The sequence below is a fragment of the Saccopteryx leptura genome, chromosome 3, assembly GCF_036850995.1.
Source record: "Saccopteryx leptura isolate mSacLep1 chromosome 3, mSacLep1_pri_phased_curated, whole genome shotgun sequence".
Taxonomy (NCBI): domain Eukaryota; kingdom Metazoa; phylum Chordata; class Mammalia; order Chiroptera; family Emballonuridae; genus Saccopteryx; species Saccopteryx leptura.
Genome location: NC_089505.1, coordinates 314,786,137 through 315,362,852, shown reverse-complemented (window position 1 = coordinate 315,362,852; position 576,716 = coordinate 314,786,137). Strand labels below are relative to the sequence as shown.

Below are 576,716 nucleotides of genomic sequence, written 5' to 3'. Positions count from 1 at the left end.
CATTTGATTAGGCAGAAAATCAATGCGGACCGTGTAAGCTGCAAAGTTCCCCCCATCCCTGAGCTGAATTGACCATCTGGAGAGATGACCAGCATTAGCCATCCACACTAATTAAATTAGCTAACTCACTCCTACCCTAATCTATATAGTGATACCAGAAAATCAGACTGACTACTCAATATTTTTTTCCGATTGATTCAATCTTAATAATAATTTTACTGTCAAATGTTTAATTTCAATCTATTTTTAAGAAAAAATATGAAGCATTTATTGTTCAGTGAATTTAGTACATCACATGAAAACAATCTCTACTGAGAGAGACATATGAAATTATAGATAGAGCCATAGAAATGAAGCAATTTTGATTCCTCTGAGGTTGGTATTTTCCCAATGTTGAATTCTCATTTAAATTAATTCCTTTTTGAAGAAGAATGGTCTGAGTAAACTAAAAATAACTCCTACTACAGTCATATAGAGTAACAAGTTTCCAGGTTTAAGACTAGAAGAGAAATAGGTTGTTTGTACAAGTTCTCATTCTTGTTATGATTGTTGTTACGAGAATGGATTCCTGTTGTGCCATTTTCTGTTCCTTTGTCATGTTTTGTCACAAGAACAAGACACGGGAACCTCAATGGCTAGTGCTATCTATGAAAGGCAGTAAACTATTCTGCTTTAACCTTTATAGTCTTGTTTTGATTGACTAGCTATTCTACCCCTTTCTCCTAAGTTACCAATGGTGTTAACAGAAAAGAGGAGAAATGGCTGCCTAATCAAATGGGAGAACATTAAAAAGGTCAAGGCAGTGGACTTAGCTTCCACAGCATGGATGAAACATTTTTTAAAGAAATAAAACCTTATTTTTGTGACAAAGATTGTTATAAGAATAGAAAATGTCAGATCAAGAATCTATTCTTGTACAATGATTGTGATGGGAATGAAAATAGTGCACACTTTTACCTTTTCTTTTTATGATCTTAGCAAAGTAACTTCATGTGGTGCTGCTTAGGAGCTGAACTTGAGAATTCTGAAACCGGGGGAGAAATCAAAAGGAATTGTAGAGGCCCTAATGCAAGAAGAATCAACATTTCAGTGACCACCCAAGGTATTGACTTGTCTCAGTTACAGAATATGGGTGGTTTTAAGGAAAAGTCTGGTCAAATTGGTCTGCAGATTAACCACATAGAGTTAAACAGGAATTATATTTCAATGCTTACATTTCTTTTGAAGTATCAAACTGTGAACCTTTATTTTGTAAATAATAAAACTTATTCTAAGTACATGGAAACTGATAAGTAGATCATTCAAAAAACACAATACTGATTTTTATTTTTTCTGTGACTACAAATAACAAATGGCCTAATATTTCTTTCTGGGTAACCTTAAGCCAAAACTTTCAGTTAACTCAAATACTATTGAATTGAATTGAATGGAACGGAATTTAAAAATTATTGTAAGAAGTATCACTGTACAGTAGTAGCCCCTCCCAGATTTTAATTGAATTCAAATGACATTTCAATATCTATGACAGTTAAGATATTATTACTAAATTAATGATATAATTAGGAAAGTAATACTTAAGATTGTTTTGTGTTCACTGAATAAACACAACCAAGTAATAAAATGAAAATCTTTTTTCTATCTTTCTAACTCGATAGACCCTATGCTTCAGTAGTTAAGTTTGTACCTAACACTTGCAGCCAGAACTGTGACTCTGGGGCTCTGTAACTCCACTCTCTGCTCCATGGCTTTTTCCATAGCAACGTAACACTGCCTGAAGTTTACAAGAGACAAAAAAAGAAAAAAAAAAAAAGAAGGAATTTTTATTGTTTTATAATTGACGTATAACATTAGATTCATTTCAGGTGTAATAGCTGTATATGTTGCAAAATGATTACCACAATAAGTCTAGTTAATATCTGTCACCAACCCTGTCTGGTTGGTTCAGCAGTAGAGCATTAGCCCGGCACGTGGAAGTGCCAGGATAGTTTCCTGGTCAAGACACACAGAAGAAGTGAACATCTGCTTCTTCACCCCTCTCCCTCTCCCTTCTCTCTATCTCTCTCCTCCTCTCTCACAGCCATGGCTCAGTTAGAACAAGTTGGTCCCAGACGCTGGGGATATCTTCATGGTCTCCCCTCAGGTGCTAAAATAACTCAGTTGCCAAGCAATGGAGCAATGGCCCCAGATGGGCAGAGCATTGCCCCATAAGGAACTTGCCAGGTAGATCCCAGTTAGGGGGGTGCATGCGAGAGTTTGTCTTTCTGCCTCCGTTTCCCACTTTAAAAAAATTAAAATAAAATAAAAAATAAAAAAAATAAAGAAACATCTGCCACCATACACAGTTACTATATTTTTCATGTAACGAGGACTTATGAGATCTACTTTTTTAGAAAATTCCAAATATGCCATACATTATTATCAACTATAGTCATTATGCTGACATTACATTCCCAGGACTTATTTTTTTTTACAAACAAGGAAGTTTATACCTTTTGGAGCCCTTCACCCATTTCTTCCTGCCTCACATAAAACATTCCACCCTTGCTTCTAGCAATCACCAATCTGTTGTCTGTATCTATAATGTCATTTTTTTTGTTTTATGTTTTTTAAATTCCACATGTAAGTGAAATCATATGGTACTGACTTATTTCAAGGTCCACCTATGTTGCCCCAAATGTCATATTTATGATTTTTTATTAACCTTATACATTTTGGGAAAGAAAAATCAATAACAGATTGTGACTTTCAAATCCAAAATATATGATTTTGATTATTAGAATTTTTTATAATTATAAATAAGTTTTATGAACAGTGAGCAGCAAATTTATCAATCACAACTTGAGACAACTAAACTTACTTATTCTAGAGAATTTTGGATTTTTTTTCATTTGTGGGAAGATCAGGCTGAATCTTAGCTTTAAGCATAAACATTAGTTCCAAAATGATTGTCCATAAACTATAGTGGTATTTGCATTACATTTACTATATTACAAAATCAGAAAACCCTGCAATGTCTGGTGTACACAGACTTGGGAAACAAACCAGTATAGTTCAGTTCAAATTCCTACATGTATTGGACTTTTAAGTTTGATCACAGTATAAATACAGAGGAAAATTCTTTAGCTGTAGTTCAGACCGTCAACTCCATCAACTCTTTGAAGGAAAGGACCATGCCTGTTCCCTCCCAGCATGTGGTGTGAAATCTAGTAGGTACTCAATGAATGAATGAATAGATGGCTATGTTAATTAGACACTTATAACTCGTTAGGCTCCGAAGGACCTAACATTTCACACACTCAAATATGGGAGGCAGCTCCATTACAACTTTTCAGGGAGAGCTCCCATGATCTTAAATGTCAATGAAGCATTTTGAATAATGCCTGTTTCAGAGTGGGCATAATAAAACCCCCTTCAGGGAAAGAGCAGTAGTTGTTATTTTGAAAGTAGGCATTCATATTTCTGCATATGGTTTTGGAAGACCCTTTCTCACAAATGACTATCGCCCTTCTTCAGGATGACTCCAAAATTCTACAAAAGAGCCCAAGAAATGAGGCCATGAACCAGTTATGATGCAAGTAACTCTGGGAGTGTTAACACTCAATACCTTAAACATTATTTTGACTTTGGTATAACTCACTTACCAGGTCCTGTGCTGCAAAACAAGCAGGTGATTGTGACTGAGGATACTGGAAACAGAGAAGTTGGGGACCTAGAGTCATACTTCATATTCACAATTTGGAGGGCAAAGTTATATTGTTAGAATCATTAGAATTAATGCAAATGACTTTCCTGTATGAAAGTGGCAATACTTTTAAAAAAATAGAATTTAATTTTCTCCTTCTTGTTTTGTGTTTTTGCCTGGACTAACTTCCTGCCTAATTACCTAAAGTGCTCATCAGTATTAATAGCACACTGGGGAGTTTTTCTTTCTTCCTTAAAGGCATAGTCTCAACTAGTCAACCACTAACCCAGAGGTATTCAAAACCAGGAAAATCTAATGTGTGCTTTCATTTATCATTTTAATTCTTTCTGCTCTACAAGGGAGACACATTTTTCTCTCTTAGTCTTATTAACTGTTGAAAAGAGCATTTATATTCTTAATTTATGTTCTGAAAGCATGTCAGTTTTTGTCTTTGTCATTTAGAAACCATGATTCACAAATAGGGTTGAGTATATTAGTTGTAAGAGGTATACCCTTGGAGTGGCCCATGGTTTGATGTAAAAGCAGAAATGTACCTAACATCTTGGGGGCAAGCAAAATATTTTTAAACTACTTGAAAGGGACTTTGATATGATCTGAAATCCTTTGGCTAACTGAAGGTCAAATCAGATTCAGTGGCTTAAAAGCCAGTGTGAATGATTAGAGATCATCTATCTTTTTAGCAGAAGCCCATTTGTTCTAACCTCCTGCCTAATTTTATGTGAATAGTCACACTGACTTTTATTTCTTCACAGTCTCATGAGTTTTTTTTTAAATCTAACGTCAAAGGATCTGATTTATAGGGTAGCTTTTTAGCACAGTAATTCTTGCTTTAAACTATCCTAATTTTATTATAAAAATGCAAAATCACTTCTACAGATTTATTCCAGATGAAAAATTTAAAGACTCTAAGAGTTAAGAACATATGAAGGGTCATGATGGAAAAGAAGCAGCTGACTGATGGAGGAGATGCACCATAATCTTCCTTTTATAAACATGGTTTTGAGAAATTTAAATTATTCTGTCTTACCTTTTCCTGGATGAATATTAATTATAAACTCTTCTAAAACAAGGAGAAAAAGATGTTTTTCTACCTATCATCTCTCTTTAATTCAGCAAAAGGATTGCCCTAATTCTCCTTTCAGCTACAGAGTAGTGTGGAGGAAATTCACTGTTAGTATCAGCGTCTAGATTTGACAAAGACCAAAGACACTTGTTAACTGAGTTTGGTCCAAATAGAGAAACCCACGTGGCAAAATCCATGATTTTTGTTCATACAGCTTCAGCTTATATATGATCAATGACATGAATTTATTTACCTTTTCAAGAAAACCCACTTTATTTTGAATAACTCATTGTTAGAATTTTTTAAAATCAAATTCAAAACTTCTTTTCTGTAATTTCCAGCTTTTACATTTGATTCTGCTTTCTGGTACATTATTGAATAAATTGAATTTCTCATGCAGACTATTCATATATGTGGCATGCTCAGTTTCCAAACCAAATATTCTAAGCTTATTCAGCTGTTTCTCATATGTAATGATTGAAATCCTTGTCTTTTTTGCCTCTCTCTGGATGCACTCTAGAATGCCAATGTCATTCCTAAGGTACATTGGCCGGAACTTAACATATGTATCCAAATGTCATCTGAATAATGAAGAGTACAATGATTCTTTCACCTCCTTTAAACAGGAAACTATACTTCATATGAGGTAGCCTAAATTACTATGTCCTTTTCACACTTGCTAACTGAGCTTATGATTATCTAAAAACCCAAGTATTTTCCATCAAGAATGCCTGACAAACCAGCACCTCTTTCTTCTGTATTAGTGCTAGCCCTTGAGGAAAAAATAATTATATTAAAGACATTGTTAACGTTCTTATAAGGTTATAAGATGACTTTAGAATCAACAGATCTGATTCCTAAGTTTTACAGAGAAGAAATTTAAATTTCAGAGAAAATAAGTGCATTGACCAAAGAACATGTGGCAGTGTGCTTAGGGAAAGCTAGTGCCTAGGTCTTTTAAAAAAATTATTATTATTATTTATTTTTAATTTTATTTTAATAGTTTTTTAACTTTATAATTAGAGGTGACACACAGTATTATATCAGTTTCAGGTGTATGGCATGGTGATGAGACATTTACGTAACTTACAAAGTGATAACCTCAATAATCTTGTAACCACCAGACACTATACATAGTTATTGTTTTTATAAAGTTATTGACTATATTCCCTATAATATGCTTTACATGTCCATGACTATTTTGTAACTACAACTTTGTACTACTTAATACCTTTCTCTTTCTTACTCTAAATCCCCTTCCCCTGGCAACTGCCAAAACTTTCTGTCTATGAGTCTCTTTTCTGTGGGTGGAGCGCAGAGCGCATTCCTAACAGCTGTGGCTGATGCAATGCTGTGAGAATACTCCAGCTCCCAGAACCCTCCTGGGAACACCCAGGAAGGGAGCTCGCCCACAATAAGGAAGAGACTTAGTGCCAACCACACAGCTCCCTGATCTTTTCAGCCATTGGCTATGAAGGACACGCTGTAACATCCTATTGGCTGAACCATGTATATAAGCTAGTTTACTTCCTGAATAAAGTGGATCTGCATCACTGAACCTGGTCCCTGGAGTCGGGTCTTTGTGAATCCATTATCCTCACCCCCAGGAGGACTTGTCCACAAATGGCGCCCAACATGGGGCAGGGACCTAACCGGCATCCAAGGGACGGGTGAGTGACCCTCTGCAATGGGAGACCTTCTTCCCCATTCTTGAGCCCCGCAGGCTCGAGCCCTGCATGCCCTATTGCAGAGTAGGTGAGTTAAAGTTAGTGAAAAAGGATCTTTGTACTTACTGGGAGATCCTCTCTGGTTTCAATCCTTGGCTCTGGCACACACCTCTTTGGGACCCTGATACTTGGGCCCAAGCTTTCTGGAGCATCCATTTGGCTGAAGTACATAGGGGACAAACCTTCCCTCTCAGCCTCATTCCTGCCCTGCTAGTGATACATGCCTGCCTGACCAGTGCTCCTGCTGGGGACCCTCTGCCAATGCCAAAAATATTACAGGCTACCTCTCTCTCTCTGAGGAGCCCCTACCTCCCTATTTGCCCCCCTCCACTGAGAAGGAAAGTAGTTTAGCCTCCAAGTTTGACAAAATTGTGGCTGAGTGCACAGAAACAAAACCAACTGAATTGCTAACTGCACCATCAGCTCTGCTGCCGGAAAAAGCGGAAGTCGCTACTTCTGCATTCCCTGCCGAGGCTCAATGCCCCCCTCAGCCTCTCAGACGCATTTTCTAGTCTGTCTGCCTTGTGTATTTTTCTGTATCTCTTGCTCTCTCTCTCCCTCTCCCCTCTCTCTGAAATGACGCTGGAAGGACCCAGCCATGGCACAGTGGCGGGGATCACATCCTCTTCTAACACAAGGGAGAGGTTATGCTTGTGTTTTTCAGCTAATTTGAATCCCAGAAATCCCCCAAGCTACTTGACAGGGTTTCTTGGGCACCTACTAAATGGTTCAGTCTTCACCTATCCAAAGCCACAGCCCTGGCCTTCTCTACACCGACTACACCTGAGGGGAAGAGGTCCTCAGCACTCCAGAAGAAGACCTCATGGCCAGCATGTGCGCCCCATCACCTGGAGAGATGTGGAGGCTTTAGTGGGGCAGGTCCAGAGAGTGGCCCTGGTGGGCCCCCAGGCCCTGGTGCTCTGTTCTTGCTTCTGTGTGCTACAGTGACCACTGACTCCCCATGTCTGGGCTGCTTTTCCCCACCCTGGCATTATCCTGCCCGTAGAGACAGCAACAGCAAACTGTCATTCATCAAGTCCAATTGGCCTTAAATAAAAGAGAAGGGGGAAATGTGGGTGGAGCGCAGAGCACAATCCTAACAGCTGTGGCTGATGCAATGCTATGAGAATACTCCAGCTCCCGAACCCTCCTGGGCATACCCAGGAAGGGAGCTCACCCACAATAAGGAAGTGACTCAGTGCCAACCATGCAGCTCCCTGATCTTTTCAGCCATTGGCTATGACGGACACACTGCAACATCCTATTGGCTGAACCCATGTATATAAGCTAGCTTACTTCCTAAATAAAGTGGATCTGCATCACTGAACCTGGTCCCTGGAGTCAGGTCTTTGCATCTCCATTGTCCTCACCCCTGGTAGGACTTGTCCATACTGTTCTGTATGCTTATTTTGTTTTCTTGATTCCACATATAACTGAAGTCATCTGGCATTTCTCTTTCTCTGCCTGACTTATTTCATTCAGCACAATACCCTTCAGGTCCGTCCATGTTGATGCAGATGGCAAGATTTCATTCTTTTTGTGTATGTGTATGTGTGGCAGAGACAGAGAGAGTCAGAGAGAGGGACAGATAAGGACAGACAGACAGGAAGGAAGAGAGATGAGAAACAGCAATTCTTCTTTATGGCTCCATAGTTGTTCACTGATTGATTTCTCATATGTGCCTTGACCAGGGGGCTACAGCAGACCAAATGACCCCTTGCTCGAGCCAGCGACCTTGGGCTCAAGCTGGTGAGCCTTGCTCAAACCAGATGAGCCCACACTCAAGCTGGCAACCTCAGAGTCTCGAACCTGGGTCCTCCACATCTGAGTCTGATGCTCTATCCACTGCGCTACCGCCTGGTCAGACAAGATTTCATTCTTGATATGGCTGTCATGTTCCATTGTATATACGTACCACTTCTTTATCCATTCATCTATTGATGTACATTTAGGTTGCTTTTATATCTTTGCTATTGTAAAAAATGCTACAATAATATATAGATATATATGTCTTTTTGATTTGGTATTTTGGATTTCTTTGAATAAATACTCAGTATGAAATTGCTGGGTCTTTTATTGTCTCTTCTCTATAGCTTTTGTTTTAAAGTCTGTCTTGTATAAGTTACTCTAGCTTTTCTTTTTCTTTTCTTCTTTTTTTTTTTGTGAGACAGAGAAAGAGAGGGACAGACAGACAGGAAGGGAAAGAGATGAAAATCATCAACTCATAGTTGTGGTACCTTAATTATTCATTGATTGCTTTCTTCTATGTTCCTTGACTAGGAGGCTCCAGCCAAGCTAATGACCCCTTGCTCAAGCCAGCAACCTTGGGCTTCAAGCCAGTGACTTTTGGGTCATGTCTATGATTCCATGCTCAAGCCAGTGACCCCAAGCTCAAGCCGACAACCTCGGGTTTCAAATGTGTGTCCTCAGCATCTCAGGCCCACGTACTATTCACTATGCCACTGCCTGCTTAGGCTTTTATTTCTATATTCATGAAATATCTTTTACCATTCTTTTACTTTCAGTCTGTGTGCATCTTTTGATCTGAAATGTCTCTAGTAGACACGTATGTAAGGGTCTCGTTTTCTTATCCATCTACTTTATGTCTTTTGATTGGAGCACTTAATATATTTACATTTAAAGTAATTGTTGACAGATATAATTATTTCCATTTTATTATTTATAATTTTTTAATCTTTTTTTTCTTCTTCTTCTTAATGAAGTCTCTTTAACATTTCATATAATACTAGTTCAGTGGTGATAAACTCCTTTAGGTTTTTCTTGTCTGGGAAGCTCTTTATCTCTGCTTTCATTCTAATGGTAACTTTCATGGGTAGAGTAACCTTGGTTATGTGTCCTTGCTTTTCTTCTTCTTCTTTTTATTATTATTATTATTATTATTATTATTATTATTATGTTTTCTGTTTTCACTGTATTTTAATGTTAATTAATACACAAAAACACATACAGAAATAAAGGAGAACGATGGGCAGTCCCCATGCGGAAGGTCCATGGAAAGGTCATGGTCATTTATGGAGCTGGGCTTTGGGCCCATCTCTGGGAAGCTGGGCAAGGTGGTGGTGAAGCTGCTTCCCGAAGGCTGGAGTCTGTGCTTCACAGTACATGTCCTCCGGGGGGAGATGTGTCCACCTGTGATCCGCTTCTTGGTGGGTCTGGTGTTTGTCATCAAACTTGTTTGGTCTGTTCGGACTCAACTTTGTGTGAGAGTAGAGTGCAACAGGCAAAAGCCCTGGCCACACAGATGGAGGAGAAATGCCACATCATTGACAAGTTCAGCACTACCGATGAGGAGTGCTTGGGCATTGAGTCATCCCTAGACCATGCCAGGTACGAGGAAGTCAAGCCACATACCTAGGCTCACCTGTGCTTGCAAAGAGGTGGCCATGACCTACTAGGTGCTTGGCAGGAAATTAGTCTCTGGTTCAGGAACTGAAGGAAGGGAGAGCTAAACGCTCAGGCAAGAGCAGTGAGTGGAGTGGCTCAAGTCCCTGGAAGAGGTTATGAAAATCACCACCTCACAAACTGCTTTTCCAAACCTGCCAGGAGGCCAAGAGCCAAGTCCTGCCGGTCTCCTCCTCAGGAGTGGATGTGGGTCTCAAAATAGCGCTGTTCCCTCCTCTCCACTCAGGGGTCCCCAACTGCTGGGCTGCAGAGAGGGTCCCTGAGGCCAGTGGAGGCAGAAAAGCTGTCTCCCTGGCCTGAGGTTCCTCCTTCTCCCGGCCTGCGTACAATGGTCAGCTCCTGCATGGATGATCCCTCTAAAGGTAACGAACATAAGACTTCCATAGGGTTGATTGCACTTTTGGACATTTATCCCAGAGAAACAGAAACCTGCTGTCTGGGTGTCTGAAGTTCCCGGCACAGTGCACCTCTGAAGCCAGGTTGGCAGTGGATGCTATTGAAAGTGCTTCTGCTGCTACTTCTGCCTTTTGGGTATGTCAGCGAGTGTCATCTCCTTCCCTATGCCCCTCAGGGCACAACCTCTGCACCAGAGCAGAGACCACAAAGTCTCTGCCCCTCTATCTTTAGATTGCTGAGAGCAGAAAGGTTTTTTAGTAACTCCCCAACTGAGGCAGAAAGGGAACATTCGACTGAGCATTGATAAAGCTCACAGGTTGAGCCCACTATCTAATTTAAATCATTATTATCTTTAAATTAATTTAAGTAAGTCATTTTCAGCTAGAGATTTGAATGGCAAAAGGCAACTTGGCATTTCCAGAAGGTAAACGCAGAGACTCATTTGATTGTCTTCTAAATGCTCAGCCCTTGGGCACTTTCCGGTTTCAATGGGATTATGCTACTCTATGTTTTTTTTTCCCTTCTTTTTACTTCTTTCAAGTGGCAAAAGCAGAGTAGCAGAAAAAGATGCAGTAGAATTAGGAACAGGAAACCACAGAAGAGAACTGTTTCTTTATCTTGCTCCTTGACAGTTATTCCCTTTATAACAGTGAGAGGGGGTCAGGCACGTTTCTGTCTGATAAGCAGTAAGAAGTGCTTGCTTTGATGAGGTTGAATACAAGCTCCCTGAACATTTAACATTTATTTCAAGGGAAAAGAAATCTTAAGGATTAGTACAGAATTGTGCCCCAAGTTAGCTGTTATTAGTGGGAGACAAGAAAATGTGACAAAATTGGTCTCAACTCTGTCTGCAGATCCGATTGCCTATGGATCTGAAGATACTCAGATTCTAATTCTGTGGGTATAGAAAGGGTCCAGGGCTTTCAAGAAGTGCTCCCCACGTTACCATGCTAGAGGTCAAGGTAAATAATGAAGTTTGAGAGCTTGGGTTATGCAGTTGGTCTGCTCATTTGCATCTAAGATTTTTTTATTAACTGTATGTCTTGGTCTAAGTTTGTTATTCCTTCTAAGCTCCATTTTCTTGTCCAAAATGGAAATAATATTGGGAACAATATTATTATTATTATTATAAACAAATTTCATAAGCTTGTTAAGAAGATTAAATAAAATTATATTTCTAAAGTGCTTAGTACTGTACCAGGTACTCAGTCAGCATCCCCTGTGCTTGGGCAATTCTGTGTATTTCTTTAGAAGTTTCTCTAAAGTGTTATTTTTACAAATCTGATACTACTTAGATGTTATAATAATACATACAACATATTTAATATGTTATATAAGTTAGATATGTTACAAATATATGACATTCTAATATTGGAATATGGGCAGCAAAATGTGAAAATAGACTGGGAAAGGTTGGATTTTTATGGATTGGCAAAGAAAAGATATAGAGTATCAGAAGAACAGAAAAGGCTAACATGTACTACTAGCTGTTAAAGAACAATATGGAATTCTGTACAACTACTGTATTGGATTAAGGGAGAAGATCAAGTATTTTAGGATGTTAATATTGATAACAGCAAATGCCTGTTGTGTCCTATTAATTTATTTAATCTTCACATTTTATGAATTCAGTACTAATCTTATTTCATTTTCAAAGAGGAAAGTTAGAGTTTGGAGTGATTAACAAACTTGTGAGATGTGTTGTTCATAAGTGATGAAAACTCTCAAGCACAATACCACCGGTTAGATTGCAAAATAATTGAAAACCTTCTGCCACCTAGTGGCAGGATACCCAAATTGCAGGTTTTGTTTGAGTATCGAAAACACTTCACATTCAAAGTTTTAGGTAAAACCTAAGATTCTGAAAGATAGAAAGGGAATTTGACTTAATATTTATTGCACAAAAACCAACAAATTGACCAGGAGATATCACAGCATATTATTGACAATATAGTTTTGTTTTGTACTCAGTAAAAGTTGGCTTGGAACTTTATCAAGTTTGGATCTTGGACAAATGTTTTAACTTCTTTAAACTTCTCAAATTTCTTTATCCATTAGAAATAATACATATCCAAAGAGCTTAGGACAGTTCCTGACACATAAATAGGGGCTCAGTAAATGATAATGTACTTGCTTTATGTGCACATTTAACTTACTTAAAAGCAATTGTAGAGATGGGAGAAGGAGAGTGAGGGTTGGAGAGGGGAGAAGAAGAAGGGAAAGGACCAGAAAGATCTGCAGCTGGGAAAGGAGCCCGTAGACAAAAGCAGAGAGACAGAAAGGAAGTAAATAAATGACCAATTGGAGGTCTTAAGTGTCTATTCCTAGACTTCAAAGTGTCAATTAAATGACTTTATAAAAGTGATTTGGGCTTAATTCCCTCCTTATCCATTGACTAAGAACCTGAAAGTGAATGTGCTCCAATGTATTAGTAGTAGTAATGATAATAGCAAAATGATAGTAAAATAACATTACAGTAATGATATAATTAATGTGTTCCCTTATTTTAAAGGTATTGATGAGAATTTGGCAAGGTGAGATGGAATAGTAAAGTGCCTGGCCAATAGCTGATGCTCTGAAATGTGAGTTCTTGTGTTTCTTGTCACAGGTGCATCTCAGAATTTCCACCAAGTGTCATTCACTTGCCAGAACCTTCAAAGAGGTCTCTGTACTATCATTTAGAAAATTTACTTTTCCCTCCTACAGAGGGTTGAGAACTTTCTCTGAAATAATTTGACTGTTTGCTTTCACAGAGGAATAAAACAATTATTTAGTGATTATGGACTTAATTTGGAAGACACATGAGATTCGTAATTTATACTGAAATACCAAAATATTTAAATTATGTTTCTTAATTTATTTCAGTTAAAAATTAGTTGTGATCTTTAATTGTTTTTATCTACCTTTGATATCTTGTCTTTGACTCCATAAATTTGTCACCTAAATTTTTACTGTTTTGATTAATCTTACATTGACAGTAATATATATGTGTATATATATATACATATATTTATGTGTGTGTGTATACTGATTCATTTAAAAGTTCAATTCAACAATAAGATAATAAGCTACTTTAGTATTTGCCCTCCTAGAAAATTCTAGCATGCCTGAGGCATCTAAGCCCTAGAGGCCAACCCTGAACAGTCAACTGTTAAATTTTTCACCCTCAGCTCTTTTAAAGAATATCATGACAACAGACAAGAGACCTTTAATTAAGAATGACAGCTGTTGATCTCACATGGGTCATTGCAAATATGCCTTTCCACTTTTATTCAGACATTTTTTAAAACATACAAACACCAAAGCAAAAGGCAATCCGAACTCTTCCTTCCTCTTGTGAAATTAATTTGATAGTGTCATTGAAATGATCATTTTTATCTCATTGTCCCTGTCATCAACCTCTAATAAACAAATAACTCTCATAGAAGTTACATTGCAAAAGGTTAGCTATGCAGACTCTAATTCTGCATTCATCTACCCGAAGAAGATGTATTCAAATACATCTACCTTAGTCACAGAATAAAGATTGTAAAATTATCAGTAAATGCACACAAGCACTAATATCACTGGAGATGTACCCAGCAAGAGGCATTCTCTAGGTTCATGGTCACTCTGCAACGCACACAAAAGTCCCTTCTCCAAACGCATCTATGGAAATTCTTTCTTTATTCTTCAACTCAATTGACCCTTCTTTTCAGAAGTTTTTTTTTTTTTTTTTTTTTTGTATTTTTCTGAAGCTGGAAACGGGGAGAGACAGACAGACTCCCGCATGCGCCCGACCGGGATCCACCCTGCACTCCCACCAGGGGCCGACGCTCTGCCCACCAGGGGGCGATGCTCTGCCCCTCCGGGGCGTCGCTCTGCCGCGACCAGAGCCACTCTAGCACCTGGGGCAGAGGCCAAGGAGCCATCCCCAGCGCCCGGGCCATCTTTGCTCCAATGGAGCCTTGGCTGCGGGGAGGAGAGAGACAGAGAGGAAGGAAGGGGGGTGGAGAAGCAAATGGGCGCTTCTCCTATGTGCCCTGGCTGGGAATCGAACCCGGGTCCCACGCACGCCAGGCCGACGCTCTACCGCTGAGCCAACCGGCCAGGGCCTCTTTTAAGAAGTTTTATGTGATCCTTCACACAGAATTAACTCTCCCCCTTTCCAAATTTTTTAGTACTTATCAAAGTCTGTGATATAAGATGATGGGTGCTTGTGTTGTGCATCCATCGCTGGGACAAGTGTGCTAGACAGAGTCGTTGTGGGAAATAAAATATCCTTCTAGTTCAGGTCCCTTCTTTTCTGCTGCAATGCTAGGGATTCTGTCACTCTCCTTCTCTCAATGTCAGTTGCACATACTGACCCTGATGTGATCTATTGTCCCGTCTCTTCTTCTTTGCTGGATCCCAAAACAGACTCCTTGCCATAAGGGTTGTCTGCTAATCATTAAAAAAAAAAAAAAAAGACAGAAGTAATAAACAGAAAACCGTTCGGAAGGATAGGGGTAGCAACAAAGATTAAAATGTTTTCTCAGGTTCTTTCAGTCATGCTGACTGGTTAAAATTTCTAACAAACATTTCAGATTTTCATTTTCTTTCCATTACCTTCTCCTGCATTTTCCTCCCTCCCTCCCTCCCTCCCTCCCTCCCTCCCTCCCTCCCTCCCTCCCTCCCTCCCTCCCTCCCTCCCTTCCTTCCTTCCTTCCTTCCTTCCTTCCTTCCTTCCTTCCTTCCTTCCTTCCTTCCTTCCTTCCTTCCCATCTCCCTTCTCTCTCTCTCTCCCTCTCTCTCTCTCTCTCTCTCTCCTTTTATAGAGATTCCTCTCTCCTCCTTCCTCCTGAGTGTGGGTAACTCATCAGATTATCCTTTCCTTTGCTGCTGTTTTCTTCTCAGTATTTACTTTCTAGCTATTTATCTCTCTTTCTCTCTCTCCTTCCTCCTCCTTCCCTTTTTCTTTCTTTTTCTCTTTCACTCCCTCTCTCTCCCTCCCTCTCTCTCCCTCTCTCTCTCTCCCTCTCTCTCTCTCTCTTTCTTTCTTTCTTTTTTTCTTTCCTTCTTTCTCATTCTTCTCAAGTTCTTTAAATACTAAATAAGATATGCATGGTCCTCCACATTCAATAACTGCTTTCTATAAGAGCTGATTTTACATTTTAAATATTATAATATTTTGTTATAATTACAGAACCAGGAGAGTTAGGTAAAATTTGTGCAAAGTCAATTCAATGGAGATAGAATAGTCTTTTCAACAAATGATGCTAAAAAACACAATTAAAAACTGGGCAAAAGATTTATATCTACATTTCACCAACAAAGATATACAGATAGCAAATAAACACATAAATGAGCCTTATTGATCATTAGAGAAATAAAGTAAAGTGATAATGCAAGGCTGTTTCACATTCATCGGATGACTCTAATAAAAAAGATAGTAACAGTTGTTGAAGCTGTGAGGATTCAGAACCTCACACACTGTTGATGGGAATGTAAAGTGGTGTAGCCTCTTTGCAAAACATTTGGCATTTTCTTAAAAAGTTAAACTTCTATAAAAGTTACTATATAATTAAGTTATTCCATACCTTGTTATTTTCTCGAGAGAAATAAAAGAATATGTCCAGGCCTGACCACTGGCTCAGTGGATAAAGCGTCGACCTGGAATGCTGAGGTCGCCGGTTCAAAACCCTGGGCTTACCTGGTCAAGGCACATATGGGAGTTGATGCTTCCTGCTCCTCCCTCCTCCTTCTTCTTCTTCTTCTCTCTCTCTCTCTCTCTCTCTCTCTCCTCTCTAAGAATTAATAAAAGAAAAATTAAAAAAAAAAAGAAAATAATGTCCACACAAAGATTTACATGAGAAAGTTTATAGAAATTTTATTCTAAGAACTGTGTGTAACACAAATGTCTATCAACAGGTGAATAAACAATTTGTGGTCTATTTATACAATGGGATTTTATTTGGCCATAAAAAAGGAAAGGACAATTGACTACAAAATAATTATAATAAATGAAAGCAACCAAACCAAAAAAAAATGTATTGTATTATTCCATGTATATAAATTTTGAGTAAATATAACAAAGTCACAGAAACAGAGCAGTGTTGCCTGAGGACGGGGGGAAGCTAGAAGACAGTGGGGGTTGTGGAGAGAGATGTGTTTATTATCATGGTTTTGGTGATATTTCCAATGGCATATACATATGTTCAAACATCAAATTGTGCACTTTAAATATGTGCAGAAATATGTGCAGTTTATTTTATGCCAATCATACCTCAATGTGATGTAAAAAGAGAGATGTGCATTGACAGGTCGTCACTTGAAGAGGGTGAAAACACTTGTTTTGCATCATGCAAGTAATGAAGGTTTACTAGGTGAATTGGGTTGGGGTTAAGTGGAGGGAAGTAGGTCTGCATGTTCAGAAACAGGAAGCGTAGCTGTGTTTGGGATGGGACATACCCTGGGGAGCACTAAGAGCACACCAAAGAAGCTGGACCAGAAGGCAGGAGCCACCCTGGATGCCAGGCTCACTTGTTTGGACTTGGATTAATCTGGCAAGAAACCATTGAAGGGATTTGTGATGCCAGTAGCCTAGACCAGGCAGGTTCACATTAGATTTGGGCAGATGGTAAAAGAACTGCAGGGCCGCAAAGTGTTGGGTCATTCCTGTTTAATAGATTCTTGCAACAGCAGATGAACAAACAGGCAGGGAAAACTGCTTTTCATGGCAGCAGGCAAATGAACAGCAAAACAGCTCCTTTCAGTGGCAGGCAAACAATCTGCAATCCTCAATCCACCCTGAGGGCAAGCACTCGTGGCCTTGCATAGGCTATGCACACAAGGCGCTGCCATGTGCTTATGCACTAATCATGTGAAGTGCAAGTGAGCAAGCCTAATACGGCTGTTTCCCCAACAGAATTCAAGCAGAGTTGCGAAATGGAAGTATGTGAACGTTAGAAATATAATTCTAGTTGCTATGTCAGAATAGATTTGAGGTGTGTTTGTGTGTGTGTGCGCGCGCGCGTGTGTGTGTGTGCGCACGCGCGCATGCATGCACACACGTGCATTTGGGACAAAAGAGATGAACTAGATCTTGAAATATCAGGGTCAGAGAGAATACCATAAAGCTTTTGCAATCACCTGAGTGAGAGATAGTGAAGGTTGAGCAAAGGTAATGAGGTAGGAGAGGGGAGAACGGATATGAATGAAAGTTACCTGGATAGAATTGAAAGGACCATTGATAACTGATAACCATTTGGGTTGGGAGCTGAGTGAAAAAAATGATCTGGGATGACTTTGTGACTCTGGTGAATGGTGAAGACCATAACAGCTTTGGGGAAATGGACAATTTGAGGTAATTTGATACTTGCAGGTAGATATATCCAGTACACGACTGAATAAGAGAATATAAAATTCATTAGGGGTTAGTGCAATATACATAATGAAATGAATCAGGAAAACTGCAGCACACAAAGGGGAAAGCAATGGCAGAGTGATGGAATTACCAGTTTCAGAAACACAGGCCCTGGCCGGTTGGCTCAACGGTAGAGCGTCGGCCTGGCGTGCGGGGGACCGGGGTTCGATTCCCGGCCAGGGCACATAGGAGAAGCGCCCATTTGCTTCTCCATCCCCCCTCCTTCCTGTCTGTCTCTCTCTTCCCCTCCCGCAGCCAAGGCTCCATTGGAGCAAAGATGGCCCGGGCGCTGGGGATGGCTCCTTGGCCTCTGCCCCAGGCGCTAGAGTGGCTCTGGTCGCAGCACAGCGAAGCCCGGAGGGGCAGAGTATCTCCCCCTGGTGAGCAGAGTGTCGCCCATGGTGGGTGTGCAGGGTGGATCCCGGTCGGGCGCATACGGGAGTCTGTCTGACTGTCTCTCCCCGTTTCCAGCTTCAGAAAAATACAAAAAAAAAAAAAAAAGAAACACAGTGGAGCCTCCATAGAGCTTCCTTTCTCTTGCCCCTCCCCAGGATTCCGGCTTTGGAAGTTTATGGTGGAAAGGGAGATCATACTTATCCTCTTCAACTCCCCTTTCCTCTTGTTCTTTCTTCATTCTTAGGGTAACATTTAGAGTCATCAAATCTCTGAAGTCTATCCTGGGTTGAACAATACAAGAATGAGGAAATGGACGTAGGAGTAAAGGGCAGGGATAAAGAGATGCTTAAAGTGTCATGCAGGAAGAGGAAGCAGACAGGGGCTGATCAAAGATGGCAAGTGTTTCAATGAGGTTGCTGGAACCTAACAGCAGACAGGGAACAGGTGCTAGTGGACAAAGTTATGGGGAGACCCATATTAATGGGTACTTTGATCCATCTGAGAATGGTTCCTTAGGCTTGTTCCAATAGTTGGTGCCCAATAAGTGCATTTCTATTCAAGGAGGAACAACAGTAGGCACTCAATACATGTCTATTAGTGTCTATAAATAGCCTGGAGGTTAGTTGGGGTGGGAGGAGAGCATCCACTTGCACAGAGACGTTTCTCTCTTTCACCATTTCACACTTCTTAGTATCCTTCACCTCCTGTTATTTTACTAAGTGCTGGGATTTGTGCGCATGCTTAGAATACCACCCAATGCTCTCAATTTCCTTCTTGTGGCCCAGGCCAGGGACTCTGTTGTCTTTTGCCCTACTCTTTCAAAATACCTCATCCACTTGGATTTTTGTTTTACTTCTACAGCCTGGTGGTGAGGAAGGATACAGACTCTTCAGCTCACTGTTTCCTTCTTGATACTGAACACAGACGCTCCACCCTTTGTGTTTTTATATTTTTGCTGTCAATCACAATGGAGAACTTAGAAAAGATAACAAAAATAAAAACCATGAGAATGATACCAAAATTACCAAACCTTACAAATGTTTATGTACTGGTCTCATTTTACTCTTGTACTAGTTTATATCTGGATGTTAATAAATTTCTCTTGCCTACCTTAATTTCCAAGGATGGAGCTCACTAAACCTCCTCTTTCTGAGTTCACTTTCTAACCCTCATTAAAACACACCTCACTTTTGAGAAGATTCAAAGAAATTCTATTAATAGGGATGATGACTGAGTAAGTTATCTAAATGTCTAACTGCTATTTTGTACACCTGAGAGTACTATAATACTGTATGTTAACTGTAATTGTATATATATGCACTTTGCCTGGAGGAAGCTAATTAGATCCCCAAATACTCTTCATTTAGATGACACTGGCTGAGCATATTTCTTCAAAACCCAAACACAAATAATTACCCATTTCTACTTTTTAAATTCTAAATTGCTCATTAAACTTTTGCATTATAAAAACATTTATATATGGACACAATTTTTACTCATAATTGGAATAAAACTTTCTGTATAACTTTACATTGTTTGTTCTATTTTTAGGTGATACTAGCTATACTACTAAATAATTTGGAACATATCATTTTAGCGGCTACATAACATTCCATTTCATGAATTTACTAAAAATGTAGCTACCTCTTTTACTCTTGGATACTTAAATTTTTTTTCCAGTTATTCAGTCTTTCAGAGAATATCACAGTGATGTCTTTGTATGCCCTGGCTCCATTTCAGATTATGAACTTTAGTTATATATGTAGAAGTGGAATTTTTTAATCAAACAGTTAAATATCATTTTTAGAAACATGAATGAAATGGCTGTGCTGAAAAGTTAGATCAATTTAAGAAAGCTTCTGACCCAATCACCTTTACTTATTTCAAATCCTGTCTGGCTTTCTTTACATTGCCCAGAACTATTTCCAGATCTTAAAGTTCTTAATTTTTTTAATGTTTTTTTATTTTGAAAAAAGTTTCAAAATGGTATTAAAAATTATTGTATACCCTTTACTCAGCTTTCTTAAATGTGACCATATTACATTAAGTTGAATACAGTTATCCAAAGCAGGAAATTAACATTAATAAGCACTATTAACTCATCTAAAGACCTCATTCAAATGTTTCAAATCATCCCACTAATGTCTTTTTTCTGGTCCAGGATGCAATCCAAGACCCCATATCACATTAGTTTCTACTTTTCCTTATTGGGCTCCAATCTGGAAAAGATTGGAGCTCTTTGTCTTTTATAAATTTATAACTTTGACTTTTAAAAATTGTACTGATGAGATACTTTACAGAAGGTTCCTTAATTTGAGTTTGTGATATTTCTTTCATATTAAAATCAGGGTATGTGTTTTTACCGGAAGTACCATAGAAGTGATACTGTCTCTTTCTCAATGCACCTTATAAGAAGGCAGATGGTACTGATGTATTTTGCTGGTGACAATGGTGCCAGATTTCTCCACTAAAAACTTACTATTTTATACTTTGTAATTTATGAATATTATGTAAGAAGATAGTCTGACATCTCTCATGCTTCTATTTGTGTGTGGTTTGTTTTATACATACTATATTAGTAGAATGTTGAATTTCTATTACATAAATAGCTTATCTGTATGTATACTGAGGGTGAATACACAAATACTTTTCATTAATAGGGTTACCTAAGAATATTTTGGAAACCACTATTCTAGATCCATTTATGTGCCTTCTTTACTCTTAAAAAACAAGACTTCCCCATTGTTTTTCATAATAAACTTTCTATGGCTGACTTTGGTTATAATTTTCTATTTTCCATTTATCTGCATTGTATACTGCCTTGGAAGTGTACATACTTGTAACAGTCTGCTTTATTTGTTTGCTAGTTTTTAAAGTATTTCTCATTTTTCCCCATGCTTCTGTGTTATATAAACTGATCTACATTTGAAAGCAGTCAAACACTACCATATTTGTGTTACATATGTCATATTATATATATATTGTGTTTTGTATTAGGTTTCATCCTCTGAAGTTAGTATCTGTGCTTGGTTTATTTCTGTAACTTCCATAATATGAACATAATGCCATGCACATAAAAGACTCTCAATTAGGCTTTGTTTCTTGACTGAGAATAAACATCTGGTACAATGTTTGCATAGTGAGAAAGCACAATTTCTTTGGTTCAATGATTGTGGCAGACACTCTTGGGTGGTGGACCAAATCTCCATTTCCAACTCTTTTCTAGTCAATTCCAGTTAGTGTTGGACACATGCTGTAGTTGTAACTAATGAAAGAGAAGAGGAAGTCTGCTGTGCAGTTCTGGGAAAAACATTTGTTTCTCATATAGCCACAGGAAATGTGCTTTTATCCTACTCTTTGCTTTGAGTATAGAGGTGATGGTTGGGCTGCAGCAGCCTTCTTCTGACCATGAAGGAAGAATAAGAGAAAAGCACTGGCATTGGTGCTTACATCTTAAGCTCAAGAACCAAAACTAAGACCTACGTACTCAGAACATATTGTTTTATAAGGAAATAAATTCATAAACTCATATTAGTGTGAGCCACTGTAGCTGGATTTCTTTCTACTTATTTAGCTAAAATATCCCTGCATTTCAATCTAATAGACCAGAGAAGCAAGATTTGCTTTCTAATCTATTCAGAGAAGCTTCATTGAGAGGGGGGGGGATTTCAAGATTATTTTTAAAATAGGAGAAAGGATTTGGAATACTTGAGTTAGAAGAGAAAAAAAAAAAAAACTCTGATGACATGATGTTGCTTTGGATACTGTCCAGAGGGGAGGGTAATATAATCAATACAGAGAAAATATATTTCTGGGCTATGCCCATGGAGGGGTTGTGGAATGGCCAGAGATGAGGACAGTGACAGTGACACATCCCATTGTAAGGGCTTTGAGAGCTGGCAGTATGAAGGCCCAGTCCATAATGTTATAGAAAAACATGGGAATTAGGTGAAGATAATGTTGCAGTAAGGTCAGAAGCAGTAAGGAGGAAAGGAAGCTGCAGAGGCTAGCGGAGATGGTACGACATGTGGGGGAGTGGGACACAGAGGGAAGCTCAGGGCATAGGGGACCCAAAGGCTCAAATTCAAACTTCATTTCTGGGACTAAGTGAGCAAGCTGGTCATTCATATCTATTCTGAAGCTTCATTTCCTCCCCATCTGATAATGATGAGAGGTTTGTATTGCCTTTGTGAGGTATATACTACAAGGAAGATATGAAATGGTTACTCAAATGGGGAATGTTGGAATGTAGTAAAAAAATGACCTTTGTTGATACCAAATTAAAGTCCAACCCGAGGGTAATTTTATACTGCATGTTCTGCATACATGTAGACGGGAATTCCTTAAGATGTATTTTCACTTTGAGATTCAACCAGTAGAAGAGACGGTTTCTAACACAAGGGTTTACCTCCAGTCTCAGGGTCTTGCATGTGCTTCGGTTTCAAAGGTGTCTAATCAAAACCTCTGGCTTTCTTCTCAGTTTTGGAGGCCATGACAGGAAAGTTCAATTCAGATAATCTAACACTTCCAACCCCGAAGAGTGTTCAAGCCAATAGTAGTTGATGAATGTTACATTTTGATTTTCTCATCTGTTTTAATTGGGGAACCTTCTGTAAAATGCCTATTTTTGGTTCCAGTGATTTCACTAGTAGGGGTTACTACTCAAAGCCAAACTCATTCGCCTAACAGCATTAAAAATACTCTTGGTCTCTGCCAGTCAATTTTCTTCTATTTTCACAATTAGTGGTTCTGCCTGGAAACTGCCTGCCAACATGCAAATCTCGTCCAAGGGCTGATGGAAATTTGAGAACGTGCTAAGCTGTGTAAGGTTTAAGAGTAGCATTATTCATTCACTATTTGAAATATTTAAACAAATGTAAATCAAAAATAAAAAAAGATGAAATCTCATTATAAGAAATGAACGGCTGCTCTCCACTCTTTCTATAATATAGTGCTGATATCCATTTACATACCATTTGTAATATTAATATTATTGTAGTGAAATAAATCACATCCTTCACTTTTACATTTTTAATTACATTTTACTGCATTTGTTCTTTTGTTTATAGTTACCTAATAAAATATTTATTACATCTTACATATATGATGGCGTTTCTGTATTTTAATCAGATTTTATACATAATCTTTTCTCCCTCTTTTAGTATCTTTTTTATGACCCTACCCAGCACAAGATGTTGTTTTGTGGAAAAGCTCATTATTTTTTAATGCATGGCTATTTATTAATGTATCGTGTATATAACACACTATGCATTTCTTTGAATTGATGAATACATTTACATCCACTTGAGAATAAAAATTCCCTTAAGGGCCAATCTCACATTTCTCTCCCTGTGCAGCCAGAAGCCTATCTGATTATTTTTCTTGTTTTGTTGAGGAGTGGCAAGTGAGGGGAAAAATAAGATGGAGAAAAAAGACAGATACAATGAACAGTATTTTTAAATTTCATTTTCTAAGAAACCTTTCTCCTGAGGTTAAAAAAAAAATTAATGCCTCATTGCAAAATGAAAATTTCAGAGCATGCAAATTAATTTACCCTGTGCAAAATCTTATGTTTGATATGCATTTTATGTCGAGCACTTGACCTACTGTTTCTCAAGTTATTTTTTCATTGTATTTGTTGAATTACCTCTTCCGTTGCTCCACAATGTTTCATTTAGAGGATTAGATATTAATTGAATGGTGTGAAGAACACAGTTAACTACAATAGCAGGTGCCATTGAATATAATTTTACAGTTATAAAAAACAAAAGCCTTCTTCTCACTTAAAACCCTGCTACTAATCATGAAGCCCAACTCCCCTTACATCAGTCTTTGTAGAAGACAGAGTAAGCGAGAGGGGGAAATCTTACTTTCCCCCTTTAATTTATCCACAATGTACACTGTTTGAGAGTTCCCTGGTACTTTCTGGGGTAAGCCCAGGCTCTGTCTCTTTTAGGCATTCTTCCCCATGACCTTTGCAGTATTTAGGGGCACTAGTGTGGTCTCTTTTTGGAATAGCATAAAATGTGTTTAGTGTAATGGCTGGGAAGACAATGAAAGACCTTAACAGCTTCATTCTTTGTACCAGTGAGCAAGAGTCAGGTTCAGGTGGAAGACTATTTAAAGGGGGGGGGGGCACACCAAGATTAGTTTTTTTTTTCTCTTCCATTTTCTAGAGAGTTGTTTTGGATGCCATAGAGAGAAAACATGCCACATAGAGAAAAATATCCTAAGTTATTTTCTCTTTCTCCCTCTCTTTCTTTTATTTAAAATTTTTTTTTATTTTAATTTTTTTTTGTATTTTTCTAAAGTTAGAAACCAGGAGGCAGTAAGACAGACCCCCACATTAGCCTGACTGAGATTCACCCAGGATGCCCACCAGGGGTAATGCTCTTCCCATCTGGGGCATTGCTCCATTGTGGCCGAAGTCATCCTAGCACCTGAGGTGGAGACCATGGAGCTGTCCTCAGCGCCTGGGCCAACTTTGCTCCAGTGGAGCCCTGGATGTGGGAGGGGAAGAGAGAGATAGAGAGGAAGGAGAGGGGGAGGGGTGGAGAAGCAGATGGGCACTTCTTCTGGGTGGCCTGGCCAGAAATCGAACCCAGGACTTTCACATGCCAGGCTGATGCTCTACCGCTGAGCCAACGGACCAGGGCCTCTTTCTCCCTCTCTTATGCAGTTTTCCCCAAAGCCTCAATTAACTACACACTCATAGTACTATTGGAGGTATTTCCACTACTTCATATATTTTAAATGCTTCTCTGTTTCTAAGAAATATATTGAATTTTTATATGGTTTGAAGAAGGTGCTGAGCAGGAAATTTATTATGACCTCCAATTTCAATAAGTAAGTGCGTCAATTATGACCATGTATTCAGCAAATAGCAATATGAAATTCTTTTGAAGATAGAATATACTAGAGGAAGTATTACAGTCTAATCATAGAAAGAGTACATTATCAAGCCCCCCATTTTCTAAGCTAATATGTGTACTTCTGTTTTGCTATGTGGGAGAGCTCTTTGGCAATTAGGGACACACTGGATACTTTCTTACAACCTGTGAGAGACATTTCAGGGGTCTTCAGGTATAAGTGGCTTCCTGAGCATTGTGAACACATATCTCTGGTTTAGAAATGCTCTCGGAGGAGTTCTAATGGGGTAATGTACTTGCCACGTTTATGCTCTCTAAGGACCTAAACAATGAGGTGATAGCTTTTTAAAAAATAGATGACTAAGAAATGTATTAAATGACAAATATCCAGAGTCTCAAAGAATTGAGCTGTTCCAAAAATATTGTCTACTTGCTGTTCAGAGTCACTTAGATTCTGAGAACTGCAGTTTTCTCTTGTTAAAATGATACAATTAAGGCTTCACAAATGTTACCTGTGAGTAGCATTTCTGAGACTTTACCTCTTATTTATTTTACTCTTCCATTTGCCCTCTCCCTTGCTGTAATTGATATGTTCTAGTCTCCCTCAAAAAATGACATCCTGATTCAGATACTGCCATCTCATCCCTTCCTTTCATGAAATCTCTCCAGTTTTTTGAAGATGAACCAAAATTAGTGTCCTCATGTGCCCTTCACCTCTGCTAACCTCAGTGGTCTAGAGCTCCTGGCATTAACTCTTGAAATAGAATGGGCCTTCAATAAATGTGAATTTTCTCCCTGTATCTTTTTTCTCTCCCATACTCCAGAAATTACCTTTTGGTAAGATCATTATTTATTTTAGAGCAGTTTTAGGTTCATAGCAAAATAGAGAATAAAGCAGACCTTCCTCTTAATACCTTCTGCCCTCACACACGTGTTGCCTCCCTCATTATCAACAGCTTTATAAAGTGGTACATTTGTTACAATTGGTAAATCTACATTGACACATCATAAGCACCCCAAATCCATAGTTTACCATAGGTTTCACACTTGGGGTTATTCATTCCATGGATTTGAAGAAATATATACAGATAGTTTTACTGTGTCAAAAATCCTCTGTGGCCTTACCTGTGGTGGTGCAGTGGGTAAAAGCATTGACCTGGAATGCTGAGGTCGTTGGTTCAAAACCCCAGGCTCTCCTGGTCAAGGCACATATGAGAGTTGATGCTTTCTGCTCCTCCCCCTTCTCTCTCTCTCTCTCTCTTTCTCTGTTTCCTCTCTCTAAAAAATGAATAAAAAATCTAAAAAAAAAATCCTCTGTGGTCCACCTGTTCATCTCTCTCCTCCCCAAACCCTGGCAGCACTGACCTTTTACTGTCTGTATAGTATTATCTTTTCCAGAAGGTCATATAGTTGGAATCATACAGTATGTGGCCTCTTCAGATGGGCTTCTTTCACTTAATGACAAGCATTGAAGATTTCTCCAAGTCTTTTCATGGCTCTATAGCTCATTTCTCTTCAGTGCTAAATAATATTCCATTATCTGGATATACCACAGTTCCCTACATCTTGGTTGTACCAAGTTTTGGCAATTATGAATAAATAGCTACTATTAATATCCATGTGTAGACGTTTGTGTGGACAAGCTTTCAATTTCTTTGTGCAATATCCATGAGTATGATGGCTGGGTAGTATGAAAATTAACTTTTTACTTTCTAATTTGGTGGTGTCTTCTTAGTTTAATCTACACTTAGTCTCTGCAGCATTTCCAACATTGGCTGGCCTGTCTCCTCCCCATCCTGTCCTATGAGGTCCGTAAGTTGTGCCTCACTCTTCCTTCTCCCTGTGGCCGAGTGAAATGACACCTTCTCAGAGAATCTCTTCTTTCCCCCAGCTTGGAGTAGAGAACCTACATTACTTTCTCTCAGGGAAAATATTCTTTCCATGCAAAAATTATAAATATGATTTATAAATACATACTTTTTCTGTTTAATGTTTTTCTCAGAGATCATATTTTGTAGGTGTCATTGTTCACTACTGGGAAGGGGACTTGAACTAACCATCTCCCCACCATTCAGCTGCTGTATCCTTATTGGTTTAAAGCACAATGTTCCATTCCTGGCACATCCTAGTGTACAACAGGTGCCCAATGAATGAATGACATACATACACTGATGTATTCACATGCCTTTAAGAATTAATATTTTGTTCTTTGTATTTTTCACTGGTTCTATAAAGAGATTTCCTACAGCCTTTTAACCTCTCACAGCAACCCATTACTTACATTGCAGCTTGCATTATATACATATATAAAAGATAGGACAGGCAATTTTCCTGCTCTTTAATTTAAGCCTTCTCCCACGGCTTTCAAACTAAAGTCTTTACTACTAAACATATACTTCTTCATTCCTCAAAGTCCAATTTCTTCTACCTTCCTAGGCTCTTCACCCATAAGACACAGTCATGCCATGACCCTTTGGCCATCGCAGCATGTTATTCAACCTTCCTGTGCCTCTGCTCATGCTCTTTCCTCATCCTTAGACTTCCCTACAACCCTACATTTCTCCTCACCCTTTGGCATGATTTTGGATTTTTCCCTAAGCCCCTGTGCTGTGAGAACACTATTATATTGTGTTTATTTGGTACTTTTTTTTTAATTTCCTGGCCAGTACTATACAATTGGTGTTCAAGACCAGAGAGTAATTGCCATGAAGGTGTGAATCAGCTCCTTTAGACTAGCTCCATTATTTTTGACACAAAGTATTATGGGTATCCAAGGCTATTGAATTATTAATAAAACCCAGTAACACCTGCTTCAAACTTTCTAATGTAATGTACAGAGTATTCTTAATAGATGCATTTGGACTGCTTCTAAATGCCTCTGAACAAGTGGAATAAATAACTGTTCAGTCAAGAGTGTTATTTGACATCATGTATATTCAAACTGTATTCAATTCAATAAATGGGTTTTTGTGTTTAGAAACTACCTAGAACCTAACCAGTATTTACATGACTGCTGCAAATGAGGAAAAAACATATTTTTACTGATGAAGAAAATAATTTCATGGGTCTAATATAAGGAATCTAATTCTAAATTAAAATGTGACAACACAAGTGATTTCTTTAAAGGACCCTGTGCCATTAATACCTGTGACTAATCTTGTTGTTTTTTGTCACCAGGTGAATCAACAATGGTTTGCCAATGGACTTTATAAACAAAGTCTTTGTCATTATGAAAACAAATTTTGGCTCTGGCCGGTTGGCTCAGTGGTAGAGCATCGGCCTGGAGTGTAGGAGACCCAGGTTCAATTCCCGGCCAGGGCACACAGGAGACGCACCCATCTGCTTCTCCACCCCTCCCCCTCTCCTTCCTCTGTGTCTCTCTCTTTCCCTCCTGCAGCCAAGGCTCCATTGGAGCAAAGATGGCCTCGGCCCTGAGGATGGCTCTGTGGCCTCTGCCTCAGGTGCTAGAATGGCTCTGGATGAAACAGAGCGATGCCCCAGAGGGGCAGAGCATCGCCCCCTGGTTGGCATGCCGGGTGGGTCCCGGTCAGGCGCATGCAGGAGTCCGTCTGACTGCCTCCCTGTTTCCAGCTTCAGAAAAATGCAAAAAAAAATAAATAAATAATAAGTAAAACAAATTTTGTAGAAGAAAAGTCTTATTTGGTGATATGGCATATCCCCTCTCTTTTCAAAATGTGTGAGCAGGGCTCTATTTGTGTGACACTATTACAAGCAGACTATAAGTAAATATTTTATTCAACTAGGTTTTTCTTTATAACAATAAATAGTGGGTTTGATCAATCTCTTCTCTGAGGGATATGCCAAAACATATAACCAGAATAATTCATACCTTTGTACTTTTAGATATTCACAACTGACTTGCTATGCTTGACTACATCAATTTTACTGACCATTTTTGGATTTATTTATTATTTATACTTTGTCTCTCCCTTTGCTTAGGTATATTTTAGAAGGGTCTTGCTACTAGAAATGGATAGAATTTATAAAATTTCTGTTTCCCTGTCATTCTCTTTGCTAGCTCATGCTTTTGTCAAAGTATGAGCATTAAAAACATGGAGCTCCAAAGCTGTACCATTGATAATGAAGAAATACTGAAAGTTAGAAAAGGCAAAACTAACTTCACTTCATTCTTAGCAGTTTTAATTTTAGGACATAGTGAATTAACTATATATAGATTAAATCTTTAGAATATATTTTGAATGATATATGCCAATGGTGACCAAATTAAAACACATGATTTTATGACAGAAACTGAAAATTCTAAGTATGTGCCAAAAGAAATTATATAAACAATTATTTTTACTACTACCCTAAGTGCTATTTGAATAGTTTTTCTTTCATAACTATCTGCCAAGAGACTAAATGTTTCAATTCTTGGTGGAAGAGATCACACTATAACTCAACTCCTGCCCTGCATGGGAAAGTTACATGAACAAAACAGAATATCATTTTTCTCATTTGTACACTGTATGCATGAAGAATGAAAATCACAGATAGTGAAGCAGAGAGAACTTTTCCTTCCTCTATTCAGGTAAGTTTTTCACTTGAGGCAAGAAATAAAAATCAAGCTTGACCAGGCAGTGGTGAAATAGAGTGTTCTCCTGGGACAAAGAGGACACAGATTCGAAACTCCAAGGTCACCGGCTTGAGTGCAGTCTCATCCGGTTTGAGCATGGGTTTACCAGCTTGAGCATGGGGTCACTGGCTTGAGTGTGGGATAAAGACATGACCCCATGGTTGATGGCTTGAAGCCCAAGGTCACTGGTTTGAGCCCAATGTTACTGCCTTGAACAAGGGGTGACTGGCTCGACTGAAGTCCCCCCCTCCAGTCAAGGCACATATAGGAAAGCAATCAATGAACAACTAAGGTGCCACAAAGAAAAATTGATGTTTCTCATCTCTCTTCCTGTGTGTCTGTCTTTTTCTATCCCTCTTTCTGTCTTTCTCTCTGCTTTTCTCAAAAGAAAAAAGAAAAAAAGAAATAAAAATTAAGATTATTCTGTTTGGAAATTTTGCAACTTTTGGCTAAGTGATGTATCAGTGTATGAGAGAATTTTATGTGATGTTAAATTGTTTCTTCTAATGATCATGGAAATAAAAGATTTGTAAAGGATAGTTGGAGTATAAATTCTTAGTAGCAATTAATACCTGGTGCTACTAATTTTATTCTGTACTTTTAAAAATATTCTTAATATAAATTATACATTTTAAATTTTACATACTAATTAAATTATACTTTAATATTATTCATATTTATTATACATTAAATTTTCTATGTTAAAATCACATATTATAAATTTAAATATATATCATATTATGATATATATTGCAATATGTATGCATATAAAATATATGCCTTTTGGCCTGACCTGCGGTGGTGCAGTGGATAAAGTGTTGACTTGGAATGCTTAGGTTGCTGGTTCAAAACCCTAGGCTTACCTGGTCAAGGCACATGTGGGAGTTGATGCTTCCTGCTCCTCCCCCCTTGTGTTTCACTTCTCTCTCTCCCTCTCTCTCTCTTTCTCTCTCTTCTCTCTCAAGTGAATAAATAAAATCTATAAAATATATATATGCCTTTTAATATAGTTTACTAGTACATAATATATTATAAATGATAAATAGTAAATTTAATTATTATATAAAGTAAAATATATAATGTATATGAATATACAAACAATATGTTTACAAAAATATTATATATACATATATATGACCATTACTTTAACACCAAGGATGGTTTATTGAATGTATAATAAAAAACAAGATTACAGTATTATTTTAATTGAGAATAACTTTATTTTATGGAAAGTTGTTTAAATTTATAACATCAATTATTTTAAGATGAGTTTCTATTTTTTAACACAGTTCCCTTAAATTTTTATTCTTTTTAAGCAGTTATTTAAATTGACTAGCTTTGAACCTAATGGTAAATACACTAGTTAGGAAAGGATTTTATTAATTTATTTTAATTTAAGCAGTAATACCTAGTGATTACCACATGGTATCCTGATTATATCACTTATTCAGCTCTGAATGCCTTCTATGGGCCAAGTAGCTACAGGAATGGGGTGGGATTGGGGGATGGAGGCAAACTTAACCCTTCAGGAGCTCACTAAACACTGTGCAAGGTACGACTGTAGCATATTGAAATTACCTGTCATTTACCATGCTTACATAACAACGGTAAAGTAAACAGTTTACTTTACCCAAGTGGGCCATCTTTCTAGCCACTGTGCTATTCACAAACCTTATAAAAATATAATATAAAACTAATTTTGAATATATTTTAAGTATATATTCATAATTGTATGAGATAGCATTACAACTTTTAATTATAACTAAATGTGTATAAGAAAGAATATGTGCAGGATTTCAAGGATGCTGCTCTCAAAGCCTATTCACAAACTTCAAGAGCTTTTGCAAATGTTTTATATATGTAAATAAAATGTAAATTTAAAATAATATATAAAATATAAATCACTTATAAGAGACAGAACTCAAAAAAAATGATTGTTTATATATAGTTACATTCCATAGTTAAGCATAATTTCCTCTAAGAAGCTCCATGCTCTTGTGATCTTTCAATTCTCATGTTCTTCTTCATGGCCGCAATTCTTCCCTTGACTCACATATACCTGAAATGAGAAAAAAGAAGTTTCATAGCATATGAGGTGATGGAGAGTGATGAAAAAAATGAGAGGCGTGTTTGAACTGTGTAAAGGTAGGTGCAGCCTCCTTACTTATCTGATTTTTACCATCTCTAGCCCATTTTTTGGTAGGTGTTAGTTGCTGAATAAGCTCTTATTAACTGAAAAAAAAAAAAAAAAAAAAAAAAAAGGCAGACAACAGAGCTGACAGGGAACTCAGACCAGCCAAAGGATCTTCTCCCTTCTATTTATTTCATAAGCCTTATGTCTTCCTTCAGATCAAAGGAAAAACATATTAATTTTTCTGTCATGCCATCATAGCATAGAATCTATTCAAGTTCAATTACAAGATAATTATGATTATGCTATGTTATGTAAGACTTAAAGAAACTTATCCTCAGAATGTTAGTGAAGTATTAATGTTTAAATAGAATTTTTGATTTTTTGACAATTTTCTCAAAACATCAAACCTCAAAGACATTTTTAAAAGTAATTTCTCATTAATTTTAACATTGAATTTCAAGAAAGGCAAATAACACATTCTTAGCCTCTTTATCAATAAGAATAATACTTAATAAGAACGTGTTAGTTGCATCCCCATAAAGATATAAAATCAACGTATATTATTATTGTAAAATGTGCCCTTTAGGCACAAGTATGACTCTAAAATAAAGCCTTATAAACATTTCTAATAAGGTTATGTATGACCTAGATTGTTTTAATTTTCTAGCCTATTTAATAGATTCAGATAATCAGACACATTACTAAATGTAGAGTTACATTTATGTAAAGCCATAGTTTAGAGTAAGATTTCTGATATAGCAAGATATTTACATTTTCTTAAATCTATATACTATAGCCAACTATTTGTAAATCATGTAGTATAAAAATAACATGCTGCATTCCATATTTTATCTCCCTCATGATTTTCAGAGGCAATATTTGAAAGAAGCATTTTAAAAAACATTTTCTTTGGACTTGGCCACCTACTTAATGGTGAGAAAAGGAAAGAGGACTTAGAGATAAAGAGGAGCCCAGGCCCTTGCCGGTTGGCTCAGTGGTAGAGCGTTGTCCAGGATTGTGGAAGTCCTGGGTTCAATTTCTGGCCAGGGCACACAGGAAAAGTGCCCATCTGTTTCTCCACCCTTCCCCCTGTCCTTTCTATCTGTCTCTCTTTCCCTTCCGCAGCCAAGGTTCCATTGGAGCATAGTTGGCCCTGGGAACTGAGGATGGCTCCATGGCCTCTGCCTCAGGTGTTAGAATGTCTCAGGTGCAACGGAGAAATGGCCAGAGCAAATGGCCAGGTGGGCAGAGCATCGCCCCTGGTGGGCATGCCGAATGTATCCCGGTCGGGCACATGCAGGAGTCTGTCTGTTCCTCCCTGCTTCTCACTTCAGAAAAAAAAAAAGAGGAGCCCAGTTCTCTGGAAGAATGAAATACCAATAACATCACAACATCGGGGGAAAAAAGAACTTTGCTTTGCATAAAATATAACGAGTAAGTTTTGTATGTATACTTTGAGTTTGAGGTTCAAATTAGATAAATACAAGTTGGAAGAGTGTTGAATTCAGTTCTAAATATGATAAATTTGGGATTACATAGAAATAGAGATTTGTGATTCCCTAATGTAAAATGGTCACTATGAAGAGTTTGGAGAGGCCTGACCAGGCGGTGGCACAGTGGATAGAACGTCGGACTGGGACACAGAGGACCTCAGTCCGAAACCCCGAGGTCGCCAGCTTGAGTGTGGGCTCATCTGGTTTGAGCACAGCTCACCAGCTTTAGCCCAAGGTCACTGGTTTGAGCAAGGGGTCACTGGGTCTGCTGTAGCCACACAGTCAAAGCACATATGAGAAAGCAGTCAATGAGCAACTAAGGTGCCACTGCAAAGAATTGATGCTTCCTGTCTGTCCCTATTTGTCCCTCTCTCTGTCTCTGTTACAAAAAATAAAAATAAATAAAAAGAGTTTGGAGAGTGAAAAAAAGAGGTAAGGCTAGGATTTAGCAGAATCTAAACTATCCCTCCTTCTATTTTTTAATTTATTAGTTAAAATGAGTCATAATATATAATTAAATTAGAAAATAATTACCTGAAATAGACATATAAAATATAGTAATTTTTAAAAACAGCAATTATCTACCCCAAGCATATTATTTGGCATAAGGTAGTACATAAAATAATCCATCAATTACCAACTATGTAAATATTCAAAAAATAAGCATTGTAAATAATTATTTATTTTGGGAATGTTTTCTACATTCTTACTGTCAAATGTGTGTACCTCCAGCAATTTATTTCTTCCTTCTAAAGTGTGCCTTTAATCAATGTTTACAAGTACACTACTAGAGATTTAGTTTGAAATGTGAGATTAAATTTTAAAATTTGTTTCAATAAATAGATGAAGGTTTAATAATTTCGTTGGCTTTTAATCCTGATTTAATGGAAAGATTTTTGAGGGTTAGATATTAAGACAAACAAAAGATACTGAGATCTATGTTTGTGGGCAAATAAGTAAAATGTTTACACCGGTTTACAACACTTTGCAAGACTTTTTAAATAACTTCCTAGTTCTGAACCATGTTTTATCTATAAAAAAATTCAATATCATAATATAAAAAATAATTGCGCCTCAGTAATACCAAAGTGAGTCCTAAAGTTCACAAGAATATCAAAGTAAAAGACTACTGTTGCTCTTACCCAGATTTGCAAAGCAGTGTGTGTGTGTGTGTGTGTGTGTGTGTGTGTGTGTGTACATGCTACACTAACTGGAGGCTTCATCTGACTTCTCTGAGAACTTGAGTCTGGGGCTGTTACCCTTAAGTTGCCTAAAGGCAATCAGTAATTGGTTCAGAGATGAGCAAGGGTCTCAATTAGGCCCTAGGAAAAGCAAGGAGACTTTGGCTAGTTGTGTAAAAGTTACTCTTGCTCTTTTCCATTGAATTTAAATGTGAGAAACTATGAAGGTGCTGTGTGAACACTGAAGGGAGGGCTTGCTGAAAATGAAGCCATCATGGATAAGCAATACTTGGAGGATGATTGGGACCTATAACAAGATTGAGCCTTGGGCCATGTTGTCCTGAAGCCCACCTTGTTTTCTTGTTGTTTAAGTTTCAGTGTTTATTATTATTATTATTATTATTATTATTATTATTATTATTACTATTATTATAAATTTAACTGGAGAGGATTTTCTGTCACTGTAACCATCCCAACTAATGGAACTCATGTTGGTTATTTTGTTTTTGCTTTCATAAGAAATTCTTGAAGACAAAACCAAGAGAAAAAAAAACACATATCTTAACTCTAGTATCTGCTCTAAACTATGACCATGCCTTATCAATTTTTAGGAAATCACTGAATTCATCTGATCCTTCACAGCCCAAGCTAAATTAAGTGACTTGAGTACTCAAATATAGTTTTGTGTCCCTTGCAACTTAATTTGAATATTTTACTTGAGGACCTCATAGTGTGAAAATCTGTCATGTGATGTAGGATTTAGAATGTCATGTGATGTAGGAGTCACACCAGATTGTTAGATGTTGCACGGTCCAGTGGCTGGACATTTGTATGATGGATGTTGGGATGTCTGCTGATTGAGCAGTTATGATTTATCAGAAATAATATGTTCCATATTGTCTTTTTCTTCTCTTTTCTTTTTTTTCCAAGGATGAAGAGTTAAGTGTGGACAGTATACACAATCCTCATCCTTCTACTCATTTTAAGGTCCAAGCAGGTCACCTCTGTGCAACCCAGTGTTGTACAAGCCCGTTATGGGTATCACTCCAACCTCTAAAACTCAGTTGTAATTTCTGTCCAAGAAAAGAAGATGATAACTTGTGTGTGTGTGTGTGTGTGTGTGTGTGTGTGTGTGTGTGTGATAGAGAGAGCAAGGGAGAGAGAGAGAAAGAGAGAGAGAGAGAGAAAGAGAGAGAAAGAAGAGAGGGATAGAATGAGACAGACAGGAAGGAAGAGAGATAAAAAGCATCAACTTTGTAGTTGCAGCACTTTAGCTGTTTATTTATTGCTTTCTCATATACTCCTTGACTGCAGGGGAGGGGCTCCAGCTGAGCCAGTGACCCCTTGTTCAAGCCAGTGATCTTGGGCTCAAGCCAATGACCATGGAATCATGTCTATGATCCCACGCTCAAGCTGGCGACCTCAGGATCTCAAATCTGGGTCCTCAACATTCCAGGTTGATGCTCTTTCCACTGTGTCACTGCTTGGTCAGGCAGATAATAACTCTTGATAGATCTTTATTAAACATTTACATGACTAAAATCAATCATATTAAGTCTTGTTCATACCTTTGATTTATGGGTCAGGTTACTAAAACTCAGAGAACATGGGACTAGAAAACAGGCTTTTTATCATCAAGGCTAGGTTCTTGCCACCATTCACTGTGTGGCTTTGAGAACTAAGGTACTCAGTAAATGAAGTATGACCTCTGTCTCCAGATCCAAGGACCTGTTAGGCCTTCTCCAAAGGGCATGTCAGAGAGTATGATTACACACCATGCCTATGCTGCTCCCTACATTTTTTCCCTTCCCTTAACTCTGTTTTTTGCATATCATGCCCAGAGCAAAAGCAACAGTATGCAAGTAAGCATGGACACACACACACACACACACACACACACACACACACACACACATATGAGTCTCTCATTACATCACTCTTTGAACCCTATTTGCACTTTTCCTCCTTACAGGGACTTACTAAGGACCTTGTTTTCAACAAGTGCAAAATTTTATAAATTTTTGTCCATGAAAAATCACATATCTCAGAGAAAAGTTTTTGTTTGTTTGTTTTTTACTTTGAATGTGAAGAAAACAGAAGACAATATTTGGCTGCCTGAACCTATTAAAGTTTGTTATTAGTTGATAAAAATATGTCTGTTTATTGTCATTTGCAAAAATGCATTGTGCTATGCTAAATATTTTGTAGTGATTGTAAGCTTCCAAGTAAGAAAAGCCTCAAAAAATATGTTTAGTGTAATTTTGAAACTCCGTAGAATTAGCTTCTCTTTGAACTTTTATTAGAGCAAGACATCAGATCTCTTCCAAAAGCTAGCCATGATTTATCTCCTGGGGCTTGCCTCCTGTGCCTATGATAGATCAGGTGAGAATGAATAAAAAGAAGCCTTCAGAAACTGTCCTACTTGCTCTTTGCCACAATGTCATCTTCCTCTGGGGCTTGATCAGAAATGGATCTTGATCCCTTCGTGGTGGGAGAGTCTGCAACAGTGCTATCTTAGTCTCTTCTCGTGATCATTTTTAGAACAACTCCAAAATATATATGACACCATTTTGCAGGAGATATGTCATATGGCATTGCACAGAGAAATACCTCACAGCATAATCACTTCTTACCTCGTGATCTTTAGAATTCTTGTTTTAGGAGATTATAAGGATCTTTAAACTTATTTCTAAATAATTTTTAAGGCTATTTCCTCTGTGAAATAGTGCTTAGAGGAAAAACAGAGGAAAAGATTATGGACATAGATCCCTTTACTGGGTATATACCTCAAAAACTCAGAAACATTGATACGTAAAGACACATGCAGCCCCATGTTCATTGCAGCATTGTTCACAGTGGCCAGGACATGGAAACAACCAAAAAGCCCGTCAATAGATGACTGGATAAAGAAGATGTGGCACATATATACTATGGAATACTACTCAGCCATAAGAAATGATGACATAGGATCATTTACAGCAAAATGGTGGGATCTTGATAACATTATACGAAGTGAAATAAGTAAATCAGAAAAAAACAGGAACTGCATTATTCCATACGTAGGTGGGACATAAAAGTGAGACTAAGAGACATTGATAAGAGTGTGGTGGTTATGGGGGGATGGGGGAGAGGAAGAGGGACAGGGGGAGGGGGAGGGGCACAAAGAAAACTACAATAGATAGAAGGTGACAGAGGACAATCTGACTTTGGGTGATGGGTATGCAACATAATTGAACGACAAGATAACCTGGACATGTTATCTTTGAATATATGTATCCTGATTTATTGATGTTGCCCCATTAAAAAAAATAAAATTATTAAAAAAAAAAAGATTATGGACATAGATAACAGTGTGGGGATTGCAGAGGCGGGGAGGCAGAGGACAGTAGAGGGAGATAAACAGTGATAGATGGAGTCCTGACTTTGGGGGATAAACCTGCAAACACAAAAATAAATAAAATAATATAGTGATTATATTAAAAGAGACATTTCTTTGGTTGTTTTGCATGAAGATATTTAAATACATCAAGATTGTGGGATCCTTCCAGCTCAAACTATACCTTATCTCTATGTGGCCAGACTGATTGGGCTTTATTTATTTATTTGTTTAGATTATAGTAGGACATGAGCATTTAAGGATACTTGTAAATATCTTTATGCCCCCTAGTAGTACGCTATTGTTTAGTCTGCTAGAGTAAATAGTCTAAAAGTAAAGGTTCTCACTTAATTATTCGTAGACATTTTTTGCAATAAGTATGCCTGGCGAAAAATGATTTTGAGAAAATATTTGCTTCCTAAAAACTTATTATCAAAAGGTTAATAAACTTACACACTTGATTGTACTTGAAGATTCTTTCAAAAGCTTCATGTTAAAACGTTGGAAAAGAAAAGCAACAATTTTCTGTGGATTGTCATTCAAAAGCATCTAGCTAGAATGGATGTTCTACTTTTGAAGATTAAAAAAAATAGATAGGTATTTTTCTTTCTTCGACTTTTTTGAGAGAAAGTATAATTCACATTATTTTCTTCAACCATTACTTAATAATTCACCAATTCATATGTTCTACTGAGATTTTTCTCAACCTCTGGTCCTAAATCCAATTCGGCATTTTCCTCTTTATGTTCTACTAAAACCTAAACTCAGATTGGCCCCCAGACTTGCCCCCCACTTCCACTGACCCTGAGCCATTCGCAGGCACCGTCATCCAACCTGTTGGCCAAATCAGGTTTCTGTGAGTTATTCTTGACTTCTGAATTTTTCTGACCTGCCTTTTCTAACCACTTTATTGACATCTTTTTGGAAAAGGCTCCTGGTCTTGGCCATGCTGTCATTTATTATAGCAACAGTCTCCATCTACTTTTGGACTCAATAATAATGTTATGGAAATCTTAACCCGTATCTACCAGCCTATCTGTGGAGTCCCGCAGTGATAATTCAGCATGTTTTAGTTTCTGAGATGGACCTGATGTGTTAGGAGAAGGCACACATGGCATGAACACACTGCCATTCGAGTCCTCTTCTCTGAGGAAGAGAAACAGGAAAGCAAAAGACGCATTGCTCCAAAGGATTTTAAAAGGAGCACCATTCTACCAAATGGAAAATATGGGGTTTTTTGCTGCATTTGGAGAAAAGTTATTACAAGCCTTTCATCCATCCACTATTTTATGGGCTTCTGCTAATTTATTATGGCAATTGTTCACGGGTAAAATAATCTCAACTGCACTTCAATGAGCCCTTGTAAGTACCAGTACTCTATGGAGTTAAGTAACTACTTCTATCATGTTTTATTAATTTGGATGTCCCCAGTATGAATTAGAATGCCTGAAATATAGAAATAAATATTTATTTAATAAATGAGTAAATGGATGATTCAAAGGGAGCTTTGCTTTGAGCAACATGGTTAACAGAAAATGAATGTGAAGGTAAGAAAAGGAAAGCTATCCAAGGCACAAGCAATTACCAATTAATCAAAAATTCACAGTATTTGCAAAAGACAGACAAAATTCGACCTTTCGGATTTAAAACAGTCAACCTGGCCTCGCTCGTCTCCATTTTCCCACCACAGCATCCCCACCCTCATCACGCTTCCATGACCTGTTCTGTGTCTTTTCTCTGGACGTCATTCTTCATTATTCCCATCAGTAAGCTTCTGCTTCCTCTTAGTCTTATTTTAGTCTCTTTTTAACAGTCTCATGACTCTTGTCCCTTTGATCAACCTGATACCTCCATCATCATGCTGATCTAGACTAAAGAGGAAAGATGCATCATTCGTGGACATTATACTTCAATGGAGATCCAGAGGAATAGAGATTCAATTTGGACTTTGGGTAGCTATTTTTTATGCACAATCATATTTGTGTTTTTTTAAATATACTATAATGTTTGTTGCTGTTTTTAATTTTCAAAGTCAAATTTTCTGATGAAATTTTTCTCAGGGGCAGGTTTAAAATTCTGGTAATCAACTCCAGATGAATCATAAGTCTGTAAATGTCTCCATGGCTTGAATTGTGATATCTGACATAATTGTGGATAAATAAAATAAAATATGATACAGGAATCTGTTATTCCTTTCAATTAAAGAATTTTATTCAAATAATAAAGCACAAAAATGCTGCTTCTAATTGCTAACTTTAAAACAAACAATTTAAATCAATATATTTTAAAGTTTTTATATATTTATTGATTTTCCAGAGAGAGATACATCAATTTGTTGTTCCGCTTATTTATGCATTCATTGATTGATTCTTTTATGTGCCCTGACCAGGGATCAAATCTGCCATCCTGGCACATCAGGGAGATACTCCAACTAACTGAGATACCAAGGCAGGGTTAGAGCAATATTTAAAAAATGTGAATACCTATGTATTATCTGAATCTTCATTATGAATGTCAATACTTAAATTATGTTGTTTATTCTAATTATATATAATCATATTTTTATCTTTTAAGGCTCAGTGAAGGAATTCATCCTACATGCTGCATTAATGATAACAAAACATGTTATCATTTATTGAATATTTACTACGTATGCATCTGGCATCTTGTTTACATGATTTAATTTCAGTCTCATGACAAGCTATGAGGTAGGCATTATTTGCTCTGCTTTGCTGATGACAATATGGACCTTCAGAACTACAGGTGTCATTCCCAAGATAAACAGCTCTCAAGCGGAAGTGCAGAGACTTCAGTCCAGGTCTACTTGACTCAGAAAATTGCTCACATAGCCATTTGTCCCCTCTACCTGTCACCTGCGTATACACATTGCCGCCATGCTTAGAGTTGGAAGCATTTCAGGACAAATTAATTTAGTTCTGTTGTTTTGGGACATTGATACAACTCAGCCTCACACTTCTTATAGGTCCTCTCATGTATCCAGTCACTAGGTGAGTAGGCTTAAAGAGATAAAGGCTCTTTTGTCTTTGTAATGTTCCATTTTTAGATTTCATCATTCTGCTTCCCGTGTGACAAGTGGAGAGGAAATGAAAAGCAGCTGACCCCAGACTTTGTCAGGCTGAGGAGTTATTGCAGGAGCCATTTAAAATGCAGATTTCAGGGTCTCATCCCTCAAGACAAGCTTTAGCTAAGTCTGGGATGGGGCCTGGTTCTCCAAACTAGTAGCAAGCATTTCTGTTTCTGATGTAGGTGGTACATTGAACAGCATTTAAGAATCACTGCTTGGGCCCTAGAACAATGTTGTCCAGTTGAAAACTAACATAGATCACAAATAGGTCATTTAAAATGTTGCACTAGTCACCATTAAAAAGTAAAAAGAAACAGGTAATACTAATTTCAATAATATTTGATTACCCCACATATTGAAAATATTATTTAAAGTTGGAAACAATATAAATATTATTGAAATATTTAAAAAAATTTTACAGCAAGTTTTAAAGTATTTTACACTTTGAACTTGTCAGTTTAGACCAGCCACGTTTCAAGGGCTCCACAGCCACATGGAGTTGCTGGCTGCTGTATGGGACTGTGAATCTACAAGTAGGGGTGACCAGAGTCAGGGCTTGGTTTCAAGGGCAGTTGACAGCTGAGGGTCAGGTAAGTTGACAGCATGTTTTCAAATCAACTGCACTGGCAAAGAGTTCGCACAAACTGGAAGTAGACATGAAAACAAGTGGGCTGGAATCTGGAGGTGTCTTTCTGTGGGGATGAAGTGGGATGAATTAGATGGCAGCACAGAAGCAGCAGCAGAGCTCAGGGAAGCGGAGGGGCCCGCAGTCTGGTCCACATTTTTTGGAGCCCTCCTGCAGGATTGGGGATGAGCAAAGGTGGGGGCAACCTTTAGAGCTACATTGTTTAGTTATCTGTGCAATGAGGGTGTCAGAAAAGCTCTAAATGAGGGCCTCACAACACTCTTCTTTTTTTAAATGAGGAGATCCTGTGGTTATGAAGACCATATCCCATGCCTATCCCATCTGTGGAGAACAATGTCCTTTTTCTACCTGGAGAAAAAAATCTTTCCTGTGGTTCACTCTTAGTCCATTATCAACCTTTGAAGACTTGAACTTTAACATACAGGATTTTTTTTTAATATACACAAAATTCAAGTGTTATATCCACACTTATTCTAACTTTAAAGGGCCAGAAGTCTTTCCCTGAAAGGCAATTTTAAGTTGCAGTGGTTCAGAAGGCACTGCAGCATCAATACAAAAATACATGGTTGGCTATTCACAAATTATACAAAGGTATGGTTTTTGAGTTCATAAAAATGACCTTTCTGTGTTGTGCTTATGAAGTAAATTGAAAATACCAAAACACAACATATAAACTATTGACGTGTTCTGCAAGTTGTGATTAGTAAGAACTTTGAATTCAGAATTAGATTATAGTTCAGGTTTTTAAGATTGCACAAAGAAGGGAAAGGCATATTTGCCACGTTCTGATACATAGTAAAAAAACATTAAGGGTTCAGGGGATGAAGAGGTTACTCTGGGCTATATTAGCAGGGAAAGGATTTTTAAAACCAGAGCCACTTGAATCTAGTTTTAATGATGATGTTGAGGTTTCAAAGACTATAGTTTTAAATCCTCTGATAATCCAGTACAGTCCATTTCAATGGTTGGGCAGGGCTGCTAAAGACAAAGTAACTGTGCTGTGCTGTTAGCATCTTGGTACAAGTCCCTTCCCCCTCTCCCCTTCCCCAGCATGTGGTGAATGTCAGCTGGCGGGAAGAGTTTCCCTACTCTGCTCTGGTAAACCTGGATGCCAGAACTGAGGCTCAAAATAGCCCATGGAGATTTCTACATACCCAAAAGAGGATGGAGTGGTGACCTCTTCTACACAAAGGAAGGATGTGGGTTAGCATGTTCTGCACCAGTAGAGATAGTGGAAGAAAGAAGAGGGTGAAGTATAGATTAGAAACTCAAGTTTCACTTTGTGACACAAATACTAATTTCTATATGGTTATATTAATCTTCATGAGTAAGTAGTCAGCTGTAACCTTCTTGATTTTAATTATCCTTGTGAATAATAAAAATACAAATTGTATTAATTTCTCAGCAATAATAATGCTAAGTAAGATGTTCTGTAGTTTTAAAGCCCTTTCCACTGGAGCTTTGCCCAAACAATGGAACTAAGAAGTATTAACTATAAACTGTGTGTACTTTCAACTGTATTGCTTTGACATAAAATTCCTAAATTCTGCAATTCCCAGATGGATTGCTTGGGCACGTTCAAATCCCACAGGTGTTGTTAAGTAATGTATAAGAAGTTTAGATTCTTTGCTTCCTCACAAAAAGATATCCCAAGTAGGTCTAACTTTTCATGAAGAAGGAGCAGAAGACTGCATAGTGATACCCTTTGAGATGTTTGAGACAAGCCCAGATGATCTTTCTTTAAAATATTCTTGTCACTATCTCTGCCATGGTGTCTAATATTCCACAATTAATACTGTTTTTTAACAAGACTTTAAAATTGTTTATAAGTGTACATTTTTTAATTGAACTTATTGGGCTGACACATTAACAAAATTATAGTGTCTGGCATACAATTTTACCACACATCTTCTGTCCATTGTATTGTGTGCTCAACCCCCTCTCCCAAGTGAAATCTATGCAAGATAAGACATATGAGCATTGACAACATAAGCAGACTTTCAAATTCATTAGTCACTACATTAATTACTTAGCCAAGTCTGGCACGCATGAGATTTAAGAAAGAAGGGTGCATTTTGCAGAGAGAGCAGTTGTCAGTAAGGGCCGAAAGCACATGATGTTTGGAGGAAGAGATGCCAAGTCAAGAATATGAGTACCTGGGTGGAGCTGAAGGTATGAGGTGTTGAATGTGGAGATTAGACAGTGATGATGGGTAAGTGTTTGCTTCCAAAAGGAGGGAAAATATACACAAAGAAGATAAAGCCACATGAAAGACAAAAATGTTGCCTAAGGCAGTGGTCTCCAACCTTTTTTGGGTCACGGATTGATTTAATGTCAGAAAATATTTTCACAGACCAGCCTTTAGGGTGGGACGGATAAATGTATCACATGACTGAGACAAGAGTCAAGAGTGAGTCTTAGACAGATGTAACAGAGGGAATCTGGTCATTTTTTAAAAATAAAACATCGTTCAGACTTAAATATAAGTAAAATGGAAATAATGTAAGTTATTTATTCTTTCTCTGCAGACTGGTACCAAATGGCCCACGGACTGGTACCGGTCCATAGCCTGGGGGTTGGGGACCACTGGCCTAAGGTAAAAATATTGTCATCTACAGTGATTCTCTGGTTACCAAGAGGCAGGGAAAAGGGTTTATGATTTATCTTTACCCTGTATCTTTTAAAAAGGAATTGAAATTTAGGAGTCTAACAAGAATACACACACACACACACACACACACACACACCCTATGTGGTATATGCTCCATAGGTATAGGGTATATGACCCAAATAATTAAAATTGGACACTCAAATAAAAACTTGTTCATAAATGCTCATAATAGCACTATTTACAGCAAACAAAAGGTAAAAACAACTCAAATATTCATCACAAATGAATAGATAAACAAAATCTGGTATTTCTATAAAATGAAATATTGTTCAGTCATAAAATAATGTAGTTCTGAAACATGCTAAACTATGAATAAACTTTGATAACATATGGCAAGTGAAAGAAGCCAGACACAAAAGGTCATATATTGTGTGATTCCATTTATGCAAAATATCTAAAATAAATCAATAGAGACAGAAAGCAGATTAGTGGTTGCTAGGGAATAGGGAGAAAGAGAAAATAATACATAATGAGTATAGGGTTTCTTTTGGGGGTGATGAAAATGTTCTGAAATGAGATAGATGTTATGACTGTACAAGATGATGTATGCACTTGATGCTACTGTGTTAAAACTTTAAAAGTGGTTAGTTTTATATTATGTTAATTTTTACTTTAATTAAAATAAAAAACAAAACCCCTCACCATTTAGCTCATTTGGTTAGGATGTCATCCAAAATGCCAAGGTTGCAGGTTCAATCCCAAGTCAGGACAATTATAAGAATCAATCAATGAATGCATAAATAAGTGGAACAACAAATCAGTGTTTCTTTCTCTATCTCCCTCTCTTCCTTTCTTTTTTCTCTCTAAAATCAATAAAAATTTAAAAAAGAAAAACTAAAGAGTAACATTTGGAAAAGATAGATAAATGAAAGTTTGCTGAATTTCTGCATCTTCTCTAAAACTTTTTTTTTTTCCTCTCAGCCTGATTTTTAGTGGAATGTTGGGCAGTTGAAGGTTATGGTCTTTGAAAAGAATTTAGTAAATAAGATCTTGATGCTATTAATTAAAAGCAGCCTCATATTCTTTGAAAACTCTTAAGTAAAGGTTTGGGTTAATCTGCAACTATGAAAGTTAAGTAGCCAAACAAACATTTTACCTAAGCAGATGGCCTCATCCATAATCATCCAGCGATGGACCAAGGAAGTCCTCAAATATAGGGGCAGCTTTTTTCTCAACCATAGATCATGTATTCTAATGCATACATAAGTGAATTCTTCAGTCTAAAGTTACATAAAACAGAACAGTTATTTTATGTAACAGATATTCTGACACCTGTCAGACTATCTTAAGATTTATATTAAATAAATAAAAGGCACCCAAATTAGAAATGAAGAAGAAAACTATCATTTTGCAGATGAAATATATGTAGAAAACTATAAAGGCTCTATAAAAAAGCTGTTAGAACTATATAATAAATTTAATAGTTACAGAATGCATTACACTGGGGAACAAAATTTTTGTTGCATCCACAAAAACACTTGTTCTTACCTAATTCGAGTGTGCTGATCTCAAATCTGACATCAGTTTTTCTCTGTAAGCTACAGTTTTTTTGCAATTCAAGATTTTAGATTTTCATCTGATTGTAAAATTTTCAACATTTAGTTTAACATAATGAAGTAGAATGTCTTCTTGGGCATCATCTTTGTGAAAATATAATAATTTATATAATGCAGTAAATACACTAATACACTAAAAGATATGATTGCATCAGAATTTGCCTACAATTTTGAAATAGAACATATTAAAACACTTATTTTAATCATAAATTTTGTGCAAAATTTATTTAAATTCTACTCAGGCAAAAATTTGCATTTGTAGCTCTTGCGTTTGTGTACTTGTTGAGGAAAATTTTGTTTGATACTCCAGCAGTAGTCTGCTCATCACTAATAGCTCCAAGATTTTCGGGAAACTTATCAAAGTAACTGTTCAGGAAGTGAACCTTAACACTCATGTTATATCCAATGTCACAGAAAGCCAACAGTATCTTTGAACCAGAAGTTCATAGTTTTTTTCTTTTTTGTTGCCAAGGAAGTTCTTTGTAACTGCCACAAAAGACTACCATGGAGCCAAGATGGCCACAGAGTAGGTAGATGCACGAACTCCCACTTCCTAGAACCAAGGTCTATTATAACTTAAATCTGAGAATACTCTTCATGAAAGACAAATTTTGGACTGACCTAAGAGGATTCTACAAGCAAACACCACCAAAGAACCCACACTGAGTCTGGTAGGAGAGGCGGAGATGTGGAGAAGGCTACCCTGCTCCCGTACCGGGGAGCAGTGCCTGGGAGGAATTTTCACAAAGGGGAGGGCTATACAGCAAGTTGCAGGTCCTTATCCCCAAAACCAGAATCCCAATCTAGAGCCCCAGAGCTGGGAAGGGGCTGATGGACTATATTTGGCTGAGAAAAAAGCCTAGACACGGTTTGAGAGAAGGAGGCAGGACTCTCAGACCCAGGCTATGGGTTAAAGGAACTGCACAGAGATCCTCACTCATAGTCACTTTCCAGGGGCTCCAGGAGGACACCCTAACTAACCCCTAGGCAGAGTCACTACCCAGATTTAAAGTGAACCAGCATCACCAGCAAAAGAGAGAATGTGCCCTGTCCACCGGAGATTTCCCTACCCTAGCTAGAACAAAGGCACCTAGCACCAGGCACCATGTTAGGGACACAAATAAGGTGTGCAGAGGTCTAAGCTACACCACCCATTGCACTACTGAGTGCTTGCCTGGGTCAGATAGGCCGGAGGCAGCAGGGTGCAGCTGCGGAGGTTCCAGAGAGCACACGCAAACCGTTGCGGAGCCGGGACCGCCACTGCTGCTGGGGGAGCCTGGGCTCACACACACCCCTGATCCCTGAGTGGCCCACCCTCAGTGGACATGGAGGCCCGAGAATCAACAGAGGGATAACCCGCAGGCATGCATGAGCCTGCCAGCGAAGGCAGAAGTTTCCTGGCAGCACTGGGGGGCCGGGCAGGCACGCAAACTGGCCGGGGCTGGGTGAGCCCTTGGCAGTGATCTGAGCAGAGGTGGAGCCCCAGCAGCAACTGAGTGGGGAAGTGCAGGCATGCAAATGAAACCGCCAGTTACAACAGAAGTCATGCCAACTACTGCATGAACCCCTGCGGCACACAAACCTGTTCAAGGTGCAGACACGCTCTCAGCAGTAACGTCAGTATGGGTGACCTCGGGGGAGATCTGAGAGAGCTCACGCCACCCCCAGATAGCCCCTGAGATCTGAGCCAATCAAGGCAGTCCTGGAAATGGTCCAAACAGGCATGCAGGCAGGCATGCCCAAGCCCAATCAGCGTGGTGGCGCTTGCGGAGGAGGGCTGGAGCCAGCAACACCTGAACCCAAAATCCCCAGGCAGCAACAGCAGCGGTGGCCTGGTAGACAGACCACACAATGGGAGCTAAAATGTCTAGATAGAAAGACACCTGAGGCTAAGAATAGGTCACATCCAATACCATACCTAATCACTGAATTACTGTACTGAGCCCAACAAGTAGCCAGCAATAAAAGACAACAGAAAGTGATTTTAGGGGAACTTGAACTTTTAAAGTAACTTCTCCCAGGCCAAGAGTAAATAAAAGCAAGCCTCGGAGTGCAGCTGATATTTACAACAACACCTGGACTCAGAAGAGGCAGCCACAAGATTTGGATAACCTGTAGCTCCCTAAAAGTGGATAAGAACCAGTCACAGGCAATGAACCCCACTGACCTGCTCCAGGCCCCAAACAAGGAAGTCCAGGGCAACACAGACAAAATGGGAAGACAGAGAAGTACAATCCAAATGACTCAACAAGAGAAGTCCTCAAAAAAAAGGGTTGAGTGAGACGGATATAAGCAGACTACTGGAGGCAGAGTTTAGAATAATGATTATTAGAATGTTGAAAGATCTTAGAACAACCATGGATGGTCACAGTGAGCACATAAATAAAGAAATAATAAGTATTAAAAAGGACATTGAAATAATAAAGACGAACCAGTCAGAAATGACAAATACAATATATGAAATGAAGACTACACTAGAAGCAATTAATAGCAGGCTGGATGAAGAAGAGGATCAAATCAGCAATTTAGAAGACAAGATAAATAAAAAGATGAAAGTGGAGCAGCAAAAAGAAAAAAGAATAAAAAAATCTGAGAAAACTCTAAGAGAGCTCTTTGACAATTTAAAGAGAAACAGCATCCGCATCATAGGAGTTCCTGAAGAAGAAGAGAAAGAACAAGGGTTAGAAACCTTGTTCAATCAAATCATAGCTGAAAACTTCCCTAAATTGAGGCAGGAAAAAGTCACACAAGTTCAAGAAGCACAGAGAACTCCATTAAGGAGAAACACAAAGAAATCCACACCAACACATATCATAATAAAAATAGCAATGCTAAGAAATAAAGAGAAAATATTAAAATCTGCTAGAGATAAAAGACTATCACCTACAAAGGAGCCCCCATAAGGATGACATCTGACTTCTCAACAGAAACACTTGAGGCCAGAAAAGAATGGCAAGAAATATTCAAAGTAATGCAGAATCAGGAACCTACAACCAAGATTACTTTATCCAGCAAAGCTATCATTTAAAATTGAAAGAGAAATAAAAAGGTTTAAGACCAAAAAACAAACAAACAAACAAACAAACAAACAAAACAAAACAAAACAAAAAACTCAAGAAATTTATTACAAACAAACCAAAGCTGTAAGAAATGTTAAGGGGCCTGTTATAAACAAAACAAAGGGGGAAAATAATACAGCAAAAGAGGAATATAGCTGTAAAGAACAAAATGGCAATAAGCAACTACATATTAATAATAACCTTAAATGTAAATGGATTAAATGATTTAATCAAAAGACATAGTGTAGCTTCATGAATAAGAAAACAGGACCCATACATATGCTGTCTACAAGAGACCCACCTTAAAACAAAAGATACACATAGACTAAAGGTAAAAGGATGAAAAAAAATATTTCATGCAAATGGAAATTTAAAAAAAGCTGGCATAGCAATACCTATATCAGACAAAATAGACTTTAAAACAAAGGCTATAGTAAGATATAAAGAAGGTGACTACATAATGATAAAGGGAGCAATCCAATAGGAAGATATAACCATCATAAATATCTATGATGCTCCTAATATAGGTGCTCCTAATATAGGAGCACCTAAATATATAAAGCAGACTTTGATGGATATAAATGACGAGATCAACAGCAATAGTATAATAGTAGGAGATTTCAATAACATCACTAGATATATCATCAAGAAAGAAAATTAACAAAGAAACAGCAAACCTAAAGGATACACTAAATCAAATTGATTTTTTAGATATCTTTAGAACCTTTCACCCTAAAGCAGCAGAATATACATTTTTAAGTGTTTATGGTACATTCTCTAGGATAAACCATATGTTAGGACACAAAAGTGGTATCAACAAATTTAAGAAGATTAAAATTATATCAAGCATTTTCTCTTATCACAATGGCATGAAACTAGAAATCAATCACAACAGAAAAACTGAAAATTACTCAAACACATGAAAACTAAATAGCATGTTATTAAATAATGAATGGGTAAAAACAGAAAAAGCAGTCTTGAGAGGGAAGTTCATAGCACTACAGACATACCTTAAGAAGCTTGAAAAAGCTCAAATAAACAACCTAACCCTGCATCTAAAAAAACTAGAAGAAGAACAGCAAGTAAGCCCAGTGGTAGTAGAAGGAAGGAAGTAATAAAGATCAGAGCAGAAATAAATGACATAGAGGCTAAAGAAACAAAACAGAGGATCAATAAAACCAAAAGTTGGTTCTTTGAAAGGGTAACAAGATTGATGAACCTTTAACCAGACTCACCAAAAATAGAAGAGAGAGGACTCAAATAAATAAAATTAAAAATGATAGTGGAGAAGTAACAACTGACACAACAGAAATACAAAATATTGTAAGAAAATACTATGAAGAACTGTATGCCAAAAAACTAGACAACCTAGATGAAATGGAAAAATTCCTTGAAACATACAATCTTCCAAAAATCAATCTGGAAGAATCAGAAAACCTAAACAGACCAATTACAACAAATGAGATTGAAACAGTTATCAAAAAGCTCCCCAAAAAACAAAAGCCATGGGCCCGATGGCTTCACTGGTGAATTCTACCAAATATAGTGTGTCCAGAAAGTCATGGTGCACTTTTGACCGGTCACAAGAAATCAACAAAAGATGATAGAAATGTGAAATCTGCACCAAATAAAAGGAAAACCCTCCCAGTTTCTGTAGGATGATGTGGCATCATGTGCACACGCGCAGATGATGATGTAACACCGTGTATACAGCGGAGCAGCCCAAGGCCATGCCAGTCGAGATGTGGACAGTACAGAGGAAAGTTCAGTGTGTTTTGTGACTCGCTAAATTCGAATCCGTGACCAAAGTGTCATGTGAATATCAGCGCGTTTATAATGAAGTGCCACCACATAGGATAACATTACTCGGTGAGATAAGCAGTTGAAGGAAACCAGCAGTTTGGTGGAGAAACCCTATTCTGGTAGGCCATCAGTTAGTGATGAGTCTGTAGAAGCTATACAGAATAGCTACCTAAGGAGCCCTAAAATATCTGTGTGTGAGCCCACATCATCAAAGTGCACTGAATAGGTATGAAACTGGGAGAGTTTTCCTTTTATTTGGTGCAGATTTCACATTTCTATCGTTTTTTGTTGCTTTCTTGTGACCAGTCAAAAGTGCACCATGACTTTATGAACACACTGTATTCAAAGAAAAACTAACTCCTATCCTTCTCAAGCTATTTCATAAAATTCAAAAGGAAGGAACACTTCCAAGTTCCTTTCATGAAGCGAGCATAATTCTGATTCCAAAACCAGGCAAAGACAACATAAAGAAAGAAAATTATAGGCCAACATCCCTGGTGAATTTAGATGCTAAGATCCTCAACAAAATATTAGCAAACTGGATCCAGCAATACATGAAAAAATCTACATTATGATCAAGTGGGATTTATTCTGGGAAGGCAAGGATGATATAACATTTATAAGGCAATCAATGTGATTCACCACATAAACAAAAGAAAGGAGAAAAACCACATGATAATTTCAATAGATGCAGAAAAAGCATTTGATAAAATCCAGCACCCATTTATGATCAAAACTCTTACCAAAGTGGGAATACGGAATACAGGGAACATACCTCAACATGATAAAGACCATCTATGACAAGCCCACAGCCAACATCATAATTAATGGACAAAAATTAAAAGCAATCCCCCTAAAATCAGGAACAAGGCAGGGGTGCCCCCTAGCACCACTCTTATTTAACATAGTACTAGAAGTCTTAGCTACAGCAATCAGACAAGAAGAAGAAATAAAAGGCATCCAAATTGGAAAAGAAGAAGTAAAACTATTTGCAGACGATATGATACTGTATATAGAAAACCCTAAAGTCTCAGTCAAAAAACTACTGGACCTGATAAATGAATTCAGCAAGATGGCAGGATAAAAAATTAAGACACAAAATTCAGAGGCATTTTTATATACAAAGAATGAAATGTCAGAAAGAGAAATTAAAGAAACAATCCCCTTCACTATTACAACCAAAGAAATAATGTACCTAGAAGTAAATTTAACCAAGGAGGTTAAAGACCTGTTCTCAGAACACTATATAACATTGATAAAATAAATCAAGGAAGATACAAACAAGTGGAAGCACATACCAAGTTCATGGAGAGGAAGAATAAATATAATTAAAATGTCTATACTAACCAAAGCAATATATAAATTAAATGCAATGCTTATTAAATTACCAATATCATACTTCAAAGATATAGAAAAAATATTCCAAAAATTTATATGGAACCAAAAAAGAACACGAATAGCCTCAGCAATCTTGAAAAATAAAAATAAAACAGAAGGTATCACACTACCTGATATCAAGTTATAGTACAAGGCCACTTTACTCAACACAGCTTGGTACTGCCATAAGAACAGGCATACAGATCAATAGAACAGAACAGAGAACCCAGAAATAAACTCATACCTTTATGGTCAATTGATATTTGACAAAGGAGGTAAGAGCATACAATAGAGTAAAGACAGTCTCTTTCACAAATGGTGCTGGGAAAATTGGACAAATACATGCAAAAAAATGAAACTAGACCACCAACTTACACCATTCACAAAAATAAACTTAAAATGAATAAAAGACTTGAATGTAAGTCATAAAACCATGATCATCTTGGAAGAAAACAGGAAGTAAGCTCTCCAACTTCTCTTGCAGCAATATATCTGCTGATTTAACTCCACTGGCAAGTGAAATAAAGGACAGGATGAACAAATGGGACTATATCAAACTAAAAAGCTTTTGCACAGCAAAAGACAACATGAATAAAATAAAAAGACAATCCACACAATGGGAGAACATATTTGCCAACACATCTGATAAAGGGTTAATAACCAAAATCTACAAAGAATTTATAAAACTCAACACCAGGATAGTAAACAATCCAATAAAAAATTGGGCAAAAGAACTGAAAAGACACTTCCCCAAAGAGGACATATAGAAGGCCAAAGGGCATATGAAAAAATGTTTAACATCACTTATCATTAGAGAAATGCAAATTAAAACCACAATGAGATATCACCTCACACCTATCAGAATGGCGCTCATTAACAAAACAACACATAATAAGTGCTGACAAGGGTGTGGAGAAAAGGGAACCTTCCTGCACTGGTGGTGGGAATGCAGACTGGTGCAGCCACTGTGAGAGATTCCTCAAAAAATTAAAAATCAAACTGCCTTTTGACATAGCTATCCCACTTCTAGGAGTATATCCTAAGAATACTAAATCACTGATTCAAAAGAAGAAATGCACCCCCATGTTTATTGCAGCATTTTTTTACAATAGCCAAGATCTGGAAACAGCCCAGGTGCTCATAAGTAGATGTGTGGATTAAAAAGCTGTGGTACATATACACAATGGAATACTACGGGGCCATGAAAAAGAAGGAAATCTTGCCCTTTGCGACAACATGGATGGACCTGGAGTCTATTATGCTAAGTCAAGTAAGTCAGGCAGAGAAAAAAAAATCATATGACCTCACTCATATGAGGAATCCAATGAACAATGAGAACTGAGGAATGGAAGAGAGGCAGAGAAAGGGTCAAAGAGTCCACAGGGAAAGGGGAAGAGAGGAGGGGATCAGGAAAGGGAAAGTATCTAAACATAACATAGGGAAATAGAGGACAGGATAGTAAATCATGGAGGAAAGGAGGGAAGTCAGTGGGAGAAGGGGCAAAGAGGGCATCAAGGAGAACAAGGGGAGGAGGGAAGGCTATATATTCGAGGGTACACTTGTAACTATGTAAACACAACAAATTAAAATCAATAAAAACTAACTAACTAACTAAATAAATAGGATGTGGGAAGAGCTTAGTCTTAAACTAAGCCCTAATAAACTATAAGGACTTTTTCAGCTTATAGCCTGTCTCCTACATATACATAAATAATACTATGCAGTCATAAAAAGAAGGAAATTCTACCATTTGCAAAAATATGGAAGGACCTTGAGGAATTATGCTAAGTGAAATAAGTCAGACAGAGAAAGGCAAATATCATATAATTTTACTTATTTGTGGAGTCTAAAACACAAATAAAATTTGTAGATACAGAGAACAGACTGGTAGTTGTCATAGGCAGGGTGCAGGCAAAATGGGTGAAGGAGGTGGAAAGGTACAAACAAAATAAATAAGTCCTGGGTACATGATGTACAACAGGGTGACTATACTTTATAATACCATATTGTATATTTAAAGTTGTTAAGTGAGTAGATATTAAAATTTCATCACAAGAGAAAGTTACAACTATGTTTGGTGATCGATGTTAAGTAGACTTAAATGGTGATTATTTTACAATATATATAAATATCAACTCATTACACTTCACACATGACACTAATATAATGTTATGCATCAATTATATATAGCTCAACAAAAATATATTTACGTTTAATCAAAATACTCATGTTTTCTCAAGCCTTCATTCCACCAGGTGAGCAACACTGACATAGAATTTAAACATCATTTTACCTTGGAAAGCATTTTAAAGCCTAGGACATAGAGCAATAATAGTATACTCACACCCTGGCCTGTTGGCTCAGTGGTAGAGCATCGACCTGGCGTGCAGAAGTCCTGGGTTCGATTCCCGGCCAGGGCACACAGGAGAAGCGCCCATCTGCTTCTCCACCCCTCCCCCTCTCCTTCCTCTCTGTCTCTCTCTTCCCCTCCCGCAGTCGAGGCTCCATTGGAGCAAGGATGGCCCGGGTGCTGGGGATGGCTCCTCGACCTCTGCCCCAGGCGCTAGAGTGGCTCTGGTCGCGACAGAGCGACGCTCCGGAGGGGCAGAGCATCGCCCCCTGGTGGCCAGAGCGTGGCCCCCTGGTGGGCGTGCCAGGTGGATCCCGGTTGGGCGCATGCGGGAGTCTGACTGTCTCTCCCCGTTTCCAGCTTCAGAAAAATACAGAAAAAAAAATAGTCACAAAGTATTTAATTTTGAGCATTGCAATATTTTTATAATTTTTTTCCTCTTAACAGTATCTCTGAGAAATATGTTGTTTGCTATATAGAGTTGTTGTACATCAGATAAATATCAGTCAATATATCAGAAACACAGTGATACCTTGAGATACGAATTTAATTCGTTTTGTAACCGAGGTTGTAAGTCAGTCAACTCATAAATCATACTGCCAATACCGGACCCATTCGGCAATGTGCCAACTAGCGGCAGCTTCCTGAATCATGACTCATATCTCGGAATTTTGCTCGGACCTCAAACAAAAATACAGACCAAGTCACAGCTCGTATCTTAAAAAAAAATTTGTATGTTGGTCTGTTTGTATCTCAAGGTACCACTGTAAAGATTAAGATTTTAGACTAGTGTCTTAAGCTTCTTTCTAGCAATAGTTGCTTCCCAGACCTATTTCTTTCTGGGGACAATTTTAGTTTTGTGAAAATAATACTTTCTGTTTCCTGAATAAGAAAGAAAACTTCTATAAAGATTACATTATATAAAAAAGAGTACACTATAAATCTATGTAATCAGTGGCTTATTAATCTATATTAGTATTTATTGTTTTGTGAAGCAGAGAATCCTCTTTTGGATTGAAGTTATGTTTGTAAATTTAATTATAAAAATTATTAAAAATGATTATTATTGAAATTAGAGGAAAGGTCTAATACCATGCCATGTGACATTACCCTCACTCTCACAGTGTGTCCAAAATAATTTTTTCAGATTAATAATCTCTGGTGCCTATGTTTTGTGAACCACTCTGCTCTAACTCATTCAAATCTAGTTTTCAGTTACTTAGGTTATGAGCTACAAGTTAAGAGAGACAGAGGTATTGATTGTACATGAGGCAAACTCCCGTTGGGTAGAATAGTCAAAGCTTTGTCTTACTTGTGTGAAATTAACACTTAATTTGCCAAGATACAGTTTTATACACCCTGACCTTTGTGGCTATATTAAAGATCAAGTTCTCTAGAATTTTCAAAAAAGTCAAGATTTCCTCTGAACTCATATCTCTACAGAAGTCAAACTTGGTCACCCATCAAAACACCTCGGGCCACTAGTGGAAACTAAAGATGCCTGTAGAAAGTCGAGCAACTTGAGTGCAGTGAGTCTGGGACACTACCTTTGGGGATCATTCTTGTAGTCCATTGCTCTTTTACTGTTCTTAGGTTCAAAGTAAAAAGGATGACCAATGCAAGCTGCAAATTATGTTATATTCTACTTAACACTTCTCCAGAAATTGATCAAAAGTGTAATGATCAATTGTGTAACAGTTGTACATAAAAAAGACCTATTTGGATCTTATGTAGAATGTTTGTTTCAAAAGCCATGAGTTATAATTTTTAAGGCAACTTACTGACCATGGGTTAGAAGAGGTGATCCTGGTGACAAGGAGACCTCTGATATAAGGCAGTGCGGTAGGTGCATCTTGACCCCCACAGATATAGATCCTAACTCCTGCAACCTGTCAATATTACCTTATGCATCAATTGGCTAGGGCTGCTCTACCAAAGTACCACTAACTGGGTGGCTTACAGAACAGAACTTTTTGGTTTCACAGTTTTGGACACTAGAAGTCCAAGTTGAAGGTGTTTTAAGGGTTGGTTCCTTTGAGAGCTGTGCAGGAAAATCCTGTTCCAAGCTTCCTAATTGACTTGTAGATGGTTGTCTTCTCCCAGCGGCTCTTCACTTGCTCTTCCCTCTGTGTGTGTCTCTGTGTCCAAATTTTCCCTTTTTCTAAGGACACCATCAGCCCGTCTGCATTATTTGATTATCAAGACCCTATCGTTAAATAAGATCACATTTCCAGATACTGGGACTTAAGATTTCAACATATGAATTTTTGGGAGATTCAATTTAACTTATATCACCCTATGTGCCAAAGACCTGCAGCCATGATTAAGTTAAGGAGTTTGAGATGAGATTATCCTGGAATATCCAGGTGGGCTCCAAATATAATCACAAAAATCATTATATGAGAGTGACAGAAAGAAGTTGAAACACAGAAGACCATGGTAGTGTGACTGCAGAGGCAAAAATTAAAGTGAAGCAGACACTATCCAAGGAACTCCGCAGCCTCCAAAGCCTAGAAGGAAGAGACATCTTGCTTTTCACCTATTAAAACTGAGTTGTGACTTCTGGCCTTCAGAACTCAAAGGCAATAAATATGTGTTATTTGAAATCACCAAGTGTGTGGTAAGTTGTTACAGAACCATAGGAAACCAACAGAGATTGTATTTTGTTAAGAAATCTGATCATTTAAACAAAGCCTCAAAATTTGTAGGGGAGGAAAATCACATGGCCTGATTAGTGATTGGCCCCATGGTGTGGGAGAAGGAGAAGCCCCCTTGTCTGGGTCTTGGGTTTCAGTCAGAAGCTGCCATTCCTAAACACAGGGCACAACAAGAAGAGAAGCTGGTTTGTGGAATTCAGTCATGGGTTCAGTCATAAGCTTCTACTGTTTGATTTTCCCATGGGCATTTAAGTTAAAGTGTCTTTTTGGATTTATGACCAAAATCCTAAAAGGAAAAATTTTAGACTAATTATAAAGTAGTCATTTTAGTCCTGATATTATTCCTAAATTCTGATTTTTATTTAAAAATCTACTTTTGTCCTTTTTACCACTTTTACACATTCAGTAAAGCCATTTGTGTGATGTGAGACTCTCATGCGGGACCTTCAGCCTTCAGCAGAGGCACAAGGGGAGTTGGCCTCATGTCCTGGCTTGCCTGGACAGAGCCAGCCTTGGCTTGCCATCTCAGGGTCCTGTCAGACGGGCCTCCTATCATTGAAAAGGTGACATGTAGTAAACAATATGCTATGTACTCATCTTGACAGGGGAGGTCCTTCCTGTCTGCTCTTCTCAGTCTAAGGAAGAGCAGTGAGCTAGAGACTTGCCATGGGTGCTTATTTATTGACTAATTTATTAGAATATAGCCTTCCTGCTAGAGGAAGGAAGACAAAGCCCATCATGCTTGGCTGGTGAGTATTACTGTATTTCCCCATGTATGAGACACACCTTAATTTTGGGGCCTGAAATTTGAAAAGAAATATATTACATAAAGTTATTGAACTCAGGTTTTATTCATCATAAAATTCATACAATTCTTCATCACTGTCAAAACTCCCATCCATTAGCTTGTCCTCATCTGTATCTGATGAAAAATCACTGTCTTCATATATTGCCTTGTCCTCTGTTCCATCTATGGCATTTGAAATGCCACACTTCTTAAATGACTTGACAACAATCTCAGTCTTGATATTATCTTAGGATTTTTTCACCCAGGTTCAGACATCTCCTATAGTTGGTTTCTTCACTCTTCCTGCTGGTGTCAAATTGTCCCCAGAAGACTTCATTCATTGATTCCATTCGTCTATCATGGCAGCTTTAAAGGGCTTGTGAATGCTGACATCAAGTGGCTGGAGTTGGGATGTCAAGCCTCCAGGTATGATGACAAATTTTGTTTTTTGCTCTGCAGCAATCTTCGTTGTGGTTTTTGTTATGTGTTTCCTGAACTGATCAAGCACCAATAGGACAGGTTTGTGAAAGAGCCCACCTGGTCTCCTCCAAACTTTCTCAAACCAGATCTTTATTCCATCTTGATCCATCCAACCTTTGTTATGAATGTGGACAATCACTCCTCAAAGAATGTCTTCTTTTGGCATTCTTTTGTGTTTGAAAATCAGCATAAGAGGCAGCTTGGTTCTGTCGGTACAACAAGCTAAAACTACTGTATAATGGCTCTTTTCATGTCCACTTGTCTTCATAGTTACAGTTTTCATCCCCTTCTTATCAACAGTTCTGTTACTTGGGACATCAAATTGAAGGGGGACTTTGTCCATATTTGCCATCTGTCCCAACTCAAACTGATGTGTCTTCTGACATTGAGTGACAAAATGATGAAATTCAAGGACCTTCTGCTCATAGCTTTCAGGCATCTTTTGGGCAAGTCTGTGCATGTACACATGCTTAGTTCATTCTGTTTCATGAACTTGAAACAACAATTGTGTCCTCCTTTGAGATCAGTAACTTCTTTTTCATCAGCAATTCTTCTTGCCTCATATTGAACCATCTTTGTAGACACAGGAATTCCAATTGCCCTTTGCCCCTATATCTGTATCTTCAATTCCCTCTCTAAATGAGGCCATTTTGCTGACTTGCCTCTCATGGCCTTCTTTTGCCCTGGCGTTTTCAGTAGGGTTTCTTCTTCCTGTAGCCAGTCTCTGATTGATTTCTCAGTAGGTGGAGGGCCAAACTTAAGTTCAGCAGCACAATTTCCATTCACTTTTGCAAACTGAATCACTTTTAACTTGAATTCAGCACTGCATGAAAATCTTTTCTGAGTCATTTCTGGGCAGAACGTGGCAAAACGTGACCTACCATAATATACTGGTAACAAGTGTGAAACAATGAGTACAAAGACAACAAGCATAAAAAAGCGGGAAATGCAAGTAAAAAAAACCTACAGCCACTGCATAAGACGCACCCAGTTTTTAGACCGCAATTTTTTTGAAAATGGTGCGTTATATACATGGGAAATACAGTAACTCCCTAGCCCTTTCGTCACCTGAAAGAGTAAAAAACACTGCTTAATGGGAGAAATCAGGGTAATTAGGAGCTAGCAAGGCCATAGGAAGAAAAAGTCATTGTTTTTAGATGCTTTCCAGAATAAATATGGAACAGGTGACTTTGAGCTTCCTTTACTTTAGGCTGGCTGAAATTTTTTTTAACCTTCTCAATATTTGTTATTATCTTGTCAATGTTTGCATCTCCATTTATGGCAGTCACCGTTCACTTTCAAATGAACTCAGGCCGCCTTCAGTGAGCTGGCATGCTGGCTCTGTTGCTTTCTGCTTCCCACCTGAACGAGCTCAGAGATGCTGAGATTAGCAGATGAAGCATGGATGAAAGGATGTTCTCTCGTCATTACCCTGTCAGTCAAATGTAGCATTGAAGAATAATGGGTCTCAGGGAAGCCACCCTTACTCTCTTACAGTCTGTCCTAGTAGAGAATGTGACATTCATTTCGCCACCAGGGGTACGAAATGCAATGCATATGGTGGAAGGAGCATTGCATTCCACAGATATGCATTCTTCTCGGAGTAGAAAAGAATGTGTCTCATGTCCCTAACAAACACACTGAATATAAAATGTCTTGTATCATCTTAGTTACGTGTGCTAAGTGAACTAAAATTATTGAATGCCACACATGATTCGTCACTTCTCAAAGATAATCTAATCCAATAGGTGTAAGAGGTTTGAAAAATAGGTTAGTACTGTTCTTCCTATTGCAAAACAAATACGTGCGGAAAGGCTTAAATTGGCTTCTGATTTTCCCGAAGCAGGTGCAAAGCAAAGAGAAGACTTAAATTCAGGTCTTTCTGACTCAACTCCAAGCCTGTTCTTGTTTTGTTTTGTTTTATTGTACTGAAAGGTGAAATGTAAACATACCAACTCAATTATGAGATCTGAGAAATTTATATCTGTGTATATTTGAGGATTGCACTAGAATGAAACTTACCAGTAGTCTCATGGCTTGTACTGATTGTCTGAGACTAATAGTTGTATTATATATACAGAAGTACAATTCTACTGGAATTTGAAATAGACAGGGCTGGTAATATCAGGCTTCCAATTGTTGAAAAGTTATCCAGTGGCTCATGTCCCTGTGGAGCTTAGTTTTACCTCCTTCCTCTCCAAATGCTTTCTCAGTCTTTCATACTCTCAGAGTGAATGAGAAAGTTAATCCTTGTATTTAAATGGAACATTGTATTTAAAGTTAATTTGAGGGCCAGTACCAAAAGCAAAATACCATGCCCTCCTACGGCAGCCAGACTCTACTGCTGTATTACAAGCATTATTTCATGTCCTGCTGTTGAAGTCTGTCCCCTTTCAGAGCTTAAAGCAAGTAATGCAAGTGTTTTGTCATCCATGATATATGCTAAAATCACAGGTGGGGAGGAGGTGTGAAGAATTTTTATTCTCTCTGTCTTTATGATGTTAATGATTCTCTTGACAAAACCCCTTCATTTTATGTAAAATTAAAAATTCATAATCTGTGAAACCCATAAAGACTTTGTACTAGCAAATTACTGACTACTCCAGAAGTAAGTATAGTCAATTCTGTTTGTACTTTTATAGGAAAACAGGAAAAAAAAAACCAACTAAAAATTCTTTGACCCTGCTTTTTGCCATCTGAATGGTCATGGTTGAGTAGAAAATCAATGAAGTGCTGTGAGAACCGCACCTCGGTGGTGCCGACTGGGCACACAAAAATCCAACTTTTCACATGAGATGAAGATTGCCTTTGCTTCATTTACTCTCTTAAGACACATTAAAATCAAAGCTATCACCCCATTTGGCCATCTGTCAATGCTCACTACACAGTAAGTGGGTCGACTTTGTTCCTCGATCACCAGAATGGGAGAATGTTTTGTTGTTGTAATAAATGGTTTTCGGCTTAAGAGACAGAAATAAATCAATGCAATTTATAAAGTTTGGGTGGAAATGTTAGATGGAGTTTTCTCAACTACAGAGAATTATATACGGATGAGTTGCAATAAATAAAGCACAGCTTTAGCAGTTTACAAAAATAAATGATAAAGATGAAATAAATTAATGTATAACCTTTTATTTGGACTCATCTCTTGCTTTGACATATGCATACAACAGTACTTTGTTCATTAAATTGCAAATTTCATGTTTGAATGTCATATGGTAAATAATGGCTCTCAATTTCCTTCTTAAAGTTCAATTTCCAACTTTTTGTTTAGGGTAGACCAAAAACCTGAAAACCTAGTTTCTGAAGGCTCCCAGACAATTGTTCTCCTGTTTATTAACAATGCACTGCCTTTTAACAATAGCTTGTATTCTCAGATGGAACATACTCAACCCAGTTTGCTGACCCTGAACTCAGTTAAACACAAGTGCTCGCTCTGCAGGTGCAGATGAATGGAACTTGTGTGGCCGGCATCTTCAGAGCTGTTAGGGGCACCCTGTGCAGGCTGATGGGCAGTAGAACCAAGCCCTGAGTCTGCTTTACCATTTGCAGTAGATTAGACTCTGGCCTGTGTCGGTGCAGCTAACCAGGCACAAGGGAGTACCAAGGCACAAGCAGTTTATGTAAACACAAATATTTTTATATTTATTTATTTATTAATAACCAGTCAGTCTCAGGTTCTTCTAAACATGGTTTATACAGAGATTTGTGATTTAGCCTATTGGAAAAATAGATGAAAACATAAAATGTTTAATATTGAGGAAAAAAAAACTGGATAATGTAAAACTCTAATTAAAATAGTTTCCTCTCCAAAAGGAACTCTTTCCTTTCCAAGGTTCACTTGATTTTGGTAAAAATCTCATTACCTTCTAATATTATCACTATGCCTCTGGAAAAAAAAGCATAATAAAAACAGTACGGTACAATAATGTTCCCTAAGATGTGTTCTGTGGCAACACTAATTCTCCTGGCTCATAGGTGTTCTGGCTTAGGCACTATGTTCATTTAGATATTAAACACTCAGAGGAACCCTGCAATAAAGAAGTGCTGTTAACTTTCTCAACTCTGCTTTATGCTGAAAACATTTCTGAAATACTCACTTTGGAAACTGCAACCAGTGACGACTGAGATAATTTTCCAGAGATTATTACAGCCTTCTTATCACTTTCAAGAATGCTCCAACAATTCACAAAAACTGGTTTGTTTAATACCCATTCTTTTTTCTGCTCTTTTCAGCATCATTTTTCCAGAAGAAAGTTGTATCAGTTTGATTAATATGTTTTTATTTTATTTTCAAGACTGCAGCAGCAACAAGCTGGTGGTAACTGAAGTGTCCGTCAACAGGGAATAGAAAAGTAAAACATAATACGTATCTGGGGAGGAGTCCCCACCAGGAGTCAGATGTGTGAACTAACTTTATACATTACAACATGGAAATTCTCAAAGGGCCGGTGCTATTCAAGTAAACTTGACAAAGAAGAGGATTTAGAGCACATACAATTTAAATAAATCAAAATCTGAAAAATTTTAATAATATGTTATATAATTAAGGTTGCATATGCTATGTATTTATGAGATACATATACCTAAGTAAACATATAAAAGGTGGATTGAAAAGACATGCATTAAATGAACTAGAGCTTAGTGCTTATGGTGGGAAGACAATGAGCCAGGAAGCAAAGGAGACAATGAGGAGGGTATAAAATAAAACAAAATACAATGAAATGCAATACAATAAAATAAAATATGGGACTTCCTTGGCCAGTGATGACAATATGCCGTGACTTAATTCTGAGCACTTACGGTCTAAAGGAAAGAAAGAAAAACAAACCAAAAGGCCAAAGGTGTTTGTGATGTTTGGTCCATATTCTACAGTTTGAGAGACACAGCTCTGCTTACCTGTAATGGCTCTCGGAGTCCCTATCTCTGTGTCTCCCTCACTGAAAGACAGTGGCACATTTGGGGTTACTCAAGCTCCCCAAATGGGATCAAGAAAGCCAAATGTTCCTATAACTTTAAGAATCATGCTGATTTTAAATCTAGTATGTAGGAATTGACCTTAGTCAGTCACAAATTCAAGCTCTTTTCCTGAACATTAGTGAAGTGTTTGGGTTCTATTTATAAATGGCAGAAAACTCACTCCCACAGTTAAGCTGCAAGGTTGCTTTTCTGTCCTGAGTCGCATCCTTCTCTGATGGCTTTTCCTCTTTGGGGCAAGTAGCAGGTGCTAAGCCTGTTTTTCCTTTCTCTTTGAGTTTACATATCTGTATCTGCATCACTCCATCTTTACCCCTATCCCCATGCCAAGTTCATATCTATGTCCACCTCCACACCCACAGTCACAGTCACATCTATCTAGAGCTATACCTATGCTTATATCTATATCGTCCATCTATATTGTCTATCTAGGCCTGACCTGTGGTGGCGCAGTGGATAAAAGCGTCGACCTGGAATGCTGAGGTCACCGGTTCGAAACTCCAGGTTTGCCTGGTTAAGGCACATATGGGAGTTGATGCTTCCTGCTCCTCCCTCTGTTCTTTCTATCTCTTTTCTCTCTCTGTCTCTTTCTCTCTCTGTGTCTCCTCTCTCTAAAAAAATGAATAAATAAAATGTAAATATATATATATATTGTCTACCTATATCTATTTCTATATCTATATCAGTATCTATATCTATATCTATATCTATATCTATCTATATCTAATCTATCTGTATCTTTACCTATACAACTCTTGAAATACCACCTGATACATAACAAGCACTTTAAAAAGTTAACCATTTTTACTTGTTTATTTATTTATTATTTAATCTGCTATTATCCATATTTTCCTTTGGGGGTTTTACAGCCCAGTATAATAACTGTAGAAAAAAGTAAAATTTTCTGCTTGTCTTTGGAACAATCATTTGCATGGATATTTAACTGTGAATCTCTGAGGGGACTAGACCAAGGAAAATAAAATAACAAGGATGGGAAGTCATACATAGTAAAACATCATATATGGTTCTTATAGCTTAGTCCTCAGTTTTTTTTTTAAATAACAACTTTATAAAGATATAATTTATAAATTTTCCCTCTTTACTATATCATTCAGAATTTTTAGCCCACTTACAGAGTAGTGCAACTATTACCAATAGGTAATTTTAAAATATTTTCATCATACTCAAAAGTAACTCTGTACCCACTAGTAGTCATTCTTACTTCCCTTCTCCCACCAGTCCCTGGAAACCATTAATCTTCTCTCTCTCTCATTCTCTCTCTCTCTCTCTCTCTCTCTCTCTCTGTCTTTGCCTCTTCTAGACATTTCATATAAGTGGTTGCTTGTGACTGGCTTTTTTAATCTGTATGACATTTTTGAGGTTATCCATTTTGTATCACATAGCTCCCAGTTTTTGACTCTGTTGTAGAAAAGGTAATGGAAACCCACAGTGGCTTTTCTTTGCATTACCTCTAGGATGGGGTTCATCACATATTTCCTCCATTTGTTCTTTTACCTAACATTTCCATGCTAAATAAAAAGCATGCAAACCTTCATCAGTAAAATCCTTGCACCCCAGTAACATCTGCTTCATTTACAATTGGAAGAACAATATGGTATGTTTTCGTGACTTATGCTCCTGGAATCAGTAAATCCATGGGACTTGTCAGCTACAATTTGAAAGGAAAGAATTTATCTGAACATGCTCCTTCTAAATATGCACCACAATTCGTGACACCTTATGGTTTTACATATTGTATTTTGTTAGGTCCTGTATGCTTTTCCTCTTCAAAGAGTGCCCACTGCCGGTTGGCTGCAGTGACTAGGATCTGCTCCTCCAAAGTTATCCTTGCCCGGTATCCATCAAGTGCTGGGCTTGTCAGTCTACAGTGCTGCATCTTTCAAAGTGGGTACCTTCTGGAAACTGTTGCGCTTACGCCCCTTGTCTGTGATCAGGGACCTTGCGAGTGCTTTGTCTGCTTAACTGTCCAGATCCCTGGCTATAAATTTGTCTTCCAACATTGAATTCCAACTCTCTTAGTTTGAGCCTTAATCCTCTTGCTTATTTCCTCAGGTATTTGAATTTCACATTTATTTATTTATTTATTTATTTATATTTTTAACCTTTTTTGACATACAAAAAGCTGCACACAATAAATGTACACCACCTGATCAGTTTGGAGAGAAGAATATATCTGTGAAACCATCACTACAATCTATGCCAGACATCCATTGCCCCTAAAAGCTTCCTCCGTCTCTCTTATTTATCTTTATTTTATTATTTTTTATGAAGAACATTTAACATAAATTCTACCCTGTCAGCAAATTAAGTATACAATAATATAGTTAACATAGTTTTCATGCCGCATTGTAGGACTTATTTATCTTATATAACTCTGTGACTAATACCTCCCCATTTCCTTCTCCCCCTCCCTGATCCCACCTCTGTTTCTACAAATTTGACTGTTTTAGATTCATTTTTTTAATAAGATGGTATCTAAGTATTTTATCTTTATTTATTCATTTTTAGAAAGGAGAGAGAGAGGGCGAGAGAGAGACAGAAACAGAGAGAGAGAAGGGGGGAGGAGCTGGAAGCATCAACTCCCATAGGTGCCTTGACCAGGCAAGCCCAGGGTTTTGAACCAGCGACCTCAGCATTTCCAGGTATACGCTTTATCCACTGCGCCACCACAGGTCAGGCTAGATTCATTTTTAAGTGATATTATGTAGTATTTATAACCAACTTAAATGTCCATCAATGGATGAATAGATTTTAAGAAATGTAGCATATATTTATACATGCAATGTAATACTATTCAGCCTTAAAAAAAGAAGAAATTCTGCCATTTGTGACAACATGGCTGACCCTGGAGGATATTACTCTAAGTTAAATCAGCCAGAAAAAAACTGGATCCTACTTCTAGATGATGCTCAATCACTTGGACAGGTTTCACTGGTTTCTGATATGCACCCACCTGAATCTAAAAACTGCCACCCACGTTTGTTTTTAGCCACATCCTTTTAATGTACTACAACAGCTCTCCTTGGGCTAATGTTTATCCAACTCCCTTGGACTTGGTGTGCCATTTATCCCAGGCAGTTCTGTAGCCCTGTCAGGATCAGCCTTAGCTTGTTTGCTTCACCTTCTTTATTCCAAAGGCCAAGTCCATCTGGGCTCTAGATTTCACACACACGCAATATATATGTAATATATACATATGATATAATATATATACATATTATATATATAAATTTAATTTTGCTGATATACTAAAAATATCCTCCCACCAAAAATAAAACCATCATGATCTTGTGTGTGTGTGTGTGTGTACCTTCTCAGCACCCCTTTCCTCCTAACAGCAATTTTTATTCTTCTTTCCTCAGGCTATAATAAATGTATAGCTCTAGAAGATAGATGTAGATGGATATAATATATCCCAAGTGGGGCATAAAAATAATCAAGATGGTACAGAACTTTGTTTGAATGTAGTGACTATATGTATAATGCCCAATTTAGGATAGTTAATTGACATACATGCTGAAAATAGGGTAAGATATTATATATAAAAAATGTCCCAAGAATCCTAAAGTAATGTTATGAAAGCTATTTTGAAATGGGAGCAAAGCCTCCTCTCTCATCACTGCAGCATACAAGTAGATCTTACAATAAAAACGACTTAATCCATGTTTTCTGGATTGAGGGTCTGTATTGCGAATGTGAAAAAGGTTATTAATATAAAGTATAATACTGAGTGAAGTTTTGGTGTTTGAGGTCCTTTGAACGTTGAAAGTAGAAAAATCATTTTAAAAAGGTTAGAACATATGTTTTACAGCATTTAGTACATTTTGGAAATGAATGTATATGTTTCTAGGCTTTGGACCAGAAAGCTAATGGAAATTCTTCTCAAGGTGAAAGAGACAATGTGAGGAAAAGAACCAGCTGTTCTTTACATCTGCTGGAGACACAAATCAGAACAAAGGCAAAGGCTGCAGAGGGTAGGAGAGGTCATTAATGCCTTTCACATAGGCAGAGTGAAAAGAAAGATGGCCACCTTCAAACATTCATGAATTGGAGGTAACTTTCATTTCATCCATTCTGCTCTTGGGAAGTTGACATTATAATAATGAAAAACATGTCAAGTTGGTGAGATTTGAATTGAGTGTGCACATTTGTTAGCATTGCTGGCTGCCTGGGTACTTTTGTTGATGAAATGAAGTACTCTGTACTATTAAATCATTATTTCTTGCCACTTGTATTAATGTTCTGAAAGGCATTGCAAATTATATTATTTCTTATGGTTGATTAGCATCATAGAGCTGACTATTCCATTTGAGGGGTAAAATACTAGAATTATTTTTAGAATAAAAGAGAAGATTATTTATAGCATATTTATTTTTGCTTATAGATTTTTGAAACCAATGCACCTTTTCCAAATAGGTTTAAAATGGACGATAATTAAAGAGAAGATGGAAGAGAGTGAAAATAAGAAAGAGAGGGAGCAATCCCATTGGTTTCTATGCAGCATTTTTCCTTTCCTGTTTTCCTGTCTAAGAGCCTTTTTAAGGAAGACTTTGCATGAAATTGAGGAGAAAAGAAAGAACCTGGGAAAGATAACAACGGATTGGAGCAATTGCTGACAAGCCCGCAAGAACAGACTGGGTTTCTATGGTCTCTACATTCCCTGGGAGTTTGCATAGTGATGTAAGCTTTGCTACACTCCTTGGAGGGGGCTGAGTTTTGAAGAGCTACCCGGCATAAAATGAAGCCTATTTGCCTGATATAAACTCTATCTCCTGAAATTTCTCTCAGTCGTTTTGAAAATTGTACAATATGTTTAGAATATTATAGAGAAATAATTCTGAGTAACAGTTTAGCCAGAAAGATCAAATAGGACTGTGTATAGACTTCCTGGCACTTAGTTATAAGTTGTTAAGGCCACTAACCTGTAGTTTGTGTAGCTCATGTCAAGAGTGGGCTTTCCAGATGTTTCTGGCATAGCTAAAGGCAAGCACACCTGCAGGCTGGGATGGTAACCAAGCGTGTTTTGTTTTTGTAATTGGAAAAGTTCGGAGCTGAGTGAACTACTCATGGCCATCAAAATGGAAGTGATACTTAAATGTTGCAAAAGACTAATTTTGTTTTTCTTTTTTTTTTTTTTCATTTTTCTGAAGCTGGAAACGGGGAGAGACAGTCAGACAGACTCCCGCATGCGCCCGACCGGGATCCACCCGGCACGCCCACCAGGGGCGATGCTCTGCCCACCAGGGGGCGATGCTCTGCCCCTCCGGGGCGTCGCCATATTGCGACCAGAGCCAATCTAGCGCCTGGGGCAGAGGCCACAGAGCCATCCCCAGCGCCCGGGCCATCTTTGCTCCAATGGAGCCTTGGCTGCGGGAGGGGAAGAGAGAGACAGAGAGGAAAGTGCGGTGGAGGGGTGGAGAAGCAAATAGGCGCTTCTCCTGTGTGCCCTGGCCGGGAATCGAACCCGGGTCCTCCGCACGCTAGGCCGACGCTCTACCGCTGAGCCAACCGGCCAGGGCTAATTTTGTTTTTCTTTATTCATCATTTGCTTCATTAACCACTGTTTAAATTTTCTTTGACAAAGTAGAAATTATATTTCTATATTATTATTCTATATACTATTGCTAATAGTATTGTTAGAGTAGTTACTAAAAATATTTAAAAATTAGTAATAAGATAATATATTTGGTCAAGTGATATAGTAGTTATTGAGGAAATCTCGAACACTTAATAACTTAATAATTACTAACATTTATTGAGTGCACATACACTGCACTGTTCTAAGCTTTTAATTTATGTTAATTCATTTAAACCTCTTAACAATCAGATGAGGCAGTTTTTAAGAAACTCAGGCACATAGAACTTAAGTTTCCCAAAGTTATTCAACTGGTGACTATGGAGAAGGGGTTTGAAGTCAGGCAGTCTTGGAATCTATGTTAGACATTCTTACCTATGCTTTTTAAGGATTAGTAAAAGAAAAGACAGAAGTGATATTTGACTTTTATTATTGTTGTCAAGTCAATGATACAATAAATGAGTTTATCGTATAATCATATTGATCTGTCAACATGAAATATCTTTTTTATTTAAACTGATCTTAATAACCTGACTTCTATTTCCACTATCTTTGTAGTAATACATATTCAAAATATCTGACATTCCACATTCCTTGTCTCTTTGCCAAGTTCTTCTTTATCTTTCAGATTTATATAAAGAATTACCCCTCTTGTGAATCTTCTCTCCCGAGGGAAGTTGAGCTTCCCTCATACTTTGGTCTTCTGTAGTCTTATTTCTCCTGGATCCCAAATGTTGGTATTTATGTCAGCCACCGCACAATTATCCCGGAGATCCTGCAAAATCCTAAAAGAATCATCTTCATCTGGTCTGCCCCCAAATACACTTACATTTCTCTCTATTCTTTTTGCCCCAGCATCTTTACCCCAGCATCTTTATCTAACCCCTGGGACATTTATTTCTGGAACCCAGATCTATAACTGTCACAATGTATCTACTCAACAAATACCACCAAAGGAATGAAATTCAAATCAAGTTGATACTAGAGATTTTCAGAAAAATAAATCTAGAGTCAGTGCCAGCTTAACTCAAGCTTATGTTTTGTCATCAATGTCACAATATTAATTATTCATAAAATGTCCTAAATTCAATTCAGTAAGAAACAATTCCATCATAGTCTATAAATTCTATTTATTAGAGCATATAATTTCATAGGAATTTTAGACCAACACTTTATATTTGTAATATAGAAGGTGTTCACTTGGTTAATTGGAATATGTTGATTTCTGAAATGATTAGAGTTCTAGATAATTGAAATTTATTGTACTAAAATTCCATGAGATTGCAAAATTATTCTGGTTATATAGAAAGAACTATATTCATTTATATAAAAATATAATACCAAGTTGAACTAAATTTTAGTTTTAAACATCTTTAAACATACAAAAAATGTTTTTAAAAAATATAATTGTTAACTTGTTGAATCATTTAACTATGACACTTCTCCCTGATTATTCCAGCATATCTCACTAAAAATCATTGGCATTATTAAACATGAAAACAGTGCAAACATCACAGCTAATATTATTAATAGTAATTTAAAAATCACTTAATTTTTATCTCATATTTTAATGTTAGCAATTCTTATTAAAATAACTTGATAGTCATTTCTTTAAAAAATCAGAATTATACAAGGATAATGTGCTGCAAGCACATGACATTATCGTCATCTTCTTAAGTTTCTTTTGTACAGAAATCACCCACTGATTATTTGAAGACTCAGACCAGTTGTTTATCAAAATTTTTACCTTTTAATTAGTTTAATCATTTCCTCATGGTTTTAACTTGTTGTCTTTCCTCTGTACTTCCCATAATCTGGGAGTTAACTCTAAAGACTTGATTAAACTTAGATTTAACATTTTTAGCCAGAGTACTCACAGGTAAAGCTGTGACATTCACGTAGCACATATCAGTAGGTACAGAGCATCTGGTTGTCCTCCGAATAATTTGATCAGCAGGTGATGATGTAGAGTCAGCATTATTTGCAAAGATAGATGACCACTCTGGTCACTTTGTGCCAAGCAAGCCTTAAAAGTCTCATTTTCCAAAAATAACTCTCTCGTTGTCTCTGCCATAACTTACGGAACGTTGACATTTTTATTTTTGTTGATGATGAGCTATTAGAAGCCCTTCATAAGGTTAACATATTAAAAACTACTCTGCCATTTATACTTTTTTCTTGAACCATATTATTGACTTACAAGTCTAGCAATTCAGCAAGATACTTGAGGGAAAATAGCAGAAAGCATGAGTCTTAATGGAAGGAAGATTACACAAAAGTGGAAGTTAGTCTAGTTGGTAGATATTTACCAGGGTTTCTTAACAGTTATTTTGCAGTCGAATGGACAGTTAGTATTAACACAGCAGTTAATATAGGAGTAGGGAATGGGTGGTGAGAGTGAAAACAATATATTTTTTAAGGGTCTGGAAGGATTCTTCTCAACTCTACAAGTATATTGTGGCCCCAACCTTTGAGCATGCTACTGTAATACTCCACCTTCCACACAGGCTTGTCCAAGTTTCATCAGTACAGTGGACTTTTACCACATCACCTTTTCCTTTTAGCTCTTTCTCTTGAATATTACCAATAAAACATGAGTTGAGAATACTCAGTAGAAGTAACTAACAATTCTCATTTACTTTACATACTTTTTACCTTTTCTACCCAAAGTTACTGTTCTTTAAATAATTTTAGTTACTATCTCCACCTTCTGGATGAGGGCCAGGATTCTGAGGATCTGGGTCATCCTTGATTCTCCAGTGCCTGCAACCGTCCTAGACCATATCAGAGTGTCAGTAGACCCTGTGGCTGTTGAATGAAGGAATAAATGAACCACCTGGACACAGGCTATTTCTTTTGTATGTAACTCCTCTCCATTGTTAATCTTATTAATTGTTTTAGTGGAATTTATTGGATGATGATGTATTGACTAAAAAAAAAAATGTGAAACATGTTTCCCAAAATCAAAACCTTCAGTTCTAAAGAAATTATACACCTGCTTATCTACATTGAGGAACTATCTCTAGGTATAGATATTTTTAAGATTATTTTAGCTGTATTTTCTGCAATCATGCATTTTGGATTCAAGGAAAGAAAAAGAGGTTAAACTTGTTTTTGCCTATGATGTTTGTTTCTCTGGTAAAAAAAATTGTACCAAATTGAAGAGATTGTGGGTGTATACAGAAACTTAGAGCAACAATTTTTTCATTTGTTAAATGTAATGCAAGTCCACTTAGAAAATAGTTTTCCTGCATTTCTCTCATGAGAAAATAGTGAATGAGTAGAGAATAAAAGAGTTATGGATGTTGACCTTTGAAACTCTCCCCAAAGCTGCATGACTACTGATGGGATGACATGAAAAGTCATTTCACTTATAATAAGATACCAAGCGGACCTGTCTTCTTTTAAAACCTGGCATTTAAAAATACATTTACTTCTATTATGTACTGGCCTAACCTGCACAGGCTATTGCATATGACATATTACCCAAGCAGATGTTTTAGACAACATGCTGGCAGCAATGCAAGCAAAGAATAAAGTTTATAGTTTTGTTTCTTCAATCTCAGAATCACACAATTGAGAAAGCTTTCTTATCTGGCAATTTATTGCAAATGTTATGTAAACTACCCATTAATTTTATGCCTACTGTGCAGCAGAACTCTTTAATGAAGAAATGGGAGGAAATAGACATCCAGATTATTTTCTTCCATAGGACATTTTTTTTCACTTTAGTGAATCTTTTGTAGCCAATTTGCCTTTGACCTTATGACCTTATGAATGAGAAGGCAGATTAGAGACATTCAGATATCTAAGGAATTGTATTTCTTGATACTAAAGGGAGGGGAGTGAAAAAGAAAAAAATTGGGAAGACATGATAATATGAATTTTTATAATTGTATTATTTTGCTTATTCCTATGTTATTAAAAAGTGTAAGACAAAAAAAAAACTGTTTTAGAGAAACAATTGTATTCATTTTACTGTTATGACCTCTACTGCAATTTATATTATGAACTCAAAGTAAACCTGTTTAATATTTCATTAAAATGTATAAAGTATAAACAACAGTATTATGTTACATAATGCATTGGCAAGTTGATATTCAAATATGGGAGACTTCCGTATTCATGAAGAAATGACCTTCATAACCCACTAGAGGATCATCCGTTTATGCAATTCTACATTTTTATTTTATTTATGTGCCGTATAAAAATAGGACATTCATATCATCATCTTGAACAAGTGTCTTACCAATCAGAGAGGGCACAAAACCATGTGTGTTCACTAGGCTGCTCCACAAGCCTTTGCCCCAATGGCTTGGCAGGGCCACCCCAAGCATATGTCCAAGCATTTGCCTTTGTACTTCTGAAATTCGCTTTTTCTGATACAAACTTGTAGAATAATAATTTTAAAAATAGAAAAGACATAATTTTCATGCTCTATAATTAACAGAGTATATCCCAAAATGGCAGAGTAGTAGACATTTGGAGAAATAAATAGAAATTAATTAATTCCAAATCAATTAATAAAATAATACCCATCACCACACTACAATCAGAATGTTGAAAAAATTTTGAATTTCACACAAAGAATTCATCAAAATAAACAGATGTTCATTTGTCATGATTTTTCCTCCCTTCAGCAGCACTGATGCTGTCCTGACCAATCTTTTAATTTTAAATTTCCAGCCTGACCAGGCAGCAGCGCAGTAGAATAGAGCATTAGATTGGGATGCGGAGGACCCAGGTTCAAAACCCCGACGTCACCAGCATGAATGCAGGCTTATCTGGTTTGAGCAAGGCTCACCAGATTGAGCCCAAGGTCTCTGGCTTAAGCAAGGGGTCACTTGGTCTACTGTAGCCCCCCAGTCAAGGCACATATGGAAAGCAATCAATGAGAAACTAAGGTGCTGCAATGAAGAATTGATGCTTCTGATCTCTCTCCATTCTGGTCTGTCTGTCCCTATTTGTCTATCTCTCTGTCTCTCTGTCTCTGTCATACAAAAAAAAAAAAAAAAGAAAGAAAAGAAAAAATTCCAACAATAAGAGGCACTGAAGAAGTGAACCACTTACATAAATTGGCTGCTTTTTTTTTAGGTGGGAAGACAAAAGGTGTTAATTTAGATTCAGGACTTTTAGTATGACACTGAATATCAACAGTGTTTTCTATTCTTTTTTTTAACAAAAGTAAAAGATATTTGTTTAACTATTTATTGACCAAAAAGAGAAATCAAATGTTTCTACTTCCACAAATTAAGTATAATAGAGATTATTACCTCAAGTTAACACTTGTAATTTGTTTTCTACATTAGTAGCGCAAAATCAGCAGAAAGAATTGGGCCAGTTTCTGATTTCTAAATCAAAGTTTCCTTCCCTGACAGTCTACTTTAAGTAATTGTGGAAGATTAAATGTACTTGAAATTTGAGCTAACAAATAATTAAAGCTTCCCTCCCACAGCTGTTTTCTGCAGTCTATTTTTTGGTATCTCTCAATTGAGATAATGAACAAGATAGTCTATATTATTGATAGGAGATAAGCCTTAACACAGTTGGTTCTGATTATTACTAGGGAGAAAAATATTTTATACAAATATGGAAAGATCTTTGTGAGTAGTGTTTTTACAGTTCCTTCATTATATTATATTACGAACTAATACAAATAAATTATTTGCATTTACTTATTTACTTATTAAATTGAAAAATAAAAATTAGATTTCATTATTTAATAAATCTCATTCTACTCCAGTAATTAATGTGTATTATTAATAAGGTGACCAACTTTTTTACAATGAAAAGGACAAATATAAATTGAAGAAAATAATATTGCAAGTAAAAGAAACATTTTATTCATTGCAACAATAATACACTATATGATAAATGTACAAAACATTTGTAATATTTTATATTGTAATTATGCTTACATGCTTGTTAATTTTTAATAATAATTATAAGAAAAAAGTACTTATTTAGATAATATTATCTAAATGAGTACTTTTCCATTGAATGAATATTTTTGTCAATGTATCATCTTGTAACAATATACTGGAAATATCTGAACAAGAAATATCCTTCATACTGAATTTTATGGCAAGTGCTGCAGCTAGAGTATCAACATTCAATCTTAATTTCTCACTTGTCCAAAAATCAGTAGCAATTGAAAAAACTCTTTCAACTGCCGCATTAGTTCCAGGGTAGCACAATGTAAATTGAACAAGAATAAATACATTTTCACATGGAACATGTTCATTTTTGAAATAGTTGAATATTTTCACCCATCTTTTATCAATTTTGATATGTTCATTTTCCCATTGTATTAATTTTTCAGAATTTAATATACATTCAGTCTTCTAATTTCTTCAAAGAGACAATTGTTGTCTATTTTGATGTCTGGCATTTCCTTAGATAAAAACTGAAGACAGGCCCTGGCCGGTTGGCTCAGCGGTAAAACGTCGGCCTAGCGTGCGGAGGACCCAGGTTCGATTCCCGGCCAGGGCACACAGGAGAAGCGCCCATTTGCTTCTCCACCCCTCCGCCGCGCTTTCCTCTCTGTCTCTCTCTTCCCCTCCCGCAGCCAAGGCTCCATTGGAGCAAAGATGGCCCGGGTGCTGGGGATGGCTCTGTGGCCTTTGCCTCAGGCGCTAGAGTGGCTCTGGTCGCAACATGGCGACGCCCAGGATGGGCAGAGCATCGCCCCCTGGTGGGCAGAGCATCGCCCCTGGTGGGCGTGCCGGGTGGATCCCAGTCCGGCGCATGCGGGAGTCTGTCTGACTGTCTCTCCCTGTTTCCAGCTTCAGAAAAATGAAAAAAGCAAAAACAAAAAAAAAAAACTCAAGACAAAATTCAATATCTGTCCAATATACTTGCGATAAAGTAAAAAAACACCATTGAAAACTGTTATTTCCTGTGATGTGTATTTCAGACCATTATTTAATATACTGAAAACATGTCTGGTAAAAATTCTATACTTCTTTGATAAACTTTTCTGTTATGCCCAGATTTGATTTCTTTAAGTTTGACAATTTTCTTTTTATAATCAAAGGAAGAATATTTTCTTCAAAACAAGATTTATATTGATATTGAAGGATAAAGTCATTCAAAATAAGACTAACTGGCTCTGGCTGGTTGGCTCAGTGGTAAAGCGACAGCCCAGCCTGTAGAAGTTTTGGGTTCGATTCCCAGCCAGGACACAAAGGAGAAATGCCCATCTGCTTCTCCACTCTTTGCCCTTTCTCTATTTCTCTATCTTCCCCTCCCGCAGCCAAGGCTCCATTGGAGCAAAGCTGCCCTAGGTGCTGAGGATGGCTACATGGCCTCCATCTCAGGTGCTAGAATGGCTCCAATTGCAGCAGAACAACATCCCAGAGGGGCCGAGCATCAACCCCTGGTGGTATGCCGGGTGGGTCCTGGTCAGGCGCATGCAGGAGTCTGTCTATCTGCTTCCCCCCACCCCCATTTTCTCACTTCAGAAAAAAACAAAACAAAACAAAAAACCAAAAACAAAACAAAACAAGACTAACTTCTGTAGCTGAAATGTGTTCACCTTCAATCTTTTGAATCATTTTGTGAAAAATAAATGCTTGATTATGTACATTAATATCTCAGATATTTTACTATTGAAAACAATTCCAGAATTTTAGGACATTTGTCTAACCTTAAAAAATATGAACAGATAGGCTCAAATAATTGTAGAACATGCTCTATAGCAGGTGTTAGAGCAAGCCATCTAACTTTTAAATATCATCAAAGATTTTTGTATTTAACATTTGCATCTTGCCTGACCTGTGGTGGCACAGTGGATAAAGCGTCAACCTGGAAATGCTGAGGTTGCCGATTCGAAACCCTGGGCTTGCCTGGTCAAGGCACATATGGGAGTTGATGCTTCCAGCTCCTCTCCCCCTTCTCTCTCTCTGTCTCTCCTCTCTCTCTCTCTCTCTCTCTCTCTCTGTCTCTCCCTCTCCTTTCTAAAATGAATAAATTAAAAAAAAATTAGAAAAAAAAAGTAAGTTAAAAAAAACATTTACATCTTCAAAAAATTGTTTTAAAGTAGCAACACGAATGGTAAAATGACTAAAATGCAAATAAATTGTAGTTATTATTACTTTTACATCAATTGGCATGGCACATGATGCTCTGTTGATTGCATTTGACAAAATATGTGCATTACAACTTATTCTTATTATTTTCTTTTGGAGTAACTCTTGTAATTTTACATACACATTATTCACCCCTTTGTGTCTTCACCCACCAAAATTTGTATTTGTATTATCAGCCATTAGTGCAACTTTGGATTTTAAATTATTTTCATTTATTACTCTGTATAGATGGTTTGACAAAATTTCAGAAGTTTCACGATCAATGGATTCTAAATTTAAAATTTTTACTTGAATGCTCTTGGTAACATTAAAATATCTTACTATTATTGGATACAATTTAATTTCATTATGATTTGATGCATCAGATAGAATCATTACAAATACTGCAGTTTCCAACTCCTCTGTAAGTATTTTGTCACAGTAATTTTAAATACTGATTTTGAAATAGCCTTGCAGTTTTTCCTGGCACATAAAAATTTTGCATTATAAACTTTTTCAATAATTTAGTTGTACAATCCATACTACAAAAACATTATGAATTATGGTATGAAATGCAAATGTTCCCTCCATTGCAGCCAACTGTTTTTCATTTTCAGAATAATCTGAAGTTTTTTAAAAACTTGTTACTTTACAACTGGAAGCTGATGCATCTAATGATTGCTTATGTTTGTTGGTGGTCAAGTGTTTCGTTATCGCTGCTCTGCCCCCAACTGCAATACAAAATTCTCCACTGCAAATATTGCAGAAAACAATGGTATCTTTCTTTGATATGAAAAATGGAAATTCCTTTTCCAATTTATCATTGAAATGGCATTTTCTCTTTTTTGATTATTTCATCCCTTAAATGAAATTAAAAATTAAAAATAAAACATAAAGCTACATGAATGATGCAAGCACATTAGGAACTGAAAACATTACACCAAGGTAGGTGAATTTTCCAGAAGCTAAATTAACAAAACTAAATATCAAACAAAACCACTACTTTGGAGTATATTTATCATTTTTAATTAAAAACATCTGTTTTATGCAACTATTTAATCAAAATGCATTATTAATAGATAGGTTTGATATTATATTTTCACTTTAAAACTCGAGTTTTGGAAAAATACTTGTAAAAATTATTATACATATTTGCAAATTATTAAATAGATAATCAGTTAATAAAACGTGAATTATGCTTACCTATCTATGATTGAATATTCACTGAGAAAGAAATAATTGTGAGTCTACAATGTTGTATGTGTCATGTCGTGTTTCAGTAAGAAGTACACAAAGCCATTTGCATGCTCGGTATATCGCGTGCTCTCTCAAGGTCTCACCTGCAGAGCACATGCGTCTCATCTCATAATTGAGTCTTGCTGCACTGTACTGATCCTTGACGAATTGTCATATCAGATACAAATACGTCACATCACATGCAATGGATCGACTCTGCATCAATCAAATACAGACATTTTCAGATTAGTCTTCCAATATCAAAAAGGAGAACATGTAGGAGGACAATTTTTGAAGGAAAACAGAAATTACAAGAGAAGGACTATTCTCCCTAAAGGAGAACGATTGGTCACCTTATAAATTATTAAGACAAAAAAGGTTATTTGGTATTTATAAATGTTTATGCCACCACCAGAGTCTTTATCAAATAAGAATCCTCCAATTTTTTATTGAGTTTTTATCTAAAAAATAGGCTGAAAATCAGTTTTTAAGTATCAAAAGAAATTAGAACAGCAATTAAATCTTAATAGAGTTAAAGAAAAGAAATAAAAAAAATAACTATAAGGCCAAGGGCTTTATCAAGGAATTTTAACAAAGACTTCACATTAATTAGAGATTGATTGCAATATTGGTAAAGATTCCAGAAGATATCTTAATAGGCATTGGTAAGCATTTTCTGTATTTCAAACAGAAATTCAAAGGCTAACAATGGCTGAGAAAATCTCAAACAAGGGGAACTAAATAAAAATATTATGTTTAGTATACTAAATTTCAAGATATTCTGAAGATACCTTAATTAAAATTATGTGATGATGGTTCAATGAAACACAGATACCATGATACAAAAGAGTTTGGTAATAAACATAAATATGAGGTCATTTGATTTATGAGGATGGGTTACTACAGAGCAATGAGAAATGGACAGTCTTTGAATAGATGGTGCTGGGTCAACAAGTATACATATAGAAAAACAAAACTTGACATCACATCATAAACAAAAACTCTTCACGTGGATTAGTATCCTAAATATGGAAGGTATAACAATAAAATTTCTAGGAGATTATTAATATAGGGGAATAAGTACATCTCAAACAGGACACAAAAATCAATTAGTCAAAAAGGAAAAATTGATAAAAATATGGTGAAAAAGATATGGTCTTAGATATCAGGATAAGTTCCCTTTAGTAAGGCAATGTAACAAAAAAGATGTTGAAGCACCAGTGATGTTCTATTCTTTTTACTTTAGTTGGGTTAATTTTGTGACAATTCATTGAATTGGGCACAAGTGATCTGGGCCCATTTCTATATGTGGACTTTAATATTTGTTCTATATGTCATACTTCAGTAACATGTTTTAGTAAAAAACAAAGTACAGCTTATTTCAAGATTTTTTTACACATTGACAATGAAATGGGTATATTAGGGAGACGTCAGTCCATCCAGGAAATAAAATGTTGCCACAGGATTGTCCCTTACTTGGTTAAGAATAGATCATAGCCAATTCTATGAGACTAATTCCTTTTATTAATCCATTTTAATACTTGGCAATATTTATTCAATGATTTTGAAGAATAGTAACAATTCCTATTACTTGTGCTCATTAGGACTCTAGGAATTTTTTAACTTTGCTTCACAATTATCAGCTCCTGCAGGTTGTGAATGGTTTACCTCTAACACACTTTGTATATGCACTTATCCTTATCATTCTCTTGTGATTGCCCAGAAAATTATCTTTAGCAGTGTCCTGTTCATTTTAAGCTATGGCATTATATTTGACATATTCCAGAGTTAAATATTTTATCCTCAAATGTAATATAATGGGCTCATAATTTTTTATATGTCTGTGTATTTAAAATGAGCTAAAATTTTAACACAAAGTGATCAATGCTAAGTATTAATGTCACAAGATGATTTAATTAAAAAGTTGCCAATCAACTCAGCCATTTTTTAATTTAAATTTTAGTTTTCAATTGTAGTTTACATTTAATATTATTTTGTATTAGTTTCAGGAATACAATATTATGGTTAAACAATTACATACTTTACAAAGTGTGTCCCTGATATTTTCAGTACCCACCTGACACCATATATATTGATTAAAATATTATTCACTGCATTTCTTATGCTGTCCTTTACATTCTCATGACTATTTTGTAACTACTAATTTGTACTCTTTAATCGCTCACCATTTTCACCCAGTCTTCCAAACTCCCTCCCCTCAAGCAACCACCAGTCTGTTGTCTTTATCTGTGCATGTTTCTATTTTGTTTATATATTTTGTTATTTAGATTCCACATGTAAGTGAAATCATATTGTATTTGTCTTTCTCTGTCTAACTTTTTTCTCTAAGCATAATGCTCTCTAGCTCCATCTATGCTTTTACAAAGAGTAAGATTTCATTCTTTTTTATAGCTCAGTAATAATTCATTGTATATATACCACAACTTTTTATCCATTCATTTATTTATGGACACTTGGATTGCTTCCATATCATAGCTATTGTAAATAACTCTACCATAAACATAGGGGTGTATATATTCTTTCAAATTAGTGTTCGACTGTTTTTGAATATATACCCAGAAGTGGAATCTGTGGGTCATAAAGCAGTCTTATTTTAATTTTTTGAGAAACCTTTCTACTGTTTTCCATACTGAAACCCAGCCATGTTTTGCCACTGTATAAAATCTACCTGTTGGTATTTTCTATGCTGGAAAGAAGGCATATATCCACACCTATTATTGGATTTATTCCAGTGCTTATCAACACTGTAAATTTATATCATCTGTTTGCAAGATGAATCTCCTGTCTGTCAGTACTTACACCAATTTATCTTGCATTATATAAAACATTGTAGATGTTATCTGTATTATAAACAGTAGACATCAAAAATAAAAAGACAATGTAAAAAGGAAATTCATATGTATTCAAAAGTATGACAATTTATGCACTGATAACAAAGAAGCAGCAATACGATTACTTTATGGTAGCCTAGTATAATCAGTATTGTTGCTTCACCATAGTAAGTGAAGCTCAGATTTTTTTCCAATATATTTGTTATAAGATTTGAGTATATATAGATCCATGCAATTCACACCCGTGTAGTTCAAAGGTCAACTTGTATATAAATATATGCCTTACTCGTATTTAGGTTACACATCAATAGTTCTTCCCACTGTTCTTAGATATTGATTGCTAACCTTTATAATCTTGGTTGTGCTCATTTACGAATACAGGTGACCTTCATAGGTGGGGCAGATGACTCTACTTACATCTTGACTGGAGACGCCCACAGAATCTTTCATATCAAATATATCGTATATTCCCACAGTGTCATTCTAAACTCTTATTTACAACGGTGACTGGGAACTGAATTTCTTGGCACTAGTCCATTGCAATCATGAATGATATGAATATATAGCACTCTGATACATGAGGATAAGACTTTTCATTGCCTAGAATGACAAATCCATACTCTTCTAAAACAGGCAATGACTTTGGCAAAAGCATAGTTTCTCCTCATAACACTAAAATACAGATATGAAGGAATGGAGACCCCCAAATGCAATTTTCAACATTAAATAATGGATGTTGTGATTATTTTAAGAAGGGATGCTGGTTGATGTAAATATTTCAGAAATTAGAAGAAGTTACAAGACTTGATAACTTATAAGTATTATCCTTATCTGTCCTACCCTTTGTACCTCCACCCCCACTGCCTCTTAATAGAGTTTGACCTACAGTATAACCAAGAACAACTTAGGTAATAAACAAGAGATCTAGACTAATAGCATTTTCCTTAAAATATACATGTAAAATGAAATGCAATACACCAAGTGAGATCTAAAAGTGTGAAGTGATAAGGGATTTATCACTCCTCAAAGGACATTGCATTTATTTTATCAGGACTCGAGTTTCTGTTCAGTATTTAGTAGCCATTTGTATTCATGTTGAAGCTGGGAACAACTGAAATGCTCTATCTTTATCATTCAAACTTTTGCTAAAATAGATAATTCACATGTTTCTTGTATGACCAAGTCAATCAAACCAGAGTGTAAGATATTTCCATTCATTACTTAAAAATAATAAATTTTTGAGGAACAGTAAGCTATTAGCAGTTAAGTTTTTGTGGAGCCAAATAATCTCTTTAACTGAGCCTAGTTTCCAAACCTAGAAATAATTTTTAAACTTGATTCTGTCATTCCATATGATGGTTCCCTTTTCTTATTTCACATCTTTTGTGAACATAAGTTACATTTTGTAGGCAATGTTTAATAAAGTAACACAAGAATAATTGGTGTGCTATGGGGAAACACTTTTCAGCTTTAACTCCAAATAAAAAGTAATTCTTTCTGCCAACAAGCTTTTAGAACCACCTCGTCCATTACCGCCAAATTCAGCAAATAGTTGGATAAGATAATACAGAGGATGTCAAGGACGGGGATACTAAACTCAGGTCGGATAGAGAGGCAGGTTACCACACCCTGACAGTAAATCCCATTATTTGCTAAAGACAGCAGCTAACATTTCACAGAGCATATTGCAGATAAGCAAAGCCTCTGACAGAAACCCACTGGTAAAGACACGGTTTTAAAGGGTGAGAAATATATTTGTAAAATATTAAAATCAAGTAGTCATGGTACAAAAACTAAAACATGGCATCCTGGTGAGAGAGCCACTTGGAAGAAGTCTTGTGAGGCTCACAGATGTGGCTCAACAGAATGTCATGGGGACACTGGCTCAGTCTGGAGTAACAGGAGACTGCAGGAGGTCTCTGACCAATTCTGTTGACTTTTTTATTTGGTTTTATAATGTGTAGCAAAATATGTACAGTTCTTATTAAGAACATGATTTTCAAAAATGTGTCCTTTGTTAGCACCACCTAGTTATTACAACTAAGATTCTGTAATTCAAGATTGCAAAATACAGATATATATATACTATATATATATGTATTTATATATATATATATATATATATATATATATTACTAAGGTATATTTATGACTTAGCATTCTCTATCTTACACTCTCACTGAGGTCTTAATACCTCTATTAAATCAATAGATTCTGCTTATGCCAGCTTTACTTAGGTGCCTCTTGATGTCCTAAGTGATTACAAATCTTCTGGTCCATTGTTTTTCTAATTTTTAAGATATCTTTAATTTTGAGAATAAATATATGGATGTAAGCTTTCATCCCTTTTTTCAAATTTAAAAATCATTTTTCTTTCTTTCTTTTATTCTCTATGTATTCTTAAAATTGTCAATGATTTTTATAATCTGATCTGAGTTTTTAAAAGTATATTGGGAAAATAATTCTTTCAGATACTTGAATTTGTTTAAAGCACATAGTTAACTTCTAATAGCCTTTTTTATATAACCATCTTGGTTTTATTCCATTTTTAAACATTCTTACCCAGGTTGAACATTTTTCTCGTTGAAAGTAAAGTAAGCTGTTGAGTAATTCTCTCCTGTAATTCTTACCTAACAAGCTTATTTTTTCCTGTTCTGAACACAAAACGAAGGGCCTTACTCTTTGTTTTCCCAATTAGATTAAGTGCTCCTGATGGTGAGAATATGTATTTATATATCTTAGTAAGTTTTTCCATTGTCCAGTGTCCTGTTGACTATGTAAAAGAAATCCTCAATAATTACTTAATAGTTTGCCTTGTCATTCACAACATTACAAAAGCTACTGTCTTAGAGATTTTGAGAAAAAGTCAGATATCTTTGGCTTGTCATCTCACCATCTGTTCTTCACTTTCTGACTCTTTTTTGAAACTTTGCCTGGGCACATAAATGATTCACTTTCTCTCCCATAGTGTTGATGACATTTCCCCAAGTGTTAAACCTCATGCTTGTGGTTAATCAATTCTTGGATCGTATCACCATTCCAGGCTGATGATTCTTGCTATCGAATCCATGTGTGCTTTGTGGGCGATATAGACTATGGTCTTCATAGTATTTCAGAAACTTCTGACATTGGCTCACTGCTAGGGATTAGAACTTGCCAGTTTTTCTACTACAGTAAAAGGACCCATTTAGCTGAGCATTGCCTTTTATCTTTCATTGAGCTAACCGACTGTCATCAGGGCTTCTTCGATAGTGAAGTCTTTTCAGGGATTTATGAGATTTATGAGAAAAGTAGACTAATGTTATGCTGAACACTCGGAAAGCCCAATTTTTCAACAAGGTTTTTATCAACAAGTCATTCATCCTAAACATTCTGATGGAGGGAAAACTTTAGAGAACATCAACGCTGTCAGAACAAAATAATTAAATCTTGGAGTTGGACGGAAACTTAGAAATAATTTAGCACGTCCCCTTGGGGGAAAAAAGAGATTAAGTGATACACACAAAGTAGTTCTGTAAATTGCTAAATGAGAACTAGAAAGTGATGCTTCCAACAGCAGTCTAAGGTCAGGGTTCCTTCTGCGGGGCCCTACCATCTATTCGGGCTTTCTTCAAAAAAAGTTTCTCCGAGTTCAAGAAGTGACAGTATAAAGTAGCATAGAACTAATGAGTAGGTTCTGGCTGCAAACTTAATTTGTATAAGTAAAATATCTTATGGTCTTAACAAAGAAATTTTTGCTTATTTGTTTATGAGTGGTGAAATCAGCAGTTTAGTAGGTTTTGCTGGAGATGGTAATGGATTTGGCTGAGTATGATAGGAGTAGAAAGAGGGGAGCCTGGTGTAGCTAAGGCAGGCAGAGAGGGTTAGTTCTGAGTGAGTAGGGCAGAGGTTAATAAATGTACTCTCTGGACATAATTTGATAAAATTATAACCAAAATGTAACAAAGAGATGGTTATTTCAAAGAACATTTTCTGTGGAAATGATACTAATTGTACACATCTTCTAGTCCTAGATTAAATCAGATATAAGATATAGTTTCCTGAATTAGCACTTTCCATGTTTCTATGTTCCTGTTATACCTGAGCAGTGTTTCTTTTTGTGCCAATGGCATTATATGTGGAATAAATATTTTAGTCCTTGCTGATTTATCTCTGCTCTTCTCGTGAAGAAGTGACATGACTGATATGGAATTGTGTAATATTGAAATGTTTTCAGATTGTCTTTGTTTCATCTGATTTGCTAAGTAGTATAACTTTTTTCAATCTATGTCAGTTGTCAAACCTACTACTATTCTGTTATTTCTGTAACAACTAAGAAATCTGCCCTTCTGTTTTGTATACCTTATACAGCACACATGCATAGGCCCCTGCTAGAGCAGCGTGGAGGAACTTTTAGAAGTTTAATTCTTTCTCAAACATTCATCACAAATCAGCAGCTTTCAAAGACTGCTTTGAAAAAACAAAAGATGACTTTTAATGAAAAGAATTTCACATTTACTATCTATTACAAAAATTCAGGCACATGGAGCTTGGAGCAAAAAGACAGGACAGAATAAACCAGCATTATGTTGAATCATAAAAATGTTAGGAGTACAAAAGGCACAAAAGATGTTATAGAGAAGAAGGATATAAGGTCGCAGAGAAGGAAAAAAAAAGTGAACACTGTGATAAGAGAAGGTGAAATGTAATTGTCTGTGTACCCAAGGGTAGCCACCACAGAGGCCTAAAACTCGTAATTGCTAGCACTCATCTCATGAAGAGAAACACATACTTCAGACTCTCTCAGCCTGAAAGTCAGAAAATCAGAGAAATGTAAAGAAAGTAGATTCTGAATAATTATATGTGTATTATAAAAGGAACCATTTCTCAATTTGAAAAATATATGGTTTGGGAATAAAATAAATGTTGGGTATAGGATGTTTTAAATAGCAACAAAGGGATAAAAGAAAACAAAAATTATTATTATCTTTGTTCTGCTGGTTACATCAGGCTTTTCTTTATATCAGTTGTACTGCCAGAACTACTATTTTTCCTCTTTGGAATCAACCCATTAACCAATCTATTTTTAGTAATTTGATTGTAGATTTACACAGGTATTCTGTGGGATCCATTTTACAATCTTGGTAGTTAGGTAAACCCAGCCTAATATGAAATGTAGGTTTCTGTCTTTCTTTTGTTTTGAAACAATTCTTCTGTAGATAGTTGGCAGGTGATATAATCTAGAGTCATATATGTAAACTGAGGTACAGTTGTAACCCAGCTTGATCCTTTACGGATGCTGCAGTCTAGTAAAAAGCGTAGAATAAAAGAGGAAACAGTAAAAGTATGACATTTGGGTTAGGTGTTCTGGGAGGTAATGTGTGAAAGAATTTCATATCGTAGTGCCATTGGTATTTTTCTCTTAACTGCCTTTCATTCTGAGAGTGTTTTTTTTTTTTTTTTTTTTTATATAATTTCCCTTCTAGCCAACGTTCACTATACTTTCCTTTCAGTTCTTCATAGAAAGTCTCTTGCTTGGTTATGCAGTCATGTTCCCTCTCTGCCTTCCTATGTGGCTGAAGGGAGAATCGCATAGCTTTTTAATTTTTTTACTTATTTTAATTTTTGTATTGGGGTGACATTGTTTAATAAAATTACATAGGTTTCAGGTGTGCCGTTCCACAATACATCATCTGTACACTGCACCACGTGTTCACCAGTCCGAGTCAAGTCTCCCACCTTCACCATTCACCCCCCTTTACCCTCTTCTCCCTCCCCCACCCCTTTCCCTCTGGTGATCACCATACTGTTGTCTGTGTCTATGAGGTGTAAAGGGTTTTTCTTCTTTTTTCTTTGTTTAATCCCTTCACCCTTAAAAACACTGCAGTTGTAGAACTAATTCAGGGGCTGAAGGAATGTGGAGGAAGGTATGGGGGATAAATGGTGAGGGAAGGAGACTTGATGTGGAAGATGAACACACAATACAGGGCACAGATTATTTGTTGTGGAATTGGGCACCTGAAACCTGTATAATTTTTGTTAACCAGTGTTGTCCCAATAAATTCAATAAAAAGGAAAAAAAAAAAAAACAACAAAACCCTGCAGTTTAAGTCATTCAGGGGCTGTTCAACACATGGTAAATTGATTTCTGAATAAATTTAATGTGAAGAAAAACTCTGTCTCCACAGATTAACTTGCTTGCTTCTTATTGTAAGAAAAGAAGTATGTAACCAGAAACATTTTATTTTCACTGCTCTTGACAAAAATCATAGTGCTTAATGCCTTGCCCAAGTGTTAACAATCTGTTCAGTTTGGTTGCCTGAAAAAACCCATTCCTTCACTTTCTTCAGACGGTATCTGTTCTGGTTTACCCCTAAACGTATGTTCATAAGTGAGTAAGTAAGTAAGGTACAATTATGTAATTTTATATAGTCAAGTTCAAGTGCGAATCCACTTTTGCTATTAAGAATAGAGAGTTTCTGAAGACAGATTTCTCTTATGCTGGGAATCCCACACACACTTAAATTCATCAGCATCTGCTATGTAACTCTCCCCCGTCCCCGTTTTTTGGAGCACCACTTTTTTTCTTTATAATAAATAAAGTATGCATTTACGCTGTAGCATATCTTGTATTTAAGAAACAAAACAAAAGAAAACAACAAGCTTATTTTTCATTAATTCACTTCCTCAGTTTTCGGTCTCCATGAGAAAGCTCCTCCACCTCCGATTCCCTCTCAACCTGCTCCCACACAGGGTCTGTCCTGCTCTCTTCTCAGACGCTCTCGTCAGGGATGCTCTTAGTCTCTGTTGCCAAATCTCAAGGTCGCTTTCCTCCTTTCTCAGAAAGTTTTCTTTGCTTGACTTTCATGACACCACATTTTATTGGTTTTCCTTCTATTTCATGGCCATTCCTAATTTTTAGACTAAGTTTTATTAAGCTCTAATACACATACACCTACACACACATACATAAAGTTACTCCTTTGAGGTGTTCAGTTGATGGTTTTGAAAAACTTATAAAGTCCTATAACTGTAAAAAAAAATCAAGTTATAAAATATTTCCATCAGTGAATGTACCATCATGCTCTTTGGAGTCAATTCCTCCCATCTCCCCTGGCTTGTGGCAACCACTGAGCTGATTTCCCTCTTCATAGCCCTGCCTTTTCCAGAGTGTTTTAATGGAATTAACATAGGCAGATATTGTGGCTAGATATTGATGGGGAAAGAGAGCTAAAGGAGTTGGACATTTTTCTTGGCGAGAAAGATAGATACATATACGATATTAGAAACCTGGGAGCAATCTTCTATTTCAAATACATAAGTCTTACTGCAATAGCCCAAGCTCCTCAAAATGTGGGTCTTTTGAAATTCCTTTCTCTTGACCCTGCGGAAGAACCACACTTCCACCAGCATCAGAATTATATATGATATATGTAGCTTGTAGTGTCTTAGTGTTTTCACTTAAAAAAAACGCTTCTGAAAATCATCCCTGTTGTTACATTTATCAAAAATTCATTCTTGGCCCTGGCCGGTTGGCTCAGCAGTAGAATGTGGAAGTCCTGGGTTCAATTCTTGGCCAGAGCACACAGGAGAAGCGTCCAACTGCTTCTCCACCCTTCCCTCTCTCCTTTCTCTCTGTCTCTCTCTTCCCCTCCTGCAGCCAAGGCTCCATTGGAGCAAAGTTGGCCCGGGTGCTGAGGATGACTCAATGGCCTCCGCCTCAGGTGCTAGAATGGCTCTGGCAGCAATGGTGCAAAACCACAGATGGGCAGAGCATTGTCCCCTGGTGGGCATCCTGGGTGGATCCTGGTCCGGCAGTCTGGCACATGTGGGAGTCTGACTGCTTCCCTGCTTGTAACTTCAGGAAAAAAAAATAATAATAAAAATAAATGAATAAATAAATAAATAAATACTTTGTTCTTATTTATTGCCAAAGAAACAAGTCAACTATATGAATGTGCCACAATTTGCTTATGTATTCACCAGATGATGACTGTTTGTATTATATTCAATTTTGATGATTATGAATAAATCTGCAATATACATTTTCATACAATTATTTCTGAGAGTATATATACATGAACAACAAAAAAAGGCCATGTACTAAACCTGACAAGCTCAGGGGAGGCCTGCATGGTAGATTTACAAACTCAAAAACCAAAAGTAACCTCATAGGATGGTCTGAAATTGAAATTAAAAAGTCTTGGCAGATAGTTATGCCCTAGGTTGGTATCTTCCCTTATAAAGGTTAATCTTTAACTTAATTGAGGCTGCCAATTGTCTTTCTGCATCCATGATAACATACCTTTGGAATGGCAAGGTAACCTCCTTTTTCCAGGTCCCGCAGGTGCAATCACTGCATCAGAACAGAAACCCTAGAGCGGTGTTTCCCAACGTGGGGCTCACGCTTCACAGGGGGGCATTTCGATAGTTAAGGGGGGCAATTTGAAAATGGGCTGGACATAACTTTAACTCTTTCGCCCTGGGCCATTTAAATGCAATGCTAGATATCGGTGCCAAATTTAACAAAAAATGCAATTCTTAAATAATTGCGGTAAATAATTATTAAGTATAATTTTGTTTGACGAGACCAAAATATCAACTGGGTGATTGGCGTCATCAAGTAAACTTCGTCCTGGGTTCACCGCGGAGCATGCCGTCTGCCGCGGGGAACCCCGGACGTTTTAAAAACTCGCTAAACAACGCAGTTATTCTCACCTAATTGGCCCATTGCAACTTCTGTAGTGTTTCACATCATTCAGTTGGTGTTAATTTGAAATAAGTGTCAGTCAAAACTGTTGTAAAAGCTCGTTGATTTAATAAATATACATATATATATATATATATATATATATTGTATAGCTATAATTGGTAAGTATTTGATTTTATTTTTATCAATATTAAACTCTTTATTAAGTACTTCTTGCATCGGGGCTAGAAAGCACTAATATTTTATAAATATTATTGGGGCTATAATAGTGCATGCACGATAATTTTAATTTTAGAAGCATAACTTTCCAGAAAATTCTGTCAAGTGGAAAAAATATAGATACCTTTTGATTTGCGGTGGTAGTGTAGTAAATGTGTTATATACATTTAAATAAATATGAATTTTTAGTATACGTTTACTCTATGTCACACTGAATATATTTTAACACATATTTTAATATTAGTTTTTAATTGATCTTATTTTTATTTCTTATAGCCCATAGTAAAATGAGTGGTGCAAGCAAGAAAAAAACTCGTCAATATTCGGAGGAATATTTAAAATTTGGGTTCATACCCGCTGTTCATGATGAGCGGATTCCTTTTTGTCTTTTATGCCAGCAATGCTTGACCAACAAATCAATGAAACAAGGTCGTCTTGAGGCGCATTTGAGGGCGAAACATAGTGCTCATATTAATTCAGATTTGTGTTACTTTAAAACTTTAAAGAAAAATTTTGAAAAAAGAACAACATTAAAGTCTCTATTTACTGCTCATACTTCAACTAATAATCTTGTTCTTGAGGCTAGTTATCAAATTTCTTTATTCATCACTAAAACTGGAGAAAATCACACTATAGGAGAGAATTTAATACAACCGTCAATATCAGCATTTCTTAAAACGGGGTTCTTGAAAAAGATGACAAAGATGTAAAAGCTATGCCACTCAGTGACAATACTGTTAGCAGAAGAATAGACGAAATGAGTGAGGATATTGAAAAACAACTTATTGAAAAGCTGAAAACAAGAAAATTCTCCTTGCAAATGGATGAATCAACTTTGAGAGACAGTGAGGCAGTACTGATAACTTACGTAAGATATATTGATAAAGGACATTTTGCTGAAGAAATGTTGCTCTGTAAAAGATTAGAAAGCACCACTACCTCCAAAGATATATATAACAAGCTAAAAACTACTTAGATGTCAATGATATACCAATGAAAAATATAACATCTTGTGCTGCAGATGTTGCTCCCAATATGATGGGCAAGAAAAATGGCTGCTTAAAATTGATGAAAGATGCGAATCCAGAAATTATTCTTGTGCATTGTGTTATTCATAGGGAAAACTTGGTAGCTAAAAACATCTCGCCTGTTCTGAATGAAGTATTACATACAGTAATAAAGTGTGTTAATTCTATTAAAGCTAGTGCCAAATGTGAGTGTCTTTTCAAGCTATTTTGTGAAGAACAAAATGAAGACCATGTGAGACTTTTACTTCATACTGAAGTAAGATGGCTATCTAAAGGAAACTGTTTGAAAAGATTTATGGAACTGTTTGATACTCTTAGTGATTTTTTAAGCGACAAACCTGAAATGAAGTATCTGTTAACAATAGATGGTAAAGCATTTGCGAGTTATTTAGCTGATATCTTTGAAAAACTAAATATATTAAATAAGCAACTTCAAGGAACAAATAAAACTCTTGTCGATGCAAAAGCAAAGATATTTGGTTTCATTACCAATATTGAGTTATGTCAGAAACATATTAACAACAAAAACTTTAAACAGTTTCATTGGCTCCAAAAATGTGAAGTAACTGATACCGCTTTACTTGTTATTGTCAATCATTTGAATATTCTATCGGCTGATTTAAAAGAAAGATTTTCTGATTTAAAACAAATTGATTTCCCAACATAGATGATGCAGCCAATGTTAGTGGATTTGTCTGATATATCAAATATGCAGTATCAAGAAGAACTCGCAGAATTGCAAAATGATGAGTCAGTTAAAGCTTTATTTAATATCAAAGGAGCGATGGCATGGTTTTGTGAGGAAACAGAAATCAAATACCCAAATTCAACCAAATGTGCAAGAAAACTATTGCTGTTTCCATCTTCATTTGTAGCTGAATGTGGATTTAGTGCTGTAAATGATTTACTGGTAAAAAAAAAGAAATCGGCTGGATATAACACAACGTGGAGACTTGAGACTAAAGCTAACCAAATTGGAACCTAATATAAAATCTCTGTGCAGCAAGCATCAAGCGCAAGGATCACACTAAATTAAAATAATAAATTAATATAGAAAAATCTATATTAAAATTATTTGGAATTTAAATTTCTGTTTTTTATTATATGTTTTGAAATTTTACTTACTGTGTTTTGTTAACAATTTCATAGTGATTTCTTCCTAGAACCTATCATTTATGTTTATTAAGTGAACAAATCAATTTTTTAATGTTAAAAATTATGTATGTTACATAGGGGGGACATAAAAATTTTAGAAAGGTTAAGGTGGGGCATGGCACAAAAAAGGTTGGGAAACACTGCCCTAGAGTCTCTCATTGTTAATGTTATCATATTAATTGTTAACTGTTAACTATCTTATACCGACCAATGTAAAAGAATATGTGTCTATTCACTTTACTTTTTATCTAATCTCAGAGAGGTCCCCCTTTACTTTCTCCTTTCTCTATAATCTATGACTCATGGATTTCATATAACCTCCTCACATCTTCTCCTTTTACTCTAATGTATAAATTTAGTGGTAAAACTGCCATTCACAGGAGCATTTTCTCAATCCATTGATATTTTGCTTCCTGGCAATTGTCATCAGTTAGGTGAAAGTAAACTAATAAAAATTTTCTGAATATTGGCCCTGGCCAGTTAGCTTAGTCATTTAGTGTTATCCCAAAACAACAAGGTTGCGAGTTTGATCCCGGTCAGGACACACATGGGAAGCAATAGTGACTAAGTGGAGCAACAAATGAATTCTTTGCTTCCCCTTTTCTTCGCTCTCCCTTCCTTTCTCTCTCTAAAAAGCAACTAATAAATAAAATTTAAGCCCTGAGTGGATAGTTCAGTTGGTTGGTCGGGGCATTGTCCAAAAGTGCAGAGGTTGCCGGTTTGATTTCTGGTAAGGGCACATATAGGAACAGCTCAATATTCCTATTGTCTCTCTCTCCCTGACTCACTCTCTAAAATTATAAAAATAATAATAATTCTCTGCAGGTTTGGACGTTTCTTGTATTGACATATATTTTGGGGTGGTAAATAATAAGGTAGAAAATTACTGAGTTATGTAATATACATTTGTTTACCTTTATAAGAAATACTAAATTGGTTTCCATTTTACACCCTGTCAGCTTTGTTTTAAGGTTCTAGTTGCTTTACATTTTCACCAGAACTTGGTATTATCAAGTTTAAAAAATTTATTCATTCTAACATTTGTTTAATGGTATTTCTTAGTGATTTTTTTTTTGTATTTTTCTGAGGTTGGAAATGGGGAAACAGTCAGACAGACTCCCGCATGCTCCTGACCGAGATCCACCCAGCATGCCCACCAGGGGGCGATGCTCTGCCCGTCGCTCTGCCGCAATCAGAGCCATTCTAGCACCTGAGGCAGAGGCCACAGAGCCATCCTCAGCACCCGGGCAAACTTTGTTCCAATGGAGCCTTGGCTGCGGAAGGGGAAGAGAGAGACAGAGAGGGAGGAGAGGAGGAGGGGTGGAGAAGCAGATGGGCACTTCTCTTGTGTGCCCTGGCTGGGAATCGAACCCAGGACTCCTGCACACCAAGCTGATGCTCTACCAGTGAGCCAACTGGCCAGGGCTCTTAGTGATTTTAATTTATATTTTGGCAGCAAAGATTAATGATGTTGAGCATCTTTTCTTTGCTATTTGCCATACATAACTATTCTTAGTGAAATGTCTGTTCAAATATTTTATTGTCTTTTTATTGGAATTTTAGTTTTCTTATTGAATTGCAAGTTCTTTATACTCTGAATACAAGTCTTTTAACAGATATGTGTTTTGATAATTTTTTGTTCAAGTTTGTAGCAGGTTTTCTAATTTACTCAACAGTGCCTTTTGCAGAGCAGAAGTTACAAATTTTAATTTTAATTCATCAATTTTGTCTTTTACGGTTCGTGTTTTTTTGTGTTTGATTTAAGAAATCTTTGCCAATCCAAGATTGTGAAGTTTTTCTCATTTGCTTTTTTATTAAAGTTTTACAAGTATTGTATGATACACTTGGATTTGATTTTTGTATTCAATGTGATTTTTGTATCCGGTGTGAGTTGAAGTTTATTTTTCCTCTTTTCCTTTTATTTTTTCAAATATGAATGACCAGATGTTCTACCACCATTGTTGAAAAGACTCTATTTTCACCACTGAATTGCCTTGGCAATGTATTAGAAAATCAATGTATGTACATATGTATTTTTAGACTTTTTATTCTGTTCAGTTCATCTTTGTATCTCTCCTTACCCCAATACCACACTATTATAATTAATATAATAACTTTAATCAGGTGGTATGAATCCTTCTGTTATCTTTTTAAAATTGCTTTTGAAAAATACTTTTATGATTTTGATCCATAGATAATTTTGGAAAAAAAAAGTGTTACCTTTAAGTCTTCTGATGGTAAAAGAACTGCTGCTCCAGGGCACCCAACACATCATACATAACCACATTGACCATGTACACAAGACTCAAGGTCTAGCTGACCTAAGTCTTGGTGGAACTCGCTGTGATTCTCTCTTACATGAACACAGCAAGATGGGTAGTGTTGTGAGGATCCGCTACAAGGCTGTTTCTTACTTGCATTGCTACCTTGAAGGTGGTGGTTGTAAGGTAGTTTCTTATCTACTTCTCTGGCTCTGGTGGAGCATGTACTTTCCACCATTCCCACAACTTTGGGTGAAGCTGCAGGCTATAATAATGCTTAACTATAGTCTAGAATTCTTTGTTTAGCAACAAAACACCCACCTTCACTCTAGACTGTCTCAATTTGAGTTCTTTGTCTTTTTACCAGTCGAATCTATGGCAGAGTGTCAAAGCAAACCTAGCCAGTACTACTGCCTTGAGACTAAAATTAATCATTGAACATGGTATATCTCATAACTTACATAGGTCTTTTTAAATTTTTCTCATTGAAGTTTTATAATATTCATCATATTAATCATGCATATATTTTGTTAGATTCGTCTGTATTTGAAATTTGATGTTCCTGTAAATGATACTTTTTATTTTTATTTATTTTTATTTTTTTATTATTTTTTTTTCTGAAGCTGGAAACGGGGAGAGACAGTCAGACAGACTCTCGCATGTGCCCGACAGGGGAACTACCCGGCACGCCCACCAGGGGGCGATGCTCTGCCCCTCCGGGGCGTCACTCTGTTGCGACCAGAGCCACTCTAGCGCCTGGGGCAGAGACCAAGGAGCCATCCCCAGCGCCCGGGCCATCTTTGCTCCAACGGAGCCTCGCTGAGGGAGGGGAAGAGAGAGACAGAGAGGAAGGAGAGGGGGAGGGGTGGAGAAGCAAATGGGCGCTTCTCCTGTGTGCCCTGGCGGGGAATCGAACCCAGGACTTCTGCATGCCAGGCTGACACTCTACCACTGAGCCAACCAGCCAGGGCCTAAATGATACTTTTTAAATTTGATTTTGAAACTTTATTGCTGGTACATAGAAATACATATGACTTGGGTCTATTGACCCGTTTTTTTACAACACTGTTTAACTGATGTATTACATATAGTAGCTTTGAGGATATAGTCCCTAGGAAAACTTAGGTTAGCATGTAAGTCTACAAATTAAGCCATTATTATTTTTTCTGTTATAATCGATGCCTTTTTTTTTTTTTTTTTTTGCCTTATTTTACTGGGGTTATATCTCCAGTACAATGTTAAATAAGGGTGGTGAGAGTGGACTTGCTTGCATTGCTTCCAATCTTGAAAGATAAGCATTTAGGATTTGACCGGCGTTTTTGATATCAGTGATAGGTCATTCACAGCTATCTTTTATCAGCTGAGGAAATTCTATTTCTGAAGTCAAAATTTTTTAAAAAATTATAATTTTAGATCTTCTTTTTTAAAAATTACTTATTGATTATAGAAAAAAAAGAAGGGAGAGAGTAAACAAGAGACAGAAACATTGATCTGTGTTTGTATGAACCTTGACTGGGAATCAGATTGAACTGGCAACCTCTGTGCTTCAGGATGATGCTCTAACCAATCCAAGCTTTCTGGCTGGAGCATAAGGTCATCTTCTTAAACATGCTTTTTCTGCATCTGTTGATCATACTATTTTTCTCTTTCAATGCATTGATATGGATAATTGCATTATTTTCTTTTCAAAAGTTGAATAAACCTTTATTCCAGGGTGGGGGAACAATCGCTCATGATATTTTATAGTTTTTTATATTGAAAATTAATTGTGTTAATTTTCCTGACACTGAATTATATTTTAAAAAAGTGCTTTATGTTGGTCCTTGGGGAATACTGTTTTCCAGTAGACAATGTCTTCAATAACATCTTTACAGAGTATAATAATAGATTTCATTTGACTATTCCTACATTAGAAACAAGAAGTGTTTAAGCACACACAAATTAGTTTCAAATCTAAATGGGATTATAGTGTTAAAAAAAGATACAAGTGCAAAATGGAATCACTTATGCTAAGCCCACATCACCAAAGTAAAACTTAATACCCAACCTAAATGTAGTTTTAGCTCTCCCAAGAATATAATCTTAACCAGTCAATCTGGACCTTTTCAGTAAACACTAATTAGGTAATCCGCCTGATCCTGATAACTCCCTTTAATTCTCTATATTTACGTTGTTCTAAACTAGTGAAAAGATCACGTCTGTTCCCCTCTCCTTCCTATAAAATTTTTCCATTTTCTATAGCTCCTCAGATCTCCTTCCTACTTGCAAAGCTTGATGGGATGATGTCCAATTCATGAACTGTTTAATAAAGCCAATTAGATCTTTACAATGTACTAAGTTAAGTTTTTGTTATTTAACAATAGTAAGATAGTTTAGCTCTAACCTCTAATGGCTGCCAAAGTTATACAATTTATGGAATAATAGTATGATTTAATTGTTTAACAGACTCAAAGAAGTTGAGTGCATTTTTCATTATAGTCAGTTCAACTACTTTTGATTCCAAGGAAGTATTTTCTCAATTAGTTGGCTACTGTTCTAACATTAGGTGACCTTTTATTTTATGTCTCTTCAGTTATATTTTTTCTTATAGTAGAATTATTTACCATAGTTACCTGAAATTATGGAATTCCTCAGAAGGGGTAAAAAAAAAAAAAGAGGTTTCCTTTGGAGGATAAAGATTATCTGTTTTTAGGCTCTTCTCTTTGGGTTCTTTTTTTTTTTTTTTTCTACTTTGTTTCTTCTTTTATAGCTGCTATAGTTCTAGTTCTGCCACATTTATTACTTGGGTATTTTTTTTTATCCATAAATACATTTCCCTTATTGGTGCAGTAATTATTACAGTCTACTCTACAGCACTCTCCAACTATAACTGACTGAAGATTTGACCTCTGTTGTTTTGATTTTCTTAAATGATAGGATTTAAATTTCCTAGTAATGTAGATGAAGTACATAGTTTTCAAAAAAATTGCTTAAATAGTAATTCTTTTAGGTTTTGCTAAAAGTTGGAGTAAATCAACTAAAACAATTTACTTCTTTAATGTTGGAAAGAAGATTGAATCATATGTTCAGAATGAAGAAAGACTGTAACAGAGTTCAGTGTGATACAGTAAGAAAGCAAACAAAAACAGAAATTTGGGAAGTATATTTAAAGTTACAAATTACTAAGAAGATGTTATTTTATAACTTGCTAATATTAAAGCTTTTAAATACCCCTAATCTGTTTTTGGACTTTGTATCTCTATAGTAAGATGATGCTTTTTGATGCAAATGAAGAAATATAGTTAATTTGGCATTTGTTTTTCAAGTTGGCTTAGGCTAGACCAATTTTTTTCCCCAAGAACCATTTTCACAAGGGATCATTGGCTTCTGATACATTCTCACTGTGAAACTGTTTCATGAACCATTTTGTTGAGCCAGATTACATGCAAAATCTATTTCCTGTGAGCATCATGGCTAAGAGACCTCCTCACAATCCAATCTTCCAGTTAAATGCTCCAAATTACCAGTTAATTGCTCTAGCCTGATGCAACTGGGCTTATGCATTTCCAGTTACCAAGTTAGAAGGATCTCAAACCATTATAGAGCTAATCAAATATTGAACATGTTTAGCATTTTTCCAAATGTACTTGAACTGACAAAATTCACATCCTCAGAACTGCATATTTTTTGCACTAAGCAGCATATAGTGATTAGTAAACCTAAATTATGAAGTCAACATTTTAATTGCTAATGTACTTGTGTGATCATAATAAAATTTGCTTTTATTCAACTTATTTTCATGCCATGATGTATTTCATGAAAGAGAACACACCTGTGTCATCAATTATAAAAGAAATATGCATGCAAAACAAAGCAGAGACGATTGGTGGAATATTAGTGTCCAAATTTTTCTCTACTTTTTAAAAGGACTATATAAAAATAATATTATCTATAGCCTAGTTATTTAGAACATATTCAAATGTCTTTAAGTGCCTTATGTAGACTTGGAAATGAATGCAAAAGCTTTATTAAATAACAATATAACTATATAGCTTTAAAGAAATTGAAAGAAAACACATGAATTACAATAGTCCATTCATGCAGAATAATTCATGCACAATACAACATTCCAAATGTGGACTGATTTAATACTGACATGAATGAAGTGCCAAGAAGAGAGTGACCGATTGGGTGAAATGCTTTTGTAACAATTTTCAGGAGAGGGTATTTTTTTTTGTAAAAGGACTTTCTTAGAAATTTCAATTGGAGCAACTTCTTTTGGGGGGGGGGGGTTGGGTTGGACTGAAAAGAGAGAAAGGGAAGGATGAAGAGAAATAAGGGTGAATAAAGGGGAAAGTTATTATCCTGTTTCTTTGTGAAATAAAAATTTGCTCTGATAGTATAAAATAGAATTGATTAAATGTAAAAATGAACACACTGTGCACATTTTTCAAGCTGAAAAATATGTAACAATAGAAACAATGACTAATAAAGATATTTTATAAATTTACCTAGTCTTAATAATCTTGTGGTTCTTTGATAGTTTCTTTTTAAAAATATTACCATCCCCAAGATAACAACTTTGAAGTATCATAGGATTGAAGTCATAAGTAAAATAAAAGTGTGTTTTATCAGTGCTGTTAAAGATAGCATTTTCCAAAAGAATTATAACAACAAGAAATTACCATTTCAAGGAATTAGATATATACAGTAGAAGTAGTAGTGGTTCTAATCTCATCATCACTTATTTGAGAAAGCAGTCTGCAGTTATACTTGTGATAGTTTACCTGTTCTGGAAACAACACTGACTTATTTGATATCATGGCCTGCTTGTTCCTACTGTATACTATTTACCAAATCTGCCAACTGCAGAATACGTATAGAACAGAAAAGCTCCAATGCAGAAGGATGGATAGCTTAATAAGACATACTTTTTATATATTCCACAAGATGTTCAGCTAACTACTAAAACTTAATACCTGGCCCTGGCCAGTGCTCAGTGGATAGAGCATCTGCCTGGCGTATGGACATTGCATGTTCAATTCCTATTCAAGGCACACAGGAGAAGCAACCATCTGCTTCTATCCCCCACCCACCCACCTTTTCTCTCCCTCTTCCTCTCCTGAAGTGAGTGGCTCTATTGGTTTGAGCGTGGCCCTGGGCACTGAGGATAGCTCCATCTGAGTGCAATAGTCTCAGGAGCTAAAACTGGCTCAGTACTTGAACACTGGCCCCAGATGGTGGTGCCAAATGGATCCTGGACAGGGCACCCGTGGGGATCTGCCTCACTATCTCCCCTCCTCTTACCTAAAAAAAAACAATACTATGCCTGCTGAAAGATTTGAGAAATTGTACAAGGTTTACTCTTCGCTTTATCATTTCCATTTAGAAATCTAATCTGTCCCACATTTCTTCTCTTTTGTCATTGTGTTTGGGATTGGAATGTCTCTTTCTGTGCCTGTCTCAGAATATTAGGTTGTTACCTTTTCTCAAGATCATAAAACATTTGAAATTAATCTTTTGAAAATAAAACTTTAGTTTTTGTTTATAAAAAATTTTACTGAGGCTTGTTCCAATCTGTAATTCTCTTATCCCTGACATTAATATGTATAATTTAATACTTTATTATACAACAATATTTCCTTCCATGTTGCTGCCCGCATTACCTTGGCAAACTATATCCTCTGAAATTTGTCTCTTTACCCCTATTTGCAACTAATTTTCTACCTAGAAATGTTCCTCTAGCCAGTCTTATTCATTCACCAAATACAAACTCGAAAACAAAGCAACACTTCCATTTTTTGCTCTACTCCAGTCATTCTCCCTATCCTTCTGGTTTCTTTCTATGGACATTCTATCTGGCTTTTTCATAACTTTCCTATAAAAAATCTTTACTTTATTTTCTGAATTACTAAAACAATGTTTGTTCCTTTTAAATGTTCAAATCACTACAATAAATTTATGTCTAAAATTGAAATAATCATGTGTGGAATTAAAGCATTTATAATTGAAGATACCAACACAGACTCAGGGACCAGGCCTGCGGGGCTCAAATACTGACTGTGGAGATTTTTGACTAGATGAATTCGGACAAGTTATTTGAACATTCTGAAGTTTAGTTTCCCTGTTTCTAAAAATGAGATATTCACCATACCGTTTGAAAAGAATTGATATGTTTAAAACACATACATGAATACTTTGTCCATAATCCAATGCTATATGTTTATTATTTTACTACCTTATGGTTTTCTTAAATATATATTATGGTTGAGCTCTCAGAGATGAGGGCAATGCATTATTTATTTTTGTGTGTAAACAATATGATCTCAAGTAATATTTGCTGAATAAATGTATGAGTCCTAAATTAAGATAAGAATTATTTGGTTTAAGTTTTCTTTGATGAATCTTGTTTTCTATGAGCTGCTAATAGTGAAAATTATTCATTGGTCTATGCTCATTTAGTCACCCATAAAATATTAACTGAGTATTTCTTATAAGCAGAATACAGTGATAGAACCTATGGGAGGCAAAATATACATCCTTTGGCTTTAAAATACATAATCCTGGTAGACATCCAGTTTTGCCAGAAAGCAGGAAGTATAGCATTGTGCAGAGAACATATATTTTTTTGTTTTAAAACCTGAATTTTCATCTTAGTTCTGCAACTTCTAAGTTATTATCTACAATATTATTTAAGCACTCAGTTTTCCCAAATTAAAAAAGAAATTCCAATAATATATCATAATGCATAATGAGAAGAAAAAGAGGTAATATGCTTTAAAAATAAAGAAGCTTAATATATTGTTTGACAAACAATAACCACCCAATAAACTAGTTGTTTTTTTTCTTATACAAGTCAAATCGAAGTGTTTTTTTTTTTTAAAAAAAGAGAATTTAGGTAATTTAAAAGGTTAACATGTGTTAAGCATTGACCTATGTGTTCATTCAAAAAACAATTATTGGGTTTCTACTTTATGCAAGATACTATAGTGGGTGCTATGGAGAAGTACAGAAGTAATGTGATTTGGCTATTACCTCTAAATGAATTGTAGTAAAATGCATAGTTGTGGCATATTTAGATATAACTATGGTGAATACTATATATGTATATTATAGCATGCTTTGAGTTTCTTGTGGTGTGAGAGAACATTTTTACCTTAAAGACTCTGGAAGGCTCTCCTGACCAGGTGGTGGCAAAGTGGATAGAGCATCGGAGTGGGATGCAGAGGACCCAGGTTTGAAATCCACCGTCTTGAGTGTGGGCTTATCTTGTTTGAGGAAAGTTCACCAGCTTGAACCCAAGGTCTCTGGCTTGAGCAAGGGGTCACTCAGTCTGCTGTAGCTCCCCTATTAAGGCACATATGAGAAAACAATCAATGAACAACCAAGGTGCCTCAATGAAGAATAGATGCTTCTCATCTCTCTTCTTGTCTGTCTATACCTTTCTCTGTCTCTCTCTGTCTCTGTCACAAAAAAAGACTCTGGAAAGCTCTACAAGGTATAATGCAAGCTAACCTTAAAAGGCAGATAAGATTTTGACAGGTCACGTTAGAAGCAGTATATTCCATTTAGGAAAAAATAATAGAGATATGGAAAAGCATATTACATATTAAGAGAATAATGAGAAATTAAGTTTTAGTAAAACATAGGACATGTTTAAGAAACATTATGAGACAAATCCAGAATGGAAGTCAGGGTTAGTTTATTGAGGGGGAGATATTCAAGAAATTTGCATAAATGTTGTATGTAAAGGGGAGCCACAGAAGAGAAATGAGTAGAGAAGTAACACAGGTGATATATCAGAGTTGCACTTCTAGAGGTTTAAATTGATGGTTTGAATTTTCAAATAGATTGAAGAAGTGTCTAGTGATGTGGATATTCAGTTGTTTAAATAGAAATAACATATTCTAAATTAGGATGATGATCATGGAGTAGAAAAACAAGGTCAATTAGAAAAGACTGGCTACTATCAGTATTATCTTAAGAATATATCAATGTTTTGAAAAAGAAAAGAAATTGGAACTAAATTTTAGTATTTATATGTTGAACAGTGATGTCACTGGGCATAGATAGCACTAGGCACCAGACATATTTCTCTCCTTTAATCTTTTTTTTTAAAGATTTTATTTATTTATTTTAGAGAAGGAGGGAGAGAGGGAGGGGAGGAGCAGGAAGCTTCAACTCCCATATGTGCCTTGACTGGGCAAGCCCAGGGTTTCGAACCGGCGACCTCAGCATTCCAGGTCGACGCTTTATCCACTGCGCCACCACAGGTCAGGCCACCTTTAATCTTTACAATACATCGAGATAGATTATATTTCCAGGTGAATAAGTAATTCATCCTCTGAGAAGTTGCAAAATACAATAGCCAAACTAAGTTGTTCTTTATAAGAAATTTAGTTAAAACTGTATTTATTGGAATCAGTCTGGAAAGGCAAGTAAAGCTAACCTGATCCAGATAGGTAAGCACTTTCCCCCTTTCTTATCAAATATGATGAGCAGTCCTGCCCATAATATATATCATAATGATTTATTTCAAGCTGAAGTTAGGGACACTTCATGGCAGATTCCCTTTCTGTATGCAGCTCTGCTCCCTGACTCCATGGCTTCCTCACCTCACTGTTCATTCATGATTGCTGCTGCGCACGGTTGCTGCTTGACTGAGATTTGAGCTTTATAAACATTGGTGCATTGCCTAAAATTGAGATTTGAGAGCACATCTAGAATTACCAAATTCCTTATTTCTGGAAAATATACTTCCCAAAGGAAGGGTTAAAGATGTCATTCCACTCCTTATATTCTTACTAATTTGGGGATATCAACCACTAACCTTGGGATAAAAGTAGTTGTGTAAAGAATTCCCAGGGAAAGTTGAAGGGAGTGCAAATAATTTTCATTCTAGTGTGTGAAAGGCCCTGAGGAATATGCATTATTTTACTTAGAGGGATCAAAGATATCTTAATGACTGAAGTGGTTTTGTTGATGTAAATTTTCCAATCAGGAGGAAAAATCAGAAACAAAGTTGTGTGGAGAGAGATTTTGAAATATATTTTCTGGGTCAGTAAGTATTAGCCATGACTGAAGGAATTTGGCTGTCCTCCTCTCTCCCAGCATTGCCACTTCTCTACCCATGCCAAAAAAATAAAAAAACAAAACAAAACAAAAAACACCCTGGACAACACACTAATCTTCCTGTTGTCTGTTGTACACCTAATAATACGGCACAAAGGCATCAAGGAATGGAAATTTTGCATACTGGTGAAAACAACATGATCATGCCTCTCTTTACGGTCTTCATAATGAGAAGTTGTGTTTAATCTGAGGGATTAATACACATTAATACAGTAGCATGTAGTAAGAAATTTTCAAAGATGATTTTCAATAATCCCCACCTCCTGGCCTTTATGCAAAATCCCACTTTGAGTGTAGGTTGGAACTAATGACTTGCTTTTAAGAGAATATGGCTAAAATGATGGAATATCACATCCATGATTATACTACGAAGATCAGGACAGATCTTATTGGGCTTCCATTGCTTTTTTGAATTGGATTCTTTAATGAAGCACACTGGCTCATTGGAAAGGTTCATGTGGCAAGAAATTTATGATCACTTCTGGCCAAAAGTCAATGAAAAACAAAGACCCTCATTCCGACTGTTCATGAGGGGATGAATTCTGCCAACAACCATGTAAGTAAGTTTGGAAATGGGTCCTTCTTCAGTCGAGCCTTTAGAAGAGACTCTGCCACAGCTAACATCTTGATTGCAGCCATGTGAGAGACCTGAAGACTGACGACACATGTAAACCATTCCCAGACTCTTGAACCTCAGAAACTGTGAGAGACAATAAATGTGTGTGTTTTCAACTGCTAATTTGGAGGCAATGTGTAACACACTGATAAATTAATATGTTGTACAGTAAATTTATATTTTGAAGCTCTAAAAAGATAGTATTTTCTATAATATTATTTAAGAACATAGTACAAACTATAAATTTGATCCCATTTGGACTCCAAATCATTTATTACATTTTTGTTGTTTCTTCAGAGATGTCTCCATCTATTCTCTTCAAATCTTTAATTTCTTTTTCTAGATATAAGTCTGCCCAAGATATTTATTGGGCCATATTTTTTTTCAAATTCAAGAAACAATTTTAAATCATGTGACATAAATATTATATTCTTTCTTAAAAGAACTTTACATTTAAATATAATTTTACACTTGAGTATGGGTGTAAAGTTGAGTGAAAAATATACTATAAACATCACAAAAAACATTGGTAAAATTAATATCCAACAAGCAAATCAAAGACGTGTTGCTGTGGTGTGTGTGTGTGTGTGTGTGTGTATGTGTGTGTGTGTGTCTGTGACATGTTTTGCTTATTTGTGTTTTTTCCCCCTGAGTATCTATATTTGAAGGTTAGAAAGGAAAAGTTAAAATGAAATAAGGGAATCTGAATTACCTGTAGTGAGCCTGAGACAAATAGGTCACTTCATTTTCAAAAAAGAAAATAATCAGAAAGTAAGAACCTATTTTTTAAATTTTAAGCTACTTCTAACTATGTAAGACATGGTATTGTACTCTATATATCAACTATTTTTAAAAAGCCATATATAAAATAATAACCTTTCTCTAGAACTGTAGTATAATGCAATTCCATGATTTCTACCCCTTCTAAATAAAGACATATGTGGTGCTATTGGGTCCTTTCCAATATCAACCCTACACTCTTTATGACGTTGGCATTTCTTCCAGCAACTTGTAAAATGTTTGTAACAGATAGATTGTATTCTCTTGAGAAGCACCATTCCTGACTGTGTTCCTTAATTTGGAAATACTTTAGTCCATGCTTTCTTCAATCCACATGGACATGAGCATGGGTATACTGAAATCACGAAAAGTGTGTGTTTAGTGGCTGAATTGTTGTTTCTCTCTCAGACTAACATCTCAAGGTTTCTTTTAAAGAGGTACAGTGTGTTCTGAAAACAAAATCTTAGAAATCTCATGTACCTGATCTATTTTAAATTTTTCCGTTATATCTTCCTGTTGGAGAGAAAGAAGGATTTTAAATGAGTAATCTGCAACATTGTACATAGCATAGTACAGTTTTTTGGGAGAAAGTGTCTTTTTTTAATTTTTAAAACAAAATATAAAAGAAACTACAAATTTGTGAAGTTGTACATATAGAAGCAGAATAAGAATTGGGATATGTGGTTACAGCTTTTTTTTATGCCAATACATTAGGACTATGGTCTGTTTCAAAGCCAACAGGAATCTGGTTACTCAAAGAGAAAACATACATAATACCATTTAGAATAAAGACCTCTTTGTGGTATGATGAATATACATATCTGATTTCTAGAGGAAAGTATTCATGTTTAATCAATGACATAATTATGGAGATCATAGTTCTTGATAAACAAGTGTAGATGGTAATAGACATATCTTTGTTGTTCAACTTCAATAAATATTTTTCAGCACTCAATTGGCACCTAATTAACAAATAATTAGAGTCTCAAAGGATATAAATTTATATTTAGTTGCATTAGTTAATGCAGTCCCTTTCATACTTTCTCTTACTAGCCTTCTGCTTAGGGATTTTGCTACATTTATGCCTCTTGCCAAGTGAAATGTCAGGAAGCTAAGAGTTATTAGAGCATCCTAATTGAAATTTGAAAACTAATTAGAATGTGTGTTTTTATTTAGGAGCTGGTGAACTAAAAAGTCTGAAGCATAAATAAATCACTATATTTAGACTATAACCGTCATAAATTTTTAAAATTAAATTCAAACGTGAGACTTGATTTACAACATAACCAAAAATATATACTAAAGCACTTTAAACTTCTTCAGAAAAAGTTGTGAAGATATTTTTGAAACTAAATAGGAATAAAATCTGCTTTTCCTGGGACAACCTAACAAGTAAAATAACAAGTAGTAGAATTTTAACAACATTATATGGAAAATATGGTAACACTGGCCAATATCAGCAATTTCATTCACAGCAATTGCATGGGATTAAACTTTTGCAAAGAAAGACTTGGCAGGCAAAATAGTCAAACTCTTTCCAGAAATCAAATGACAAAGAAAACACACATGAACACACATATACAAAGTCAAGAAAATAGTGGTATCAGTGGGATATCTCCAAATCTCAGATGAAGATATATGAGCCAAAAACCAACATTTGACATTCTGTTACTACTTGAGTGTATGATAAATAATATATAGTCATGTACTTCACAGTGACATTTTGGTCAATGAGCAACAACATATCAGATGGTGGTCCCATAAGATTATAATACAGCTGAAAATTTCTTATCTAGTGATATTGTAAGTATTGTTAGATCATAGCACAACACATTACTTACTTGTCTGTGGTAATGATTGTGTAAACAAATCTAATGAGTTGCTAGTTCTATAAAAATATAACACATATAGGCACAGTACGTAATACTTGATAATGATAATGAACGAATACATTACTAGTTTATGTATTTACTGTACTATAACTTTTATTGTTCTTTTACAGTGTATTTATATACACACAGATATATATATAGATATATATACACATATGTGTGTGTATATATATATATATATATATATATATATATATATATATATATATATAAAACAATATCCTGTGTTACACAGGCAGCAGCCTCATACATCTTGTGTTTGCTGAGTCTCTTCATTCTATCATTTTCTCTTGTGTTTGATTTGATCTTATGTTTGTTTATCATGGCAGCTAAGTGTAGAAAATCCACTGCTAATGTTGCCATTAAAAGGCCACAATGAGTGACTAACCTGGAAACAGAATTAAAAGTGATTTAGGAACTACAAGGTGGGAAAGCAATGATAGCCATTGTTCACCAGTCAGGCATGTCCCATTACACCACAGCTATGATCTTGAATAACAACAAGAACAACATGATGGAAGCTGCGCAGTTTCTGCCTCACTAAAGGCAATGAGACTAACACTTATTCGACAAGGGCTTATATTAGACGTGGAAAACCTTTTAATAATTTGAATTAAAATTAAACACAGAAGCGTATCCTTCTCAGCACCATGACAATCATGGCCAACACAAAAAGTTTGTTTATGATGTTGAAAGGAAAGGTTGGACTTGATTATGATCTTGAATTTACTACTAGCTCTGAGTGGTTTAACCATTCAAGAATCATTGTTTATTACATAGTGGGAAAGTGAGTAGTGAGTCGGCAGTGTTGATATGAAAGCAGCCGAAGAACTTATGAAAACTGTAAATAAACTGATTATGGAGGAAAATCACTTGCCAGAGAAAATATTCAATATGAATGAAACCTAATCTGGAAATAAATACCTAAAAGGATTTTTATCCATAAGAAGGGCAAGTAAAATCTAAAACTTTCTAGGGCTGGCTAAAAGTCATGCTTGGGGCAATGTTACGGGCTACAAATTGAAACTCTTTGTGATGTGGCCCAGCAAGAACCTCAAGACCTTTAAGAATATCAATAAGCATACACTGCCTGTGTCCCAGAGGAGCAGTGAGAAGTCATGGGTGTGAACAAGTCCTGCCGGGGGTGAGGATGATGGAGACGCAAAGACCTGACTCCAGAGACCAGGTTCAGTGACGCAGATCTGCTTTATTCAGGAAGCAAGCTAGCTTATATACACAAGTTCAGCCTATAGGGTGTTACAGCATATTCTTTAAAGCCAATGGCTGAAAAGTTTAGGGAGCTGTCTGGTTGGCGCTGAGTCACTTCCTTATAGCAGGCGAGCTCTGTCCTGGGTGTGCCCAGTAGGGTTTCAGGTGCTGGAGTGTTCTCACAGCATTGCATCAGCCATAGCTGCTAGGAATCTGCTCTGCACTCTACCTACAATGAGGATCAAGCTCCTCCTTCCAAATGCCTTTCTGAATGTCTATGCCAGTATGATAAAGAATCACTATTTGAAAAATAATAGAGCATTCCAAATTTTATTATTGATAATGCTCCAGGACATCATCTTTTTATTGATCTTCATTCCAATATTGAAGTTGTGTTTCTCCCTCTAAACAACACCTCTTTAATCCATCCAATAAATCAAAAAGTGCTTGTAACTTCTAAGACCTATGATTTGAGAAGAACCTTTGCTCAGACTATGGCTGCAACTGAGGAAGACACTGAGAATATACTAATGCAATTTTAGAAGGATTATACTATCTATACCTGCATCAAAAACCTTGCTTAGTTTTGGGGGAATGTCACCAAGGAGTATGTAAATAGTATCTGGAAAAAGACACTCAAAAGGTTTGTCCTTGACTTCCAGGATTTGTCAAGAATAAGGAGGCTGAAAGTCAACAAAGCTGTGGTTGAGATGGCAAACAACTTCAACCAGAGTGTAAATGAGGGTGAGATTAAGAAGCTCCTAGAGGTGTTTCCTATAGTCCTGAACTGACTAATAAGGAGTTGTTGGAACTGGAATAAGAACACATAGCTGAAGAAGAAGCAAGAGAACAGGACACTGAAGGAGAAGAGAAAGTAGACAACCCTCAAAGAAAATTCACAGTGAAGGTTTAGCAGAAGCTTTTGCAATCTTTAACAAGCTCCTCAAAAAAGTTTGAACACACAGATGCCAACAGTGAAAGGTTTTCATAATAGAAAAGAATGTTCATGGTGCATTCTCTGCTTATAAACAAATGTGTGATTAAAAAAAAAATGATCAAGCAAACCACCATGGGCATAATTATGAAAAGAGTTACCCCTCTTCAAAAAAGACTCAGGCAGGTTCTTCAGGAATTGTTTTAGAAAAAGAAATGGCTATCATGGGTGAGGACAGCTCTATGCGTGTTATCATCTCTGAAGACCTTCCAGTGGGACAAGATGTGAATGTGGAAAGTAATAATACTGATGATCCTGACCCCCTGTAGGCCTAAGTTAACATGTGTTTGTGGCTTAGTTTTTAACACAAAAAATTTCAGAAGTCAAAAATTTAAACAAAAATTTTAAAAATAGAAAAAAGACTTAGAAAATAAAAATATAAAGAAAATAATTTTTACAGGTATACACTGTATTTGTGTTTTAAGCTAAATGTTATTACAAAATGATTGAAAAGTTAAAATAATTTAAAGTTTGTAAAGTAAAAAGAGTTACAGTAAGCTAAGATTAGTGTATTCTAGAATAAATTATTCTTATAAATTTAATGAAGTAAGTGTACAGTGTTGATAGAGTCTACAGTAGTGCAGAGTAATGTCTAGGCCTTCCCATTTACTCACCACTCAATCACTGACTCACCCAGAGCAACTGTTACTCATGCTAGCTCCATTCATGGCATGTGCCCTAGACAGGTGTACTATTTTTTTTTTTTCATTTATCCTGTATGTGTTTTTACTCTATTTTTTCTATGTTTAGATATATTTAGACAGCCTGATTGGTAGTGGTGCAGTGGATAGAGTGTTGATCTGAGATGCTGAGTTTCCATGTTGGAAACTCCAATGTTGCTGGCTTGAGCACAGGCACATCTGGCTTGAGCACAGGCTCACCAACTTGAGTGCAGGGTCACTGGCTTGAGCCCAAAATTGTTGGCTTGAGCTAAGTGTCACTGGCTCAGCTGGAACCCCCGGATCAAGGCACATCTGAGAAGGAATCAATGAACAACTAAAGTGCCAGTATCTATGAGTTGATGCTTCTCATCTCCTCATCTCTCTCCCTTCTTCTCTTTCTCTCTCTCTCAAAAAGATATGTTTAGACATACAAATACCATTATGTTATAATTGTCTGCAGCATTCAGTATAGGTACACTATACAGGTTTGTAGCCTAGGAGCACATAGCCTGAGTATGTAGTAGGCTGTACCATCTAGATATGTGTAAGTACTATAGACTCTAATTGTGTTCACACAAGAAAATTGCCTAATAATTCATTCTCATAAAATATCCCCATTATTAATCGAGTCATGAGTGTGTGTGTGCGTGTGTGTGTATAGATGTTTATATTTTACAACATAAGAAATTATCCCTTGTGGTTATTTTGAAGATGTTCACTATTTAAATAAAATAGAACCCTCCAAACTCGCACAAATATAAGAGATCAGTGTACTTCTTTTTACACATAACATTCAAAGTCACCTGGGAAAGGATCCAGCCTCCACTTCCAATCTATAGCCACTTTCCATCTACCTGAAAAGCAACAACATGCTCCAGTCATGTTCTTCTGCCCAGGCTGTAGCAAGCAGTCATTCATTCCAGTCAACAAATACTCATTGAAAAATGTCTGTTGGTCAAATAAGTTTGTAAATATGATGTATATGTTTGTTCGCTTATAGTTTGCATTGGGTGTGGGAGACAGGCTGTAAGCTGGCAAGATCCTTTTAACCTAAGGCTTAGTTTTAAGACTAAGCCTTTCCCACCCTTTTAATACTAAGATATTTTCAACAACCTTCTACTACTAAAGATCTTCTCAAAACTAAGCTTTTCCACATATCCTTGATGGGGGCTGGTGCACTCTTATGTGAAATCCCTTTTATGCCTCAGATAAGTGGCTTTATATCAGAGACCTCCTTATTTGTATATTGGCTTAAAGGCTTTAATTTTCTACACTATAAAATAAAGCAGCCTGTGGGCTCTCTTGCTCAGTTCCTGCCATCAGCATTGCAGAGGAGAGGCAGCCAAGATGGCGGGGTGCTGAAGGAGAAGCCCATTTGTGCAGAATTTGTGCAAGGAGGAAAATGCGGATGAGTCAGTGGCTTTAGGAGCCCTGAATGGAAAGGGAAGTGTTTTTCCACCATGTGTATTTACTTGTTTGCTGGGTGCAAGTTAGCATTAAAGGTAATGACCCACCAGTTCTTGGCTCTCTTGTTTCATTATCATCTGTCCTAATCAAATGCGAACCTGCAAAAGCCAGGCGGCTGTGATGGTGGCCGTGGCTACTGGCCCTACAATGTCTTTTCTGTTACAGAGACTATTTAGTCAATAAAACCTTGTAGAATCTACATCCTACTGGAGGAGAAGAAATATAATGCCAGGTTTTTTAAACTAGCATTTTTTCATTCAATCATTTATTCACCAAGGAAATGGCAAGCATTAGAGTTCCAGTGGAACACTCTAGTTGGAGAGATAAACAATAAGCAAGTAGAAATAGATATAGTCAAATAAAAGGGGGCCTTCCCTTACCCTGCAAATGGTATAATCTCAGAACTTCTCTATCATTACCTACATTTGTCAATGAGTCTGTGGCTTCCCACGTGTTTTAGGAAAAGTGATACAAAGTTAGTTCAGACAGCTCATGACATCTGATTTTGTTCCTGACAAGAGTTTTGAGTTCAAAATAAAATGCTGTGCAAAATTAGAATTATGTAGCTGCAGTCAAATCAATTATCTGAGCAATATGAATGGCAAGAGTTAGCTGAGACAATAGCAGACTTTCCCTGGAGGCAGGGAGGGACAAGGAGAAGTAGCTATGAGCACTACAGAGGTCTGGGCAAAGTGATGATATTCTTGGGAGGCCAAGAGGGCTGCAGGAGGGGAATGAAAATCTCATTAGAGAAGCTAGAAGTATTGCAGGATTCCTGGGAAGTGTGGATGGCTTAGGCAGGGGATGGGGGAAGGTGAGTAACTGTATCTGGAAAATTGCAGGTAAGAGGTGCCTGTCCACAGACATTGGGGGATGCTAAAGAACATGGTAAATTGTTAAGACCATAGCTTGTTATAGGCCCAGCTGCCCAGTAACTTTCAAGTCAGACCTGGTCTGTGACACAGTCTCAGATTCCTCCCTGTGCTCCATCCTCCCTAGATGGATGAAGGACTGGAGGAGAGGAGAAAGAAGAGATAGCCCTTCTCAGTGAGGAGAGAGAGAAGGTGACGATACCCCCTTTGCTGAGTGAGAATGCTGGTCTCCATCTGTATGAGGCCCAGGCTCAGGGCATGTGTGCATGTGTGCGCACATGTGTGCGTGTATTTTACAAGGTTAAACTACATTTAAATTATTTTGACTATCACAAGGTACTGGGCATTTAAATTATTGATTTAAAGACTTGACTTTTTTGAAATGGTGTATTTTTTTTCCATTTCTCAAGATATATATCCACTCCTATCATATAATGGATTGTCTGACTTTATTCCCAATACATAGAAGCAGTCAGATTATCTCAGCACACAAGTTTCTCCTAGAAAGAAAGTAACACAGCCATTGAATTTAGCTAAATGATGCCCCTGTGGCCTGAAATGGTGAATACGCCTTCTGAAATACCCAGTTTCCGCCCTGGCAACATCTGGTTAATGACAGTTATGTGTGTGCATACAGTTAGAATCAAAATTACTGATACATGAATTTAATGTGTCATCGCGATTGATACTGATCACTTCAGCAAATTGATCATGCAGTAAATTGTATTGATCTTCAAGGGGACCAGTGTAAGATTCTACAGGACAGGGTTTCAGTCATTTTCTGTATGTAAAGACACAGCCTGAGCCTCACTTTCATAAAGCTTAAAAGTACCCTGATGTATTTTCAAATCACAGATACTATCCAGAAATATTTTAATAAATATTTTGACTTTAGATTAATATGTCATTTATATAAATTAAAGGAATAGTGTGCAACTATAACAAATAATATGATCTCTTTGAAGCTGAGCTTTTGTCACTGACACATCTATGCAAGTACCCCTTTAGCTCTCACACAGAGCATGCCTGTAAGAAGGTGAGACTATCACTTGGAGAGAACTGCCAAGGAAGTTTACTCAGACTCCCGCATCCTCCAGAGAAGTGCTGCATGACTTTGAGCTGACCTTGAAATTTATGGTCTGGCACAAATAGTCATTAAACTGGGAACAGCTTGTGCAATGTCTTGATAGCAAACGGTACCCAGAAATGTGTTGGCAGTGGAAAGAATTTAAAATATCCAATTTAGTTTTACGTCTGGTTGGAGAATGGCCTGTGATTTTGATAAGTAGTCACGAAGTTGAATGCCAAGTCTAAAGGAAAAGATAATGTTTGTGATCTTCTAAGTGTACTTAAAACAGAGACTAGAAATGGGCTGATTGTTCTGATTTGGCTGTTAACAGCTGGTAGGCATGAAGGTAGTGCAGTAACTTTCATCAGGCCTCTTGTAAAATTTTAAATTGGTCCCTCTTCTCTTAGCTCTCTGGAGCAAAGGGAAGTAAACTTACCCTTATCTGATATACAAATGGGACACCACGCCCTTCTAATGGCAGCATATCTGAGCCTGAGGGCAATTTACACCCATGATACACAAAGAATCATAAAATTTCAATTGAATCCAAGGTAGCACAAGTTAATTTTTATCCCCCAAGTTCCATGAAAATGTCGAGGCTGTAAACACAGTTTAGTATTTAGCTAGTATGGATTTATTCCATGGTATCTCATAATATATATATATATATATATATATATATATATATATATATATATATATATATATATTAAAGTTTTGTTAACAAGTAATAAATATTGCATACAATAGTGGAACTTTAAGATTATCTATATAATATTAATAATATCAACCTATTTAAGAAAGTAATTGGATTATTAGCCAGAAGTGAAAAGAAACCACCAGCTGAACTTGGTTCATGTGCAGGCAGCATTGGGTCATTATTTACATTAGTAACAACTGATTACCAACAGGGTGTACCCAGCCCAAGGACAGGCACTCTGGGATGTGGTGTTGAATATATAGTAGGAGGAATCAATCAGGGTCCATCTCTCTGACATTCCTACTGGAAATGGGGATGACTTGCCAGGTGGAAGCCAAAAGAGAGAATCATGAATGGACAGAGAGGAGGGAGCAACTTAATAGTCTAAATCAAGGGAGAAGATGCATGAATTTATGCCACTGAGACTTCTAGAATTGCTTTAGGTCTAGGAATTCCTTCTACTCCCAACTTTCTTGTGGTTAATTCTTATCCTTTGATTTTTTTGAAAAAAGAGATTTCTAAACATTCTTGGGAGAATTATTAGCAGCAATGATAAATCATGAAGATTAAGGCAGAAAAATGAAAAAAAATACTTTACCATTTTTTGTTATTACAAAACTGCTATGTGAAGGAAGCTGAGACTTCATCTGATCCAACGTTTTCAAAACTTAGATGTATAAGCCTGGCTTCCCAAGAATTGGTCTATAAATTATAAGACAGATTCCTAGAACCCACCTCACTAGATTTAGCATCTCCTGGGTGTGGGTGTTTCTTAGGACTACCATTTTTAGAAAGACCCCATTTAATTCTGAGGTCTAGCAGCAGCCAGATTTGGGTCCTCATATTGTCTGTCAACTCTCTCATTCCGCAAGTGAGAAGATGAGACATGTGTCTTCAAATCTAAAGCCCCAAGCACACAGTGAATATGTGGAAAAACCTGAATAGCACTAGCATCTCCTTGTCTGCAGTGCTTTTTCCAACCACCAACCTGTTTTTCTTACAGATATTTGAGATCCATGTTAGCAGAGTCAATGTCACCAATCCTCAAAGAACTCATGGATTGGAACGTGATTATGCCGTTAGTAGAATTTTCCATACTAGTGTTATTCTATCCTTTATCAAAGCTGAAAGTGACAAATTCCAGGCGTTATACACTCTTGAGCAAATGCGATAAGTAAATGTACTCTTCAGAATATGCTACAGAATATTGAATTACATGTTAAGTTTATTAAGGAATTCTAGATATTAAGAAACTTCTGTAAAGAGAATATTACTAAATAAATGTAAAACTATTACAAACCATTATTATTCTGCAATTATATCAAAACAAAGATATGAAGTTATTTTAAGTCTGTAGTAAAATATTTATGATGAAAATATTCTCAAAATTAACATTGTTTTATTTTCAATTTCAAAATATTTATGTAAATATTTTTAATTGAAATCTACTTTTAATTTTTAAATCATTTTTGTCATTGTAATTGTTTTCCTATACACTAAATCTTGGCTTTAATTCTTTTTTTTCTTTTTTTTTTTTTTTTTCTGAAGCTGGAAACAGGGAGAGACAGTCAGACAGACTCCCGCATGCGCCCGACCGGGATCCACCCGGCACGCCCACCAGGGGGCACGCTCTGCCCACCAGGGGGCAATGCTCTGCCCATCCTGGGCATCGCCATGTTGCAACCATCCTGGGCGTCGCCATGTTGTGACAGAGCTACTCTAGCGCCTGGGGCAGAGGCCACAGAGCCATCCCCAGCGCCCGGGCCATCTTTGCTCCAATGGAGCCTTGGCTGCGGGAGGGGAAGAGAGAGACAGAGAGGAAGGCGCGGCGGAGGGGTGGAGAAGCAAATGGGCGCTTCTCCTATGTGCCCTGGCCGGGAATCGAACCCGGGTCCTCCGCACGCTAGGCCGACGCTCTACCGCTGAGCCAACCGGCCAGGGCTTGGCTTTAATTCTTTAGATGAGTTATTTCTTTATAAATTCTCCCCCCTACTCGCTAAGTTTAAATGATTCAGTATATGTAGGTTCCTCTATTTCTTTCAAATCACCTTATCAGAGGCTTATTGAAACATAGAAAAGAATGCAAGTTTAAATATAATAATAAAAGTTTAATATTGGCACAACAAAGGAACAAGTTATCAGTAGTTGACATTCTCTGTTGCTGTACTCATCAAAAAAATTTTACAAATTCATTTCAAAGAGTTATAAGTAAATACAGGTAAAAATAAGCACAATAAGACAAAAATGTATCTAATGTGAGCATTAACTTTTCCTCAGAAAAAAGAATGATAAATCTGGCTCCTTCAGATTTTCCAACACAATGTGCACTCAATCATACTCTCTTGAAAGGTGGAACATTGAAGAGCACAGCAAGCATTCTTTCCATTCTACCTACTTCCTCCTCTTGATGATAAAGGGGTGACTTCTCCGATTGGTTAGCCCTTAATACTCTCTGGGCAATGTTTCTTACAGTGGGTGGATCATTCCATCATAGCGAAATGAAGGTGAATATCTCCCCGGTTCATACTGGTAAGAGTTTTATCCTCATTTTTCAGTGGCAAGTGGTAAACTTTTGTGTATGTGTACGTACGTGGTACCAAGTGTCTAAACTTTCATACCAGGACAGGGACCACCCATTTCAAAGCAACACAAACTCTGTTCTTTTTTTTTTAATTTTTATTTTATTTATTCATTTTTTAGAAAGGAGAGAGAGAGGGAGAGAGAGAGAGAAGAGAGAGAGAGAGAGAGAGACAGAGAGAGAGAAGGGGGGAGGAGCAGGAAGCATCAACTCCCATATGTGCCTTGACCAGGCAAGCCCAAGGTTTCGAACTGGCAACCTCAGCATTACCAGGTCGATGCTTTATCCACTGTGCCACCACAGGTCAGGCCACAAACTCTGTTCTACACCATGTTCTAAGTATATTATAAAAATAAAATCATTTAATTCTTATAACAACCCAATCAGGTATATACTAAAATTATTTCTATTTTACAGATGAAAAAAATTAAGTTCAAGTGATTTGACTAAGGTTTGAATGTCAGAGTGTAGCAAAATTGGGCTTAAAACAAGGCAGTTTGGACTTCTCAAAAAGGTGTGTTAGGAAGCCAGCGAAAATTCTCCCTCTGAGAAACAGATGTTAAACTGGTCAAAATTAGTAAAACAACAACTTATCTCTGTATATTGATCCAGGGACTTAAAACAAAATAGGAGACATTTCTTCATTAAAATTGAGATAGATCAGTGAGAAAAGCACAGCATTCAGTATAGGCTGTATGTAACCCAGCTCTGTTTCTTAGAGCAGTCATGCCTGGGGGCTCTGCAGATGTTGTAGTCAATGTCTAAGTATTCCTCCACCTTCAGCTCCTTCTCCATAGGAACAGTCTGAACAGGACAGCTTGGGAAGAGCACTCACATTCTCAGTTGTGTGTCACTACCCCTGATAGGTTTGCTGTCTGTGAACATCTGTAGATGTCAGGAAGTCCAACTCCGGGCTATAGATCTATACTGGTTGTGACATTCATTCTTGTCCACCTGTCCAATTCTTCACTGTAGCAAAAAGGCTCTACCCAGAGGAAATTGGAGCCAGTGTCAAAGAGTGGAAACATCCCACCCAGCCAAGTTTGAGAATTGAATTGTAGTGAGTGGCTCAACTGATAATTCTGGTATTTAAAGTCAATCTCAATGACATTCAGACTGATTTTTTTTTTTTTTTACAGAGACACAGAGAGAGAGTCAGAGAGAGGGATAGATAGGGTCAAACAGACAGGAACGGAGAGAGATGAGAAGCGTCAACCATCAGTTTCTCGTTGCAACACCTTCGTTGTTCATTGATTGCTTTCTCATATGTGCCTTGACCATGGGCCTTCAGCAGACCAAGTGACCCCTTGCTCGAGCCAGTAACCTTGGGTACAAGCTGGTGAGCTTTGTGCTCAAGCCAGATGAGCCCTCGCTCAAGCTGGCGACCTCGGGGTCTCTAACCTGGGTCTTCCGCATCCCAGCCCAACACTCTATCCACTGCACCACCACCTGGTCAGGATGGACTGAATTTTTTTTAGTATGCCTAGTGCTATTCAATCCACCAAGTAGCCTTTGAAATTACTCTTTGTAGGTTATGTCACTTGTTAAAATCATGAGAGAAGATCACATTTGTTGGGCAGATAAAATGTATTATGCTCACTTTGTTAAAGAGGCCGTTGCCCAGGTGGTATTAATGTGTGTTGGGGTGGGCTAAAGGCAGGCAGAATCCTTGTAGCCTGGGGCTTGGTTTTGGGATTAAGCCTTTCCTACCCTTTTTGGTGTAAGGTGGTACAATCCTATCATGCCTCAGAGAAGTGACTTTGTATTAGAGACTTCCCTATTATGTATATTGGATTAAGGGTTTGGATTTCTACACTATAAAATGGGGATGGAACGAGAGTTTGCGCTCTTGGTTCCTGAGGTTAGCATGAGAGAGCAGAGAGAGTAGAGCCAGCAGCGGAAGAAGGCCACGTGGAGGAGGCCAGGAAAAGCAGCCAAGATGGCGGAGAGCTGAGTGAGATACCAGTTTGTGTAGAGTTTGTATCTGGGATAAGGAAGGAGATGGGGAACTGAGGAGAAGAAGGCTGGTGAGCTAGAAACCTTTGATTCTAGGAAACTCGGATAAGTCAGTGGCTTTGTGAGCACTGAGTGTGACTGGGTTTTGGAGCCCAGTGTGTATTTTTACTTGCCCGCCGGGTGCAAGCTAGGATTAAAGGCTATGGCCCACCAGTTTTTGGCTCCATGGTTTCTTTACCGACTGTCCGAATCCAATGCGAACCTGCATAGGCCAGAAGGCTGCTGTGATAGTGGCCTTGGCCCTGACTGCTGGCTTTACAACATTTATTGACTCTTATTCTACCATTTAGTACATTTTTTATTTTAATGTCAAATCACCATTAAAGTTTTCAGTCAAAGACTAATGAAATTGTTATATATTAACTCACAAAGTAGACAAGAGCTTCATAAAATGAAACAAGAAGGAGAACTATTGACTAAGTTTAAAATACACATTTTGTTTCAAAATGAATGTAGTATTTGGAATCTAAAAAGTCCGATTTATCCACTTGGTAGAGCACAAACTAATCTCTCTATAAGTAATTCCAGAGTAATATGGTTGATAACATAGTCATTGCGATACTTGGAAAGAAATTACTTGTTTTTATTTGATGTACATTTTATTTAATGGCTATAAGTTATCTTAGCCAGTTAAAACAATATAACTAACTACTTGCAACTTTTGGTGAACTAATGGTCATAAACATTTTAATGCTGTCAAAATAGAAACCTTAAATAAGGGTAAAAATCTCACATGATGAAAAAATGTATTTGCCAAATATTTCTTGAGATTCCTAATGTAGATATTAAGAAACACTGATCCAGACACCATTCTAGATTTAATTAAAGTGAAAATATTAACAATGTTTTAACCCCTAGTTTTTTGTTGAATAGACCTTTGTAGTTGAATGTAGACACGGATAAATAGTGTAAGGCCAGGAGCCGCCATTGTGGCCATTCACATGCAGGTTCGCATTGGATTCAGACAGACGGTAATGAAACAACAGAGCCATGAGCTGGTGGGCCACCATCTTTAATCCTAGCTTGCACTTGGAGGGCAAGTAAAAACACACACTGGTCTCCAAAACCCACTCATTCAGTGCTCACAGAGCTACTGACTTATCCGAGTTTCCTAAAATCAAAGGTTTCTAACCTCACCAGTCTCATTCACCTCTGTTCCTCATCTCCTTTCTGCACAAACTGCACAAACTGGCTTCTCCTTCAACACTCCGCCATCTTGGCTGCTTCTCCTGGACTCCTCCACGTGGTCTTTCTTGCTCTCCTCTCTAATGCTAATCTCAGGAACTGAGAGAGAGCAAGCTCCTGGTCTGCCCCCATTTTATAGTGTAGAAATCAAAACGTTTAATCCAATATACAAATAAGGAAGTCTCTGATACAAAATCACTTATCTGAGGCATAATGGGATTACTCATGAGAGTGCATCATGCTATATCAAAAAGGGTGGGAAAGGCTTAGTCCTAAAATCAAGCCCCAGGCTACAAGGATCCTGCCTGCCCACAACCCACCCCAACACACATTAATACAATCACGCCCATTCCAAGCAAGAAGGGCAACTAATATCACCTGGGTGACGGGCTTCCACATGGGCAGCGCCATCTTTAACAAAATGAGCATAATATATTTTATCTGCCCAACAAATAGCAACGAAGTTGAGTAAGAACTGATCTTACTTGAATTGTACAAGAAATTGATGTACATGAAAGTGCATATGACCTTCAACTTGATTTGGATGTCAGAGAAACTATTCTACAGACAGATGTTGAGTAGTGAAATCAATGAATGGTAAGACAGACAGAAAACAAGGTGTTGCAAAGAAGTTAGTGATATATGAAATAGCCGTTTACAACTAGAATTAACCCAAATAATTCTTAATTAGAAAAATTAACAAAAATATTGAGAAATGGAAAAGCAGTTAGGTGGTTCCTCAAAAATTAAAACACAGAATTACCATATGACCTAGCAATTCTACTTGTATCTATACTCAATAGAACTGAAAACATGAGTTTAATAAAAAAATAAACATAAATGCTTATTGCAATATTATTTATAGTGATTGAAAAGTAGAGACAGCCCAAATGTCTGTCATCTCATGAGTAGGTAAGTAAAATGTGGTATAGCCAAATGTTAGGCAAATGAGTTTGTAAAATTTGTATTATTTGAGTTTGTTCACTTTTAGTGTTAAAAAAAATGACACTGGCCAGTGCCAAGTATGTGACCTGTGAAATTGCAAATTACCTTTCTGCTTGGGAAGGGCCATTGTTTTGCTAATGTGTGCTGGAGAGAGAGAAGCCATGTTTGTGCAGAAAGTTTGAAGAAGGAGATGAGGAACAGAGGTGAGGGGCTTTTGCAAGCTCTGCTGAGACTGGTGGGGCCTCTGATTCTAGGAAGAGCCAGAGAAAATTCTCCTGGTTGTGGAACTGGAGAATGAGCCAGTAGCTTTGTGAGCTCTGAATGAATGAAGAGGAAAGTGTTTTTTTTTTTGGTGTGTTTCTCATTGGCAGGTGCAAGAGGATTGGCCCACCATTCTTTGGCTCCACTGTTTCTTTACCATCTGTCCAAATCTAATGGGAACCTGCATATGCATGGCTGTAATGGCCATGACTGCTGACCAGACACCGTATAATGAAATATTTTTTAGCCACAGCAAATAATGAAGTATTGACTCATGATATAATATGGATAAAACTTGAAAACTCAGAGAAACATTTTCTTTACTAGATCACTAGATTATCATAAAAAGGTATAACTCAGGTACAGCCAGAAAAAAAAGGGAAAAGGCATGGACGTTTCATATTCTCTGAATATAGTTGAGTTTCTTCAATTTCTACATATTCTGCAACATAACACCTTTCTAAATACATTGTTTTGGGGTTTTTTGGAGGCTGCATTACAGAGGCATGATTGGTTTAATCATTGGCCAATGATAATTTTTAGCTTTTCTCCTGTCCTTGGAGGGGGTGAAGGTATTGGAGTGGAAATTTTAACCCTCTTATCACAAGATTGCTTCCCCAGCCAACCTGTCAAGTCCTTAAGTGATCTAGGGGCTTTCCAAAAGTCACTTCATTAACACATCAAAGATACCTTTGTGACTTTCTTCACTTAGGATATTCTAAAGGTTTTAGTAATTCTGTGCCAGGATCTAGGATGAAGACTAAATATAAATAGAAAGAGTGCATCTTATACATGGGGAAATATGATAAGTCACAATATCACACAGGCCTTATTTATGGACAGATGTTGCTAGTCTTTGATGCTTCTCTGGTCCTAGGAGGGCTCTTTTTCCCATTTCTTTCCCTTATTCTTTCTTCAAGCTTGTTGACTATTTCTCATATTGCTAAAAGTACCATGGAGCTACCAAATTCTTTGTACTTGCAGCCTGGGTCTTCTTCTGGGCAGAATCTCCATTGCAGCTTGGCTGGGATGGCAGCCCACTCATCCTGGAGTGGAACCTCTGCACTGAGTGGGGATGGTAGCTCTTGATTTTATTGTCTTGCCTCTCCTAGAGTAGAGTTTATATTCTATGATCCCTTTGGGGTGAGGTCTATGGGGACTCAGCATTTTCAGCCTTCTATGCCTGGGATAGAGTTTCCATTGTACAAGTAGGTGCTGAGTGGTTATAAAGTCATTAGCCATGGCCACCATGTAAAGCCAGTAGCCACAGCCACCATCACAACTGCCTGGCCCATGCAGGTTTGCATGTGATTCGGACAGTTGGTAATGAAACAACAGAGCCAAGAATTGGTGGGCCATCATCTTTAATCCTAGCTTGCACCGGGCGGGCAAGAAATACACACAGTGGGGAAACACTTCCTTTCCATTCAGGGCTCCCAAAGTCACTAACTCATTTGAATATCCTAGAATCAAAGTTTTCTACCTCACCAGCCTTATTCACCTCTGTTTCTCATCTCCTTTTCTCTGCACAAACTCTGCACAAACTGGCTTCTCCTTCAGCACTCCACTCTGTTGGCTGCTTCTCCTCTCCTCCACATGGCCTTTCTCTCCTCTCCTTTCTCTGCTTTCTCCTCTAATGCTAATCTCAGAAACCAGAGAGAGAAAGCTCCCAGTCTGCCTCATTTTATAGTGTAGAAATCAAAACTTTTAATCCAATATACAAACAAGGAAATGTCTGATAAATAGTCACTTAGGGTGGAAAAGGCTTAGTCTTAAAACTAAGCCTTAGGGTATAACTACCCTGCCTGCTTACAGCCTGTCCCCCACACCCAATGCAAACTATGTATAAGCAAGCAAACTTATATATCATAGAGCTTCTGCAACATGGAGCTGTGGAGAGGAAAGATGTCTGTTGCCTGCCCTTCTTTGTTTAATACTGTGGGCCCAGATTGGCAGTGGGAAACACAGGTTAGTGCCTCCTGTTCAGAGAAGATCTGAACTTCGCTGGTCTGGGGCAGAGGAATTGGAGTGTGTTGTGAATATCACAGACTGAAAATCTTTTTCATTTGCTGTGTTCCCTTAAGACATTTTCCAGAGACTTTGAAGTGTTGTTTCTTTAAAAATAATATTTCCCAATTAAATGATTATTTTGTCACTAAGCTTTTCACGTCACCATTTTGAACATCACAATCTGTGTCTATTCTTAAATTTAAAAAAATCAAAGCAAAACCAAACAACAACAACAAAAAGACATCAAACTGGTGCAATCATGAGTAAAGATTTTGCCTGGGAAATTTTAAACATTATGTGGTTTTATTCTTTCAATGATGTTAAATTTATCTCTTGGAAAGGGGCAAATATCTGTCCGGTTCACTTAAAAAAACTTAAGTGACAAATTTTTATTCTCGTTCTCTCTTTGAGTACACAAAATCATCATTAAGTAAGATTAGTGCCTGAGAATGTTAGATATATAAAAAGAAATTTGACAGAAAGTTTCCCAAACACATAGCATATTCTTGAGAGGAAATGTTGTGGTAGACTGGAACATTCAAGAAGCCAAGCAACACTCAGAGAGTTGGAGAACCAATTTATTATGCTGGTGGGTTCAAAGGAGTTAATTCTCCTAAGTCTAAGCCTGACTGGCAGGGTCTCTGGGGTTTTAAGGTCACACAGATGGGCGGGTTTACAAGGTATACAGAATGTCAAAGTGAGTTTACAGAAGCTAAGAAAGTGGAATTAGTAAAAGCAGAACAAAGAAGCAGTAACAGTCGTATCAAAGTGAATCATTTTGCTTTGTCATCATGGAGTCATAGTCATCTCAGAAATATTCAGTATTGCAAGATATATCACTTTTCCCAAAATCAAACTGTAAATTATGTTTAGCTTTAACAAAAGTGAAAAAATGTAATTTCTAATAATAAAATGGAGAGTTTATACTATGTCACTTTCTTGGAGAGCTCTTCTCTTTCTATCCTATACAATTCTGAACAGTGCACTATATCTTTAATACTGCGTTTTATAATAAATTACATATTTATTGACGTGATTATTTGCTCAGCATCTATCTCGCCCTTCTGTGCTTCAAGTTTCAAGATGTCAGAATCTATGATTTGTTCTCCACTGCTCAGCATCTACACAGTGCTTGGTAAATGTGAACATTAGTTGAATGAATAAGTAGATGAAGAAATAAATAAATACTGGTAGATACATGAGATAGTCAAATTTGATATTTGCATCTAATCACATTCATGCCTTTTGTTCTCAGTTTTCCATCAAAAAAATTCAAATTCAAGGTCTTCCTTGAAGATTTCTTTGACTAAAATGGCATTTATTGCACATTAAAAATGAGATTAATTATATATTTTGTTTAGAATATTTTCTTTATGTTTTTATCTTGATACAACCATTTATAAACATACTATACAAAATGTCATTTATTGAGCTACAGGGTCTGTTTTTGGTGTTATTTTGTTAACTCTTGTAGGGGTGTTGGGCAGATAAAATATGTTATGCTCACTTTGTTAAAGATGACGTTGCCCACATGAGGCCGTCGCCCAGGTGATATTAATGTGTGTTGGGGATCGTTGTAGCCTGGGGCTTGGTTTTGGGATTAAGCCTTTCCCACCCTTTTTGATGTGGGGTGGTACAATCCCATCATGCCTCAGAGAAGTGACTCTACTAGAGACATCCCTATTTTGTATATTGGATTAGAGGTTGTGAAGCTACAATATAAAATGGGGGCAGAACAGAGTTTGTGCTCTTGGTTCCTGAGATTATCATTAGAAGAGAGAGCAGAGGAGAGCAGAGAAAGGCCACGTGGAGGAGACCAGGAGAAGCAGCCAAGCTGGCGGAGTGCTGAGTGAGATGCCAGTTTGTGTAGAGTTTGTATCTGGGATAAGGAAGGAGATGGGGAACAGAGGTGAGTAAGTCTGGTGAGCTAGAAACCTTTGATTCTAGGAAACTCGGATAAGTCAGTAGCTTTGTGAGCACTGAATGTGACTGGGTTTTGGAGCCCAGTGTGTGTTTTTACTTTCCCGCCGGGTGCAAGCTAGAATTAAAGACTATGGCCCACCAGTTTTTGGCTCCATGATTTCTTTACCGACTGTCCGAATCCATTGCGAACCTGCAAGGGCCGGCTGCTGTGATAGTGGCCCTGGCCCTGGCTCCTGGCTTTACAAGGGGAAAATCCAAGATATTGTCCTCACACAACCTTTAGCTAGTAAAAGATATTTTCTCCATGTAAAGCCAGGAGCCACGGCCAGGGCCACTACCACAGCAGCCTTCTGGCCTATGCAGGTTCGCATTGGATTCGGACAGTCGGTAAAGAAACAACGGAGCCAAAAACTGATGGGCCATAGTCTTTAATTCTAGCTTGCACCCGGCGGGCAAGTAAAAATACACACTGGGCTCCAAAACCCAGTCACATTCAGTGCTCACAAAGCCACTGACTTATCCGAGTTTCCTAGAATCAAAGGTTTCTAGCTCACCAGACCTATTCACCTCTGTTCCCCATTTCCTTCCTTATCCCAAATACAAACTCTACACAAACTGGCATCTCACTCAGCACTCCACCATCTTGGCTGCTTCTCCTGGCCTCCTCCACGTGGCCTTTCTCTGCTCTCCTCTGCTCTCTCTTCTAATCATCCCAGGAACCAAGAGGGCAAACTCCCGTTTTGCCCCCACTTTATACTGTAGCTTCACAACCTCTAATCCAATATACAAAGTAGGGAAGTCTCTAATACAAAGTCACCTCTGAGGCATGATTGGATTGTACCACCCTACATCAAAAAAGGGTGGGAAAGGCTTAATCCCAAAACCAAGCCTCAGGCTACAATTCTCAACACACATGGGCAACGGCCTCTTTAACAAAGTGAGCATAATACATTTTATCTGCCCAACACTCCATTTTACAGATGAAGTCACCTTTTTATATAATAATAATAGAGGTGGGTGTCTTAATCAACTCAAAATGTTAAACCAAGATAGAATGAATGGAGTGGCTTAAACATCACATTTAGTTCTCACAGTTCTGGAGGCTAGAAATCAGAGGTCAAAGCACCAGCTCCACAGCAATGTCCAATAAGATAATACAACCTTTTCTTGTCTTTCCTTTCCTCCATATTTTACTTCCCTGGTGCTTCATTCTTGCTCTCTGATGTCATTTCCCAAATACACTACCGGCATGGAAGTCATTCAGATTCTGACACCTAAATATGCTGGCAGGGTAAGAAAAGGTTTTGGCTGCTGGAGATGCACAAACAATCATATAAATACTATTGCTTTCACCTAGGAATATAATTTCATGATGTATCTCCAGCTTCTAGTCTGTAAAATGCTGTGTTTAGTGTTGATTCTTTATTTCTCCCTTGGCTTTTATATTTTACTTAGAAATAGATGTCACTTTCTTATTTGCACAGTTCTCAAGTTTTCTCTTTCACTTTATATAAATTATTATTCTCATACATAAAATCCCTGAAGATAAGGTTAAAAAAGGTAGATAAGGAGCAAGATTTTAGCCACTAGAATGGCTTTAAGTACCAGCATAAGGAATGTGAAGTTTATCCCTATGTGACAGAAAACCACAAACTGTTTTTCAGGAGTGAAGTAACTTTTTAATAGTCACATTTAATTAGATTAACCGGCAGGTGATGTTAAAGGTGAGTTGACTTAATGACATTACAAGTCCAGACATCATCTAATATGACATAAGTGATGGGCCTTCTAAGTTGTTTCAGTTTCTGATGTAAATGTACGTAATAGGTAATTTAATGTCATATCCAATTTATTTTTATAAAGAAAATATAAGCATTTAGCTAAATGTTCCTTTGCTTGTGCGTAATTTTTAATTTTTATACTTATTTTATTTTATATAACATACATTTTTATTATGTCAGTGTCTTTATTTTTTTACTAATTTAAACTTTGTATATTTTATCAAATATATAAAGAGAATCTACATGGCAGTTAACTTGTAAAGAGGGCTAACCTAACAGTATAGTAATAATTATAGTATTTGTAGTAATAATGTTTTAATGTATATTGAATACTTTCTACATTTGTTGCCTAAAATTCAAAGGCAAATTATATTAGAAACTTCAATAAGCAAACATTATTCTGTCATCATTTTAAAATAGATCCTTTCATTTTCTGAGCTAAGATGCTAAGCCTGGTATGCTAAATATTGTATTCTGTACTCCATTTGGACTTTGATTTGGATTTAAAATTCAAAATCACTTCCATCATTTCTATCCTTGTGAGTGTGTGCCTGTGGGGATATTAAAATAGAGAAAGAGCTACTTGGAGAGATGAAATGATTGAATTTGATGCCTAAGGCCAGAAACCTCATTTTGCTTATGTTATTATGTAGAACTTTCTGCACTCCAATTCATGGCTAGTAAATGCTTTTTCTTGATTTTTGTAAAATTCAGCATTGTATGTCCCGGCTGAGAATCTTATTTCTTTTGTTGCAAATTGTGCTAGAAACCAATCTCAATCTAGTTTTTATTAGCATAGTCCAATTATGAAATGGCTACATATGATTATAGAAAACTTAAACCTATGTATTGCTTCCTCTAATGTCACTTTATTTAAGATTGCATATTAAAGCTACTGTAATCTTAGGTGAATCAATAATTAACTTAGCTCAGAGATAGACAATAAAAATGAAATCATAAAACCTGAGCAGTATTTTTAAAGAAGACTTTTAAAAATATCTAGCAGGATATAATTCTTTTCAAATAAGTATAAATATCCTTAGAGTTCACCATGACAGGATAGTATTAGAAAGACAGCATTTATTCATATTATCTTTAAATTAACTAATTAATTTATACATTTAAAGAAATCTTTATTGAACAACAACTTCTTGTCATTCCAAGATGAATAATATTGCTTCTGACCTAGGTGAGTTCAGAGTTTTAGGTGGGGTTAGTAATAGAGAAGAGAAATTTATAAATATACAATTATAATTCAAAATAGTAAATGCTGTTATGAATACACTTACAACTGATTATTAAAATACAGAGAATAGAATGAATGCCTGAGTCACTTGTAAACAGAGCTTTGCAAAGAGAGTAGACAAACAGAATAGTCCACCAGCAGAGAACTGGGGTCAGATCATCACAAGAAGAAAGGGAATAGTGTATGCATAAGGTAAGATTTTTGACATATCATATTTTAGTTGTGGGGAAGATCATGACTAGGGTAGAAGGCTAGATAGAGTAGTAAGAGGCATGAGATGAGCAGAGATAGGTGAGTAGATATCTACTATGTAAGACTTTATATGTATATATATATACACACACATATATATATATCATGCTAACTTTAGATTTATAAGAAGATGACTTATTTGATGAGATTTGTGTTTTACATAAATGGTGGATGGAGCTATCTGGAAGAGAAATTAGTGAAAAGTATAAGTTTCCATTGTTTAGGTAAGACTGAATTTGAACTAAGGTCATGGCAGTGAAGAAGGAGTTGGTGTTGGTACAGCATCCCCTGGGCTTCCTGATTAACATGTCATGGAAAATAATGAAAAGGGAAGAGTCAGAGGTGATGCCTGGCACTCTCCTGCTATTGGTGATATTGCTGTCAATGAAAGTTTGAATAACAGAGGAGAAAACTTGGGGAATGAAAAGCTTTTGGGTTTCAAAATACCCAAATAGACATAAAATTATGTAAAGTAATAATTATAACAATGTATTTTTTGGTTTGTAACATAAAAAGTTGTAATGTGTATAATAACAATATCACAAAAAGGGGAAAGAAAAATAGAGTTATATAGGAGTGACATTTATAGATTACACTCAAATTTAGTTAGTATAAAACTAAAGCAGATTCTGATAAATTAATATGTACATAATAAGCTCTAGAGCAACCAATAAGGAAATAGTTTTTAAAATATATAGTGAAACAACACTGGGGAACAATTTTTTTTCATTTTCTGTTGCATGAGTTTTTAGAACTGTTAATATATACTTCTGCATCACTGATTTCAAATCTGAAATCTGTTTTTTGGTGCATGCTCTAGTTTTTATGCAATTTTAATTTCTTTTGTTACACTTAATGGCATGCATTGGTTTTTAAATTGGAGTTGAAGGGCAATGACTCTTGGATTGAACATAACCACAAGGCAATTAATGTTTTACAAACATCACTTTTATATCATTGTAGTTGTTTTTAAATGTAAAAAAATATTATCTGATAAAACATCCTCTTATTTTGTTTTAAGATTGAATCATAGCTTCTTCGAGTAGGTGTAAATGTAAGAATAGTCCTGACACCTTCTGTTAAATATGTAGCTATTACACACTTCAATGTCAAAGGCACAATATTTCATCATTTGTGACACATGCATATATTGCCTATTTTCAAGTTCCCCTTGGCGATCAAGACAAGAATTGGGCTCCTCATATTGTGTGTCATAATTGTGAGGAAATGTTTCATGACTGGACAAAAGGAAAATGCAAAGGAATGCCTTTTGGTATTCCCATGGTTTGGCGTGAACCTAAGGACTACAGCAATGACTGTTATTTCAGTGTGATCCATACAAAAGGCATCGGCAGGAAAAAACGGTATATGATCACATATCTTAATATTTCTTCAGCAATACGACCTATCCCACACTCTGAGACACTCTTGGTTCCGGTTTTCAATGGTTTTATTTCTTCTTAGGATGAAGAAAGTGAACATGATGATCAAGTGTATTTTGATAAGATGAGTGAGGAAATGGTTGTAGAATCTGAAGGGTCTTCTTCTGAGGCCAAGCAGTCATTAACCCCTCAGCAGTTTAGTCAACCTGAATTGAATGACTTAGTAAGAAATTTGGGCCTATTAAAGAAAGCAGCTGAGTTATTAGTCTCCAGGCTTCAAGAAAAGAATATACTTCACAAGTCAGCTAAAGTATCCCATTTCAGGAAGCGTGAAAAAATTTTTGTGAACTTTTTTTATGAAGACAAACACTTTGTTTACTGTCATAATATCAGTAGTCTTCTCAGCCAGCTAGGTGTTACCACTTACAGTCCAACAGAATGGCAGGTATTTCTTGACAGCTCTAAACAGAGTCTGAAATGTGTTCTCCTACACCACTGTAAGTTTTATGCAGTAGTTCCAATTGGTTATTCAACTCATCTGTGAGAAGATTATAATGACATAAAAATTGTCCTCAAACTTCTGAAATATGAGGAACATAACTGGATCATTTGTGTGGATCTTAAAATGGTAAATTTCTGGCTAGGACAACAGAGAAATTTCATGAAGTATCCTTGCTTTCTGTGTTTGTGGGACAGCTGAGCTCGGGAGAAACACTGGACACAGAAGAAGTGGCCGAAACCTGAAGCTCTGGATGTAAGAATGCAAAATATTGTAAATGAACCTGTAGTTAATCAAGACAGGATCCCCACTTCACATCAAACTTGGCTTAATAAAGCAGTTTGTTCAGGCTTTGAATAGAGAAAGTGAATACTTTCAACATATTATTTCTGCTTTTCCTGCCTTGTTTTTCGAGAAGATAAAAGCAGGTGTATTTGATGGACCTCAAATTTGAACCCTCATATGTGACAAAGAATTTGCAAGAAGATGAATAAGGAGGACAAAGCACCATGACAGTATTTTGTGGCAGTTACAAAGAACTCCCTGGGAAACAAAAAAGCAGAAAACTATGAACTTTTGGTTCAAAGGATGCTGTTGGCATTGCACCACATTGGATGTAACATGAGCATTAAGATTCATTTCCTGAACAATCACCTTGATAAGTTTCCCAAAAATCTTGGAGCTGTTTGTGATGATCAGACTACTGCTGGAGCATCAAACAAGATTGTCCTCAATAAGTACACAAATGCAAGAGCTACAAACACAAATTTTTGCCTGAATAGAATTTAAATAAGTTTTGTGCAAATTTTATGATTAAAATAAGTGTTTTAATATGTTCTATTTCAAAATTGTAAACAAATTCTGATGTAATCATATCTTTTAGTGTATTAGTGTATTTACTGCATTATATAAATTATTATATTTTCACAAAGATGATGCCCAGGAAGACATTTTACTTCATTATGTTAAACTAAATGTTAAAAATTTTACAATAAGATAAAAACCTAAAATCTTGAATTGCAAAAAAGCTGTAGCTTACAGAGAAAAACTAATGTCAAATTTGAGATCAGCACACTTGAATTAGGTAAGAACAAGTGTTTTTGTGGATGCAACAAAAATTTTGTTCCCCAGAGTAATTAAAGAAATTAAAAAGGTACATCTTGCAATATTCACTCAGTGTAAGAGAATGCAGTAAAAAAGGACTAGACTAGCAAAGCAAACATGAGACATGTAACAAAAAGTTAAATGAGCAATTTAAATTCAACAATATCAATAATAATACAAGATGTGAATGAGATCGATCAAAAGGCAGAGATTGTCAAACTAAATAAAAATAAAATCTAATTATATACTCTATATAGGAAGCACACTTTGGATTAAAAAATTTAATAAGTTGAAATAAAAAGATGCAGATAGATATACCATGCAAGTTATAACATTATGAGAGCTAGAGTAGCTATAGTAATATCAGAGAAAATAGACATTAAAATAAACATGTTATTAGAAATAATAATCTTTTTATAATGATCAGAGTCAGTCTATTCAGTGGTAAAAACTGTATTATGGACAATAAGGTAAGTCTTAATGAATTTAAGAGAATTAAAGTAATAGAAATAATGGTTTTAACCACAAAAGAATTAATAAAGAAATCAATGAGAGGATATTACAAAATACTCAAATATTTGAAAGTCAAACAACAAGTTACTACATAATTCATGGATTACAGAAAACTCAAGATAAATTAGAAAATTTTTTAAATTAATCATATTATGATTTATTTTCAACAAAATGTTACAGTACATGTTAAAAGGACAGAAGAAACACAGTTTAAATAGATAAGTCAGGCCTTGGTCACCTGGCTCAGTGGATAGAGTCAGGGCTCATCATGTGGACATCTTGAGTTTGATTTATTGTCAGGGCAAACAAGAAAAGCAACTATCTACTCCTTTCCCCCTTCTCTCTTTCTTTCCCTCCTGCAGCCAGTGGCTCTGTTGGTTCAACTGTTGTCCCCAGGGCACTGAGCATCAGCCTAAGACACTAAAAATAACTTGGTTGATTTAGCATCAGCCCCAGATAAGGTTGCAGGATGGATCCTGGTCAGGGAACATGCGGGATCTCACTATCTCCCTTCTTTTCACTTAAAATAATTAATTAATTAATAGACAAAGCAACATTAAAATGAGACTCTGATAAAACACAGAATTAAAAATTACCAAATGGGAAATAGATTAACTATATTAAACATATAATTAAAATGTTAAAAATTCTAATATAACAAATTAACATTCAAGAACAGATGGCTAATATAAGCAAAGAAATGGAAATGCTAAGAAATAAACACAAAGAAATGATAGAAAACAAAAGCACAGTACCATAAATAAAGAATGCCTTTGATGGGATCATTAATAGACTGGAAACAGCTGTGGAAAGAATCAATGAACTTGAGGATATGTTAATAGAAAATTCCCAAATTAAAAGGCAAAAGGACAGAATAATTACAAAAGGTTTAATATGCATGTAGTTAAAATATCAAAGGAAAAGAGAGAAAAAAGAAAAAGAAATAATTGAAATAATAATTTATTAGCCTGACTAGGCAGTGGCACAGTGAATAGAGCAAAAGACTGGGACGCAGAGGAACCAGGTTTGAAACCCCAAGGTTTCAGGCTTGAGCACAGGCTCAACTGGTTTTAGCACAGCACACCAGTTTGAACCCAAGGTCGCTGGCTTAAGCAAGGGGTCACTTGGTCTGCTGTAGCCCTCCCTGCCCAGTCAAGGTACATATGAGAAAGCAATCAATAAACAACTAAGGCACTGCAAAGAAAAACTGATGTTTCTCATCTTTCTCCCTTCCTGTCTGTCTGTCCTTATCTGTCCCTCTCTCTGTCTCTGTCACAAAAAAAGAAAGAAATAATAATTTATTCAAATTTTCAGAAATTAATGACAGAAATGAACTGTACATCTAGGATATTTAAAGAACACCAAGCAAGATAAATATAGTAAATATCCAAATACATCTGGGTCTATCATAATAAAACAACAAAAAACTAAAGACAAAGAGAAAACATGAAAAGAAACAGAGCAAAAACACCTTACCTATAAAGAAAAACAATACAAATTACATTGGACTTGTCATCTGAAATCTTGAGTAAGAATTTTAAGGTGTTGAAAAACACATAGATTTCTATATACTGTAAAATAAAATTATCCCTTAAATGTGTAGGAGAAATAAAGACTTCCTCAGACAAAAACTGAAGGAATGCATCGCCAAAACTCTGCCCTGCAAAAAAATGTTAAATGAAGTTATTCTGGGAGAAGAAAAAGACGATATAGTTCAGAATCTTAGATCTATATGAAGAAAGAGTATCAAATGAGGAATGAATAAAATAAAGTAAAATATGATAAATCTTGTATTTTTCTTATTCTTAATTGATCTAATCAATAATTTTGTTTGTTCAAAATAAAAATGGTAAAAATACACTAAGTGATTATATTATATGATTAAGGGAAATGAATGACAGGAATTTTTAAGAGATAAAAAGAAAAATTGGTAATATAATGTCATAAGGTATTTGCATTATCCATAAAATGGATATTGAAAGTTATTTGAAATTGGAGTTAGATTAGGTGTAAATGTGTACTATAACCTCTAGGAAACTACTAATTTTTTTTCAAAAAGAAAGGTAATTGATATTCTAAGAAAGGAAAAAAAATGCTTAATGAAAACCAAAGATGATAGAAAAAGAGTAGAATATAAGAAAGCACAACAAATATAAAAGTTATACAAAGTAGATATTTATTTAAATATGTCAAAAATCACTTTAAATGTTCATAGTCTAAATAAAAATGACAAAGACTTTCAAAATGTATAAAAACAACCCTCCCCCAAAAAACAAAATCTAACTGTGTTGCCTCAAGAAATTTAATGTAGACACTGATATTGTGTTTATAATTGAAGCTTACATTAGAAAAAATAATCTTAAATTAACAATTTAAGTTTCTCACTCAGAAAACTTGAAAAGAAGAGCAACTTAAGTTGAAAGTAAACAAAAAATAACTGATAAAGAAGACAAGATGACACTGGAGTAGGCAGATGTACCAACATCCACCTCCCAGAACCAAAGTGGATTACAAACTAATTTTAAGAACTATCATCTGGAAAAACCAACTTTGGACTAAACTAAGAGGACTCTTCAACCAAGGAACACTGAAGAAGCCACACCGAGACTGGTAGGAAAAGTGGAAACATGGAGAGGGCTGCCCAGCTCCCGGAGCAAACGGCACCCAGGATAGATTCATGTGGTGGGAAGTGAGTTTAGCAGAGAGGGGAAGGTCATGAGCCCCAGGAACAATGCCCCAGCCTGCAGCCACAGAGCCCAGAAGAGGCGTAAGGACAGTATTTAGCTGGAAACAAGTCAGGATACTGTTTGTGAGAAAGAGTCTGATTTCTCAGATCCAGGATTCTTCTTAAAGGGACTGCTCAGAAAACCTCTCTCACAACCACTCACCCGGTGCTCTGGGGGGATGGAGAGAGAGGAGAGAACCGGAGTAGCAGGAAGAGAGTGTAATCTAGGAGGCACAGGGAGAAACATTTTGGGAGATAGCCACCCTAACCCCTGGGATGAGTCATTCCCCAAATCTGAAGTGAATATTTCCCCTGGAAACAGCAATACCAGCAAAGGGAAGCAGGACTCCAGCCAAACAAGCTCTCCTGCAGCACTCAGAGCAGAGTTGCTTAGAAGGAGGGAACATTTGGGTCTACAGTAGTGAATGTTAGGGTCTGAGCTGCAGCGCCCGCACCCCAAACCACTGAGGGTTTGCCGGAGGGCGGGCGGTGGGAAGCAGAGGAGCAGTTCTGTTGGCAGGGGTGGAAGCCTGCTGGCCACCACTGGGCTCACGTGTGAGCTCAGTCTTGCCCGGCTGGGGAGGAGTAGGCATGCAAAAGCAGTCAAGCCCAGCTTCCGGCAGCCTGTAATCCAGCCTGTGGGATAAGGGTGGGAACCCTGGAAGGGGTGGAGACCATCCCTTGAGCAAGGGCACAGGAGCACAGCCTTGCCCTGCCCATGGAACCAAGGTTTGTGGCCTGACTTGGGAGCCAGCTCCTCCCACAGGGGTGAAGCCAAAAGCCCAGAACAGGCAGAGTTCTGCTACTGAGCTGAGTGTGGGCACGCAGTCCTGCCCAGCCGGTAGAGCCAAGGCTAGCAGCCGTTCCACGAGCGGGCTCCTCCTGCAAGGGCAAGGCAAAGGCCCAGAAACAGGCAGAGACCCGCAGCTGAGCAAAGGTGCTCGCCACTGCCCTCAGGGCCAAGTATAACGCCACCTATGGGGGCGGGGCAAAGGCCAAGGCCACCAAGGCTTGTGGACCTCAGCACGAGATCACAGCCACTCCCGTGAAGGAGAGGTGGAAACCTCAGCAACAGGCCCAGTGGGCAGGCACCGGCAATGCCCAAACCCAAAAGCCCTAGGCAGCAACAGAAGAGGGGATGGTGGGCCTGCAGACAGACCATACCTAGGAAACAGAGGCCATACCCAGTGGACTCCAGTGGCCAAACCTTCCTTTACACAGAGAAAATGTGAAGGCAGAGAAATGCAACACAAATGAACCAAGAGAAATCCCCAGAGAAGGACCTAAATGAATCAGATATCACCAAATTACCAGATGCAGAGTTTAAAATAACGATTGTTAGGATGCTCAAAGATATTAGAACAAAAATAGATAGTCATTACGTACACCTAAATAAAGAGATAGCAAATCTAAAAAAAAAGACATTGAAATAATAAAAAAGAATCAGTCAGAAATGACAAATACAAAATCTGAAATAAAGAACACAATGGAAGGAATTAAAAGCAGGATGGATGTAGCGGATAATCGAATCAGCGAGTTAGAGGACAAGATAAATAAAGGCATGGAGGCAGAGCAGAAAAAAGAAAAGAGACTCAAAAAGTCTGAGGAAACTCTAAGAGAGCCTTGTGACAACTTGAAGACAAATAACATCCGCATCATACGGGTTCCTGAGGAAGAGAAAGAACAAGGGATAGAGACTTTGTTCAAGCATATCATAGCTGAAAACTTCCCTCAATTAAGGCAGGAAAACATGTCACATGTTCAGGAAGCACAGAGAACTCCATTAAGGAGAAACCCAAAGGAATCAACCCCAAGACACATCATAATTAAAATACCAAAGCTAAGTGAGAAAGAGAAAATATTAAAAGCTGCTAGACAAAAAAAGACTATCACCTACAAAGGAGCCCCCATAAGGATGACTTCTGACTTCTCAACAGAAACACTTGAAGCCAGAAGGGAATGGCAAGAAATATTCAAAGTAATGCAAAACAAGAGCCTACAACCAAGACTACATTATCCAGCAAGGCTATCATTTAAAATTAAAGGAGAAATAAAAAGCTTTACAGACAAAAAAAACCCTCAAGGAATTCACTGCAACCAAACCAAGGCTGCAAGAAATGCTAAGGGACCTGTTGTAAACATATCAAAGGAGAAAAAGAATATAGCAAAAGAGGAATACAGTTTTAAAGAATAAAATGACAATAAACAATTACATATCAATAATAATCTTAAATGTAAATGGATTAAATGATCCGATCAAAAGACATAGGGTAGCTGCGTGGATAAGAAAACAAGACCCATACATATGCTGTGTACAAGAGACACACCTTAAATCAAAAGATGCAAATGGACTGAAGATAAAAGGATGGAAAAAAATATTTCATGCAAATGGCAATGAAAAAAAAGCTGGGGTAGCAATACTTATATCAGACAAAATGGACTTTAAAACAAAGACTATAGTTAGAGATAAAGAAGGTCACTACATAATGATAAAGGGAGCAATCCAACAGGAAGATATAACTGTTATAAATATCTACGTACCTCATTTAGGAGCACCTAAATATAAAAAGCAGACTTTGATAAATTTAAAGGGTGAGATCAACAGCAATACTAAATAGTAGGGAATTTCAATACCCCATTAACATCATTAGATAGATCCTCAAGAAAGAAAATTAACAAAGAAACAGCAGACTTAAAAAAATATTAGATCAACTCGATTTAATAAATATCTTCAGAACCTTTCACCCTAAAACAGCAGAATATACATTCTTTTCAAGTGCTCATGGTACATTCTCTAGAATAGAGCACATGTTAGGGCACAAAAGTGGTCTCAACAAATTTAAGAAGATTGAAATCAAATCGAGCACATTCTCTGATCACAATGGCATGAAACTAGAAATCAACCACAACAGAGAAAATCTGAAAAATACTCAAACACTTGGAAACTAAATAGCATGTTATTAAATAAAAAATGGGTAAACAATGAGATCAAAGAAAAAATTTAAAAATTCCTAGAAACAAACGATAATGAGCACACATCAATTCAAAATTTATGGGACACAGCAAAAACAGTCCTGAGAGGGAAGTTCATAGCATTACAGGCATACCTCAAGAAGCTAGAAAAAGCTCAAATAAACAACTTGACCCTACATCTAAAATAACTAGAAAAAGAACAGCAAGTAAGGCCCAGAGCTAGTAGAAGGAAGGAAATAATAAAGATCAAAGCAGAAATACATGACAGAGAGGCTAAAGAAACAATACAGAGGATCAATGAAACCAGGAGCTGGTTCTTTGAAAAGGTAAACAGAATCGATGAACCTTTAACCAGACTCACCAAGAAAAAAAGAGAGAGGACTCAAATAAATAAAATTAGAAATGAGAGTGGAGAAATAACAACTGACACAACAGAAATACAAAATATTGTAAGAAAATACTATGAAGAACTGTATGCCAAAAAACTAGACAACCTAGATGAAATGGACAAATTCCTCAAAACATACAATCTTCCAAAAATTAATCTGGAAGAATCCGGAAACCTAAACAGACCAATTACAACAAATGAGATTGAAATAGTTATCAAAAAGATCCCAAAAAAGAAACGTCCTGGGCCTGATGGCTTCACAAGTGAATTCTACCAAATATCAAAGAAGAACTAACTCCTATCCTTCTCAAGCTATTTCAAAAAATTGAAGAGAAAGGAAGACTTCCAAGCTCCTTTTATGAGGCAAGCATAATTCTGATTCCAAAACCAAGCAAAGACAACACAAAGAAAGAAAATTATAGGCTAATATCCCTGATGAATTGAGATGCAAAAATTCTCAACAAAATATTAGCGAACTGGTTCCAGCAATATATGAAAAAAATCATACACCATGATCAAGTGGGATTCATTCTGGGGAGGCAAGGCTGGTACAATATTCGCAAATCAATCAATGTGATTCATTATATAAACAAAAGGAAGGAGAAAAACCACATGATAATTTCAATAGATGCAGAAAAAGCATTTGATAAAATCCAGCACCTATTCATGATCAAAACTCTCAGTAAAGTGGGAATACAGGGAACATACCTCAACATGGTAAAGGCCATCTATGACAAACCCACAGCCAATATCATATTCAATGGGCAAAAATTAAAAGCAATCCCCTTAAGATCAGGAACAAGGCAGGGGTGCCCCCTTTCACCACTCTTATTTAACATAGTTCTGGAAGTCCTAGCCACAGCAATCAGACAAGAAAAAGAAATAAAAGGCAACGAAATTGGAAAAGAAGAAGCAAAACTATCATTATTTGCAGATGATATGATATTGTATATAGAAAACCCTAAAGTCTCAGTCAAAAAACTACTGGACCTGATAAATAAATTCAGCAAGGGAGCAGGATATAAAATCAATACTCAGAAATCAGAGGCATTTTTACACACTAACAATGAACTGTCAGAAAGAGAAATTAAGGAATCAATCCCCTTTACCATTGCAACCAAAAAAATAAAGTACCTAGGAATAAATTTAACCAGGGATATTAAAGACTTGTACTCGGAAAATTATAAAACATTGATAAAAGATATCAGGGAAGATACAAACAAGTGGAGGCATATACCCTGCTCATGGTTAGGAAGAATAAACATCATTAAAATGTCTATATTACCCAAAGCAATTTATAAATTCAATGCAATACCAATCAAAATACCAATAACTTACTTCAAAGATATAGAACACATATTCCAAAAATTTATATGGAATCAAAACAGAACATGAATAGGTTCAGCAATCTTGAAAAGGAAGAATAAAATGGGAGATATCACATTTCCTGATATCAAGTTATATTATAAGGCCATTGTACTCAAAACAGCCTGGTACTGGCATAAGAACAGGCATATAGATCAATGGAACAGAACTGAGAACCCAGAAATAAACCCGCACTTTTATGGACAACTGATATTTGAAAAAGGGGTAACAGCATACATTGGAGTAAAGACAGCCTCTTCAACAAATGGTGTTGGGAAAATTGGACAGCTACCTGCAAAAAAATGAAACTAGACCACCAACTTACACCATTCACAAAAATAAAGTCAAAATAGATAAATGACTTAAATGTCAGCCATAAAACCATAAGCATCTTAGAAGAAAACATAGGCAGTAAGCTCTCTGACATCTCTCGCAGCAATATATTTGCCGATTTGTCTCCACAGGTAAGTGAAATAAAAGACAGGATAAAAAAATGGGACTTTATCAAACTAAAAAGCTTCTGCACAGCTAAAGACAACAAAAACAGAATAAAAAGACAAACTACACAATGGGAGAATATATTTGACAATGCATCTGATAAGGGGTTAATAACCACAATTTATAAAGAACTTGTAAAACTTAATACCAGGAAGACAAACAATCCAATCCAAAATTGGGCAAAAAAAAAAAAAAAAAAAAGAATAATTTCTCCAAAAAGGACATACAAATGCCAATAGGCATATGAAAAAATGCTCAACATCAGTAATCATTAGAGAAATGCAAATAAAAACCACAATGAGATATCACCTCACACCAGTCAGAATGGTGCTCATCAATAAAACAACACAGAATAAGTGCTGGCGAGGATGTGGAGAAAAGGGAACCCTCCTGCACTGCTGGTGGGAATGCAGACCGGTGCAGCTACTGTGGAAAAACAATATGAAGATTTCTCAAGAAATTAAATATTGAACTGCCTTTTGACCCAGCTATACCACTGTTAGGAATATACCTCAAGAACACCATAGCACGGTTTGAAAAGAAGAAATGCACCCCCATGTTTATGGCAGCATTGTTTACAGTAGCAAAGATCTGGAAACTGCCCAAGTGTCTGTCAGAGTTAGAGTGGATTAAAAAGCTTTGGTACGTATATACTATGGAATACTACTCAGCCATAAGAAATGATGACATCGGATCTTTTACAACAACATAGATGGACCTTGATAACATTATACTGAGTGAAATAAGTAAATCAGAAAAAACTAAGAACTATATGATTCCATACATAGGTGGGACATAAAAATGAGACTCAGAGACATGGACAACAGTGTTGGGGTTACAGGGTGGGGGGGAGGAGAGGGAAGGGGTTGGGGAAGGGGAGGGGCACAAAGAAAACCAGTTAGAAGGTGACGGAAGACAATTTTATCAATCCTGTATGGGTAGACCAATGGCCCCTTTCTCAGGAGAAACTTAGGGCAGCTGCTCAATTGGTACAAGAGCAGCTACAGCTTGAGCACATTGAACCATCTAATAGCCCATGGAATGCACTTCCACATTTTGATCTTGTTGCCTCCTGGATTATTTTATCACCCCATTAAAATTTATAATAAAAAAATTTGTCTCACGGCTAATTCAGGCAGTTAGAAGAATAGTATAAGGATGCTAATTCTGCTTCTCAGGCCACATTTTGCAAAAGGGGCGCCAAGAAAATTGGTGATTTGGCTCCTCTGATTTTGCCAATTGGATTTAAAAAAATAGGTCAGGAATGCCCTGAAATGGAACTAACAATACATGAGCATAAATTTAAAGGACTTTTAGATACTGGAGCTGATGTATCTGTTATTGTTGTTACATTGATATCTGTTATTGCTAAGCTTCCTGGCCCACTCATGCAGCAGCCACAGAATAACAAGGTACAGGGCAGAGTAAATCCCCTCAACAAAGTTCTAGTTTTCTACATTGGGAAGATTAAGAAGGTCATTCTGGATTTTTTAAGCCTTATGTGCTCCCTGGATGGCCAGGTAATTTGAGGGGTAGAGATGTTTTAAAAAATATGGGAGCATTGCTTGTCAGTTCTTATGGTTTAGTCAGTATTCAGATGCTTGATCAGGGATTTTTGCCCACCAAGGGACTAGGGAAAGAACAGCGAGGAATTCTCACCCCCATAGACGTGGCACCCAATGCCAGAAGGTGTGGATTAGATTATCAAAATTTAGCATAGGGGCCTTGGGAGCTCCTGCTACCTCAATAATGCATTGTGCAGACCCAATTACTTGGAAATCAGATAATCCTGTACGGGTAGACCAACGGCCCCTTTCTCAGGAGAAACTTAGGGCAGCTGCTCAATTGATACAAGAGCAGCTACAGCTTGGGCACATTGAACCATCTAATAGCCCATGGAATACACTTCCACATTTTGATCTTGTTGCCTCCTGGATTATCAAGGGGCATAGGCGACCCTTACAGTTTATAGGTTTTGAGCCTCAAAATTAATGTTGTTCCTTTTCTCAGAGGATCAACAACAATGGCTCTGGGAAACTTCCACTAAATGGCAAATCGCTCTTGCAAATCAGTGGACAACTTTATACTAAAACTGTCAACTTAAAATCAGCTCAAAGACTAGAATTATATGCCATTATCATGGCTTTTTCAGCATTTGCCATATTCCCCCTTTAATCTATATACAGACAGCAAATATTTACTTATGGTGTTTCCACTATAAAGACTGCTGTCTTAGGGACAAATGCTGATGAAGTATTTCAGCAGTTCCTCCTTCTTCAAAGACTTGTATGTCAACATAGAGCTCCATGTTTTATAGGACATACTCAAGCTCACTCCATGCTCCTTGGAGCTTTAGCACAAGGGAATGCCCTTGTTGATCAAGCTACCCAAAAGAAAATTATTTGGAGCAACCATGACAGATTGAGCAATTGAGTCTCATACTATTCATCACCAGAATGCTTCAGCCCTGTAAAAACAGTTTCAACTTTCTTGGGAAGCAGCACGGCAGATTGGGAAATCCTGTCCAAGGGGTCCTATACTATAATCTGCCCCTTCATTTAGAGTTAACCCTCAAGGACGCATACCAGGACAACTTTGGCAAATGGATGTTACTCATATACCTTCATTTGGCAAACAGTTCTATGTCCACGATACAGTGGATACATATTTTGGATTTATAGTAACCTCTGTCAGAACAGGAGAGGCTGCTAAGCATGTTATAGCTCATTGTTTGTATGCATTGTTCTATTATTGGATTTCCTAAACTGGTTAAACTGAAAATGCTCCTGCATATGGAGCAAAAGCATTTACTGTATTTTGTCATTCTTACAATCTTTAAAGTTAAGGTATTATTAAAGTGTACCCAGCAAATATTTTAAGGTCAATTTAAAAGGGGGGAGTCATAACCTGGAACTCCTATGGGTCTACTATATCATGCTTTTTACTTAAAAATTTTTAAATTTCTTTTGAATTCTGAAGAACAGGACACGCCAAATCTTTTTCTCCTGCAAACTACTACCTTCTTTTGTTTTATCCAGCTAATAACACTGTTTAGTTTTTTTCCAAATAGTTCCAGATATATGGAAAAGATTTATATAGGTGGATGGGGATCCTCAAACCCCTCAGCAAGATCTTCTGAGCATGGCTTTTAAGATACCAAGAGGAAGAAAAAGCCCAATAGAGATCAGGTGAACTACCAGCTTTTACAATATGCCTTTAAAGGCTCCAACGCCCCAAAGGGGTCTCATAGGATGCCATCTGGGTCCTGCTTCAATAGTGGAAAGGAAGGTCATTGAGCTAAAGCCTGCCAGACTTACATGCCTCTGCTGTGCGGAAACAGGGACACTGGAAGGTAGGCTTCTCCCTCGCTCCTCTAAGGGAGGGTTCAGTCTCTTCCAGCCCTGCTCCAGCCACCTATGACCTAACATTGCCCAGAATGCTGGGGTTTGCCACTGAAGGCTGAAGGTGCCCAGAGCTGTCGGCCCCATCTACAACACTGTGGGCGAGCCTAAGGTATTTCTTCCAAGAAGCAGGTAAACTGATCTCATTTGCACAAGGGCCACTTAACTATGTCTTTCTTGAATAGTCAGGTTTTTTATTCTTCCCTCAAAGATCTCTGTTGTGGGTGTTGATAGTCCTATTTTCTGCTGCTTTGTTTAATATATAGTGTTTCCTCTATTCCTCCTACCTCAATGCCCCACACATATTTCAAGCTGAGACCTATGCCTAAGTTAGAGCTCTCTTTCCCCCTTTTGCCAACTTCTATTATGAATCTACCTTTGCCACCCAGCTTAGTGTATCCCTAGGTTTTCTTTACCATGCCACAGTCGCAGAGCTCCAGGGAAAAGCAACCTGGTCTCATCTCTCCAGGCAGAGGAGAACAGAAGCTCCATCTCCACACATGCTGCAGATGGCTTTTCCAGTCTACTTGAATCATTACCAGTTAGAAGCAGTGGTCATTGGGACTTGGACATGAGCTGCAAAGCATAGAATTGTGACAACAATTTCACTGCCATGCAGACTTTTCCTGGATGTGGACTTTTCCTGGACTCCTGCTCCTTGTGACAGCTCCTAACAGACTGAACTGGGGTTGGCTTGCATTTTTCAGGGATTTGGCATGGTGATAGTGCCAACTTGGACTTGGTGAACATGTTAAGGACACTACTCTTTTATGGATTCTTGCTGTATTGGCCAAGAGTTTGCTTAAAGGCTTTAATCACTGTAAAAAAAATATAAGACTGGATAAAGAAGATGTGGCACATATACACCATGGTATACTATTCAGCCATAAGAAATGATGACATCGGATCATTTACAACAAAATGGTGGGATCTTGATAACATTATACAGAGTGAAATAAGAAAATCAGAAAAAAACAAGAACTGCAGGATTCCATACATTGGTGGGACATAAAAATGAGACAAAAAGACATGAACAAGAGTGTGGTGGTTACGGGGGGTGGGGGGAGGGAAGGAGGGAGAGGGGGAGGGGAAGGGGCAGAAAGAAAACTATATAGAAGGTGACGGAGGACAATCTGACTTTGGGTAATGGGTATGCAATATAATTGAAAGACAAGATAACCTGGACATGTTTTCTTTGAATATATGTACTCTGATTTATTGATGTCACCCCATTAAAATTAATACAAATTTATTTATAAAAAAATAACTGATAAATTTAGAGCTGATATTAGTGAAATTGAAAATAAAAAAATCAATAAAACCAAAGCTGGTTCTCTGAAAAATCAATAAAATTTATATATTTCTAGTTAGACCAATGAACCAAAAAAGAAAACACAAATTACTAATATCAAAAATAATAGGCTTGATCACTCCTGATTCTGTGCACATTTAAAAGGTAATAAAGATAATGATAAACAACTTCATGCCCCTAAATTTGATAATTTAGATAAAATGGACCAGTTCTTTAAAAGAGACAAACTTCAAAAATTTATGGAATGAGAACTTGATAATTAAATTGTTCTATAACTAACTTTAGAATTGATAATAATCTTGCCAAAAAATAAATTATCAAGCTCAAATGGATTCAATGGTGAATTCTACCAAACATTTAAGGAAGAAATGATACCAAATTCTGTACAAGGTCTTCTAGAAAACCCAAACAAGAATAACACATTCTAACTCATTCTATGAAACCAGCATTGCCTTAATAATGAAATCAAATTAAGACATTATAAGAAAAGAAAACTATAGATCAATATATTTTAGGAATAAATAATAGATGCAAAAATCCTGAACAAAATATTAACAAATAAATTAAAGCACTATATAAAATTGTATACCATATATAAGGGATTTATTCCATGCAAGTAAGGCTGGTTCAGCATTTAAAGATTGGTTAATATAATGTACTATGTCAATGAGCTACAGAATAAAAACTATAAGATCACATCAGTTGATGAAGAAATAACATGGAAGAAAATCAAGCATTCATTTATGATAAAAATCCTCAGCAAATTAAGGATGAAAAGGAACTTCCTCAATTTGATTAAGGACATCTACAAAAAACCTACAACTAACAGCATACTTAATGGTGAGAAACTGAATGATTTTCTTCTAAGATTACAAAGAAGGCAAAGATGCTGCTTCTCACTACTTTTAAACAGCATACTAAAAATCCTAGCCCTGGCCCTTGGCAAAGTGGCTAGAGCATGTCCAGGTCACTGGCTCAATGTTAGTCCAAGCCCCTCTCAGGGCACATATGAGAAGCAATCTATGGCAAAACTAAGTGGAACAATGAGGTGATTCTTCTCTCTCTCTCTCAAAAAAAAAAAAAAAAAAAAAAAAAAAAAGACAATCTTAGCTAGTACAATAAGACAAGAAAATGAAATAAAAGGTATACAGTTTGGGAAGGAAGAAATAAAACTGTTCTTGTTCACAGATCTATGCTCATCTGTCTAGAAAATCACAAGTAATAAATAACAAAAAAACAACCACTTGGAACTAAGAAGCAATTATAGCAAGGTTGTAGGATATATTGTTAATATACAAAAGTTAATTGCTTTTCTCTACAAGTGGGAATTGAACTTAAAAACACAATCTCACTTTCAATAATAACAAGAAACATGATCTATTTGGGTATGAATCTAACAAAATATGTATAGGATTTAGATTCAGAAATTACAAAAGTCTGATGAAAGAAATAAAAGAAGATAAAAAATAAAGAAACATTCTATATTATTGCTTTAAAAGACTTAATGTTGTTTTTTGTTGTTGTTGTTGTTGTTTTTGTATTTTTCCGAAGCTGGAAACGGGGAGAGATAATCAGACAGACTCCCGCATGCGCCCAACCGGGATCCACCCGGCGCGCCCAACCGGGATCCACCCGGCACGCCCACCAGGGGGAAACGCTCTGCCCACCAGGGGGCGATGCTCTGCCCCTCCAGAGCGTCGCTCTTCCGCGACCAGAGCCACTCTAGCGCCTGGGGCAGAGGCCAAGGAGCCATCCTCAGCGCCTAGGCCATCTTTGCTCCAATGGAGCCTCGGATGCGGGAGGGGAAGAGAGAGACAGAGAGAAAGGAGAGGGGGAGGGGCGGAGAAGCAGATGGGCACTTCTCCTGTGTGCCCTGGCCGGGAATCGAACCCGGGACTTCACACCAGGCTGATGCTCTACCACTGAGCCAACTGGCCAGGGCTTAATGTTGTTAAGATATCAATTCTTTCCACCTTGTTCTATAGATTCAATGCAATCTCAACCAAAATGCAAAAAAGCTTATTTATTTATTTATTTATTTATTTATTTATTTTGCATATTGACAAACTAAATCTGAAGTTCATACGGAAAGGAAACAGACTCAGAATAGCCACCACAATACTTAAGAAGAAGAAAGTGGGGGATATTTCTCAACCTCAAGTTTTACTATAAAGTTATGGAGAACAAGACAACATAAAAGAAATACAGACATAGATGAATGGATCAAAACAGAGATCCCAGGGTAGATCCACATAAATATCATTGGCTGACTTTTAACAAAAGAGCAAAGGAAATCCAAGAGAGAAAGATAGTCTTTATAATAGATGGTGTTGTAACAACTAAACATCTGTGAATTTAAGATGTAGTGCTTGTTTAGCTTGAGCAATTTTTTGCCTCAACATCTCTTGGTCTCCCTGGATTCAGAAATAAAAGACTTGAATAGTTCACTATGGGAATCTTCTTGATATTCTCCAGAATTGATTGTTCTTTTTATCTTCTGTAGGAGTTGAAGTATTGAGAAGGTTTTGATTTGGAGGTATAGGCAGATGCTCACCATTTGACTATGCTCTCAGGCTGAATTGGATCTGGATAGATAAACATGTGACCTATTAAACCGATGGCAGCAGATAACCAAAGTTACCTTTTCTCAGGAGCAAAGATCAAGAGGGGTCCTTACTCATTAAGTTAATGGAAACCTGGACCTTAGTTTAGGAAAGTTAGAAAATTCATCCAAAAAAAATTGCAACTCTTAATTTTTACAACCATGTTACTCTCATTTGTTCTAACTCACATTGAGCTATCAAATTTTGTGGCAAGCTATAAACTTGTTGAGTCATTAGTCTGCCTGGTTAATGGAGGAAAACTAAATTCCTGTTCCTACATAATGACACTTATTCACTGTAGACATTTTGCATCACTGGGAAATGATAAAACCTCATCTTTCATAATGAAGTTCTGGGCTGACAAAAAGGAAAATATAGTGTTGTGGGACAACTATGAATATAAAACAAGCTTAATAAAGAAATAGTGACAAATTATATTATGCAAAATTTAAGGCCATAAAAAATGTTACTAACTCATTGGAAATGTAATAAATAATCTAAATAGTTTTTGACTGTCAAGGCCTTGAAAAATACATTCCTTTAAAAATGAGGTGCAGAAGAGATGTCAATTTAATTGCCATCTTCTTTTGACAAGCTTAGAGATTCCTGTATTCAGCTTATTTGCTAAATTTAGAAACTTGCTCAAGTTGAAATGAGGGAGGAGCATAATTAATCAGTTCTGCCATTTTGTTGTTGATCTGGCAAGAAAGCTGTCAGATTTGTAAGCTACAGGATTGCTGTTTTGGTCTTAGATCAATATTTGGGTGATGGTTGTAATCAATTTAGACAAGTTCATCTTTACAAATTTCAGATTTTGTACTTAAACACTGTATAAAGACAATTATCAAATTGATAATATTACTAATATTAAGTTTTAGCTTCTGAACATCCTGTAGCCAGCCCTTCTTAATCAGTTTGATTGAGACTCTGTTTGAGAATTGAAGGACTTGCATGGCTGAAGATAATTATTTTCATCAAGTATTTGCCACAGGATTATCTTATCTTGTCACCATTTGATACTTTACAAGTTTCTTTATTCTGACTTTACCAGGAAACAACATTCTTTCTGAGTCATAAAGCCATCCTTAATTGTTCTTATATTTTGTTTTGTCACTGTATAGTCTATGTTTTGAAAACTCTTATCTGAGGTTTAGAGGAGCAGTTAGAAAGTAAGGACATGACATCAACATCTATGATATTTTAAAAAACATTTTTGTTTTGCTCTTGCTTTATCAAGAAACAATATTCTCTAGCTCAGCTAGGAGCCTTGTACAGACTCCTTCTTGGATCTTCCAAGGTTGGAACCCCTTGTCACTACCAGAGTAAGAGCTACCAATAATCCTGCCTTCTCACACTGGTCATAAATCAAAAGATAGAGTAAAGAAGAAAAAAAATCATCATTCATTTCATGATATGATGCCTTACTTTTATCATATCTCTATCTTAATGTATTTTGTAATTAAAAATTTGCCTTATATTAAAGCTGTTTCTTTCTAAGATATAGTTAAGAGTGGAGCACTGACCACTTGGCTTTCCAAAACAGATATTCCACTGCTCAATTAATCACTGCTTCCTTTTCCACCAATCCTTCTTAACATTGCTTTCCCTGCAGTTATCACCAATCCAATGGACTTGACCTGTAAAATGAGATCAATTTGATATTTGGCTCTAGAGGGTACACTGCAATCCCAAATCTTGTATAATCTTTAACTCCCTGTGAAGCCTTGGGTTGGTGTGTATGTGTGTGTGTATATATCTTATTTTGACTTTTTTTTTAAAAGTTGATACAGATTTCCCAAAGAAAATTTTAGATTCTCTTGTTGAAATTTCTTCACTTGTTTTAGTGCTCAAAAAAATATTTCTAGAATGATTATTTTATTTCCATATAATTTTTTGGACCCTTGTTATTGACAACTTAGTCTTTAAGCGGTTATCCTTATACAAACTCAGAAATGATTTTGGTTCAACTTGTTAAAAATAATTGATACATTAAGTTTTTTAAATTCTATGATTATTATTTCAGCTATTCCTCCAATGTGAAGAATTAAAGTTTAAAACTTGTTTTCTAAAAAAAAAGAAAAACATAAAAGAAAAGTTAAGCCACATACTGAAAAAATATATCTGTAAAACACACATAGAGTAAAGAAGAAAAAAAATCATCATTCATTTCATGATATGATGCCTTACTTTTATCATATCTCTATCTTAATGTATTTTGTAATTAAAAATTTGATACACATATAAAAACATTCTTGTATCCAAAATATACAAAATATTCTTAAAACTCAACGATAAGAAAACAAAACAAATTCTATTTTAAAAATACGCAGAATATCTGAATAGACACATAACCAAAAAATATATACACATATAGCAAATAAACATAGGAAAAAGTACTCAGCATCATTTGTCATTAGGAAACTATAAATTCAAAGAACAAGACACATTTATTAGAAGGGTCAAAATCCAAAATACAATACCTAAATGCTGAGGATGTGGGACAACAAGAGCTGCCATTTATTGTTGATAAAAATGCAAAATGATAAAACTACTTTTCAAAACAGTTTAGCAGTCTTTTACAAACATAGTCTTAGCATGCAATGTAGTAATCACACTTCTGGCTATTTACCCAACTGTGTTGAAAAGCTATGTCCATTAGAAAGCTGCACAGAGATATTTATAGCCACTTTATCAATAATTTTAAGAGTGTGGAAGCAACCAAAATGTTTTTCATTTGGTAGATGGATAAACAAACTATGGTACACCCATAAAAATGGAATATTATTCAGTGCTAAAAAGAAATGAATTATTAAGCCATGAAAAGACATGAAAGAATTTTAACTGTATATTACTAATTGAAAGAAGCCAGTTTGAAAAGGCTACATATCATATGATTCTTGACTAAATAAAATTTTTAAAAAGGTAAAACTATGGAGCTAATAAAATGATTAGTGGTTTCCAGACATCAGGAGGGAGAAAAGGAGTGATGCATAAGCAGAATTCAGAGAGAATTTTTAGGGCAGTGAAACTACTCTGTATAATACTATAATGATGATAAATACATGACATTCATTTATCAAAACCCATAGAACTGCAAAAAACAGATATAAACTGTAGACTTTAGTTAATAATAACATCAATATTAATTCATCACTTGTAACTAATGTACCATACTAATACAAGATGTTAAAAATTATGGACACCGGCCCTGGCCAGTTGGCTCAGTGGTAGAGCGTCGGCCTGGCGTGCAGGGGTCCCGGGTTCGATTCCTGGCCAGGGCACACAGGAGAAGCGCCCATCTGCTTCTCCGCCCCTCCCCCTCTCCTTCCTCTCTGTCTCTCTCTTCCCCTCCCGCAGCCGAGGCTCCATTGGAGCAAGGACGGCCCGGGCGCTGGGGATGGCTCCTTGGCCTCTGCCCCAGGCGCTGGAGTGGCTCTGGTCGCAACGGAGCGATGCCCCAGAGGGGCAGAGCGTCGCCCCCTGGTGGGCAGAGCATCGCCCCTGGTGGGCGTGCCAGGTGGATCCCGGTTGGGTGCATGTGGGGGTCTGTCTGACTGTCTCTCCCTGTTTCCAGCTTCAGAAAAATACAAAATAAATAAATAAATAAATAAAAATAATGGACACCATAGGTAGTTGGGTGAGGGAAAAGGGTGCATGAAAAATCTCTGTATCTACTCAATGTTTCTGTACACATAAAATTGTTCTAAAAACTAAGGACTTTTAAAACAGCAACAAAACCCCAAAGAACTGATACATTAACTTTTCTTGATGCTACAATCATTACGTCAGCCATTCCTCTAATGTGCTATCTTTTATTTTTAATCTTCTAGTGCACTGGAATTATTTTTAAGTTGTAAATTTCTGTGCACAAAACCATATATTTTTAGCAGTGTTAAATACTGTTTACGTACTAGTTTTCTAGGGTCTAACAATTTTCATTCTAACTACTTATAGTTTCACATATTCAGTATACAACTGTGACAATATGTCTTAGATACGTAAAATATTTGTAAAAAATATGCAATCAGAAATACCAAACAACTAACTGACTTTACCTTCTTATCAGATTGAGACTTGTTCTTACTGGTTGATGCAAAATGATATGCAATCATATGTGACTGATTGGAAATAATTTAGTATGTATGGAATGACATGCTGAGTAACTGCCTTCTCCTTATAAGGAGAATGTTCAATGAGCTGATGGCAATTTTTAGTTCTGCTTCTCGTATGCAAAATTTGACCCTCAAAGAACTCTTGAAAATGACAATCCCACATACTATAGAATAAGTGGCATAACTATTGCTTGTTGGATGATAATTGTTAACATTTAGGTACTTACAGTATGTCAGGCACTGACAGAAGACTTGGTGAGTAGAAACCACTTAATCTTCACAATAGTCTTATGAGATAGGAGCTCTTATATTCCCATTTTATAGATGACAAAATGAAGACATTAAGGGCTAAGTAACCTGTCCAAGGTTTTAGACCAGTTCAAGGGCAGAACTGTGCTTGACCTTGGGCGTACTGACTTTGACATGCATGATCTTTTCTAGGATCCTATTAGTACGAGAAAGTATGGATCTAAATGGTTGAAACCCTTACTTAAAAAATATACAATCTAGTTTGTGTACTTTGGACTTCTAATGTTCAAAGCATCCCTCCAAACCTCCTTTATGATGCTGCTTTGATCCTACTTCTGTGGAGATAAAGCAAATGGCATTGTTAGCTATTGCTTGACGTGCACAGGCTCTGAACACCATAGCGCACTTTGTCCTAAACTTGCTGGGTGACCTAGCAAACTTGGTTTACGTTGTCTCTGTGTGTCCCTGGAACAAGCTCAGTTTGAGAGAAGCTGCTTGCATTGCTGTGCTCCTGAAGAAAAACAAGATCACTTAATGTTGCTGAGGAAAACCAGCAACATTGTTGAATGGATAGACAAACCCATGGGAACCATAAGTACAAAAAATACAAAAAACAAAAACTATTTACTTATTGGTCAAAGCCATGGTTCTGGGTTAATACTTTTAAAAATGATTCACATTGGATTTTAGTTGTCCAAGTTTATTTTTTACAAACTACTATATATTCCAAACTTTTTATAGATTGCTAGTTATATATCAAACAAATGTATCTGGCAGAGACCTTTTTATAAGACCGAAGAGATTGAAATCTTTTTTCATGATAAATTGAAAGAAACTGAAAAAAACAACTGGGAACAAATACTGCAACTTTTTTATTGTCTAAAGTTCACAGAATTCTAAATGTAATCTTCTCACCACTCTTGCAGCATACAAAACACGCATTGAAATGTGAGGGAGGCGGCCATTATAAAAAAAGGATTAAAGAGCCTATGAAATCAATGAACAGCACAGTCTTTGTGCAATTATTTTCACTCTCTTTTCTTACAATGTGTAATGAGGTAAAGTTATACATATCAACTCCCTGCAATTTACTTGAATTGAGTTATACAAGTTTTAAAAGGCAAGAGAGATGCCAAACTGTAAAGATGCAAAGCTATTTTACAGACGACAACCATTACCATAATTTTAAAGCTTATGATCACACACTCTTAAGAATGAATTTGAAACTGAAGATGACAGAAATTTTCCTTCTGTTTCATAGGTAAAGGGACGAGAAATATTTTAATATTAAAGAAAAGAGGTGTTTAGAATGCTAAATGAGAGAGAAGGGAGATTATAGCAAGTTGGTGGGCAGGGAAGGCTTTTTCTTCATCTACTACAAAAGATCCATTTTAGACTATAATTTGTATTAAGTTAATTATTCTTGGTGTCCCTCATAGAAGAGACTATATTATAACACCTAATATAATGTACACTCATAAGGAATGCTATATGAAATTATCCATAGACAAACTGAAATGTTGCTTGGGCATAATAACATTTAGAAAGAAGAAGCTGGTTATTTGGTTTCCAAATTAATGTTTGGAACAATAAAGAAAGATTTATTTTATAGTATATTCAGAAACATATTAGGATTCTAAAAAATGTGTTTGAAAGATTCTAAAAAATGTGTTTGACCCACATGGCTCATTAGTTGTAAAAATGAATTCACTATAGGTAGTAAAGTTTAGACAGATTTTGACTTATGTAATCCCAAGACCAAGTGGAGAAAAAAAAAGAAAAATAGAAGTTGCAAAAAAAAAAAAAGTAAAACTATCCCCAAAATATAATATTAGTGTTTGTTATTAATAGAACTATACAAATATCCTGAATAACCAACTTCTAGAAGCTTGCTATAGCTTATAAAGTTGTATGCAATTTACATATTACATTCATTTGTTCATATGTGTGTATACATACATATATGTTAATACATTTTCAATGGACTCATGAATTAGATTAAAAAATTAGGTGAAAACATGTGAATGTATGTACTACACTTGGGAAAATGTTAAACATAGTTACCAGCTTACATATCTTAAAACTATACCATATTGGTATAATATCTATATAGTACCACACCAATATCTGTTTTGATCACTCCAAAATGCTTTCCAATTGAGTAGTATGAACTATTTTACTCACGCATAAATGAAAACTGAAAAACCTCTGACTTGGTCTGATTTAGATAGTGATTGCAATTTTCTTGACTGACTGAGTTGTAGTCAAAATTTAGTCCTAGCAGCTGCCTGTTCTCTCTCCCTGGGGGCACAAAGGTAGTGTGCAGATTTCTGAGCCATCACTTAGTTTTCCACGACTTACTCACCTCAGGTCTACGTTCTCTGTGGCGGCTAACATTCTGGCTCAACAGATGTCAGTTACTGCCTTTCACAACCTGAATTCTCAGGATTTTCACATGGCTTGTCAAAATACTGGAATCTGCTGTCATTTACCACTCGAAAAATGCTGACAGCACCTCAGTTCAAAGCATATGGCAGTGCAGCTCCTGCTAGTGGAATGGCCACCTAACTGGAAATGTCAGGAGAAAGCAGAGCTTGCCCTGGTGGAGATGTTAGGCTTCTGGGTTCACTGGGTCTGGCTGTCAGCTACCTCTCAAGTCTTCTCAGGGAGGACAAAGTAGAGTCAGTTTATGGTCTCTTGAGCAATCATGTTAATGACACAGTGAAAAGTGTTAAATACGTTAATTCCAATATTGTACAGTGTAAATATCAGAAGAAATGGTTGAAGGAAACAAATTCTTTTGTGAGTCAAATGTGGATAAACTTAAATAAATCACCTCTCTCTTTGGCTTCCTTTTTTTGAAGCTAAATAAAACGATTGACTAACATACTATATCCTGGAGTGTGTAAAATTACTTTTACCTACTTAAAACCCTGAAGAAATCAGATCATACATTTCTACTTTTCTTCCACTGGAGTGTAAGGTTTTTCTGCACAACGCTCAGGGAAATCGTCAGGTGTGAATATCCACCCTGAATGACAGGGCATCTTATGAAATGATATATTAAGTTAAACAAATCTATGGCTGCTGACAATATTCACAGTCTACCTCATGTAAAAAATGTTTATAAAATCAAAAAAAGAAAGCACTAGAGATTTTTGCCGTGGTTGCAGAGCCCCTGGCCATTTGGCAGACCTGAGCTGACTGTCACTATCACTTTCTTCCCTTCCAAAAAGTAATCTCGCTGGGGTCTGTTGTGACATGTGCAATATCACCTTAATCTCTACATCACTACTTCTAGCATGAAAACTTTGCTCTTCAAAGAGAAATAACTACATTGTTATTGGAAACAAAATTACATTAGCTCAGAAAACTGAGCCTCATGAGCTTGCCCTGGTTTATCAACTTTAAAAATCAGGTATCAGTCATTCTGGTTTGGAATAAGATTGCTTTGGTAGAGAAAGAAGATTTCAAGGCGTGACAGAGAAAAATGTGCTGTTTGTTAATATTCTCTTGTATTGTTGAATAAGTTCTAAGAAATATAAACCATTATTGCTTCACATTATTTTAACAAAATAGTATAAATTACCTGATATGTTAAAATGCAAAAACCATCATTATAGTAAATTGGAAGATACATTTAAACTAAGTGACCAAGAAAATATGACTATTGTGTTTTGTTTTTTATGTTTCATGTCTCCACATTGTATCCATTATATAATTGATTTTTATTAAGGTTTTACTTAGTGATTCCAATATTATACTTCTTACCCCTAGATCTTTGTAGGTGCTGATTCTTCTCTTTGGGGACCTCTTTCCCGATTTTTCAGAGGCTTCATATGGCAAACTTCTATATAACCTTTAGAAAAGCTCATCCAAATTCTTCCCCAAGTCCATTTCCTCTGCTAAAGTCTCTTTATATTACCTTTAGAATATACAAGCTTGCACTTTTTTTAAAAAAAAATTGTTTTTGTCTTAGTGTTTCCTAGTACAATGTGAGTTCTCAAAGAGCACAGGACGTCATTTGACTGCTGAGTGAGTGCCTGGTGCTGGGACATATAGTGCATGGAGAGGACTTAGTGTCTCTTGATTAATTCCAGGACCACCAGGATTCAATTAAGACTCCATATTTGACCACACACCACACGATGTACTGAAAAATCCTTTAAGGTCATAGCTTTAAGGTGATGATGTTTAACATGATAAGAAATGGAAAACTTTCTCTGGATAAAACTTTCTATTCTCAAACAGGAACTTTCTATCTCCGATGGTCTACTTCCTTTATGTAGAGAGGAAATGCTGCTCATAGCTTGACATGTGGTAACTAACACAAGTCACCAGGGATTTCTGAATACGTGGATTCTTCAGACAGACTAAACACCACAGTTAATGACCCCAAAAAGACAAATGCATCTCCAGAAGTCCAGAATGACTGACTGCTTTTTATCTTGGCTTCTCCATAATGTGAAAAAAAAACACGTTCTCTAAAACTTCTAACCCCCCCCCCCAAATTTGTCAAAATCAATTGTGTTGAAAGTAAAAAAAAAAAGAAACTATAAAAGTTCTCCATATTCCAATAGAAAAATCTATGCCACATAACATAACTTATTAATATATCACATTAACACTTCATAATATATTTATGTTTGCAAGTAGAATCTTTAATCACAAGAATTCTTGTCTATGCAAATTCTGTTTACAGTGAGACTAGAATGAGAACTAAAATGGCAAGCAATGAGCTCATGCAATGCTATTAATATAACCATTTAATTATTATGTTATTTATTATTTATGGTGCTTTAGCCTGTTGAAAATTAAAATACAGAATTTCATTGAAACAAAAACTTTAGTTTCTATTCTAATCTCTTCCTTTGCCAAGTTTGAAGCTTCCCCAAATAAAGGCCTATTTTGATAAGTTACTAAGGTAAAATATTGAGTCTCTGTCAGACGTGGTGTTGGTAGTGAGGGAAGAAACTAAAATTATTTTCTCAATGCTCCACCCTCCAATGTGTTTACTCCTTATTTTTAATTTTGCTCTCAGTACCAAATCAAGATGTCATAGAACTTTCAGTTTATATACAATTTTGATATTATTCTTTAAGGAAAACAATACTGTGTTTGTTTGCATGGGTTGTTAAAATAAAATACCACAGACTGGGTGCTTTAACAAACAGAAAGTCATTTTCTCACAGCGTGGAGGCTGGAAGTCCAAGAACAGGTGTTGTCAGAGTTGATTTCTGCTTAGACTTTTTTCTTGGCTTTTAGATCCCCATCTTTTCTCTCTTGTGTCTCTTCCTTTTCCTGAAGAACACTAATCCTACTGGATTAGAGGTCCGCCCTTATGAACTCAACTAACATTAATTGCCTACTTGAAGGCCTTATCTTCACATACAAATTTGCTGTGAACATAATTTCATTCATAATACAAACTGACAAATCCAAAAGTAAACACAAAAATGAATATTTATTTAAAATGACAAAATAAATCACAACAAATTTTACTAGAGACTTGAGAATCCAATGCCTTTCTTCTAAGATCTATTTAGGCAGTTTGCCAGAAATGCCAGTTTCTAGGAACTATAATTCCCATCACTCAGAGGGGCTCATTGCAAATAGGAGCCCATAAATTTAAGCTTGTTTAGATTTTGGTAAATCCAATTATGCCTATTGGAGAGTAACTAGCCTCTAACATCAATTCAGGGGTAAGGAAAGAAAGGAAAGGGAAAAGACTAGGTATTAGTATAATGTGGAAGAGAAAATAGTCTTCTCGTCTCTATCAACAGAAAATATTAATAATGTGGTTTTTAATTATCACTGGGGAACAATTTTTTTTTTAATTTTCTGTTGCATTAGGTTTTGGAACTGTTTCTATATACCTTTGCATCACTGATTCAAAATCTGAAAACCACTTTTTGGTGCATACCCTAGTTTTTATGCAATTTTAATTTCTTTTTGTTACAGTTAATAGCATGCATTTGTTTTTAAATTGGAGTTAAAGGACAACGACTCTTGGATTGAACATAATCACAAGGCAATTAATGTTTTACAAACATCACTTTTACATCATTGTAGTTGTTTTTAAATGTAAAAAAATATTATCTGATAAAAATATCCTCTTATTTTGTTTTAAGATTGAATCATGGCTTCTTCAAGTAGGCGTAAATGTAAGAATAGTCCTGACACCTTCTGTTAAATATGTGGCTATTACACACTTCAACGTCAAAGGCACAATATTTCATCATTTGTGACACATGCATATATTGCCTATTTTCAAGTTCCCCTTGGCGATCAAGACAAGAATTGGGCTCCTCATATTGTGTGTCATAATTGTGAGGAAATGCTTCATGACTGGACAAAAGGAAAATGCAAAGGAATGCCTTTTGGTATTCCCATGGTTTGGCGTGAACCTAAGTACCACAGCAGTGACTGTTATTTCTGTCTGATTCATACAAAGGGCATTGGCAAGAAAAAACAGCATTTGATCGCATATCCTAGTATTTCTTCAGCAATACAACCTATCTCACACTCTGAGACACTCCCAGTTTCAGTTTTCAATGATTTTATTTCTTCTAAGGATGAAGAAATTGAACATGGTCATCAAGTGTATTTTGATAAGATGCATGAAGGAATGGTTATAGAATCTGAAGAGTCTTCTTCTGATGCCAAGCAGTCATTAACCCCTCAGCAGTTTAGCAAACCTGAATTGAATGACTTAGTAAGAATGACATAAAAATTGTCCTCAACTTTCTGAAGTATGAAGAGCATAACTGAATCATTTGTGTGGATCTTAAAAAGGTAAATTTTCTGCTAGGACAACACAGAGGTTTCATGAAGTATCCTTGTTTTCTGTGTTTGTGGGACAGCTGAGCTCGGGAGAAACACTGGACACAGAAGGAGTGGCCAAAACGTGAAGCTCTGGAAGTAGGAATGCAAAATATTGTGAATGAACCTGTAGTTAATCAAGACAGGATCATTTTTTCCCCACTTCACATCAAACTTGGCTTAATAAAGCAGTTTGTTCAGGCTTTGGATAGAGAAAGTGAATGCTTTCAACATATTCTGCTTTCCCTGCCTTGTTTTTCGAGAAGATAAAAGCTGGTGTATTTGATGGACCTCAAATTTGAACCCTCATATGTGATGAAGAATTTGCCAAGAAGATGAATAAGGAGGACAAAGCACCATGACAGTCTTTTGTAGCAGTTACAAAGAACTTCCTGGGCAACAAAAAAGAAAAAAACTATGAACTTCTGGTTTAAAGGATGTTGTTGGCTTTCTGAGACATTGGATGTAGCATGAGCATTAATATTCACTTCCTGAACAGTCACCTTGATGTTTCCCAAAAATCTTGGAGCTGTTAGTGATGAGCAGACTACTGCTGGATCATCAAACGAGATTGTCCTCAACAAGTACACAAACGCAAGAGCTACAAATGCAAATTTTTGCCTGAATAGAATTTAAATAAGTTTTTGTGCAAATTTTATGATTAAAGTAAGTGTTTTAATATGTTCTATTTTGAAATTGTAGACAAATTCTGATTTAATCATATCTTTTAGTGTATTAGTGTATTTACTGCATTATATAAATCATTATATTTTCACAAAGATGATGCCCAAGAAGACATCCTACTTCATTATGTTAAACTAAATGTTGAAAATTTTACAAGATGAAAACCTAAAATCTTGAATTGCAATTAAACTGTAGCTCATAGAGAAAAACTAATGTCAGATTTGAGATCAGTACACTCGAATTAGATAAGAACAAGTGTTTTTGTGAATGCAACAAAAATTTTGTTTCCCAGTGTAAATGTTTGATTTTGTACAACTAATGTAAGAGGCAACTTTACATAGGGGCAAAATTACTATTTTTCCAAATAAATATAAATTAATTGGAAATAATTTGACTAAACATATTCAATTTAATGTTTATTTGGTCTCTGACATACAATTACTTATTTTCTTCTGGCTTTGAATCAAAGCTGAGAACACACTTTCATTATAAAGTGTTTGAAGTTTTCAAAAAAAGTTGATGCCACTAGTTTTTTTTTAGTTATGATATTTAGAGAGCAATTGTCATTTCAAATCTGAAGTAGTTTTGGTTATAAATAACAACTTAACAAATTCTGGTGTTTTTTATTTTTTGAGTATTTTTTTCTTAGGTGAGTCAGTTAATACTTTCTTTATATTCTTCAGATTTTAAGTTTCTGGCACAAACCTTTTATATTTCTAATAATCATAGGAGATATTCATCTTTTAGTCATGGTAAAGCATGGACAAGAACAGAATTTATGAAATTATTTCAGTAAGAATTATGCACATATTGAAAGAAACAAGATAGATGACACTAGCACATACTAAGCTTGTGTTTAGTAAAAAAAAAAAAATCACACCAGAGTTATAAGCTAAAAAATCTAAATCCGCATAGTTTAGAAGGTCCCATGCCAAAAATAAAAATTTAAAGAGTACTGTATCTTGTTTGCTTAGGACAACATTCTCAAAGTTTTCATTTTAAGAAGGAATTACACAATATTTCCCCAGTCTGGTGTGCACGGTTCATTATAAAGGCATTTTTATTACAACTGAGTCTCCTATACTTGTGGCCAGTAGCAGTTGTCTCTTCATGAGTAGGTCTTAAGGAGAAAATAATAAATCACTGAGGATTTTTAAAAATGAATTTTATACATATTCTTCATTTAGATCCAAATGTAACCAGTAATTACATTAACATAAAATTGACAAAACAATATCAAAATCATTGTGCAAATAAATACAAGTTATCTAAATGAATGACTTTATAGAACTACTCCTCCAGTTAAACTGAACTGTTTTTTAAAGTTAAAAGTCCATGTGTTTGAATACTGGGGAAAAATAGCCAGCCTTTGGAAATTGAAAGTGTTAGGTTGAACACTTGGAGACTATATTTTAATTAGATTTCCTTTATGATTGCATTAATCAACTTGATACCTCATACACCTCTTTAATTTTTCTTGTTTCTTTGTCATGGTGAGATTATGATAACATGGACTTTACTAAAGTTACTGAGTGTGATATTGAGATTGACTGCAGATCATTTTGTAACTCAAGCTGGGTAACCCTGGACAAGATATAAGTGGTAGCTGATCTTGACCTGTACTTCTCAGAAGGTCCTACAGCCAGTGTACCTAATTGATAGTTTCAGACTACACAGAAGCATCACCCAACCATCTCCATGAGTTACAAACTCAAAGGGTGAACTTGGCAGATCCTCTACAGTGTACAGTGGCCCAGGCCAGTCTACGGGGGCGGGGGAGGGCACCCAGCTCAGGTTACTGGGGAAGCTACACCACTGAACCCTACAGGACACTTACTATGTAAGGCCACTCGACCAAGATTTGGAGATGTAGCAGCTCCACCTAATACATAGAGACATATGCAGAGAGACAGTCAAACTGAGGAGACAAATAGATATGTCATAAATAAGAGAACAGAATAAAGCTCCAGAGGAAAAAATAAACAAAATGGGGACTTAGCAATCTACCAGATGCAGAGATAAAAAACACTGGTTATAAGAATGCTCAGTGAACTTAAGGTAACAGTAGATGAACTTAATGAGAACTTCACCAAAGAGGCATATTAAAAGAAATAAAAATCATAAAAAAGAACCAGTCAGAAATAAAGAATATACTAATTGAAATGAAAAATACATTACAGGGAATCAACAGTAAAGAAGATAAAGCAAAGGATCATATCAGAGATTTGGAAGATAAGGAAACAGAATACACTCAATCAGAACAGAAAATAGAAAAAAAAAGGTCCAGTAAAAATGAGGGTAGTATAAGTAGCTTCTGGGTAAACTCCAAGTGTACCAACATTCATACCATGGGGATACCAGAAGGAAAAAAGGGAAAGCCAGAAATTAAAAACTTATGTGAAAAAATAATGATGAAAAAATTTTCTAACCTGGTGAAAGCAATATACAGTCCAGGAAGGACAGAGAGTGTTGACAAGATGAATGCAGAGGCCCACACAAAGTCACATCATAATTAAAATGCAAAAAGTTACAGAGAATCTTAAAAACAGTAAAAGAAAAGCAATTAGTTATCTACAAGAGAGCTCCATAAGACTTCTAGCTGATCTCTCAACAGACTTTCCAAGTCAGAAGGCATTGGAAGAAATATTCAAAGTGATAAAAAGTAAGGACTTATAATCAAGAATAGTCTACCCAGCAAAGCTATCATTTAAAATATGACCATTAAAAAACTTCCCAGACAAGAAAATGCTAAAGGAGTTTATTACCAGCAAACCAATATTATAAGAAATAGTAAAGGATCCTCTTTAAAAAGAAGCAGAAAAAATATAAAAATATGAATAATAAATAGTGATAAATATATATCTATTAATAATTACTTTAAATGCAAATGATTTAATTGCTCTAATTAAAAGACATGTGGTGGCTGAAGGGATAAGAAAACAATATTTCTACATATGCTGTGTACAAGAGAATCACTTCAGATCAAAAAACACAACAGACTGAAAGTAGAGCAGTAGAAAAGACTAATGAAAACAGTAACAGAAAAAAATAAAGCTGGGATAGCAATGTCAGATAAAAGAGACTTTAAAACCAAGGCTATAACAAGAGACAAAGAAGGAGCAGCCATTCCACCTTCAAGTATATAGTTATCCAAAGAAATCCAGACTGTTAAATTGAAAAGACATATACATCCATGTATTCATTGCAGCTTTATTTACAATAGCCAATATATGGGAGCAACCTAAGTGTTCATTAATAGATGAATGAATAAAAAAGAAGTGGTGCATATATACAATGAAATATGATTCACCCATTAACAAAAATGAAAATGAAATCTTGCCATCTGTTAACAACATGAAAAAACCTATAAGGTATTGTGCTGAGTGAAATAAGTCAGACAGAGAAAGACAAATGGCAGATGATTTTACTTATGTATGAGTTTTAAAAAACAAAATAAACAAATAACAGAACAAAAAAAGACTCATAGTTATAGAGAACATTTTGATGTTTGCCAGATAGGAGGGTTGGAGAAATCAATGAAAAAGGTGAAGAGATTTAGAAGTAAAACTTGATGGAATAGTCATGAGGATATAAAGACAGTAGAGTGAATATAGTCAATAATATTGTAATAACTGTATATATGGGGTCAAATGGGTACTAGAGTTATCAGTGTGATCACTTCATAAGTTATATAAATGTCTAATCAAGGGGTTATACACCTGAAATTAATACAATGCTGCATGTCAACTAAAAAATAAAATAAATATTTTTAAAAAGAATAAGATGCTGTCAGTTAATTATTTTAGGAGACTTGTGGCCAGAGAATTTAACATTTATATGAATCAGTCAAAGTGATAATAGTGAAGGTCCAAAATTATATTTACCACACTTACTACAATAACACTTATGTTAATTGACCTTTCTGGTTTATATAAAAAACTAGTTAGAAGTAATATTCTCATTCCTTAATGTTTTAATTTGTTTTCATTCAGCTCATAAAATGGAGAAGATGACAATAACCTTTGTAAGGAGACTGAGTATTCTATTTATTTTGTATAAAAAAAGTTTATTTTATCAACTTCTATTTACTATTTAAGAAGGAAGTTTAAAAAGAGCCTTTTAACAGTGATCAGAGATGATTGTTTGTTTATATATTTATCCATATGCAGTTAAATGTAACTTTACTTTTTTTAAAAAAATGTTATGTTCACCAGCCCCTAGATGATCTTCTTAGTTGATGTACTATGTGGGCAAAAAACATCAGAAAGAAAAACATTTTCTTTCTCCCTTTCTTTCCTTCCCTTCCTTCCTTCCTTCCTTTTTTTTCTTCTTTTCCTCCCTCCCTCCCTCCCTCCCTCCCTTCCTTCCTTCCTTCCTTCCTTCCTTCCTTCCTTCCTTCCTTCCTTCCTTCCTTCCTTCCTTCCTTCCTTCCTTCCTTCCCTCCTTCCTCCCTCCCTCCCTCCCTCCCTCCCTCCCTTCCTTCCTTCCTTTCTTCCTTCCTTCTTTTCCTCCCTCCCTCCATTCTTTCCTTCCTTCCTTCCTTCCTTCCTTCCTTCCTTCCTTCCTTCCTTCCTTCCTTCCTTCCTTCCTTCCTTCTTTCATTTGGTCAGAAAATTAAAAACACTAATGGTTATGTGATTAGGAAATGCAGAATAAGAGCCTTGATGTTCTTTAAGGTTTTTCACTCACTGACTGCTTTATATCTCATCTGCTACACTTTATTTTTATATTCCACACTAGTTATAACAGACCAGGGCTGCTCTTTTATTGTGTCCAAAACTGCAAACACAAAAATTAAAAATTGAAATTAAAATATTGCTTGGAATGAAGAAATATACAACATGGGTAGATTTTTAAAGGTTTGGATAAACATAGGATCTGACCTGGTTTGGTACTGTAATTCCAGGCCAAGTGTTTGATCTACTACTTTGCCATTTTTAAAAAAACAGACTTTGTTTTTTAGAGCAGTTTTAGTTTCCCAGCAAAATTAAGTACCTGTAAAAGGTACAGAGATTTCCTACATATCCCCATTTATGCATAGTTTTTCCCATTAGCAACATCCTTCGGCAGATGGATGCACTATTACAGTTGATGAACCTACATTGACAAATCATTATCACTCAAAGTCCATAGTTTATATTACATTTCACTCTTGGTGTTATATATTCTCTGAACTTGGACAAATGTATAATGACATATCTACCATTACAGTATCCTACAAATAGTTTCACTGCCCTAAAAATCTTTTAACTCTACCGATTCATTTCACCCTCCCTCCCAACTTCTGGCAAGCACTGATCTTTTCACTGCTTTGATAGTTTTACCTTTTCCAGAATGTCATATGGTTAGAATCATACAGCATGTAGACCTTTCAGATTAGCTTCTTTCACTAGTATTATGCATTGATATTTTATTCATGTTTTTTCATACTTGATCACTTGTTTCTCTTTAGTGCCAAATAATATTCCATTGTCTGGATATACTACAATTTATATATTTATTTACCTACTGAAGGATATCTAAGTTGCTTGTAAGTTTTAGCAATTATGAATAAAGCTGCTATAAACATTTGTGTGTAAGTTTCTGTGTAGACATAAGTTTTTTAACTCCTTTGGGTAAATACCAAGGAATACAATTGTCAGATTGCATATTAAGAATTTATTTAGTTTTGTAAGAAACAGCTAACCTGTCTTCCAAAGTAACTGTACCATTTTTCATTCCCATCAGCAATGAATGAGAGTCTCCATTGCTCTACATCCTTTCCAGCAGTTGGTGTTGTCAGTGTTTTGGATTTTACCATTTCACTAGCTGTGTAATGGTATGACATTATTATTTTAATTTGCATTTCCTTGATGAATATGACATAGAGCATCATTTTATATGATTATTTGCTATCTGTATATCATCTTCAGTGAAGTCTATTCATATCTTTAACTCATTTTAAAATAGAGTTGTGTTGCCTGACCAGGTGGTGGCACAGTCGATAGAGCATCAGACTAGGATGTGGAGGACCCAGGTTTGGAACCCCGAGGTCGCCAGCTTGAGCATGGGCTCATCTGGTTTGAGCAAGGCTCACCAGTTTGAGCCCAAGGTCACTGGCTTGATCAAGGGGTCACTCGTTCTGCTGTAGCCCCTTGGTCAAGGCACATATGAGAAATCAATCAATGAACAACTAAAGAACCGCAACAAAGAATTGATGTTTCTCAACTCTCTCTTTTCCTGTCTGTCCCTATCTGTTCCTCTCTCTGACTCTCTCTGTCTGTGCCACCAAAAAAAAAAAAAATAGAGTTGTGTTTTCTTACTGTTAAGTTTTAAGAGTTTTTTTGTATATTTGAGGCAACCATTCTTTATAAAATGTGTCTTTTGCAAATATTTTCTCTCAGTTAATGACCTGTCTTCTCATTCTCTTGACATGGACATTTTCAAAGCATAAATTTTAATTTTTTGCTTTTTCTTTACTGATGATGATTGAGATCTGCCCTGAAGGCCCCAATAGCACCCAAGCCTGGGGTCTACCTTTAAATCTATGATGGTTTTATTTAGAATATATCCTTTTATATATTTCATATATCCTTTCCCTTCATTCTTGGCACACTTGTGATTCACTATGACAACAGACTTCAGTGGAAGTGAGGCTGCATGGCCATTGAAGCTGTCAGAAAGAGTGACACAGCTTCCTCAAAGCTCTCTGGTGTACTCATTTTTGGAATTCTGGGATGCCATGTAAGTAATTTGTGTACTTCAAAGTCGCTGTGCTGTAAGGAAATCTATGCCAAATAGCCACATAGAAGTATTGCAGTTGACAGCCTCAACCGAGGTCCAAATTAAAATCAATATCAACCATGTGTTATGTGAGTAAGAATACCCAGAATATTTCTCATATCAAGTCACCAATATTCCTAGAAATTAGGCTTCCGAGTTAGATCTCCTCACACCCTAGAAAAGAGACACACACTCCTCACTGTGCTTTGTTTGAATTCCTTGCCTACTGTGTCATACTATATCCATGTGCATATTCTAAAATGGTTATTTTAAGCCACTAACTTTTTTCTGTGATAGAGACAGAGAGATAGACAGAGAGAGGGACAGACAGACAGGAAGGGAAAGGGACGAGAAGCATTAATTCTTCATTGTGGTACCTTAGTTGTCCATTGACTGCTTTCTCATATGTGACTTGACAGGGAGGCTGCAGCAGAGCAAGTGACTCCTTGTTCAAGCCAAAGACTTTGGGCTTCAAGCCAGCCACCTTTGGGCTCAAGCCAGCAACCATGGGGCCATGTTTATAATCCCACACTGAAGCCAATGACTCTGCACTCAAGCAGGAAACCTCAGGGTTTTGAACCTGGGTGCTTTCCATTCCAGTCTGATGCTCTATCCTCTGTACCACTGCCTGGCCAGGCTAAGCCACTAACTTTTGAAATCACTAATTTGTTATAACTCAATATTAGGAACAGACTTTTCTTAGTCCTTTTCCTGAGAGTGGAAACTAATTGACCCTCTCATAATTGTGCCATTCACAAGATATCTCTATGCAACATAACTACCTGTCTAGTTAACTCCCAAATATTAACCATTTTCATAACTTTTTAAGTTGGAAATTTCTAAAGTAAATGAGTTCATCTATATCAGAACATAATAAACTGGATAATTTAATTCTCCCAATGATTATAAAATGAGTAAACTATGTCTATTTAACAATTCAAGTTTTAGCCTAATAATTTATGATTTAGCTGTTGCCATGACATGCTTTAACTTATTTTCTGAAGATTTCTCTAACTGTGATCTATGGATGAGAGTGAAAAGAGCATCACAGTGTGGGTCTTCTCATGTGAATAAGTACTGATGATCCTTTGATAACCATCAATAACTGTTATCTAATGAACACCAACTGTCAGGCTCACAGTTCCAGCAAAAGCCTCAGATCAAAGAGAGTCATTCCATGCTTCATGGCTACATGCCAGGTTGTTCAGCTAAGTTATCTTCTAGCCACCTATGGATGGGCCAGTTTTTGGGTGCATCAAGAGAAAATTTGAAAATGTTTCCTTTAGTCTTGCTGCTTGTGGTTAGCTCCATTTTATGTTCAATGTGTAGCAGATATTGAGGGCTGTCCAAGTATAATTCATACTCAAGAGAGCTGTATTGTGGTAAACATCTTTTCAAACCTGGAAATCTAGCTATTAGTCCCTTCTTCTTCGTATTCCTTAGAACAGTATACAAAGACAGTATATAAATGTAAATATGACATCATAAATAAATCCAGGTCTGGGGGTCTCCTGGAAAGATCAGTTCATCTAAATAGTACAGTACTACTTTTAAAAGCTTTAGTGTAATCTAGAATTATTTTGGAATTATAAGAACACTGAAAGAGTGTTTTAAACAAATGATCTCCTCCCTAGTCAATTGCACTGACCCCTAGCAAGATTACATTCCAAGAAGACAGACCCAGAATTTCACCCCAGTTGTCTTACTTATAAAATTAATATCGTTTTTCTTACATGTGGCTGTATCTTTCTAATTGTGTTAAAAAAAATAATTCATTCTGTGAAATATCAAAATTCCAAATGTATTTTTTTAATAAACAAAATGGTTGATACAAATAGATAAAAGTCATCATAATAGCTTCTATCATCATAACATAAATATTTCCTAAAAATTCAATAACTTCCTTATGTTTAAGAAGATCTGAGAATCAAAATTAGGCTTAGAATAAAAAGATCCATATGGATGTTCAATTAAAACTAACCTATTAAAATTTTTACCATAGTTGCTGTGTTTCTTAAATTTGAAAACATATTAACCATAGGCAGATGAAATAGATAGAGGTCTGTCCATAAACACATTTAGAAAAATTGTCCTGGACTTTGGCACCAAGATAAACTGTGGTATAATGAGTACATATATTTGATTCCTGTTATGAGAAATGAATACTTATATCATAGCATCTTCTAAAAATAAAAATAAAAAATCATTGTCATTTTTCTGAAATCCAGAGCAAAATTCAGGACATAGTGAATATTACTTTTATGTGGAGATTTTCAACAAACTAAAATGACAAATATCTATCAATATTCTAGAAAAAATATTGGTGATGTCCTATGTAGTAATTATTTATTGAATTAGTGAATCTAAATGAGATTACATTTGGGGTCTTTATAAACTATATATATATTTTTTTTTTAAATAATTTTATTTTTTTAATGGGGTGACATCAATAAATCAGGATACATATATTCAAAGATAACAAGTCCAGGTTATCTTGTCGTTCAATTATGTTGCATACCCACCACCCAAAGTCAGATTGTCCTCTGTCACCTTCTATCTTGTTTTCTTTGTGCCCCTCCCCACCCCCTTTCCCTCCCCCTTTCCCCCTCCCCCCCGCGTAACCACCACACTCTTATCAATGTCTCTTAGTTTCACTATTATGTCCCACCTACGTATGGAATAATACAGTTCCTGGTTTTTTCTGATTTACTTATTTCGCTTCGTATCATGTTATCAAGATCCCACCATTTTGCTGTAAATGTTCCGATGTCATCATTTCTTATGGCTGAGTAGTATTCCATAGTGTATATGTGCCACATCTTCTTTATCCAGTCATCTATTGATGGGCTTTTTGGTTGTTTCCATGTCCTGGCCACTGTGAGCAATGCTGCAATAAACATGGGGCTGCATGTGTCTTTACATATCAATGTTTCTGAGTTTTTGGGATATATACCCAGTAGAGGGATTGCTGGGTCATAAGGTAGTTCTATTTTCAGTTTTTTGAGGAACCACCATACTTTCTTCCATAATGGTTGTACTACTTTACATTCCTACCAACAGTGTATGAGGGTTCCTTTTTCTCCACAGCCTTTCCAACATTTGCTATTACCTGTCTTGCTAATGACAGCTAATCGAACAGGTGTGAGGTGGTATCTCATTGCCGTTTTGATTTGCATTTCTCTAATAGCTAAAGAAGATGAGCATCTTTTCATATATCTGTTGGCCATTTGTATTTCTTCCTGGGAGAAGTGTCTGTTCATATCCTCTTCCCATTTTTTTATTGGATTGTTTGTTTGTTTGTTGTTGAGTTTTATGAGTTCTTTGTATATTTTGGATATTAGGCCCTTATCTGAGCTGTTGTTTGAAAATATCATTTCCCATTTAGTTGGCTTTCTGTTTATTTTGTTATCAGTTTCTCTTGCTGAGCAAAAACTTCTTAGTCTGATGTAGTCCCATTCATTAATTTTTGCCTTCACTTCTCTTGCCTGTGCAGTCAAATTCATAAAATGTTCTTTAAAACCCAGGTCCATGAGTTGAGTACCTATGTCTTCTTCTATGTACTTAATTGTTTTAGGTCTTATGTTTAGATCTTTGATCCATTTTGAGTTAATTTTTGTACAGGGGGAGAGACTGTAGTCCAGTTTCATTCTTTTGCATGTGGCTTTCCAGTTTTCCCAGCACCATTTATTGAAGAGGCTTTCTTTTCTCCATTGTGTGTTGTTGGCCCCTTTATCAAAAATTATTTGACTATATATATGTGGTTTTATTTCTGGACTTTCTATTCTGTTCCATTGGTCTGAGTGTCTATTTTTCTGCCAATACCATGCTGTTTTGATTGTCGTGGCCCTATAATATAATTTGAAGTCAGGTATTGTAATGCCTCCAGCTTCATTCTTTTTCTTTAGGATTGCTTTGGCTATTCGGGGTTTTTTATAGTTCCATATAAATCTGATGATTTTTTGCTCTATTTCTTTAAAAACCGTCATTGGAAGTTTGATGGGAATTGCATTAAATTTGTATATTGCTTTGGGTAATATAGCCATCTTGATTATATTTATTCTTCCTAGCCGAGAACAAGGTATATTCTTCCATCTCATTATATCTTTTTCGATTTCCCTTAACAATGGTTTATAGTTTTCATTATATTAAGTCCATTACATTCTTTGTTATGTTTATTCCTAAGTATTTTATTTTATTTTGTTGCAATCGTGAAGGGGATTATTCTTTTGAGTTCCTTCTCAGTTGTTTCATTGTTGGCATATAGAAAGGCTATTGACTTCTGTATGTTAATTTTGTATCCTGCGACCTTACTGTATTGGCTTATTGTTTCTAGTAGTCTTTTTGTGGATTCTTTGGGGTTTTCGATGTATAGGATCATATCATCTGCAAAAAGTGATACCTTTACTTCTTCTTTTCCGATATGGATGCCTTTTATTTCTTTGTCTTGTCTGATTGCTCTGGCTAGAACCTCTAGTACCACATTAAATAAGAGTGGAGAGAGTGGACAACCCTGTCTTGTTCCTGATTTAAGGGGGAAAGCCTTCAGTTTAGTGCCATTTAATATGATGTTAGCTGAAGGTTTATCATATATGGCCTTTATCATGTTGAGATATTTTCTTTCTATACCCATTTGAGAGTCTTAAACATAAAATTGTGTTGTATTTTATCGAAAGCCTTTTCTGCGTCTATTGATAAGTTCAAGTGGTTTTTGTTCTTTGTTTTGTTGATATGGTGTATTACGTTAACCGTTTTACGTATGTTGAACCATCCTTGAGATTCTGGGATGAATCCCACTTGATCATGATGTATTATTTTTTTAATATGTTGTTGTATTCGATTTGCTAGTATTTTGTTTAGTATTTTAGCATCTGTATTCATTAGAGATATTGGTCTGTAGTTTTCTTTTTTTGTGCCATCTTGCCTGGTTTTGGTATGAGGGTTATGTTGGCCTCATAAAATGTGTTTGGAAGTATTGCTTCTTCTTCAATTTTTTGGAAGACTTTGAGTAGAATAGGAACCAAGTCTTCTTTGAATGTTTGATAAAATTCGCTGGTATAGCCGTCAGGGCCTGGACTTTTATTTTTGGGGAGGTTTTTAATGGTTTTTTCTATTTCTTCTCTACTGATAGGTCTGTTTAGGCTTTCTGCTTCTTCTTGACTCAGTCTAGGAAGGTTGTCTTGTTCTAGGAATTTATCCATTTCTTCTAGGTTGTTGAATTTAGTGGCATAAAGTTTTTCATAGTATTCTACAATAATTCTTTGTATATCTACGGTGTTCGTGGTGATTTCTCCTCTTTCACTTTGGATTTTGTTTATATGAGTTCTTTCTCTTTTTTCCTTGGTAAGTCTTGCCAAGGGTTTGTCAATTTTGTTGATCTTTTCTTTTTTTTTTTTTTTAAATGTTTTTAAATTTTATTTATTCATTTTTTTTATATAATTTTATTTTTTTAATGGGGTGACATCAATAAATCAGGATACATATATTCAAAGATAACAAGTCCAGGTTATCTTGTCGTTCAATTATGTTGCATACCCACCACCCAAAGTCAGATTGTCCTCTGTCACCTTCTATCTTGTTTTCTTTGTGCCCCTCCCCACCCCCTATCCCTCTCCCACACCCCCTCCCCCCCGTAACCACCACACTCTTATAAATGTCTCTTAGTTTAACTATTATGTCCCACCTACGTATGGAATAATACAGTTCCTGTTTTTTTCTGATTTACTTATTTCTCTTCGTATCATGTTATCAAGATCCCACCATTTTGCTGTAAATGTTCCGATGTCATCATTTCTTATGGCTGAGTAGTATTCCATAGTGTATATGTGCCACATCTTCTTTATCCAGTCATCTATTGATGGGCTTTTTGGTTGTTTCCATGTCCTGGCCACTGTGAGCAATGCTGCAATAAACATGGGGCTGCATGTGTCTTTACGTATCAATGTTTCTGAGTTTTTGGGATATATACCCAGTAGAGGGATTGCTGGGTCATAAGGTAGTTCTATTTTCAGTTTTTTGAGGAACCACCATACTTTCTTCCATTATGGTTGTACTACTTTACATTCCCACCAACAGTGTATGAGGGTTCCTTTTTCTCCACAGCCTCTCCAACATTTGCTGTTACCTGACTTGCTAATAACAGCTAATCGAACAGGTGTGAGGTGGTATCTCATTGCCGTTTTGATTTGCATTTCTCTAATAGCTAAAGAAGATGAGCATCTTTTCATATATCTGTTGGCCATTTGTATTTCTTCCTGGGAGAAGTGTCTATTCATATCCTCTTCCCATTTTTTTATTGGATTGTTTGTTTGTTTGTTGTTGAGTTTTATGAGTTCTTTGTATATTTTGGAAATTAGGCCCTTATCTGAGCTGTCGTTTGAAAAAATCATTTCCCATTTAGTTGGCTTTCTGTTTATTTTGTTATCAGTTTCTCTTGCTGAGCAAAAACTTCTTAGTCTGATGTAGTCCCATTCATTAATTTTTGCCTTCACTTCTCTTGCCATTGGAGTCAAATTCATAAAATGCTCTTTAAAACCCAGGTCCCTGAGTTGAGTACCTATGTCTTCTTCTATGTACTTAATTGTTTCAGGTCTTATGTTTAGATCTTTGATCCATTTTGAGTTAATTTTTGTACAGGGGGAGAGGCTGTAGTCCAGTTTCATTCTTTTGCATGTGGCTTTCCAGTTTTCCCAGCACCATTTATTGAAGAGGCTTTCTTTTCTCCATTGTGTGTTGTTGGCCCCTTTATCAAAAATTATTTGACTATATATATGTGGTTTTATTTCTGGACTTTCTATTCTGTTCCATTGGTCTGAGTGTCTATTTTTCTGCCAATACCATGCTGTTTTGATTGTCGTGGCCCTATAATAGAGTTTGAAGTCAGGTATTGAAATGCCCCCAGCTTCATTCTTTTTCTTTAGGATTGCTTTGGCTATTCGGGGTTTTTTATAGTTCCATATAAATCTGATGATTTTTTGCTCTATTTCTTTAAAAACCGTCATTGGAAGTTTGATGGGAATTGCATTAAATTTGTATATTGCTTTGGGTAATATAGCCATCTTGATTATATTTATTCTTCCTAGCCAAGAAAAAGGTATATTCTTCCATCTCATTATATCTTTTTCGATTTCCCTTAACAATGGTTTATAGTTTTCATTATATAAGTCCTTTACATTCTTTGTTATGTTTATTCCTAAGTATTTTATTTTTTTTGTTGCAATCGTGAAGGGGATTATTCTTTCGAGTTCCTTCTCAGTTGTTTCATTGTTGGCATATAGAAAGGCTATTGACTTCTGTATGTTAATTTTGTATCCTGCGACCTTACTGTATTGGCTTATTGTTTCTAGTAGTCTTTTTGTGGATTCTTTGGGGTTTTCGATGTATAGGATCATATCATCTGCAAAAAGTGATACCTTTACTTCTTCTTTTCCGATATGGATGCCTTTTATTTCTTTGTCTTGTCTGATTGCTCTGGCTAGAACCTCTAGTACCACATTAAATAAGAGTGGAGAGAGTGGACAACCCTGTCTTGTTCCTGATTTAAGGGGGAAAGCCTTCAGTTTAGTGCCATTTAATATGATGTTAGCTGATGGTTTATCATATATGGCCTTTATCATGTTGAGATATTTTCCTTCTATACCCATTTTGTTGAGAGTCTTAAACATAAAATTGTGTTGTATTTTATCGAAAGCCTTTTCTGCGTCTATTGATAAGTTCAAGTGGTTTTTGTTCTTTGTTTTGTTGATATGGTGTATTACGTTAACCGTTTTATGTATGTTGAACCATCCTTGAGATTCTGGGATGAATCCCACTTGATCATGATGTATTATTTTTTTAATATGTTGTTGTATTCGATTTGCTAGTATTTTGTTTAGTATTTTAGCATCTGTATTCATTAGAGATATTGGTCTGTAGTTTTCTTTTTTGGTGCCATCCTTGCCTGGTTTTGGTATGAGGGTTATGTTGGCTTCGTAAAATGTGTTTGGAAGTATTGCTTCTTCTTCAATTTTTTGGAAGACTTTGAGTAGAATAGGAACCAAGTCTTCTTTGAATGTTTGATAAAATTCGCTGGTATAGCCATCAGGACCTGGACTTTTATTTTTGGGGAGGTTTTTAATGGTTTTTTCTATTTCTTCTCTACTGATAGGTCTGTTTAGGCTTTCTGCTTCTTCTTGACTCAGTCTAGGAAGGTTGTATTTTTCTAGGAATTTATCCATTTCTTCTAGGTTGTTGAATTTAGTGGCATAAAGTTTTTCATAGTATTCTACAATAATTCTTTGTATATCTACGGTGTCCGTGGTGATTTCTCCTCTTTCATTGTGGATTTTGTTTATATGAGTTCTTTCTCTTTTTTCCTTGGTAAGTCTTGCCAAGGGTTTGTCAATTTTGTTGATCTTTTCAAAGAACCAGCTCCTTGTTCTATTAATTTTTTCTATAGTTTTTCTGTTCTCTAATTCATTTATTTCTGCTCTGATTTTTATTATCTCCTTTCTTCTGCTGGTTTTGGGTTGTCTTTGTTCTTCTTTTTCTAGTTCCTTAAGGTGGGAAGTTAAGTGGTTCACTTGGGCTCTCTCTTGTTTGTTCATATATGCCTGAAGTGATATGAACTTCCCTCTTATCACTGCTTTTGCTGCATCCCATAGATTCTAATATGTCGTATTGTCATTTTCATTAGTCTGTATATATCTTTTGATCTCTGCACTTATTTCTTCTTTGACCCATTCATTTTGTAAAAGTATGTTGTTTAGTTTCCACATTTTTGTGGGATTTTTTTCCTCTTTTTTGCAGTTGAATTCTAGTTTCAAGGCTTTATGATCAGAAAATATGCTTGGTACAACTTCAATTTTTCTGAATTTGCTGATGTTGTTTTTGTGGCCCAACATATGGTCAATTCTTGAGAATGATCCATGTACACTGGAGAAAAATGTATACTCAGTCACTTTGGGATGAAATGTCCTGTAGATGTCTATCATATCCAGGTGCTCTAGTGTTTTGTTTAAGGCCACTATGTCTTTGTTGATTCTCTGTTTGGATGACCGATCTAGAGCCGTCAGCGGTGTATTGAGGTCTCCAAGTATGATTGTATTTTTGTCAGTTTTTGTTCTAAGATCAATAAGTAGCTGTCTTATATATTTTGGTGCTCCTTGGTTTGGTGCATATATATTAAGAATTGTTATGTCTTCTTGATTCAGTGTCCCCTTAGCCATTATGAAATGGCCATTTTTGTCTCTGAGTACTTTTCCTGTCTTGTAGTCAGCCTTATCCGATATGAGTATTGCTACACCTGCTTTTTTTTGGATGTTATTTGCTTGGAGTATTGTTTTCCAGCCTTTCACTTTGAGTTTGTTTTTATCCTTGTTACTTAGATGAGTTTCCTGTAGGCAGCATACAGTTGGATTTTCTTTTTTAATCCATTCTGCTACTCTGTGCCTTTTTATTGGTGAGTTTAATCCGTTTACATTTAGTGTAATTATTGATACTAGTGAGTTCCCTATTGCCATTTTATATCTGCTTTCTGTTAGTTTTGTGTCTTGTTTGATCCTTCTCTTTTGTTTTTCTATCTTTTGTTTTATTTGGTTGTATTCCATACATCTTTCCACTGTTGCTATCTTTTTTATCTCATGTGCTTCTGTGGTGGTTTTTTCAATGGTGGTTACCTTTGAATAATGAAAAGGGTCCCTACCCTGTTCATTGTAGCGAACTATTTTGTGAGTACTTTTGCACTCCATCGTCCTTTGCTACTGTTAATCTCCATCTTCTCCCCCTCTTTCTTTTTGTTGTTGTCACAGTTTAAATTTGGTTTTATTGTGTTCTTCTTGGAGCTTTTACTTGTGGCTCTGTTTTTTTTTGTTCTTTGTATCTGATTGGAGAACCCCCTTTAGTAATTCCTGGAGTGGGGGTTTTCTGATGATAAATTCCCTCATCTTTTCTGTATCTGTGAATGTTTTTATTTCTCCTTCATATTTGAAGGATAGTTTTGATGGGTATAGTATTCATGGCTGAAAGTTCCTCTCTTTCAGGACTTTAAATATTGGGGTCCACTCTCTTCTAGCTTGTAGAGTTTCTGCTGAGAAATCTGATGATAATCTAATGGGCCTTCCTTTATATGTTGTATTCTTCTTTTCCCTGGCTGCCTTGAGAATTTTTTCTTTGCTGTTGGTTTGTGTCAATTTCATTATGATATGCCTTGGAGTAGGTTTGTTGGGGTTAAGAAAACTTGGAGTTCTGTTTGCTTCTTGAACGTGAGGCTTTAGTTCTTTCCACAGGCTTGGGAAGTTCTCATCTATTATTTGTTTGAGTATGTTCTCCATTCCATTTTCTCTCTCTTCTCCCTCTGATATACCTATTATTCTTATGTTATTCTTTTTGATGGAGTCAGATAATTCTTGTAGGGCTATCTCATTTTTTAATTTGTGAGTCTCTTTCTTCTTCTCTCTGTTGTGCCTCAAGTTGCTTGTCTTCTATGTCACTAATCTTACCTTCTATCTGACCTGTTCTATTAGCTAAGCTTGTTACTTCGTTTTTCAGCTCGTGAATTGAGTTTTTCATCTCTGTTTGATTTGTTTTTATAGTTTCAATTTCCTTGGACATATATTCTTTGTGTTCATTGAGTTGTTTTCTGAGCTCCCTAAATTGCCTTTCTGTGTTTTCTTGTATATCTCGGAGGATTTTTAGGATTTCTATCTTGAATTCTCTGTCATTTAGCTCCAAGGTTTCCAATATATTAAATTTTTTCTCCATAGATTTTTCCTCATCTAGCTGTGTTACCTCTCTTTCTTTTGTATCCATGATATTCGATTTTCTCTTCCTTAATGGCATCTGAGGGTGGTTTTGTTGATAGTATTAATGAGATTTAATAAAGAATAAAAAGTTTAAAATATAATTAAAAAAATCGAAAAGAGTTTTTTTTAAAAAAAATTAATAATGAAATAAAGAAAAATAAAATAAAAATTTTAATAAAGGAAATTATTCCCCCCCTCCTTTTTTCCTCTCCTCTCCCCTCCCCTCTTTTTTTAGAAAATCTTGTGGTGAACTGTGAATTATAACAAAAAATGCCTGTGATGGAGGGCCTGAATTGGGGAAAAGTAATAAAGGGACAAGAAAAATAAGAAAAATAAATAAATAAATAAAGAGAAAAAAAAGAGCGTATGGATCCACAAAAAGCAAATAAGGAAAAAATTTGGGTCAAGAATAAAATGATTTGCTTTTAGGTGTTGGTTGTCTAAGAGTTATGATGAGAGGAATAAGAGGAAAACAGAAAAATGGGGGGACAAATTAAAAAATTACTATTGTATTTAGTGGAACAAGAACTAGATAAAATGGAGAGCCAGGAATGGGAGCACTGCTAGTGAGTTAAAAAGGTGAAGTAAAAACCCCCCAAAATACCACAAACATGAGTTTGAGTCCCAGATAAGATAATTTGTTTGTTATTGAGGTTTGAATGAGAGGAGATGTAAAGGAGAAAGGAAGAAACTAATATAGAGGGAGAAAAGAAAGAGAGAGAGAGAAAAAAAAAAGAGGGAACCACTAAAAGAAGAAAAAAGAAAGGAGAGAGAGAGAAAGAGAGTTAAGGGTTTTGGAGTGCAACCCTCATAGAGAGAAAGGAAGAGAAGAGAAAAGATAATGGGAGATGTAACACTTATGGGTAGTGTAGTTCAAGGAGAGGAGAGAGTAAGACTGGCAGAGAGTTAATCGGCCAAATTGGAGGAGGAAAAAAAAAGTATCAAGAATGAAGATAAGAGAAACAAACGAACAAATATAATAAAATGGGATAGGTTATAAAGTCTGCAGATTATTCTTGATTTTGAGAGGTTATCTTCTTGCTTTTTCTTTTCTCTCCCTCTTCCTGGTCGGTGACTCTGTACCCCGGGTTCTGCCCCTTTGGCATGCTCAGGTAGAGGTTTGCAGATGATAAGTCTCTATGACAATGTTATGTATTGTGCTTTAGTCTTGTTGGCAGTCGAGGCTCATTAGCATTTATAGGCTCCGACAGTGAGAGAGTCCGTGTTCCTGGAGCCTTTCTCCTAGTCTTTCCTTCCTCAATTAGTAGCCTGATAATCCAGCTATGGGGTTGCTGCTGCCTCTGCCTGGATAGTAAGAGGCTCAAAGAGCTGGCAACTCCCCACTCTATTTCCACTCAGCACAGGGCTCTGGGTAAGGCTCAGTCAGTCAGAGCTGCTAGCATAATTAGGCGGGCTTTCCGGCCATTCAAAGACCTCTGGCTCTGCCACTCTGTCCGGTAACACAGGCGGGCGCCCACTTCCGGGGTGCTTGGAGGAAACTCTCACTCACTGTCTGCGCGCGCAGACCAGGATATCCGGCCAGCAGTCTCACGCTCTGAGTGAAACCCCCAACTGCAGGGAAAAGTTGCAGCGTTGGAATTGAGTCTCGCTCCGTCCCCATGCGCGGCTTTTGCAAGGCGCTGGGGCGGCCCGAGATTCCGCTTTGGCCCACACAAAGGCCCCTGACTCTGCCCCTCTGTGCGATAACACGGGCGCGCACTGCCGAGGCACTCGGAGGAATCTCTCATTCACTATCTGCACACGCAGACTGGGATATGAGGCCGGCCGCGTTTCCCTCTGAGTGAAACCCCCAGCAGCACGGAAAATCTCCACCGTTGGAATTAGTTCTCACTCCCTCCCGTGCGTGGCTTTCCCAGGGCACTGGGGCTGCCCAGAGACTCTGCCCTTGGCCCACAGAAAGGCCTCTGACCCTGCCTCTCCGTGGGGCAACACGGGCACCCACTCTCGGGGCCTAGGAAGAAATCTCTCGCCCACTAACTGCACGCACGCCGACCAGGAGACCAGGTAAAATGGCCGCCCCACTTGTCTTTCTTTGTTTGGGTTTGGCGCGAGTGTTAGCTTGTATTGCCCGGGTTGCCACAGGATCAGTTTTTCCTCTACTTGGATCTCCGTGCCACAGCCTGGTTCAGCCGTTTGTGCCGTGGCCTGAATCTATTCACCCCCTTTGCCCGCCTCAGTTTCTATATTCACAGTTACCAGAGAAAGCCGCCCTGTTTAGGTTAGTGAGGAAGGCGGAGCATTTCTTACTCCCTATTTCCTTCGGGGTTTGGTTATATATTTAGCCAATTTTTCACTCGACCATACCTTTGGGTGTATTGCGAAGCATCTGGAGGCTCCAAGTATAGGTTTTTCTGTTTCTGGTTGAAGATCTTGTTGAGTTTTGGGGGAGATTTATCAGTATCGCTTCCTACTCCGCCATTACTCTGACGTCATCTCGATATAAACTATATTTGACATCCAAAATATACTGTCATCTTTCAGTTTACAAAAATTATTTGGTAATTTTCAATGATTTGAGGTGACATAAATTTGAGATAATCTGACCTCTTGTGTTATATTTTACTTTTATGACATGAAAATTATAAAGAGACTTTACTGTCTTTTGTTATTAAAACTTTAACTCTAGTTCTGGCCATTGTATTTTCTAACTATGCTCAGAGGATGATTTCTTATCAAGGGAGTTTATTTATAAATAATGTCCTTTTCCTGGTTTCCATAGTGGCCTAGTTAGATTGCTTTGACATCAGCCAGCAGTAAATGAGTTTCCAATTTGGCTGTGGTTTTAGAAGACTCAAAAATTTGCTGTGTCAACATCCTTGTATTCACATGAAAATAACTTTCTTTAAGTTTGATTTGCTTTTTGCCTGAGGTACCAAACAATTTTTAAAGTTTCCAACCCTCTTATATTTGTTCAGTTTATAGAAAAATTATACTTATCTATAACTCAGGTAGTGAATATTTTTAGTTTATGTAAACTAATACCGATTAGTCATATTAACCATTAAGTTACACTTGGCTAAAAAGTCTGAACATGACTAGGTCAAGAATTTCACAAAAGTAAATTCTAGAACATCATGTGTAATAATTACAAGTAAATATTAAAATTTAAGAGACAATGAAACAATATAGAGGTAGAAATAAAAAATTCAAGAGAAATAATTTTGATAAAGTATGATTTATGCTAGTATGGAACTAGCTAAAAGATTTTAATGGCATGACTGGTATCTTTTTTTTTAAGATTTTATTTATTCATTCTAGAGAGGGGGGAGAGAGAGAAAGAAAGGGTGGACAGACAGGAAGCATCAACTTCCACATGCGCCTTGACCAGGCAAGCTCAGGGTTTTGCACCAGCAACCTCAGTGTCCTAGGTTAATGCTCTATCCACTGTGCCACCACAGGTCAGGCCATGACTAGTATTTTTTAAAAGCATACATGTTAGGATTAAAATTACCAACTGTGGAATATGGAAATTTTAGGTCCAATTTTAAATTGAGTTTTTTAATTTCTAAAGTTTAACTGAATAGATAACATAATATGTGTATTTAATAGTACATTATCATGGAGAATACATTAATTAAGCTGCAATAACATTTAGGAAAATAATGGCTACCAATAGCACTTCCTGGTATTTAGTAGATTAGTTCTCTACAGTCAGTTGAAAACATACTAGTAAAAATCAAGTTATGATGATCCATTTGTTTTTGTAACTTTTATTACAACCATGACAAACATTACTAACAATTCAATAACAATTTCAGCTAACATAAGGGAGAAAAAATAAAACAACCTAACAACTTCAACTCATTTTTAATTACACTGAAATCATGTTGTTGAGTTAACACTGAAGAACTTCCCTTCCACGTCATGCAATAATTGTGTTCCTCAGCACTTAAATGTACTTGAACTTCTCAGAACTTCTCTTTGGTTGCAAACTTAGCACATGGTTATTTCGTGGAACATGCTTGTTCAAGGTAAAACAAAAATTATCTATGTATTTTCCAAAGAATGTCTTAAAAGCCATAATATCTACCTGGAAAAAAAATTCTGAATTCAAGTAAAAAAAACTTATTCCTTCAGTTTTGTAGATGGCAGTTTGCTAAACTGGGTGATTTTTTTTTCATTATTGTAATTAGTAAATTATTATAATTTTTTCATTATTGTAATAAGTAAACAGTCTGTGCTTTCTTCCTTGTTTTTGTGTGTTTTGTCACCATTACCACTAGCTCCCAGCGCAGAGTTAAGAGATCACTGCTGAGCAATGCGAGCCAAGCAGCAAGCGGGAAGAGATCATGTTGCTTAGACCAGGGATACTGGACCATGTGGAAGCTGAAGTAACAGTTGCAAAAGAGAAACTACAGTTGGAAAGACAATAGAAATAATGGTGGGCATCCAGTGATGTCTCAACCAAAAAAAAACATGCTGAGTTACAGCTTTGAAAAGCAAAGTAGATTTAAAGAAAGTATTCAAAGTTGACAAGGTTGTTCAAGGAATCCATCTGATGGATGAGAGGCTAAGAACTACAATAGTGCCCAACAACTGCAAAATAAGCAAAGAAATAAGTAAGTGACAAATTATAGTTAATAAGCTGAAATATCAGGCATGTTCCTTCCCTGGACTTCAGTGTCCTTCGACAAATAATGAATAAAAAAAAATATGATAAACAAGCTATGGGTATTCAAGGTATTTGGAATAAAGAGTCCAAGAAGATACACCCAGTCACGGAAGGAAAGTTCAGCTCAATGATATGAAAATACTATGAGAACAAATAATCTTTATTGTCTACTGCATGTCAGACAGTGAGTTCAACTATCTACATGTCCTCCCATTAATTTTCAGTATTGCTTTATGAAGTATTATCTCTAGTTTAGAAATTAACAAATCAAAATGAAGTTAAAAACTTTCTCTTGATAACATAGCTAATAAGTAGCAAGGTAAAAGATCAAGTAGTCTTTCAAACTATTTGCTTTTACTTAGCATTTGTGCTTTTAGACAGAGGGTTTCAGGATTTTTTCAAACCTCATAAATTGGAAGGCTGGAAAAATTGATAAGTGGCCTTTGACCTCTTTTTCATAGATGAAATGGAGGAATGGAGAGAATTGGGAAGGGTTACAGCAGGTGCAGCAGGAATATGACAGTCATCAATAGACCCTGAGAAGAAGCAGCATGGGCAAGATGTAGAATCCAGCCAGTCTCTGAGAACTGGGGGAAAATTAGAATGATTTAAATGTGGGCATACAGTGAGGGTTTTGCCATTTGTGATCTTGAGAAATGAGTCAAGGTGATAGGTTTTGAAGGTGGGGAACAAGACTTTGTTCCCAGAAATGATGAAGCAGATAAGCAGGAATAAGAATCCGATTCTCACTGGAAGCTCAGGAAGTATTGGGGAGACAAAGAAGTTTAGGTGGGGCTGCGATAGGGGAATGTTGAGGCTTCCAGTCATATTTCTATAATGATTACTATAAAATTTTGACATGTACAACTAGATAAATAATGTTTTTACATAGTTGTAAACATAAAATGAGGTAATGCAGGTAAAATAGCTTGATAGTGCCTGGAATGTAGTATGTATGTAATGGATAATATTTCTCTGACTTAGATGTCAGTATACCTAAATCAATAGCTATTGAGTAATAAATTCAGACCTTATTAGAATCATAGTTTTTCACTCTAAAATATGTTGTCTTATTTGAAATTATTTCACAAATTTGTTTCAATAAAATAATAAACAAGACAGCAGGGATCATGCATTATTCATATAGTTGCATGTTGCACTGTACCTATCTTGATATTGTATATAAAATTCATACACAAATTTTTTCTTTTTTGTTTGTTGCCCGAACTTAACTCTTTCTCTCTCTCTCTTTCTCGGGTCAATGTATTAATTCAATCTGATGTATCCTTAGGTTGCTTCAGAGCCCAAGACACAATATGTTAAAAACCTCAAAAAAAAACATTTTAATTTTAATTTGGCTTTTGCAAAAGTGTCATCTAGTTTCTACAAATACAGCCAGAAAAGTACAATGTAGCTCTCATGCACTTAATTTAAAAGCTTCCATTATGTTTAGAAAAAAATTTTCAGAACTAAGGACAATCTAGACCTTATCTTATTCAATCTTTTATCCTCTTCTAACATTACAGGAGCAATAATAATATAACATCATTGAATAATGACGTTGAATTATTCAGTAATGATGTTGAATCACTGAATAATGATTTACATGTATAAATAGAGCACGCCTGTTAGTAGGTGAAGTTTATACACCATACAACTCCGCCAGGAGGAGGGGAGTAGAGCTGAATTTGGGGAGTAGCTTGCTATGCTGAGAACCTCTGGAAACTGGCTAAGGAGCTGTAGAAAGCAAGAGATCCAACATGGCAGTGGAGTAGTGGTTGTTACACTCACTTCCTCTCAGGACCAAACTGGAGTTACAACTAAATTTAAGAACAGTCGTTCTGAAAAACCAACTCAGGACTAAATAAGAGAGTCTACAACCAAGGACTCACAGAAGTCACATCAAGACTGGTAGGAAGGGCAGAGACATGGAAAGGGCTGGCCCTGCTCCCACAAACTGTGGCTGAGGTTAGGTGGGATAACTCAGCTGTGGAGGAAAGTCCTCCTGTGAAGAGGGTGGCCTAAATCCCAGGTCAAGCTCTTCAACTCAGAGCACCAGAGTTGAAGTGGCTATAAAAAGTAGCTGGGTTTCTGTCTGCCAGAAAGAGACAGGAGTCTGCAGAGACTCATACACCCTTTTAAGGAGTCAATGCAGAAATCTCATTTGCAGCCACTTACACTGGGCTTGGATGGAGGGAGGCTGAACAGACTAAAGTCAAGTGAAGAGAGTCTGTGGTTTATGGCTCTGGGGAGAGACACAGAGGGAAAGCTACCAAAATGCCCGTGCTGAGTCCCTTCCATACCACAGCCACCATCATTCTTGGGCAGAGCACTCTCCTCCCAGTGACAACAGCTTTGGGGGAAGAAATCTGCCGCACCTGTGGTGATTAGGCCATGCTGAGGAGTCCGTTGTCTTGGCCAGGGAGTCAAGGGCTGGACAGACTCAGAGCGTAATAGTGCCTCATTTGCCTGGCTTTGAGGTAGGAGCCGTTTATCCCACTTTCCCATGAATCTGACTGGCTCTTCCCCTCATGGAACATTCACGGAACTACACTCCTGCCAGCAGAGCCACATTCTGGGCCCAACCCCCTTGATTCCTAGTGGATCCGCCTTGCTGATGCAAAATCTGAAACAGATGAAGACCTGTGACTCTGAAGTGGGAAACCACACCCACCTCCTTTCCTAAACCTTGACAGACATCTCCCCCTCCAGGAAGATCCAGTAGCACTATAATCTTGACTTCATCAGAGACTATTTTGGTGACAGAGCCTAATAGGCAGCCAGCAAGTGAAGGCAGCTGGAGCCAGATCTTGGGGTGGCTTAGGACCTTTGCTTACCACCCTCAGGGCCAGGCGCTGGTAAAATCTGACCTTTCTATGCCACTTGGTTCTTCTCACGTGCATCTAAGTACAGCAGACGTTGCCACAAACTGTGGATTGCTGGTGGTTCCAAACAGGTGGTTGAGGGCTAGTCACAGGCAGCATCTTAACATTGGCCTGAACCAGATTTTGTCCCAAGAGGCCCAGAATCAACAAAATCATTGGCTATGTTTAGATAACATCACAGCAAGATCCAATTATCTTCACAAGTAGAATATTTAAAGGGAGATCTCATCAGGCACCAAACTCAGCTGAGGCAAGTTCTGCTTCCTGTGGTCAGCACCTACACAGCAGCACACATGCTTTGGTCAAGGTAGAACCTCACTTTCAGCCAACCTGAGGTTGATCCCATTCACAATGGGTCAGTAGCAATCAAGACTCAATTACAATAGGAGGGCCTCGTAACTCATACAAAAAACATTCCTAGAGCACCCAGGACCCAACGGAAGTTGGTGAGAATGCAGATTGGTAGAGCTACTGTGGAAAGCAGTATGGAGTTACTTCAAAAACTTAAAAATGAAACTGCCTTTGGATCAAGTAATCTCATTTCTGGGAATATATCCTAAAAAGCCTGAAACACTAATTGCAAAGAATATATACACCCCTGTTTATTACAGTGTTATTTATAATAGTCAAGATCTAGAAACAGCCCAAGTGCCCATCAGTAGATGAGTAGGTAAAAAGGCTGTGATACATTTTTACAATAAGAATAGCCATAGAAAATCTTACTTTTGAGACAGCATGGATGGACCTGGAGATCATTATGCTAAGTAAAATAAACCAGTCAGAAAAAGACAAGGACCATATGATTTCACTCATATGTGGAATCTAATGTGAAACTCTACTCTTAAATCTCTACATTTTAAAGGTTGGATTTACAAGTTTCCAGATTTTATAAAAAATATTTTAACACCTACATTAGCAAAGTGACAGATATTTGGTAAATATTTTGTTAAAATATTTTATGGTTATTAAACACATTAGACTTCCGTTACTATTTAATTGAAAGGAGAATTATTTTAGTGTAAGTTTAACAATGACTACAATTCATGTTACTACATAACTAAGGGACAACACTATCAGTTAATTAGAATGGAGCAGAGCATCTGCTATAAATATCAAAGGTGAATATGTCATAAGTCACTAGATTTAGAACACAAAATATACTTGTACATGAATTATATGTAAACTACTACAGTCTCTATTACACACACAGTATAGCAGTACAGTAGTATACTTAAGTTTAGAAAAACTTGCCATTTTTTCCTTCTAGTTATCAAGAACCAAATAACTGTCTTTGTTGCTTAAAACACCATCAAGAAAGAATAACATTGTAAGTACAGATTCAGTTTATGATGATCATATGAAGCTATATATAATCTCTATTATGGAGTGTCTTCTGGCAGATGAATATAGAAGTCTGAATTTATGCTATACATTGATATCATTTTTATCCACTAACCGGGAAATTAACATTGCTGTTTTAGAAGAAAAGATAGAAACATTTTGAAATTACTTAGATTGCAATTAAGAGCTCTATTTTTATTAGAGCCTTGCAATAACTTTGGGAAGAAATTTTTGAATTTATAGAGTATAATTTTGTTATATGTGGACAGACTCCAGTTAAGAAACTAGAAACCATTGTATGAACACATGAATATCAAACAAAAAGCTGGATAGGATTTTCTGTCAGAGAAAAATTAAGTACAAGCCAAAAAAGAGGGTGAGTTTACAATGTCTATAAATACACTAGTTACCAAATACCAAACAGAACAAATGACATGTTTAATATGCTTAACTGCAAAGACTGTTTATTAAATGTTCACCAAAAATAGCTGGTGAAATTGTTCTGTTTATTAGATCAAAAGCTGAACATCGAGTGATTAGACATTCTTCAGAAGCAAATGAGTCAAACACTTGTGTTTTAACCATGTAAATAAACCAAGGCTTAAATTTGTCAAAGGAGAACCTGAAAATGCAAAGCATCAAATAATCCACAGAGGTATTTATTTTGGTAAATTTTATTTTATTTTATTTTATTATTTATTAGAAGGTGCAGAAGTAGAGTTTGGGGTGGAGGGAACATGAGGCTCTCATTTCACATTAGTGTTGCTTTTGGTCTAGCCACTCAAAATTACTTTTAGTACGTTTTAACAGAGTAAAAAGGGTAAGAGGAATAAGCAAAAATAGGGAAGTATAGCCACATGAAACCTCAGAAATAAACATGTATCCTGTATGGTGGTCTACTGTATCCATTACTTAGTATCTAAAATGACTGAATTTCAAACCTCTGATCTTTTCCTTTTCCCTTCAGCTCTGCTTTAATGACATGTATTCCCTTTATATGTAACTAAACAGAATAGGTGAATTAAAAAAATGTATATGTTGGTTTTACAATATGGTTATTTAAAAATAAGTTGGCTATAATTTAATTTAGTACCAATATTGGATCTCTAATATGGTTCCATGATTGACCAAGAGTTATTACTTTGTTAAGAAAATTAGAATTTAGGCCCTGGCCCGTTGGCTCAGTGGTAGAGGGTTGGCCCAGCGTGTGGAAGTCTTGGTTTCGATTCCCAGGAGAAGTGACCATCTGCTTATTCCACCTCTCCCTTTCGGGCAGCCATAGCTCATTCAAGCAAGTTGGCCTTGGGCACTGAAGATGGCACCATGGCCTTGCCTCAGGCTCTAAAATAGATCAGTTGCTGAGAAACAGAGCAATGGTCCTGGATGGGCAGAGCATCATTCCATAGGGAACTTGCCAGGTGGATCCCAGCTGGGAAATATGCAGAGTCTGTCTCTCTGCCTCCCCGCCTCCTACTTAATAGTACTGTACTAAAAAAAAAAAAAAAAGAAAGAAAATTAGAACTTTTATAAGTAGATCATTTATGCCTTGGGATCTAGTATTTAAGATAACCGCTCTGTAGGCAGAAAAGAATCAACTTGATATTATACCTCATTAATTACTATTTCCAGCATAAAGTTGGGAGTATGAGGAGCTATATTTTCTGGATAAAAAGTAAGTATGTTTATGCAACCTTTTCACAGTTGCTTTTAGTGTCATACAGTGGCCTGTGGATATGAAAATACATTGCCATTCTTTAGAAAAGACAGAAAATGAATGTTTGCCTTCTAGCATTAAAGTGGCTTCGTGTTAAAACAAATTGAAAATAAATATTCACATCTTTTCAAGTTATTTTATTTAAATGTCTAAATATTTTCACTAAATTTTCTTTAACATGAAGAACTGAACACTCACTCTTCTCATTAGGTGTAATGTAAGTTTTAAAATCTTGGGGGAAATAGACATTTAACTTCCTTTTTGTTATTATTATTTGTCACAAATATCTTCCTCTCATTTCATATCAATCTATCTATTTCATATCAAAGACTATTATGGGTGCCTTTAGCTCAGATTACTTTATTGTTATTTTAAAACTAAACTATTTTGAATAGTTCTTGCTCAAAATTATGAATATCCATACATGCTAGTTGTCTCCCTTTTAAAGCAACTATCTGCACATATGGTCCTTAAGCCAGTAAATAAAACCAATATTATTTTACCTGTATTATAACTAAATCTATTCTTTTCAAGTTGAAATCACAAATGTGGAGATGCATTTTTCTTATTTACCACTGAGCAGTTATTTTTCAATCTCTGATTATGATTTTTTATTTTCTTTATATGAGAGTGTATATTTTGTTGGCAGAAAGCCAAAAAAAATCAAGCTATTAAACAGAAAAAATATTCTTAAATCCTAAAAATTCTTATTTAAGAAATATTCTAAAGTGAAAGATGGCTTAAAACTAATTATAAAAAGAGCCTACCATATATCTTAGACAAACCAATAAAATGGCTAAACTGTAAGGCCTGTTAAATGGCTCTGTATGATTTTCACCTGCTATTGTTCATGTCCTTGTTTGTTTCCCTCCTCCTGAGTGTGGGCTGGTCTAATGAGACATTTCCAATGGATAGGATAACTCACCAGGACTAGGTTTTTTAAAAAATTGACTTCCAAGGTGGCAAGATGGCGATGGAGTTAGGCAGACGGATCAACTTCCAACTCCCAGAACCAAAGTGGATTACAACTTAATTTTAAGAAACATTATCTGGAAAAACCAACTTTGGACTAAACTAAGAGGACTCTTCAACCAAGGAACACTGAAGAAGGCACACTGAAACTGGTAGGAAAAGCAGAAACGCAGAGAGGGCTGCCCAGCTCCCCCGAGCGAATGGCAGCCCGAAGAGACTCGCGTGGTGGGAAGAGAGTTTAGTGGAGAGAGGAAGGACCTGGGCCCCAGGAACAAAGCCCCAGCCTGCATCCCCAGGGCCTAGAAAAGGCATATGAACAGTTTTTAGCTGCAAAACAAGTCAGGATATTGTTTGTGAGAAAGAGACAGTTTTCTAGACCCAGGATTTTTATTAAAGGGACCGTGCAGAAAACCTCTTTCACAACCACCCACCCTGGGCTCTGGGGTACAAGAAGAGAGGAGAGGATGGGAGTAGCAGGAAGAGAGTATAATTTAGGAGGCACAGGAAGAGAGAAACAGTTTGAGGGACAGCCACCCTAACCCCTGGGCAGAGTCACTCCCCAAATCTGAAGAGAATATTTCCCCTGGAACCAGCAATACCAGCAAAGAAAAGCAGGATACCAGTCAAGCAAGCTCTCCTGAGGCACTCAGGGCAGAGCCACTTAGAAGGAGGGTGCTATAAGGACTACAGTATGGAGCAGGGGTCCCCAAACTACAGCCCACGGGCTGCATGCAGCCCCCTCAGGCCATTTATCTGGCCCCCACCACACTTCCGGAAAGGGCACCTCTTTCATTGGTGGTCAGCAAGAGGAGCACAAGATGCGATGCTGTGTACTATATGTGGCGGCCCTGCAAAGTGCAGCATCACTCATGTACAGTACTACTTCTGGGGACGCGTGATGCACACGTCATGGCTCTGGGAGCACGTCATATTATTTGTTTTGACTAGCAGTGACAAATATGGAACTGGACATTGACCATCTCATTAGCCAAAAGCAGGCCCATAGTTACCATTGAAATACTGGTCAGTTTGTTGATTTAAATTTACTTGTTCTTTATTTTAAATATTGTATTTGTTCCCATTTTGTTTTTTTACTTTAAAATAAGATATATGCAGTGTGCATAGGGATTTATTCATAGTTTTTTTTATAGTCCAGCCCTCTAACAGTCTGAGGGACAGTGAACTGGCCCACTGTGTAAAAACTTTGGGGTCCCCTGGTATGGTCTGACCTGCGGTGCCCCCACCCACACTGCTGAGAGCTCACCCAAGGGTGGGAGGTGGTGGGACGTGGAAGTGCAGTTCCCTCGGCTGGGGCGGAAGCTGGGCTGGCCACGCCTGAGGCCCAGCATAAGCTCAGTCTAGCCCAGAGGGGGTGGAGGGGACACGTGAAAGTGGTCCGGCCGGCTGCGGGCGCACCAACAATCCCACCTGCGAGAGAAGGGCAGGAGCCTTGAATGGGCGAAAATCTACCACTGAGCAAGGGCATGCAGGCATGCAGGCTCACCCAACCTGTGGAGCTGAGGCTTGTGGCCCTACACATGAGCCGGCTCCACCCATAGGGGTGGGGAGAAAGTCCAGGAAAAGGCAGAGATCCGCAGCTGAGTGTGGCCTGCAGCCTCACTCATGAGCCAAGGCTTGTAACCGGATGCATAAGCTGGCTCTGACCGCAGAGGCAGGGCGGAAGCCGGGGCACAGGTGGAGACCTGCAGCTGAGCAAAGGTGCTCACCCCTGCCCTTGGTGTCCAGGCTGTGGCCCGTGCATGGTACACAACCCCACCTGTGGGGCCAGGGCGAAGGACAAGACTGGCTGAGGCTTGTAGAGCTGGGCACGTGAACACAGCCTCTCCCGTGGAGGAGAGGTGGAAACTGCAGTGACAGCCACAGTAGGCCAGTGCCGGCAACGCCCATACCCAAATGCCCTCGGCAGTGGCAGAGGGGGTGGTGGGTCTGCAGACAGATCATACCTAGGGAATACAGAGGCAACACCCATTGAACTCCAGTGGCTAATCCCTTCTTATACACAGACAAAATGGGCAGGCAGAGAAATGCAACCCAAATGAATCAAGAGAAATCCCCAGAGAAGGACCTGAATGAATCAGATATAACCAAAATTAAGGGATGCAGAGTTTAAGATAATGATTGTTAGAATGTTCAAAGAGCTTAGAACAACAGATGGTCATTACAAACAACTAAATAAAGAGATAGCAAATATATAAAAGGAAATTGAAATAACAAAAAAGAATCAGTCAGAAATAACAAATACAATATTAGAATTGAAGACCACAATGGAAGGAATTAAAAGCAGCATGGATGAAGCTGAGAATCGAATTAGTGAGTTAGAGGACAAGATAAATGAAGGCCCAGAAGCAGAGCAGAAAAAAAAAAAGAGACTCAAAATGTCTGAGGAAACTCTAAAAGAGCTCTCTGACAACATCAAGAGAAATAACATCTGCATCATAGGGGTTCTTGAAAAAGAAGAGAAAGAACAAGGGATAGAAAATTTGTTCAATCAAATCATAGCTTAAAGCTTTCCTAAATTGAGGCAGGAAAAAGTCTCACATGTTCAAGAAGAAATCTATTAAAGAGAAACTCAAAGAAATCTATTCCAAGACACATCATAATTAAAATATCAAAGCTAAGTGATAAAGAGAAAATCTTAAAAGCTGCTAGAGAAAAAAAGGCTATCACCTACAAAGGAGCCCCATAAAGATGACATCTGACTTCTCAACAGAAACACTTGAGGCCAGACGAGAATTGCAAGATATATTCAAAGTAATGCAGAACAAGAACCTACAACGAAGACTATTTTATCCAGCAAGCTATTGTTTAAAATTGAAGGAGAAATAAAAAGCTTCCTCCCCCCCCAAAAAAAAGACTCAAGGAATTTACTACAACCAAACCAATGCTGCAAGAAATGCTAAGGGGCCTGTTGTAAATAGATCAAAGGGAGAAAAGAAGATATCAAAAGAGGAATACAGCTTTAAAGATTAAATGGCAATAAACAACTACATATCAATAATAACCTTAAATGTAAATGGATTAAATTATCCAATCAAAAGACATAGGGTAGCTGCATGGATAAGAAAACAGGACTCTTACATATGCTGTCTACAAGAGACACAGCTTAAAACAGATTGTTAGGATGTTCAAAGAGCTTAGAACAATAATAGATAGTCATTACAGCTAAAGACAATAAGAACAGAATAAAAAGACAAACTACACAATGGGAGAACATATTCGACAATATGTCTAATAAGGGGTTAATAACCAAAATTTATAAGAAACTTGTAAAACTCAACACCAGGAAGACAAACAATCCAATCAAAAAATGGGCAAAAGAAATGAATAGACACTTCTCCAAAAAGGACATACAGATAGATGGTCAATAGGCATATGAAAAAATGCTCAACATCACTAATCATTACAGAAATGCATATTAAAACCATAATGAGATATCACCTCACAGCAGTCAGAATGGCACTCATCAACAAAACAACACAGAATAAGTGCTGGAGAAGATTTGGAGAAAAGGGAACCCTCCTACACTGCTGGTGGGAATGCAGACTGGTGCAGCCATTGTGGAAAACAGTATGGAGATTCCTCAAAAAATTGAAAATAGAACTGCCTTTTGACCCAGCTATCCCACTTTTAGGAATATACCCTAAGAACACCATAGCACTGTTACAAAAAGAGAAATGCACCCCCATGTTTATGGCAGTGTTGTTCACAATAGCGAAGATCTGTAAACAGCCCAAGTGTCCGTTTGTGGACAAGTGAATCAAAAAGCTTTGGTACATATATACTATGGAATACTACTCAGCCATAAGAATTGATGACATAGGATCATTTCTAACAACATGGATGGACCTTGATAATATTGTACTGAGTGAAATAAGTAAATAAAAAAAAATTAAGAACTACATGATTCCATACATAGATGGGACATAAAAATGAGAGAGACATGGACAAGAGTGTGGTAGTTACAGGGGAGTTGGGGAGGAAGGAGAGGGAGGGAGTGGGGGGAGGTGAGGGACACGAAGAAAACCAGATAGAAGGTGATAGAAGACAATTTGACTTTGGGTGATGGGTATGCAATATAATCAAATGTCAAATAACCTGGAGATGTTTTCTCTGAACATATGTACCCTGATTTTTCTGAACAATGTCACCTCATTAAAATTAACTTAAAAAAAGAATGTGACTTCTATCTAGTTCTCTCTCCCTGTCTCTCTTTCTTTCTCACCATTCTGTGAGGGAAGCAAGTTGCTATCTTATATATACTGTATTCCTATGTAAAGGCTTATTCCTGAAATAAATCAATTTCTCCAGTCAATAGCCAGTGAAGAACTAAGACCTGCCAGTAGCCACATAAATGAGCTAGGAATTGTGTCTTCTGAGGCCAACAGCCCTGTGAGTGGCTGAAAAGCGGTTATTCCCTACTCCAGCACTGGGATGACTGTAGCTTCAGCCACACTTTGATTGCAGCCTTGTAAGAGATCCTGAGTCGGAGGCACTCCATCAAGCTGAATTTGGATTAATAACTCAAACAAATGGTGAGATAATAAATGTTTGTTGTTATAAACTGCTAGGGAAAAGGTAATTAATGTAATGAATAATAGCAAAACATCTTAGTATAATTATTGAGCATCCAAGAAAAAACGCACTGAGTTAGAAAAGAATATGTCAGGTTGCCATCAGTTATTAACAGCAATACTGTATGATGAATAAATACAGGAAATATTACCTAGGACATTAGGAAATATTTTTCTTATGAGTATTTTCTAAGGAATCTATTAATAAATTAGCTTCAGACAATCAAAGTTATGAGTAAAACATTGACATAAGGACTCATGTAGAAGATTCACATTCACCTGCATAAAAATGTTGTGTTCTGACCTGACTTTTCTATGCCTATATTATAATCCAGAAATTCTTTTCAGGCAATTATCTCCTGGGACTTTCATCAATTATGTTGATAGTTTTGTTTTACACAGGAGTTGTGGGAAAACTATGAAGTAAAATGTAAAGAAAAGCAAGTGAATAATTTAAAAAAAATGAAGACACAATTTTCCAGTTGAAGTAGTAAAATCTCCTGAACACTCAGAAGAATCTTACCACTGTAATAAGGAATATCACTCCCAAACTGAGACTGTTTTGGTCCCACCAAAGAAATCTTAATACTAAGATCTGATCAGATCAAATAGTTTCCAAATCACTTGACAGTGCTCCAAAACAAAGCTCAAGGATATTTATAGTTACACAAAAGTTTCCAGCATCCAACAAAGTAAATTTCACAAGTTTTATCATTGAATAAAAAATTATTAGCCATGAAAAATAGTGAGAAAATACAACTCATAATAAAGAGAATAGCTAATCATCTGAAACTGATTTATGACTGCCTAAGGTGTTAGATTTAGCAAGTGAAGACATTAAAATAATTATTATAACTATATTCCATATGTTCAAAAGTTAAGTAGAAACATGAAAAATTTTTATAAAGCTACAAATTTCCAGAGATAAAAACTATAATGTGTAAGATGGAAATACACTGTTTATAATTAAGTGCTAATTAAAGATTTCAGAATAAAAAATTAGTGAACTTGAAGACATGGAATAGGATATTCAAAAATGAAACAGAGAGAAAGGAGAATTGAGAAGTATAAACATAGCAATAGTGGTCTGTAAAATACCTTCAAGCATCCTAATGTATATGTAAATAAGGCCACAACAGGAGAGGGGAAATATTTAAAAAAAAAACAATGGCCAAAAATTTCCAAATTTGATAAAAACTATAAACCCAGTGATCAAAGAAGTCTACTAATCCCCTAACCACAAGAAATAGTAAAAGAGTACCACACCAAGATATTTCAGAAGAAAAGTACTCAAAATTAATTTTAAAGAAAAATATCTTACAAATAGTAAAAAAAAAAAGAAAGAAAGAAAGAAAAGGTATATTACATACAGAAGAAAAAGATAAGAACTACAGTATATTTTTTTGTTGTTGTTGGAAACAATGCTGGTTAGACATTAGAGAAATAACTTTAAAATACTAAAAGAAAAAACAGCCAATTTTAGTTTTATATTCAGAAAAAAATCTTTCAGAGAGGAAGGTGAAATTCTGACTGCTCCAGATGTACAGAAGCTGAAAGAATACATCACAGAAAGTCTGGCACTATAGGACTGTTGAAGGATATCCTGTGATAGAAAAATAGATTAGATGGATATCTGATGATAACACTCTAAGATTATTTTATTATTTAAAACTCTTTGAAAGCTAATTTATTTTTTAAGCAGATCATAATTTATGGGTGCTATAACATATATAAAAGCAAAATGTGTGACAATAATAGCACAAACATCAGTAAGAGAGTAATAGAAGGATAATATTGTAAAGGGCTAGTACTATAAATTAAATAATATTGTGTTGCTTGAAAGTAGACTGTCAAAAGTTAAAGATGTTTATTATGAGTCCTAAAACAATCACTAAAATGACAAAACCAAAGTTATTGCTAATAAGCTAGCAAAGGAGTTAAAGTCTGTGATAGTTAATTTTGTTTCAATTTAGGTAGGCCATATACCCATATATTTGGTTAGACATTATTCTAAATGTTTCTGTGAAGGTATTTTTTAGATGAGATTAATATTTAAATCAGTAGACTTTGAGCATAGCAGATTATCCTTCATAGTGTAGGTGGGCCTCAATCAATCAGTTGAAGGCCTGAATTAATAGCAAAAACAAAAACAAAACTGACCTCTTTCAAGGAAGAAAGAATTCTGCCAACACACTCCTTTTGAACTTAAACTGCAATATCAACTCTTCCCTGTTTATTCAGTTTGCTGGCTTACTCTGTAGCATGTGGACTTACTGGTTTTTATTATTGTGTGAGTCAATTCCTCTCTCTCTCTTTTTCTCTCTCTTGATATATAGAATCTCCATATGTAGAGATTCTTGAATATTACAAAATCAATTAATGCAAAACAAGGCAAAAAAAAAAAAAAAAAAAGGGAGGCCCTGGCCGGTTGGCTCAGTGGTGGAGCGTCGGCTGGCGTGCAGAAGTCCGGGGTTCGATTCCCAGCCAGGGCACACAGGAGAGGCGTCCATCTGCTTCTCCACCCCTCCCCCTCTCCTTCCTCTCTGTCTCTCTCTTCCCTTCCTGCAGCCGAGGCTCCATTGGAGCAAAGATGGCCCGGGCGCTGGGGATGGCTCCTTGGCCTCTGCCCCAGGCGCTGGAGTGGCTCTGGTCGCGGCAGAGCCACGCCCTGGAGGGGCAGAGCATCGCCCCCTGGTGGGCAGAGCGTCGCCCCTGGTGGGCGTGCCGGGTGGATCCCGGTCGGGGGCATGCGGGAGTCTGTCTGACTGTCTCTCCCCGTTTCTAGCTTCAGAAAAATACAAAAAAAAAAAAAAAGAAAAAAAGAAAAAAAAAGGGAAACAGTTGATAAAAACAAATAGGAAACAAAAAACAAAACAATAAATCAACCATATGAATAATTGAACTAAATGCAAATACTCTAAACAGTCCCATTAAATGTCAGTGTTGTCAGATTAAATTTTTTTAAAAATGTAACACTCAGTGTTATATTTTCTATAAGAAACATACTTTAATAACAAAGACACAAAAAGAAATAGATTTAATGAAAGAGATACATAAATTTTTTTTCAGTGAAAACAACACTTTGGGAAATCTGATACAGGGTACTATTGCAGAGTTCAGCAAGGGTGACTGGGATTTAGTTGTGAGTGGGGATTGTAGTAGGGATTAGTATAGTTATAGAATTTAGACATTGGCCCTTGGGTGAGAAGGCCAATAGATGAATGGGAATACCTCCCAATGAGCTAAAAAATAATAAAAGAAGAGTCTCTTTAAAAGAAGAACTGATGAAGAAGACTTTGAGAGAACATAAAAAATTAATAAACAAGACAAGCCTAAGTCAACATAAAAATATTTTCTGTAATATATTTCATGAAAAGATTAAATGTAGATATAAATCTATGTATCTGGAAAATTTATAATACCATATTGTAAGGCCAGGGGCTGCCACCATTGTGGCCATGCAGGGTCTCATCGAATTCAGACAGACAGTAAAGAAACAGTGGAGCCAAAAAATGGTGGGCCATTCCTATATTAAAGTCTTGCACCAGTGGATGAACAAACATACAGTGAAAACATTTCCCTTTCATTCAGAGCTCCCAAAGCCCTGATGTGTTCTCCTGTTCCACAACCAGGACAATCTTCTCCGGTTCCTCCTAGAATCAAAGGTCTTACCAGTTTCAGTGGAGCTCGCAAAGCCCCTCAGCCTCAGTTCCCCATCTCCACTCTGTTTCTGCCAAACTTTTTCTTCAGCACTCTGCATTATTTCCACCCTCTCTGCAAAACTGCCTGGGACCACAAAGACCCCTCCTCCAGCAAACTTTAGCAAAACAATGACCTCTCCCAAGCAGGAAAGCAATCTGCAATGCAATCAACTGCCCTTCTCTGAAGACAAGCACTCAGGTGGCTGCCCAGCACCATTTTTTAACAGTAAAAGTTAGCAGACTCAAAAACTACAAATTTTATAAATTCATTTGCCCAACATATATCTAATATTTTTGAGCACTTATTCCATGTTTTGTACTGTTATGTGCTGTATAAATCTATGGTTCCATTATTCTTCTTATTTTGGAGATCAGAAAATGAAGGTTCAGAGAATTGATAACTTTTTCTAAATCAAAAAGAGGTTGAATTCTAATGAAACAGATGATGATGACAATGACAATGATGATGATGATGAAAATAGTCACAAAGATATAAATTTCAAATGTGCCAGCACTTATGTTCAATGTCTCATTTAATCCTCACATGACCTGGCCCTGGCCGGTTGGCTCAGCGGTAGAGCGTCGGCCTGGCGTGCGGGAGACCCGGGTTCGATTCCCGGCCAGGGCACATAGGAGAAGCGCCCATTTGTTTCTCCACCCCCCCCCCCTTCCTCTCTGTCTCTCTCTTCCCCTCCCACAGCCAAGGCTCCATTGGAGCAAAGATGGCCCGGGTGCTGGGGATGGCTCCTTGGCCTCTGCCCCAGGCGCTGGAGTGGCTCTGGTCGGGGCAGAGCGGCCCCCCGGAGGGGCAGAGCATCATCCCCTGGTGGGCAGAGCATCGCCCCTGGTGGGCGTGCCAGGTGGATCCTGGTCGGGCGCATGCGGGAGTCTGTCTGACTGTCTCTCCCCGTTTCCAGCTTCAGAAAAATACAAAAAAAATAAAATAAATAAAAAATAAATAAAAATAATCCTCACATGACCTTAGGAGATAAGGTACTATAGTTATCTTCATTTACAGATAAGGAAATGAAATCCAGGTTTTCAGAAATTGTTTTACATCACAAGTATTTTTTGCCCTGGCCAGTTGGCTCAGTGGTAAAGCATCAGCTTGGCTGTGGATGTCCCGCTTTGATTCCCAATCAGGGCACACAGGAGAGGTGTCATTTGCTTCTCTACCCCTCTCTCTCTCACTTTTCTTTCTCTATCTCTCCCCTCACCCCTACTGCAGCCATGGCTCAATTGGAGCGAGTTGGCCCCAAGCACTAAGGATGCCTCTATGACATCTGCCTCAGGTACTAAGAAGAGCTCATCTGATGAGCAACAGAGCGTGCCCCAGATGGGCAGAGCATTGCTCCCTAATGGGCTTGTGGGTGGATCCTGGTTGGGGCACATGCAAGAGTCTGTCTCTGCCTCTCCTCCTCTCACTGAATAAGAATAAAATAAAACCTAAAGAACTAACAAAAAAACCCCACAAATATTTATCTACTATTTTCACTCTAAGACTTGAGGAGAGATGATATACTTGGATAAATGTTTTATACTAGCTGTAGAGATAAAGTACTTTTATTTTAATAAGAGTGACCTATTTAAATTATGTATGTTTTATAGAAATTTTATATATTTTAAATTAAATTTCCCAGAAATAAAAATAAATGAAGTCTATTTTGTGAACTGTTTCATTAGCATTATTTGAGAAAGCAATAATAACACATAAATAGAAAGGCAGGCTAGCTATTTGAGATAAAATATTTTTATAAGAACAAAAGAAAAAGAGAAAACAGTAATATTAAGAACCTACCATATGGGAAGTACTTTAGATGTGTTATTAAGTTCAGTAACAAACTTTGAAATGGTGTTATACCCAGCTTTACAAATAAGAAACTGAAATTGAAGCAGATGAATTTTCTTTTTGAAGATCACATAGGTCAGGGTCCTCAAACTTCTTACACAGGGGGCCAGTTCACTGACTCTCAGACCGAAGGAGGGCCGGACTATAAAAAAAACTATGAACAAATCCCTATGCACACTGCACATATCTTATTTTAAAGTAAAAAAAAAAGGGGGAACAAATACAATATTTAAAATAAAGAACAAGTAAATTTAAATCAACAAACTGACCAGTATTTCAATGGGAACTATGGGCCTGCTTTTGGCTAATGAGATGGTCAATGTGCTCCTCTTACTGACCATCAATGAAAGAGGTGCCCCTTCTGGAAGTGCGGCGGGGACCGGATAAATGGCCTCAGGGGGCCGCATGTGGCCCACGGGCCCGTAGTTTGGGGACCCCTGAATAGATAGTGGGTAGAGCCAGGATGTGCACTGAAGTAATCTGACACTTAGCATTCAGGTTTCTACTACTGACATCATGCTTTCCAAAAGGTGGTTTTGCTCCACATGATAGGTCCTCTTTCAAAAGGAACAATCCATTCAAGCTAGTTTAAAAAATGGTGGATTGCTTTAAAAGCAAAAACAAACAAACAACAACAACAAAAAACAAAAGAAAGCTACTCTGGTCACTTAAGACTTTATAGTTCTTAATCATTAATAAAAGTATTATTACAATGATATGATCACTAACACTTTGTCCCAGAAATGCTGACAGCTTGGTTTAAATCAATCAAACCTAAACTTTACAAATCAAAGAAAAAAATCATGAGACCAGTACTTTTAATATTTTATACATTTGCTGTATATTTGATGTTGTTGGAATTATTCATGCCTAAATAAATGAAATAGATTTATATGACATAAAAATTAAAAAGTAATAATAATATTTTATTAATTGCTAAAAGCATATCCTATCATGTGTCTACAGCTGTGGAATTAGAATTGCTTACAATTTTGTTTTTATTTTAATTTTTTATTATTTTTTTAATTGGAGAGATAGAGAGAGAGAGAGAGGAAAGGAGAGGGTGGAGAGAGATGTGAAGCACTTCAGTTGTTCATTGATTGCTTCTCATATATGCCTTGACCAGCAGACTCAAGCCAAGCTAGTGACCTCTTGCTCAAGCAATCAATCTTGGGCTCAAGCCACTGACCTTGGGCTTTAAGCCAGAGACCTTAGCGTTGAAGCCAGTGACCTTGGGATCATTTCGAGGATCTCACGCTCAGGCCAGTTACCCCACACTGAAGCCAGCAATCTCAGGGTTTCAAAAGGGAGACCTCAGTGTCCTGAGTCAAAGTTCCATTCACTACTCCCCATTGATGAAGCTACCCTTAATTTTGCCATCTGCACACACTTCTAAGCTGCTAAAACTTGAAAATAAATTTAATTAATCCCCAATTACCAAGAAACAGCAAACAGGATAAATGAGAGTTTGGGAAAAAATTCTAAGTCCCAAATGGACTTACCATCACTTCTATCAGTGATGGAAACACTATCATTTGTCATATGGTAGAAATTCAAGTGCTTGGATAAAGATGATAAAATTGGATGTGTTTTCAGATTTCAGTGTTTTAAAAACAAAAGTGACTCCTGTTGGTCAAATAAGTTTGTAAAATATGATTTTATGTTTTCTCGCTTATAGTTTGCATTAGGGGCTAGTCAGTACCAGGTATATGTGGTCTGTGAAATTGCAAATTACCTTTCTGCTTGGAAAGGGCCATTGTTTTGCTAATATTTGCTGGGGACGGGATTTTGATTGCCCCCAGCCTGTTTCAAAGAAAAAGAGCTGAAGAAGAAGCCAGTTTGTGCAGAAAGAGAAAGAAGCCATGTTGGCAGGGAAAGAGAAAAAAGCCATGTTTGCAGAGTGAGAGAGGAGAGAATGCAGAGTGCTGAAGAAAGAATCTATGTTGGCAGGGAAAGAGAAGGTGAGCAGAGGGGAAACCAGAGCTGAAGGGCTTTGCGAGCTCTGCTAAGACTGGTGGGGCCTTTGATTCTAGGAGAAACCAGTGAAGATTCTCCTTTTTGTGGAACCGGAGAATGCATCAGTGGCTTTGGGAGCCCTGTGTGTTTGCTCGTCCGCCAGTGCGAGACTTGAATAAAGGAATGGCCTACCATTTTTTGACTCTAGTGTTCCCAAATTCAGTGGAAACCTGCATATGCATGACGGAATGGCAGCAGCTCCTGGTCTTACACCTTTGTAAGTTCTTTCAAACAGCTCTTCAATTGCATATTTCTATCTTTACTTAACCAGGAATCCCATCTAGTTAGTCTCACATTCATCGTGAAAGTAGCCATGTTTATTCTGTACCTTTTAATTAGAGTAAAATTTATCTACTTAATAGTAATTAAACTGTTTGCTGTGAAGGTATTTTTCACATATTTCCAATAGAGTTAACTTGGATCATAATCTTAGGGTAATGAAGAAAATACTAGAAATAGGAAGGAGATTTACTTCTTTTTATTTCATGTTTTTGATGCACAGGTAAATTATTTTTTTCTTCTATCAGTTAAAAATATAATACAGTTATCTGTATATAAAAATTTATAAAATATTTACTAGCAAAAATACTTTGGAAGTTATTAAAATTAATTACCTATTTAAAAATAACAAATGTTAATTACAACAAATAGTTATATTTTTATATAGCATGCAGACAAAAAAAATGTTCCGCTGATTTAAGATGTACATAAATGTATTCTAAATATATTCTGATATATTTTAGAAATATATATATTTGTATGTTAGTGATGAATTTTTGAGATAACATTTTGTGATATTCTAGGGTCAGCATACATAAGCACTAATGTTATCTGTGTGGCAGCTTAAATTGCTTTTCTTGGGAGAATTCTTCAAAGAAAGTTTAATATATGTATCTTTACTTTTTTCCCATTTTATTTCAGAAATCTTCACTGTGTGTTATACTTTCTTGGTGACTTCCAACACTTTATTTTTCTCAAGTGATTCTATAACTTTAGAAGGGACACAATCCAATCTCTTATAAAATGGCCTTTGTTATAAAAAATGTCCTTATTTCCTTCTGTAGAAAAGATACACTAAAAATAAAACTACAGCTCTTGCTGCTGTCCCATCCTCCTCCAGGCTCTCTGCCTTGCTCCTGGTGATCAGTAGCCTTACAGGCAGTTTTCTTTCACTGTCTTTGAAAATTGCTTTCCTTGTATACACTGCTATCTCTGGAGATGACATGTTTTTCATTTTACATATTAAATACTGTATTTGATTTTCAATTTTTGGAATTTTTTACAAGCCCAACCATTTACTTTATTTGTCAGTCAAAGGATTAAAAATAGTTTGGTTGAAATAAATTGAAACCCTTAAATTCTTGCAATAAATTATATTGGTTACTATTGAATGTGGCAAATACTCTGTTTGGTTCAATCAGCACCCATTACAACCCCCCTTCTCTCTTTCTTTCCTGTCTGTTTGCTCTGGAACTGCACTGCTTCTCACTATGGGCTTGGCCATGTGGCTCAATTAGCAATGGAATGTGGCAGAGTGAAAGTATTCTAGTCAGTTTGAACCAAAACCTCAGTCAAAGGCTTCACATGACTCCCCTTGAGACCTGTTACTACTGCACCTTCACGTTGAGTCCTGGAATGGTGACAGGTGGAGCACACCTGAAACTGAGCTGGAAGCCCGGAGTCCAGCCTGACTCAGTCAAGACCAGTCAAGGTCAGTGGAAACATGGGCTACCTGCAGCCTTGTGAGCATGAAAGTCAATGTTTCCTTTTGTAAGCCAAGATTTAAAGGTTGTTTGTTACAGGCAAAAAATGGTTAATATATTGTTCACAGAATAATGTGTAAACTCTTGGGCTTGTCAAGATTTTGCCTCATCTCCTTTCCTGGTCTTAATTTTGTTGTTGCACGAGAGGCAGATGCAATGGGTCTACTCAATGTATCACAAATATACTTTTTCAGTCCTACATTTGGGTGTAGTTCTTTGCCAATCTCTTTTCCTTTCATAGCTGCACTCTAATCTCCTCACAAATCTTTTCACTGACCGGAGATTTAGCCACTGAGTCAGGCTATGTCATTCACTCAAATGTTGTATAAGTTAGGCTGCATTTCTGATTGTCTCTTCTATTGCAATGGAACTTTTTTATGTTGAAAAGTGAAAGTATGAGATGAAAGAGATTTAATGGTGTGGTAATAAGCATGGGCCTGGCGTGTTACATAGTTTAATAGCTATGGAATCTTTTATCACATTTACACATTCTTCATGAGCCTCTATTCACTAGCTTTAAATTAGGGATAAAAATCCCTACCTTAAAAGATAGTTGTATGGAATAAATATAATGATTTATGTCAAGCTCTAAGCACAAAGTCAATCATGTATGGGCAGTAGTAGCAGCTACAAGTAGATGTTATTGTTATTATTTTGAAATATTATTATTAAGGTAAAGAATAATATTCATAACATAAAATTCCTACCACTTGCTACAAAATGAGAAAATATTTACTACCCTACTATATTTCTGTTATTTAAAAATTTAATGTATTGGATTTAGGAGACATTAAAAGTGTTTTTGGTGATGATATCATTAATCAAAATAACTGTATCTATCCATCCTAACTTAGGCTACCATCCACAAGACAACAGTAGCTTTGATTATGGTGGTAATTGTAAAAATATTTTCAAGTGGCCAAATTGGATGATGGGAGCCAGGAAAGACAGCACTCAGGTTTTTAGAATTTTATCCTATGCAGCTGCATGAATGAGGGTACCATTAGCTGACAAAGAAGATATTGGGGGAAAGTAATTTTTGGAGGATTTAGGTAAAAAAAAAAATTCTTTCTTATTTATTTATTTTAATTGAATTTATTGGGGTCATATTGGTTAAGATCAAAATATTTCTGACCCCTTGAAATTTCTGTGGCAAATTACAAATAAAGGTGGTGTCAAATATGGTTATAGATTTCAGGGGGAAAGTCTTGGTTGAATACATAATTATGAAGTCATCAGCATACAAGGTGGGACAAAAGTAAGTGTACAGATGCTCCTATGGAAAATAATACAATAATTAATAAGTAATAATATAAGAATAAACTCTATATTTCATGTACTTAGAATTATAAACCTACTTTTGCCTTATTCTGTATAGACCATATATAGAGAAAGTATCTAAAACTGAGCACTAGGCACATCCACATTTAGAAGTCATAAAGAGGAATTGTACGGTCATTAGTCGCAGCCGTCGTGGCCATACACATGCAGGTTCCCATTAGATTCAGAGAGATGGTAAAGAAACAGTGGAGCCAAAAACTGGTGGGCCATTCATTCCTTTACTTAAGACTCACACTGGCTGGTGAGAGAAAACAAACACACAGGGCTCCCAAAGCCACTCACACATTCTCTGGTTCCATAACCAGGAGAATCTTCTTTGGTTTTTCCTAGAATCAAAGGCCCCCTCCTGTCTCAGCAGAGCTCACAAAAGTCCCTTGCCCCTTACCTCTGGTTCCCCACTGGACAACATGGCTTTTCCTCTGCAAAACTGGCTTCTCTTTCTTTCCCTGAAATCTCGCTTCTTTCTCCTTCAGCACTCTGCCCTCTGCTCTCACTCTCCAAAAATGGCTCTCCTCTCTCTCCTCCTTCTTTTTAAAATTTTTTGGCACAAAAACCTATCCTCCAGCACACATTAGCATAACAATGGCCCTTCCCAAGCAGGAAGGTAATTAGCAATTTCACAGATCACATACCTGGCACAGCTCAGCACTGCCCAGCACCATTTTTAACAATAAAAGTGAGCAAACTCAAATAAAACAAATTTTACAAACTCATTTGCCCAAAAGGAATAAAAGCAGAAAAATAGACTAAAGAAGAAGAGGCCATTAGCTCTCGTCAGGTAGCTCAGTTGGTCAGAGCACTGGCTCAATACACCAAGATTGTGGGTTCAATCCCTGATCAGGGCACATACAAGAACCAACCAGTAAATGGATAAATAAGGGGAACAACAAATCAATGTCCTTATCTCTTTCTTCCTCTCTCCCTCTCTCTAAAGTTAATAAATAAATAGTTTTTTTACACTACTTTTAAAAAATAGTTTTTACTCTTTTTTTAAAAAAAGAGTAAGACATTGAAGTAAGAGAAACTTCACTAGAATATAGTGTTCTAGAAGCTAAGTGAAGAAAATATGGCAAGAAGAAGGTAGCAATCATCTGGCAAAGGCTGTTGATATATGTTGATATATCAAGAGAAATAAGAACTGGGCACTGGATTTGTAAATTCTATGGTTGTTAGTAACCTTGACAATAGTTCCTGTAGAGTGGAGGGAAGAAAATATAGAAGTAGAGTGGTTATAGAAAAAAATGTAAAGAAAGGTATAAACACAGCAAATGTAGACCAATCTTTTAAGGAGTTTTCTCAGATGGGAAGCAGAGAAAGAGAGCTATAGTTGAATGGTGGATGTTAGTTCTAGTTTTGTTTTTGTTTTTTAAGGTTGAGGATAGTACATTTGTACAGCTGAGAATGATTATATCCAAAGGCACATCACACAGGCAACGGTGAATAAAAGTAGATTGCAGATGTGGGGTTGAGATGGTTAGGTGGCGGTAGAAAGGATAAACTTATTGATGAATGAGAGAGAAGGGATAACAACAGGAGCAATGTCCTTTGGTAGATTAAAAAGGGTCATGTATGTAAATGGACTGCTTACTTTAGATGAAATCAAGACCAATATACAACTATGCTAGCTGATTTCTTTTTAATTTATGACCACAGAGCACAAGTGAGTCCTCAGTTCTTCTCTGCAGTCATGTTACTGTTTTCTAATGAATTGACTCTCCAATTTGAATATTATTCTTTACCTTAATAATAATATTTCAAAATAATAACAATAACATCTACTTGTAGCTGCTACTACTGCCCATACATGATTGACTTTGTGCTTAGAGCTTGACATTTTGGAAGGAGACAGTGGCACAGGAGTTAAAGTTAATTTGAGGGTGATAATAGAGTTGGACTGTGGAATTATGATTAGGTGTGGAAACATTAAGGAATGTTTAGGTGGGTTGTCCTGGATGTGGAAGTCACCTGAATGGTGACTCAGTACTAGTGAAGAGGAAATTCAGAGCCAGGTGGTAAAAAACTCACGCAGAGAAATTTTACATACTTCTTTTCTTTTCCCAGCATTGTTTCACTGGGGTTTTCTTTCTACTTCATGTTGTTGTTTTTCACTAGAGTCATATATATATCATTGGTGTGTATAGCATTTTTGGCTTTAAATGTTCAAATAAGAGTCTAACTGTCTTTGAAAAGCCAAATGACAGGACAGATCAGAAATTGGAGCTTAGCTCTGGAACCAGACAGCCTGCCTCCAGCCCAGCTCTCGCATTTACAGCTGTGGGACTTTGGAAAATGCTTCTACTTTCTCAGGGCCCCAGAGCCCTTGTCTTCAAAACAGGCAGTACAATACATTTTTATAGAGTTTTATTTAAAATTATATTCATTATTATATATAATACTCAAATGTTTTTTAATTTATTTTTCAATTACATTTGACATACAACATTATATTAGTTTTAGGTGCACAACATAGTGATTTGACAGTTATATACCTTAAAAGAGATCACCCCAATACGTCTAGTATCCATAAAGACTGACACCATAAAGACTTATTATAATATATTGACTATATTCCTTAAAATGTACTTTACATCTCTGTCTGTGGTGGGATTCAAATAATTTAACAACTGGTTCTCTGTTCTAATGATGGTTTTAAGTATAAAAAATGATATACCAAAAGATAGTTTATTATTTCATGCATTTAGTACTTAAATAAGAACAATAAAAGAGGTATGCAAAACTAGATTGTTATAAGAAAGTGTTCTAAAATATTAATGAAAAAATATTAAATAATACTTGACAAAAAACAATAAAACTGTTATTTAAGATATTTCTATATTGTTTCTTGGTTGCTATTCTCACTTGCAATATCTTTCGTCTGTAGGGGGAATGAACATTACTACCAGCACTTAGAATATACTGTTGTACAGATGAACGTTAAAAAAGAGTAAAGAATGTAAATTTGCGATTTCCACATTGGGCAGCTGTCCAGGTGCCCACCTTAGAGAGAACCCTGATTACAGGTGCCATTTTAAAAACTGGTTCGCCATACTCAACAAAAAATTAGGTATTGGTTCTGCCAAACTGGTACAAACCAGTTGAATCTCACCACTGATTCCTGTAAATATTTTTATAATGGGCATTTTGTACTTCCTAATCTCCTTCATCTTTTTCACTTATCCCAATCTCCCTTCTCTTTGACAACCATCAATTTTTTCTTTGTATCTATTAGTTGGTTTCTATATTGTTAGTTAATTTTTGTTTTTATGTAAATGTTATGACTGTATAATATATATTATATATATTATTGCAGGTAAGGCTCAGTAATATATATATGTATATGTATATATATATAATGTGTCTGTCTCTGTATGTATAACAAGAGTGGGCAAAGGTAGGTTTACAGTTGTGATACACATTAGTAATAAATAATAATACAAGAATAAATTATGTTTTGCATACTCACAACTGTAAACCTACCTTTTCATACCCCTGTATTTGTATATGCATATAGGATACCAGAAGGTGTTACCTAAAAATTGCCTCTATGACTTCAAAAAATTTTTTTGAGCTGAAAGTAATAAAGAAGCAGCAAACCCAGAAATAGCTCCTCTTTTCTGCCTATAGATAAGATACAAATTCTCCTTTTCTGGAGGGAGACTTTTAATCAGCCCTGAAGATACCAGAAGAATTTGCAAACAAAGATAATTCATTAGTTCCCTCTCGTATTTTCACCTTTTCACAGTTTTTCACCCTTGGAATCTTACCACTGCCTTTCTTTGTCCTGTTATTTCTGTCCAAATTTTTTTGTTCTTCCTTGAAGATGCTATATATGCTGGAATTTTAAGATGACATTTTAAACTACTTTTCATTTTAGGTTTCTTTAGCATGATGTGCACTGCAGGCATTCATAAACAGGGTATTTTTTTCTTGCTAATCTGTCTTCTGGCAAAAAAAAATTTTTTCAGTTGAAAACCTAGGATAGGTGAAGGTTGCTTCTCCTCCTATTCATTCATTCACCCACTCACACATTCATTCATTTCAATCCTCCCGGGAGGAAACTAGCATAACCTGGAGTAAGAAATACTGATCATAGTTTTTTCTACATATTTCAGCCTTTCTGCCAACTAAACGTCTTGAAGAAAACAGAAAAAAGGCTTTTGAGGAAAGTGAAGTCTAGCAGCCTTTCAGATCTGTCCCATTTATGTTTGTGTGTTTGTATTATATATATGTGTGATTAACTCTGTGATACAGTTTTCTTTAATTGCAGAACAACAAAAAACGATTCTGATGAACTTGAACCAGAAGCCGTGTACTCAGGTCTTGATGGAAAGCTGCGGTATAGGGTGTACACTAGCAGTGTGTCAAAGCTGCTCTGAGCGGCCAGCAGCTGGAGTAACACAAACGCAGAAAATGGGCTGGTATGAGCAGGTGAATGGTTAAATCCAACCTGCTTTATTTTTATTTTATTACAGGCTTGCATAATTTACTTAAGTTTCAAAGTCTACAGTAAAAGCACTTAGTCTGCCTAGATTAGGGCACAACTTGCAGCTGATTGAATGGTATGGTGAGAGGGAAGAATCTTTCAGAGATAGGTCTCGACCTTGCAATTTCCCTACTGGAATGGATTGACCATTCCAGCCAGATTACATGACACAATGGAGAAGGAATTGCTTAAAAGAAAATTACGGTGTTGTATGGAAGGGAGAATGAAAATGGAGGACAAATAAATGTCCAGTTGCAGGCCTACTTGAGGAATGTACACGGGCTTGCAGAGAACCAACAACTGTCTGTGGAGAGGGATACACGTCTCAGGACGGGGCACAGGTGAGAGGGAGCCTTGAGGGACAAATCGCTGCTTTTCATCACCTCCAACTCTGTCATCTGGGTGTGATCACAGTGCCACTCTGCCTGACCTAAGCCTTTTCCCAACTGCAAATAAGCTGATGATAACTTGGATATTTCCTGTAATACTATATTAGTTCTTAAACATTATGAGTCTTCCAGGTCTGAGATCTCAGATTTTAGGATTGTTTACTGATTTCAGGTTACTCCTCTATAGTAGCTGATGACACACCATTCTGTGTCAGTGTGTGTGTTTTCAGCACACTCCTCTTATAACCTCTGAATTTATTATTGTTTTCTTACATATGTCATGTGGACTACCACCATGATACCATGTAATTCTTCAGAAATAAAGTCTTGCTACTGAGTAACTGAGTTAAAGTTGGCCCTTGCAACTTGGTCCTTGAAGCTTAATCAATATACGGGCTCATTTCTACTGTCTTCCATTGTCCATCCTTCACATTTTGCTTTTGTGGTAAATGGTTTTGGAATTTTCCATATTTATGCTCCCAGATAAATTGTTAAAGACAAAACATTACATTATGAACACCTGAAATGCTCATTGAGGTGAAGCTTTTCTCTGATTTTAATTTTTTAAAGCATTTAATGTAAAGACACTGGTTTATGCTACAATCAAAAACAGTCTACATTCACAAAGGCAAATAGTAAAGTTTTATATTGAAATTATTTTGTCACCTATAATCCTTAATATTAGTTTTTCATACATTTATGTTGAATTCCCACTCCAATTAGAATTTGGACTCCAGGATGATTCATTAAACATCTTTACAAATAAAAATGGAGAATAAACTTTTCAAAAGTATTTTTATTTATAAATAATTTTACACTTGCAGAAAATTTGCAAAAAATCATAGTAGTACAAAAACACAAAATTATTAACATTATAAAGAAATCTTATATTTTACACAAATTAAACTTACCCAAAATATTAACAATTTACTCCATTTGCTTCAATATGTGTGTGTGTTTGTGTTATGTGTGCTTTGTTTTCTGAATTTTCTGAAAACAACTTGCACACATCAGGACCTTTCACTCATAAAGATTTCAATGGATATTTTCTAAAATGTAGAGATATTCTGTTACATAACCAGAGCAGTTATCAATTTGATGAAACTTTTGTATAATCTATTGTTTGTATTCCAGTTTTTTTAACTGACCCAATAATGTACTTAATGATATATTTTTCCCTTCTTACAGAATCCAATTTAGGATCAGGTATTACATTTAGTTATGTTTCTAGAGTTTCCTTTAATCTTAAACATTTCTACTGTCTTTGTCTTTTATGACATTAACATTTTTGAAGAACAAACTGTCTTTTCTTTTAAATAGACTATCCTCATTTTGATTTTGTCTGAAGTTCTATCATAATCATGGCTGGAATTTTGCATAAGTAATGCTGTTTCTATCTCAGGGTATCACATCTGGAGGCCCATTATGTTCATGTGCCCTATGTTGACATTAATTTTGATCACCCAGAAAATGTGTTGTCCAATTTCTGTGTTGTATTTTTATCAGTCAGCAATTAATAGGGGTATTCTTTATAGCCATGTAAATATTTTTTTCCAACTACAAATTTTTCCCTTAATTAATTATTCATTGGTGATTCTCACTTGATCCAATCTTTACTATGATGGATACAAAATTATCATTTTCTAACTCAACCACTATCTTCACATTTAACATGTGGCTGTCTTTCCTATCATCTGTCAATCAATTTATTTATTGATCCATCATATATCTCTCAATAATCTATAATTGGTATAAACTGATTATTTTTTTCTTCCAATTACAATTTTTTTGCTATTATTTCTTATTTTGGTGCTCAAATTATCCTGGATTTGGGCAGTGGGAACCACTTCAATCTGGTTCCAATAGCTTTGTCATATGCCCCTATTCTTTTTTAAGTACTTCTCTATTTTCTGACATCAAAAGATGATTTATACCCTGGCCCTGGGATTGCTCTGTGGAGCTCTAGTGCCTTTCAGTGGGGATGGTATTATAGACCATGGCCTGCACGTTTGGTGTAGCACAATGCTTTTGTATATATAAAACATCAGTAATGTTTTTTTTGGTGATAATAATATTAAATTATGGTAATATATTTATATTTAATTCCTTGCTTACATATCAAAGGGTTTATTTGAAGATATTCTGTATGCACTTTTTTTGTATGAGTTTGGATACCAATTTCCATATGGTCAAAGTTAAAAAATGAGTTTAAAAGAAGTATAACTCCTCTGAATCTATTTTGTCCAAATCATAAAGTATTTAACCACAAGCTGCCGTAGTGATAATCTCTTCACAAATGAGTCTTTTGTGGCCAGGCTTTGCATTCTGCTGTAGGATTTCTTTCAAAGTGAACTCTTTGCTTGGTTTGGCTGATGTGAAAACTAAAGCCTGAAGTAGAGGAAAATGGGCTAATTTTTAAAGCTTATCCTTGCTTAAGAGGAATGAGTCATTCTGGATCTGAATTACACAGGGCCATAGAAAATATACAGACTTTCCTTCTCTTTGCTGCATTGAAACAGTCATCTTAGAAATCTTTTTTTTTTCCCCCTTGTTTCTTGGCAAAGTCACAAGGCACCAGAAACCTGGCTGGTATAAAATCTTGTGGCTAGATGGTCTAAGGCAGATTTTAATACAGGTATAGCCTTCTTTTCTCCAGCAACTGGGGAAGAGAGACAAGACTATAAAAGGTTTTCTATAACCATGTATGAATAAGATCACACATAGAATACAGATCACTTAGTACAAATTCTGTCTTTTGATTAGAAGTTTGCTTCTTTTCATTTTCAAGATACTTTTAAAAGTGTCTGAAACACAGAAAAAAGTTCTTGGTTTTACTATATTCGATCAATTGTTTGCCTAAGCTTTAAAAAAACTTTTCTTTATTAGTTAAAATAGTTGTGCCCCCTTTTTCATTAAGATTTTCAGAGCAATGATCTAGTTAAAATATTGAGAGTTTGATAAATGTGACATATAATTATGGAATTAGAATTGTTTTAGCAAGTACCTTTATTTTATTTTATAGTAGCTAAGTAGTTATTTTATTTATTTTTTTTTTGTATTTTTCTGAAGCTAGAAACCGGGAGAGGCAGTCAGACAGACTACCGCATGCGCCCGACTGGGATCCACCCGGCACGCCCACCAGGGGGCGATGCTCTGCCCCTCTGGGGCGTCGCTCTGCCGCGACCAGAGCCACTCTAGCGCCTGGGGCAGAGGCCAAGGGGCCATCCCCAGCGCCCGGGCCATCTTTGCTCCAATGGAGCCTTGGCTGCGGGAGGGGGAAAGAGAGACAGAGAGGAAGGAGAGGGGGAGGGGTGGAGAAGCAAATGGGCGCTTCTCCTGTGTGCCCTGGCCAGGAATCGAACCCGGGACTTCTACACGCCAGGCCGACGCTCCACCACTGAGCCAACTGGCCAGGGCCTGCTAAGTAGTTAAATTTAAAAAAAATCATTTTATTTAACACTTGAATTGTCATTATATAACTTCTTGTTTAAAATTTGTTGGGATTGTAAAATAACTACAGGATAGGAAAGATTATATCCAGAGTATACAACTGTAAAATGCGTTGTGATAATATAATATACAGGTGGGAAAAATAGGTTTATACTTTTTCATATGGAAAATAATAATTTAAAAAAGAATACAAGAATAAACTGTTTCATCTACTCCAACTGTAAACCTACCTTTGCCTACTCTTGTATATAATAGTGAAATGACTGATAAAATGTGTAATGTTTTCTCTTGATTTACTAATGGTTATATTTTAAATTTCCTGTAAAATTCTTCAAATCATAAAATGGTAAAATTAAAATAAAAATTAAAAGTCATCCAGGCCCAATCTCTAATTGCTGTCTGATTAGTCTCTGTAGATGTTTCAACATCTAATTTCTGCTGAGATTCTTTCCACATTGGCGAGAAAGATACCAATTTAAGGAGCTATCATGTCTAGACAAGTACTGTTAAGAATTCTTGCCTAAATTACTGAATCAAATCACCCTTCTTATAAATTGCCCTCTTTGGCTTAATTTACATTTTCTACAACACCAATATTTTTCATCTATCTCCTCTACAGAAACAGAGCTTAAGTTATTCAAAGTTACCCAGGCTTAAAAAGGAGACTGTTACTTATTCTTCCCATTCTCTATACATTATTGGAAACAAAGGTTGTTCCATTGGCCCTAAAGTCTTCAATATATTTCAGTTAGACAAAAAATATTTTTTCTATCATTTTCCAATTGACTATTTGAACCCAAGTATAAGATTTTGCATTTAATAATATTTAACTTCTATTTATTGGATTTGTATAGCATTCTAGCTGCTTAAAATATTTGTATGCCCACTTTTATTCATTCAATGTATTAGCAAATCCATTTTTTATAGTTATCAAATTTCTTAAAACATTTTCACTTGGTTTCCATGACACATGCTCTTATTTTTCTTCTTCACTTACTGACTTCTCTTCCTTAGTCATCTTGCAAGTTCATTATTCTCTTCCCATTCTTATTACTCTACTTGCTTCCATGATTAGAATGTTCATTCTCAATCTACTCATATTCCCACATGATTCTTTTCATTCCCCTAATAAAGGTTCTTAACCTAGAATCTAAAGAGAGGCCTTAGGGGGTCAGAAACATTACTGTGTACCACGGTATTCATCAGGTTTTTAAAGGCCAAGATGACAAAATATAATAATAATAAAAATGGTAATAATAAATAATAATAATAATCCACATATAATACATATACTGTTGATTTCCATATTTTTATCTTCATTGGAGTCTCTCTCCTGCTCATCCTTCATCACGGTAAATTTCTCATCTATCCTTCAAACTCCATGCTTTTTTTCCCTCCTGAATCCTAGCTCAGTTTATGTCATCACCACTCATATAGGGGTTCATGCTAAAACACCAAAATTTAATATGATTGCTTCCCTTTTACTTCATCCTATGCAATCCATGCAACAGATCTCAGATTTCTATCAATGTTACCTTGGGAATCATTCAAAGATGTTCCCACATCTCCATTCCCATTTGGAAAATCACTAACATCTCTTTTTCCTGCAATGGCTTGTTAAGTGAGCTTTCATTTTGAGATGCAGTCCTTCCAATCTGTTCTCCAATTTTCTTTTGGAAAACTGAAACTGATTATGTTATAATCTAGCACTGAAAACCTTTACTTTCAGCCTGACCAGGCAGTGACACAGTGGATAGAGCATCAGACTGGGACTCAGAGGACCCAGAGGTCATCTTTAACCCAAGGTTGCTGGGATCCCTCTGTCTGCTGTAGCCCCCGATCAAGAAACATTTGAGAAAGCAATCAATGAACAAATTCTTTGGTGCCGCAACAAAGAATTGATGCTTCTCATCTCTCTCCCTTCCTGTCTGTCTGTCTCTATCTGTACTTCTGTCTCTGTCACAAAAAAACTCACCTTTACTTACTTCCATTATTCAAAGGATAAACACAATCTGTACATTTGCAAACAAGGTTCTTGTGGCCATCCTCTATATTCATCATGCTATACTCCCTAATTTCAGTCTGTATTCTAGCCTTACTACATGTCTAGATAGTCTAAAATGGCATGATCTTGCACCTAGAACTTGACAGGTATTATTTATTCCACCTACAAAACTTGTTGCCACCCCCTACTATTCCTTTTACTTATTTTTACGGCTCAGGGAGGACATCACTTCCACCAAATCATTAGATCATATGCTTGATGAATGTAGACTAGGTTACATACCACCTCCATGTAATCCTTTAGTTCTCTCTACTTTTTTTGTCATAGAACTGTCTAGAAGTTTCACATCAACCAACATTCACATAATTTTGCAGGCTATCCCCCACTCCAAATATCCTCCAAATAAATTTTTAGTGAAGTAAAATATCTTCGCTATGAAAATACAGGTTAAAGTCCATCTCGTAAGTGCACCTTTAACCAGATTGCTGAAACTAAGCCATCCTATGTGGAAATTTTGAAGCTTTCACTGACGTGTCTTCTACTTTAGTTAAATGTACTTACCTCCTGCTTCTGGAAGACTGAGATTTTGCCAGTATCAAGAACTGGCATTCCCCCACCCACCATCCACTGTTTTGTCCCTAATACAAGTCTAGGACTAGCACAGTGCTCAATAAATATATATGATCAATAAATTTTCTGAGTGTATTTATGACTTCTATAATTTCAAACAAAGCTGGGTTTAATATAAAAATTTATAGTTAATAAGCAGAGCTTTCACTCTAGTTAATATTCATTCATTTATTTCCCTTGGATAATGCAATTTACAAATCCTAACTGTAGAACTTTTTTTTCCATTGGGACCACAGATCCATTCATAGATATTTTATCATATGCCTTGATGAAACCCACATGTACTCTGTCTATAGCTGATATTGATTCTAAATTTTCAAAAGAAAATAGAATGTTAAAAACTCAAACTCTAAAACAGAGTATCATTCATACATGAAAAGCTCACAGTCCATTTAGAAAAATGGATATGTAAGCAAATACCTCACAACATCACTAGGGCCATAATAAATAGTTGGAAAATGTGATCTGCAAGAACAAAGAAAAACAACAAATAAATTCTCCACTGCGTCCACCATGATTTACTCTTGGTGTGTACCCACTCTTGTTTCTCATGACTACCAATTTCCTTTCCACTAACTCAGATCTCAAATAATTAACCTTCTGTTCTAGAGTTTTGTCTTAATTCTATAACAACATAACAAGTCTGAGAAACAAAATATATATAAAAGGAACAAAGTGACACACCCATGGCTTGTTAAGGTATCTTCTGAAACTTTGAAACTAGGATAACATTTACTTTTCTCTGCTATCTCCTAATGATTAGTGATGGTAGCCAAGGGCTCTCTGAGTCAAGGTCTCTCAGTGCCTTAAAACAATTCATCTGGATCCAGAAAATTGGATTCATTTTGAGTACCTGGGTGTTCTGTTACAATCTCTTCACTTATCTTTCAGTTTCAATTCCCCATACCCAAAATACATTCCACTCTTTCCAGTCTGAAGATCATTCTCTTTGACAGAGAGGACAGAAATAAAATAGGAGATTCCAACTTTCTTTTCTCTTACCTATTTGCTAACTTTATACTATCTGTCCATGATTAATAAAATTCCTTCCTAGTTTTTTTCTTGCTCAGGTCAGACCTAAAACATGTTGCTCTTCTCAGCTTCTTTTGAACTTTAAGACACAATACTAACCTTTTGGTTACATACTGAATGTTCATATATTAACATTTCTTTAGTGGTCACTTTTTTCTGGAGCAGATAAAAACTTCTTAAATAGTATAACATTAATTATATGTTTATTTGTAGATAATAGGTCATTTAGCATATATGTTATACCCTGTTTTACAGGTGTCTAGCCAAGATGCTATATGACTAAGTGATTTTCCTCCAGGTAACATACTAGTAAATAGACAAGAACTGCTACTCCATCTCTTCTCTGGTCCAAGGGCACTGCTTTTTCCATAAAACTCTCACCTTTCATTGATAACACAATTATTTTTCCCAGAGAAAGCACTACAACAAGTTTATGTATCCCTCATGAGATTTTTCTGTTCACATATAAGCAAATACATATGTATATCTACATATATTAGTTTTTTTTTACAAATGGTAGTGTTTAGTCTGCTCAGGCTGCCATAACTAAGTACCATAGACTGGGCAGCTTACACAATAGTTCTGGAAGCTGGAAGGCTAAGATCAGGGTGTTGGAAGGTTTGGTTTTTATTCAAGACCTCTTTGTTTGGCTTTTCGATGATCAGGTTGGGTTGCCTTTTTCTTGTGTCCTCATATGATCACCTCTAAGTTTGTCTATATTGTTTATGTACTAATTTCTTCTATATAAGAAACCAGTCATATTGGGTTAGGGCCTTCCTTATGACTTTATTTTATTTTAATCACATCTTTAAAGGCCCTATCTCTATATGACATTTTGAGGTACTGTGGTTTAATATATCAGCATATAGATTTGGTGAGGAAGAGACACAATTCAGTTCATACTAAGTAATTTGTCAAAACTGCAATACTCATTTTATTTTGTTTGTAAAAGTATACCTTAGACATCTTTGCTCTCTTAAGATACTTATAATTCTGGCCCTGGCCAGTTTGCTCAGTGGGTAGAGCATCAGCCCGGTATGCAAAAGTCATGGGTTGGTTCCCTGGTCAGGGCACACATGAGAAGCTACCATCTGCTTCTCTTTTCTCTCTCCCTCTTCTCTCTCTTCCTCTCTTGCAACCATTGGTTCCATTGGCATCAGTCTCAGGCATTGCAGATAGTTCAGTTGATTTGAGCATCAGCCCCAGAGGACCCTGGTCGGGACACATATGGGAGTCTGTCTCACTATCTCTCTTTCTCTCCCTTAAAAAAACCCAAAATATATACAATTCTCACTCATTATTTTTAAATGTGACATCATAATTTTCACCATTCTTTTAATGGTGAAAACTTATCTCTTCAAAAGATTTTAAAATATCAAAATGTAATTCAGTGAATAATCTTAAGTACAGGTCATTTTACACATGTGGATACATATGTAGAATACATGTACAATAGTAGAATATAGATAAGGGCAAAACATAAGAACATTTCTAACTAATGATAAAGTATCTTCATACAGTAGTACCAATTTATACTTTAAGCAAGAAATTTGTAAGTGCCTCTAGTGTTATCAAATTGTTTAATATTTGCCTCTATGTAAGTGAAAACTATATATTCTTACAATTGTATAATAGTTATATAAATTCTTTATTATAAATGAAGTCAAGTCTTTTCATATGCTTAGGAGTCAAATGTTTGTATTTTATTCTCTGTGATCTGCTTTTCATATGCTTTGCAAATTTTATACTATTTTTGAATATTTTATTATTAATTGGTAAAAAAGTAAACACATCAAGAAAATGAGTACTTTGTAATGTGAGTAACAAACTTTTCCCATTTGTCACTTGTCTAGACTGTTTTTCCTTTAAGCAAAAATTATATTTTAATATAGTTGAAGTTATTGGCATATTATTATAAGGGTTTAGAAATTTTGTGCCATATTTAAAAGACCTTCACCACTCTGAGATTATAAGAAAAAATATATACATGTTTGTGTTTTCCACTAATACTTTATTATTAATTTTTTTACCTATGCTTCTTCAATCTATGTGAAGTTTATTGTGTGTGAGGTAGGAATCCAAAATTAATTATTTTTTTCTGAATGTTTATCCCATTGTCTCAAATAATAAATTATTTAGTAATTTATATTTTATTACCTAACTTGAAGTGCTCTTTTTATTAAATTTTTAAAAAATCTTATAAATTCAGATGAATTTTTATTCTTTTCTATCTAGTTATAATCATGTAGCATGTATCACTTTTCATATAGTTAGCTTTATAATGTGCTTTAATGATTTGCAAGGGCAGCTTATTTATCTTTTTTTCTAGAATTACTATGAATGTTTTGTCAATCAGTTGATAAGATTAATATTGAAAGATCTGACCTCATTATACTGTTTGTTACTACTATTCAAGAGTATAGAGCAGTTTTTAAGATTCTCTCTTTATCTTTAACCTTTGCTATTTTAATTATGATATGTCTTGGTGTGGGGTTCTTTGGGCCCATCTTATTATGAATCTATGCACTTGCTGGACTTATGTGTCTTTTTCCATTACCATGTTAAGGGAGTTTTCCATTGTTATTTTTTCACATAGATTTTCAATTCCTTGCTTTCTTCTCCTTCTGGTACCCTGCATGCAGATGTTGTTATGCTTCATATTATCTGTAGAATCTAGAGAACAAGATAAATGTGCAAACAAAACAGGAACAGACTGTTAAATACGGAGAACAGACTGATGGTTGCCAGAAGGGAAGGGACTTGGGGGACTGGGTAAAAAGGTGAAGGGATTAAGAAATACAAATTGGTCACAGAGATGTAAAGTACAGCCTAAGGAATATAGTCAGTAATATTGTAATAACTATCATATATATGGTGCTAGAAATATCATGGGGAATACTTTGTAATGTATATGACTGTCTACCCACAATGCTGTATACCTAAAACCAATACAAAATAGTATTGAATGTAAAAAAAAAAAATGTATAGTATAACTTTCCATTTGTTCAAATAAATTTTTTTGTATTTTTTAACATCTTAAAGTTTTATTTTTATAGATATATTGCCCATTATATGTTAGGCTTATCTTCAGTACTTCAGCTATTTTGTTGCAGCTATCAAAGCTTTTTCTCTCCCATTATATCTTATAACTAGTTATCACTTGTGTTAACCAGACTTTAAAACAGGACTCCATATATTTTACTATGGTTCTTAAAGCACTGTGGTAGTTTTTGTAATATAACATCTATTCACATAAATAGAGATTCCATCTTACTCTATTTTGCTATAGCATTTGGCATAATGCTGTATCAGTACAGACATTTGTAAGTGACATATACAATGCTTTTGTACTTAGTTAATTTTCAGAATAAATTAAGATTTTATATTTAAAATATGGCTCTATCATAAAAATACCTGTCATTTTTTAAAAGTATCTATATTTAAATTGTTATGATATCACTGTTATTTATAAATAAAATATTTTATTGATGTATTGTTATGGATGCTTTGCTTAAGAGTAATCATAAATAAATATGAAAATAAAACTGTGTAAACTTCAAACTGACTTAAGATATTTGAGTCCTTTAATATCTTGGCCAAAACAACAAAACAACATCAGAAATTTTCATTTTCTTGTATAAATTATCAGCAACAAAGACTCATTTTATTTTGCATTTGCATAAAAATATAAATAATTGTATTATTAAGTGCCCTCAATCTGTTCTTTCTTGAGAACAGTAACCTTTTAAAGAAAGAATGTATTTTTAGTACTTATTTATATACAGTTTTTCACTCTGGAACTTATAATGCTGATTATGAAGCATCATAAGAATAAAAATTTTGAATAAAGGAGGATTTTTCCCCCTGAGGAAAAATATATGGTAATAACTGATTATAGAAATTTTAGTTGCAAATCACCATGTGACTTTATCACAATAAAAGCTCTAAGACTTCATTAGGTAGTGTTTCTTATCCTGTGAATCTGTTTATATTATTATTCTTTTTATACATATAATCAGTGTAATGTAATTCACATTTATTTGTTCATTGGTTTCTTATACTTGTTAGTCTTTTCTGACTAACTTGATTATAAACTCACTGGTAGAGTTATGTCTCTTTTTCTTCTCACTTCCACCTTCTCCATTTATCAGCTCTTAGTGCTTAGAATAGTCTAGAGCACATGATGACAAGAAATTAATATTTGTTTAAAAACTCTAGCTTTAATTCAAATAGTAAGTTAAGTTATTAATTAATTAATTTAAAAAGATAATCATCTGGGTTTCTTTAGTGTAAGTTTTTGGGAGGCAAATAAAAGAGTGGGTTATATGTTAGTAAGCTATTAAAGTCTTTAAGCTTTTTTCTCATTATTTTGACCTTCATAAAAAGTATCACATATTCACTTAGATTATTAATAATTATGAGAAAAAAAAAACTTCCAGAGATTCTCAGTAAAAAGTACCTCCACATTCATTGCTGGTATTATCCACTATGACCCTACAATAAGTTTGAATGTTCATCTTAAAACAACAATCTGGTTTCTGATCTAAAGAGAGGTATTTATTTTAGACCAGTGATCCCACTAAAAACAAATAAATAAAAATATGATAAGCACAATCAAGCAAGTAACTGTTTTATGAGTAAGGTAATAACAACTTCATACAACAAGATTTTAAAAAGCCAAGATTCTAGAGAAAGAAGAAATAGCTTAGAGTGAGCTCTACATTCTCTGTTCCTTTCCCCATTTGGTATTAATTCCTAAACTATAACAAGTGAAAAACTGAAAAGATAAGCAGAAAACATTCATTTATAAATTTCAGCATAGTTTTCAACTGTCTCGAATCAGATGAAGAAGAAAGAAAAATGAAGATTCACTGCCCATTAAGAAGGTAAATACCCCCCAGAATTCTAGTCAAGCACTAGAAAAGACTACACCTAGGAAAAAAAGCAGGTCTGTAGCAGCTGTTAGGCAGACTAAAATCCTTGACGGGATTAAGGACACCAGTGTTTATTCTAATGCTTATAGAAGTAAAGCAAATCCTCTCTAGAGGAAGATAGTATAATCTAGAACTTCAAACAAAGTCAGAACCAACTGAATGAAATTAAAGAGGAAAAATTAACAACAGAAACAAATTGATACACAATTTAGATATTTGAGATAGCAGAAATAGACTGAAATATAATAGTTTCATAAATCTCTGGTAAAATTCTTATCATCTGAATTATACCAGAAAACTGGAATTATTTTAACAAAAAAGATTTAATGCACATTCTGGTACTGAAAAATACACTAATTGGAATAAAAAATGTAGTAAATGGTTTAAACAGTGCAATAAGTGCAGGATTTGGGAACTGAAATATAAGTGAGTAGAAAATATCTAAATACCAGCATATAGAAAAATAATGGAAAATATAGAAAAGAGAACCAAAGCCACAAAATATACAAAGTCTAATGTATGTATAATTGCAATTCCATATTCAGAGAAGAGAGAATGGAGTATAAGCAATACTTGAAGAAATACTGGCTGAGAACCTCTAATAAAAATAATATCAGGCTACAGATTCAAGAAGCATTATGAACTCAAACAGAATAAAAAGAAAACAAAAAATAAAGAAGCATTAATAAATTACAAAAAGTCAAGCACAAAGAGCTTAAAGGTATCCAGAGAAAAGGCAATTCCCTAAAAGAAGGCAAAGATAAGACTGTTATTTAACATCACAAACAAAGATAACAGCCAGAGGAAATAAGCTGTTGTAAGAGGTAAAAGAAAAAAACTCTCAATCTAGACTTCAATACCCACCCAAGGTGTTCTTTTAGAAAAGTGAAATAAACACACCTTTATACAATCAAAAAAACTGAGAGAATTTATTGCCTTTTGAACAATATTAAAATACATGAAAGGCTTTTATGTACTTAGAAACAAATGATCTCAAATAGAATCACTGAAGTGCAAGAAGGAATATAAATAACTGAAAAATTTAAATATATTGATGAATTTGAATAGGTTATATGAAAATAATAATAATAATAGCTTGTGAAACAACTGTGTGTAGTAGAACTTGTTGATAGCCACTCTCAGAGTCCTTTGGATCACTTGTGTTTTCATGAAGATGCTGATAGTTGCCTGACACTAACAGACTTCCCACATCATGTACCCTTGTCTCTTTTCTGCCTTGAAGCTCTTCTCCGGCATCAGTAATACACAGCCTGCTTGGCTGTCCACAGGCCTGCCCAAAAGTTGAGGGAGGTAATGCTCTGGACCCCCAGGAGGTGTCAGATGAGTCAGTTCTTAATCTCTCCAACATCTTGTAAAAAAAAGATTCTGTGGTGCATTTCACAGAAGGCCCCTATATTAGTTTCTGAGGTTGTGGTAACATATTAGCACAAACATGGCTTAAAACAGGAGAGATTTATTTTCCTATTATTCTGGATACAATAAGTCTAAAAATCAAAGTGTTGGCAAAATTCTACTCCTTCCTAAGGTCCTAGTGGAGTATCCTGCATTGCCTCCTCCAGCTTCTGGTGTTGCATATCTCCTACTTCTGTATATACCTACACACAAATTTCTGTTCCTATGTTTATGTCTTTGCTTCTTTCACTTATGATCACACATGTCATTATATTTAGGGCCCATCCAGGTAATCCAGAATGATCTCATTTCAAGATGTTTTATTTTATTACATCTGCAAAAATGCTTTTTCCAAACTAAATTACAAGATTCAAAGCATTGGACATATCTTTGTTTTTCCCTCCGAAGGGCCCAAATTCACGTGTCTCGCATCACCTAATCCCAACTTCACCAAAAGTCTAGACCCATTACAGCTTCAGCTCTAATTTTATGATCTCATCTAAATATCATCAGCTCAAAAAATCCCAAATATTATTATCTAAATCACCTATGACTGTAATATGATTTATCCTAGTGAAAATTTATTTTATTTTATTTTGGGACTGTGAAACTAGAAAGTTTCTACTTTCATAACAGAATGGTGAGAGAAGCATTGGATTGATATCACCATTCTGAAAAGGAGGAACTGGAAGGAATAAAGGGGATGTCATCTGGTCGAAGCAAGTTTGAAAAAAACTCAGACAAAAAGTAGATTAACTTTCAAGGCTTCTTTGGTTCTATACTTTACTCTTTGGCCCACAGTGGCTCTGCTGTCCTTTATCAAAGCCTGACTCATTCTTCTGTTTTCTTGATTGGTAATAGTACATGTTTGCAGGTGAGTAGCTCTATAACTTCCTGCCTGTAGAAATTTAGAAAACTAACAATTTGTCTTATTTTTGCTTCTTTCTGTTCCACCTGACAGTGTTTCTGCTGTTATCACACTCTCAAATATTTTATGGATCTCCTGTTTGCATCATGAGAGTCTAAGGCAGTAAGTAAGATGCTCTGTAGATCTTTCTTATATAACTCTATATGTCAATCCCTGGGTTTTGCTGAGAGGGTTGAGTGGATCATGCCTAATCTCTTCAGCAAAGGATTGTCGAGTTTCACCATTGACCTTTCCAGAGCAGACTTTCTCAACTATGAATTTCCTAACTTTGGCATCCTTTGAAGTCTGGATAAAACAAGAACCTCCCAAGTCATCAAATGCTGATTCCATTTTGATTAGCAATTTATCTCTTTCCTTTTGCATTTTACTAGAAGCAGGCCATACCTTCAATATTATAGTTAAAAATCTTTTTAGCTAACTGTCCAGTTTCATTACTTATATGTGCTACTTTACACATAATAATAAAACAGCCAAGGTTTCCACTGCTGTGTAATAAAGATCACCTTCCCTTTAGTTCCCAACATGTTCATCATTTTCTGTTGAGTGCTCACCAAAAATGCCTTTAATGTCCATTGATATTCCCACTAAAATTCTCTTAAAAGGCAATTTTGGCTTTTTTTTTATCTTATTTCTCAAACTTTTTTCATTCTATGCCCTTTACTCAGTTCTATGCCCACTTACACATTTTTTTGGTATTTGTTAAAGCAGCACCCCATTTTCCAAATGAAGGTAAGTATTAGTTTTCTAGAGCTGCTATAACAGATTACCATAAGCTTGTTATGTTAAAACAATAGAAATTTAATCCCTCATAGTTCTAAAGAGTATAAATTCTAAATCAAGATTCAAGCATGGTCACGTTTTCTGTGAATACTAGAGGAGAATCCTACTTGCCTCTTCCAGCTTCTGGTGTCTTCAGATGTTCTTTGGTTTGTAACTACATAATATCAGTCTCTACCTCCAGTCTCTACTTCTTCTCCTCAATGTGTGATCCTTAAATTAATTATACCTACAAAGACCTATTATAGAGGCCACCATTCAATCCAGTCAAGTCCCTAACATGTTTAAGGCTCCCAAACTGTGACCTGATTTTTAAGATATACTTTATTGACTTTTCTCCCTTATTTAATTGATCACTTATTTTCTGATATCACTTTCCAAATAAACTATCAAACTTTAATTCTTATCTCAGTAGATGATTTTAAAAAATATTATGTGTATGTGGGGGGGGAGAGCTCATGGGGGAATGAAATTAAGGCACACATGAATAAATTACATGAATACAATGGTACAAAAATATGTGAGAGGGTAAATGGATTTGAAATAGTCAAAGATCTTTTATTGTCTGGAATGTTGTAAAAGTACTAATTTTTAATAAGTCAAGAATGAATGCTCTGATCTCTACAGTAATAACTAAAATGAAAAATAAGTGTATAACAATTAATATAGAAAAATATCAGAACAAAATATTTTTTATTTTCTTTTTTAAAAGAAGTCACATAAGAGAAAAAGGAACTAAGAAAAGATGAAAAACTAGAAACCAAGTGGGACAATGTAAATGTCAACTCAAATATTTCAGTAAACATATCAAATATAAGTATAATTAATACTCCAATTAAAAGATAGGTGCTGTGATAGTGGTTAAAAAATCTAAATCTATGTTGTTAGCAGAGATACACCTTAAGTGTAAGAACACAGAAAAACTGAAAGAGAAAGAATGGGAAAAAAATAAGCTAAAAGTATAGTTAAACTGATATAGCTTTACTAAATATAAGAAGTAAATGGTTAGGCTAGCATCATTGCTAAAGATTAACAGAGATATTTTCTAATGATAAAATATCGATCTATCAAGAACAATTTTAATTTCACAGACAGCTAATAAAAGTACTAAAAATAGTTTGTTCAATTTCTATTTTACCAAGCAAGGATATTTGGGAAGAAAATAAATTACCATCTTCTATTACCAACCATTTTATAAAAGGAAAAGATTTGTAGCATAAATAGAAAGAAAATGTTCTGAAAATAAAGAACAGCCCTTTGAAGAAATAAGATTTACAAAAAAAAAAAACAAAAAAAAAACCCACAAAAAATCCCCCCTCACTACATCGCTTATATTGTTCTTTTTACAGACTATAAAAACAAACCTTTAAAACTCATCAGTATTTTTAAAATTCTGCTATACTGTTACTCTTCTTCATCAAAAGATACTAGCTCATTAGACTATTTATATATTATAATAATATAAGAAATTTCATTCTAACTCTAGAGTAGGCACACAGTGCAATACAGAATCTAAATTTTCCAGGTTTATATATAAGTGTTATTTCTAAAATAAAATATTCTTATATTTCCCATCAGGGTATTTGAATTTTTTTACTTATTTTATCGTTTCATAACTGGTATTCTTTTTTTTTTTTTTTTTTTTTTTTTAAATAAATTTTTATTAATGGTAATGGGATGACATTAATAAATCAGGGTACATATATTCAAAGAAAACATGTCTAGGTTATTTTGTCATTAAATTATGTTGCATACCCCTCGCCCAAAGTCAGATTGTCCTTCGCCACCCTCTATCTAGTTCTCTGTGCCCCTCCCCCTCCCCCTAACTCTCCCCCTGTCCTCCCTCCCCCCACCCCTGGTAACCACCACACTCTTGTCCATGTCTCTTAGTCTCATTTTTATGTTCCACCAATGTATGGAATCATGTAGTTCTTGTTTTTTTCTGATTTACTTATTTCACTCCTTATAATGTTATCAAGATCCCACCATTTTGCTGTAAATGATCTGATGTCATCGTTTCTTATGGCTGAGTAGTATTCCATAGTGTATATGTGCCACATCTTCTTTATCCAGTCTTCTATTGAAGGGCTTTTTGGTTGTTTCCATGTCTTGGCCACTGTGAACAGTGCTGCAATGAACATGGGGCTACATGTGTCTTCACGTATCAATGTTTCTGAGTTTTGGGGGTATATACCCAGTAGAGGGATTGCTGGGTCATAAGGTAGTTCTATTTGCAGTTTTTTGAGGAACCACCATACTTTCCTCCATAATGGTTGTACTACCTTACAGTCCCACCAACAGTGAATGAGGGTTCCTTTTTCTCCACAGCCTCTCCAACATTTGCTATTACCCGTCTTGTTGATCATAGCTAATCTAACAGGTGTGAGGTGGTATCTCATTGTAGTTTTGATTTGCATTTCCCTAATAACTAATGAAGCTGAGCATTTTTTCATATATCTGTTGGCCATTTGTATCTCTTCCTGGGAGAAGTGTCTATTCATGTCTTCTTCCCATTTTTTTATTGGATTGTTTGTTTGTTTGTTGTTGAGTTTTATGAGTTCTTTGTAAATTTTGGAAATTAGGCCCTTATCTGAGCTGTTGTTTGAAAATATCATTTCCCATTTAGTTGGCTGTCTGTTTATTTTTATATCAGTTTCTCTTGCTGAGCAAAAACTTTTTATTCTGATGTAGTCCCATTCATTTATCAGGGTATTTGAATTTTTTTACTTATTTTATCGTTTCATAACTGGTATTCAATACAAGCAATTTTACTGATTCCTGGCTTTCAAGCATAAGCCCTACCTCATCACAGTTGAGTTTAGCCATTATTTTTTTATAGTCCTTTTCCTTCTTTTCTCAACACCAAAATATCAATGTTTTCCAAATACAGAGTTTGATATATTTCTTTCATAATCTTTATTTTTATAATTTATATATGTATGTATGTATAATTTAAAAGTTTTGTATTGTGTATCTGCATTTTCTTACATAAATGACATCACACTGTGATCATGCAATTTGAATTAATTGACCTAGCTCCTCTCTGAGGTACTTCTGGAGATAAATTTGTTTTCCCAGTTAAAGAGCTAGCTGTCTTACTAAGCAGTTACCTTAGGCATTACTTTGATAAGTCTAAAACTTCTGTTTTCAACCACCAAAACACACCATAAGGTTGATTTCAATGCTCTGTCTGAATAAAAAAAAAATGGGGTCTTAACTGAAAAGGGGGAATTTTCCAAGATGACATCTTTTTAAAAAGTATATAGCCTGCCTATCTAACTGTACTGTTTTAGCAGGAGTGCTGCCATCCATCTTAATCTCGAAAAAATGTTTTCATGATCACTCTGGTTACTTGTCATTCAACTGCCTAGCTTTAATAAATTTGCCTGAAAAATAAAGTGCTTCTTTCTGTGACTTGTGATATGGTTTTAAAATCCCTATAGTCTCATGAGTGGTGTTTAAATAATTCAAATTAAAATGTAAGCAATTAACAGAAGGAGACTTAACTTTGGGTAGGGAACACACAGTACAATATGCAGATGATGTATTATAGCATTGTACACCTGAAAGCTATATCACTTTATTAAACAATGTCACCCTAATACATACAATAAAAATTAAAATGTAAGCAATTAAGAACTAGATTAAATTATGTATCACCAGTTTCTTTTCTTTGAAGTTCCAAATTCACATTGTCTTTGAAATTGAGTATTAAATTGCCTCTGGTGGTGTTAAGCCTTTTCTTATCTTTTATAAATTTATATTGGCTTCAGTAAGTTTTAAAAAAATCACACTGAACCAAATTCATTTTCTGAGAAGTGTGAAAGCCTTGTTCTGAGTAGATAGGAAGCTTTCTTTTTCTATTCCTAAATAATGATTCTATTTCAGGGTAAGAAAGATGAGTAAATTACATTTATTGATCACCCCACTATGCTCAAGCATAGTAATAAAATATCAGCATAGCTTTGTTTTATTCAATTCTTTAAATATCCATATGAGGCAGTTATTTTCCCAGGTTTTAGAGATGAGAGAACTGAACTCAGAGAACAAAGTAATTTCCTTTAGAGCTTTCAAAACCTATTTTGATCTCAACATACTTTACATATATTGGAGGTTGAAGAATGAGGGGGATATGAAGCATGGGATCTCTTAGTGTCTTATTTTCTTAAAATCTTGTCTTAGTCCCTGTCACTTTTACATTATCCATCAATCTGTGCCCTCATTTCTTTGTGTCCTCTAAATTGTTGTCTCCAGTGAGTGTGTGAATGCTTTTTATTTGTACTAATGGGTTTAGACAGGATCAAATATTGCAGAACCCAAGAATAAAGGCATGACTGGCTCTTAGACTCTTCGAATGCTCAGGGTCTAACAAGAATAATCTTTGCCTTGGCAGTGAGCTCAGGATCCAGTTGAGATAAAGTGAATGATGAGGGTAGGCCACCATAGTTCTTTCTTGCTTATATGTCCAATGGCTTTTTTAATCTTTCATGTCTGAATGCCAGTATTCTGGGCACTCTAGATACTGAATTAAGTTATAGTTTCTATCCTCACCTATTACTCTTTCAGATCAAATAACTCCACCAAATTTTATAATAGAGTTTATATTAATATTATGTCAAAAAAAATCATATAACAAATATTTTAACTCCAAAAGTCTTATAACACTTCGCAATGTATATCTTGGTGGGAACAGCTAAGACTTTTTCCTTGCATCGAGTTTTCATTTTTAAAAAGATATTGTTTATCTTTTATATTGCTATTCTATTACTGTTCCAATATTTTGTCCACATTCTAGCAAATAATAATATTTTGATTACCTGTAGGTTTTAAAAATTGTATATTTCCTCCCATTGCAATCTCACATCCCATAACAGTCCACTGAAGTGACCCACCTACATTTATTGTGCACTTACAGGGAATCCAATATACACCCATGAGAAATTCCAAAGGACATTTTACATATGCTGGGGGAGAGTAGAAAATGACACATGTCCTGCTTCTATTATATATTTCACATCTATATTTTTACTTCTTTCTTTGTTCTTAGAAATTGTACTATGCAGATGACCATAGCCATACCTGAGTCAGACTCCTACAAGCGATGTCATCTTTTCTGTGGTGCCTCAGTGACCCTCCACCCTCCCACTGGCTTTGGTTTTATATGTTATGTGTGTTAAACATGGGGTTTCTAAGCCAATTCTCTGTTCCTTTAAGGGCCTACATTTGTGTACTGCTTATTCTGAATGTGTTTATTATCACAGAGCACTCAAAAAGAAAGAAGGAAAATCTTGTCTTTGGCACAGAAAATTAATTCAAGGAGCTTGGAGCTGCAGAGCTGGTTCCAGAGGGCGCTTTCAGACTTGTGAGGCTCTTTGCTGTCCTGCACCCAAAGGAGAGTGTCTACCGCTCTGGGACAGGACAGATCAGCCTCCTGATGGGACTAAATATTGTCACTTCACTGTTGAGTGTGATTCTAGTTCTCTCCCTTGTGGTGTCATTAAAGAGAGTGTTTGATAACACTGAAGAAGATTGAGTTACAGTGCTGGGATTATTTTATAATCCAACCATACAGTGACTCAATTTTTTACTTAACCACAAATAAACTTGGTAAAGCACTCTCCTCTTTCTAAAACAACAACAACAGGACAAAATCAGGAGACTCTGACATTTGGAAGAGTTGCTTTGTTTTAGGGCTATTTTATCTCTTCTTTTTGACTTCTTTTTATTTATTTTTTTAGGAGATTCACTATTATCTCAATTTCTTACCTTGACATGTGGATATATAAAGTGATTCTGAGATGAAGCTTCCCAAAAGATCCCAGGTTTCAGAATAATGCTGCTAGATTTGATTTTTGCAAACATTTAATTATGTCAGATATTTATATTTTAAAACTCTGCTGAACTCATTTTGTATTTAACCTCCCCCCCCCCTTTCTTTTTCTTTTTCTTGTTTTCTCTCCTTTTTTCTTTCCTTACCCTTCTAACCTCATACACACATTCTTTCTTTCAGGAGCTGGGACATTCAGTTCTATTGACTTTTGGTATTTTCATTATTCATTTGGTTTCTGTATGTTTCCAAGTACAAGTACTTTCACTTTTTTAAAAATTGAGAAAAAAACAATGTTGTCAGTATCAATAAATCTGCATCCAGACAGTCACTTTCTATCAAGGTTTCAAAAGTGTTTCATGCTTTTCCGATCTCCTGTCTGTGCAAATCAACACTGATGCCTCACACACGCAGGCCATGTGATGCCAACTTCGAAACCAGCTCTGTGCTGCATTCCATTTTGGGAACAAGAACCTGGACTATTTATTTATAACTGTATAAAGTCCTGTTGTTAAGCTGTCTTGAGCCTGATGGGGAGAGGCTGAACAGAATGATGTTTGTATTCTGAGGGAAAAGGGAAAGCAATTTTATTTTCTACAATAAATTAAGCAGCTTAACTTGACCCTCCACCAGTAATATGATAACCAATTAATACATTAATGGACAGGGATTATGCTTTCTGGTTTTAGAAAATAGAAAGAAGTCAATTCCACTTAAATAATCTTCGGGATATTTTTTCTTCTTTCTGTGTAGCCAAAATCAAGTATTTACAGAACGAGAATTATAAAAGACTGAGAAACCAAAGTGGTTAAAGTGTGTAATATTTCTGTAACCTTTAGACAGGAAATCTCAAAAGTATTAATTGCCTAACATAACAGTTAAGTGAAATGATAAAAAAGAAATAGTGATTATTCTATTTTCTGTACATTTCATTTCTCCCACTTCAAATCTTAGTAGCATTTTATTTATTTTTTTTAAAGCTGACCCATATGGCATCCCTTATTTTATCTACACAACAAGGCCATTCATTCAAAGAACAGATGACACATGTAGTTGCTCCTCGAGTCTTAAGGACATTTTTAGTCTAAATCACATATTATTGCTATGTAATAATATGTAATTTACCAGATCCCAGTTTTTAGAACACTTTAAAATCAAAGAGAAAGCTACACCTATTTAGCAACTCATGTATACAGATATAATAATGATAATCTTACTCCTTAATAGTGATTATTGAGTTGCAATTTATTTTCTCCATTCACATTGAAAGTGGTTTGGCATGACCAGGAGTGAACTAAGAATTGCCCTTGCGTAAAATAGGAAATAAAATAAAATTGCTCCTTGAGCGTAAAGCCACTATGTATATATCTAGCACCCAAATATTTGGCGATAGAAAGTGAGTCAATAAACCTGGAGACAATGGACATGATTAAGTATGATTAAGTATGATTTTTTTCTTTAATTCTTACAAATGTGGGCCCTGATGAAGACTGGCTTCTATTGAGTCCCACTGATTTAATTTGGCCATACTGTAATTTACTGGGCTGGAGGAGAAACAGTAATTCAGGGAGGCCATCATCAGCTCATTAGAAACACAGTGAGAACTCTAATGGTGCACAACCCACAGCTTCTTGCATCCATTTACTGTGATCCCCACTTGCTGTGCTTGCTGCTTACCATGCCATGCTGCTGATAGTATGGTCGTTTGCAAATACCCCCAGAAAATAAGAGGTATTTGAAAAACAAGATTGAAGTCACTAAGAAACATATAAATCCTGTATTTCAGGGGCGTGCCACACACTGTTAGGATAAAAAAAACTTCTCATGTACTGTTAATCGAAGTAAGATTGTTTAGCTGTTAAATACTGTATAGTACAACTAATCAAAAGCTCAAACATCCTGCACAATGAAACAGGAATAATTACTCTCCCTCAGCTTCTATTTCTTCTTGCCCCAGCCTTCCCTGGACTAATAAAAGGTTTAATTTTAAATTGCATGAAGGAAATGTCAGCATTACAAAGAAATATAACGTTCAGCTGTTTTGCTCGCTGTTGGGCAAATGAGTTTGTAAAATCTGTATTTTCTGGTTTTGCTCAGTTTTATTGTTAAAAATGGCACTGCCCATGTGAGTGGCTGTCACCCTGGTGATACGACTAATTATCTTTCTGCTTAAAAAAGGGCTTGGTTATGCTAATGTGTGCTGGAGGAGGGCTTTCACACCAAAAATTTTTAAAAGGTGGAGCTAGGAGGCCATTTCTGAGAGAAGAGATCACTTGTTGCAGGGAGAGTGGCCACGTGGTTGTAGAGAAGGCAGGCAGCCAAGATGGAGGCGTGCAGAGGAGACTGACTGAGACTAGTGGGCCTTTGATTCTAGGAAAACACCGGAAAAATTCTCCTGGTTGTGGAACAGGAGACATGTGAGTGAGTTTTGGTGCCCATGTGTATTTTCTCACCCACTGGTTGTGAGCAGGAATAAGGGATGGCCCACCAGTTTTGGCTCCATTGTTTCATTACCATCTGTCCGAATCTAATGCAAACCTGCATGTCCAGATGGCTGTGATGGTGGCCGCAGCTACTGGCTTTACACTCACCATCAGGTAAAACACAACATGAATTAGGCTTTAATAGGTTTAAGCTAAGTGAAGCCTACACAAACCTGGACTGCCCCTGCACCCTCACCCACCTTGCACTTATTGTCTCTTTACCCCTAATTGATATGACCACATACAAACAAAAAGCCTGGATTCCAACATCTTCTCCTTTGAGACGAGAATGTTCTGATTCCGTGTCAGAGTGCTGGTTATGAGTTGTATATGTCTCTTCTTAGGATATCAGTAACTCACAGTGGGTGATTCAGTTCAAATGCGGGGGCCTTTATTCTGATGCTTCACAGGAAGAATGGGGGAAGGGAAAAGAAACAGAGAGCACTTAAAGGCGTTCTGCATTCAAATGTGCTGGGGGGGGTCACTTTCACTATCTTCAAAAGAACTAAGATAAATTTTCAATCCAAAACTTGTTTTTGAAGTTTCAGTTTGCTTAGAAGAAAGTACTAATATATAAATATATGGAGAAGGACAATTCTACTAAAATCTTCTGAATTTAGTAGATCTTTGCAACATAAGTTGACTCAGATTTCAAACAGAAACTGCCAAAAGGGAAAAAAATTAAGAAAGTATGTGCTTTAATTAGTTAATATTTATCGTTCTAAACAATCAAAATACCACAAGAATTTGGAGAGAGTGAATTATCTTTGTTTATTGTTTTGTCTATCTACAAAACTATATGAATTACTCGATTCCTGTCTTCGAATGCGATAAATAACATATCTTAAAGAATTATAACCTACTTTTTAACGAAGTCATACACAGTACTATGAATGAAGTACTTGGAGAACAACCCTACCCTGTAATGTGAACAGCCTGAACTGGACGAGTCACTGTGCTCTCCAGGCCACTAAAATCACGGTGGTCACTCAGCCTGGCTGGTTGTGAGAATGAGAAAAGGCACTCCTGGCACAATCCCAGACACACAGTTAGTACCTGTGGCTCTCTATTCATCAAAATAGCAAACTGGATAGTACATGCCTTATATTATGTCATATATCTTCTCTTTTCCAGCTATTTACCCAACTGCCAGCAGAATTATTTTTTCTAAACCACAATTCTGTTAATGTGACTTTCCTACTCAAAGTCATTTGCTTACAGCCACAGTTTTCAAATATTTTTGATAGAAAATTCCTTAAAAACTCTAGAAATAAAATGAGCAAAAAGCACTGTGTTAGTAGTATAAATGTTATAAATTCAACTTTGTAATATATGCTTGCTATAAGGCAAGAACACAGAAATAGTGAGATTATTTTAAAGAATATTAACAATTTAATGTATTTTGTAATAATATTTTATTGGCATCTATAAATGATAGTGAAGTCTGGTATCAGTCTCAACGTGGAAAGAATTTGACTTCTGGTTGTACAGAATAAAATAACTATTGATTCAACACTATAAGTAGTTGTGAATAATAATGTCTTTTTATATAGGTAGCAGTTTATAATCTTATGGTATAAGTAAATTAACTGACCTGGAAACTTGAAAGGAAAAGTGGTAAGTTTTGTTTATTTTTTAACTGCTTATATTTCTTCTGAATTTTGGTGGGAGTTAGCAATGAATCTCTTAGATATTTTTAAGCTTGGTTTGAAGCAGATAAAACTTTTATAGTTTGCAAACACATTATTAAAATTTATTTTCATTTACATTTTTGTGGGCTCTTGACTTACTCCTGCTTCATATATATTATATTTTTATTACTTCTGACATTTTCCTTTGGGTGAAATACTTTGACGACCCCCTCCCTTTGCCCCTCACCTCCTTCTTTTCCCCTTCACTCCTCAAACCCCTGCAAAATAAAGACATAAAGAAATGAAAACAATTGTAACGAGTGGTGTTTTTCTGGAATGAGACATATCTGAATGTGGCCATGTTTCTTCTTTATATATTTATAAATGCTTTGCTAGTTACAGAATTCTAAGGACACTGTTTCTTTCCTCAAAATCTGTCTTCTGAATTCCAGTGTTGCATGAGAAATCTGATGGCAATCTATTAGTTAGACTTCCTTTTTTAGTCCTCTCTTTCTCTCTCATGACACTTATACTATTTTTTTTTCTTTGTCTTGGGAGTTCAGAATTCTGCTGTTTCATGCTGCAGTCTGCATCTGTCTTTTTTTTTGCCATAATTTTAACTGTCCTTTGGTGACTTCTTGTATGTGAAAATTCAAATTTAGCCAGAGAGAGCACTTTCAGGTTGCTCTCTGTGTTCTTTTGCTATGCTCCATTCTTTAGAGATATTTTCTTTTTCTTTCTTTTTTTAATTTTTAATTATTTTTTTATGCTTTAGCACCTTCTCACTTTCTGGTATTTCAAGATGTCTCAGACTCATCATCTATATTGGTTGCCCCAGTTCTAGAATCAGCCATTTCTCCAAAGAATGTTGGTTTCTTTAGTTGAAGAATAGTGTTTAGAACCAAGATCTGGGCACTGTTTGTGCATATCACTAAGAGAGTAAGATTGTTTCAAGTTTTTTTGGAGTGAATAGAGCTATGAAATGTATATAAACAATATACATGCCAACACCCCTAGTTATTTCTGTAACCATCCACCTGCATCTGTAATAAACTAAACATGAACTCATATTAATGTCTCTGATTCAAATGCAGTACCACATGGTTTGGTCTGGCATTTCTCCCTGCCTTTTCTGTAAGCATCCTTCCCAACAGTGAGAAATCCATCTCTTTTGACCCACTATCTATTTATTTGCTATTTAGTCTGATATAGTTATGCAGCAGTTTCAGAATTTTGAACCCATACCCCAGAAAATAATTTCTCATTTTCATTGCAATTATTTTAAACAAAAAAACTGTTTTCAAATATCCTTTCAGAACAACTTTACTGTAAGAATGTTACAGTATTTAGGCTTACTAATAATAATTTGCTTTAACTAATGAAAGAGTATTTCAGTTACAGAAACTAAAGGGTGATTAGCTTTAGTTTCCATTGAAATTTTAATATTAGCACTAACCTAAGACAATTAATATTAGAGTGATAAAAATGCTACAAATCACTACAATTATCACAAATAATTGAAAAATCTACAATTTAAACACCATGCTTTAAAAAAATGGACAGTTTGTGTGGCCTTAACCAATGCTTTTTTGAAAGATAATATTTTCTTAATTATTACTATTACCTATAAGGCACATTTAGGAAACAACAGTTTTGTTTTGCTTTTTTCCAATTCTGTTGTTTTCCCATCATATCACCTATGATATGTACTGGGCAGTGAGTTGAATTGAAGCTGATCATAGGGGTGCTGGGGTAGCCTTTTGGTGTTATTGATTGAATGTTTGTGCCCTCCAAAGTTGTATGTTTAAGCCCAAATCCCCAGTTTAATAGTATTCTGAGGTGGGCCTTTGAGGGACAATCAGGTTTAGATTAGGGTATGAGGGTGAGGTCATCATAATGAGATTACTGCCCTTAGAAGAACAGGAAGAAAGAGAGGGAGAAAAATGCTATTTGGGCATGCAACCAGAGGGTGGTTATCTGCAATCCAGGAAGTGCATCTGCTGCCACCTTGATCTTGTGAGTCATAAATGCCTACTGTTTAAGCCTCCCAGTCTTTTGTTATAGCAGCCTGAACTGACTGAGACAGTTGATAATTAATAAAATCTTGCTAGTTTGGTCATTTATAAAAATTTTTGGAATTAACAGCTGTTTTATATCACTCAATCTTTAAAACATATTTTCTTTACATTAAAATACCATTATATGTCATATTTTCCTTTGGAAATCAAGATATTTAAAGTATAACATGTTATTAATCTTCAACAGGCTAGATCTGGGGAATTCTGAGTGCAGTCTCAAGTTATGGTTTCTTCTACAGGACTATAGGTGTCAAACATCCCACAAAATAATAAGCCGATGAGAAAAACATTGCAATAAATAAGAACAATATATATATTTTCTCTTGAATGAATCATCAGATTGCACTTTTTAGGAGCTAATATGACACTTTTGCAATGTCAGAAAAAGAAAGTTTAATAAGCCCATTCCTGATAACGCAGTTTTTCCAGCACATGTGATATATTAAAGTATTTAATATTATCACATTTAAACATAAACCATGTTTTTAGATAGCAGTAAAATATTTATTTTTAAGAACAGAAGCTTATAGATTTATTGTCATGTACACTATGTTATATTACCTAATGACATTATTACTTAACAAGAGCCATAAAAAATCTTTTCCAAAATTTACTGTGTAAAACATGGTGGTAAATGGGATATTTTATTGCAGTTGAAGATAAATATTAAGAACAAATAAATGAGGTCACAGTATTTTTGTCTGTGAATGACTTGTGTAAGTGTATAACAAGTTGATTTTATTTTGTGTTGTCACTGTGGCCAACACTAGTTGAATCAAGTGACAGCAAAGTTTTATTTTATTTTTTTTGAAATAGTCCATCTTATAAGATAGTTCTTCAATTATTTTACATTTCCAATTTTTAGGCAAAAATGCACATCTAATTTGAAGGATAATTATTTTACTTTACAAAACATACAAAAGTATAACATTTATAAACACAAAATTTGTACAAAGTAAGGGCACATATTGACATAAATTCTAAAAGTAACTTTAACAAATCTTAGCATTTCCTGATGTTAATTGAGTAAATATGCTTGGGACAGAATGTTTTAAAGATGGTCAGTACAGCAGTATAAACTTTCTAATCAATGATTCTTTTTTTATTAAAAGTTACAAAAATTGAACAGGAAGAGTTAAATCTATACCTGACTGTGACATAACTTGATTGTAGCTATCAGGGGGTTATATTTCTTAATATCAGTATATTATTTTTGTTTATGTAACTTTTGGTCACTGATTTAAAAAACTGTTTAAAATGCAATTTAAATTATATTAAAATACCATTTTAAATGGTATTTTGGGGGATTTAAAATACCTCCACAGAACTCCATGAATTCATGATACATATTCTGAAAACTACTTGTAAGATTATACACATATTCCCACTTTCAAACCAGTTCCCACTCTGACCCCTGTTTCTCACTTGGCTCATCTCCTGAGATCTCACCTTGCAAATATAGCCCTTTCTAGCCATGGAATTATCTTGGACCCTTCATACTCTTTTTCTCTTGTATAGATTTGTTTCTCTTCTTCCATATACTGGAAATAAATCTTTCTTCTCTGTGATTCATAGTAAACATTTATGCTTATTTATTAAATTTATATTATTTTAGCTTGACCTTTGCTCTTTGGGGAAGCCTCTGAATTCTCCTCCAGTATCAGGCAGGATTACACTTTGCTCATTCAGGACTAATGCACCCCACTCCACTGCTCAACTGGTGCACATATAATGCTTTTACGCCTGTTAGGAGTTGCAAAACGATACCTCTTCTGAGAGAATTAATTACAAGAAGGCAGCTCTTCTTTCTGGCTGAGAATGCTGTCCAACCTGGGCTGGATGGCAGCTCGCCTTCACCGGACACAAGGACCACAAGGTCGCGTGTGCAGGGCTCACCGTGTCAACCACGCTCAGAGGCCCTGTTCAGCCTTTACCAGCGATGTGAAATTGTTTGTGACGATGCCATTACCTCACTTGGAGTTAGGTTTCAACATAATTTAAATCTGTTAATTAGATAATTAGAGATATTGTTTTGATATATTATGAAAAACAAATCTAAAAATTATAAGGTGAAGATAGGTTAAAAAAACATTCATTGAGTACTCTCAGTGTACCTGGCACTGAGCTACACACCCAAATCTCAAGTTGACAAGAGTAAATCAAATCTCAAGCATTTATTTCCTAGCAAAAAACCAATTTTTAAAAGGAACTATTTCTCTTACCTTTAATAATTTTGTAATTTAAGTAAAGTGTTATAAGTAAAAACATGTCAATCCAAAATGTTTTATAAAACATGTTAGTTAATTCTATATTTTTAATAATTTAACAATTATTATTTTTATTATTTATAAATAATAATAGCAATATTAACAAAAATAAAAATATATATGCCTAACAGGAAAATAAGAAATGATTCAACGTCATGTTTGCATTAGAGGTGATAAATTTAAGTCTAACCTTTTTTGTTCTTTAGAGAGAGTCAGGGAGAGAGAGAAACAAGAACATTGAGCTGCTCCTGTGTGTACCCTGACCAGGGATTGAACCAGCAACCTCTGTGCTTTCTGACAATGCTCCAATCAACAGAACTATCCAGCCAGAGCTCATATTTCTTTTTTAAGTCTAATCATTTTATTTACTTTTAAAGACCTTGGTTCTTTAGATCAAATTAAGAACTCTAGTTTGGATTTTCTTATATGTGATTTTTTTTTATTCCCAAATGATCAATGTGCTGTATAGACTTAAGTTCTTTATGCCTCCACTTACCTTAAAAGTGCAAAGGAAATACTAACTCTTATATCTCTTTCATCAATATAATAAGCTAAATATTTTTTATTTTCTTGTATTTTCAGGTTGAAAGTGACAGAAAGTACTTTAAAAATGAATTTTAACAAAAGTGATAATCAGTTTCTACATGTCTAATAATATTGAGAGGTCCTTTTCCTATGTATTTATAATTTGTATATTCCCATAGTTGCCATAGTTTTCTAATACAATGAACAAAAAATAGGGCTTAACTATATTTAGTTTTCTAAGTTCTGGTTACTACATAAACTCAGCACTAGATAAAGAGAGTACACTGAATTCTGAAATGTTAATGATCAATACAAAAATATTTATTTATTTTGTATGTTTAGAACACCATGTAAATTATTTAGTAATTTCATTGCTTCAATGAGTATTTTATAATATCCCATTTTATTTCTTATTTACAAATTCAGACCCAACATAACAAATTCAGGCTGTGTTCCTAATAGTCCTTATTGTGAACTCTATAAGCAACATATTTCAACACATTTTTCACACAAGAACTGAATTGTAAGCATGTAAAATTTTTGTGAACTGGGCTGTAAAATATCAGAAACAATACACTCTATTCATGTTGACAGCTGATATCTGATCTGAAAATAGTGTATTTTCCTTCAAATGTCAGTATCCTGTCACTTTGCATTGCATTGATATAAACAACTATACAAGAGGAAAAATTACTGTGAAAAATAGTGTTTCATAAATGCAATAACTAGAAAACAACCCAGCAAACAAAAATAAAAGCTATTTCTATGTTTATAATATCTGAAATTCTTTCTTACTGCATGAATGTAACAATGTTGTAAATGTTTATAAAATGGTGTATTAGTCTTCTATTGCTGCTCTAACAAATCATCACAAATTTAGTGGTTTAGAAGAATCCAAGTTAGTCTGGAGGTCAGAAGATCAAAATGGGTCTCATTGGGCTAACGTTACAGTGCTCTGGAAGGGCTGTGTTTCTTTGTAAAGGTTCTAGGAGAGTGTGTTATAATAAAAAATATTTAGTCTTGTCCCTAGTTCCTAGCACAGAACTCCTAAAACACTCAGAACCTCTGGAGTGATAGAATTATCTTTGGTCTGCTAATAAAATGGCTCTTGGTTGAAGTGTTCCTTAATAGCTTTAGGATGAAGATTAGCTATCAGAAAGACTGAGTCATGAAGAGAAGGCTGGGACTTTCAGCCCCACCTTACCCCGGACCTCCAGGGAGGAAAGAAGGGGGAGATTGAGTTCAATGACCACTGGCCAATGATTTAATCAATCATACCTGCATAATAAAACCCCCACGAAAAACCCTAAACAATGGAGTTTGGAGAGTTTCCAGGTTGTGAACACATCAATGTCTTGGAAAGTGGCACTCCTAGACAGGGCATGGAAGCTTTGCCTACCCCCTATGTCACGCCTGCCTTATGCATTTCTTCCATTTGGCTGTTCTTGAGTTTTATCCTCTAAAATATACCAGTATTAATAAAATGTTATCCTGAGTTTTGTGAGTCATTCCAGCAAATTATAGCAAATGAATAGGAGTTATGGGAACCCCTGAATTTATAGCAAACCAGGCAGAAATGTAGACAGCCTGGTCAATGCACTTGCAACTGGCATCTGAAGTAGGAGTAGTCACTTAGAGATGAGTCCTTGTGAGGTCTGTGCTAACTCTGGGAGTTGGTGTCAGAATTAAATTGGAATGTTGGATACCCAGTTAGTGTTGAAGAATTGGAGAACTGGTGTTAGAGAATACACCATGTATTTGATGTTGGGGAACAAAACTCTCAATCATAATCCATTTTCTTATCTTTTCCAGCCTCTTAGAGCCTCATGCTTTTCTTGACTAACAGTTCCTTCCATTTTCAAAACAAGTGATGGCTGGTTTAGTCTTCTTCATATCATATCACTCTGACACTGATTCTTCTGTCACCTCTTGCACATTTAAAAGATCCTTGTGATTACCTTGGAGTCACTGGAAAATGCACCCTAATTTTCTCATCCTAAAGTCAGCTGGTCAGCAACCATCATTCCATCTGCAACCTTAATTTCCTCTTGCCATGTAATGTAACACATTCACAATTTAGGGAATTAGGATGTGGACATCTTTGGGGAACCACCATGTTATCTACCACAAACGGTGATAGCAGAAAGTATACTGTTCACAAAAATCAGGGGGTATTTCAAAATGAATATGAAGCTACAAAATACCCCTTAATTTTTGTGAGCAGTGTATATATTCTCACAGGAGAAATCACTTGGTAACCTAAACATTTAGTGTATTATATAAATTCTATGAAGATGTACAAATTTTTTTGTGAAACATAAATTTTGAACTATCAAATAAAAACCTGTATATGTAATAGAGAAAGAACATTGGCCAGATCCTCAGAAGACATGGCTCCTAGTGCTTGTTCTTCTCTGACCTGCAGTCCTTGGGTAAAACATGTCAATATTCTGAGTTTCCTCATCAATAGGAACATAGTAGCAATCATAATTCAGAGTTGTTGAGAGAACAAAATGAAATAACGTATGCAAAAATATACTGGAAATAAGGCAGTGCTAGTCATATACTGTGTTATATAAATATGCTATTAGAAAACTTGTTAACCTAGATTATTGTTTATTATAACACCCTTTGCTATAATGCTGTTTTAACTGCAAGACCAATAAAAGTGGAAACATATTTTTCAAAACGATTTTCCCTATAACTTTAATCTATCCACTGCCCCTTATTTACCCTCCATACTCTATCAACCTTCCTGACTCAAACACGTTTGAGAAAAACATAACCAAAAGGCAATAAATTTCTGGAAATCAGCATAGTTATAAAAATAAGGCAAATTTTATGAACCACTATTTTTATTTTTCCAATTAGGTGAAAAGAATGGAGAGAACTTAATAAGAGTTCTTAGGAATTTAAAACCTTATAACACAAAGATTGGTGACAGAATAAGAAGCTTAAGGACAAGAGATTTAGCTTAGGCCTCAAAAAGAACTTTCAAAAATGAAAGTCAATACGGGTGAAATGAGATGCTAAAAGAAGTTTTATATTTTCCTGTTTTAGAGATTTTTTTAAAGAAAGAAACTAAAAGTATTCTTACACTAATCTGTAAAGGACTTAGGTAACTCTGACTTCATTTTAAAGGTAATAAAAATGGATGGTTGTGTAATTAACATTTAGTGCCAAAATGTATTTGTTCTTCAGAATGATTTTGCCTATTCATGAAATTTTCTTTTATAAAATAAACTTTAGGACCTGGAAAGCCCTCTTATAATTTCAGCTAATATTACTTCAAATTTAAAGATTATGTGTCAGACAAGCAAATGCTTTCTGTATTGTCTATTTTAATCCATTAACATGGCACACTCTTTGCTTATTTGGGTTCTTGTTAATGTCTTTCAGTAACATTTTCTATTTTGCTCTCTAAGCTCTTGAAAAACTTCAGGTTTTTTTTTCCCTTCAAAAACATACCTTTTTTTTTTTTTTTTTTTTGTAATTTTCTTTAGTGAGAAGCAGGAAGGAAGAGACAGACTCCCACATGTGCCTGACTGGGATCCACCCAGCAAGTCCACTAGGGGGAGATGGTCTGTGCATCTAGGGCCTTTGCTCCATTGCAACTGGAGCCACTTTAGTGCCTGAGGTGAGGCCATGATGTCATCCTTAGCACCTAGGCCAACTTGCACCAGTGGAACCTTGGCTGTGGGAGGGAAAGAGAGAGGTAGAAAGGAAAGGAGTAAGGGTGGATAAGGGTGGGAAAGCAGATGGTCACTTTCATGTGTGCCCTGATTGGGAATTGAACTGGGGACATTCACATGACAGACTGATGCTCTACCATTGAGACAACCAGCCACAGCCTCAAAAACATACTTTTTAAAATGGTATTGTAAATATTTTGCTTCTTTTTTTTTCACAAAAAAATACACAATAAAACATATCAATACACATGAAGATAGGAAAATAAGATAAGTAAATAAAATGAACACAAAGATCAAGAAATAGTATATTGCTGACACTCCAGAAAATGTTCTCAAATCCTGCTTCAAAATAACTCCTGCTAAATTTAAAATAAACCCCTTAATGTCTGAGAGATTGCTACCACCTTAACTTTTGTGATAATTATTTTGTAGGCTTTTTTATAGTTTTACTGTATAATCATGTGTCTGTAACAGTATAATTTAGATTTCACTGCTTTTGAATTTTATATTAATAATATAGTCTTTTTGACTTCTTGTTTCTTTGCTCAAAATTATGTTATGTGGATATATTACAATTTATTATTCTTTCTTTCTTTTTAATTTTATTGTATCGAGTTTTGTTGACAATGATGTAATGGACTTTTGTGTGTATGAGTTCTGGAGCACATGTGTCAGTCTCCCTGGGAACTATATCTAGAAGTGGATATTCTGGGTTATATATTTGTATATTTTTTTTAATTTCATTAGGTTGCACACACTGTTCTAAAATGTGATACCAATGTACATTTCCATAGCAGAGTAGGAGAGCTTGCACCTGTCTTTACCAACAGGTGATATTCCCAGCCATTTCAATTCTAGCTTGATAAGTATATATAAGTGTATATAATTTTACACAATTTCATTGTGATTAATTTGCAATTATATGAGCAATAACATTGAGTCACTTTTTATATCCTTACCGGCCACTGCATTTTATGTTTCTGAAGGCCTTCTTCATTTTTTAAAATTGTTTTGTCATTTTTTTTTAACTTGAGGAAGTTTTATATATTGATTCTAATTCTTTAAGTATTTCCTATTTTGTAGCTCATTTTTGTACTGTTCTTTTGCTACCTTTTAATTAAAAGAAAATGCCATACATAGATTTATCAATGTTTTCCTTTATTGCTATTGCCATTTCTGTCATGTTTATGACATCATTCACTGCTTTGAGATCTTCAATATATACTTCTATGATATCTTTTTAAAGCTTTATATTTTTTCTTTTCACAATTAAACCTCAATCCACCTGGTTTATTATTTTTTGTGTGTGAACATGAAACCGATATTATTTTATTCCAAATACTACTCAATTGCTCAGTATCACAGATTGGAATATCTATATTCTCCATTGATCCACCCTGTTCTCTGTTATATATCAGAGCTCCACATGTGTGTGGGTCTGTGTCTTGGTTCTCTATTATGTTCTCATGCTGCCTCTATTCCTGCTGCAATTCTACAATCTCCAAACGATTATAGCTTTATAGTATGTCAGGATATCTTGAGACTAATTCTATCTAACTTAATTTTTATTTTCTTCAAAAAATATTTGCATTATTATTTTTTATATTGATTTAAATATTACTTTGTCAAATTTCACAAGAAAAAATAGAAATGATGGCATTGATTACACAAATTTGAGAAACATTTGCGATTTAGATAATATTTTAGTGTTACATGCACAAATATGGCATCTCTCCCTTTATTTGTCTTTTAAAGTGTTTCTTAATGCAGTTTTATGTATTTTAATAGAGTTCATATTTTGTTAGATTTTTTCCATTATAATTTATGGTTAATGCTACTGTTAATGGTTCAGCTTTTGTTTTACTTTATAAATATAAGATGCGGTGTAAAGCAGTGGTTTTGAATGTTTTTCACCTGGAGACCAGTGAAAAAAGAGTTATTTCAGGGAATGTTAAAACAGAAATAAAAATCACTATTAGTATCTTATGCATTATCTTTAAATTAAAATGCTATAAAAAGAATATTTTTTTAAAACAAACAAACAGTAAATTATATATTTTTAAATAGGCTACAACTGATATTTTTAGAAAGCAATATTTAATTCAACTACAGCTAGTTTGAAATCCGCTGTTGTTTCTTTACAAGGATATTTGATAATCAAGTCTGAAGTTTTGTTTCTGAGAAATGAAGCACTGCCTTAACATCCATTCAGTTTCTCTGCATGGTTTTTATTAGTGATAGGGCTGAAAAAGACTTCTCATACATGTACATAGAAAATATGATTAAAATGTAATATCTTTATAACTAAGAAATGGATAGTCTTCTTCCACTGATATCCAAAACAATGACAATGATTGCATTATGTTGGGGCACCAGAGTGACATCAGATAAAAAATATATCAGTTTTTCTTTTTCACAGTGATTGTTGTATTGGGCAGGAGTTGTATCTTCGATGAATGGGTTATTGATCCAGAAGTTACCTTTATGGGGATCCTCATTTTCAGGGTAATAATGGTCAAAGTTTTGAATTCCTGTTCTTAAATATTGACATTATATTAAATATGAATTTCTGGTTGATATTTACAGCAGTCAAAAAGTCTTGGAAAGGCAGAAACATTTCTACATCTTTCTGTATGCAACTTTCCCAAAGAACAAGTTTCTTTTTAATGCATTCATCTTATTTCTTAAGGTAAAAATGTTTGTGCTAAACCCCTGAGGAAAAATATTTAGTTTGTTGAAGAAGCTAAATATATCTGCCATATTTGCAAGCTCAGCCATCCATTCTTTATCCACAAAAGCTCTAATAATGCAGAGTTTTGCTCTTGCAGACTGTTTTACTTCTTCTCTCAACTCGAAAAGGCATGTAAGATCCCTTCCTCTTGAGAGTCACCTCACTTCTGTACAGAGAAGGAGATGTTGGTGTTGTGAATCTATGAGTTCACATAATATCAAGAACAGTCTGTAGAGTTCAAAGTTCAACAACAAATATCAATAATGATCTTCACTGCATCATTCATCACTTTGTTCAAGTCAAGGGAAAGTTTCTTTGCAACTAAATGCTTCCAGTGAAACATACAGTTGCATAGATAACATTTCTGAATGTGCAGCATCCTTTATTTTTGCAATACCCCTGAGTGCTGTCCGGTAATGCTTGCACCATTATCAGTACACACTCTGATGCACTTTCCCCAGTCTAAGTCTTGCACTTGAAATTATTCATAAAGACCATTATTTATCTTTGAACTAGTGGTCTCGCCAGATAGATCAAGACAACAAAGTAGTACTTCACTAAAGTCTTTATTGTCAATATATCTCACAAAGCAAAAGAAGATAGCATGGTTACTCATGTCAGTGCATTTATCAAGTTGAATGTCTACAATTTGCTCTTCAATAGTAGTGGCCATATCAACAATTCTTCTTTGAATGGTATTGCCCAAAAGTGGTAATACCTCAAGTTTTTATGCAACTTGAGGACACAAAATTTTCCTAGGGACATCTAAAATGCAAGGCTTTACTAATTTTTCACCAATAGCAAATATTTAAAGGACAGGTCAATAAGACGTTTGAAACAGCAATTTGTCAATAGTCATCATTTGCTTCATTTGAATTTTCTGACTTTTGATTTGGTTGTTTAATCTTTCAAAAAAATCCAGTGGCTTCTCAATAAGATGGCTATTCTTCTAATGCAAATGATGAGTAAGTTTGGAATGTTTCATAGCATTATTTGACAGAATTTTAGAACATACCACACAAAAAGACTATGGTGATAATTCACTACCAAGTACTACCTTGAAACCAGGTTAAATACTTCTTATCATACCATATTGCCTAAAAAGTTTCCCTTTTAAAAGAAAAAAATTTCTGTGGCATGTTCCAAATTATCAATACATTTCTTTTTTCACTGTTTCTTTTAAACTTAAAGCTATTTTGCTGTCATTACTACTTTTATTTTGACTATTGTTTTCATTTGTGAAAGTTAAAATGTTTTATAGATATTTTCAGTTTTGTAGGGTATAAAATTTACAGCATAATGACACTAAAACACCATAATTTATTTTCAAACAATAAGAATGCATTCTGAATAGGCACATACCTGTACAACTATTTGCGCAAACATGAAAAGAAATGTACTAAGATATGGAGGGGGCTGGAAAAGGAAACATGCGACAGATAAAGTTTTATCATACTGCGCACGATAGTGCATTATGGTGCAAGTTGGTACTCGGTTTCTGAATGTCAAATGTACAAACACTACATAAGTTTATCTGAATGCTATTGGCACAAGTGTGAAAAAAATGAACTACAGACAGGGGTGGGAGTTAGAGCCTGCTGATAACATAGCTAGCAGGAAACAGAAATGCACAACAAATAGTTTTATTTTACTGTGCAGAACAGTATAACACAATACAAGCTGGTGCTTGATTTCAAAATTTTACATATATGATGCATTAACTACTACATAAATTTTTCCAGATGTTCTTTGTCTATTGCACATGATTATAAATGCTCTGAACAGTCCAAAATATTGTTTGAAGGAGCCTACAAATTCCAAAGACATCGAAGACAACCTCAGTAGTATTTTGATTAATAATACTGACTTAATTGATGGCAATCACCCTGAGCATAAACAAATTCAACTAAGATTATTGGGTCTATAATCTTCATACAACATCAGGGTGGTTAAATCTTTCGTGGACCAGCATGAAATTTCTGGTGGACAGGCACCAGTCCATGGACCGATGGTTAAAAAGCACTAGTGTAGAGATATACAATTAAACTCTGCTTCACTGTCTTTTGTTCTCTTTGAGTTTTTGCTTCCTTTCTAAGTTTCCAAGATAATAATGTAGAAACCTGTGAATATAATTGTGAAATTTACAATTTTGTCTTTAATTCTGTCAAAATTTGTGAGATTCAAATAATTTTTTTTATTATGTCCTTTTAGTAATTTATCTTGCCTTTTTATTTAAAGAAGCACTTATGTCTTCTATTTGGAATATCCAAAATGCCAGCATCATAACTCTTGAACTTTGCAACCATTATTAAGTAAAATAGTGGTTACTTAAATATAAGCACTGAGATACCATGATGTTTCATCTAGTAACTGAGATAGCTATTAAGTGACTGCTTGAGGTTGACCTACCTTAAGCATCCAGGAAAGGGCAGGGTTCTTTGAAAAAGACAATAGATGCTGGAAAAATAGAAGGCAGCAGAAGAAGAGGAAGACCAAACATAAGAAAAACTGACTCCATAAAAGAAGCCATAAACACAAGTTTACAGGAGCTGAGTAGGGCTATTGAAGACAGGACACTATAGACATCACTCATTCATAAGGTCACCAGGAGTCAACAGCATATAACACACACACATACACACACACTCACACACACACACACTCACACATTGACATGAACCCATATAATAACGTTCTACTTACATGATTCTTTTTGCTGTAGATGCCTCAGTAGTCCTCAGTGTCAAAATTCCAATAGTGTTTGACCCTGAGTTCTCACAAACCCCAAAGAGTGCAATGTCTTGGCCAAATTGAACTAAATCAGAATATTTTTAAAGAAACATGACACATCTTTTACATTAAGTGCTGTTACAGTAGAAGGAAAATTTAAGGGGTTTATACTATGAAAAGTATACATTAAAGCTAAAGAGAAAAAGAAGAATGAATTATAAGAATCAAAATCCTGAGGGCTTATTCCAACTCTGCCCCCACAGTAGAAATCTCTGGGTCACATATGACTGGTCTTTGAGCACCGGCACCTAGTCAGTCATTCTCTCCTTACAATATTCCACTTAATGTAGTTTATAAGTGCAGGGTTTAGAGTTAGCTGTGTTTTGAATCCAACCTGGGTACTCTGTTTCTTGTCAACTTAGACAGGTTACTAACTTCTGCCAAGTGAGGATAATAGCAGTACCAATAATACTCAGTATTGCTGTGAAGAGTAAATGAATGCTTGGATTGTTGCCTGGTGTTGTGGCACAGAGAAAGCATTCAATAACATTACCTATCCTAAAGGCCATTATTATCATTACCAATTCCAACACTATAAGGCAAGTTTTAAACCTTTATCACCTTGGCTATTAAATTCTAACACTTTCCTGTTCTAGTTCCAGTTCTTTGGTCTCTTCCTCATATTAATCTAGAAACATGCCTCTAAAACACAATTTTGATCTTTTCCCTTTGTTTTAAAGACCTTCACTACCTCTTCATTATCTACATAACCATTTAAAAAATTAACATATTGTGGCTTACATTTCAGCTTCCCTGTCTACAGCTCCATCCTCCTTTATCACGCCCATTCCTTTGTCTTAAGTGGATGGTTTCCTAGGTATTAGTGTCTCCCCCAACACGTCTACTTGAGTAATCTTTATTTTTCTAAAAATTGAATTTATTGGGGTGACATTGGTTAATAAGATTATACATGTTTCAGGTTCCTTTTGAAACCTAAATTCAATCTAGTTATGTCACTGATTAAACCATTTCATGACCTACTGATAAATCAAATATTTCTTTCAGGGTAAAATAATTGGGAGAGGTACAACATTTGCTCCACACATTTCTGTGCCAAGCATGGTGTTAAAACGTCCACAAATATTTTCTTACAGTTTCATTTAACCCTCATCTAACATAGTAACTTCGGTTGAAAATGGAATCCTAGATATTTTGAACCCTTGATGATGTGGACAAAAAAGAAAATGGATTAAGCATAGGAAGAATAGCATGTTCTGGGACGTTGATGTCTTACCTATGGTATAATTTGGTAGAGAAAAACCCAAGACTGAAAAATAATGAGACATCAAACCATTGGTGGCTGTTGTATGAAACATGGTGCTTGACCACATTCTTGTTGATAGGGCTGTGGTTTGCCCAAGGAAGATTGCAATTAGGTGTAGGGAAAGGTAAGATCTTTGTCTCATAAAGTAAATAAAACTTCTCTTCCTGATAAGACAGGGGTTAGTTTTGCCTAGATTTAAGACACTGAGATACTTCTAATATGGGCAGGTTATAGGCAAAGCAAGGAGCTAGACTAGAATAAATTTGAGGATTGAGCCTATGCAATTACTATTTTCTTTGTTGTATTTTTTTCTATGGTCCCTATATATTTTATTAAAGTCTTATTAAATTTACTGCCTAATCTTCCTGATCACTGCTAAGCTCTAGGACACTGAGGATGGTTAGTCTTTTCTTCATCAATTCGCCAATTTAATGTTGATTTGCTCCATGACTCATAGTTCTAGACAACAACAAATCTACTTTACATAATACTATATTTTATTTTATTTTCTTTCTTTTTTTCAAGTGAGAGAAGGGGAGATAGAGAGACAAACTCCCACATATGCCCTACCAGGATCTACCTGACAACTCCTGTCTGGGGCTGATGCTCTGCCTATCTGGGGCCATGCTTGCAACTGAGCTATTTTTAGAGTCTGAGGTGGATGCTGCTTGGAGTCATCAGTTTTCAGGGCCAATGTGCTCAAACCAATAGAGCCATGGCTGAGAAGGGGTAGAAAGAGAGAGCACGAGAGAAGGGGAAGAGGAGAGAGAAGCAGATGGTCATTTCTCCTGTGTGCCCTGACCAGAAATTGAACCTGGGAAATCCACACACCAGACTGACGCTCTAACACTGAGCTAACTGGCCAGAGCCCTATAATATTACATTTTCTTTTCTAAAGTTGTATATAAATAGAACCATACAAGATGTAGTCTTTTGCTTCGACTCCCATTTAATCTTTGTTCATATGCTTTATATTATGCCATAGAACTTGGAGTTTCTGTTGTTTTAATATTTTAAATAATTTTTTCTAATTTCAATGCCTTTTTGCACACCTATACCTGACTTCTTGTTGTCATGCTTCCTCTTAACTCTTCAAATATGATATTTCTTTACTTCTTTGAACATATTTTAGTAACTACTTTGCATCCTTGTTACATTCTAACATCTAGTGAAAATAGAATCTATCTGTGGACTGCTTCTTCCCCACCCTCAGAAGGGGTTACATTTGTGTTTCTGGCTTCACAGTTACGGTTAAAAATTTGACATTTTAGATAATATAATTTAACTTCTTTTGATTCTCATTGACACTTGTTACTGTTGTATTTTTCTTTTGATTAGTAATTTTCCTAACCTAAATCAAAGAAATTTGTTTGTATGATATTTGTTGGGCAGATAGGATGTATTGTGCTCACTTTGTTGAGGGTGGCACTGCCCACGTGGGGCCGTCGCCCAGGTGATATTAATGTGTGTTGAGAATCCTTGTAGCCTGGGGCTTGGTTTTGGGATTAAGCCTTTCCCACCCTTTTTGATGTGGGGCGATACAATCCAATCATGCCTCAGAGGAGTGACTTTATTAGAGACTTCCCTGTTTTGTATATTGGATTAGAGGTTGTGAAGCTACAATATAAAATGGGGGCAGAACGAGAGTTTGCGCTCTTGGTTCCTGGGATGATTAGCATGAGAGAGCAGAGGGAGCAGAGCAGAGAGCAGAAAGAGGCCATGTGGCCAGGAGAGGCAGCCAAGATGGCGGAGTGCTGAGTGAGATGCCAGTTTGTGCAGAGTTTGTATCTGGGATAAGGAAGGAGATGGGGAACTGAGGAGAATAAGGCTGGTGAGCTAGAAACCTTTGATTCTAGGAAACTCAGATAAGTCAGTGGCTTTGTGAGCACTGAATATGAGTGGGTTTTGGAGCCCAGTGTGTGTTTTTACTTGCCCGCCGGGTGCAAGCTAAGATTAAAGACTATGGCCCACCAGTTTGTGGCTCTGTTGTTTCTTTACCGACTGTCCGAATCCAATGCGAACCTGCATGGGCCGGGCTGCTCTGATGGTGGCCCTGGCCTTGGCTGCTGGCTTTACAATATTATAGTGTGTGACCACTGATGTCTCTCTTTAGCACTGTTTAGAGTATTTTATGTTTTCAAGCCTAGCTTCTTAGTTTGCCATTGTTTGTGCATATGTTGGGAATCATCTAATTATAATACAAAAATCATGTTCAACCACCTTGTACTAGTAAGGTGTCCATTCTCTGTCCATAGATCTGTGTAGAGGTGGAAGAAAAATCTAAAATTGAAGCCATTTTCAAATGTTCTCTGTCTTTTGTTTTATAGATTCTTCTGTATTTCCAATGTGCATATATATACACACATATACCTTAAAGGGCAGTTGTGAGTGTGTCCCCCTTTGGGTTTGTCTCAAGTCTTTTGCACATCAACAAAATCTCAGCTAATATTAAGCTTTCCATCACCATGACCACAAACTCAGCCTAACAAAGACATTGGTCTTCCTCACAAATTGACTTCCAAAATCATCATTTGCATTTACAAGGCCATTGGGTGTTGGTCTTGTTTTGTTCGTTGCTCCAAATTGAGCGAATCTTTTTGACCACAGCAGAGAGGCTACCAGTTTTCAAAGCCTGCGCCTTTCTGGCAAAACTGTATTCACAGAGTTGGTGAGAGATCAGCCCCAAACCATAGTATTATAGATTTCCACTGTTCTTTTAAGATATTGAACAGTTTTTCAAGAATAAACTTTTATAATCTTTTTGCATATCTTTGGTAAATTTACAGAGTGTTAGTATGGTTATTTTGTCAACATTTTCCAGCTTTACAGTTGCTTTTTAAGGAAAGCATTTATTGATCTTGTCACTTGGGCATAGCCAGAAGTCCTGCGCCTAGCTGCCAGGATTTTGTTTGAGAATGGTTTAAATCTATACATGAATTTGGGGAGAACTGTCATTATAACTATGTGGCATTTTCCAATCCATGAACAAAAAATATCTCTTCATTTACCTATTAATGGTTCATTGCAATATTTTGTAGTGAACAAGAACTATTTTTTTTGTTAAATTTTTTCTACATATTTTGATGCTTTTGTAAACAGTTATTTTTTTTCTAATTGTTCACATAATTATTTGCTAATATTTAATTACATTTTTATATTCTTGTCAGTAGGAAGATTGGTCTATAGTTTTTTTCCTTGTGCCTGTATGATTTTAATAATTTTGGCCTCATAAAATGAATCAGAAATTTGCCCTTTTCCTGTAATTTCTAAAAGTTTATTTATGATTTGTAGTATTTCTTTATTAAATATCTTTCTGATAAATTTTCACTTAAAATATCTGGTATTGCTCTTTGTTTTAAAATTTGTTTTATATGGCATTAATATAATTTTAACTGTCTGATACTTACTCTATGTATGATCTATCTTTTCCCATACTTTAATGTTTAAACTATCAGTATATTTAAACTTAGAAAACGTCTATTGTAGATAGCATATACTTGGATCTTGTTTTCTTCATCCAATCTAATGTTCTGAACCTTTTTTTATTGAAGGGGTTAGTCCATTTACGCTTAATATACTTAATGGATATAGTTGGATCTAGAAATAATATTGCCCTGGCCGGTTGGCTCAGCGGTAGAGCATCAGCCTAGCGTGCGGAGGACCCGGGTTCGATTCCGGCCAGGGCACACAGGAGAAGCGCCCATTTGCTTCTCCACCCCTCCGCCACGCTTTCCTCTCTGTCTCTCTCTTCCCCTCCCGCAGCCAAGGCTCCATTGGAGCAAAAATGGCCCGGGCGCTGGGGAAGGCTCTGTGGCCTTTGCCTCAGGCGCTAGAGTGGCTCTGGTCGCAACATGGCGATGCCCAGGATGGGCAGAGCATCGCCCCCTGGTGGGCAGAGCGTCGCCCCTGGTGGGCGTGCCGGGTGGATCCCGGTGGGGCGCATGCGGGAGTCTGTCAGACTGTCTCTCCCTGTTTCCAGCTTCAGAAAAATGAAAAAAAAAAAAAAAAAGAAATAATATTTTACTACATTTGTTTTCTTCTTATTTATTTTTTTCTGTTTTTCTATTTTGTCATTTTTGGATTTGAACATGTATATAAAATTCTATTTTAATATTCTTGGTGGTTTTTTTAGATGTACCCCTTTCCATTACTTTTTTGGTAGTTGCACCAGTGATAACAGTAGGTAACATTATGTTTTCAAAGTTTGTTTATAGTTACTAATATATTATTTTATAAAAATCTGAAACTGGCAACTACAGACACCTATATTTTGATCATCTTTTATGTTATGGTTGTATGTATTATACCTGTTTATATTTTAAAGTACACAGGGTAATACTGTGAATTCATATAATTTATAAACATACTATCAGATAAAAAGTGGGAAGAAAATTGCGTTTTGGTTTTGTACTTGATATTTACCGCTTCTGATGTGCTTCGTTCTTTCTTTGTAACTAATATAATTTCCCATCATCCTGAAGAACTTCTTTTAGTATTTCTTGCAGTGCAGGTAAGTGAGCAACAAATTTTCTTAGTACGCTTTAGTTAGAATCCAAAATAGCTTGGTTGAGAGGTAGAGTACATTAAAAAAGCAGAAGCCACACTTAATGAAATTGAACTGAAAGAGCTAGCACAAGAACAGGGTTACAAATAAACAAAGGAAGAACACTGCAGGAGATCCAGCACTGTAAAGGCTACTAAAAGTTGAAAATTCTAACTTTTGAATTTAAAATATTAGTATATAAATTAAAATAAAGTTTGGTCTCTGATGAATTAATAGTAAATTTTGATAAGTATATATTGTAAGGCCAGGAGCCGCCATCGTGGCCATTCACATGCAGGTTCGCATTGGATTCGGACAGTCGGTAAAGAAACCATGGAGCCAAAAACTGGTGGGCCATAACCTTTAATCCTACCTTGCACCCGGCGGGCAAGTAAAAATACACACTGGGCTCCAAAACCCAGTCACACTCAGTGCTCACAAAGCCACTGACTTATCCGAGTTTCCTAGAATCAAAGGTTTCTAGCTCACCAACCTTATTCTCCTCAGTTCCCCATTTCCTTCCTTATCCCAGATACAAACTCTACACAAACTGGCATCTCACTCAGCACTCCACCATCTTGGCTGCTTCTCCTGGCCTCCTCCACGTGGCCTCCTTTAGCTGCTGGCTCTACTCTCTCTGCTCTCTCATGCTAACCTCAGGAACCAAGCGCCAAGTCCCGTTCTGCCCCCATTTTATAGTGTAGCTTCACAACCTTTAATCCAATATACAAAATAGGGTAGTCTCTAATACAAAGTCACTTCTCTGAGGCATGATTGGATTGTACCGCCCTACAGCAAAAAGGGTGGGAAAGGCTTAATCCCAAAACCAAGCCCCAGGTTACAACGATCTCCAACACACATTAATATCACCTGGGCGACTGCCTCCTTGTGTTATCTTTAACAAAGTGAGCATAATACATTTTATCCGCCCAACATATATATAGATAAATAGATATAGATATGATATATAGATACACACCAGTATATAAATATATTTACCAATATACCTATATACAAATACATCTATTTCTGTATCTCCACTTGACTTTTATAGTTATCAACAAACATTTCAAAGGCAACTTTGTTATTTTGGGGGGGAGATAATTAGTTCTATCAGAATCAGTATATATGTAAAAATATATAAATAGTTAAATGTATATATATAAATATGTACATATTTTATAAATATGTATAAATATTTATATTACAATTTATATGCTTATGTAAATATTTTTAGAAGAGTCAGAGTCCCGAGAGAAAAAAAAAAAAAACAATTCTCTTACCCTCCCTTCCCCCAAAAAACAGACTGCCTTTGGAGTGTCATTGGGAATTAGGAAAGCAAGAAGGCAGTGGAATTTTATTAACAGGAGGAGATAAAGGAGTGTAATTGCAAAATCTTGAACTCAGCCAAGATATTATCACCTGACAGATATTTAAAATATGCATTCTAAGATAACCAAGAAGAACTTTGACAGTATATTATTCAGTGTCTATTTAAGGACAAATAGTTGACTTTAACCAAACAGTAAATAGGACTACAAATCAGGGAGCTCAAGAAAGGGGCAAATCCTGAGAATAGAAAAAAGTGATGAGCAGTAAAGAAACATGCATTTACTATATTTTAGTGTATACTTCATGGAAATGTATAATATGAGTTTAAGAAAAACTTTTGAATTGAAAGAGACATACATCAAGATACATTCTATTAATTTCAAAATTATCCTAGCAAAACACAGTAATTGAAATGAGGGAGAAAACTGAAAGAAAACCCCAAATTTCTCACTGTAATGAGGGAAAATGAGAATAACTTAAAAATATTCTATGTTATAAATACAAAAGAATTTAAAGATTTAGAAAACTACTCTGTGGTAGCTACTAAAAAAGAATTTAAAGTGAGAATAATCTTTTAGTTTTCAAGGGTAAAAAGAAAATAAAGAGCAACTATGATCAAGCAAGTGCAATTGAGGTAAAGAAAAACAGACTACATAAATAATCCACATAAAATACATGAAAGAATTGATTCTACTATATAATTTTTAACATCTCAATATCTCTGAAATTAGTATATTATCATAATTAACAAAGATAAAAATTAGAATTAAAAAATCAAAAATATATATTTAACTATAATGAAAACTAATAAACTTTTTAAAGAAGTTTAAACACACTTTGTCATAATATAATAAATATATATATTTTTTTCTGTATTTTTCTGAAGCCGAAAACGGGGAGAGACAGTCAGACAGACTCCCACATGCGCCCGACCGGGATCCACCCGGCATGCCCACCAGGGGGCAATACTCTGCCCACCAGGGGGCGATGCTTTGCCGCGACCAGAGCCACTCTAGCGCCTGGGGCAGAGGCCAAGGAGCCATCCCCAGCGCCCGGGCCATCTTTGCTCCAATGGAGCCTCGGCTGTGGGAGGGGAAGAGAGAGACAGAGAGGAAGGAGAGGGGGAGGGGTGGAGAAGCAAATGGGCGCTTCTCCTGTGTGCCCCGGCCGGGAATCAAACCCGGGACTTCTGCACGCCAGGCCGATGCTCTACCACTGAGCCAACCGACCAGGGTCAATATTTTTAAAAAAATAAAAGGTGAGTGAGTGATATTAAGATTTGAATTTAAAAGCATTTTCCTAGCTCAATAAGTTCAAAAAATTACTTATTCTTTAGAAACCAATGGATAGAATACCTTGCAAAAATCTTATGGAATACAGAGTTAGTAGTATACTAGAAACATTATAATTAAATTGCCTGTATTTATAGAGGCGAGAGAAAAAGTAGGTTTTTATTATATTATTTACCTAATATAATTGATAAAATCTTTGCAATCTTAAAAATGAAAAGAAAAGCAAAAATAGAGGAGAAATGAGAAGTGGAAAGAACTATTAGAGATGACTACATAGATCTCATTGAAAGGCCTGACCTGTGGTGGCGCAGTGGATAAAGCCTTAACCTGGAAATGCTGAGGTTGCCGGTTCAAAACCCTGGGCTTGCCTGGTCAAGGCATATATGGGAGTTGATGCTTCCATCTCCTCCCTCCTGTCTCTCTGTCTCTCCTCTCTAAAATGAATAAATAAATTAATTAATTAATTAAAAAAAAAAGATCTCATTGAAAGAAATGAAAACTTGAAGAAATTGCATGTTTGCCTGTGAACATATTATAAAAGTATCAAAACTGATGTCAGAACAAGTGGAGAATTTGAGTAGGCTCATCATCATTGTAGAAGTTACAAAGATGATTAGAGTTAGTATGAGAGAAGATCATAAGGCTGATAATTTCAGAACTGAGTTTACCTAATTTTTAAAAAAACAAATGATAGTTAAGATTATTTAAAACTATTGTTGATAGAAAACTTCACATTTGATTTATATAACCAGCAATTTTATTATTTTTTAATTTAGAAATTAAATTTAAAGGGGTGACATTGATCAGTAAGAGTACATAGGTTTCAGTTAAACATTTCTGTAGCATTTGAACTGTTGATTGTGTTGTGTGCCCGTCACCCAAAATCAAATCATTTTCGTCACTGTATATTTGTCCCCCTTTACTCTCCTTCTCCTACCTCTCTCCCCTTGGTAACCACTTTACTTTTATCTATGTCCATGAGACTGTTTTATATCCCACCTACTTATAAAATCATACAGTTCTTAGCTTTTTATGATTTACTTATTTACTTAGTTCTCAAGTTTCATCCATGTTGTCATAAATGGCAATAAGTCATCATTTCTTATGGCTGAGTAATATTCCATTTTTTATATATATCACAACATCTTTACCCAATCCTCTATTGAGGGACACTTTGGTTGCTTCCATGTCTTGAGCACTGTAAATAACACTGTGATGAACATGGGAGTGCACGTGTCTTTGTGTAGCAATGCTGTGGAATATTTCACGTAGACAGATAGCTGGGTCATATGGCAATTTCATTTTTTGTGTGTGTGTGACAGAGACAGAGACAAAGATAGGAACAGACAGACAAGAAGGGAGAGAGATGAGAAGCATCAGTTTTTTGTTGCAGCACCTTAGTTGTCCATTGATTGCTTTCTAATATGTGCCTTGTCTAGGGGACTACAGCAGACCGACTGACCCCTTGCTCAAGACAGCGACTTTGGGCTTAAGCTGGTGAGCCTTGCTCAAACCAGATGAGGCTATGCTCAAGCTGGTGACCTCGGGGTTTTGAAACTGGGTCCTCTGTGTCCCAGTCTGACGCTCTATCCACTGAGCCACCACCTGATTAGGTGGTAATTTCATTCTTAATTTTTTGAGATCCACCATACTGTCTTCCATAATGGCTGTACCAGTTTACATTCCCATCAGCAGTGAATGAGTGTTCTTTTTTCTCCACAGCCTGTCCAACATTTGATAAAACCAGCATTTAAAACAAACCTGGAAAATGAAAAAAACAACAACATGATATTATAGATTAATCTTATTTATTAATAAAGTTATAAAAATTTGAAGTAACACTTAGAAATGCAATCTTACAATATTGCAAAAATAACACACTGAGCAATCAAGGTTTTTCTTAAAGAATACAAAGGCGGTTCAAAATCATTTAATCTATTTATATAATCAATTGAATGAATAAATCAATAGAATAAAACAAAATATATCAAGAGATGCTGAAATACATTTATTAAATCCTGCTGCCATTAATAAAATCTTTAATAAAAAAGAAATAGAACTACTTGAATATAGCAGTTTATCAAAACTTAAAAGAAAATATCTAAAATGGTGAGTGCTAATATCTAAAATAATTTTTAAATTAAATATCTAAAATGGTTTTTGTTAAAATTAAGAAAAATACTGAAATTCTTTCTACATTATTAACTATCATTGCCTTTGAGGCTTTTGAAAATGCAATAGAACAAAAAAATTTAAAAATAACAAATATTTGAAGAGATAGTTTTTTTCCCTTTTCTTATAATATTATTGCATACCTAGAAAACAAAAATATTTTTAGAAATTTTAAAGAGAATTTCATAATATGAATAAATACAAGATAAGTGTCCAAAGCTAATGGCTTTTCTAGTATCTGGCAAAAAATGTCTAAAACTGAATAAGAGGACCAAATGAGACACAAAAATTTTAAAATATTAGGTATTATAGAAATATATTTAGGAATATATTTCACAAGATAATAATGCTATCTATATTTAAAAATTATGTTGGTTGCAGGACATAAAGTAAACCTAAATAAACTGAAAAACATATGTTCTTAAGTGAAAAAAATCTAATCTCTTAAAAGTATCATATTTCCACAATGACATATCAATTTAGTGCAGTTCCAATGAACAACTTTAAAAGACTCATTTAAAAATGCATAAAATGATTAAAGTTCCCAGGGAATAATAACTATCTTTCAAAAAAATGAAATTACAAAGATAAATTGAGGAAAGACTTACTTACCAAATATCAGACCATTCTATCTATCATCTATCTATCATCTATCTATCTATCTATCTATCTATCTATCTATCTATCTATCATCAATCCATCATTTATATGATGTTAATATAGGAACAGAGAACTATATCAAGGAATCAAAGATTCAGAATTAGATGCTTGACATAAAAAAAACATACATAAAAAATGTGAAAGAAACCAATAACCACGACTTGTTTCATGAAAAAAAACTATAAATGAATACCATCTTATATCATATATAAAAATAATTCAAAGTAAATGAAAAATTAAATGTACAAAGTAATACAATAAAAAGAAGGTTTCTTGCAGGAAATCTAAATCTCTATACATCCCAGGTGTATTAGAGATCTCCTTACATAAGACTCCACACTCCAAAACTTACTTTAAAAAATATCTATATTTACATAATGATTATAGGAAAGTATAAAAATTTACATGACAAAAATGTTAACAGATAAAGAGTAGATGTGAACAAAGATATTAATTTTCTCTGGATAGAAAAGGGTTAATCTCAATAATACAATAATATCCTTACTAATTGACAAAGAACAGATATAAAATAGAACACTAGACAAAGATCTGAAGAGCAAATACTGAGTTAAACAGCATCTGAATTAATGCTCAAAATTCACCAGTGGTCAGATAATATATATATATTTATTTATTTATATTTATATATGGTACTGTAAGATATGTATAACCAATGTCAATAGGAGGAAAATGTTATGTACAACTAATGAAGAAATGTAAAGGGTTATAGATTCTCCATTAACATTTATATTATCTATACTTCAATTTAGAAATTTCTTTCCTGTCAATCTATTCCACAAGAAGTTACACACCAAGTTGAGAAGACATATAAAAGGATATTTATTTTATTAATTCTCATGATGGCCAAGAATTGGAACCATCAATAAAGGAACATTGAATAAATAGAGATACACATACAATATGAAATATTAAGCAGCCTTTACAAAAATAATGAGAAAAACGAGAAGAAAAATGTATTAATTTTCTTAAACATTTAGACCTGAAATTACATGTATGATTAAATATCTGTATTATTAGATATAATTAAATTTCATGTTCTGATGTTCTCAGAAGAACATGGAGACTTGGCACTGACATAAGAAAAGACTCTATATTTATATCTCCCCTTCTCCAAAACAAAAACAAAAAAACCCAATAGTATATGTATTACGACTCCATTTATGGTGTCTGCACATTGTACACCTCCAGGGGTACAATGGAGGTAGCCTTCTTACTCATGGAAAAATCAATTTGTGTGTATGTGTGTGTGTGTGTGTGTGTATGGCATATATGTGTGTATATGTATATATATATTACAAAGCATATGTGTGTGTATATATATGTATTTATATGTATATTACAAAGCATGAAGAGAGGCATCAAAAATTCAATGTTGGTTAACTTTACTCCATGTTTGGAGATTCAAAATGGCAGTTAGTTTTTTTCTCCTTATTTAATACAAATTATTTGATTCTTTTCTATTATTTATATCTTAAGCAAAATAAAAGCATATTTTTTCTCAGAAGTGAGGAAGAAATAGTAGCTACTATAGTTAAATATCCAAAATTTTGTTCTTTCTTCTTGCAACTATCAATTTAGTTTCAATCCCTCTTAGGATGTGTTTGTTTTTCTCATACTGGAGTTGAAAATTATGGCACTTACATCTCACTGTTTTGATGGTCTCTCTTCTTAAAAGAATTGTGTCTTCAAGAATGGTTGTCACCTCTACTTACAATTCTATAGTCAATGTTGGCATCTAATAAGACAAACTCACTGCTCTGACCACAGACCAGTTAAGAGGATAACTAAATATCATTGATCTTACTTTACTTTTGCAATTTTGGAGCTACTAATCTAAAGAGCAAATACAATGATCATGTCAGTTTGGGGAAAATACTCAATTTTAGGACGATCTTTATTGTTTAGAGCCACATCCCTATGCTAAACATCCTTATGACTCACATCTCTATTGCCCAACAAAAAAACCATTAACTCTGAAGTAAGTAGTAGGATGCAAGATGCAATCAAGGGTTACAAAGAGTTTATTTACTGCCCTCTTTTTTGTTGTTATTTAATAGCACATTTGTGGCCAATTATATTTTCATGAGACATTATTTTAAACAGAAAATTGGTTTTAATATGGTTATCTGAGTTATCCAGCCATTAGATTGGTTTCCAAATTTTGCACAGAGTACTATTTTAGCAAAATTAAATACAGAAAAATTGTAGCAAAACACACAGCAAGAATTCACTTTGCAAAACAAAAAGCATATAACTGCTTTCTAATTATTAGCCTTTGAGGCGTTTATAGCTAAATTAAAATCATTAGCTGTGTTTGTTTTGATTAGTTCCTGTTTTATGAGGTTTGAGGTAGTTTTGTGGTATTGTTATTAATGAATTTAATGTCAAGTGGGAGAATAACTTTTGTTATCTAACAAGTATCAATTCTGGAATTACCATTTTAAATCTTGTCAAAAGTCACCAGATTTCTCTAACATATTTACCAGCTTTTGAAAATTATTATATTCAAAAGAAAAGATATCGTCAAAACTAGTTTTATAGAAAAAATAAGATAAAGTCTTAGACCCTTAATTATTATAGCCAGTAATATAGATTACATAGTGGAAAGTATCGACAGTATTGTTTTAAACCATATTTTATCATTCTGTTAATTTGGATCAGTAACTCAGCTGACCTTTACTTGAGGTTTTTCATCTATAAAAAAGGGAATACGGTATAGAACCTTTCCCAAAGAACATTTTCCAGAATTTAAACATTGGGCATTAAGTATCCTAGTGTCTGGTACCGTACATCCACTCAGTAAGAGTTAGCCTGCTTTCCTTCCTTTCCACATTATCCAGTGTGTCTAGAGATATTACATAAACAATCCCGAGCATTTATTCAAAGAAAACAAAGAGATTTAGTATCTTCGTATCATTATTGCCCTTGAATGTTGGAGAAATAACATATGTATGTGAGCTTTCTATTTCTGTCACAGACAGTAATGGAAAAAGAATTATACCTTGGCCCTGGCCGGTTGGCTCAGCGGTAGAGCGTCGGCCTAGCGTGCGGAGGACTCGGGTTCGATTCCCGACCAGGGCACACAGGAGAAGCGCCCATTTGCTTCTCCACCCCTCCGCCGCGCCTTCCTCTCTGTCTCTCTCTTCCCTTCCCGCAGCCAAGGCTCCATTGGAGCAAAGATGGCCCGGGCGCTGGGGATGGCTCTGTGGCCTCTGCCTCAGGCACTAGAGTGGCTCTGGTCGCAACATGGCGATGCCCAGGATGGGCAGAGGATCGCCCCCTGGTGGGCAGAGCGTCGCCCCTGGTGGGTGTGCCGGGTGGATCCCAGTCGGGCGCATGTGGGAGTCTGTCTGACTGTCTCTCCCTGTTTCCAGCTTCAGAAAAAAGAAAAAAAAAAAAAAAAGAAAAAAAAAAGAATTATACCTTTAATAGGTTATTAAAAATTTTGTATCAAAAGAAAGATGAATCTTTTCAAATATTATCCTTTTTATTTCTGAGGATTCTTGAAAATGTTTAAACCCTTATTTATTTTGTTTACCTCTCAAATTCAGTGATTAAACTTAACTGCTCCACGGGTGCAAATGTTAAGCGATATGTGGAGGAAGTTGAGATGGGAAAGAAGAAACAAAAGAAAAGGAGTTCAGTGGTGGCCAAGACTGCACCAATGCATTTACATGGCTGTGACACCACTCACGCCGTGCCCTATAAATGCATCTGTGACTCCTACAAAACACCACTGTGTCCACCAAGATTCATACTCAAAATGTTAAAATTATCTTGGACATTTATAATTTATTCTAAAAATATTTACAGCACAAGAAATTAAATCTAAACAATTGCTATGCTATAGAGAGAAAACACATGGATTTTGTACCTGGCCTACTACATTATTTCTCTTGGAGTCATCTAACCTCTCTGAAAGCTGTGGCATGCTTAATTCTAAAATGGGAATAATCATAATAACTTCCAAAAGTTGAAATCAAAGAAATTTGATTTTTAATGGGGAAACAAAACCCCATATTTGGATTACTGAGCAGCTGACTTGCAATAGCAATGTTATTTTTCCTCCAGGAATATTTTATAAAAATGATTTTTTAAAAGTTGTAAGTATATAGCTATAAAACCTAAATATGACTACGATAATCCACCATTTGATTAGTAATTCCAAGTGTTTTTTAAATTGTAGTCTATTACCACCAGCACAAGAATTAACCCAGTAATTCTTATATGAATGTATTATATGTTTACCACCCATTTCCATAATGAAGCATAAAATTGAAATAAGAGAGCAAAAACACACCAAATCAAAATGAATTGGAGAACACATCAGAACAGAGTGTGATAAGCAAAAGAGAAAAACATCAACTCAAATCAAGCATCTTAGATGAGTGATAAAAAGGACACAACAAGGCAACCTAGTTATTTAATCAAAGTCCTGACTTAAAGCAATCTATCTTACAGTTTTCATTAACAAATATTCAACTCACACTTTCACTCAAATATCCAAATCATATTTTAAAAGCTTGTGTTGTTTAGTATGTTAATGACTATATATGGTCTGCCCATCTTAGGCTGTTGCTTGGCAACTGAGCTATTTTTAGTGCCTGAGACTGGAGCTCCATGAGCCATCCTTAGCACTTAGTCAACTTGCTTGAACCAATGGAGCCATGGCTGTAGGAAGGGAAAAGAGAGAATGAAAGAAAAAAGGGTACCACTGAGCCAACTGGCCAGGGCCAAGTTCTATTTTTATTAATACTAATTATTGTGGCAAAACACTGCTGATTTTTAAATAATAATTTGCAGAGATAAAGATATACCTCATTTATCTGTAAGACTTTGTATCTTAAAAATACTTTTTTGAGGCTTATATGTAATAGGCAATCTTGGTTTCCCATGCTCAATTTTATTTATTTATTAATTTTTTTTTAGAATTCTAGGATGTTGGTGCTATTGCTATCAACTGCATTTTAAAGATTAGGTATCTGTGACTCAATTGTCAGTTTTATCTGAGCAATCAAGTTGTAGAGTTGGGATGTGAACCTATACTGTCAGTGGCAGGTACACAGACTAATTAAAATTCTTATGCCTTCCCTTTGTTATGTTTAATTATATTATATTTATAATTTTAAATATAAAAAATTAGAAAACAATCCAATATCTACCTATTATATCTACAACTCTTATTATATAGATAACACATTTTGTTTCAGATTATTATTTTTTGTAGTTGTTTTTACTTTTGTTTACTTATTTTTTGAAGTAAAATATAATAAATGGAGTTTGATCATGCAAGAAGAGGGCTTGCTCACCTCCTGCTTTTCTGTCCCCACACTCACTGTGCTCTGTAGCTCTATAGGACCTCACTCCTGGCATCAGCACTCATAGCCATCTCGCTTGCCCTTGTCTGCCTTTGATCCAGTCTACTGCTTATACAACTGGTATGATAAAGTTCTCCAAACATTGCATTCTTCCTGTCATCCTCATTTTCCAAGAATAGACAGACTCTCATTGTTATCTATTTTAACAAAAATGTAGCACTCAGACACATGTCACTAGGACTTCTTGAACCCTTCTCCCAGATAGGCTCTCTTTCTTGCATGTTCTAAAGTCACCTTGTACTTTACAATGTCCTGTGGCTTCTTCTAATTTTCTTTTTGTTGTGGTGATTCTAGTTTGTACCAACACCTGCTCTTAATTTTTTTGCCAATTTTATTAAAAGTCTGCTTCTTACAGGCAGTATAATCCACTTAATTGCATTGCTACTTTTTTGGATGTATCTTTACTGGTCAGGATTTTATTCATAAAAATACCATGTAACAATGTTCTTGATTCTGATACCACATAGGTCAAAATGCTGACCTAAAAACCTCCTCCTAGCTTTTACAAAACATCACTAAAATTAAAATAAATGTGAATAAAACCACAATACCAAGAAAATAAGAGTGAAGGCTGATGGTGGACTAACGTTATTAATACAATTTTGAAAGACAAAACACAGACGTGTGCAGTGACAGATGAAACAAAGCAGAAATAACACAAGCCAGAATAAACAGAATCAGTCTGAAAAGCAATATCCAGAATTATTTTACTGGGGACTCCATGAAGGGTCTCTAACCAGAGTCAGCAGGTGCCCACAAGGGGGACTACCCAGCAAGGTAAAAATAATGTTATTGCTTAACAACATCCAGGATGTGTCAGTCTAACCCAAGGCCCAATAAATATAGCATAACTGTGAGCTTGAAATTTGCACCACAAGAAGAAAACTGAAGGACATTTCTCTAAAATAATTAAATTAATCTGTGTAGAAATAGCTGGGATTCTAGTATGTCTTTATAATAATTGAACATGTGGGAGTAAAAGCTTTCTTATTCTGATTTGAGTGCCTCTGATGGCTTAATATGCTAAAATATGCTAAAGTAAAAATACAATTGACATGATTAACCATGTGCTCAAAGAGTCAAATATTCTGTAGACATAAAATAAAGAGAATTTTATGAGAAACACTTTAAGAAGTCGTGGAATAAGAAAAAATTCTTAGAAATTATAATACAACTCGCCAGGAATTAAAAATGGTATAGTAGGATCAAAAATATGAATGAAATTATCTCCCAGATTTTAAACCCCATAATTCAGACTGAAAATATAAAAGAATCTGAGTGCTATGAGGGAAAGTTGAGTGAACATAGAATTGAGAAAAATATAAAATAAATGAATTAAAAGTCTGCAGATTAAAAGGCTGCTAGAGAACGAGAGAATTATAAACAAAATCCATTCTTACAATTATTTTTGTGAAATTTCATATCTCAAAGATAAAGAGAAGATTCTAAAAGCTCTGTATATAAAAATAAGTAGGCATTTTCTTTGAAAGAATATTTAAATGAGTAACAACTTCTTGTCCACCAAACTTGAGTCTAGGAGGTAATGGAGTAGTTTCCATCTGCTATGCGATTCTCACCTGAGTCCTAATCATAGTTGTTTATATTTGTTTATATAGTTTATGGGACCTTACATGTGTTTAACATTTTTTGACTTGCCCAAAGGATAGGAAGATGAATGAGAAGTCCTTCCAGCTGGAGGGAACCCTTTACTTAGTTTACCAACTGATTATATCATTCTATTTGCTTGTACAATCTAGAACAGTCCTGCATTCTGCATTACTGATTTTCTCCCATTCTTATAACTTTTTAAAATTTTATTAATTCATCTAAGATATCTTTCTCTTTCAGCACATAGAGATTAACATCATTCTTTTTTAAAAAAGTTTTTGAGATATAATTTTTATACCATAAAATTTACCTCTTTAATGTATACAATTCAATGATTTTTTTATATAATCAATCATATACATGTATAACTGTTACCACAATCAGTTTTCAGTTTTAGAATTTTTTTTTCACCTCAGAAAGAAACCTGAGCCCCAGTTGGGTAGCTCAGCTGGCTGGAGCCTAGTGCTCATACTCCAAAGTTGTGGCTTCGATACTCAGTCAGGGCATGTTCAAGAAGCAACCAATGAATGCACAACGAAGTAGAATAAATAAATCATCTTGGTTTAGATCTAGCTCTTTACCTCTTTTCTGGCATATCTTCCCTGTAAATACTGTACCACCATACCCCAATAGAGCTGCCTAACAGAGAAATTGGGTGCTATATTATTATTTTTCACAACAAATAAAGGTAGAAAATGAGACAGCATTGTCGATTATATGTCAGAACTATGCTGCATATTTATAACTATTATTTCATTAAATTGTCAAAACAACCATAAGATATTGATAGTAGCATCAGTCACATTCTACATATGAGTAAATGGAGGCTTAGAGAGGTTAAGAAATATCTGTTCATTGTGTACAGAACTAATAAGAGGCAAAGGAGAAACTTGAACAATCTTTTTGATATTGGAATGTAATACCAATCTCCTTAGAGTAGTTTTCAAGTAAAGTCCACAAACCATGTGCATTAGAATGATATGAACTCTTACCATGAATCTGCATTTTAAGGAAATAACCTTGGTGATCCTTAAAGTGTTAGACATTATGCTATACTTCCAGTTTACACGGAGAGAAATAATGATCCAAGTCCTATCAGTCATGAGTAAAGGCACAGTGAAGACAATATAGTGCCTCAATTTAAAGACACAGGAAATGGGCAATCTAATGTACTTTTTTTGAAAAATGTACTTGATGATATATGTATCTCAGTCATCAGAAAGATGAATCAAATAAAGAACCCAAGATTGAGGAAGTAGCAGTATAAAAGATTGGTGGCTATGGTAGTACCTTGCTTTTTGTGGGCAAGTTACTTATCCTCTCTGTCTTTGGAATTCTCCATCTACAAAGTAGAAATAATTGCAGCTTCCATGTCATACAGTTGTCATGAGATTTAAGTATTCTTGAGGGAAAATGTCTGAAGGGTAGCTTGTGTAGTGGTCTCACTGATTCCTCAATAAGACATGTTTATGAAGGATCTCTTCTAAAATATTTCCTCTCTGACTTCACAGAAGATAGTCTCATTGATATGGCACCATGAGCACTGTATGTCTCTGCCCTGGAGGCCAGTCTTACATAGCAACAGCGGCAGCCCTGGCAGCAGTAGCAGCAGCAGCAGCAGCAGCAGTAGCAGCAGTAGCAGCAGTAGCAGCAGCAGCAGCAGCAGCAGCAGCAGCAGCAAGAAAAGATAACAGAAGCCCAGAGTTTGTCCACAAACAGCTCACAGTAAAGATGAAGAGTAGATTACTGATTCTAAAGTACATGTCAGATACTGCCTAGAGACTTCCTAAGTAGAGGTCAAGGTCCTACTGTTATACAGGTAGGGGTTAATGAGCTAGCAAATTAGAATATTAATATTAATTGAGCATCCAAGTACCCACAGGCTAATGAAGTCTGGGGTCATTTGGATTATAATAACATCAAACAAAGTGGATTTTTAGGCCAAAGGCATTTACCAGGATAGAGAGAGCAATGATATTGATTAAAAAAAAATAAAATATATAGTTATTACTTGAGGTGAATAACATATCAAAAATATAAAGTGAAACACTATTAAAAATATAAGAAACAATTCAAAACACAATAGGAATGATTATTAGTCTTTGACAGATGAAGTAGAAAAAATTTAAATCATTTTAGAGACTCTAAATAATGTAATTACTAAAATCATATATAAAGGAGATATACAAATATTGGTATTTAAAAAACAACAAATTCTAAAAGAGGAGAAATTGTCAAAAACAGAAAAGACATAGGCCTATGCTAGAAGAAAATTAATTGCATATAAAATCAATGACAAAAACATTAAAAATATTCTTACCACTTGGCAATAAGGAGTATTGAAGACTTACAGAAATGAGAAGAGTATATAAGAAAAACCTAAAAGGAACATGCATACTATTAGAAAAATATCCTTAAAGCTTTTTTGTATTTAGATAATTAAGAGAGAAAATATTTAGTTAAATTCATGTATTATAAATGGAAAGGCCCCGGATGGCGACTCAGTAGATAGAACACTGGCCCAGCATATAGACATCCTGGGTTCAATTCCCAGTCAGGGCACACAGGAAAAGTGACCATCTGCTTCTTTTCCCCTCCCTCTCTCCATTTTCTCCTTCTTTCCCTCCTGCAGCCAGTGGCTTGATTGGGTCAAGCATGGCCCCAGGCACTGAATAAATATTTTAAAAATAAATAAATAAATAAATCTTGTTTTAGGATTATCTTTAAAAGATGTTGAACTGAAATTGCCTTATCAATCCCACCATGTTTTCAATTGATTCTCTAGTGTTGTTCTAGTAGATACTATTTTTAAAAAACTGTTTGAGTTTAATTATTTGTAATTCCTATTTATTTTACACTTACAAAAACTTTCAGAACAATGTTAAATGTTAAGTGCAAGCCTTGTCATTTATAAAAATATGCATAAAAGCTAAAGTAAACAACTGAACCTATCACTATGTTAAAAAAAACTTAATAAGTAGGGTTAGTGATGAGTACAAAAAAACTTTATATTAAGAAATATAATAATATGATCATTTTAATGGTTTAATGTAGAAAACCATCTTGTTAGAGTATCATATTCCCTTAATCTAATAAACAATGTATTTCAAATTGAGTTTTTTATAAAGTCAAATCTAGATGTAGTCTCATTAAAGTTAAAAGGTAACTAATTTTTTTTTTTTTTATTTAGAGAGGAAAGAAAGAAAGAAAGAGAGAGAAGGAAGGAGCAGGAACCATCAACTCCCATATGTGCCTTGACCCAAGAAGCCCAGGGTTTTGAACCAGTGACCTCAGCTTTATCCACTGTGCCACCACAGCTCAGACTAAGGGTAGCTCATTCTTTTTTTTTTTTTTTTGTATTTTTCTGAAGCTAGAAACTGGGAGAGACAGTCAGACAGACTCCCGCATGCGCTCGACCGGGATCCACCCGGCATGCCCACCAGGGGGCGACGCTCTGCCCACCAGGGGGTGATGCTCTGCCCCTCCGGGGTGTCGCTCTGCTGCGACCAGAGCCACTCTAGTGCCTGGGGCAGAGGCCAAGGAGCCATCCCCAGTGCCCAGGCCATCTTTGCTCCAATGGAGCCTCGGCTGCGGGAAGGGAAGAGAGAGACAGAGAGGAAGGAGAGGGGGAGGGGTGGAGAAGCAAATGGGTGCTTCTCCTGTGTGCCCTGGCCAGGAATCGAACCCGGGACTTCTACACGCCAGGCCGACGCTCCACCACTGAGCCAACCGGCCAGGGCCTAGGGTAGCTCATTCTTGATGGCCTATCTTTAATTTGAAAATAAATTGTAAAGATATATAAATAAAAATGTAACAGGAGGAATTATAAAATTGAAATAAAAATTTGGTATGGAGGCTTTTCTAAGCAAATAAGAATAGTCAGGATCCAGAAAAGAGAAAAAGTAGAGACAATTATTTAAAAATGGGCAAATACTATGAATAAGCAATTCATAAAAGAAATGCAAATATTCAGTGGGCATATGGAAAAATGTTCAACCTAACTAGTGATAAAAACAAAATCAATAGGTAGATCAGTTTAATAATCAAATAAAAAATATTTGAAAATGTAGAAAACCTAGTGTGGACCAGGTAATAATAAAACAAGTGTTTGTGTATATACTATTGATGGGAGCAAGAACTGGCAAGTTCTTTTGGAAGAAAAATTTCAATATGAAACAAAATCCTAAAATATAAGCTTGAATTTAGAAGCTCTCCCCTAGTCCAATAATTAAACTTCTAATCATTTAGTCTAAGAGAAAACGCATGGATGTCAGCAAACATTGGTCAAGTGTGGTTTTCTTACCTGACCAGGCAGTGGCACAGTGGATAGAGTGTCAGCCTGGGACACTGAGGACCCAGCTTTGAACTCCATGGTCTCCTGCTTGAGCACGAACTCACCACCTGGAAAATGGCCTCGCTGACTTATAGACATGACCCCATGGTCACTGGCTTGAGCTCATGGTTGCTGAATTGAGCCCAAGGTTGGTGGCTTGAGCAAGGGGTCACTAGCTCAGTTGGAGCCCCCCAGTCAAGGCACATATGAAAAAGCAATCAATTAACAAATAAGGTCCCACAACTATGAGTTGATGTTTCTCATCACTGTCCCTTCCTTTCTGTCTGTCCCTCTGTCTTTCTCTCTAAAAACAAAAATAAAATGGTTTTCTTAATTACGTAAGATATAAGGAGAGTTCTACCTAAGATGTAGAAGAGTTCCCAACAAATGCACAAGTTAAGATTTGGTTCTGTTGGCCACAGTGTTTTCACCTACAGCCCTTTCTGACTGCACTACACCACTTCCACTGAGGACCCACCTGAACTGGCCTTCATTCCATCATCAGGAATGAATGACACTGTTTACCACAGCCTCCCATTTGGTTGATAAGGAATTCATCAAGCGGGTTCCATTTATCATGGCTGGTGTTCCTGTGGAAAAGAGTTATCACTGTACAAATAATGATAGCTAATATTCATTATTGAGTAATTACTGTGGACTAGAAAGGCAATATTTTAATGTGCCTTTTGTGTTTTGTCTTATTTATACCTAATACAATCATCAGTAGTAGATATTTCTATTATCCTTGTTTTTAAGATGGAGAAATTAAGACATAGAAGTCAATAGCTGGCCTAAGATCACCCAAAGGCTGCAAGATGCCACTAGTATATAGATAGCTACCCACAACACTGGCAAACTGCTATCACTATTTGTATACACAGAGTTTATTAAGAGATTACATTTTTCATAGGTCTATGCTTTCAGTGATGTTTTAAATTTAAGCTAGAGCACTCAAGAAAACTCTTCAGAAGCATATGTGTCCCCAGCTCTTTCTGTATAGAATTCAAGCACATGATTTAAAAGCAGGAGAGGATGAAAAGGAAATAGCAATCCATGAAGACTGAGTGGAGAAAACAAAATTGAACAGCAGAGGGAGAAATCAGAGGACCGAGGTATAAAAGAAACAGGAGAAGGTCTTCCTCTGAATTGACTATAGGTTCCCAAACTCCAGATGAAGTGTTAAAAATAATTTCACTACTCCCAGGCCTCCAAGTGGGGAAGTAAGAACGTGTCAGTTTTCTGCTTTTACATTTCTGATCTCCATAAATGTTCTCGTACTTGTAGTTACAGAGGAGAAGAATGAGTCCTACAGTTCTTGCTCGCAAGAGAATTTGACATCTGAGAATTAAACTTTAAATCACCATAACAGGGATGAGAATGGAGATACACAAATTCACCATAAGGATTCTGACTTTGCTAGGCCAGCAAGATTTTGCACATGTATTTCCTGAAGTGTATTTCTGGGAACATAGGTCTTATAAAAAGTTCTTCAGAGGAGAATCAAAGCCTCCCATGCTCATATTGTGGGGACTCATAGGCCACATTAGTATACTAAAGACTCTGAGGAGCCCTGCAGGACTAATGCATTTGATTCAGTGTTTTCTGCATTTATTTGATAATGTCTCTGTTTTTTGGGGTCTCAGAAGCCTTGATCACTTAGGCTCACAGGAAGAATAGATTCTGTAGGCTCAACTGTATTTAATGTTCCAAAGTAAACTCACTCTCCATGAGATGTCACAATATAGTGAAATGAATATGGATTCTGGAACCAACTAAAACAGAATTCCCTGATTTCTTTTTGCCATTTACTAAGTTCTTTAATCTTTGTGAATTTCCCTTTAATAATCTGTAAATAGGCACAGTAATACCATTTTCTGCTTTGTAAAGCCCCGTCTTATACTAAAGTCACCAGTGTCTTGTGAGTCAGATATAATTTACTTTGCTGATTTAGTGGGGTATCTGGAAAATTATTTTTGGAATCTAACAACTGATTGGCCAGTTACAGTTGAGCCTTGGTCTGAGTGACTGTGTGTGAGAATGGGAAGTGGAATTGTCTATGCCAGGTTTTTATGACCCCTTTTCATGCCAGAACTTCCCCAAACCTGTATTTTTATAATGTGCATATTACCGACTACAAGAGGGCCAGGTTCCAATATCCCCTTTGAAAATCACTCCAACAATAGAGCAGGAGGTTGGGAGCCAGACAAGAAACTTGGTTTATTTTCTCCTTTGATTTTAATTTTGATCTGTGCATAAATGCCAGATTTAATTTTTAGGCCCAGCTCTCTCCTGTTTCTTCTTTAACTGCTCCTGCCACAAAATCATTTTGAATTTTTTTGAGAACTCATTAGACACATAAAGCCACATGAGCTTCATTCTATACTTTATTTGGTTGAATGTAGTAAAGATGGTGGAGGAGGTAGATTAGCAAACACATACACGAGGAAAGCACTAAAGCAAGACCGCGTAACTTTAATGCAGCTTTTCATCTCTGCTGCCATCACTGTAATGGAAATTCCTTTAGAGATGTTAGTTTAGTTTATTTAGATTATGTCATTTAAGAGTTTGAAGATAGTTCTAGTTTCACTTAAACTTGGAACAATGTTTATAAAACTTCTTTGGGCCTTAAAGAAACAGCTGATGTATTTCCAGAACAGCCAATTTAGAATTAAAGGCAGACCATACTCCTCACACCGTTTAAATAAAGGATTCTCCCAGTGGGCAGAATCACTAGGAGAAGAAGACAAATTTGGTGCTTATTTAAAAAAAAAATAACTCTGATAGTCAAAAATAGTTTTTTACATTACAGAGTGTGTCTAAAACAAATAATTGATTTAACCCCCTTCAATCTGTCTTGAAACAATAAACAAAGGGTCTTAACCATCTCCTGGTAAGAAGCAAATTTCTTTTTGAAAGTAAGTTAGCTTTTGTAAGGAAGAAGAACTGTTTAAGGTCCCAAAGATACCATTTAGCAAAGTATTGCAGCAGTTTTCTTAGTGATACCCGAGGGTCCAGAAAGATTTAATGAGCCTTCGAAAGTGCCAAAGTTACATTTAGGGAGTAGCTTATAACTGCAGGAATTAGCTAACCACACTGGAAATTTTCCTTGGATGGGCTTGTAGATCAAGGGCAGATAAAAAAAGGATAGATGCTAAATAGTAAAAAAAACGTCTCCATGAGATAGGGTTATTTTTTCCTATCAGGTAGCATTGCTAACAATATTATATTTCAGATATAATATAGTAGATGTAGCAAAATGCCTTTGAGGTGCTTATTGCTAGCTTATATCTATTTTGTTGTCTTTAGATTAAGAAAAATACAAATACTGTCTTCCAGGGTTTGAGAGATGTTTTTGGATCTAGTTGTTAGTTTCTGTTAAGAGTGTTTAAGGCAGAATAACATAGTTTGAGTCATTTTATTCATATACCACTTTAGTTTGGTATGACACCAAAGATAAACCTGAGTCACAAACAGTGTCTCCTAGGACTATAGGCATTTTGGGAAATAGAGAGGACTTTCTGTTTATTTTCACATTTCAAAATAGAATTTAAGTAACTTGAATTCATTGTCAGCACCACAGGCAAAAAATCGGAAGTTTTTTTAACAGAGGATCAGTAATTTTATGGCTACTTATGATCACACTGAAGTCACAGGCACTAGGTATAAATGCAAAAGGATATATGTATATATTTAAAGATATAGATATCCTAAAAAAATGCCTTGAAGCTATTCTAATTAAATAATAAGTGTAGATGTTTAAGACCTTTTGAATTCTTTAGATAAGGGTAATATCAAGCATCCTTTTTTTTTTTTTTTAAAGAGATAAAGACAGGGGAGAGATGAGAAGCATCAACTCATAGTTGCATCACTTTAGTTGTTCATTGATTGTTTCTCATACATGCCTTGGCCAGGGGGCTCCAGCCAACCCAGTGACCCCTTGCTCAAGTCAGTGACCTTGGGTTCAAGCCAGAGAACTTTGGATTTAAGCCAGCAACCATGGGATCATTATGATGATCTCACGCTCAAACCGGCAACCTCAGAGTTTTGAACCTGGGACCTGGGCATCCAGGTCAATGCTCTATCCACTGCGCCACCACCAGTAAGACACATCAAGCATCTTGAAAGAAAATCTGATTAGGTATATTCTTAGTCTGTTCAATCTTAATTTCTTCATTATTACCTCATCCTCAAGACTTCTTAAAATATAGTTTGCAGAAAGGTGCTGATTATTTTTCAAAGGTTTTCTTTTCAGACAAAGTAATTTTGGAATCACATAATAGCTGTGACTATATATGTTCTGTGATTGCTTTGCCATGCCATAGGCCAGGCTTCTCAGGCATTTAACTCCTTCAGCAAACAAAAATCTGATGGTAAAAAAAGTGATACGAATATTTATTATCTCTACTGCTTTCTTTTTATTCCAATTTCTCCTGTTTTTCTTTTGGGGTATATACATTCACAGAAATAAGAGAATGAATGTGGTCATGAGAGAGGAGCAAGACATTTTGTGAACTGGAGGAAACTAATGCCCTCCTTTGTACCTTTGGGCTGACCTTGTTCAAGCTCTTGGCCTATCTTGATCAGACAGAGCCAGTGGTATGAAGATTTTGTATGATGCCAATTAAAGTCTGTGACAGAGCAGACTTGAACCAACAAATCCATGTTTCTATTAAGACAGTTCTGAAAGTTAGTTTCCAGGAACGCTTTCATCATTCCAAACTTAAACCCTGTACCTATTAAACAATAACTTCCTTTTTTCTCTGCAGCCCCTGGTTCCAACTTTCTATTTTGTCTCTATGAATCTGATCACTCTAGGTCCCTCTTAAAAGTGAGATCATACAATATTTATCCTTTCTTGTCTAGTTTATTTCACTTAGCATAATGTCCTCAAGGTTGTCCATGTGGTAGTAGCATGCCAAAATTTGTTTTTCTTTTTAAGGCTAAATAATGTTCCATTTTATGTGTGCGCTGCATTTTGTTTATTTATTCATAAACCCACGGACATCTGGGTTGTTTCCATCATTTAGCTATTATAAATAATGTTGCTATGAACATGTGTGTAGAGATATCTGATTGAGTTTTCATTTTCATTCATTTTGGGTATATACCTAGAAGGGGAATTTCTGGACCATTTGGTAATTCTATCTTTAATGGTTTTGAGGAATTACTATGTTTTCTATAGCACTGAATCACTTTAGATCCCTAGCAGTAGTACACAAGGGTTCCCAAATTTTTCCACATCCATGTATATGTATATGTATATGTATATGTATATGTATATGTATATGTATATGTATATGTATATGTATATAGCCATCTTAATGGGTATAAGATAGTATGATTAGTATGATGCTTTTTTGACATTCAGTAAGTAAATTTGATTCTTTACTTTTTTTCCCAGGTCATCCCCTCTTTGGGTTTTACTTTTCTCCTTATACAGCTTAGGTAGGACATTGTTAATCAAGGTGTGGCATATGGAACTCCAAAATAAACATCATCGGGGGGGGAAAATGCAAAGTTGTTGTCATCAATCCAGACTTTTGGAATCAGAATTGACATTTTAACAAGGTCTCCAGGCGACTCATACACACATGCAAGTTTAAGAAACACCTGCAATATCACTTCAGTTGCTTTTGACATCATCTTTAAGACCTTTTCATCTTTGTTGTTCTACTGCACTCACACCACAACCCTGGCCTTCAAATTTAAGACTGCACTGCTGAACATTGTTATACCAAATCACACGACCTAGAGCATTGTGTTACTACAAACTCCTGACCTTCAACCACACATAGACCCTTACCACCTCCTTTGTAATATTTCTCATCCAAAACCCAACAGTTCTGATTTGTAGGTCTCCTCTCTCCTGTGTTTCTCAGGCCATCTTACCATTTTCTAGAAGAAGTTGCATTATCTTTTACTGAGGACTGTTGGAGCTCTTGGGCACAAAGCCTCTCAATTTAATTGCCTCCTCACCTACAATGGACTCATCGACCTTCTCCTCCAGTGATAAAGTAAAGGAAGTAATTCTGTTCCTTCTGAGGTTCTATTTCTTGATCTATAGCCTGAATCTCAACTCCTCCTGTCTCTGTCAAACACCATTGTTCTCCAAAGGCTTTTTCTTAAACACCATTCAATTATAATCCGGACTATTGATATCATCTGCAAAGCTGGTTTTGAAAAGACTTCGGATGACCTATAAACAGACAGTTTTGTCCTTCTGAAATTTAGCTATACTCACCTCCAGGATATGAATTGACCCCTAACTCTCACCTTTTCTAAGAAATTATTCCTCAACTCAATTTAGGACTTCCTCTTCTCAGCCCCCAGAATAGTAGTGCATGACTTTATTAAAACACTTAACAAGCTACATAGTCACTGTTCCCATGCTTGTCCTCAAAATCTGGACAATGAACAACTGAAAGTATTTCTATCACCTTTTCCCATAATTGCTGTTTGGTAGATGTGCCATAGTGTTTGTTGAACAGCTGGGTCAGGGAAGTCCAGAGTCTGCAATCTCTCACATCCTGGGCAAGGCCTTGCACTGGCGGCAGCAGGTGCTGCCTTACTGTATTGACCTGCGCTGCCCTACAGGTGCTTCTTGCATTTTGCAACATGCAGTCTTCCTGGGTGTGTTTCCTGTGGTGGAGAATTATTGTATAAACCACCATTTTCCTTCATGTATATTAATTTCAAACTTATTTTCCATTAAATAAAAAAGAAAAGTATAATTTATTTGTAATTTTAATTAGTGTGTCAAGTATTTGGGGGATTTATAGCTACCATGCAAAATTGGTTCTCTAATCTGAATTTGAAGCCATTTCTTTAGCATTTACAATACCAGTATTTCTTAGGTCTTAATACGAAACAAGATTACCTGGGGATCTTGTTAAAATAAAAATTCTGATTTAAATTCTGCATCTTTAGGGCTGGCTTGGGTATAAGACTCTGCTTTTCTAACATACTTTCAAGTGGTATCAATCAGCCAGACTAGGGACCATGCTTATCACAATTAGCAATATCAAAACCATTCCCTCAATTGTAAAATCTCCAGTTTTTGTTGTGTAAATTATATCACTTCATGGTCAAACATAGGAAGTTATATGTGGTATCAGTGGTGGCTCTTTTAAATTAATGATCAATTACAAAGATGATAGTTCTTTTCTCTTCTGATAAGTTAGTGTTTATCACGATTTAGAAGAGATTGGTAAAAGAACACCAAAGATATTTTTTCTGTTTGTTTTACTACTAAAAGCAATTTCATACTATGAAAGATTAGTTTGGAGTGATTTATGACTTCAGATTGGAAGCAGTAAAATACAACTTTAAGAAGAGGAGAGCCATGTCATGGGACACAGGACAAGGTCTTACTTTACGTCTTGAAGCCTGACTTAAAATTTAAGGCATGCCTATAGGCTTGCTAATCTCATTGGGCATAATGCATCAGCAGCTATTGGAAGCAGCCTAGAGCAGGGAGCAGCATAGGAACATGTACAAGCACTTCACCAGCACTTCTCAGTAGTGCTGGCTTCGAATGAACAGAATGAGACATATTGGAAGGTGCCCTTGGTATTGAACAGTGTCACGATCTTGCAGTTGAGCAAGGGTGACCAGGGCTGGCTCCAAGAGTATGGCTATTTAAACTGGTCTCCATTTTTTTTTTTACAGGGCAGAGAGAGAGTCAGAGGGAGGGATAGATAGGGATAGACAGACAGGACAGAGAGAGATGAGAAGTATCAATCATCAGTTTCTCGTTGCAACACCTTAATTATTCATTGATTGCTTTCTCATATGTGCCTTGACCATGGGCCTTCAGCAGACCAAGTAACCCCTTGCTCGAGCCAGCGACCTTGGATCTAAGCTGGTGAGCTTTTTTTGCTCAAGCCAGATGAGCTTGCGCTCAAGCTGGCGACCTTGGGGTCTGCAACCTAGATCTTCCGCATCCCAGTCCGATGCTCTATCCACTGCACCACTGCCTGGTCAGGCATTAAACTGGTCTCCATTTTAAGCAGCAGTGTATATTTACAATTTTAGAAGTGGGTGCACAATGACATTTATTCAGCTAGACAGTAGGATATCTAAGGGGAAGGTCAAGATCCCTCTCAATCAGCAGTTTTCAGAGTCATCTGGGCTACGGTTAAAGCCACTCACTGCCAGGGCCCTACACTCATAGGTTCTGATGTAACGGCCTGTGATAAGACTTGGGCTTTGGTGGTTTTAAGTTTCCCAAGTGATTATAATGTGCAGCATGGTTAGGAACCACAGCTTTAAATGTCCCTGGATAAAAACTCTTCTTCCCAGTTGCAGCAGAATATCTTCCTTCACAGCTGGGCCCCATAATTCCAACCTGCAGGCTTCAACTTATTTCAGTCTCTAGGACAGTGGTTGTCAAACTGCAGCAGGCTTCAGAATCACCTAAATGGCTTATTGAAACTTAGATTGTTGGAGACTCCCCGCCACAATTTCCAGTGCCTTAGATCTGAAATTGGCATATCCAACCAGCTTTCTGCTGGTGCTGCTGCTGCTTGGCTGGGACTCCACTTTGGAGACCTAAGACAAGGCCTGTTATTTGGATCTTAATCTCAGCATGAAACCCACATTGGTGTTTCTCCCCAATCTTACCGATCCCAAATCCAGTTACGGAATCTGGATTTAGGTTTTAGTGCCATGACCTTGTGCTCATCCTGGGGTAGATGTCGCTTTCTACTAGTTTCTCATTCTCCCTAACTTGGAAGTCTAAGAATGGCATTTTTTTAAATTCAGAATTGGAAATCTTAGGCATCCCAAAGATGCTAAGCAATGGGTTAAGGTTAGATTTGTCACTTAAGGAAATTACCACTGACTTTTTGTTGAGGATGAATTGGAAAAGCATAGCAAGTGAGGATGGTCACAGGAAGACTGGAGAAGACAAAACCAGGAAAGGGCAGTGTGTGGTGGTGGAGGAAAGGCAACTATTCATAAAGTTAAGAATATTGTTTGACACAATTTCTTGGCTGATGATTGTATGCTAAATTAAGAGAAAAGAAAGAATCAAGGATTATTGATCACAATCCATGATTTATCAGTAAAATAATTAATCTAAAAACTTATCATCACTAATGACTTCATGTAATATATTTTACGCAGTAAAGTAATTGGCACTAAATGGCCTCATGTAAGTAAAAGTTCATCGCATCTTTTACAGGTGTCAAGACGATTGCATGATGTATCTAAATTTGAACTTGTTCCACTTTTATCTTTATAATAAAAAATAACTAAAAGCACAGATGGTTATCTACGATTCCCTAGTGTTTTTCACTAGGAGCTGTTATCATGTTATAGTAAGTTAAATTTCTTGGGGGTGGGGTGAGAGCGCATTAATTTTTCCATGACATAAGGAAACCTCTATGTAGCTGAGATGAGAAACTAATCAGACCTTAGAGGGGGAAAGCTCAGGATTTCAGCAGTGCAGACCAGAAGATGAGGAACATTTTTTTGGACAATGTGATTTCTCATATTTTGCACTCCCTTCTAGCACAACTTCAGATTGTCTCATTCTACTTCTTGGAAATGAACCCAGTAAAATGGCAAATATGCTTAGTGAGCCAAAGAAAACATTTGAAGTAAAATTTTATGTCTTTGTATTTTTTCTTTTGTTTTAATTGTTAAATGACCTTTTTGTCTTTAAACATGAGATTGTCATTGTAAATCCTGTTGGTTTAATATTCAGAGATTGCTAAAAAATGAATACTCAGTATTATAGCTAAATTTTCACATGGCACGAATCCTTGCAATTTCCTTTGCATTTTCTGGCTAGGAAAATAGTACAGAACCAATAACAACCAAAGATGAAGTGTCAAGGAAAACAGGAGCTATGAAGTATGTAAGGCTTTATGGAGCTGCCTGGAAATCAAAGCTGTTTGTATAACTCAGAAGTAATCTGATCTGGTGTTCCCAAAATTTCTTAAAATATTCATCTAGAAAACAGAAGATGTACTCAGCATCTTGAAACACTTTCTGTCTTATAAGACTACATCTCCTGCAAACTGTGATATAGGATAAAGCTACAGAAGAGCAAGAGGAATAACAGTTGGTAGAAATATAACAAGATAAAATGTACAAGACAGAAATATCCACTGTGAAATCCCAGATGTACAGAAGTGATTTTTAACTTCAGCAGTCATTGTTATTCTTGAGTTTTAATATTTTATATTTCCACAGAATGCCATATTACAGAATATTGTACAAATATTTTTATTATTAGCAAAATTTTATGATTTTTTAAAAAATTTTAAGCACATACTAAGTGGGAGGATATTGAAAGGAGAAGGGAAAATTTCAATATAGCCATTTCCATTTTTCCCTTGCATTTGTTGAAACCATTTTTAAGATAAGTCCACAAAACTTGGAAATTCAATTGTCAACGGAAAAGATCACTACGGCTTTTGAACCAAGGTTTCTTTAGCTTAGAAAGTTTTATTTGTGGTGTTATCAGAGATGTCCATGTTAAACAACACATTTTATTTATACAGAAATCTCCCTGTAAGGATTCTAAACTTCCACAGAAAAATTTAAAATACAAAAAATAAGATGCAAATGATTTTACATGGGAAAGGTTAACCATTTGTTCAGCTTTTCTCTGTATGGAATATGTGCCAAAGAAAATGCAGTATAAGCTAAAATTGGAACAAGCCAAGAGGTAGACACATCTGCTTTACATGCCATAAGGGCATAATGACCCAAAGACCATAAAAATAAACCGTACACTGTGCAAGGCTGATGTCTTTATTGTGCAATTTCAAGAGGGCACAGTTTTGCTTTGGAGCTGAACCTTGGAAGCTCTAACAATGATTGAAAAGTTTGGAAGAACTTTTATGGTTGAGAATTACTGTGAAATAAATTCAAGTAGCTCTGATCATTCCATCTTATCTTTCAGAATAATTTAATTGCTGATTCTTTTCAGTATACAGGTTGTAAGACAACCTGATAACTCAGAGCATAATTGTAGACTTGCAAGATTACAGAATCAGACCTTTCCAGGTGGGTTGATGATATACTAAGTATACATGCAGTACATGGCAGGAAGAATGAACACAGTTGGAGGACGGGAGACAAATCAAGGAAATAATACAAATTTAAAATAATAGTGAAGGTTGAATATTCAAGAGTGTTCTGAGGAAAAGTTGTCTCTGTGAAGTAATAATAATGGTTCACCAGTAAATACTTAAATATTAAGGGTAGAATGCTACCAACAAGGTCATCATTTAGTTCACAAGTTTCCTTTAAATTGAGCTTCCCATTAGTCAAGATTATGAGCTATTCTATGAAATAATAATGAGTCTGACTCATATTGGATATATCTCAAATTACTCTGTTTACCATTTTTTTTAACATTTTTGCTTCTGAGTACCAGCAAAATATTGCTTGACCTCACTTTCCTTAACATAATTCTTTCAGAATTCATTCATTTTGTACAATAACATTGTAATAACTTTTTCATAGCTGAGGGTCACTCGGTTGCATTTCTGCTCAGTATTTTTATTGCCTATTTTCATAGGATGTCCTAGTTCCACTAGGACCAAGAATTATGAACTCCACAGCACGTAATGTTATCTGTATAATTAGACAAGGAGGCATCACTGACAGATAATAATGATGATGATGATTATAAGTATTTAGCTTCATATCTATAATATAATTCTATTTTTAATTCTATGATGTCTTCCCATCTCTCATCTTTTCAAACCTTATAAAAATCCTGTAAGTTAGACTAGATATTTATTATTATCTCCATCTCCTTTTAGATATAAATATTGATTTTTTGATTTTTTTAGTTTTTGTGACTCACACTAAGTTAGTGGTACCACTGGGACTGGGACCCATGCAGTAGAATGAAAGGCAAAGTAATTTTCAGAAAAGAAAGATATTAACAAATTCACACACCCTTCTGAATTCTCAAGATTATTGCATGGAATTTGTATTATGTGTGTTGGAGCAAGAGTGTTAAACTTGAATTATCAAGGTGCCTCAGTCTCATGCAAAGAGCTGCATAATTTTGTCATATGCTTAAAGGTCTTGCACCTCCATAGGATAAAATCCTCAGAGCATTGGACCTCACAGTAACGAACTATTATGAAAAAAAAGAATAAGAATTAGAATCAGCTTTAAAATAATTTCAATACATTTTAAGGACACTTATATATTCTCACTCAAAAAAGAAGTAAAATATAAGCCTTAAACACTCAGAAGAGAATAACTGTGGAAATAAAACCATAACATACCATGTTCATTCATATATAGGTATTCTGAGGTATTAAAACTAGATACTTGCTGTTCTGTTAAGATCAATTTTCTTTTTACAACTAACTAAAATACTATAGAATTAGAGTTATTGCTTTTTAGATACAAAATAATGAACATCCCAGTAGGGCAGTTTCGTGAGTTACAGATGATGGCATAACCATACATCAAAGAAATTCAAGTTAAAAAACAAGTATTACTTCCTGGGACAGAACAGTTTCTTAAGATTATAGATAAAGAACATTCTCTAAAGAAAGAAATAAAAGCTAACTTGACTTTGAGCCATAGTGGAAATTTTCTTTTGAGGATTTAAGCCCACCTGTGATCTTATATCTTTTTTTCTCTTTCAGGCTTTTGATGTTCCCTTCATCATTATTTTAATGTCTCTGAGTATGTGTATATATTTTTTTGAGTTCCTCAACTTCTTTTGGGAAGGAGTTTGCTATGGATGTTTGTTAATAATAGATAAATGTTATATCTGTCAGATAGTGAAAAATATGGTATTTGCCACTATCAGAAAAATATAGAACAGAGGAACCACTGAAAAAGTAAAAAGAGAGCCACTCAAGCTAAATTAAGGGATATTATTTTTCTCTAAGCAGATGATATACTTATCTTAAAAAGTGACCATTCCTAGTCGTGGGCTTTCCGGTATTTGCCAGAAAGAGAGCAGTCTGTTCCAATAATGGCTTCATTTAGTGACTGTATGGTATTTGAGAGAAAAACATCATCTGTTTTCAGGAGTAGTGTTAGGGTTATATTTAATGAGCAAAGTAGTATGCAATTTAAAAATCTTATTAACTATTTTAACACTCCACTGAAATTGATAAAAATCAAAATTCAATAAATGATTTTCTAAAATGTTAGTATAATATGAACAATACGTTTCGGAACCTGTTATACAGTCCTGGCTCCCATTCTGGAGCTGTTCCTAATGGGAGGAATAATGAAAATCCAGTCTGCTTTGTTGCCTCTCACCCCCACCCCCCACCCTAGCAGCCAGACCAAAAGGGTACATTTCCTGAGGAGTGTTGGGTAAAGGATAGGGGTGCTACCTGGCGTTATTAAATTTAATTATATTTACTATTTCAAAGGCCCAAATCTACCCCAACAACAGGCAAGGAAAACTTCCGTATGACCTGTTCACCTAAGGAAACTGAAGCTGGGAGAAACTTAAGTGACCCCAAGTGGTTTCTACATCCATTTGGCCTCAGCTAAATCATACTCACTTAAAAATAATAATAATAAAAGCATAGAAGTAGTAAAGATCAGATCTCCAATAAATAGTTTGGAAAATTCTAAAACCTTTTGCATTGTCTTCCAGTGCTAAGATAACAAGTTATTAGTGTGTCTAGGCCATGACCCTAAATTTCTTAGTGCAATTAACCTAAACTCTAATTTGACTAGATACAAAAAACTCCAATAAAATGGAAGACATGGGTGGGAAACAAATAGATGGATATAAAGGGAAGCCTTAATATTGAAAATTCTTCCTATGCCCTTTATACTTTTTGGGTAAAACTGCCTGTGATCTCACAATTGCACATATCTTTGAAACTATTGAGGGCTTTCTATTTGCTACATTTAAGAAAGGCCCAAAGCTTTAATGTCTGACTCAATTTTCTGCAGTCTATTCATGAATACTCAACATGACTGCAATAAATTATAAAGCCTCCAGGTTCATGTGAATGCATGCATTTTAGGGCACCTTTTCTTACAGGCAAAACCCATGGTTGGTCTGTATTGAAGTACATTCTCTGTAATGTGTTTTCATTGAGAGTGGAAGAAAAGCTTGCATAAGATGTAAAACTATATAACGATTTGCACAGATATATCAGTGAATTATATTCATTACACAGTGTATATGAATGCTATGTAGTTTAGTGCTTTTGTATCACTATATGCTTTCTTGTCAAACTATTCACACAGTGTTCATTTCTGATTCTGTTACATTAACATACCCTAGCTTTGGTCATACCTTCAAAAATTGCTGTTTTTAAGAGTTAATTTAGAATATTTCTGGCTATAAGCTTTAAATATTTTCCCCCAAAAAAACTATTTGAGAAGCAAATGTGGTTTTAATTTTCTATAACTATTTATCTTTTAGTTGTGCAAAGTATTTCCTGTGGGCAGTTTATATGCCTATCCAGGTGAAGGGGGTTGCCAGTGTTATGTTAAAAAATAAACTTTAAAGACTCTCTCAAACTCATGTTTGGAAACTACTCATTTGACCTTCAGTGACAAAGCTTATGCCTTGCAAATTGATTAATACAGATACAATATCAAATCATTTTTCATACAATTTTTTAATGTTTGTTAAGTGCTGGAGCAGTATGTAAACAGAGTATTTGGCATTTTTATTAGGCTGCGGAACTCAGTCATTTCCTTTGCAACAACATCTCATAAACTATTTTGACAGTCTAATAAACTATAAAAAGCTGTGGTAAAAACTGGCTCTGAATGTTATAACCGTACAAAATGGAAAGAGCAAGAGAAAACATCTATCACCGGGATTATTATCACTGTTGCTATGGCAACCTGGTTGCAATGGCAATATCTCCACGGTTCTGCTGTTTGTTATCATCTTTCTTGATTTTACATCATTGAAATTGTAGTAATTACACTGTGCCTGATGAAAAATTCATGCTGTCATGGCAACTAAGTCAAATATTCTTAATCATTTCACCTCTTCAATCTAAAATGTAATTGTTTGTCAGTAAAATAGGTTATACAGAAGGCTTCTATGGACTTATGATTGCCTTAAGTGTTTTACGAAAAATAGTGCTTTTAGTCTCAAGACCCTAAGCTAAGCTAATAGCCTGAGATGGTAAACAATGACTCATTATAATAAGTAAGCAGCGTTAATTGTAGAGTGACTTCTCCAGTGTTGTCAAATTATAAACCACAGTGACTTTAATATAGTACTTAAAATCTATGACACAAGGGAATATTTTCAATCATCTTAATATCTTCAGTAAATTATTTGAATTAGATGTTATGTTCATTTTGGTGTGCCTACTTGTATTTTATAAGACACTGTCTTTTAGTGAATATACTTTAGAATGTTTTCTTCATGCTGTGTATAATTAAGGCACAAAGAGAGATCCCTTGCTGCATAAAGGAAAAAAAAAATAGATTAATAAGATACAAAAAGAATGTTTTTCTAACTAGAGCAGTCAGTTACAATATATGTCCCTCAGCTATTCCTTAAACTAATTTATTTTGTAGAGTATTTTCAACACATGAATTTTGTCACATCTACTTATGTATCTGAGTAATATGCATGTCTTATTAGAACAGAATGGAAGAATCAATATATAAAGTTGTGCTATAAAATACAAAATGTATTCTGTTACGTGGAAATCCACAAAAAAACTATAAAATTTCAATAGTAACATGGAAAGTATAGCACTCAATTTTATAATTATCCTATTTTCTCAGAAGGGTGATAATTTTGTTTGAATAGGAAGAAAAAAATGAGTCTAAGGAATATTTTGTTTTGATAACAAAATTTCTGTAGTTCAGTTTCATATCTCTCATTTAAATTTTGATAAAACGATGCTGTAAATGAAAGAAGTGAAATAAATTATTTTATACTTTATCAAGAATTTAAGAACAGTATATTTATTTGTATCTTTAGGTGTATGCACTTTAGATTTGGAAACACAAAATAAGCTAAATGTTATATCCCCTAAGTTTTAGATTCCTGAGAAATTTTTACTGCACATAGAAAATTACATACTTCTTTTTCAATATATAATCATAATTTCTCCTTCTCTATACCTATATTTTTCCTTTTTGTTAGCATGTCATTCCTTTAACATGAGAAACAGGTACTAGCTAATATATTAATCCATTTCTGCCCAAAGCAGAAGACGTCTTTGCTATTGTAGAGCCAGCATTTTATCAACACTGAAGGAGGGGCGGAGAAGTGAAATGCAAGTCAGTATTTTCAGAGCTTGAGTACCAATGTTTTTACGACAATAATAGTAATTTGTGATGGTGACTGCTTCATCTTGAATGGATTTAATCATTAAATTGCTTTAAAACTTATTCATTGCTTCTACATAAAAACAAAAGATTACACAACTAAAATGAATATAAAAGCACTGAAATGCAAAGACTTGTTACTAATAACACTAGCTAAGAGTTAAATTTTTTAATAAAAATATTAGAAAAGTACATTTAAGGAATAGCGTAAACCCAACCCTTCTGTAAGTTAAAAATTACGCAGCCAGTGACATGTTCTGTTACACAGATCGAAAATAAGCAGTAGGCAACGACAAATGTTCAGGGTGTTAAATAATTTATCATAAAACTTTTGAAGTTGTTTAGAATTAGCAATTTATAAAATATAATATGAATAATTATCTGCAGCCTTGAGACAACAAAAACTGTAAGATATCCAGGAAGATCTTTGCTTGAGAATCCTAGTATTGATAATATTTTTTAACACAGTAATCAGTTTCTCAAAACAATTACTCTAAACCCGAGCTTATTCAAGAACGTGTCTGTCGGTAAAGGGAGGCTGCCCCTAAAACAGCAGTCACAGTGGTTGTCACATCCCCATCCCCACCATCCTCACCATCCCCACAGCCCCCACACCCCCACACCCCCAGAGGCATGATTGATAGTAGACTTAGGGATTTTAAAGAAAAGAAAATTCATGGCGCTAAATAAATTTAGGGCCTTTTTGCTTTTCTTTGGATTTCCTTTCAGCTTGCATCTGACCTGATAGCTGATCTACTGTGTTCTCTATTTTCTAATTAAAATTCCTATGAGAAATGCATTATGCATTGGCCTATCTTATTTTTGTTTGGGCCAAATTTCCATTTCAACCCTTGATAAGCTGCTGGTCCAACCTGGAGAAGACAGTGGCCACTGAGAAGCCGTACTCCTGAGATCCTGTCCTCTAGGTGGCTCCCCTCGGGCCAGGCAGGCAGAACCACCCGGGACAGATCAGGACAGCACAGGGCCACCCTGCAGCAGGAAGCTGAACATTCCTCTCTTCATCACATACCAACTGTGCACTGATGCGGCACTAGTCACTGCACTCGGCGTTTGGTTCACCCCCAAACAGCCCCCAAACTTCTGCCCACAAAGCATAGCCATTTTCCTTGGAAGGAGCTGTCCCACTGCAGACATCATTTTTGACATGATTTATACACTTCTCTACCCACGCAAAATGGTGGTGACCAACTCAGTTAATATAAATAAAATTCCATTGGTTTTTTTTTGTTTGTTTTTATAAATAAATTTTTATTAACGTTAATGGGGTGACATCAATAAATCAGGGTACATATATTCAAAGAAAACATGTCCAGGTTATCTTGTCATTCAATTATGTTGCATACCCATCACCTAAAGTCAGATTGTCCTCCGTCACCTTCTATCTAGTTTTCTTTGTGCCCTTCCCCCTTCCCCTCCCCCTCCTTCCCTCCCCATTTCCCTGGTAACCACCACACTCTTGTCCATGTCCCTAGTCTCGTTTTTATGTCCCACCAATGTATGGAATCATGTAGTTCTTGGTTTTTTCTGATTTACTTATTTCACTCCATATAATGTTATCAAGATCCCACCATTTTGTTGTAAATGATCCGATGTCATCATTTGTTATGGCTCAGTAGTATTCCATAGTGTATATGTGTCATATCTTCTTTATCCAGTCATCTATTGAAGGGCTTTTTGGTGGTTTCCATGTCTTGGCCATTGTGAACAATGCTGCAATGAACATGGGGCTACATGTGTCTTGGCGTATCAATGTTTCTGAGTTTTGGGGGTACATACCCAGTAGAGGGATTGCTGGGTCATTCAGTTTTTTGAGGAACCACCATACTTTCTTCCATAGTGGTTGTACTACTTTACATTCCCAGTGAACGAGGGTTCCTTTTTCTCCACAGCCTCTCCAACATTTGCTATTACCTGTCTTGTTAATAATAGCTAATCTAACAGGTGTTAGGTGGTATCTCATTATAGTTTTGATTTGCATTTCTCTAATAACTAATGAAGATGAGCATCTTTTCATATATCTGTTGGCCATTTGTATTTCTTCCTGGGAGAAGTGTCTGTTTATGTCCTCTTTCCAATATAAATTCCCATTGTAAATTTGAAGTGGTATAGGAACATGAGTGATCTTTATTGTTTAATCCAGGGATAGTCAACCTTTTTATACCTACCACCCACTTTTGTATCTCTGTTAACAGTAAAATTTTCTAACCACCCACCTGTTCCACGGTAATGGTGATTTATAAAGTAGGGAAGTAAATTTACTTTATAAAATTTATATAGCAGAGTTACAGCAAGTTAAAGCATATAATAATTACTTATCAAGTACTTTATGTCGAATTTTCGCTATTTGGCAGAATAAATCTTTATAAAACAACTTACTATAGTTAAATCTATCTTTTTATTTATACTTTGGTTGCTCTGCTACTGCCCACCAGAAAGCTGGAACGCTCAGTAGTAGGCAGTAGGGACCAGGTTGACTACCACTGGTAATTTAATTTCTCCTCCCCTTCAGGAAATTTTCTCCTCCATTCTTCTCACTGTTAGTTGCCAGCTCAGGGGACTCAAATTAATTTAAGATTAGACTGAGTAAAACATAATTAAGAAGGTAAATGTTTGGGAGGAAAGGGGCAGCAAAAATGCCTTCCAGACACAAGTATAAATGATACTGTGTTATCTGGCTTTTTACACAATCTGCATCACTGTTCCCATTCTTTGGAATGGATAATGGGAAGCTGACTAAAGTTACACAAGCAATTACACTGTATAAATTGTAGCAAAAAGAAATAGCTGTAAATAAGAAATTAGAGACATTGGAAGCAAATTTCGAAGACTTCCATACATCTAGTTAATTTTAAGATATAAGTTAAATATGGTTTTTAGCTTTGTGTTAAACAGACATATTTGACTGAATAAATTTTATTCTAAAAAACATAAATGTACCCTTAATTTCATTTGTAACTCAGGCTTGGATTATTTCCAAATGTTTCCTTAAAATACACAAATTTAGAAATGTCATGGAAGATGGAATATTTAGGACCTAAATAATTTAAATCTTGTTGCTAAATGTGTGTGTGTGTGTGTGTGTGTGTGTGTGTGTGTGTATTTTAACAACATTTATATGATGATAAATTTTAGGTATCCTTTATTAACTAGAAGCCTCTGATACCAAGAGAAAAGTCTTAAAGATGAAATTCTCTCTTTATAAACTCCAGGGGAGTTCTTTTAGAATTCTGATTGGTCAATGTTTTTATTGCTTATTATTTTCCTTTGAAGCAGACTATTAAATTAACCAGAATTAAAAATCAACACATTGGAAAGAGTTTTATATCTGGAAATCAGATTATTCGTGTTCTTATGGACTCTTTTTATAAAAGATACAGAAACCTAAAAAAAGCATATTGCCTTTGTTAATCACAAGTTAAATATTAAATATTTCTTAGAGCCTCCAAGGCAAAAATACTATTAAGGTATTGAAAATCTGAGTAACCTTTCTGTCCCACATTTAAACTTTATTGATGGACCTTGTAAGTCAGAATAAAACTTCCAGATTCAGTAATGTGAATTTCTTTTCATTGTATAACCTTCTTAGAATTGCCTGAAGGCTCAGACTAATAATATTTTTAATAAACGACAAGATTTTTAAATATAGGGACACAGTCCAGCATTTGAGCAAAGAATGTTTGAAAAGGAAAAATCTCATTCCTTTTTTCACTTTTTAACCATATTTAGATATTGGAGTCTCAAAGTAAGAACTAAAATATTAGAATGCAACTTGAAATACATGAATTTTAGAAATTTTTATACTCTTATATCTAAGGGTTCTAAAACACTCATAAATCAGCAAGTCAAGTCAGTATTCACATGCATCGCATCATTTTAAATCAATTTTCATGTTTTTGTCATTAAATAGACATCAAATTGTCAGGTCATCAAGTTATGTCAGTGGGACACAAACACTATGCCTTCATTCAGTAATGGTATTGGGCAAATGAAAAGATCAACCTTTGTGATTTCATCCTTCACTTCTTGGCAAGAGATTGGAAGATGTTATATAAATATTCATAAAAAATTAGAGAAGGGATTTAAAATACAAGTTAAAAGCTAAGAGAAAAAAAATCCATATTAGGCATTGACTACTGCACTCTATTTAGAAGAATATGAAAATATTAGAGGACTTGTTGTCCCAATGGCTACATGTTATATGGAAGATCAAAGTCAAACTCTCAACTCTGGAGCACAAATAGAGAAGACAGAGAGATACAATCTAAAGCATTTTTTTGTGAAAAACAAGACAAAATCTCATTTCTCTGATACATGAAATCTCCTTAAAAAATAAGATCAATGATTTAAATTCTACTCAGGTCATAAGTGCATAAAAAAATTACTGTGAATCAGTGATCTAATGCATAGGGAGTACATTCTTGGATTAGGCCTTCAATCTAACTATCAAGGAACAAACTCAGAGTTTTATATCATCACCTTGAGTGTCAGCCTAAGGATGAAGACCAAGGGGTGGACCAGGAAGTAATGGTTCTCTTGAAAGATGATATATTCCTAAACTCTAAGGGAAATATTGTATAATATTTTCTCTTTTGCAACTATCTTATAAAATACCTTGAATATGTCTCAGTGAGATTTTTCAATTTTAAGTGACTAGCAACACAACTCAAACTAGCCTCAGTGAAAATGAAGAAATTTGTTGAAAATTTCCAAATACAGCTGCCCTCAGGGTTCAAGGATGTCCGCAGGACTGTGTTCTCCCTATCTCTCCTGTTAGTTTGACCTTGACCAGGTGGCAAGATGGCCACTAGATTCAGCCGCATTTCTTTTCACAGGAAAGAGTGAACCCTTTAATGGAAACTCTAGAACAAAGCACTGAGATTCATTCTGCTTGTCATGCTTAAGATGACACATTCACTGAGGTGAAAGGAATATGTAATACTATGATTTAGTGCTGGATTATGTGCTCTATCTGGATTCTAGGAGATAGAGCCTCATCCTGGACATAGGCCTCCAGAGCATAGGAAACCTGGATCCCCAAATCAAAATCAGGCTACGTGGTAGAATTAGAAGGAATAGATGAAGGAGAGGCAGTCAAAACAAACACTATGTAATCAATCAACCACTGGGAGATGGCATGAATGGACCTGGAGATTATTATGCTAAGTGAAATAAGCCAAGCAGAGAAAGAAAAGTATCATTTGATCTCACTTATATGTGGAATCTAATGAACAAAGTGAACTGAGGAATGGGATAAAGGCAGAGGCGGGATCACAGGGAGCAGAGGGACAGCTGTCAGAAGGTAGGGGGATGTGGCGATGGGATCAGAGAAGGTGAAGGGATTAGTGAAATTATAAATGCATAACACATAGATACAGATAACAGGATAGCAAATTCCAGAGGGAAGTGGGGAGGGAGCTTGGAGGAGGGGTAAAAAGGGGTGCTATAGGGAACAAAGGGGTGGGGGTGAGGGAGTTATATTGAGTGGGGCACTTGAATCCATATTAACTCAATAAATTAAAATTAATAAAAATTTAAATAAAATGATTATACTTGCTTTCTTGCTTTTTATTCCTTGTTTTATAAAATATATGGAATTCCCACTCAGCTAAATACCAACTCTTGCTTCATGATTGCATTCAGTGAGTGATGCAATTACATGTTTGGGTACCATAATCTGTAGTTTTATGCAAAAAATTAACTGTAACAGGATGGGGCATAATAGTGATACCAGAGGAAGGAAAGGTGACAATCTTGGCAGCCCATGTGTGTGTAGGATTCTCAAAGGTAATCATAATAGAAAGGCTGTGAGTTGCTTCAAATTACTTTTTCTTTCTAATAGGCAATTAGTTCTAATTAACTTTTAATTAATATTCAATATTTTCTTTAACAAATGGAACCCTGATGAGATCACATCTGTTAATACCATTCATTTTCTTCCTCTTTTTTAATCCCTAAACATTTTAGTTATTTTTTAATTGAATTTGTTGGGGTGATACTGATTAACAAAATTATACAGGTTTCAGGTGCCCAACTCAACAACACATTTCTGTACATCATATTGTGACTCACTTTCTACTGTGGTGTTCTAGAGTTTTTCATGACTATAACAAGCGCAACTGCAGACAAAAAAGTGACCATCTTTTGGCTAGGATGGAAAGGTGGCTTGATTTAAAGTCACTGTGCTTTAAATGTGATTTTGGCAAAAACTAAGATCTATGAAATTGGATTTTGCTCCGCAATCTTATTAAGAGATACAATCAGGAATTAGAAGTTACAGCTATTTTTTTTGCGGGCTCAGTGAAAATTATTTTGAAGAATTGCAAGCTGTTGAAAATCCCCCTTTTTTAGTATGACAGACACATAGAACAGAATGTAGAACACAGAAAATAGAAAGATGAACAAAGATGATTTCAGCCAGTTATTTTAGAGGTAAAACTGAAGTCTAGAGAAAAATCTTTGGCTGGAGTCTAGAGAAAATCCTATGCAAGCAATACTTTTATAAGGAACAGAAACAGAGAAATCTGCAGATATCTTACTTTATAAATAGCTGAACCTTGTTAAAAGAAATTTCGCTTTATTATCTGGCCGATAGTTTCCTTGGCTTTCCCAAGTTCTATTGCTTTCAGACCATTTGGCAACATCATTCCAATTTTTTTTTTTTTGTCTCAGTCTTTCAGCTTTTCAGTCCAGCTAGTGCTTGGGTTTGTGCTTTAGATAAGCTATCTTTATTATCTGTTTTTGTTGTTGTTGTCATCGTTTTGTGAGCAAGCTTTTAATAAATGTGATGCATGTTTTGTTCCAGATTATCTAACTTTTACCTTTGCTAATTATAATTTTTAAAATATGCTTCTTCAGTTGCTTAATATTAAATAAAACTGGAGCCACTAGTTATCATGATGTGTGGATTAATTAGAATAACTTAACTACTTCAAGTAATTTCTCAATTTTACACGGAAGTTGGAGTGGGCAAACCATAGATGCTTCTGGCTAATTTTTAGTTTGAACAACCAATGTGTCCTCCTTGATAAGATGCCAACATTCAAAACTTTGGTTTAGAGAAGCAAAATTCATGTCGGAAGACTATTCTTACTTATCTAATGATAGTTGCAGTGGAATTCAAAAGTAAAACAAAATGCAATATAAAGAAAAAATTTAAATTGATTTATAAAATTCAAAATAAATGTCAAAATTTTTTATTCTAAATGAAGTAAAAATGAAAGTCAAAATTTGGAAGGAAACTCCTTTGATTTCACCTTACAATCCTATTTGGGGATTTTTTAGATGGAAAAAAGTCAAACAAATAAAATCCTAGAAGTATGTTTGTTGCAGAAAAATCTGCAATAGCATTAAAGGAAAATCACACAACTAATAATATCCACATTGTTAAATTATGACATATGATTTCAGTAAATTATGACATCAAACTAGACTGTCATAAATTTAGCAAATGCTTAAACTATTCAAAATTGTAATGTACCTTGTATAACTATATATGTGGGGAAAAATATCAGGTTTGATTAAGATGTCACCAAGAAACTTTTAAGAAATATTTTAGGTACATATTTCTTGTTATAAAATATCCTTTGGTCATAAAATAAAATCCTTATTTTCTTAAAAATGCTAATCTTAAAACTTTTTATTAATAATTTTCAATATGGTGCAGTAGAAAATTTCTGAGATTCAGAATTATCTAATTTATAATTACATGATATCATATAAAATCATTTTTAAAGCAGTTTTTGAAACATGCCAAATATATATGTTCCTTGTGAACTATAATTAATAATTAGAAATAGTGTCATTTACCGTAAAACAGAAGAAACACTGCTGTAAAAACAGTGACTAAAACAGACTTTAAAATAAGAGCAAATTCTTTTTCTTTAAAAGTTGGGGAATGTAACTTAATTGGTTGATTGAAACTTCTATGATAAAATGATAGCTCTGAAGGAAACTTTTGAAGTCCCTCAAGAGGGTTACATTTTTTAAATTGTTTTCTGTTTAAAATGTTTGTTTTCCTTTTCAATAATACAAATATATACTGTAGAGATAATTTTATAATTTAAAATAACCAAGACTAGGAACTCTTAAGTTTATAAAAGTTTTAAATGTCAACACGTTATACTTCCTATTTTCCAGGTTGGGTATTTCTCACATCAGCCACTTTTGTTTTGGGAGTTGGCAGAAAAGCAATGTGACACCTATTTTTATTTGAAAGAAATATTAAATTAAACATTTTTGATTCAGAAAAGTCCTCTTGAACCCAGGAAGCATGCCCCAAACAAATGTCCTTGGGCAAAACCTTGCTAGACATCATGAATCATCTTGCTATTTTCTTTATTTACAGCTTTTATTGTAAGACATATTGTTTTCTTTTGCAAACAATCTCCAATTTATTGTACATGACCAGGAAAATTGGTATTTATGGTCAAGAACTCAGGAACAACTCTATTTTGTAATTGAGGGAGAACTATATTGTAAGTTGTAGATCCTAAATTTGTTCACATTTTGTTAGGTAAACAGAGATGAGCTCTTGGTAAGATAACATTCATAAACTGATTTGTGGTCTTTTGTGCTCTATAAATCTAAGGTATTATATTCTTTGAATTAAAATAAAATCGTATATTATTCTGCTTAATAGGCCACTTGATTTAGCAGAAACTCTGAAACCAGAATCCTGTTCTTGATTGGCCACTGAATGAATAATAAGACATCTCTTTTAAATTAGACTGATTACAAAAACATTCCTTCAAATGTTACAAGCGAAATGCAGGCATGAGTTTTATTTGTCTTGGCAAGACAAATAAGGAATTATAACTACATTCATTAAAATCACTGTGTTGCTCTGCAATGTTAGTTATACTGGGTTAAAAATAGATTTTAAAAGGTGCAAATACTGTGTGACTTGTTAAACTTCTTTTAAAACTATATTTAGACAAGCATGTAATGACAGATAATTTCAAAATTATAAAAATAAAAACACTGATTTATAAAGTACCTGATTGATAATAGATAGCTTTAGCTGCAGATTTCTATTACTATCTGTTAATTTGACAATTCTCTTTGTCACACTAACAACCAATGCTTTTCATGATTGTCTCCACATTTTATATAAATGCATATGTGGATATCACAGATAGTGACAATTAAAATTGGAAAACCACGAGCTCAAGGTGGAGATTCTACCCAGATTCCTTCTTGGGCAAGATTCACACTCCTAATTACATTACTGCCCTCACTGATAAGGTATAATACACATATAAAATGAAACAAAATAAAATAAAATAGAACAATTCAAAGCTTTAAGATGAAAAAAAGGATTAAATATACTTCAAAACTGCATTTTACCCCTATGTTTTCTATAATTTTTAGTGAGTAAACTTCCATGAATAACAATCTGAAAAGGAATAAAATATGTCAGCACCTTTAATTTCCTATACCCCAAATCTGTGAAAATTCTTTCCAACAGGCATTTTAAGGAGTAATTCTATACCTGTGTAGCAGAAGGGCTGGTAATCATAGAGAACCTGTCTCTTTATCTTATATAGAACAGGGTCGTCAAGTTTTTTCCTCAAAATGAAAGATCTATTCTGTTTATCATTACATGGGTTTGAGATCAAGACAGAATCAAACTGTGAAAGTCAATAAAAGACATTTAGGACTTTTCCTTAAAGGACTTTCACATGAAGTGAGCCTCCGCTTTCATTTGTCTTAAAAGAAAATAGCATTACTATGCCCATTAGATCCCTAGTTCACAATCCAGTAGATCACAATGCCAAGAGCTTTGCCTTTTGGCCTAAAATTCCTGACTTTCTAGCCATGAGTCCTTAGCCCCTCCCTTTCTGTGTGGAGGAATTCTGGGATCTGCTGCTAAAGCCCAGCTGGGACTCTGGGTCTAGATTTCTTCCTCCATGGTCTTAGTGGCATGTGTCATCTTCACCATCTTTTGGAAATATCCTACAGCTCATAAACGTGGACAAGGAAAGTATTTCAATTGATCCTATTTATCTACTTTGAAAATAGCATGCCCCCTCTATACAACAAGACAGATTTATAGTCAATTACGGGTAAAATGTATTGCTAGGTCTTATATCAGAATATTTTGACCCACTACCCTATAATTTGGCTTCCGACAGCTTTGGACTCAACTAAAATAAATAGTCAAAGAAAAAAACCTTTAATATCGTCCCCCGCAAGCTCTGTGTGGCTACAAGATGGTTTGTTGAGATCCCACCCCCAACTCCTGCCCCAGTATAAATCAATGTTATCCTGCTGGAGTAAGTGTGATAACAGAAAGAAAACATGCTATCATTACTCTACTATGGAATATTCCTTTTGTGTGTGTGTAAATTATAAATATTACTTTTGCTCCCCACCTTCGCTTTTTAAAATGTGGTTTCACATTTCATTTAATGCTAAATGGTTCATTACATAGAGTAGCAACTCAGTTCTCTTATTACGGTGTTATCTTTCACTTTGTCAAAATATGTCTACTTGATAAGAAATCTGACAGAAGTTGCTTATGATGGGATCACTAACAGCCATCAGTTTCTCTCTAGCAAATGAAACTGTAACCATGGTGACGGCCTTTTTTTGCCAGAATGAAAATGAGACAGCACTCTGCTGCAGCCATTAGCAGAATACACAAATGTCCCTCAAGGCAAACATCTAAAGCAAATGGACTGCAAAGGAAGGAGCACTAATTTCTATTTATTTAGGATTTGTAAACCTAGCAGAGCAAGATATTAACAAAGGAACAAACAAAGAAAGCTTAAAAAATCCCCGCTGTTTGTGTTTTTCTTTTGGTTTATGATACTCTTTGTTTCAAATCTGAAATATTCCGGTCTGATTTTCCTACTTTAGTATTGAATAATACCAACAATGTGCCTTTTACTCTTCCCGTGGATATTTCATGGGTTTTCATTCCCCTCCTCCAATCTCCCTCATATAAGAGGAAAAGAGAACTTAATCAGTAGAAAAAAAGTACTTTAAATGATAAGGAGTTTCTCCTATTTTTTTTAAATGTGCATTTTAGGGAAAACTATCAAAAACGAAATACAAGGTGTCCTTTTTCATATACTTTAATTTTCCGAGAGGCATGCTCATTCTGATAAGGTGCATAGAAGCTGATAATAAGTCTATTCTAACACGATCAGCAATCAGCCACAGGCTGTCAAAGACCTTGCAAGCGTCAGACCCTTCTCACTGTCTCCTTATTCACCATTAGACCCCTCTCACCAGAAACTACTTAGTGCATGCAGATATTCTCTTGACAGATATGGCTTAGGTGAAATTTCTTTAGCCATCTATGATGTAAGAAAGTGATTCTTTTTAACTCTCTTACATCTAAACCAAAATACTGGTTTAAAATGGTTTCTAGGTCTCCGTCTTTTTCTCCTTCTCTTTCTTAATCCTTCTCTCTCCCTCTCTTCCTTCCCTCCCCCCCTTTTCTCCCTCTTCAACTATTATAATGATTAAGCAAAACTAATATTTTCCCATTGACTGATCCATTAATATCTGCTTAATAAATACCTACTTAATTTTAAATTTGTGCCTTAGTCAAAAGAGCAAATGACTTCAGAATAGTCTACATAGCCTGCCAGAAGCATCCTGAAGGCCCAATCATGTATACTTTGGAATACTTGTTGCCACCCCAGAAAAGTAGAAAAATATCAGCTTCAGGCAATGACATTTTAACCAGCACCTTATTCAGAAAGTCTGAGTTAAGGGAATTTGAAGTCCAATGAAAAGGTTAAAGATTTGTTGCTATATTCACACAATTAACCTTCAATGACTACAGTGTAGCTACTCTGCATACCCATCTGTACAGTTCTTTCCAGTTGTTCTTTCCAGCTGTTTGCCTGAGCAGGTATCAATGATATGTGCATTCAGTTTTCTTGACAACTTTCAGCAACTTTCTGAAAGCACTGTGGATTGAAGCTGAGTTGTTCTGGGCATGGAAATTTACTCTTGGCCAGATACTCACCAACTCACTCTTTTGCTGTTAAACTGCAAGACATGTAAAGGATATCACACTATTTACAAAACCGATGAAATCAACAGGAAAGGGGCTCAAGCACTGATTTTGAATCTGGGAACCAAGTTAAATTTGAAGTGTTTCTTTTTTCGGGCCATCCTTTTATATTTACTGAGTCATTACTTTTTGTGTATAGTAAAAGCAAACACAATGACAGCACTAGCTACTTTATGTCTACAGCTGAAAACTTATTTTAAGAATCTTTGTTAAAAATATATCTGTAAGTTCACCAAATATATATTATACATTGAGTGCGTAATTAACATGACACAGTCAACACACCAAAATATGAGATGAGATGTGATTTGCATATAAAAAGAAATAAGTGCTATGATAACAGCCAATACTTATCACACTGTCAGACAGTGGGAGGTTGTAGGAACACCACCCAGGAAGCCTATGCCACTAAACCAGAAGAAGAGTAATAAAATTTGCTCTTGGATAATGACAGGGGGACTTGAATAAAGGGACTTCATAATGAAGAGAGAGAAGAGAGACAGAAATCTTTTTGAGATTTTGGTATTTCCAACTGGAACATAAAATATACTTTATCATTAATAATTTGTTCTAGCAGTGTCTAATATGGTGCAGTGGTCAAGTGCTGGTGTTTGAACCATTACTAACTGTAAATGTGAGCAACATCCATGCTTCTCAGTTTCCTCACCTATTGAATTGTGAATAGGGAAGTTCCTAATAATTTGGGAATATCCAATAATGTTTTGTTGCTGTTGTTGTTGTTCCTAGAGTAGGATGGAACCGATTTTAAAATATATTTTGTACTAATCATTGTGTGGGATTTTCATAATTTGCGATTAATTTATAGCTGTCTAATGAGCTTTACTCAAAGTTATTAAAAGGAATTCTTGCCAAAGGATATGTCAACACATTGCTTCCTTCATCCACAATGAAAATGCCATCAGGACTGAGCAGTGGACTCAGTGACTTAATCAATGTGCCATCCTCACCTCCCAGTGGACTGGGAACAGACCCTTGGCCTCAGCCTACATTGGAATTTTTAGAGCCCATTTTTTCCCATATCACTTATTCTCACATAGAATCAAAAGAATTAAAAGGAGAAAATTAAGCCATGTCTAAAAGGCATATCTCAGGGCAAAACTATACACCTTATATCAAAGATTTTCTCTTGTGAGGAACAAAGAGAAGAGAACTGGTACTTTATCTGTCTCTCACCAATCCAAGCCCCAGGGGCCTGAAGCACTTTCTTTTTCTGCTCTCTAGTTGGTTGCGTGACCACCCAATCTCAGTAACAACTCAGCAGGAAGAAGAAGGTCAAGCCATTCCAGTCAGCTCCATCAGCATTTCTAGCTGTCAGGTTTACTTTGAAATAATTCAGAAAGAAAATCAAATTTCTAGTAATTTCTTGTGTTTCATATTATCCTAAGGGTGACACTAAATTACCAGAGGCTCATTTGAACTTACCACCTTATAGACTTGCAACCTCTAGCTCAACTCAGAATAAAAGTTGTTTCTTCAAGATGGAAGACAGGAGGCTGTAGAGTTCGCCTTTCACTGTTCTTTACTGTACCTTGAGGGTCACCTTTGAAATTTTACTGCAACAGGTGACTGACTTTGTAATAAAGGTGAATGAAAAGTCACATGATTCTAAAGTTCTTAAGGTGTGAACATGTACTTGAGAGCATGGCTTACTGCTTCTCTTTCATTTGTTACTGCTTTCTTGCAAGAAGCTTCTAGAAGATCTTCATGTAGAGAGTTTTGCTTCCCTGTTCTCCTCTATTTAACTTGACCTATTTTTTGGCTACTCCACTTGCAACTACTTTCTAATAATGCATTCTGAAAATCTAATGGACGCAGGTATAAATGACAATTTATAGAAGTTATAGAAAGTACTTTCTCAAAAGTGACCAAAATGAAAAAGTAAACATGTCTCTTATGATGATACTGTATGTAACCTCATTATGCTTTTGGGAAAATCAACTTTTCATGTGTTTCTAAAATCACTGTTCATTATTCTGAGCTGTAAGGTTGGCTTGACAATGAGCATGTTGAGACCTCTCCACTAGACATGATGGGCACAGAGGAGATGGAAGGCAAACACCTCAACTAATTCACTCAGTGAGCTGTTGCTCAGATTCCTACTATATGAAATTGGACTAGCCAGGCAAAAAATAAGATTAACTGTCTAATTAGAAACTCATGTTTTTTTCTTTTCTTTCTTTTTTTTTTAACAATCAAACCTGTCTGAACCAGGAACCTATTAATAAAATAAACCATTAAATTAAAAATAGCAGTTAAGTAGAAAACTTTCTTCTTTATCAAATCATATTGCAACTCACCTAAAAGCAATACCAGATTTCCAGCTTTCAAAATAAATGTAGGCTACTCAATAAATGCCTAACACCCATATAAATCTGTATCAAGTGAGTGCTATTTCTGCCTGATATTTATACTGGACGTAAAGTTTTACAAGAACCTTATTAGAAACATGGTATGTTTCAAAGTATAACTTATTTATTAAAATATTTTTTAGTATTTGAGTTTTGCTTAACAACTTAGAAATTCATGTTTCTTATGTTACAAATGTATAAAACTAGTGTATAATGTATAGTTAGTTTATATATCTTAGTAGTGAATATTCTCTTTTTTCTTATTTCTTTTCTGTAATTATAGACTTTTTTCTCATCTTAAAAGACTTATGACCTTTTACATTAGTACCTTTGTATGTTGTCTGTACATTGTTTCTTTATACCATTGTACATTGATTTCTTGGTAGTGAATACTCACAAAGAGAATCTTAATAATACTGATTAAGACTAGGTGAGCCAAAGTTTTCAAGAAGTTAAAGATGGGACAGACTTTAGAACCAATGTTCTCTCTCTTATAAATTCTTAGATTTTTCAGAAGCACAGAAAAATTGGAAACTCCAACTTTCATGCCCAACTTCTAGCCTCTTCTTGGTTCTAACTTTTCATTGGCCAGACACTGTTTGAATGATTTCAACAGTCTAATCTCTTTGCTTTAATTTATGTCTATGTCCCCACATATTTGGGTACACTTCTGCTGATGCCCAAAGACAAGCCTTGCCCCACCCCCAGCTTCTGGGTTTTGTCATTCTACTCTACTAGTTTTAATAAATGAGGTAGAAAACAAAAAATTCTATAAACTCTTTTATGATTTAAAAGAAATGAGTCCACTGTCATCCGATCTTTTTGCTTACAGATGTCCATGTGGTACATAATTGTACAAAATATGTACAATTAAGCTGTATATAAAATATCTAAACATAAAACTACTGTAGCATTTCTTCTAATTTTGTAGGTCATGTTGATAATATCATTGAATAGAATCCCTATAATGGTTTAAATAATCACTGACAGGTTACAGTTTGAACAGATGTTTGCATTTTATTAATAATTCTATATATGCAACCACTAAATATAAAAGATATGACAAATTAGAATTATAGTAGTTGAAAATGTTCTTGTCTTTGATAAACCCAATAGAATTAATTCATTCATAATGTCCAGACACAATGTATCTGTCTATCTGAGCATGTTACCTCTTACAGTACTCTGAATCAAACATTTCTTTTCCACACACTGTTTCATAGAACCTTGGAATGGCATTTTTTTAAGGAACCAGAAAAAAGAGAACTATAATAGGAATTAGCTATTGCCATGAGCCTTATGAACTGTTGAGAGGTGGTACATTAAATGCTAGCATCAATTCACATATCAGTTTTCAAATATCCTTATTTTCAGTTTGTAGTTCTAGATTATTCCCTTTATTTTATTTCCTTAGCTTAAAATTTAATGTATTATTACTTTTAATAAAGCAGCTATCTCTGACTCTCACATGTTCTAAAAGACCCTTGTGTTCCCTCCTAGTTCCTCAAAATAATTTCTCACAGGAGCAATATATATTTATGTGATAAATTTTACCTCATCTACAATTCAAAAACATTACTAATTCTTCATCATTGAAGTTCTCCTTTACAGTACATGCTGAGAATGGTAGACTCTTATAACAGCTTTCAGAAAAATAGGAGATTGAGAAAGATGATATGGTATGTGGGGGCTGGCTAATTGCCTTCCTACAAGAACAGTAGAAATACAGAAAATTAGATGGGGTGGGAGTTGAAACAATTAAATATGAAATAGTAAAGAAACTGGTAAGGTCATAACTAGTTTTGGTAATACAGAAGCTTCTATACTTGTGATCTTTGAAGATGTTTCTATTTTTCCTATTTCTGCTTTCATTTATATTTATATAGTTCCTAGAGATAGGAGATGATCACATTGTAACTGACCTCATAACTTTATCCTGATAAGATTGCCAGACACTCTTCAGAATACTTATCATTGATTAAGAAGAAGTAGAAAGACAATGGAGAAGACTAGAGTATAAGGCTTAGTGTGAAAAATGCCAAAGAAATAATATAAATATAATACTCAGAGGATTCTAAAAGAGAGAGAGAAAGAGCACAATTCCTTCTAGAGATATAAAGGTTTGGTATTTGATGACAGATAAAGCCTTAGGAAAAGTAGAAGGTAAACCATTCTTGGAAGAGAAACCAGTATGAATTAAGGCATCACAGAAGAAACTCCATGGTCTAAATTTTGGAAATAGCAATATGAAGAAGAAATTGCTTTGATAATAGAGAAAGTTTTGAATCCCCAATTCTACTCTAACTGAAACTTTGAACTGGTTTTTACCTTTAGATTTTATTTATAAATTAGATGTAATGCCATCTTCCTTATAAGGTTGTGAGGATTAAATAGGATTGTGTTTGCATACTACCTGGTTCATAGTAAATGCTCAACAGACCATAGCAATCCATTAAGGGATTTTTTTGGAAGGCAATTTGTCATTGAGAGATCTTTTTTGTTTTCTTAAAATACAAAAATTCTTTCTTAAAATACAAAAAGTGCAAAAGATATTATCCTCAATGTTAAACTTCATAAAAATTATTTAACTTAAGGATTAGTGTAGTTATAGTTGATCTTATATAAAAAATTGTTAGTACATATTATGCCCAAAGACTTTAAAGATTAAAACTTCAATGATACAAGTAATATGATGAGTGTGATTACAATAAGTAACAATTGTACTGATTGTTATATATAACAATCATATTTAAAGTGAGAATATAACAATTGTATTAATTGCCATATATTTGATATAACAATAATACTTAAAGTAAAAAAGAACATGGTCAGAACTGTATTTTATTCAATTAAGTAATAAATGAGGAAGTAAGCTAGCTCTATTATAAAGTACTCATTAAATCAAATTTTGCAAATATAATTTATTTTTTGGTTATTTAGTCTAAATTCCTCATTTTCCAATGAGGCATCTGAGGAGCATGTAAATGACATTTTGAAGAATGGTGGCAATTTTTGACAAATTTTTATTGGTCCATGGTAAAATAAAAAATATTTTAGTGGTAAGAGCTGTTATGAAGCTCAGTTTATTTATTTAAATTTTCATATTATTATTTTATGTTAAAATTTTCACATTAAATATATAATTGTAAAGTAAATGATAGTTTTTTGGTTTGTTCTTTTGAGCCACATAAGATAATCAGTCACTTGTTTTTTACCTCATTCATTTCAAAAACATTTAATAACCTAACCTGTGGTGGCGCAATGGATACAGCATCGACCTGGAATGCTGAGGTTGTTCAGAAATCTGGGCTTGATAGGTCAAGGCAGATGCAACAATTATAAGTTGATGCTCTCTGCTCATCTCCCCCTTTCTCTCTCTCTGTAAAATTAATAGATAAAATCTTTTTAAAAAATACTAGTCCATGAAATTAAACATCTGAGAATCACTGAGCTAAGTGACTTGAGAAAGAATTTTCTGGATTAATTAGCATCTAGGCTAGAGTAATAAGACATATTTGCTACCTTTTGATTCAGTACTCTTTCCAACTCATCACAAAGTAATTTTTTTAAAACAATCTCATTTATAGGATTAAGAATGTAAATCCAATCTTTCTGTGTTCTTTCCTAATCACTTTTCAGGCATTGTCATTCCTAACAAAAATTTTCCAACTTAAGGACAATAAAGAAAACCACAAAAAAATAATTTAAAAACTTTAAGTGCATCAATATGCTACCTGATAAATATTCTTAGAATATTTTGTAGAGAGAGCAGTGAATGTAATGAAAAATCAAAAAATATATAGTTATCTCTGTATTTCATTTATCCCTTTACATCTGGATGACCTGAGTTATGTCAGAGATATTTATGGCCAAATACATATTTTATAGAAATAGATTATGAATATATTTACATATATTAATATATGTATATATGATATATTATATTGTATCTAATATACAATTATATATTTTATTTTATCACATGTTGTATATGGTATGTTATATTTTCTCTATATACAAAATGAATAATGAATATTTTTCATCTAAAATTTAACTTCTCACTTAATGTAAAACATTTTTATGAAGAAATAATATTATTATAATGGTTCAGTTATCGGGCTAGCTTACAAAAAGCTATTTGTGATCCATAATGCAGATGGATCCTAAGTAAAGAGAAAACTTATTTATAAGAGGAAAATATGGGAAAATGTATTCATCCAGGGCCCTCAGAAGTCAAGAGAGACAAAATAAAAATTTTTAGACTTTAATTTTAAAGATTTAATATGTGTATATGTCTATAATAGATCTACCATATTCTCTATGAAACACATTATTTGCCATCTCTTTCTTCCAGCTCAATTATGGAGCTCCTTGTGGAAGTAGCAGGCTGAGGTATGAACTGGAAAGTGTAGGCTTGTTTAGGAGGAATTCGGTATACTTCTTCTTATGAAAGACAGAAGGCGTAGTCCTTAGTTCACACTGAAAAGTCATATTTCAAATGATAGAACTCACATTTTAATGTAGTCCTGTGATAGTTTTCTTGACTTCGGTGACTTTTCCCCTTCCCCTTTCCATTGATACAGGGTCACAGTCAATGACTCTATTGTCACCACTCTTAGATGATGAAAATATTGCTTTCCCCTCCCCCCAAATAACACACTTTCCCTCATGCTTTCTGATTTCCTGAAAGTTCATGGGTCCTTATTCTTCAGGTTAGGTTATCAGTCCTTCTCAGTCATTCCTGGTTCTGCATAGGGGTAGGTCCGGTGGGGTTGATCCAAAATGAAGAGGAATGAGACATTACAATGATGCCACAGGAATAAAAATAGTTTAAAAGAGACTACTATGAACAGATACATGCCACCAAATTGGATAACCTAGAAGAAATGTATAAGACTGAATCATGCAGAAATAGAAAACCTGGCTGCTACATTTCCTCCATAGTTCACTGCTGATAGAATGACCTCTGCCTTCCTAGATTTGAGTGACATACAAATGTTCATTCGATTGCCTTAACCTCAGTGGGTTCCTAGTATTAGGAAAAGGTTCTGCTTTAATCAGTGTAAAAAGTAATCATAAAGTAACCTAGGAATATTTTTTTGAAAACTAAAGAAATAGTTAAATTATGGTATAAAATATATATATAATTTTTTACCAAAAATGTAGTTTAATCAAATAAGTACCTTTTCAAAATTTGCACAAAACAAGTACCAGGATCACCACTAAGTTAACTTTCATTTTGAGGTTTTTAAGGTGCATTTTAATTTGATTAACGTAAAGTTTAAACAGCTAGAACAGTTTATAGACAAAGGTTTTAGGCAAGAAAAAGCTTTGAACACAGATGAAATCTGCTTGTATCAGGAAAAAATGCCTTCACAGTCCTAGATATCTAAGGAAAACTGAGAGGGGCTATGAAAACCTAGTTTTCTGCATTGTAAGAAAATAGCAAGCTTGCTGGTTAAGTCAGGTCTGTGCTCCTGTTCTACAAATCTCAGGTCACTAAAAAGTAATTAAGTTGAAAAGTTTTAGTCAGTAGTACTAGTTTGCTTGTCAGTTTTATGAGTATTTCATGATAGAGTGTTATTTGATGATTTATAAACATCTGGGATCCTATTTTTACAAATGGCAGAGTTCAGCTCTATATGGAGACAGAAGGAAGATGGCTCTCAAGAACCTGGAAATGAGAACACAGGTTGCTTTGTGAGAATTAGATGGGGTCGTAGGCTAATAGATTGCAAGCCAATCTTAGCATATAAGTTTTGATGACAAAGAGTGAAGCTCTTCAATGAAAATGTAGAATATCAATAATCAGATAAACAAATATTGATCATGCCTAAACAAATGTTATCTGGTGAGGGTTGCCTGAAAACATGTTGTTTGATTTCACTATAGTGAAAACAGATGCATTCAACCCATATTTTTTAAAATTTAGCAGGATTAAAATCACATGTAAATGTTGTTAAAACAGATTTCTGAACCCCACCACCAGAGTCCCTGATTCAGGAGATCTGGATTAAGGCTTGAGAATTTATTTTTAACATTTTTCAGGTGATGTTGATGTTCTTTGACCTAGAACCACACTTGAAACCATAGCATTAAACTAGCAGAACCTGCTACTAGTCAACATTTAAATCTACTCGTTTATTCTTTCTTCTCCACAATCTTGAAGAATATGTATATCTTGCCCAAAAGGAAAAAAGTATGCTAAACAGATCAATGTAAGTCTTCACTCAGCATTTACATTTACCATAATAATTGATAATTTGTTTTTCTGTGAGCAGGTCCATATTTATACTGCTTACAAAAATAAAGAGATATTTAAAAATAAATATGAAGCAGTACAATATCCCCTATGTTTTATTTGGCCTTGATTTATACAATTTATTGGGAAAGATTTTTTAAGAAAAAAATATAAAATGTTGAATAAAATCTTTGGTATGAAAGTCAGTATTTATTTAAAAAACCATTCACAACAAGTTAATAATTGATGTTGCAAATACCGCAAACATCACAACGTCCAGGAAATAATGGTGTAGCTTCTGCCACTTTACATTTGGAACCTAGCTCTTCTCCACCAGCCAAACACTCTGGCACTGGTCAACAAAGCACATATTTATATGGGGTTATGACCTTTGGCTCTGCAGTTTCATGATGAAGTTATGTGAGTCAATGCAGGTGGTGCTTAGGCTATCACAAGAAGTTATTTCTACTTGGTCGTCTAGCAATAACAATATAGAAGTGACAATAAACCAACTAAATGCAATCCACTTTATCTAAACTATATCCCCAACTCAGCTTTTCCTTAACAGGATCTCTAAAATGCCTGGACCAACAATGTCTCTTAAATAGAAGACAGAGTCTTAACTAATTGCAAGTGAAGTAGCTTATTTTTGTCAATTTTACTAAAGTGTGTGATCCTGTGAGCCCATTTCTAGACTCCTTCCTATGGCCTTAGAAGGTCCCATTTTACTTAGGGATCCTGAAGCTTGAGGTGGTTCAGACTCATGGCAAATCCACTGGGAAAAAGATAAGAAAGGTCAGAATCCAATCAGATCTGGAACCTCAGGGATTTCCAAAGGCTGAGCTGATGAACTGAGGGTTAGAGGTTAACCAGCATGGATTAAACAAGACAAAGGCTGTGTTTGCAGCCCATCAGTGGCCTACCCAGCATCACCAAGCACCACATATTAGATGTATAGAAATTCCACCAACCTTTGACATTTGTAACTGGGACATATTCCAGTCTTTCCCTTTTCTTGCACATTTGTCTGTCTTCATGTGTGTTAGGAAATGACAAGAAAAAGCATGATGTCACCAAGATGATGAAAAGTTGCTTCTGAAAGTGATTTCCAGGGCAAGAATACATTCAGAAGAAAGGCAGCTGGTGGAGTGGACAGTCTGGGTCTGGATTTCAGGCCTTCAGTAGCTGTGAGATCTTGACCGTGTCATTAATCCCTCTGTGGCTGAGTCTACTCGACTGTAAAATAGGAATAATAACAGTACCTCCCTTGTAGGGTTGTCATAGTATTAAATAAGGTAATATGTAAAGCATATGAAAGAGTGCTTGGCACACGATAACCACTCCATAAGAGTTATCTGTTATTATTTGGAAAGTAAAAGGCATTTTAAATCATGATTTCCAAAGCAGTAGCAGAGATTTTTGGATTTATTTCCACTCTCCTCTTTTAAAATTAACATCCTTCCAAGTCCAGTTCCTGGGTAACTGCTGTTGCTATTCTAGGCCATCTGTGATCTTCAATAGCACTAAGCTTGGCGTTTCCAATACATGGCTAGATTGCGTCACAACTCCTAGTGATCTGTTGTCTGTTTATTTGCAGAATTGGTCACAATTTGGTCTTTTTGTACAAACTGTCTACATTAGCTCATAAAACTCTTGCAATCATCTACGGGAACGCTAGCATTTGGATGGGTGTTTTAACAGTACATTTTCTCTTCATTACAAGTCCTAAAAATAGGGTGCAACTGACTAACGTTTTCAGCCTTCACAGCAAGATTTGGTTTGTCAGGAAATGGTGTGGGAGTAGTTCTCATATGCGATGAAGGTGCAAAGTGCAAAACAAAAATAACCCAACAAGAGTGTAACAGCCCTCCTTTATGTACGTTATTTACAAAGGCCACAATCTGGAGTTCCAGGAGGAGCTTTAGGAAGCTTCGGAGATCCTTCTGGAGTGGGAAAAATGCCAACGTTGATTACACAAAAGGGAACACGGAATGAAGAAAGACAAGGTTTAATCTGTTAGCTCTGCGCTATTTGTGGCTGCTCAAGCATCAACAGAACGCTAAGTTTAGTCAAACTTGGAAGAACTCTTTAATAATATAATGCATAAAAACATATGGAGAAACTTTGAAACCGTGGCTGCTTTCACTTTTATGAGTAAAATTTCTCCCATCCTCTCTAGTGGGTGACTCCTTTTCTTTCAGCTGCCTTATTTTCTTATATGAAACAAGACATGTTGCAATTGTGAATTTTAATTGCATTTTCCCTTTCTGAGTCTTCATGATGTTTAGCAGCAAATATTTTACCAACATTGAGACACTTCAAAATTATTATTCCTCTCCTTCAATAAAAACTCTAAATATTGTCAGAAGGCAGGATAAAAACAGTTGTCTTCATTAATATCATTATGCTAAAGCCATGATGTTTGGCACATTTTTTTTCCAGCACTAATGAACATCACATTCTTGATTAGGCTATAAAATCTCAGATACACTTAATTCAATAATTTTGCTGAATTTATTTTCAATTAAAGAAAAATTTTGTTGCCTAGCTTGCTGTTAGTCTTTCCGTTACTAACTTAAAATTCTTACATATCTCAGTACATTAAGAATGCATTCTTTATTTTCATGTCAGTATTGTCACAAACACCTTATTCAGATTTTTTAAAAAAGATTTAGAATAGCTTTGCTTTGTCACAGCTTGCAATGTACTTCTGGAATTAATAAACACACAAATGAAATAACCAAAGAGATTTCCTCCTTTGAATTTTTTTAGTTACTTTCTCATCAAAAGTTTTTTTCAGTTTTATAGCATGGAAAACCTTCTCTTAGGACTTAAAAATCAGAGAGAGGAAAAAACACACTATTTTATTTGAGGAGTAAAGGAGATGATGGATTAAAGCAGATGTAGAGTGTTTGCAGTTATATAAGACTATTAGGAACCCTGTTTGTTCTGGTTCTTGTAATTTGTCCATGTCCTGCTTTATATAACTCAATCCATTGTGAGCCCAACATGAAATAAGTGAATACAGTATTCCATATTTCACTTTGTCAGCAAATTAAAAAAAGTGTAGAACAAACATAATAGTCATCATAGTTCTTGAATAGAGAACGAAGCATTTTTCATATCCCAGGGAACTGTAGGAAACAGAAGGTTAAGGAGATCTTTTTTTAAACAATGAGCAGATGTGTTTGTTACTGTTGATGGACAAGCTTATCCATTTACTTCAATTAATAACAAGAGTGAGCACATCAATACGTAAGCTTGTCCTGATGCCCTGATTTTTTCCAATTTGACAGGTAATAGTGGGGCTGGGAAAATGTCACAACAATTTAGTCCTGCCTCACTGGCTTTAACTAGTTCGATGACAATAAGAATGCATCTTGCTAAGGTTCTTTATAATTCTTAAGATTGCCACATTCATGGACTCTTACAGAGGGCTTGAAATCTGACAATTAATGGCTTAAAATTAAATTCTTTCATGAGTTATTCATCTGGGCACTAAGTAAAAACAAGTTAAAATATTTATGAGCAGTATGAAAATGTGGAAACTTTCTTTAGGAACCTGTCTTCTCATATTGAGTCATAAATGAAACCAATGATGTTTGACAAAGAAAGGCTATTTCATCTGACGGCTGAGCTACCCGCCCCTTCCCATGTTCTAAAAGATCTTTTCCATGTCTAACAGATGTTGTCAAAGAAACTCTAGTGATTTTTAAAAGCTCATGATATTGCAAATTTTAGCATAAAAGAGCAAATTATGCCTCCAGCACACTTGACAATGGATATCAAAAAGTAATAATATCAGTAAGTCTCTTTGGTGTTCACTGACCCAGTAAATAAGTGCTTTTCTTTTAACAGTGAATCTTGAATGATTAATACCTGTGTGAGAGGGGAGGGGGAAATTGGAAATTTCCTTTTTAGAAAAATAAAATAAAATAAAAGCCCACTTATACTGTTTCAGTGGCAATGGAGTGGGTGTAGGTAGCAGCTTCACATACTCTAAGGACATGCGACACAGCTCAGAGAACACCCAGGGCACATGAATACATTACAGTTTTTCAGGGAAAGAACAGCATTACAGTCATCTCTATCTCTGCAGCATCTAGCACAACTCATCTCACACATGAGGAGCTCGGCAAATATTTTCTAGCACGCAACATTCTTCTAGACCACTCCATATAATACAGTGAAACAAATGTCTTAAAAAATAGATGCATAACACTTAAGGTTTGTAGAAGGCTTGGAGGACACCCATATGAAGTTCTCCCTTCCTCATCTGCTCACCACTGTGCAGTCATTGCCTCATCTTGTACATTATCCCACCTCTGTGAGGCCCTCCCTAAAACTCTGAACACCCCCAAAATGAATGATATGTTCTCTCTTCTCCTTGACCATAGTACTGGTACATAACTTTAGTATAGCACTTATTATTTTGTATTTTAACAAATTTTTTGTCTCTGCAATTGCATTTGAGATCTCCAGATAACTTTTTCTTATTTATCCTTGAACCATCTGATTCTAGAAACAAGCATGTTTCTAGTCCTGAGTAAATGCTCAATAAATATTTGAATTGTTTATGCTGGTATAAATCTTTGGACACGCCTATCACAGTAAGACTACCATTTAGTTAAAAAGAGAAAAGACAAAATAGAGTAAAAACAAGTGTTGCAGGTTAAATTGTGTCTCCCCAATAAAAACTTATATGTTGAAGTCTTAACCACTACTTCCTCAGAATATGACCTTATTTAAAGATGGAGGCTTTGCCTGACCAGTGGTGGCACAGTGGATAGAGCATAGGCTTGGGATGCTGAGGTCCCAAGTTCAAAACCCTCCAGGTCTCCAGCTTGAGTGTGGGCTCATTAACTTTAGTGCAGAGTTACCAGCTTGAGCATGGGATTATCACATGATCACATGGATGCTGGTTTGAGTTTAAGGTCACTGGCTTAAGCTAGGGGCCACTGACTTGGCTTGAGTCCCTGGGTCAAGGCACATATGAGGATCAATCAAGGAAAAATTAATCAATGCACTACAAGTTGATGCTTCTCATCACTCTCCCTCTTGCCTCTGTTTCTGTCTCTGTCTCTGTAACTCTCTTTTTCTACAGATGGAGGCTTTACAGAAATAATCAAGTTAATAAGAAGTCATTAAGGTGGGCTCTAGTCCAATATGACTGGTGTCATTAACAGAAGAGAAAATTTGGACACAAATAAATAAAGAGAAATGATGATGCAAAGACCCATGAAAAAGATGGCCATATTCCAGATAAGGAGAGAGACCTGGGGGAGATTCTTCCATCACAGCCTACAGAAGAAACTAGCACTGTCAACACCTTGATCTGAGATTTAGACTCCAGGACTGTGAGACAACAAATTTTCTGTTGTTTAAACTATTCAGTTTGTGGAACTTTATTATAGACAGTCCTAGAAAACTAATATCAGTATTCAATTTCCTTTTTCCATTAAGAAGAAAAGCTAGACGGAAAGTAATTTGTAACGGCATTGTGGTGTTGTTGGTGAAGGTAGATAATATGACTCATGTATGACCTCTACAAAATATCATAAAATAGAAAAGCTTGCATTCTTCCCTCCTATAGGAAAACATTATCTTCATGCTATTACTATCCTGCACTAACTCAGTGTTCAAATGCTTTGTGTAATATGAAAATGGATCTTCAAGCACAATGGGAAATTACATTTGCTATAATCAATCAGCCTGCTCTGAAAAATAGGTTATTAAAAATGTCTTCATTTGATTACCTGGGTGAAAATATAAATGGAAAATAACAATTCTAAATGCAGTGTAAGTGTTGATAATGTGATGACTAGAGGAACTGAATTCATTCCTAACATTAATAAATTTTTGTTTTATTAATGCCTACAATAATACAGTTTTATTATATTAACCATAATTTACTTAAGCTTATCAAAACAATGACTATAGGTTAAACTCAAGGGGCTGCCATTTTCTGAAATGAAAATAGAAACTAAGAAACAAAGAGAGGACATTTTTACTGGCATAGCATATAAAGTGGGGGTGGGGAAAACAAGGTACATAAAAATTTATTTTAAAATTACTCATTTAAAAAATTGAGATAATACACTTGAGAGGGCAAGATTAGTCTTTGATCAGTTATAGTTTTATTTTTCAAAGTTTTAATTAAATCCCAACCTCATGGAGTTGAAATCTGCTTTATTTCAGAAAAAAAATCCATCTCACATTTTATGGAAAAAAATAACACAAGAGCAAGGAAAGATAGTGAGCTGTATCAGGGACACAATAGAATTCTTAGCTTTACAGTAGTTCATACAAACCTGTGATTATAAACAGTGTGGTGATTGCTGGGGAGAGGGGGAAGAGGTGAAGGAGTTATAGGGTAATAAATGGTGATGCAGACTGTACTTGGGGTTGATGGCCACATAATACAATGCACAGATGATGTGTTGCAGAATTGTGCAACTGAAACCTGTATAATTTTGTTAACCAATGTCAACCCAGTAAATTAATTAAAGAGAAAAAAAATCACTAGAAACCAAATTATACTTCTCTAAGAGAAAATTCTTACATTACCAGATAAGGACCTAATATGTTAATATATGCTTTTCAATCATTCATTACAGTTCTTTTGCTATTGCCACATAAGTCATTGCTCAGCAAACATAAATTAGGAAAATAAAAATCATTAAGAAAAACCTTTATGAATAGCTATAATAGCCAGAGATTTATATGTGAAACTATTTAAAGCATTCATTAAAGTAAAATAAAAAAGCATCCTGTTATATAGCTTTCTGCCTCCAAAAACACATTCTCAGCAATTCAGCAAATAATCATTGACCATTAAATTGTTATTTGTTCAGTCATATGTTGTGCATACATGTGTATGTAAACATACTACATACATTCTTATTTGATTTTGAAATGGATTCAAATTCCTATTTTAATTTTTTTATGACAGAGACATAGAGAGACAGAGAGGGACAGATAGGGACCAACAGACAGAAAGGGAGAGAGATGAGAAGCATCAATTCTTCGTTGTGGCACCTTAATTGTTCATTGATTGCTTTCTCATATGTGCCTTGACCAGGGGGCTACAGCAGACCAAGTGACCCCTTGCTCAAGCCAGCAACCTTGGGCTGAATGTGGTGAGCCTTGCTCAAACCAGACATGCCTGTGCTCAAGCCAGCAACCTCAAGGTTTCGAAACTGGCCCCTCCACATCCCAGTTCGATGCTCTATCCACTATGCCACCACCTGGTCAGTCTCCTATTTTAATTTCTTAACATAAATATACTTTTCCTTAAATATAAAAACTATTTGAAACTACTCTTGCATATTTCAGAAATCAACTTAAACCTATTTTGAATATATAAATAATAAATGATTATTATTTCGCATAATTTAATTCTTAAAAAATGACAAAGGAATGAAAGAAAATAATTTGGAAAGAGTGTATAATCTGTTTGCCATCATTAACAGTTTCCTCCAAGACCTTTCCAAATCTGCCTCAAATATTTTTTTGCCTGCATCTCCATGTCTGTAAAGAAGATAATAACACTATCCTGTAATAACTGTAGATTAAACTGATGGCAGCTGTGGTTTTTAAATAGTGACTTAGAGAAACAGCACAACTTTATTATTTATTTATTTATTTATTTATTTATTTATTTATTTATGTTGTCACACTTATCTATCCACATCAGCCTGCTCAATCCAAACATTGTCACTTCTTCACTTCTCTACCTGGAATGATGGAGATATACCATATGGCAACGTAGACAGGTGTCTCTGACTTTAGCCTCCATAATGCTAGGGTATCTTTCTATAAAATTTTTTTATCAGTTACCTCTCCTCTGTTTCTATGGTTGTCCAAGACTATGCCTTTCTTTTCCAAACAATCCTTTTCCTTATCCCACCAATCTCAAAATATGATCTCCTTTCTACACCACAAAAATCAATAACAACAACAACAAAACCTTTAAGAAATAAGTTTAAATTTCTTTACCCAATCCCTACATATAAACAGAATCTGTATGCATTTTTACTTCTGTGTCAAGAGTCCCTGAGACTAACTAGCCTTCTACCTGCTGATTTACTAAAGGATTTAATGGACTTGGGAAAGTTGTTATACTCACAGTTACAGTTAATTATAGTAAAATAATACAGATTAAAATCAGCACAGGGAAAAGTAACATAGGGTAAAGTCTAGAAGAAACAATGCACAAAGTTCCAGTTGCCTGTTTCCAGTGGAGTCACACAGGGGCACTCTTACTTCTACCACTAATGATGTGTGATGACACACAAAATGGATTATTAAGCAGGGAAGCTTACCTGAGCTTTGGTGTCCAGAGTTTGTATTGTAGGTCAGTCACATAGTCATGCAGTATGTGTGTGCCTTACCTTAGATACTCAAATACCAGTGCCTCCCCTCCAAGAGCAAAAGCATGGGTTTGCAGAAATCTTATTGTCAGAATAAACATATCTTCTCAAACTGGCACAGCATAACCCAAGTCTTCAAGTATTATATATAAAAGCAATCTTATCAGGCAAAATATTCTAAGATCTTAGAAGTTATCTTCTAAGAGCTGGCCAATATCCAGTGCCAAAAAAAGGTCTTCACTTTGAGTGTGCAGGATTTGGACAACCCAGGTCCGCTAAGTTACCCTTTATTTCCAATCTTTCTTTTCTCTTGTTTCAACTCCTCAGTTGTCAGTTCTCTGTTCAAGTATAATATTTCTTTCTGTACCTTGAAATCCTATTCTCTTATATCTACTCATGTACTTTATTCCATCATTCTTCTCTTCTTTCAAACTCTCTATCAAGTTTAAATGTGCTTAATCTCTCCTACTTAAAAAATAATTGCAGCCTGACCTGTGGTGGTGCAGTGGATAAAGCGTCGACCTGGAAATGCTGAGGTCGCCGGTTCGAAACCCTGGGCTTGCCTGGTCAAGGCACATATGGGAGTTGATGCTTCCAGCTCCTCCCCCCCTTCTCTCTCTCTCTCCCCTCTTAAATGAATAAATAAAATTAAAATTAAAAAAAAACTATATGCAAAAAAAAAAATAATTGCAGACTTCTAATTCTGTCAAGATAGAGTAACCTCATTCTTTCTAGGTAAGGTGAAAATAAAAGTACCAGAAAAGATGTATCATGCAATGTTGATTATTTTTAAAGCAGGAGTAGCTATAAGAATATTTATGCAACTATCATATGGCTCAGCAATTTCATTCTGACACATTAATTCCAGAGAAATAAAAATTCAGCTTAACAAAAAATTGTACATGAATGTTTATAGCAGCTTAATAACCGAAATCTGAGGAAAAACTCAAATACAGATGAATGGTTATACAAACTATGGTATAGTCAGACCAAGAAATTCTAATCAACAATAAAAACAATGAACTATTTATATACCTAACAACTTAATGACTCCTCACACAGTTATGCTGAGAGTATAAAATCCCCAAAGAACTCATACTGCATGAAACTATATTATATTTTTAAAATGACAAATTTATAGAAATGGATAACAAACTAGTGGTTGTCCTAGGCAGCAGTGTAGAAACTAAGTGCAGCTATTAAAGGGTAGAAACAAGAACCTTTGTTGTGATGGAACTAGTCTGTACCTTGACTATGTCAAACCCTGATTGTAATAGCAGATTATAGGTTTCAAAGGCATTTACATTGGGGAAAATAAGTAATAAGTGCACAGCATATTGTTTAATTTTTTACAACTGCATATGAATTTACAATTTTCTTAAATAAAAAGGTTAGTTAAAATTAATTACTGTAGCCCTGGCCAGTTAGCTCTGTCAGTTAAAAGTGTCGTCCTGAAACACCAACGCTGCACGTTCCATATCCCGTCAGGGCACACACAGGGAACAACCAGGGAATGCACGACTGAGTGGAATAACAAATGAATGCTTCCTTCTCTCTACCTTCTCTCTCCTTTCTTCTCTCTGTCTCTCTAAAAACCAATAAAAATTAAGCTCTGGCTGTATAGCTCAGTTGGTTAAAGCACCGTCCTGGAGTGTGGAGGTTGCCAGTTCAATCCCCCCGGTCAGGGCACAAACAGGAATATCTCAATGTTCCTGTATCTCTCTCTCTCCCTGCATCTCTCTCTCTCAAAAAAAAAAATTATTATGATTATTGTAAAAATACATCTCCATTGATCTCATACCTTCCTTTGATGCTGTTTCCCTACATGCTCTTGACTCATACATAGTTCTCAAGTTGTTAACCCCAATAACTTACTGAAACACATTAACGTTACCAGCAACCTCCATACTGCCAAAACAAAAACACATCAGTCCTTATAATCCTAGACCTTTTACTTTATTATTGACCATTCCGAATGAAAAATTATTTACTAATTTCCATGACATTAAATATATATATATATTTTTTCTGTGTATTCCTCTTAAAGTTTTAGCATTCCCCAGGGTTTCATCCTCTTTGCCTTGATTTTCACAACTTCTAAATGATTTGTGAATGACCTCACTTGCACTCATGACTTAAACTACTATTACAAGATTGATTAATCTCAAATTTATATATTTTTCATAAGTCTAATGAACTATCTAAAAGACATTTGCACTACTCAGTCCTCTACATCTCAATGGCAACATGTTTTACCGAACCTTATTCTCTTTTTATATTCCAAACAGCCATCTAGTTCTCTCTTAAATCCAGTTATTCTTTTTTTTATTTTTTTTAATTAATTTTTTTTTTTTTCTGAAGCTGGAAACGGGGAGGCAGTCAGACTCCCGCATGCGCCCGACCGGTATCCACCCAGCACGCCCACCAGGGGGCGATGCTCTGCCCATCTGGGGCGTTGTTCTGTTGCAACCAGAGCCATTCTAGCACCTGAGGCAGAGGCCACAGAGCCATCCCCAGCACCTGGGCCAACTTTGCTCCAATGGAGCCTCAGCTGCAGGAGGGGAAGAGAGAGACAGAGAGGAAGGAGAGGGGGAGAGGTGGAGAAGCAGATGGGTGCCTCTCCTGTGTGCCCTGGCTGGGAATCAAACCCGGGACTCCTGCACGCCAGGCCAACGCTCTACCACTGAGCCAACCGGCCAGGGCCAAATCTATTTATTCTTAACTCAGACCTGCAGGGTCTGTAACTACTCTGCTTCAGTCATGCCCACCAAAAATCTACCCATACTTTCAGTGTATTCTAACTTGCTGGTACCTCTGGAATCCATATTTTCCTTCCATTCATCACTGCCACTGCCTTTGTTCTAGCTCTCAGAGTATATGGCCTGGATCGTTTAATAGCTTCTTATATAACCTCTCTGGAACAAATTTGATTTTCTCAACTATTTCCTCCAAGTTGCAAACAATGTTTTTACAAAACCACAAATTTGATCACATTATATCACTGCCTTAAACATTTCAATAATTTCCTTTTGTTTCAAAATAAATTTCATACTCTTTAGCTCATATCCTCACTTGATTTCCTGTTGTGTATTATTTCAGACTGATTTGTAAAATGCCTGGCTGCTGTGTCCTTCTCCCGAAATAGCTTTACAGTATTGGCTTCCTGATAATGAATTCCTTGTACCAGGCTTAAGCTCCAGTGTGATATTACAAATGTGGAATCTTACACTCTCCTTTCCCATAGTAGACCATTCTGTTTAAGAAGAGCTGTTAAGAAGAGCTTTACTCTAACACCCTTGACAACATCTTTCCACAGGTTCCTTCAATGCCCAGCACCCATGCCTCCCACCTCAGAATTCTCAAATCACATCTTTAACATTATTGGCCCTTGAATTCCTCATCTGTGATTGGAGTGTATTGGTCCATATATCTTTTTTTAATAGTTTATCTATTTATTCGTTTTTAGAGAACAATGAGGGAGAGAGAGGGTTTAGAACTGGTGACCTCATTGTTCTAGGATGATGCTTTATCCAATACCCCAACACAGGTCAGGCTAAAATTTTTTAAGATTTTATTTATTCATGGTAGAGAGGGGAGAGAGAAAGAGAGAAGGGGGGAGAAGCAGGAAACATCAACTCCCATATGTGCCTTGACTAGGCAAGCCCCAGGGTTTCAAACTGGCAACCTCAGCATTCCAGGTCAACACTTTATCCACTGTGCCACCACAGGTCAGGCATATATATATATATATATCTTTAAGAACTTTCTTGTCTCAATACAGTATAGCTATGTATAATGGTTACAGGAAGTAAATGTGTAATAAGGTAACATGTTTTCATTCAATACTGAATTGTTATTACTTCTATGGCATCCTGGCATAATTCATATATATGCACACAAGCACACATATATATGTGCATATATATAATTTTTAACCATTTAAAAACCTATAAATCATTTGTGATTCTTTTATGGATGATAATCACTAAATATAGCACATCAGATATCTTTTCATTAAAATTAACTGTTTTGGGGAGAAGTAAAATAGAATTTTACCTTAAGGATTGGTCTTTTTTTTTTAATTACTTCTTCCTCTTTGTTTCAGATTCCCATTCATGTAAATTTAAAAATAAACCTCTAATTTTACAAAACTGTGTTTTCTACTTGCAATATTTCCTACATACAAGGGTTGGAAAAGTAGGTTTACAGGTGTAATATAAATAAATAATACAATAATTAATAAATGATAAGATAAATATACACTGTTTCATGTACTTCCAACTGTAAACATGGTTCTATCTTCCCCCATATAATTATATTTGAATTGATGTTTTAATCTTACCCATAAAACACATAGAAAAAAAATGCTGATTACCTAAAAAGTACTGATTTTATATTTCTCTAATAAATTTTAATGTAGGAGTAAAATTTTTTTTTAATGTAGATTTTTTCCAAAGAAAATTTTGGTGATTATTGAAAAATATCAGAAAAATTAATTTGTCATGAATGTGCATCTATAAAGAAGGAACATGCTTTCATTTTTATGTAAAGGAATTTAACATATTTTGGTCTTTTTATAAAAATTTATGAGCTTGATCAAGGTTTTAAATAAGAGTATTATTTTGAAGAATATTATTTTCATAAAATAATAACTGTGCTTTTTCTCTGAGATACATTGGGCAAGTTATTTTGTATAGAAAATTGATAAGGACATTAGAGCTAATAAAATATTTTAACTCTAATATCTATGTAATTTTAATAATAGTGTGGCAAACTATAACATAAGAGGAAAAGCAGAGAAAAGTAAAATAAAAACATTTAAAATATATTTTATTATGGTTCCACCCAAGCTAATGCAATAGCAGCAATAAGTATTAATGCCATGGCAGAAATAAAAGAGGCTAAGGACAAAAGGTAATAAAAACTCACTTAATTTCACAGGGCCTACCCATTACCAAATTAAATCAGATTCATTCACTTTAAGAGACTTCTTAATGCTAAGTAGCAGTTTTAAGAATGTAAAAGGCAAAGAAATTGAACATTAGTCATGCATTTAATTTTCCATTCATGAGCATAGCTTCTATTTTTGTCAAGGTAGGTAAGAGGTAAAAGAAAATAAGAAAATAAATGGAAAAGAAAATAATGAGAGCTATGTTCCTCAGCAAAAAGAAAAAAAAAAGAATTGATTTTCTAGGAAATCAGCCTAAGAATTAGTGAGAAGCAATAGAAAGCTGCTTAGTTCTGGAGCCCTGCTGAGATTGTTATGGTTCTAGAAAAAAGAAATGATTGTTAATGGGTAACCAGTGCTGCTTATCTTTAGCTGCTTCTCCTTTTCTGGATTCTCTAGAGTTTTGCCTTGCACTTCATTAAGATCACCACTGAGATTCATTAAATTCTTGGTATAATACTGGATATTGGTTACACAAATGTCAACTGACTGCATGTTTCCTGTAGTTTGCTTTGGCTGTCAAAACTTTCAAAGCTCTAAAGTATATTTAACTTATTTTTATCATTATTAAAAGTGACCTTTGAGACATTTAACTATTGATTTCCGAACTTCAGTTATGACTCCATTTGAAAGGGTCCTCGGGTTCCGTGAACAATGAATGGCAAAGTGACATGTGTAAGTGAAGCTACAGTTACTGCACATGGAAGTAAGTAGCTCTACATTTCTCTTCTCCCCAAATATTCCAGTTTGTAGTTGTTAAAGATTTAACAGGAGCAGGAAGAGCTACACCTATATATGTAACCAAATTAGGGATGAGTTCAAAGCCAATTATCAATAAATCATCTGTTTTCAAAAATGATAATAAAGTAGAAATCTCTTTCCTTTGGAGACATTTAAAAATAAGAGATTCTCATTGATTTCAAATAAGTCAGGTTTAAAAGCAAAGGTATAGATTAATCAATTAGGATTTTTTTACTATTAAGGTATATTCTGGGCCAAGAATTACACTACATTAAGAACACACACACACACACACACACACACATAGTAGTCATTAAATTCCATTCTTGGACCTCCAAACGTAGCTGGCATGGAACAAGCAGAATTTTTGCACCTCATGAGTACATTTTCCAAAAGTCTTAGCTTTTAAAAATATTGCAGTCTTATACTAACTTTCCAGCTTTTAAGACTAGTAAATAGATCTTGGAGGAGTGCTTTTTATATTGCAGATTATAACCCATGGGGTAAATAAAACAGAGTGTACTGACTAGTACTTTTATTAATACATAAATTAAAATGTTATTTCTTTTAAAAAATCACAAAATAACCAAACTAATAGCTACAGTAATCAAAACAAGTACCCGCCAATGACAAATAATTATTAAAATAGAGACATTAAAATCTCATAATAGTCAGTTTTGGACAATATCATGCAAATAAATTTAAAAATCTGGAAGAAATAGATGATGTTTTAGAAAAATAAAGTTTACTAAAATTGACCTCAGTAAAAATACAACAATTAAACAAACCAGCATTCATAGAAAGAAAATAAAAGTAAGAAAAACAAACTAAGCCCAGATGATTTCACAGAATTCTAATAATCTTTTATAGATTAGATAAACCCAATGATATTTAATTTTTTCCAGATCATGAGAAATAAGGAAAAGTTTTCAAATTCTGTATGTGATGCAAGGATAATGTTGATTTACAAAACCTGGTAAATATAGTATAAAATATATCACCATACACCAATTTTGCTAATGAATATTGAAGTAAAAATCCTATATAAACATTAACAAAGAGCAGATTGAAAAATAACCCTGTGAAATTGAGTCCAAGAGTGCAAAATGTTAAAGGACTTAAAGTTTTCTTAGAGAGATGGCCAATCACAGGGCTGAGGCAAAGAACATGCAAAGTGAAGCAGAATAGAAAATAGTTGAAGATTAATGGAGACATGTGAAATGGATATGGAAAATGGTTTGACCTAGCGTCCACTGCCAAATATGAAACAACATGAGGAACAAAGTAATGGTAACAATGTATTGAAACATAGTGAATAAAAACAAATCCATGAGTTCATAGTGACATAGATAGGATGTGTATTTGAATGGTGAGAGAGAGGATGAATTTTTTCTATACCAAATAAATTTGGAAAGACCAAATGAGGACCATTTTGCAACATACATTAGAGATGGTTTATAAAATGATTATTGACAAATGCTGAAACCAGGGTGAAAGATTCTTAGGAATAGGATATTTGCACTATCTCAATGTAACCCTTCTTATTATTTATTCATTACAAAGGAATAAATGGATCATTAATTACTGTGAAAAGATCTGGCATTCATCATCTTGAACAAGTTGATAAGATTTAACTTCACCAATAATGGGACAAACTGGCATTATATTTACAATGGGAATGATACATCATATGCAGTATTTTCAATAGAATAGGTGTGGTTCCAAGTGGCCCAAGGTAGATAAAGAAAGGTAGGAAGGACAATGAAATAACAAACTCCCAAACAACTTTCTTGAAAAAATTGCACTCAGCTTCCCTCCTAAAGGAAAAATATATTAACACAAGAAAACATGATTGACTTAAGAATTAGAAACCTTTATGCAACGAGAGTACTTAGAACTCCTCCAGGATATGTCACTTGAACATTCTTCATCAATAGATTAATGGTTGACTACCTTCAGAGCTGACATCATCACTTGGTCTAGCATCTAGACTCACGTGGCACTTGTCTTTCCACTCCTCGAAACCTGTCTAGCCTTTGTCAAGGATACCACCTCACTTAGAAAAGAAGGAAAAACAATTTTCTGGCCTCCAATAAATGACAATATTTCTTCTTTTTAATATTTTATCTCAGTTTAAATAATTATTTTACTTCCTTCTAGAATTACTTCAAGATGAAATAAGTAAATAAAAATATCTTGTCTGTGAAAAAGTCAGTCATTCCAGACAGAGAAATTTCTTATTAGTGTGTTGGAATGATCTTACTCCTCACTAGTGAGAATGAAGTCATCTCTCTTGCTCCTTTTCCTTCGCTGCTATAGAAATAGTTATAAAAGAAATATAGAGAACCAAAAGTAGAAAGAAACTATGTTTCTTTGCTAAAATCCTCTGCTGTGACTTTATGCTGAGCTGGATGCCAATTACAAATTGCTTTGTTCCCTGTCTTGCCATAGTATTTGTGTATAATTTTAAAAATTTTTTAAATTTATTTTTATTGATTTTAGAGAAAGTGAAGGGGTAGAATGAAAGAGAGAGAGAGATTTGATTTGTTGTTCCATTTACTTATGCATTCATTGGTTGATTCTTAAGTGCTCTGACCAGAGTCTGAACCCACAACTTTGGTGTGTCTAGACAACACTAACCAAAGAAGCTAACCATCCAGGGCTGTGTGTAATCTCATTGTAGCATTTATTTTCATTGCATTGTAATTACTTGTTTACAAGTTGGTCTTTACTGTTACCCTATATGCTTCTTGAGGACAGGAAGCATGCCTTCTTCATTTACAGTTTATGCTGTCACTCAACCTGGTTGCCAGGTTAGGATAGAGACTCAATAACTGTCTATAGAGAAAATATTCACTTCCTGCTGCTTCTTCCCAGCTTCTACCTTACCCCTTTCTCTGTTTCTGATTTATTTATGTCTTCACTGTCCATTTAGGTCACTGTTATTAAAGATAGGTCTATCTTTTATGTGATTTTTTTTCTTTTCAATTTCTTATGACTCTACAGAAGAAATGTTCATAATGTGTCTGCTTTATATTTGTCAAGCTATGGCACTTTTAAAATTTACTACTATACACAAAAGGTCTCAGTCATTAATGACTGAGGTTCTTTGTCAGGAGATATAATAAGTCATGCTTTCTAAGTCTGATATTTAGTAAGTTACACACATAGCACTACCGGCCCTATTTAATGCTGTCATTGAAATTTGATGATTAATTCTGAAGAAATCATAATATGCCATGACTTCCAAATATTTATCTAAATATGTGACTTCTGTTGGTTGCTTTGGAAAGCTATTTATATACCCTTAAAGTATCAAATATACTGGCACTTTAGATAAACTCTCTGGAATCCTTACAGAAGGATGAGTTTGAAAAAAATTTTTTACTGGGACATAAATACAATGTAAATACACTTTTCATAAAAATTATGATCAAAATACATAAATTAAATTGGTATTTCTGTAGCATTTATTCTCATACAAAATTAGCAGACTTTATTGTCTTTCTTTAGAAGTTAGAATATGTTAAATCTAAGTCAATATTTTCTTGAATCTTCTTCAAGTCATTATTATATATATATCATTGATTTTTTTCTTTAGAGCTAAAACATAGAGAATATATAGATACCCAGCAACCCTCACAAAGGGTTTCTAAAACATTTTGCTTTCTAAAACATTTATAGTTGCTTTAACAAAAAGAAACATTTGAAGGATTACAATTCTTCTAAAATGCCCTACTTTCTTTGCTGTATCTTAAAATCTTTATCATTTTTATAGATCAAAAGATTGGTATTCTGAAAGTTTTAAGATGTTCAGAAGAGCATAAAACACAAAGTGGAGTCCATTTCTGTGAAGCAAATAGTTTTAATTGCTGAACTAGAGGTTTTAATGACAATGTCTATAAAATTTTTATATATCTAAGATAGGTTCTTGAAAGCATTATTCAATTGCTATAAAGATTCAAAGCTCAGTTTTTTCACATTTCTGCAAATAAGACCACTTCTTTCTATGTATAATGTGATCACCGATCTTGACTCATGCTAAATTTGTAACCAGATTAACCCTTTTAGACTTGTCCATTTAAATATTTCTAGCAACTGAGAACAAAGATGAACCTAAAGCATTATTTCAACATGCAGAGAATAATATGTGCTAGATTGTTTGTGACCTCAGATCTATCATATATTAAGCTTAGGAAGAATTTACATAATGAAAAATAATTGTATCTCATAAAATATCAATAAAAATGATATATTACTTTACTTTTTCCATGTGCCCCAAAATATTTTCTCTATGTATTTAATCATCCTAGAGGAAAATTTCTATTTTAACACATACTGGTATGAAATTACATCCCTTATTACATACATAATAAGCCATATAATTTTGCCATATGTTGGCAAATGAGATAATTATTATTACTTAGCCAATTCACTCTAAAAATAGGGTGTCTAAATTTTAAAACAAGAAATTTACAACTAGCAAAAACATGTTATTAAAAGCTTCTTTTAATATCTTTGTCCACTGGGTCTCTGCTATGTGTTATACAAAGGAGATTGAAAGGACATGACACTCCCCTCCAGGAAGCTGACAGTCTGCGTAAACTGAGTTAGTGTAAACAATCCTGAGTGTTAAATATGCATATATCCTTTCTATTGCCATTATATGAGCAGTACCATGAAGCCCCTAACAACTGGAAATACCATTCCAGTCCCTGGAAATTTAATTTTGGGAAAAGACATTTTACCGAAAGGTAAATATTATGATATATGATTATGGTTTTTTTATGTACAAATAAAGGGAAGAAAGGCATAAAGAGTTAAGGAGCACCAGAATATGCCATCCAAAAAATGTTTCTTTTGCATATGGCATATAGATTATTTTTTGGGGGGGGGACTTTTTCTTATTAATTTTTTAGAGAGTGGAGAGAGAAAAAAGGGGGAGGAGCAAGAAACATCAACTCCTCTATGTGCCTTGCTTGACCAGGCAAGCCCAGGGTTTCAAACTGGTGACATCACCATTACAGGTCAATGCTTTATCCACTGCGCCACCATAGTTCAGACCACATGTGGATTATTTTTAATCTGAAAACCATTAAGATAGTAAAAGCTCTAAACTAAGACAGGAGTCTTCCTTTTGTAAAGAAAATTTATATATACAAAGGAAATTTTCAGGTGTAGAGGTGTTTCTATCTCCCTACCAAAGCGGAGAACTCTTATCAGAAGAGAAAGCATCTATTTTAATTCTTCTAATGAGTTTTACTCATTTTTTTAACAAGTTTTACTAAACAACCCTTGTTTACCACATGTTTCCTGGTCATCTTCCCATAACTCGACTCCCTCACCCAAAAGTCCTTTTTATTTCTTTTAACCTATACAGAAATGTAAACCGAAGTTTTAGCTACCTGTTTGAGTTACTCATCTTTGAATATTCCCATTTGTTAGTAAGATGTACATGCAAATAAACTTCTAGTATTTTTTTCCTTTTATTAATCTGTCTTGGCCAGTCAAATTTATAGGGATCCAACTGTAAGCTCAAAATACATGGAAGAAAATATATTTTTCCTTCCCCTACGAGTCCACTACAATGGTTTGTATTCTGAATAGGAGCTCTATTAGCAGACAGTTTGGTCAGGTGAGAAAGGGTAACTACATGGGTACATAGGATCAGACTCCATTCTCCTCAGTTGCAAACCTAAGACCTTGTAGGCATCAAATTATTGTAAGGTGTCTTTAAATCTGAACATGGACTACATTGTCTGTATCCAAATAAACAATAGATACCCATATACATTTTATGAAGACAGTATGTGGTTAAGAAAATCAACTTTAGGTATAATGCCACTCAATTAATAGAATCCTTTAAGGGGTGTGTGTGTGTGTGTATTTTTGGTATTTTTCTAAAGTGAGAAGTGGAGAGGCAGAGAGACAGACTCCCGCATGCACCCAACCGGGATCCACCTGTCACGACCACTAGGAGGCCATGCTCTGCCCATCTGGGGCATTGCTTCTTTGCAACCTGAGCCATTCTAGTGCCTGAGGTTAAGGCCATGGAGCCATCCTCAGTGCCCAGGCCAACTTTACTCCAATGGAGCCTTGGCTGTGGGAGTGAAAGAGAAAGATAGAAAGAAAAGAGAGGGAAAGAGTGGAGAAGCACATGGACAATTCTCTGTTGTGCCCTGGCCAGGAGTCAAACCCAGGTCTTCCACACGTGGAGCTGACATTCTACCACTGAGCCAACTGACCAGGGCATATATATATATTTTTAAGAACAGGTTTCTCCATGATGTGCTACTTTGGCATGTAGATTATTTTGATATGAAGGCAATTGAGACCCACAAAAAAACTTTTTCTTTGGTCTTAAATAATTTAAATTTGGGGGCTTGCCCATAATGATTTCTTAGCAGAAATAACCTTTTATGAACTATGTATAAAATGGGAAAACTTCTGATTATTGAACATCTGTTCTTCTTAACATCCTACAAATGACCTTTCTACTCTCTGAAATTTCATGGCATCTTACTACATCCTTAAAATGCCTTTTATACTTCATGTTAACTTTCCATCTCTAACTTTCTCAGTATATCGGGTTTCCATACATATGCATATACTTAAACCTGGTTATTTTCATTTGTTAATCTCTTTCACGTCCATTTAATTATTAGACCACTTGAAAGAACCCAAAGTCGTAGAAGGAAATTTCTATCTCCCTCAATAGTGGGAACATGTGTACTTTCATGTAAAAGTATAAAGAAGTTCAGAGATAAAAGAGAAATCTTCATTTCCATAAATGTTAAAAAGTTATAATCTCATGTATACCAAATGGTTTTCAAACACCGGTCTGCTAAAAAATTTGTTATTCCTCAGAAGAGTTAATCACCTTGATAGTTAACTCTTTCGCCAACTATCACAAAATTTCTGGTGGACTGATGGTTGAAAAAAACTGGTGTAAACTACCCAGGCCAGCCAGTTGGAAAAATATATGAAATATTATGATAAATAACCAAAACTGCTGAGGTCTGCTATAGACAGGTGGAAAATTGATTTTTTTTAAAAAAATTGCTCTTCATGTATTAGAATAAGTATTAATAATAGAAGAAGCAAAGGGAATCAGACATTGATAAGCCTAATGGACTGGGAAACTAAATTGGACAATAAACCTGCTTCCTTCCCAGGAAGTTATAGCTTCACATACTCCCCAGGGCATCTGCTATTGGGACCTAATCCCTAAGTGGGCAGGAAGACAGCAGGAAGGATCATCACTGGGGAAGAATTATAAACAACAGAAGAAATTCCTCTGCTGGGTTCATGACCATGGAAGTCAAAAAGGCACAGGGTGAGGTGCTTCTGCTTTGAGGCATGTAGCAGTAAGAGCAAAGACTATGACCATATGTACCTGTTTGTCTAGCCTGAGAAAAGGATCAGATTGAATAAGAGGTGTAGAGCACCCTCTCTGCCCCCTTTCCCACCACTATCCAATGCAAGCCCACTTAAAACAGAGAAGTTGATTGGTTAGTTTAAAGAAGTGTTTGGTTCTTCCCAAGCCTGAGGTTACATATTGGAGCCTAGCAAAAGGAAGCCTCTTCTCTTACTCAGCTGTGAGCACTATGTACTTGTGCATTTCTCTTCATAGCAGTCATGTGGTCATAGAATCCCTGAGGCAGATAGCCACATGGACTCCAAATGCAGGCTTCAGAAGGGGCTTGGGTTTGGCCAAGTATAGCCAGAAACATAAAAGCTAAGTTGATTGGATGGGTACACAGACATGGACTGAACCATTGTGTTATGGGGGAGTAAGGAGACCTTGATTTTTATCGTCATGAGTGAAAGAATTCAATTAAAAGATAAAATGCAGCAAGTAAAGAAAGAATTTTTTGGCCATACAGGAAGAAAGTAAGAAGAAAGGGGACCTTGGAGACAGGATCAGAGGGTTATCCAGAGATGAACTGCTCCTGCCCACTGCTCTTTTGGTTGCAAGTCTCGAGGTCCCCTGGAGCTTAGGAGAGAGGGGCAAGAAATGCCCACCTGGGGAAGAAGAGGAGAAGAAGGAGAAAGGCAACAGCATAGATATTTCTCTAAGAGAGAGTGTACTGGGACCTCTGTCCTAAGAGATTTTATGGGTGGAGATTTTAGGGGAGGTCCTAAGGGAGGATCTCAATAGAATGTTCATCAGGTTTCCAGTTGTGTTCTTCTGGGGTTGTGTTCTCCGATGACTGGTTGGTGCCAAGGCAGAGGTCATTAGTCCATGCAGCTGGTTCTGAGGTCAACTGTGACTTTCTTTTGTCTGTTTTGTTGCTTTTCTGGGCCTAGAGATGAAGCACAACTGAGGCCTCGATGTTATCTTCCAGCTTTCTTGTTTGTCCCTCCTAGAGTTTCTAAACCACATAACAAGTGATATGCCAGAGGAGGAAAGGTCAAGGGAAGGTCTTAATTCCATGATATAGTGATATAGTGATACAGTGATGTAAAATCAGGGGTCTAAACCACATGACCAGCAAAGGGAAGCAGGGTTACCTTGGTGGGCAAGGCCCTTATTTTCCAAGTTTTGCCCATTGCTGGAGTTCTGGTACTTTCTTCCCTGGTGGTTTTCTGTGCCTGATCTGTAGTCCTTGCTCAGGTTGTCTATCTAAAGTTGCCTACCATAATGGCACAGAATTTTTGGACACTGGCCTTTCTCCTGGGCCTGATGAAGACAAGAATGGATGTTTTCCAAGCCAACACTGACGGGAATGAGATGTTGGGAACCTGGGGGAAGTCTTCTATTATCGCCCAGATAAACCTTACCACTAGACCCCAACCTCCCACACGTGAGTCTCCTGGAATGTCTCTCTTGTGATTCTGTGAAAGGAGTTCATTTCCACCTGCATCACATTCCCTTACACTACTGAAGGAAAGAAAACATACACATTAGAACCTTCACCTCAGTCTAATATTTTTTTTCTGGAGCAATATAAAAAAAATCTAATCTCAAATGATTTCCAGTTCTTTGTGTTACTAGAGTGATATAGACTTGGGATAGACAACTGTAAAATACAAAAACACCTGATAGACTTTTTAGTTAAAACTGTTTAGTGAAGTCCCAGGTTACGCTAGATGAGTAACTACATTAGCAAAGGAAACAAAATAAAATAACAGGTTTTGGAGTTTTCTTGATCCTGGGAGATGAGCTAAGTACCAGGGTAGAGAAGCTAACCTTGTTTACATATGGAAGATTAGCTCTGAGGGACGTAATAAAAGTTTACTTGTGGAATGAGTTGTCATGAAAAGTAATGTCAAATATTAGATTAGAAATTGTTTGCTCTTCTGTTCCAAAATAGTCTTTAGTTATTTTCATGCTTGCAGTAAAAAATTATTATCAGAATAACTTTATATCACTGGTGCTTTCAGGAATGAAAAGAAATGTGAATGTCCACCCTTGGGACAATGTTGGGTAGAGTCAAGATAACAGCTCTAAGAGGTGAGAAAACAAATGGGTTTGATAACTGAACAAAGAAAAACTCAGAGTAAAAGGTGATTACAAGACATAAGTCACCTTTAACATTGTTAGAAATATTATAGCCTGCTCTAGCATCTTGTTTGGACCTTAAAGTACAGGGGTGGGGTCCACATACTAGAAGACTGAAGAAAATTGAGTTAAAAAATGCAACGTGCAATTTGCTTGAATCCTTGCATTACATACCTAGCAAGGGAAATGTGTCTGTGCTGGCTTGGGGGTTGGAGTGGCAGAGCGGTGGGGGAATGAAGGGAGACAGTGCACCAGGAGAGAAACAAAGTGAGATCCGTGTGTTGAGAGTTGAAGAAAAGATGAAAGGCATTTGTGTTCTACATCCTCCTAAAGTCATCAAAAGTATCTCTAGTAAGTTTTGTCAGAACGTTTTTCATAGCATTGATTTTTCTCCATCTCACATGAGAAAGAGCTTGAACTTATACAAAGAAGAATTTATAGAAGTCAAGTGAATTTGAGCAACTACCTTTGCTCCCAGCTACCACAAAGGGCAAGGGTATATAAAATGAAGAATAATTAGGAAAGAATTTTTATTCATTCTTATTGTAATTGAGTCTTTGTTCTAGCAAAATCAAATTAAAATGTGCCCTGTGCTTTTCAAGAGAAATTTAAAGGAATAATTCTTGCCTCTAAATATAACACAATTCAGAGAAATAGAAACTTGGTATTTGACTGATAGTTTTGTTTATCAGAAATTGTGCTCTTTTATTTAAAGCACCAAAAGGACCAGTGTTTACACATACTAATATGATGTAATTTAAGAAGTTTTTAAATGAATACAAACTGTAACCAGGGAATAATACAAATTAAGAGATGTCTGTGCAAAACAAAGAGTGAGGTATGATTTTTAAAAGATTAGCACATTTTTAAACAAAAATCTCTCAACACAGATGTATTTTTACTACTACTATAGTGAATCAATATGGATAAAATGTTGAATACTTAAATAAAAAATACAGTGTACATTTCTAGAAACTTGTTGCTGCATCAGGTACTTAAGACTTAGTGTTAATTTAAGACTTTTTCTGAAATTTTTACACAGAAAGATGTGTTTAACAGCCTCAATCAAATTTTCACGATATGCCAAGACACATTCAACATTGTTATAAAAATGAAAACCCTCCACTTATTCTCCCACCACAGTCCCTCCTCCGTGCTGCTTCATCTCTGAGCCAAGAGAGGTGTATTTCTTGAGTTCCCAAGTTACCAGTTTGTCATTATGCACTCCTGCTCCAAGCCTTTTAAATACAAATGAACACAAAATACAGGCATATTTCTCATTATGCAAGCAGACTTCCACATAAAATTCTAAAGGAAAACACAGAACAGCTGCATTCCAGTATTTTTTTTTATTTTTTGGCATGAATAGGGTCTTTAATATCAATACTGAAATGGAAGTGATTAGTATTATTTACTGAATTTTAAAGCACCTTGGGATGTTCAGCCAGACAGTTTATTTGATTGGCTGAACATGCGGACACCTCATTTTGGGAAAAATATGTTGGCACAGACAAAGCAACAGCTATCTGGATGCTTCAGAGACATTTTCAGAGGACCTGAACTGGTAATTCTGCTTTTATAAATTATGCTCATAAATAATAACACCTTCTTTTTAGCATGATATGGTCTTCTTTACTTACTCGCATCCCTTACTCTAAAATAAGTAGTATTGAATATGATCATTTAGATTTGGTTGAGCTTATAAAAAGATTTTATTTATCATGTTTGATGTATAGTATTCAATGTAGAAATTATCCATTTAGTTTGCAGTACATTGATAGTACAGGATCAATATACAAAATAAATTGTATTTCTATATCCTGGAAAATAATCTGAGACTGAAATTAATAAAAATAATTCCAAAGCAATAAAATACTTAAGAATAAATTTAACAAAAGAAGTATAAGATTTGTATACTACAAAATACAAAATATTATTGAAAGATATTAAAGAACAAATACCTCCCATGTTTTTGGGTTGAAAGACTTAATACTAATAAATTGACTATATTCTCCTCAGTTGATCTACAGATTCGAGACAATCATTATCAAAATACCAATGGATATTGTTGCAGAAATTGACAAACATCTTAAAATTTACATAGAAATGTAAGTAACCCAGAATATCTAAAACAATCTTATAAAGAAAAAGATTTTTGGACAGTTTTGCTTTATTACTACTGTAATGAAGATAGTATTCAGTCAAGATGGTGTCACTGGTATAAGAGTAGAGATACAAGTCAATGGATTAGAATCGACAATCCTGAAATAAATCTTTACATTTATTGTCAATTAATTTTTACAAATGTGCCAAGAAAACATAGTGGAGAAAAAATAGTCTTTTCAACAAATGGTCCCAGAGAAACTAGATATCCATATGCGAAAGAATAAAATTGGACTATTAATTGGAATATTACCTCTTTTTATATATATATTTATTATGTAAAGATATGTACATAAAGTAACTATATATAAGAGGTAAAACTAAAAAAAAAGAAATCTTAGAGGAAAATATAAATAAAATATTTAGGACCTTAGATTAGATAATGGCTACATATATATGTTATAAATATGAGAAGCAATAAAAGATATATAAAAATTATAGTTTGTCAAAATTTTAGAAATGTTTCAGAGATTTTCATAAAAGACAATAAAAGAAATATTTGAAAAAATCATATATCTGAAAAGTAACTTGTATAGAGTATATAAAGAATTATTACAACTCAACAATAGAAAGAAAATAATTCAATTAAAAATCAGCAAGTATTTGAATAAGTATTTCCCCCAGAATGATATACAAAGAGCTAATAAACACATGAAAAGATATTTAATGTAATTAAGTGTTAGAGAAATGCAAATCAAATCTAAAATGTGATATTACTTCAGAGCCACTAGGTTGGTTATAATAAAAAAGACGACAATGACAGTTATTGGTGTGGATGCAGAAAATTTTAAACCTCACAACTTCTTGATGGGAATATAAATTAGTCTAGGGAAGTTGGAAAGCAATGTGACAATTTCTCAAAAAGTGGAATGTAGAATTACTATATGACTCAAGAATTTCATTTCCAGGTATATACCCAGAGAGGTGAAAATCTTTAATTTTAAATGTCTATAGCAACATTATTTATAAGAGCCCCCAAAATGTAAACAAATCGGATAAATGAAATTTCTCTATTTATACAATGGAATATTCTTCCATAAAAATGAATGAAGTACTAATACATGCTGCAATACATATAAATGTTGAGAATTGTATGGCCAGTAGCTGCTGTCCTTGTGGCCATGCAGGTTCTCATTGATTTTGGACAGATGGTAAAGAAACAGTAGAGCCAAAAAATGGCGAGCCATTCCTTTAAAGTCTGGTACTGGCCGAGGAGCAAACAGGCAGGGAAAACACTTCCCTTTCTTTCAGGGCTCCCAAAGCCCTGATGCATTCTCCGGTTCCAAAACCTGGAGAATCTTCTCCGGTTCCTCCTAGAATCAAAGGCCCCACCAGGCTCAGCGGAGCTCGCAAAGCCCCTCAGCTCTGGTTCCCCATCTGCACACCTTCCCTCTCTCTGCAAAACTGGCTTCTTCAGTCCTCTGCGTTCTGTCCACTCTCCTACAAAACTGCCTGGGCCTACAAAGACTGCTCTTCAGTAAACATGAGCAAAACAATGGCCCCTTCCAAGTAGGAGTGCAATCCGCAATTTGCAATCAACTGCCCTGCTCTGAAGGCAAGCACACACGTGGCTGCCCAGAGCCATTTTTTAACAATAAAAGTGAGCAAACTCAAAATATACAAATTTTACAAACTCATTTGCCCAAAAAGAATGTTATCCTAAGTGAAAAAAAAAAGCAGATATAAAATTATGTGATTTAATTTATATAAACTATCCAAAATACTCTTTGAGACCATGGAGACAGAAAGTATTGATAAGTTGTTACCTTGGACTAGAGGTACAGAAAACAAAGACAGCTAATGGATATAATGTTACTTTTTAGGGTTATGAAATGTTATATAATTAGATAGTAGTGATGGTTACACAACTTTGTAAGTATACATACTAAAAGCCACTGAATTATATACATTAAAAGAGTACATTTCATGTTGTATGAATTATATAATAAGTAATAAATAAATATTAAAGTAACAGTTTTTTAAAAAGCAAAGAATTAGTATAGTCTTTGTAAAACTATTCAGTTGTTAAATGAAAAACTGTCTTGCACTATGAGAAAATGACAATGTTAAAATTATACTCATAAAAACCTAGTACAATGGATGAAGAAGAGTGGGTTGCTATACACTTCATCCATATTTTATTTTTCTCGTGTGAATTTTGATTAGTGTATGTCTTTTAAGGTATAGCTCTCAAAACTATATTTAAAAATTATTTTCTGCTTAATCTATTAGTGTTTGACAAATATATGCTAAAATACCCCAAATGATAATGAATTTGTCTATTTCTCTTTATAATTGTTGTATTTTCCATATTTCAGTCTATGCTGCAAAGTGCATTTTTTTTTTAGGATGAAATTATACTCATAAAAACCTAGTACAATGGATGAAGAAGAGTGGGTTTGGCAATTCTACTAATACTTATGTTGTGCATTTTATAATAAAGATTTTATTATAAAAGTTTATAATTAAACAATACAGACCAAACCTTAGCTTTTAAACTAGCATAAGAATAAAAAAAAATACACTGAACATAATGCAGCAAAGACTAGAAAAATGAAGAGGTAACTCAGAAAGACATGATAGGAATATTTCCAAATATAATGGCAATTCCAACATAAAATTTTTTTAACCTAAAATTATGTGAATCTTAAAATACAAAAAACTTTAAAAATAAGTATAAAAAATAAATAAGGCAAATACTAATCAAATTAAGCGGGTTTAGTAATATAAATTTCAGATAATATAAAAAATGAGGAAAAAAATGAAGTAAAGAGAGAAATAACAAAAACGATTTATCAAAAATATGAATGAGAATTTTACACATGGCCTTAGCCAGTGGCTCAGTTGGTAGAGCATTGACCCGGCATTTGAACATCCTGGGTTTGATTCCTGGTCAGGGCATACAGAAGAAGTGACCATCTGCTTCTCTCCCCCTCACAGTCCCCTTCTCTCCTTCCTCCACTCCCATAGGTAGAGGCTTGATTGGTTCAAGTGTGACGCTGGCACTAAGAATGGCTCAGGTGGTTCCAGCACATCAACTTTGGGCACTAAATATAACTGGGTACTTGAGCATCTGCCCTATATGGGGTTGCTGGGTCAATTCCTGTAGGGACACATGGAGGAGTCTGCCTCACTATCTCCCCTTCTCTAACCTAAAAAAAAAAAATGCACTTTGCAGCATAGCCTGAAATATGGAAAATACAACAATTATAAAGAGAAATAGACAAATTCATTATCATTTGGGGTCTTTTAGCATATATTTGTCAAACACTAATAGATTAAGCAGAAAACAATTTTTAAATATAGTTTTGAGAGCTATACCTTAAAAGACATACACTAATCAAAATTCACACGAGGAGAAAAATAAATCTAAATAGGTCTATATCTATTAAATAAATTAAATGAGTAATTAACAATCTGACAAAACAGAAAGTACCAGGCCCAGATAAATTCACTGGTAAAGACTACCAAATATTTAAACAAGAAATTATACCAGTTCTTTACAATGTCTTTCATAAGAAAGAAGCAGAAGAAAAATTTTTAACTTAACATTATGAGGCCCACATGACCCTAAAATCTAAAGCATCAAAGACATTGCATTAAAGGAAAACTACAGATCAACAAAATATTAGCAAAATGAATTTTTTAAAATGTATAAAACTAATTATATACCACAAAGCAGTGGAATTTATTTCGGGTCTAGGTCGTTTCAACATTTAAAAAGTAATTAATGTAGTTCATTGCATTAGCAATCTGAAAAAGAAAAGTCATATGGTCATATCTTTAGATGTGGAAAAATAATTTGACAAAATTTAATACCCATTCATGAATTTAAAAAAAAATCACCTCATATTTAACAAACTAGAAACAGAGGAGAACTTCTTCGACTTTATTAAAAATATCTCCCAAAATGTTAACCTATAGTTAACATTATACTTAGTATTGAGAAATTAAATGTTTTCTCATTATGTTTAAGAGCAAGGTAAGGATATTTATTTTTGCACCACAATTAAACATCATATTGGAAGTCTTAGTGAATACAATAAGACAGAAAATGAAAAAAAAAAAAAAGGTATACACATACTGGGAAGGAAGAAATAAAAATTATTTTTGTTTTTAGATGATATAATATTCTATGTAGAAAATCCCAAGGAGCCCTGGCCGGTTGGCTCAGTGGTAGAGCGTCGGCCTGGCGTGCAGAAGTCCCGGGTTCGATTTCCAGCCAGGGCACACAGGAGAAGCGCCCATCTGCTTCTCCACCCCTCCCCCTCTCCTTCCTCTCTGTCTCTCTCTTCCCCTCCCGCAGCCAAGGCTCCATTGGAGCAAAGATGGCCCGGGCCCTGGGGATGGCTCCTTGACTTCTGCCCCAGGAGCTAGAGTGGCTCTGGTCACGACAGAGCGACGCCCCGGAGGGGCAGAGCATCGCCCCCTGGTGGGCGTGCCGGGTGGATCCCGGTCGGGCGCATGCGGGAGTCTGTCTGACTGTCTGACTGTCTCTCTCCGTTTCCAGCTTCAGAAAAATACAAAAAAAAAAAAAAGAAAATCCCAAAGAATCAATTAAAAACTGTGACTACTGAGCAATTATAGAAAATTTTCAAAATACAAGGTTTATACACAAAATTTCATTACTTTCCTCTATACTAGCAATGAACAATAAGAATTTGAAATTAAAAACACAATACTATTTCCATGAGTACTCAAAACTCAAAATATTTAGGTAGAAATCTAACAAAGGTCTATTGAAGAAAAACTTCTGATGGAAAAAATTGAAAGAATATTTAAATGGAGAGAGATTCATGTTCAAGGACATTGTGATGATGTCAGTCTTTCCCTGTTGATATACAGATTGAATATTTCCAATTAAAATCCTAGCACATAGTTTTGTCGTTATTTGAAAACATATTTTAAAGTTTATATCAAGGGGTAAAAGGTACAGAATAGCCAATATGATATTAAAGAAGAAAGTTGGAAGACTGATACTATTCAACTTCAAAATTTAATGTACAGATGTAATTATCACAACAGTGTGAAAGGGATAAAAGAATAGACAAACTGGTAAGAATAAAGAATCCAGAAACAGACCCACATGAATATAATCAACTAATCCTTGACAAAGAAACAATGAAAATTCAATGGAGAACTGATATTCAATATTCTTTTCATCAAATAGCCCTAGAATGACTGGACATTCATATTTAAAAATGCTAGAAGGCTATGTGGTCTTTCAAAAATTTAAGTGACATTGGGTCAAAAGTATAAAACTTCTAGATGATAACAAAGGAGAAAAGCCAGGTGAATTAAGATTTGGCAGTGAGTTTTCTTAGATACAATACTCAAAGCATGATCCTTGACCAAAAATAACTGATACATTGCAGTTCATTAAAATTAAAATCTTCTGTTCTAAAAAAGACACTGTACAGAGAATAAAATGGCAAGCCCCAGCCTGGGAGAAAAAGTTTGCAAAACACATCTCTGATAAAGAATTTGTTACCAAAATATATGAAACAAACAAACCTCTTAAAACACAGTAATAAGAAAATAAACAACCCAATTAAAAATTGAGTAAAAGATCTGAGCAGATATCTCAATAAAGAAGATACACAGATGACAAATACACATATGTAAAGATGATCAGGTCCTGACCACTTGGCTCAGTGGTAGAGCATTGACCTGGCATGTGGATGTCTGAATTCAATTCCCAGTCAGGGCACACAGGAGAGGTGACCATCTGCTTCACCCTCTTCCTTCTCCCTCTCCTCCTCTCCCTTCTTTCTTCCTCTTTCTCTTTCCCCCCACAGCCAGGGCTTGATCGGTTCCAGCACATCTGCCCTGGCAATGAGGATGGCTCTGACGAGTTTCTGCCTCAGGCACTAAAAATAGCTCAGTTGCAAGGATAGCCCCAGATGGGGTTGTCAGGTGAGTTCCAGTCATAGTGCATACAGGAGTCTTTCTATTTTCCCTCTTCTCACCTAAAAAAGAAATAAAGAGAAAAGATGATCAACAAAACGTATCATCAGGAAGTTGAAAATTAAAACAGAAATACCAATACACATTTATAAGAATGACCGAAATCCAAAACACTGACAACATCAAATGCTGGCAAGGATGTGGAGGAATAGGAACTGTCATTATTCACTGGTGGAATGGAAAATGTTTCAACCACTAGGAGAGATAATTTGGTTATTTATTACAAAATTTGCACATGAATGTTTATAGCAGGGGTCCCCAAACTATGGCCCATAGGCCACATGCGGTCCCCTGAGGCCATTTTTCCAGCTCCCGCCGCACTTCCGGAAAGGGCACCTCTTTCATTGGTGGTCAGTGGGAGGAGCACATTGACCATCTCATTAGCCAAAAGCAGGCCCATAGTTCCCATTGAAATACTGGTCAGTTTGTTGATTTAAATTTACTTGTTCTTTATTTTAAATATTGTATTTGTTCCTGTTTTGTTTTTTTACTTTAAAATAAGATATGTGCAGTGTGCATAGGGATTTATTCATAGTTTTTTTTTTATAGTCCGGCCCTCCAACAGTCTGAGGGACAGTGAATTGGCCCCCTGTGTAAAAAGTTTGGAGACCCCTGGTTTATATAGTATCTTTATTCATAATTTCCAGAACTTGGAAGCAAGTAGGATATTCTTTAATAGGTGTAGCCATTAAATAGAATGTTATTCAGTAAGAAAAAGAAATGAGCTATGAAGCCACAAAAAGCATGAAGGAATGATAAATGCATATTGCTCAGTGAAAGAAGCCAGACTGAAAAGGGTATGTTCTGTATGATTCCAACTCTATGACATCCAAGAAAAGCAAAAGGATGGAGGCAGTAAAAATTCAGTGGTTGCCAGACAATTGGAAGAGGAGAAAGGGATAAATTGGTGGAACCCTAGGATTTTTAAGGCACTGAAACTATTCTATATGATACCATAATAGTGGCTAAATATCTTTATATATTTGTCAAAATCCATAGAAAGTACAACAAGAGTGAGCCCCCAATGTAATCTATGGACTTTAGATAATAATGTATCAATATTGATTCATCAGTGGTAACAAACGTGCCACACCAATGCAAGATGTTAATAAAAGGGAAACATTGGGTAAGATGAAGTAGGCATATGAGAAATCTCTATAGTACTTTCTGCTCAATTTTTCAACAAACCCAAGACTGTTCTAAAAAAAGATAATTCATTAGTTTTTTTAAAGAAAAGTAAATTAAAAAGTTGGGTACAGAACCATGTACAGTAATGCCTCAGTTTTTGTTGATGTAGGTTATTGTCGGTTTCAGTTTTTGTCAATTTTTTCTGCGAAAATTTTGTCTTGATTTTCATAAGTTGCTTGGATTTTGTCAGTGTGCCCACCTGACCTCACTACTAATTTTGCAAAAACAAAGGGCAACCCACGAATTCTCCTGCTCAGTGTGGATTCTCTTGAACGAGTTGTTTCTCGTTGTGTGAGCATCGCCCCACACGTCTTGCCAAACAATTTCATTGCTTTCCAGTGTTTTTGTGCTTTTTTTTACTGGTTGCGAGTGCTAATACTGCAATTACATGTAAGTGGTTACCTCGTAGACAGTATTTGGTATAATGTGTTTATTTTGCATTTTTCAGTTTTAAAATGTACTTAACACATGTAAGATAAAGTCACATGTGCTCAAATCTCATTGTTCTTGTTGTTTCCCTTACTAATAAGTTAACCTTTTCCTTTTAGCTCCATCATAGGACAAAAGAAAGTTTCCAGAGCCAGCAGCCCTTTGAAGAAGAAGGCCAGGAATATGAATGAGTTGAAGAAGGAAATCATTGAAAAATACGAGAGCAGCTTCAAGATTGCTGAAATCAGCCACATGTACAGGAAGTCGCTACCCATGATAAATTCCATTGTGGTGAAAAAGGAAGCAATAAAGGAGGCTAATGTAGCAAAAGGGATGAAGTGCTAACAAAACAGAGATCACAAACAATTGAAGATGTCGAACAATTATTATTAATTTGGATCAATCAAAAACAGTTAGATGGCGATTCTGTTTCGGAGACTATCATATGTGAAAAGGCCAGACTGTTGTGTTTTATGCCGATCTCATTAAGAAAATGCCTGGGATGAGTGCTAGCATATTTAGTGATTTTTAAGGCCAGCGGAGGCTGGTTCAAAAAATTCAAGAGGTGCACTGGCCTGCACAGTGTTACTAGGCACGGGGAAGGTGAGAGTTTGGACAAGTCTGGGGCTGAAAAATTTGTGTCCTAATTGAAAGATTACATAGAGGCTGAAGGATTTATCCCCCAACAAGTCTTCAATTGTGATGAAACTGGCCTCTTTTGGAAGAAAATGCCAAAGAGGACATTCATTCCATAGGAAGAAAAGGCACTACCAGGACACAAGCCTATGAAAGACAGGCTAACTCCTTTGTTGTGTGGTAATGCTAGTGGTGATTGTAAAGTGAATCCCTTATTGGTGTACCATTCACAAACTCCTAGAGTATTTAGCAGAAACAATGCGATTAAAAGTAAATTGTGTGTGATGTGGAGAGCAAACAAGAAAGCATGATGAATGAAGTGTTTGGCCCAAGTGTGAAAAAATACCTCCAGGATGATCAGTTGCCCCTTAAGTGCCTCCTGGTAATGGACAATGCTCCTGCACATCCTCCAGGTTTGGAAGACAGATTGTTGAAGGCATTCAGTTTTATCACAGTGAAGTTTTTGCCCCCTAAGACACCACTCATCCAGTCCATGGATCAGAATGTCATTTCAAATTTCAAGAAACTATACACAAAAGCAATGTTTCAAAGGTGCTTTGAGGTGACCTCAAATACAGATTGTCCTTAAGAGAGTTCTGGAAACATTTCAACATTCTCAACTGCATTAGCCTCATAGATAAGGCTTGGCAGGGAGTGACATCCAGGACGATAACTCTGCCTGGAAGAAATTATAGCCAGGATGTGTGCCTGAGAGACATTTTGAAGGGTTTGAGCCTTCCCCTGATAACCCTACACATGTGGTGCAGTCAATTGTTGATCTGGGGAAGTCCATGGGTTTGGAGGTGAGTGGTGAGGATGTGGAAGAGCTGGTGGATGACCACAGTGAAGAACTCACCACTGAAGAGCTGCAAGACCTTGACCTAGAAATGCAACAGACGGCAGATGAAGAAGTTGCTTCAGATGAGGAGGAAGAAACAGGGGAGAATGTGCCTTCTTCAGAGATTAAAGACATCTTCTCTATGTGGAGTAAGGTACAGGGGTTTGTGGAGAAAAATCACCCAGACAAAGCTGCTGCAGGCCATGTCTGCAACTTGTTTAATAATATCTTGCCTCATTTTAGGCAAATCTTAAAGAGAGGGCAGAAACAGAACTCTTTGGACAGCTTTTTTGTGTGTCATGGGTCCACTGACTCTGAAGCTGGTCCTAGTGCCAAAAGACAAAGAAGAGAAGGGACCCCAGATAATGCCTTGATACCTAAGGTCCTTATGGTAGAGGATTCCCCTTCCAAAGAATAATATTTGCTGCCCTGGCTGGTTGGCTCAGCGGTAGAGCGTCGGCCTGGCGTGCGGGGGACCCAGGTTCGATTCCCGGCCAGGGCACATAGGAGAAGCGCCCATTTGCTTCTCCACCCTCCCCCTCCTTCCTCTCTGTCTCTCTCTTCCCCTCTCACAGCCAAGGGTCCATTGGAGCAAAGTTGGCCCGGGCGCTAAGGATGGCTCCTTGGCCTCTGCCCCAGGCGCTAGAGTGACTCTGGTCGCGGCAGAGCAACCCCCCCCCCGGAGGGGCAGAGCATCGCCCCCTGGTGGGCAGAGCGTCGCCCCTGGTGGGCGTGCCGGGTGGATCCCGGTCAGGCGCATGCAGGAGTCTGTCTGTCTCTCCCCGTTTCCAGTTTCAGAAAAATACAAAAAAAAAAAAAAAAAAAAAAGAATATTTGCAACCCTCTCTCCTCTCCTTGCCATCTTCCATACACCAAGAAGAGTCTTCAGAAAGCTAAATGCCATGATAAATGTTCATTTATTCTTTACATTAGTCTTTTATAATTTTTTATATCAATTTCTTTTTTTTTCTTGTGAGAGAGACAGAGAGAGTCAGAGAGAGGGACAGATAGGGACAGACTGACAGGAATGGAAAGAGATGAGAAACATCAATTCTTTGTTGTGGTTCCTTAGTTGTTCATTGATTGATTTCTCATATGTGCCTTGACTGGGGGGCTACAGCAGACTGAGTGATGATCCCTTGCTCGAGCCAGCAACCTTGGGCTCAAGCTGGAGAGCCTTGCTCAAACCAGATGAGCTTGCACTCAAGCTGGCGACCTTGGGGTCTCGAACCTGGGTCCTACACATCCCAGTGCGATGCTCTAACCACTGCAACACCACCTGGTCAAGCTATATTAATTTATTACTGTTTTAGTATTAAGCACTACATTTATTCTCTATAAAATGTGTTTTTGGTATGTATTTTGGAGTGTCTAGAATGAATTAATTGGATTTACATTGATTTATATGGAAATAATTGCCTCGGTTTTCATCAGTTTTGGATTTCGCCAATTGTTTTCAAATTGAGTATCAATGAAAACTGAGGTATGTTATTCTTGAAAGCTTAATATTGTATATATTTTATGGGTATGTAAGTACATAAGAAAAGCATGAAAATGTACTTGTATGTGATAAATTCATTATGTTGGGTATTCAGGTAAAAAAGAAATGGTGAGGAGTACAGGCACCTTTCAATGGGTCTGTTTTTTTTTATCTTAAAATATAAGGATCAAATCTGACATTAAAGATATGAGTATTGTTTGATTAACTTCTGTTCATTAATTTTTATTTCATTTCAACTTTTTTTAAAATTTTTTATTTATTTATTTATTTATTTTTTACAGAGACAGAGAGTGAGTCAGAGAGAGGGATAGACAGACAGGAACGGAGAGAAATGAGAAGCATCAATCAATAGGTTTTCATTGCATGTTGTTGCAACACCTTAGTTGTTCATTGACTGCTCTCTCACATGTGCCTTGACTGCAGGCCTTCAGCAGACCGAGCAACCCCTTGCTGGAGCCAGCAACCTTGGGTCCAAGCTCGTGAGCCTCGCTCAAACCAGATAAGCCTGCACTCAAGCTGGCGACCTCGGGGTCTCGAACCTGGGTCCTTCCGCATCCCAATCTGACGCTCTATCCACTGCGCCACCACCAGGTCAGGCTCATTTCAACTTTTTTAAATTTTATTTTGTTTTAAATGTGATGACTGATAGTATTAATTTACTAAAATATTTCACTTTAAAATTATATTTATTTTACCAATATTATTAGGTAAATACAATAAATTTACCTAAGCAGTTATGTAATATGAACATTTCTTTCCTAAATGTACAAAAAAAAATTATTTAAAACATTTTTCTTTGAATTCAAAGAAAGAACTTGAAAATGTAAAATATGCTGATCCAAATTTCCCTTAAAATTAGATGTTTTAGAATGCTATTTAATTCACTGAATAGCTACTATATTTTTAAATGAGAAAGATCAATAGTATTCCTAAAGAAAACCTCACCTTTTTACAAAATGACTAAATCCATGTTTTTAATTCCATGTAATACAAATTTCTGAGAAATTTTGTCTAATTTTAGATTTATAAAATACCTTTTCTCTGAAAATGTAATCCACTTACTCTTTGTTATTTAGTTTAGCTTATTGGCATAGATGTGAATACATTGGAAAAATTATATTTTATCAAAAAAGAAGAGAAGAGAATTAAATTCTATAGCTACATGTACTAATTTATATATTTATCTGTATCAATTTATCAGTACATACAATAGTAAAGTATAAAATTAACATATTTATTGCCTATTGAATGTACTTAATTTAGTAAATCCATAAATATGGGACACAAAACAATTTGTTTTTGCCCACTATTTTCAGGTTAAGAACATATCTCCCCTTTAGGGAAACTACATAGATTAAAAATGGATTCTGATTCTGGAGAATAATATTGTCATCTTATCCATACAATAAATGCCTCTGTGGTTCAACTCATTAGAACAAGTGCCTTGAAAAAACTGATATACCGTAAAATGTTGAAATTGTATTTTTATTGTCTATGATAATGAAAGAACCCATTACCTGTGGATTCTGATCATTGCTTTTCAGATGTGCCTAGTAGAGAAAAAAGTTAGAATTGTATAACATAAAATTTCATAAGCAGAGTCTGAACAGGTGGTGGTGTAGTAGATAGAGCATCTACCTGGAACCTAAAGGGCTCAGGTTTGAAACCCCAAGGTCTCCGGCTTGAGCATGGAATCACAGACATGGCCGCATGGTCTCTTGCTTGAGCCCAAAGATCACTGGCTTGAAGCCTAAGGTCACTGGCTTGAGCCCAAGGTTGCTAGCTTGAGCAAGGGGTCACTGATTCAACTGGAAATCCCCAGTCAAGGCAGGTATGAGAAAGCAATCAATGAAAAACTGAAGTGCCACAACTATGGGTTGATCTGTCTCATCTCCTTTTCCATCTGTCTGTCTCTCTCTCTCTCTCTAAAAAAAAAAAAAAATTCATAAGTGGATATAGTAGTCAAAATACCAGAACACATCTTACTTTTAGAGATAAACCACCTTGTAATTTTAGGTCTGAGATGATATTTACTGTGGCCTCATAATTACGATTTTGAAAGTGTATAAAATTTGTCAATTAATTTTCTTTTTAATAAGAATAAAATGTAACCAGTCAAAGCAAATTCTTGTAGTTGAAGACTAATCAAATAAATCTCCTTTCTCTCCAAACCCACTGAAATGCCAGAAAAATATAAGTGTCGGCTGCCTAAATGATTGCTATCCCAAAGCAGGATTTAAATTCTCCCCTAAATCAAGGATATCTTATTCAAGTTTTACAAAAATAGGGGTGTTCTCACACTAGTCCCTGAAACAACCCATGATCAAATCAATTATACCCTACTTCCAAACCAAAATGGTGGCCTCTAGTCACAGTAGGGTATAGAATTATCATCCTATATCATATTATAGAAAATGAGGTAAGCACAAATCAAACCTATGATACTTTTTTAAATTTTTTTATACTTGTTATGAACAATTTCTCACTGGCCATGTCCTTTTAGGTCCTAGGATACCACCATCATGCTAGGCCTCATGAGAGTTGTAGCAGATATTTACTACCTTCTTTATGATAACTCCCTTTACATGCTAGATGGTAAAGGAGAAGAAGATTGTCAATTAAAAGACACCACTTCTTCTACCAAAGTGAATATATATCTTAAACTGGACAACCAAAATGTTGCATCGCCCTGTGTTCAGTTATGTGTTGGGAATGGACATGTGAGCCAAGCAAAAACTTCACAGTGTTTGGGGGAATTTATACAGAAACTGGAAAAGAGGTTCTAAATTATAATTGATATGCTGTCAACAACCAATGATCTTATGCTTATGTTTACTTTATATAAATAATAATCTTAAATTATAAAACAATCAATTTCTCATTTGAAAACTAAATAGTCAAATACTTTTCTATCTACATCCAAGTAAAAAGAACTAGAAGTACTAATTCCACTCCATACCATTCCACCTCTTTTTTCTATCGGTCAGTGGCAAGTTGACTAAGTAAACAGTAAGAAATTGGATGACTTGAGAGATCAGTGATGGATTATGGAACCATTGTTCTCTAACATGTCTTTTTGAATTTAATGTTACTATCTAATGAAAATCCTGTGAATTGTAGGAAGTAATTTACTAGTCTCTACCCTTGTTTCATAGCCAGTTATCTAAAATGCAGTCATCATCACATATGCTCCTAACCCTTGAAGTGATGCAGTGATAGGTGCATTGGGAATATTTTCATAGAATTAAGTTTCAGTTTAGAGAGTTGGGCATTGAAATTAATAAACTTCTGGAAGTCCTAGAGAGAAAATGTTGCTCTGAGAAGTGAACAATGTCCTGGATACTTTTACAATCATAGATTTCTAATCTTGCTTACCTCATTAACTTATTGTTTGCCTAATATAAGCATGCAGAAATGAATTGCTAATTAAATTAACATTTTATACTTGCCAACCAAGTATTAAGTGAAAAAAATTTTTTATTCATTTTAGAGAGGAGAGTGAGAGAGAGAGAGAGAAAGAGAGAGAGAAAGGGAGGAGGAGCAGGAAGCATCAACTCCCATATATGCCTTGAACAGACAAGTGCATGGTTTTGAACCGGTGACCTCAGTGTGCCAGGTCGATGCTTAATCCACTGTGCCACCACAGGTGAGGCCTTAAGTGAAAATTTAAGGTAGGTTTTATGTATGTGTTTTTGAAATTTTAATGCTTACCAAGTAACTTGTTATAACAATTCTTATGATTTAAAATCGCATCCTTCTGGTTCTAACAAAGGCTGTAATTGATTTATTGATCTCTGTATTCTACTTGAGCACTGAGTCAGCAATAATACTAGCGCTTCCAAACACAAAGATATTGTATCTAAGTGAGAACATACTATCAGCACTAAAGATTGTGGCTCTTATGCCAATTTGACAACTAGTACTAATCTCTAAATCGGGGGGACTTAAGATGTTGGTTATCCAAACATTAAGACATCATAGCACCACCAGTCTTGGAAAGTAGACTGTGGAAGAAAGAAATACACAATCAATTATAATCTCCAGAAGTCTTTTATAGAGAATGACAGTGGAAAAATGGCTTAAAAAAAGTGACTGAATATTTTTGGAGTAGAGAAAAGGCAAAAGTTCTTCTAAACTTACCAAAGATCCTTAGGCTCCTTCACCATTGTGCTGGGTATTAGTCTTTTTTTGTACTTTATCCATATGCAACTTCCCTTTGATAATGTAACTTTCTAAAAACCCATTTGATCCATGTGTTTACTAAATGGGCTTAATATTGGTATCAGTGCATAAAAAATAATAAAATATGATTAGGCTTTTCTTTGAAAAAATGTATAAATAAACTTATATGTGTCACTAGTTTACATTCTGGAAACCAAAGAAAAACCGAGTGAAACAATACTCTCTAACTCATCACCTCTAGAATTCATGTTACTCTTATAATGGTAGTTTGATGACTGTCAATTTGTGTTTGCAGGCTGGTCAAGTGAAGTAATCTGGGCCATTTTATACATATTGCATTATGGAGTAAAACTGCATCAACTTATAATACACAGAATACACAAGTACATGCCTACACATGTACCTGTATGTTTATGTAAGTGTGTGTGTCTCAGAAGTGGATGTAATCTAACACACACATACACAAAAATGCACTCACACATACACCAACCTTGGCACTCATTACAATTACTACAGACACTTAAGTAATGTGTAGTGTTTAATCAAAAGCAAATTCCATAACTAACACTCTCTATTCCTCCTTCAAATGAGTCCTTCACAGGGATCAAAAGGTGGAGGAAAGAGGGTAAATACTATTTTTCAAAATGTGTTTTGAATTTTCCTTTAAAATATTAAACTACTTTTAAGAATCTGTTTAGTGATCTATGTATACAGAAGTGTGTGCTTTGTCAACAACCTTATAAATAGGCACGCTAAAGTTACAAAGGATACATAAAATACACGCTAAACATTTAATATTCTTTTTACATCAGCCCCTTCTGACCTGTTATTTCTTTTGTCTTAAATTCTGCTTCACACTCAGGCTCCTGATAATGACCTTAGCCTTTCTTTGTGCTAAACACATGTTGCATATATCTATACAGCTTTGGTCAAACTTGCTTTCTGTCAAAAAGAATTCACATTTAATTTTATGTCTTCTCATAAATATGGCAGAAGGAACTTCTACTACCCTTTCTGGTCTAACATGCCCCACCTGTTCTTGCTTGAACCAAAATAAAGAGTAAGACAATAAGAGGTAGAATCAACCTATTAGGATTTCCCTTTATTTCATGAATAGTATATTAATTTATATATGTGTTTTTCCCTGTTATATATTTATTGTCTCTGCAAAGACCATCAAAAGCCATTTCCTTTTACTTGGTAGAGGCAACAATATACCTTTTCCATATTGGCTCTTGTCATGCCAACCTAAAGTTAACTGCACTGCAAGTAGACCATGTAAGCCAGATTTAATAGTCATTTTTGAGGTAAAAGTGTTAATGCTTGATTCCTTATCAACTGTGGGCACTAAAAGACTAGGAATTTCACAGGACTTCAAGGGTTCTTCTTTGGATGATTAAATTGATCAGTGAATTCAGGAGAAAATTAGTGGAGTAGAGAGGTAGATATGGAAGAAGGATGAACTTGAAGTGCCCAGATATCCAATAGGATACAGTAATTCCCCTTTATCCACTATTTCCCATGGTTTTAGTTACCAGCAGTCAATCGCAATCTGAAAATATTAAATAGAACCTTCCAAAATTAAACAATATATAAGTTTTAAATTATGTGCTGTTCTAAGTAATGTCATGAAATCTCGCACCATCCAGCTCTTTCCTGCCCAGAATGTAATTCATCCCTTTGTTCAGTGTCTCCACACTATATACACTACCTTTCATTAGTCACTAGTAGCTCTCTTAGTTATCAGATTGACTGTCCAGATATCACAGAGCTTGTGTTCAAGTCCTCCGTATTTTACTTAGTAATGATTCCAAAGCGCATGGATAGTGATGCTGGCAATTCAGTATGCTGGAAAGAAGCTGTCAAGTGCTTCCTTTAAGTGAAAAGGTGAAAGTTCTCTACTTAATAAGGTATTGTATCATCTCACATTATCATAAGAAAAAGAAGGGTAAGGACAGTACAATGAGGTATTTTGAGAGAGAAGGGAGAGACCACATTCATATAACTTCTATTATAGTATGGTGTTAAAATTGTTTATCTTATTATAATTATGTTGTTAATATCTTACTGTGCTTAATTTACAGTTTAAACTTTATCATAGGTAGGCATTATAGGGAGAAACATAGCATACATATGGTTGGGTACTATCAGCGACTTCAAATTTCCACTGGGGACAACTGTATCTAGACCTGGAGCTTGGAGTAAAATGTAAAACTAGAGATATAATTTTGGAAACAATTAAAATACATTAATTTGTATAATGTTCACCAATATTACTATGATATGTGTTCTATTATTTCAATTTTTGTCTTTAAAGTTTAATAATTTTACAGGTTGTTATGGTTAAATTGTATATCACCTCCTTTCATTCATATGTTGAAGCCCTTCCACCCAGTACCTCAGGATGTATCTATTCTAGAGGTAGGGTCCTTAAGGAAGTAATTAGGTTAAATGAGCTCATAAGGTTGGGGCTCTATTGCTCTAAGATTAGTGTCTTTGGAGGAAGAGGAAGAGACACGAACCAGTGTTTACTGGCTCACTCTCTCTCTGTACCTGCACCTAGAAAGACCATGTGCAAACCAGGAAGAGAAGCCTCACCAAAAACCAACCCTTGTCACCTTGATTTTGGACTTCTAGTCTCCAGAACTGCAAGAAAAATAATTCTGTTGTTTAAGCCACTCAGTCTATGCCATATTGTGGCAGCTTAAGCAGACTAATACACTAGGATAAATGTCTGAAATTATCTTCCATGTGAAGTCTCTCAGTAGAGTGTGGGTTTATCAATACACAGTTTTAAGTGCTTCTTTATTTCTCAGACACAGGGACTGGAACACAAAGGTTAAGTAACACAGCTACAGACACACAAGCAGTAAGCAGTGGGGCAAGGATCTCAGTCCAGGACATTAGATTCCATCCTGAACAAGAAGTATTGTCTTTTAGCCTCATCAAAATGGATGACCAACAACATTACAGTGACGAGGGACTGGAAATTGCTACTAGGCCTGCTATAGCCTCTGTATAGTTAAATGTCCACAAGTACACACACACAAAAAAAACCAAACTGCACATTGTTCAGAAAACTAAATCCATATATTGTACTGTATGCATAAATAAAGCAATGCTACATGTACTCTATAGCAATAAAAAGGTGAGAAAAACTAAAGGTTTAATTGGAAATAGAAGTATAGAAAAGACAGGCAAGTAGAAGCTAGAGAATGAGATGAGGACTGTGAATAGAGACAAGGGTAGCAACCAATTCAGTAGAAGAGAAGACCACATGGAGGAGGAATAGCTTTGGGGGAGAATTTGTGAGAAGTGAAAAGAAAATTCCTCTCTGGAGGGAATAAGGAGTGATTTTTCTTCCTTAACCTATCAGTTGAGTTGGGAGAACACACAAGTAGATGTTAGTGCACTTTCTTCTGCTTTAGGGTTTGAGCATGTTTAGATGTTTTTTTTTATCCCGTTTTGGTCCTGTGTCATTGCTGCTAGGAGAAGTAAGTGAGGAGTAAATGATGTTGGATGACTCTCAGTCCTCAATGTGACACGGAAGTCCTCTGAAAAACTCTGGCTTCGTGACACCAGATGGAGGCGGGAACAGTGCTGCACTATTTGTAGAGATATCTTGTTTCTCTGACTGCCCTTTATTATACTGCAAGTACAGTAGTTTTCACTTTCCCAAACTGGGACTAGTTCCAGAGGAATGCATCTGGATAGCATTTGCCCATTACCCTCCCCAGAAAAGAATTAGTCAGCAAGGACCCTATTCATGAAAACAAATTCCATCCATTTCTACTTGAATGTCACGTCTTTATGTGGAAAAGTGTGGAGTGAGCCCCTTTCTCTACATAAAGAATGCTTTTTTGTGATTAATGGATCTCTCTCCCCCCAATATGTAAGTAGACACCACCTGATTATATACTTGAGGGAGCTCACAGACTACAGATGTAAGGAGACGGGTCTGATATGATGTTTCTACACTGAATCGTATCCTTTCTCAAAATGGATATTGTAGAAAGTACTGATTTCAAGGGAAATGTATGCTTTTTAAACCATAGGGGAAATATAACAAGATATTTTGAACACCAAAAGTGAACATGTATACTCATATTCCTGAATCAGGCAAAAGTTTTAAGAATAATTTCTATTAACAATCTGTAGTTACTAGATCTCAGACTTTCGATCTGGTGTTTTACTCTACAAAGTTATAATTCCCAGAAGTGAGGAGTTAATCTTAATGAGTAATATAACGTTAATCAGCCCATAAAGTTGATAAATTGAGTTGATTGGAATCACGGCATTAGACAATAAATTTTGGCAGATTTTTAATAGTCACTGAGGATCCCTGAGATTTATGGCCTAGCCAGTTTATTATTTTCTTTTGGTTGAATGATCATTTTAATGTCCTGTGACATACAGTGTACTTTGCCTACTGTGGAATTTGTTCAATGACAAAAGTTTTAACATACTGTAAGTCCAGATCATTACATTTCAACTGAAGAGCAGCATAGAACATAAATGTTATGCTTTACCTCAGGCCATGCAGGGAGATGAGGTATTTTATTGGTAATACTTAATGCAGTTCTCAACTGTTGCTGTAGGGCTCTGTTCAAAGGAGGTTCCTGCTAAAGTGAGTATCACTGACCGAGAGATGGCATCACTTTCAGAAAAATTAGAATGAAAAAAATGTTTTGCCAAAATGGCATCATGAGCTACTCATGTTGTTTTCACAGCCATGTTTATTGTAGACACAGCTGACTCTGTAGGCAGCCTTATATAACTGCAATAAACACACACATGCCTACACAAAGAACTAGGCAAGACCTTTACATGTCTACTTGTTCAATTAGGATTTACTCTGTGCTGTCACTATATGTACATATATATATATATATATATATATACCTTAAGCAAATTTTGGAATCAAAGTCTGTCTATATTTTCCTTCTCATTATTTCAGTTAGATAGAGTGGCATTCTGATCACAGAATAGTAGTGGTACAACAGTCTTTCTTCAACCCAGAATAAGTCAGCTTGGCAAGGTACTTGTGAATATTTTTCAGTAAACTGCTGGAACAGAAAAATGGAGATCTGAAGGAAATGGCAACTATGTCACTATAAAAACCCCATCCACCAGCCCTAGATGTACTATTACTGTACAAGTATCATATAAAGGGTGATTGATTTCTAGGATTAAATGAGACTCCCAAATGGGAAAGTATATATAAGAAAGATGTTAAATAAGAATCACCTTCCACATATTAGACACCTTAATAATCACTTTGATTACATCACTTTTCTTTTTCACAAAAAGACAAGCCCTATCACTCCCACTATTTAGACAAAGAAATTGAAGTTTCTAGTCCCTGTGCAAGATCACAGTCAGTAAGCATGACATCCAAGACTCCGTTCGAGGCACCTCTGACATCGAGGCCACCATCCTCACAGCACACTGTCTCACCTTAGGGACAACACCATCAGACTGCATAGTTGGTCATCGCATGAGTCTGGTGGCAGTTGTGCTTTTCTCCCCTTTGGCCATTTAAAGCCTAATTTGATTGGGTAACTAATTATTATATCATATTAATTAGTTCCATTCAACCAAAAAATAAAACAACAACAACAAAAAACCCCCAAATCTGGAACCCGAGGCTATGGAAATTGGAGTTGTCTCAAGAACACAGTATGATAGGTTAACATGCTTCTGTCCACCTTCCTGATTACTCAAGAGGTTCAGCACTTTAAAACTTCATGTAAAACCTTTTTAGTGGGAAATAATATTTCTTCCTACAGCATCTCAAAAGCTTCCTTTCAGTAGAAACTCATCTCCCCAGTATCATTTTCTCTTTCATTCTCCCCATTCATAGGCCTTCCATGGGGTGAGGAAATGGTCTTGTCTCCTAATCCAAGTGACTAACCCCTTGGGACAAATACCCAGGAGTTAGTTCTGTGCTACTATTTAACAGTATAACGAGCATACTCTCTTCTGCATGACTGAGAAGTATGGAATAATTACCATTACTTTTATAAAACTTAAGGTCTTTGCATGAAGTAATATGGTTTAAATATATTGATACAACAAAAAGCTCAAACTAGTAAATAAAAATCTAACTTTCCATCAATCTCCACTCAACAAGGAAACTGGAATTTTTTATTTCAAAGTGTCTTGTCAGGACGGCTCATTGGTTACATAAATATAAATGCACATATCTGAAATTCAAATGTCTGATTTTAAATATCCACTCATAGGCCAAAAATGTTGGCGAGATCACTCACAGATGTTTCACAGAAATGGGAAGAGAGGTCAACGTACTGTAAATACATATATTTGCCCGATGCTTCTCTGGTCAATTTCCTCCTCAGCAGAATACATTTAGTGTAATAAATGATTCATCTGGGAAGCTTTCCAGATTCATCATTAAAATAAAAAAGTAAGCACAGTTGTTCCTAGTGGATCTTTTTTCCATCACAGTATCAGGCACATTGCAGAGGCATGCTAAAATGTGTTGGTGAGTACAAAAAGGTCAGAAGAGAAATGAAAATATAAAAGAGAGACAGAAAATAAAGAGAGGGGTATGGATTTTACAGGGGGAAGACCTCGCTTGTGGAAGAAATTTAAGCTTTATGCCTTCTGCTGTGTGCTGGATGATAGTATAATATATTAAGAATCAAATTTTAATCTTGCAATCTTTTTTTCCTTGGCCTCAGACAAAATGATCTCTCTTTTTTCAATTGCTTTAATATTTGTGGACTGTCCTACCTTATATTGTTAGTAACTCTACCTTGTCTTTTTTTGTATCATTAGTTATTTTAAATTTGTTGAAGCCAAGGATCGTGCCTTATATTCTGTGAAGTCTTCATTGTCTTAGTTTGCTCAGGCTGCCATAAGAAAATACTATAAATTGGGTGGCTTACACAACAAAGATTTATTTTCTGAGTTATGAAGGCTAGAAGTTCATGATCAGGGTGCCAGCATGGTTGGTGTCTGAAGAAAGCTGACGTTTTTTCTTGTAGATTTGTGCTCACATGACCTCTTCTCTGTGCATGAGCACAGAGAGCATGAGCTTTCTTGTGTTTCTTCTTTAAAGGCACTATTCTCTTCATGGATGACACCCTCATAATCTCAACTGAATCTAATTATCTCCCAAAGACCTCATCTCTAAATATCATCACATTAGGGATTAAAGCTTCAATACTTAAATTTGTGGAAACACAGTCAGTCCATAGCACTCATTTCACATAGAACAGTACTTTGCACACTGAAAATAGTTTATAAACATTAGTTCATTGACTGAATTAAGTAGAATTACTTGGCATGATTTTTATAACCAGAACTAAAAAAATTTTTTGTTCACTTATCAAAACTCTTTTATGCCAGGATACAAGAGTCTTGAGCAATGCTTTAAATAAGGAAGGGTAAACTTTAGTAAGAATTGCATTTCAAGAAAGACACATTTAAATTTTAAAAAAAGAAAAAGAAACTCAAAGGGAAGAGCAGAAGAAAAATTTATTTCCATCGTATTATTTTGACTAAAGAATCACTAGATCATAATTTCCTATTATTTCTACTAAAGTATCATAACAATCAGAAAGTCTAGTTATTTAAATTATTTCCCTGATTAGCTTAAGTCATTGTTTTTAAAGGGAAATGCATTCCATAGACTACAAGAAAATCTACTAGATAGAAAAAAGATAGTGAAACTTTTATTTATATTCTTGTCTTAAAAAGTAAGGAAGCAATTAAGCTCCCACATCACAAGGATACATCTTAAGAAGCACATGTAGGCCCTGGTGCCTTGGCTCAGTGGTATAGTGTCAACCCGGCATGCAGATGTCCTGGGTTTGATTCCCAGTCAGGGCACAAAGAAGAAGCAACCATCTGCTTCTCCACCTCTCCCTTACCCCAGTCTCTCTCTCTCTCTTACCTTCCCACAGCTGTGGCTTGATTGGTTTGAGTGCATTGGCACCAGGCACTGAGAATGGCTCTGTGGAGTGTCCCCCTCAGATGCTAAAAATAGCTTGGTTGTGAGCATGGCTCCAAGTGGGAAGACCATCGGCCTCAGATAGGGGTTGCCAAGTGGATCCTGATTGGGGTGCATGCAGGAGTCTGTGTCTCTATCTCCCCTCCTCTTACTTGGAAAAGAAGGAAAGAGAAAAAAAGGAGCAAAATGTTTTTATAAGCATTTTGTGATGTCTTGTTGTATATGTGGGCCTGGTTTTGTCTTGTTTTAATGAAATAAAATCCTTCCAAATAGATAAGTGGCTTTAAATAACCCCAGGGTAAGTCAAGAGAATAAAAATCATTTTAACCATTTTAAGTAGAAATAAACTTAATTCAGGGAATGAGGTCATTACAATACTATTAGAAGGGCTGAAAGAGTAAAATCAAGGAGAACATCACCAAATATTTTATTGATGCAGAAAAATGGCACATGTTGCTGTCCTCCAAAGGTCAGGAAGTGCAGGTCGCTGTGATTAAAGTCACAGTCACCACTGCCCATGGTCCTGAGAGAATGATGACAGTAAGAGGACGGCATTCGACCAGCTTCACTACTCTCAGCTGCCAAAGCCCAAGCACCTCCACTACCTGGAGAGGATGGAATAACTTGGAGCATTCCATCTCCAAGTGCTTTTTGTTGCCAGAACCTAAACTGTAAGAACCCTATTGGCAAGGGGTCTGAGAAAATCTTCCAGACCCTTCAGCACAAGGAAAAGCATGGCAGAGAATGAAATGGTTGCTGAGCATCAAAATACAATTTCGGGGCAAGAGAAAAATCCAAATTATGCCAGCGTCAGAAAACAAGAAAATTGCAGAGTTGACACTTTTTACTCATGGTATAAACTCTGTCAGAACTATAAAAAAAATTTTAAAGCAACTGTTTTTTATAAAAATATATATGTACACTAATGTTAGAATATATATGATAGGTATAGATATTCTAACTGAATATGTATACTTGTGAAATTATGTTCTAATTAGATAGAAAATGTTTCCCCCAAATTATAAAATCATCAAAATGTTTTAAATATGGATTTATTTCTACTATTATTAAGTCTTTTGCCCTATTAAGTTGTAGATTTTGATATTAGCTGATAATAATAATAACCCATAATACAGAAGAAGGCATTTAAAATTTTATACCCAGAACATAAAAAAAGATTATATTTTTTCAAGTGATATTTAAGTAATGCAAGCCTTGTTCCAGTATTTTATAGAATTTCACTAAGCTTAATGATAAATATTTGGAAGTCTCCATTGAATTCTTTAAATAAATAAGGGAAAGAAAGATACATACCATCAGGGAAACAATTCTTATTATTACTATGGTAAAGGTATTTGTAATAATAAATAAAAAATATGGTAACAAACTCCCACATTTTTTAGTCAGCAAATACTGTTGGATGATGTATATAGTACATTTCTGAACATTTGTAATAAATAAATATAAAAAAGTATGCAACCTGAAAGGTGTGTTATACAGTTCAATAAAAGTTCAGATGTTTCTAACATGTATCATGTTATTTTTTAGAATCCATGCCAATAATGAAATGCCTATAGAAGTAATTATTTTGTCACTAAACAAAAAGGGTGCTGGAAATATATGGTCTGAACAGTGAAATTTTCATTAATGAAACAAGGTTTGAAGGAAAAAAATGTGTAAATATAGAATTGCTCATTAAAAGTTTCCAGAATAAGTTTATAAAGATAGCACCAGATGTAAAATTATTCATAGTATTGCTCCCAGAGACATTATTGCAACAAAAGGAGATAACATGGTATGAAAGAATTGGGGTGTTTAATAAAATTTGGAGTTTAAAATACAAGAAAATCTTTAAAATACTTTGTTGTAAATTTGTGAGGGTTGTTAACCTCTTTTGAAACAAATGTTTTTTACTAGTTCTATCATGGCAAAAGTGTTAAAAAGAATCATTAATATAAAGTTGTAATTTTTTCCTTTTTTCATACATTAACAAATATTTTAGTTACATTGATTTTGTTGATGTTATATAGATGTCAAATGGCAAGTAAATATATATTTAAAAATAAACATGTTTAATTGGACCCTTTAAAATAAATATATATAGCCTGACCAGGCAGCGGCGCAGTGGATAGAGTGTCAGACTGGGATGCAGAGGACCCAAGTTTGAGACCCCAAGGTCGCCAGCTTGAGCGTGGGCTCATCTGGTTTGAGCAAAAGCCCACCAGCTTGCACCCAAGGTCGCTGGTTTCAACAAAAGGTTACTTGGTCTGCTGAAGGCCCGTGGTCAAGGCACATATGAGAAAGCAATCAATGAACAACTAAGGTGTTGCAACGCCCAATGAAAAACTAATGATTGATGCTTCTCATTTCTCTCCATTCCTGTCTGTCTGTCCCTGTCTATCCCTCTCTCGACTCACTCTCTGTCTCTGTAAAAAATAAATAAATAAATAAAAATTAAAATTGAAATAAATATATATTTTTACAATAAGAAAATAATTGCTTTCTAAAAGAAATAAATGTTATAAAACAATGACTTGAAATTATTATTTGGAACAATTCCATTGTTTTTTATGTTATTTATTGTCAAATACAGTATATGGGAACTATAAATATTCTACCAGTATACTAAGAAATTTACAAAAAAATTTAAATTTTTTACTTTAATTTTATTTATTTACTTTTATTTTTCTTAAGTGAGAGGCAAGAAGGCAGAGAGACACATTCCTTCATGCAACCCAACTGGGATCCACCTGGCAAACCCCCTACTGGACAACAGTTGCCCATCTGGGGCCATTGTGCCATTGCTCAGCAACTGAGCTATTTTAATACCTGAAGTAAGGTCATGAAGCCATCCTCAGCACCTGGAGCCAACTTACTCCAACCGAGCTATGCCTATGGGAAGGGAAGAGAGCGAGAGACAGAAGCGGAGGGGTGAAGAAGCAGATGGTTGCTTCTGTTGTGTGTCCTGAGCAAGGAATTTGAACCCAGGATGTCCACATACCAGGCCAACACTCTACTGCTGAGCCAACTGGTTAGGGCCTTATGATCTTTCTAATTTTTGGTTTCCTGATTTTCTCTGTTGATTTTTTGTTTCTCTTTATTTATTTTGCTCTAAATATTACTTTTCTTCTGCTTACTTTAAATTTAATTTTTTTTCTGGTTCTCTACATGAAAACAGATTGATTGTAGGTCTTTTCTCTTGTCTAATATATGAACACAAGGCTGTACCTTTCCCTCTAAGCATTGCTTTTACTGCATCCCAGTGTGTGTTTGTTTTCATCCAAATGGAGGGCCCTAGAACAGGCTCTCATCCTGTCACTTTTGGCTTCAAAAAATATTACTACTCAATTTTCCACATCTGCATTTTATCCTTTTCTAGTAGTCACTCATTACACTGTTACGAGTGACTTTTCTCAAATATAATCTGTGGCTTCCTCTCTTAAAACCCTTGATTAGGCCCTGGCCAGTTGGCTCAGTGGTAGAGCGTCGGCCTGGCGTGCAGAAGTCCCAGGTTCGATTCCCGGCCAGGGCACACAGGAGAAGCGCCCATCTGCTTCTCCACCCCTCCCTCTCTCCTTCCTCTCTGTCTCTCTCTCTTCCCCTCCCGCAGCGAGGCTCCATTGGAACAAGGATGGCCCGGGTGCTGGGGATGGCTCCTTGGCCTCTGCCCCAGGCGCTAGAGTGGCTCTGGTTGCGACAGAGCGACGCCCCGGAGGGGCAGAGCATTGCCCCCTGGTGGGCAGAGCGTCGCCCCTTGGTGAGCGTGCCAGGTGGATCCCGGGCGGGCGCATGTGGGAGTCTGTCTGACTGTCTATCCCCGTTTCCAGCTTTGGAAAAATACAAAAAACAAAAAACCCTTGATTAATATTTTTGTAGGTTAATATGAAAAAAATTTTACAACATAAAAGAACACTCCATGATCTTAGCCAGCCCACCTTTTCAGCCTATACATACCCCAATCCTAACCCAAGGCCCTTCCTTTAAAAATACTACATTGCCTCTGTATCTTCTATCTCTCTCTCACTGGCAAAAGCATTTTAGTATTTATTTTTTGTTAACTCCATGACAATTTTTCAGCTATAGTAGAGAGTGTGTTCTTATTTTGGACTAACTTTTGCCTCTTATAACTTAAAAAGAGTCACTTTAAAAAATAAAGATGATTATGCTAATTCAAAGTATTAGTACTGTTATATAATATAGTTACTTCAACTCTGCATCCACATTGTGTTTAAGCTTACTAGTTTTCAGCATTTATAGGAAGACATTTTTATTATCTCTTCTTTTTACTGAGGTGTTTCAAATACAATGTGAAACAAATAGTTTATGGATTCTAAATTATAGTATTTTTTACTGTCCTAAAAAACACAAGTTTACTCATTTTTGCTCAGAACATTTTATTTATAAAGGTTTTCATCTTTAAAATAAAAAATTTAGTAATCTATGTTTTTGCCTTGTTCTAGATCTTTGTGTTGTTTCTTACCCAGATCTTTCTTGAAGTGCAATTGTGAGTTTAATGTATAATGTACTATTTCATTTCAGACTATTACTGCTTTCCTGAATGAATAAACTACTGGTCAATGTCATTATAAATTCTACTGTGTAGACAAGGGTTCTTTTTATTCACTGCTCTGAAACTGGTGTAATAAAAAAATCTTTTTTTTTTTTTTTTTTTTTTTTTTAGATTTTATTTATTCATTATAGAGAGGGGAGAGAGAGAGAGAGAAGGGGGGAGGAGCAGAAAGCATCAACTCCCATATGTGCCTTGACCAGGCAAGCCCAGGGTTTTGAACCGGCAACCTCAGCATTTCCAGGTTGACACTTTATCCACTGCGCCACCACAGGTCAGGCAATAAAAAAATCTTTACATGACATTTACTTCATGTACCTGCCTGGAAAATTAGTTGCTTTAGAAGAGATGGTACATTTATTCAATGGAATACTACTTGGCCATAAGAAATGATTACATAGTACCATTTATGACAGCATGAATGGACATTTATAACATTATACTGAGTGAAATAAGTAAAGCAGAAAAAGCTAAGAACTGTATAATTCCATACATAGGTGGGACACAAAATTGAGACTCATTAGACATAAGTAGGAATGCAGTGGTTACCAGGGTGAGGGGAAGGGAGGAGAGAAAGGGGGGTGGGGAAAAGGGGAGGGGCTTAAAGAGAAACAAAATATAGGTGACAAGAGGATGATATGACTTTGGGTGATGGGTATACAACAGGGATTGGAAACTTTTTTGGCTGAGAGCCATACAACAACCTGTGTACATTACACATTATCCAATAAAAATTTGGTGTTATCCTGGAGGACAACTGTGATTGGCTCCAGCCATGTGCAACCATGAACATGAGCAGTAGAAAATGAATGGATTGTAATACATGAGAATGTTTTATATTTTTAACATTATTCTTTTTTTATTAAAGATTTGTCTGCGAGCCAGATGCAGCCATCAAAAGAGCCAAATCTGGCTCACGAGCCATAGGTTCCTGAACCCTGATATACAACATAATCGACTGTCCAAATGATGTGGAGATTTTTGCCTAAAATCTATGTATTCTAGTTGGCCAATGTCACCTTGTTAAATTTAATCATCTAAATAAAAAAAAATAGCCCTTTAAGCCAGGTGGATTTGGTCCAGGTGCATGAAGGAGTCTGTCTCTCTGCCTCCCTACTTCCCACTTAAAAAAGATATTATTTTTTTAAAAAACCTTTAAAAATTCTATAACCTAGCCAAAAGATTTTTTAAAAATTAGTTCTTCCAAAATAAGAATATTTTTTCTATTTTCTATAATGCCTAACTTCTTAACAAATATCACTCAGTAATTATTTTGTTAAATACAATATATTACAAAACCAGAAAAATACAAGTCTAAGATATACTTAGGTGATGATCTTTCTCCCCTTAAGTATAAAGCAAATAGAAAGGGCCAGATTTATGGGATGCAAAATTGACTTTCTTAATATATTTATACCATAACCAGTAGCTCTGCACACCCATTATGCTATCTAATTAAACTGTCATAATCTAAAAATGAAATACTACCTGGAAAACCAAAATCTCCATGTAGGTCTTTAGTTTCTAAGGTCTTTCTCCTAAACAACAGAAGAGGTTGGTAATGATGGGAAGAAAGTGATGACAAAGTAACATTAATGGAGAGTCAAAATGTGTTACTCTATTAAGAGGCTGATGGAGATAAGACACTGGAAATCAGTAGGCAGCTTTTCTTTCAACCCCAAATAAATCTTACCACAAAAGCCTTACTACCTCACGTGAGTCCTGTACAATACTTTCCCTGTAACTCCATATAAGAACACCATTTGCACAAGCCACAATGCCAGATGCAATGTTTAAAACAATGGTTATAAGAATGTTCAAGGATGATCTCAGTAAAAACTTACACAAAAATAGTAAGCATTAAAAAAGACATGGGAGTCATTTTTTAAAAGTCAGAAATAAAGAATACAATATCTGAAATGAAAAATAATACTAGAATGAGTTGGCAGCAGGCTACATGAAGCAAATGATTGAATCATTGATTTAAAAGACAAAATAAGAGTAGGAACCCAAGAAGAGCAACAAAAGGAAAAAAGAACAAATAAGATGAAGAAATTCTGAGACCTCTGGAATAACATCAAACATAATAATATCCACATGATAGGATACCAGAAGAAGAAAAGACGGAACAAAAGTGTGATAATCTGTTTGAAGAAATAATGATGGAAAACCTCCTTAACTTGGTGAAGAGAAAGTTGCACAAGTATGGGAAGCTTAGAGAGGCCAAAATGAGATGAGTTCAAAGAGGCTCACACCAAGAAACATCATAATTAAAATTTTAAAGTTTAAAGAAAAAGAAATAATCTTAAAAGCAGCAAGAAAAAGAGAGTTAGTGTTCATTACGACTAAACCAGTATTATAAGAAATGTTAAGAAACTTATTTTAAAAAGAGAGAAAGAAAAGGGAGAGAGAGAGAGAGAAAGGAATATGAGAATAAAATAGCAAGAAATAACTATCGATCAATAATAACATTAAATATAAATGAATCAACTGGTCTAATCAAAAGACATAGAGTAGCTGAATGGATAAAAAAACATGACTCAAATACATATTATTTACAAAAGACCTATCTCAGAACAAAAGATGCACATAGACTGAAATTGAAGAATAGAGAAAAATATTCCAAATAAATTGAAATAAAAATCATCTGGGGTAGTAATATTTATCTCTGACAAAATAGACATCAAAACAAAGGCTACAGCATGAGAGAAAGAAGGACACTACATAATGATAATAGGAGCAATCCAACAAAAATAATATAACTCTAGTAAGTATTTATGCACCTAACATAGAAGCCCCTAAATATATAAAGCAAATTCTAATGACATAAAGGGAGAGATTGACAGTAATAAAGTTATAGTAGTGGATTTTAGCACATCACTGGCACCCATGGATTGATGTTCCAAACAGTGGCCTTAAATGACTTACTAGATCAGATAGAGTAGATATTTTTAGAATGTTATACCCCAAAGCAGCAGAATATACATTCTTTCCAAGTGCAAGTAGAATATTTTCAAAGATAGAGCACAGGTTAGGACACAAAATAAGTCTCAAAAAATTTAAAAAATTTTAAATCATATCAAACATCTCTGAACATGATATGACACCAGAGATCAATAACAACAACAACAACAAAAACTGGAAAATACACACATGGAGGTAAAATAACGTTATTAAACAATGTATGGGTAATAATAAGATCAAGGGAAAAAAACAAAATATACCTGGAAAAAAATGAAAATAAACACATAACAACCTCAAATCTGTGGGATACAGTGAAAGCAGTCCTGAGAGGTATATTCATAACATTATTAGCCTACCTCAAGAAACAAGAAAAATTTTTTTTAAATAAATTTTTATTAATGTTAATGGGGTGACATTAATAAATCAGGGTACATATATTCAAAGAAAACATGTCCAGGTTATCTTGTCATGCAATTATGTTGCATACCCATCGCCCAGAGTCAGATTGTCCTCCGTCACCCTCTATCTAGTTTTCTTTGTGCCCCTCCCCTCCCCCTTCTCCTCTCCCTCTTTCCCTCCCATGTCCTCCCTCCCCCAACCCCTGGTAACCACCACACTCTTGTCCATGTGTCTTAGTCTTGTTTTTATGTCCCACCAATGTATGGAATCATGTAGTTCTTGGTTTTTTCTAATTTACTTATTTCACTCTGTATAATGTTATCAAGTTCCCACCATTTTGTTGTAAATGATCCGATGTCATCATTTCTTATGGCTGAGTAGTATTCCATAGTGTATATGTGCCACATCTTCAGAAACAAGAAAAATCTTAAACAATCCAATCTTACACCTAAAATAACCAGAATAAGAATAACAAACAAAGCTCAATATAAGTTGAAGAAAGAAAACAATGCAAAGTGGAAATACATAACATAGAGACTAAAAATAAATAAATAAGTAAATAAAATGATCAGTGAGATCAAGAATGATTCTTTGAAAAGATAAACAAGATTGACAAAATTTTAACCAAACTCATCAGGGACAAAAAAGAGGACCCAAATAAGTAAAATCAGAAATGAAAGTGGAGAAATAACAACTGACACCACAGAAATACAAAGGATTGTAAGAAAATTCTGTGAACTATGTGCCAACAAATTGAACAACCTGTGCAAAATAAATAAATTCCTAGAACCAACAATCTTCCAAAATTGAGTCAGAAAAAATCAGAAAATATCAATAGACTAATTACAACTAATGAAATCATAGTAGAAATCAAAAAACTCCAGGCACACTGAAGTCCAGGAATGCTTCATAGGTGAATTTTACCAAACATTCAGAGAAAAACTAACATCTATCCTTCTTCAACTATTCCAAAAAAATCTAAGAAGAAGAAAGACTTCCAAATTTATTTAATGAGGCCAGTATTACCTTAATTCCAAAACAAGATAGACACTACAAAGAAGAAAAATTTTAGGACATCTAAGAACATAGATGTTAAAATCCTCAACAAAATATTAACAAACCAGATTTAGCAATACATAAAAAATATCATACACTATGAGCAGTGGGATTTATTCCAGTGGTGTAAAGTTGGTACAATATTCACAAATCAATAAATGTGATATACCACAAAAAAATGAAGAATAAAAATCACATAGTTATATCAATAGATGCAGCAAAAGCATATGATAAAATTCAGCACTGATTTATAATAAAAACTGTTAGAATGTGGGAACAGAAGGATCATATTTCAACATAATAAAGCCAAATATGACTAAATCAAACTAAAAATGTTTTGCACAGAAAAAGAAACCACTAACAAAATGGAAACAAATTGAAAAGGCAACCCACTGCATAGAAGAACATATTGGCCAATAATGCATCTAATAAGGGGTTAATTTCCAAAATATGTAAAGAACTTATACAACTCAACAACAAGAACAAACAACTCAATTAAAATGGGCAAAGAATCTGAATACACACTTTTTTCAAAGAAGACATTTAGATGGCCAATAGACATATGAAAATATGCTCAACATCACTAATCATCAGAGAGATGCAAATTAAAACCACAATAATATATTATCTCACATCTGTCAGAATGGTTATCATCAATAAATTAACAAAAACAAGTGCTAGAGTGGATGTGGAGAAAAAAGAACCATGTGCACTGTTGGTGAGAATGCAGACTGGTGTAGCCACCATGGAAACTGTATGGGGTTGTCTTAAAAAATTAAAAATAAAACTACCTTTTGACCCAGCAATTCCACTTCTGGAAATATATATGAAGAAACCAAAAACACTAATTCAAAAGAATATATGTACCCCTATGTTCATTGCAGTGTTATTTACAATAGCTAAGTTCTGGAAACAGCCCAAGTGCCTATCAGGAGATGAATGGGTAAAAAAATCAATGGTGCATTTACAACAATGGAATACTATTCAGTCATAAAAAAGAGAAAAAAAATCTGACCTTTTGTGACAGCATGGCTGGACCTGGAGATTATTATGCTAAGTGAAATAAATTCGTCAGAGAAAGACAAATACCAGATGATCTCACTCATATGTGGAATCTAATCAACAAGATAATTTAAGTCACAAAATAGAAACAGAAACATAGATACATAAAACAGACTGACAGTTGTCAGAGCAGAAGGAGGTTGGGGCTGGGAGAAAAGGTTAAGCGATTAAGCCATCCCTGGTGATAACCAGGGGGAAAGAAAGGTGGGAGAAGGTGAAAGTGGGCAAAGAGGGAGATAAATGAAGATGGAAAGAAACTTGATTTGGGTGTTGAGCACATGCTTTAGTATGCACATGCTGTTTTACTGACCTGTATACTTGAAACCTATATGGTTTTATTAACTAATGTCATTTGAATGAATTCAATAAAAAAAGATAAACAAGTCCTTCAGAGCTACTATAGGTCAGAGTGCCTACAGTTAACAATACTGTATTTAAAGATCAAAAAATTGCTTAGAAGATAGATCTTATGTTAAATGTTTTCATCATAAAATAATAATCATGATAATAATAATAATAGCAAATAAAGAGGGTGGAAAGAAATTTTTGGAGGTGATGATATATTTATGGCATAGACTGTGGTGATGTCTTCACAAATGTATATTTATCTGCCAACTCATCAAGTTGTATATATTAATTATGTAGAGCCTTTCATATGTCAATTATACTTCAATAAAGTGACTTTTTAAAAATTTCAAATTTAACAATCAAGATAAAGTTGCTCATTCCCCAAATTGCACCCTGCTGAACTTCTATTTCTAAGAGCAGAAGCTGCCTTACTGGAGAGCTTGTTTACAAATCAGTTTGTAATATTATAAAGGCATCAGAAACACAGAAATAAATGTAACATCCCTGAACTGATTAGATTAGCCTGAGTTTTTTCCACATGTGGTTGGAGATGATCTAATTGGCTTATGAAGTAAGTAAGTTATCCTGAGTGTTTGAATATAATGCATGTATGTTTACAATACCAAAACACATTAGAAATAGTTTTATTTACTCTCTTTCTCTTGGCATTACTCCTACTAAAGAAAGCTTTCTACAGTGTTTCCAAAGAAAGGGGGAATATTTGGAGTTTGTCACAGACTCCTAAGAATTTTCCTGGGTCTGAATCATCAGCTGTTTTTGAATGGGATCATAAGAAAAGAAGGGTGCTTTCTGAATGTGTCTTTGTATCAACTTTTCTAGTGGCCAGAAAGAAAATGGAGCCTGCTCTGATCTGTGTATTCAAATGTGTTGAAGACTATATCATATTCCATTTACTCAGTGCTGCTTTCTGTCTTAATATAAACAATTGAGATGATAATAAAAATTCAGACCTAAGAATAGAAAATTTTATTTTTATTTTTCACTTAAAGATACTGTTTAAAGTTATCAAATTCTCTAATTCTATTAATACATTGAATATTTATTGCTAGAAACAGAAAGAATGTAGTTACTTGAATGTTACATTAATTAATAAAATCCTTGCCTGACCAGGCAGTGGCGCAGTGGATAAAGTGTCGAACTGGGATGTGGAGGACCCAGGTTCGAGACATTGAGGTCACCAGCTTGAGCGCGGGCTCATCTGGTTTGAGCAAAGCTCACCAGCTTGGACCCGAGGTCGCTGGCTCGAGCAAGGGGTTACTTGGTCTGCTGTAGCCCCATGGTCAAGGCACATATGAGAAAGCAATCAATGAACAACTAAGGTGTTATAACGAAAAACTGATGATTGATGCTTCTCATCTCTCTCTGTTCCTGTCTGTCTATTCCTATCTGTCCCTGTCTCTGACTCTCTCTGTCTCTATAAATAAATAAATAAATAAATAAATAAATAAATAAATATATAAAATTCTTTATTCACATTTTATATTCTGAGAATTCTATATATGAGTGAGAGGTAATATGGCTAAATGAATCATTTGGACCACAAAAGAAATGTTCTTTATTGTTCAATAATATTTTAGTAGTCACGAGTTAACAAATCTAGGCAAAGGGCAAAGCCATGGAATTAAACAGACAATAGATAAATATATTTAAGTGCAATAAAAGTTGAAGACCAATCAATGACTATGACTGTTACTCTTATAACCAAGATTCTGAGCCATTTTTATTTTTTTCATATAATATATAATAGTTCTCAGTGTACTACACTCATCATTCAGTTTTTATTTATTCAGTAACCACTTCCAGAGTACTTATGTCATGTTAAACACATATTTTGCTGTCCACAATCTCAACAAAAGCATGACATAAGTAGCCAGGCAAATCTGACACCTGCACTAATTTTTAACACCTCTGTGCCATTGAGCACTGGTTAACATTGCTTTATGACAGTAGGTAGGCAACCTTTTTTATTTAAAACACACATACACATAAACACAAACTTTAAATAGTCCATTACATAACAAGTGTGCATGATAATACACTGGAAAGAATTCAAGAAACAAATGCTCTGTTCACAATGGAATTTACAGTTTCACTGTTACAAAAAGGGGGTGGGCCTCCAAACCCTGTAGGATCCTTGTTCATTTGAGTTCTTCATCCTCAGCTTGACTTAAAAACAGAAAACTGTGCAACCACAGTACTAGTCTCTTCTGAGAATTTGAGTTCTGAAGGCGTATTCTTTTCCAGTGCTCACAGATTTGCTATCCAATTCAATCCCATAATTTTACTAAGGTCAAGAGAGATGAAATGCCCTATCCAATGTCATTTTAATTCAGTTAATATGGGAACACTTATCATATGGTGCCTATTATGAATTGAAATGTGAATCCTCAAATTTTACATGTTGAAGCCCTACCCCCCAATCTGATCATATTTAGAGATAGGGCCTTTATGGAGGTAAGTAAGGAAATAAGGGTAAATAGGGTCATAAATATGAAACCTTGATTCTATAGAACCAGTGTCCATATAAGAAGAGGAAGGAATACCAAAATTCTCTCATTCTAACTGCATGCATGCACACAGATATGCTATGTGAAGACACAGTGGGAAGGTGCTGTCTACAAGGTAAGAAGAGAGTTCTCGCCAGAAACCAATTTTGCTAGCATCTTGACCTCTAGCCTCTACAATTGAGAAAATAAATGTCTGTTGTTAAAGCCACACTCTCTGTGGCATTTTGTTATGGTAGCTCAAGCATAAGATACTAGCCAGGGTTCTTGGCTTTAAGGAGCCCTGAGAGACAAACATAAGGACCTGGAGTGATGTCAAGCAGTCGACTAGAGAGCTCAGCCAATGGCAGCTAGGGGAGAGCATCAGTTCTTGTACTCAAAGAAGCAGACCTCAAGATAGAACTAGATTTATATAAGAGACTCCTTGAAAGAAAAACCTATAAAATATAAAGAGGAGAGGAAGCAAGAGTAGATGGCAGAGTCTTCAAGTTGAGATGCAGATATGATGCTCATGAAGAGAGAAAGGGCTGGAAGGATTAGAAAAAAGCCATCTTAAATTGCAAGAGTAGCTCCAACATATTCTTGGTCAGACTGATGAGGAGACCCAGAGAAAATATTGCTAGGAAGGAGTCCTCATCAGTATGAAATTCTCCCTCATTGTCCTGATTCATTGACTGGGAGCATCTGGAGTGAATATGGCCTTAGCATGAACAGTGAGGTGGATCTGAAGGGGAAACAGCAGGAGGCTGTCCACGCACTTCCTCCTCCCAGCATATTCTTCTGAAGGGTATGTCTGAACAGCCTACCACCAGATTCAGGGGGTCCATCTATCAAGGCAAAACCAGGACTTGAACTTAAATTATCTTGTTCCTTTCCAATTTAATACATATGATGTTTTAAAGATAAGGAATTGAATTAAAGTTAGGCATTCTACACAGAATTATAAAGTTTGGATCTGAGTGGGAAAGTTGTTCACCGCAAGTTTTTTGGTGTATGATGTTTCTAGTGATTTAAAAGTCAAAAATAATGTTTGATCTTTCTTTTATATCTTGAGATGAGATGAAAACCCAAGTAATGTGGTTTATTTGCCATGTTGACAATTATGAGTCTAATATCTGTAAATAAAATGATAACACATCTCTTGGGATGTGAAGTCATCTGTTGTCATTATAAAACTTGTCTTTCAAAACGTCATTTCAAAGACCTTTCAGTGCCCATGCCAAATCTGATCAGAATCCTCTCTTGTTATGAAAATAAATACAAAACAGTACAGTTTTCGCTGGGCAATAGGCATAAAATTAGTCCTAAACTCTTCAGAAAGAGGACTAATAACTTTAACAGAAATCTTGCACAAAAACTCTTGCTTTTTGTAGCTACCCAGAATCCCTTGCCTGGCTGAGTGGAATGAAATGTGTCAGTGGAAAGTGCTGCAACTGTGGCAGAGAAGGTCCCTCAATGGAAGAAAGTTCACCATACTTGTTAAGGACTGAATTGTGTCCCCACAAGATTGTGTCCACACAAGGTGTGTTGAAGCCTTTATCCCCAACATGATAATATTTGGAGATGGGGCCTCTGGTTGATAATTTTAATGCGATGATGAAGGTGAAGTCCCCAAGATTGGATTAGTGTCTATAAGAAGAGAAATAAAATGACTTCTTCCTTCTTCTTTCTCTCTATTTCTCTTATTTTTTGCTCATGCACAAAGAAGAAGTCATGTGAGTACACAAAGAGATGGTAGTACTCTGCAAGCCAAGAAAAGAGCCTTCACTAAGATCTGAATCTGCCGGCACAATAATCTTGGAGTTCCTAGTCTCCAGAACTGTGGTAAATAAATGTCTGTGCTTTTAAGCCATTCAGTCTACAGTATTTTGCCACAAGAATCTGAGCTGATAAGACACACCTTTAGCTCAGCTAAAACAACTTACACAAAAAAACCCTCTTCCTTTCTAACTCCAAAGTTTTCTCTGCAAGAAAAAGAATGGAGAACCATCAGAACAAACAGAAGCTGTACTCTTCATAAAGTGTTTTCTTTATTTCAGGAAGCCCTCCCCTAAGAATTAAGTATGTTAAGATGCCTAAATAGTCCATGTTCAGCTGAGTTAATCACAACATTTGAGGCTTAATGCTCTTGTTTCATTTGTGCCTTTATTATCCTCCAACAGGATGGGGCTTCCATTGGCCCATCTCATTACCACCTGCTACAATTCTAAGACAACTTCGGATAGGCTGGGATAATGATGAAAGTCATTAACAACAATAACAGAAAATGAAAAGGTACATGCTCTGAGCACTATATAATTTTTATATTTGTGAACAGATTATTATAAATACTTCCTTCTGTGGATGACCATGTAGGCTTACAGCTACTACCAGCAAAGAATCATTGTGATGACTTGAGAACTATTATGGATCAGAGGATTCCAGGACTATGGGGAGTGGAGAGCTTCCAAGGGACAGTGATCCCTCTGACATCTTTCACAACCTTCTTGCTTATACTTATCTGGTATAAAGAGGAAATAAAATCTCTGGGTGTGACTCAATGTCATGACTGGTAAAGCAGACTTATGTCTTTCAAATATGCTATAGGACTTAAATATTCAGCTTATTCTGACATGAAAAAGTTTAAGGGAATGTAGTAACTTGGAAATGTTGAGCATACCAAAACAAAATAATTTTACTACGTTCTTTACTTTCTAAGTTTAACTGGAGCACTTGTTTTTAGCTTCATGAAAGAAAAATAATATAAAACAGATTTTCTCTTTTGTAGCAAACTAATGTATTCATTTCTTAGAGGGGGAAAAACATTATTATACCCAGAGTCATTAGGATGGAGCAATAGTTTACAGGCAACAAAAAGTTTTATGCATTTTGACAAGACTCAACTATGACTAGCTTGATGGAATGTTTCACATGTTTTATGCATTTCAAATGCTAATACTTCCTAAATATAAGTGAAATATTTTTTCTTTCCATAAAAATATGTTTCTCTGTGTTTTTGGTTGTATAAATAATTAACAACAGCTCAGCCTTTGGGAGCCAATGTTCAAACACAATACAATTACATAATTGAAGAAAGAAATATTACCACTGAGTGGTTTGGTTTTGTTTTATAATTGTATTAAAAGTACACTCATTTTTGATGTTTCTGGATTACTGGCTGAGCAGCACTTTTAAGTCTAACCTGATGCTGAAAACCTAGGCCTGAACCAACAGCTTCCAAACAAACACATCTATACACCCCTCAATCTCATTCTTTTTATTAATGTTAGCACTTCTATAGCATTATTGCAATATATTGCAGTATGTAGAAAATTGTTGGTTTTTAACTGACATTATATATACTTTGGCTTCTTTGGTGAGTTGTAGTAAATAACAGTGGCTTATTTTATGATATCATAAGAGAGGGGGTTGCTCAGTAGTGAGCAGGCTGGTTCTGGTATGACTCTGCATTATCTGAGAAAATTGCCTTGTCTCCAAGCTGAAAAATAAGGCAGGAAGGGCAGTAGTATCTTACTTTATGGGAAGGCTGTGTGTAGATTTAAAGGAAGTAGGTATGAATCAATTCAAATATGGCTAGACACAACGGTAGAAAGAGTTAGTCATGTCCTAGTACTTAAATCCCCTTGCACATTTAGCACTTAGAGAGGATCTAAATGGTGGCAGAGACAAGGTTGGCCATCACTGTTTTAGTGGCTCACCAACATTCTTTCTTATAACACGTCCCCAATCTTATCTCATTTTGCTGAACATTGCTAATTCTCTCTGAGGAAAGAAGTCATTTGGGCAAAGCTACACCACCAAACTGTTATATGCCAGCATAGCTGAAGGAAAACATTCCTATGGATCAACATGGAAAGTCAGAGTCCAAGTATCCTATTAGTTATTTAAGACTCACATAGGCACAAACCTAGGACCCATCAGACCTCGAGGAAGATGACAGTCAGCCCACTAACATAGCACGGGTTCTTGCAGTTCATATTCCGTACAAATTCCTTCTGAGAAATGAACTGATTTTTTTGTTTTTTTCCTGAGGTTTGTTGCTTCTAGGAATGAGATGAGACATTCAAACTCATTTCCCTAGAGGCTCAAACCAAATTTGAAACTAGCAAAGAAACAGTGAAAGAACAATAATTTCACCAGCTGGCTCTCCCACAATAATCTAACATTGTATGAGAAGTTGTAATATGTTGTGTGATTACTTCCTCTCTTTTATTTATTTGCTTTTCTTCCTCTATTTCTGAGTTATCTTTTTTCATTTTATGAAAAACAATATAAATATATAATGTTTTCTGGTTTGAAACAAGTTTGTTTGAAGCTGCTGGGTTATTTTTATTTCTGAATGCTTTGAACAAGAAGGTATAACTTTCATTTTCCCCCAAGTAAAGGCTAAAGAAAGAGTAACCTCAGAGCCAGGTACTGATGATTATAAAAAGAAATTGTTTTATTGGAATCCTGCATACTTTTGGTTATTAGCTTACTGGTTTTCTGAAAGCTCATTCCAACTTATACAATTTGCTCAATTTTTATTGGAAACATGATGATATTTCAGCCAGAGTTTAATCTTCTACTCAAATAATTATATTTCTCTAGCCCAAAATTAAGTAAAAAATGAATGCATGCAGTATAATTGTCTCATTTCCAATATTTGTAAAATATATGTATAAAAATAAAAGCTTATCCTGAGTGTACAACCTCATCTTAATACCCATAAAATGAATTTTGAAAAATTTTTTCATACTCTTTGACATGAAAGTGTAAATTTCATAGAAATGCACATATTTCATGTTTGACTTTTTTTCTTTGAAGAATTTTGGTGTTAGTTATGTGGGAAGAATCTGAATATTGTTTCTAAATGACATGGAAATTTAATTCATAGTTTTATTTCCATCGAGTCCTCCCTGATTTTTATAAAACATTACAAAGTGTTCTCCACATCCAACCTATCTTATTACTGATTCTTTCACATAATACTTTACAAGTATTTGGCTGCTGTGTGCTGTGCCAGGTTGTAGTTTTACAACAGTAACCACAGAGACAAGACCAATCCTTAGGGACCCTAGTCTTAGGCAGGTGCTCAAATACTGTAAGAAAGAATTTCAATAAACAAGAAATATAATGTTTTCCATAATATTTCTCTTTTAAACTCCCATTATATTAATCAAAACTTAATCAACTTAGCAGTAACTCCCTACTATTTTTCATGCTTTTTCCCGGGCCGTGTCTGTGTTCTCAGGACATCATGTGGTATCCGGGGACTGCTGGGTGGCACTGGCCTGGGCCACCCCTGTGCACAGCAGATTGCCTGTAATGTCAAGCATTTATTCATCAGTACTCGTCTATCACTTTGAGGACTTTGTTCAAGTCACAAAGAGTCCTTAGGCTCTCCACCCCTTTGCTGCCCCCTCAGGTACACAGTACCACCTTGTTGTTTTCATGTCACTGGGAGCAAAAGGCTACTTGGTGAAGTCATCTAAGTCTTTGCATTCATTCTTTTTTTTAAGGTTTTATTTATAAATTTTTGAGAGAGGAGTGAAAGAAAGAGAAGGTTGGGGAAGGGGGAGAAGCTGGAAGCATCAACTCATAGTTGCTTCCTGTATGTGCCTTGATCTGGCAAACCTGGGATCTAAAAATTGGCAACCTCAGTATTCCAAGTTGATGCTTTATCCACTGCACCACCACAGGTCAGGCTGAGCCTCTTCATTTATTCTATGTCCACCTCTGACATTCAGAAATCACTCAACTCCTCTCAGTGTGACAGGCGTCCAGATCCCTAAGCCTAGGTTCATCACACAACCATTTCTACACCCACAGCCACATGTGGAGAAACCATGACCTTGTCACCTCTCCTAAGTCTACCAAGCAAAATCTTCTTGTCCCAGACCCATGTGAAAGAATGTGGGACCTCCATTTGCAGGCATACATGTCAGCACATCCTCTTTGGCTTCCTCTCCTCGGCAAACCCTCCCACTTCAAGCCAAGGAATTTTTTTGAACTGCACTGAGGAACTACCCAATATATCCAATTCTATCTTCTGAGTGAACTTGAGCTTCAGTTCTTTAAACTCAAAATGTTGTTTTCTGCTGTAATATCCCTTCTCTGTCACAAACTCCTTCCTGACAAATCATGAAGCAGATCACAGGCTCAAAGGCAGTGTGAAGGTAGAAGGGAGACTTTATCGATTACAACAAAATATTTCCATAGACAATGTAGTCTAGCAGGATCCATGATTGGGAGATTACTAGTTACAAGGAGGATCATTTCACTTGATTTGTGAGCGGACAATGTTGTGAGAGAGCAAACAATGTCATAACTAAGACCTGAAAGATTGATAGATATTAGCTTGGCAAAGGGAAAGACTAATCTAAGCATAGGGCAAAGCAAGACATAGATGCCAAAGGCACATGAAATAGTGTATAAACTGAAAGTTTAGTATAACTAGAACATAGCACATGAGTAGAAGAAAGCTGAGGGCATGGGAAGCATAGAAAAGAATTCTGCAGCAGCAGGAGGAAGGCTACAGAGATAAATTTGATTCAGGAGACATCATTGGTTGTTTACTCACAGCCATTTCTTGTTCCCACCAACTGTGCTTAGTAGATGATCCATGATTAATATGAGTCATTCACAGCATTCTTATTCAAGTCATTGGTTTAAGAGTGAGAAAAATATCAAGTTCTGGTCAACAAGCTGCAGAGAAAGTTGGCTGAAGACTTAGAAAAAGATTTTTCTCCCTGATAATAGGAAGGTATATGAGGCAAATAGAGAATATTATCTTTATCATGTTTGTCATTCCTGCTTTTGAATATGATGTTCATCATTTTGATGATAGAAATGAAGATGGTAACATTGAATTTCAGGATGGAGGACAGTATGTTAATGACATGAAAAGCAAGAAAGAGCTGGGTTCTTGGCTTAAAGGACTGCATTGATAAAACAAGTGCTCACCAAAACCTAAAGTTAAGTATTTTTAACTAGTCTTTCCTGCTAAAAATATTAGCCCATTTTTGTTTTTGGCTTTAATAGTTTTATGGGTGGGAGATGGGACTTATAATAAGATTAATTATGAATAAATGTGAGGAACATTAAAATATACATATTAAACTACATTACTGCTTAGCTATTACTTTAAAATAAAATTCTGTTTTTAGTGAATTTTACTTTTCTAGTTAGAGTGGTATAATATCTAACATCAAAGGTAATAATAGCAATAAAAGATTTCCTAATTTGATTTGGGTTTAGAGAGCATTTTATAGATAGTAGATACTCTAGATCAGGGGGTCTCCAAACTACGGCCCACGAGCCACATGCAGCCCCCTGAGGCCATTTATCCGGCCCCCACCGCACTTCTGGAAGGGTACCTCTTTCATTGGTGGTCAGTGAGAGGAGCATAGTTCCCACTGAAATATTGGTCAGTTTGTTGATTTAAATTTACTTGTTCTTTATTTTAAATATTGTATCTGTTCCCGTTTTGGTTTTTTTACTTTAAAATAAGATATGTGCAGTGTGCATAGGAATTTGTTCATAGTTTTTTTTTATAGTCCGGCCCTCCAACGATCTGAGGGACAGTGAACTGGCCCCCTGTGTAAAAAGTTTGGGGACCTCTGCTCTAGATTAACTGTCATCTAAGTTCATCTGAGACTCAAGACTTACTGGGATGTCTTGAAAGCCTACGTCATCACTTAGCTAAGGTTTTGTTTATACAGTGACTAAAGGGCTGCCTGAATAACTGTGTGTCCTAGAGAAAGATGGAGGCAGGGCAATCAATGTTGGTCGAAGAAGTGATCAATCCTGAAATACAGTATAATCTCTGTTCTATCTTGCTTTCTGATCAAGCTTGTAGATATTCATGCTTGAGTAATAAATCAAGAGAATTTAATGAACAAAAGAAACTAAAAATTAATTATTTTTACCAAAACCCACAACAAACAATGACAAAAAATTAGATGGCAGTGATCAGAAGTGCTACTTTCAAAAGAAGAGACAGGATTCTTAATTGGACATCAATGTAAATTTGCAACAATAGGAATACCTTCATTGATTAAAGATATTTAATATTCCTGACATATGAGTCTTTATCATTAAGCACCTATAGTCTTGAGAAAAATGTTGATAGAGCACAGTAAATGCCATAATGGTGTTCTTAGCCCATCTTGGCAATACAACAGCTTCATTGGCTCTCAGCAAGAATGGAAGACCTTTTCAGGGTAAGTTGGAATAGGGCATGATTTATTATAGTAAGTCATGTTATTGATAGAATTATAATAGAATAAGTGAAAGCAAGGCCAGAGTAATAACTTTTCCTTCTGATAAGTATTATATAAAAAATAAGAAAAAAAAACAGGATTAAAGGTACATGAAGTTCAATAAGAGATTTAGAAACTAAGATTTTGTAATACCATGGATTAATAACCCATTAGACTCTTTATTATCCCTTAAGAAAAAAAATATATATATACATATATATTTTGTTTTGGGCAAGAGAGAGAGGGAGAAAAAGAGAAAGAAAAACAGACAAAAAGGAAAGAGATGAGAGGCATTAATTTGTAGCTGCGTCACTTTTAGTTCATTGACTTAGCTCATTAATTGCTTCTCATATGTGACTTGACCAGGAAACTTCAGCAGAGCTAGTGACCCCTTGCTCAAACCAATGTGACCTTGGACTCAAGCCAGTGACCTTGTGCTTGAAGCCAGCACTTTTGGGTTGAAGCCAGAGACCATGGGATCGTGTCTATGATCCCATGCTCAAGCCAGCAACCCTGTGCTCAGAGTTTCAAACCTGGATCCTCAGCATTCCAAGTTGACACGTTATCCACTACACCACCACTGATCAGGCAGAAATCTTGTATACTGTACAATTAAGTGTTTTAATAAACTCTTGGCTGGTTTTGCAATAAGTCATTCAACATTACCATTAACTCTTTCATTCAGCTTTCAATATTTACACTTTACATTCTTCCCCCAGGTTACAGAGAATCATTACATATTATAGTATAACATTACTGCAACTCTTTAATAATATTAGATAATTTATATTTAAAAATCAGCAATATCACTAAAAATATTTTAAAACTAAGATTATTTTATTATTAATTATTTATTCATTCACTTAAAATATTTACTGAGAACCTACAATGTGAAATATAATAAATATTTAGAGCTTTCATAATTTTATTAATATTTAAATTTGTTGATATTTTTTGTAACTAAGAGGTAAAAGAAGGGTTGGAGAAAAGAAGGAAGCCCAGTGTGTGCTATACAGGGATTTGAATATTTGCTATGGATAAACAGTAGTGAATAATATAATTCAATATGTTATAATTGATTTTGCTTTTAAAAATATATAAAATAATACTTAAACTCCATTGATATTGGTTTTTCACTTTTTTAAAAAAATTGATATCTAAAGTAGAAAATATATATTTAAAATAAGTTAATGTGAAAAATAAAATAACTCTATTAAACAATATAAAGATGTTACTTTTACCAAACTGATGACATTACAGGTGTTCTAATGTGTTTTCATTATGAAATAAGTTTCACCTCTAAGGAAACAAACATAAACTGAAGCTACTAGAATTTTTCCTGTGGTCATATTCTAGCAACTCATTTTTCTGTTTAAGACCTATGGTTTCCATTTTAAAAATTTATAACATAGAGTGATGAGAAAAATAATCACAGCCATAAGATTTTACTTCTATATACTTATGCCAAGTTTACACTCAGATTCTCATATTTAAAACCAGTTTGTTAGAAAAATTCCAGTAGAGATATTTAGCTTAAGCCATATGTGCAAAAAGTGAGTATGTATATTTATTTATTTATTTACCCTTAAATGTATTTCTTTTTCAAAAAACAATTTTGTTTTAAGTATTAGAGATGAATGGGCTTTATGTAATAACATTCTATGATATTATAAACAAGTGGTACAAGGTCATGATCTTAGCTATGGTATAAAATCTAATCTCTATATCTTTAGTGACATTCTATAACAAATTTAATGTCATATCTTTTGGCCAGATTGAGAGTAATATTACGGTTTATTAGATGGGAATTTTAGTTTGCTATTATTCATCAGTTATATAAAATTCGTTGATAGCCAATCCTAAGGCCAACACAAAGGAAATGTTAAAATCTATTGAACAGAATTTTTCATTCAGTGTAAAATAATACTTGTGCTGATTTGGACTTTTCTTGTGTGTGACACAGACAGAGAAAGAGAAAGAGAGAGGGACAGACAAACAGGAAGGGAGAGAGATGAAAAGCATCAGTTCTTTGTTGTGGCACCTTAGTTGTTCATTGATTGCTTTCTCATATGTGCCTTGATGCGGAGCAGGTTAAGTGACCCCTTACTCTAGCCAGCAACCTTTGGGCTCAAGCCAGCACCCATGGAGTCATTTCTATGATTCCATGCCCAAGCCAGTAACCCCGAGCTCAAGCTGGTGAGCCTGCACTCAAGCCAGCTACCTTGAGTTTTCGAACTTGGGTCCTCCACATCCCAGTCTGATGCTCTATCCACTATGCAACCGCCTGGTCAGGTGATTTGAACATTTATAAAAAATAATTAAAAATAAGTTTTCTTATGAAATGACTGGCAACAATATTTATCTTTGCACAATAAATGAACAAATAAGCTCATTGACCAAGTTTAATCAATTTTTCTCAACTTTATCTAGGTTAACTTTTTAATATGTTCATGATTAAATAGATCTGAACAGTTAAGTTATTAGTTATTAATATGTATAAATATAAAAATGAGATATCATTTCTGAGTAATATCAAAAATAATATTAATGTTTCAGATAGATAAACTATAGCTTATTTTTACTGTTACTGCAAAAGCATTTTCATATGAAAAAATCACCCCATTTTTCATGTCATATATCCTTCAGGTGTTAAGTTCAGAGTTTACATTTAGTAAGTAAGCCACACCTAGTAGGATGTAATAAGATAATTTATGCATAATCTAATACCTTAAGATATGAAAATAACCTATTTGTTTGAGGTATTTTCATCATTTCTATAGAAATAGTACAAGACCAAACAAAACAAAAAAAAAGAAAAGAGAAAAACTTTGAACAACTTTGTTTCCATTCCCTATAATGCTACTCTGACCTGTTAACACTAGTCAATACTCTGTGTGAAATATACTTGTAGTTCTGGGTGAGAAGTATTATCTTCATGCATGATAGGTAACTTGTAGCAAATGTATTCCTATAATCATTATATCCTGGTTCTAAAACATTTTCATCAAAATTACCCACATTTTTCTGTGTTTTCTAATAATGTAAAACACGATTTTTTTTATTTCATCTGAATGTATTCCTTTGGAACAAAAACTAAAATTTAAGGCAATTAGGTATACAGTCAAACACCCAGTTCTTAAGACATATTTTGCTTCCCACCTTTAGAAGGTCTCTTTAATTTAGGAATTTGCTGTAATAAAAAAAAATACTTGATTTATTATGACTTCTAATTCTATAAGTTGGAAATTTTAGAGAGCCTTGGGACACTAATTCTTTTGCCTTAGCACCAAATAAACTTGGCTTATAATTTTGCTCTGTGTGTGTGTGTGCATGCCAGAAACAGAGACAGAGAGAGGGATAGATAGGGACAGACAGACTGGAAGGGAGAGAGATGAGAAGCATCAATTCTTCGTTGTGGCACCTTAGTTTCTCATTGATTGTTTTTTCATATGTGCCTTGACCAGGGGGCTACAGCAGACCAAGTGATTCCTTGCTCAAGCCAGCGACCTTGGACTCAAGCTGGTGAGCTCATGCTCAAACCAGGGTAGCCCATGCTCAAGCTGGTGACCTCAGGGTTTTGAATCTGGGTCCTCTGTGTCCCGGTCCAATGCTTTATCCACTGTACTACCGCCTGGTCAGGATAATTGTGATCTTAAATTAGACATTTGGCTCAGTAATTAAATCCTTTCTAAATATCAAAAATTCAAAAACTTCCCCCAAATTTTAGTTTTAATAGGTAATCTATTAAGATGATCAAAGAAACTTGATAAAGGTAGTGTGTTCTATTTGTCTCTTGGAGATTTACAAATAAATTAATATATTAAAAAGTGAAAAATTCTACAAAAAGAAAACTGTTAAACTATATTTTACCCATCTTTGGCCAAATGTATTTGGCCATAAAATCATAGCACATTGCCAAACCAAGCAAACTAATTCAAATTATGTGCATTACTTGGCTAGAGACATAAGAATTATGAACTGCAAGTTCCCCAGAGATCAGATTCTCATTTTTTGTGGCCTAGAATGCAAGAATATATACTTTCAATAGTAGCCAAATTTGGGAACTTTAGGCCTATATGCCCTTCACTATATCCTTTTTTTTTTTTTTTTTTTTTTTGTATCCTTCTTTTGAAGCAATAGCAAATGCTCACCTGATTGGGTACCACTTTAAAGTTCACAATTTATTTGACATTGATTAATTTCCCAGGATGCCCCATTTCTGTCACCATCCTCCACTAATATAATGGCTGTTCTCATGGAGAGGAAATGTGTTGTAAAGTTATACATCAATTCATTGAAATATTTATGGAGCATCTACTTCCACCCGATATTCTACCAAGTCCTAAAAGAAATGAAATTAAATAAGACCCATGTTCTTTAATAGTTAGCATTCCAGGGCAGACAGAATCCTGGATTAGGGAGGGTAAATTCCACATTTTATTTAATGTCTTTAGAGAAAACCATTGACTTTGGTGCTGGTAACAAATGCACAGAGCTAAATGAAGGAAAAACAAAGTATTTCTTTCAATGGTCTTCTGAACTTTCAAACTGTTTTTTCAGCTATTATTAGATGCATTCATTCCTCTTTTGATAATTACCATATTCTAAATTTAACTGGCATTTTGCCCAACCTCCTCTAGTTCAATCTTGATTAATGACCTTGCCATTTACTTTGTCATTTTAACTGGAAATTTCCAAGATTCCTTTATTTTTCCTTCTATCTTATAAACCATATTGAATTCATTACCAAGCCTTAATGACTATATATTATAATTTAATCTCAGATCTAGCTTTTGCTCTTCTCTTATTGTTCCACCACTACACATACACATGTTTTGCCTTAATTCAGATCCTCACACTTTTGCTCCAGGATTAAACAGTTCCTCACTGGTGTCCTGGACTTTATCCCTTACCTGGCTCTCCCATTACTCATCCAGTTACTATACAACATCTATATTTGTTTTTGTAAACCAAAATTAGGTCAACAACAAAACTGACCATAATAAAATTCAAATTTAGTATTCTAAAAAAAGAATTATAATCTGATCCCAAGATACCTAACAACTACATCTCTTTCCTGTGAAGCCAACAAATTACCTTTCCCCAAATACATTATATTGCTTCACTCTTTTACTCCTAAATAAATTTTTATTTTCATTGCCTTGAGAGGTGCTCCTGATGTTTGTCTAGTTCACATGGCTCTGTCTTTGTAAATATATACCTATTGAATGCTGGAAGGAACAGAACATTTCTCCTCTATATTCTTAGCATTTTAATTATGGTCCCATCACAACATCATCTCATTACATTTGGGTAAATTATGTTTTTCTTTCAAAGATTCTAAACATCACAGAACTATACCTTAACATTTATATCTCTGGACCTTAACAGACAATTGTTGTTCAGCAAACATTTGCTTAATAAAAGCAATTATGATTGAGTAAATTAAAATCATAATTTGTATTTACTAAAGTTACTATTTATGTCTAATGAGTATGCAGCAAAAACATAATTAGAATCTGCTAGAACTACTTGTCTACATTAGGTCTAAATATAGTAGGAAACTCTATATGCTTATGGTTGGACTTGTACCTTTTAATGGGGTCTTGTTGTTATTCAAAGAATGAAGGAAGGCAAAATTTATATTTGCCTATAATGGAATATGAAAAATTCCTAAATAATGTTAAGTACTGAAAAATCAAGAATTTTATATAAGCAATATAGGCATATTTTTTCAGAGATATGAAGATAATTATCAAAACTATATATTTATATAAATTTGTAAAACTAAAAAGAAAAATAAATTTAAATTAAAAGTACTATAACATAGTTTATTGAATTTTACATACTTTGTGTCATTGTCTGTGTAAATTCTCCAGATGCATACCTGATTTAATTAAAAGGTTTAAGAAGAATTTTAATACTCTATGTATAGGAAAGTAACACAATTCATTTACATAGAGTACTGAGACTATCTCTGTCTTGAAAAGGAAAACTCTTAATAGTATGTGAATAATACAATTCTTATTTTCTAAGACTTCAATGCAATTTCAGTTTGTGTTTTAACTATAAAAAGTGTCTTTTTCAGGTCCTGGCCAGTTGACTTTGCAGTAGAGAGTCAGCCTGGCATGTGGAAGTTCTGGGTTCAATTCCTGGCCAGGGTACACAAAAGAGGTGCTCATCTGCTTCTCTACCCTTCCCCCTCTCCTTTCTCTCTGTCTCTCTCTTCCCCTTCCGCAGCCAGGAGCAAAGATGGCCGGGCCACTGAGGATGGCTCCATGACCTCCACCTCAGGCGCGCTAGGATGGCTCCAGTTGCAGCTAAGTAATGCCCCAGGTGAGCCGAGCATCGCCCCCTGGTGGGCATGCAGGGTGGATCTCGGTCAGGCGCATGCAGGAGTCTGTCTGTCTTCCTTCCCTCCCACCTCCCACCCCTTCTCACTTCGGAAAAATACAAAAAGAAAAAAAAAATTTTTTAACTTCTTTTTAAAACAAATAGGCTCAGAAATCCAAGTGAGTGTGTTATGATATTTGTGAGGAAATTTATTTTTCTTCTTTTCTGTTGGTATGAGATTAAAATCAGTACTTTGCTATGCATTGATCTTGATTTTGCCAAATAAAATAATTCACTTTACTGAAAGGTTTTGGTGAATTTCAAGTCTCTGAAAAGGTTATATTGAGTAAAATGTTCTTTATGCTGAATACTCAAATTAATGACTCATTTGTACATCTGAGGTGAGCAGGAAATGGTGGTCCGCTTTCCCCTTTTTCTCACCATGGCAATTTTAAAAAGGGTATTGTTTATAACACCCCACTCCTTTGTAATTGGGAATATCAGCTTCATTCTAACCTGCTGACTTTTCTAAAAAAAAAAAAAAAAAAAGAACACTATTATTTTTAAATCAAGAGATACTTAATCAATTCTTTATCTATAACTTAACACAAATGTTTAGTTCTAATTCTAAGCAACATCAGTTACAGAGGAAGCAAGGATCTGAAACTCATTATAAAGTTCTTTTTCCCTTGCTTCCTTCATCTTCACATCCCCAATCTGCCTTATTTGTTCTCTTTTCTAACCTGAAACTCCTCTGCTTTATCTATCAGCAATAACTGTTACTGAGTTCTAAGACACCAAAGATTTTCACTGATTTAAAAATAATTTAGATCTACCAGCTATTAGATATTTACTCCTTGAATTATTTTCTATGTAACTACATTCCTGAGGGACTTTTTTCTATTCAAAATGAATATTTTTTTACTTTGTTGAAATGTAAATTGAAGATTATTCTTTTTAAAAAATAATTTGTTTTCCAAGTAATATAATGTGTCCATTATTTGGTAATAAAGAACCATTTTAGAAAAAGTTAATAATAATTCTCCGTGAAACCCTATCATTGTATATGACCAATAATTGTTCAGAATAATAAATGGAAAAGGTCTGAACTCAAAAGATGTTTGGTTCAAGTAAAGTCAGCTTTCATTGAATAAACAAAAAATTCAGCAGATATTTTAAAACAACTTATACTAAGTTTGAATTATAACTGAAATTTGATTATAGGAAGGAAATTTCAGTATATTAAATTACTTCCCAATGACTAAAACAGAATTATAAACTCTCTTTACTGAAATTGTACTGCTTTCTGTAATACAATTTAGACATACTTATGATCCATTAAAAATCTAAACTATACTGCATAAGTAATGTGTTCTAACCGATGGCCCCACAGCAGATATAGTTAACAGTATGGTGGTCACCAGAGGGGGAAGGGAATTGAGGGGAGGTAGAAGAGGTTAAGAGGATTTGACCTGCAGTAGTGAATGTACAATGCAATATATAGATGATGTATTATAGAATTGTATAATTGAAACCTATATGATTTTATTAACTAATGTCACCACAATAAATTTAATAATTTTTTTAAAATCCAAGCTATGACAAAATTTAGATATATTTATATTTTATTATTCATTTATTTTAGAAATTTATCTTGACTACTACTTTATGCAATTTAGAAAAAATTTTCCCAGGCATTTTTCAAAAATGGGTCTTTTTCCTTCTCTAAAAAGAGAAAAATAAGTCAATTTCTGATTTTAAAAAATTAATTCTTATTAAGTGCTTCTATTTTCTCATCTTAATGTTAAAACTTTTTGGAATTATTTTTATTTGTGTTTGTACATTAACATTTATCCCAAAATAAAGCATTAGTTATTATTACTCAATGTTATTTTAGTTCCATTTTGTCACCTGGGACTTTACATGTGATTTAAACTATGATAGAAATGTTTCAGAATTTAGAAAATAACTGTGACAATGGTTATTATAGAAGACTGTAAAGTTACATCTGATATAGTACCAAAGTATGTGTTTTAGTTAATCTTTATTGTACGTGTAGTTTTCTGAAAACCTTCTGTAAGAATCATATAAACAGTCTAAGCAACATCAACTTACATCCATGGATACTGCACAAACTATGTGATATTTGACTGAATTTTTAGAGGACAGGAAGTAATGCTTCTTTCTTCTACTTTTCAGTCTTCTTCATTCATGGCCCACTTACCACATAACTGCACCAGTATCTTTTCTCAAGACTAGCCTTACTCTTTATGTGGGGTAAAGCCATACAGAGCAGCTACATGGCTTGTATAATGTATAGCTCCATTTTGGATAAAATTAATTCTGATATATCCTAATTATTGACTTAAAATGTTTGCCTTCAGATGCAACTTTAATATATACAAATAAAAATTGACAAAATTATCTAATGTTTATATATCTTGCATATTTTAATCAAGCAAGATGGTGACAATAGGCTAACAGAGACACTGACACTGAAATTGTATGTCATTACTCTGTCATTTTCAAATAGTTCAGAATATATGTACTTTTTTTTCTTTTTATAAAGACAGAGAGAGAGTCAGAGAGAGGGATAGACAGACAGGAACGGAGAGAGATGAGAAGCATCAATCATTAGTTTTTTCTTGCGACACCTTAATTGTTCATTAATTGCTTTCTTATATATGCCTTGACCGTGGGGCTGCAGCAGACCAAGTAACCCCTTGCTCGAGCCAGCGATCTTGGGTCCAAGCTGGTGAGATTTGCTCAAACCAGATGAGCCCGCGCTCAAGCTGGTAACCTCAGGGTCTCGAACCTGGGTCCTCCGCATCCCGGTCCGATGTTCTATCCACTGCACCACTGCCTGGTCAGGCAGAATATATGTACCTTTTAAAGAATATCATTAAAATAAAAATACAAAATATTTAAAATTGCATAGAAATCAAGATACCCAAAATATGCACCTTAAGGACACATTAGTGATCTCAGGTCTAGATAATCTTGTAAACCCTCATTGCTCCCAAGACTAAACAATTGTTTGAAGAAAAGTAAACAGACCTGACAATGTAGTGATGCAGTGGATAGAGTGTCAGACTGGAATATAGAGGACCCAGATTTGAAACCCCAAGGTCACCAACTTGAGCACGGGCTCATCAGGCTTGAGCATGGGCTCACCAGCTTGAGTGTGGGGTCTCTGACATGAGTGTGGAATCATAGACATGACCCCATGATCGCTGTCTTAAGCCCAAAAGTCGCTGACTTGAGCCCCAGGTCACGGGCTTGAGCCCAAGGTCACTGGCTTGAGCAAGGGTTCACTCGCTCTGCTGGAGCCCCTGGGTCAAGGCACATATGAAAACGCAATCAATGAACAACTAGGGAGCCACAACTAAGAATCGATGCTTCTCATCTCTCTCCCTTCCTGTATGTCTGTCCCTATCTGTCCCTCTCTCTGTCTCTCTCAATCTATCTCTGTCACAAAAATAAAAAAGAAAGAAAGAATGGAAAGAAAAGTGAGTCGATGCAGAAAACAGAAAAGATGCTGAGATTAGGCATGGGGAGAAAAAATTGTTTTAAAAGAGATAGATGTATTATAAATGGGCCAGAATGAGTTCAAATGAATTAGAAGTTAGAACACTGAAGGCAGCTAAGCATTTTCCTATTTGAGCTGATGTTGGATTCTCCCAAATAAATATACATCGAATCCTCATTTTATGTTGTTAGTGTAGAACTTTAAGCTTATCTAGCATTTTCTAAATGAGACCCCAGTGTGTTCTATCAGCCAACAACAGAAAGGTTGACTGTCATTAAGAAAAAACATATGTATATAATCTACATCTATATGAGCATTTACACACACACACCCACACACACACACCCACAAGACATGTTGCTATCCACACATCAACTCAAAACATGGAACATAAAAGCAATGCAGAGACACAAAGGGTCCTAGGAAAGCTGTGAAACGTGGTTGGGGCTGACAGTCCATGGGACATGGACTTACTAGGAAAGAGAAGCAGAAATGTCTCTGCTGCTAATTTTCAACTGCCACCAATACTTTGTTCTCTTGTTTTCTTTGTCGGTACCAAACACTTCTCTGATAGTATAAATAAACACCCTTTTCTATTGTTGTTGATATAGAAACATTTGGTTATAATGTGATCACATACATAGAAGATTTATGTTTATGTAGCTATATGCAGATACAACCTATATCTTCATTTGAGCTCTTCATTAAAATCATTTTAATTTGTGACCTAAGAGCATTGCTGTTCTGAAGTGTCAGATTTTGAAAAAGAATATTTTTCTTTCTATATTTTATTCTTTCTCTCTACCTTCTTGCAATTTTTTTGCTTCCCCCCCCCATATTTTCCTGACAGTCAATCCTAATAATTCTTCTTATAAACTTTCACTTTCAAATGGTCATTCTATTAGAAAATTCTTCACTCATTTTTAGGTTAAATTTAAATTAAATACAGCTGGGTCTTCTACAACTCAAGGCATATGTATACCTTACTAAATTTAATATAAATGCCTCTACCACAAACTGTCAACACTTGAGTCAATGTCAGACATGAAGTGTGTGTGTTTCTAGTCTTTGAACACACTATCTACACTGCTAGCCTCCCAAAAGCCTCTAGAGAATAAGAATTGAGGAAGAGAACTGAAAGAAATCATTATGTGAATATTTTTTTAAAAAGAAAAAACTAAGGAAAGGGAATTGATTTATTTTTCCAGAAAATAGACAAGTTTGGGAAAATGAAGAGTTGAATGCATTTATGAACCCTTGACTACAATAAATGACCTAAATTTATTAGTAGAGAACTGAGTATCAGATTATCCTCTAAAATACCTCATAACAGGAGGTAAATAAGAACAATCTCCAAAACATTCTCAAATGTTCTTTCATCAGGAATAAGTAAGAATATTAAGTTTTTGTAGATTGGGAGGACAGGGAGAGAATAAGAAACTACAGGTGACATTAGATTTCAGCCACCAGTATGATATATTATAGACATTAAAAATAGGATGGTATTGACCAGATCTGTTGGTTAGAGCTTCATTCCAAAGCATAGAGGTTGTAGGATCAATCCTCAGTCAGGGAACATACAGGAACAAATTGATGTTTCTGCCCTGTCCCTTAAATAAATAAATAATACTTTTAATTGGCTGTATATTTTAAAAGGAAAGGACAACCATGTTATCATAAAAAACCTAGATGATTAATACTTTTATATAACATTCATTCTATATGAGAGAATTTTAATTAAATTCTTAATAACTTTTGGAACAAAGAGCTCAAATTGTACTGATCAATATAAAATGCAGGATTTAACACAAGATCCTAATGTGTATTAATTAATTGAGTCAACAGTTATCTAAATATGGCAGTTCTTAAAGGATGTAGTTTTAAGAGAGAAGGTTGATCACATCCAATATCAGCAGTCTCACCTCCTGCACCAAATCCTATAAATAATATATAGGTATAGCATTGCCCAAAACTGAGATGAATACTTTTAGTGGTTCAGGGTGTAGGAGAAATCAGTAATGGTTATCTATGTTTCACAATATGGCCTGCAGAGCTGAAAACATTCGAAGCTATAAAACTATACTGACACAGAAGGTTATAGCAAATTTGAGCAAAACCACAATGGTAGAATTCATGAACAGAGGACATCCAGAGCCATAACCAGGGTGATCCACTAAAGTAACTCAATTTGAGAAATCAGAAACAGAGATCCCTCCATATCATCTCCTAAGTCTAGAGCCAACCTCTAGCACCTGGGTGTTTTACTCTGAACAGGAATGTTTATTATGAAAGTTTAGGGAAGCGAGACAAGTCAGTGATTTAGCTGCACATTCTGTCAACCATCCTCACCCTAAAACTATGTGGACCACAACCTTACAAGTAGCTCCCACACTCAAAACAAACAAACAAAAAAACGACAACTCACAAATGACTTGAATACAAAATATAAAGCGACCTAACATGTAGTATGTATCATCGTTTAGAAATATCAATGACAATAAATGTGAATAATATGTGATATGAATAATTTAAACTCACCTACATTATAGAGACACTCATTCTGGATTTTAACATATTTAGTTAATTGATGATTTATTAGAGATGTATCCAATACCAAATATAATAAGAAAATTAAAAATAATGAAATGGAGGATTTGGGTTATACATAATAAAATAAATACAGTATGTCTGATCTCTTCATAAAAATCCCTAAAAAATAGAAAAATTATAAAGTAGGCATAAAATGGGTAAAGGTATCAATCAATTTTTGGAAAAGCAGGCAAAAATAGATGTTAGAAGCATTAAGAAGAGAGAACATCAAGTGTTTCAAGAGGGTGGTGCTAATGAGAAATCGACTAACATAGAATAACACCCCCAAAATTTCAAAACTTGCAAACAAGAAAAACTATGTAAGGCAAGACTAGAAAAAAAAAAAACAAGATTAACAGTAAATTGAGTAAGGAGAAGTATAAGAAATCTGTCATCCATGAAAAAATTTCAGAACTGATCAAAATTATCAACCCACACTTTTAAGAAGGTCAGTGAATCTCTAACTATCTCTTTTGGAGAAATGTTATCCCTTCCTTCAACTCCTGAAGTAAAGCTGTTGGCTCAATGGGGTCCTTGGATCACCATTTCCCTAAATGCCCAAGCACAGTGCTGTGGTGACTCAACTAGGCTAGAATCCAATGATATTCAGTGGACTTCAATACCCTGTGGGAATTGGGGTTCAGGGGAACAGCACAAATAAAATCTGATAATTTGGTTACTATTATTGCTGTAAGTAGAAGTCTTATATCTCTGAGTCAGGAATATTGTGTATTCCAGCAACATTCATGAAACCATGCCAAGCCTAACATGCTAGCTTGCATAAAAGGCAAAATTTTGAGTACTTCACAGCACTAGACAACTACATTATCAAACAACATAAAATGAAAGCAAGCAGCATTATTACAGATGATGATATAAAACAACATTTTATAAATAAGTCATCCTAACAGAAAAACATGGTAATGCTAAATCTGTAGGCACCCCCCCCCAAAAAAAATAACCTAATTAACCTACCTAAAACATTGTATCTAATAATAACATAATTCACCTTTTCCCTAAGCATTTCTTAAAATATACCATAAACTGTGTCAAAAAAGAAAGCCTCAACGAATTTGAGAATTTGAGAAGATTAAATATTTTAGATGGTCTTCTGATCAGATTAAGCACTCAAAAAAGATGAGGAGGCCCTGGCTGGTTGGCTCAGTGGTAGAGCATCGGCCTGGGGTGCAGAAGTCCCGGGTTCGATTCCCGGCCAGGGCACACAGGAGAAGCTTCCATCTGCTTCTCCAACCCTCCCCCTCTCCTTCCTCTCTGTCTCTCTCTTCCCCTCCAGCAGCCGAGGCTCCACTGGAGCAAAGATGGTCCGGGTGCTGGGGATGGCTCCACGGCCTCTGCCCCAGGCGCTAGAGTGGCTCTGGTCACAACAGAGTGACGCCCCGGAGGGGCAGAGCATCGCCCCCTGGTGGGCATGCGGGTGGATCCCGGTCGGGCACATGCAGGAGTCTGTCTGACTGTCTCTCCCCGTTTCTGGCTTCAGAAAAATACAGAAAAAATAATAATAATAATAATGAGGAGGGGCCCTGGCCGGTTGGCTCAGCGGTAGAGCGTCGGCCTGGCGTGCGGGGCACCCAGGTTCGATTCCCGGCCAGGGCACATAGGAGAAGCGCCCATTTGCTTCTCCACACCCCCTCCTTCCTCTCTGTCTCTCTCTTCCCCTCCTGCAGCCAAGGCTCAATTGGAGCAAAGATGGCCCGGGCGCTGGCGATGGCTCCTTGGCCGCTGCCCCAGGCGCTAGAGTGGCTCTGGTCGCGGCAGAGCGACACCCGGAGGGGCAGAGCATCGCCCCCTGGTGGGCAGAGCGTCGCCCCTGGTGGGCATGCCGGATGGATCCCGGTTGGGCGCATGTGGGAGTCTGTCTGACTGTCTCTCCCCGTTTCCAGCTTCAGAAAAATAAAAAAAATAATAAAAAAAATAAAAAAATGAGGAGGAAATTCCACATGTATGTAAATTAAAATATATTTAAAACTAAGCCATAAGTCAAAAATAAATCAATATATAACTTAGAAAATATTTTAAAATGAATTATGGTAAATATACTACATATCAAAATTATGGAATGCAGCAAAAGACACTTTGGCCTTAAATACATGTACTAAAGAAAAAGTAAGTTGAAAAGCAAATAGCTTTCTTGAGATGGTTCTCTATGTACTGACGCTGTAGAGATAGAGCCATATGTACTAACCTGTTAGATTTTCAAGATCAAGTATAAGAAAAGCAAGCTGAAGAAAATGTTACTTCATTTAATGTAAAAATACAGATCTTAAAAAAAGAATAAAAATATGCAATAAAGTCTTTTCCTTCATACATAAATGTTTCATGTAAATCACATAAGAAATGTCAAGATGACTAGCTACAAAAAAAAAAAAAAGTTGACAACCACCAAGGGGTTAGGAGAGGATCAGCATTTGAAAGGAGTCATCAAAGAAGACTACAAGGAATATCTGTTATTTTGACCCCCAGTACTGACTGCCCCTCCTTAAACACACTGCTATTACCTTTGGAGAAACCTTTTGTGTCAACCAATGTGCTTGTGTGAAACTGAACACTCCCAACCAAGATTGAAACATGTAAACAAGGCCCAAAGCAATCAATGTTTTCCAGTTCCATAAAACAGTGATTGGCTCAGGCCTATAAATCAAAACAAATGAAACTCATATCTGGAAATGTTTTAAAAGCTATTATAAAATACAGAAGTAGAAGGAAGAAAGCTAAATCCATTGCAGCCCCCTTGCAACCTTGGAGGCAGAGCCTGAGAACGTGCCAAGTTGGTGGTGGTATTGCCAAGGTACATACAGAGAGAGACACGGAGTCCCGCCATGAATGGAATCCTGGGTAAGCCAAGGGCTTCCATCATGTGTATCAATAAATCCTTGCAGGCGCTTAGGACATTTGGGTTCACTCTTTAGTCATTTGCCACCAAAATGTTTTCTCCAATAGAGATCCCTTGGGTTATCATTTTTGTTATAAATCTTACTAAGAAAATATACCTATATATTTTATAATTTAAATACTTTAATAAAAACAAATTTAAAAAATATCACAATTAGACTAAAGGATTTCTAAGTTCCATTTATTCTTATTAGTTTAAGATTTTTATTTAAGGTTTTATTAAAGTATTGGACATGGAATCATAAAATAGTTTTTAAATATAAAACATCTTGGCAGATAGACAACAAGGAAGTAATAACCCCAAATATTTTCTAGAATTATATGGATATAATGAGTACATATATAAAAAGTAAAAAGTATAGATGGAATGTAATAAAATCCTTAGATTAAACAACAGAAAGGTTGTAGTCATTTTCCAAACTCCTTCTCCCTTAATTATTACTAACAGACAATGGGAGCCCTTCCATTAAAATGTTGCTCTCTAAAATGACAAGGTAGGTAGCATGAGTTTTACAGGTAAAGAGACAAACCTTCTTGTAACTGTTATGCTTGCCTGAAAGATTACATCTTTGAACAGGACCTTTAAGGTACAAGTTCTTGTAATCCTCCTTTTTTCTCCTTGTGCTTTTACATTCTAGTCTCTCCAATTCTGAGGAGTTCAGAAATAAGAGGACCCATTCACTTCCTCTGTGCAGCTGGTCTTCCTATGGTCAGAGGTGTTCTTTCCCTAAGCACTGTAGTATTTGACTTGGCATTTTCTACTTCATTGTCCATTTGTTATCCTTTTTTTTTTCAAGAAATATTTAACATTACTTTGTATTAGTTTCAGGGGTACAGCATAGTGTTTAGACAATCAAATACTTTACAAAGTGTTCACCTCAAATCCTATATTTCCAGTAACCTCTGGGCACCATACATAGTTATTACAGTATTATTGACTGTATTCCCGATGCTTTATTTTATGTCCCCATGACTATTTTGTAACTACCAACCAGTTATTCTTAATCCCTTAATTTTACCTATTTGTAATAAAACCATTGAAAACAGTATTTTTTAATATAAAAAGAAAAGCTTGGTTTTCCTCAATGGCCACTAGGCCTAAATGTTACCACAGGAGGCGCCACGTTGCTGTGAGGGCTTGCGGCTCAGCCACAGAGGTGCTCAAGTACGATGGAGAGAGCACATGGTGACTGCACATGGAGAGAGCACATGGTGATTGCAAACGGGCCCACACCACGGTCACTTCACGTGTGTGCCAACCTGCCAGAGGACAGCTGCAAACGTTGATAACTTTCAGTTTCCATATAACAATCTGACTTAAGTTACACAAAATCATGTACTTTATATCTTCCTTATGTATTATTTCCATGACTACTCGGGCCCTCAATTGTTTTGTAAAATGATGCAACTGTTTACAAGACTGGAAATGCAGGATCAAAACAAACAGGTGGTCTGTCTGCCACAAACTGGCAAGCCAGATTGTTCATTGTAAATTAATCATAACAAAATACCTGATTTGGGGCATAGCATCAATACCTTTAGGAAAAAAAAAAAGTAACTTTGTAATCCAAAGCCTTCTTAAAAAACTATGTCATTTAGTAAATTAAATTGTCTATTTAATAAGAAAAAAAAACAAATGAAACTGACATGGATGCACACACTGTTTATTATTGGACTTGGAAGACACAGTGCAGATGGAAATACCCCATCCCACTATTGGTCAGTGCAAGATGCACTGTTATCTTCCTTTAATTTTTTTTAACTTTAATTTTCTATTCTCACTCTTACTTTCATTCTCTTAGCTACTTTAATCATTTTAATTCATGGCCTTAAAGTGCATGTCTCTTTCAAAATATAAAGCTCTGTTTTATGTGGTTTTCAATTTAAATTGATATATTGCTTTGATCTTGTTCTGATGCATACTCTTCAATATCACTGCCTCTTACTGCAACATAGTGTTCCTTTGAATGCTATTATTACATTTCGATTATAGGTTCCCTTAGTAATGAATCCAGTGAAGTCTTCTTTGCTAGAGCAAATTAAGTTATAGTGAACTCTTTCACACATATCCATTTATAACACTGGTGTGAGAGTTGTTTCATTTGACAAGTATGCTTTAAGCATCTAATAAGTGCCACGCACTGTTTTAGGCTTATAGGATATGTCAGTGAACAAGAACAATAATAAATAACAAGGAGCTTTTCTCTGGACAGTATGTTTAGGAAAGGGACTGCTGGATTTTATGGTGTACACATTCTCAGTCTCATTTCAAGAATCCCCTCTAAAATAGTTTCACTCAATTAAAAATGAGTAATGTATGAATACTCTCATTCCCTTGCTCCACACCAGGTTGGCTCAGGGAATTATATAACTCTCTAAGATTTAGCAACCTGATAGAAATAAAATAATGTATTATATCTCTGAATTCTAGAAGTTTAGTTTTCCTACCCAGATCTCTAAATCATGTGACTTTACCAAATGTGTTAACTGCCTATTCATAATTGTTTCTAGTTTTTCTGCTTCTTTATTTTTAAGTATTTAAAAACATTTATTAGTAAATAAGAAAACATGAAGAAAGTAGCTAGAAAAAGCACAACAGGCCCATAATAAAAAGGTGGAAAATACCTAATATATAAACAATAGCAAGACTCAGTGGCACACAGAAAAATGATCACAGTAAAACTCAAAAGATATGACATTTAAAGAAATTGTTCTTTGGAAGAAAGCACATAAAACATATAACACTTTGGTAAGGTGTAATAAATGTAACTGGAAGAAGGTACATAATAAACCAAATTCAGAGTAAGAAAAGAAATTAAAACAGTAACTGTAAATATACATCAATAAATTTGGAAAAGTAAATGAAATCTTAAAATTTTGGGAAAAACATAACATGTCAGCTTGTGACAAAAACAGGTAAAAACTTTAACACACAAGTATTACTAAATGTAAATTAAAATGATGATTTAAAGCAGAAAACAAAACAGGACCACATGGCTTGAGAGGTAAGTTCTAACAAGTTGTTAATGATAAGATATACAGGTTGTTACTGAAAATATTAAAACACCAGAAAGCTTTTAGTCTATCTTATTTAACAAGGCTAGTAAAATTATTTTTATTTCAAAAGCATCAAGTGCAGTATATTAAATAAGTATCATACAAGTATTTTTAAAAATTGGAAAATTTCACCTTTGAAGTTTTTCTTCATAAAGAAATAACTACTATGGAAATCAGTTTCACTACAAAACTACAAATCAACCAAAATATATGGAAGCATACAGAGCAGGATTGTAATCTCCAAGAAAATGAAAAAATGAGGTGAACTTTTTAACTGATGAAGCTTACCTCCCAGAGGTAGTTTCCAGGCTAAGGCACAGAGAATAAAAATTCAAACCAAGCTCAGCAGCCTCCCTGTGTTAAGGAATCAGCAATTGGAGTTCAAGCAAACCACGGGTCCTAGAATTGTAGGATAGGTACTACAGAGGAGGCTCTGTACAAAGAAATAGTTCTGTATATCTGCAGAGGAATCCCTTTGAGACTTCAACTAAGTACTGCTCTGTGTATACAAGAGATCACAACAGAACCACTTTCAAGTAAGCTAAACAATTTCCTCCACTTTACTCCAGGCTGTTAATAGTCTGTTCTGCTATCAGCTATAGGGAAGAGATCTCATAAGAATGGGGCATTAGATATAGTTCTCATGCATTAAGGGTCTTGCCTAATAGTAGGACTAATTGAACACTATGGGGAAAAGTTTACTGTGAATGAACACTAACAAAATATAAAAGAAATCCTTGAAAGAGTCAAACAGATCCCAGTAACTGAATGCAAGAACAGAGCCAAATATTCTTTAAAAGAATACAGACATACTCAGCATGAACAAAATAATCTATAATACAATAAAAAATTACCAAGCATGCAAAGAAGCAGCATAATATAATCATAAAAGATTAAAATTAATAAAAGAAACTTAGATATCAGAAATAATGGAAGTAACAGAAAAGGACATTAATGTAGTTATAAATTTGTACCATATGATAACGAAGGTAAAGGAAAATATGAACATGCTAAAGAGAGGGAAAAGGTTGGAAAAGATAAAATTAGAATTTCTAAAGTTGAAAAGTAAAATTCTAAAATTAGACACTGAAACAGATTAGATACTACAAAAGGAAACATAAGTGAACTAAAAGACAAAGCAATAAAATATACTTAAATATATGTTTTCCTAAGAACACTATAAAAATGTTTTACATTTGGTTTTGGGCTGACTATGATTTGAAATGGACTGAACAAGACCCTTATTATTTTTCATACAATAATGGATTTATCTCTTATTGTCTTTTTTTCTTTTTTTCTTTTTCTTTTTTATTAAGTGAGAAGCAGGTAGGCAGAGAGGCAAACTCTCACTAGTGCCCCAATCGGGACCCACCCGGCCAGCCATCCACCAGGTGATCTACTCATCTGGGGCTTGCTCCATTGCTTGGCAACGGAGCCATTTCAGCACCTGAGACAAGACCATGGAGCCATCCTCAGTGCCCAGGGCCAACTTGCTAGAGCCATTTGAGCTATGGCTGTGGGAAGAAGGTATGGAAGGAGGGAGGGAGAGAGAAGGAGTGAGAGAGAAAGAGAGAGAGAGAGACAGATAAGGGGAAAGGGTGGAAAAACAGATGGTTGCATCTCCTGTGTGTCCTGACTGGAAATCAAACCTGGGACTTTTACATGCTAGACCAATGCTCTACTGTTGAGCTAACTGGCCAGGACATCTACCTGTCTTATTCTCAGGAAGTTATACACTCCTGAAAATAAGCTATGAAGGTTGAAGCTGGGGAAAAAGGATCAAAAGAAAAAAAAATTGAGAAAGGATTGAAGGGAAGAATAACTTCTTCAACTAAAGGAAACCTTGGAAAGATGCATTATGATTTCTTCTTAAATGTTACTGTGAAAACCAGTTAGACAGACATAAGCTGAGCAGGGACGATAGGCCAGGCCCAGATGGTCACCAGAGCAGAAATCTCCAGGTGCCTAGCAATGGGCAAAACTGGGAAGACAAGAATCTTGTCCCAAGGGTAACCTTTCTCCACTAGCATATTGCTGGCCATGAGGTGTAGAACCCCAGATTCCATATCTCTGGTCATGTATTTCAGACCCTCCCCTGACCCTTCCTTTCCTGGCATGTTGCTAGTCTTGCAGGTTAGACACCCTCTTCACAAAGGAGTAAACATGGGGCAGAAAATAGTCCTTAAGCATTAACCCCTAGTAATAGTATGTAGGCCTTAGCTGTGTTTCAGCTCCAGGCCCATAAAAACAACAAACCAGACAAGTGATGCCACAGCTGACCTTGGTAATAACTGCATTGACTAATGACCCCCTGCTCTGGTACCAACCAATCAGTAGAGACCATGACCTTAAAAAGGCACACCTGGAAAACTGGTACATATTCTATTAAGACCCTTCCCTGGGACCTTCCCTAAGCTCTCTACTCCAAAAAAACCTTCAGATGGAGAACCCAGTGCGCTCTCCCTTCAGGAAGCTTGCTGGTGGTACTTTTCCCTTCCTTCTTCTTCCACCACAGAGGTACATCTCCTAAACTCTAAGGGTACTCATGATACTTGCAACCAGGGGATCAGTTACTGCAGAAACACATTCTGGGATAACCCTCTTCCCTCTGACTTCCCAGAGAGCCAGAGCAACCTTGTCTAAGCTTTCCCATTGTTTCTTCTGTTCTAGGCAAGTTCTTGTTTCATTGTCCCCAGCCTTAGTTAACTTTCACTCCAAATCACTTGGACTCATACTATGTAATTTTTCCTGCACAAAGTTAAGAACCCCACACGCCACCAGTTGGCCCTACGCACACCCGAAGGGCCAGGTCCACTGTCCAATAACATTATGACATTATTGTTTGGTAAACAAAATCTCAATTTATGATGATATGCTAATAACTTTTAGTCTTAGGTGTAGAAGTTTGTTGGTATCTTTTGACAGTCATTTTAAATTAGTATTTACAATTTTATAAATTGTTATACAAATTAGTCATTTGTCATTTTGAACCTATGTATAGAAATGAAAATATCCTATGGGGGAAAAATGAATTTAGATTATGAATTTTATTTAAAAAAATGGCCTTATCTGTTAGTCAGAAGACTCAATATTGTCAGAATATCAATTTTCCTCAAATTAATCTGAGTCAATAAAATACTATTCACAAAGTCCCAGCAGGGTTTTTTCTTTTTCTTGATGTGCAAAAAGCTTATTCTTCAAGTTATATTGAAGTGTAAAAGATGTAGAGAACTGACAATAATTTTGTAGTTGAAAAAGTTATACTATCTGACGTTAAAACAATATCAAGCTACAGATATCAAAAGAGTGCAGGATCAGTATAATGATGTATGTATGGATCAGTGGGACAGAAGAACATCCAGAAGTAGACCCACATATATATGGCTAACTTGGGGCAAATTACCCTTTGCAACAAATGATGCTAAGGCAATTAAATATTGTTATGGGAAAATAATGAACTTTAGCCCCTACCTCGTATCAAATATAAATGTTCATTCTCATTAGACTTAAATGTGAAACAAAACTCTATAAATTTTCTAATAAGAAAAAATAGAAATTATTAGATCTTCTGTTAGGCTAAAATTTCTTAGGTAAGATACAAACACTGTAAGCCATAGATAAATATTAATAAATTGGACTGTATCAAAATTAAAAACTTTTGCTTTTTATATACAGAAACTTAAAAGGCAAGCTACAGATTGAGAGAACATATATTTAAAGGTTTATATACAGAATGTAAAATTAACTTTTCATTCCACTTAAATGAAGATACACAAATGATCAAAAGCACATAAAGTGCTAATTATTAGTCATCAAGGAAATACAAATTCAAAATACAATTAAATGCAAAAGGTGTACTAAAGAAAGCACATCATGATATGATTTGAATTATTCCAGGTAGGTAAAGATGGTTTATCATTAAAAAAAATGCCTAAAAATATCAGGAAAATCTCAGTAGTTAAAGAAAAAGTAATAGTTAATTCCTGAGTCTGAAAAATAAATGAATGATAAAACTAAGAAACAGAATGATTCTTTAACTTAATGAAGGTCAGCTACAGAAATTTTTACCAAACACTTAAAAAAAATTTAAGATTGTATTTCTGCCTGACCAAATGGTGGCACAATAGATAGAGCATTGAGCTGGGATTCAGAGGACCCAGGTTCGAAATCCCTAGATCACTGGCTTGAGCACAGACTAATCCAGTTTGAACGTGGGCTCACCAGCTTGAGTGTGGAGTCACAGGCTTGATCATGGGATCATAGACATGAACCCATGTCGCTGGCTTGAGCCCAAAGGTTGCTGGCTTTAGCAATGGTCACTGGCTCGGCTGGAGCCCCCGATCAAGGTACATATGAGAAAGCAATCAATAAACAACTAAAATGCCTAAACAAAGAATTGATGCTTCTCATCTCTCTCTCTCTCTTCCAGCCTGTCCATCCCTATCTGTTCTTGTCTCTATCTCTCTTTCTGTCTCTGTTTCTCTTGCAAAAAAAAAAAAAAAAGATTGTGTGTTCTTTAAGACAAAAAGCCAGATGAGTTTAATGAATACCTTTTGGATAGGAAGTAAGATGAGGATCTTACCATTGAATTGACAAACTGGGAAATACTTAAGGATAGTCTTTATCTTTGCTTTTGTCCAGTATAGCAGCATTTAAATCCTTGCCAATGCAATTGAGAAAAGTGATAACAGCCATGAGGAAAAGGACAAAAGAAAAACAAAACAAAACATGTTTTGAAGACTGAGCATCCTCATAGAAACCCCAACAGAATAAGCAGACAAGCTAATCCAGTTTATACAGCTTAATTAGCAGTTTGATTAAAAAAAAAAAAAACACAACTTTTTTTTTTTTTTTTTTTTTGCTTAAATTCAAGGAAAAAAATCCATAGGAAGATGTAATGCTGTTAAGGAAGGGGAAGGAAATAATATTCTTGTGTTAGTCTGGGTTCCCTCCCAAGGATTCTGAAGAGAGTCTAAGGGACTTAAGGATCAATTCTAGATTGTCATATTTTTTAGAAAGAATTTAAAGATGCAGGGATTATTGAGGAATTGCGTCCTATTTTAAGATGTCTAAGCAATTATGTATCTCTTGTAATTAATGAAATGAACAAAGCAGATCTCAGTATTATTGGGGAGGACGTAGTAACCACTCAAAATGAGTTCTTTGTGGCATTTTACAACTGCAGTATGACCTTGGGCAATACAATGTTACTAACTTATCTGTTCCTGTCCTCCCATCATGATTCATGAAAGTCAGGACTGCTTTTTAGTCCTTTTTAGTTAGGGCTGATTTTCACTCTACGATCTTGAATAGTTTTTGATTCTTTCACATTAAATAGAAATCTTAATGACATAGCCAGATAAAGCTCCTTATAAGTTCAATTTCTCAATTACATCAAAAACCAGTAAAAAATAAATAAATAAGAAGTAAAAAATGGGTTAAATACAAAGAAAAATGGAAAATACACAAAACTGTTAAAACTACATATAATCATCCCGGCGGGTGGCACGGTGGATATTGCATCTGCCCCAGCATGTGGATGTCCTGGGTTCGATTCCCAGTCAGGGCACACAGGAGAAGCAACCACCTGCTTCTCTCCCTTTCCCTCTCGCCCTGCTGTCCCTCCTCCCCTCCGGCATCCAGTGGCTCAGTTGGTTCGAATGTGACCTCAGGCACTGCGGATAGCTCCCTTGGAGCAAGCGTATCACCTTAAAGTCATTAAAAATAGCTCTTTACTATCCGCCCCCATGGGGTTGCTGGATGGATCCCTGGGTCCTGGTCCAGGTGCATGCAGGAATCTGCCTCACTATTTCCCTTCCTCTCACTGAAAAAAAGAAAGATTAAACAAACAAACAAACAAATAAATAAATACTACACAAAACGACATAAATGTGTAAATAAATTATATCTAAAACATCTTAGTCTAAATTGGAAAAATTCAATATTACAAAGATAATTCCCATTGTACCCCCACAAAATTATTCATCAAATTCAAGTCAATTCACACCAAGATTTTTGAAGGGAAATTAAAATATTAGTATTAAAATTCATATAACAAATTATCTAAAAGTACTTAAGATAATTTTTTTAAGTAAACATAAAATGGAAGAGAAGAACCCTGCAATGGTATAAAACCTATGACAAAATCATGGCAATAAAATAATGTGATATAGAAAGATGAATGAACAATCAATCATATGACAGCATAGCCCAAATACAGACTTACTTATCTGTGCAAACTTTGTAAATGAAAGAGATCACTGGGGAAAAGATGGGTGATTTTATAATGGTTGCAGAGAAAGATGGTTCACAATGTGGAAAAAGGTAAAACTGGATTCCTACCTCTTTGCATATGCAAATATAAGTTCCAAATCAATCAAATACTTAGACATAACTAAGACTAACGGAAAAAATATAGAATTTTCTTATTTTTTCAAAATAAGAAAATAAATGCTTTTCAGTGAGATCTAAAGTAAAATTTAAGTATATCAAAATTAAGTATTGTTTTTCATGAACCACAAACTAAACAAATGGAGGAAGTTATTTAATTAATTTAAAATGTATTAAATTATTTATATAATTATAATATATTTATATTAATATAAATCTCATAAAATAAACTACAATAATATTATATTTATCAATAGAATTATTTTGACATATCTCTATATATTTACACATTCCAAAATAACTTAATATTTTTCTCCATGAATAGGAATGTCCTTTTATTACTTATAGGTTACACAAATCATTTCATATCTGGCAATCTATTGAAAAAGTGCAAGTCTTTTGAAATAAAAGATACACATCTATCCAAAATAATGACAACAAAAATAGTCACAGAAAATTGAAGAGTGTAATTTGAGATGCCAAAATATGAAAACCCTTCTGCCATTTTAAGATTAAATGGATAAACTGAAAGGAGTAAAAAAAAAAAACCAAAATACTCTAACGTGTTGACCAAGAAATTTCCAGCTGTTATTTTGACAGATATTACTTTTATAAATTACAAGCCCCTATTTTATTTTCTATTTTCTTCCATTCTCAGAAGCTAATGCCCCCATCAACACTGAAAAAGACTGAAAAGCAATTAAATATAAAAATCATAAGCTGACTGACTATTGGTAGAGAAGTATGAAAGCTTGACCTTACCAGCTTTCTAAGAAAATAATGTGTCTTTTCATTAATTTCTGTTTCATAGAAGACAATGATTGCAATTATTTCATAGAAGAAAAACAAATGTTTAAACATTTTGCAATTTCACCTTTATTGGCAAAGATGTTTTTATCTTTTGTCATGCTGTTCTTAGCTTAAAACATCCTGTCTCTTTCAACAGAAATACTTGACAGCTGATATTTTCTTTTTACTTCTACTTCAACTGCTAATTGCATATTTACAATCCTTCAATCAAGAGGAAAAGAGAAACAGATTAGAAAAATTTTCTATCTGTCAACAGAGCTACGTACTATAATGAAACATCTACTCATTAAATATAGAGAACTTTATGGCATCAATAATAAGTGTTATAAAGGGCACAAAGGTATTATTAATTCTGAAAGAATGCAAGACTATAAAAACAATAAGTCATTTTGACAGTTGCTATGAAGACTATTACCAAATGTTATGTTTACTTGACTAGCTCAATTTATAAAACAAGACCTACAAAAAAAATCTACAGTTTAATCAATTGAGATGTGCTGTTATAAACAAGTGCTAATGGACTGAAGCTTTGCTTCTTTTCTTAATGATTGAATTGTGACTGCATTTTTTAAAATTAGGGTAATTACTAGTGTGAGCAGTTTTGTGCATTTTTAAGAGAACCTTAAATCAATGAAATAAAACTGTAGAACAGATTTAATGAGAACATAAATGTTTCTTTTTAAGTTAAATTAAGCTAAAGTTGCAAGTCTCTTTAAATACAGTGTGTGATTATCTTTTCAGCAAGAATTCACAAAGGTATTTGTTTAGCATGCAAACTAAGGAACAATAATGGATGTAAATCCCCAACCATAATCATTGATTAAATTTCTTTGTAAATCTCATGAAAATTCAATTCAGAATTCTAGGAAACAGTATTTTAAGTTTGATTGAATTTTATTTAGTTAAAAGAAAAATAGTTAAAGGATTTGATCACCTAAATAATCTAACATATTAGATGATAGATTAGGCTATAGTTTTAGGACAAATATTGTTTTAAAATTTTTTTATTTATTATTTATTAACTCATGGAAAGAAGATTTCAGTGACATTATTAACTTTGGAAAATTTAAATTACTCATTTTTATAGTCATTCTACAAATACATGTTCAAGAATTTGAATGTATGGACTTTTGTAGGCAGCAAGAGCAAGGATTGCACTGAATATATATTTTGGTACTTGACTTATGGTCCTATGAATTGGCTTATGAAGAATTTTATAAAATTTATATGCCTGTGTTCATTTGTAGATGTGCATGGGCATGTGAGTGTCTGTGTATAAGCAGTTTATGTATGTAAGCATGTGTGTCTGAATGTGTGTGTGTGTGTATGAATATATGTGAGAGTGTGTTTGAGAGTGTATGTGTTGTACATACGTGTCTGTATGTATGGGTAAGTGTGCCTGCATAGCTAAGTCAGAACAAATTTACAGTAAAGACTTCAGCATAGTAATTAGAAAAGGATAAACATATTTTGATGATTTTACAGATATGGACCTACCAGGTTCCTACTTCAAGATGGTATCAATAACTAATTAAAAATAAAAAGAGGAACAAAAAAAATTCTGGAGGTTATAAATATTACCTTGATTGTGGTCATGGCTTAACAGAGTATGTATATGTCCAAGCTCATCAAATTGTACACATTAAATTTGTGCAGTTTTATATAAATTATATCTCACTGAAGCTGTTGAAAAAATAACTAATCAGAAAAGATGTTACAGGAGTGGATACGATTCTAGAAATACAGTAAACATGTTGGAATCATAGTTTCTGGCTCTTTGTGAATTTATACACACACCACAAACACACAGACACTACAAAAACACATTCACATACACATAGATGAAAAAAATACCTTAATGAAAAGCAAATTCAAATCCTTGAAAAATTATGTAAACTATGCTAAATAACCAGGAACCCCTAATAACCCAAACTATACACAAAGTGGGAACAAACCATTAACAGCCATAAGACCCATTTGGTATGGCTTCTGTGCAGAAGAGGGCAGAAGGGGAAATTAGAGAATCTAATAGAGCTAAGAACAAGAGAATGCCAAAGAGACAATAGGTATTCACTGGAACATGCAGCAGGCCCCTTAGAGAATGCTGAAATTGGAAGGAGTTTTGCTCACTGGATAAGTGTAAAGAGTCTACAGTGTGATGTGAAAGAACTAGAACAGCCACGCCCACATAAACTCTAGGAAGAGATGAGCAATGTTCCTTTATAGGTCAAAGACATGAACAGAGGAGAAATAACTGGGAGTGGAGTCAAAATTGAACAAGATAAAGAAAAACAGACACAAAGTAAAAAATTCAGATAAAAGCAGGGAAAAGAAATAGAGCTAGGAAAACTCAGAAAGCCAGCAGCTGATTTTTCTAACACTACACTATGGGATAAATCAGAAAACTTTGCAGAGTCAAAAGATCTAACTGGAGAACAGATAAATCTCTCATGCAAAACAATTGTAAATACTTTGAGTACATATTCCACCCTGAAGGAAGTGAAGAATAGCTGTGGATTCAATGTAGCAGCTTCCTTCTAAAAAGTGTAGTATGGAAAGGGCAGAAAAACGGTACATTTACAATGGAAAAACTAAACACTATCTCAGCCATGTGATCAAGGTCAGCATCATCAATAATAAGTCATGATGATATAGTGTTCTTTAGTATGATGTGATAAGAATGGTACTTAGCCTCTATGATTCTCCTCTCAAAACATCAGTCTAAACATTAAAAAAAAAAAACAAAAAAAACCACGAGGCAAATTCCAACTGATAGGCATTTGGTAAAATACCAGACTAGCATACCTCTAAACTGTCAAGGTCATCAAAAACAAGGAAACTCACCTGACCAGGCGGTGGCACAGTGGATAGAGCATCAGACTGGGATGTGGAGGACCCAGATTCAAGACCCTGAGGTCACCAGCTTGAGTGCAGCTCATCTGGTTTGAGCAAAGCTCACCAGCTTGGACCCAAGGTCGCTGGCTCAAGTAAGGGGGTACTCGGTCTGCTGTAGCCCCACGGTCAAGACACATATGAGAAAGCAATCAATGAACAACTAAGATGTTACAATGAAAAACTAATGATTGATGCTTCTCATCTCTCTTCGTTCCTGTCTGTACCTATCTCTCTCTCTGTCTCTGTCTCTGTAAAAAAAAAAAAAAAACAAACAAACAAACAAACAAAAAACAACCAAGGAAACTCTGTGGCTCTGTGGAACTGTCACAGCCAAGAAAAGTCCAATGTGACGGGGGGGGGGGGGGGGGAGGAAAGAAAGAAGGAAGAAAAACTGTTTCCAGTAGGTTTTCATACAATGTCTTCTCTCACCTCATGCTTTGAACTTTCCTAAAATTTCGCAAACAAGCAGCACCTGGCCTCTGCTTAGCCCATACTGTAGGCTAAGTGGTCCCAAGCCCAGCACTAGAGGCAGATTGTCTCATCCTGGGCAAATCTAAGCCCTGCATAAATAGCCATCTACAGATTGCTCTGTAGCTCCTGACAGGTGACCTCAGGCAGAGCACAGGCAGTAGTTGACCATGAACCTCCTATGAGGCCCCAAAGCCAGAGCACCTGATGGACAGCTTCAAACCATCCCAGATTACTATGCTACCACCTCGGCAAGCAAACTCGGTGGCTATCAAAATCCCGCTGAAGCAAGTCCTGCTTCATACAAACACTGGCACCTCTTTAGTCACAGCTGGTCCTCACAGCTGATTAGTCTGAGGAGTCAGTACCTCCCACTGACACCAATAGCAATCAAGGCTGAACTACAACAGCACAATGCACACAGCCCACATACCTGGAGCACCCATATCTGATGACTGGGGGGTTGCACTATTGAGCCCTATAGGGCATCTACTATATAAGGCCAATCTACCAATCCTGAGAGATGTAATATCTTTACCTAATACATAGAAACAAGCACATGGAAACAACCAATTGAAAAAAAGAAACAGGTCCCAAATAAAAAAAACAGAAAAAAAATCTCCACGAGAAAGGACTAAGTGAAATGGAGTCAAGCAAACTAGCAGATACAGAGTTCAAAACAATGGTTAGATGGATGCTCAAACAACTTAGTGGACTTCAACTAACATAAACAAAAGTGAAGTGATTACCAGGGGAGGGTGAGAAGGGTGTAAAGAGAGACAATATAAGGAGACAGAAAATTATTTGACTTTAGGTGATGAGCATACAACATAATTAACAGTTCAAATGCTATAGAAATGTTTACCTGAAATCTTTGTATTCTTATTGATCAATGTCTCCCTGTTAAAATTTATTTTCTAAATAAAATTTTTCAAAAAAGTGAAATAGAAATCAAGGATATGTGCACCATTCACAAAAGAATGCCTCGTAAATATATCTATGTCAGAATTGGAAAAGTCTACAATGTCAGCCAGCATGGGGTGACCATTGTTGTAAATAAACAAGTTAATGGCAAGATTCTTGCGAAGAGGATTAATGTACATATTGGGCATAGAATGTACTCAAAGAGCCAAGGTAAGTTCCTGAAACATGTGAAGGAAAATAATCAGAAAAATAAGGAAGCTGAAGAGAAATTACCTGGGTTCAACTGAAGCAGCAGCCTCCTCTACCCAGAGAAGCACACTGTGAGAACCCATGGGAAGTATTCTGAGCTACTGGAATCCATTACCTATGAAGTCATGACATGGCAAGTATAAAAAAAATAAGTAAAAGACCTCTGTACTCTTAAAAAAAAAAGAATTAAAGCAAAAATCAATAAAATTGAATAGAAAATCAACAGAGAATATTGAAGAAGCTAAAGCTGGTTCTTTGAAAGACAAATAAAATTGATAAGCCTCGAGCCAGCTTACCTAAGAAAACAGAAAACATAAGTTGCTGACATCAAAATGAAAAGAGAAAACATCACTATAGTATAAAAATTAAAAAGATACTAAAAGAATACTATGACTACCTCTACACCCACAAACTTGATACCTAGAATGAAATGGATAAATTGCAGGAAAGATACAATTTGCCAAAGTCACACAAGCAAAAATAAATGATTTAAATAAGCATATATCTATAGGCATATCTTGTTTTATTGCACTATACTTTATTGTGCTTCCCAGATACTGCATTTTTTACAAGTTGAAGGTTTGTGGCAACTCTGAATGGAGTAAATTGTTTGCCACAATTTTTCAACAGCATTTTCCCACTTCATGCCTCAGTGTCACATTTTGGTAATTCTCACAATATTTTGAACTTTTAATTATTATTTTATTTGTTATACTTATCTACAGTCAGTGATCTTTTGATGTTACTGGGGCAAGACCATTCCCAGAAAAAAATACTTATGACTCACTGAAGGCTCAGATAGATGATGGTTAGCAATTTTTACCAATAAGGTATTTTTAATTAAAGTATGTACATTGTCAGACAGAATGGTATTGCACATTTAATAGGCTACAGTATAAACATAACATTATATGCATTGGGAAACCCCAAAATTCATGTGACTTGCTTTATTGCAATATTAGCTTTATTGCAATGGTCTGGAACTGAACTCACAAAGTCTCTAAGGTATGTCTGTATTAAAGAAATTGAATCAATAATTATAAAACTTTCATAATAAAAACAACCTCCTCACTATACCCAAGTGGGTTCACTGGTGAATTCTACCAAACATATGAGGGAAAAAACTTATACCAATTTTCTAATCTCTTTCAGAAAGTAGAAGCAGAGGTAATACCTCTTAAGTTGTTTTGTGAAGCCAGCATTACCTTAAAATCAAAACAAGATAAAGAAAACTATAGACCACTGTCTTTCATAAAGATACATGCAAAAATTTTCAATAAAATATTAGCAAATTAGGATGACGTCAGAGTAATGGCGGGGTAGGAAGCGATACCGATAAATCTCCCCCAAAACTCAACAAGATCTTCAACCAGAAACAGAAAAACCTATACTTGGAGCTTCCAGATGCTTCGCAATACACCCAAAGGTATGATTGAGTGAAAAATTGGCTAAATATATAACCAAACCCCGAAGGAAATAGGGAGTAAGAAATGCTCCGCCTTCCTCACTAACTTAAACAGGGCGGCTTTCTCTGGTAACTGTGAATATAGAAACTGAGGCGGGCAAAGGGGGTGAATACATCCAGGCCGCGACACAAATGGCCGAACCAGGCTGTGGCACGGAGATCCAAGCCGAGGAAAATCTGATCCTGTGGCAACCCGGGCAATACAAGCTAACACTCGCGCCAAACCCAAACAAAGAAAGACAAGCGGAGTGGCCATTTTACCCGGTCTCCTGGTCGGTGCGCAGTTAGTGGGCGAGAATTTCTTCCTAGGCCCCGAGAGTGGGTGCCCGTGTTGCCCCACGGAGAGGCAGGGTCAGAGGCCTTTCTGTGGGCCGAGGGCAGAGTCTCTGGGCAGCCCCAGCGCCCTGGGAAAGCCACGCATGGGAGGGAGTGAGAACTAATTCCAACGGTGGAGATTTTCCATGCTGGAGGGTGTTTCACTCAGAGGGAAACGCGGCCGGCCTCATATCCGGGTTTGTGCGCGCAGATAAGGAGTGAGCGATTCCTCCGAGTGCCTCGGCAGTGCACGCCCGTGTTATCGCACAGAGGGGCAGAGTCAGGGGCCTTTGTGTGGGCCAAAGCAGAATCTCGGGCCACCCCAGCGCCTTGCAAAAGCCGCGCACGGGGACGGAGCAAGACTCAATTCCAACGCTGCAACTTTTCCCTGCGGTTGGGGGTTTCACCCAGAGCGTGAGACTGCTGGCCAGATATCCTGGTCTGCGTGCGCAGCCAGTGAGTGAGAGTTTCCTCCAAGCGCCCCGGAAGTGGGCGCCCGCCTGTGTTACCGGACAGAGTGGCAGACAGAGCCAGAGGTCTTTGAGTGGGTGGAAAGCCCGCCTGATTATGCTAGCAGCTCTGACTGACTGAGCCTTACCCAGAGCCCTGTGCTGAGTAGAAATAGAGTGGGGAGTTGCCAGCTCTTTAAGCCTCTTACTATCCAGGCAGAGGCAGCAGCAACCCCATAGCTGGATTATCAGGCTACTAATTGAGGAAGGAAAGACTAGGAGAAAGGCTCCAGGAACACGGACTCTCTCACTGTCTGAGCCTATAAATGCTAATGAGCTTCGACTGCCAACGAGACTAAAGCACAATACATGACATTGCCATAGAGACTTATCAACTGCAAACCTCCACCTGTGCGTGCCAAAGGGGCAAAATCCGGGGTACAGAGTCACCGACCAGGAAGAGGGAGAGAAAAGAAAAAGCAAGAAGATAACCTCTCAAAATCAAGAATAATCTGCAGACTTTATAACCTATCCTATTTTATTATATTTGTTCGTTTGTTTCTCTTATCTTCATTCTTGATACTTTTTTTTTTTTTCCTCCAATTTGGCCGATTAACTCTCTACCGGTCTTACTCTCTCCTCTCCTTGAACTACACTACCCATAAGTGTTACATCTCCCATTATCTTTTCTCTTCTCTTCCTTTCTCTCTATGAGGGTTGCACTCCAAAACCCTTAACTCTCTCTCTCTCTCTCCTTTCTTTTTTCTTCTTTTAGTGGTTCCCTCTTTTTTTCTCTCTCTCTCTCTTTCTTTTCTCCCTCTATATTAGTTTCTTCCTTTCTCCTTTACATCTCCTTTCATTCAAACCTCAATAACAAACAAATTATCTTATCTGGGACTCAAACTTATGTTTGTGGCATTTTGGGGGGTTTTTACTTCACCTTTTTAACTCACTAGCAGTGCTCCCATCCCTGGCTCTCCATATTATCTAGTTCTTGTTCCACTAAATACAATAGTAATTTTTTAATTTGTCCCCTCATTTTTCCGTTTTCCTCTTAATCCTCTCATCATAACTCTTAGACAACCAACACCTAAAAGCAAATCATTTTATTCTTGACCCAAATTTTTTCCTTATTTGCTTTTTGTGGGTCCATATGCTCTTTTTTTTTCTTTTTTTTGCCCCTTTATTACTTTTCCCCAATTCAGGCCCTCCATCACAGGCATTGTTTGTTATAATTCACAGTCCACCACAAGATTTTCTCAAGAAAGAGGGGAGAGGAGAGGAGAGGAAAAAAGGAGGGGGGGAATAATTTCCTTTTTTTAAAAAATTTTTATTTTATTTTATTTTTCTTTATTTCATTATTAATTATTTTAAAAAAACAACTCTTTTCGATTTTTTTTATTATTTTTTTAAACTTGTTATACTTTATTAAATCTCATTAATACTATCAACAAAACCACCCTCAGATGCCATTAAGGAAGAGAAAATTGAATATCATGATACAAAAGAAAGAGAGGTAACACAGCTAGATGAGGAAAAACTTATGGAGAAAAAATTTAATATATTGGAAACCTTGGAGCTAAATGACAGAGAATTCAAGATAGAAATCCTAAAAATCCTCCGAGATATACAAGAAAACACAGAAAGGCAATTTAGGGAGCTCAGAAAACAACTCAATGAACACAAAGAATATATGTCCAAGGAAATTGAAACTATAAAAACAAATCAAACAGAGATGAAAAACTCAATTCATGAGCTGAAAAACGAAGTAACAAGCTTAGCTAATAGAACAGGTCAGATAGAAGAGAGGATTAGCGACATAGAAGACAAGCAACTTGAGGCACAACAGAGAGAAGAAGAAAGAGACTCAAAAATTAAAAAAAATGAGATAGCCCTACAAGAATTATCTGACTCCATCAAAAAGAATAACATAAGAATAATAGGTATATCAGAGGGAGAAGAGAGAGAAAATGGAATGGAGAACATACTCAAACAAATAATAGATGAGAACTTCCCAAGCCTGTGGAAAGAACTAAATCCTCAAGTTCAAGAAGCAAACAGAACTCCAAGTTTTCTTAACCCCAACAAACCTACTCCAAGGCATATCATAATGAAATTGACACAAACCAACAGCAAAGAAAAAATTCTCAAGGCAGCCAGGGAAAAGAAGAATACAACATATAAAGGAAGGCCCATTAGATTATCATCAGATTTCTCAGCAGAAACTCTACAAGCTAGAAGAGAGTGGACCCCAATATTTAAAGTCCTGAAAGAGAGGAACTTTCAGCCACGAATACTATACCCATCAAAGCTATCCTTCAAATATGAAGGAGAAATAAAAACATTCACAGATACAGAAAAGATGAAGGAATTTATCATCAGAAAACCCCCACTCCAGGAATTACTAAAGGGGGTTCTCCAATCAGATACAAAGAACAAAAAAAAACAGAGCCACAAGTAAAAGCTCCAAGAAGAACACAATAAAACCAAATTTAAACTGTGACAACAACAAAAAGAAAGAGGGGGAGAAGATGGAGATTAACAGTAGCAAAGGACGATGGAGTGCAAAAGTACTCACAAAATAGTTCGCTACAATGAACAGGGTAGGGACCCTTTTCATTACTCAAAGGTAACCACCATTGAAAAAACCACCACAGAAGCACATGAGATAAAAAAGATAGCAACAGAGGAAAGATGTATGGAATACAACCAAATAAAAACAAAAGATAGAAAAACAAAAGAGAAGAATCAAACAAGACACAAAACTAACAGAAAGCAAGATATAAAATGGCAATAGGGAACTCACAAGTATCAATAATTACACTAAATGTAAACGGATTAAACTCACCAATAAAAAGGCACAGAGTAGCAGAATGGATTAAAAAAGAAAATCCAACTGTATGCTGCCTACAGGAAACTCATCTAAGTAACAAGGATAAAAACAAACTCAAAGTGAAAGGCTGGAAAACAATACTCCAAGCAAATAACATCCAAAAAAAAGCAGGTGTAGCAATACTCATATCGGATAATGCTGACTACAAGACAGAAAAAGTACTCAGAGACAAAAATGGCCATTTCATAATGGCTAAGGGGACACTGAATCAAGAAGACATAACAATTCTTAATATATATGCACCAAACCAAGGAGCACCAAAATATATAAGACAGCTACTTATTGATCTTAAAACAAAAACTGACAAAAATACAATCATACTTGGAGACCTCAATACACCACTGACGGCTCTAGATCGGTCATCCAAACAGAGACTCAACAAAGACATAGTGGCCTTAAACAAAACACTAGAGCACCTGGATATGATAGACATCTACAGGACATTTCATCCCAAAGAGACTGAGTATACATTTTTCTCCAGTGTACATGGATCATTCTCAAGAATTGACCATATGTTGGGCCACAAAAACAACATCAGCAAATTCAGAAAAATTGAAGTTGTACCAAGCATATTTTCTGATCATAAAGCCTTGAAACTAGAATTCAACTGCAAAAAAGAGGAAAAAAATCCCACAAAAATGTGGAAACTAAACAACATACTTTTAAAAAATGAATGGATCAAAGAAGAAATAAGTGCAGAGATCAAAAGATATATACAGACTAATGAAAATGACAATACGACATATCAGAATCTATGGGATGCAGCAAAAGCAGTGATAAGAGGGAAGTTCATATCACTTCAGGCATATATGAACAAACAAGAGAGAGCCCAAGTGAACCACGTAACTTCCCACCTTAAGGAACTAGAAAAAGAAGAACAAAGACAACCCAAAACCAGCCGAAGAAAGGAGATAATAAAAATCAGAGCAGAAATAAATGAATTAGAGAACAGAAAAACTATAGAAAAAATTAATAGAACAAGGAGCTGGTTCTTTGAAAAGATCAACAAAATTGACAAACCCTTGGCAAGACTTACCAAGGAAAAAAGAGAAAGAACTCATATAAACAAAATCCAAAATGAAAGAGGAGAAATCACCACGGACACCGTAGATATACAAAGAATTATTGTAGAATACTATGAAAAACTTTATGCCACTAAATTCAACAACCTAGAAGAAATGGATAAATTCCTAGAACAAGACAACCTTCCTAGACTGAGTCAAGAAGAAGCAGAAAGCCTAAACAGACCTATCAGTAGAGAAGAAATAGAAAAAACCATTAAAAACCTCCCCAAAAATAAAAGTCCAGGCCCTGACGGCTATACCAACGAATTTTATCAAACATTCAAAGAAGACTTGGTTCCTATTCTACTCAAAGTCTTCCAAAAAATTGAAGAAGAAGCAATACTTCCAAACACATTTTATGAGGCCAACATAACCCTCATACCAAAACCAGGCAAGATGGCAAAAAAAAAGAAAACTACAGACCAATATCTCTAATGAATACAGATGCTAAAATACTAAACAAAATACTAGCAAATCGAATACAACAACATATTAAAAAAAATAATACATCATGATCAAGTGGGATTCATCCCAGAATCTCAAGGATGGTTCAACATACGTAAAACGGTTAATGTAATACACCATATCAACAAAACAAAGAACAAAAACCACATGATCTTATCAATAGACGCAGAAAAGGCTTTCGATAAAATACAACACAATTTTATGTTTAAGACTCTCAACAAAATGGGTATAGAAGGAAAATATCTCAACATGATAAAGGCCATATATGATAAACCATCAGCTAACATCATATTAAATGGTACAAAACTGAAGGCTTTCCCCCTTAAATCAGGAACAAGACAGGGTTGTCCACTCTCTCCACTCTTATTTAATGTGGTACTAGAGGTTCTAGCCAGAGCAATCAGACAAGACAAAGAAATAAAAGGCATCCATATCGGAAAAGAAGAAGTAAAGGTATCACTTTTTGCAGATGATATGATACTATACATCGAAAACCCCAAAGAATCCACAAAAAGACTACTAGAAACAATAAGCCAATACAGTAAGGTCGCAGGATACAAAATTAACATACAGAAGTCAATAGCCTTTCTATATGCCAACAATGAAACAACTGAGAAGGAACTCAAAAGAATAATCCTCTTCACGATTGCAACAAAAAAAATAAAATACTTAAGAATAAACATAACAAAGAATGTAAAGGACTTATATAATGAAAACTATAAACCATTGTTAAGGGAAATCGAAAAAGATATAATGAGATGGAAGAATATACCTTGTTCTTGGCTAGGAAGAATAAATATAATCAAGATGGCTATATTACCCAAAGCAATATACAAATTTAATGCAATTCCCATCAAACTTCCAATGACATTTTTTAAAGAAATAGAGCAAAAAATCATCAGATTTATATGGAACTATAAAAAACCCCGAATAGCCAAAGCAATCCTAAAGAAAAAGAATGAAGCTGGGGGCATTTCAATACCTGACTTCAAACTCTATTATAGGGCCACGACAATCAAAACAGCATGGTATTGGCAGAAAAATAGACACTCAGACCAATGGAACAGAATAGAAAGTCCAGAAATAAAACCACATATATATAGTCAAATAATTTTTGATAAAGGGGCCAACAACACACAATGGAGAAAAGAAAGCCTCTTCAATAAATGGTGCTGGGAAAACTGGAAAGCCACATGCAAAAGAATGAAACTGGACTACAGTCTCTCCCCCTGTACAAAAATTAACTCAAAATGGATCAAAGATCTAAACATAAGACCTGAAACAATTAAGTACATAGAAGAAGACATAGGTACTCAACTCAGGGACCTGGGTTTTAAAGAGCACTTTATGAATTTGACTCCAATGGCAAGAGAAGTGAAGGCAAAAATTAATGAATGGGACTACATCAGACTAAGAAGTTTTTGCTCAGCAAGAGAAACTGATAACAAAATAAACAGAAAGCCAACTAAATGGGAAATGATTTTTTCAAACGACAGCTCAGATAAGGGCCTAATATCCAAAATATACAAAGAACTCATAAAACTCAACAACAAACAAACTAACAATCCAATAACAAAATGGGAAGAGGATATGAATAGACACTTCTCCCAGGAAGAAATACAAAGGGCCAACAGATATATGAAAAGATGCTCATCTTCTTTAGCTATTAGAGAAATGCAAATCAAAACGGCAATGAGATACCACCTCACACCTGTTCGATTAGCTGTTATTAGCAAGTCAGGTAATAGCAAATGTTGGAGAGGCTGTGGAGAAAAAGGAACCCTCATCCACTGTTGGTGGGAATGTAAAGTAGTACAACCATTATGGAAGAAAGTATGGTGGTTCCTCAAAAAACTGAAAATAGAACTACCTTATGACCCAGCAATCCCTCTACTGGGTATATATCCCAAAAACTCAGAAACATTGATAAGTAAAGACACATGCAGCCCCATGTTTATTGCAGGATTGTTCACAGTGGCCAGGACAGGAAACAACCAAAAAGCCCATCAATAGATGACTGGATAAAGAAGATGTGGCACATATACACTATGGAATACTACTCAGCCATAAGAAATGATGACATCGGAACATTTACAGCAAAATGGTGGGATCTTGATAACATGATACGAAGCGAAATAAGTAAATCAGAAAAAAACAGGAATTGTATTATTCCATACGTAGGTGGGACATAATAGTGAAACTAAGAGACATTGATAAGAGTGTGGTGGTTACGGGGGGGAGGGGGAATAGGAGAGGGAGAGGGGGTGGGGAGGGGCACAAAGAAAACAAGATAGAAGGTGACAGAGGACAATCTGACTTTGGGTGGTGGGTATGCAACATAATTGAACGACAAGATAACCTGGACTTGTTATCTTTGAATATATGTATCCTGATTTATTGATGTCACCCCATTAAAAAAATAAAATTATTAATAAAAAAAAAATATTAGCAAATTGAATCCAACAATGTATTAAAAGAAGTATGTACCACAACCAGGAGTATTTATTGCAGATGTTCAAGGTTTGTTCAGTATTTGAAAATCAATTAATGTTCTCCATCACATCAATAGGCAAAAGAAGAAAATTTATATGATTTTATCAGTAGAAGAAGTAAATCATTTGACAGAATCCAATACACATGATAAAAATACAGAATTTCTTCAACTTGAGGAATATTTAGAAAAATCTATAGATAACATCATACTTAATGGTGAGAAACTCAAAATTTTTCCATTGATATCAGAAACAAGGCAAAGATGTCTCCTTTTATCACTGCTTTTCAACATCTTACAGGAAGTACTAGCTAATGCAATAAAAGAAGATGAGGATATAAAAGGTATAATAATTTAAAAACAATAAGTCTTTGTTTGCAGATGACTTGATCTTCTATGCAGAAAATTTAAGACAACAACAACAAAAACAAAAACCTCATGGAAATAATAGATAATTATAAGAAGGGTATAAGATATAAAGTTAAAATGCAAAAATCAATTGCTTTTCAATGTATCAGCATGAACAAATTGAATTAGAAATTAAAAACACAATACCATTTATATTAACATCCTCAAAAGGGAATACTTATCTTTAAATATGTATAAGATTTGCTGAGAAAAACTACAAAACTGATAAAAGAAATCAAAGAAAAACTAAATAAACAGAATATATTCTATGTTCATGGATAAGAAGACTCAATATTGTCAAGATTTTAATTTCCCTGCTTGATTGATAGTTTTATACCATCCTAATCAAAATCCCTTCAAGTTATTTTGTGGATACTTACAAACTAATTCAAAAGTTTATGCAGAAAAACAAAAGACCCAGAATAGCCAACACAACGTTAAAGAAGAGCAAAGTTGAAGTATTGACACTACCCAACTTTCAAATTTACTAACACTGCAGTAATCAAGAAAGCGTTAGTAAAAAAAATAAACAAATATATCAATGGAATGGAATAGAGATCCTAGAGATAGATCTATAACTGTAGACCTATATAATTGTAGTAAATTCATCTTTGATAAAGGAACAAAGGCAATACAATAGAGCAAAGACAGTCTTTTCAAAAAAGTGGTATTGGAACAATGGGATTTACACATGCAAACAAACAAACAAACAAACAAAAAGAATCTAGACACAGACCTTCACAAAAAAGTAACTCAAAGTGGTTTATTTTTTTTACATACCTAAATTTAACATGCAAAGCCATAAAACTGTTAGAAGATAAAATAAAAACAAAATCTAGATGATCTTAGTTTAACAATGATGTTTTAGGTACAATATCAAAGGCACTATCCATGAAAAAATATAACAATAAGCTAGACTTGATTAAAATAAAAAATTTATGCTCTGTAAAAGACACTATCAAAAGAATAATAGGACAAGCCACAGACAAGGAGACATATTTGCAAAAATATATCTCATAAAAGACTATTATACAAAATATGCAAAGAACTCTTAAAACTTAACAATAAGAAAACGAAAAACTCAATCATAAAAAGTGCCTAAGAACTTAATAGCACATCACCAACAAAGATATACAGATGGCTAATAAGCATATGAAAAGACATTCAACATCATATATCATAAAGGAAATACAAATTGAAACAACAATGAGATAGAACTATACATCTGTTAGAATGACCAAAATTCAGAATATCAGTACCACTAAATGCTAGTGTGGGTGTGGAACAACAGGAGTTCTCATTCACTGCTGGTGGAATTCCAAAGGGTATAGCACTATGGAAGATACTTTTCCAGTTTCTTAAAAACTAAACATGTTCTTACCATATATTCCTGCATTTGTCCTTCTTGTTGTTTACCCAAAGGATTTGAAAACACCTAAATCCACACAAACACCTAAACATGGGGGCTTACCCACCTTTATTCATAACTGCCAAAACTTTGAATGCAAGATGATCTTCAGTGGGTGAATGAACAAATAAATTCTGGTACATTCTAGAGGGTGGTATATTACTCAACACTAAAAAGAAATAAGCTACTAAGCCATGAAAAGACATGGAGTAAGCTTTAATATTTATTACTAAATGAAAGAAGCCAGTCTGAAAGGCTGAATTACTATATAATTCCAACTATATATATTTATCATTCTCAAAAAGGCAAAACCACAGAAATAGTAAAAGGATCAGGGTTTCAAAGGGTTGGAAGAAGAAGGGATGAATTGACGAAGCATGGAGGATTTTCACGGGAGTGTAAGTATTCTGTATGATACTATAATGGTAGATGCAGGTCATTATACATTTGTCCAACTTACAGAAAGTACAATTTCAAAGACAGACCCTAATGTAAACTGTGGACTAAGGGTAACAGTAATGTGTGATTGTAGGTTCATCACTTGTAACAAATGTACCACTCTGGTGAAGGATACTAATAATGGGGGAGATTATGCATGTGTAGGGGTAGAGATTATGTGGGAATCTTTTTCTCTTCTGCTCAATTTTGTTGTGGACCTAAAATAGTTGTAAAACTAAAGTCTATTAAAAATATCAATGAGCAATAGAAATAAATAAAGTCAAATTCCACAGAAATTTAACATTAGGGAAAAGAAACTAAGAAACAGAAATGTATATTTACAGACATTGTAGAAATATAGGCTAAAAATAAAAAGAATACCCTACTATTTTAATATGAGTTAAAAGACAATAAGAAAATAATACATGACATAAAACAAAACATTAACCAGAATTAGAAACACTCAGAAATTAGGTGAAAAAACTTTAAACAGAATTCAAAATAGAAGAAAAAATTTCACTTTGAAAATTAGGACTAAATGAGAAGAAACACAAGGGGAATAAACACTGTAGATAATGTCATAAGTAAAATGAAGACAAAAAGGGCAAAAAAAATAAAGTAATATAAAAGACTGTGGGAGACAAAAATAATACTTTTTTATCTCTAGCCTCCTTGATTCTCAGACTGGGGTCTTGTAAATGAGACTAACAAAAGACAGATTAGCAAGAGAAAAACAAACAAGTTTATTAACACGTGCATTGTGTGTTCATGTGGGAGAACTCAGGGATGAGTAACTCAAAGAGGTGGTTAGAACTTGAAGCTGATACAGCATCAGAAATAATAAAAAGAAATATTGTGGCGAAGTGACAAGACAAAGGAAAAGGGTTTTAGGCTTCCAAAGCCAGCAAACAGTGGGAGGTCAGTATATGGGAGAAATTAATGGAGTAAGATTTCTTTGTGCAGATTTGTCTCATTGCCAAATACCAATTTACAATCTTCTTCATGGCCAGACACCTTCCCCAGGAAAGGAAATTTCTGGCAGTCTCAATTTATCAGAAGTTTTTGCTCTTAGTCAGATAAAGAAAGGGCTAGGAAGGCTTTTATTCTGCATCTGTTGGTTCTCATTTGTCTCCAGCTCAGAAAGATTACCATGCCAAGGTGACATATTTTGAGGTTGCTTATTCTGGTCCCCTACAAGCTTTTAGGATTTAAGGAAAAATACTGGAAGTGGGCCATAACCTATGGGTAATAGAAAACACTTGATAAAAATGAAAGAGCAATAAATATTATACATTAAAATTTAAGTGACATTTTCTGAAATTAAAAAGAACTTCTATCAACATGCAGAAAAGTCAGAGATAATAATGTCCTTATGATTGCTTACTACATATTTAATTAGAGAAATCAAAACGAGTAAAGAGACATTGATGTGGGATTGATAGAGAAATATATATATATATATACATATATATACATATATATATATATATTTGTTGGTAAATTTAAGGCCTAATGAGGGCTTAAACAGAGTGTAATGTGTAATGGCTCTATCATCTTGAAAACTATATATATTATATAAGAATAAAATTGGGGAACCTTGTTTTTAAACTATTTTCATGTAATATATTACTATTGTTATTTTGTGTTGTTATTTAATTGTGGAATAAAGCAAGCATGTGCAATTATCATACCCTGTGTCCTTCAGAACCAGAATTTTTGGTATAGAGGAAAGGTAGAAAATGTAATAAAGGATGTTAAGTAACTACTCTGAAAGAGAATCTGATGATTAATAAAGCTTAATATAGCATGTCAAATAAAAAGATGGTAAAGTCTAAACTATAATGTCAGATTCTAGGACAGCTTGAATCTTGAAGCTGGCACTGACAAGTCTCTTTTTCTGGCCAAAGGACCCTGAAGGAAGCCCCTAAAAAACAGTGTAGATCACCATTTCTTTCCCTCTTGTTTTACAAAGCAGCCTTGCTTCAGGCAAGCCCAGTCATGCTGCTATGTACTTCTTAGGTGGTGGCAGTGGAATCAACAGCCTTGCAGGCACTGAAATCTCAGAGAAAAATAAATCTTTCATTTTGAATAGAATTACTGGGAAAGTGGTCTCCTGTGCTCGAAACTCATAATTTTTTTCCTCTTTTCTCATACGGATTTGCCCCAAACAGATCCAATCCTGCAATGTATGATGGTACAGGAAGGCTAAAACACATCTATCTAGCCAGAAAACTAGAAAAATGAGTCCATCTGGGTCAGAGACTGTGACGGAAATCAGAAACAGAGGGAAGTGGGAAAAGGTCTCCTTTAAGTTTGTTTGTGGAATCTCATGCTCCTCTCTAAGTTGTGCATATGCAGAACTGAAATCAACATAGCAAAAGTTTTGAGAACAGAACTACAGTGTAATGCATAGCCCAGGTTCAATACTGGCTTGCACAGTGCTTCAAAGATTTTAAGATCTAAACTGACAGACCTTGGCCAGGTAGTTAAGTGGATAAAGTGTTGTCCTGGTGCATCGAGGTCACAGGTTTGATCCCCAGTTAGGGACTGTACCAGAAGAAATCAATGAATGCATTACTAAGTGGAAAAACAAGTTGATGCTTCTCTTTCTCTCTCCCCGTCCTTGCACCCCATTCTCTCTCACTTTTATTCTTGCTTTTAAATAAATAGAAAAAAATTTTTAAGAAAAAATAGTGCCTAATTAGGCAATGGCGCAGTGGATAGAGCATCAAACTGGCATGTGGAGGACCTAGGTTTGAAACCCTGAGGTCACTGGCTTGAGTGCGGGCTCCTCTGGCTTAAGCATGAGCTCACCAGCTGAGCACAGGGTCGCTGGTTTGAGTGTGGGTTCATAGATATAACTCCATGGTCGCTGGCTTGAACTCAAAGGTCTCAGGCTTGAGCAAGGGGTCACCCACTCTGCTGTAGCCCCCCTCCACCCTTGCTCAAGAGATGTATAAGAAAATAATTAATGAACAAGCAATCAATGAACAACTAAGATGCCACAATAAAGAATTGATGCTTCTCATCTCTCTCCCTTCATGTCTGTCAGTCCCTATCTGTCCCTCTCTCTGACTTCTCTGTCTCTGTCAAAAAGAAAAAATACTAAAATGACATTTGAACTGTAGCACACAGAAGGTGATGTGATCAGAAACTAATTGGATTGATAGCACATAAACCAAAAAAAGTTAACAGAACACAGACTCCTATTATATAACATTGAAAATGCTTAGGATACAATCCAAAATTACTTAGCATACAAAGAACCAGCAGAAGCTAAACAATTCTAAAGGAAAAAGATAATAAATAGATGTCAAATCTGAAATGATTTAGATATTGGACTTACCACACACAGTCTTTAATACAGCTATTTTATCCACACTCCATAAAGTGAGGGTGAACATTGATTAGGTGTGAAGAAACATTTAGGTCATAATATATGAATGAGGGCCCAGGCAGCCTTAGAATTTATATGTTGTGAAGGAGTGACATCAACAAAAATGGCAACATATGCAGCTCCAAAAACCTTTTCCTCCTCCTAAGCAGAAAAATCAAGCAAAAACTGTCAGCATCAATTATGTCAGAACTCTGGGAAACAGTCACAGCTTTATAGCATCCAAGTGAATGCTGAATTTAAAAAAAGGTGACTTAAACAGGGTAAAAAGATTTTGTAACATTTTTATTTGTCCTTGCCCCACTGCCTCCCTCACCAGCCTACTGATAGTCTTGAAGACAACAGTTTGCATTACGAATGTGGGACCCTGGTCCTTGGTTCCAGAGAAAGCAGAACAGCATTTATTTGCAAAGAATTGTGTTTTTATGTTCTAACCTGTTTAAGGACTACCTGAAGAACTGACACAAGGACTACTTGTTTTAGTTTCACTTGACTGGGAAATTACCCAGGGAAGAAAAACAATGGGCATTCCCTAAAACACTGTTAAGCAAACAAAAGACCTATGGCTGCCTGCAACAAAAGATGTGGTTGAGGCATACAAGAGGTAAAAAGCCTGGGAGGAAAAACTGAGGAGAAAGTTTTGTTGGGAAACAAAGGTATTTAAAAATGCCTGTGTATACTGGGCAATTTAGAAAGTCACATACGTGCCCAAGGCAGTATGTGTACTCAGGAAAGACCTGAGAAGACTTTCAGCTTTTACATCTGACTCATTTCTAGACTCAATGCAAGCTGGAAGTAAAGGCTAAGGCAGAGTTGTAAACAGGATGACTAAGCACAGAGGCAATTTACAAAAACTAAGAGAACCTGACTAGGCAGTGGTGCAGTAGATAGAGTGTCAGACTGGGATGTGGAGGACCCAGGTTTGAGACCCTGAGGTTGCCAGCTTAAGCGCGGGCTCATCTGGTTTGAGCAAAGCTCACCAGCTTGGACCCAAGGTCACTAGCTTGAGCAAGGGGTTACTTGGTCTGCTGTAGCCCCACGGTCAAGGCACATATGAGAAAGCAATCAATGAACAACTAAGGTGTCACAACAAAAAACTAATGATTTATGCTTCTCATCTCTCTCCGTTCCTGTCTGTCTGTCCCTATCTATCCCTCTCTCTGACTCTCTCTCTCTCTGTCTCTGAAAAAAAAAAACAACCTAGGAGAAATCTCTCTCTCTCACTGCTTCTTCCTTTACCTCTGTCTTTCTCTTCACCTATGCCCCTCCATTTCTTTATATCCTTGTTTTTCTTTCCCCATGACAAAGAATATAGACTTTAAAAATATTTTTGATAAATCACGAAGCAAATAACCACAGTTACAACATGCAACAAATATAAACTCTAAGGAATATAAAACATCTGATTTTCAGATTTACCACATTATAAAAATCAAAATTCCCAGTTGTCAACCAGAAGATAGGGAGCATGCAAAGAAATAAGAAAACTTGGCCCCCTTTTTTATAGAAAATAAACAGAAACTGTCCACACATGTATTGGATTTTTTTTGAGACTTTAAACCAGCCATTCATTATATGCTTGAAGAGCTAATGGAACCAATGACAAATGCTTAAGGAAACTAGAAAAGTTGCGTATGAATAAACAGAGATAAATAAAGAAACATAAATTATTTTAAAAAATGAAATTATGAACCTAAAAGTACAACTGAAATGAAAAACTAAAAACTTAATAGCAGATTGGAGTACTCAGAGGAAAGAGTCAGCAAACATAAAGATAGGTCAATTGAAATGATCCAGTTTGAGGAGCATAAAGAATAAAGAAAACTTACCAGAAACTGAGAGACCCGTGGGGCACCATTAAGTGCATCAACATATGCAAAATCAAAATTCCAAAAAAGAAAAGAAAGAGACAAAGGGGAACAAAGAATACTGAAGAAACGATGGCCAAAACCATCTGAAATCTGATAAAAAGATATGAATCTACACATTCTAGAAGGTCCAGGAACTCAAAAGTCAAATAATACATATTTGTTGTGGTTTGAGTTGGTAAGATGAATATTAAATTTGATGTGGCCAGAGGACCTCTCTTCGATATTTAGGTAGTTTCAAGTGTGCTACCACCATAGAATTATAAGAATGGTGATCGTCTATCTAAGAATTAATGGCTTGAGACTTGAGAAAATTTTTCATATTCCACCCACCTAAATCTTTCTATTGTTGAGGCAGATTTATTTGTTTGTTTGTTTGTTTGTTTGTTTCTTAGAGAGAGACAGGAAAGAAGGGAGAGGGAAGAGAGAGATGAGAAGCATCAAGTCATAGTTGCTTCATTTTAGTTGTTTATTGATTGCTTCTCATACATGCCTTGGCCAGGGGTTCCAGCTGAGCCAGTGACCACTTGCTCAAGCCAGTGACCTTGGGTTCAAACCAGTGACCTTCGGATCATGTTCATGAACCCACACTCAAGCTAGACACTTCACACTCAAACTGTCAAGCTCATGCTCAAGCCCACATGCCTATGCTCTAGCCCATGATCTCAGGGTTTTAAACTGGGGTCCTCAGTGACCACAGCAGAGTCTCAATCCACTGAGCCACCACTGGTCAGGCATAGGCAATTTTAGGTGTTCAAAATCTATTTAGTTTAGAACTGAAAGGACACTGATTTCCTCAAGTACAGAGACCTTCTTTAGAGATTCATACCCTGGGTCTTCACTTACCTTAAGCAAAGAAACGAAGTTTCAGACAATGGGTTTTTTATATCACTGTGCCATAAACCTCTCTGACCAGCAGCATATTGCAAAGAGGAAAGTAAATTTAAGTGCTCAAATTAAAATTGGTGATTGTCATCCTTCACTGACTATAGTGTAATCTGCAGGTTTGTTTGCCTTTTGATTCACCTTTTAAGAAGGAGATATATAAAGTGTTCAGGGGATTATAACTGTATGACTAGGGTCATGAGAGTTTATAGAAACCACCTAATATGTGGAATATATTAAGAATATGTTTAGTTTGGGAAATTGAGGTGATTCTTGGTAACTGTATTCAAATATTTCCACAGTTAAATTAAATCAAGCATACACATGTTTTTGTTTTATTTGTTCATACCATAGGCTGAAATTCATAGAAAAAAAGAATTTCCTGTTTTAATGAAGAAACAGCATTTATCATTCATTAATTTATTTGTTCATTCACCAAACATTTATTCATTTAGTACCTACTATGTATAAGCACTATACTAGATGTGATGGTTTCTGTGGTGATGAAGTCAGCGCCAACTATCAGTAAGTGTTGAAATTACTCAGGTGTTTTCAATCAGAATTATACATACAAAAATTTGAAAGCCTACTAAAATTTTTACCAAAATTATGGGAGTGTGTGTAAAACTATTCAAATATTATTGGGGGGAGACAAATTGTACCTCTTATCAGTCTTATAAGCCATCTGTAATATTTTCCAAGTTTCTTCTTAACATTAACATTCTGAGTTTAATATTATAAATGATCATAGTCAATATTTCACCAACCTCACTCACCACTTTCTAAAATTAGCCGAAGATACTGACTCAAGTTAAACTTTAATCAGATGTATAGAATGCACCTGTCTGGATTATGACAATGTCATTGATTGACGTGGTAAAATAACAAATCTCAGCTAGAGAAAAACTGAAAGATGTTTTCTTGTGTTTTCATGTACATGAAATGTTGAAATTAAACAAGTCTTCAAAGTAATCCTGAGAAGGGGTTTATTGTCCACCTGTACATTTGAATTAAAAAAAATGTATGTTTAAATGCATATGGGCACATATGTGCATGTGTATAAATCTATAAAAAAAGCATTTTGCAGTATAAAAATTTCAGTCTAAAAATATAAAGGAATGGAAATTTGCAATTCAAAGAAGGCCACTATGTCTAGAAGATCAAAATTTGTAGGGTTATCTCCCTAGAAAGCAAGGGTAAAAAAGGAAAGATAATTGCATTGCAATTCAAGTTCCAACGCACAAAACTCTATCTAGAAAATCACAGTCATCATGCGCATGAATAAAAATTTGCTATTGCTTGGAGACTGTGATTAAAAAAAAATAAAGTAATATCAGGGAGCATATTGAAGCTGACAGTCCAAATAGAGAAAAAAGTTAACTGATTCTTCTAACCTCTTAGGAGATAGCATCAAGGTTGAAAATGTGTTCCTTCGGTTACTTTTCCTAGAGAAAATAGAAAAGGGAAAGATTCTGGGGGCATGTAACTTTAAGGAAGCCATGGAAATAAGCACTGGCCGGTATCTCTTGGGTTTAAAACCAATCAAGTCTGGCTTAATAAGAAACAGACTTTAGAAAAATGTAATATTCTATCCACATTTTTGGGGGCCATGAGACATCTGTGTTTTTGCTATGAACAAATGCTTTTATTATTTTAATCTAACGAGAAATGGTAGAAAAGTGATGGTGCCTAGAAAGGAAAGGGCACAATACTCTTTTATTTGTTCTTATCAGACCATCACCATCCATTTAAGCAACTAGAGAGAGAAGAGAATATAACCCTAAGGTATATTTATAGGAAAACAAAGGCTTTGAAGTTGTCTCTTAATATTCCTTTCCGGGGCTCACATTGACTCAAAATCAAAAATGGACAAGATGGGATCCCAGCATTTAGCAATACACATGCTAAATGTGTATTGGATTTAGCAATACACACAAGGATCTTATAGCTCAACAAAGAAATCAGAAAGGAGCTGTTAACCCACTAGCATGCCACTGCCATGTTTTGTGTGGACTAACTCAAAGAGGCAGTAGATGGCTAGTGATTAAATAAATATATATGAGGCTAATTCACTGTATGATGCTGGACAAAGTGCCTAAATTTTCTGGGATTCTGTTCCTTCTTCTGCAACATGATGATGTGTGTGCTTCAAACCTGTGTATCGTGAAGTGTTTTGCCTGATGATCTTTATAGTTTATAAAAATAAACCAGGTGTGTGAGGGATTAGAAAATGTAAAAATGCAAATTTCTGTGTTTCATTCCAAACTTAGTGTATGAGAATCTTTAGGCAAGGACTGCAGTGAAGCCTAAAAAACTGCATTTTAAGAAAGTCCTCAAGTAATTTTTATATGCACCAAAGTATGAGAAACACTAATATACTATAGTTATAACACCTCCCACCCCTTTCATGTGTACTTTTTCAGAATTTAACACTCACTAATAATTCTTGAAGAGTAGCCAGTTATTTTCAAGCTGATCATATGAATATTAATGATGAGTTGAATGAATTTTCCCATATCTTAAGCTCTATTTTTCACAGTTCCACAGGCTCAGTTCTTCTTACTGTATCGTGTTCTCTTTAATAACGTGTTATTATCCAATGTCTATCAGAGATAGAACATATTTGATTGGGGACTTTTGTTCATTTTAGCAATGGGTGAGTGTCCATCAGTTCATCTTGAGGATACAAAGAATTGTTTTATAAAGAAGTCTTACTGTCACAAGGGAAATTTAATCTTAGTGGGACATTTTTCAGTCTGTTAACACTTGAGACAGTTTGAATTCTGATAAAATACAGGGACAAATATGTTCTTTGCGTACCTTCTTATGGATAGAAGTTCCATCAACCCACAGGTTTATTTTCTATTGCTTAATCAATTTTGCATCAACAAAACAATTCTGCTGTGTTTTATTGCTAAACCTGGTTTTTTTTTTATAGTTTCCAAAAGTCACTATTAAATTGGGCTCAGACAGCCAACACTGTTTTAAATACCTTTATATTGCCCAATAGTTATAGTAGGTGCCCAATAAACACTTGTTCCTCTCTTCACAACTTTAGCAATCACATGCTGGTTAGATCCTTCCTAATGCTCAAATAGATTATCGTAGTACATATTTCCACAGCTTAATTATCATAATGTCATTTTCTTATGTTTCAGAACAGATACATCTTGCTAAAGCACTTATTTTTTCAACTATTTTCAAAGATACTGACAATTAAATTATATCTAACCTCCGGAATACAAACTTTCCACAATTATGTCCCAACATATTTTCCTAGTAATTTTTGAGAAGTGGACCTTTAGGAAGCAAGGAGTGGATTCTGTGATTAACCTAGAGTTGTGTTCTACGGAAGATTGGATGCAAACTTAGCATAATGTGGCCTCCATATTTGCCTTCCTTCTCTTTGACTTTAAAATGCAGGCACATAGGCCAGATCTTGATCTTCTCAAATGGATGGTTAACAAGATAAATGATACCATCATTTAAAAAGTATTCTGGCCTGACCGGGCAGTGGCACAGTGGATGGAGCGTCGGACTGGGATGCGGAGGACCCAGGTTCGAGACCCCGAGGTCGCCAGCTTGAGCGTGTGTTCATGTGGTTTGAGCAAGAATTCACCACCTTGGACCCAAGGTCACTGGCTCGAGCAAGGGGTTGCTAGGTCTGCTGAAGGCCCATGGTCGGAGCACATATGAGAAAGCAATCAATGAACAACTAAGGTGTCGCAATGTGCAACAAAAAACTAATGATTGATGCTTCTCATCTCTCCGTTCCTGTCTGTCTGTCCCTGTCTATCCTTCACTCTGACTCTCTCTCTGTCTCTGTAAAAAAAATAAAATAAAATAAAAATTAAAAAAAGTATTCTGTAGTAAAAGATACTGAATTTAGCACTTTCTAAATTCCCCAAATACATGTAATTATCAAACATTTTCCTCCAGTCTGCACCTTGTCTTTTCAACTTTTTAACAAGGTCTTTCAGAGAGAAAAGTTATCCATATTGACAAGGTTTGATTTATCAATTTTTCATTTTATAGATCATACTTTTGATATCATGTCTAAGAATGTTTTTTCTAGCCCTAAATTTAAGAAATTTTCTCCTATTTTTTTCTATGAGAGCTATAATTTCAAATCTAAATCTAATTTACAATTGATATTTAAATGATCCATTTGGAGTTAGTTTTTGTATAAAATATGAAGTTTAGTTTCAGGATAATTTTAATTAGCTATAAATGTTCAGTGGCTTCAGCATCCTTTCTTCAAAAGGCTACCATTCATCTGCTGAATTTCCTTGTGCAATTGTTAAATATCAGTTGTGTGGGAATCTATTTATGGGTTATTTATTCTTCTGGATTTTCCCATGTGCCAATTATTTCACCACTATCAAATTCTCTTAATTATTGTGGCTATTTAGTAAGCTTCAATATAAAGTAGAGTGATTTCTTCTAGTTTTTTTTAAACTTTTTATTTAATTCCAGTTTTTCCTTTTTATATAAATAGTAAAATGATCTTTTTTATATCTATACAATTCTTTCTTGAATTTTGACAGAAATTGTGTTAAACCTATATATCAGTTTAGCAAAAATTGACATTTTTATTATACTGAGCCTTCTTTGAACATGGTATGTTATCTTCAATCTTCTTTGAGTTTGTTTATTAAAGTTTTGGAGTATTCAGCATAAAAGTTCTGTACATTTTTGGAAAAATTTACATTTAAGTATTTCATTATTTATACAATTTTAAATAACATTGTACTTTTTATTTCAATGTTTACATGTTCATTGATGGTAGATAGAAACACAATTGATATTTTTATGTTGACCTTATTTCCTATGGCATTAATGAACTTATTCACGAAAACATTTTTGTCATTCATTTTTTCTGATTATTTTTAATGTCCTGTAGACAATCATGTCATTTGTATTTTTCCCTTTCCAATTTATATGCCTTTTTTTTTTCCCTGCCTTATTGCATGCAATAGCTAGAATTTCAGTATTATAGTAAATGAGAGTAATGAGAATGGACATATTTGCCTTGTTCTTCATCTTAGCAGAAAAGCATTTAGTCTTTCACCATTAAGTATAATGTTAGCTATAAGTTTTGTAGATTAATTATGTCAAGTTGAAGTACTTTTTCCTATTTTTAACTCACTGAAAGTTTGTAGGATTTGTATTCTGTCAAATTATTTCTTAATCAATTAATACAATTATATAACTTTTCTTCTTTAATCAGTTGAGATAGTAGATTACAATGCTTGATTTGCAAATGTTGAATCAATAAGCACAAATAAAAATTGTTGGATTCTGCTTAGTAATATTTTGTTGCAGATTTTTGTATATAAATTAATGAAGAACATAGATCCACAATGTTTTTGGTTTGTACAATCTTTGGTGTTGGTACCAAGTTTATACTATACTAATAAAATAAGTTGGAAAGTATTACCTCCTTTTCTTTTACATAGAAAAGATTATATAGAATTTATGTAGCCCTGGCTGTTTAATTCAGGTGGTTTGGGCACTGTCCTAACATGCCAATCAGGGCAGGTTTTATCTCCAGTTGGCACATACAAGAATTAACCAATGAATGCATAAATAAGTGGAACAACAAGCCAATGTTTCTCTCTTTCTCTTTCCTCCTGAAATCAATAAAAAATTAATTTTAAAAAATTTATGTTAATTCTTTTATAAATGTTTGGTGGAATTCTCCAGTGAAGCAAGCCTTTTTGAGACTGGATTTTTGGAGGGTGGGGAGTTTTAATTACAAGTTTAATTTTTATGGTTCTATTTTTACCTATTTCATTTTTCTCCTTTCCATTTTTTTTTAAGCAAGAGAGAGACAGAGGCAGAGAGAGGAACAGGTAGGGACAGACAGAAAATAAAGGAAAGAAACGAGAAGCATCAATCCTTCGTTGCAGCACCTTAGTTGTTCATTGATTGCTTTCTCATATGTGCTTTGACTGGGGGCTCCAGCTGAGACAGTGACCTTTGTGCTCAAGCCAGTGACCATGGGGTCATGTCTATGAACCCATGCTTAAGCCAGTAACCCCACACTCAATTTGATAAGCCCGCACTCAAGCCAGTGACCTCAGAGTTTCGAACCTGGGTCTTCTGTGTCCCAGGCCAACACTCTATCCACTGCACCACCATCTGGTCAGGCTTTTCTTTCTTTTTTGAAGTTCTTTTACTTTTTATGCTATTGTTTTCTTTATGTTCAGAGAGCTCCTTTTATCCATTTTAAGTAATTCCCATAAATATGAAGACATATTTATTTATTATTCTTTACTAAAGAATAGTTTTGATAATTTACAATCCACATTAGTAATGTTTTATTTTAGCACCTGAAAAATGTACTTCTTCATTTTTTACTTCATAATTTCAGATGAAAAATTCGCTGTAATTCAAACTACGTTCCCCTGTAAGTAATGTATCTTTCTTCCCTTAACCATAAGCCACCTTCCTGTCATTCACCTTGCTTTTTAATCATAATCATTCAATCATTTGTTTATTAAATAAGTACTTATTGAATGATTATTTTTGCCAAGCACTGTGCTAGCACAGTGATAATAGCAATAAAAATGTACATGACTGTTGCTTTTATCTTTATTTACTATCAAACATCTAGAGGACCAGACCAGTTAACTCAGTCGGTTAAGACTGTCATCTCAAACTGACAAGGTTACGGGTTCGATCCTCAGTCAGGGCACACACAGGAAGCAACAAATGAATGCACAACTGAGAGAAACAATAAATGAATGCCTCCTTTCCCCCTCCCCTCTTTCTCTTTCCTTTCTCTGTCTCTAAAAATAAAATAAAATAAAAATTAAGCCCTGGTTGGATAGCTCAGTTGGTTGGAGCATTGTCCCAGAACATGGAGGTTGCTGCTAGTTCAATTCCTCAATCAGGGCACACATAAGAGCAGCTCAATGTAGCTTGGTGTTTCTGTCTCACTGTCCCTAACTTTCTCATTAAATAAAAAATTTAAAGGATGGCCTCTGCTTTCTCTATGAACCACTCATTCACCCCTGTTCCTTTAAAGATTAGCCTTTTCTTGGCCCTGGCTGGTTGGATCAGTGGATAGAATATCAGCCCTGCTTGGGAACATTTTGGGTTTGGTCCCTAGTCAGGGCACACATGAATAGTGACCATCTGCTTCTTGTTCCCACCTTCTCCCCTTTCTGTTTTCCCCTCTCGCAGCCATTGGCTTGATTGGTTGAGTATTGGTCTCAGGCACTAAGGATATCTTGGCTGGTTGGAGTGCATCGGCCTCCGGCACTAACGACAGCTTGGTTGATTTGAGCATCAGCCTCAGATGGGGATTACCAGGTAGATTCTGGTTATGGCACATGCGGGAGTCTGTCTCTCTACCGCCCCTTCTCTCACTTAAGCAAGAAACAACGGAAGAAAGGAAGAAGAAAAGAGGGAGAGAAAAAGGAAAGAGAGAGAGAGAAAGATTCTCTCACCACATTATAAAAATCAAAGGTCATCAAAAAATTTTTTAAACTCCAAATTCCACTCTTCATCCATCTTTCCTTTTTTATATTCTCACATTTTAAAATTGAATTTATTGGCATGACATTGGTTCACAAAACCATACAGGTTTCAACTCTACTGTTCAATAAAACATCATCTACTCACTGCATCATGTGCCCATCACCCCAAGCATCTTTTTCTGACCCCATTCCCCACCTTTGCCCACCTCCACTTATTCTTCACCTCCATTTCCATCTGGTTATCACCTCACTATTGTCTGTGTTTGTATGTTGTATATATATGTTTTTGTCTAATCCCTTCACCATTTTCATCCAGTCCCCCCACCTCACTCTCTTCTGACAGCTGTCAGTTTGTTCTACGTATCCATTCTTCTGTATCTATTTTGTTCATTAGATTCCACATATAAGTGAGATCTTATGGTATTGGACTTTCTCTGACTGACTTATTTCACTTAGCATAACGATCTCCCGCTCCATCCATGTAGTCACAAAAGGTGAGATTCCCTTCTTTGTTATAATTGTGTATTTCATTGTGTGAATATACAGCAGCTTTTTTATTCGCTCATCTACTGATGGACACTGTTTCTATCTAGAGTTAGAAAAAAAATCATTAAGACTAAGTCATATAATGGATAGCTATATGAAAGGGAATTTAAAGACAAAATATGGCAAACTCTAGATAAGTATTTTCAATTATCTATGAGACATTGACATCTGGGATTCTTCAAAGCTTTTTCAAGCTCCTAAACAGATCATTCTCATGTAACAAATCTTACTCACAGAGTCCTGGTAATACCAGGCAGTCCTCAAAGCAGGTAAAAGTGAAACCACATGGCTTGTAACATTGTCCAAGGAGAATGGGTGTTGTAGACTGAGACTATGGACAGTAACAAATCTCTGAGACTAGTATATTTAAGAGACAGGCAAAAGAAAAAAATGCTGCCTAGGAGAAGCACCTCAGGAAAAGAAATGTACTAAGATTAATAGCCTGAGAAGACTAAGGAGGTATTAATTCAAAATTCTATACATTATGTTTTCATTAATCAGAAAACACTGTAGAGTAATGAAAAGTTTCATCTTTCTGTAAAATTCTTTGTAAAGCAATCTCACAGTTGCACATAATAGTTAATAGGCAAATATTATAAGCTTTGTAGTTTATTTTTTAAGACTCTATTTTTTTTGTTTCCTCATCCTCCTCTTAGTGTATTCACTAAACTTTATTTTTAAATAGTCAATATTACTATGAAAATCACACAAATTATTTATGCTATAAATGATTATAGCATTTACCTATATACACTTCATTTCAACAAATTTTTAACATTGCTGCCCAGATAGTTTTTAAAATTCCTTGAAACATAGCCATGTATTATATTTATGTGTGGGTAGCTATGTGTGATTGTGTGTCTGTCAGATTAACTAAGGCAGTTATGGGATGAGAGACACTTAGAGGGTGTTCAGTATAGCAAATGAGCTTTTCAGACCTAAAATGTGAATTAGAAATAATCCCCCTGATTATTCACAGCTTCAGATTTTTCCTTCAGGGGGATAAGATTTATTTAATCTTATGCAACCTTCCTGGGTAAGTTACCTACAACTTAGAAATCTCCCTAAAGTTGTCAAGTCTGCCTCAGATACTTGAAGAGGCAAATCCAAATCCTTTCTGGATTGAGTACTCACATAATGCCTATAAAAACTACGAGTACAAGTTCTCAAACATGACATTAAAATCTTTTTGGAAAAAGCCACTACCCACAAGAAGTAGTAGTTTTTAAAGAATAGCAAAATTGACACCCAAAATTTCAGAAAATGAAAACATAACAAATATAGTATCAAATAAGTATGTTTTATATGTTTAAGAAAAGAAATGTTGGTATATAAAACATGCAATAAATACAAGATACTATTTTTAAATGGAAAATTTGTACATCCAAAATATAATTTTAACTTAAATTCTGGAAGGTTTGGTTAAGTAGTATATTAGAATTACCTGGAAAAAAAAAAACAGTGAACTAAAAAATAAAACTAAAAAACTTTCCAAGAATATAACACAAAGGGACAAAGAAATAAACATTATTAAAAAATGGTTTCTATCCTGAAGAATTGAACAGATATATAACAAACAATAATGGAGTTCCAGAAAAGCTGAATAATGATAACAGAGAAAAAAATGTTTAAATCAAGAGTATGAATTATTAGGTTCAGGAATCCCCAAAAAATTTCAAGCAAAGGGAGGAAAAGAACATTCATTCTGGGTAGAATACAATGAAACAACAGAATACCAAAGCAAAATTATTTTAAAGCAGCCCTAATTAAAAGACAATTAACATTATTTATTTATTTATTTATTTATTTATTTATTGTGACAGAGACAAAGAGATACAGAGAGAGACAGATAGGGACAGACAGACAGGAAAAGAGAGAGATGAGACGCATCAATTATTTGTCGTGGCACCCTAATTGTTCATTGATTGATTTCTTATATGTGCCTTGACCGGGGGCTACAGTAGAGCGAGTGATCGCTTGCTCAAGCCAGTGACCTTGGGTCCAAGCTGGTAAACCTTGCTCAAGCCAGATGAGCCCGCACTCAAGCTGGCAATCTCTGGGTTTCAAACCTGGGCCCTCTGCATCCCAGTCTGACACTCTATCCACTGCACCACCGCCTGGTCAGTCAAAGACAATTTACATTTTTAAAATATTACTAAGACTGAGTTTAGAAAGAGTAGAAAAAATATTCAATAAAATAAGCTTTAAGGGCTGAGAATAAACCTGTCAAAAGAAAATTTATACCTTTCTAAATTCTCACTTGAGAATGATAGCTAAAGAAGAACATTTTACAAAATGAGTTTCCCACCAACAGACCCTCACTAATGGAAATTCTAAAAAATGTACTTGAAGAAGGAAATAAAACTAAAACAGGACAGAGAGGCAAGAAAGAAAAATAAAGTAATTGCTAAACAATTGCTCAAACATAAAAATACATTAAATTTATAAAACAATAATAATCATAATGTCTTATTTTTAAGATATAAAAATGGAAATAAAACACTGGATAATAATTACTTGTAAGAGGTAACAATAGCATACCATAATTGAGGCAGTAGAATTAGGAAGCAGTTCATGTTGACTAAACTTGTAATACCTAAGTGATTCTATCAGGCATGTAGTCCTAACTCATTGTGGTTTTAATTCACATTCTCTTAATGGGTAATGATGCCAAATATTTGTTCATGTTTTTATTTCCCATCCATTTGTTTACTATGGTCAAATGTAGGTTTATGTATTTTGCTTTTTTTTTTTTTTTTTTTTTATAAATTTTATTTTTTTTTATTTTATTTATTCATTTTTAGAGAGGAGAGAGAGAGAGACAGAAAGGGAGAGAGAGGAGAGAGAGAAGGGGGGAGGAGCTGGAAGCATCAACTCCCATATGTGCCTTGACCAGGCAAGCCCAGGGTTTCGAACTGGCGACCTCAGCATTTCTAGGTCAACGCTTTATCCACTGCACCACCACAGGTCAGGCTGTATTTTGCTTTTTTAAAATGCATTGTTTGTTTGAATTTCTTTTAAGAATTCTTTATGCATTTTTTATGCAAGTCCTGTTTTGTAAATGTGGTGGGAAAATATTTTCTACTATTCTGTAGCTTATCTTTTCATCCTCTTCACAATTATATTGTTCAGTAATAAATAAGAACAAACCACTTATACATATCAACTTTGGATAGATCTCAAGAAAACTGTTAAATGAAAAACAAAAAATTCTGTCTCCACCTTCACTTGAATCTTCACATGGCTTTCTTCATTCTTTGTGTCTCAGCTTCCTCTCCTTTCTCTGATAAGAACACCAATCAACATAGTTAAAATGTTCATATTACCCAAAACAATATACAGATTTAATGTAAGCTCCATCAAAACCTAATGACATTTTTTTAACAAAACGTCATCAAATTTGTGTGGAACCACAAAAGAGCCCAAGTAGCCCAAGCAATTCTGAGAAAGAACAAAGCTGAAGGGATCATACCCCGACTTCAAATTATACAACAAAGCAACAATAATCAAAATAGCATAATATTGGCAGACAGACACACAAACCAATGGAACAGAATTGAGAGCGTAGAAATAAATCCATATGTATATGGGCATATAATTTTCAACAAAAGAGCCAAAAACATACAATGGAGAAAAGAAAGTCTCATCAATAAATCATGCTGGAAAATAAAAATGCCACATGCAAAACAATGAAACTAGATGACTATTTGTCCCCATATACAAAAATGAACTTGAAGTGGATCAGAGTATTAAATATAAGACATGAAACAGTAAATTAAATATAAGAAATTATAGGGTCTGACCAAGTGGTGGCACAGTGGATAAAAGCATCAGACTGGGATTCAGAGAACCCAGGTTTGAAATCCCCAGGTCATGGGCTTGAGCTCAGGTTCATCCGTCTTGAGTGCCGGCTCACCACTTGAGCATGGAGTCACTGGCTTGAGCATGGGATCATAGGCATGACCTCAGGTTCACTAGTTTGAGCCCAAAGGTCACTGGCTTGACGCCCAAGGTTGCTAGCTTTAGCCCAAGGTCACTGGCTTGAGCAAGGGGTCACTTGTTAGCTGTAGCCCCTGGTTGAGGCACATATGAGAGAGCAATCTGTCTCTTGCTCTGTCTCTGTCACAAAAAAAGAAATAAAAAGAAAAGAAAAGCAAAGAAAAGAAAAGAAAAGAAAAAGGCTTAACCTGTGGTGGCTCAGTGGATAAAGCATCAACCTGAAATGCTGAGGTCATCGGTTCAAAACCCTGGGCTTGCTAGGTCAAGGCACATATGGAAGTTGATCCTTCCTACTCCTCCCCCTTTTCTCTCTCTCTATCTTCTTTCTCTCTCCTCTCTGAAAATGAATAAATTAAAAAATAAAATTAAAAAGAAAAAGAAATAAATCATAGATACTAAACTTATAGGCCTTGGTTTTAGGGAAGATTTTATGAATTTGACACCAAAGATAGGGAAGTATAAAAGCAAAAAATAAATGAGTGGGACTATATCAAAACTAAAAAACTTCTATAGAGCAAAAGAAACTGTCAATAAAAAAAAGGCAAACACCGAATGGGAAAAGTTATTTGCAAACAATAGCTCTCACAAGCGGTTAATATCCAAAATACATAAAGAAGTCATACAATTCAACACCAAACAAACAAAACTCAATACAACAAATATATAGAGACAATAGGGTAGCAATAGACAGAGGGAAAGGAGTGGAGGTGGGGGAGAGGGGAAAAGGGTAGAAATAGAGGTGAAAAGAGACTTTGCATTGGGTACTGGGGCACAATGCAATGTGTAAATGGTGTTATATTGAGTGAGACACTTGAAATCATATCAACACAATAAATTAAAAAATAAATTTAAAAAATTGGGCAGAGGACTCAAACAGAGACTTCTCTCAAGAAGGCATACAAATGGCCAATAGATATATGAAAGATGTTTAACTTCACTAGCTATGAGGGAAATGCAAATAAAAACTATGAGACACTACCTCACACCTGTTAATATGACTACTATCAATAATAAAAGTAATAAAAAGTGTTGGAAAGGTTGTGGAGAAAAAAGAACCCTCACTCACTGACAGTGAGAATGTAAACTGGTACAACCACTGCGGAAAACAGTAAGAGGCCTCCTCAGAAATTAAGAATAGAGCTACCGTATGACCAAACAACCCCTCTTCTGGGTATCTAAACCAAATATTTTAAAACATTTATATGCAAAAATATATGTACCCCTATGCTCATTATAGCTTTATTCATGGTGGTCAGGACATGGAAAAAAACAAATTATCCTTCAATAGATGACTGCATAAAAAAGATGTGGTACATATGTACATGAATATTACTCAGCCATAAAAAAAAAAAAAAGATGAAATGCTGCCATTTGCAACAACATGGGGTTCCTAAGAATGATATTTTTAATTCCAGATTGTTGTTTCTTCTTAAAATGCTTGCTTTAGGGGGAAAAACTCATAACGATGATAATGTTGAATTTAGAAAGTTAAACAAATGATTCCTTTCTCTCATAAAGACTAGGTTGAAGCAGAGAAAATACAGGATTTGCAGCCAGATAAACTTGCATTCAAATCTTAATTTAACTCTGTACTTAATAAACTACATGATCTTGAATAGGTTCTTAAATTTCTTTGTAAATCTGCTTTTGTATCTTATAAATAATGCCCAGGTAGGACAACCATCAAGAATAAAATAGAACAATGTTTGTCTATAGTGTAAAGAACTCACAAAGTATTATTTCTGTCATTCTTATGATCTAATACCTTTTAAAATTTTTTATTGATTTTAATATATTTTGTTTACATAGATTCAAGTGTCTCATCAAATATATCTCCTCTACTCCCCTGTTCCCCTTGACACCCCCCTTACACCCTCTCCCCAAAGCCTTTCCCCTTTCCCTCCAGGATTTGCTGTCCTGCTCTCTATAACGCTGTTATGTATATATAATTTCACCGATCTCTTTCCCTCCTCTGATCCCATCTTCTCATTCCCTTTCCCTCTGACCGCTTTCTCTCTGGTCCTTTTGATCCCACCTCGGCCTCTATTCCATTACTAAGTTCACATTGTTCATTAACTTCCTCAAATAATGAAGTCATATAATAGTTTTCTTTCTCTGCCTGGCTTATTTCACTTAGCATAATAGTTTCCAAGTCCATCCATGTTGTTGCAAAAGGTAAGATTTCCTTCTTCCTCACAGCAGCATAGTATTCCATTGTGTATATGTACCACTGCTTTTTAATCCATTCGTCCACTGATGGACACTTGGGCTGTTTCCAGATTTTGGCTATTGTAAACAATGCTGCAATAAACATGATGGGTGCATTTCTTCTTTTAAACCAGTGATTTGGTATTCTTAGAATACATTCCTAAAAGTGGGATAGCTGAGACAAAAAGGCAGTTCCATTTTTAATTTTTTGAGGAATCTTCATACTGTTTTCCACAGTGGCTGCACCAGTCTGCATTCCCACCATTAGTGCAGGAGGGTTCTCTTTTATCCACATCCTCGTCAGCACTTATTATGTGTTGTTTTCTTAATGAGCACCATTCTGACAGGTGTGAGGTGATATATCATTGTGGTTTTCATTTGTATTTCTCTAATGATTAGTGATGTTGAATATTTCTTCATATGCCTATTGGCCATCTCTATGTCCTCTTTGGAGAAGTGTTTATTCAGTTCTATTGCCCATTTATTAATTGGGTTTACTTTCCTGATGTTGAGTTTTACAAGTTCTTTGTTGATTTTGGTTATTAATTCCTTATTGGACGTATTGTTGAATATGTTCTCCCATTGTGTGGTTTTTCTTTCTATTGTGTTCATATTGTCTTTAGCTCTGCAGAAGCTTTTTAGTTTGATATAGTCCTATTTGTTCATCCTGTCCTTTATTTCACTTGCCCGTGGAGATAAATCAGCAAATATATTGCTGCGAGTGAAGTCAGAGAGCTTATTACCTATGATTTTTTCTAAGATGCTTATAGTTTCATAACTTACATTTAAGTCTTTTATCCATTTTGAGTTTATTTTTGTGAATGGTGTAAGATGGTGGTCTAGTTTTATTTTATTTTTTTGCATGTAGCTGTCCAATTTTCCCAACGATATTTGTTAAAGAGACTGTCTTTACTTCATTGTATGTTCTTATCTCCTTTGTCAAATATCAGTTGTCCATAAAGGTATGGGTTTATTTCTGGGTTCTCTGTTCTGTTCCATTGAACCATATGCCTGTTCTTATGCCAGTACCAAGCTGTTTTGAGTACAATGGCCTTGTAGTATAACTTAGTATCAGGAAGTATCATACCACTTTATTCTTCTTTTTCAAGATTGCTGAAGATATTTATGTTCTGTTTAATTCCATATCAATTTCTGGAATATTTGTTCTATATCTTTGAAGTATGCCATTGATATTTTAATAGGAATTGCATTGAATTTATAAATTGCTTTGGGTAATACAGACATTTTAATGATGTTTATTCTTCCTATCCATGAACACGGTATATGCTTCCACTTGTTTGTATCTTCCTTGATTTGTTTTATCAATGTTTTATAATTTTTTGAGTCTTTAACCTCCTTGGCTAAATTTACTCCTAGGTACATTATTTTTTATTTGTTGCAATAGGAAAGGGGATTGTTTCCTTAATTTCTCTTTCAGACAGTTCATTGTTGGTGTATAAAAATGCCTTTGATTTCTGAATATTAATTTTATATCCTGCCACCTTGCTGAATTCATTTACCTGGTCCAGTAGTTTTTTGACTGAGGCTTTAGAGTTTTCTATGTAGCATATCATGTCATCAACAAATAATGATGGTTTTATTTCTTCTTTTCCAATTTGGATGCCTTTTATTTCTTCTTCTTATCCACTTGCTGTGGTTAGGACTTTCAGAACTATGCTGAATAAGAGTGGTGAGAGGGGGCACCCCTGCCTGGTTCCTGAACTTAGAGAATTGCTTTTCATTTTTGCCCATTGAGTATGAGGTTGGCTGTGGGTTTGTCATAGATGGCCATTATCATGTTGAGGTATGTTTTCTGTATTCCCATTTTGCTAAGAGTTTGATCATAAGTGGGTGCTGACTTTTAACAAATGTTTTTTCTGCATCTATTGATATTATCATGTGATTTTTCTTCTTCCTTTTGTTTATGTGATGAATCACATTGATTGGTTTGCAAATATTGTACCAGCCTTGCCTCCCTAGAATAAATCCCACTTGATCATGATGTATGATTTTTTTTCATGTATTGCTGGCTCTGGTTTGCTAATATTTTGTTGAGGATTTTAGCATCTAAGTTCATTGGGGATATTAGCCTATAGTGTTTGTTTGTTTTTTGTAGTGACTTTGCCTGGTTTTGAAATGAGAATTATGCTTGCCTCTTAAAAAAAAGCTTGGAAGTCTTCCATCCTCTTGAATTTTTTAAAATAGGTTGAGAAGGATATGAGTTAGTTCTTATTTGAATATTTGGTAGAATTCACCTGTAAAGCCATCTGGCCTAGGACTTGTTTGTTGGGAGTTTTTTGATAACTGTTTCAACCTCACTTGCTGTAATTGGTCTATTTAGGTTTTCTGATTCTTCCAGATTGATTTTTGAAAGATTATATGTTTTAAGGAATTTGTCCATTTCATCTAGATTGTCTAAATTTTTGGTATAGAGTTATTTATAATATTTTCTTAAAATCCTTTGTATTTCTGCTGTGTCAGTTGTTACTTCTCCACTCTCATTTCTAATTTTCTTGGTGAATTTGGTTAAGGTTCATCAATCTTGTTTACCTTTTCAAAGGACCAGTTATTGGTTTCATTGATCTTCTGTATTGTTTTTTAGCCTCTAATGTCATTTATTTTTGCTTTGATCTTTATTATTTCCTTCCTTCTACTTCCTCTGGGCTTTTCTTGCTGGTTTTTTTTTCTAGTTCTTTTAGATGCAGAGTTAAATTGTTTATTTGAGCTTTTTCTTGCTTCTTAAGGTATGCCTGTGATGCTATGAACTTCTTCCCTCTTTGGACTGCTTTTGCTGTGTCTCATAAATTTTGAGTTGTTGTACATTCATTTTCATGTGTTTCAAAAAAATTTTTGATTTCTTCCTTGATCTCATTGTTAACCCATTTGTTATTTAATAACATGCTATTTAGTCTCCAAATGTTTAAATTTTTTTCAATTTTTCTATTGTAGTTAATTTCTAGTTTCATGCCATTGTGATCCAAGAAGATGCTTGATATGATTTCAATCTTCTTAAATTTATTGAGACTCATTTTGTGTCCTAACATGTGGTCTATCCTAAAGAATGTACCATAAGCACTTGAAAAGAATGCACATTCTGCTGCTTTGTGGTAAAAAGTTCTGAAGATATCTATTAAATCCAGTTGTTCTAGTGTGTCCTTTAAGGCTCCTGTTTCTTTGTTGATTTGCTTTCTTGAGGATCTATCCATTGATATTAGTGGGGCATTAAAATCCCCTACTATTATAATATTGCTGTTGATCTTGCCATTTATGTCCATCAAAATCTGATTTATATATTTAGGTGCTCCTATATTCGGTGTATAGATATTTATAATGGTTAGATCTTCCTATTGGAGTGGTCCTTTAATCATTATGTAGTGACCTTCTTTATCCCTTACTATAGCCTTTGTTTTAGTCTATTTTATCAGATATAACAATTGCTACCCTAGTTGTTTTTCTTTATTTCTATTTGCATAAAATATTTTTTCCCATGCCTTCACTTTCAGTCTATATGTATCTTTTGTTTTGAGGTGGGTCTCTTGTAGACAGTATATGTATGGGTCCTGTTTTCTTATCCACACAGCTACCCTATGTCTTTTGAGTGGAGCATTTAATCCATTTACATTTAAGGTTATTATTGATATGTAGTTGTTTGTTGCCATTTATTCTTTAAATCTACATTCCTCTTTTTCTAGATTTTTTTCCCTTTGTTCTGTTTACAGCAGGCCCCTTAACATTTCTTGCAGCATTGGTTTAGTTGTTATAAATTCCTTGAGTTTTTATTTTTTTTGTCTGGGAATATTTTTATCTCTCCTTTAATTTTAAACAATAGCCTTGCTGGATAAAGAAGTCTTGGTTGTAGGCTCTTTTTTTGTATTACTTTGAATATTTCTTGAAATTCCCTTCTGGCCTCAAGTGTTTCTGTTGAAAAGTCAGATGTCATCCTTATGGGGTCTCCTATGTAGGTGATTGACTGCATTTTTCTTGCAACTTTTAGTATTCTTTATTTATCTCTTAACTTTGGTATTTTGATTATAATGTGTCTTGGTGTAGGTCTCTTTGGGTTCCTCTTTATTGGGACTCTGTGCCTTTTGAACTTGTTTAACTTTTTCCTTCATCAGTTTAGGAAAGTTTTCAGGTATGATTTCTTCAATCAGGTTCTCTATCCCTTGTTCTTTCTCTTCTCCTTCAGGAACCCCTATGATGTGGATGTAGTTTCTATTCATGTTGTCACAGAGCTCTCTTAAATTTTCCTTAGACTTTTTGATCCTCTTTTCTTTTTGCTGTTCTGCTTCCATGCTTTCCTTTATCTTGTCCTATAAATCACTGATTTGATCCTCTGCTTCATTCAACCTGCTGTTAATTCCTTCTAGTGTAGTCTTCATTTCTGATATTGTATTTGTCATTTCTCTCTGATTCTTTTTTATGATTTCAATGTCCTTTTTGATGCTTGCTATCTCTTTATTTAGGTTCTCATTATGTCTGTCCATTGTTGCTTTATGATCCTTGAGCATCCTAATAATCATTATTTTGAACTCTGCATCTGGTATCTTCATTATTTCTATCTCATTTAGTTCTTTTTCTGGGGATTTCTCTTGTTGATTTATTTGGATTGCATTTCTCTGTCTTTTCATTTTGTCTGGATATAGACTGCTCCTTTGGGTGTGCTGCTTGTGTAACTAGCTGAGTATAGGGTTGGTGTTTTCTGCCTCCAGCTTTGGTTGTGTTGTTTCTAGATCTTCTTGGGTTGGCATCAGCTGTTGTTTGTAATCTGCTGTGGGCTACTTGTCTGCTGCTACTGCTCTTTTTGCTCTTTGTGTCAGCATTTTCTATGCCTTAGCTAGGTCAGATGTGAGAAGCTCTTTCCTCAAGATACCACTCTAACCAAGGTTGTTAGGTCCTGAGCTGATGCTCTTCATATCTTGCTGCTGGACATGCCAGCCCTGGACCTCCCTAGCCAGAGTTTGGTGCAGACCAGTGGGGGTCACTGCCTATGATTGGCCCTTAGCAACCTTCTTGAAGCTACAGTTTATCTAGAATTTGTGCAGGCCTCTGCTGAGCCCAGGTGTCATTGTAAATATCAGCTGCACTACTAGGTCGGTTTTTATCTACTCTTGGCAAGTGGGTGTGGCCTCTGTCTTACCAAGGTGTGGTATGCCCACCAGCCTGCTACCCCGCTGCTGCTGCCACCTTCCTGAGCATTTGGGCATGGGCACTGCTGCACATGCAGGCAGCCTCTCCTGGCACCGCCCCTGCTGCAGCGATTGTGTGGCCACCACCACAGCAGCCCTTTGGGTGGTACTCAGCAGCTTTGGGGGGTGGTGTTGCCTAGACCTCAGCACTCAAAACCTGTGTCCCTGCCATACCCCCTGCTTCTAAGTGGCTCTTTGTTTTGACTGGAGTAGGAGAGCCTCTGGTAGGTGGGGTAATTGCTTCTCTTTACTGTGTTACTTCTCCAGGAAAAATGGCCACTTTAGATTTGGAGAGTGACTCAGCAGCACAGGGGTAATGTGGCTGTCTCCCATAGTCTCTCCCTGTGCCTCCGAGATTATTCTCTCCTCTTGCAATTACAGTCCTCTCAGCACTCCTTGCTCTAGGAGCCCTGGGAAAGTGGCTGTGAATGAGGTTTTCTGTGAGGTCCCTTTAAGATGGAGCCTAGGTCTGAGAGTTCTGTCTCCCTCTTGCAAACACTAACCTGATTCTTTTCTCAGCTAAATACTGTTCATATGCTTCTTCTAGTCTCCAGGGCTCTAGGCTAGGGCTCCAGTCCTGGGGCTGAGGACCCACAATTCTTTGGGTAACCCACCCCAACGTGAGAGTACCTCCAGGCCTTTCTGGGTCTCCACCCTTTCTACCAGTCTGTGTGGCTTTTTTGGTGATCCTTGGTTATAGATTCCTCTTAGTTTAGTCCAAAGATGGTTTTCAAGATGATTATTCCCAAGTTAGGTTGTAATCCACTTTGGTTCTGAGAGGTGCGAGTTGTAACATCCACCTACTTTGTTGCCATCTTCTGGTCTCCTAAATAAAGTTGTATATTGTATGACAAACCCAGAAATCCCAGTTTCCTAGGCAAAAAATCAACTCTCCAACCAGGAGATGACTCCACCAACATTTCCAGGGTGATGCTTTCCCCTTCCTTCACTTCTCTGAATCCAGCACTAGATCATGAAAACCTAACCGACCTCAATGAAAAGTCCCTAATCTGATCTAATAGTTTTTGTACAAGATTTTCTTTTGTCTCTTGTCTACTACTGCTCACTAAAATGTTTTATTTCCAAATTTTTGATAGTATTTATTTAAAGAAAGGGAGAACAAATAACTTTAAATTATTGTTAATAAGATTGTTACAGATATAATAGCTCAAAATTCAAACTTTTATTTTTACACTATATACTCTAATATAAATAATTTATTTTAGCAACTGTAGGAATAAAATGCAAAATTCTAATGTCAAATAGAGAGTAGCTAAAGATTAAACATCAGTTCTGTTCACAAACAAGAGAAATTATTTGTTTTGTCAATGTAAACTTATTTCCATTTTAACTAAAATATTATGTCTTTATTATATTCATTCAAACCTGTCAATACATGGTAGTGTTTTAATTTCTCTTCCTGGTATTCAGAGTAGATATTCAGACTAAATCAATATTTATCTATTATCACTGTAGTCAATGTGTAATGTCTTACTTGATAATAATGTCTGTTATTTTTTAAAATAGATATTTAAGAGATTTTAAATTCATAATTTTGCTAATTGCTATTTTCTACAGATGATAGCCGTAATAGACATGGCCTGTCTCTACATCCAGAACAACATAATTTATATCATTGAACTTGTATTTTTATACATTGCAAATATATGTGTGTGTGTGTGTGTGTGTATACACACACACACACACACACACAGTATACATCTCAGAACTAGGGAGTACATAAAGTGAAAATTTTATACATGCCAATAACCTTGATTGTTTTTTACATATTTGTGAGTTGAAGAAGTGAGTTTCTTTTCAGCATTATTTATAAGATAAATGTTTATCATTAAACACTAGAACCACCAGATAATCAGTGTTATACCATGTGAAACCTGTGTCAAATAAATGTACTAAAGAAACAACAGTCAGCACCTATTCCATTGTCAATATATACATTGGATGGCAAAATTATTAAAACTGCTATTTTTTCTCACTTTATCTTGTTTATATTCTTGTATTTATATAGGTAGGTAGGTAGGTAATTACATTTTCATTTATTTATTTTGTTGAGCAAATGGATTTGAATATGAGAGCTAAAAGTGTATGTATGTAAACATAACCATATTTTCTAGTACTGAAGAACTTGGACTTCATTCTTATTCTGGGTCTTATAGAAGTCTTATTTTAAGGTACTATTCCTGACTTCCCACTTCCAAGCTATATGATACTGAGCCTAATCTCTGCCTAATTCTCTCCTACCTCATAATTAGAATGGAGACAATAATTACAGTTTTGCCTTTGTCAGTCATTATAATAATATCTACTCCAGAGGACTTTCATGGGGCTGTGTCCTATTAATTATTTTGCCTCTAAGATATGATGGCAAAGAAAGAGACTGGTACCACCTTTGACAGAGTACCTTAAGGTCACTAAATTCCAGCATTACATACTGCAAATGTATATTTGACCCATTATGTGCCTATGCATTGTATTTTCAGGGAATGTCATAGGTAAATAATATGTAACATAAAATACTGACTAATTCATTTATCAGAACATGCACACTACCAAACAGTGGACTGTTGATGTTGACCAACATTACTGCTTCTTTAAATTATTAAGGCATTAAAATATAAAGTCCAATGTTAGTTTGTGAGCATAGCTATTAATTACAGACATTGAAAAAAATTAATTAACTCTTCTTGTTTTGTGAAACATTGCATTTTTCTAAGGAGTACATCACGCATCTCTTCCAAATAGAACCTCTCCTTGTTTGCTGCTTGATAAACCAGCAATATTTGCTCTCTGGGTACCTATATTTTATAAATATGGAGAACACACAATTATTTTCATGCTCACTTAACAAATATATGATTTGCAAATAATTTATTCCATTCTGTTAGTTGTATTTTCACTTTCTTGATGATCTCTGAAGCACAAAATTTGAAAATGTTAATGAAGTCCAAGTCACCTATTTTTTTCTCTTCTTGCTTAAGTTTTGGTGTAATATGTAAGAATCCTTTCCCACATTCAAGCCATAAGATGCTCCTGTTTTTGTTCGAAGAATTTTATAGTTTTCACTCTATAATTAGGTCTTCAACGCATTTTAAGTTAATTTTTATATGGTATCCAACTTAATTATTTTGTTTATGGCTAATCAGTTGTTTAAAAACCTATTCTTTCTCCATTAAATGGTCTAGGCACCCTTGTCAAATACCAGCTGACCAAAGACACCTGGTTTTATTTCTGAACTCTCAATCTATTTCATTTATCTATTTGCCTATTTTTATTTTTGTTATTCATTGTAAATGTAGACAAACATAATTGATTTTTGTATAGATATTGTGCCTTGAAACTTTACTGAACTCCTTTATTAGTTCTTATAGTCTTTAGAAGATTCTTTAGGATTCTTTTATATACAAGATTATATTTTCTGTGAATACAGGTAATTTTTTTTCTTTCCAATCTAGTTAGTTTTTATTTCTTTTTCTTGCTAATCACCCTGATTAGATTCTCCTGTAAAAAGTTAAAATAAAAGCTGTCATCCTTGTTTTGTTCATTAGTGTAGAAGGAAATCACCCAGTGTTTCACCATTGAGTGTGATATTAACTGTGGGTTTTTTGTAAGTGTTCTTTATCAGGTTGAGAAATTTCCCTTCTCTTTATAGTCTGTTTAGTGTTTTTTATCATTAAAAGGTGTTGAATTTTATTGAATGCTCTTTCTTTGTCTATTGAAATAATCATAAGTTTTATTTTTATTCTATTGATATGCTACATTAAATTTTAGATATTAAAACAGTATAAGCAATATAGGCAATAGTACTGTAATTACTATGTATGCTGCTGAGTAGGTACTGAAAATATAAGGGGGAATCATTTGCAAAGTATAGGATTGTCTAACCACTGTGCTATACACCTTAAATAAAAATAAAATAATTTTGAGAGTAAACTATAAATAAAAAATAAAAAATAAATTAGATGTTAAGGCAATCTTGCATTCTGGGATAAATTCTGCTGAACTATAGCATATATTTCTTTTTATATATGTTGCTGGATTTGGTTTAATAATATTTTATTGAGGATTTTGGCATACATTTTCATAAGAGAACCTATTTTTTCTACTTGTGATGACTATGGTTTTGGTATCAGGGTAATACTGACATCACAAAATAAATTGGGAAGTGGTTTTAACTATTTTCTGGAGAAGTTCATAAAGAATTATCATTTCTTTGTAGAAATGTCTATTTAGGTCCTTTGCTCACTGTTAACTGGGTTATTTAATTTTTGCCATTGAGTTGTATGGTATGGGTTCTTCATATATTTGGTATATTAACCTCTTATCATATATACAGTTTGCAATATTTTTCTATTCCAACTCAGGAAATGAGTGCTATATAGATGGGAGTGAATAGCATCTAAGGTTTTTCTGGATCACCTTTTCTAGTATGAAACCAATCAATGTTTCACAAGACTTTGAAAAGGCAATTATTGTCCAAGTAGTCTCAGCAGTTCCCTACTCAAGATAGAATCTCTATTTAATGAGTGGTGACTAGGCAAGAGGAAGGGAGTTTTTCACTTCTTAAGAGCTAATACACAGCACATAACTTCCATAACTTCTGGAACAAAGGGGCAGCTGTTGGCAGGATGAGAAGTGCTGATGTCATGTTCCTTCGACTGGTAGCTCCTCCTACCTAGAGGGAGTCCTGTGTTCTTGACTGCTGCAAGAGGAAATGGAGGGTGCAGTTGTGGTTCAAAATAGCATAGACTCTTACTTTTCCTACAGAACCTGTATAGATTTTCTTGAGTGGATGCTTCTTTATTTATATGCCCTAAAGATCATTTCTAGAGGCTTTAAATATTTAAGTAATTTTCACCAGTTTCGAAGGGAATCAGGTCCACAGGGCCATATCACATTGTCATGCTGGAACTCAACATTCCTTTATTTTACATTTTACCATTTCCATTTATCAGTATGGTTTCTGTATCCCAAATAAAGCAGGTAATTAGGTGACATCTAACTAAATATTCATGTATATTTTTCATAGAGAAACACTCATGTGTGTACTTTTTTTAAAAAACGAGAGAGAGAGAATGAAAGGGACAGACAAGCAAGAAGGGAGAGAGATGAGAAACATCAATTTTTTGTTGCGGCTCCTTAGTTGTTCATTGATTGTTTTCTCATATGTGCCTTGATGGGGTAAGGGGTGAAGGGTGGAAGGTGGAGCTACATTGACCTAGCCAGAGATCCCTTGCTCAAACCAGCACACTTGGGCTTAAGCCAGTGACTTTGGGCTTCAAGCCAGCTACCCCACACTCAATCTGGTGAGTCCGTACTCAAGCTGGATACATTGGAGTGTTGAATCTGAGTCTTCAGCATCCCAGGTCAATGCTCTATCCACTTTGCCATTGCTGATCAGTCTCATGTGTGTATTTTTTAACAATAGATTATAGAGAATGCAAATACTGACTTTAAAAAGTAACATAACATACATTGTGCTTCCTTGAAAACAATAATATTCTTTCTTTTCTGGTCAACACTGTACTAATCAACACTTCTTCTGGTGCCAGCAAAAGTTAATAACTGAGACTAAGTAACATTACAGAAACAATGTAAAACATGCCCCTTAAAGTGACTGACCTTATATTAAATTATGCACTTGCTATGGGATACAAAGAAGCTAGCAAGAAATCAAAGAGAAAGTATAAAAACAAGTCAAAATGTGTCAGAGGATAAAATTAATTCAGTTTCAAGTTTTTTCACATCAATTGAAAAGTCACGGTAACACAGATTTTATAAATGACATTAAAGTTATAGATATGTTTTAATGGGAGATTAAACATAAGAATTATAAAAATTTCACATTGAAATTTGTCAAGTGAAATACTCTGAATTTTAAGAATTTAGTACAATGATAAATTGTCTTTTATATTCATGCTTTCTATTGAATAATTAATATACATTTTAGCTAGAAATAACCTACATAAAATTGCATGTTAAACAGTATAAATTCTCCCATTGTAGTGCCAAGTGAAAAATAAGACATCTCTGGAGGTTAAGAAACTTTTCTATTTATTTCACAGTAAGTTTACTCCAAGTTATTTCAAGTTAGTTTCCTTTTAAGGAAAAGAAACCATGAATAGATGAGAATATTTGGAAAACCCAGAGTAAGGGTTTAGAGGTTCTCTAAAATGTTGAAGAGAATGAAGAATAAGAATGTGAGAGATGAGTTAAAAACTTTACCTGACCTTGTGAATATTTTAAGGTCATAAGAAATTTTTCTGAGATCAGAATTTTTGTCTAAAACACATTTAAATTTTTAGCTAAAATAATGTAACTGAGATCTCTACTTTTCAGTCTTGATATGCTTTATTCACCATTTATAAAGTACTGGTGAGGAATTTTGCTCAGATGTTTTGCTAAAACTTTTGGCTGTCACTCAACTCCAAAACTGCAAGAATTGACATTTTTATGAAATGATTCCCTGAAACTGCTGAGTTTCAAACTGAGGTTTTAATATGAGGAGATACAAGCTGTAGTTTCATAATGAAACACAAGCAGCTCAGTTTAGTCCAAGTTTCACATGAACATAAAACCAAAAGACTAATGAAAACAATCACTAAATTTGATACATTAAATCCAAAGTCATAACCTTACTTTCCTATCATGGCTATATCAATAGCATGCTTTTAATCTTATCATTGAAATCCAAATATCTGGAATGATGTGTGAAAAATTACAATAGGTCAAAGCCAAATGGTGCATTACCAGAGTCATGTTTTTTCTTCATCTCCAAACTATAATTAAATCCCAGATATGAATTTGTGTATTTATCCATTCAGCAACCACTGCATATCTACTGTGTCAGGCTCTATGATATGTTCTGGGCATACAAAGCTGAATAAGGCATTACTTGTCTCCAAAGAGCAAAAGGTGGGAGAAATGATTATACAATGTGATAAGTGTTTGGCTTTTAGAATGACTTGAGAATAAAAGGGGAGCATATCCATTACACAGATCAAAGTAGAATTGAGACAGAGAAAATGTTTTTCAGTGGATGACTCTGAACACAGTTTGGGAAAATAAACAGTAAGGAGATAAGCCGAAGGAAGACAAGGGATTCAGGCAGATATTTCAGGCAGAAATGGCAGGAAAAATGAAGACATGAAAGCAGGGATAAACAGAACAGGATTAAGAGTAGCGATGTGTGTATTACAGGAGCCTGTGGCAGGATTGTGGAAGATGTCGCTAGACAGGTGGGGATAGGCCAGTTTGCAGAAGGCTTTGTATACTAAACTCAATACTTTAGTATACAAAGTATTGATACTAAATACTAGTATACAAAGTATTGATACTTAATACTAGTATACAAAGTATCTGATACTGTAAAGAAAAATTAATAAATAAATTTGAGTAGGGGGGTGACATGGCCATATAGGAATTTTAAAAGATGCATCTGACAACAATGTGGAAATGGAGGGGGGAGGAGGACAATAGAGGCAGGGAGCAGTTAAGATGCTCTTGCAGCAGAGAGAATGGGAATTCATTACAATACGAACCAAATAGTGTCAAGAAACAGATGAACATGTAAGTATTAAGAAATAGATATCAATGTTAGCCATCTAATTAGAGAGAAACAAATAATTTAGGATGCTAAGATAACCATTTTGGTTCTAAGGAGGAACATAAAAGGAAGAACTAATTTAGAAAATGAGGACATTCATTGAATCCCGAATGGTGTGATTTACTTAAGGAACTTCAAATAAAAATGTCCACATGGCAGATAGTTGTGTGATTCTAGGCCCTAAAAAATGGTTTGCAGGTACATATTCAGGTGTCACAACACTACATTGTACGTGAAAATATGCAACTATTTTGGGGGGTGAATTCCCTACTTGGGAGTACAGACCTAGAAGAGAAGCAAAGTGAAGTTTAAACAACAAATACTTAATGGGCAAGAAAACAAGGAAAAAACATGGTTGTGTCTCATGCATGGACATCACACACACACACACACACACACACACACACACACACACACACACACACGGCACAGAGAAACAGCAGCCAGAGAGTTAGATGGAAAACCAGGAATCAATGAAATAGAGAACAAAGTTTTACAACGGGGGTAGAGAAAGTGCTTTATTCATTCATTCAATAGTGCACTCATTGTGCACCTGGTGTGAGCAAGCACATTCCAGCAACAGGAGTACTGAGTCTGCAACACTTGCGCTAATACTGCCCCTCAGACCACATTTGGCGTGAGGTTCTTATAACACTGCTAGTTCAAGGTAAACAAGAGATACTGTGTGTGCTAGACTCCTTTGAACAAAATAAACCTCCACAACCCTGCTTTGGAGAAGAATTTTAAAAGTTGTTTAATAGTCACTCAATATAACACTCTGAGCTCATGCGTGATGAGCTGAGCTTTATTTATGACTCCATTCAAGATTCACTCATTCTCTAAATGATGAATGGATAAAAGACATGTGATTATATATGTGTGTGTATGTATGCATAGACACACACAAAGGAATACTAATCAGTCATAAAAGAAATAAGGAAATCCTACCAGTTACAATAATATGGAAGGAACTGAATGGCATTATGCTAAGTGAAATAACTCAGACAGAAAGACAAATATTATACAATTTCACTTATATGTAGAATCTTTACAAACAAACAAAAAAACAAAGAATGCCCCAAACTCATAGAAAAAGAGATCAAACTGTGGTTACCATGGGCAGAGGGGTGGGGAGAAATGTAGTCATAAGGTACAAACTTCCGCAACTTCCAGTGATAAATACATACCAAGGATAATGTACAAAGGATGCTTTATGATACACAGGAAAGTTTAAGAAAGTAAATCCTATGTATTCTCATCACAAGATTTTTTTCCTTTTTCTTCTTTTTCTTTTTTAATTGTATCTATATAAAAAGATGTATGTTTTCTAAACCTATTGTGGTAATTACTTCACAATATATGTAAATAAAATTATAATGCTGTATGTCTTAAACTTACACGGTGATAAATATCAATTAGTTTTTCATAGTACTGGGATGGAAAAAGAAAAGAATTTAAATTCTTACTCAGAGTTCATTAGCCCAAAAATACATCATAATAAATTATCATTACACACAATATTCTGGCACCTTTTTTTAAAAAAAGTAAATATTGTGCTTTTTACAATTATTTCTAACTTTAATGAAAAGCAGAAAAGAATTAGAAGAAAATTAAAAATAAAAAATGAAAGAGAAATCTAGATCAGACATTATTTGTTAACTTCATTTTTGCTTAGATATATAATTCCCTGGAATTTATTTAACTGATATTAACATAAGAATTTACAATGCATTTGACTCAAAATAATCTACTTTTTAAAAAAAAGTTTATAATGACTAGATGGTATAAAGATTAGAACTACTTTAACCATTTTTACTCTGCCCTGTGGGCCAATAACAAGACTTTTATGATATGTACCTTTTTGTGCAATTATTGGATTTTAGCCCTATTTTGTGTGTAGTGGCTTATTAATATAACATTGATGTTGTTTTAAATAACATATTACTTTTATTTTATTTTAATATTTTGCTTTCTTCACTCCTTCCCCATCTCAGCCTTCAAACCCAGAATTTAGAAGCAAAGTTGCTTTTTCTTCCTAAGATCTATTTGCCCTACACATGAAAGTAATTGAGCAGAAGAGGGTCTACACGACACATTCAGAAATAGTAGCATTTCAGAGCACCTTTCCAGCTGTCACCCTTTCTACCCTCCAGAAGTATGGTTTCAATTTTACTCTTGAAATATGAGTCAAGCTATGTTACCAACACATATTTTCCCTGTCATAACATTTCACTTATTCTGTACTCTGTAGACAGTTTATAGGTTGCATCTTTTCCCTGGTCTTATTGAAACTGTATTTTCTTGTTCTTTGCATTCATTTTTCATTAGGGAGGCAAAGTCAGATACTGTGCCCAATGAACAGAACTATCTGGCTTACTGATGTGCCATCAGTGTTGAGTGTCACCCCTGGTAATGAACAGCAGTCAAATGCCACTTAGGAAAGGTGAAGAATTCAGCTACTCTGCCTCCCTTCATGTACTTTTTGGAGTCATTAGGGATCTGCCCTTCTGCCCCACCCTCAGAGTCAATCAAACATGTAATATGTGGAGTAGAAACAATGTGGAGCAACGATTCAATAGACTGTAACTTCATTGCCTTTCCTCTGTTTCAAATAGTTGGTGAATTCACAGATCTGGTGTTCAAAGTCACATTGGACATTTTTCATGTCTTGAGTGGAGCATCCAGGAAGCACACATAGTGCCCTTAACTTCAATGTTCTGGATTTCATAAAATTTTTTCAAATGTTTAAGCAATTCTCTAAAGTTAAAAAAATTAGAGTTATTGATATGTTCTTTTTAGGTTAGGCAAAATACTACAGCAAAATGCCAATACACCATACTGTTTTTATTAGCAAAACAATTATTTTCTAGTCTTAATCTCTCTTTTTTTTTTTTTTTCTTTTCTGAAGTTGGAAAGGGGGAGAGACAGTCAGACAGACTCCGGCATGCGCCCGACCGGGATCCACCCGGCACGCCCACCAGGGGCGACGCTCTGCCCACCAGGGGGCGACGCTCTGCCCCTCCGGGGCGTCGCTTTGCCGCGACCAGAGCCACTCTAGCGCCTGGGGCAGAGGCCAAGGAGCCATCCCCAGCGCCCGGGCCATCTTTGCTCCAATGGAGCCTTGGCTGCGGGAGGGGAAGAGAGAGACAGAGAGGAAGGAGGGCGTGGGGGTGGAGAAGCAAATGGGCACTTCTCCTATGTGCCCTGGCCGGGAATCGAACCCGGGTCCCCCGCACGCCAGGCCGACGCTCTACCGCTGAGCCAACCGGCCCGGGCCTAGTCTTAATCTCATCAAAGTAAATATTTCCATAAGATTGATTCCTTTAAGCAGAAAAGGTGCTAGTTCTCATTGTTTTTAAAAATATGTATTTCAAGTAAAAATAAAATTATTTATTGTTTATAAAATGCAAAAACAAAAAAGGTACAAAGAAAACAAATAAATTTTGATATCAATTATAAAATAAACAACAAAGCCTGCCTGGCATCTTTCACAAGGAAATCTAGCCAGAATAATATCAGGAGTAGAATATAAAGTGTAATAAATACTATGAGAATTATCTTACTTTTACATTTACTTTGCATTTTGTTCTATAAAGATGATTATATTAAAAGTAAACCGCCAAACATTGACCGCAAGAGCTGTAAGAGCTACAAGGCAACCACTCTGCTGTTTAAAGCAGGTGGTGAAAACATGAGTCAACTGTGTTTTCTGATACAAAGAGTACAGGTAAGGAATGTGGAATTTGACTCATGACAGCTTTCACTTTTGGTAAATACTATTGAATTTTGGAGACCAAGAGGTTTCTTACTTATGGTTCCCTAAGGTTTATTTGGCGCTCCCTTAGCTTGAACTGTTACTCTTATTTTTTTTTTTTTTACAGAGACAGAGAGAGTGAGTCAGAGAGAGGGTTAGACAGGGACAGACAGACAGACAGGAACTGAGAGAGATGAGAAGCATCAATCATTAGTTTTTCATTGCGCGTTGCAACACCTTAGTTTTTCATTGATTGCTTTCTCTTATGTGCCTTGACCGCAGGCCTTCAGCAGACCGAGGAACACCTTGCTGGAGCCAGCGACCTTGGGGTCAAGCTGGTGGGCTTTTCCACAAACCAGATGAGCCCGCACTCAAGCTGGAGAACTTGGGGTCTCGAACTCGGGTCCTCTGCATCCCAGTCTGACGCTCTATCTACTGCGCCACTGCCTGGTCAAGCCTGTTAATCTTATTGAAAAAAGCACTGTGTCAAGTATTGAACAAACAACATGCTTATCAACACTGTGGATGTGCACTTACGTGTGGGGGAGGGGCAGAAGTAACTGGGCAGAGGAGGGTGGAATGTGATCTCTATCACAAGTTCCTTCCAGCTTCGAGCCTAAAATAATATAAGAGGAAATCATCAGCAAAATACAAATAGCAATAATTTTTTTTAAAAAATAAAAATGAAACCAAGGGGAAAATAAGCAGAATGAAAATAAAAATAGCTTGATACAGAATAAAGTAGACACATTAAAATCAAGAGTAAAAATAATCAAATTGATGCCCCAGGTGCAAGGAAGGTAGAAAAGTATGTTAGAGCTCTGAGAAACACATGAGAGCTAAATTAAACAGGCTAAATTAATCTTTGAGCAATTTTCTTACTGGGGAAGACGGGATTCATTTTTTTTCCACCTTAGTGAATTTATTAATCTCCCTATGGGCAAAAAAGTCATTTACATTTTTTAAGTACAGAAAGATCTGTGGATTTCCAAAGCAGCTTTATAAGATATGAGTCATCATTGTAAGTGTGTTAACAATCAGGTTTTAATGTTCTTTAAGTTTATACTTGTGGGTGATTTTAAAAATCTTTGATACAAATCTCAATATTCATAGCATTGCTTTCCCTGTCAAAGTAAACAGAGCAAAAGAGGAAGGTTGAGTAAATTTTTCAAAAGCCCTTTATACTTATCATTAAATAAAATGTGAAGACAAAAGGCAGTGTATTAAATTCACATTGATTCACTTTATATGGAAACAGAAAGTATACTAGATTGTAACAAAATTATTAAAAAACAACTATCAATTTAATTTCCTAAACACACACACATACACACACACACAGTATTTTTCTTGTTTTCCCCAGAAAAAAAATAATTGCACCATTTTCATATTTGCCAAATTAAACTATTATTGAGCCACTAAACAAGTGGAAGAAAACATTTAAAATTAGAAAAATTGACTTCATACAACTCTTGTAGTAGAAAATATTTCCAAATTCCCAACAGACATTAATCTTCAGAATTTAGATGCAAAAAATCAAAATTCCTGAGAAGTATCAGGAATTCTTGAAACCTTAAGGTAGTCATAAAATAGTTCTAATGTTCTTCATCCTCTCTCCTCATTATATATATGTATATTTTTAAACAATTGATTAGTAAATAAAAATGTTAAGTTTAATAAAACCTCCAAAAAAATTTACAACAAAATATTCAAATACTGTAATGGAAAACTCCCATGGACATTATTAAGTAGTATCTGAATGATATAATATTCAGATGTCTCATCTAAGGCATATATTAAAATGGACAATTGAAGGACATATTTTGCTTCCAAAAGTTATTTCTTGTGATACCACTAATAGACTTTGTACAAAGTACATGTATAAATGTATTAATATTTAATTTGCCACATGATTCACTGGTAGCCAGATAAGGCCAGAAACAAACAGCAAGTTATAAAAGCACAAGTTATAAGTAGGCTGGTATATGGTCATACCTCTCCCTTACCACTCCAGTGCTGTTTCCTGAAACTCTCAACTTTAACCTTCCACTCCACAGTGGCAGCGTTTTCTGCTCTTGCTTTTGACTTGACAATGGCAAATTCTTTCCAACTAGTAATATCTCTCTGTAGATCAGTGGTCCCCAACCTTTTTGGGGCCACGGACTAGTATAATGTCAGAAAATATTTTCACGGACCAGCCTTTAGGTGGGATGGATAAATGTATCACGTGACCAAGACAAGCATCAAGAGTGAGTCTTAGACGGATATAACAGAGGGAATCTGGTCATTTTAAAAAAATAAAACATTGTTCAGACTTAAATATAAATAAAATGGAAATAATGTAAGTTATTTATTCTTTCTCTGCAGACCGGTACCAAATGGCCCACGGACCGGTACCGGTCCACAGCCGGGGGTTGGGGACCACTGCTGTAGATTGTTAAGCTTTCATTCCCACATAAAAAACTCTAACGTGTTTCTTAATTTTTCCAGTTTCTAACTAATATTCTTCAGGATTCAAAAAAATCTCACATTTCAAAAAAAAATGCTCAGTAGTAATTTCTACATGAAAACACTAGTCGGAGTTGTGTGAATGTGCATGTAGTATGTTTATGTGCATTGAGTATAATACATGTTGTGTTCCTTCAAAGCAAAATTTTCTTTACTAATCATAGTGATAAACATGGCACCTCCACACATTACACCACTACCCAAAGAAATTTCACAAAACAAAGTTTGGATAATCTTTCTCACCTAAAATAGGATCATGTTGCCTGACCTGTGGATGTGCAGTGGATAAAGCATTGACCTGGAATGCTGAGGTCGCTGGATCAAAAACCTGGGCTTGCCTGGTCAAGGCACATACAGGATGTAACTACTACAAGTTGATGCTTTCCATTTCTCCTCACCTTCTTTCTTTCTCTCTCTCTTCAACCTCTCTAAAAATCAATAAATAAAATCTAAAAACAATAAAATAAATTAAAATAGGATCATGTGATATTAATTGATTAGAGAAAAGATAAATAAGTGAATGAATGAATGAGCAAAAGGAAGAAAGCAGGAAAGGCTTTCAGAAATATATAAAACTGTCTTGCCCTGGCTGGTTGGCTCAGTGGTAGATCGTTGGCCTAGCATGTGGATATTCTGGGTTCAATTTCCAGCCAGGGAACACAGGAGAAGCCCTCATTTGCTTCTCCACCCTTCCCCCTCTCCCTTCTCTCTATCTCTCTCTCTTCTCCTCCCACAGCCAAGGCTCCATTGGAGCAAAGTTGGCCCAGGTGCTGAGGATGGCTCCATGGCCTCCCCCTCAGACACTAGAATGGCTCTAGTTGCAATGGAGCAATGTCCCAGATGTGCAGAGCATTGCCCCCTGGTGGGCATGCTGGATGGATCCCAGTTGGGTGCATGAGGGAGTCTGTCTCTCTGCCTTCCAGCTTCTCACTTCAGAAAAATAGAAAAAAAAAAAAAAAGATATAAAACTATGTCTTTGTTTTAATTTTTGAATTATCAAAGATTTTGGAAATACATTGATAAAGCTAGTTGAATTTTAAGTATTTCTTATACATTTTAAGAAGCAGAACATAGCACTGCATTTACAGTTTCAATTATTTTCTCCTTCACTACAAAATTCATCATCTTACTACAATAGTTATGTCACTGACAATTTTATAAAATTTTATCAAAGATACTTAGGTGGATAGGTGTTATAATACGTGTGTGTGTGTGTGTGTGTATGTGTGTGTGTGTGTGTTTATACTAAGCTCAACTTCCTTAAAATTCACTAACACCAGTAATTTTAGAAAAACAAACTTGCAAGTTTTTACAAATTTATGTGAAGCCTTATTTTATACAAGAAATGTTAAAGGATTAAGAGTGCATGAGAAAATATCCATCTTAGCCAAATTCGGCATATAAGATACTAGTTTGGGATCTCTGTGAATGAGGTTTACTACTTCACAAATCACTTCAGTGCCACCAGAAAAATAAAGGAGGCAAGGCCAGGAAATGGGTGACACCAATATGTTCCAAGCAAAGAGCTTGCCATACATTTCCACTACTTAAGGAATGGTGCAGAACTACTAAAGTGTCCTTGGCGACTGTGGCATGCGGTGTGAACTGCCTTAGAACAGCTATGCCTGTTTAATTTGTTTTGTACATAGCAAGGCCATAATTATAGAGATAATGACAATTTCTTCTCAACTTCTACTTTTGGTGTTAAATCAGTTACATCTAGACGTCTTTTCCCATTTCGGTGGTAACATAGTTTGGGAAACACAATGTCCATTTCTGTTTTCCTAAACACCAGCCTATACTCTCTATTCACTTTTGAAGTAAGGATGCATTTTCTAATTAAAATACAACCCTTTCTCTTGCCTTTTGGTTGTCACTATTTGAGGATAATAGTACTATTCCAGTGTGACCTCAGGAAATGCTCAATAAAATGTCGCCATTCTTGTGAGCAGATGGATGAGAAAACCAACTCAAATGTAAACCACATGCTCACAAAAATGTATACCACCAAAGGTGAATATTTTAAAAAAACTACTTGGCTACTTGGAATATATTTTAGAGACAACTTCACAGAGTTGGAAGTCCCTTGGAAATTTCCAGATGTGATGACTGATCAGACTATATTACAATAGCTATTTAAATAAGATTGTATGCAAGCTCTACAAGGAGTGTATGCAAACTGATAGTGATTTCCTCTCAGATGGCAGTCACATAGTAAACTGGGTTGAACTTTATATAACATTTGATTCTAAACACACGTTTGGCAAAGTGAATAATCTCTGACATAAATGTACACTTTGTATTTAAGCAAAACTGGAGAAGAAGGAAGATGATTCACTCAGAGCACTGCTCACAGAGGGTCTACCAAAATATTCTGTCAAATCAGTTTTTATGTGAGGTTCTATTGACATCTTATGGGGTTAGAGAACCACATGGAAGGAAATGATGAGTAATGTGTTGTTATGGGTGAACTGTGTCTTCTCCCAAAATCTGTATGTTGAAGTCCTAACTCTACCTTACAATGTGACTGCATATGGAGGTACCTCAGTTGGTTCTCCTAATAAGCCAGGGTTACAAGTGCAATCCCCAGTCAGGGCAATCGCAAGAATCAACCACTGAATGCATAAATTACTGGAACAACAAATCGATATTTCTTTCTCTCTCTCTTTCTCAAATCAATATTTTTTTTTTTTAGAAAAGAAGGAATTAAGCTGAAATGATGTCGGCAGTGTATGTCCTAATCCAGTCTAACTAATGTCATAAGAAGAGGAAATTCAGACACACAGGAATGTAAGCACAGAGAAAAGACCATGTGAGGACACCATGAGAAGGTGGCTATCTGCAAGCCAAGAAAAGAGACTTCAGACAAACCAACCCTTGATCTTGGACTTCTAGCCTCCAGAACTGTGGGAAAATAAGTTCCTCTTGTTGAAACTACCAAATCTGTGGTATTTTGTTATGAAATCCTTAGCAAACTAGTATACTTGTATTTGACGGGTTACAAGGAAAAGTATTTGTATGCATCTATCCACTTTCACAATTATGACTCAGCTGAAGGTGTGTATTCAGGTTCAGGACTACTAAACAAAGAGCATGATGCCTATGAAAGAAACAGTCATTGAATTTATCAGTTGAAACTTCTGTTTTGCTTTGCTTTGTTTTGTTTTAAGATCTTTGCAGATTAGATTTCAGAAGTTGAAAGCAGATAGTTAAGTTTGGTGATGTTTTCAAACAAATTACTATTAGAATAGAATGATTTATACTTTCCAAAGGGTAAAAATATAATAAGGTCTGCAGAACTCTGGAGGGGGTGAAAGACATTTACAAATGAAGCTTCAGAACACACTAAAAGGTAAAATTTCTGATGTTTCTCTCTTCTGATGTAGAAGACAGATGAATGCCAACAGATAGAAAAGCATAAAAAAGAGATGGCTCTCTCTATGGAACATGCCCATGCCTTTCTCCACCCCATTCTTTCCCCCAGGCCACGCCTCCCCCTCCCTGAAGTGCCAAGAGCCCTTCTTCTGCTGTAACTTGTTTCCTGAGCCCATTTCTTCTACAGCTCACTTCTATCTCTGTGACTTTCTATATAATCTTTCTTTATAATTTGAAAAAAAAAGAAAAGCATAATAAAAATCAGAAGCATAGTCTAAAACAGATACATTATAATTAATAACATATATGAAAATAATCATTGTAACAACACAAAGTAGATTTACAAAATGATCAGAGGAAATTATCCTTGCTCTATGGCTTGTTTCTAAGAAGCAAGTAGGGTCTATTTAATAAAGTATTTTTAAAAATTGATGATAAATAAATATATACTGCTCACAAAAATTAGGGGATCAGGGAACGTACAGTTAGTTACTCCAGTATTTTCAGCCTTTTGTACAGTGCATTTTCACCAATAAAACAAAAGTTAGTTTTGCATCTCATTTGCATAATCAACTTTCTTTGACTTGTCATTTGCTTTTCTGATGTTCTTGTTTAATAAAAAAATCAAATGCTCCTTTTTCATCTCTTTATATTTATTTTGAAATATCACCTAATTTTTGTGAGCAGTACATATATATATTTAAAAATCAATAAGTAACCCTTTCTAAACTTTATTTGTGCTAACAGTTTTAAAATACATTTTGCAAAAGGATCTCACTAATTAAAAGCATTATAATAAACAATTTCTTATACTATTCCATCTCATCAAAAGAATAATAGGAAAAAATTATTGAAAAATATATTTTCAACATTTTGATAATTTGTTATCAACTCCATTACAGCATAGCTCATATTTTTAAAAAAATAAGTCCATTCAAACAGAACAGTGTGATAATTAGTTTGACAAATGTTAACATCACCACAATAACATACAGAATAATTCCATCATTCTAGAAAGTTCTTTGTGTTCCTTCTCATCTCTGGACCTAGTGAATTCAGGCCAACTCTGGCCCTTGTCAACCACTGATGTGCTTCCCATAACTATACATTAGATTTGCCATTTCTAGATTTTCACATAAAGGAAATCATTAAATGTGTATATTCTTGTGCCTACTCTTTCACATTGAGTAATGTTGTTGAGATCCACACATATTGTTACCTAAATCAATAGTTTGCTTCTTTTTATTACTAACATTCTAATATGTGAATATTACCACAGTTTGTTTATCTATTCACCAGCTTATGTACATGAGTTGTTTACAATTTTAGGCTACTATAAGTAAAACTACTACAAGAATTGTCCAAGCCTTTCTGTGGACATGGTTCATTTCTTTTTGGTAAACCAAAAATTGGAATAGATAAATCATATGGTAAGTGTATGGCTAACATTAAAGAAACTTCCAAACAGTTGCCCAAAGGGTGTGTATCATTTGACACTTACTCCTAAAACATACAAAAATTCCAAAAGCCAACACTTTTTATTTCTACTGTTTTTAATTTCAACTATAGTGGGACCTCTAGTTATGACAGTCTTGATGTACAACGTTTTGAGTTTATGATGCTCACTCCCATAAAAACTTTAAAAATATTGAGGTGTGAGTGTTTCAGCTTATGCCATTAGCATCATACTTATAGACTACATGGGCAAACTAGTTTGGTCTGCTGAGGACCTCATTCAACTGATCGAAGAGGAAGAGATAGAAACCCCACACCCAAGAGATTTACTACCAATCTCTTGTATTAAATGTATTTCTTCCAAACTGTGGCTTCCTTTTTCATTTTCTTAATGAAATGTTCAGAAAGCAAAAGCTTATCATTTAAATGAAGCCCAGTTTATAATTTTTGTCTGTAATAGTTAATGCTTTTTATGTCTTAAAAAGTCTTTGCCTATTTCAAGGCTAATAATTTTTTCTCATATATTTTATTTTAGATTTTTTTATCATTTTAACTATGAGTTAAACTATAAGTAAATTTAGGTCTATGAGTCATTTCAAGTTAACTTATACCATATGTTATGGGAGAGTCAATGTTGTTATTTTTTCTGGTTCCAATATTACTGATTTAAAAAATACTTTTTACCCATTGAATGCACTGGCATTCTTGGTCATAAATCAATATAACTTCTATGTGTGATATGTTTCTGGACTCCTTATTCTCTACCATTTATTTATATGTCTATTCCTGTGCCAAGCCACATTGTCATAATCCTGTCCTTTTATAATAATAAAAGGCATATTTAACTACTCTATTCCCTCAATAATCTGAAACAGAGTCATTGGGAGTTACCTAGCCATGTAGGAACAGATTTGGTAATATTACCTTCAAATTAAAGAGACAACTGTAATCTCCTTCAAATTATAGTGGTTCCCTCCTTTCTGTGATCTTGCTTTCTGTAGTTTCAGTAACCCAAGTCATACCTGATCTAAAAATATTAAATGGAAAATTCCAAAAATAAACAATTTGTAAGCTTTAAATTGCACACTGTTCTGAGTAGTTTGATGAACTCTTTTACCCATCCTGTTTCATCCCACCTAAAAACATGCATCATCCCTTTGTCCAGCTCACCCATGCTCTACATCCCTACTCACCTGTTAGTCATTTAGCCATCTCAGTTATTGGATTGACTGTGACAGTATCACAGTGATTGTGTTCAAGTCACCCTTATTTTTCTTAATAATGGTCCTAGTGCAAGAGTAGTGATATTGAAAATTTAAATATGCCAAAAGGAAGCTGTGAAGTGCCTCCCTAAGTGAAAATGTGAGGAGCATTCAACACTGAGAGAGAGAGAAAAACAGAGACTGCATTCACACAACTTTCATTACAGTATATTGTTATAATTATTCTATTTGATTATGGGTTATTGTTGGTATTTTCTTATAGTACCTTATTTACAAATTAAAACTTTATCACATGTATATATGTAAGGGAAAATCATTGTATATGTAGGGTTCAGTACTAGCTGCAATTTCAAGCATCCACTGAGGGTCTTGGATCACATCTCCCATATATAGGGGGGGGTCTGTGTACCTATAAATAGAAAAAAAAAACCACACAACACCTAGCTCCAAAAAAAATGCTTGTGGGTAGAGTCATAAAAACTGTGTAAAAAGAGGAAATGATACTAAATAAAGAAAACTCTTCCTAACAGGAGAGTGTCATCCTTACTGGGAAATACTTCAAATGTGTCTGAGATGTGCTATGAGAGCAGTGGCTATCAGGAATTCAAAATGAGGAGAAATTAAGTCTAAATCACAGGAAGCCCAGAGCCAAAGTGATTTAAATGGAAAATTAATAAGGGAAAGTAATAAAAAGACAAAAGAATAAAAAAGTACCTTTAAAGAGTGCTAAAGATCACAGAGAATATGATGGAAGTAGAAGATAGGCAAAGAAGGTAGAATATATACATATAATTATCCATGAACAAAAAGAAATCAATAGAATATAATTAATATATAAAACTATTACCTTAAAAAACTTTCTAGAAATAAAAGACCTAAATTGACATCTTGAAAGTCCCTACTCTGTACCTGAGAAAACTGCTGTATCCTGATAAAACTATTACAGACTTGAAAGTAAATTAAAGAGTGAGAAACAAATCTTAAGGGATTTAGGGAGAAAAAAAAGACAATTATTCAGAAGGGGAAGAAAACCTATTCACAAAATTTCTCGGCAATCACATAATAAGCAAGAAAAGGGTGGGCCAACATTTTCTATAAATTCTACAAAACAAGTGAAAATCAATAAGTTTTCTATCCACCTAAGCTATTTTTTATTATCACGAAAAGTCAATCTATTGACCAATGACTGCCTCACAACTGCACATTAGATGATACAAAAATGGAACATATTTAGAAACACAATAAAATAAATTTGAAGCTAAGAATTTTATATCCAGCCAAGTTATTCTTCAAATGTCAAGGCTGTAAAAAAGGCAGTTATAAACCCACAAGGTCTCAAAAAATACTCTATTCATAAACCTATCCTAAGAAACACCACTGGAGGATGAGTTTCATCTAAGAAAGCACTTAGAATCCTTAACAGAAGACAAACAAACATAGTTACTTATGCTTCTAGGACAAGAAATTGTGAGACAAAGGAGAAAAATAATATGTAGATTGGATATTCTGAGAAGCAAAAGTAAGACATTTTAAAATAAAATGAGAAAAAAAATAAAATAAAGTCATTAATTCTTATATAGGTAAGAGGTGGGAGTTAAAAAATATAGTTGAAAACTAATCAATAGAATGCAAAATAAAGAAGCAAGTATAAATGTAGCCATTTATAAATACCAAAAGAATTTTTAAGAGTAAATAATCATAAAAACAAAAACTATATTATATGTACTATAAATATAACAAAAATAAAATTACATTGAAACCAAATAGTTATATTAAATAAATACAAATGAACATAATTAATCTTTTTAAATAGATTCCCAAGTAGGCTCATTAAGAAAAACTCAAAACGTGCAAGAGACATACCTAAAAAAAGTATCTTCAAAATGCAAGAAATTAAGAAATGAGCATATATGTACTTGACAACTGGAAACTAACATCAAGAAATGAAACTCAGCCCTGGCCGGTTGGCTCAGCGGTAGAGCGTCGGCCTAGCGTGCAGAGGACCCGGGTTCGATTCCCGGCCAGGGCACACAGGAGAAGCGCCCATTTGCTTCTCCACCCCTCCCCCTATCCTTCCTCTCTGTCTCTCTCTTCCCCTCCCACAGCCAAGGCTCCATTGGAGCAAAGATAGCCCAGGCGCTGGGGATGGCTCTGTGGCCTCTGCCTCAGGCGCTAGAGTGGCTCTGGTCGCAACATGGCGACGCCCAGGATGGGCAGAGCATCACCCCCTGGTGGGCGAGCGTCGCCCCTGGTGGGCGTGCCGGGTGGATCCTGGTCGGGCGCATACGGGAGTCTGTCTGACTGTCTCTCCCTGTTTCCAGCTTCAGAAAAATGAAAAAAAAAAAAAAAAAAAGAAACAAAACTCAAAGACCAATTGCTTCACTGGTTAATTCTATCAAACACTTAAAGAAGAATTAATGCCCATTTTTCCAAAACTCCTCCAAAATAATGATAGTAATAATAATAATTAATAATAATAATAATAGAAAAGAAAAAAACACTTTCAAATTCATTCTACAAGGCTAGCATTACCTTACTACCAAAACCAGACAAGGATACCACAAGGAAACAGAGGCCAGTATCCCTGATCAACATTGATGGAAACATTCAACAAAATACAAATAAATTGTTTTTAACAATATATTAAAAGGATCATACACCATGATCAAATAGAAATCATTCCTGCAATGCAAGGATGATACATTTCCAAATAAATTGATGTGAATCACATTATTAAATGTGATTAACAAAATGAAGAATTCAAATAATATAATCACCTCAATAGGAGTAGAAAAAGAATTTGACAAAATTTAAAAGCCTTTCAAACTAAAACTTTCAAAAAATGGGCATAAAGGGAATATAGCTCAATATAATAAATAGCATATATAATAAGCCTACAGCTAACATTATATCAATAGTTAAAAGCTGAAAGCTTTGCCTCTAAGATCAGAAGAAGATAATCAGCTAGGGCAACACCCAGCAAACTTTTTCTAAAGAGAGAGAGTAAATATTTTTATTTATGGGTTAAAATTTTTTTCTTGGATTAAGAGGTAGTATTGAAGATTTTTGTTGACATTTACATAACAACAGAAAAAATTAATTTTCACAAAATACTACTGATTCAATTTAAAAATATAGCAATTAGTAGAATTTTTGTAGCAAATTACACACAAATTATACAATTGAACAGAGGTTTTGTAATTAGAAATATGAAATTCTTTTCTTTTTTTAAGTAAGAAATTTTTATTTTTTTATAAATTTTTTAAAAATTTTATTTTTAATGGGGCGACATCAATAAATCAGGATACATATATTCAAATATAACAAGTCCAGGTTATCTTGTCGTTCACTTATGTTGCATACCCATCACCCAAAGTCAGATTGTCCTCTGTCACCTTCTATCTAGTTTTCTTTGTGCCCCTCCCCCTCCCCCTTTCCCTCTCCCTCCCCCCCCCTAACCACCACACTCTTATCAATGTCTCTTAGTTTCACTTTTATGTCCCACCTACGTATGGAATAATGCAGTTCCTGTTTTTTTCTGATTTACTTATTTCACTCCATATAATGTTATCAAGATCCCACCATTTTGCTGTAAATGATCTGATGTCATCATTTCTTATGGCTGAGTAGTATTCCATAGTGTATATGTGCCACATCTTCTTTATCCAGTCATCTATTGATGGGCTTTTTGATTGTTTCCATGTCCTGGCCACTGTGAACAATGCTGCAATGAACATGGGGCTGCATGTGTCTTTATGTATCAATGTTTCTGAGTTTTGGGGGTATATACCCAGTAGAGGGATTGCTGGGTCATAAGGTAGTTCTATTTTCAGTTTTTTGAGGAACCACCATACTTTCCTCCATAATGGTTGTACTACTTTACATTCCCACCAACAGTGTATGAGAGTTCCTTTTTCTCCACAGCCTCTCCAACATTTGCTGTTACCTGTCCTGTTAATAATAGCTAATCTAACAGGTGTGAGGTGGTATCTCATTGCAGTTTTGATTTGCATTTCTCTAATAACAAAAGAAGATGAGCATCTTTTCATATATCTGTTGGCCATTTGTATTTCGTCCTGGGAGAAGTGTCTGTTCATGTCCTCTTCCCATTTTTTTATTGGATTGTTTGTTTGTTTGTTGTTGAGTTTTATGAGTTCTTTGTATATTTTGGATATTAGGCCCTTATCTGAGCTGTTGTTTGAAAATATCATTTCCCATTTAGTTGGCTTTCTGTTTATTTTGTTATCAGTTTCTCTTGCTGAGCAAAAACTTCTTAGTCTGATGTAGTCCCATTCATTAATTTTTGCCTTCACTTCTCTTGCCTTTGGAGTGAAATTCATAAAATGCTCTTTAAAACCCAGGTCCATGAGTTGAGTACCTATGTCTTCTTCTATGTACTTAATTGTTTCAGGTCTTATGTTTAGATCTTTGATCCATTTTGAGTTAATTTTAGTACAGCGGGATAGACTGTAGTCCAGTTTCATTCTTTTGCATGTGGCTTTCCAGTTTTCCCAGCACCATTTATTGAAGAGGCTTTCTTTTCTCCATTGTGTGTTGTTGGCTCCTTTATCAAAAATTATTTGACTATATATATGTGGTTTTATTTCTGGACTTTCTATTCTGTTCCATTGGTCTGAGTGTCTATTTTTCTGCCAATACCATGCTATTTTGATTGTCGTGGCCCTATAATAGAGTTTGAAGTCAGGTATTGTAATGCCCCCCGCTTCATTCTTTTTCTTTAGGATTGCTTTGGCTATTCGGGGTTTTTTATAGTTCCATATAAATCTGATGATTTTTTGCTCTATTTCTTTAAAAAATGTCATTGGAATTTTGATGGGAATTGCATTAAATTTGTATATTGCTTTGGGTAATATGGCCATCTTGATTATATTTATTCTTCCTAACCAAGAACAAGGTATATTCTTCCATCTCATTATATCTTTTTCGATTTCCCTTAACAATGGTTTATAGTTTTCATTATATAAGTCCTTTACATTCTTTGTTATGTTTATTCCTAAGTATTTTATTTTTTTTGTTGCAATCATGAAGGGGATTATTGAGTTCATTCTCAAATGTTTCATTGTTGGCATATAAAAAGGCTATTGACTTCTGTATGTTAATTTTGTATCCTGCGACATTACTGTATTGGTTTATTGTTTCTAGTAGTCTTTTTGTAGATTCTTTGGGGTTTTGGATATATAGGATCATATCATCTGCAAAAAGTGATACCTTTACTTCTTCTTTTTCGATATGAATGCCTTTTATTTCTTTGTCTTGTCTGATTGCTCTGGCTAGAACCTCTAGTACCACATTAAGAGTGGAGAGTGGACAACCCTGTCTTGTTCCTGATTTAAGGGGGAAAGCCTTCAGTTTTGTGCCATTTAATATGATGTTAGCTGATGGTTTATCATATACAGCCTTTATTATGTTGAGATATTTTCCTTCTATACCCATTTTGTTGAGAGTCTTAAACATAAAATTGTGTTGTATTTTATCGAAAGCCTTTTCTGCATCTATTAATAAGATCAAGTGGTTTTTGTTCTTTGTTTTGTTGATATGGTGTATTATGTCAACCGTTTTACGTATGTTGAACCATCCTTGAGGTTCTGGGATGAATCCCACTTGATCATGATGTATTATCTTTTTAATATGTTGTTGTATTCGATTTGCTAGTATTTTGTTTAGTATTTTAGCATCTGTATTCATTAGAGATATTGGTCTGTAGTTTTCTTTTTTTGTGCCATCCTTGCCTGGTTTTGGTATGAGGGTTATGTTGGCCTCATAAAATGTGTTTGGAAGTATTGCTTCTTCTTCAATTTTTTGGAAGACTTTCAGTAAAATAGGAACCAAGTCTTCTTTGAATGTTTGATAAAATTCACTGGTATAGCCATCTGGGTCTGGACTTTTATTTTTGGGGAGGTTTTTAATGGTTTTTTCTATTTCTTCTCTAATAATAGGTCTGTTTAGGCTTTCTGCTTCTTCTTGACTAAGTCTAGGAAGGTTGTATTGTTCGAAGAATTTATCCATTTCTTCTAGGTTGTTGAATTTAGTGGCATAAAGTTTTTCATAGTATTCTACAATAATTCTTTGTATATCTATGGTGTCCGTGGTGATTTCTCCTCTTTCACTTTGGATTTTGTTTATATGAGTTCTTTCTCTTTTTTCCTTGGTAAGTCTTGCCAAGGGTTTGTCAATTTTGTTGATCTTTTCAAAGAACCAGCTCCTTGTTCTATTAATTTTTTCTAGAGTTTTTCTGTTCTCTATTTCATTTATTTCTGCTCTGATTTTTATTATCTCCTTTCTTCGGCTGATTTTGGGTTGTCTTTGTTCTTCTTTTTCTAGTTCCTTAAGGTGTGAAGTTAAGTGGTTCACTTGGGCTCTCTTGTTTGTTTATATATGCCTGAAGTGATATGAACTTCCCTCTTATCACTGCTTTTGCTGCATCCCATAGATTCTGATATGTCGTATTGTCATTTTCATTTGTCTTTATATATCTTTTGATCTCTGCACTTATTTCTTCTTTGACCCATTCATTTTTTAAAAGTATGTTGTTTAGTTTCCACATTTTTGTGGGATTTTTTTTCTCTTTTTTGCAGTTGAATTCTAGTTTCAAGGCTTTATGATCAGAAAATATGCTTGGTACAACTTCGATTTTTCTGAATTTGCTGATGTTGTTTTTGTGGCCCAACATATGGTCAATTCTTGAGAATGATCCATGTACACTGGAGAAAAAAGTATACTCAGTCACTTTGGGTCCTATAGATGTCTATCATATCCAGGTGCTCTAGTGTTTTGTTTAAGGCCACTATATCTTTGTTGATTCTCTGTTTGGATGACCGATCTAGAGCCGTCAGCAGTGTATTGAGGTCTCCAAGTATGATTGTATTTTTGTCAGTTTTTGTTTTAAGGTCAATAAGTAGCTGTCTTATATATTTTGGTGCTCCTTGGTTTGGTGCATATATATTAAGAATTGTTATGTCTTCTTGATTCAGTGTCCCCTTAGCCATTATGAAATGGCCATTTTTGTCTCTAAGTACTTTTGCTGTCTTGTAGTCAGCATTATCAGATATGAGTATTGCTATGCCTGCTTTTTTTTGGATGTTATTTGCTTGGAGTATTGTTTTCAAGCTTTTCACTTTGAATTTGTTTTTATTCTTGTTACTTAGATGAGTTTCCTGTAGGCAGCATACAGTTGGATTTTCTTTTTTAATCCATTCTGCTACTCTGTGCCTTTTTATTGGTGAGTTTATTCCATTTACATTTAGTGTAATTATTGACACTTGTGAGTTCCCTATTGCCATTTTACATATTGCTTTCTGTTAGTTTTGTGTCTTGTTTAATCCTTCTCTTTCGTTTTTCTATCTTTTGTTTTTATTTGGTTGTATTCCATACTTCTTTCCTCTGTTGCTATCTTTTTTATCTCATGTGCTTCTGTGGTGGTTTTTTCAATGGTGGTTACCTTTAAGTAATGAAAAGGGTTCCTACCCTGTTAATTGTAGTGCACTATTTTGTGAGTACTTTTGCACTCTATCGTCCTTTGCTACTGTTAATATCCATCCTCTCCCCCACCCTTTCTTTTTGTTGTTGTCACAGTTTAAATTTGGTTTTATTGTGTTCTTCTTGGAGCTTTTACTTGTGGCTTTGTTTTTTTGTTGTTGTTGTTCTTTGTATCTGATTGGAGAATAATTCCTGGAGTGGGGGTTTGCTGATGATAAATTCCCTCATCTTTTCTGTATCTGTGAATGTTTTTATTTCTCCTTCATATTTCACAGCCTGGTTTGGCCATTTATGCCGTGGCCTGGATCTACCCACCCCTTTTGCCTGCCTTAGTTTCTATATTCTCAGTTCCCAGTGAAAGCCTCCCTGTTTAGGTTAGTGAGGAAGGCGGAGCATTTCTTACTCCCTATTTCCTTCAGGGTTTGATTATATATTTAGCCAATTTTTCACTCAACCATATCTTTGGGTGTATTGCGAAACATCTGGAGGCTCCAAGGATAGGTTTTTCTATTTCTGGTTGAAGATCTTGTTGAGTTTTGGGGGAGATTTATCGGTATCGCTTCCTACCGTGCCATTACTCTGACGTCATCTGAAATTCTTTTTCTGGGAGATAACAACTCACTTAAATTAGTATTACTCGTCCTTATCATGAAAATCTATTCGAAATGTTTGAATATCCCCTAGAAATTACTTGCTGGTGGGTAATGCAATTAATACCATGTATTTTCAAAACCTTGTTAATTTTTCAACTATATTTTTACTATACCGCATTCCACATATTTTGTCACCACCAGATGTAATGCATCTTCATACATTCTACTCTGGGTTGTAGTGAGTTAGAGTTCCCTCAAATATTTGAGATATTTCATAATATCTTTGAAAATACTTTTGCTTATACTGTTTCATGCAGACTATTCATAGGAGCTAATTGTTAGTCACCTCAAAGTTGGTATTCACTCTTCAAGTAAATAATAGTAATTGCTATTTATCAGTAATATTTCTAAAATATTCAAGAATCTAATAAAACCATTTAAGATAGTTTGCCTTATATCTTCTACTTTACATTTAGAACTAATTGTAAACCAACAGAAGGTGCAGAAATAGGACAGAAAGTTCCCATGTACTTTTTACCCAATTTACCCCAAGGGTTACATCTTACACAGTTATACTAATACCAAGAAAATGATTTTGATACAATATGTGTATAAAGTTTTTGTCAACTTATTACATGGGTAAATTAGTATAGCAACTACCACACAATTAAGACACAGAGTTATTACATCACTGCAAAGACCTCCTATCCTTTGAAAGACATGTCATGCTGATCACCACCACCACCACTATCCCTAAATCCTAATGAATGATTAATCTCTTTTCCATTTCTATAATTTTGTAATTTAAAAACATTTTATAGCCCTGGCCGGTTGGCTCAGTAGTAGAGCATTGGCCTGTCGTGCAGAAGTCCTGGGTTTGATTCCCGGCCAGGGCACACAGGAGAAGCGCCCATCTGCTTCTCCACCCCTGCCCCTCTCCTTCCTCTCTGTCTCTCACTTCCCCTCCTGCAGCGAGGCTCCATTGGAGCAAAGATGGCCCGGGTGCTGGGGATGGCTCCTTGGCCTCTGCCCCAGGCACTAGAGTGGCTCTGGTCGTGACAGAGCGACGCCCCAGAGGGGCAGAGCATTGCCCCCTGGTGGGCAGAGCATCGCCCCCTGGTGGTGTGCTGGGTGGATCCCAGTCGGGCACATGCAGGAGTCTGTCTGACTGTCTCTCCCCATTTCCAGCTTCAGAAAAATACAAAAATTAAAAAAAAAAGACCATTTTATAAATATAGCACATGACCTGTTGAAATTGAGTTTTATTCCAACTATATAATACCCCTGAGTTACAGTTATTGAATATATTAATATTTTTTTCATTTTTGTTGAAGATTTATATAGCTATACCATACCTTTTGGCTGTTTCCAGATTAACAAATAAAATTGCTATGAACAATTGTATATAGGTCTTTGTGTGGATTTAAATTTCTATTTCTCTGTAATAAGTGTTCAGGAATTTATTTGATGACTCATATGATAAGTATATGATTAATATTTTTTTAAAAAAGAACTACCAGAATGTTTTCCACATTAAGTATATAGCACTTTGCACATCCATCAACAACATATGAGACATTGAGTTTCTCCACATCCTGACCAGCATTTGAGATTGTCATTATTTTAATGTTAGCTATTCTGATAGGTGTTTAATTACTTCTCATTGTGGTCTTCATTTGTATTTCAATTTATAAATTGTAGTATGAATTCCATTTATAGTAACTAGAAATTATGGGGCTATTCATTGCATAAATTGTATTTGCTTATGCTTTTCAAGGAATTAGTCCATTTCATTTAAAGTATCAAATTTGTTTGGAGAGTGGCTTATTTTCTTATTAATCTTTCATTATATGCAAAGTCAGTAGTGTAATCCTCTGTTTCAACCTGGTAACAGTAATTTCAGTCTTGTCTCTATTTTTCTTGTCAATCTTGCTGGAGTTTTGTCTATTTCATTGATTTTTTTTCAAATAAAAGCTTTTGCTTTGTTCAATTTTCTATTTTGTGTCTGTTTTCAATATCATTGATTCCTGCTCTTCTTTTTTTCCCCTTTACTATGGTTTGTTTTCCTCTTTATTTTCTGAGTTCTTGAAGTGGAAGTTTATATTATTTATTTGAGACTCCTTCTTTTCTTTTTTTTTCTTTTTTTAAAATTTTTTATTTATTTACTTTTTTTAGATTTTATTTATTCATTTTTATTAGAGAGAGAGGGGAGAGAGAAGAGGGAGAGATAGAGAGAGAACAGGGGGAGGAGCAGGAAGCATCAACTCCTATATGTGCCTTGACCAGGCAAGCCCAGAGTTTAGAACCGGTGACCTCAGCATTCCAGGTCGACACTTTATCCACTGCACCACCACAGGTCAGGCTAGAGACTCCCTCTTTTCTATGTAAGCATTTAGTGCTATAAATTTTCATCCCAGTATTTCTTTAGCAGTGACTCACAATTTCTGATAAGTTTTGTTTAATTTTCGCTAAGTTAAAACATTTCTTATTTTTCCCAGGACTTCCTCCTTGACTAACAGATTATTTAAAGAGTCCTGTTTTAGTTTGCAAGTGTTAAGAGATTTTTCTGAGCTCCTTTTGTTCTTGATTACTAGTAGTATTGTATTATGGCTCAAGAACACTTTGTGTAACTTCAATTCTTTAAATTTGTTAAGGTTTGTTTTGTGGCCCAAAATAATGTTTATTTTGTTATATGTTCCATGAATGCATGAAAATAATATGCACATTGTTATTATTGAGTAAAGGATTTTATAAATATTGATTAAATCCTGTTGTTTGATAGTCTTGTTCCGTTCTTCCATCCTTGATGACTTCTTGTCAAGTTTTTTTTTCTATCAGTTGTTGAGATAAAAGTATTGAAGTCTTCAAATATAATAATGGACTGGTTTTTCTCTTTTCAGTTCTATCAGTTTTTGTTTCACATGCTTTATAGTTCACCTTTTTGTTGCATACAGATTTAGGTTTTCTGTGTCTTTTTGGGAAAATGACCCTGAGTTCTCTTTGCCCTGAAGTCTACTTAATATGATATTAATATAGCCATTCTTGCTTTCTTTTGATTAGGATTTGCATAGTGCATCTCATTTCACCCTGTCACTTTCACAACTACCCATATCATTGTATTTAAAGTGAGTTTCCTCTAGACAGCTTATAGTTGGGTCATGATTTCTTTTTGTTTGTGTTTTTTTTTTATTTATTAAATTTAATGCAGTGACATTGATAAATCAGGGTACATATGTTGAGAGAAAACATCTCCAGATTATTTTGACATTTGATTGTGCTGTATACCCCTCCCTCAAAGTCAAATTGTCTTCTGTCACCTTCTATCTGGTTTTCTTTGTGCCCCTCCCCTCCCCCAACCCCTCGCCCCATCCCCCTTCCCCACACCCCCCACCTCCGTTGCCATCACATTCTTGTTCATATCTCTGAGTCTCATTTTTATGTCCCATCTATGTATAGATTCATATAATTCTTAGTTTTTTTCTGATTTACTTATTTCACTCCGTATAATGCTATCAAGGTCCATCCATGTTATTGTAAATGGTCTGATGTCATCACTTCTTATGGCTGAGTAGTATTCCATAGTATATATGTACCAAAGCTTTTTAATCCACTCGTTCTCTGATGGACACTTGGGCTGTTTCCAGATCTTCGCTATTGTGAACAATGCTGCCACAAACATGGGGGTGCATTTCCCTTTTGGAGCCGTTCTATGGTGTTCTTGGGGTATATTCCGAAAAGTGGGATAGCTGGGTCAAAAGGCAGTTCAATTTTCAGTTTTTTGAGGAACCTCCATACTGTTTTCCACAGTGGCTGCACCAGTCTGCCTTCCCACCAGCAGTGCAGGAGGGTTTTCTTTTCCACATCCTCGCCAGCACTTATTCTGTGTTGTTTTGTTGATGTGCGCCATTCTGGCTGGTGTGAGGTGATATCTCATTGTGGTTTTAATTTGTATTTCTCTAATGATTAGTGATGAGAATTTTTAATATGCCAATTGGTCATCTGTATGTCCTCTTTGGAGAAGTGTTTATTCATTTCTTTTTTCCATTTTTTGATTGGATTGTTTGTCTTCCTGGTGTTGAGTTTTACAAGTTCTGTATAAATTTTGGTTATTAACCCCTTGTCAGATGTACTGTCAAATATGTTCTCCTATTGTGTAGTTTGTCTTTTTATTCTGTATTATTGTCTTTAGCTGTGCAAAAGCTTTTTAGTTTGATATAGTCCCATTTGTTCATCCTGTCTTTTATTTCACTTCCCCATGGAGATAAATCAGCAAATATATTACTCCAAGAGATGTCTGAGAGCTTACTGCCTATGTTTTCTTCTAAAATGCTTATGGTTTCACAGCCTACATATAAGTCTTTTATCCATTTTGAGTTTATTTTTGTGAATGGTGTAAGCTGGTGATCTAGTACCATTTTTCCCAACACCATTTGTTAAAGAGACTGTCTTTACTGCATTGTATTTCCCTACCTCCTTTGTCAAAGGATTCTCTGTTCTGGGTTCTCTGTTCTGTTCCATTGATCTATACGCCTGTTCTTATGCCAGTAGCAGTCTGTTTTGAGTACAATGGCCTTGTAGTATAACTTGATATCAGGAAGTGAGATACCTCCGACTTTATTCTTCTTTTTTAAGATTGCCGAGGCTATTCATGTTCTTTTTTGGTTCCATATAAATTTTTGGAATATGTGATCTATATCTTTGAAATATGTCATTGGTATTTTAATTGGTATTGCATTGAATTTATAGATTGCTTTGGGTAATATAGACATTTTAATGATGTTTATTCTTCCTAACTATGAACACGGTGTACGCTTCCACTTGATTGTATCTTCCTTGATTTCTTTTATCAATGCTTTGTAATTTTCCGAGTACAAATCTTTAGTCTCCTTGGTTAAGGTTACTCCTAGGTACTTTATTTTTTTGGTTGTAATTGTGAAGGGGATTGTTTCCTTAATTTCTCTTTCTGACTGTTCATTTTTGGTATATAAAATTGCCTCTGATTTCTGAGTATTGATTTTATATCCTGCCAATTTGCTGAATTCATTTATCAGGTCCAGTAGTTTTTTGACTGAGACTTTAGGGTTTTCTATATACAATATCATATCAACTGCAAATATTGATAATTTTACTTCTTCTTTTCCAACTTGAATGCCTTTTATTTCTTCTTGTCTGATTGCTGTGGCTAGGACTTCCAGGACTATGTTTTTTTTGCTTTTAATTTTTGCTCATTGAGTATGATATTGGCTGTGGGTTTCTCATAGATGGCTTTTATCATATTGAAGTATGTTCCCTGTATTCCCAGTTTCCTGAGAGTTTTGATCATGAATGGGTGCTGTATTTTATCAAATGTTTTTTCTGCATCTATTGAAATTATCATATGGTTTTTCTCCTTCCTTTTGTTTATGTGATGAATTACATTGATTGATTTACGAATATTGTACCAGCCTTGCCTCCCCAGAATAAATCCCACTTGATCATGGTGTATGATTTTTTCCATATATTGTTGGATCTGGTTTGCTAATATTTTGTTGAGGATTTCAGCATCTATATTCTTCAAAGATATTGGCCTATAAGTTTCTTTCTTTGTGCTGTCTTTGCCTGGTTTTGGAATCAGAATTATGCTCGCCTCATAAAAGGAGCTTGGAAGTCTTCCTACCTCTTGAATTTTTTGAAATAGCTTGAGAAAGATAAGAGTTAGTTCTTCTTTGAATATTTGGTAGAATTCACTTGTGAAGCCAGCAGGCTGCGGACTTTTCTTTGTTGGGAGTTTTTTGATAACTGTTTCAATCTCATTTGGTGTAATCAGACTGTTTAGATTTTCTGATTCTTCCAGATTGATTTTTGGAAGATTGTATGTTTCAAAGAATTTGTCCATTTCATCTAGGTTGTCTAGTTTCTTGGCATGTAGTTCTTCATAGTATTTTCTTACAATATTTTGTATTTCTGTTGTGTCAGTTGTTATTTCTCCACTCTCATTTCTAATTTTATTTATTTGAGTCCTCTCTCTCTTTTTCTTGGTGAGTCTAGTTAAAGGTTCATCAATCTTGTTTACCTTTTCAAGGAACCAGCTCCAAGTTTCATTGATCCTCTGTATTGTTTCTTTAGCCTCTATGTCATTGATTTTTGCTCTAATCTTTATTATTTCCTTCCTTCTACTACTTTTGGGCTTTACTTGCTGCTCTTTTTTTAGTTCTTTTAGATGCAGGGTTAAGTTGTTTATTTGAGCTTTTTCTACCTTCTTAAAGTGTTCCTGTAGTGCTATGAACTTCCCTCTCAGTACTGCTTTTGCTGTGTCCCATAAATTTTGAGTTTTTGCAAGCTCATTGTCATTTGTTTCTAGGAAATTTTTTATTTCTTCTTTGATCTTATTTTTAATCCATTCGTTATTTAACAACCTGATATTTAGTTTCCATGTGTTTGAGAATTTTTGAGCTTTTCTGTTGTGGTTCATTTCTAGTTTCATGCTGTTGTGATCAGAGAAAGTGCTTGATATAATTTCAATCTTCTTAAATTTGTTGAGAGCACTTTTGTGCCTTAACATGTAGTCTATCCTGGAGAATGTACCATGAGCACTTGAAAAGAATGTATATTCTGCTGCTTTAGGGTGAAAGGTTCTGAAGATATCTATTAAATCGAGTTGATCTAGTGTGTCCAATAAGTCTTCTGTTTCTTTGTTAATTTTCTTTCTTGAGGATCTATCTAGTGATGTTAGTGGGGTATTGAAATCCACTACTAATATAGTATTGCTGTTGATCTTGCCCTTTAAATCCATCAAAGACTGCTTTATATATTTAGGTACTCCTATATTAGGTGCATAGATATTTATAATAGTTATATCTTCCTGTTGGATTACTACCTTTATCATTATGTAGTGGCCTTCTTTATCTCTTACTATATCCTTTGTTTTAAAGTCCAATTTGTCTGATATATGTATTGCTACCCCAGCTTTTTTTCATTTCCATTTGCATGAAATGTTTTTTTCCATCCTTTTACCTTCAATCTATGTGTATTTTTTGTTTTGTGTGTCTCTTGTAGACAGCATATGTACGGGTCCTGTTTCCTTTCTACGCAGCTACCCTATGTCTTTTGATTGGATCATTTAATCCATTTACATTTATGGTTATTATTGATATGTAGTTGTTTATTGCCATTTTATTCTTTAAAGCTGTATTCCTTTTTTGCTATATTCTTTTCCCACTTTGATCTGTTTACAACAGGCCCCTTAACATTTCCTGCAGCATTGGTTTGGTTGTAATGAATTCCTTGAGTTGTTTTTTGTATGGGAACCTTTTTATTTCTCCTTTGATTTTAAACAATAGTCTTGCTGGATAAAGTAGTCTTGGTTGTAGGTTCTTCTTCTGCATTACTTTCAATATTTCTTGCCATTCCCTTCTGAACTCAAGTGTTTCTGTTGAGAAGTCGGATGTCATCCTATGGGAGCTCCTTTGTAGGTGATAGCCTTTTTTTCTCTTGGAGCTTTAATATTTTTTCTTTATTGCTTAGCTTTGGTATTTTAATTATGATGTGTCTTGGTGTAGGTTTCTTTGGGTTTCTCTTTAATGGAGTCCTCTGTGCTTCTTGAACTGTGAGAGGTTCTTCTGCATTAATTTAGGAAAGTTTTCAGCTATGATATGATTGAACAAAGTCTCTATCTCTTGTTCTTCTTCTTCAGGAACCCCTACGATGCGGATGTTATTTCTCTTCATGTTGTCACAGAGCTCTCTAAGAGTTTCCTCAGTCTTTTTGAGTCTCTTTTCTTTTTTCTTCTCTGCTTTCATGCCTTCATTCCAGTTGTCCTCCAACTCGCTGATTCGATCCTCAGCTCTATCTATCCTGTTTTAAATTCCTTCCATTGTGGTCTTTATTTCTGATATTGTATTTGTCATCTCCGACTGATTCTTTTTTATACTTGCTATTTCTTTATTTAGGTGTTCATAATGACCATCTATTGTTGTTCTAAGATCTCTAAGCATCCTTACAATCATTATTTTGATCTCCGCATCTAGAAGTTTGATTATTTCCATATCACTCAGTTCATCTTCTGAAGGTGTCTTTTGTGGTTTCATTTGGATTGCACTTTTTTGTCTTCTCATTGTCTGTTTTTGGGTGTTTTATTTGTAGAGTTAGTTGAGCCTAGACTTGGTGTTGTCTGCCTCCAGTTTTCAGTTTTGTTATTTCTAGGTCTTCTTGGGTTGGTATCAGCTATTATTTGTAATATACTTTCGTATTTGGGCAGCTTTGAAGTCTTGATTTGTTTGTTTTCTTAACAGGTGATAGTCTTGTTTACTGATCTCAGCAGGGGGCTTCCTTGAAACTGTATCCAGGAATGCAATGGGTATAACCTGAGACTCTGAAGGCCTCTTCCACCAACTAATCTCTCTGGGGGCAGGGTGTTTTCTCAGCTTCAGTAGGGGGAGGTGTATTTCAGATCTCCATGGAGACCTGAGTTCCTGCCCCTCCTCCCCACTTCTTGTTTTCAGCTGTGTCTTGTTGCGCTGATTGGAGCTGGAGAGATGTCTAGAGATCTCTGATCCAGAAGCAATTCAGTACAGTTTTGTGGAAGGGTCAGTCCCTCCCCCAGCTATGGCCACCTCCAACACAGATGAGTCAGCTTTTTTAGGTCGTCTCCTGCATTCCTTAACCCCTCACAGTCTGTCCCGCTCTTTCTCCTTTCCACTTGTGATGTAAGCTGGTCTGTTCAACACACCTCCCTCCCTGGTCGACAGGCAAGTGGCTGTGAGCAGTATTTTCTGCTCTTTTCCCTGGAGTGAGATCCTCTCTGGGCTCTCAGCCTCACCCCCGCCCCTCAGTTTCTGTAAACAGGGGAGATTCAGACGCTCCCTACCAGGTTTGTTGTGGCTTCTTCTTTGCTCCTTGGTTTTTGAGAGCTGTTCTTGTAGTCCAGAGTTGGTTTTTCATGCTGATTTTTTCTAAATTGATTTACATTCCAGTTTGGTGGTGAAAGCTGGGCATCTGTGTGTCCGCCTACTCCGCTGCCTTCTCCATGGTTCTCTTTTTAGTGTTTTTTAATCCACCTTGCCAATCTCTTTTAATTGGTGCATTCCAACTATTTACACTTTATGTAATTAGTGATATGCTAGGACTTAATTATATCATTTTATGTTTCTTTTGTTCTCTTTGTTTCCCATTTTTTCTGATTTCTTATCAATTACTTGAATTTCTAGAATTTTATTTTGATTTACCTATAATATTTTGTGTAAATATTTCCATAACTATATTGGAAGTCACTCTAGATATTATATTATATATGCATAACTTATCATAGTCTACTGGTGTCAACATTTGATCAGTTTGAGTATAGAAATTTTACATCTCTTTATGTCCATTTATCTTTCTCTATAAATAATTTAATTCTTTAATTTTTCTTCTACATAAACAGAGGACCACATTGCACAGTACTATAATTTTTATTTCAAACATAAATATAATTAGAAAAGTACAAGGAAAGAATAAAATTATCATCTTTTTATTATTAATTTTAATAGAGTGACACTGATACCTCAGGGTACATGTGTTCAGAGAAAATATCTCCAGGTTATTTTGACATTTGATTATGTTGCATTCCCATCACCCAAAGTCAAATTGTCTTCCGTCACCTTCTTTCTGGTTTCTTTGTGCCCATCCCTTCCTCCCATCGATGCCCCCCTAGTAACCACCACACTCTTGTCCATGTCTCTGAGTCTCATTTATTTTTTAATTTATAACATTTTTTTAGATTTTATTTATTCATTTTTAGAGGGGGGAGAGAGAGAGAGAGAGGGAGAGAAGAGGGGAAGAGCTGGAAGTATCAACTCCCATATGTGCCTTGACCAGGCAAGCCCAGGGTTTTGAACTGGCAACCTCAGCATTTCCAGGTTGATGCTTTTATCCACTGCCCCACCACAGGTCAGGCTGAGTCTTTTTTATGTCCCATCTATGTATGAAATCATATAGTTCTTAGTCTTTTCTGATTTACGTATTTCACTCAGTATAATGTTATTAAGATTTATTCATGTTGTAAATGGTCCAATGTCATCATTTCTTATGCCTGAGTAGTATTCCATACTATATATACCAAAGTTTTTAATCCACTCATCCACAAATGAACACTTGGGCTGTTTCCAGATCTTTGCTATCGTGAACAATGCTGCCATAAACATGAGGGTGCATCTCTCCTTTTGAAACAGTGCTATGGTGTTCTTGGGGTATATTCCTAAAAGTGGGATAGCTGGGTCAAAAGGTAGTTCCATTTTTAAAGTTTTGAGGAATCTCTATACTGCTTCCCACAGTGGCTGCACCAGTCTGCATTCCCACCAGCAGTGCAGGAGGGTTCCCTTTTCTCCACATCCTCTCCAGCATTTATTCTGTGTTGTTTTGTTGATGAGCACCATTCTGACTGGTGTGAGGTGATATCTCATTGAGGTTTTAATTTGCATTTCTCTAATGATTAGTGATGAGAATTTTTAATATGCCAATTGGTCATCTGTATGTCCTCTTTGGAGAAGTGTTTATTCATTTCTTTTTCCCATTTTTTTATTGAATTGTTTGTCTTTCTGGTGTTGAGTTTTACAAGTTCTGTATAAATTTTGGTTATTAACCCCTTGTCAGATGTACTGTCAAATATGTTCTCCCATTGTGTAGTTTGTCTTTTTATTCTGTATTATTGTCTTTAGCTGTGTAAAAGTTTTTTAGTTTGATATAGTCCCATTTGTTTATCCTGTCTTTACTTCACTTGCCCATAGGACAAATCGGCAAATATATTGCTGCAAGAGATGTTGGAGAGCTTACTGCCTATATTTTCTTCTGAGATACTTATGGTTTCACGGCTTACATTTAAGTCTTTTATCCATTTTGAGTATACTTTTGTGAAAGGTGTAAGTTGGTAGTCTAGTTTCATTTTTTTTGCAGATAGATATCCAATTTTCCCAACACCATTTGTTAAAGAGGCTGTCTTTACTGCATTGTACTTCCCTACCTCCTTTGTCAAATATCAGTTGTCCATAGAACTGTGGGTTTATTTCTGGGTTCTCTGTTCTGTTCCATTGATCTATATGCCTGTTCTCATGCTAGTACCAGGCTGTTTTGAGTACAATAGCCTTGTATTATAACAATATTAGGAAGTGTGATACCTCCCACTTTATTCTTCCTTTTCAAGATTGCTGAGGCTATTCATGTTCTTTTTTGGTTTCATATACATTTTTGGAATATGTGATCTATAACTTTGAAGTATGTCATTGGTATTTTAATTGGTATTGCAGTGAATTTATAAATTGCTTTGGGTAATATAGACATTTTAATGATGTTTATTCTTCCTAACCATGAGCACGGTATATGCTTCCACTTGTTTTATCTTCCTTGATTTCTTTTATCAATGTTTTATAATTTTCTGAGTACAAGTCTTTAATCTTGTTGGTTAAATTTACTCCTAGGTACTTTATTTCTTTGGTTGCAATAGTGAAGAGAATTGTTTCCTTAATTTCTCTTCCTGACAGTTCTTAGTTGGTGTTATAAAAATGCCTCTGATTTTAAGTATTAATTTTATGTCTTGCCACCTTGCTGAATTCATTTATTAGGTCCAGTAGTTTTTTGACTGAGACTTTAGGGTGTTCTATATACAATATCATATCATCTGCAAATAATGATAGTTTTACTTCTTCTTTCCCTATTTGGATTGCTTTTATTTCTTCTTCTTGTCTGATTGCTCTTATTTGACTTCCAGGACTATGTCGAATAAGAGTGGTGAAAGGGGATACTCCTGCCTTGTTCTGGATCTTAAGAGGATTGCTTTTAATTTTTGCTCATTGAGTGTGATGTTGGCTGTGGGTTTCTCATAGATGACTTTTATCATGTTGAGGTATGTTCCCTGTATTCCCACTTTGCTGAGAGTTTTGATCCTGAACGGGTGCTGGATTTTATCAAATGTTTTTTCTGCATCTATTGAAATTATCATGTGGTTTTTCTCCTTCCTTTTGTTTATGTGATGAATCACATTAATTGATTTGCAAATATTGTACCAGCCTTGCCTCCCAAGAATAAATCCCACTTAATCATGACATATGATTTTTTTTCATATATTGCTGGATCCAGTTTGCTAATATTTTGTTGAGAATTTTAGCATCTAAATTCATCAGGGATATTGGCCTATAATTTTCTGTCTTTGTGTTGTCTTTGCCTGGTTTTGGAATGAGAATTATGCTTGCCTCATAAAAGGAGCTTGGAAGTCTTCCTACCTCTTGAATTTTTTGAAATAGCTTGAGAAGGATAGGAGTTAATTCTTCTTTGAATATTTGGTAGAATTCACTTGTGAAGCCATCAGGTCCCAGACTTTTCTTTGTTGAGAGTTTTTGGATAACGGTTTCGATCTCATTTGTTGTAATTGGTCTGTTTAGGTTTTCTGATTCTTTCAGATTAATTTTTGGAAGATTTTATGTTTCAAGGTATTTGTCCATTTCATCCAGGTTGTCTAGTTTTTTGGCGAACAGTTATTCATAGTATTTTCTTACAATATTTTGTTTTTCTGTTTTGTCAGTTGTTATTTCTCCCCTCTCATTTCTAATTTTATTTACTTGAGTCCTCTTTCTTTTTTTCTTGGTGGTCTGGTTCAAGGTTCATTGATCTTGTTTACCTTTTCAAAGAACCAGCTCCTAGTTTCATTGATCCTCTGTATTGTTTCTTTAGCCTCTGTGACATTTATTGCCACTCTGATCTTTATTATTTTCTTCTTTCTACTACCTTTCAGCTTACTTTGCTGTTCTTTTTCTAGCTCTTTTAGATGCAGGATTAAGTTATTTATTTCAGCTTTTTCTAGCTTCTTAAGGTATGCCTGTAATGTTATGAACTTCCCTCTCAGGACTGTTTTTGCTGAGTTCCATAAATTTTCAGTTGATGTATGCTCATTATTATTCATTTCTAGGAATTTTTAAATTTCTTCTCTGATCTCATTATTATTCCATTTGTTATTTAATAACATGCTATTTAGTTTCCAAGTGTTTGAGTATTTTTCAGTTTTTCTGTTGTGGTTTATTTCTAATTTCATGCCATTGTGATCCAAGAAAATACTTGATATGATTTCCATCTTCTTTAATTTGTTGAGACCACTTTTGTGTCCTAACATATGGTCTATCCTAGAGAATGTACCATGAACACTTGAAAAGAATTTATATTCTGCTTCTTTAGGGTGAAAGTTTCTGAAGATATCTATTAAATTGAGTTGATCTAGTGTGTCCTTTAAGTCTGCTTTTCTTTAATTTTCTTTCTTGAGGATCTGTCTAGTAATGTTAGTGGGGTATTGAAATCCCCTACTATTATAGTGTTGATATTGATGTCATCCTTTATATCCATCAAGGTCTGCATTATATATTTAGGTGCTCCTATATTTGGTGCATAGATATTTATAATGGTTATATCTTCCTATTGGATTGCTCCCTTTATCATTATGTAGTGACCTTCTTTATCTCTTACTATAGCCTTTATTTTAAAGTCTATTTTGTCTGATATAAGTATTGCTACCCCAGCTATTTTTACATTTCCATTTGCATGAAATATTTTTTTCCATCCTTTTATCTTCAGTCTATGTGCATCTTTTGTTTTAAGGTATGTCTCTTGTAGACAGCATATGTATGGGTTCTGTTTTCTTATCCAAGCAGCTACCCTATGTCCTTCGATCGGATCATTTAATCTATTTACATTTAAGGTTATTATTGATATGTAGTTGTTTATTGCCATTTTATTCATTAAAGCTGTATTCCTTCTTTGCTATATTCTTTTTCCCTTTGATCTGTTTACAACAGGCCCCTTAGCATTTCTTGTAGCCTTGGTTTGGTTGTAGTGCATTTCTTGAGGTTTTTTTTTTGTTTGTTTGTTTTTTTCTTGTCTAGGAAGCTTTTTATTTCTCCTTCAATTTTAAAAGATAGCTTTGCTGGATAAAGTAGTCTTGGTTGTAGGCTCTTGTTCTGCATTACTTTGAATATTTCTTGCCATTCCCTTCTGGCTTCAAGTGTTTTTGTTGAAAAGTTGGATTTCATCCTTATGGGGGCTCCTTTGTAGGTGATAGCCTTTTTTTCTCTAGCAGCTTTTAATATTTTCTCTTTATCACTTAGCTTTGGTATTTTGATTATGATGTATCTTAGTGTATAGGTTTCTTTGAGTTTCTCTTTAATGGAGTTCTCTGTGCTTCTTGAACTTGTGAGACTTTTTCCTGCATTAATTTAGGAAAGTTTTTAGCTATGATATGATTGAACAAAGTCTCTATCTCTTGTTCTTTCTCTTCTTCTTCAGGAACCCCTAGGATGCGGATGTTATTTCTCTTCATGTTGTCATAGAGCTGTCTTAGTGTTTCCTCAGACTATGAGTCTTTTCTTTTTTCTGTTCTGCTTCTGTACTTTCATTTATCTTGTCCTCTAACTAGCTTATTTAATCCTCAGCTTCATCCATCCTGCTTTTAATTCCTTCCATTGTGGTCTTCATTTCTGATATTGTATTTGTTTTTCTGATTGATTCTTTTTTATTATTTCAATGTCCTTTTTTATATTTGCTATGTCTTTAGGTATTTGTAATGACCATTTATTGTTGTTCTAAGATCTTTGAGCATCCTAACTAGCATCCTAATTCCTAATAATGATTTTTGAGCATCATTATTTTAAACTCAATATCTGGTAATTTGGTTATATCTGACTCATTCAGGTCCTTTTTTGGATATTTCTCTTGATTCATTTGTGTTACATTCCTCTACCTTCCCATTTTGTCTGTGTATAAGAAGGTTTTGGCCACTGGAGTCCAATATGTGTGGCCTCCGTGTTCCCTATATGTAGTCTTTCTGTAGGCCCTCCACCCCCTCTACTGCTGCTGCTAATGATGCTCACATATGGGCATTGCCAGTGTCAGCCCATTGGAGCTGTAGCTGCAGTTTCTGCCTCTCTTCCATGGGAGGGGCTATGATCACATGCCCAGCTCTACAAGCCACTATGGCCTCTGCCTTTGCCCTGCCCCTGCAGGTGGGGTTATACACTGTGCATGGGCCACAAGCCCAGGCACCAAAGGCAAGGGTGAGTGCCTTTGCTCAGCTGTGGGGCTCCACCTGATTCCAGGTTTTTGCCCCGCCCACACAGGAAGAGCTTGTTCCAGGTCAGCTGCAAGCCTTGGTTCTGCTGGCCATGAGGGGCTGCACACCAGTACTCAGTTGTGGAACTCTGGGACTCCACCTGTTCTGGGATTTCACCCCAACCCCATGGAAGGAGCCGGCCTGTACATTGGGTGGCAAGCCTAGATTACACAGGCTGGGTGAGGCTGCATGCCCGCGTGCCCTTGCTCAGCGGTGGTTCTCTGCCCCTTCCAGAGTTCCTGCCCTTTCCCTGCAGGCAGCATTGCAGGCAGGCTACAGCTGGGCCTGACCACTTTCCCTCGTCCCCTCTGCCCCTGCTGGGCAAGACTGAGCTCACACCCGGGCCTCAGTCATGGCCTGCCATCTTCTGCCCTTGCAATCAGAACCATGTTTCCATGTTCTGCTGCAGTCCTCCCTCCAGCAATCCCTCAGCCATGTGGGTGGGGGTTCTGCAGCTCAGACCCTAACACTCCATACTGTAGTCCCAAAAGCTCCCTCTTTCTAAGTGACTCTGCTCTGAGTGCCACGGGAGAGCTTGTTTGGTTGGTGTTCTGCTTCCCTTTGCTGGTATTTCTGCTTCCAGGGGAAATATTCACTTCAGATTTGGGGAGTGACTCAGCTCAGGGGTTAGGGTGGCTGTCCCTCAAAGTGTTTCTCCCTGTGCCTCCTAGATTACACACTCTTCCCACTGCTCTAGTCCTCTCCTCTCTCCCTGTTCCCCAGAGCCCCAGGTTAGTGGTTGTGAGAGAGGTTTTCTGTGCGGTCCCTTTAAGAAGAATCCTGGGTCTGAGAAATCTGTTTCTTCCTCACAAAGAGTATCCTGACTTGTTTCGCAGCTAAATACTGTCAATATGCCTCTTCTAGGCTCTCAGGGTGCAGGCTGGGGCTTTGTTCCTGGGGCTCAGGATCCTCCCCTCTCCACTAAACTCACTTCCTGCCTGTAAAGTCAGTAGCCAGGGCCACCATCACAGTTGCCTAGCCAATCCAGGTTTGCATTAGATTCAGACAGATGGTAATGGAACAACAGAGCCAAGAACTGGTAGGCCATAATCTTTAATCCTAGCTTGCACCAGTGGGCAAGTAAAAACACACACTGGCCTCCAAAATCCACTCATTCAGTGCTCACAAAGCCACTGACTTATCCAACTTTCCTAGAATCAAAGGATTCTAACCTCACCAGTCTCATTCGCCTCTGTTCCTCATCTCCTCTCTGCAAAAACTGGCTTCTCCTTCAACACTCCGCCATCTTGACTGCTTCTCCTGGTCTCCTCTGCATGGCTTTTCTCTGCTCTCCTCTCTAATGCTAATCTCAGGAACCAAGAGAGAGCAAGCTCCTGGTCTGCCCCACTTTATAGTGTAGAAAGCAAAACCTTTAATCCAATATACAAACAAGGAAGTCTCTAATACAAAGTCACTTATCTGAGGCATAGCGGAATTCCTCATGAGAGTACACCACCCTACATCAAAAAGGGTGGGAAAGGCTTAGTTCTAAAACCAAGCCTTAGGCTATAAGAATCCTGCCTGCTTATAGCCTGTCCTCTCACACCCAATACAAACTATAAGTGAGCAAACATATATATCATATTTAAAAACTTATTTGACCAACATTCCACCCCTTTTGCTCACTTCACAATCTAAAGCACAGGTATTCCTTCACAAGGAAATTAAGCACATTACACAAATTACAACAACATGACAAATCATACAATTTCAACAGTTACAAAGATACACTTCATCAGTCTCTGAGCAAAAGTGCAAAATGTCCTCGGCCTTCTTTCTAGCCATGAGAAAAGCTTCCCAGGGCAGGAGAAGGGCCTCTAGCAAAGCCTCCCCCCACACTCATCAGGGTATTTCACATTGTCCAAAATCCGTAAGTCCATCCAACAAAGGAGCCAGTGCCCACTCCGGTCATTGTCTAGGAAATCAGTCCATGCACATGAGGCCTCAACCTCCCCCCTCATCCCTGCCATCCTGGCAGGTCTTACATTGTCCCAAAGAAGAGAATGTGGCAATGTCAGTTAGCATTTCCATCTCTGCTCCAGAGAGCATGATGACATTAACCCCTATGTTTAAAAATTGCAGACCTACCAGGGGTATAATAGATATTCCTTGCTGCTTGCCTCTCACCTTCTGGAAACTGCAGACCGCAACTCCAGCCTGATTCTCCTCATCCTCCAAAGAGGAACTGAAAATACCAACTCCCGCTGCAGGGCTCGAGCCCCAGTCTGCCGCCATTTTCTGCTCAGCAGGCCTTGAAGTCCCAGCTCCAGCCTAAGCCCCGGCCTCCTGCCACTGCTGGCTCTCCACAACGTCCTGGGCAAGCTGCAACTCACGAAACTGACTCCTCCTCCAGCAGCTGCTATATTTCCAAGTGAATCTCACAAACCTGGTCAGTCTCCTCCAGCACTTCCTCCAGCTCCAGGTTTAACATCTGTTTCTCACATGTTTCCTCCAGCTCCTTCCACTGCTCAGTTTGCAGGTCCCAGGCAGCCTCTTTCACAGAGCTCTCGGTTTCCTCATGCTGGCCCCAAAAGGACAGCCATGGGGAACCATAACAGCAGCCAGTCCTCTACTCCACCGCTCAAAGGTGGTAGTGGCTCCTTGCCAATTTGTATTGAATCCTGCCACAGACTATGCCAAATGTAAAGCCAGTAGCAATGGGCACCGTCACAGCCACCTGACCCATGCAGGTTTGGACAGACAGTAATGAAACAACTGGTGAGCCATCATCTTTAACCCTAGCTTGCACCAGTGGACAAGTAAAAACACACACTGGCCTCCAAAATCCACTCATTCAGTGCTCACAAAGCCACTGACTTATCCAACTTTCCTAGAATCAAAGGATCTAACCTCACCAGTCTCATTCACCTCTGTTCCTCATCTCCTCTCTGCACAAACTGGCTTCTCCTTCAACACTCCATCATCTTGGCTGCTTCTCCTGGTCTCCTCCATGTGGCCTTTCTCTACTCTCCTCTCTAATGTTAATCTCAGGAACCAAGAGAGAGCAAGCTCCCAGTATGCCCCACTTTATAGTGTAGAAAGCAAAACCTTTAATCCAATATACAAACAAGGAAGTCTCTGATACAAAGTCACTTATCTGAGGCATAATGGAATTCCTCATGAGAGTACACCACCCTACATCAAAAAGGGTGGGAAAGGCTTAGTCCTAACCAAGCCTTAGGCTATAAGAATCCTGCCATCTTACAACCTGTTCCCCCACACCCAATACAAACTATAAGTGAGCAAACATATATATCATATTTAAAAACTTATTTGACCAACACCGCCACACGAGTCTCTCCGGGCTGCTGTTTACTCTGGGGAGCTGGGCAGCCCTCTCCATGTTTCCACTTTTCCTACCAGTCTCTGTGTGTCTTCTTCAGTGTTCCCTGGTTGAAGAGTCCTCTTAATTTAGTTCAAAGTTGGTTTTTCCAGATGATGGTTCTTAAAATTAAGTTGTAATCCACTTTGGTTCTGGGAGGTGAAAGTTAGTATGTCCACCTACTCCATTGTCATCTTGCCACTCCCTAAAATTATTTTTTTTCTTATCTTCTAGTATTGCCAGATTCCTTTTTTTTTATCATTTTCTTTCTATTTATAGGACTTCTTTTAGACAATCTTTTACAGAAGGTCTGTAAGCAACAAAATCTCTCCATTTTTCTTTCAATCTGAAAATATTTTAATTTCTTTTTCATTCCTTAGAATTTTTGTCTGGTTATAAAATTCTGGATGACCCATTCTTTAAACACTTGCAAAATCTACCTCTTTCTGACCTCCATGGCTTCTGATAAGAAATCTGCTGTCATGCAAATTGTTTGCTATGTTTCTCTCTGGCTGCCTTCAAGACATTTTTTTCCCTTTAATTTGCAGAAATTTAACTGTGATGTGTCTGAAGAAATTTCATTCATTTTTTTTTAATTTTTTTTTTACATCTGTCCTCTTTCTTCTCTCCTTCTTAGCCATTGATGACATAATGTTAGATGTTTTCTCATATTCCCACAGGTTCCTGAGTCTCTGTTCACTTTTATTTTCAGTCTATCTTCTATCTCATAAAGCAGGGGTTGGGAACCTTTTTGGCTGACAGACCATGAACGCCACATATTTTAAAATGTAATTCCATGAGAGCCATACAACAACCTGTGTATGTTATGCATTATCCAATAAAAATTTGGTGTTGTCCTGACGAAGAGCTGTGATTGGCTCCAGCCACTCGCAACCATGAACATGACCAGTAGGAAATAAATGGATTGTAATACATGAGAATGTTTTATATTTTTAACATTATTTTTTTATTAAAGATTTGTCTGTGAGCCAGATGCAGCCATCAAAGAGCCACATCTGGCTCGTGAGCCATAGGTTCCTGACCCCTGTTATAAAGACTCGGTAATTTCAATTGTTCTATCATCAAATACACTTATTCTTCTATTGAGACTATCCACTGAGTTTACTTTTTGGCTATTGTATTTTTCAGTTCTAAAATTTCTACTTGGTTTTTTATATCTTCTATTTCTTTCTGAAAAAATATATATATATTTTATTTATTTCTAGTATGTTCATACTTACTTGTTCAAGAATTTTAATGAAGGCTACTTTAAAATTCCTGATAGATAATTCTAACATCTGGATCTTCTCTATGTTGGGATCTAATGATAACTTTTTTTTTTCAAATTTAAATTTCCCAGGTTCTTAGTTAACAAGTAATTTTTTTACTGAAATCTGAATGTTTGAAGTAATAACTATGAGACTCTGGGTCTTACATCAATCTTGTGTTTTAGCAGGTTCTCACTGACACAACTCCAGTAAAGAGATATAAATACCACTTTTTACTTTCAAGTGGAGATAGATGTCCAGATTCTCTGCTAGATTTCTATTTACAGCAGGAGGATGGAGACTCATTCCTTGTTATTGCTGGGTAGAGTTGAAAATTCAGACTTCCCAAAAAGCTTCCACTGACACTGTGAGCAGGGTTGGACTTATTTTCTCTGAATGGTGATGAAACACCTGACTCTCCACTAGACCCTCTCTGATAGCACTCTACCAGGTATGGGTGAATTCCTTGCTTCCATTTACATTGGTAAATGGCTTTCTTTCCCTAGTGAACAAATGAGCTGCTCAGAAATTTATTTAGATTTCAGCTTTAGTTCAATATTCTTCAAATTTGGGGGGCCTTGGCTAGTTAGCTCAATCAATTAGAGTATTGTCCTGAAATGACAAGATTGTAGTTTGATCCCTGGTCAGGGCACACACAGGAAACAACTAAAGAATGCATGACTGACTAGCACAACAAATAAATGTTTCCCTTTCCCCTTCCTTCTCTCTCCTTTCCTTTCCCGGTCTCACTAAAAATCAATAAATAAATAAAAAAGTAAGCCTTGGCTGTATAGCTCTGTAGATTGGAGCATCGTTCAAAAGTGCAGAGGTTGTTGGTTTGATCCCCAGTCAGGATACATACAGGAGCACCTCGATATTCCTATCTCTGTCTTTCTCTCCCTGCCTCTCTCTAACAACAAAAAAAAATTTTTTTAAGAAATTTTGCTTTGATGATATATTCCACCTTTAAATGTTTAAAAAAAATTTTTTTTGGCTGCAGAAAGCTTTGTTTCCATTTGGTCCAATGCATGAGAGAGAGCTGCATGGTAGTTAAAAAAAATACTTACTTGTTTCAGGGAGAGGCTCAGGAAAAATCCAGACACTGGGGATATGCAGAGAGGTCCCTTGAAGGCCTATAAGCCCCAAATTCTTCTTGTCTGGCATGAAGGTGAGCCTTCTGAAGAGATATTCGCTCAGCCCAGCCTAGGGGCTGGCTAGTCTGCAGAGGTTAGTCAGGTGGTTGCCAGTTGTTTCTACCAATGTCATCGGTTTCTCTTTACTACCTACCAGGGATGAAGATCTTGTTTCCCAGCCCTGGTCAGTTGATTAGTGGTAGAGTGTTGGCCTGGCATGTGGATGTCCTGAGTTCAATTCCCAGTCAGGACACACAGGAGAAGCGACCATCTGCTTCTCGACCTCCCCCCTTCCTTTTCTCTCTCTCTCTTTCCCTCCCACAGCCATGGCTCAACTGATCCAAGTACATCTGCCTTGAGTGCTGAGGCTGGCTCCATGGAGCCTCTGCTTCAGGTGCTAAAAAATAGCTCAGTTATGGTCATGGCTCCAGACGGGCAGAGCATCAGCCTCAGACAGAGGTTGCTGGGTGGACCCCAGTTAGGGCGCATTCAGGAATCTGTCTCTCTATCTCCTCTCCTCTCACTTGGAAAAGAAGAAAAAGAAAAAGAAAAAAGATTATGTTACTCCACTCAGCCTCTGGCACAACCATATATTCACACTTTCCACTCCAGTTTTGATAATGGGGCGAGGGTTGGCCACAGTGTTTTCTGTGGTATTTGTTCAAAGTAGAACAGTCTAAAGCCTTTTGTCTTTCTAGATAGCCACTTTCCTGGCCTTTTGGTTAGAGAGAGCAGGCTTTTCTTGATGAATTCTTATATATTCTTTTTGGCATTATTGGGTTGCTGGCTACTTCAGTCTCCAGTATTGACTTAGCTGAGTCAAAAAAAAAAAAAAAAAAGGTCATGGATTTACCACTATATCATTCCCTGTGTCCTAAGCTCCCTACAAAGTCTGCCTTTTTGTCACTGTTTTTAGTTTTCTTATATTTTTTAATACATAATATCCAGGAGTTTTAATGGTACTTGGCAGGAGGGACATGGAAAGTATTTTACTCCATCTGTTGCTCTCAATGTTCTTAGCTCTTTAAGCAACTGTTTTCACTAAAAGGCTAATAGTCTTAATCAAATATATTTTCTCTGGACACATTTCTTCATATGCTGAAATCAAACACAATTAAATTAACTCAACAGTGGTAAATGGTTTTTATTGCTTGATGAACAAATGAGCTACTCAGGAATTTACTTGATTTCAGCATTATTTCAATATTTTAACATTTTTTAAAGAAGTTTTGCTTTGATGATATGTTCCATATTTAAATTTTTAATCTTTCTTAACATTGCTTTTCTGTGAGTGGGATCATTTTAATGAGTGCTTAATCTAATACTGTTGAGGAATATAGCATCATTTTAACACAGCTATAGTGTCATTGTCCAATAAACCCAATGCTTTGCCATCTAATTTGATAACAAAATTAATCACTTTCCACTCTTCCTTAAAGGTATAACATTCCAAATTAACTTTTCTCTTCTCTCTCCGTTTTTGTTTTTGTTTTAACATGGTGGGTAGGCACTGGTAATAAAATAAGTGAATAAATAAATGTTATGGCACAGTACTAGGTATAGCACTCAAAATGCTGTTAACTTATAACTGAGTTCTTGTCATTTGTATTACTCCAAGCTGCAATGAAAAGCAATGAGAGTGTGACGGACATCCTTGTCACAGCTGCTGAGTCCTGTTGTTACCGCGTGAAAGCAACCATAGGCAGTATAATCAAATGAGCATGGCTGTGTTCCAATAAAACTTCATTTGCAGACATTGGAATACAAGACAGAGAAAAAGAAACTATGCACTCTATGATTCCATGTATGTAAAATTCATAAACAGGCCAATGTAATCTTTAGGGAAAAAACACTGGTTTCCTCTAGGGGGAATAGAGGAAAGAGGACTGACTAGTAAGGGGTATGAAGGACTTTCAGGAGGTTACAAAAATATTCTCTATCTTGGTTGGAGTATTGGTTATGTGAGCTCATACATTTATCAAAACATTAAACTGTACACTTAAACTGTTTATTTTAATACATGTAATTACACTTTGAAAAAACACTAAAGATACAATAAAGCATCCAATTAATATCTACAAATGGAACAACATAAATAAGTTGCTTATTAAATAATAGTTGTATCCAATGTCAAACTTCTTGAATCTAATAGTTGTATTTGAGGTTGCATACAACAATATGCTTGTTCTGAGATAATACAACTAAAATATTTAGAAGTATAGTATCATAATACTAACTCACAACTACCTCTCAAATAGTTCAGTAAAAAAAAAGACATTGTTGTGTGTATATGTAAGTGAAGAAAGAAAGTAGGGAGATGGAAAAGATAGAGAGAGGGAACAAGAAGTGTTTCAAAAAGGTAGGAACTGGTGAATGTACAGTTTTGAAATTTTAAATTAAGTTTGAAAAAAAATAAAGATAGATACTAAAACATAAATTCCTGGATAGACAAGTATTTATGGCAATAATGAGTTGGGTAACTCTTGAAAATCAGTATTTGCTGATTCTGATAGGAAATTTGTACTAAACTCTTAAGAAATGAAATGAACTTACATATACTTTTGTCATAGTAAGAAAGTCTAAGGTAATAAGAAACTTGCCACCAACCCTGGCCAAAATACAATCACCTATTAATGTAGCAGTCATATCAGTGATTGTGTAGCATAGTTGTTATATTTTTGGACTAAAACTTTCTAAAGCACAAGAACCTTACAATCAACACAGAGAGAGTTTCAAAGTATTATCTGTCATTAAGTAAAGCTTTGATGTTGATAGGAAGACCACAGTCTTAAATAATTTCTGTTACTGAAATTAAAGAAAATTACACAGCATCTAGAGCCAGATTTGTGCTATATCTCAACCCAATAATGGCTTATATTCTTTTTTTTAATAATTGTAGGTCATCACAAGTACACTTGATGTTTTTTAAATCAATCTTTAATGTTTATTTTATTGATTTTAGAGAGAGAGGAAAGGAGAGAGAGACAGAAACATCAATCTGTTCCTGTATGTACCCTGACCGGGCATCCAACTGGCAACCTCTGAGCTTCAGTACAATGCTCTAACCAACCAAGCTATCTGGCCAGAACAATAATGGCTTATATTCTTATTTTGAAATTTAGAAGTAACTTCTTTGGCACAGATAAAATACACAACAAACATATATAGCTTTCATGTTTTCATTTCCACAAAATGATCATATTAGTTATACAGTTCACTTTGTAATTAATCATGAAAATATATTTCTTTATCATTATATTCAAATGTCATTTATTTCCTGAACCATGACATTTTTATTTTGTGTTGGTTCTCTGTGCCTTAAGATCAAGAACAATACTTCATGTATTTTTTTTTATCTCCCAGTGATTTCAATATAATAGGTCTTTAAAAAAAAAGTATTTGTCAATTGATCAGAATTTATAACGACACCTGTGTGACTCTAAAAAATTTGTCAAAGCAGTGTTACACAACTTCTTTGTTTTCTTTAGGTTATAATGCTGCATTTTAATAATTGTTATTAAAATATTTTATAATCAAGGTATGAGGCTATAAAATAAAACTTGAGAATTTTTGTTACTAGGTTGTTGGGTTTGTTTGTTTTTTGTTTTTTTTTCATTTTAAAAATAATACTCCAGAAAAAGAGGATATGGGGATGATAAAAGTTAGGAAAGAAAATGTTACAAGGTAGTTAGTATATCATATTGTCTTTGAAAGAATGAGTTAATGAAAGAAAGAAATCCCTATAGTAAAACTCTACAGTATATTATAACAAAGCCCTACCTTTTCTTTTTGAGATAAAAAGAAAAGTAAGCAAAAAATATTGCTAGAATTAGGGAACAAAATCATGTACCAATGTTAGGAAAATAGACCCCAAAAGGAAAAGAAGCCTTATGCAGCCCATCTTGGGAGGCCACACAAATATGACCTGAGATTTAAAGAAGACTCTCGCTGTATTGTCAGATATTCAGCCTTATGCTGACACCTGTCAACACTACTGGATACTATCAGGAGCTGGTTTTGCAAGCTGGTAGAGAGTATGTTTATTAGCTTAGGAGACATAGGATCATAGGTGAAAATCACCATGAGAATAAAAGGCTCAGGATATATTATACCAATTAAAGAAAACAATCCATTAATCAAGATTTTAAAAAATTCAGGTATCCTTCTCCATTTTCATCTCTTCTAGCTTCATTTGACCAAACTAACAAAAATATTGAAAAGTACATTAAAATACAATGTTGAAAATTGTATATGCAGCTGTAATACTTCATCAGCAGTACATAATTTTTTAATATTATCATCAGAAATACTGTCCTGGAGAACATGCATTTTAAAAGAATCCCAGTACCACATATTTTGGGGGGTTGCACTTGGGGAAATAACCAGCTGACAGTGAAAAGTCATTACTGCTGCTCTTGCAACTGCCTGTTTCCTCCAAATTAGTCTTTCACTGAGATCTACTGATTTCTGGCCTAATGTTCTCCACCGAGATTTCAGGGCTTCCCTCAGGGTCCAGCTGCTCACTTACCTCCCTATACTCCCAACCTGCCTCAATAAGAGGCTCAGCCTGCCTTTAAGCCATCATTGCTCAGTCAGGATGCTGGGGTATTTGATGCTCAGTAAAGATTTATTTAGGGTGATGTACCAGAGGCTAGCTGCATGGAGAAAAGGAGACACTTGCCTTAGGTAGACCAACAAGTTGGGTTTAAAGACTCTACCAGTAGAGAGAAAAAGTACGCAGGGTGAGGCATAAGGTCTGTCACCTTCTTTATCCAGAGCACTCAAATATCATGCTTGGAACCCTAAGAAATGATGGACCTCTTAGATTGCTTGTAGGTGGTAAATCAGAGCAGAAGTAATAGCTTATACAATGGTACAAGCCTTCTTTGAGATTGGCACTTTGTTGTGACTCAATAAATGATTCCCATGAGGGCTGACATCATAACATAGGCTGGAATAAAATGTATACTTGAATACCTCCATACATAAACTATCACTCTCCTAACAACCTAACAAGCTCCCTCTATGTATCAGACTGAAGTGCAATAGCACTTTAGTGAGAGGCCATGCTCTCCCCCACCTCACTGTCTCCACCCAGGCTCAGGAGAGCTAGGTAAGAGTGCCACTCAGAGTCATGGGGAGGAGAGAATCCGAGTAGAAGTCACAAGCAAAAGTCATGCAGATTTCAGGCGGAATGTATATTACCCAAGGGGGAGACAGGACTCAGCGTCTGGATGACACAGATTGTAGAGGTCTGGAGTCAGGCTGCACACCAACTCTACCGCTTGGTAGTTAAGACCTTGGGCAAATTTCTTAATCTCTTGGAGCCTTGGGTTCCTTGTCTGTACAATAGGGAGTAGATTCTATTAGGATGTTCCCTAAAGCAGCCATCACAGTTTATGTGAGGTTAAATAACATCCATGAAAAATACTTAGCATGTGGTAGATGCAGAGGAAATGCTAACCACGATTATTATGGTATTATTGTGATTAAGGATATTAGATTCAGAGGCAAAAAAAGTTATAATCAGGAAAGCAGCAACAGTAGAGCAATGGAAAATCCACATGGGGGAAAGGAGATAAAGTCAGTGTTTGGAAGACAGAACAGAGGACATGCCAGGGACAGGAAAGTCTACAGGGTTAGACATTTTTTATCTCTAGTTTGACAGGTGGCATGAGACTCAGTGCCATATGAAGAATTTAATAAATACTAAATAATCTATCCTATATCATCATAATAATCTAAAACAATACTACCTAACTATATTTAGCCACACTTTCTCCATTGTATGGGAGAATCTATTTCAATCTGATGCAATACACCAAACTATAATACATGAATATAAGTATTTCAAAAGGAGTAATTAAATAATAAAAAATAAATGTCTTTTAAAATTATTTTAATAAATTACTATTTCACATAATGAGTGATAGATAAAACCCTTCTAGATTAAGATGCTAGTATTTTATTATTTTTTTAAAGAACTGAATTTAGTCTAAAAGTAAAACTAATAGAATAATCAATTCTCTACTTGGAGATCAATGGTTAATATAAATCACTGTAACTATACTATACACTGTAATGCAGAAATTATTCAATGTCAGAATTTTACTATATAAAACACCTTGCTATACAACCCTTAAATTTTATTGGTTCTTAGCTTTCCCCCACTCCTTGCCCAGTCATTAGTTTTATAATTGTTTTTGCTGTATGGTATTTTTTTGTAAAATAAATGGCACTATTTTCTATCTATGCATTTTAAATTCTCAATTAGAAAATGTCTATGTATTAATTTTGGATATCCCCTGGAGTTTGAAATTAGTGAATGATTTATACCTTTATACAATTATAAACTTTATATTAAGTTCATTGAGGTGGCATTGGGTAATAAACTTATATAGGTTTCTGGCTTACAATTCTAATATATCATCTGTTTTTCTTTTTTGGGTTTTTTTTTGACAAAGACAGAGAGAGAAGGACAGATAGGGAGAGACAAACAGGAAGGAAGAGAGATGAGAAGCATCAGCTCCTTGTTATGGCACTTTAATTGTTCATTGATTGCTTTCTCATATGTGCCTTTACCGAAGAGGAGGTGCTACAGCAAACTGAGTGACCCCTTACTCAAACCAGCGACCTTGGGCTCAAGCTAGTGAGCCTTGCTCAAACCAGATGAGCCGCACTCAAGCTGGCGACCTTGTGGTCTCAAACCTGGGTCTTCTGTGTCCCAGTCCGATGCTGTATCCACTGCACCACTGCCTGGTCAGGCATTATATGTATGTTTTATTGTGTTCATCATACACACAATAAAACAGGTCAAGTCTCCTTCTATCACCATTTATTTCCTCTCTACCCTCTTTTACCTCCCCACCCCCTTTCCCTTTATAATCATTATACTGTTGTCTGTGTCTATGGGTTTTTTTCCTTTGCTTAATCTGTTTACCTTTTTAACCCAACCACCAACCCTCTTGCCATATGACAACTGTCAGTGTGTTCTCTGTATCTTTAAATCTGTTTCTATTTTGCTTGTTAGTTTATTTTCTTCATTAGATTCCACATATAAGTGAAATCATATAGTACTTGCCTTTCTCTTACTGGCTTGTTTCACTTAGCATAATGCTCTCCAGGTCCATCCATGCTATTGCAAAAGGTAAGACTGAATGGGAGAATGCATTCACCTATACATCTGACAAGGGCTTAATATACAAAGTTTATAAGGAACTTACAAAACTCACATCAAAAAAAAAACAAACCAATCCAATTAAGTAATGGGCAAAGGACCTGAATAAACACTTCTCCAAAGAAGACATACAGCTGGCCAAGAAATATATGAAAAGATGTTCAATGTCACTAATCAGAGAAATGCAAATTAAAACTGCAATGAGATATCACCTCACACTTGTCAGAAGGGCTATCATCAATTAATTATTATACATTTTTAACTTCTGGTAATATCAGTAGAATACAGTAATCTCATAGTCTTATTTTCTTAAGGATATAATTATTTTACTGGTTTATAGTTTTAGTTCTATTTAATCAATATTAATAGAAAACATATTGAAAACTGAGTATATAATAGTGTATCCTAATTGAGTGGATAAAAAAATTTTGTGAACATATACTAAAGTCTCTTCACTCCCCCAACCCCTAAAAAATGTCAGGCTTTCACTGGGATTTTTTTTCATTCACCTCAAGAATATAACTACCTATCATATTAATATGTCAAAGATTTCAATTTTTATTTTTTACACATTTGTTAGTACATTTTGTAGTAGTTTGTGATGTAGACATAGATAACATTTTTAATGATACTATATTTAGTCAGTACTCCATGCACAAATACATAGAAACCACTTACTCTGAAAGCATTTGATAGTGTGTCCCCTGGTAGTAGTGGTAAATAAAACTGGTAAGAAAGCAGCCCTGATCTAAAAAGTATGGATGAAATAAAGTGAAAAGACCCCCAATATAGGGCTCTGAGGGATTAGAATAGAGTTGACAAAGAAGTAGAATAAAGATCTAGTTCTGGCCCAAGGAGAAGGCTTGTGAAATTTTGAAAGTTAAGAATATTTTTCTGTTTTTTTCAAAATTAGCATCATGAGACAAATGGAATCCTTCCAAAATATTTTCAATCTAAAATGTATACTGCATCATAATTTATCAATTTTACCTATCATGTGCCTTTCATCTATTTTGTGACTTTGGGCAGAAAAATTATAGATTGCTGACTCAGTTCCACATTAAAGAGTTCAGGATCCAATAATCATTCTATTCTATAAAAATGAAATTAAAAAAGATTTCAGATGCTATATTTTAAGTGCTCAGACTTGTTTTCATAATGTCAATGAACATACATAAAATGTCTTTTAATATCATTAATATAATCTTATGTACCTCAGGAAAATATTAGAAACAAAGAAGAAAAACATATTTTTGCTTAACAAGTTTAATTTCACTTATAGCAGAACAACAGTATTGTGCTGAGAGGTGGGTTTTATCATACTAATTTTAGAATTAAATCAATGTTTCTAGGCTACTAAGATATCACTTGAAATAACTCAGTTGAAGCCAACAAATTAGGCATAATGATCATAGCTTCCAGGCTGAAGAACTTAATACAATAATAGTAAATAATGTTTACTGACTGCCTATTATATTTTAGGTAAACACTATCCAATAGAAATGCAATGTCAACCACAAATACAAGCTATGTACATAATTTTAAAATTCCAAAAGGACACCTTGATAAAAAATAAACAGAAAAAATAAAAGTTAAAGGTAAACCTAATATATGCAAAACATCATTTTTATATGTCATGAATATTAAAAATTATGAGATATTTTATATTCTATTTTTTGTGTGGAGTCTTCTAAACCCAATGTGCATTTACATTTATAACTCATCTCTGTTTGGATTAACTTTATTTTGGATCCTCAGTTGTTAGGCTTACTGTATTAGTCAGTACACTTTTCATAGGATGGTAGCAGAGTGGACATGCAGTAGTGCCATCATATTATTCTTGGAGAAAGTTAGTGTTTGAGGTTGATGATTTGATATGTCTCAGATCCAAGTGAGAGAACTGAATTTGAATCTTAGCATTCTGTCACCAAAATACATAAGCTATAGTCATATGCTCTCTTGCCACTTCAGGTATATTTTCATGTACACATATATGCAAATGTATTTGTATTATCTTTGTATCTGTGAGAAATCAGAAAATTATTAAAAATGTGGTGATTTAAATTCAACCTTCATTCTTTTCCTTTTCACAAAGGCTTTAAAGGCTATAAAATTCAGATTTATTTCAATCTGTTTTCCATCCAATAAACTAGTAAAAAATTGAGCAATATATTTAAAGATTTTTTAGTAATAACATTAATTCATGCTTATTCTAGAAAAATAATTGTGCATACTTATACAAGGTAAAAAATAAAATTTCTGAGTTCTGGTTTCTAGAAATCACTTGGAAGTCATCATTCCTGTTCTTATAAAAAAAGAAGAAGAAGAACAACAACAACAACAACAAGCTAGAGAAACTGAAAATCAGTTACTTTCATGAGGACCCAAAAAATGTGAACCACCAGGAAGCTTTTCAACAGGAGAAGGGGTACATCCAGTCAATGGACTATTATTCAAGGATAAAACAGAGTATACACTATAAAGCAAGAAAAAAATGGATGAACCTTAAATGCATATGGCTAAATGAAAGAAGCTACAATGAAAAGGCCACATACTACCACAATTCCAAACATATGATGTTTGGGAAGAGGCAAAGCTGCAGAGGTCTGAGTAGACCAATGGCCACCAGAAGTACAAGGTGCTGGTCAGTAAGGAAACACAGGGGATTTTTTTTCTTCAAGAAGGAACTAGTCTTACAATACAGTAATAGTCGATATAATATTCTATGAATTTTTCAAAACTCATAGAACTTTACACCACAGAGAATGAATGTTACTGTACACAAATTGTTTAAAAATCACTTAGGAATTTGGAGATCCCAGAAAGGAATACAAAATATGACAAAACAATCTAACTCTAACACTAAAGTATGAAAAAATCCTTACTAATCTGAGACCTTAATGTCCATCCTACTTAGTTAGGCCCTTACCCTACATTTGTAGTATTGAAAACTACCTTACTACAATAAGCTAATAAAATATTCAACTAGATAACAATCAAAGAAGTATTATCTTGTTGAAAGAATTTCATCAATAAAAAACTAACTTTAAATACTGAGTATTCAAGTGCAAGATGGTTTGCCTAAACCCAGCCACTGGAAACTGGCAAAGCGATCTTTTTAGTCATGCATACCTACAACAACTTTTCCCTAGTGACAAGCCAGAAATCTAGACAAAATATTCTTTAAGAAATCAAAGTTGAGATAAGGATTTTAAAAGGGCCAAGTCATCAAATCCAAGGAGAATATGAAACTCAGCTATGAGGTTCTGACTGCCAGATGCCATCTCTACTTTCACCAGGATTATTAAGAGAAAACTGGGGAGACAAGTACTTTATGCTTTTAAGTGTATACTGTGCTTTTTCATCATTATTTTTGTCAAAAGTTATAAAGACAAACTGGTCTTCATTTCAGAATATCTTAAATTGTGCCAAATGACTTCAGCTGTGAATGGATACAATAAAGAGAAGCAATAATAAATAAACTATTATATTTCTGGGTGGCAGAAGTGGTTCCAGCTGTTTGTCTAATTCTATCTTTTTAGAAAACTGCTTTCAGCAAACTCATCCTAAATTGCTTGACTAGCTTGGATAATTGAGATTTCAGTTGAGAGCTTACAAAATGTGGTTCATAACAATTAGGTCAGAAGTGTAACAAAGTAAATGGGAAGATAGATAATTTCTTTAAAGAATTTACATTGAACTGAAAGAGAAAAGGATATTTATCAAAATTTAATTTAATATTAACTAAAATTCAAAATTTAAAGGTACTAAATTTGATTGAAAAAGCTTATTCAAAGTAATTTATTTTTATTAAATATTTGTGGAGCCTGGCCTGTAGTGGCGCAGTGGATAAAGCATTGACCTGGAGCAACGAGGTCGCAGGTTCAAAACCCCGGGCACATATGGGAGTTGATACTTCCTTCTCCTCCCCCATCTTCTCTCTCTTTTTTCTTTGTGTCTCTCCCTTCTCTAAAAATGAATAAATAAAATCTTTTAAAAAATATTTGTAGAATATGTGTATTATAAAACAGTTTATTCATTTATTATTTTTTTCTATTTATGGAAGAAACTCCACTGTTAAGGATTAAAATATATCAATGACATTGATATAATCAATAATGTCCTTAGGTTTATGAAATCAGCTCGATCCCTTCACATCACCTGATTAAAGTTCATTAAATATCTATGTCTTACATCATATCCTGGAAAAAAATAGATAAAAATTTTGTCAAATCTAGAGAGAGAGAGAATTACAAGCATGAAGTTCAAAGATGTTAGAGCATCAAGGGACATTCAAGATGATATAATCTATTCCCTTTATTTTACAAATGGGGAAGTTAAGTACCAAACTGGTGAATGAACCAAACTGCACCATTTGATATAAGTAATTATTTAAAAAGCTGGTCTTAGTACACATGTTCCTTAAATAACTACTAGTACCATTGCCATGACAGTTTCCTTCCTCTTCATGACTGACTCTCCACAGGTGCTTAATTTTACCTGCTGAACTGACAGTCAGGGTTTCTCAAAGTCTAGTTTTCAGAACAGCAGCATCAGAATCAGCTAGGCATTTGATAAAATGTAAGCCCCTGCGCCCAATCCCAGAGCTCCTAAAGGAGAACCCGGGTGTCTAGTTTTAAAAAGCCACCAGGTGATTCTGCTGCATTCAGTTTGTGAATAATTGCATTAAATCACTGTGTAGACACCTCGTCTGATTATAACTCACCTGGAGGGTTTGTTGAAAATGCAAAATTCCAAAACTGCATAGAACCACACATGTGTGTAGGCGCACATACAAATGATTATAGGTTTTAAAATGTTAAAAATGGAGTATAGTCTGTAGTCTAGTCAGCAGTAATGTACTACTGTCAATTTTATGGCTTTAATATTGTTCCACAGCTATTTAAGGATAACAATTAGAGAGGCAGCCAGGTGAAGAATACACAAATCCATGCAAGATTCCCAGGCTCCCACTAAGAGATTATGATTCAGGAATTCAGGAAATCGGGATTAAATCTAGGAAGTGTGTGTGTGTGTGTGTGTGTGTGTGTGTGTGTGTGTGTGTGTGTGTGTGTTTTAACAAGAATCCCAGTGATTCTTCATACTACATCAGGTTCTGGTTTTATCTTCAGCCTCCAGCATATATCAGCACACCTACAGCTCCTGTGAGAATCCTTTGAAGGAAATTTCCCCAATTTTGCAATGTGGAAGCTTTGTTTAAAATTCTGCCTGAAAATTCTGAAGCATTTACAGATAAAAAGGATTTACAACAAAGATTTGTACTCTATAACTAGAATATACTTCCGATTTATTACATAGTTTGATGGGTATGTGGAGAAAATATTGGGGACATATGCTGCAATTTGACTCAAAGAAGGTGAAAACAATACACTATCTTTTAAAATAAAATAACTTAAATGAAAACCACACAAATAGTGTGTATCTCATCACCATTGGCATAATTTGAAATAAAAGAATATGTGTTGAGTCCAAACAGGACATTAAAAAAATTATAACAAACCCCAAACCATTTCTTAAAGTACAATATTTTATTAATTTTTATTTTATTTAATTTATTTTATTTGAGAAAGCATCAGGGAGAGAGACAGAAAGATAGGAATATTTGTTCCTGTATGTGTCCTGACTGGGGATCAAACCAGCAACCTCTGTGCTTCCAGATGATGCTTCAACTGGTCAGGGCTTAATTTTTTATTTATTGATTGATTTTTAGAGAGATAGAGGAAGGAAAAAGAGGGGAACGGGGAGGAAAACATTCATTCATTGTTCCACTTAGTTGTGCATTCACTGGCTGCTTCCTGTGTGTGCCCTGACCAGGAAATGAACCTGCAACCTTGTCATTTTGGGAGGATGCTCTGACTTACTGAGCAACTGGCCAGGGTGAAAGTACAAAAATATAATAGTGAGCTAATACTAATGCTTGATACTTTCTAGGTACATTTTTAAATTGGGCAATAAGACAATATGATAATACAGTAGTGAGTATTTTTATCATAAATGATAAACTAAGGGTTACGGTAAACACAAATTCATGTCAACAGCCCAGCACAAAATTAAAAGAAAGATTGAAGAAATTGGAATTTCTACCTGAGGTTTACTATTCCTGTTATATTCTTCTTTCATCCCAAATCTAACCTATTGTTTAACTGCAAATTATATTCAAAAAGTACAGAACATTTTGAATAAGCGAATTACTAGACACTGATCTAAAAAAACGAAATACAACCATGAAGACAAATCAGGCGCCACTGTGGAAAATCAAGGGCAATCTATTTTAAATCAGCATTTTAAAATTCTATGGCTTATTGTTCTCAACTGCTGTTTAGTTAGTTGAGTAAGAGATATAATTCCCCAAGATCACTGATGCTGCCAAAAGTAGCAGCCACAGCAAGAGGACTGCCTTCCCATCTGCCCCCAGGGGCAGCTGTGCAGCTGCTACACAGGGGACAGGAGCCACGGAGCATGCAAAAGCCAGAAGCCCCAGATCAGCACTGCAATCCTGTCAGGTGCACCTATGAACAGATATTGTTATTTTCATTTGTACCCAGTAAGAATCTGGACACTCTTTCAACCTGTATGTTTGGGTCCAGAGCTTTCGAAGGTATGAAATGCGGATGTACTTTCCATAGCCATTCTCTGCATCCCTGAAAAAGAGTGATGACTTCTTCAAAGCTTTGCTTTTCTCACCATGTCTACCAAACGTAAGCCCTAATGCCGCTTCTTCCAACTAGCCTAACATGTACTGTAATTTTTACCTCAGATTGACATTAGTAGATGTTACTTTCCCACATACATATATTAACTCTCCTGCTGTATTATATGCTTCTTTTTTAAATTTTATTTTTCAAGTAAAGTTTACATTTAATATTATTTTTATTAGTTTCAGGTGTTCAGCATAGTGGTTAAACAATGAAATACTTTACAAAATGTTCCACTCAAATTCCAGTACCCACCTGGCACCATACATATTTATTACAATATTATTGAGTACTATATTCCTTATGCTGCCTTTTATCCTTAAAAGTTTCTTGAGGGAAGACTTTTCATTCTTTCCTACCTCACAATGCCTGGAACATGCAAATAAATTAATGTTGATTGGGTGAATATAGTTCTACTTCTAGTACCAATTCGAGTACCAGTATCAGAATTATCATTATCTAGGTCCTGGCTGGTTGGCTTAGCGGTAGAGCATCAGCCCAGCATGTGAAAGTCCCAGGTTCAATTCTCAGTCAGGGCACACAGGAGAAGCAACCATCTTGCTTCTCAATCTCTCTCTCTCTCTCTCTCTCTCTCTCTCTCTCTCTCTCATTCTTATCCCCTCCTGCAGTCATGGCTCAAATAGTTTGAGCAAGTTGCCCCTGAGTGCTGAGGATGGCTCCACAGCCTTGCCTCAGGAGCTAAAAATAGCTCAGTTGCTGAGCAACAGAGCAGCTACCCCAGGTGGGAAGAGCATTGTCCAGAAGGGGTCTTGCTGGGTGGATCCCAGTTAGGCACATGTGGGAATCTGTCTGTCTGCCTCCCTGCCTCTCACTTAATTAAAAAAATTTAAAAAAATTTATAAAAAAGAATTATCACTGTCATAATAGCATGTGTAGTATAATTATATTTTTTCTAAATTGCTTTTTGATAACAATTTTAACTTTTCGATCTCTTTTATTTATATGTATATCTGTATATACATTTTTATGTTTATATGTGTATATATTTATATAGTACATATTATATATATATGTGTGTGTCTATAAATATTTTACATATGTATATTTATATATAAAATATATAGTCTCTATAGTTACAGGGTGGGGTAAAATTGATTTACAGTTATGAGTGTACATAACACAGTTTCTTCTTGTATTATTTATTATTACTGAATTATTTTTCATAGGAACAATTGTAAACCTACTTTTGCCATACCCTCCTTGTATACACACATATTTTTTTTTTGGAACAGCTTCTAGTATACTCCCTTGTACATAGGAAGTAGTGAATAAAGATATTTTAATTAAATAGTTGATTAAAATGACAGAACCAAAAGGAAGATGAAAGTATTTACCTACTCAGACTCAGCTAGGTTTGAATATTTAGATATTTCTCAAAAATGAAGAAAAGGGTGACCTATTTTCTTTAGAATTTTTTAAATTATTTATTTCTGATGTATAAAAATACAATGGATCTTTTATTGTTTATTGGGATGATACTGATTTAGGAAAATTATATAGGTTTCAAATGTACATTTCTATGATATATGATGTGCATAATGCATTGTGTGCCCACAAGCCAAAGTCAAATCATCCTCTGTCACTATGTATTTGGCCCCCTTTACCTTTTACTGCTCCCATCACACACCTTCCCTCTGGCAATCAACATGCTATTTTCTGTGTCTGTAAGTTTTGGTTTGTTTTTCTTGCTTGTTCATTTGTTGCTTTCAGTTTCATATCCCACATATGCTTGAAATTATATGGGTCGTAACATATTCTGACTTCTTGTTTTTGCTTAACATGATATACTCAAGGTCCATCCATGTTGATGCAAATGGTAGCTTATTAGCCTATGGGTATAATTCTCACTTAGAGTGACATATCCTCTTTATGATCAACTTCAATATTTTTAACTTCTCATGATATCAATGCATTCAAGTGGTGACATTAAAAATCCTCAAATACATGCATAGTAAGGTGTTATTCACTTAATTTTTATTCCAGTCACTTCATACTCTGAAAAATTCAGATACCTTTCTAGATTCAAAGTAAATAAATTTTATCGTTGATAAAATTTTCATATAAAACTATATTCTTGCCTGACCAGGTGGTGGCACAGTGGATAGAGCGTCGGACTTGGATGCGGAAGGACCCAGGTTCGAGACCCCGAGGTCGCCAGCTTGAGCGCGGGCTCATCTGGCTTGAGCAAAGAGCTAACCAGCTTAGACCCAAGGTCACTGGCTCCAGCAGGGGGTTACTCGGTCTGCTGAAGGCCCGCGGTCAAGGCACATGTGAGAAAGCAATCAATGAACAACTAAAAAGTTGCAAGAGAAACGATGATTGATGCCTCTCACGAGAAACTGATGATTGATGCCTCTCATCTCTCTCCATCCCTGTCTGTCTGTCCCTATCTATCTCTGCCTCTGTAAAAAAAACAAACAAACAAACAAACAAAAACTATATTCTTGCCTGACTGGTGGTGTCACAGTGGATAGAGTGTCAACCTGGGATGCTGAGCTTCCAGGTTTGAAACCCCGAGGTCACCAGCTTGTGTGCATGTTTATCCAGCTTGAATGCAGACTCGCCAGGTAAGCATGGAGTCACTGGCTTGAGCATGGAATCATTGACATGATCCCATGGTCACTAGCTTGAGCCCAAAGGTTGATGTCTTGAAGTCCAATGTTGTTGACTTGAACAGGAGGTCACTGGCTCAGATGAGGTACCCTGGTCAAGGCATGTATGAGAACGCAATCAATGAACAACTAAGGTGCCACAACTAGGAGTTGATGCTTCTTATCTCTCTCCCTTCTTCTTCTTCTTCTCTCTCTCTCTCTCTCTCCTGCTATCTTGCTAAAAAAATAATAATAATTAATTAATAAAACTATATTCTTGATGATATTAAATTTTTGTGTTTTTTTATGTCAATAAAAGTAACTATATCCTTTGTGAAATCAACTTCCTGCTATAATTTTATTACCTTTGGCAATCATGTCCTCCAGTTTCCAAAGTTAAATTTGGCAATGAGATCATTTAAACATACCCTGTCTGACATAAAACTGAGACTAAGAGACATTGAATAAGAGTGTGGTGGTTACGAGGGGAGGGGGGAGAGGGAGAGGGAAAGGGGGAGGGGGAGGGGCACAAAGAAAACTAGATAGAAGGTGACAGAGGACAATCTGATTTTGGGTGATGGGTATGCAACATAATTGAACGACAAGATAACCTGGACATGTTATCTTTGAATATATGTATCCTGATTTATTGATGTCACCCCATTAAAAAAATAAAATTATTAAAAAAAAATAAAAAATAAAAAAAAATAAACATACCCTGTCTAAATATGAACACTATTTCAGAGTAAGTTCTAAGGCTAAGATTTCATTGAACATAGATAACATTTCTGATAACTTGAAGAGAAGATCCAATAGGCAGAGGAGTAAATAGAAATTTTGGTTTCCATTTCAAATTTTAGATTCTGCTCTTTATCTACACTTTCATTCTTTTATTAATTCATATATTATTGAGCTTTTACCATGTGCTTTGTATATATTGCAAGATGTATAAATATTAATGAAACATATTCATTGTTCTTATGGCATTCACAACTTAGAATGGAAACCAGATCCCCACAAATATATTTAGTACCATATATATACATATATATGGTACTAAATATATATATATTCATACTAAATATATATATATATATATATATATATATATTCATCTTAGTAACTGAAAGAGTCAAAATTCAAACTACAAAACCTGTCTTGAGTCTCTAGGCTTAGACCCTTTACTATACTTGGTGTAGAAATGACTTCATTTCAATTCTGTGTCTGGGAAACTGATGATATTATTAGGAGAAATAAGAAACCCAGAAAAAAGTAAGTTAGAAAGTTTAAAAAAACAATTTTGAATACACAGTATTTACTCCGAATTATTGGCCAGATAACAATCTAGACATGTAGACAATTTATAGAACTAAAGAATAGAGTGGCCTGACCTGTGGTGGCGCAGTGAATAAACACATTGACCTGGAAAGCTGAAGTCACCAGTTCAAAACCCTGGGCTTGCCTGGTCAAGGCACATATGGGAGTTGATGCTTCCTGCTCCTCCCCACGTCTCTCTCTCTCCTCTCTAAAATAAATAAATAAAATCTAAAAAAAAAAAAAAAGAATAGAGAAAGAGCTGGAAATACAATATTCAAAATAGACCCAAACCCTGGCTGGGTATATCAGTTAGTGTCATCCCAAAACATCAAGGTTGTGGTTCTGAGCCCCAGTCAGGGCACAAACAGGAAGCAACTGATAAATGCAAAAGTAAGTGGAACTGAATGAACGCTCCCCCATCCCTCTTTTTCCCCCTTTCTCTTTCTGTCTCTTAATCAATGAAAAAAAAATTAAAATAGGATCAAACCTGATGATATGATTTGCTAAGACTGCAAATCATTCCAATGTCACCTAAAATTGTGCACCCTTCTCCAATGGTCATTTTTTAATGTTGAAATAAAAGTATGTGATTGATATTATGGGTAAAATTATCAATGAAGAAGTGACCTCAATAAAAATAAGATTTAATCAAACACAAATATGAGTTATGCTGGTTTTGTAAAACAAAAACAAACGAAAAGCTGTACTTATTATAAATATGCTTAGACTCCTATAGCTCCAAGATTATAAGGTTTTATTCACCATTATAACAATCAATTAAATGAATAAAATTGCCCTCTAAATTATAGTCAATAAATAAAAATGAAGGATGATTAGTGAAGGCCTAGAAACTATACGAACTGATCAAATGAAAAAATATTGTTAAGATATACCCTCCATTCCATTTTCTCACATCTATTGCTTGACCATAAAGTTTCTTTTGCATACTTCTCTTGGATAAAGAACTCATACTCTCTACCCAACCCCCAGCTAATTTAATTACTTAAATAAACAAAATCTAGCAGCACAAAATAGATCAACAAGACAGATTAGTAGATAAATTTTCTACTTAAAGTATTTTATGTATTGAGGCTACAATTGAGGGATTTTCCCAAGTACAATGTGGCAAAGCTTTAAAAAGCAGTCTTTACTCAGTAGTGTTAGAAGAATCACTCAGTTTAGCTTTCCATGGCAAGTAAAATGAACGTTAATTGTTTAAATGGGAACAAATTAAGAAATTAGTGTTCTGAAGTACAGAAAAAAGGAAATTTAAATTGTGAGCAAAGATCTCAAATTGAGCTGTTAGAGACTTTAGGCTCTATTTTCTGGCAGGGAAATCTATATTGAAAAAGCTTTGCAGAAATATTGAAAGAAATCATCTCCAATTGCTTTAAGAAGATAAGGAAACAAACCTTTTATGTTGACTGCCAAACGGGAATATCTTCTGGGGCATTCACCTTGAAGGGTGAGGACCTGCAGCCCTACACACTCTTTGTGTTGGTGACTCCCCTCTTCTCTTCACTTCTTCCCTCTGGTCTTAGAAAGACAGAAGCTGACATTAGATGTGGATGTTACTCTATTCATACCATGCATGTTTGTGACCTTGGTGTACAGGCCCACTCATTCAGATACAAAGAAAACTTCTCCTACTGCCACTTTTAGAACTAGAAATCTGGTGATTCATTTGCAGATAACCCATAGAAAACATCTTGCACAATAACCTAAAGTTATTACAGTGTTTTTTTTATTATTTTATATCTTGCTCATTAAGTTATATATTATTAATTACCATGGTATCTTAAGACTTGCACATAAATGTGTATACTCTGTAATTCAAACATTACAGAACTTTGTTGAGAGAACTGTAAGTCCATGTGGGACTTGAAAGGAGATAGTAGTTAGAGAACAATCTTATGAAACTAAACTATGAGGTGAGCAAGGGTAAAGCAGAAAAGATAGGGCTTATCTAGTTCCAGCATGTTTTACTTACCAGATACCCTGAGAAGTATGGGATACAAAATTATTATAAGGATGCAATCTGTCCTCTGCCTGTGCCTTAAAATTTTAGTGGAAGCATGTACCATTATGGCTGCTTCATATGAACACCACTGTATATGACAAATAAGGATGTGAAGTTATCTCAGTTTTAGTTCTTGCAGTATTTCATGGTGCCCCCATAACTTGCTTAATTGACAAGTTTTATCGGCAATTTCAATTCACATCAGCACAAGATCTGCGAGATATTTCTTGAAGCATCAGAGATGTATAATGGCCTAAGGACATGCCGAGATGGGCTTCTTTATTGGTGACAAACACTAGCACTTTTGAGGGATCCAATCATTTTGATTGCTGCATTGAGTTCCAATGACAAAAAAAAATGGGTTAAAGTCAATTTTTCCTGCTTAGCCAACTTTTTTTTACATGTTCAGCAGTGCAGCAAAAGTTAATTCATTCTAAAGCACATAGTTTTCCGGCAACATTGTCAATATTAAAATGTTCCTTTGCAGCTCTGGCTTACCTGGTGTATTAGATGAAGGGAAAATTCAGATGGGCTGACAAGCAGGGCTGTACTTTGTTGTAGTGGAAAAACTATCAAAGAGCTCGTCTGAATCATTTTCTTTATTCCAATATATAAGCTTCTGCTAAGGTTCAGAAGTTAACGCTTTTATTTTTTTTTTTTACCCACCCCCTTCCTATTAGCTGAGCTGTTTATAGATCTTAAAATAGGATAGAGCATCTTTTCACCTTAAGATGGCAAAGAGAAAGCCTACCAATTATTCCTCTTTTGACTTCAATAAAATCTCTTTAAAAGAAAGAAAAAGAGTTCAATAAGATTTCTTTAGAAAATGCCCTCCCACTAATACATGCAAGGCAGAGAAAATGTCTGCTGTTTCTTACAATGGGATATGAAACAGCTTGATAGTTCCCAAATGATTGATGGGAAAATACAAAATAAGCCTGTATTGTAGTCTATGATGTCTGCAATAAAACAAGCTCAGCCAGTATCTCCATCAGTAAAGGGCTGCCTATATGCTGGGTGTTGGGGAGTCAGTGATGGGGTGGCAGCCATCTTTGTTCCTTCAGCTGGGGACTAGAAGACAACCCAAAGGACTTTTGGCAGAAGAGGGGACTCAAAATCAGATAAACTTCCAGAAAATTCTAGCTTATTAGGATAAGTATTCTTTATTAAGAGTACACTCCACAATGAAGGTCCCTGTTGTTTACTCTGTATGGTATTAACTAATGTAGCAGTAACTCCAATTTTAAAACTTCACCCATTTTATTTTGTATTGCTCTAGCCAAGCCCTTTTTTAGTTGAAATCCCAACGAAGTAGCAAGTTGGTGCCCTTTTGGTCTCAAAATTAAGTCAGATATTAGAAGCTTTCAAGAAGTAAACTCCTCCTTTTTTTATCTTTTTTATGGGCCAAGCAGACTAGAATCATCTAGTAAGAGATACTTTTGTCTCTCAATAAAAATGTTTAGTCAGCCTCCAATTTAAGAGAAAGAAAATAAAGTACTTGGCTTATAAAGTGGTTGTCAAAATTAAATAGAATGAAAATAACTATATGCTTCTCAAAAAACTAGTCAATTTTGGTATCTGTCCACTACAGGTTGCAGAGACCTGGACTGTAGATTCCTTGTGCTTGAATCTTTTCACATACGTGGCACAGTAGAAAACCATGAGCCATTCAGTGCCTCATGACTGCTCTGTGTTGATACAACAGTGCTTCAAGCACATGCCTTGCTTTCAGTGTGCTTAGGATCTAGAACAGGTGAAGACATAAAATCATAAAAGTTCCCATTAATTAGAATTAACTGTGTACTAAGTATAGTGCTAAATGATCGCAGTCATTATTTTATTATGTTTCATATTTTTTACATATGAGAAAATGGCTTTGTAACTTGCCTGAATTTGAATCCTCACTTCAGAATTGAAGTTAGATCTAGGTCTGAGGAGCATTTGCTGACTTAATAATACAGGTAGAATTAAATACAAACCCAGAAACCAAATTCAAAGGAAACCTGTTGGGTTATTATCAATATGATGGATATTTAGAATTATTTTCCAAAAATCAATCTTAAAGTAATAAAAATTGGTGTGTGCTGGGACATCTCCCTGGGCCCCATCTGTACTTGCCATAATCACAAGACAGTTGGCTGAGTTAGACATGTAGTTTGGACTATGGAACAGTGATTCTCAAAGTGAAGTTAAACATGTCCATAAATTAAATCTTAATTTTATCTTTGTTCCCTTCCACTAAATGACCATAGCATAAATGACATGCTTTGCTTGTTGCTATTGTTGTTAGCAATGATCATGTCTTCATAACACCAAAAGTAGAAGCCAAAAAGCAATAATAGTTTCTTTGGATAATTCAAAAAATGGAAATGCCTAATGAAAAAGGAAATGCAAAGTAGTCCCAGATATGTAAAATATATATAGTTTTTCATTTGGAGATGGCATTATATAAGTGTGCCTTTTGTTGGTGGTGGTTTGTTTTTGAAAGGAAGTTTTTTGTTGATGACCAAAATCAAGTACTTGGGTGGCATGAAAGATGGTAAGTGTGTGGGCTTAGGTGTAGGGGAGACCCAGGTTGAAATTCCAGCTCTGCTATTTACTATTTCTGTAAAATAAGGTAAGATACTCAACCTCCTTGAGCTTTTCTCATATTTAAATAAGTCTTTAAAAATTACCTGATAAGGTTTTAAAAATATCAACTGACACAGTAAATCTAAATGGCTTCCTATGTATTAAGAAAGGATCCTTCCTTCTCACTTAATATAGGCTCAAACTGCCCCTTTCACTCAAGACAGAGAATACTAGATTTTTAAAACATGGAACACAGTTTTATATTCTTGACCAGGGCTAAAATAGATGAAAGCAAGTAGCATTGAAATGTTTCAGAAGTATAAAAAGTGAAAATGAAAAAGAAGAAAAAGAAATTACTTCTAAATGCCAACGAAACCTGACTCAATGCTGGGACATTTACAATAATGATGACTAACCCTTCTAATATATGCCACCAAGGAGCCAAAACACATACAGCAACATTTAATTTAGAAAATAGGGAAATGCTACAATCTGGATAGACATACACCAAGTTATCTCAGGAAAATTTATCTACACATCTGAAATTTGAATAAATCTATTTTAATGAAGGCTTCAATAGTCCTTTTCTAGATTAAAACATATGTAATTTAAATAATTCAAATGTATTTCATTTTTAAAACATCTTTAAAATCTCTGTAAGGCAACTCCCTAAGGTATCACACACTCTTCGAGCCCCAGCAAGAGAAGTGTGATTCAAATTAGTCCTCAAGCTATTCAAATAAGGAGCTATGGCTGAAAGGAATGCAGTTTGTAGAGGAGTTAGATGTATTTTAAAAGTTACTTATAGCTTTGAGACTTATAGCTTTTATTACTATAGGATTGTTTTTTGGAAAATAAAATGAGTTAGCAGGTAAATTTTAAATGAATAGGTTTCAATTAACCAGTGAATGCCTCTAATGCTAAAGAAAAATCAAGAGGATTGGAAACTTCTTGTTCAAATCTGGTGGTTGCTGCAATCAACCTTCCTTGAAAGTACCCCCCAAAAATGACGTTACTCTTGTGAAGCTATTCCAACCTTTTTCATCTCATGGGACCATAATCTAATTGGTAAAATTACAAAAATAATAATGAATTATTCACACCAGGCAGCTATCGTTGTGTTGGCTGGTGCCATTTTCTAATTTGACAAGAGGAATTGTTATGGTAGACTAATTCTTCTGAATGGGCAGCAGGATACTTAGTTTTGGTAGTACTCCTAAACTTCAGAGGTAAGTCACTTAACCTTGCTCGGTCACTTCTCAGAGCAAAGGGGCTAACTAGCCCACCTCCAAGGTCCTTTCCTGCTCAATCATTCTATAATTCTGTAATGTAGTCGCTAAGTGCTCTGCTTAATCACACAATTACCCAGTGGTCCTCCTGAACTGGAAGTAGATGATCACTTGTCAGGGACATTGTAGAGGGTATTTGTAAATTAGCTAGAGGTCAGATTATAACCTCCGCACTCACTTCCAACTCTCATCCTGTTCTGGTGTCTGGGTCGACTGACTCCTAGCCCAACATGCTATCCATCAAAAGGACATTAGCTCTTCTTGGAAGCAGCCAATTTCTAGTTCATTAATAGAGAGATTGCAAGCATTAAAAGCAGGCTGAGTGAGTGAATGATAAATATAAACCATTACCAACTTGTCCTCATACAAAAATAATTACATACAAAATTCTTTTCATCTCATTGTAAAATAATTTTTGCCATGGAAAAAAAAAGAAAAAAGAGAGGCATCATTTTAGTGCCCCCAAGTGGGGAACAATAATGTCTGCAGTTAATTTATACCTTTCAGTGGCATTTAGGGGCATCTTGTAGACACTTGAATGGATCTGTTAGCCCTTTTATATTGTCCATAGCTATTTTGTTCTATAAGTTCTGCTAGGAATTTTCAGTTTTATCATAGAGAGCCTGCAGTTATCTAGGAAAACAAAAGCTATTGTGACTATCCCCACAAGTCTATGGTCTTTTCAGGGATTCTAATTAACTTGGATATGTTCCAAAGGATGCAAGCTGATCTGAGGGGTCCCCAGATATCCATCTGAGCTTATACATATTAAAAGTTTTAGAGCTATGTGGGCCTACTCACACTCAGAATAATGGACAGAAAGCAAAGTGGTCTCTTGGAATAGTTAAGTTCCAATCCATCTCCTGATTCCCACAGCTTACATTCCAGAGTTGGAGATTCTCACCAGAGCTATGTGACAAAACCGTAGCTTCATTTTGCTATCAGATTTCTCAGCATTTGAAAATGTTGGTTGTACATGGAGAAACCCCAATGTCATTTTTTTTTACAATAGCCAATGACCAGAAATAGAATTATGAGATAGCTCTTCTGAGTTAATAGGGTTTTGTTTAGGAACAAGCCATGCATTTCCATTTATTTTCCAATGATAATCTTAGTAATCTTGACTGTCATTTGGAGCAAGACTTCAATTATTATCTGCAGAACTTACCTTAGATAATTTTTTAATTTAAATATTTATAAACCACAAAGCTTCTGCAAAACTTGGTATTGTAATATATCTCATAAGACTTTTGCAAAGAATAAATAGGGTGATATAAATGAAGAATAGAGTAAAACACATAATGAACTAAGAAATTTTTATTAGCATTGGTAATTTAAACCAATGTGTCATGAGCACCTACTATGTAAGTGGCAATTTTTTAGGTGAACAGTTCCTCTAGCCTTGGAGGTCACTACACACAGTGGGCATGCATAAGCAGGCTTCATATGTGCCAGGAACATAAAAGCCTTTAAAATTTAAGTGAAGATACAACATAAAAAATGGAAACTGATTGTACAAGAGGTACTACATAGTTCACACAAAAATGCAGGAAATATTTCAAAGTAGTATGCTTTAACTGCCAAATGAACAGTTCAGATAACCTCTATCATAGACCTTCAGAATGCACTGCTCTAGATTAAAATGCTCTGCAAAGGTTTTAGGGAAATGGATGAATTTAAATTGAGAAGACAGAAAGTAGGTAAGGGGATTAGAGGAAGTTCTAAATTGAGGTACTATATGAATATCCACAGCGTGAAAAGCTGGAAAACTTGTTTGAAGAACAATGAATTTTGCTGAAGCAAAATATAGGGAACATTATAAATAACTAGTGCTATTATTGAAAGCAAGAATTAGCTAAAAATTCAGGCTTCAATTTATTAAGTTGATAAAAATAATGTTTGTTTAGCTTGTAAACCAGAAATGACCATAGCACACATCACATGTCTATCTACATTTCCTCTTCCCAGACCTATGACAGCCATCACTAAACAATCATCACTCTTTCCTGCTGAGCCTTGATGAGACCTCAGAATCCTTCTTAATATTTTAGGTAGCAATCGCCATCCTATAAGATTGGCTCAAAAGATGAGACCAGTGTACCATCATTGCATTAGTCGAAAACGAGAATATATTTTTAAGGCAGAGCAAAGAATCAATTAAATAGGATACTGGTTAGGAAAATAGAAACAATCTAGATGCTTATTATAATAATACAGAGGTGAGATGATAAGATGTTATCATTTAGTTCTTTCAACAAACACTCATTGAGTGACCATTGTGTGCTAAGTTATGGTGTGGGGCTGGGATCTGACACGAAGTAAAGTGAAGGCAGTTCCAGATTAACCGAAGCTTTGTGTAGCGTGGCCTTGAATGTTCAGATGTCATAAACAAAAGCAGGAACTGAGGAAAAAGGATATGGAAGGAAGATAAGTTTAAGCTAGTTCAGAAGTAAATGAGTTTCTCTCAAGACACTATACAAAGAGAAAGTCCAATGAATAAGATGTATTTATAAACAAATATACATGTCCAAGGCAGTAAAATGACAGCCATACTATGATTGCTGATCAGAGAACTAGAAAAAGAACAAAAATAGTCTAGAATTCTGAGACACAACATAGGAGAATTTCAAAAAGAAATTAACAGTTGAGCACAGGTTATAGTAATGAGGATTAAATTAGATTTAACAATTAGAAAATCAGGGATGACATGAAGAAAATTTTAACTGAAAAAAAAAGTACGTTTATCTTGCAGAGGTGTGAAGAAAGAAGCATTGAAAATTTAAAGAAAATAAATACATCAGAACATTGACAATTCAAGGAAATAAGGAACGAAGTGTTAGTCAAAGGAGCATTTATAAGATAGAGGAGGCCTGAATATGTTGAAAAGATGAGAAAAATGCAGTAGAGAAGAAGAGACTGAAGATGTTGGATAGAAAATAAAGGATAGAAGGAGCCAGGCCCTGAGGTGATATTAGAAGACAAGATTAAGAACCTCTAAGGCAGCGGTTCTCAACCTGTGGGTCACGACCCTGGCGGGGCTCGAACGACCAAAACACAGGGGTCTCCTTTCCGATGGCTTTAGGCGACCCCTGTGTTTTGGTCGTTCGACCTCCGCCGGGGTTGCGACCCACAGGTTGAGAACCGCTGCTCTAAGGAATGTTGGCAAGATGATCAATACATCTTGCAGAAAGCAAGGGTGTGGAGATAGAAATAATTATAAAAAAAGAAAATACTGAAAACCTTATACCTAATATTCTTGGTGAAATCAAAATGTAATAATTTACAGAGATTAAAGAATGGAGTGGAATGCAAAGAAGTATTAGATTCAGGTAAAAATTGTTTGGGCAAAGTATTCTACAGTTTTCTTATTTGTTCACCAAAGACTTTTTGTGTACTTATCATAGTATCAGACAAAATATTAGCTGCTGGGGATACAGTAATAAATAATATTATCTTTTCCCTCAAATACCTTCTAACCTAGAGAGGAAGGTATTCAAAAATAAATAGGATTACAAATAAAATAATCGGAAGTTATTATAAGTACTCTAAAGAGAAACAAGGACCAGATATGAGGTGTTTGTATGCTATAGTACAAAGATGACTGTCGTTCTAAGTACACTAGAAAGCCATTTGGGGTATTAAGCATAAAACAGGGTTTTTTTAAATACTTCTTTTTTTTAAGTATGGAGAATGACATGGAAAGACATAATAGTGAAGAGAGAGGTGGTAGGAAGCTGTAGGTAAAAGAAAATGGTGACCTGAACTCTGGTAGTAACAATGAAGATGAAGAAAAAAGTTTATTCAACATAATTTTAAAGAAACGATTGACATGACCTGCTAAAAGACCAAATGTGACAGGTGACAGAAAGATTTCTGACCTACTACAGTGAAATGTGGTGTCATGTACTGTGACGGGAAGGGCTTCAGCCACGATAGTTCTGGGACAACTGTGGACATGTGAAGTTTGAACTGTCCATGAGACAGACAAATAGAGACAGCAAGCCTGCAGTTTAATCCATATGAAAGAGAAGCTCAGAGGATAGGTCTAAACAGAAGATATAAATTAAGGAGAGACACACTTTTTTAGAGGGATAGTGATAAACAGCTTTATTAGAAATTTTAATAAGAATCCAAACATAGCAAACCTTTGTATCAAATAAATTTTGAGGCACAAACATCATCAAAATGAAACAATACTATCACAGTTTTTTTTTTAATCAATGAAAATAATTGAGATCACAGAGTATAAGGAAAGAAGAGAAAGTCCCAAGACCTCTCAATGCATGGTTGAGACTTTTGTTGGAGAGACTAATGTTTAAGTATATTGGGTCTGATTTAAAACTAGATCCTATGTAGACAGAACTTAGATTTCACCACTCATTATTTTATGATGAAGACATTGGGTCGTAAAACCAAAAAGGAGATTGAATATCTTTAAAACTGCTTAGGGAATACCTGAAGTCAGAATTAAGAGGCTGGCCATCACAATAATTGTTATTCTGGATACCTACTCACTACAATGGGCAATTTTATCCTACCTCAGTTTTATAAAATGTAAATACTGAAATACTATTTATTTATCACACATTGATTGAACATCTGCTGCGTGTCAGCCATTTGATTAGATCCTGAGAATAAGGAGGCAGGCAGAGCAGATGTGAGTCTGGAGACTTTTCTTACAGCTAGATACAAATTAATATTGAGAATGTGATAGAAACACCTCATTTGGCTTTGTATAAAATGAAGAACTATATGAAAAATAGAAGTAAAGATGACAAAAGGCTAAGTAAAGGCAGAGGTCCCTGAAAATTTACTGCAAAAATAGAGCAGCTCTTTTTAACAATTTATAAAAACTCCAACATTAAAAAAGAAATTTTTCATATCCCATGGTTACAAATTTTTATTTAAGATTTCAATCCTCTTATATATCCAACTCTAATGTTTTTACTCTAGCTATTATATCCATTCCCAATACCCCAAGGTGTTTTTCACACGATAAAGCATCTTTCTGTGTTATTAGAGTAAATTAGTTAGCAAAAGAATGAGATATTAATCCTGTAAAGGTCATATCATCTTGATTACAAGAAGTCAATAAAATGGAATTCTTGTCTTTAATAGATGAATGTCACAAGAGGGAAAATAGAGAGCTTTACATTTCCCTCTTTAATTGAGAGATATTTTATTCTCAAAATTTTATTCCTCAGGGTATTGCTGGCGTTTGTTTCCCAAGACAACTGAATGGTCATTAGAGAAGGCATTATATGGGGGCAGAAGTCATATGGCCAGCCTTGAGGAAAACATTGCTGTCTCTACTTCATCATAAAATGCTTATCGTTTACATGAGTTTTCCTCAGAATTTTTTCAAACATCCTTTCTCCATTCAATTTGCAGACAAGGCAACCTGATATAGAGAGAAAGAAGTAAACCATTTGTCCAACACCATAAACTAGTAACAGGAATATAAGACCAAAGACATAATCACTGGGTTCTCAATCCCTTGCTTAAGCCTGGGTCTTCCTGTTTCCAGCTCTCTTTAAAAGGGTCCTTTTATAAGACAATTTTGCAATATAATTTAGATTTCCTGACCTAGAATAAAAACTAAAGAAATTGCATTTACTGCTCTTAGAAGCAGTGACCTAACTTCATAAATAAAATAGAACCTCTATGTACTAGGCTGAGTTTGAAGTGTTTAAATATATTATTTCATTAAACCTTCACAACAATCCTCTGGGGTACATCTGAATTTTATCCCTATTTTATAGATTGGCAATTGAGGCAGTCTCACATGAAGTCACATAGTAAGTGTTACAGCCAGAATCTGACCCTAAGAAATCTGGCTCAGGAGGGTCAACGTTGTGCCCCATTTCCCCACATTGCCTCTGTGGATGCGTCAATGATATCCCTACACAGGTGTGTGCACCCATACACCGCATTTTCCTCTCTAAGCTTGCACAAAACTAAGCATGTGCCACCAAGAGTCCCAGAAGGATAACAAAAAAGACATTGTTTTGACATGGCATATAATTATACTATAGTGTAAATGTAAGAGGCTCTTGGGAGGTCATCATAGTCAGCAAAGACTGCGATGACCAGGTTCGAATTCTCAAGATGAAAGAGGGCTGGAGACACAGAGATAGCAGTTTTTGTGGTGACTAAGGGTGCTGGCTCTGAAGTTTGACAACCTGGGTTCAAATCCTGACTCCACTACATGTTTCTTGTACTTGTTTCTTATTTATCCTTTCTGTGCCTCAGTTTTCCAATGTGTAAAAAGGAAGATGTATTATTCATATGGTATCTATTTTATTGTTGTCTTGTAAGAATTTAATTACATAATTCATTTCAAAAATCTAGAAATGATTCAGGCACACACACAAAAGCATTACCGGTATGTTGGCTATTACAATATAATTGCTATAAAAAGAGGAAAGAATAGTAGTAAAAATAATAATGCTGGCCATTCTGCTCAGCATGAGAACCAGAGATAGATTTAATGGAGGTTGCACAGGGCATACACCCTGGGTCCCAATTTCTGAAGGGCTCCGCAAAACCCCAACTCTACACTTTTTTCTAATGACACCAAGTTTGGCTTCATATGCACAACTTTAACATTAATAGTATATAATGGTTTTTATTTACTTAAAAATATGGTTAATGTGTATTTTTATTTTCTCTGTCTCTCTCTTTTTTTTAAGGGGCTCAATATTTTCTTCTGCACCCAGGGCCTCAACCAACCTTAATCCGCCTCTGATGATAGAGCCTCTGACTTTCCTTAATCCATTACCTCCATTGAATGGGGTGGAGGTGCTGAATACTATTCCATCATTTCCAGGGTCTCCACCTGAGTTTAGCTACTTGCACCTACTCTAATGAAGATGTAAGAGTATGTAGAGAGGTAAGTTTTACTAGAGTTTTAGACATTTTCTCAGTTCAACCTCAGAATACCCATATTCCTCCAATTTTTTTCGTTTGAGACAGAAATGTGAAATTATATCTGATGCCTACAAATACACTTTTAGGTTACTCATTCTACTAAGAGTCATCAAATTCCCATCAATATAAGGTGTGTCTGTGTGTATGTGTGTTAAGGTATGGAGAAAGAATGCTAAAATAAATCAAACTTGGATCTTGCCTCTCTGAGCACTCAATCTTAACTGTGATTGGGAGATGGGAGTCCTTCCTCTTACAGTAAGTTGGGATGGGTTAGAAATGAGTGGAGACAGACTGACCTGACACATTACTGAGGAGCCCTTTTGGCTTTCAAGACTGCTAAAGCTTCCTCCAAGATTAGAGATGATTCTTCCCACCCAAGAGTTGTCCACCCAGAGTGCCAGAAGTATCCTTTTTGAGCAACACTGAAATAAACTATGGAACACAAGTTTCCAAAATGATACAGCATTAGAAATTTACAAAGAAAATACTAAGATATTCAGAAATACTAACTTCTTGCTATGCCATTCTGGAAAGACTTTGTACAACAACCTGAATTGAAACAAGATCTTGAAGAATGGGTACAATTTGAACCAAGAGGGGAGAGAGCCAAAAATGACTACTGAATTCCTGACAGTGCCTCATAACTAAAGCAGCCATGTAATTTATTTTCCAAACCAGGTTACTTATAAAAAGAATAGAGGCTATTGATACTTAGCAACCAAGAAAATGGGTACATGTTGAAACTACCCTGGCAAAGTGAAGCATCATTATTTACCTATAATGCAAGGTAGTGACAAGGAAAGACTTCCTTGCTTTACTCATCAGGAAACTAAAGCATTAATGTGACACAAGGCTCATTCAGAAGATGTGGACAGAAGATGAACCTCAGGTTCCATGACTGTGAGAAATGCTGAGACAAGTGTTCCAACACATGGGAACCGATCTCAGTTTGTTAATATCAGGTATAAAATCTTTGGAAATTTACTTACATCTTCTGGGTATTGTCCTCTCATCTATATAAGGAAGGGGTAAGAACATCTGATCTCTAAACTCCTCTACAACTCTGATACTCCAAGATTTTTCTTGCCAAGATAATATGAGACCTATCAAACCACTTTTCCTATCTCTACATAGGTTAACTCTTTCCCTCATCTCTCTCATGACTTTGTTTAACCAGTATGGGGGTTTCCACTATAATGAAATACATGCATTCCTGAAGGGGGAAAACACTCATGTTCTGCAAAATTACACACTAAAAACAAATATTTGGGGTGGGAAATAAGGCCATAGATAGATCTTCAAACCTGTACAAGCTTGTAACCAAAATAATTCTAATTAAATTCTAACTCAGGAAAAAGACATGTTGAATTTCTAATTTAAATAATACTACAATGAATATAAAACTTTACCTTTAAATAAAGGTAATGATAGATTGAAGGGGGTGTACAGAGGAGTAGATGCTTTTTGATTGAAGACCTAGGCAAAATGCCCCTGGATCAGAAAACTATGTCATGTGTGTGTCCAGAAAGAGCATGTGACCAAACTAAGCAAAGACAAAATGCCAGGGCTTGGGTTGGAGGATGGGTGTCTGGAAGGAGAGGTAGTCCATATTGTGTTTCTGACTAGGGTGGACCATGTTGCTGGACTGAGGGTTGAGCTGATGTTACTTGGTGACACAAATCATTAAAATGCTCTGAAAAATTGCTTATGAACCAACACAATTTCCGCATTATAATAACATGATTCTTCTATTTACTAACTGAATATGAACTAATTTGCATTAGAGAAACATGCATTGGAGTAGAAAATTTATCTGTGAAGTCCCATTTATCTTAGGATATTACAGTCATTCATTCATTTGTTCATTCTACATGTTCCATAACTTGCAATGTGCAAGACATTCTGCTAAGACTCATGGGAAGCAAAAACATAAATCTATATGACATTAAATTGTTATTTGTTTCAAAGCTTGGTCACTATTTTTAATAATGAATTCTCAGGTCAGAATGTGTATCAACCAGAAAGACTGTGATCATTTTGAGCTGGACACAGGAGCTGTTATCAGACTCTTACTGCCACATATGTAATATTCTGAAGTGGTCTGAGGTACCTTTTCTCCTTTCCTTGTTAGAGTCGTTCTCAGAAACTGATTTGTTTTGTGCTGCTTTCCATTCACATCACGATCCAATCAAACCACAGAATATGGGAAAGATCAAAGTAGTGCAGTCTAGCCATCTACAGTAATTCATAGAATATATGAGGCATTAAAATTTTCATTCCTCATTCTTGTAAGAAAGACTATAAAGGTAACCGAAAATGATGCAGAATATGAATTCATTCCTGAGACAATGATTGTAGCAAGAATGGGGAAAAGCATAAACCAACAGACCTCTTTATTTTTTTACACAATCTGAAGCCCTTTTTGAAAAACAGTTCTTGCCTGTGTCATTCACACTTTTACTTTTATCTTTGATCTCTTCAGCATTTCTCCTATCTAAATGGTATATGAAAAAAAGCCCAGAGAAGTTTTCAAGTATTGCCTGCCTGCATTTTCATCCAAAGCAATTTTATAAGCATTCCCATAAACACAAGAAAAAATTCCAAGGTTATGCCTAACAGATGCAGAAACAATTGATTGAAAAATGAAAACTTCAGTCAAACAGCAAGCAGGAGAGGTAGACCATAATCTCCACCTCATGAATTTTACTCTCCTTGGTGTATTTTTTTTTCTGTTAACAATGTTTGCTGGAATATGTTTTTAATTTAATACATTGTTTAATAAAATAAATCTGAGTGTAATGATTTACAGCAAACAAAAGAGAAGCTTCATCCATTTACAAAATTTTAGTCAGGAGACTATGGGACACAAGTTACAGGAAGAGACAAATGGGAAAAATTGTATGTCTGAATCAGTAATCAGGAAATTCAACTGCAAAAGTTCTTTTTTCTTTCTATTAATCGACTCTTTCCACTGAATAGAAAACTTGGGGAGAAAAACAGTTGTGACCAAGTGATAGTTTAATAAAGGCAATTGATGTCCTAAAGGAAAGAAAAAACAGTTTGTGAGTTTTTATTTTTTAATCAGAAAGGTTCAAAATAAGGGTTGATAACTCTGCATGACATTAGCCATTGATGGTGCCCCTCTACTAGCTGTCCCACACACAGCAGACACTGACAGGAAAAGGGAGGGACAGATGTAGGAATCTTGGACAATACAACACCAGGGTGCCCTGAGACCCCTGTGGGTTCCAACTATTCCGGTGTTGAGGAACTTATCTGGCTGTCTCTCCTTCTTGTGGTTCTTTCTCACCTGCAGGAGCAATGTCTCATGTGATTCATGAGCCTCCCAAAGCTCTCTATCATGCTACAGACAATGACATTGAAAAGATGCCACAATAAAGGCACATATTCATGGCAGTTTATCTGAGCTCATATTCTAGCTCCACTGTTGACCAACTGTGTGAATTTGGACACATTACTTTGTCTCTTCAAGCTACAATCTCTTCATTTGTAAATTAAGAATAATAAAAGTTACCGCATTGAGTGTTTTGAGATTGGCATCAGATAACAGATGTAAAATGCCAGTCATAGGTTGGTTGCCAGCAGACTCTGAAATGACTACAGCGTCAAGCTCTGGCTCTGCCATTCAACTACTGTGAGACCTGTCCAGTGGTCACTGAAGATATTCAAACACATGCATCATACGTTTTAGTTAAGAGTATTCCTTATTTGTTTGTTTATAAAATACTTAGAAGAGTGCCTGAGATACAATGAAAATTTGGTCTTATTATATCGACATCCTAAAAGTCTAACACTCAGCAGCTATAATTAGTGGATGATTTTAAGGTAAAAGTTCTTGACAAGAAATAGACCATACATTAGTAACAAAAGAAAATAATACCCTAGGGAAGAGTTCTAGTACAGATAGGGAGGGGAGTAAACAAGAAGTTTTTGGTGTTTTGTTTTTTTTTATTTCTTGATTTTACAGAGAGAGGATAGCAGAGAGCAAGAAGTATCAACTCATAGTTGCTTGATACTTTGGTTGTTCATTGATTGCTTGTTGTATGTGCCTTGACTAAGCAAGCCCAGGGTTTCAAACTGGTGACATTAGCATTCCAGGTCAACACTTTATCCACTGCACTACCACAGGCCATGCTGAACAAGAGCTTTAAAGTAAAGTGTGTTACTGTTAGAGAAGACAAAAGTAGAAAGGATAAATGAGTCCTGGAGATGAGCTTGGGTTGGCCAAATGCAATGAAGGAGCTGGATGAAAAAAGGGAAATTTCAGAAAAATTAGATATAAACAACAACAAAAAAGGAACTCTAATAAGTTGCTGCTCTAGATCACTCAGTAGACTTCAATGCAGTTCACAAACATTTACAGGAAAATCACTCTGTATTCAGTAGCAAGGGTCCTAAGCTGAAAGATAGAAATTCAAAACTACTGACATCATGCACCATGCACATGATGATAACAAAAACCGGACCAGCTTTCACCCACTGTTATCATTGCTTACAGATTCCCTAGATAATCACTTCACACCCAGAACAGACTACATTTACTGCCCCTTCCTGGGTCCTCCATTGACACCAGGTGAGATACATCTGTCTATAAGCGCATTCAGGTAATAAAAAAATATTTAGGTAAAATTTTTATAAACAACATGCTATTAAGTATCAAAATAAATTCCAGTTAGCATAAATATTTGAATGTACAAAATAAAATTACTTTAAAATAAAAAACAGAGGTCACAGGTAAACTTTTATTCTATCTGAATGTTAAGCAGATCTCTCAAAAACCAAATATAGTAGAATCGCCAGATTTAGCAAGTAAAAAAATACATGCTATCCAGTTAAATTTGAATTTCAGATAAACACAGGAAAAAATGTTAGTGTAATTGAACCCCATATATTGCATAAGCATATTGGATATGCTTAAACTAAAAATTATTCATTGTTTATCTGAAATTCAGATTTCACTGGTATCCTATGTTACCCGGCAATCCTACCATATATGGCACAATTTATGTGATGAACACTTTATTTAATGAATCCCGTTGGGTCAATACTGTTTGTCTAGCATGGTTCTAAGTATTGGAGCAGAAGCAAATTCACCATAAAGCTATGGGAACTTGAGCTTCTTTGCCCCTCATTTGCATGGGTCCCTCCCAAGGCCATCGCAAAATGTATACTAATATATTTTGGCAGCCATTGTTTCAGAGCAATGTTTCATATCACTGGTTTTCCTTTCATAAGACTGGCCCTCTTATATGGTGGTGCTGCAGTAGCCTCAGGTAATTCTGCAATTCTTTTTTAGAAAACTTAGTTGAGGATATATTTAGTTTGTGTTTAGTAGAATATATTTTGTGGTATTTAGTCACTTCCAACTATAGTTATATTATTGTTAGCCATCTGAATATAGCTATTTCTTTCAGGAATACTCACATAACCTGTTGAGAATTTAAAAATGTCTGTAACCTCACCACCCTGGAAGTATATATATATATGAAAATAAAGGAAGAACCAATAAGAATAAAAATAAACAAGGCCAGAAGCTAGCATGTCAAACATTCTTCCAAAACAGAAAATTTCTATATAAATGCAACATGGATGGGTTTCCCTCAATTTGATAATTATTCTAAAAGTGTATATGACTTTACCTGTAATGATATATATTGATATACAAATGTGATATATATATATCAACTTTTACAGACATTAAAGCATTTTTGATCAATGAAGTCATAAGTTTAAAAAACATAAAGAGTAAATACTGAACATTGAGATGAAAATCACTAATAATTTTTGAGGATTTTTAAGGAACTAGAACCTTTAGAAAAAGCCCTTATATATACATCTACACTTCATAAAACTTGTTAGTACAAGTTCCACTTGGCAAAGCATTGTCTACTAAAAACACATGTAGAACTTCAGAGAGAACATAAGCTCAAATGCCAATAGTTAAAAAAAAAGAAGTAAAGGAAATGAAAACAAATTTGCCACACTGTACCATTTTAAAATACCTAAAAACACATCACATGGTTCATTAACATTGTTCTGACTTTATGACTAGCATTTACTTTCAGATTCTCCCTAACAAGGAAATCATCACATTTATTTATGGTACCAACAGCCAATTTCCACTGATCATGGCAAATATGCATGTGGTATCTGCAAGCGGATAGGATGAATGAATGGAAAAATAACTTTTCGAAACTCAAAATGTAAAACAAATTTCAATTGACCATGCTAGAGGTTTTTATTTTTTGATTCTTTCCTATTGGAATTATATTACAAAATTGTTATTTAATATATATGATAATAAAAAAGCAGGTAACAGAAAAGTTTAGGCAATTAATATTTTAATGTTTATTTTGTGGTGCTTGCATTTGTAAGCTTTTTTAAAAAGCTTGATTTAGTTGTAATATTTCTTCTCATTCTAAAAAATTACCAATTTTCATACCTGATTTTATGTTTTAAAGCAATATCCTCAAACTGTGCTAGCTTCAGAACTCACAAAACCTGGAACTAATGCTGTAAAGAATAACAAACAAAAATAAAAAATAAAAACAACAAACAAACCTCATTGAATGAAGCTTAAATTCTAGTATAGGAAACAGCCAATAAATAAATCCCTCAAGTAAAGTAAATGGTATGTGAGATAGTGACAAATGTTATAGAAAAACAACAATAAGAAAACGGGCAGTGCCAAGGAAAAGGTTCTATTTCAGTTAGTCTCAGTGAAGCCCTCAGAAGAAAACATGTAAGCAAAGACCTTCAGATGGTGAGGTGGTGAGCCCTATAGATGTCGGGGAAAAGAGGGAACCATAGGTTAAAAATTCTTGAGCCTGGAGCGTGACTGTTTGAGGACAGCAATGAGCCAGTGTAGTCGGAGAATAAGAGAGGACAGAGGAGAGAAGGTTTGTAGGACTAGCCACATGGGTTATTGTGAATATTATGATTTTTACTGAAAATGAGGTGACATATAACTGGAGGATTTTGAATGAAAAGTCTGATGAGCTGACAAAGGTTTAAAAGGACTATTCTCACTAATAGGTTGTATAGTGGCAAGTACAGAAAAACTAGTTCGGTGGTAAACTGATTGGTTCAAGAGATGCCAATGGTTTGCCAAAGGTGGGTGAGAAGTAGTCATATCTGGGATCTGTTTCTAAGACAATACCATTAGATTTGATAAATGAGGAAACATGTAATATGAGAAGAAAAGGAATCAAGGATGACAGTGTGGCCACTGATGCCAGCAATGGGAAAGTTGTAGTTGCTACTTACCATGAGCCGAAAGACTATAAGAGAAGCAAGCTTTCAGGAAAAATCAAAACCATTCATTTCAGGATATTGGATGGACATCCAACTAAATATAGTAAGTGAGCAGTTGACTAATCCAGGTTAGAATTCAAGGCAGAGATCTAGGTTGGAGGTATAAACTTGTAAGTCATTGACATAAAAATGAATGAAACTAGAAGAGCTTTCCAAAAGAGTAAGTATTGGGAAAGAAAAATAACCCAAGCACTGAGCTGGACGCTCTAAGTTCCAGAGTTTGGGAAGATGATGAAGAATCCACAAATAAAATGAAAAAGATAACTCCCGGAGGCAGAAGAAAATCAGGAGAGGGTCTTGTCCTGGAAGCCTAGAAAAGAATAAGGAGACATTGATGCTGAGACTCAATAAGGATTGATTACTTACTCAAGATCTGGCAAAATAGAAGCCATTGGTGGCCTTCATAAAGCTGTTTGGGTGGAGTTGAGAGGGAAAAGTCCTGATAGGATTGCTTTCAAAGGAAATGAAAGGAGAAGAATTGAAGAGAATGAGTATAGACAACTCATGGAGTTTTGCTGTAAGAAAAAGAGAAGTGGAGCTCTGAGTGGATGTTGGTATGTTGTGTTAGTGAAAGAAAGAAAGGAATTATTTTTACCAAAGAAGAATTTAGTCATTACTATGTACTTGTCATTTATTAAGTGATTACTTTAAGGGTTATGTCTGTTGTTCACAAAGTAATTATTTGTCACATCAACTCTGGGAGCTAATTTCCTAAAGTTACACAGATAATAAGAAGCAAACTAAATATTTTAATACAGGTTTATCTGATTCAAACATGGTATGATTTTAATTCTTCTAATTTTTACTCCTAGCAATAAGACAACAGCAAACAATATTTTGTCAAGGTTTGACTGTGTGGATAAATAAATTATCTGAAGGTATGACTGTGTGAAGAAAGAGACGGTGAATTTTTTTATATATACACACATATATACCTACATACAAACACACACATACATATATACACACAGGATTCAGTGGACACTCTGGGATGAATGAAAAGCAGAAAGGTTTAGGGATTCTTTTACTGCATGAGAAATTCCTCCCCCATTTCCTACAGAAGGTGCTGGTAGAAGGAAGTTCCGTGAAAGGAGCAGTGGAAGGCAGGTACCCAAGCTCCTCACAGCTTTCTAAGTAAGCAATGTTTCAGAGACTTAAGACAAGCCTCAAGGCACAGACCTTTAACTAGTGATTCTAAAAACAGCAAGCAAGTGAACAGGGGAGTTGGGGCCCTTTTGCTCTCTCTTCAGGCTGTGTTACAAACAGGAAAAGTGTTTTTAACATTTTAGTAAAAAAAAAAAAAACATAGCAACAAGAAAAGGCATCTTCTTCATTAATTAGAACGCTTATTTCTTCTGGTACCTTATCTTTTCAGATAGTGTAATTTCTAAATTCAAAGCATTACATTTAAACAAATATCAGGGAAATATAACTTTCAAGATATTTCCCAGCAGAATAGAAGATGGATTGTTAAGTCTTGGTTAAATCGTAACCTTCAGTTAGCTGTTTGTTCATTATATTCTTTAAATACAAATACTAGTAATCTATTAAGAATACACACACACACACACACACACACACACACACACACACACACACACATATATATATATTCCAACATTCCAACATGTGTGAAACTCAATCTTAAAATAATCACTAGCCCTTTGTAAAGTAACACCATCGACCTTCTCACTTTTTGTTACAAAAGGTAATCATCATGCTTCAGTATTAGTAATGAATCTTTTCTGGTAATCTGCTAACGTTTTTGTGCTGTGGAATGATAAGCATATCAGTTTCTATACATTTTTAGATAATATATTTAGATCTAAGTTGAACAAATTACACAGGCTTGGAGAGTCATTCCATTTTCTTTCCTCATTAAAATTTAGCTTCATTTATGCTATCTCTGATATTAGCAATCATATTTGCAGTAGAATTTTGAACAGCATTATTTCAATTTCAGTGCACAAATAAATGATATAACCAGTCTTTGCTGCATTATAATCTCCTTAGCTTTAATTACTGTTCCTTAGAATATTGTTTCTTCCTACTTTATGGGCTTTAAAATGTATTCCCATTTTATATTTTAAACCAGTTCCTCTAGTTGAGTAAAAAAAAACGACAAGTACATATATATATGACACATTCTTTCTAGACTGTACTTTATCATTTCAATGGTCATTGTATCTAAGCCATTAGGTATTGGAATACGATATTGTGCAATCATAAAAGAAACAGAATTTTAGAAAGCCACAGAGCTTAATATAAATCAGCCAGCAGGATGAATTAGGGATCAAACATTAAAAAGCATAGGGACTCTGAAATAGAGCTCTCATTTAGTTAAGTTTTGGATAATATAGCAATAGTTCTAGTTGGGGCTCCTTCATATCTAAGAGATACAAATCACCTCACTGTTTATTAGTGTCCTATGAAGAAACATTTTGAATTATTAAAAGATGATTCTGATGTTATAGTGATTTTCTGCTTTCTGTGGTTAATATAAAATCTGAACACCTAATAAATGTTACTTGAATATGAATTTATCTCTATAAGTAAAAATGGAGAGGATGATTTGACTGAAATATATACAAGTATGAGTAATTATAAAATTAACTAAGAAAGTAATCTTGAAACTTAAATGTTCTATTAAATGTTGAGACTTCTCTGAAGTATGATGCCTCCAGGTTTGTTCTTTCTCAAGATTGAATTGGCTATTCGGGGTCTTTTGCGCTTAATTTCTGTAAATGATGTCATTGAAATGTAGGTAGGGATTTCATTGACTGTGTAGGTCACTTTGGGCAGTATGAACATTTTAAGAATACTAATTCAGTTCATGAATACAGAGTTTCTTTTCATTTATTTGTGTCTTCACTTTCTTTCATCAATATCTCATGGTTTTCAATATGTATATCTTTCATCTCTTTGGGTAAATTTTCTCCTAAATATATTATTGTTTTTAATGCTACTGTAAATGTGGCTGTTTTCTTCATTTTTCTTTCCAATAGTTTGTTGTTAGTATACAGAAATGATTTTTGTGTATAAATACTATGGCACTTTCTTATTTGGATGCCGTTTGTTTCTTTTTCTTGCCTAATTGCTCTATGCTGACTTCTAATACTATGTTGACTAAAAGAGGCAAGAGTAGATATCCTTGTTTTTTTTCCTGATCTTAGAGGGAAAGCTTTTCACCACTGAGTATGATATTATCAGTGAGCTTGTCATACATGGCCTTTATTATGTTGAGATACATCCCTTCTATTTCCAGTTTGTTGACAGTTTTTATCATGAAAGGATGTTAAATTTTGTCAAATGCTTTTTCTGTTTCCACTAAAGTGATAAAATGACTTTTGTCCTTCATTTTGTTAATTTGCTACATCACATTTACTGATTTGCATATTTTGAATGATCCATGCCTTGCTGGAACAAATCCCTCTTGATCATGCACCATGATCCTTTTACTGTGTTACTGAATTCAGTTTGCTTATATTTTTTGAGCATTTTTGCCGGTTGACTCACCAGGAGCTCATGCTACTTATTCACCCCTGTCTCCAGTTTGACCCTGTTTGCTGGAGTTATGCTCTTTATGATTAATCAAATATCACTTCCAGTTCCAGGCTACACACCATTTTTAACCTCACTTTGAGTCTCTGAATAAAAAGCTACTTCTCTCCCAGGTATATCCAAATACATTTTGTTTGTAATGACTCAAAACATCATATTAACTTGACCTCAGAACTGAGTAAATTGTTTCTCCCTTAAGAAAACCCAAGTTTCTTTCCCCAACTTGGGACAGTCTCTCTATATTTAGTACAATTCTTCATTTTTTTCTGAGTTTGTTCTCTTATTTTTTTTTAGAGAGAAATAATATTTTAAATATATAAACTGTGAATACTTAAAAATTACATGGTGAACGTTGTTCATGAATATTGTCTGAGACATTTATTAAGATAGAGTTACTTGATTAAGCAATAAGAACTTAAAGTCTCTTGAAACTTGATGCCAAATCACTTTCTAGAACTGTATTCATTTACTTGCTAGAGCAATGCCTAAAAACATTAATTTTACAGTACCCACTCAACACTCATTATTAAATTTGAAATGATATCCTTTCTAATTTGAGGGATAAAATACCACATATATTTATATTTGCATTAATTTTAATAATCAACTTCATAGTGAAGTTGAACATTTTTACCTATTTATTTTTTAAACACTTATTTATTAATTTATTTATTAATTTAGAGTGGGGATGGGGAAAAGAGAGACAGAAACATTGATTTGTTCCTGTATGTGTACCGACCAGGGATTGAATCCACAACCATTGTCTAGCTGGTATGATGATCTAACCAACTGAGCTATCCAGCCAGGGCCTTATTTATTTTCATAGTTATTTCTTATTTTGTAAATTGGTCATGACTCACATTTCTAAAAGTCAGGATTTAAAATCTGCCTTAATTATTTATAAAAGATCTTTATATTTAAGGTCATTAAAAATAAATATAATTTACAAATTATATTGGTAATATAAAATACAATTTAATATATAAATATAATACTACGGGTAGATTATAAATTATATATACAACAAATGTAATACTGACTTTGTCATTTATTAGATTTTTATATTGATGTACAATACTCAGATTGCCTTGAGTTTTTAAAGGACAATTCTATCAGTATTTTTAGTTATAACTGCTTTATTGCTAGAAAGGCATACTTCCCTGGCCAAATAACTCGGTTGTTTAGACATTGTTCCAAAGCACAAAGGGAAAGAACACAAAATTCTTTCCCAGATAGGGAGTAAATATTCAGGCATACATTTTTCTAGGTTATTTCTTTTCTTCTTGGTTTTTTTTAAAATCTAATTGGCTGTAGGTTATAAGGCAAAGACCCAATTTGACTTCTTCCCCAAATAGTTTATTTTACATAAAGTATTATGTAATGGGAGTGCATTGATTTCTCATTAGTTATTATAACTTTATTGTGAACATAATACTACATTTCCAAATATATATAGAAATATATGTATTTCATTGAGCTGCATTTTATTGTTTTAATTATTGTAACTTTTAGTGTACTTCAGTATCTTGAGAGTTTATTCACTTGAAAGAAAGGTATACCCCTCTCAACATAATGTAAAATTTTATCTTTATTGATTCAATCTCATTTATTTATTATTCAATCTCTTGATATTCTGTACTTTTTATTCTTTACACATTATCTGTCAAAGCTAAAAAAAACTGTAATAATCTCAAATAAAATTTCTAAGAGATTTTGTCTTTTAGTAAGATTATCACGTTTATGCTTATTTTAAAGATGGAATGTGTAGTTTTCATTCAGGTACCAAATAATTAGAGTTATTAGTATCAGGCATGCTTCTGGTAAATGTTGTTAAGACAAACAAGATCTTTGCCTTTGGGAATTTCTACCATAGTTAAGGGAGTCAACATGATTATTATAGTTTCTGTTTTCTGTTTTTAATGCTTTTTTCTGTTTCCTTTATCTTCTGGTTTAACAGAACCATGGGTTCTGTTACATTCTGAAATGATGGCATTCAGTAACACTTTTGATCTCCTACATACATAGTTATGAGGGCTCTGGTCTTCCTCCCATTCCTAGTCTTTTCTCCTTGTTGCTCCCCAGCCACCAACATACTGAGCTACTGTCAATTGCTTCTCTGTTGCTTTATGAGAATTGCAAAATCCAAAATGACCAACACGGAGGCACCTTTTTGATACAGAAGTGATACCAAAAAAAAGTGATGTGCAAACAATTGCACATGCATAGCAGAGGCTTAGTTATGGATTGATGAGCAGCAGACAGACATTGAGAGGCAGTTGTGGTATATATCCCTATTTTGGGAAGGGGTGTGGTATAGTCCTATTTTTATTCCCGTGAGCAAGATGATCTGTCTTCAGTGTGGCTCCAGTGATATTTAATCTCCTGCAACTCCATTTTATCCTATTTCTTATTAGACTCTGGAAATAGTCAACATTCTATTTGACATTGTAAATTGTCATGTCTTGACCCTATATCTTCATTTGTTCATAAGTGTTTTATTGAGAAGCTGGAGAGTTTACAACATGGAGGTGAACCAGATGCTATTTCAAATGATTAGTTTTCCGGTTAACGTAATACACCATATCAACAAAACAAAGAACAAAAACCACATGATCTTATCAATAGACGCAGAAAAGGCTTTCGATAAAATACAACACAATTTTATGTTTAAGACTCTCAACAAAATGGGTATAGAAGGAAAATATCTCAACATGATAAAGGCCATATATGATAAACCATCAGCCAACATCATATTAAATGGCGTAAAACTGAGGACTTTCCACCTTAAATCAGGAACAAGACAGGGTTGTCCACTCTCTCCACTCTTATTTAACGTGGTGCTAGAAGTTCTGGCCAGAGCAATCAGACAAGACAAAGAAATAAAAGGCATCCATATTGGAAAAGAAGAAGTAAAGGTATCACTTTTTGCTGATGATATGATCCTATACATCGAAAACCTGAAGGACTCCACAAAAAGATTATTAGAAACAATAAACCAATACAGTAAGGTCGCAGGATACAAAATTAACATACAAAAGTCCATAGCCTTTCTATATGCCAACAATGAAATATTAGAAAACGAACTCAAAAAAATAATCCCCTTCACGATTGCAACAAAAAAAATAAAATACCTAGGAATAAACATAACAAAGAATGTAAAGGACCTATATAACGAAAACTACAAGGCATTATTAAGAGAAATAGAAAAAGACACAATGAGATGGAAAAATATTCCTTGTTCTTGGATAGGAAGAATAAATATAATTAAAATGGCCATATTACCCAAAGCAATATATAAATTTAATGCAATTCCCATCAAAATTCCTATGACATTTTTTAAAGAAATGGAACAAAAAAATCATCAGATTTATATGGAACTATAAAAAACCCCGAATAGCCAAAACAATCCTAAGGAAAAAGAATGAAGCTGGGGGCATTACAATACCTGACTTTAAACTATATTATAGGGCCACGATAATCAAAACAGCATGGTATTGGCAGAAAAATAGACACTCAGACCAATGGAACAGAATAGAAAGCCCAGAAATAAAACCACATATATATAGTCAAATAATCTTTGATAAAGGGGCCAACAACACACAATGGAGAAAAGAAAGCCTCTTCAACAAATGGTGTTGGGAAAACTGGAAAGCCACATGCAAAAGAATGAAACTCGACTACAGCCTGTCCCCATGTACTAAAATTAATTCAAAATGGATCAAAGACCTAAATATAAGACCTGAAACAATAAAGTACATAGAAGAAGACATAGGTACTAAAATCCTGGACCTGGGTTTTAAAGAACATTTTATGAATTTGACTCCAATGGCAAGAGAAGCGAAGGCAAAGATAAATGAATGGGACTACATCAGAATAAAAAGTTTTTGCTCAGCAAGAGAAACTGATATCAAAATAAACAGACAGCCAACTAATTGGGAAATGATATTTTCAAACAACAGCTCAGATAAGGGCCTAATATCCAAAATTTACAAAGAACTCATAAAACTCAACAACAAACAAACAAACAATCCAATAAAAAAATGGGAAGAGGACATGAACAGACACTTCTCCCAGGAAGAGATACAAATGGCCAACAGATACATGAAAAGATGCTCAGCTTCATTAGTTATTAGAGAAATGCAAATCAAAACTACAATGAGATACCACCTCACCCCTGTTAAATTAGCTATTATCAACAAGACAGGTAATAGCAAATGTTGGAGAGGCTGCGGAGAAAAGGGAACTCTCATCCACTGTTGGTGGGACTGTAAAGTAGTACAACCATTATGGAGGAAAGTATGGTGGTTCCTCAAAAAACTGCAAATAGAACTACCTTATGACCCAGCAATCCCTCTACTGGGTATATACCCCAAAACCTCAGAAACATTGATACGTAAAGACACATGTAGCCCCATGTTCATTGCAGCACTGTTCACAGTGGCCAAGACATGGAAACAACCAAAAAGCCCTTCAATAGAAGACTGGATAAAGAAGATGTGGCACATATACACTATGGAATACTACTCAGCCATAAGAAATGATGACATCAGATCATTTACAGCAAAATGGTGGTATCTTGATAACATTATACAGAGTGAAATAAGTAAATCAGAAAAAAAACAAGAACTACTTGATTCCTTACATTGGTGGAACATAAAAACGAGACTAAGAGACATGGACAAGAGTGTGGTGGTTACCAGGGGTGGGGGGAGGGAGGACATGGGAGGGAGGGAGGGAGAGAGTTAGGGGGAGGGGGAGGGGCACAGAGAACTAGATAGAGGGTGGCGGAGGACAATCTGACTTTGGGCGAGGGGTATGCAACATAATTTAATGACAAAATAACCTAGACATATTTTCTTTGAATATATGTACCCTGATTTATTAATGTCATCCCATTACCATTAATAAAAATTTATTTTAAAAAAAATGATTAGTTTTCCTTTTTAATGAATACTTCTCACCTTTCATATATTTATTTCACTTACACATAAAGCCCAGCTGCAAGATCCTGTACCCCTTGGACCTTGAGAGAATTTTTTAAGTTACCCTCATTCTAAATTCAAAATACCTATTTATATTTAAAGGCAAATTTTTCAACCACTACAACAATTTTTTGTGTGTGTGACAGAAACAGAGAGATGGACAGATAGGAAGAGACAGACAGAAAGGGAGAGAGATGAAAAGCATCAATTCTTTATTGCGGCACCTTAGTTGTTCATTGTTTGCTTTCTTATATGTGCCTTGACCGGGGATCTACAGCAGACCGAGTGACCCCTTGCTCAAGCCAGCAACCCTAGGCTCAAGTTGGTGAGTCTTGCTCAAACCAGATGAGTACAAGCTCAAGCTGGTGACCTCAGGGTTTTGAGCATTGGTTATCCGCGTCCCAGTCCGACGTTCTATCCACTGTGCCACTACTGGGTCAGGTACAACAATTTTTAAATACTTAAATCTACTTAACTCATTTGGTAATGAAACTAGTTGAACCATCATTTTGAAGGAGGAGTTATTTGTTAAACTTTTTATTGAATCAATCAGTTGTTTTTATTTCAAGTGGTTAGAGTCTTACTTGACAATAAACCACCTCAAATTCTTTTTGGTGGATATAAATAAATAAACTAATAATTTAAGGTTATTTGACCTGGTCTTAATGTCTAAGTCTACTTGGAAATCACTACAATTCCTCAGTGCTCTATTTGGTGCTCTGATTAATGTGATATTTAATAAAAATATCTCAAACATGTAATTTTCCAGTTCTGTGGTTTATTTCTTTCCATTAAGTCCTAAAGAGCTATTGCCAGTTGATTTTCACATATTTTTACGTATTTTTAAAGTCATACTCCTGTATTATAAAATAAATTACCAAAATTACATAGACTCACATTTAACCATTTTGTAATTAGACATTTTTAACATACATTTTAAACTTTATTATGATGAAGGTGGTGTCTATAGGTATTTAATTCACATCCAACATTTTTTCTAACTTAAATTAAATCCTTGTTGGAGACATTTATTCCAATTGTAACAGTTTTCTCAAATGAACTACCATTCATTTCCCCACACAGCATGCTCTAATTTGTGATTGTGGTGGTTTCTGGAAACATATGGGGACCAACTGTGGTTATGGTTTGGGATCCTCTGTATAAAAACATGGTAATTGCTTTTGTTTTGCTGATTATTCTCAGGCTGTCTCAAGCTCTTCAACTTCTTCTTTATCCATGAGGTTTTTAATTGCAAATCCCCTTCTGTTTTATCAGATGAATTTCACATGATGAGCATACTGGATGGGCTGGTTAATCTGTCCAGAGGTTCTATGATCTTTAGAAAATATCAACCCCTTGCATATAATTTACAAATTGTTCCCAGATAGTAGACATCATCAGACTTGTTATTTCCATAGTGCCATAAACACAAAAGCAGAAGAGACATGAAAGGTAAGAGGCCTTTTGCAACATAAAAGAGAAAGCAAGATTGGCATATCCTTTGCTTATGTTTTTATTTTCTTGAGGGGAGGGTGAGTAGCGACAAAAGATACAATAATACAAGCATCTCCCTGATTGATTAAAGCAGTGAAGTGCATTCTTTGGTTCATAAATAATGCTCTATTACTTTTCTTCAAAGACAAGTAAACCTTGACAGAATGACCTTTTCCAGGGCAGGAGTTGTTTCAGTGCCATAAATTATACTGTAAAACGAGTGGAAATGCTACTGAGAAGTGTGTGACAAAATAAGATTAAAGATTACTATACACAAAAGATTGTTGTTTTATTAATGGATTCCTGTCAATGGGATGAAAAATCCTCGGCTTTCTAATGGATGCTGAGATCACGTCAAGCTGAAAATTAGGAGGGCATTTTCTAAAAGGTAACTAAATGTGTCAGAATAACAATATCCTGATTAGTTTTTTTCCTCCTGTATTATACTTGCTATTAAAGCAAATTTAGTTATTGTCAAATAAGCTTGTACATCCACAGTCATTTGCTAGCAAAAAGAAGGGTGGTGGTGTCGGCTGGCTTCGGTGTTAGATGTGCAGCTGTGGTGAGATTAGAGGGAACTGGAAGACAGAGCTTGGGCAGCGCTGCCTTCCTCCATAGGCTGTGCATCGCCCAGAGGAGAAAGCATATGACTATTCTCAAACCATTCATGTATCTGGTGTACACTCAGTCTGACAGAGCCATCCATGTCACTTTGGAGAAAAGAAAAATAATCATAGAGTGAGTTAAGCTGTAACTGGCTCTCAATTTTTTTTAACTACACTCTTGTTCTCAATTTTATCAATTAGCAAAAAACAACATAAAGTTATAAAAACTGAAATAAGACCACTTAAAATACAATGAAGGATGTAAGTCTACTTAAAGGAAACAAGATCATTAGAGTTCAAAGGCTTTTTGCAAGTATCCACGTCCTCTGCAAATAAATACTTTACATGATTTCTTTCAATGTGATTAGAGAATGCTTGCTGCTGTAATTACCCCTGCATAATTTTTCTTTAAAACCAAGACTATGTGTTTACAACATTTCTCCACAGACTCTTTAGAAATGTGATTGTAATCTAAAATAAACAAATAAATAAACCAATTGAAATGTACAGATAACAGTGACAAAAAAAGAAAAAAATTGCAAACCATCAGGTAAGTATTTTGAATCATAAATTTCAATAGCAAAATTCATTCAATTATTATTATGGTCCTTTATTGCATGACACTCACAGACATATAATCAAGTAAAACAGAAATAGAAAACAGCCTATAGAATTTTATTAAAGTTTACAAAACTTTCCTTGGAATTTGATCTAGCATGGTTCACTTTAATAATAACCACCCTTGTTAGATAGAGCATATGCTCGGCATGGCATGTTGCTATAAATCACTCCTTGTCACAAAGAAGAATAGATACACTGACTCCATACTGCTTTGTTATTCTTTATAACTAGACACAGGGTATCAGTGTTACCCTCATTATAGGAAGAACAGAAATGTATGCTAATGCACACACACCATTTTAAAGATGAGTGTCAAGAAGCCAAATGACAAAACAATGAGATTAGTGTTACAACAAGCATCCATCTACTTCTCGGACAAACATACTATAAAATTGTAGTTAGTGAACATGGAGCAGACATGATGAGTTGGGTAGATATTTTGCACATGCTTTCATTTGTATGAAGCAGAAAGCCATTTCCTATTCTTGTGTAACACATATCCATTCTTTTCCAGGATATATTCTGTTTATTTAGTTTATGTACTATTTAAAGAAAGATCCAAACTATTCAAAGTTTACATTGGTCTTATCAAAAATCAGAATATACTTAATCATGCTAGTTTTAAGAATATACCACAATTGCCCTCACTTAGAGAAAAAGAAAATTAACTGAGTGAGTCTTTTTGATAGGGAGCCAGAAGCCCCAGGATGTTCTTCTGCTACACCTGTGCCCTCCACGTTCTGCTTGAGTGCACACAGGAAGTCTATACTCTTCTTTAGCCTGTGAATTTCAGGCAAGGCAGAGGTGAATAGCATACATATATATGAAATCTTCAGGAGTCAACATAGTCTTTAAAAACATGTACATTCTGAGAGCCAGAACAACAGCAGTGATTCCATATGTCAACATCAAGCTTTGGGGCATCCTTAATCTTGCAACCCAAAAACAGTGTTGAAGTGTTGAATGTCTTTTTTTTCTTCTAAATGGTTGGTCAATTGACATACTCTTTTGTTTTTACCATTAAAAAACAAAAAACTTTCTCCCATAGACTCTTTTCCACCAGAACGTAGAGAAGTTCTTTATTGATCAATCACTGAATTAACATTTGCTGGAGGCCTTCTATGACCTGCCAGTGGGCCTCTTACTGCTGCTCATGATTCTCCTGGGCCACAAAAACCACTTCCTGGGTGGTCCTTCTGTTTCCGATATAGAGAAACAAATCCTTCCTACAACTCTAAACGTTTTCATAAGTAGAAAATTCTTCCTGCTTCTAAATTCTTAGCTTTTATATTCCAGATTTGGCAAGATAGGAGCTAGGTTCTTAATCTCACAAAGAGAGTATCATCCTAAAGTAGGAAAACTAAATTTTACAATATAATTCCATATAGATGTTAACTCATGAATATCTAACTCTTAGTATCTGCAATGGTGAGGCTAAATTCATTTGAGTTTCCTAGAAAAACATTTGAATAGCAGTGCTACAGAATGCTTCAGAAGTCTCTTGGAAGATGTAACAAGTTACACAGAAACCATTTATATCTGCTTAAACATTTATACACACCTATACTCTTTATACTCAGAACTACTTCAATTTTTGTCTTCAGGGAAATCTAATACACTGCTAGTATAAATATTGAACATATTTAAGCTAAATTCGGGCTAACTTTATGAATGGCCCCTCAATCATTACATTTCCCAGTATTTCAGGAACAACTAAGAGAATGAAACAGCCAACTTTTTTACTTCTTGGGAAGAAGTAAGTTTCCTCAAACAAAGCAGCTCAAAGCAGAAATGCCATGTCTCTTTTTCAAGTTAGTGTTACTTGTTTCTAATACATACTTCTAATTGATTTGACTATATATCAAACTATTCACCATTTATCAGTCTATTGTAGTCATTGTGCTAAAACTAAGACATACTCAGTTAGGAGCATCATAACCCGAAAATGATTGTCTCAAATGCTGAGAGATGCCAGCTTTATAACATAACATTCAAATACCAAAATCAAGTTTCAGATAAAGTGAAAAAATATATATGGCCTGACCAGGCAGTGGTGCAGTAGAAATACCGTTGGACTAGAACACAGAGGATCCAGGTTCAAACCCGAAAGTCACAGGCTTGAGGGCAGTCTCATCCATCTTGAGCGAGGGCTCACCAGCTCGAGCACGGGGTTGCTGACTTGAGCATGGGATCATAGAGATGACCCCATGGTCACTGGTTTGAGCCCAAGGTCGCTGGCTTGAGCAAGGGGTCACTCGCTCTGCTGTAGCCCCCTGGTCAAGGCACATATGAGAAAGCAATCAATGAACAACTAAGGTGCTGCAATGAAGAACTGATGCTTTTCATCTCTCTCCATTCCTGTCTGTATGCCCGTATCTGTCCCTCTCTCTGTCTCTGTCACAATATGTGTTTTAAAATCTTAAATATAGTAAAAGAAAATATAGGATAATAGTTTTACTGGGGATGTGGAGAGTCTTTCCGAGTAGACCATACAATTCAGTAGTTGTAGAGAATTATATTGACAAATATGACTATGTTGAAATTTTAAATTCTATGAAACTAAAAACACACCATCAAGAAAATTAAAATAGAAGCTATAGACTTTAAGAACATACATTTAATGTACATAATATAAAAGGCAATATTCTTTACATAGTTAAAAAACCTTCAATTAATTAAGCCAATATCCCATAGAAAAATGCTTAAAGGGTATAAACTCCCAAGTCACAGAATAAAATAGCAAATGAATATAAAAATAGTGGCCAACTCATTGATAGCAAAAAAAATTTAAGTTAAAGAAGATATTTCTGTCAATAAAATTGTAAATTAGTAGAATATTATCTAATATTGACTTGGGTTTAAGAAGACCATTTGACATGCTCAGTTGCAGTTGATGGGAAGACACACTGGCTCAGGCCACTAGATGAATGGTGAAAATATTCACCAAGCCTCACAAAACCTTTCACTAGGCAGGCCAAAAATCCCAACTCAAAGTTCAATGACTTATCCAAAGTCATGTAAATTTCACATGGTATAGCCTAAGCTTATACATGGCCTTCTGACTTCTGTCATTTCAAATCTCTAAGCCTTTTCTTAGAGTTCCAGACCACTAAACTCCTACTTAGAATTTAATAAGCACTCTAAGTTTTCTTTTTCTTTATTTCACTAGCTGTTAAACTTTGGGGATTCACTTCTTTAGTAATATACTGCCATTTCACATCTTGCTTCAATTTTCTGAAAATTTTATTAGCAGTAATGTAATGTTAAATATTAGTTTCTTCATCTGGAAATAGAGGGCTTAGACTTAATTCTCTTTTTATGATGCCTTACATCTGTAAATTTCTATGATTCTATTATTTTATTGATATTTTCAAAGCAATTTTTCTGTGTGTGTGTGTTTGTGTCTTTACGCTGTTCCTTGTTAAGCCCAATGGGTATCTATATTCTAACTTGTGGCTTTAAAATTAAAAACACCACTCCTAAGAGGTTTCATTATATTTCACTTTGTTTAGTAAAAATTCAGTTTATATTTTATATTCATATAAATCTTCATTTCTAGGATGCCTTACTGAAACAGTTTGGGAATCTATTTCATTATTATACAATATTATAATTTTATTATATAATGTTAAATATACATTATATGTTAAAAAATAAAAAAAATAAAAATATGCTATTTAAAGGAATTACTAAGCCAAGAATGATATGTTTCATCTTTAAAATCAGATGCAAGTGGCCCTGGCCGGTTGGCTCATCGGTAGAGCGTCAGCCTGGCGTGCGGGGGACCCGGGTTCGATTACCGGCCAGGGCACATAGGAGAAGCACCCATTTGCTTCTCCACCTCCCCCCCTCCTTTCTCTCTGTCTCTCTCTTCCCCTCCCGCAGCCAAGGCACCATTGGAGCAAAGATGGCCCGGGCACTGGGGATGGCTCCTTGGCCTCTGCCCCAGGCGCCAGAGTGGCTCTGGTCGCAGCAGAGCGACGCCCTGGAGGGGCAGAGCATCGCCCCCTGGTGGGCAGAGCGTCGCCCCTGGTGGGCGTGCCAGGTGGATCCTGGTCGGGCGCATGCGGGAGTCTGTCTGACTGTCTCTCCCCATTTCCGGCTTCAGAGAAATACAAAAAAAAAAAAAATCAGATGCAAGTATTCTATAAGAGAAAGGACCTTCACTTGGGTTTGCTTTTAGAGTTTGAAAATGTCTGGAATTCTTGTAGATCAACCACGGGGAACCATCTTGGGTCCCAGTACAACAAGGTCAACCTAGTACTTCAAAGGTTCATATAAATTTGTTCTGTTTATTTAACTAATTTCATAGCTATATTTTACTTTCAAGTATAAATTTCACAGTAGCAATTGTGTCAATCTTAAGTTTCCAAAGGTCCATCTTCTAAGCAGTTTGAATGCAAAATTATTTTTACTATGTTCCATGATAGCCACTGTATTGCATGATCTTATGATCTCATTCTAGTTCTCAAACTCCTGAGTGGATTTCCCTTCTTCACTTTGTGAGTCTTATCCCCAAATCCTTCTTTTGTTATTTCTGACCCTCTCTGTTTGCAGTACACAATAGTTCCATATTTGACTCTCAGTAGTCAAATGGGAAGAAAGATTTGCTCATTCTTTGGGTTTTCATGTTTGATTTATGACATTTAGATTGACTAGTTGAAAACATTTTCAGGATTTTACCACTAAATAAGCATTATTATAAAATATCTACTTTAGTAAGCTGAATAATGCCCTCCCAAGATGTCTACATCTAACTCTCAAAATCTGTATGCTATTTTACATGACAAAAATAATTTGCAGATATGATTAAATTAAGAACCATAAGATCAGAAACTACCCTAAATTAACCTGTGAGGCCAATATAATCACAAGGGTCCTTTTAAAAGAGAGGCAGAAATGTCAGAGTCAGGAGAAGTGATGATGCAAATAAACAGAGGTTTGAATATGTTATGCTATTGGATTTGAATATGGAGACATAGGCCATGAGCCAATGTATGCAGGCAATTTCTAGAAATTGAAAAGGCTAAGAAAAAGATTCTCCCCTGATACCTACAAAAAGAAACCAGCTTTTCCAACACCTTGTCCTTAGTCTATTGAGATTTATTTTGGATATCTGTCCTCTAGGAATATAAGATGATAAATTTGTGTTGTTTTAAACCATCAAGATTAGGCAATTTATTACATGAGCAATAAGAAACTCATATACTTAATGAATGTGTGTTATTAGCTTTCCAGACTGAATTTTGCTTCTAGCTAGAGTTAAATATTAGTTTGGTTGTTTTGCATAATTTCTATTTATAAGAGATATTCCAATATATTTACAGATCAAGTGATTGTATTCTTAAAAGTTCAGTGTATAGTCCTGGACAGGTAGCTAAGTTGGTTGGAGTGTCATCTCAAAATGCCAAAGTTGCAGGTTTGATCCCTAGTCAAGGCACATACAAAAGTCAACCAATAAATGTATAAATAAGTGGAGTGACAAATCAATATTTCTCTCTCTCTCTCTCTCTCTCTCTCTCTCTCTCTCTTCCTTTCTTTCAGATCAATAAATAACAAAAAAAATTTTTTTTAAAGGGGCAGTGTATAAATTTAAGTGGCTTCATTAATCTTTTAAAAAATGTGTTATAATTTTCCTCTCTCTTAGAAACTTTCATTGCTCCTCAGGTATCACTAGAGCAAGAATCTGATTGTTCCTCCAGCCCCCGAGCAATGTGATAACAGTTCCTCATCTCTAGGAGGCCCTGGTCTACCAGGAACAAAGACAAGTTGTCTTTTTGAAACCTACAAAAAATCACCAAAAAACAAAAATGTTTAATATTAGTACTAATTAAAGGAATAAATAATTTAAACAACATTTAAACAGTAAGAACTATTTTTTCAATATTAGTTGGCATTCTGAAGTATAACCTCATTAGGGAAGTCCTAGATGATTCAGAATAAGCTTATGCTTACACAGTGAACTGGAAAAGCTACTTAAAAAGGAAAGAGAAGACATGATAGGCACAAATAGAGAATGAGCACTGGCACAGAACATGGGTGAGTACAATGCATTCGAGAAACTAAAAGGTTGGTACCAGCATAGCTCATGGAGATAAAATTCATAAGAAGAGAATTAGTTACTACAGAAGTCAGATAGAGAAGGGTTGGGGATGCCGTGCCATGGAGCAAAGGCTTTATCCTGTTGCCCCCAGAGAGGGAGGATTTTTAGAAGGGAAATGCAACTAAATCAGAGCAAAACATATTGTTGAGCAGTGTAGAAAATAGATTAGAGAAAGAAAAACAATCATTCGTAAGGGTGTTTAGAAAAAGGACCATTGCTACATCAAGATGAAGAGAGATGGGATTAATGCCTGCCCTAGGACTTCCATCAGCTTCACTTAGAGCACAAAAGGATGAAATGAAATCAAAATAATAAGCGGGATCAAAAACTATAAGATTAGGTTATTGATTGCTTGTGAAGATGAAGAGAGAAGGAAGAATTAGAGGTGACTGCCAAAATTCCTAACTGAATAACTGGAAGGCTTGTGTTATTCACAGTAAGAAAGAGAAGAGGAAGAGCTTATTTGGAATGAAATGAGGGAGTGATATTTCTGCTTTGAGCTTATTTAGAGCGTGGTGAATATGGGACAAATAATTACAGATATCCAGAATGCTATTGGATATAGCAATCTAGAACTCAGATGTGAAATTCTGACTTGAGAAAAAAACAGACTTAAGACTTATCAGCATATAGGTAGATAGTATTTAAAAGCATGGGACTAAATGAAATAATCTGAGAAGAACACACTGGACCATTTTAAAGAATAAATTTGAAATGGTTACAGTAGGGAATTAGGAATGGGGATTTTTGTTTTTGCAATTACTATAATAATTATTCTATTGTTACGGTCTTATTCTTCATTTAACCTATATGGTTCTTACTAAAAAATATAAATAAATAAATAAATAAATAAATAAATAAATAAATAAATAAGCTGTCTCCCTCAGGTGAATCAATAAGTTGGGTTGATTAAATTTATTCATTAATCCACTAGGTGAAAACTTATTTAAAGTATTCATCAATTGTGGTGAGTTTTACACCTTTAATTCCATTTATTTTGACTACCTATAAATGGCGCTGTGTTTCTCTTCTCCAAAATGTTGTTGAGTCATTAGCTCTTTATTCCATTGATTCTTATTTTTAACCCTTATGATAATTTTCATAGCTGGAGCTTCACTAATTTTCCCACATTTGTCTTGTTTTCTGCACTTCTTTTCTCCCTCTCTCTCTCTCTTTTAACTCTGTGAGAGGCAGAAGGCAGAGACAGACTCCCACATGTACCAGGACCAGGATTCATCTAGCAAGCCCCCACCAGAGGATATGCTCTGCCCTTCTGGGGTGCTCTGCCCTTCTCTCGGCAACAGAGCTATTTTAGCACCTGAGATGAGGCTATGAAGCCATCCTTAGTGCCCAGAGCCAAAGTACTAGACCTGGTCAAGCCATGGTTGATGGAGGCAAAGAGAGAGTGGAGAGAGAGAGAAAGAGGGAGGGACAGGGGCGGTGAAGCAGATGGGTGCTTCTCCTGTATACTCTGACCCAGAATCTAACCTGGGACTTTCATATTCTGGACCAATGCTCTACCACTGAGCCAACTAGCCAGGGCCTTGTTTTCTGCACTTCTTAGTGTGACCTTCTACTAAAGTAAGGTGCTGTGATAGATAAATATATATAATATAGTATACATAGCTAGAATTTTATACATTTTATTAAAAACTATTTTTATTTTTTAGTGTCATCCTTGTACAAACCTTTCATTTGCACTTAGTAATAAAGGTTTAGGGTCATATAATCTGTTATGTTTAGTGATTAGGAAGGTTTGCCTTAAATAATGTCTCTCATCTTAGGCCCAATCAGTAAACATATTTATTCCTAAGAAAGAGGAAACATTTACTCTTAATTATTTTTGAAAGAACATATATTATGCTTACGTATTTCCCCTATAATTATACTGTTGATTATAATGTCTAAAATTAAAAACGTTGTTTTAAAATTAGAACAACCAGGTTAATTAAGATGAACTTTTGGAAGAATAGAATCTAAACAAAGTAGTAGACATATCATCTGGTTTAACTAGTAAAAATATTTCTTTAATAATCCTGTAACAAAACATGTTTAGCCCTGGCCCATTGGCTCAGTGGTAGAGGATCAGCCTGGTGTGTGGATATCCCAGGTTTGATTCCCGATCAGGGCACACAGGAGAAGCATTCATCTGCTTCTCCATCCTTCTCCCTCTTGCTTCTCTCTCTCTCTCTCTCTCTCTCTCTCTCTCTCTCTACTCCTCTCCTCTTTCAACCATGGCTCGATTAGAGTGACTTGGCCCCAGGTCCTGAGGATGGCTCCATGGCCTCTGCCTCAGGCACTAAAAAAAAAATGGCTCCAGTTGCAATAGAGCAAAGGCCTCAACTGGGCAGAGCATTGCTCCCTAGTGGACTTGCCAAGTGGATGCCAGACGAAGCATATGCGGGAGTCTGTCTCCATCTCCCATCCTCTCACTAAAATAAATAAATAAACAAACAAACAGATAAAATACTCCTGTAGCAAAACATTTTCTATAAACAAACAAACTGTACTTTATATAGGAGATTTTTATTCATTTTTATTGATGTCTTCTCTTGGCTAAATGGCCTAATTTCCAAGTTGTTTAGCTAATTTGTTATGCTAAATAGCTTGATTAATTATAAATTAAATAATTAGGGGGCTTCCTGTACTCACAGAAATGCTAATGTCTGATTTCCATTAGGAAGGTCTAAATTGAAAAATTAGAAGTGGAGGTTGAAAAAGTAGTGTTTATAAGTCACTCTTTGAGATGCCTAAGGTATAGAATTCAAGGAAAAGTCCATATTTTTACAAAAAGGTAAAAAGAGGTCACAGTATAGTCCTATTTATTCATGACCCTAAAGGAATGACCTTTAGAAAATTTTCAAGACATATTTTTCATTACCTTGAACAGTCAAGCCATCCTTAGGATTTTAAGGAAAATAAACAAAAGGTCTTTAGGGATTAAAACATAAACCTATCTACCTATTTTTTGTAACTAAATTAACAAATAAATGCATTGACTAGTTTCTGATGTGAAACCACTTATGAACTACTTATGAAACTTAGATAATTTAATGTTTATACATTTTCCTCTAATACCTAATTATAAATATTTAATTTGTCATAAAAATGTTGACATACCATGATGCCATAAAATGATTCACAGATCTTTCCTCTCCAAGGAACTGCAAGAACATGACAATGAAAACTCTACCACTGAGTGGATGTAGACCTAAGGCAAGCAGTCATGGTCAATAGTAGGAAATTGTCACTATTATTACTAGATGCTACTAAATACCCATAACACATGTCTGTGTGTTCTATATTTATTGATTCAATAAAAATTTATGAAGCTCCTACTCAGAACTCTCCCCAAGATGTGAGACAGAGATGTAAATATGATGTACTAGGTACAATAGCAGATGTATATTTATATTGATGAGAAATAATAAAAAGTTCACCAGAAGACTTGAGCAAAGCATGTGAAAGAAAGTGATCTTTAGGCTAAACACTGGTGCATTTCCTCTGTGCTCTAGGCAGAGGGTAAAAAGGCATTTGAGTCTAGACTCGAGGGTCCAAATCTAACTCAACTTCAGAAAAACTGACATTTCTAAACTCTTCAGTTCTCAGCTTTTTCCCAGGAAGCTCTGATTCAATTGATTTAGGGTGGGATCTTTGTTTTCTCCAAAGTTCCCCACGTGATATTATGTGAAGCTCATATGCTGCTCGTGTAACGAACTGGGTAGGAGGGAAACGACTGGAAAAGGTGCTGTGAAAGTTTGTGAAGACCCTTTTTTCTGCAAGATTATAAGAGATTTCCCTCAACCTTTGATATGCATGTAAGCCACCAGGTCATCTGGGAAAGGCAGATTCTGATTCCATAGCAAGGAGAACTGACACCCTGGATTTCTAATGAGTTCCCAGGTGACACGTACTGATGCTGCTGGTCTGTGGATCATAATTTGCTGCTCTTGTTTGATGCACTGAAAGCTAAAAGCACATACAGAAATTAAGACTTTAAAGGTAAAGTGGTGCAGGGAACTGTTCTCTGATTTCCAAGTTAATGGATTGATGTTATTGAATGTTTACAACTTCTAATATTTCTGTTTGGGAGATAGCTTAGGTAGTGAGGAAGAAAATAAGTTGTTTTTCTTAACTCCACAAAATAAAATGCCTATTAAATAGACAATATAGTGCAATAGAAAAAAAACTGATTCTGCAGCCACATTGGCTGAGTTCATAGTCTACCTAAATACCAAAAATATTTAACTTCTTTATATCACATTTTCTTACAAAATGAAGGTTAAAAAAAAAGAGCAGATCACTGAGTTAACATACGGAAAACACATAGAACAGGGCTAGCAGGAGTCAAGAGATATAGCAACATCGACCACTTTAAGATTTTTCTTTGTTGTCACAGATATCAATATGAGGTTGTGCTGAAAAGGAAAAACAATTCTTCAACTTGCTCTTTTTGGCACAACCCTTCTAGCTTTCTGGTAAACCTGGCTTCCAACCGTGTTTCTTTTCTTTACAGCATGATGAACATCCCTTCTATTTATTCCTCATCTGTCTCTCTAGACCCACCATACTTAAAATATTATACCTTTCCCGGGTTTACTTTATTCTCCCATTTTTAGATTGCCAAGTCTTCTGTAAATCTGTGCAATGCTGCCACTCCCAACATTCAATCAGGACTGCCTTTATCAAGATCAATGAACATTTCCTCCATCAAATATATGTTTTCATGATGTTAATTACACCCTTCTCGAAATTCTATAGCCATTTAAAAGTAGTAGAAATGAGAATTTCAAAAACAGATTATATTCACAAGTGCAGTTAAAATTCTAAGCAAAACCAAGGCCTCTGTAATCTCCAATTCAATGAATAATCTAATCTAAATGGGATTCAATGAATAAGTATGCAGATTGGCAAAGAGAAGGCAGATTAAGTATTTCAGATATATCAAACAGCATTAACAAAGCCTGGTGACAGGATGAGTCAGATGACTGAAGGAAAGTAAGGAAACTACTTTGAAAGAGGTAAAAAGGCACCTAAAATTGGGAAATGAAAAGAAATAAGACTGATAGTATCACTCTGTGTGGCAACATTGTACTACATCAATGTACTTGGCAAGCTTGGAACTATGCTTCACAACATCCCCTTCTTCAACAGTTTCGACTTAGAGTTGTCCAAAAGAGAAATCTACATGAATTTAGGAAGGCGAATATGAGTCAATAGCCACAACCCTCTGGTAGTCATTCAGGTTAGAAATGGGGAGAGATAGATAGCTGCCAGCAAGTCCTAACCTTCTTCCACTCTGCATCCAGCTTTTCTACCTACCTGCCAGATCTGTTAACCAACAGTGACTTCAAGCCCTTCCACAGCCTTCCACAGGCTTTTCCAACAGGTCGTGTGTGTGTGTATGTGTGTGTGTGTGTGTCGTCGTCGTGTGTGTGTCCTGTCCCCCCACTCCCTACCCCCCTGCACTAGGCAGAGAGGCTCTGACTTAAGAAGGGCGTGGCGGAACTTCTTTCAGACTCCAATTCACCTTTCAGACTGTCACTTCCCCAGCTTCTTGCACAATTGTTTAGGTCTTATTCCTAAAATACATGCCTTATCTTATTGTATAAAACACACAATAGTTCTGCTTCCTTGATTGACACTGACAGATTTGGGAATCAAGACTTGATCTCATTGAAAATAATTAAACATTAAGGAGTCTCAAGCAGAAAGTAACATGGTAAATGTGGTTTTCAGAGAGATGAATCTAACAGTGGTATTTATCTTAGACTGTGGGAGTCAGGAAACTGAAAGCAGGATAAGACCAGAGGGGCTATTGTGATAGTTCAAGCGTAAGATAAGTTAGATCCCCAGAATGGAGACAGAAATAAAGAAGTGATCCTTGCCTGACCTGTGGTGGCGCAGTGGATAAAGTGTCGACCTGGAAATGCTGAGGTCGCCGGTTCAAAACCCTGGGCTTGCCTGGTCAAGGCACATATGGGAGTTGATAGTTGATACTTCCAGCTCCTCCCACCTTCTCTCTCTTTGTCTCTCTCTCTTCTCTCTCTCCCTCTCTGTCTCTCCCTCTCCCTCTCTCTCTCCTCTCTAAAAATGAATAAATTTTAAAAAAAAAATAAAAAAAAAGAAATGATCCTCTACTCTTCAAAGTCATTGACACTGTTTTCCTCTTTTCAGAACCTTTATGATGCAGTGCAAACCTGGACACACAGTAGGAATATGTCAAAAGTTTACGTGTCTGACCTGTGGTGGTGCAGTGGATAAAGCGTTGACTTGGAATGCTGAGTTGCCAGTTCAAACCCTGGGCTTGACTGGTCAAGGAACATATGGCAGTTGATGCTTCCTGCTCCTCCCCCCACCCTTCTCACTCTCTCTCTCTCTCTGTCTCTGTCTCTCTCTCTCTCTCTTGCATGCACGTGCGTGCTTTCTCTCTCTTTCCCCAAACCTCTCTAAAATGAATAAACAAAATTTTAAAAATATATTGAAAAAAGTTTACAGAGTATGAGAATGAATGATATCCATAAAAGATGAGTTGTACTTTTCCTTTATTAATATAATTTAAAATAAAAGACATCTTTCCCAATCTGTACTGACATGTAAGTCCCATAAGGCCATGGAAGTTGGGGGTTAGCCTTTCCATCACTGCATTTTCAGTGCCTAGAAAAGTGTCTGTCACAAATTAGGGCCTGAATATATACTTATTAAATAAATAAATTGATGACTGATGTCAGTGGACATCATAAACCCTTAATTAAATAAGTAAAATAGCATATTCATTAAGTTGAATTGTTCTTTTCAAAAGAAAGTTTCCAAATCAGTTTATGGAGTGTTACATACCACATGAACATCTCCAAATATTCAATCTACCATTAAACTGAAGTCACAATTTCAGAATGCAGGAACCCACAGAAGATGATTTAATAACAAAGTTTATATTTTGAGTTTGCAAAGAGTAAAGTATGTGTTTAATATATTTCTGTCACAGAATTCTTCACTGTTGTTGCTTTTTTTTTTTTTCCTGGGCAAGAAATGATATTGAGAGGTTTTTTCCATCATTCAAGAAAATCATTTTTTGGCTATAAATATTAATAGATTTAGTAATAAATTACACACTTGAATGGCATTTTATTACTTAAAACTAAAATATTAAAAACCTTATTTGAAATGCACAGAGAAATCATGTAATTTAAATCACCTTAGACTTGGAAATAGACTTCAAACCACTGCTTAGAAAGAAGTATAATTCTTAAAATACGTATTTTGGTAATGGGCCAACATATTCCACAGAATCATCTTAAAAAGAAAATGGTCCAGTGTATTTTCCTCAGATAAGCAAACTCTTTTTATCTGCTGCTTCTTCTGGCCATTCTTTAAATTTAATAACATAAGCACTAAAGTTTGAATTGATAAAGACTAATTTTTCTAACTATTAAAGTGAGGTTTTCTGCTCTTTGAAAATACTAACAATGGTATAAGCCAAGAGCATAATCTTTTCAAAAACAAATCCTACAGATAACCCACATGAAATATATACTCAACAGTATGTTTCCAAATCATATTTCTTCACCTGGAATATTTGGAATTAATAATTTAAACATTGATATTAATTTATTTCCTTGACATATACTAGATTAATTCTATCTGATCATTTTAAAGTTAGAAATAATAATTTTATTCAGGAGTCAATCATTACCTTAAATCAATATTTATCAAGACCAAAGCTTAAAACACTATCCTTGCCCTAAATAGTTTTGTCTAAAATTCTTTAATTCTAAGTAGTTACAAAAATACTCACTAACATGTGGTTTGCTTAGAATGCTTAGTGTAGTAGTAAGTCAGCCTACTTCTGTATAAGGTGAAGTAGGTTTTAAATCTTGCTGAGTTCACTTATCAGAGTTATTTTTATGTTACTTCCTCATTAAGAACTTTCAGTGACTCCCCGCTGTGTACAAAGTAAAACCTAGTTTCCTTAGCCTGATATCAAGGACCTCACTAATCTATCCAAGTCATCTTTTTTTAGCCCAATCCTTATTCTTCTTGAGCTTTCTACACCAACCATATCAGAGCTTCGACTATTCTTTAACATACATGAACTCTACCCTTTGGTGTTTCCAAAACATGAAAGAACACCTGGAATATTCTCCTTTCTGACTGCTAAACACACCCATTCTTAAAGGCCATGCTTCTTTCTCTTACCTGCCTAATCACTTCCAGTTTGCACTTTTTTCCACCTTGTATTATTCTCTTATATATCCATTACCTTGTTTGGCAGGCCATGAAGCTGTGATGAAGAGGGATCTTGTCTTATTTATATTTATATTTACCATATAAACAGATAAGTGCCCCATTAATAGTTATGAGTTGAAATGAAAGGAACTGAATTGAACCGAACTAAATTAAAGTGAATTGATAAACTAAATAGAATTGAGTCAAATTGAATTGAAAATGGGAGTCAGGATAGAGATGGGATGGGAATATGATACCAGACCAAGTTCTTCACCGCAGCCACATAGAAATTTGCAATTACATTTGTGGGCCTCACTGAGACCTGAGGTCCGAGTCCCTGTTAGTCACTGCAGGAAATATGTAAAAAGGTAAACACCTTCAAGAAGCCTCATAACAATGCCTTGACTTATCTCATTGAAGGAAGAGGGAAGAGAGCTAAATTTGAGGGAAGAGTGTCATTTAGTTTTCAAAACGGCTATTCAAAGGAGACATTATATTTCCAGATTAAAAAAAATTGAGATCCAAATTCATACAACATGTCAGTACCAGAGTAAGAGTGCAAACTCCCATCTGTCAGGCCCCAAGGTCGGGCTCTCTCAACCACATCAAATTGTTATAATATCATTCCTGTCTTTATAATTAAAAATAAGTACATATTAACTGAAGAATTGACCCATAATCCTAGAGACAACTAACATTTCTTGTTTTTCTATAAGAATAAACAATGAGTGAGTGTGTTTGTGTGTATATATGTAATATATATTCTCTCTAATATTGAATCATTTTGTAAATGTTACATGGTATTAAAATGTTTTATTTTTATACACTCAACATTTCTATATTATTCCAATATTCACCTACAACATAAATTTAATGCTATTATATTCCAATAATATATTAACCATAATTAATTCTATGAACTTTGCACTATTAGATGTTTAGATTGTTTCCTACCTTTTACCTTTATAAATAAAATTTGATAAGCATCCTTGAGTTTAAATATTTTTGTGCATCTCTGATTGATTATTAGGTGTTCTAATTTCAACTTTTATGGGAAAAGAAAACAGAAGCACAGAGAAATTAAACTGTATCTGATTTCACATTTCTAAAAAGTAATGGACTCGGCCCTGGCTGGTTGGCTCAGTGGTAGAGCGTCGGCCTGGCGTGCAAGGGGTCCTGGGTTCGATTCCCGGCCAGGGCACACAGGAGAAGCGCCCATCTGCTTCTCCACCCCTCCCCCTCTCCTTCCTCTCTGTCTCTCTCTTCCCCTCCTACAGCTGAGGCTCCATTGGAGCAAAGATGGCCCAGGCGCTGGGGATGGCTCCTTGGCCTCTGCCCCAGGCGCTGGAGTGGCTCTGGTTGCGACAGAGCGACACCCCGGAGGGGCAGAGCATCGCCCCCTGATGGGCAGAGCGTCGCCCCCTGGTGGGCGTTCGGCGTGGATCCTGGTCAGGCGCATGCGGGAGTCTGTCTGACTGTCTCTCCCCATTTCCAGCTTCGGAAAAATACAACAACAACAAAAAAAAAAAAAAAGAAAGAAAAGAAAAAAAAGTAATGGACTCGAAGCTTTTGTGCAAATTATCTGAGAACTTATCAACCTCAAACACTGTAAACATTTTGGATGAGATCATTATAAATATAAAGGCCAGCGATGCTGTGCATTGCAAGATATTTGGCAGCATCCATGAAATCATGACAATCAAAAATGTCTTCAGATATCACCATGTGTGCTGGAGTGGGAGCCGGGGGTGGGGGGAATTGCAACACCTCTACTTCACTGAAAGTCATTCATCTAATGTAATAGACTCTGTCCCATTATATCAATTAACATTCATACACACCTTAGGTGGAAGAAAAACTGACATATAAAAAATACTCACTTTCCAAAACTGGTGGAGGACCATAGATAATGCAACAAATATTTTGCATTATATAAGACCATCAAAATGTTTAATTCAGAGATATGTACAAGCATTCCAAAACACCTAAACAATATCCAGAAACATGTAGAAAATAAATACCACTTTTGTGCCAAGAAAGACAAAGCTGCATGTATAAAAGACAGCCTTTTAATAGCCTGCAATATAAGACAATTCACAGTAACCAGTTGAAAAATGAAGATAAAACCTTGAATAGAGACAGATTGATATGTAAAGAAAAAGAAGGAGTAGAGGTTAATGAATTATTTCTAAATCAATATAATGCAATAAAAGTCTCTCTTCTGTGAAAATGTGAAATTTGCATTTTTGCCCAGTGAAATATAGATGAACAGTGATTGTGCTTATTACACCTGTCACAGAGAAAAAAATCAGGACACATTATCTAGTAGTTACATTTCTTCAAAACTGATTAACCTTAATACGTTTTTTTCTCTTCACTGATCTTCCAGAGTTTACTGAATATAGCATGTCTTGATTAAAATTGCCCACATCTTAATTCAAGTCACCTCTTTCTCTAATTCATATATATATATATATATATCTCCGATGAGTTATTTAAATTAACTGTTTAATGGGAATAACGCAATCTCTTAGTCATGAGGTCCTTAAAAACTCAAATAAAGAGTCCTCATAATAAAATTTTCAAGAAAACTAAACAGAAAATAGTAAAATAACAATGTCTTTGCCCATCTGTATCTATGTAAGATAGAAATTTTTGAGGGTACAATGGAAGTCTTTACAAAGATTTAAAGACCCCTTTTCTGCTCTTCAAAAGTACTACATGCTTGCAGTTTGAGTCTACTTCCTCCTACTTTCTCTACTTCAGGCATTTTTGAAGTTCCACTATTTTACACATAATCTTTGAATAGACACTTTTGTTGTTGCTGATTGAGTGTGGGGCTGTGTTTTTGTTATTTGTCTACTTAGCAACTAACTGAATTTTCCTAAAAGTTGATTTGATTCTAACATTAAGAAACTAAAAACACCTAATTATCCATTTGTCAGTCCACAGTGTATGAAGAAAATTGAAAGCCCTCGTTTTTACATTTGGGTCAAATTTATTCTTACTGTGGCAAAACCCAGAACAACTGAAATATTTGGGAATTCATTTTCATTACAAATCTACAAGGTAACATAAGAGCAGAACCATGGGGTCAAAGGAGGATTTCAAGTGCCACACAATAAGACCTGGAAATCTCTCATCAGTGTAGTTCACTAGAATAGTGAGCCCTCAGAACATTATTTCTTTGTAAGTGGAGACTTTTTTGATTATTAAATATGAAATATAGTTGTCTCAATTAAAAAATTTTTTTTTGAAAAATGCTTCATCTGAACTATTTTTTGCATCTGTGTAATAATCCTGAGCTATCGAACCAATCCTTAAACTTTTAATTCATAATCTCTTGGGCCTACACTTACTAATTTTTTTCACAGGATATATTTGTTTCCATTTGGGTACCCATAAAGTACATTACAAAAATAAACCAGCCCCTATCATCTTAATTGAGAATGGTTGACATTATTTAACTCATATTCTTGAACTGAGCACATAATCATGTGACTTCACACTCACAGGCAGTCTAACTCCAGGCCCAGTTTTAGACTCTCTGAAAGCAATGTGCATGTCATATCTTTCAGAGAAGGAAGAAATAAATATATTGAAATATGACTGAAATTTTAAATATTCTGCTTGAATGAACAAACAATAACTTGTTCTTTTTAGGCCTACTGATGTAATAAATCTGATTAAACATAATATACATATACTTTTTTAGAAGAAAATTGCTTTTGCCAAATTTCTTTCAATACATAATAAGAAGAATGTTCCTTAGGTTCATACACACTCACACACACACACACACACACACACACTCTCTCTCTCACACACACATACATCCAACAGTACTTCAAACTGTGCCCAAATTCTCATCTTTAAAGCACAGTAAAGTAGTGAGAACTAAGTTTGTAAAATATTTTTAGAAGCTTCCTTAATTTTAAACAGACTGTAAGGGGGAATGTACATTATAAAGTGATAAATGCCTATGTCTGTTATAAGAAAAATTCTACTAGAAATAAGTAAGAATAAGCACAAATCTAGTTGTTTTTAGAACCTGCTGAGATTCAGTTCCTCTGCCACAGATCCAAAAAAGTGTGAGAAAGAATAAATGTCCTATTTTCTTTCTTGTGCCTGGAGATTACATTAGTTGAATAGGTGACTTCATCATTTTCTTGCACTTTTAGAAATTCTAGGAAAATTGCCAATGACACATTTTTCTCAACTATTCTAAGGCATCAATTCAAACCTTATTTACACAAAAATGTCCAGGAAAAATATTTAGGTGAAAAACAGTCTCTCTCTCTCTCTTTCTCTCTCTCTTTCTCCCCCTCTTTCTCTCACTTTCTCTCATCAGTCCTTCCCATCAAAAGGTATTAAGATTTTTTTTCCTGTGGCAATTAATACGAAATTGCCAACATCCATCATTTTTAATGCAAGTAATATTCATACCCATCAGGGAAATATAAGAGAGACAAATACCCAGATTGTTTAAGGTTGGTCTCAAGGTCAATCTTAATGATTCACCAAAAACATTAATGGGCAACTGAAATTACTTATAATTTTTCAGTACACTTTTAGAACACTGTTTAGTAGATAAGTTGCATCTCTATCATTTGAAGTGGCCAACACTAGTTTTGACTCAAAGAGACAGTTTTGGATTGGTTAAATGAAAGAAAAAGTATTTCTGGCAAGGAAAGATTAATATAGACATCTCCCCCCAGTGTTCCTTGCCACTAAAGGGTTTGATACACTTCTTTGATTTACTACAAGATTATGTGGTGATAAAACTTGCACTTATTTTTGTTTATGGAAGAAATAAAATGTATTTTACCGCTATATTTTTTATGGAAGAGTTATCAAATGAACAAATTAAGAAGAAGGTAAATTCCATAACCATAGCAAATATCTAAGTTGAATATTCATTCAATTTTACAACAGATTTTTAAATTATCAGTATGTTTCTCACATGAGATGATGATCCCTAAATACAGAAGTCTTGAGTAAAATCTAAAAAGAAATTTGAAACCATAACAAATTATCATCCCCTTATGAGAAAGTAGTGGAAAATGTTGATAATTTAGCAGTATAAAGATTAGAAAATAAAAAAGTAAACATTCTTTTGGGAGGGGCTAAAACAAAAAGGGAATGTATGGATTAAATCTCCAAGGAAGTTAATTGTTTTTTAAAAAAAAAGCCAGGTTTTATTGCTGTTATACAATTTTAGAATAGCACCAGATTAAAAAGAACCACTGGGTGTTTTCATGCTTCTTTTTCCCATGAAGAAAAGTTGTATCAGCTCTGGTGGGGCAGATGAAATGATTTTAGAAACCACATCCTCATTACTCAGAACTAGATTCCACATTTCAGTATTTCAGTATTATTAGTCTGTCCTCAATTTCTTCCTTTGAAACCATTGCATGTGTTCTGAGTGGTCCAGTGACCACTATTGATGCTAATCAGGTCCCTCATTTTCATAACCTTAGTGGTTGTTTAACATGAAGTAGGTCAAGCAAAAAAGGGAAAATTATAACTGGGGAGTGAGTCAATGTGTGCTAGAAATATTAAACTTGTACTCATGCACTCTCTCTCTCTCTCTCTCTCTCTCTCTCTCTCTCACACACACACACACACACACACACACACACACACACACCTTTCCATTTTTTTTAAATGGCTCTTAAATTAGAGTTAAAAACAATTATCTGATTTACCTTTTCTAATTGTTTAAGGATTCACGCTCAATATTGGTGAAGTCTTGTCCCGTTTGGATATTTCTATAGAAGGCACACACCTAGAAGTAAACATTACTCTCCACACTATATGTGATTTATCTGACTTGAGATTAGAAAGAGCTTCCAATTTATTTATCCATAATAATTGGGGCATAATAAATAAACAAAAGTCACTCCATGGAAATAAGGACACTTCCCCTCTCTCTTTCCTGTCCCCCTCAAACATAGGATAATCTCCAATTCTTTTTTTTATTAATAAGAAAGTCCAAGTGCATCAGAGCCCCTCTGTAGCTTTTTCACCCTGAACGTGGAGTGTGACTTGTTAATTCAGGTGCCATTAAAAGGGTTTCCTTTCTCTAATCTAGTTTTATCAATGTATTAGTTATCTATACCCGTAGAACAAACACTCCCCAAAAAACACAGTCATCATTTCTAATCTTTCACAGTTTCTGTGAGCTAGAAAGTGTGACAAAGCACAGTGAAGTCAGGTCAGCCCATCTCTGCTCCATGATATCTGGGGCCACAGCTGGATCTTGAAATTGGTGGCTCCTATCCACTGAAAGCCTTTTCACTCGTGAGTCTTACAGTGATACATGCTGAGACTTTAGCTCGACTCCTGGTAAGACCATCCATACATGGCTCTTCATGTGACCTGGGTTTTATTCTTACATAGTGGGTAGCTTCCAAAAGCAAGTGTCTTGAAATAGAAACAGAGAGGCAGAGACTGATACTGAGAGATAAAGAGAGACAGAGATAGAAAGATTAAAAGAGACAAGGATGAGGAAGAAAACTGCATCTTTTTATCACCTAAGCTCTGAGAACATACAGAATCACTTCCACTGAACTCTATTGATCAGAAAATCACAAGCAGGGGATAGAGGGAACATAGACCATCTTTCATGAACTCCAACACTTAAAAGCAAATAAAAAAAAACCTTACCAGTAACATTTAAGGCTGGTGGTCATTTAGTGGTTCACTGAAGTAACATTCCACCATGTATAGCAGAGAATCTGGTAATCAAAAGGCCATGGTGGGGCTATGGTTGTCCATCAGTGTTCTTGGTGGGCTGGTGGGATGAGTTATTGAACAGGCAGGTAGTATCTCTATTTTCATACTGGGACAGGAGCCAACATTTTTCTACTACTTTTTAGCTCATCTACCCACCACAATCTATTTACTTAGGTTGTGTCTATAACACGCTTTATGTCTGGGTCTCTATAAATGATTCCAATATATGAAAGGACGGGATCTATTCAGAAAGCTAGTTTCATAATGATCTTTGCTGCCAAGTGTACAAGCAGAACCCAAGGATTTATGAATAAACAAAGGCAGACCTTCAGATACCTTGCCAAATGCACTTTAAAAAATATTCTAAAAACACTAAGAAAAGAGAAAATAAATTTTGATTCAAGACTAATCCCAAGACTATGGACTTAATAAGAATTTAGATTTGACTTTAAAATATTATAAGATAACTTTAAAATTGATCTAGATGGTATTTATTTTTAGTACATCTATCATTTTATTATTTAAGACTCTTCTTATTAAAAATATAAAAGGATAATAAGCATCCTACCACATCATTCTTTTAGTTTTTGTAGAGCTATCAAGTGGAGGAATACTTAAATACATTAAATTTTTTAAGTTTTTTTTAAATTTATTCATTTTAGAGAGGAGAAAGAAAACACACAAAAGAGAGAGAAAAGGTGAGGAGCAAGAAGCATCAACTAACATATGTGCCTTGATGAGGCATGCCCAAGGTTTCAAACCAGTGACCTCAGCATTCAAGGTTAACACTTTATCCACTGTGCCACCACAGTTCAGGCCAAATACATTAAACTTTAACAGGAATTTAGAAAATCCCATTTTAAAATGTTATACTATAAAAAAAAATGTTATACTACAAAAACCATAAATATATGAAAATAAAATAACAATAAATTTATTTTATACTTACCATAATTTCAATAATTATTGAGAATTTGCCACATTAATGTCATCTATTGCCCTCTGTCTTTCTCTTTCCCCTCCCTGTCTCCTATCCTTTCTCTTTTCTCTCTCTTCCCTGAATTATTCACTGGAACTTCAGCCATCATTTTACCCCTACATACTTCTAAACAGACCTCCAAAAATTATAAACATTTTCTTACAATCATCAGTACTGTTACCAAACTTAATAGAATAACAATAATTCCTTAATGCCATCTTATACCGTGTACACATTCAAATTTTTCAGACTGTCTCCAAATGTGTTTATAGTTGTTTTGCTTGAATCAGGGTCTGAATAAGGTCCTCACATCACAGCCACTTGTTACATTCATTAAAGTGTTTTGAAAACTGAACTAAAAGTTTTAAGCAATGAGCTCAAGAGGTTTGCAAGAGGCTCTTCTCTTTTTATCCTTCTTAGAAGACTTTCCCACCTAGGACTGTCTTGACTTTATTCCAGCATTCATGCTGACCCCAAGTTGCTCAACTGGAAAATCTCAAACAACTGGGGAAGGGAGTAGAGAGAGAAATCACAGCAAACGGGAGGAGGGAAGGGAGATTGTGGGCAGAATGTATGAAATTTTACTTTTGGGGGAGGAACTGAATTTTTAAAAAGCAAATAAGTAGAAAGAATTATTGACAACTGTACCACTACTATACCCGCAAAAACTATTTTGGGGATCTGTGTCAAATTTGGAACATTTATTTATTACAAACAATCTGTTGTAGTTAAATGCTTTGTACCTGTGCTTCTGGAGTGCATGGTGTCTATTGTATCAAGACATGCAGAAGTTTCCATACTGAAGGTGAAGAAAAGAAACACTCTTTCCAAATAAGTATCAATAAATCTGCATGGGCATGAAAACTAATATAATTATAATGATAAAATACATATGAATTTGGGCAGGCAGAATTCTAAGATGACCACTCCCTGGTGTATACATGCTGATAATCCTTTCCTTGTAAATGTAGGTGAAACTTGTGCATATTATGGGATAGTCACACTCTTGATTATGCTATAGTATGTAAGACTCCCTTGTTGCAGCACAAAGAGGGTTGGAAATCAGAAACATTGTTGGTGGCCTGAAAAAGCAAACATCCATGTTGTAAACTGTCTCTAGGGGTCACATGGTGAAGAAGTGTGCAGTCTCTAAGAGCTGGTAGCACCTTCCTAACTAATAGCCAACTAGAAAATGGGCACCTTGCCCTGGCCAGTTGCTCAGTGGAAGAACGTCGACCCATGTGTAGATGTCCCGGGTTTGACTCCCAGGCAGGACTCATAGGAGAGGTGCCCAACTGCTTCTCCACCCCTCACCAACTCGCTTTTCTCTCTCTCTCTTTCTTACTTTTCTCTCTCTCTCTCTCTATTTCTTCCCCCCCTTCACTGCAGCCATGGCTTGATTAGAGTGAGTTGGCCCTGGGCACCAAGGATGGCTCCATGCCCTCTGCCACTAGCGCTGAGAAGATCTCGGTTGTGAGCAACATAGCAATGTCCCAGATGGGCAGAGCATTACTCCTTGGTAGGCTTGCTGGTGGATCCCGGTTATGGCACATGTGGGAATCTATCTCTCTGCCTCCCCTTCTTTCACTGAATGAAAAAAAAAAGAAAAAAGAGAGAGAACGGGCACCTCATTACTATATACAAGAAGCTGAATTCTGCCAACAATCTGAATCAGCTTCGAGGAGGACCCTGTGTTCTAGAAGAGAACTTCAATGTGGCTCACCCTGACTATAGACTTGGGAGACCCTGAGCTTGATCCTGCTACAAGCCAGCTTGCCAACATTCCTGATCCAAGGAAACTGCGATACAATAAACATGTGTTGTTTTAAGAAGCCAAAATTATGGGAATTTGATGTGTAGCAATAGAATATTCATATTCAATGCTTATTTATATTATAGTTACACATATTCATATATAAGAATAACAAATTACATCCTGACCAGGAGGTGGTGCAGTGTATACAGCATCCACATGGAATGTTGAGGACTCAGGTTCAAAACCTGAGGTCACCGGCTTGAAAGCAGGCTCATCTGGCTTGAGCATGGGCTCACCAGCTTGAGTGCAGGGTTGCTGGCTTAATTGTGGCATCATAGACATGACCTCATGGTTGCTAACTTTAGCCCAAAGGTCACTTGCTTGAAGCCCAAGGTCTCTGGCTTGAACCCAAGTTTGCTGGCTTGAGCAAGAAATCACTGGCTCAGCTAGAGGTCATCAGTCAAGGCATGTATGAGAAAGCAATCAATGAACAACTAAAGTGATACAACTATGAGTCAATGCTTCTCATCTCTCTCCCTTCCTGTCTGTCTGTACTCTCTGTCTCTCTCTCACTCACTAAATAATAATAAAAATAATAATAATAATAATAAATTTAAAATAACAGATTACAGTGAGTCTGGGGTCAAGAAGAAATTAGAGTACAATTGTGACAAGAAACATTAAGGACAACTATGCTAACAAAGCCCTGATTTTATGCAATGTGTAACCATGTCCTTCAGGAAAGGAGAAGGAGTCCAAATTGGTCTAAGCCAATCATAGTGGCCTCAGTGCCCAGGCTGAAACTGGTTTAGATGTGAGTGTAGGGGAAGTTCTGAACTTAAGAAGACATTGTGAAGTCCTACTTAAGAAGACATTGTGAAAAGTTCTCACTGTTACAAAGTTGCACATAGAAGAAAACATTTCTATTTATTATTCTAAATTACCTGGTGTGCTGAAATTTCATCAGCTATCCCAGGTAGTAAAAGAGTCAGCATAATAAAACAATAAAAAATGCTGAAAGTGGCAGAACAGAAAAATTAGAAACATGAAGCTATGACCTTGATGATGTCATTGACCCTTTAATTAAAAAAAAAAATGAAGTCACCCTACCATAAGACCTTTTGTTGAGTTTATAAATAATAAATTAAGCCATTTTAGCTATATTTTCTGTTATTTGTTGCCAAAGTCATTTAATTTATGTTCTGTGCAGTATTATACAACGTGTGTGTCTCTGTGTGTATGCATGCAGAAAGAGCACATACTTGATTAAAGCTTATTATCAAGACACCTAAATAAACTGCCCAAAGTTTCCTTCTCTCTTGACACATTTTAGACTCATCCTAAAAATATAAAGCTAGTAATGTACTAGAGTAAAGTGACTCAAACATTTAACCCATATTTTAGGCTCACCACTATGCTTGATACTCTCATATACATTTTCGTACTTAATTTCCTACAGTAGCTTTTCAGTATAGACATCATTATGTAAAATTTTTCTCTGTTTCCTGGTCTTTATGGTTCATAACAAGAACATTGCATATCCTTAAACTCTTCTCTGAAGAGTCCTCCTTTTTCTTGCATTAATTAAAATCTGATTCTCCCAATAGACAGTCTTCCCCTTCAGCTTTCTCAAGTGATGCAGGTAGTTTCTGTCTCTGCCCTACAGATAAAACTACGTGTGGAGTAGCTATCCAGCTTGACCTCATTCTTCCTGCTTAAACCCCATGAGATTATATCACCCACTGTTCATTACTCCTGTTACGTATCAAAACCCAGGTTCCTTCTGCTCATTTCTCTTTTTATTTCTTCTTCTCACTTATCATAGCTCACTATCATTCTAAAATGACCCTTGTCTTAATTCTTGGTCATTTTGGTATGCCCATATAGATCATCTTTCCACTATTCTAGCTCTCAGTTTTCAACTCCTCTTTTAGACTTTGACCTCCATCTTATCTCAGTGACTTCCTCTAAAGGACCTACTCAGACTTTGTCATCATCAGTATCTGAAAGCTCTTCGCAATCTCAAGTCCATGAATTTCTCTTCTGAGCTCCACCTCTTTCCAGCTCACTTCTTTTAGAAATCTTTTGCTTTTATTAGGACTTTCAGTTTATTGATTCCATCATTACTCAGTATCTCTCACCTCCATGATCTTCACTCTTCCCTCCTTACCTGAATTAAATTACTTAATAAATCACTCTTTAACATAGATACTCAATTCTCTTGCCCATCACAGTCTTTGTTGGACTCGTTTGACAAAACCACAAACCTAGATAAGACCAAACATCAGTGCACTTTGCAGCAGTACAAAAAAAAGAACATAGCAAAAGAAAAGCACAACCACACTTCCTGATATCTATTTAAATAATAACCATAAATCCCAGATGTGCTCTTAATGATACCCAGCAATGATACTATGATTTTCTAGTCCATTTACTCTCATTGATTTCTTTCACACCTTCTTTTTGTTCCTCAAACCTCTAACATTTCTTCTCCCATCCATGTGTACAACAGATGACTTTGCTTCCTACCAGACTTTATTTCAAGTGAAAAAAGACTTAGACAATTCTCCTATTAAAAACAAACCATAAAATCTGGAAAATATAGGTGAGAATGTATTTTGAAGGCAAGATAGAACTAGTAAGATAATGAAGATTTGTGGCATATGACTCAAGGGGAGAAGATACTCCAGATATCTATCATTATCCCAGAGATATCTGCCCACTCAGGATGAGGAATGTGAGGAGCTGAAAAGCTGAACAGCACTTTCAATATCTTTTCTGATCTAGAGAGACAAATGTTAAAAAATAGGTCTAGCTGAAAAGGAGGAATCCTGGTAAACTACATGTAAGGCCAAGAGCCACCATTGTGGCCATTCACATGCAGGTTCTCATTGGATTCGGGCAGACGGTAAAGAAATGGTGGAGTCAGAGGATGGTGGGCCATTCTGTTTATTGGTGTCTCACCAAGACAGGTAAGCCACAAGAGAAGACTTGCTTTTCCCATAAAGGGCAAGGGATCAGGGAGGCCCCTGCAATGGTGATAGCAGGAACTGAGAAAGAGCAAGCTCCAGGTCTGCCCCACTTTAGAGTATAGAAATCAAAACCTTTTAATCCAATATACAAACAAGGAAGTCTCTGATACAAAGTCACTTATCTGAGAAACAATGGGATTCCTCATGAGAGTGCACCACCCACATCATGCAACAGGATAGGGTGTGGGGAAAAACTTATTCTTAAAACTAAGCCTCAGGCTATAACAGCCTGGCCTGCTTACAGCCTGTCCCCCACACACAATGCAAACTATAAGCGAGCAAACATATATATCAATTTACAAACTTATTTGACCAACACTACATACACTTTGGATTGGTATAATGAAAACCAGCTATATCATAAGAATAAAATAAATTCACAAATAGGTAAGGTTTGAATAATTTCAGTCCCTGAAATTGGATTACACGATTTAGATTGCTAGTGCCCCTAGATGCCTACTAAAAGTACAAACATATCCTCCCTGAAAAGAGATACCATCTTCAATAAGCTTTTAAAAATATTTTTGTATGCAGTGTCCAGAATTTAATCAAAACAGCATGCATGAAAGGAGACAATGCAACATAAATAAATAATAATAATAATCAGAAAAAACAGATGCACAGAAAACCCATAATACAGTGTGATCAGGCTTGAGGCATTAACAATGTTTAAAAGTCTTAATAAGGGAGGGAGGAGAGGGACGGTTTGGAGGAGGGGAGGGACACAAAGAAAACCAGTTAGAAGGTGATGGAAGATAATTGGTCTTTGGGTGATGGGAATGCAGCATAATCAAATGTCAAAATAACCTGGAGATGTTTTCTCTGAACATATGTACCCTGATTTATCAATGTCACCCCATTAAAATTAATTTTAAAAAAGAGGGAAAAAAAAGTCTTAATAAGATTAAGAATTTTAAAAAGGTTCTGGCTCAGTGGATAGATTCGGCCTGGTTTATAAATAGATATTCTGGGTTCGATATCCAGTCAGGGCACACAGGAAAAGGGACCATGTGCTTCTCTTCCCCTCCCTCTTCCCCTATTTCTCTTTCCCTCTCATGGCCACTGATGCAGTTGGTCCAAACATTAGCCTCAGGCACTGAGGATAGCTCTTTTGATTCAAGCATAGGCCTCAGACAGGGGTTGCTTGGTGGATCCCCGTCAGGATGCATGCGGGAGTCTGTCTCACTATCTTCCCTCCTATCACTTTAAAAAAAAAGAATTTTAGAAAGCATTGAAACTGTAAAATAAAAAAAAATATTTTAGACTTGAAAAATATAATGGCCATGTTAAGTACCCAATGATTAAGTTTAACTCAGATTAAACAGAGCTTTAAAAAATGTGAGAGACGGCAGCATGAGAAGGACTCAACTGACCTAGCTGGTTCTTAAGGTGGTGGAGGGGAGGCAAGGAAGGCAGACAGTCTCTAGAAGCTAGAAAAATAAAAAAGGATCCTCCTTGAGACCTTCCAGAAAGAAATTCAGCACTGGCAGCACCTTTATATTAGCTCAGTGAGGCCCATGTCTAGCTTCAGATCTACAAAACAATTCAGCATCGTTTTTAAGAAAAAGCACCTGGTCTCAATTTAAGATGTTGAGTAGGTAAATGCAGTACTCACAGCCTCCAACAACCACATCAAAATTACAGCTAAACTACAGAACAACCAGAATTGAGAACGACCAGAAATCTAACTGAACAGAAGTCCTGCAACTAAGGATATACAGAAGAAGCCACATCAAGCCTGGTAAGAGGGTAGAGACCCAGAATGGGCTGACTTCACAACCACATGTGGTAGATAAAAATCAGGAGAGACATCTCAGCTATAGAGGGCCCTCCTGAGGAGTGAGGGATCTCACCTCTTCACTAGGCCTCATAACCCAGGGTTCCAATACTGGGAAAAGAAGTTCCCATAACATCTGACTGTAAAACCAGGCAGAGATTGTAGCTGAGTGAGACAAAAGGCTGCTGAAGTCCCAGGAATTCCTTTATGGAATTCCTTTATGGAATTCATGCATAGACTTACTCAAATTTACTTTTTCTGAGCTTCAATACTGGGGCTGCAGCTGGAAAGGTGCCAGGGACATATAGGACAAACTGAATTGTCTGGCATCAAAGAAAATGTTGGAGGAACAGCTTTATTCCAGACAGAAGTGCTGGCAGAAACCATCATTCCTTTACTGAGGTTTATCCCTCAAAGCCAGTAGGAAAACACCATACCTGAGTTTCCATCAACCTAATTAATACTGTTGGCCAAGCCCTGATGATTCCAAGGCCTGCCCACCCAATCTCTAGGTTCACCCAAGCCATTTTCAGTGGCTTTCCCATACAAACAGCCTGCATTGGCTCCTACTTTGAACTTTCCTAAAAATATCTCCAACATGCAGTATCTGGCCTAAACATGCCCCATACATCTTGCTAAGTGGCCCCAGGCCCAGCAGTAGCAGCAGCCAGCCTTGGTTCACAGCCTGACCTGTCCTGAAAACCTCCAAGCTCAGCACAAGTAGCAGTTACATGTAAATTATTCTCTAGCTCATGCCAGGTGATGCCCATCAAGGCACAGACAGCAGCAGACTTTGGCCTGCACTTCCCAGATGTCTCCAGAGCCAGCATACCCAGTGGACAGCTTCAGATTATGTTGAATCATCACCCAACTACTTCCATGAACAAATCAATCAAAGGGCAGATTCAGTAGGCACCAAGCTCCACTGAACCGAGTTCTGTTCTGTCAGGTCAACCCCTGCACGGTTGATCTTCCACCAAGACTGGGCCAGTCATTGCAGCTGATTGACCTGGAGTTGAATCTCTCCCACTGATGTGCCAACAACAATCAAAGCTTAACTACAATAAGAGGGTGCACACAGCCTGTACACCTCATGCCTCAAATAAAAGAACAAAATAAAAATCCAAAATAAGAACTGGAAACAAAATGGAAACAAGCAGTCTTTCAGATGCAGTTCAAAACACTGGTTATAATGATGCTCAAATAACTTAGGGGAAGACTAAAAAAACTGCAGCGAATAGAAAACATAAAAAAGAACCTGTTAAAAATGAAAAATACTAACTGAAATGAAGAACCCATTACAAGAAATCAACAAGACAGTAGATGAAGCAAAATACCAAATCAGTGGTTTGGAAGATAAAAAAGTAGAAAATACCCAGTCAGGAAGCAAAAAGAAAAAATAATACCCCCCAAAAAAATAAATAAATAAAAGACAATGAAGATAATACAAGGAGCCTCTGGGACAACTTCAAGTGTACCAGTATTTGCATAATGAGGTGTTGGAAGGGGAGGAGAGAGAGCAAGGGATTAAAAACTTCTGTAAAAAAAATAATGATGGAAAACATCTCTACTCTGGAAACAGACATATGAGTTCAGGAATGGCAAAATGTCCCAAACAAGATGAATTCAAAGAGGCCCACACCAAGACATGTAAAAATTAAAATACCAAAGTTTAAAGACGAAAAGAAAAATTTAAAAGCAGCAAGAAAAAAGCAGTTATATATCTACAAGAGAGCTTCTATCAGACTGTCAGCTGATTTCTCCACAGAAACTTTGCAGGCCAGAAGGGATTGGCAAGAAATATTCAAAGTGATGAAAAGGAAGAACTTACAACCAAGATTACTCTACACAGCAAAGTTATTATTTAAAATGGAGACAGGTAAAGAGCTTCCCAGACAGAAAAAGCTAAAGGAGTTCATCACCACCAAACCAATATTACAAGAAATGTTAAAAGGTCTTCTTTAACAAGAAGAAAACAAGATGTTTAAAAATGAACAATAAAATGGCAATAAATACATATTCATCACCAACTACTTTCCACAGACAACAGTATGGGGATTATAAAAGGGAAAGAGGGGCTGGGGAGGACGATGAGGTTAAAGGGCAGATAAAAGGTATTGGGAAAGGACCTGACTTTGGGTGGTAAACACATAGTACATATACAAATAATGTATTATAGAATTGTACACCTAAAATATATGTCATTTTATTGAACAATGTCACCCAAATAAATTCAATTTAAAAAAACAATTATTTTAAATACAAATTGATTAAATACACCCATCAAAAAATATATGGAGGCTGAATGGATAGCAAAATAAGACCCTCACATATGTGTCCACAAGAGACTCACTGCAGATCAAAAGACACACACACACTGTCAGTAAAGGGATGGATGGACCTAAAAGGTATTGTGCTGAGTAAAGTAAGTCAGACAAAGAAAGACAAATGCCATGTGATTTCACTTATATGTGGAATCTAAAAAGAAACTGAAATAAATGAATAAGCAGAACAGAAACAGACTCATAGACAATTTGACAGTTGCCAGATGGGAGAGGGGTGGAGGGAGGGAGTGAAAAAGGTGGAGAGATTAAAAATTACAAATTGGTAGTTGCAGAATAGTCATGGGGATGTAAGTACAGCACAGGGAATTTAGTCAATAATATTGTAATAACTGTGGATGGTGTCAGAGGGGTACTAGATTTATCCCAGTTATCATTTTATAAGTTATATAAATATCTATATAATGCATTGTACACCTGAAACTAATATAATATTGTATGTCAACTATAATTAAAAAATAAAAATTATTTTAAAAATTAAACAAATATATCATGAACCAGAACACGAGTTGAAGGCAATATTATAATCAAAACAAGTAAGAAATATACTCATAGAAAATAAAAAAGAAAGGAAAAAAGAGAAAGAAGCTACTCCAATACATGAAATTAAAGTCTCCCAGAAAAGGAGCAAAATAAGGCAGAATTAATATTAGAAAGGTGGTGACTGAAAATTTTCTAACATAGATAAACACTATGAAACCCAAATTCAAGAAGCACTCTGAGCCACAAGCAGTATTGATTTTTTTTTAAAAAAATAAGTACATCATTTTGAAATGTTGACCAAAAAGAGAAAACTTATAACCATATTAGGGGCAAAATAGGTAAATCTGAAAGGACCATGAATTAGACTGCAGAAGACTTTTCAACAGAAACATCAGAAGTCAAAAGACACAGAGTTACTATTTTCAGTGTATGAACACAGAATGCTATACCCAAAGAACTCATTCTTCAAAAGTGGCAGGATAGGAAAGATATTTCCTGACAAAAGAAAATTCCGAAAATTTAGCTCTAGCAGACTTGCACTAAAAGAAATACTAAAAAATGTATTTTCCAGAAAGAGAGAAATGAAACCAGATGGAAGCTCAGAAACCCATGAAGAAATGACAAGCAATAAAAATGATAAACATGTGTAAGGATTTGAATGGATATTATTCCTAAAACATAATAAAAGTAGAGTATAGTGGTATTTAACAAATATATGTGTGTATACATATGCCTATATGTTTGTGTATTTGTTTAAAAAATGTGTGTGTGTGTGTGAATGTACATATAAATACAAAAATACCTATATAAGCCAGGAGGAGAGTAAAGTTAAAATGTAATAAGTTTCTTGCATTTCCTGGGAAGAATTTAAAATTACTAAGTACTCTTGTAGGCTAAGGATGCATGATGTAATTTCTAGGGTAACCACTAAAAGAGAAGTATAAGATTATACTAAATCAGACTAATCAAGGAGCAAAATAATAAAAAAATAATAATCAAAAGAGGCTAAAATGTATGAAAAGAGAAACATATACAATTTGAAGTTAAGAGAAAGACTAAGATGGTATATTTAAACCCCAATCTATCAGAACACTGGAGAACAAGTTTTTTTTTTTTCATTTTCTGTTGCATAAGATTTTAGAACTTTTTCTATATATTTCTGCATCACTGATTCCAAATCTAAAATCCGTTTTTTGGTGCATGCTCTAGTTTTTATGCAATTTTAATTTTTTGTTACAGTTAATGGCATGCATTCGTTTTTAAATTGGAGTTAAAGGGCAACGACTCTTGGATTGAACATATCACAAGGCAATTAATGTTTTACAAACATCACTTTTACATAATTGTAGTTGTTTCTTTTATTATTTTTAATTTTTTTGTATTTTTCTGAAGTTGGAAACAGGGAGGCAGTCAGACAGACTCCCGCATGCCCCCGACCGGGATCCACCTGGCATGCCCCCCAGGGGGCAATGCTTTGCCCATCTGGGGCATTGCTCTGTTGCAACCAGAGACATTCTAGTGCCTGAGGCAGAGGCCATAGAGCCATCCTCAGCACCCGGGCTAACTTTGCTCCAATGGAGCCTTGGCTACGGGAAGGGAAGAGAGAGACAGAGAGGAAGGAGAGGGGGAAGGGTGGAGAAGCAGATGGGCACTTCTCCTGTGTGCCTTGGCCGGAAATCAAACCCGGGACTTCTGCACGCCAGGCCGACGCTCTACCACTGAGCCAACCGGCCAGGGCTTGTAGTTGTTTTGAAATGTAAAAAATTATTATCTGATAAAAAACACCCTCTTATTTTGTTTTAAAATTGAATCATGGCTTCTTCGAGTAGGCATAAATGTAAGAATTGTTCTGACACCTTCTGTTATATATTTGGCTGTTACACACTTCAACGTTAAAGGCGCAATATTTGATCATTTGTGAAATATGTATATATTGCCTATTTTCAAGTTCCCCTTGGTGATCAAGACAAGAATTGGGCTCCTCATATTGTGTGTCATAACTGTAAGGAAATGCTTCGTGACTGGACAAAAGGAAAATGCAAAGGAATGCCTTTTGGTATTCCCATGGTTTGGTGTGAACCTAAGGACCACAGCAGTGACTGTTATTTCTGTCTGATATACACAAAGGGCATCAGCAAGAAAAAAAAGGCATATAATCACATATCCTAATATTCCTTCAGCAATAGGACCTATCCCACACTCTAAGACACTCCTGGTTTGAGTTTTCAATGGTTTTATTTCTTCTAAGGATGAAGAAAGTGAACATGGTGATCAAGTGTATTTTGATAAGATGCATGAGGAAATGGTTGTAGAATCTGAAGGGTCTTCTTCTGATGCCAAGCAGTCAGTAACCCCTCAGCAGTTTAGCCAGCCCAAATCGAATGACTTAGTAAGGGATTTGGGCTAAGTCAGGATCATTTTTCCCCCACTTCACATCAAACTTGGCTTAATGAAGCAGTTTGTTCAGGCTTTGAATAGAGAAAGTGAATGTTTTCAACATATTATTTCTGCTTTTCCTGACTTTGTCTTTCAAAAAGATAAAAGCAGGTGTATTCAATGGACCTCAAATTTGAACCCTCATACGTGATGAAGAATTTGCCAGGAAGATGAATAAGGAGGAGAAAGCAGCATGGCAGTCTTTTGTGGCAGTTACAAAGAACTTCCTTAGCACAAAAAAGCAGAAAACTATGAACTTCTGGTTCAAAAGATGCTGTTGGCTTTCTATGACATTGGATGTAACATGAGCATTAAGATTCACTTCCTGAACAGTCACCTTGATAAGTTTCCTGAAAATCTTGGAGCTGTTAGTGATGAGCAGACTACTGCTGGAGCATCAAATGAGATTGTCCCCAATAAGTACACAAACACAAGAGCTACAAACGCAAATTTTTGCCTGAATAGAATTTAAATAAGTTTTGCACAAATTTGATTAAAATAAGTGTTTTAATATGCTCTATTTCAAAATTGTAGACAAATTCTGATGCAATTATATCTTTTAATGTATTAGTGTATTTACTGCATTATATAAATTATTATATTTTCACAAAGATGACATTCTACTTCATTATGTTAAACTAAATGTTGAAAATTTTATAATAAGATAAAAATCTAAAATCTTGAATTGCAAAAAAATTGTAGCTTACAGAGAAAAACAAATGTCAGATTTGAGATCAGCACACTCGAATTAGGTAAGAACAAGTGTTTTTGTGGATACAACAAAAATTTTGTTCCCCAGTTATTCAATGTTCCTATTTAAAAAGAAATTCCACTCTATGCTGCTAAAATGGAAACTATTTATAATATAAAGAAAAAAATCTTAGCAGAGATTTACAAAAAAAAATTACAAATCTTTGTAATTTGAAGCTGTATCTGTTATAGGTGCATATACATTTATCTAACAAATTTACTACTATACCAGTTTTTTACATTTCAAAACATATATCAAGCAAAAAGAAAGATTTCAGTTACCTAATAATGACCTAAAAGACATAATGCAACCAATAACTGCATAATATTTTATTTTTTTAAAACTGTAATATTTAATAAATTTTAACCTAAAGAAAAGTTTCAAATATGGGAGAACATAGAACTACCATATATGTTCACCCAGATTCTCCTATAATTAACATTGTACATAACTGCAATGAACTTGTACAATATCATTAACTGAACTATATAGACTGATGAGGTTAGCCTTCATCACTTAGTTAACATGTTATCTGCCAGGTTTCTTCATTGTAATTATTGTTTTTCCCTTTCCAAACTATTCTTTGGAAGCAACAATCGTTAAGTCCTAACCACGTTCTGGTGATGGAGAATTAATCTACATTTATTTATATCAGTATGGATTTTGAATACTTATTTTATTTGGAGTGTTTATAATGCAATATCATGATTACTTATTTTGTTTACTTCAACTGTTCTGTCATTGGCCACTGAGAACTTATTCAGACAGGATTCTGTGTCCTTTAGACCAACCGTCAGGAAACTTTTTGGCTGAGAGAGCCATGAACACCACAT

General features: G+C 35.6%; 1 non-coding gene across 1 annotated transcript; it reads left to right on the top strand.

Moving 5' to 3' along the window:
- The first annotated feature begins 389,648 nt into the window (after positions 1-389,648).
- TRNAP-GGG (transfer RNA proline (anticodon GGG)) lies at positions 389,649-389,724 on the top strand. The gene has a single exon. It is a non-coding gene; the product is annotated as a tRNA-Pro (tRNA).
- Positions 389,725-576,716: the final 186,992 nt, after the last annotated feature.